This window comes from Rhinolophus sinicus, linkage group LG02, assembly GCF_036562045.2.
Source record: "Rhinolophus sinicus isolate RSC01 linkage group LG02, ASM3656204v1, whole genome shotgun sequence".
Taxonomy (NCBI): Eukaryota; Metazoa; Chordata; class Mammalia; order Chiroptera; family Rhinolophidae; genus Rhinolophus; species Rhinolophus sinicus.
In genome coordinates, this window is record NC_133752.1 from 93,395,561 (window position 1) to 93,972,276 (window position 576,716).

The window sequence follows — 576,716 nt, forward strand, 5'->3', positions numbered from 1 at the left end:
CAACAATGATGGTTTAATGTTGCCATTGGCCCTGAGAGGCTCTGCCAGGAGATGTGGTCATTAGCCTTTAAGCACAAAGCACAGTAACATCGCAGGCCTCTGATATAAGAAGCGCCAGACCTATGTGATGTTTTTGAAGTAATTCTGAAGCATGTGGGTAGGAGGTACAATACCGAGTGCCTCAGGTCTGGACACTTAACAGTGAAAACTTCAAAGTAATGGCTGTGTTGTTGTGGGAATCACAGGAGGATAATTTAGTAAGTTGACCATTTTGATGGACAAATTTCTACCCCTGAGTGGCCCTCATGGCCCATTTACGAAGACTGCTGTGAGGTAATATAAACCTCACACATCTGCACACTAAAGATATAAAATACCCCACCAGGGGAAATGCAAATGTCAGGCACTACATTCTAGAACTTTACAGCACAGACTAGATTTTGTATTTCATGTTTGCCTAAATGATGAGCTTCTCTCTGTTTTCAACTCTTTTCCTTTGTTCTTTGCATCACCTGCTGCTACGTATTTATTTATCTGGGCTTGCTAAAGCACTCTGAAATAAAAATTGTAAATATCCTTCTAGCCCCACCTGAGTCCCTTTAACAACAGCTGGCCAACCAGCTGCAAAATACCATGAGCTAATGACTTGAGTCAGGGTGAGCTGGGAGAGGATTATTGATGTGAAGTACTGTAGTTAAGTAGTCAGATTTCCTTTTTTATGCCCTTTTTTTAAAAGGCCTCTATTACCAGATGCTAATAATACTGAATTTGTGGGATTTTTCAGCAGGATGTTCTGAGGAATCCTTTCTTCATTCAGAAGTCTAGGATCAGAGACTGGCAAGAAGGGGAACGGAGAATGGTTTAATTGGATTACTTCATTACATTAAGATTAATGTTGCCAGAAAATACATTTATATTTGAATTTCAGACCTAGAAGGAATCCTGTTTTAGTTTATAGTGTGTCTCATGCAATATTTGTTCAAGTATTGCATGGGACACACTTATACAGTAGTTCCCCCTTATCTGTGGTTTCACTTTCCACTGTCAACTGTGGTCCAAAAATATTAAATGGACAATTCCAAAGTAAACAATTCATAAGTTTTAAATGGCATGCTGTTCTGAGTAATGTGATAAAATCTTGAAACATCCTGCTCCAGCCCACTTGGCAAAATCATCCCTTTGTCCAGCATCTCCATCCTGTCAAGACTCCCCACAAGTTAGTCACTTAGTAGCTGTCTTGGTTATCAGACCAGTTGAAAGAGAGAGAGAGAGAGAGAGAGAGAGAGAGAGAGAGAGAGACCACATTCACATAACTTTTATTACAGTATACTAATATAATTGTTCTATTTTAATACTGGTTATTGGTGTTCATCTCTTCCTGCGCCTAATTTATAAGTTAAACTTTATCATAGGTATGTACGTGTAGGAAAAAATATAGTATAGATAGGGATTGGTACTACCTGAGGTTTTGAGCATCTACTCATAGCCCCTGAAGATAAAGGGGGACTACTGTACTCAAAAACTATTTGTTGTATATCTGAAACTCAAATTTAACTGGGTGCCCTTTATCTTTGTTTGCTAAACCTGACTACCCTAATTAAGACCCAAAAAAAATTGATGAGCAGAAACGTCCATTCAATTCCTAAATTTCCATGTGCTGAATGGGAGCAGTAATGCCATTATTAATGACAACAAAGGCATAACATTTAGCTTTGAGGTCATATTTGGGTATTTATATTTGAACATGGCCATGTTATGATGTTCTTTGAATTCACATCACTAGAAACTGTTGTGAGGCCACTGAAGAAACTGAAATGTATCAATGTTTCCTCTAGCCTCGACTCTCTCCCCAGCTCAATTATCCTTGCAACAAGCACAGGCTCCTTTTCAAATTGATGGAAAGCAGAAACTGGAGCAGGAAAGTTCATGCTCCCCAGCCTTTCCAGAATTTACAACTGAATTAAGTTTTCACGTTTCATATAGGACGTTTTCCTTCTTATAGTCTCCAAAGTCATTTAAAAGTAAATAAGTAGACAGTGTATAGTTTGCCTTCAACCAGGACACAATGCAACAATTGCAGTATGAATCTGGAAGAAAAAAGTAAGAAATGATATGCTATGGGTACACTGAAATGTCAATATCTTGTGAAAATGAAGGGCTGGCTTGGTTCTCCAATGATATACAAGTAGCTGTGTGCTACTAAAAAGAGCCTACATAAAAATTCCATCACCTACCAAAAACCCAGTATGTCTCCTATCTTGTTATATGCTACTTGGGCAACAAAGAGAAGCACTAAGACAGCATGAGTGAAAATCAGCAAGCATTGTTTTTAAACCTCCCCTAAAACTCCTGAATATGGCCACAAATATTGAGACAACACTCTCTTCATGAAACAAAGGTCAGTGGCACCAAGGAAAACCCTACTGCAACAAATCCTGCCTCTTGAGGTTGGGAAACCATAGGCATGTGAAATGCAAAATGACATAAATTATTTAGATTTCTATGTTGCTGCCTGACTTACACCTCAGACAAACACAATGAGATAGAGTAGATGATGTAAACAGTGTTTACCAACCATGTCTGCACAAGATGTGGAAACAAGCAACAGCTGTGGCTTTTGAGGGACCCATAGTGCAGCCTGGAGATTTCAAAGCAAAGTTATTTGATGTACAGATCTTGAATCAAAGAGCTTTTGCGCAGTGGGAGGAGGTGCTAAAGAAGCCACACTTCTGGAAACAATTGGAAACCGGAACTGAGCCTGTAGAGTAAGTGATATTACTTGTTGAGACTAATAAACTAGAAAGATTTAGGGACAAGAACATGACCCCAAAAACCTTGATTGTCATATTATTTGGCAGAGATGTGGCTAGGAAAACACTGTGATTTCAAAAATCACAAAAACAGGCTAGGCGTGAAAGTGAAATTCTAATCGCTTAACTATAAACCTTAGTTCAATTCAATCCAACAAGCACTTAGTAGGGCCTAGATGAGTTAGTATAGCAATTACCACAGATTCTGAATTAGCTGTTGTACAAAATGTAAGGTATTACTCCCTTTCTTTTTACCTTTCCTTTTGCAAAACAAAAATATTGCCATCTTTGGGCTTTACACATAAATTTGAAATGGATTGAAAAAGAATTCAGTCAGAAAGAGTCAACCTATGAATTAGATTTAGAAGAGTTTATCTTTGATCTGGAAAAGTAAGAATAAATCAGTCCTCTAGATTAAACCTCAGCGTTTATCAGCAGGATAATTTTGCTGATTTTCAAAGTCCTGGCAAATAGAGTAAAATGGGAAGTCTAAGACAAAGAGATTTAAAACTGTGACTCTCTCATGATTAAGAAAAAAATTAGTAGATTCCACAAATATATAAAAAATTATTGCAACTTACAAATGTTGCTATAAGGGGACTGTGATAAAGCTCCTACTACCAAGAACTGCTCCCAAGTGGCCTGACATAGTATATGAAATATATATAGACTCCTTTGTACCAAAACAATGAGTTCTTGGTTAAAGGTAAGAATTTATCTAGGACTTTACTATTAGTTGATTATATTTTACTATTATAGATTTTATAAAACATACTATAAAAATTATGATACATATTATAAAATTTTACTGTTTTACCATTAATTGATTATACCCACTAATGCCTCAGTGACGAAATAAGGTTTTCAAAGGAAACCATAAAACAAGTAGGGTGTGTGGACCAAATGAGGCATTGAGGGTGAGGGGGAAGCAAGAGGAGAGAACTTAGAAGTGCTGGGGGGAGACAAGAGGTAAGAGGAAAAACATTCAATTGCAGATGGAAAGGCCTCAAATAACTAACTTTCTGCCGAATGGATCCTAGACACATTGGAGACCTGAGGGAGGCTTTCCAAAGCTCAGCTTGTCTATGATAATGTGCTCCCACCTGTGAAATTTAGGAAACTAGGGGACTCCATACACCATGAAAATAAGTGGCAGCAACCCAATGAGAATGGAGTGAGGTAGTAAAATATAATTGTGATCTGGGGTAGAATAGCTACAATTCAGTATGGCTATGCCATTTGTGAGTAATATGATTCTCTGACTCATGGTACAATAAGAACTTTATAGTTTCCAACATTATTTTCCTTCTCCCAGTCTATTGCTGCATTGAGGTATAGAGACCCATCTAGCCATCCTTATTTACCACCTTCATAAATATTCACAAAGCACTATACTGTAATCCTTTCAAGCTCCCACACTGTGGAGGTGGTATAATTAAACAACCTTGCCAGTCCCCTTCCATAGAAAATGCTGTTGTGTACATCTGTTTATATCCTGTATGTTTTGTAGTTGAATTTTCCTACCTGGAATGTTTATACCTTGGCTCTAAAAAGAAATGCCACTGTCCCCTTGAGATCAGGATTCAGTATGGAGATAAAAGAAACTTCACTTCATGCAGAAAGCTTATCAATAAGCCACTGCCTCAGAGAATCAACTCCGGTTCATTTCTCGCTTTCTCTCCTATTGTCTATAATGGAGAACTGCCTAATTGATTTTCCTCCTGGTAGCTACAAAAATGAACTTTCACTCAAAAACAAGTCTATGTAGTCATTTAACTTAAATTTACCAAGCCATGGAATGATATTAGATTTGCACCTATAAGGGGTAATATATTTGCAAGAACTTGATATTGTAAGGAATTTTGTTTCCATCAAGATTTTCATCAGCAAGGACTGTGCAACTGCCAAGTGTTCTAAATCTACAATACAGCTGCTTCCTTATCTGTTTTTTTCTGCTGTTTGAATCATTCTTCCCAGCACTCAGTACTTTTTCTGACATCTAGTTTTTCATTCACGTGAGAATGGTTTTGTTTAGTTGATTTATTTGGGGGTGAGGAGTCTCTTTCTCTCCCCTTCCCCTCTCTATCTCCCAGTCGCTCCCTCTCTTTCTTTTTAGAATTATTCTCAGGTACTACATTGACTCTGAGTTTATTGATTTTGCGGTGTGTATTCACGATTGCTCATTGTATCCTGCACCTATTTTTCTTAGTACATAAATAGGATTTTCTCTCCATTGCAGTCTATATTTCGCTTGTCCTTGCTTCAGCTGACAGCATGTCAGCCTTGGTACTGCAGACAATGAAATACAAGTAAATGACGTCCACTCTGAACTGGGTGACTTGAAATTGGGACCTTGTACATTCCTCTTTATTCCATTTCTATGCTTCAGTAATCAAAGCTTTATAGGCAGTTCAGCAAAGAAATATCAGTTGTCACTATTATTTAACTTAGTTCTCACCTTGTGAAGAGATCCCCCTTACATCCAAAAATGTAAATATAACTAAAATTCTTCTCGGCAAGGAGATGAGCGGAGTTGAAACATAGTGGCTTTCTTTCCTGTGCCTTCCTTTCAAGACGCTTCCTTTCTAGCACCTTTCCACTTTTCATCATGATGTAGCTTCTTGTTCTCCCTGTGCTACCTCCACTTCCATCCACCCCTATCCCCAGCTGTCCACTTGGAAAAGTCCAGATAAATAAATGCATACTTCTGTGACCTGAGATTAAGGTGTCTTCTTTCTCTCTCTCTGAGAATTTCATCTTAATAGGAACTACTTCTTAATCCAAAGGAATGACTTTCTAATGGAAGAATTTCAAGTATTCCTGATAAGCAGAAAGGAAAGATAATTGATGGCAGAGGGAAGTTTTCTGGTGACTTTCAAATTATGCCAGATTTAATACTTCTTTGATTGATACTCTACCTCTTTTGAAAAATACATTTGAGGTCCCTTACAAAAAGAGACAAAAATTAATAGATGATAAAATTAGGAGGTGAGGATACAAATAATAATTGAGGGTAAGATAGTCAGGGACAATATTAGCACAAAAAAATATACATACAATAACAACTTGAAGCATTGCTACAACCAGCCTTTAAATTTACCTGAGTATCCTAGAGATAAAAGCAAAAGGAAAAATATACCCAGTCACAAAGTCACAGCATTCGTGAGACTGAAAACATTGTTCTGGAGATACTACACTCAGTAGCACCCAACTAGCTTCTCTGTAGGGTTAGTCTTATACATAACTTGTAAAATGAAATTCATAAGTCCTCACAAAGAGTTGCAGGAGACTATTATGAGCAGCTATTCACGATAGCCCCAAACTGGAAACAACCCAAATCTCCATTAAATGAGTAAATAATTTTGGTATTCTAGCCAATGAACACTACTCCACAATAAAATGAAATGAAATACTGATAAACATACCAGCATGGGTGAATTTTAAAATCATTACACTGAGTGAAAGAAGATAAGCACAAAAGCGTACATACTGCATGATTCCATTTATATGAAATTCTCGAAAATGCAAACTAATCTAGAGTGACAAGAAACAGATTAGTGGTTGCCTGGGACGGGGAGTAAAGGAGGGGTGGACAGCAGGGTCATGAGGAACCTTTTGAGGGTGATAGAAATATTCTGTATCTTGATTATGGCAGTGGTTCATTGACTGTATACATCTGTCAAATCTCATTACATTTAAATGTTGTGTATTAAAAGAATACTTTTAGGAACTTTATTTATAACAGCCCCAAACTGGAAACAACTCAAATTCCATCAGCAGGCGACTAAATAAATAAGTTGTGACATATGCGTGTGTGGAATACTACTGCGCAGTAAAAAGGGATGACCTAGTGATACACACAACAACATGGATGGATCTCAAACTAATTGTGCTGAGCAAAATCCTGAAAAATGAAAACTAATCTATAGTCACAGAAAGCATATCAATGGTTACCTGAGGGTAGGAGTAGGAGTGGAGAAAGAGAGAGACTATGAAGGGGCCTGAGAGAATTTGGGGGGCTTTTGGGTATGATCATTATCTTGATTGTGATGATGGTTTCATGGTTATAGACATAACCCAAAATGCACCAAATCATGCACTTTAAGTATATGTAGTTTACTGTATGTTGACTATACTTTAATAGAGCTATTTAAAAACAAAGATAGAAGAAACCTCTCAAGGGCCTCTGTTCTGTGCATAATTCTATCTCTGCTCATACCTCGTCACATGACAGTTATCTTTTCTGTGTCTGTGTCCGCCATTGGCCATGAGCGTGCTCCTCTCAGGGCATGGCCTGGCTCGGGAATGGTGCTCAGTGTCTGAAGAATTGTATTTTGATTTCTGAGAGTAATGGCTACCATTTCTGGTGTCTACCATCTGCCCAACACTATCGTAAGCACTTTTTATTGATTGGCCCTTTAATCCTCCCAATAGTTCTGTAAAAATTAAGTCCTGGTAGGACTCTGCTTTGCACTTGAAGAAACTCAGGCAGCAGGCTGCAGAGCCCTAGCTCTCTTTAGTACGAACCCAATATTACCTTTACATAGTACACTCAAAATAAATGAGACTCTTCAAAGATCTAGAGCCAATAGCTTAGAGTCTGTGCTGTCAAGGTGCCAGAGAGTTTAAGAACTAAGACAATGAGCCCAAAAGACCAAATGAACAGGATTGAACTTGGAGTTAGACAATTTACTGTCAAGTCCTGACTACTTACTGCAAGGATCAAAAGAGAAAATGACTAGTATCTCAAAGTTCACCAAATGGCATCATGATCATACTCTGGGATAAATCCATTTGGATTATAGGAATTTAATTAGATGTTTTATTGGATACCTAGTTCTCACTGCAGCACATTTCCTCTCAATTACGAGGACAAACTTAGATTTCACACCCTAAGCAGCTGGCACAGTAAACCAAGAGCCACCTCTTGCCACAGCTGTATTGTTGCCATGTGTGGCATATGGTGCTTCTTTCAGGATATTTGTGGTTTGCTCATTTTAAAGTCATGAGAATCTCATGGAGTGAGTGCCTTGCTTTCATTGATTTCTTTGACCTTTACTGTTCTACTTGGTTCTTTTAAAATCAGACATTTAATTGTAAATGTGTATCGTATTTTCACTTTTTATGAGTTTCACCCTAAGCATCATGCATGCTACATACCTTTTATTACATAAGTCACCTACATAACAGCTGGATGAGCAAGTCTGGAAGACGCCATATCACAGAATCATCAGAGAATGCACTGCCTGCTAATACCACAATTGCTAACCCTAACTGTTCCTCTTATCAGGTCTATTTAATAGAATTTGGTGTTGTGTTAGTATAAATCGGTATAATTTGGGAGGCCCAAAAATGCTTTATATGTTTTTTTAATTGAAATTAATAATAACTATATATTTGACTTTGAGAATTTACTTCTAGAGATTTTTTTCAGGAATAAATTAACCCTTGAAAAGTGAGGGAAAGACTATAAACAATATAAGGAATATATATTAAGGCCTTTATTGTTTAAGCCCACCACATTCCGTTCACTGGGTACTGTTTCCCAAATTGAATTCAAAGAAACAATCCTGGGTCATTGTCTGGATGGAAAACACTGGTTGAAACTAAATTAAGTAAATCAAGTAAATTTGTATTGTAGGATTTCTCATAAGATATAATACCGAAGAAAAGGACATAGTATAGAGCATTTTCCAAAAATATTTATCTTATATTAATGTTTCCTGGTTAGAAATGTTCAAGTACTTTTAAATTTAGTTGGTTACCATTGGAAGACATTTATAAGTAAGAATACATTCAGTATGCAGTACTGAAAAAAATACAGGCTTTCGAGTCTGAAGACCTGAGTTCAGATATTGACTCAAAAGTTTATTAGGCAAGTGATTTAACATCTCTAATCCTTCGTATCTTCATCTGTAGACCGAAACAACAAAAACAAGCATATCTATTCCACTTGTGCGTGTATGTGAACACAGAGGCTTTGGAAATCAGAGTTAGTTAGTTTTAGTGTAGCATTCAGATTTTTCTAGTTCTCCTCGTCATTTACCTTCAACAACTCGATTCAGGGTCAGTAAACACTTTCCTAAAATGTGCCGTCTATTTTTGATTTCTAAATCCTTGGACTAAATTAGAAGGTATTTATCATAGCTAAAGTAAATAGCAAGAGAGAAAATGTCCTCACCTTGTGAAGTTTCTGCTCAAAGAGTTAGCTTAGGTGAAAGCCCCAAGAATCTAAAGCAGATTTGGCCATGGGGAAAGTTACGAATCAGATAAAGTTATTTCCTACTTCTTGTCTCTACATAAATCGCTCCTCTCTTTAACTTCCATTCTCTCAGAAATCTTATTTGAGGAGTTTCATACGCTCTTTTAATTCATGCTAAAGTGCTAGTGACAAATACAGGCATATTTTGATTTTTAAATTATTTAAGGAAAGATATATGTGAAAAGCTGAGACCATAGCGGAAGATGGAAGGAAAGAATGAAGGTCTATCAACCTCCAGGCTTATTTTAAATGCAACTATTAATAGTAACATTAATAATAACAATTAAAAACCATATCAGTACAACTATTAATAGCGATTTTAAAAAAAACTATGTTTAAAAGAATTTGGACAAAACCTGGATCTACCTCAGGTCAACTTGAATGATCCAGGACTGATTGTGCCAGGCAAACTGGGCTATCTGTTCATCCTGCAACATAAGCTATTTAAAGAACAGTGAAATTGATTGAAAAAAAACAGAAGGAGGAGGAATTGGAGGAAGAGGAGGAGTTGATGACTACATGAGGAAGCAATGATACATCCAAGGCAACTTGGAAAAGTGAGATTGCTGTTGAAACTAAAAGATACTGTTTCTGTTCTTATGTGGCCCATAGCATTGTGCCTGGGTCTCTTCCTACCTCTTTCCAAAAATGATCTGTGCTTACTCATCTGTCAAAAGGCATGAACTAAATATATAAAATCCCTCTACTCTCACATATTATGGTTTCTTTCCAGCCTTTTTTTAGCCAAACATTAAAAAATCAGAACTGTCTCTATGCTTTACAATAGGTTCAAAGCTAATTTAACGTTCTTCATCATTATTCTATTATTATGTTAATAGTTCTGCACATACATTATACTGAAACATTGTATAATTCAAGTGCCCTGTAAGAATCTTCATAAGTGACTTGGGTTTTATTTTCAGCTGTGATTTTTAAACATAAGTACTCTATGTGTGAAAAGAAGTCACATTCATTTCTTTCTTTGCATAATACTTGTCATTCCCAAAGCTATTCTAATGAAAGCATCTTTCCTGTTTCTGAAAAACCACAGTAATCACCTTCTTTACCCCTTTCACTCACTTTTAGCTTACTCAGCATGTACAGCTTACACTAATTAATGTGTGTGTCCCTCATTAAACATGCACCGATTGGAGGAAGAATTTAAGTGCTGAGAAGCTCATCAAGCAATTCCATCTACTTTTAATATAATGACTCCACCAGGTATATCAGCCATTTCCTGATCTGTGGACTTACTTTGACAACAACCCTTGGCTCCATACAGAGGACTGGTTGCTGAAATTGACCTTCTAATAGCTCTGACCCCCGACCTGGCTTCTAACCCAAGGGTAGTGCTTACACCCTTGGAACTAGAAATGCGAGAATAATGCTCGTGGGAAGAAAGGATATATCAGTTCTTAAACTGTGGGTTTCCAGGACTATAACGAACACCCCAGAGCACAAGTTCAAAAATGTGAGCTGGTACTTTGAACTCTCATTCTCTTTCTGGGCTGCATCTGCTTGGCCCAACCCCTCCCTAAGTAGTCATAAGCTTTCTTATGGACCTATCCTTACCAAGGCCTCTAAGATATCGCGAAAATATAAGTCAATTGATCTCCCTTCTGCAAGGTCAAATGCACCCTGAAAATGGGTTCCAGATTTCACCTTTAAGGTCAGAATGTCTTAAGCTGCATTTCCAGATTCTGGTTGCAGTCGTGTCCCAGCAGTGGAAATAAAATCAGAATGATGAGTGCAGTGTCTCCCTAACTGAGGACCGTGAGTCAGTGGGTCTTGAGAAATCCAATAGGTCTTGATCAGCAAATTTTCTAGTGAAACAAAAAATAATGGACAATATCAAAAGACTATGCCTGTATTAAGGATGAGTGTTGTTTCCTGAAACATTTATTTAGGCTGTGTATGCATGTGTGCATGTGTGTGCGTAGTGAGTTATGATACAAAATATTTCTTTTTACTCTGAGTCTAAATCAAAACAGATTGGAAAGCCACTGCCTTGAGTAACTCAGGCTATTTACTGAGGAGAAAGTATATGTATTTGAAGGCCTGGGTAGGAAAAAGAAAGAAGACTTATGTCATAGGGAATAACAGAACTAAGGGCAGAAAATGTAAATTGTAAAGGACAAATTCTGGTTTAGCCAATAAAAAGAACAATTCATTTTCAGTAATGAAACATCCATCCTCTTGAGGAAATTGATTTCTATTTAAGAAGTTGCTAGAAGGTCACCTGCGCGAGCTGTGGAAGCAGTGACTTCTGCACTTAGGGACTATGACCTCTGGATAATTTTCATCCACTTCACTGGATGTCGGTTTTTCTACAGTGATCACAAACCCCCAAGTTGCTAGTTTCTGCTGTTGAACTCTAAGCTTTTAAGCTATTATTCATGCTTGTTTGTTTGTTTGTTTTTAATTTTATAACTTGACCTCTTTTCTGCACATTCATATAATGCCCTTACTTTAAAGTAGCACATTTAGGGTTTGGGGATGAGAAATTTCAAAATAGTAAAATGCAACTGCTTTAGTTGAAAAGTAGTCCAGGTTATGTTCCATTTTATTTTCCTTCACTTTTGCTCAAAAAAAAGAAGAATCATTGGTTACAAAATAAGCAAGAACAAATAAAATAATACCAGTTGCAGTGGGAACACTTTGAAATCAGTTATAAAAACAGCCTTATTTTCCACTGAAGTTTACAGTGTATTTTAAAATGAGAAACTCTATAAAAGTGGTTAGGATTCGCATACTTGTGTTTCTCAATCAGGAAGACATGAATTCAGGATGTTATATTGCACAAAGATGTCATTAAATGAATTATGATAGTTGCGTGGGATTGGATTTCTAATCTCAAAATTCAACATGCTCAATTTATAGCTTCTCAGATATAGGCCTGGACCCTGTTATCTGGTTATAAAGCTGTAAGCATTTCAGATAGAGGAAACCTCCAATAAATGAGATGAAATGCCACCTGAGATTTTACAGAGATATTTTGAGTTCACTTGAACTTCACCACGTGGTTCCATAGTTGAGGAGGGTTACAGGAGGTTTCTTAGCTTGCCAGAGAGAGCACAGACTTTGGACACCAACCTTCTGTTCTATCCTCTATTCTATATTGTCTCTCTTCCATTCTATTGTATTTAAGCTAATGATCCCTAATTGCCAAGAAAAATCAAACACTTTATGATCCACAGAGAACCATATGGTACGTTGGCCTTCAGTGTCCCCCACAGGTAAATGTGCAAAACGGATGGAAACTAGAAATTAGTTAATGAGATAAGCTGGCCATTCACCCCCATGTGACAAGCCACGGAAGACATTTGTAGGATCAGAAGCTTTAACAGGTCAAAACTCATTTTACATTTAAATCAATTCAAAAATTCAAGTGCAGTAAGAAAGCAGTGCTGATTAATTCAATCTCATTAAGCAAGCAAAACACACATTCTTCTATGTGCTTAATCACTGGGGTTGGAGTACCCACTAAATTACTTCACAAACGTAGATAACCATACATATTTCCGGTATGGAAGCCCAATTGCTCACCCAGTCCAGTTTTTCCATCAGCAATAAAATTTCCATTATAGCTTAAAAGAAATTAGGTGGCATAGTGAGTAATATCCATGAGACCTAGATCGTTCTCAATTCCTTTTTATTTTTTCAGTAATGTAGATGCCCACGCTCCTTTTACCCTGAAGAAAGGGACAGCGTTGGTATAGGGGCTAAGTGTTCCAGGTTGACTCAATTTTAAAAGTTCTAGTAAGTAATTTAGACTATTTATACCCCGGGAACAAGGTGTCAACTACTTGTTGCTGGCAAACAGTTTCAAGAGCTTCCACAGCCTCTCAGACAACTGCTGGGTCCTGTCACAGCACCTCACTATAGCAATGATTTTATAAAACATATTCCCATCTATGACCTTGGCCTTAGGATGCCCTTGTGTTAGTGTAGCAGGATTTTCTTTCCATAGGTTTCTCATTGTTCCGTTAATATCTCTGCTAGTATACAAACAGCTTATTTTTCTCTGATGTCTGTCTCTCTGGGGTCATCATTCCTTTTATAATACTTCTCATTTGCAGTTTCTTTTTCCTATCCCCTACACTTTCCAGTATCTTTCCATAAGGAGCCCTTTTTATTTCCTTTAAATCCCACAGCCTGCTTTTCAGCTCACGGGTACGTTTTACTCCAGTTGCTCCCTCACGCGTGAATCTTTTTCAGTCTGATCAACCCCTCCCTAATCTGAGGCCTCGACAGTATTTTCACAAGGACAGACTGAGGCACGGCAGGCCATTCCACTTCTCAGTTTAGAGGAAGTCTGCTGTGCTTAATTAAGCTGTTTCTGAGGACGCTCCCAAGTTTCCATTGCACTCATGAATTGTAACTCTTCTTTCTAGTGCACCAAGCTGACTCAGTTTCTAAATTCACTTCCAAAAGAACTTCTATTAAGTATAAAACCTTATTCTGCTGCCATCTATAGAAACGTGTATGAGCAGCTTAAGGGCGAGATACACACACACACAAATACACACACATATACAGAGGGTGCCAAAAAAATGTATACACATTTTAAGAAAGGGAAAAAAATTATTAAAATTACACTGATCGTAACCACTTTGAGCACCTCTTGTAATTGCAGAAGTCAAACGTGACTTGCATTCATCTTTTGTTAGCAGTATATATTGAGTATTATAATTTTAATACAGTCTTTTCCTTTCTTAAAATGTTGTACACTTTTTTGTTGTTGTGCGTTGCGCATGTCTCTCTCTCTCTCTCTCTCAGTCTTGATTAGTCTTCTCTGATTTCATATTTCAAATCTACTATTCTTGACTGAGAGGAGCAGTTGCCGTTCTATAACTGATCTAATTGATCCTAGCACTTCCTTTCCACTCCAGAACAGGATGTGTTCCATGCCAACAGAAGGGGAACAGAGTGAAGGCCAAATCTCATTTCAGCTGGGCCTCTGACCTGCTGCTAGGAAGAACAAGCCACACCCAGCGACGCTCCGCCTGGTGAGATTGCTGAGGACTGACTCTGATTCCAGGGTTTTCCAGGCAGTACATGTGGTAGGTGGAGTGCTGGTTCTGCAGTTGGGTGCTATCCTTGTTTCCCAGAAAATAATACCTAGCCAGACCATCAGCTCTAATACATCTTTTGGAGCAAAAATTAATATAAGACCCAGTATTTTATATTATATTATATTATATTATATTATATTATATTATATTGTATTGTATTGTATTGTATTCTATTCTATTCTATTCTATTCTATTCTATTCTATTCTATTCTATTCTATTCTATTCTATTCTATTCTATTCTATTCTATTCTATTCTATTCTGACCCGGTCTTATATTACAGTAAAATAAAACCGGGTCTTATATTAATTTTTGCTTCAAAGGCACATTAGAGCAGATTGTCCAGCTTAGTCTTATTTTCTGGGAAACACAGTAGTAGATTTACATCTCAGCTCCACCTCTTACTGTGAGAATTTAGGCAAATTATTTAAACTTTCAGATTCTCAACTACCTCCTAGGGCTTCAGTGAGAAATAAAAGACATTGTGTTGTGTATACAACACAGTGTTAGCTATTATCTTTATCAATAGGACTTCAAAGTGTTAATTGCTTCTCATTCATTATTTAAAGATCTTGGTGTTTTACAGCATGTTGGGATTAGAATTACTTCCTTAGAGTTTTCCTACAGGTCAGTCTCTATAGCACCTTTATATTTCAGATACTTACAGTGAAATGGACCACAGGGAAAACAATTCAAGACTAGTAGGTAAAAAATAATCCTTGTTACCCAGACAGTATGTTTCTCCAGAATGGAAATTTTCTTTTGTGTTCCTTTTCTATCAGTTCAATCAATAGTTATTGTGGTCAGTGCCGTGCTACGCTCAGGAAAATCAAGAGAAGAGATAACCTGGTCTCTGACTCACAGAAGTTACAGGTGTCAGTAAAGGATGGAATATAATTTGGTGCCAACAGATGTGATCTGGAAATTAGCAGGGCCTACTTTGGTGGTTTGAGCACAGCTGATACTCAGCTCATAACTAATACAATAATTTATAACCAGTAACATCAGAGAATGTATTTCTGGGCATCCCAAGATAATAATTTTCTGAGTATGAAAACTGATTGTACTTGCCACCAATACCAATAGGGTCTTATGAAAGTTGGGTTTTTGTCTGTATTTTAATTAACAAACAAAACAAAGTAAAGGAAACAAAAATTTGAAAAACACTCTGAATCATAGGAGAGTTAGAGCTGGAGCAAAACAAATGGAGTGAGGTCATTTCCCCTCCTGGGCCCTAGCAATTGTGGTAACTCATACGTATTTGAGATCCTCTGATACCCTGACTTCATGTCCCTATGAAACAATCTTATCAACAAATTTCCCTCTGAGCCTCTCAGAGGGAAGAGATCCAGTTATTTACCTCTACAAAGGCACATTCCTTCCCTAGATTCTTGTCATTGTTCCTGTCAACTGCTGATGAGAGACTGAAAGCCCAGACAAAACCTGCAAGCCTATCTACCTGGAACACAGGACCAGCTGGGAGGCCAAGAGAACACATTTCTTTCTTCTCAATTAAGTACCTCTCCTTTGTTACTTTATCCTCATGTCAATGAACTCCAATGGCTTGAAAAAGAAACCCTCTTAAGAATCTTTATGTGAAAAAAGGCCAATAAAATATGACCATTTACCAACCTGAAGCAATATCCAGTTATTATACCACAAAGACAGAAAAAAAATCTGTGTTGGGTAGAAATTGCATTATCCTACCGGATATTAAAATCCTGATGTCAAGGTTGTCAACATTGTGATAACAAATACAGCCCTAAAAGTGATTGCTTCTTGGAATGTATCTTTAAAGATCATTTATAATTCAGTAATGTCTTTACCACTCTGACTGCTAACATTGATTAGCAGTCAACTACATTAATCAACTCCATACAATGAAAACCTCAGGGAGAGAGAAACACAAAAATGAAGAGAAGCCAGAAAGAACTTCTTTCTGCAGGACAGTTTCCACCTAGGGAAAAAGCACTTTGCTTTTCTTCAACTTCTGATTTCTGTGTAATGATAATAACCAAAAGGAAAGGACCATGTCAATAGAGAAGTAGAGAAGAAATGGAAAATACACTAGAACCATACTGTAATATGGAACTTGACTTATACATTCTAAGCTTAAAGATGAAATAAAATCAAAGTTTATAAAGAGATCTTCTGGCACCTTTAGTAAGAAGCCCCTTATGATAAGATGAGAAGCTGGCAGGCAGAACTTCTTTAGAAGATTCCTGGATGTATGCCCCATGGTATAAGAGGTGAAAGCCAGTATTACTGAAATCTGCAGGCCAAGAATCACAATATATATTGTGTTCCCCAGGTTTGGGAGCTAGATCTGTGTATGCAACACTCAAGCAAATAATTGAAGAGAAAGACCTAAAAACACTCTGTTCTATTTATTAAGAAGGGCTGGGTATGCCTCTTGGAATATTGTTTTCTAGAATGTCTTCTACCCTGCCTTGCTTAGGAGACCCTGGCTGTCAGATAGGACTTGAGCAAACCCTAGGATATGGATGTGTGGGAAATTGGGAGATTCTAATGGCTGGGTCACCCAATGAGCGATAACCCCCACCCCCACACTCTGATCACACATTAAAACCTCATCAAAAATGAACCCTTTGAAGTCACCAAGTCAATGACAATTGATTCACTTGAACTCAAGGATGGTTAGTGTTTGAGTATTACTTGTATAAGTATTCCTATCACCAGGCCTCTTTTTATGTTCCTGGCTAGAAACAATTCTTGCGATTTCCAGATGAACATTTGTGTCCACCTGGGTCATGGGAAAATCTACTTTTAAAAAGCAACTATAGGACATTTTTCACTCAAAATAATTAACAATAGAATAAAAGGGCCTAGTTGAGAAGAACTGACACAACACTCCAAGAAAGCATATAATTAACCTTCGTTTAAGGATATATATATAAAATCAATCCAACCTGCCATGGGTGTGGGAATAAGAATATTTGTCATTTCTCCTCTTCCTTGTTCTTAATATTAACTCTCAGGGATTCCTCTGATCTCTGCTGGCCTCCAAATTCTACCGTGTTTCCCCGAAAATAAGACCTAGCTGGACAATCAGGTCTAATGCATTTTTTGGAGCAAAAAATAATATAAGACCCTGTCTTATATATGTATGTGTGTGGGGTACAGAAGTGTTATTTAAAAAAAGGAAAATATACATATATATAACTAAACTGTTGTTTCTAAGGGGAGAGTCTTTCCTTTTAACCTTGTTTTTCACAGAAACTATTCATAGAAACTATCTGTACTTCTGTATTTCACAGAAACTATCAGGTCTAATGCGTCTTTTGGAGCAAAAATTAATATGAGACCGGGTCTCATATTATTTTTTGCTCCAAAAGATGCATTAGAGCTGATTGTCCAGCTAGGTCTTCTTTTCAGGGAAACACAGTAGAGACTATTTTAGAATTTTCTAATCCTTCAGTCCAATTATCTCTCAAGACTCTATGCTCAGCACTTTGGACAGGCTCTTTCTCTTTTCTCTGTGTTTTGAAAGTGAAATTAATAGTTTCTGTGAAAAACAAGGTTAAAAGGAAAGACTCTCCCCTTAGAAACAACAGTTTAGTTATATATATATGTATATTTTCCTTTTTTTAAATAACACTTCTGTACCCTACACACATACATACAACTATGATGTAAGGAAAAGATGAACATTCATAAAATAAAAAATGGAGATCCTGACAAAGTATTAAGTGAGAAGACTTCATCTTGTCATCACAGAATTTTGGCTGAAGCCTCAGAGGTGAGAATACAAAGAGCTAGGTGTTCACATATTTTTTTTTAAAAGAGGATGACCAATACAGAACATGCTACGAGGTTATAAAACAAACCAAAAAACAAAACAGACAGGTGACCATAACTCCCCTACCTTCACCTCAAGCCAAGTAAGAAAGGCTTGCAGAGAACCACTCATAGATTGTGGGGATGCTTTCTAGGACAGACACATCTTCTGGCTGGATGCTTGTCAAGTTGCACATATACATGGATCCCTGTCCATTAAGGGGCCCAGAAGAATATGGAGACAGATTTCTTGGAGGAATCTGATATGTGTCCCCTTGGGTTTATGCAACATGGAGACTGGTGCCTGACATTTGGAGAAAATCTAAGATAAGAAGATCTTGATAAGAAATTTGCTAGAGTTGTCCTGCTAACACAGTAATTCAAGAAGCTCCTGTGAATGCAAAATGACTTTCCAGTAATGAATTTACCTGTGAAAAATACTAGACCCCACAGTGTTTAGTTGGCCTTGATTCGTCTTGAAAGACACACTGTTCAAGAGATCTGGCAACAAGTTAGTTGATGCCAACAGAATGAGACTATGAGGGGTACCTCACAAAAGAGTAAGTAATAAAACAGTCAGTATGACAGGAAATTTCAGGTCAGAAGTCCCCAGTGGAAGGATTTCTGAAGAAACCTGTATTAGTTATTAGTCATCTATTGCTGTGCAAGAATAGAACTACAAACATATATAAAACAACACACTGTTATCTCCCAGTTTCTGTGGGTTGGAGTCCAGGCATAGCATAGCTTAGCTGAGACCTCTGCAAGGCTGCAGCTGAGGTGTTGGTGGGGACGGTGGTCTCTTCTGGGGTTCGGCTGGAGAAGGATCGTCTTCCAATTTCACATGGTCACCGGCAGCAACTTTGTGGGTGTCATACTGAGGGCCTTAGTGTCTTGCTGTGTGTTAGCTGGGGGCTGCACGCAGCTCTCTGTCACGTGGTGGCCCTCTCCATAGGCAGCATACAGTATAACTAGCTTTGAAGCCAGTAGGGGAGATCTAGTCTTCTCACAAGAAAACGAAAAGCTTGCCATAAAAGGAAGAGCCTGCCCTGGGATATTTACCATGACCAAGGGCATTTGAGAGCCAAGGGAGAGCTGCAGACAACACCGGGCATCTTTGATTCGGGCACTCTTTATCTCTCCATTCTGTCTTCCCTTTCACCCAACCCTGGAGGAGCCAGGGCCAGTAGAGGGAAGGACGGGAGATGAAAGACCCAGGAGTCGTAGCTGCAATGTCTAACCACAGTCTCTTCCCCAGTACAAGCCTCTAATCTTATATCAGACTGGGAGCTGAAAGGCAGGGGAAACACACTGAGATAAATGAAAGATTACATATTTTTCTTTTACGGCTGACCAAATTTTTTTTAATCTAGATGTAAGAACTGTGTACCTGAACACCTCAAAGTGACTGAAAAAAGCTATGAGATCATCAAAGATATCATTCTGGGAATATCATTAAGAAAAACAATTAATTTATTCTAGAGCTTTACTTCTATTAAATCCAGTTTGTTAATTAAACTATTTTTCAAGAGTCAATGAGAGCCTTCAAGAGTGAATGAGAAATACAGATGTGCATAGTCCTCATTTAACAAAGAAAAAGGGAAAAAGAGGAGATGAGGTAGAAGAATGAGGATGAAGAATAGAAACAGAAAGAGACTGAGGAGAAGAGAAGAAAGGAAAGAAGGGAGGAAGGAGAGAGAAAAAGAGGGAGGAAGGATGGGAAAGAAAAGAAATGGAAGAGACTTACTCTGAGGAGACTGGTTTTTATGTGATATCTACCTCAGACATCATAGGGGCAGTTGAAAGACCAGGGAAACATAGGTTGTTTCCTAATTTGTACCCAAACAGGTCTAGTTTGTTCATAAAACAGATTACACTGCCTTCAAAGAGTTGACATTTTAGTAGAAAGTGAAATTAATTGCTATTAAATCATTGGATTATTCCCTGCTCTTTCTTTTGGATTACATTAGTTCCTAATTTAAAATGCCGTTCAAAATCCACTCAGGTAATATCTCTTTGTAGCACAGTATGTCTGAAAGATACACCATCACTCTTTTTCAATTTACATAAACAAATGTATTATAAACTTTATTTACATAATTTAGTCTTATTAATGAAAGGGGGAAATAATCAAAGAGTACCAGAAGTCTTAAAATGACATCTGTCCATCCCTAGTCACTCTTAGGCCTCGTTCTCAGTTATGATGTTTTTTCTGTTTTTTTGTTTTGTTTTGTTTATTTATCCCCTAAATTATTTTTGTTAGTAATTTCTATTTTTCTAAATATCATGTTTTGTTTTTGCATCTTAATTTTTTAAATGTTAGACATCATTACTCTGCCATTGTGATAAAGATTTCTCTTTTTTAACACTATTGACACACTATCCCTGACCCATCTTTCTAGTCTAATTATATAATTATATCATTATTTTCAGTTAAGTTATTCATTACGTGTTATTGATTTATGTAAATATATATGTAATATTTTTTCCTGCAACACTAAGTATAAATCCATAATTACATTTTCTTTTTTTTCCCCCCAGAGTTTATAGTTACCTTTCTTTAAAAAAACTCAGCCTAATTGGTCTTCATATTTTTTCTCAAATACTCTGTTAGGTACTCTCATAAACAACACACCCCTTCCCCAACATCTGCCTTCTTTCTGGACAGCCTCTCTGGAGTTGTCCATCTGAAGTTGTCCTGTTCCAAACTGGACTGTTTCTTTCCTAGGCTTTCTGCAGCCTGTCATTTTGGGACTTCTCCTTGCCGATCTGCTGTTTCCATAGCTCATGTCTTCCAAGAAAGTTTTCATTTACTTTCTTGTTTTCCTGAAACACATCTTTAGCTTTCTTTAAAAAGGTGCATGGCAGGAAGAAATTTCTAAGTTTCTGCTCCATCATTTGCTGATGGAAATTAATTTTATGGAACAGGGTGACAAAGTCTTTTAGGTATGTTTAAAATCTTCAAATAGATACATAAAGCTTCTTGATGATGACTGATCTATTTTAACAGAACTTGCGAACACCTACCTTATGGATTTTTTTGTATGTGTGACTATAAATGTCCTTACTCATTGAACTAGGTTTTTGTTACTTATAACCAAAAAAACTTCCTAACTTCTATATAATATCTTAGGAAGTGTCAAGGTGATCCAGGTAAACAAGGATAGAGAGGAAGCAATCTGCAGCCCAGTTTTGCCCTAAGTAATAAAACAAGATGCAAAATTGTTCAATGTGTACTTAAATCACGGTAAGTTTTCTGCCATTTACAGAAGGAGAAAAAATAAATTTAGACTTTGACAGGAAAATTTATAGTTAAATATGTATGTTAAAATTATTATAATATTGAATGTCAACTATAAGTGAAAAATAAAACAATAAATAAAAATTTTAAAGCTGGTGAATTGGAAAAAAAATAAGGATAAGCACTAAAATAACAGAAATATCCCGGGTTCTAAATCAGTCAAGGGGGAAAAAAAAGAAAGAAAAGAAAAATGTAGGAAAAAAATTGAAATCCAACACAATCAGAAAGGGACAGAAAAAGCAAATAGGGATGTTAAACACAAACACACACACACACAATAAGGTAACATTAAAAAGTCCAAGTATTTCAGACTAAAACTATTAAAAGGAAAAAGTATCCAATTGGATGAGGGGGAGGGGAAAGCTATATGTTAGTTATAAAGAAATACACCTAAAACAAAATTCAGAGAATGGTTGAAAATAAATGGATATAAAATGCCACACAAATACTTACAAAAAAAGAAAGCTATTGTAGTCATAGTAATATTTGACAAATTAGAATTTAAGGCAAAAAAATTAGGAATAAAAAGATACCACATAATAATAAAAGAAAAAAAAATTCACCAAAAAGATACCTAAATCATGTTAACAGCAAAAACTAACAAAGTTACAATGGGAAAGTAACAATTCATAATCACAACAGGTTTTAACATTACATTTCTGAAAGTGATAAATCAAGAACACAGAGAGTATAAAAGATTTCAATGACACACGTAAAAGCTTGATCTAATATATGTAAAAACTTGCACCATCCAAATACCAAATATATACTCTTTTCATGAATATGTGAAATATTTACCAAATTTTCATGTACCAATTCATAAATGAAGTCTCAATTTCAAATAATTTATACCATACAGACTAAACTGTCGTAAAATAAAATTGATGTAGAAATAAAAGTAAAAATATATATACATATATCTAGCAAAGCCAAAAGTAGGCATTTAACAGTGCATTAGTAAAGGAGTCATTTTTAAAGAAGAATTCATGGAATTCATGGAAATTGCCAAATATTTAGGAGTGAATGACAATTAACTACTACATAGCAAAACAGGTGGGATTCAGCTAAAATGGTACATATTATTAAGTGTATAGTACTCAATATAGCTATTAAAACATAAGAGACCCTTGATTTCAAGCTAAAAAAAATAACAAAAGATTATAACTAAAGAAAGTAGAAGAAAATAAATATTAAAGAAAATAACAGACTTTAATAAAATGAAAAATAAAGATAAAGCACAAATATAATTAAAAACTAATTCTTAAAAAATAGTAATTAGAAAGTGTCTCCTCCAAGACTGACAGAGAAAAAAGGAGAAAGGACAGAAATAAACATTATTAGCAACAAAAATAGGCATCAACACAGATAAAGATTTAAAAATCAAAAGATAAGATACTTTGAAAAACTTTATGCAAATTAAAACTAAAACTTTAATGAGAATAATAACTTTTTAGAATTCTATATATCTTCCAATTCTCCAGAAGAAATTAAAAATCACCTCAATAATCCAACAATAACCATTAAAGAAATTTAATGGTAAAAACCACAACTAAAAAAAAAAGAATCTTAAACCAGTTTTACAGTTGAACTCCGCTGTATGTCTAAGAAACAGATAGACAATTCTTACCTTATACAACTATGTCAGAAAATAGATAAAACTTTTCCCTGGCATCACTCTTTATTAATAATTTCAAAAATATAAGCCATTAAGAGGCACAGGGGAAGCAGAGAGAGGTCTTGGACCCCTTGTGTCACACCCCAGACCCTTCTTCCCCAAACCCACTTCCCTGGCCCAGAGTAATAATGAGATTTGTCTGTGGTACACACATTATTACCACACACAGTACGGAGCATTTGGGTCATGAAACATCTCCATTTACATCCCAGATAATTCGATAGTTTATGTATGTAAACTATACGTCACAATCCCTATAGCTCACAAATCCATAGATGCTAGGTTTACCGTAAGTGACCTCAAAGCAGTGACATCTTGCTAAGAGCATTATGAAAATAAGGACTCTCTTCCTGGCAAATATCATTAGTCTACTCACCAGGACATATAGTAGAATTGAAGGTGTGTATACCTTTGAACCAAAAAATTTCCTTTTTAGATGCTACTCTAAACAAATGTTTTTCTATCTGCACAAAGACCCATACAAGAATATTCACTGTGGTATTGATGGCAATATTTAAAAATTGAGAAAAGTAGGAGAAAATAAATAATTTATGGCATATCCAAAATGAACCAATTACATCTACTTGGTCTAAATGGATAGGGGAAAAAATATGCTGAGTGAAAAACTTAATTAGCAGAAGAATAGTGGCAGTATAATGCCATTTATATAAAATGTGAAAACATGCAAAACAGTATCTTCATGGTTTGTCGATAGATGCACACTTATTAATGGTATAAAAAGAGGCATGGTCATGATCAACACAAAATTCAGGACAGTAGTTACTTCTGGGAGGGAGAAAGGAAGAAAAATGAGATCAGAAGGGCTTCCATTGTATTCCTACAGTGTTTCCTAAAAATATCTTAAACACATATGACAAAAGGTTTATATTTGATAAAGCTGGTTTGTAGTTATGCCAGTGGTCATTTTATTATTTGTTATTCTTTCTGTCAGATTTAAATCATTAAAGACTGGTAGGCAACTCTGTATCTGAACACAGGGTTGGCTGAGGTAGGATTCATTGATGGGCAACTGGACCAGGAGTTCCCAGTTCTCCAGGACTTCTGATGCCAAAATGTGCAGGGCTTCTCACTGGCAATGTCCAGGCTCTTGTCCAGCCTAGGATAGATGCCTGGTTGCTGAGAAGTGGTAGGTGAATGGGGACAGAGTTGAGGACCTACAGTTCCCAGCATTGCATCTGGTCTCTCTGAACATGCTGAAACTAGGGTGCTGTGAGACAAAGTGGATCTTCGAGTCTGTCTCCTCACCGCACCCATTCCCTGCTACAGTGAGTTTGACTTTGCTCTACCAGTTACCCTCCCACCCTCTGCTTTCCATCTTATCGCTCATCCTCAGACTCTCCTGTTGACTTTGTCCCTATGGATTTATCCCCCTTTTGTATCTTTACTGTCATTTGAATGGGGTCTTTGGAGAGAGAAAAGAGAATGTGTGTGATTAATCTGACACCCTTAACCTGAATGGATAATGAATCTGTATGAAGAGAAAAGCTAAAAAGAGAGGGGGGTGAAATGGACTGAAGGTTGAGTCCCAAAGTTATATGTGGAAACCCTAATCCCAAATGTGGATGGTATGTGGAGACGAAGGCTTTGGGAGGTACCTACATCATTAGGGTGCCCTTATTAGAAGAGACACTAAAGACCTTGCTTCCTGTCTCTGCTTTCTGCCATGTAAGGACACGAGGAGAAGTTGGCCATCTGCAAACCATGAAACTCCCTCACCAGACACCAGCTTTGTCAGCACCTTGATCTTGAACTTCTCAGCCTCCAGAACTGTAAGAAGTCAATATTTGTTGTTTACGTCACCCAGGCTATGCTATTTGGTTATAACAGCCCGAGCAGACTAAGACAGAGGTAGTGGATGTACTGTTTATTATATCATCTCCTGGATGACTTGGACATATTTTTTATATTTTAATACACAAAAACTAGCAAGTATGATCCAGTAACACAAAATCAACGTGCAAAAAAGGAACGTAAAACTTCCTTTGGAGATGTGTACAAGTTCCCGGACACTTCCTGCCTTTAGTCTACTAAGCAGCAGTGTTTTTTATCTTGTTCCATACACAAATATTCTGCTTAGGAGCAAGGTGGCCCGTGTCACAACTGCCCATTAGTTAAATTCCCAGTCAACAGAGGGACTCTTTGTGAACCACCATATACCAGAGATGGTGATAATGATTGGTGTATATTTTATGCCTAAATTTTTTAAATGCCAAAGGGATGTTTTAGCAGCAAAAATCATACCAAATTGAGTTTCTAATTATAAATATCACTATAGAAATTACTCAAATAAATTCGAAAATAATCCAATAGGACTTTCAAAACTAAACTCACTGACTTTTGCATTTCTAATCTAACATATAAATGTATGCTAGAAGAGAAACACATAAGAATAAAAACATAAAAGGATAAAGAGATCATAGATAGTAAATTGACCATGGATACTAGCTTGGGCATGATAAATAACCTAAGAATATTTTTTGAATTTTGAGAAATACTGGTATCTGGGGAAAGAATTTTCCATGGACTGCTCTAAGTGTAGAAAGTCAAATTCCCTCAGCTGTATGTGAATTTCAGAGAGCTTTTCACACTACTGTGGATGGCTGACCACTGGACTGGAAAACTGAGTTAATCTAGTATCAGCTGTCACATTGCTAAATGAGAAAATCTTTTGGTTTTTAGCAGGCTTGGCATTCAAAATATGAAATAATTGGTTTTCAATGACATCCTTCTCTCCATCTTCCTCCTCACACACACAAAGAGTTAATCATCATAGAAAGACAGAGCAAGAGAAAGAGAGAGAGTTTTCAGGGCAGGAGGCAGAGTGAGCCAAACCTTTCAAATAGTGTAATTGTTCAATCATCCGGGAAAAGCAAATGCAGTAATTTACATTTTCCGTTTTAAAAACGCAAACCCTCTCATCAGAAGATGACAAATGGTTTGTGAACATTGTCTCTGACAAACACTACAAAATCACTCCCAGTTTGAGAATAAAAATATATGCTACACACAGGTCAATAGCCTTTCCAGAATTAGCAAAGAGTGAATGGATCTAATTTTCAACCATAGTTTATTTCTCTCCCAGTAGTAACTGGGTAACAGCCGTGTGCTGATTATGTGAATTTTGCTTCGAGTTCTCCCCCACAAATTGCAAAGCATCACACTGCCAGAGACCAATCTGAGTTCACATTATTTATGCTCAGCCTGATTTCCCCTTCATTCTTTGTTTAGATACCTTCGTTTTAATCTTGAGGATTTGTTATGATCTTTCAGCATATGTTTCTCTATCATTACAGCCTCACAAATATCCCAGGACCTCTGCTGAAGACCATGCCTTTGAAGAATGAACTTGCTCAATCTTTGAACATTTTCCAAGCCAGTTATCTTGCATCTTAATGCCAGTGAGCATATGCCACATCCAGACTGATGTGAGGTACGCTTTCATTATCAGGTATATTCATGTCCCCCAATAGGTCCTACACCAGGACTTCTCCTGTCATTTATCATAATAGCAATGAAGGTTGAGCTGACACTCTCTTGTCTGTTTATCCCCACCCTTAGCATCTCACATTCTTGCATACTCTTCTCCACATTAAGGATCAAGGCAGAAAACTGAGACGGCTAGGGGAATAACTCACTATTTTGGAGGGCCTGAAATCTCTCCTCAGTGGGTACTTCGGTGTTGGGGCTGGCAAGAAGCTAGACCCTAATTCCTTGTGGATTAGTCAGGATTCTCCATGGAAACCAGACCAACAGGATGTGTGTGTGTGTGTGTGTGTGTGTGTGTGTGTGTGTGTGTGTGTGTAGAGACAGAGACAGAGACAGGTACAGGGACAGAGAGAGACAGATTGATTGATTATAAAAAATTGCCTCGCACAACTACAGAGGCTGAGAAGTCTCAAGACTCACAGTTAGCAATCTGAAGACCCAGGAGAGCCTATAAATTCCAGTCCAAAAGCCAGCAGGCTCAAGACCCAAGAGACTATGTTTTGATCTAAGTCTACAGACAGGAAAAATAGTGATGTCCCAGCTAAAGCACGCAAACAGGAGGAATTCCCTCCTGCTAAAGGGAGGGGCAGGCTTCTTGTTCTATGGTTATATGCCGTGTAACCACATTTGGGTCAAGGATGAACTGCAAATATGACAGTGGCCTCAGAAGATTATAACGGAGCTAAATAATTCCTATGCCAAGTGACGTCTTAGCCATCGTGAAGTCCTTGGTAGCCATCCTGCATGTCGCAGGGTAAGGCGTTACTGTTTTGTGCTGGTTTCAGTCTAGCTTATCTGCTGAAAGAAAGAAAATGCCTGGGGGTGCTCTCATGGGCCCTGGGAGCTTCCCACAGACATCTCCCCTTTCCAAACCAGCGATTCAGCTGGACCGAACTTTGTAGTGCTTATTGTGATTTGAGACGCCCTTCAAAAATATATACTAGGAAACTTCAAAGGAAAAAGTTTATTAGTTGCAGGCCCTGAAGCTACAAGATACACCTGGGGGCACACAGTGAAGTAGGGGGGTTGGGGGAGAAAAAGAGAGCACACAGGCCTGGGCCTGGGGTTCAGCTTTTTTGGGGGCCAAGTGTGTTGTCCTATGTTTTCCTGGGCTCACTCTTTATTGGTGAATTTAAAACATAAGAGTGAGGATTTAAAGCAGGGAAAGAGGAATAGTCTAAATGGTTAGTTATCAAAATCAAGATCTCCAAAACAAAGTAAGTAGCCTCAGTGTGGGGAGGCGGCCTGGCTCCACCTAGTCCTGTGGCTGGTGGTGTGTTTATCCTAGAGAGCCTTCCTTGAAGTGGATGCCTGGGCAATCAAAGCTTAAGTCAGGCACTTGCATTACAGAGCTTACACTATGATTACTCCCATGTTTGTGGCGATGCTGTGTAAACAAACCTACTGTGCTGCCAGTCATAGAAAAGTACAGCACATACGATTACAGTAGTAGGCTGTACCATCTAGGTTTGGATAAATGCACTCTAGGATGTTTGCACATCTACGAGAAATTACCTAAGGACGCATTTCTCAGAACAAAACCCAGTTCAGTCGTCCCTGACTGTATTCAACAGAATGGATGAGGCCCACCCCCATTAAGGAGGGCCATCTGTTTTAATTAGTCTACTGATTCAAATGTTAATGTCATCTAAAAGCCACTCACAGACACAGCCACAATATGTGACTAAATATCTAGGCACCCAACGGTCCGATCAAGTGGACACATAAAATTAACCATTAGACCTTTGTCTATAATCTCAGCTGTGAACCAGAATCAATTAAGAACTTTCAAAAATTTTGGTGTGGAATCTGAACCCCAGACCAATTAAATCAGAATCTCTGGAATGTAAATCAGACAAAAGTATTTTTAATGACTATCCAGACAATTGAAATGGAAGCCCAAGGTTGACAACGATTGCCCAAGAGATCGCCCTACGTGGAATTATTCTTTCCTCTATGTAATATATTATTGATATATATATTATTGATTGGGTACAAGTGTGTACCCAAGCAGGAATGCAGTTGAGACATCAGCCACGTAATGACACAGGCTCTGTATGGCACTTCTGTTTTTGTTATAAATTGCAGATGGCAGCAGAAACGTCCAGCTTACAGAGGTGGGTTGAAAGGTAGTTTTCAAAGAGAAGTGTATGTTCCTGGCAATTGTGATGGTGGCAGTAGATTTGGGCTAATGTCATTTATGTCTTGGTGGTGACACTGCTGTAAGGGTGAAATTTGGTAAATCAATAATGCAATTAAACTTAGCTAGTTTGCAGTTTGAGCCACTCTGATATTTAGCCATTTCCTCTTTGTTTCTCCCCTCACTGATTAACTTAAGAACTCTGTTTTGTTCCCTGTTTCATGGCTACCCATACCTCATGAGTCCATTTAATTAACAGAATCCTAACCTGAAAGGAGCAATTTCTTAATCCTCAGGCACCCCGACACTGGAATGAATCCTTTTTGCAACTTCCTTGCAGTTTTTACTGGTGACGCATAAAGTCCCAGGCCACCATGGCTGAGTCCAAGTCTGGAGTCGGAGATAAAATTATCTTCAAACAGACCAGACCCCAGGAAGGATGTCAGCCCTCAGACCTGCCTGACCGACTCCCCGTTTCCTATACAGGAAAAAGCTAACCTAATATTGGGTGCAGCTGTCCCTATCAGACTCTGCCCTGGCAAACTCCTTTTTGACAGCATTTCTATTCCAAACACAACCTGTGGCAGCCATCATCTTTAGACACTGCCATGAGCATTCTCTCTGTCCTAACTTCAATAAAACTTTCTTTGCTCTTCTACTTTTCTGAGTCCATGAATTCTATCACCTTTTGCAAATGACCAGGGGTTAATTCTATGCCAGGACAACTACATTATTAATGGTTACCTCAACAGGCTAAAATTCTGGAGTATTGTTGGCAAGTCTAGCCTTAATCTGCTTCTCTAGCGCTCCTGATGATTAGGGGAGCTAATTTATATCCTTAAACAAAGCTCCTTCCTGATAGCAGCCCAGAGCCCTCACCAATCCATCTCTATGAATCCCAAGCTGGGATAAATGTCCCTCCTCAATATCCCTAATGTAGCTTTTTTTCCATGTCCCTAACATAGCAATCAGCAAATGCAATACGTTCACAGTCTGTATGTGAAACTCTGTTTCTCCTACTAAACTGTAAGCTGATCCCAACGCAGCACTGACCATGTCATATTCATTTTGGAGCCCCCACTGGAGCCCCTGGTGCCTGGTTTACGTCATGACCACTCATCGAGTGTGTTTTTTTTGTGTGTTTTTTTGTTTTCTGAATAGAACTGAGTATTCCTCTCTTACAGCTCTTATCACAGTCATCTCACACATAAGTCTCTACTAGCATGCTGTAAATTCCTTGAGGATTAAGACAACTCATCGTTTTATCCCCACCACATTCCTACAGTTGTGTAGAATTAAAGACAATCATTGTTCAAGTGATAACCAGACTAAGGCACAATTTTAAAGGACCGTCACAGAGAAGGCAATAATACATTAAGAAGGTGAAATTCTCTTATGGTGAAGTTTTCCAGAACAGATAACTACAGTTTCAGTTTTGCACAAAATGTTTAACTTTTTTTTTTTCTGAATAACCAGATAGAGCAACACATCAATGAGTAGCTCTGAGTGTAAAGCTCACTAACTTGGAGAGGAACTGAGTTTGAATCCTGCTTATGGACACAAGTCAGCCCATAGCACATGCTCATGGATTGTTAAAATTAACACTTCTTTTTTGGGGGGCAGAAATCAAACTGATCCTAAAATTCATATGTAAATTCAATAAAACCAGAATAGCCCAAACAATCTTATAAAAGAAGAACAAAGTTGAAGGACTCACACTTCCTTACTTCAAAACTACAAAATCTCCAATAATCAAGATTGTGTGGACTGACATAGGGATATGCATGTAGACCAAAGAAATAGAACCAAGAATCCAAAATAAACCCTCACATTTATTATCAACTTATTTTTGACAAGGGTACCAAGATAATGGGAGAAAAAAAATAGTATTTTCAACAAATGGCTGAGACAATGGAATATCCATATACAAATGAATGACCATTGAACCTTTCCATTGCACCATATATATGGATCAAACATCTAAATGTTAAAGCTAAAACTATAAAACCATTAGAAGAAAACACTTGCAAATCTTTGTGACTTACACTATCTTTGGATGTGTAAGGCTATGACCTCTTAGATATAACACCAAAAGCAAAAATGACAAAAGAAAAATATAGATGAAAAATATAGATGAATTGGATGTCATCAAAATTAAAACATTTTGTGCTTAAAGCACACAATCAAAAAAGTGAAAAGACAGTGCACTGTATGGTAGAAAATATTTTTAAATTATATATCTGATAAGGCTCTTGTATCCAGAATATATAAAAAATTTTACAATTAAAAAATAAAAAAGAAAATGTATTTGGCAATAGATTTGAATAGATCTTTGTCCGAAGAAGATATACAAAATGACGAGTAAACACATAATCCCTTCAATGTATTATATAATTCAGCCATAAAAGGGAATGAAGTATTGATGCGTGTTACATCATGAATGAAACTTAAACACATTATGCAAAATTAAAGAAGCCAGACAAAAAAGGCCACATTTATATGGCTCTACTTACACGAAATGTTCATAACAGGTAAATCCACACAAACAAAAAATAGGCTGATGTTTGCCAAGGGCTGGGTAGAGGGAGGTGGGCAGAGAAGAATGGAGAATGGTTACTAATAGGCAAAATTTTCTTTTTGGAATGGCGAAAACCTTATAGAAATATATAGTGGTAATGGAGGCACAACTTTGTGAATACGCTAATCACTGAATTGTATACTTTAAGTGGCTGGTTTTCATGGTATGCTAATTATTTCAAATTTTAAAAACTTTAAAAAATGTAAAAGATGGAAAAGGTAACAAACATTTATTTAAAAAAAAAGCTGGTGTGGCTATGTTACTATCAAGCAAACTAGATTTTATAGCAAAGAATGACAAATTCTCAAAACTCACTCAAAAGAATAAAAACTGGCAAAAAAAATTTGAACTGACACTTCACCAAAGGAAATATACAAATGACAAATAAGCACATGAAAAGATACTCAATAACCTTAGTCATTACAGAAATGAATATTGAAACCACAGTGAAGTAGTACAAGTACTATTAGAATGGCTTAAATACAGAAGACTGTGCATACCTGGTAAGGTGCTGGGCAGGACAGGGAAAATGGAGCTTTGATACAGTGCTGGTGGAAATGTAATATCGTGCAACCACTTAGGAAAACAATTTGTCAGTTTCTTAAAAATTAAACATACACCTACCATAGGATGCAGCCTCCTTCTACCAGTATTTATTTATTCAAGAGTAATGAAAAGCTATGTCCATACAAAGATGTACATATACATGAATGTCACAGCAGCTGTTTTTCATAGCCAAAACCTGAAAAACACTCCAATGTCCACAACAAGTGACTGGACAAACCACATTCTGCATGATTCCATTTTTAGAAATTTCCAGAAAATGCAAACTAATCAATAGAGACAGTTTGCCTGGGAATTGCTGGGCCAGAGGTCAGGGAGTAGAGGAAGAGAGGATATGTGGAAATTTGGGGGATGACGGCTTGAGATGATGGTTTCATGCTGTACATATTTTTTAAAATAGAACAAACTGTATATTTTAAATACATGCAGTTTATGGTATTTCATTTATAAAACTGCAAAAATATTTAGCCACTGACCTGTTTTTGTTTATTAATCTTGGATCTGTTATATCTGCATGTTTCCTGTGGAGTGATTCTTAGAACCCACCTGCCCCTGTTGTCCTTCCTTCTAAAATATTTTCTTCCTATTTTCTGTTGTCCCAGAAATGCATCTCTAATAGCTTCCTTAACTTTCTTTTCAAGGCAAAGTAGATAGCCACAAAGCACATAAAAATTATCATGCTATTCTCAGGAAAAAAGATTCAGGAAAAGGAAAATTAGGGTCTCCTTTCAATAAGGGAGGCATGAGGTACATAGCTAATCACATACTCTGCAAAACATGGAGAAGCAGCCAGACAGGGGCACAGGCCATGGGAAAAGCACGGAGCACAGAGACATGGCATATCTCTATTCCTCAGAGAATAGAGATGTGCTTTCCAAAGATTCCCACAATATCTCCTACACACATGGCCTGATTTCAATGGAATTTGGACACTCTTCCCACTGAGAGGTGGGGTCTATGTTGTCTGTCCTTGATTTGTGGCAGGTCCCTTGACAAGGGCTGAAGTGATACAATGTGACCTCTGAGGGCAGATCATAAAAGATGATACAGTTTCTGCCTGGTTGGTTCTCTTGGGGCACTTGCTGTTGGAAACCAGACACCATGCTGTGAGGAAGCTCAAAGAGCACAGGGAGAACAAATATCTAGGTGGTCAGGCCAACAACCCCAATCAACAGTAATGTCAACTGTCTGTCATGTGAGTAAATGAGCCTTCAGATAATTCCAGTTCTCCAGCCACCAAATCTTTGCAACTGAAGTCCCAATATTGTGAAACAGAGACAAGTTGTTTCCATAGGCCTTTTACAAATACCAAACCAAGAGGATATATTTGCATAATAAAAATTGTTGCTGTACATCTCTAAGTTTTCAGGTAATTTCCTACACAACAATAGTAACTGGAACAGGAGGCCAGGCTATCACGCTCTTTCTTCATTAATGTCCATCCATAGGAGTCTAGCATTATTGCCAATATTTCAAAATTACTGTTAAGATCTTTTTCCTTGAGAGGAAAACTCAAAACATGCTCTATAGCAGGTTTCTAAAAAGCCTGTGACCATGTAATCCATCGACATCACTGACTTCAGTATATGGATGCTACAACAATGAATCAACGTAGAAACCAAACAGGATGCTTTCAATTAAAAATTTGAAACCACACACCCTTTTAGTAAGGAATCTCTCAAATGAATTAATTAGTAAAGCTGTTTGTTGACCCATAAGAATTTTTTTATCAGTACCTTTATTAATTACCATAGAATCAGAAATGAAGAAAGCAGGCAAAAACAAAAAACAAACAAAAAAGAAACAACCCAGCATTCTTAGTTTTAGTGAAGTATAACGTTTTATAATAAATATAACTATATTTGCTCTAAAATGTTCACCAGCCCAGGCACAGTTTGGTTGAACGTTCAAAGATGTCACTTTGATTTTTCCAGTTCAGTACAAAACCACACAGTATTCAAAAAAGGACGCCATGATTTTCCAACTTAGCTCAATATAAATTTATTGAGCACATACAACGTGGCTCCACGTCCTCCTGCTATGTTCCCTTCTCCACAGATACCTTAACACAGTCCATTTTTATGGGGATGGGAGGTGAAAGGGAAGTCCACTGAAATGAATGGAACGATAAGTCACTGGCTGGTCCTAAGGCACAGTCTCCTAGGTGGATGCAATCCACCCAGGACAAATGACGCAGCCTTTTAGCATCAACTGCTTCACTCAGTTAAGTAGACCTCTGGGCTAATGGCTTCTCTAAGACTCTTAATTGTTTCCCTGAACTGATGGAACTGACTGGCTCTTTTGGTATTGCACAAGTCCATTACTCTCCATGCCTAGATGGTTTCATTTTAATTTATGCAGCCTTCCCAAGCTAACAGAAAGAAGGGTACCATAGTTTTTAAAACTGTCTATGCCTAGAATCCTACACAAATTTTTCAATATCATTTTTTCCTGGAAAAAAAAATAACAATGTGCTAGAAAGAGCACTAGATGAGCAACTTGAGATACAGTTTCAGTCACACCATTGTCACCAACTAGCTCTGTGACCTAAAAGGAGGCCTCATTTTTGCTGTGAATCTGTGATTCTAAGATACCAAACTGTGCCACTCTGGCCAAATGAATGTGCTACCGCCTAAGCTTTAACATATATTAGAAATATCAAGTTACATTTGAGAATTTTGGTTGTGAGAATCTGAGTCACAGGAGTTTAGTTTTTGGCACGAGTAATAGAATGTCTGGGCTAAACTAATGTGTTTTTAGACTTTTCACCTCCCAGAGAAGTTGATGATATTTGATAAATCACTGGAGAACTAAAAGCCCAGAATAAGTATTATCTTTACTGTTATCACTACTGAGCCCCATGGCTTTTTAGCTGCAGTGGTTCTTCGTTGCTTTGGGTTACATTTCTTGACCTTTATGATTTGGTTTGAAAGAAGAGAACACAAACTAATATTTACCATATGGATAACATTTATTAGCATCTAATTTGTTTCTGGAGAGAAAGAAAAAGAGTTATTGCAAGTTTCCAAAAGAAATCGGTGGGATGGAGATCATTTTCCCAAGATCATCCAAGTCCTAAGTCATAGAAGCATGAGCAGAACTCGAGTCTTACTGGCCACGTGGTTCCTGCTGTCCTCTGCGATGCAAAATGACACTGACAAGATACTGGAACAAATGTTGACCTCAATGCGTTTTCTTCTTCACAATATCTCACCAACAGGCTTCTCTTTGGAGCCCTAAATTCTATATTACTGACATGATTGATATATTAACTCATTGATATGATATACTGATCTCCATTAATATAATAATTGCTATAGGAGAACATAGTAAGCAGCTGATTATGCCCATTTTGCTTTCATCTTTGTGGGCATTTTATCAAGCCTTTTCCAATGTACATTTCAATAAATGTACACTGGAAAATAAATGTATGTAGGAAAAGCTCTGATAAAGACTCTTTACCAAGTAATGTGGGAATCTACGGATGTTCCTGGACTGCAAGAACTCGCGGTCTAGGAGGTATGAATAAAAATATAAACCATTGCTCTGCAACTACTCACAATCAAAGGTATGCAATGGAAGAATATAGAAAGTGATGTAGGAATACAGCAAAAAGGCAAAGACGGTATCAAGTAAATGGTGACAGGGGTCACTGAAGGATTGGAATGGATATTGTCAGTTTCCTCCTGAAGAGAAGAAATGTTAAAAAGAGAATGGATTAGTCATGGTCCAAGTAGGTAAAGAAATGGCCCACTCAAATTGGGTATTTCGAGGAGAATATAACTAAGAAATGACAAAATATGGACAGGTGTAGGGACTCACAAGGGGCAATGCACTGCCCCAGGACTAGTTACCACCCCTAAGACATGAAGGAAAGAGGGGTATTGAACACGCAGACAGAGAGGTCCACCTGATTGGAGCTGTGCCCTCAGTTAGGGACCATAGCCCACTATTGGTGACAGCACTTGGAGTGGGGTATGGGAATAAACACTTAGTCTCACTCTTCTCCCTCCTTCCAATCTCCTCTGGTGCTCTCCATTGGCCAAAAAACCCAATGAGAAGCCAGAGGTCAAAGCAACCAGTTGATGCAGGTTGAACAATCCAGCCTCGTAGTACAGAAAAAAAGTAGAAAATGAATCTGAATGGGCACATAGAAAGTATTCAGACAGGGAAATAGGAATGTAATCCGTAAACATTCTGCATGTGAGGAAGTAGGACAGAGCCTTAAGTAGCAAAGCTTGGCCCCGAACTGTTGAGAGCCATGTGTTGGTTTAAAACACAATGAACACGTATATGGTACGTCTGATTATATGCTTGAGCTGATAGTCTTATCTGCAAACCTCATGGAAAAGACTTCCTCTTTCTGAGGAAATAATATAGAGGAAATAATGACCCACTTCCATTTGGAGACAGAACAGTAATATATTTTACAGTCCTTTATCAAATGAAAAAGAGAATAATTCATCAGAACGCCATGTTCCCACCATCTACATACACATAGATAGAAAGGCTGCTAACCAAATTACCAGGGCTGAAAAGAAGTTGTGCAATTATTGCATATTTCAAAAGCTAAAACTGCACTTCCCCCAGAAACAAAAAATAATACTTGAGCGAAAATTTAGGGCAGAGCCATCAGATTTTAGAGACTGTACCAGTTTCAGATAATGTCAGATTTAAAGGTTTATTGTTTCATGGAATTAATGAGAACAAAACCAGTCTTATGCAATCTGAAGCTCTAACATAATATTTCCCTTCTTGAAGGGTCTTCTTGTTTATTGGGGTTTTTTTCTTTTCCATATTAGTGTATTTATAGAAATTTTGACAATTTAAGAAACTCCTGGAATTTTAGGTTTACAAAATTTGAGAAGTGTAATTCCAAGGTGACAGAGAGGCAGGGCTCCTCCCATTTAGGACCACCTATGCTGAAAAACACGCTTCTTAATCAATGACCAATACTATTCTGGGAGCTTAATTGCCTAATAAACTGGACTCAATATATTTCAGAAGGTAGAGTCATAGATAAATTCATCTTCTTTCATAGTGGCCTGACCACACTGCAACAAATTTGGCCCCCTAAGGAGATCACCCCCCTACCCCCAAACTAACCTGAACGAGGACCCCACCCCTCTGCCATCACGTGTGAGTCAGATGAGCACTAGAAATGCTTCCAGAGTGTGCCAACACCCAGAAGAGTTCAACCAATGCCTTCAACTACTTGGGTTCTGTTATGCCCAAGCGGGAAGCAACTTCTTCTCTCCTTCACTCCCTTTAAGCTGCCCTAGGGGATCTTCCTTCCCTATTCTGATAACGGAAGAACCCTTCATTTTTTTTCTAGGCACTCTGGGTACCAATAAATAAATAAATATGAATAAATAACTCAGAATCAGGTATTAAAATGTCTGCTTGTCATCTCATTTCTAGCCCCGCCCCTTCCTCTCGGCTCAGAGCTCATCCATATTCAAATACCTGGAGTAGGATTTTTTTCTCCTCCCTCCCTCCATGTCCTCCCCTGCTCAGGAGCTGCTCGTGGTTCCTCTTGGGAGGGGGCCACAGAAGTCACAATAGGTAAGGGGACAAAAGATATGGAGTGGCACTGCGGTGGCCAGGCGTTGGTGGCCTCTGTGTGGCAGATGCTTGACTGGCAGCTCTTCTCTCCCATAACTAGAGGTAGCTCTGGGGCTGTGACTACCTTTCGTCCACCTATTAGCAAGTCCTGCCAATGGAGGTGCCAACACTAGTCTTTAGTATTTGTTATTCTCAGCTAAAAATCCAAGCCCAGAAAAGTCCCATTTAACATTCTTTTATATCATGAATACTATTTGCGTGCTGGCAGAGGGTGGGTGGGGGGGTGAGGATTGAAGTGGTAAGGTGACAGGATATAATGACAACAGCCTCGCCTTTGGCAGCAGAACACCTGGACACCTTCCCTGGAATAGTTAGTTCCTGGCTGCATTCATCTGACCAAGTCAATTAACATATAGGGCTTAGCTGAGTCATCTATATTCAGTACCTGGTTGGATAGCGAGATCTCAGAGTTCATTCCCCCATCTAATATACGATCCTCCTAAGAAATTGTTACTGCAATTATTGTATAGTCCAAAGTGTTAGAAATGTTCCAACCTACACAATAGGAGAGTTTCACAAAGTATGTCACTGCTAAGTCCAGGTGGATGTAAGACACGAACCCACCAAGCCCAGAAATTTGGAATTCTTACTGTTTTCTGAAACTTACCTGCCTACACCATTCTGCCCTGCCTTCACAAACATCTTTTAGTGTTAGTATTTTCTTTCCATGCTCTGCTATATTTATGTGTGTTTTTACCTGATACTTTAAAAAGGTATTTGCAAAATGTCTCTAACCCAGATTCAGAAAATAAAAATCTCCCATGGACTCAGGTTGTCAGAAAATAAAAAACTTTCCATGCTCAGACACAAGGGTTTTCTGACCTGAAACTGTCAAAATTTTTCCATCTACCTCAATACCCAATTCAACCTTCATCCAGTTGTAATTTATTAATTATCAAAATAGAAGAAACTGACAGTTTGTTGAAGGATATCCTTTTAATTGCTAATTTAAGAAGCTTCATGATTGAGGCAAAGAACTCAAAAAAGAAAATGTAAAAAGGATGCTTACTGATGGCATTTAGATAATGCTAGTTAAAGATAATGTTTGAGAGACAAAATTCCCACTGTGAAGGCTTTTGATTAAATCTGACGATAGCACAGGCAGCCATATAGGTGTGTACCATTCTGGGAGAATACCTGTTGTTAAATCTCAATACTCCTTTGTAATGAAACAGATACCAGAAACATAGTGGGGACATTTCCTAGCCACATAACTTCAGGCTACATTATAAAACAAACCAAAGATAAATGTACCTAACTTGTGTCAAAGTAAGCATTGCAGGTTGCAAAACCACTCCAAACCACCCAATTAGGAGTCATGGTTCATCTGTGTGACTTTTGGGTAACTTATTTGACTTCTCTGGGCCATGATTGCCACCTTCTTCAATTTTCTTATCAATTTATCCAGTGGTTCCAGCACATTTCCCCCATTGAAATGTAATGGCATCTTTGTCAAAATCAATTGGCCATAACATCATCAAAACAACAAGAGATAACAGATGCTGGCAAGGATGTTGAGAAAAGCAAACCTTTGTACACTGTTGGGAGGATTGTAAATTGCGGCAGCCACTATGGAAAAGTGTGGAGAATCCTCAAAATTAAAAATAGAACTACCATACAACCTAGCAATTCCATTTCTGGGAATATATTCAAAGGAAACAAACACTAACTCAAGAGGATATCTGCACCTGCACTGTTCATAGCAGCATTATTTATAATAGTCAAGATACAGAAACAACCTACTCATAAGTGTCCATTGATAGATGAATGGATAAAGAAGCTATGAGATTACACACACACACACACACACACACAAATGGAATATTATTCAGCCATGAACAATGAGGAAATCCTACCATTTGCAACATGGGTGGCCCTTGAAGGCATTATGCTAAGTGAAATAAATCAGAGAGAAAGACAAATACTATAGCATTTTACTTATATATGGAATCTACAAAGAAAAATCAAATTCATAAAAAAAGAGATCAGATATGGTTACCAGAGGTGGCGAGTAGGGGGAAATTGAAGGAAGGTAATCACAAGGCACAAATTCTCAGTTAAAAGAAAAAAAAGTACTAGAGATATAATGCAAGATGTGGTGACTATAGTTAACACTGCTCTATAATATATACATAGGAAAGTTGTTAAGAGAATAAATTCTAGGAGTTCTCAACACAAAGAGAAATTTTTTTTCTTTTTTCTTTCTTTCTTTACTTTATATTGTATTTACATGAGATGATGGGTGTTAGCTGAACCTATTGCGATAGTCATTTCATAATATATGTAAATCAAACCAAATACCTTAAACTTAAACTAGTGATGTATATCAATTATTCCTCAATAAAACTGGAGGGGAAAATCAATTGGCTGTATAAGTGTAGGACTATTTTTAGACTCTATTCTATTCCATTGTCTATATGATACTATTATAATGTCCTTGCTATCGTAATTTTAAAGTTTTGAGATCAAGAAGCGTAAGTCCTCCAATTTTATTGTTTTGCAAGATTGTTTTGATTATTCTAGGTCCTTTGCATTCCCATATATATTTTAGAATCACCTTGTCAATTTTGGTCCTAAAATGCTGTATTTTGATTCTGTTGTGTCTATAGATGAAAGCAGGAAGAACCGATACCTTAACAATATTGAGTTTCCCAGTTCATAAACAAGAATATTTCATAGTTTTCAGTAAAACAATCTTTCACATCTTTTGTTAAAATTTTCCCTAAGACTTTTAAAATTTATGCCATTGCAAATATTTAAATTTTTTTCAATTATTTGTTACTATTTATAGTAATATACTTGATTTCGGTATATTGATCTTGTATCCTGAGAATTTGTTAATTCTAGTTGTTGTTTTGCATTTTCCTGAGGGTTTTTGACATACATAAACATGTCAACTGCAAATAAAGGCAGTTTCATTACTTCCTTTCTACTATATATGCCTTTTATTTCTTTTTGTTGCTTTATTGCACTATGACCTTCAATATAACGTAGAATAGAAGTGGCAAGAGCAGGCATCCTTGTCCTGTTCCAGATCTTAGGAGAAAGAATTCAAGTTTCCCTTTTAAATTCTTTGTAGGTGGCCATTTCCAGATTGAGGACATTTCCTATTTCTGGTTTGCTGAACGTTTTAAATTATAAATAGGTTTTGAATTTCTCAAATACTCTTTCTAAATCTATTTCAAATAATCATACTTTTTTTTCCTTATTTTCTTAATTCTTGATTGTGATGGCTATTGATGATCTAGGGCTGCCATAACAAAGTACCACACACTGGACAGATAAAGCAATAGGAATTTATTTCCTCATAGTTCTGGACACAAAAGGGCCAAGATCAAAGTGTTGACAGGTGTGATTTCCTCTGAGGGTCATGAGAAAAAGATGTGTTGCAGTTCTCTCCTTGGTCTATAGATGGCCATCTTCTCCTGGTGTCATCACATCATCTTTCCTCTGTGTCTGTCTCCGTCCAAATCTCACCTTCTTGTCAGGGAACCCGTCATACTGAATTTGGGCCCACCATAATAACCTTATTATAACTTAACTACCTCTTTAAAGACCCTATCTCCAAATACAGTCACATACTGAAGTACTGGGGGTTAGGACTCCAACATATGAATTTGGTGGGAAGACAGGGGTGGGGGTGGGAGACACACAATTTAGTCCATCAACATGATGCATTATCCTTTTATATGTTATTGCATTCTATTTGCTAACATTTTGTTAGGATTTTTGCATTTTTATTCATGAAGAGTATTGGTCTATAATTTTAATATCTTGATCTCCTCATTAGGTGACCAGGCCCCTATGCAATGATAATACAATGCTGAGAAGAACAGCTCTGTGAAATGTTCACCTTGCCTAAGCTAACAACTAGGAGAGAAATTTAATATGCAAAATGGGATGACCAGGTCAGCTGCATTATTGCTTATGGAACTATCATGTTGTGCTCAACAGTCATTAATAACCACTGCGCGCCAGGATCTGAGACTCAAAAGCAAATAAGACAGTGTTCACAACCTAACATAGAGAGCTACAGACTCAAAATGTCACCTGATCTAAATAGCAAAGTCGAAAATTGAGAACCAATTCAGACTCCAGAGAGATGAAGAAAAAGACACTGAAATTATTATAAATAAGAAAATAGAAATGGAGGAGAAATCCTGAAGCTCCAAAGGTGAGACCCAAAGGAGCAGAGCAGATCCTTGATGAAACAAATGTAGGAATTTCGTAGCCTTGCCCCCTTGATGGCACATCTCCATGTCCGTGCATTTCCCCCATCTCTCCACACCTCCACATATCCAAATTCATCCATTCTCCAGACCACGCTGCCTTCCTTAATAGACATAAACTTCTATGAGGGAAAAATCTCTGTCCGATATGTCTGCATGTGTCTCTCAGAATCTAGGACATAGTGGAAGCATCATCAATGTTTAATGAAAGCAAATTTTTCACTTCCATGCCCACAGTGCATATACATATCTGTTCTACATTTGGACATGATTCACTCACTGCTGCATTCTGTAAAGTCAGCAGTTCTCATTTCACTAAAAGCCCCAGAGTCTCAGTATGAGACAATGTATCCTTGACAGCAAAAATATAACTAGTCTTCCTAGACCATATGAAATTCTTCAAATTTCTAAATCTCCTTTTGATTAGAGTATAGAGCCTACATCAAAGACATTTAACTAAATTGCTGGTTGTAGCAACAACACATTTGTAAAGCTGTATTTTTCACATTTTTTATATATCCCAGTATTTCTTGTGATATCTATATATAGGTAAGTCCACATTTTATTATGGTTGGAATCACCTACCCTTTGATTTATCACCCTAACGTACTAGATAATCAAACTGGCTGGAGTTAACAGGGTTTCAAAGTACTGTACAGCCCTGAACCTCAGTAAGGGAGCAAGATGCCTGATAATGCAAACCATGTTTCAGGAAATAGCTGTTTCATGCATGGCATCTGTCTGCCAGGTGTGAAATGGCAGTAATGGGCTACTCGGGATGGATATAAATTTCCAAATGGAAATAGATTTCCAAATGGAAATAGATTTTCAAATCTCAATGTACCGTCCTATGAGATGGGTGTCAGGCTTATTATGTCCTATTGTAAATGTGATTACTTTTGAGGACACAGCTGAAGAAAACTCAAAGTAATTCTATTTTGAAATGGATCTTAGCCAGGGAACTTGATTTGGTATCAAGAGCCATTATCCAGACACTGCCCTCAGGTGATCTTTCTCTGTTCTCTAGACGTTTATGTTTTAAGTGACTGGCTCAGTATGCCACAGTGTCTGTCTTGCCTGCCCTTAAACCCTGGGATCTGAAAGGATGAGTGCATCTTCTAGATGTCTGTAATCTATAGCCAGGAAGATTCAGGGCTGTGGCGGCCTCATCTGTGTAAATAGCTACAGTGGTGGTCACGGAACATCGTTTCTGTTATCGGTTTTATCATTAACCAGTTGTCTCATCTTGAGATAAACACTTAATATCTCTCTTAAACCTATTTCCATTCTAGAAGAGTCCCCATACTATGAACCCCTCCAGGACATGCAGAGGTGTTTATAGTAAACCATTCGAGCCAGATACATTTGACCAGAGGTGTTTTTCATGAAATATTGGTTGAGATGATAATTCCTTGGAATACCGGTTTGGAAAACACTAACCTATCCAAATGCTACAAACAATGGGCCTGACTCATCAGTTGCATATGTAAGTCATGCTATTAATATTCATAAAGCAAGGCTGGATCATGAAAGGCTCAGGTGTCACAAGTTCAAGGGCTTGGCTGCTGAGTTTTTGGTTTGTAGAGCAAACAGGGAATTCTGTAAATGCCAGCCTTTCCAGATATGTTAGAAACTGGTGCCGGCATGAGTAGGAACATGCAGAAGAAAGCATGGAAGGATTTTGCTAAATCTTATTTGAATGGACGATAGCCTGGCCACTGATGTAGAAGAGGAAGAAAAGAGCACAAAGGCCCTGCCAGGACTGAGACAGGCACATTTTCTCTGCCCTCCTTGGGCAGTCTCCATAGAGGACAAAGCCCAAGGTGGTACAGCTTTGGAAAGGCAAGATGGATGAAACACGGACTGGAGTTTCAGACAGACTGGGGTGAAGGCTAAGCTCTGTCACTTGGGCTAGTGGTGTGACAGAGGTATATTTGTGTGCAAGCGCAGGACTCAAGGAGAAAATGTCACCTAGGACAAGGTAGGATTTGCACAAGTTAGCCAAGAGAAGAAAGAGGAGGATTTCTAAGCAAAAGGGATGATCCCATTAAAGATCTGAAAGCAAGAGACGGAATGGCATGTTTGAAACACAGAGAGTAGCCTAGTAGGGCAGGAGGACAGAACTGAGGGAGGAGAGTGAGAACAATGAGGCTGGAGAGGTAAGTGAATCATGATGGGCCCTAAGAACAGTGGGCTTCATCGGAAGGTCAACAGGTTCCAGCAGAGGGAAATGACATAACTAACACATGGCAAGTGACAGAAATGACCACATTCTCTATGTGGATCGTTACATGCAAGGAAAAGGAGAGAGACGAGTCAAGAATAGTGTCCAGTTTTCTAGATGAGGCAACAGAGTAAACGGAAGCAAAAGCTGGGACATAGCCAATGAGTCCAAGCAGCAAAGTTATAATCAAAGTCCAACGTCAGATTCCAAAGCGACAGCAGTTCATGAGCATGGCAACATAAAAAATTACATATAAACAAAACAGTCTTTTTCAGCGACATGGAAACATCAACTGCTCGTTGATAAATCTAAATAAGCAGAAAAATGCTCTCGCCACAGGGCTGTATTGAGTGTTGTTCAAATGAAATAATTTAGATAATGGGGTCAGGTTGGAACCCTTGTAAAAGACTCCAGGCCAGGCATCTAGAAAATATTGGCGGCATTATGGAATATTTTAGAAGTCAAATGTCTGCTTTGCCTTCTCAGCACAAGAAATTCAATGAGCCTGGAAAAGTGCAGCTTCCCCAGCAAGAGTTTTGCAATACCCACAGGGTGGAAGTCACTGAAGGTAAAAAGCAGCATTTCAGTCACAGATTGTCAGGCTTAGAGATAAATAGTACAGTGAAGGGCGCTGAGACCTTCACAATGGAACAATGAAGTGGGACTGGTGGTGACTACAGTTTCTACAGGGTGTTGGATTTAATGAGAAACAAGGTGTCTTAAAACCTTTGTTTATATTTTTAAGTGGCTATTTAAACAATTGTGAGGTTAAGAGCGTAGAAAGGGGCCTCCTTCTCGTGCAGAATTCCTGGCTTGTGTGTCACAGGGAGGGAGTACTACAGAAAAGTTAGGAAGAACATAAAGCTGGCTCACTTCCCACCACTTTACGTGACTGTTTTGTCACGAGACCGAATCGGGCTGGATATACATGCTGCAGCCTTATTCAGAGTCCCTAAACCATTTCCAGAATGTATGGTTTCTCTCTTTTGCTTTGCCCATAATTCCACTGTATATTTTGGCTTTTGTTGCCCTTAAGGTTCAGTTACATTTCTTATTTCTCTCAGGGGGCTAAGAGGCCACCAGGATTTTTTAAATATGGGCTGCATCACCCCTTATCATCAAGCCTCGTTCAGCCATCGGTTGTATGCTGGTTCCTCCTCTCCCTAGCTGCCAACAGAATTGCATCCAGCTACAGTCATATCATGTTGCACAAGGTAAATACAGAGGGTGCCAAAAAATGCATACACATTTAAGGAAAGGAAAAAAATTGTATTAAAATTGTAATAGTCAATATATACTAATAACAAAAGATGAATACAGGTCACGTTTGACTTCTGCAATTATAAGAGGTGCTCAAAGTGGTTACCATTGGCATACTTTTTATTATTTTTTTATTTTTATTTTTTTAAGGAGGGCACAGCTCACACTGGCCCATGTGGGAATCGAACCGGCAACCTTGGTGCTATCAGCACCATGCTCTAACCAACTTAGCTAACCGGTCACAACCCCCCCCATCAGCCTAATTTTAAAACAGTTTTTTTCCTTTCTTAAAATGTGTATACATTTTTTTTGTCACCCTCTGTAGAATGAAGGGGACTCAGCCCCCAGTGAGAATATCTTCAGTGAAGATGTGAGACTGTATTTAGCGGGCATTTATCAGGCATCAATTCGCATAAAGGAAACATTCCTTCAGTATCATGTCTAGTAAGTTATTGGAAAACATACTTATATGTTACACTGCTCTTTGGAAAAATTAAATGTGGCAGCCTAACTGAAATGCACTAACAATAATATTTGGAGCTCCACACAGTAACTTTTATCAGTGATACTAGAGATTCCTCTCCCTGCCCACCCACTCCCATATGAGAGCTGTCTTTATAACAGCTAATAACCAGACTCACAAAAAAAAGAATCTAATTGTAGATATGAGGAAGTGTAGTTATTTCTAATGCCTCAGCAGTAAACTTCAATGAAACAATCAACCCTTCAGTAATTCTTATTCCCTGAAAAACATGAAGCTGGCAATAAATCTATACACAAAGGCCAGCTCTGCATTAGCAAAATGAAGCAGAGAATTAAAGCAATTATCTAAATAATTTATCATGAGCCTGGGGTAGGTGGCTGAATTACTTAAATGAATATTTCAGGGGGGAAAATGTATTTTTGGTAAAAGGCCTTTGAAGACTCTCTTGGCTCGTTGCACATAGAACAGGAAAATTGTTATAATGATGAAGTCTATATGTATACGAAGGGTACCCCGCTGCTGAAGCTTTGCTTTGAAAACACAGAACTGTTCAAAAACATTACCATAGCTTAGAATTTTGGGTGTTTGACTCAAAAACCAGAACAAAACAAAACAAAAAACACCTAAACTGAACCAAAACAACAAAAACTGAGGAGAACCAAACAATAATTCCGTCACTTGCGGTTCAGTCCTACCCAGTCTTCTTTCCTGGGGTCCACACTGTACAAGCTCAAAGAGCCTCTAGTTGTCATTTCCTTCCTGCATTCATCTGTAGGTGAGCCCAAGGTTAACACTTACCCAACTGCAGGACACACAGGGAATTTTGAAAGTTTCTCAAGACGAGATGTTCCTCCACTTTCTTCAGTGCTCAGCAAATCTCAGAAGGAAGGTTTTCATTGCTCTAATTTCGTCTAACTGTTCCTATATTCCTGTCACACAGCGCCTAGGTGTCATGCCCTGGGACTGACCAGGAGGATGCAGAGCACAGACATAGACTCTCCCTCCAAGCAGATGGACTTCATATCCTTGCAACTAAAACTGTGACTCATAGCACAACAAGACCAGTATCACCTGGAAGCTTGTTGGAAACACTGCATCTCGGGCCCCCTTCCATCCCCTCCCCCAACCAGCTCCCAGGAGATTCAAGTCTGTGAAGCACTCATCTTTTTTTGTTTGTTTAAAGTTTATTGGGGTGACAATGGTTAGTAAAATTACATCGGTTTCAAGTGTACAATTGTGTAATACATCATCTATAGATCACATTGAGTGCTCGCCACCCAGAGTCAGTTCTCCTTCCACCACCATATATTTGACCCCCTTTTTACCCTCATCTACCACCCCTCTCTTCCCCTTACACTCTGATATCCACTAAATTATCGTCTGTGTCTATGAGTTTTTATTTCTTCATTTGTTTGTCTTGTTCCTTTGTTGTTTTCAGTTTTACATCCCACATATCAGTGAAATCATACGGTTCTCGACTTCTTCTGACTTATTTCGCTCAGCATAATAATCTGAAGCTCTCATCTTGATGCCTCCATGGCACAAGAAGAGCAAGGGGGAAATGTTGAGCAAACTGGCAAATGAAAGAAGAAAAAAAGAGGGGGGCGGATCACAGAGGGCTGCACAGTCCAGAGCTTAGGGGTCTGAGAAAAAAACAAAAGTAATGCAAACAAACCAGGTTATTGAATTATGATCCCAGCGCCTCGGGCTGGTTGTCTGATGCTTCCAGCTGAGTGTCAGCACCTGGGGATCACAGGTGTTAATTATGGCCACAAAGTGCTCTGAGGCCTGGCTGCAAATTATCACCTTCCTAGAAATACCTGCAGCCCTGCTGATGGCTTCCTTCCCCAAAGGCAGGCAATGTACTGGCGAGAATGGCCTTTGCCTTGATATTCTTTAGGAGCTGGGGAGGTGGGAGGGGAGCCAGCTGAGGATAGATGTGAGTGCTCTGCTTTTAAAAATTTCCTCACCTGAGTTGAGTATGATGAAAACATGCTGTTTCCACAGTACATATTGTTAGTTTTTATTTGAATGTGTTATCGCTGCCATTCATTTAATTATTTTATTGACGGATGTCACAGAGCTTGCAGCCTGAGGCTTTTTTATTTTATTTTATTTTTTTTAAGGAGAAAACTCACTTCAGAATGAATGATAGAGTCCACATGTGGCTGAAACCCATTTCCTCTTGTTTTGTCCTCAGAAAACATGGTGAGCAGCTGGCCAGCTTCTTCCACGTGTTCTTAAAGGGGATGACTGAGTCACAGGGATACCCTCCGGCCAGCTGTGTGTGAAGAGTGAAGCAACTAGGCTATTGTCCCTTAATGCTGTAAAAGGTCCAAGTTCCCACTGGGTCCTCAGCTCCAAATAGTACGCTATTCAAATTCCCTTTTCCTCGGTTTACCCACCCTTTAAAAGGTGACAAGACTGGCTGCGCACAAGTGTTAGTTTAAGGCTCAGATGACATCAAGCGCATGGGGGCAGCAGACTGAGGTAAGGGCTTATGACTCCTATAGAGCTTTTGGTTTCATCTAGAATTTCTGCATGCCCTCTGCAGAAATTGGCACGCAGGAGCCAGAAGCAGGGCTGTCACTGTGCTGGAAAGCAGGCAGTGTGATGGAGGAGCCCTTCCTGCCATGGCATGTGGCCCCACTGAGCCATTTCTATCAAATGCCTTCTCCTCCGCTTGTTTACCCTGAGGCAGTCCTCCTCCATGGGTGGGCGTTGGTGGCTCTGGCTTTCCCTCCCTAAATAAATCACACTCTCTTGCTCATTACTAAACTTGTCACGACTTCTATGTAATTGCGATCCTGTCCTTTACACTATTAGCCGCACACACCCATTGGAGCCGTTCGCGAGTTATCCCCAGAGCCCACTGAGTCATACCACCAAACTCCATCCGTCAGTGCTGCATGTGTTTTGCACCCTTATGAAGTAAGTAGTGACAGGAAAATAGATATTCAGCTAAATCAAGAAAGTGACATTCCTCTTTAAGCATCTCTGGAGGCTTTTGCCCACCAGTTTATTTTATTTGAACATCAAATATCTTGGTAAAGTTTGACTTCCTTTAACATACCTATTCCATACTTCAAATGCTTGAGGATGGAATTCCAGATTCCAGATAACCCAGCTGATGACATAAGACTCAGATTCAATAGATGTTTATTACATGCACCTCCCTCTCTATTGGGCTCTCATGCCAGATATGTCACCTCTATTATATTATTTAGTCCTTACAGTAACCTTGTGAGATAAATATTAATATCCCAATTCTCCATTTAAGGAAACAGAGGCTTGGAAGCTAAATAACTCGTCCAGTCATGTTGCTACTTGGAAAACCTGAAGTTCAAATCCAGGACTCCCAATTCCAAGTCTAGACACCCACCCGCAATACCACGGTCGCCATCAAGAGCAACATGGAAGAAACATTTGCAGCACTCTTCACAGAAGGCCTTGTCTTTATTATATCCAGGAGCTTTGTAAAAACCTCCAGAGATGCTTAAAGAGGAATGTCACTTGCTTGATTTAGTCGAATATCTATTTTCCTGTCACTACTTACTTCATAAGAGTGAAAAACACATGACTGCAATGCTTTATAGTGCTCATTTAAAATGACTAAGTGTTATTTCATGTTTGGCAGGGACTGGTACATTTTGTCAGCCTCAAAGAATTTTTGGCCACCAGGTTTTGTTCGGATCCACAGTTGTTAACTATTAGAGATGTCTGAAAAAACATTCAGGTTGGGCTGGTTGAAATATTTAACTGACGGCTGGATCAACTGAAACGGAGACTCCCCAGCTCTACAATGCCACTAGTGACCTGAAGTGAAGAAGAATTTAATTTTTCCTCCTTTCAGAACAGATTTCTGGATAGGAGTTAAACCTTTCTGTTCTAAAGATGAGCTATGTGGACTATACTATTCTGCAGGTTTAGACCCTCCCTCCTGTTGAAGAAATTGTCTTTTACAAGAGAAAGAAGAGTGAGCTGTATTAGAAATTTCATTCAACTACTGGCAACAAAGACCAGAAATAACACTGACTTCCCTTATTATTTCTTTTACATTAAAAAAAAATCTGAAAGCAGGCAGTTTAGTGTTTGTGGAGCAGCTCTACCCATGCCATCAACAGCCCAGAGTCCATCCAACTTTCTACCAACCTTTTTCTAGTAGAATAAGATTGGTAGAATATAGCTTCCGTTGTTAATATAGTTTCTTGGTTCCTGCTGGCTGCTGGGGCTCCAGCCAGTATTTCCACATTCCAAAGAAGCAGGAGGAAGGAAGAAGGGCAAAAGAAGATCTAGCAGCTGTCTATTGCCTCCTTAATAAGCCTTCCCAGTTGTTCTATACAAAGCTTCCTAGCATCAAGAGAAGCCAAGATTATATCTTTTAGTTTCCAGCCAATAAAACTAGGGTTTCTTACTAAGGAAAAAAAAGTGAATGGACACTAGGTAGTTGACTAAGAGTCTCTGCCAGTTGCCGAGAGATAAAAGACTCCCTGTCCACTTGGAACCTTCTTAGGGTGGATTACAGTCATGGATTCATAAGCTTTTAGAAAGATCAGCTAGGCCAAGACTTGCGTTTTAAAATTGATAAATTGAAGGCCAGAAAAGCCACTGGAGTCGGCCAAGACAGTAAAAGCAGTGAGCATTAGAGCTTGGACTAAAAGTGGGGCTCGGCCATGCCAACCTAATGTCGTTTGGACCACACCACACTTCTTACAAAGCTGGGCCTTACACATCCTTTTGTTGTTTAGGGTATCTATCCATAATATTCTTTCTTTCCTTCTTATTGAGAAATAAAGCAGAGAAGCCAAGCAGATTGAGATGGAATACCAGCTTTATTACAAGTAAAGGTGATTGGGCAGTGTGGTCACAGAGCAGTAACTAAAAAGGCTTCCCCTTGTCCTTCCATCAGGCACACTTTCCCACTGTCTTCGTCAGCTCTGCCGCTGTAACAGTACACTACGCGCTGCGGGCCTAAACAACAAACATGTTTCCCACAATTCTGGAGGCTGGAAGTCCGAGGTCAGGGGGCCAGCATGGTGAGGTTCTGGTGAGAGCCCCCTTCCTGGTTATGCCCTTTGTGGCCTTCACCTTGGTGCAAGCACACAGAGAAAAATCTCTTCCTCTTTTATAAAGGCATCAATCCCATCAGGGGGACGCTACCCTCACGACTTAATTAATCCTAATGAATCCTAATTAAACCTCACAAAGTCCCCACCTCCAAATTCTACCACATTGGGGATGAGGCCTCCAACATATAAATTTGGGGGTGGAGGGGGTTGTGTACAAACCTTTGGTCCAGAGGACCCTCCCAGTCCCAGGAAGCAGTAAGTGCCCTGGGCCTCTACCATAAGGCAGCCTCTTGGGGTTGGGACAGGGAGAGAGTACAGATGGGCACACACATCAGAATTCATGCCCCCTGCAGGAAGATGGACTCAGAAAAAAAGGGGCTGTCTCTTCTCCCAGGAAGAGAAATCTCTCCTCCACCCTTGCAGGATACAGAGGAGGCAAGGAAGGACCAGAGGGGTCCTCTAATGGGTCCTCCAAATCGCACTTCCTCCAATTGAGGCCGGGAAAAAAGGGCTTCCCTCTCAACACCAACAAATGTTTATTTTTATCCGTCATGCTTCCTCCCACAACATTGCGCACAGCTACCCGAGTGTTCTCGCTAACTTACTCTGAGACTTCCCGTGACGTTGGATACAAAGGAGCCTGGAAAGTAAGGCACAAAAAGGTCAGGGGGCTTACTCAAAGTTGCACAACAAGTTGGTGGCACAGCTGGAACCAGGGCCCAAGAATCCTGTCCCACTTTCTGGAAACTTTCTCTGCACTTGGATCCCTGTCTGTAGACGTTCCTGGTCTGACCAAGCAATTGTGCACTAACTAGCGCCCGCCTGGAGGACTTCGGGGCAGCTCCTGAGACTTTTGCTGTATTTAGATCAGCGTCCCAGCAGTGAGCAACGTCTCAGAGGGTAAGAACACTCAAGCTTATGAAACTGGCTGGTAACCGGGAGAGTTAACTCAATAGGTTGAGAAAATGTTTTAACCATTTTCTGGGTGCCAGGCTAATACTGGAATAAAGTGGTAAGAAAACATACTAGCTGAAAGCTGTCATAGCCTAGTCGGGAAGACAGACAAGAAGAGAGACAAAAGGCTCTAGTGTGACAAGTGCAATGATAGCCACTTGCAAGCCTGCCTAATAGGGGAGGGGACAGGCTTTTGGAGCAGAAAGCACACAGGGGTGGAAGATCATGCTGCCTTCTGATAATTGCAAGTCCCTCGGAATGGCTGGATCACCAAATATAAGTAAGTGTGGTGGGACAGATGGAAAGAAAAGACTTTTCCTAGGTTACAGGGCAAGTTGCTGTTGCACCTATTTAGGCAAATCATCAGAGACCCCTCAAGGTGATGAGGTCATCACAAGTGTTCCCAGGGGCACCTGTCACTTGAACAAAAAAAAAATCTAGAAACCATCCATTTGGGAATTCTTCCTTCAAATTTCGTTTCCACTGTTCCAATCCCTGTGGTGAAGTACAAGTGCCAAAATCAACACAGACTCTTGGATGTGATGGATTCCCTACCAAATACTTTCCTTTCACGTGAACATGGATATGCACTCAGGAATGAACTTGCACTTCCTTCAGAGGGACTCTTCTATTTGCACTTTCAACATCTGCAGTCAGGCCTGGTTTGTAGCTCTATCCTTTCTGAAATACGTGGGTGGAAGTTGGAAGTAAACTCAAATAGACTTGGCACATGTCAGTGTGGGCAACTGAGCGGGTTGAACTAGAATCTGTGTTCCTCATTCTTGGTCTCCACGTCAGGTTTAAACTCTTAAAAAGGACTTTCTACAGTTCAAAAATTTGAAGCCACTAGTCCTTTACTTCCAAAGTTGTATCTCCCAGAACCTCACAGAAGCAGCAGACACCTGTCCTGCAGCATCTACCCCTCCATCTCCCCCGACCCTCCTCGGCAGCTAGGAGATACCTTCTCGGACTCCCCCCACTCCAGACTTCCTGGAAGACACAGTGCAAACCACTGATCTCTGAGCTGGTTTGAGAGCCCCTGCGGTTCCAACAGGAGGGCAGGGCCTCTATGTAGTGGCCCTCTTGGTGCTCAGTTCTTTGCCCCATCTGCGGATGTGCGGATGAGCGCCCAGCCACTACAACTCCCTCCCACACTCTTTCAGCTCCTCTAGTAAAAGCACCAGCTCTGGCCCCCAGCAGTTCTGTGGACAACCCAGTTCCAACCCCATCAGAATAGATGCAACTACAGGATCCTCCTTGCCTGAGATTCCCAAGCCCTAGTCAAGGGCACATTTATTGTAAAAATAGCAAATGCCGCACAACTCCTGGAACTAACTGTTCCCCATAGAATGTGGTTTCCAGTCCAGCTAACTGCCTTGAGCATTTTATCCTGGGTATATTCTAGTTTGCCAGAGTCTAAGAAAAAGAAAAATTTAAGGATGCATTTTACTGGAGGGCAGAATTATAAGGTCTCTTATTGATTGATTGATTGATTGATGATTGATTGATTGGACAGGCATAAAAGATAAAATATTTAATGATGGCTTACAATGTATTTTATGTATATTACATCTTCTAATCTTTATGTAACTGGTAGGACAAGGCTAGACCACCGGTAAGAAAAAACGTCTTTCTCTGTTGATTTCTCTCTCTTGTAGAAAAACAAACAACAAAACAGAAAAACAATATTCAAACCTGGGTGTCTTCTTGGATTCTTTAAGTATCGAGAACCTTCCAGCTTAGGATTTTGTCTTCCCCAGGGTGTCGTCTTCATGCTTGAGGTCTGAGGAAGCATTTCTTTTCAGGTGTCAATGTGAAGAAGAGAAGGCAAAAGAGAAGGAAGGAAGGTTCTTAGACACACAACTCGTCTCTAATATCCCATTGGTCAGAACTTTGTCACATGACCATACCTAACTTCAAAGAGCCTGGGAAATGTATTCTTCGTTTGATGGCCATTGGCTCAGCAGAAATTTATTTTACTCTGGCAAAAAGGGAACAATAGATATTTACAGACAATCGGCAGTGTCTACCATACCTTACAACAAATGCCAGGAAGCACATATTATTAAATTCATCAAACAAATGGGGAAACTGAAGCTTAAGAAACTTGCCTGAGGTCACACATCTAGAATGTACTATAGCCGCTACCTAAATTTGAAACTGTTATACCAAAGTCTTTTATTTCCTCAATATGTCCCAAAATATGAGTAAAATGACATTTATGTAAAAAGTTGTCAGATCTTCCAATAGTTGTATCATTTCCCTGGTTTCCAGCATGTTTATAGTGAGCTAAAGTATGTCCCTTTCTCTCATATTTCTCTTGCCGCTGCCAGCAGCCTAGTACGATCACATCACCTAATTATTGCCATTGCACACTAATTAGATTCTCTACTCTTCTCTTGTGCCCCTCCAATTTACTCCCCAAACAACAGGAAAAGTGGGCTTTTAAAAATTCAAGTCTAATAATTTTATTTCATTGCCTAAAAACCTTAAAAAATTCTCATTGCTCTTTGGATAAAGACCAACACCATTAATGAGGTCCCAGGCCTCACACGGTCTGGCCCCACTTACCCCCAGCTTCCTCTCTCACGAGTCTCCTCCCGTATTACTCTGCACCTCTGGGGGTGCCATGCTCCTCCTGCCTCCAGACCTTCACCATGCTGTTCCCTCTGTCCTGAGTCTCTTCCCCTATATCCTTGTCACCTTAACATTTTAGATCTCAACTCAGGAAAGCCCTACTTGACACCACATGCTTGATGAAGTCTTTCTAGTGTATGCTCTCAAAGCACCCCCATGTTTCTGGACTCTGAGTACAGTTTGTAACTACATATGTTTTCATAAAATTAATCCTACTTCTTCTGCTAGTCTGTAAGGTCTCTGCAGAAAGGACTGTTTTCCTCACCATGCCATCTCCAACATCTAGCAAATAAATGTTTGTTAAAGGTGAATTTGTAACTTCCAATTTTTAATTAATTTTAACTGAAATGCAAGCATTACATTTCCCCATTTGTTCACTCAACTTTTTACTGAAGATCTACTATGCTTTCGACATTGTTCTAAGCTTTATAAGTAATGCAGTGAACAAGACAAACTATGTTCCTGCCTTCACGGAGATTACATGCTTATGGGAAGACAAAGAAGGATACATGGACAGACGGACAGATGAACAGATGGATAGATGGGAGGCAGGGATAAAAGGAAGCAAAAGAAGGAGAAAGGGGGAGAGAAAAAAGAAAAATGTGAGACTTTGTTAAGTCCTACAAAGAAAAGTAAAGCAGGAGAAAGTGGTGGTGTGAGGGTAGGATATATGTAGCCAGGCAGGCTTCCCTAAGGAGGTGGTATTTGAACAAAACTTACTGATGTTAAAGAGAAATTATGTAAAGATCTGGAAAAAAGCATTCTAGTGACACAGCAGGGCATGGACAAAGGTCCTGAGGTGAGAACAGAGAATTTAATACTGAAGTGGAGCATTTCAATCCACTAAGATAAATGTAAAGTCTTCATTCGCCCAACAATAGAACAACTTTCAGCTTTATGTCCTCTATAAATTTGGTAAATATGACAGGTACAATGATAGAGCAGGGTGACCCATCATTTTAATCTACCTCCAAGTTCACTCTTGATTAAAACAATAGTTTGTGTTCAAATCAACAGCTTCTCCTACAAAATATTTAGCAAAGAACAACCAATTCAGTACTCTTTTTACCAGAAAAAAAGGATGGGATACTTCCCAATGCATTTTATGAAGCTGTCATTACGCTGATACCAAGACCAGAAAAAGACAGCACAATAAAGGAAAACTATAGACAACTCATGAATGTGCATGCAAAAATCTTTTTAAAATATTAGCAAATAGAATTCAGCAATATATAACAAGATTTATGTTACGATTAAATGGGATTCATGCCAGTCTGGCTCAATATGCAAGAATCAATGTAATCCATGATACCAGCAGACTAAAAAAAGAAAAATGGTATAATCATATCAATAGGTGCAGAAAAAGCATTTGACAAACCTCAGCACGCATTCATAATTAAAAATACTCAGAAAAAAATAGGAATAAAAGGGAATATACTCAACTTGAGAATCTACAAAAAACCTAAAGCTAACATTATACCTACCGTGTTTCCCCGAAAATGAGACCTAACCGGAAAATAAGCCCTAGCATGATTTTTCAGGACGACATCCCCTGAACATAAGCCCTAATGCGTCTCTTGGAGCAAAAATTAATGTAAGACCCGGTCTTATTTTTGGGGAAACACGGTAATGGGGACTAACCACATGCTTTCCCTGTAAGATCACGAAACAAAGGTAAGTGTGTTCATTCTTATCAACTATATTTCTGTAGACTGGCAATGAACATGTGTATGCCATGATTAAAAATAAAACAGTATTTCGAATTGCTAAAAACACTGAAATACTTAGGTGTAAATCTAAGAAAACCAGTACAGCATTTATATAGTAAGAACTGCAAAATGCTGATTACAGAAATAAAAAACTAATATCTAAAGAAATGGAGAGATGTGCCATGTTCATGAATTGGACTATTCAATATAGTAAAGATGTTAATTCTCCCCAAAGCCCATATATAGGTTTACACAATTCCTATTAAGATTCCAGCAAGATTATTTTGTATGTATAGATAAGGTTTTTCTAAAATGTACGAGTATATGGAAAGGCAGGAGAACTAGATTAGCTGAAACAATTTTGAAAAACAAGACTAAAGTGGGAGGAATCAGTCCATCCGATTTCAAGATTTATGTAGCTACAGTAATCGAGACTGTGTGGTATTAATGGAAGAAAGACACATAGATAAATGGAGCAAAATAAAGAACCCAGAAATAGACCCACAAATATCCCCAACCAATTTTTGACAAAGGCACAAAAGCAGTGTAATAGAGGAAAGATAGCATTTTCAAAAAATGGAGCCAATAAAATAAAAATAAAAACTCAAGCTAAACCTCACACCTTATATAAAACTCAAATCAAAATGGATCACAGACTCAAATGTAAAACATAAAATATAAAACTTAAAAAACATTTAGAAAAAACATAGGAGAAAAATCTTCCAGCTGGGTTGAAACCAAAGCAGAATTCAAGAATCCATAAAATAAAATATTGATAAATTGGACTTCATCAAAATTAAACATTTTTTGTTCTATGAAACACCTTTTAAGCGGATGAAAATACAAGCTGCCAACTTGAAGAAAATATTTGCAATCACATATCTGACGAAAGATTAGTATTTAAAATACATATATATTTTTTTTAAAAACTCTCAAAACACAACAGTAAAAAACAATCTAATTAGAAAATGAGCAAACACATAAACAGACATTTCACAAAAGAAAATAATGGCAAATAAGCACACAAGGTTTTATGTTCAACATCATTAGTCCTTAGGAAAGTGCAGATTTAAACTGTAATGTGATACAACTATGTACTTAGCAGAATGTCTGAAATAAAAGAAAGAAGAAAACAGTAACAACACCAAATGCTGATGAGTATGCAAAGAAAGTAGATCATTCATACATTGTTGGTGAGAATGTAAAATGGGACAGCCATTCTGGAAAATAGTTGGCAGTGTCTTAAATACTAACCCTGCATCTATCATATCATTCAGCAGTTGCATGCCTGTATCCCAGAGAAATGAAAACTTAGGTTTGCACAAAAACCTATACACACATTTTGATAATAGCTTTACTTATAACAGCCGAAACCTGGAAACAACCCAGATGTCCTTAATGGGTGACTGGTTAAACAAACGGTGGTACGTCTATACTATAGGATACTATTTAGCCACAAAAAGGAGTGGAGTAATGATACATGCAACAAGTTGGACAAATCTCTAGAGAATGATGCTGAGTGGGTGGGGGGGAGCCAATCCTAAAGGGTTACATACTGCATGGTTTCATTTATATCTCATCTTGAAATTATAAAATGATAGAAATAAAGAACAGATGAGGGGTTGTCAGGGGTTAAGGATGGAGAACAAAGAGCAGGAAAGAAGTAGGTGTGGCTATGAAAAAGCAACAGGAGGAAACTTGTGAGGATGGAAATATGCTGTAATCTTGACTTTATCAACATCAACACCCTTGCTATATATATATATATATATATATATTTTTTTTTTTTAATTTTTACTATAGTTTTGGAAGATGTTCTAATGGGGAAAAACTGAATAATTATACATAGAAATCCCCTGTATAATGTCTTACAAATGAATGTGAATCTCTAATTATCTCAAAATTAAATGCTTAATAACAAACAATTTAAAAATAAAGTTTATGTTCAAAGCAACAGTTCTTTTTCTGTGTAGGTTTGTCCATTGTAAGATGCTTAGCCCCCTTATTCCAACATCTTCCAATATTCATCTATATTTTCTTCCTTTTAATAGGTTAAATTTTAATTTTAATTTTGACACTTATTTTGGTATATGGTACAAAAAACAGCTCTAACTTGATTTTTTTCAAAACGAACTTTTCATTAATCCATCCATTCTTCACTGGTTTCTGATGTTTCCTTTATCATACACTAACTTCCAAAATACAACAGGGACAGTTTTCTTAGCCATTCTTACTTTTTTTTAGATGCACACAGATTCTTCTTGCGAAGGCCAATAAGGAAATTCTTCAAGATTTTGTTAGGAACCATTAAACATATAATTATTATGAAAGAATTAACATATCTACAATGTTTAAACTTCCCGTGCAGAAACGCAGTTCCCCATTTAGTCTACCACTCAGCAGAGTTCTACCGTGTTTCCCTGAAAATAAGATCTAGCCAGACCATCAGCTCTAATGCGTCTTTTGGAGCAAAAATTAATATAAGACCCAGTCTTATTTTAACATAAGACCGGGTCTTATATAATATAATATAACAATATAATATAATATAATATATATTTGGTCTTATATAATATAAGACTGAGCATAATAATAACACCAGGTCTTATATTAATTTTTGCTCCAAAAGACGCATTAGAGCTGAAGGTCCGGCTAGGTCTTATTTTCGGGGAAACACGGTATAATTTCTTCTTCTAGGTCCATTTACTTCTTCCTAGAATTATTCCTAGGTTTTGTTGCTTCTGTGACTGCTGTCTTTGTTCCCAGACAGAGGGGGTTGATGTCGTTTTTTTCAGTTTTATAGAATCCACGTTTCTAAAGCAGAGACTAAACAGGGTACGGGTGGGTGGAAGAACAGGTCTTTCTACCTAAATTCAGGCAATCATTTATAGATTATTGATTATCAATTTCATCGGCCTTAAATTTAGTAAAAACTGCACTAACATGGTAGGCAGCCCTAATTTCAGTTTTCTTCTTTCCTGTGTCTTCATAGGTGCTCAACTAAGAATTTGCAAGAGGCACCATGAATGCTTACCAAAGGTCATTATGCACTGAATTTTCTGTTCTTCCATTCTGAGTACAGTTTTCAAACAGGTCCCAGACATCTAAGAGTACTTTCATACTATGTGCATTTTACCATATTACCCATTGTGATATCTTGACAGAATTGGCTGTTTTCCTAAAACCAAGAAATACTAGGTCTGTGTTACTCCCCCAATCCCACAGCTCAGTAAAATGTTTTCACAAAAGACGATGAGGTTGGTTTGGCATGATTTACCCCTGGTGACTCCATGTCTTCTAGCAGTCAACACATTCCTTTCAAAGTGCTCATAAGACATCTGCTGAAAATTCATTCTATAATTTGACCAAACGTTGACCAAAGTTATTAGTCTGTCGTTTCTGGAGTCCACCCCTTTTTAAAACTGTGACATTTACTTATCATCAGTTTTCTGGCTCCTGTTTTTTGTACGTGATTTTTAAAAAATTTACCAGTAGTGAGTTCCTGATTACACACTTCAATTGCCCCCGTGCCCCGGGAGTAATCTTGGCTACACCTGAAGACATGAACTCCTGACATGAATTAAGGCTTGTTCTCCATTTCCAGTCCTTTTAGGTTGCAATTGTTTTATTACATAGATTGTGCTACTCTGCTACTGTGTTTCCCCGGAAGTAAGACCTAACTGGAAAATAAGCCCTACGTGACTTTTCAGGATGACATCCCCTGACCATAATCCCTAATGCGTCTTTTGGAGCAAAACTTAATATAAGACCTGGTCTTATTTTCAGGGAAACACTGTAGAATCTGGAGACTCGAGAGAGAACCAGCAGCTGTGGGAATGTTCTTGTCCTTACCAGGAAAATTGTTTTAAACCAGCACAGAAAGCAAAATGCGGCCATTATAATAACTATTTTTGGTGTCAGATGGGTACTAGACTTACCCGGGTGATCATTTCATAAGGTGTATAAATGTCTAGTCACTATCTTGTACCACTGAAACTAACATAATATTATATATAAACTGTAATTGAAAAAAAATTTAATTTAAAAATAAAAGCAAAGGGCGTCCTGACTTGTGATTACAACACCCAGATTTGTGGCGACAAGGTTTACCCTCTGATCTGGATGCTTTTCCGGGTTTCTCAGTTTCAGAGTTTCGTCACACACCCGTTTCCTCTCATTGAAAACCCCACGCACCATGCCTGTTTTGAATAGCATACCCATTTTGAATATGCAGCTCAAACTTCTGGACTTATCTGTCATCCCTAATGCTTGAATTGGAACTGGCATTAAGACCTTAGGACTCACACCCCTGTCCTGTTGTTTCTGGATGAACATTACACAGTCAGTTCTTGAGTCTCTATGTCACTCCACCTTCCAGCCTGCCCTGCCCTTGCTGCCAAGACTGCTTCCACTGGGCTTTCTCACCGCGAAATCACACATGCTGTGTGCCAGTGTCTCAGGCGTCTTCTCCCAGGAACCACTGGTATCATCATGAATTTGTCAAACAAACATGCACTGCAGCACCAACTACTGACCTCATGGCCTAAGTACCTGCTCTCTGGGGACATACCACATCTCATGAGCGAGGCATGGAAAGCGTACCACACCCCACCCCACCTCCTCCCTGATCAATTCCGCTCTTGTCAGAAGACCCTGCCTGGTTTCTTTGTACCTACCATGTACTGGACCTTGCGACATGTAGATAATTAATAGACGTTTATTGAAATGATTTAAGTAACAGTGATTTGTCTGCATTCACTTTGGGGTAGGCGCTGTATGTTTTGTAGCTGCCTATTTTCACAAAGCAGAGGTGTCTTTCCAAAACTAAGTCATCTTTGCTGAATCACAGGGGGTCCCATTACAGTCCCATTCATGACCTGTGCTGAGACTCAGCCCTCTCTCCCGCTGTCCCCATGCAACTGCACAAGCCCCTTAACCTGGATGTAATTCAGACCTGGAACATTCTAGGCATCGTCAGGATCCCTTGGCTCAAGGTACATTATCCTAGTGCCAGGATCTGTGTGGACCCCCCGACGGGACCTATGCAGAGATCACACCACTGCTCTGGCAGGAAACTCCAGATGTCATGCAGGATATTGACCTGCTGTGGGTTCAAATATGACACCCAGAAGTAAGCCATCTTCCAGATTCCATGTGAAAGAAAACACAGGAGCTGAATTTTCCAACCCCAAAGGATTGCTAAGCTCTGATGTGCAGGACATACATTTCATTCCAATAAATTACGCTTCCTGTGGGGACCATAATATCCCTTGATTTATGAGCATCTCCACCCATTCTCCCACCTCACCCACAGCTCAGTCAAATGTTCTGTGTAAATGTAGGAAATATGGAGAATCAGTAGGATGTTATTGTCATTATTTGTCAACCTTTGTGGTATAAAGAATTAACTTGTTTCTAACTAAAACAATTTTATTACATCTGTATCAGAAGTTTATGAAAGACAATTTCCTATCATACTGATTATTCACATATTGAATTTTAACCTAATATATGGTAGCAAAAGATAGTCAGAAACAGTACACAGCTGCCCTCTTGTGTCACTTTCATATAATTAAATCTATTAGTGTTTAACTACCAGTGATTCAATTAGCTATGCATTTTTAAAGGTCACTATGTATCATTACTCTTCTGCTTCTGAAACTAATATCCTAAATGGTAATTTACACAGCGCAATATGTAAAAATAACACCAGCTCTCTCTATCAATTTAATCATAACTTATTGGCATTGGCATACACATCTAAATATTCAAAAGGTAACATTATATACTCTGTTCGGGTCCTCTCCTTACCCAAATACCAAAAAGTTTTAACAGGCTTTTGTATTATCTCATTCTACTCAATTAGTGCTAATTAATATTTAATCTGTTCTTACTGAGTGCATGGGTTTGCATGAATCCTTTGAGTGGTCCCATAGAAGATGAAATGGAAGCAAGTTCTCTTTTATAACAATTGACAAGGGCATCCCCCAGAGAGGGCCACTGTGGTATCTGTTCCCATTTATTAAGCACCTACTATGAGCAAAGTCCTGTGCTAAGGTCATTACAAATGGAATATAGAGAACATGTGTAAAAGGGAAACCTTATGTTCACTGAACAAATAAAGAAACCCAAGCATAGGTGTTAGGTAGCACCTTCCCAGAATTTGGTAAAAATTCTTGGGTAATGATGGCTCCATTCTTTCAATCGTAACTCTGCCAACCAAGATGATAGTTTTTTTCTTCAGCACCCTCCACCATACGTGATCTCTATGAGTTCAGGGTCAGCCAACCATTCAGCGTTCTGGAAACAACCTGATTAAAGTAAGAGTCTGCTTAGGCAATGAACATGAGTTTATCATCAGTGTTGACATAAATGGATGTTCTGTTTCTTTATTAAGTTGTTGTATTTCCTTATTAAGTACTACGTGGTCCTAGGTGTGTATAGTACTTCTCTGTATTAGGGAAGGGCGGATGTAAAAAGTTGAAAACAAATCATATGGTTTTGGGGAAATTAGAAAGTGCAATTTTGCACTGGTCAACACTGGCTGGCAGTTACACACAGTAACCAGGTAGAGACAGATATGGTAGTGATGCAAGAGGACCAACCAGTTGTTCAGTCTCAATCCCTCACCTTCTGGGAGGTGGAGCTTCCAGAAGAACTTAGGACAAAGAGATAGAAACAAAATGTAATGAAGAAAATATAAGCTGAGGTGCAACATCCTGTGACCATAAACAAGTATGCACAGAGATGGAAATTAATATATAAACCCAACTCTGGAGAGGCCTTGGAGGTGGAGAAAGGGTGAGGAATGTAGGGAAAGGAGGAGATTGCACCTCTATGTTGTACGAATCTATAAACACAACTCTTCCAGTTCAGCAGGTGGTGGGCTCCATGGTGAGCATAAAATGAAATTGATCCTGATATATGAGCTCCAACCTGATAGCATAGGAGAGTTGTCTGCAGCTGGGAGATGCCTGGGAAACTATCCTTCTCTAGAGTGTAATTTAGCAATAGTGATTTGGGGCATGTAGCAGTGAATTGTGCGGTTTCAGATCACTGCCACGGGTTGGGGTCGGAGAAGGAGAGACCCAGGGACACAGCCTAGCTGCAGTGCTAAGCTCCCTGAGGCAATGAGGTACAACAGGAAAACCAGGAGAGTTGAAATCCTAAGTCCTGAGCTCCTGTCCTAGCTCTGTAACTAACTTACTGCGTGACTTCAGGCCGGTCACCTTGCCTTTATGGTTTCTAGTTTCATCTTTCAAATGTTTTCCTTGTGCATTCAGACAGTCCCTTCATTCTTAAAGCTCTCGAAACTCAATCCCTCCCATGCCATATACCTCATGGTGTCTGTCTGCCCACAAATACTGACTTTGTGGGCTGAACTGTGCTGACCACCCCTCCCCCAAATTTATATGGTAAAGTCCTAACCCCCAGTTCCTCAGAATGTGATCTTATTTGGAGATGGTGTCTTGAAAGAGGTAATTAAGTTAAAATGAGGTCATGAGGATTAAGTTAAAATGAGGTCACTACTACTGGTGTCATTGTAAGAAGAGGAAATTGTACACAGATGGGTACAGAGAGAAGATAATATGAAGACACAGTAGGAAAACGGTTACCTACAAGCCAGGATAAGAAGCCTCAGAAGAAACCAATCCTGCTCACACCTGGATGTCAGATTTCCAGCCTCCGGAACTGTAAAAATATTTTCTATTGTTTAAGCCACCCAGTCTGTGGTACTTTGTTATGGCGGCCTGAGCAAACTCATACAATTTCGAACTCTTTTCCTACTCATCCATCCTCTTTTACACTCAGTTCCCTCTCTGCATTTTTCTTTCTATTTATACTTCCTCTCACTCAACAATCTTCAACATTTATGGGCACAATCTCCACTACACCCTCCCTCTTCTCTCCTGCAAAACTCTCTCTCTCTCTCTCTCTCTCTCTCTCCTTTCTCTCATCTGTTAGGTTCTAACACACAGCAATTGTATATAAAAAAAAAATGATGGCATTAACATGTACCAGACATAAAGCAGTTTCTGTAATTAAAAGGGGTACTTAACGAAAATTAAAACAAACAATGGCATTCAATGTCAGAAGGGGCTTGATAAAACAGACAAATAAACTGTTGCTGGGAATATAAATTAGTAGAAACTTTCTGGAGGGTAATTTGGCTATATACATGAAAAGATTCTTTTTTTTTTTAAATTCATATCCAAATGCTGAGTATCCCAGGGAACAATATGGAAAACAGGAAGTTGCGGGGAGGGGGAGAATGAACTGCAAATGGCCAATAAGCATGTGAAGAAAATGTCAAACCTCATTAGCAATCACAGAAATGAAAAGCTATAAAAAGAGAACAACCTACTAAGGGTAGGTATCTAAACTGGTAAATTCTGCTGAGTGACAAATTAACAATATTTATTAAAAGGCTTAAAACTAAATCTTCTTTTTTGTCCTAGCAATTTCATTTTAAAGAATTTAACAAGGAAATAATAATGGAAATAACAATATAAAAATATTCATTACATCATTTTAAAAGGGAAGCAATCTAAATGTCCAGTAAGAGGGTTAAATAAATAGTATATTGATGTGATGGAATGTTTTCAAAAAATTATTTAATAATAAAAGAAATTTTCATTACATAATATTAAATGGAGAGAAGTACATAAAATTTTCTATAAGACAATTATTGTTAAAAATATATGCATATGTATAAATACCCTGCACAGATACGCATCAACACCAATAATTTCTGAAAGTGAATTTGTATATTTTCTTCTCTGTGCTCTTCTGAATGTTTCATACTTACAATGGATTATTTTTTGAAGTACAAAACCAATATGGTCTTTAAAAAGCAGGTAACAGAAGGGATGGAATAGAAAGGAAAGGAAGGAGAAAACAGACCCGCACACGTTGGGGAGGGGTGACATCGTAACGTGCCACAGATTGACCTTACAGTCCAAGTCTGAATCCTGCTGGCATCACAAATGGGGCATATGTGAGGTGTTTTAAAAATGCTTGTTGAAAAATGACATTTAGAAACGAACTGGGTAGAAGTTTACCTACCCAAGTGACAAGAGGTTTGAATTTGGAGCAGACGGCAGCTTAACTCTCCCTACTAAATCTTCTCAGGAGAAGAAAGCGCTGAACATGGAACAGGAGAACATATTCTGAGTTGGTGTCTGTACTCAGAAGACCCTGTTCTCCTTTTATCTTAACTTGCAGTTGCAGCATCTTAAAGGAAAGAGATACTGACTTCCTGACCCGTGATCTGAAAGTCTGGACACCATCAACGCTTCTGCGACTCCTGTGTCCTTGCTATGGCGTGGGTGAGAAAAGTTGGGCCACCGCCTGGGATCACTTTCCTCACTCGGTGCTCACGCCATTACTGGGACATGAAAGGGACCAGCAGGGCAACTAGATATGTGTTCATTGTCTTCCTCCCCATTTTACATACACTGAGTGTCCATCAAGAATACGAGTGTGTGATGGGAGAGGCACAGTGACAGAAGACAGAGGAGCTGGTCACCCTTCAAATTGACCACCATTTGATTATAACCAAGTCACCAATTCTCTTAGGCCCTGGTCTTCTAATCTGTAAAATGAGACAATTATGCCATGTCTTCCTGAAGGTGGGGTTGGACTAAAGGTCTCTGCTCCTTGGAAATGTGTGAGTCTAAGGGGAATGTGCACGGAAGGTCAGACAGGTTGCTGGTTGAAACTTGTCCACCTCAGAAAAGTGAGATTAGCCCAATTCAACAGCACACAAACTCTCTACTCAGCCCCCCTCAGATTAACATAAATTTCTCAGATTTTAAAAAAAAATCCACAGAAAGGCTGGGCATCACACAATCTAAATTCAAAGAATGTATCCCAACTTGCACTCACATGAAGTCAATTTTCAGCATTTTCCAGATGCATTCTGAATCTAGCTTTCCAATAATGGGGCTAAATGACACAATTTCCTGAAGCATTGTTCTGTGGACATCATTATACTGTTAACAACATGAAAAGATAAATAAGGCCAACACAGATTCTGCTTCTTGATGCTGAAATAATTTTGAATGATCCAATTCCACTTGAAGCTAAAACTTTTGAGTTTTTCATCCAAGTTACACATTGAAAGCTTCGTGTCTGCCCTGGACTCAGCTGCTGCTGCCTTCCCGTTCCTGCCAGCAATGCCACTGCTCCCCAGGTATGCACTCACCTGACACAGTCATCTTTGGGACGAGGACTTTTTTCTGCTGAGAACTCTCATCCACCCCAACCAATCATAATCTAAATCTTTGACCGGTGCATAAATATAATTAAGTCTGTCAAATTCTTAAGGGTTAAAAATTACGAAACTACCATTTTAGGGTCGCAGTCATGATCAAGTAACTTATATCAAGACCAGAAGCCCCATTCGAAGTTCAGAAAATGTTTCCGTCTCCTTCAAACCCCAGACTTTTTAATGATACCAAGAGGCTGTCACAATATAATTATTATTCTCAACCCATAAACATCTTTGATTTGCCTGCTTGGAAAATAAGTCACCCTAAGACTATCCTCTCCCCCCACTCCCATGCCTTTCTACAACATCAAAGATAGAAAATGGAAAAAACAAAAATCTCCGTGCCCGTCCCCTGTTTTTCAAGCAGGAGGATGACTGTAGGCAAAGAAAAGCCACGTCACCTGGACCACTGGGGCTGGTGCTCAGACACACCTAGAGGGAGCCTGCACAGGTGAGTCACACAAAACACATTTGTCCCCCGGTCTTTTCAGGCACCTCTTCTCCCAACCCCACTAAAATTAATGTAAACCAGTGGGAATATGGCTTGTAAACAAAAGATACTATGTGTTGTTACAATACAGTAACCCTTGAACAACACGGGTTTTAACTGTATGGGTCCTCTTATACGTGGATTTTTTTCAATAAACATATTGGAAAAAACTTTGGGACAATTGAAAAAAACTCACAGAAGAAAAATTGGAGGACAATTAAAAAAAACTCACAGAGCCTGGAAATAGTATTTCAAAAATAAGAAAAAGTTAGGTATTTATCCACGAATACATAAAATATAAGTACATATTTTCTCTTCCATAAGATTTCCTTAATGACATTTTTTCTCTAGCTTACTTAATTGTAAGAATATGGTATCTAATGCATATAACATAAAATACGCATTAATTGACTATGTTATCAGAAAGGCGTCTGGTTAATAGTACACTATTAGTAGCTAAGTTGGTGGGGAGTCAAAAGTTATACGTGGATTTTCAACTGGGTGGGGGAGTCAGTGTCCCAACCCCTGTGTTGTCCAAGGCTCAGCTGTAAAAATATGACATTACAGTTGGATCATCAATGCTACCCTTTTCCTAAAAAAAGCAACATAAGAAAAAGTTGTAGAGATTCAGAAATCACTTTTTGTGGCACCATCTTGAAAGTCAAAACATTTCTAACAGACTGATGTACATGAAGCCAGGAAACACTTGCAAATATCAATGTGTGTTCCCACAACAAGCATTTTATTAGGCATCAATTAGGGGAACCAAATACATCCAAAATATTATCAATGATTAATTCAAACGAGGCAAGGATACCCAAGATAAAGTGTGCAAACACAGTCAGACTTTTAAAGGAGGCAGATGTCTAAATTTCTTGCTAGAATTCTATAAGCAAAGCTATGATTTACCTCTGAGCAAGGACTTATATACAATTACCAACAACTTTTTTTGCATTGTGAGTAATTTTTCCCTTCGCTGTCTAGTTAAGTAGCAAGTTTAATTCATATCATATAGTAGATGGGAATGATAATCCCCAAATCTGTGAAATATAAAATAAGAGAGAACAGCATTTTAATCAATGGTTCTGCTGCCAAAGGTACAACTCCAATAAGCACACACTTTCCAGAAATATTCAGGGAGGAGGTAAGGATACAGGAAAGCCTACGTAATAACCAATTATCCAAAAAAGGAAATGACACATTCATCTGTAAAACTTTGTTTATACAACTAACTCTTTGCAACCTGCTGAATTTTATTCAAAATGGAGTAAGCTATAATTAGAATAAAACGGTAGTACATACACATAAATTTGTGTGTGTGTATAAATTTTGTCCACAAAGACTGTATTAAAAATATGAAAACCTGCCACTGCTACTTAAATTAAAACTGGGAGTGGCCTAGAGTCCTTCTGTTACTAGCTGCCATTGACTCAATTTTCCCATGTGTCTAATGCGTAGATGGACAGGAAACGCTCTCAGTGCAGATTTCAGAACTCAGTTCTCACAGTAGCTCCTCAAAGAGGTCTTCCACACCCTCCCCCAAGTCCACAGATCACCCCTTCTCAGCTGCAAGAACTCCGGGCACACCAGGCTTCCCTTTCATAACATCTCTTAAACTGCAATTAAGCAATTAATTACGTAAGTATACATGAATAGATACAAGTGTATAGATACAAATTCTCAGTTGTTTCATATCAGTCTCCCCCTACCAATATATAAAAGCTTTAGGAGGAAAGGTCCTCTGTTCTATTCCTTGCATCACATAAACATTGAGTAAATACTATGTATTGAATGAATAAATTACAGTTACTGCTTCATTCACCTCACTCAAGAGCTATCACTGAGTATGCCTGGAAAAATGAGGTATTTCTGAAAGCGTGGCAAAAACAATTCAACTTTTATCCTAGAACACCAGTGCCCACGCCACTCTGTAAGGCAGCCCCAGTTATTCCCTTTTTCCTTGCTAAACATTTAGAAATCATGAGCACTTTCTTCTCAACCTAATCCTTTCTCTGTAGGCTACATACCCACCAGTTGAAGTTAAATTCATTTGATATTAATTATGGATACCCTTCATAGGACCCAGGGACACAATGTCTAACTAAAGTGATTTTCAGTGGGATATATGAAGTGTAATAATAACATACTATGAAAGAATACAAAGAAAAATTTAGGACAACTTTGAAACATTTGAACTGCAATAATGTAACTGACATTTTCAATCACATTTGGCACTTAGTGTTTTAATGCAAATCTTTCCATCATTCTTGAAATGTGTTCCTTGTCAAGATAAGACGAGATGGCTTCCCAGGGGCAGCAGGACAGAACCTCGTGTACCTGGATGGAGTGTGGGTACACTCTTGGCAGCAGAGGTTGGGGCTCCCTAATCACAGGGGCCACCACTAACAAGAATGCATTTCTTCCTATCTCTTGGTGGCCCTGGCCACTTCCAACCATCTACTTTACTTTTTGCTCAGTCTACTCTAAATATCTTTTCCCCATCTCATGACTTTCTGCTTTCTGCTTACTCACAGTTTACACTTCCTTCTGACTTCCATCTTTCTCTTTGAGCTTTCAGTAATACAACCAGTTAGCCAACTTGCTCTATATTGTGAACACAGGCTCTTCAGGGAGATTTGGATGGTCAGTTCCCAACATCCATTGGGCAAAGTTCTTGAGCAGCCCCCCGTCAAGGGCAGCAGGGCAGCCTATATATAGCTCAGTAACCACAATCCAGTCAGCTGTGACCAAAGTGGTCACAGAAGATAAAGTTAATTTGGGTCATGGCTTTGGATAGCAACCATCTGGAAAAAGACAGTAAGTATGGCTGTCCTGGGTCAAACAACAGAAACTAATTCATTTAAAGTGCAATCTAACAACTAAATTTAGGAAGCAGAAAAGTGTGTATGATGATTACTATCATACGCATTTTTTCAAGTCGAATAACCAGACTTCAGATTTACCTCTTTCTCTGTATATTTCAATCTATTATCCTCTTTCATGTTTGCTACTTAAAAAAAAAAAAAAAAAAAAAAAAGTGAAAGGTGGCAAAGATCAAATGTCGTGGTCTAAATACAAAATCACTAACTGGGTGCTCTGTTCTAATATTGACTTTTCACCCTTCGAACCTATTTTGTCATCAGAACTCTGCTGCTCCCACATACAAGTATAATAGACAAAGGCCTGAAATGTTTGCTTCAAACCACAGAAATTAGCTGAAGTTCCCATTTGGACCACATCCAGTTTTCTGCCATCACAAAACTCTTATTCAATCCTGTTTAGGAGAAGCAGATTACATAGAGAAAGGAATAAAACTTTCCTTTTATCTACTTTTTAATTTACTGTGTCTGTGTATTTTTGTGAAACGTTATTTTGGTTGACTTCTGGTGGTCATGTATGTCTCAATTACCTATAAAAGTAACTTCACAAATTTTTAAGTTAATAAAATGATAAGCATAGTATATTCAAAACCTGAATTATTTCAGTTTGGGGGGAAAAAAAAACACCTTGCTAAGTTATTTATTTCTGTGTGGCATGGGTTCCAAGGAGTAGACTTAGTATTACGGCGGGAAAAAAAGTCTTGGAGGGAGAAAAAGATAGTAAATTCTGCAAACAAACAAACAAACAAATAAATAAGCTGTTTTGTAATTTGAAATACCATCACTATGTTTGATGATTACTATTATACACGCATTCATTTCATACTTTTGGAATTTAAAAAAAAAAACACGAAAAACAGAAAAGTCAAGATTAGAAAGAAGTGTTTATTCTATGAGCAAGTGTCCTAAATGTGTCATCTGCAAAGTTTATCAGTTTATAATTAGGAGAGCTTATAGGCCATCAAAAGGTGCTTCTACAAAATAATACAACAGGGCAAAGGTTCTGGTCTCGATAGATTTATATGGGGGTAAAAATAGGGACTAACTCACTTTTTCCAACTATGGGAAAATTAGAAAGAAAAGCAATTATGTTCTATGATAAATAAGCCATTCTTAGCTGAGAAATCACAGCGTCTTCCTATGTCATGTACTTAATTTGCGCACTTTCTATTCTTTGCTCCAAGCTGTTTCTTTCATCCTACAAGTTCAAGAAAATTAAAATTGTGCTATTGAGGACACATAAGGGATTTAATCTTGAAAGAAGTAAACTACAAAGATGGATTATTGTAGTACTTTGATATAAAATCAGAAAGTTACTGAGCTTTAAAATGCATAGTCTTGTTATCATTTAAAACCAAGTCTATTTGGGGGAGGAAGACACATTGAAGGAAGCAGCAATGCAAATCACTGAAGCCAACATACAAGTATATATACCTTTGATGGGACTTGATGTGAGTTGTCACAATAAACCTAACACCCAGAATATTATCAATAACCCATGCTCCAAGAAACCGAGGTGAGAACCAAGAAGTGGAACCATTTTGTTATATCCTGCATTTATTTAAGCAAACCGAACGTGTAGAGATAGGAAATTAAAGCGTTATAATGTCTTACAAATACAGAAAGAAGACACAGAATAATAATACCCTGGAGAGAGTGCATCTGAAAACGCAGTTCTGTCATAGGAGAACATCTGCAGTGACCACACTGACGCCATGGCCAACACATCCATCCATCATTCTTGTTACAACATCGTTCAAGTAGTTTTAATAGCTAAATCAGCGATTTGCTTTTAAACGAATAATAATACCCATGATTATGGTAGCCTTGAAGGTTTTGTGAGTGACTATACTATACATATGAGATGCTAAGCTTCATTTGTTATTTCAGGGCCACTGTACATTATGCAGAGGGAAATGATGTCTGATTACACAATTACTGTGACATCCACTGAAATGTGAACTAGTTTGCATAGGTTAGTCCTTTGGGCAGCACGATGTTGCTCTAGTCCACCAAGGCTTAAAGATTCACAGTGTAGAGGAAAAAAACATGAATTAAAGCATTTCTACTAAAATATATTTTAATAGCTGGTGTTAACAATTTGCGTAACAAAAGCCAAATTATATGAATAACATTGTGTTGTTTTGTTAAGTCCCTTCATTTAAAAAACATTGTTTCCTCCAAAACCGTAAGCTCGCAAAGCTAGTAAAATCTTGCAAATTCATTATCAACCACAATTCTACATATTTTGAAGCAAACAGACACCATACAGCACAATGACTCAATTTTGCATTTTTATCCCAGGTGAAAGGCCAATAACAGTTCCACACCATGCCTGTAACACACTTGTTGCTGTTTCTAAATGCTCAGCCATTCATTGTGTGGACACTGAAGAATGACCCAGATTTCTCTTTTCCTTTAAGTAAATCACTTGTAATAGCAACTGGATTACAAAGAAGTATGTACTATGCAAACTGGATACCATACATCAAACACAAAAAGCATATGGAACTCCCATGAATACACTAAAGTAGTATGGACAATTGGGGAGGAAATTTGCCCTGGGCATCCCCCCAGGATTGTGGGTTCCAGCAGTCTAAACATCATGGAATGATGGCCACAGAAGCATCATACAACGTCTTGATTTTTTTGATTATCAATCGTTGACACCTGCTTGGAAAGGACCTTAATGGGCATGGAATACTTCAAAAGAAGACTTTCACTTTAGCGTTCACTTGCATAACTTCTTACTTAACGAAAGCTTTCTCATCTCCGTGTCACATTACCCAAAACAAGCACATTCTAGCCACTTTTGGATTATCAGAAGCAAATAGCTAAACTATAATGAATTTATGAAATGAATTTCATCTTGTGTAACGAATTCAGACTCATAGCATAATTCTTCTATCTTACAATAGGTGTTTTCAATCTCAAACCTAAAGTTAATGTTTATGCATCTTAACTATATATAAATCCACAAAGAACCTTTCAGAAATAGATGGAAGAAGTCAGCATTTCCTAAAGTTCTAAACCTTTAGAGATAAAAGACAAGCAGCTATCACCTTTCACATCTGTCAGGAGCATCTCGTTTCCCCACCATAAAAATACCAATCGTGTATAATAAAATATTACTATAGAATAAGCAGAAACTTGCTTGCTTGGTTTTCATTCCAAGACCATAGTGGATAAATCAGGGTAATCAAAAAGGCACCTATTCTTTTTTATACATCTATATTATAATTTTGGTATAAACTATATCCACTTCCTATAGGGATGTGTTATTAAAGGATTACACACATTCTCTTTATCTTCTCATTAAAAACATTCCACTGGAGATGGATAAACCTGAAAAAGATGCATCTCCTGAACTTTCACGGTTTTAGAAAAGTCGACTTTCCGACCCCTAGAGTGTTGTCAAGCTCAACATGGAGAGGATAAGGAAAGAAAGACTGTGGCAAAACTGTGAAAGCTGCATCTTCATCTTCGAGCAATGAACCCAGTGGCAAGAGAGGAGCTGGTCTAGTTTCATCCATCTTCACACAAGGTGTTCTTGGGAATTGTGCTTGCAAATTCCTGTGTGGTGTGTGTAGGTGGGGGGAGGCCTGAGAAGATATAGGGACATCTGACAACCAGATAAGTATTTCAAACTGGGCTACACTGCGCATGTGTAAACAATAACAACAAGACACAAAGAAGTCTTTTGCTACAGGTTAGAGATACGGTAGAAAGCTTTCCTAGAGACCAACAATTAGTAAAAACGTCTACCACAAAAACTTACAACAAAAGCACTATATTCTGTTGCTATGCTTTTCTCCAGGGAGATACGATCCACACACAATTTTGTTTTGGGGACCCTGAAAACCGTATCAAACTGCTCCTTGTGCTTTTATCAGGCTGGAGAACACATCAAATTTAGAAAATCTGGTGCATGCTCTCTGTAAAGTCTACTTGAACTTGATTTTTAAAACACTCGTGTTTTAAATCCTTCGTTAGCTGTCAGTGTTGTGTATGAGATATCTGTTGTGAAATTGAAGGTGGGGGGAGGTTGTGGAAAGGGGAGATGTTGTTCAAGAATGTAGTTTTGAAAATGATGCTCTGAAAGTAGCACTTTGGTATTCTACATATATGTTTCCTATATTTCTGCTGAGATGTTTTAATATCCTGATGAGCTTTGGTAACAATGACAACACTATTAAATTAGAGTGTTAGGAGCATGTGACACCTTGTTCTCCCTCCGTCTTTACTGTAAAATAACTGCCCTCTAGTTAAATTCTGATCAGATCTTAATTCCTGACATCTGGAAGCAGAAACATCTTGCTATGCAAAGCTTAAACTTTTAGGAGAATTATTCCCCAAATAAGTATGACTTTTACATTCAATGAATCTGATTTTGAAATCAGTGGATGAGAGAAAACAATGAAACATCAAACTGCTACTTTATGGTAACTTTCCCCATTATAATCATTTTAAGTTTGTTTCCTTTAAGCTTCCTATAAATGTGCTATTTATCAAAAATTGTACCTGTTGTACATTTAGTCTGCAAATTTAATCAACTACTCCCTTTTATAATCACAAAAAGAGGTCTCTCTGGATAAAATGTAAATATTTACTTAACAATATAATAAAATTGAGCAAGCTTATTTCCCTTATTTTAATGCACAGGAACTTTTGTAAGAATATTGCAAGTTTGGCTTGTGTCTGTAGGTTTGTGTATAAGACATCAAAACTGATATGGGGTTTAATCAATTTAAACATGACTGGTCATTTCAATGATAGAAAATTAGTCAAGCTCATTATTTGGAAATCTGTATACCCCCTCAAAAAAAGCTCTAGTAATTTGCCTGAATTTTTCTTTAAAATTTTTTTTTTTATTTTCAATTACAGTTGACATAGTGAATTTTTCTCCTTTCAATTTTGTCAGTGTCATGTAAATGCAGCTTGCGTGTCATATTATTGTATTTACTCTTTTAGCTGGATAAAATGAAACTACGGATTTCCAAAAGTATTTGCTAGCCTTTCAATGGTGTAAATGAATTAACATTTGCTTTTGGACCAATAAAGATTTCAATAAAAAATATTTTACAGGATATTTTGTTAATTTCTTTGACTATATCATATAAGGTAGATAATTCCCAAGACATATACATTTTATTACACTTTTGTAACTTTGCTTTTTCAGTTTCTTCCCAATTATGAGTCAGATTCTACATAAATGCTACCCTGTTGCAGGCCCCAATAAATGACACAATCAGAAAAACAAAGTTGCTAATGGATGTTAATCTCTCAGGTGATCTTGACTGTGGACTCCAGGTGAAATTCCACGACACATCAGCAATGGCTGCAGTCATGGCTATGAATCCAGCAAGAAACTGCAAGGTCACTCATCTGAAAATCAAAATCTGACCCTTTCGTTTTTAGTGAACAACCTGTTGGGCCTGTACCTAAAATCCTGATGACATTCCTATCTCACCCCTTGAATGTGATTTAGAAAATAAAAAGCAGAAAGTGGAAAGGAAGTCTTTTCATTAACTGATCTTGGTGGCGAGGTTTCCATTCCAGACCATTTCCCAAAATAAGAAACCAGATCACTCTCTCTGTGGAGCTGGTAACTTTTTGTTCACTGGTTTTCTACAGCACGTTCCTTGTCCCACTGTGTCACTGGCTCATGTTAAGTTTTCTTAACTTTTAAATCAGCAGAGGCATTAAGTTAATGAAAGCTGTTCAATGAACATCTAAATCACTTATTTACTAGAGTATACATCTATTTCCTAAGGTGTAAATCCTTCAAAACTAGAGTGCAATGCAGCAGGAGAATCTTAATAAGCAACTTTTCAAAATATGTTTTCCTGATGAGCTGGCAACTAGAGGAAAGGCTTTTTAGATTATCAGCCACACTTTTTGCTTTAGTAACAGGAATGGGCGGTGCAGCTGCCTATGTTACAGAAGCTTGAACCTACATGGCATGCAACAGGGTAAAGGTTATTAGGGAAATAATAGAGATGACCTTAAATTTGCCCTTTGCAGAGTAGCTGTGAAGTTATTTGGTCCCGTCATTCTGTGGAGCCAAGCATACACTTGGTTCCATAGAATGTAAACGGGGATTGGTACAAATGAGAAATAAGTAGAACCAAGTCAGCCAAGGAAACAACAACAAAAATTTCTTTGTTCAGTAGAAATTTCTAAGTCCCTAAGGCCACCAGTCAATATAATCTTAACCAAACTGTCATTCTGCCACTGCTTACATTTATTATAATAGGTATTTTTCACTGGAATTGGAAATTGCCTCATGACTCCAAAGCTAAATGGTTTTTAAATTATTGGCTGTGTTACTGAATTGAGAGAATTGGCTTCTGGTGATTCCAAAGTTACAGCTAAGAAGTTTCAGATACTTGTTACATTTATGGGACAATCAACATTTCTATTAAAGGCTACAAAAATACATTTCCGAGAAGGGTTCAATAGCCAATCAAAAGAAACAAATTACACAATTAGCAGCACCAGGTCTCCAGACCTAATTATTTTGCTAATAGGAATTACTGAAAGTGCTGCTGTTTTCAGCCCAGAAGTCATTCCTTCTTCCTGGTACCTGTGTGTCTAATTGTCAAAGTAAGGATAGATTATTGTAAAACAACTGCCAAGTTGTCTTAAAAGTATCTTCTATCTTTTAAAAAGATTAGGTTTAGTATACATTAGAATAAAGCGGAAAGGGCAAGGAGAAACAATTAATTAACAAACTCAATGTAATTTGCTGGGAGCATCCCCGTTTTCCCTGTTCTCTGCACTGTGCCGTACATCCAGCCATCATCGATGGGTTGCACGTTGACAATGTAGTCGCCATCCCTGAAGGAGACCTCATCTTCATCCTGGGCACTGTAATCGTACATGGCTCGGTAGGTCCTCTGGGCAAGGAAAGATGGGGTCACACGATGAATACCCAAATAGTCACAGCCACAAATGCCCATTACACCAAACCCGCCCACACATAAAGTACCTGTTAGGAATGCTTCCAAGTACATTTTGTTCTGGAGATCTGTCACCCGGGGCCTGGTGTCCTACCTATGCTCATCTCAAGTTTACCGGGCTAGCAAAAAGTGTAATACTGGGGGCCCAGAACAGGGATAGTGCAGGCCACTAAAGACAATAGCTGGCCCATCAAATAGTCAGCTTTGAAACAGCAAGGCCCAGCTCCCCCAGCGTCAGTTAACCCCAGAGATCTCAGATGACACAGATTGTCCCCTAGCCCACAGTCTTCAGAGAATAAAACCTGCCACAGTGGCAGACAGATCCAAGTCATTGCCAAGTCACTGCAACTGGTACCCAAGCAGAGACAATGAACTTTTCTTAAACAGGTACTAAAAATTTTTGTTTCCTTTTAAATATATATAGAACAAATAAAAGGGGAAAAAATAAAAAATATACTCATTTTATTGGTTTTTGTCTCACAGTGGTAGAAATTTAGCATATAAATGTTCTAAATATTAAGGCACATATGACTAAATCTTTGTTATAATGAGGAAAATGTTTGCTTCCTGGCTCTAAACTACATTACAAAGCTGTAAGTCATCAAAACAGTATGGTATGGGCATAAAAACAGACACATAAATCAATGAAACAAAATAGAGAGCTCAGAAATAAACCTATGCACATATGGTCAATTAATTTATGACAAAGGAGCTAAGAATATACAATGGGGAGAGGACAATCTCTTCAATAAATGATGTTGGGAACACAGGACAGCCACGTGCAAAAGAATGAAACTGGACCACTATTTTACGCCATACATAAAAATTAACTCAAAATGGATAAACACTTGAATGTAAGACCTGAAACCATAAAACTCCTAGACAAAAACATAGGTAGTAAGTTCCTCGACATCCGTTGTGGTCATGATTTTTTAATCTGACACCAAAAGCAAAAATAAACAAGTGGGACTATATCAAACTAAAAAGCTTCCACACACCAAAGGAAACCATCGACAAAATGAAAAGGCAACCTATCTAACGGGAGAAAATATTTGCAAATCATGTGTCTGACAAGGAGTTAACATCCAAACTATAAATTGAGTTTTACTATACTTGTTTTCATGTAAGGCCAAAAGTTTGGCTAATATGTAACATCAGACAATCTCAAAATCAAGTGAATTCATAAACTGAGGAAACTGGCTGAAACACAAGAATTGGAGAACGAGTAAAGATAACTTTCAAACGGTGGGGGTAGGGGTCAGGGAGGACTCCTGTTCCCAAGTTCTCCAGCAAAGGCCAGGGACTGAGTCAGGAGCTTGATGAAGGATGAGACGTCACATTTGACTAAATTACCTCAAACATTACTTCCAAACTTTATATCTAATGAATGAATCAACACTTCAAGATTTGCAGTAAGAGGATTCAAAGACACATTGGCTGTGTTGTTTAGGTTTCAGTGGTCATTTTGATCAATGTCAAGGTTAACTAGTTAATATGACCAAATATTTGTGCTTTCCAGACTGAATGGAAATAATTGGCTAAACCAATCATGAAGTAACGATTAGGATATTGTACTGGTAGGTTCTTTGTGTTCTATTGTTTACATCTTTTCACATCATACCTCCCCTTCTCAATGGTTTATAAGACTTTTGCCTCCTTCAAAAGGGTTAAACAAATAGCAGCATATCCTTTATCCTTTATATGAAAATGTACATGTCCATTGACAGATGAATGGATAAAGAAGATGTACATATGTATATATACAATGGACTATTACTCAGTCATAAAAAAGAATGAAATTGTGCCATTTGCAACAACACAAATGGGCCTAGAAGGTATGCTATGTGAAATAAGTCAGACAGAGAAAGATACAGATGGTATGATTTTTCTTATGTATGGAATCTAAAAAAACAAAATAAATGAACAAACAAAACAGAAGCAAACTCACAGATACAAAGGACAAACGGATGGTTGCCAGGGGGTGGAGGGAAAATGGCTAAAAATGATAAAGGGCAATAAAAGGCACACCTTTCCAGTTACAAAATAAATAAGTCAAAGGGATGTAATGGAAAGCACAGGGAATACAGTCAACAATACTGTAATAACTTTGTACGGTGACAGATGGTTACTAGACTTACTATGGTGATCACAACGTAAGGTATGAAACATGTTAAATCACTTTGTTGTACCTGAAGCTAATATAATATTATATATCAACTATACATTAATAAATAGTAAATTTTAAAATATAAATAAAAATCATTTTAGCATTGAGAAAAAGAAAATGTACAATATTCAGTTCAACTCTATTCCATCTGTATTTATAGCATTTCAGAGATGAAATGGGAAGACCATGGAAGAAGGGACACTTCACATCGACACTTACTAGATTTGGTGAATGCTGCATTGACCTCATGGATGACAGGCTGGTCTGGTGCATGTACCCATAGCCTTGGGAATGGCTTTGCTGGTAGGCTCCAGGAAGTACAGGTGCTGCACATTAAACACATGCATCGATTCCTTAAAGCAAGTCTCAAAACACCCCTCCCAACCACTCAAGTGACGTCGTGCTCTGCTAGAAACTTTTGAAACAAAAATGCCATTTTCCGTGTCATGTGAAATTCAGGTAGTGATGTTATAAGCAAGCTCTAGATTAGTATAAATTTCAGTAATTAAGGACATATATCGGGAACTAGTTTAATGTGCAGTTAAAAATGTTAGAAATATATTTTATTTCTCTATTGCAGATGCTATGGCAAAAGAACACAAATACAAAAAATAAATTTCCCATAACTCTTAACAAAATAATGTTTCCATTTAGCCATGTGATCCTCCTAGGCATTAAAAAAAAAGTATTTAAAGAAATTTAATTGGATTGTCAAACCAATGGCAAAGGGTACGTGTTTTCACTGGATACTTACTTCTCATATAACGGGATGCTCTGAATATTTCAAGACATACACCTGAATGTTACCTTTACAAAGATGGTCAACATGGGCTATATTTTAACAACATGTATTTGTTTGGCAGTTAATAATAAGTCTACACCCTTAAAATAAACTTTCACTTAGAATATATGAATTTTCCATTTAATTTTGGCTGTAAGTCAAGACTAAATCAGTTAGTCGCGTATGTTATAAAAGCCTGAGAAACCAAACCACTTCAAGAATTTCATAAACATTGTCCTTCTACATCAAAAAAATGTAGTATCAAAATAGTATTCACTTAGTTTGTGCTGTTCTCACCATTGATTTTCACATTCAAAGGACATTGTTCCAGTTTTGAAGAATACTGAAGTCTAGAGAAACCAACACAGAAGCTAGATAAAAACCCCACAAAATCAGTAGATATATACTTGTGTGTTTCTCTGTAAGTATGTTCCAGTATTGGTAAGCAGAAGCATGGGCTTTAAATGAAGATATTTTAGTGCCATATCCTTCATTGTGTTTTGAATTAATTATATGATACATTAGTAAAGCTTGCATAATACATGTGCTATAAAAATCCATAACAGGTTGTCATTTTTGTTCAGTTAGGTTGAGTATATAAAGTAATTGTCATGGGTTGATTTATTCAGGACAGTTCTTATAATAAAAGAATAAAGCAGATGTAATTCTTGGATATTACGAACAATTAATGTTTTCTAAGTGGCACATTCATTCTAATGATATATGAGAACATCAAACTTTTAAAGATTAATCATCAGAAAATTACAAATCATTAACGTGTTCTCTAGATAATAATGATACTACGTTAAAAGGGGATTTTTTTTTTACTAGTTCTTGAATTAATATTGCAGTGTTGTTACAAATTGTGTAATTTAATGTCTAGATGTGGCATCAAAGAGAAATCGCCAAGATCTTTACTTGGATTTGCAGTACATTATAAAGTTATTAAAACAGTAAACACCAAATACTTCAGAAAAATAGGACTTTTTAACATTATTAAATCAATTTAAGTATTTAATGTCAAGATATCAAGGATATTGTCAAATTTCACTCATGAAGAAAAAATACTGAAATCCCTATAGCTATCTAGGCCCACTTACTTAGCTGAGTAAAAGAGCCTTGTCTATGTATTGGAAGCTGGAAGCACTGATCATTTATTCACTCCCCGGACTCGCAAATGTTTATTGAGTTCATGTATGCATGGGGCTTCCTACAATACCTATCATTTAGTAAACCTGCATAAATGTTGACAACTATCATTTTCTACTATGTTCAAAGCATGCCAGGCATAAGACGAGTGACAAGAACAATTGCCCTCCTACGGCAGTGATGGCCCTAGACATCTGCCCTTTGCCCAATTAAAGAAATGGCTCTGGATACTTAGAGCATTTCCAGTTAAATACATTAGTCAATGATTCCAACTGCATATTCCACATTGGCACTCCTGAATTGGTTTGTATCCATGAAACATGTCATTTCATTAATTATTATTTTAATCTATTTGTAAATATTAAGTAAGATAAATAAATAACCCTGCACACTTATTGAAAATAAAAAGTAAACTTTTAATCCTTTGCTACAGTATTTAATTATGACCTTTAAATTTTGGTGTGCAGAGTTAAAATATTTGGGGGAGAAAAACTAAAAGGAAAAGACAACAATGAAAAAAATTTTAAATATGCTCTCATATGCGGTAATATGTTTATGTTTACACAATTTGTACATCATAATCACAACAAGCATTTATTTCTCACCGTTCTGGAGACAGAAGTCCAAGATTACGGTGTCAGGGGGTTTGGTGTCTGGTGAGATCCCACTTCCTGGTTCAAATTGCTGTGTCTTTAGATGGCAGAAGGGGATAAGGGAGTTCTCTGGGGTTTCTTTTATAAGACACTAAATCTCATTTAAGGGGGTTCCATCCTCATGACCTTATCACCACCCAAAGACCCCGCCTCCTAATGCCATCACTTTGGGGGTTAAGATTTCAACATTGAGGTTTGGGAGGGGACACAAGCATTCAGTCTATAGCAATTGGATAACTATAGACATAATACAAACAGAGAAAATAATTTTGGGTTTTTCCTCATAGGCTTACTTGTTTAAAGATCCCAAAAAAGGAGAAAAATCATCAGAAGTTTTCCAATAAAGAATATAAGACACAATAAAATTACTGTCATATTTTCTAATGCTTGACTATGGTTTTATCATTTAATGCATGTCAAAGAACTTAATGAGGTTTTTCTTATGGGGAAGGGTAGGACACAGAATCTCTATTTAGTAGACAATCACAGGGGAATTGCTTAACTGAATGAAGATATACATATAAAAGAGAAAGTATGAAGATGCTGGTTTTGAACAAAATAGTAAATAGTGCGTTATGGCCTAACTAGATCTCATCTAGACCATAAGCAAGGTGTCTGAGTGGTAATAAAACAGGCCCACGATGTGGACCTTTTTGCTTAAACAGCTTTTGTGCGTGCCATCAAGGATTCCATGTCAGAACTCCAAGTCCCCACAGCATCTGATTCTCTCCAGAAACTACAGGTGGGTACTAAATCCACAACATTTATGCCTAATGCAGCAGCAAGATGCTATTTTTCAATCAGAGAGAATTCCTGGCACTATAGAAAATTATGTTCCTTTCCTGCAGAAAACAGAAACAAGTGAGACTGCCTCCAGGTTTTAGTTTGTTTGTTTTAATGATAAGCTGTGACTAGACAGCTGCCTAAAAAACAGGCTTGCTATATAATAAACCACAAATAAACAGACGTTAACATAAAAATGCAGTGATCTACAACTAAGCTAAAACTAACAAGTTTTAAAAACATGCATAATCTTCATTGTGATACAAAATAAGTGCTTAAATGTTGGAAATCATATATAAAAATAAAAGCAGTCATATGTTAAATTTTGAGCTCAGGTAGGGGCCATGAACTGTGGAAAGGAAAGAGACAGAGGAAGAACCAATTACTTGCAGTGGTTTCCACCCTGGCTGCCAATGAAATTCACGTGGGATCTTCTAAAATCACGTTCTGTCCAGGTCCCAGACCAATTAAATCAGAATCTCAGGGGTGGGGATGGGAAGGACTGGACGTTTTATTTTTCATATATTCCAAGTCATTCAAATGGTTAGCCATGGTGATGAACCACTGAGCTACTGTCAGTTTCCTTCTCCCCCACCTGACAAATTTAGGGGTACCTGGGTCCCTATTTATGCTATTCCCAAATTTCCTCTCCCTCCCTGAAATGGTGTTTCTGTGGACACCCGGCTTTCATATGTTGAAACCTACCCCCCAATGTGATGGCATTTGGAGGTGGGGCCTGTGGGAGGTGACGCGTCATTAGCGTGGCGCCCTCATGAATCTGATGAGTGGCCGTATGAGAAGAGGTCAGAGAGCTACCTAGCTCTCTGTGGGGCGTGCGAGGAGGACACACGGAGAAGACAGTGGTCAGCAACGGGAAGAGGGGTTCACCAGACCCGACCACACGGGCACCTCGTCTTTGACTTCCAGCCTCCAGAACTGCGAGGAATATATTTTCGCTGTTTATACGTAATGCAGTCGATGGTACCAGTATTCTGTTACAGCAGCTGGAACAGGCTAATACAGAATCCCAGCCCAGTATTTGTGGAGGAAATGTTTAAACCTGGGATTCAAGAAGCCACTGGGGATTACAGATGCGAAGAAATGTGAGTCCAGAGGAAACTCACTGGAGAGGAATTCTGAGGCTGGCATGCAGCTCTCCTGGTAAGACAATCATTGCGAGGCCCCACCAAGCGGGGCTGACTTATGGCCACTGATCCTCCTTCTTGGGGACAGGCCAGAGCAAAACCTCGTCACACGTCACCATCTGAGAGGAAAGAGGGACTGTGTGGCCAAAAAATGCCCTTGAAAATTCAAAACTTATCTCTCAAGCCAATGCTAAGTTCCTCACAATTCCCTCCTCCTAGACTCCCATATCATCTTTGTTTTAATTTTCTAAGTCTTAGATAAATTTTATTACTATAAGGCACTGCAAACCTCTTTTAAGAAAATGCAATACACATGCAAATATTTAAGCACCTAGGTACATGTGCCCTTGTGAAACTTGATGGGAGAAAGACTTCACATAGAATTTTGCTTCCCCAGGAATACAAAACATGAAGATAATAAAATTTAAATAATGTAAATGAAATGCTTACAAAGAGGGGAATCAATTCAGTTTGCTCAGGACTTTCCCCGTTTTAGCAGTGAAAGTTCGGCCTCCGAGGGCATGTGGAGATGGTTGGTCTCCCTGCTTACAACGCGCTAGGCCTTTTGCTTAGCATGTCACATGCATTAGTTGGTGTGTAACTGTTACCATTTTATAGACGGTAAATCCCCAGTTTTTACAGATGGAGACTAAAGGTTAGCAAGATTCAGTAACTTGGTCTAAAACACCAGAGCTAGAGAGGAGCCAGGATTTAAAAGCCAAAAATCTGACTCTAGAGCCCAAACTCTTGACTATACCACATCAAAATGATCGTGGAAATAAGAACAAGATAGTTTAAGATTAATCTCCAAATCACCATTGTGGATTCAGAAACGTGAAATAGCGCTATGGAAGGCAGAGAAGCTGCTAGGAGTAATGAGAACTTGATCTGAAGCTGAAGAGTCAGCAGTCAGCCATTCATTCCTGCTGGGGCGGGGAAGGGGGCAGGAGGCAGGAGTGAGAGGGAAGGAAATGCAAACAAAGGGAGTGTAAATGCGCAGGGAAATGTGCAAGTCAGGCTGGTTATGCTCACAGAGGTTACTCTATTTGTCATTGGCTTTTTTTGTGGTAAACATGGGAGTGTAAACCCCACAAGACGTTTATGTGTGTGTGGTTGATGACATGTGCCAGACCATCTCTGGAAGAAATTATAGTGAGAATAATTCATTCACTTTTGGAAAAGCAAGCTCGAATCACGGAAAGTAGCATCAGTTCTGAAGCAATGGCTTTTAGATTTCTTTTAAGTGTCATTTTAGTATTTGATAAGTAGTGTGTGTGTGTGTGTGTGTGTGTGTGTGTGTGTGTGTGTGTTTAATCTTTGTTTCTTCTTCTCACTGCCAATGGTATCCTATTTTCCCCAGAGCAATTGTCTTTCAGTCACTTTATCCTGTATGAGTAATATCAAGTGTGTTCAAATCACATCTCCTAATATGACTTCAACCACTTTCCTACTGAGCAACAAAGACCCCCATGATGATGGCTCCTAACAATTTTCAAAAATCATTCTGTAGAACAGTCTGAAAATGGTACTCCCCTGAGTCATCATCAGAATAGTGACAATCTCTTCTCCCATAGTCATGCTAAGAATTTATTTGAAAATGCAATTAAATCCAAGAGATTATCTAACCATTTTCTTCCCTAAACTTAAACAGTTCTGTTTATAATGTTGCTTTAATCAAATATAGATTGACTGTTGAAAGATTTCCAATTACCTGTTAACTGTGAAAAGAAGTATATACAGATTATGTACTTTTTAGAACTACCCATACACATATATTAATTTTGACCATTTCATTCATATATTTGGCTTAGTTGTCTCAAGTAAGAACTTCTAAAATACTGTTTTGAGATTCTGCAGTTCCTAAATATTGAAGGAAAAAAACAAAACACATAATTAGTAACATTGTAAATTATTGCCCAGAAAAGCAGTATGTTCTGATTTCAAAGCTAACTTGTTTTCTCTAGAAAAATAAGTCAGTGAATGTTCTCTGACAGAACTGAGCTAAGACATAATACGATTTGAATAGAACTCAAGATTTAAGAATACCTGCTATTTTGCTTCAGAATAATCTAGACAATTTAGTCCTACATTTGGATTGGAATTTCAACTTGTGTATTTTTTTCCTCAAATTTGTTTCTAATTTTTAGCTGCCTAAGCCAGGGTAAACTCCCCAATCCATAAGTATTAATATAACCAAAACCACAAATAAAAACAGGATTGTCACTGAGGGAAAAAGAAATAATTTCTGCCCCAAATTGCAGGGTCTCGAATAATATTCTCTTGGCACATAATCCATAGGGTATGTATACCTGTACCTACACACACACACACACACACACACACGCTATCCCCCAAAACAGAACAAAAAAGGAAATAAAAAAACATACAGTATGGATATACATGTAGTTTCCTGACAAGAACTATATAATTTGGGGCAATTCTTTTAGAAAATGAAAGCAATAAAGAACATAAGAATAGCAGGTAGACAGGGATGCTATTTCCACTTAGGTAAACCATATCACCAAGACTAGGTTTTGGCTGAAAAATTATACCATGACTGAAAAATCAACTTATAGCAAACCTCAATTTTCCTCAGTGAATACAACTGCCAATCAATCAATCAATGTAAATCAATCTTGCATAGGAAGATTCTTCATTCAAATACAATGAAAGAAATTCTCATAATGCCATTGCAGGGGATATTCTGTAAATACTAATTGAATAAATATATATTTTTTAAAGATTTAAAACTGGACTATGCATTTGGTGTTTTCTGTGTTAAATCAATTCAGCTCACAGGGAATATCATCGATCCACAGGAAGTTCCCAAATACAGTTTTACATTAGACACCCTCAGGAACAAGCTACAGTAAATATCACATATAGACACAGCTCAGTATTGATTACATTTCTAAATAATAAGGTATATATTTTTTTCAACCAATAGAAATACATGAAACTGACTCAAACGTGATTTGAAGACAGGAAAATGTGGATAAATGTATGTAAAGGACTATTTGGGTCTCTCAGAGCCCAAGCTCCAAGTTCAAGGTGAGTGGCTGGAGCTGGAGAGCTGGAGAAATAGAAAGGTATGAAGAGTCAGTCATGTAGAGAGATGAGCAACTGGTCATTGCAATCAAGGGCACACATTTATAAGGACAATCAGATAGGATCTAGGTAAGACCCTAGATTTTGAGAGACAGACTAGTAAACAACAAGTTCAGTACACATGGGTCAGGAATATGGTGAAAGATAAAGATGACTAACCAGAATGTCTGAAACATGTGCCATGGGCAGATCAGAAATATTAAGGGGGAAGATTAGGCAAGAAGAAGGAAATCTCGCCACGTGAGAAGCAGCATGACAACAAATCTGGGCAACAGGAGATAATGATCAAACTGCAGAAACTCAATCCATCGTCCAGTTGCATCAGCACATGGAAATTTTAAGTAGTTCCTATAAAGTCAGGATCAAATCCCTAATCCCCATAGCCTGGTGCTTGGGGCAGAAGGATGTGGGACCCCTGGAAGTTGGGAGAGAGCAGGGAAACTCATGACCACAAAAGTAAAATTATGACTTTACTGTTTTATATGTAAGACAGATATGCAAATGCAAATATGGAGGTATACTTGGTCTATTATCCGACTTGGACATTAATTTGATCCATAAAAAACAAACACTCCTCTTCCCATTTTCACTGCGATTGTTTAATAATATAAAAAAAGAATATGTATTCTCTCCTTTACACATATACCATTTTGCAATTTATAAAGCTTCAAAGTTTTCTCACTGGATGCATATGCTATAGCCACATTTATATCTTTCCTGATAATCAAACCTCTTTTTCCCAATCAACTCAACTTCACAGGAAATATACTTTTATTGTTTTATTGTCTGCCACTTTAAGTGTCAGATGTTTCTCCTTCATACACAGATGGAACGCTTTGATTTAATTTCTGGCAAATCCATGAAAGACACATGTGCATCTTGGAACAGGTGCTATTCATTAGTATTTAATCCTTTCCCCTATTTCACACTCAGAAAAGGAAACATGATGTTTCTTTCATTCCAAGTCTATGGATACTACGTAGACATGTGAGTTTCTCTAAGTACTTTAAATTCAATCAGAATCCTGAACCTTTTTTGGGGGGGAACACAAGAACTAACTAAAAGTTTTCAAAATTTGTTTTGAAACTTTTTGAAATTTGAAAAATATTCTAAAAATTGTAGAATGTGTGCCTTCTTATAATCATGTGATATCCTAGTAATTTAATTTTATATTATAAAGGAATCTTTCATGTTCCTCTAGATTAGTTTCATCACAGAGATTTAGTATTTCAATCATCAATTCTTTAAATCTTCCCAAAGTTGAATGAAGATACAAAAACATCACTTTTTTGACATACACTAGCAAACTTCTCAAAGTCAGATCGGAAATAACATTCAAATACAGAGGGGAAATAACACAGCTGAGATGCTCTTGTTAAATGTATTTTCTATAGAGAAATCAGGCTAAGAAGTTGGATTTTTTTCAGAGGGCTAGAGATTGCCAATCGGTAATTGGAAAACTGAAGTAGTAGCTTCAACAGGAATACTGGCAAGCTTGTTTTAAATGAAAACCAAGAGTTCAAAATTATGAGCATATTGTCTAGTAGGTTGTTTCAGTTATCTAATTTTAAAACTATGCTCATGATTAAAAAACCAATAACAATGAACTTGGAGCAGAATGCCACCTATAAATCATAAAACATTCATCCTCAGCATTAATCTGAAATGAGAATCAACAGAAAAGTTAATGAGAATGCTGGGCAAAACACTGCCACTTTCTAGATTTTATTCATATTAAAAGAGACTTTGAAACACATTGCTGGTTGGATACACATCACTTTCAACATATATTAACAGTTTATTATTGTGCCTGAGTTTAATATTTCTGTTCTCAATTTAACTTTTAATGACGGCTACCATCCTTAGGAACTCAAGGCACATCCTAGTGGTCTTTGCTGAGTCTAGGAAAGTGACGATTTCTTCTTGCATTTTGTCTCCTTTCATTTACCATTTATTGATTGCACCCTTCCCGTCCTGTGCTAGGTACTGGAAGGAAAGCTGTCACATTCATTCTGTCTCCACAGAGTTCATGACCTAACAGTAAACTAGAATACACTGAGATAGACACCATAAAAGATATGAATTTCAGAATTCTGATGGGCACCTCTACTTTATTGAGTCCCTACTGACAGCAGATGTCATAAGGAAAATACACAAAATACTAAGATGAGAAGTATTTATATGAGAACAGAAGTGTTAATGTAAGGATGATTTACTGATTTCTTGGCCATGAAAGGTCACTAGCTGACTCAGGTTTTGTAATAAACACAGGTAACAACGTTACAGTCCAGTGCTACATCTTACATTACTGCTTTTAAAAGGAATTACAATAAGAATTATTATTGCACTGCTACTCTCAAGTCAAATTAGCTTTAAGTAGACATTAATAAAGATTAATGCCAAGTTTTAGTGATTTCAAACATGTAGCAAACCTGTTTCCTTATACTTCAGATAAAATTTAATTTAAATATATTATATATTCAACAATGTTCATTGACTGCATACTGTAATACAGGCAGTGTTCTAGGTGGGAGTTATAGAACAGAGAATAAAAAACGGCAGAAAGATTCTGTTCTAATAGAGTTTATATTTTGGGGTAGACATATGAGGTGTAATCAAACAATACAGTGAATGTTTAAATTAAAAAAAATTATTGCAGTAAAAGACACACTGCCATTAACCCCCCTAAAAATACTTCCCCTCGCTTTGAACACACTTATCCCATCGTTCTTGCCACTTTCTGAAGCAGTTCTGGAAGTCCTCTTTCCTGAGTGTCTTTAGTTGTACTGTCTTGGCTGCCTCGATGTCCTGAATCATTTTGACTTTGGGGAAGAGCCAGAAGTCACACAGTGCCAGATCCAGTGAATAAGGTGGATTAGGACACACTATAATGTTTTTATTTGACAGAAATTGCCATATACCAGAAGCGATGTGTGACACGGGGTGTTATCATGATAGAGGATGATTTACAGCACACTTTAAAACACACTTTCTCTCAACCATAGCTCACACCCGACTGACTGCACTGAACAAGTTGAAACTTGTCACATACAGTGTCACTGAGGTTTGATGCATCGCATCCCATATTGAAGATCCCTGCCTTTCCGTTGGATGGCACCTGGCTGCAGCATTCACATGTTTTAATCACAACAGAAAGGCTCTGTGTCACACATCGCTTCTGGTACAACAATTTATGCCAAATAAAAACATTATGGTGTGTTCTCATCCATCTTATTCACTGGATCTGGCACCATGTGACTTCTGGCTCTTCCCCAAAGTCAAAGTGATTCAGGACATGGAGGCAGCCACAACAGCGCAACTGAAGACACTCACAAAAGAGGACTTCCAGAACTGCTTCAGAAAGTGGCAAGAATGATGGGATAAGTGTGGTTGAAGTGAGGGGGAGTATTTTGAGGGGGTTAATGGTAACGTGTCTTTTACTGTAATAAATTTTTATTTAAAGTCACTGTATTGTTTGATCACACCTCATAGGTACTATACAAATAAACGAATTAAAACATAATAAAATATCAGGTAGTAAAAACAGTTATGAATATATACCCAAAAGTAGAAGTGCTGGATCATATTGCAATTGTATTTTTAATTTTTTGAGGCACCACCATAGTGTTTCACATAGTTACTGTGCAATTCTACATCCCCACCAATAGTGCATCACAGTTCAAATTTCTCTACATCCTCACCAACACGTACCTTTTTTTTTTTTAATAATAGCCATCATAACAGGTACGAGATAACATCTCATCATGGTTCTGATCTGCATTTCCCGGATATCAAGGAAATATCTGTGGCCCCTTGTTCATTGAAGGCTGTACACAATAGCCTAGATATGAATAGAACCCAAATGACCATCGACTGATGAATGGGTAAAGAAAATGTGGTGCTTACATACTGTGGGAAATTATTCAGCCTTAAAAAGGAAGGAAATCTTATCATTTGCAACAACATGGGTGAACCTAGAGGACATGATGCTAAGTGAAATAAGCCAGTCATAACAGCACAAATACTGCATGATTCCATATTTACAGTAGTCAAACTCGTAGAGCAGGTAATAGAATGACGGTTGCCAGGGGTGGGGAGGGAAATGGGGAATTGTTGTTCAAAGGGTATAAAGTTTCAGTTATACAAGATGAACAAGTTCTAGAGCTCTGCTGTAAGACACAGTACTGATAGATAACAACACACTGTATTGTGCACTTTAAAATACGTTGAGGATAGTTCTCATGTTACACGTTTTTACTACACACACAAGAACACATGGAAATTTAGAGGTGGAGGATATGTGTAGTACCTTAATTGTGGTGATAGTATCACAATATATGCATATGTTCAAACTCATCAAAACATATACATTAAATATGTGTGATTTTTGTATATCAATTATGTCTCAATGAAGCTTTAAAAATAATTATAAAGAAAAATATAGCAGGATAAGGGGATAGAGACTTATGGGTGTAGGTGGGTGTATTTCTATGTAAAGTGACCAAGGACACCCTTTCTGATTAGTTGACATTTAATGAGAGACCTGATGGAAGTGAACAAACCACAAAAACACCTGGGAGAGTGTTCCAGGTAAAGGGACAAGTGGTTACAAGGGTTCAAGGTGGAAGAATGGCTGGCATGCTAAAACAGCCAGGTGACCTGTGTGGCTGGAGCAAGGAGGCTGGTGGAAGATGAAATCAGAGACATGACTGAGGATTGGACTCTGCAACACCTTACAGACTGTAGACCATGGTTTTCAGTCCCCGTGTGATTGGAAGCCATTAGAGTATTTTCAGCAAAAATGTAATGCGATCAGGTGCAGATTCTTACAGGATCAATAGCAGCTGGGGAGAGGCCAGACTGAAGGGGGCAAGAATAGAATTACAAAGACCAGGAGCCTATTTCTGGAATCCAGCCCATTCTCAAGCAGACAGGATGGTGATTCGCTTAGGGTGCATTGGAAGTGGTGAGAAGGGGCGGGATTCAGGACAGATACATTTTGAAGATAGAGCCAACAGGCTTACGGATGGATTCGATGTGAAGGAAGGTGAGAGGAAGGAAGGTGATAAGAATGACGCCACGGTTTTTGCCTGAGTACTACGGTGAATGAGTGTATCATCAGCTGGAACGGTGAACAAAAAAAAAAGAACAGATATAGGTTTGTTTGTTAAGATAGAAAATAAGATTCTGTTACCAGACATAAGACTTGAGATATCTATTAAACATCTAGCATTTGGCTATTTTGTCTGGAGTCCAGGAGTCAACAGAGAAGGAAGGTGCCTTGGTTTTAGTGTTTCTGCTCTTCTAAGTAAATGACAAATGTCAACAATAAAACAGGTTGTGAAGCTTGAAATAAAGGTCCACAGTGGTGTCTCCACACCATTAACCCCGTCAGAGGACTCCTAAGAAGGTCTCTGGTCACTTAATGCCCTAGGAGTTGATGCTGTTGGTAGAATTTAAGTCATCCGGTGCAGACTGGATGCTAAGACAAGATCCCAAGGCAGAGAGACTCAACCACCTACCCGTCCGGGTAACTGGTCCTCTAAGTAGCCTATACATCTCCTACAGGCTAGAGCCCAAGGAAAGTGCCCTGAAACTATGTTCAATTGGACCCTACCTCTGAAAACACCTGGCTCAGCACTGCCACACACTGATCTGGTCTTCTTCAGCCCATCTCCTAGACACACGCAGTCCCCGGGCTCCAGATGTGCCAAAAGGCACCAAGCTTCCAATGTTCTGTGTTCTCTCACATGCTACTTTTCCACCTAAAACTTTTTTTCCTATTTCCTGGCTAATTCTAAGCCTAGGCATTACTCCATCATAATACCTTCCTGAGCAAAACGGGTTTATGCATCTGGTTTGCCCACCAGAATGTGAGTTCTTTGATGACAATAACTGTATCTTTTGTTTTTGTGGTCCCAGCATCTCACACATACAGGAGATACGAGGTAAATGTTTGGTGAATGAACAGATGCAGTTATGGGAGCCTATAAAACACCAGGACAATTGGCTACTTACTTGGTATACCGCCCTCTTGTATGCTTGTGGACAATATACTGACAGTTCCAGAATGTACTGAAGCATCTCTTCCAATCTAACCTCTTTTGAGAGTGTATTACATGGGATGGAGTGCTATAAGCACAGCCCAGCTAGGGCTGTCACAGGACTCAGAAAGGTGTTTTCCATCAGTGAAGGCCGGTCATCCCAATAAGATTCTTTCACTGCACAATGAAAATGTTCACAAGGTTGAAACACTTGTGAAATGTCTGTTTGAAAAGTATATCTGCTTTTCCCTTGCTATCATACTTGTATGCTCCGGAGGAAGACAGAAACATATACCCGAAGCGAAACTGAACACAAGTTCAAAGTGAGAAGGGTAAACGAGGGACGAGAGATTGCAACATAAAAATGTTAGCAGTACAGAGCACTAGAACTTAAGGAAAACCAAAGAAATAAAAAGTGGTACCCGAAGGCAAATACATGTTGCAGGCAAGTGAACTAAAGACAAACATGGAGATCAAAGGAAACCTCGAAGGGAAATAAGCAGAAACCATCAGGATTATTTCCACTCAAGAAACTGTGCCTAACGAAAATAAGTTAACCTAATCCAATACCAAAAGGCAATAAAGATAATTTCAAATATTATTTAAGAATCAACCCAAAATTCGATGGAGTTTAAATAAAACCTTCCTTTTTTTATTGCATCAAAGTAACAAAGTAGAGATGTAAAATGAAAACCCTTTGGTAACTTAATACTTTGGAAAGTAGACTGAAATGTCAAGAAAGCCCAAAATAATCACATAAGAAAATGAAAATATTTAGCAATCAAAGCAAGATGGGAAAATACCATGAGAAACACATAACTAAAACAATGATAAAAACTTCAAGGACAAGGCTTCTATGTTAATGCTCATGAAAACCAAACGGGAATGATGAAAACACTGTACTTTTGCCTCAAGGAAATGAGCTGATTGCTTCACCCTTTGTGCTAACAATCAGAATTTTTTCTAGCCCATAAGAAGGACCCTAAAACGAGGACTCTCATAACTGCCCAGCCACTTAATCCACAAAGTAAGACAGATCACTCTCAGGACATGAACACATTCTCACACATAGAAGGTACAGACAGAAAATTAACGTTCATTTAAGTTTATGGCACTTAGCTTGGGAAACGTAAAATATCTTACAAAGCTTCTTCTTCTATATCCTTCTAGTTACAGATGTGGAATCGGAGCCTAATAACCTTATGCAAACCAAATGAGAGTGAGGGGGAAGTTTCACGTCTTGCTCTCTGCACGGCGTGGTGTCCACTGCAGCACAGCACTGCCACACACACACCCACATTACAGGACAGCTCTCTGGGACATAACAAACTTTATCATAAAAAAAAAATCCTAATCTAAATTTAAAGAAACCAACAAAATCTGGATGAAAAAGAAGTGGCATTTCTAAATACTGTGATCATTTTCTTTTGCTTCCTCTTACCACTAACATGTCTTTTTCTAAAATCCTTTTCAATTTCTAGAATAGTATTTAAACAAATGCAGATGATTGACTGTTACCATTATAGACACTAAAGGTTTTCATCAAACAGCTGTCATCATCACAAAAGTTTCATCCCTCCACAGAGACAATCAGTACCTCCTTTCCAAGGCCCAGCATAGAACACATTTCAAAGGGGACCCTAAATTTCAAAGCAACCAAAAAGTCATGGATACTACTCTTTTCCTGCCCCACTAGAAAAAAAAAATACACTGGGAATGTTTCCACTTTACGGTTTTTTCAGCTGTGCTTTAATGTTATTGAAATATATCAAAACATCATCATAATAAAAAATGCAAGAATTTTCTGAAAGCCTTAACAACAGAATAGTATTTTAAAAAAATACTTAGATTTATATTTCAGTTCTAGTATTTAAAAGATTAATTTATTGTACACCTAAAATTAATACAATGTCAATTATATCTCAATAAAAAAATGAGCAGAAAAAAAATTTAATTTGGCCATTTTATTCATTCACTGAATATTTGCTGAGTGCTTATTCTAAGAGGTGAAAATATATTAGTAAACAAACCAGCCAAAATCCCTGCTCTTGTGGGGCTTCTATTCTAGTAAGGCAGAGATAGACAAATAAACAAATACTAGGGGTGCCAAAAAAATGTATACAAGTGGACACTTTGGTCATCGTTGCTCAAACAGTAGTTTGCTGTAATCAGAAGTGTCTGGACAACCACTTTGAGCACCTCTTGTAATTGCAGAAGTCAAACGTGACTTGTATTCATCTTTTGTTATCGGTATATATTGAGTATTACAATTTTAATACAGTTTTCCTTTCTTAAAATGTGTATACATTTTTTGGTACCCTCTGGATATAATATCTCAGGTGGAGTCAAATGCTGTGAAGAAAACGAAAGCAAGGTAAAGTGACAGACAGCACAGGAGTAGCTATTTTATCTCTGGTAGTTAGAGGGAGTCACTCTGATAAACTGACATCTGAACAGAAACATGAAAAATGGGGTGAGGCTAGAAAATATGGGGTGGTAGGAGTGTTCCAGGCAGAGGGAACAGTAAGTGCAGAGCCCCAGGTAGGAGCTTTCTTGGAAGGTTCGAGTGAAGTAGGAAGACCAGGATGGCAGTGTGGGCAAGTGTCCTGAGAATGGCAGGGATGATTTCAGGGCAGCAGCCAGGGCCCAGATGGGGCGAGGGCCTTGTCAGCCAATGATGGTGAGGATTGGGGTAATAGTCACAATTGAAATGGTAGCGTGAGTGACATGATCCGACTTAACGCTTCAAAAAATTTTTTCCGCTTTTAATTTTTTGAGGAATCTCCATACTGTTTTCCGTAGAGGCTGTCCCTATCTGCAATTCCACCAACAAACAGTCCATGAGGGTTCCCTTTTCTCCACATCCTCGCCTACACTTGTTTGTTGATTTATTGACGATAGCCATTCTGACAGTATTTGTTGCCTTTTCATTCTTTTCAGAAAAATTAAATGACAATTTGGCTGATTATATGGATCAAATTGACTATAAAAGTATTAGAATCCCTACTTTGCCTTGGGCTTTCAATTTTATTAATGTCAGTAATTAAATCCAGAGTAGAAATCAGGGGCCGGGCAAGACCTAAATGATCTATGTCTGTTTTTAATTGTTTACAATAATTGCATAACTGTCAAAGCTTCAGTTTGCTAAACACAGTCTGAAAGTCTACTGGATCAGAGGGAGCTGAGACATCCGCAGCGGCAGTCTCTGAATTCTTCTCTGAATTCATCCAAGACCTTATCATTGACACGGACAATGCCACGGTTATCTCCAGTGCAGGCTTCTCCTCTGAACTCTGCCTATTCGATGCCTCCATTTGAATGTCCCATTGACACACCATTGCAGTGCTCTGTTCTCTTTCCAGGAACACTTCTCTCCCAAAGTCCCCTTGGTTTATTTAACTTCCATTCAACATTCATATCTCAGCTGAAATCTTCTCCCTGGTGAAGGCTTCCCTGATATCAAGGCAGATGGAATTCCCCTGGAATACGTCCCCTAGCCCCCGCCCTCCTCTCCTAGTGCTTTCTCTTCTCATCATTATCGAGTACTTGGGTAAGTATATGCTTCATGTCAGGGTTCCCCACCACACTCTAAGCCCTCAGAGCAAACGCATGTGTCTTTCACTCACTGCTGTATGCCTTGCCAGACCCAAGCTCTGGGCTGGTGTACAAAGAGCACTGGACAAACATGTGGTGAATAAAAGAGTGGACATTGCACTGGTGTGGATAGCTATGAAGTGAAAGGGACGCTGCAGAAGAAAAGACTCCATGGTGCATTGCACTCAGGAGACACATCAACTCCAGCACGCTGACCTGAGGTGAAGTTAAAAAAGGTTGATAGAAATGTGTTCTCTTTGCTTTGGCTTTTATTTATCTCATCAAGCATCAACATTTTTCTCCAACTCCAGAACCACAGAGACTGAAGGAAAAAAATCAATAACCCCAAGTTATTTAAAAACAAAACAAAACAAAAACAAACAAACAAAAAGACCCTCAAGAAGTTACTAAACCCTTTGTTAGAGAACCAGACACAGAAAGGGGACACCCTTGACGTCTATCTTATACAGCAGAGCAAAACTAATTTATAAACATTTCATATAATCAGAGAGAAAAAGAGATCTTAAAAATTTTCTACCAATGGGGAATCAAAAAGAAAGAAAAAAGGTCAAAAATCATGAAAGAGAGAGTAGAAAAGTGGTTGCCAGGGGCTGGGGAGGTGTGGGACATAGGGAGAGGGTCGGTAAAAGGATATAAACTTTCAGCTATATGATGAATAAGGTCTGAGGATCTAATGTACAACATGGTCGCTATAGTTGATAAAATTGTATTGTATAATTGAAATTAGATGAGAGTAGAACATAAATGTTGTCACCAAAAAATAAAATAAAAATAAAAAATAAACAAGCCTTTAATAACAGCTTTATCAGTAGAATTAGTTTAACATCCAAAACAATTTCAACTAAAAGTTCTAGACCTAATCCACCAACTTGGACGCAGAAAACAGAAGGAAAGGATGGGTATATAAAATACAGAGATTATTAACAATCAATAGTATCTCCCATTAAAAAAATGAATCTCCCAAGCATCATAATCAATTACTTTTTCACAAGATCTAACTCTAACTGTAAATGTATATAAATATTTAAACACACATATTTCATAGCAACCTCTCAGCCACTAAAACGTAACTATAAGAATGATTTTCCTTAATGGAAATCAGATACAAACTCTGCAGAACTCGTTTCCACTCTGGCTTGTATATCCATCACATACGTACAACTCCCGTGAAACAGACTCAAGCAGCAAATCCCAAGACCCTTTTGTCACTAAAGATCCATTTGCAGTGAAAATAGTGAAGTAAGACAGGAAAACTGAACATGCAAAAAAGCAAATTAGTAGTTTAACAAAAACTACTAACTTAACTTTGTAAACATGATTTAAAATTTTCAAAGACACCCAGGCTAAATGTGTCTGCAAAAGGTGTAAAAAAAAAAAAAAAAAATGTGTTAGGAACACACGTGTGAAACAGTTTAAAAAATGAATTAATTTTCTTTGAGAGTGGTTAATGCTCGATACCTCCTTCATCAGACGGTCTTGTTAACTCACTGCAACACGAAAAGCTAGGGTAAACCTCTGATAGTTCTGACTTGTCATCTCCCAGACCTGTCCCAAAGGTACTGCTCGAATGAGATCGAGACCGCTGTCTCCTGTAGTGACTCGCCTTTTCTATATTGGAGGGAAAACATTCATACTTGCATTAAGTGAATTGAAGAACAAAGGAAACAAACACACACTTAAAAGTTTAACGAGACAGAAAAACAACCTTTCATTAAATAACAATCCAAAAGCTCAGCTATTATAAGCTCTAATCACCTATTCCCAAACTTCAGCAGACATTGCATCAACTTTATCATTGACTTACTGATCATTTATACTCATTTTTTAAATCTAGATCTTAAAGGAGAGATGGAAGGATGGGAAATTGACAAGAACTAAGAACACATTGACAAACTAATAAATTTCTCTCAAACTTAACATCTGGTTATAAATAATTGTTTTCAAGTATCACCAAGCATACAGTATTTGTTCCCTTTATTTTTAGAAAAGTTACATGACAGTTTGGCTGATTATATGGATCCAATTGACTATAAAAGTATTAGAATCCCTACTTTGCCTTGGGCTTTCAATTTTATTAATGTCAGCAATTAAATCCAGAGTAGAAATCAGGGGGGAGGGTAAGACCTAAATGATCTATGTCTATTTTTAATTGTTTAAAATAATTGTATAACTGTCAAAGCTTCAGTTTGCTAAACATGGTCTGAAAGTCTGAAATGTCAAACCATTCTATTACTATACACAGATATACGAACCATCCGGTTTTTGCTTTTAATTTTAATCACACAGTCTAAATTAAAAGTCAAACTTCTTACATAAACTATAAATTTTGGATTATACAAAATTATATAAATTTTAAGGATACTTGAAAGTCTATTTTAAGACATTTATGATGCTATATAGAAAACTTCCCCACAGTTTTATGTATAATTCTCTAAATCTACATTTAAAATGTTGTAACATCATTTTTCATGAAACAAATCTCCTTTATGTCTTTGGCAGTTTAGTGCAATCCAAATTAACTGCATTTGAAAGCACAGAAAACCTATAAAATCATATTCACTAATAAAAAAGCAGATGTAAGGAAGCTCTAGATGCCTTTCTAAATGAATCTAGAACAAACTAATTTGGATATATTAAAGAGCCCTCTTGCAAGTTTTATTTTCATAAATGCTTAATGGTATTTTAAAGCAGCCTAGCCACTTCTTTGGTTTTTTGAATTCTCAACTTTAAAATTGATATTATACTGTTGGCATAGAGAACCTCTACAGCTCAGAGTAGCTTCACTGTCAGGAGAAAATTACATAAATGGACAGGAGCTCGAAACATAAGCAGTACCAGAGAGCATATGTAGACTTCTAGACTGAATATTGTCTTCCAGGGGATCAATGTCGAAGATGGAGCCGGGATCGGTGCGCCAAACCTTGAGGTCTTTTACCAAAAGGAAGAAACGAACAAATCAAGAATGAATTTAAAAAGAAAGTCAGCACCAGAGTCAAGCGAACATCTGTAAGGAGCGAATGGAATAAGCGAACCCTCTTGGCTGCAGACATCAGAGGAGAGCAAAGGGAATTCGTATTCACCAGGATTTCAGGAAGCTTTATGGTCAAATTTAAGTTGCCCTGTTTATTCTTCATTGACCCTCCCTGGGGAGCCTGTGACGCATCACTCAGCACACGTGCACACCAGACAGCTCCGTGCAGCCTCCCCACATCCCTGAACGCCATCACGCATGCTCCCACACACTGAAACCGGTGAAATGCTTGAAGAAAACCCTGAATAAGGACATGTAATTCATGGGAAGTGACTGAGAGTTTTTTTGTCTGAGAAAACAAAACAAAAATTTCTCTCCCTATAACAGAAACAAGCGTTTAAAATATGGGCAAGTGGCAGCCCAGTTTTCATTCTGAGACAGTCAGTACAAGCTAACGCACAACATTTATTAGGAAAGTGCAATTAAAGCAAGGCATGGAGCGAGGACCGACAGGGGATACACAGATGATCAAGGAGCAGCTTCCTGCTCTCAGTGGGACAAAGATGAGGTCACTGCCGTGGTTAGGAATCAGACTGTGCAAGACAATTTAGTCTCCTATTTTAGCTGGAAGCAAAATCCAAATCTACTAACTTCTGAGTTTATCAGTCACGCCATCTAATGGTTATCAGGTCCTAAAATGATCTGTGTAGTGCTATACCAACAACAGGGAAATAAAAACCTAATTATGGACATGTGGCAGAAATGGAGCTTGAGTAAAATCAATTAATTAGTAACCTGGAACTGGAGATCTACTTGTCTGTCTTTAACTAATATTATATAGGGCTTAACATACGCCAGGCACTATGCTCAGTTATAACACAAATCATTTAAGCTTTATAGCAAATGAAAGTAGGTACTATTACTATCTCCATTTTATAGATGAGGAAACTGAGGCAGAGCGAGATTGAGTTAGCTTGGCCAAGGTTACAACCAGTAAGTAGCAGAGCCTCCGACAAAAACAGAAGACAAACAAACTGACTTAAGTCTGAATTACTCAGAAAATCTCTAAACCCGTATTCCATGCCTGGCTCAGAAGTTTAATGTTTGTTCAATGTAGTCCATTTTGTGGTTTCACCGGCAAGTCCTGAATAGAAAACAGTTCCCCTAATTAGACAAAATAAACTAACTTCTGGATGGCCCAAGAAGTGAATAATTTAGAGTTATATAGCCATTTTAAAAAAAATAATAATAATCTCTATGTCAAAGGTCATGAGCACTGAATGCTGAAAGTTCAAAGTCTAGACAATCTCACAGCTTCTAGCAAGATCTCACATCCACTCTTGGCTCCTGATCTAGGGTGGGACCCTGGTGTAAGCTGTGCAGACTTCAGCATTTTCACCTTTGTGGGGTGAGTCAGACCCTCTGCACCATCCCCTATGAGATGTTAACACAAAGCAATGAAACTCTAAGTCTGTAATTCTTTTGATGAAAACATCATAACTCATCTAACTTAATGTGATCCTTTTAAGCAATCAACTTGGAAAGATCAGCAAAGCTATCAACTGCCTACAAATATGTTCAGAATCCCTCTTTGGAAAATACTTTCAGAGCTGCCTAATAACCATCCAAATCACTCAGTGCCCTGACTTCAGCACCTTGTTTTATACGAAGACACGAGCCCATCCAATACACACTTTCCTCACCCACGCACCTCGAAATGGCTTTTCACTAAGTGCCCAAAACAAGCTTTTTACCTTTAAAGTTAACCTAACATGTGGACTATTGAGAGGCACTGTTGTATGATTACCAAAAATATTACTTGAGCAATATAATTGGACCAGCTACAAAAATTCAGAGGCCAAATGCTCTGAAGAAGACAACTGTCATTTAGCAGTACGAGTTATCGACATATGTGGAAAAATCAATAACTTTCCTGTCTAGCCCTGTCTTACACTTTGGTTTGTTCCTTGCTGTCTCAGCCTCCATTCAACAGTAGTATGTTCCTAAGATTTCCCCTGAGTAGAAGGAACAGCAGGAAGAGACGGTTCCTTCCTCTCTAGTTTATGGGACTTTTAGAAAGCTCTTGATTATCCGAGTTCAGAGATAATGTTCAAAAAAATATACGCTATTTGTATTATGGAATACAATCAGAATCTCTCTGGGACATCTGCTCGTGGTCAAGTGACCTAACTGGGATTATTTCTGTCACCCATGCAGATGATGTCTGTAGTACGATGTATTGATCAAGTACATTAGCCAAAGGAAAAACAAAATAATCATCCAACCTTTGTTAATCACTTATGTCTAATATTTGGGCTGCTTCTTTGCCTAACAAGCAGGAAAATTCTTAAGACCAGAAAGTTAGTAAAGACAGAGAATGTCCAATCACAGAAAGGATTTGCAACGATATCTGGTGACTGCCATGAATCCCATTAAACATGGTATAAACAATAACACTTTGCCTGTGGTCCATTTTTAGCTGGGCACCCCATCAAACACTGGAGGAGGAGGCCAATGAACAAGGAGGCTAATTCTAAAGCTAGGGCAAGCGTGATCTTTGCCCCTGCAGACCTGCCGAGAAGGACCATTGGCTTACCAACAATGATTCCAGGTCTTCTGTCCATCTCCACCAGATGAGGATGGACACCTTTGTAAGCGGCATCGCTGACCACCTGGGTGTTCTTCCTCACTCGCTCTGTCACAGGGTCATCCACGACAGGAGTGAAGCCCCTCCCCTTGGTCTTTTCAAAATCTTCATGATATTTTACCTGAAAAAAAGGGAAAAACACTATTAACTCAAACTGAAATTTCCTGATTGTTACATAACTCACAAAATTTTAATATGACAGCTGTCGCGGCACCAGCTATTATACATCTCGATTATTTTCTACTTTTCCAAATACTCCAAAAATAACGTCTGAAACTTCAACTTCCTAGTATTAGGAATCAAGTGCGGTTTTTCATCATTATGGTTAGCAGCTCTTTCAAATTATATATAAACCAGCATGTCAGTAAAAATTTAAATGTATGTATATATGTGTGTGTGTGTGTGTGTGTGTGTGTGTGTATATATATATATATATATATATCCTGGTTACTCTCTAAAATGTACTAACTTAGGTACAAATTAATTTCCTATTTCTTAATCTTTAACATGCAATAAAATGATAAGCTATTTCCACACAATTATTCAAGAAAAGAGTATTATTTAAAATTAAGAGTTACAAATAATTATATATATACAATTTTTGTGTGTAATTACAAAAACTTACATATACTTCAAAATATACATTTTCATACTCTGAAATTGGAATAGGGTTATTCAACTCTGTAAATTATCATAGAAAGTACTGAATTGTACACTTTCAACGGGTAAACTTCATGGTATATAAATTATATCTCGTTAAGCTGTTTTTAAAAACATACATTTTTTTAAATATTCTTTGCAACATGCAAACACACCAAACCCTGTCTTAAAATTAATTGGAAATAAGTCCAGGCAAATAAATGTGTTTCATAAAATGCATTTATAGTAGTCATGTTAGAAATAAAAACACACCCAAAAATCTCTGAGAAAAATTATTTTATTAGACCGAATATCTCCATTACATTTCAGTGTAATTAAAGTCTCCCCAAAAAGACAGGCCCATCTGCACTTCCATGCTTTGTTAGTTATCCAGATTAATGGTGAACTAATGCCGTCAGTACACTGGGTGGTGTCGTTCCTTAGTACATTTTAGTTGTGAGCAGAAGGATCTGGTTGGTTGTACCCTACCATTGAAATATGATTTTGTGCTTCTTTGACATGTCTCAGACCAGGTGTATCTAAAATCAGACTTGGTCTACCTTTCATCTGTTTTTGGTCCTGAGTATATTTTACCTGCAAAGTAAATAGTAGAACATACTTAACAATAAGACAATTATAGTAAAAAAAAAAAAAGCATTACATAACTTTTCCAAGCTTTTCAAATGAGTGAAACATATACAACATATTATAAATTATTTCCCAGGTAATCTGTTCAGTGAATTAACATTTTGTTTTAGAAGAGCAATCCAAAATTTTACTCTCAAAGGTCTCCTTTAAAGACTACAGTAAAAATGACCTAAATCTCTCTATCGACTGAAAACAAATACATAAATAAGCAATATCCACTAACAATGCAGTCTGTAAAAGTGGTTACCATACTTAAACTAAATAGGGAAAATCCAAAACTGAACAGAACCTGAATTTATTTTTCTTTTTCTGTATTTCCCCATTTCCCACCATAACACTATTAAAGAATACAAACCAAGCTTCCCTCTGTTTCCTTTTATTTTTCCCTTCCGTAGAGGACAAGAAACAATGAGGAACAAATCTAGTTTCCTTCTAAGCAGCTACAACTTAAAGGTAATTTAGGTAGAATTCAGTCAGCATCCCTGGACAGAAATGCCACTATAGAGCTATAAATTGTAAAATCTAAATGCTGATCCCCAGGCTCAGAACTCTTCTTGACAGACCAGGTATATCTGAACACTGCTATTTGTGAAGCTGATTATGTACGAGATAAGGCTACCAATCATTGCAGACCTGAGTGCACGTGTGCACTTTGGAACTGAAGCCCTGACATTCACTAAGAGAAAGCATACAATCCACATAAGACACTGACATGCACCATGGGACCTTAATGAATAACTGATTTCTATAATAAATGTACATAAAAATTTTTTCCTAGAAGTCCTTACTTTGGAGTAATGACTCAGTTCTTATTTTCCTTTGCGGAGAACATTTAACAAACCACATTCAAGAGACTACATCTGAAAAACGATAATTACTTAACGCATCAAAGACTTTATCACTTTCAAAGACACTGGCTAAAATAACATGAATCATTGTTTAAATGAACATAACATAGTTTAAAATTAAACTTTAAGTGTAACTGTTGGTCACATCAGGAAATATCAATGAAGGGCTGCAAGAAAACATAAATGTGTACAGTGGCAGCTTTTGGAAGTCATCTGAAATAACACATGTACTTATTGCATATACCCCAAATGTTTCTTGAAAATAGGTTTTGTTTTCACAAGCAAAAAATAGGATTGCAAGTAGTAAATGATTAATGAAACATCCTTTGTGATAGTCCAAAACGAATAGAACCAACTTGCCGAACTAATGTTTTCTTGATTCTTCTTTACTCTTTCCATTTCCGGAGTTACACTTAAAGCAGTAGCTCTTCCCAGCTGACCTTTATAATAAACCTATCATTTCAGGGAACAAAAAATAGAGTATTGTGAATCATTTCAACTAAATAAGAGACTCACAGTATTTATTTTAAAGAGCTAGCCAAGGAGAAGAAATTATGAAAAAAGAGGGTGCTATCAGAGGTCTAGTCATACTTAAAATGCTTGCATCTTAAATCAATCTATTTTAATTCATCCCACAGCAGTGAGTCACTGCTAATGAAATAACTGTGAATGTACTCAAATATATGGGCATACCATCAGTAAAGCTATAATAAGCATTTTATCACAAAGGAATATGATAAAAACTGTCTTCGTGGATATTACTTAAAGGCACTCCTATCCATAGAGATTGGTATTAGACTATCATGGTTTCTCAGTGATTAACTGCGGCAGAATTTTTTAAAGGATGCCCTCAAATAGGTGATCATGGTCATGCATAAAAAGGCCGGCGTGCCTCCCACTCCTCCATTCCTCCTTCCCTTCTCAACAACCATGCCCCTTTGTGAGAGTAATGGAGTCACATCAAGTGTGACTCTAAATACATCAGGAAAAGATGAGCATCTACTTGTCCAAAATATAGTTGTTAGGAAAAGTGCTCAACAATAACCTGCCTCCACTTTACAATCTGGTCAAATGACTTGAAAGGTTTGAGGGATATAAAATTTCTTTGGACCTAACAGATTTCCAAATTTCCTCTTCCAAAGAACCCCATCTATATGTTAATGACTTTCAAACAGGATTCTCTCCGTGAACTATGTCCATGGATTACATAAACAGAGAGGAGTTAGAGCAGGCCAGGGGTTAGTGTCTAAGTGAAAACTGACAGCCCTAATCAAGTGCCCCTAAAACGGGCCTGTCCCGTGTGACCTATTTAGCCATGCACGCTTTGTAATGTCTCCCCAGACACCATCCAATAATAATGGAATAACAGCTGGGAGTGGGCTGGACAGGCTAGAGAGTAAGAACGTACACAGGTAAGGCCACAATGCCAGGAGCTCCCACTGTGTCCCTTTGAGGAACCACAGCAACCATAAACATGAAGAAGAGATAACAGAGATAACACAAAAACCTGCAGACAAAAATCAAATGAGGAAAAAAAAATCAAATGGGCATGTCCTTGGAAACTCTGGTGCAGGAATGCCTGGCTGGACCCACAATACCTAATACCCTGAAACCTCTCAAATAAACGTGTAGTCAGTTGAGAGCAGAATTCAATATCAACTCAAGGTCATGGACAGTTTGTAAACATAATCCTTTCATTGACAAGTTGACAATACATTTGATATCATAAGAAAGAAGTTGCTAAGATCACACATTGCTGATGTTCCTCTGGTTTTCCTTAACTCTCTTCAGCTCTGGTAAGTCAGAAATGGTGGTGGCCTGTCTGATCTCTCCTTTGTATTTTACCTGTGGAAGATAAATAAGAATTTTGATAGACAGCAGACCCAAATACCACAGAGGATGAACCTCAAAATTAACTCTATCGTTTTATACATTTTTTCCACAATTGATATGTATCAACCTTCCTGTTCACATCTACCCCGGATTCTGATTCATCTGACTTAGCAGGCTCAAGTGTTGGTTGTGCTTCTTAAAAATGAATTTTTAATAAACAATTTGCTGTTAAATATCAAAACTAACTGCAAAATGTCCAGGATGAAAAGTAATGGAAATATAAGGGGTAAACATCCAAATGAAGTCATTACAAGAGAACAACAGAGAGGCCGCCATGGCAGCCTGGGAAGGCCAGTGCCTTTCTTGCTGACCCTAGGGCTTCAATTTTCAAAGAAAGCTAAAGGGGTTGGTGGGGGAGCAAAAAAGATGAAGGGATTAAAAAGTACAAACTGCCAGTTATAAAAATAGTCATGGGGATGTAAAATACAGTATAGGGAACTAAATCAATAATATCGTAGTAACCAGGTATGGTGACAGATGGGTACTCTATTTATCATGGTGATCACTTTGTAAGGTATATAAATGTCACATCACTATGTTGTACACCTGAAACTAATATTTTATGTCAACTATAATTTTAAAATTAATTAACTTTTTTTTTTTTTTTAATTCTCAGGAACTGGGAAATCTATCTTATTCTCCATGACTCAGTCAAATTCCACTCTTATAGGTACAGGATAGGTGATAGAAATCCTAGGTGAAAATTCACATACAATGTTTCCTTATTTGATATTCTATGTCCTCATTATTTTTACTTTTATTATTCTGGAATCTCTGTGAGTTTGAGGCCAAGATGGTTTTGTTTTCCTACGGTTGGTGGCTAGAAGAATACTTAGCGTGTATCAGGGGCTTAATAAATGTCTGCTGAATAAATGAATAAATTCAGACAAAGAAAATGAAAGAAAAAAAAAAAGCTAAAGATCCCTCACTTTAGAAGAAGGAGGTTATTGTTTAACTTGGTAAAAGTTCCATTAGAGGGTCAAAAACCTGGGAAAAATAACTATGGGGGGCATTTTTAAAAGGATTTTTGAATTCCAGGAAGCTTGGGTTCAAATTCCAGCTCTGCTCTTATAAAATGTGGGTCCCTGGCATGTCCTCTGACCTCCCCAAGACTCAGTTTCCCACACCTACAAACCAGGGAAATTTTGCCAACCTCATGGGTTCACACAAGACATTTTGTACAGGGTGTACATTAGTGGTACCTCATGACCGTGAATTATCTTTGCTTTATTAGCAATAGATTACTGAATGATCGAATAATGTTTTCTGTTTTATTTATAAGGCCCCCTGCCCTGACATTATGTCTTAGAACCCCAATCAAGCCAGCTCTTCTTTTCCCCTAATCCAGTAGATAATTTTTTTCTTAGAGTCACAACAGACCCACTGCTCTCCAGGTCCTTACCTGGATATAGTCTTAGAGATTTACCAACTAAACTATGAGGTCCATGAGGATAGGAGCTGGGTCGTATCCACCTTTGTGTACCAGGATAACGCCTGGCGCATTGGGGTGTTTAATGAAGATTTCCCGAATAAATAAACATGGCTAAATTACGAAAAGACATCCCAACTTTCCTGGACTCACATGGCAGGGCCACAGTTCATGACTTTCCATATATGACTGTGAAAAGGACCATCTACTACGTAGAGGGTTCAGGGCTTTCAAAGAGCGTTATGGAGAATAAAAATATGTAATGTTTGATACAATATGAGAAAACAGACACAACTTGCCGTGCTCAGCTGCTCCTGGTTCCTCCTCACTCTCTCTATCTCTGGTGTCATGCTTACTGGAGTTGCCTTGCAACATGGTTCTTTGTACTGCAGCTGGGAGACAAGGTGCAGGATATTGTGAGGTTACGGGAAGGAAACATGCACCCACATACTGGATCAGATTAGAAGAAACGTACAGAGCCACAGAGCATTCATTAAACTCTTCATTGGGGCTGCTAAGGGACATCATATGGATCCCAGACTAAGCTTTTTCTTGTCCAAATGTTTTGAATTCCACCTTTGAATGTTATTCTTCCAATTGTATCATGTATTCAATCCTATCAGTAATAATAAACAATCCTTTCTGCGAATTCATTTCTTCATAGCACTAAAGCAACATTTATCAAATTACCATTTTATACTTAAAAAGAATCATTCTGCACTCTTTTCATTAGAAAGGAGGCTCACACCATTCCTATGCTTGCAACTTAGTGACAAATGGTCACCATATAAAGAAACCCTGAACCTCAAAGTTTCCTTCTCTGCAAACTTCCAATACGGGAAGGCCAGCCCTCTGACCTAGCAGTATGGACGTCTTCCTGACCTACTGCATAGAGGTAGCCTTTCCTAGTCAGGGGATCAGACCCATCACTTGTGGTCAGCTCTCATAGCAATTCCATAACATCCTAGGAAATCAATGAGCATCCAACACAGAGAAAAAGAATGGTATGTCCATCAAATACATTTTTGACAGGCAAATGTAAAATTCAAGGTTAAAATCCCATTATAAGGAACACCAGAGGAACAGTCTCAGTGATTGTTTAGAGTTAAATTTAGTGTCAGGGAATATTTTTTTCCCTCAAGAAATCACCAGGCCTATGGGGCCTGCGGATACAATGGACTTCAGACTCCCACTCTCAGCAATGAATGTGCAAGTGAAGAGACATCTGGTAAGCTTGGAAAATAACTGACAAAGGGACAGGCCCCTGCCACAATGTGCAACTTTCTTTGTGCTATGGATGTAGTTTGAGAGTTTAGGCAGATTCTGCGTCTAGAATAACTGTCTCAGTTAAAGTGAGGAAAGGTCCAGTGTAATCTCTATTGATGGCAAGACACAAGGAGATCACTCTGGGTAGAGCCCAGAGAATAGCATTGTTGATGTAGACACTGTTATAGCCAATTTCTAGTGGATGTAAGTTTGGAGACATAAATCTGATACGGAGACTGTTCATACCTTGCATTCATCCATTTAAGAACATGCTAAGGGCTTTACAGATGAGATCGTATTTAATACTCTAGTCCCTGTGCTATAAATAACGAAACTGAGGCATGGAGAGGTTGGTGACTTAGAAAGGTTATACAACACATAAGGTCTGGAGCTGGGATGGAAACAACAATCCAGGGTCCATGCTCTTTATCCACTAGTCCATTGTTACTCAAATTTCCACCATTTGCACGTCACTTACCAAATGCCATTTCAGAGCACAACTGTACTGTCATTTATAGTATTATTTTTTCATTTAACTATTATTTTCAAATAAAGTTGTTTTTAAGAGAGTATTATGTTTCTATGATAAATTGAAAACTACCATGTTTCCCCAAAAATAAGACCTAGCCAGACAATCAGCTCTAATGTGTCTTTTGGAGCAAAAATTAATATGAGACCCGGTCTTATTTTGCTATAATATAAGAACCAGTATAATATAATATAATATAATATAATATAATATAATATAATATAATATAATACAATACAATACAATACAATATAATGTAATATAATACCAGGTCTTATATTAAAGTTTGCTCCAAAAGACGCATTAGAGCTGACTGTCCGGCTAGGTCTTATTTTCAGGGAAACATGGTAGTAACCTTTCTTTTTGAAAAAGGGACACATTAAGACAATTTAATCACTGAGTCAAGACCTGATCATTGGCAGGCCACTTAACAACACAGGGACACTCTGGGACTCCCACATGTCTCCTTATGACCTGGATCACTTCTTTCTCCACCACCATCTCGTGCCACCCTTCACCCCACGTACCCATCACACTAAGCCTTCTCCTCCTTGAACAAGCCTTTCATTCATATTCAATTTGCTCTGCCAGGAAGGCCCTTCCTTACGAAATCCACCATAAACCTTTATTAATTCTTTAACATCTCAATCAAATGTTACTCTTCCTCCAAGGGTTTTCCTCTCTCACTGGACACAGCTTTCCTTCTCTGCATTTCCACAAGACTTTGCAAGAGGAATTATTACTTATTATTAAATAAGATATTGCATGTAAAGTACTCAAAAAGCACAGCAAACTCCCAATAAATATTACTTATTGTTATAACACATAAACAATGCATAATTGTTATTTATTCCCAAGTCTGTTTCTCCTAGAGACTTTGAGAATATTCACAGCCCTTAACCTTAGAGTGTACCTCACTCATTTTTGAATTCTTCCAAAAGAAGAGCATTATAGGAATTTAATAACATGTTTTTGTTTTTTATTTTAAATAAACAAATGCATGTGAAGCACTGAGCTAGGTATAATACAGAACAAGGTTGTGTGAAATCTTATCTCCACCTTTCAAGAACTGGCCCTCCTGCAGTGGTATCATTGTCATGACACTTCCCCTGTATCAGTGTCACGCCCTCACTATATGATGCCAGGCAATAAAAGAGAAAACAATACTTAGAGAAATATGATCACACATTGCTGATGTTCTTCTGGTTTTCTTTAACTCTCTTTAGCTCTGGAGGATCAGAAATGGCTGTTGCCTGTTTTATCTCTTCTTTGTATTTCACCTGCATAATTTATTTTTAAAAATAATGTAAGTTTTATTCAACACAAGATTTAAGAAAACAGTTAAGAATTCTTCATTTGTAACTATCGCATACTTGAATTTTTATAATTCCAACATTAATTTTCCTTCAATGAGAACACAAATTTTTATTTTATCTGATACTTTCAGGATTCCTTTTATACACAGCACGACTAAGTCCATTTCTATTCACCTATCCATCACTGTAGGAGTTTTTTAATTAAAGTAAGCAAACATTGCTTATGGAAATTATTTTTATCATTAGGTAGATGCACCAAAAAACCTTGGAGATGATCTTAAGTAATATAATAATTTGTTATTTTCTATCCAAAATGAAGTTTTTATTTATTAATGTTAATTAAATTTTACCATGTATTTAAAGGCAAAAGTCAACCTGCATTACCTACAGAGTCTTGCGAACACTGCTTACCTGACTGAGAGCACTCAAATTATCCAGAATAAGGAAAAAAATAAAAGAAGAGAAGGGAGAGGTGGAGGGACATACTAAAAGCAAAGGCCTCTGTGTCCTGATCTCCATGGAAAAGCCCGAGGCAGAAAGCCAGCAAGTGTCTTCTACATACACACCATGTTATGTAAAGCCAACCTATACATCCTGTTATCCACTTCATTCAAAAGCTCCTCCTTTAAATTTATTTAGAGGAACATCTACTCAACAGATGGTAGTGCCAGTGTACAGTCATGCATGGGACAAGAAACAGCTCTTTAACTTATGAAATGTTTAGTGATGCCATCACATCAGGTGGTAATTTTAATGTCTAAAATTGAAGGGACGATTGGAGGATTGGATCCAAGAAAAAAGACACACATATGTATTTATATGTATGAAAATATAGGCTAGACTTAAGAGGCACACATTGAAATTTAACACAGGTCTACACAAAACCTATTTTAGGAATTACTTGGTAATGTTTAAAATGATTGAGGCCAAAATCTACGTGGACAGTCAAAAAAAAAAATGGTTCCTAAATATCTCAGGTATCATCTATGTCTTAGTATCTGTGAATTTAATATGAGTAATAATGCTAATATGAGTCCAGATCCAGAAGAGTTAAATTGAGAGTGCAATGAAACAGGCTACCCCTAAGTAAGATTCAAAAATAGTTCTTAGAGAAAGCTAATAGCTAAAAGGCTTGTACTTTGGAGGTGGAAAATGTCGAGATCTTTAAATGTTAGAGAATCGTATCTTGGTTTGACAGATCTAGCTAATCTTGAAAGGGCAACTTTCCATTTGAATACTAAGCAGGAGTTTATGGCCCAACCTCATAGAGATACAGAACTATGCATTTATTGTTTGCTAGAAGAGGCAGTGGGAAGCTGGGAGAAGAAATGATATACTGTACCACTCTGAGTGATTTTCCTCGGGTGAGAAGTTAAACATGATTAAAGATGAACATTTTTTTTCCCATACGACTCTAAACTAATCAAAATGGCACAGTCATTTCACTGTAGGCAATAGAACTGCATGCTACAGAACATTTATAACATTATATTCCAGTACATTGATGGGTACATTTCAAATATTATCATTTGAAAGTGAAGGAAACAAACATTTTACACTTCTCTGCCAAACTAATTTCTCTCCCAGACCTGAGTGCTGCCTGCGACAGGCTCCATCCATGGTGGATCAGAACACATTTATAAACCTCATCATTAGACCCTTCTCCGTCTGCTTTCTGCAGGAGATGGCTTCATTCATGCTACAGAGATTTCATTGCACTAGTATTCCGTAGATTTTTTTAATCAATTCATTTTGAAGCATGTTTTACTACAGCATTACTTTGCCTTCCCTACTCTTTATCCACAAATGGCAGGGCACACTAATATTCTAGGATGCCATGTAACTTCTAGACTTCCTGACAGATGAGTTGAATTGGGCAGTTCTACTTGGATTAGTTAAAGAAAGGCTCTGCCTCCAAGGATGAAGGTGAAGAGAAAGGTTAAGAAAATGACTTAAAGAAAGAACCCTTTGACTTCCTCAAGAAGAAACTGAATATACTAAATATACATGGAAGAATGCCTACTGGGTAAGGATAGCAATTACCCATTATGAATGTCAGGCACTGAATGGAGAAGTTTGTACTTATAACATTAAGCACCTCCTCTACCGTTCCCCCTAGCTCAAAGGGAATTGGAGGGTAAGTTACTTTATAAATTATAGTGAGGGTGTATGTTTTTTGGGTTTTTTTTCCGCTGGAAGCTGGAAGAAGTAGAAGGCAAATGGGGCCTTTGAAACCTCCTCTTAAGCAGTAAATAAACGTTCTAGGGCCTTTAATTATTTTCCAGGGTAAAATTCCTTTCTTTCAAGTTGTGAAGAGATACTGAAATTACCCTTTCTCTAAAAATTTAACACAGTTAAAATTCTGTTAAAAAAGATGAAATCTAATCCTAGATTTCATGAGTGTACTATTAAAGTGATCTATCTCTTAGGTAGTATGATATATCAAGATGAAAGGTTCAAGGGGAACCAGGCTACAGTTTTCCTTGTGAAAGTAAGAACTTTGATAGCTGGTGAAATAGCATGTCAACAAAGTGAAGAATAAAAGAAAAAGGCAGCCAGTTTGGTAAAGAACAAAAAACATTTATCGAACTTATGTTTGCTTTTGGAAGGAAAATTGATGCCATAGAGAACTTAATTCAACATAATTCAGTCTAATTTCCTCATCTTCCACTTATTCATTAACCTCCCCACATCTCTCCGCCTCTAACAACATCCACCCCTCTCAAACACAAAGCAAAACAGAAAATAAAGTGCTCCACAGAAAAATAGAATAATTATAAGACAGTCATGAGAACAGAACTACTCCTTCTCTTGACACACAGTAATCCAGCAGGCCCTCATTGGGGTTGGGAGAGTACGATATAAGAGAGGTCTTCTTACAAAAGGTAGAAATCTGGAATGCCATGCAATCACAGGAGAAAAGGGCCAGAAGAGCCTGTTTCTCTGACCCTGTCTTCCCCAAGACTCCATTTCTTAACACAGCCTGACTATGTAGACCTAGAGGCACTGGCCCAACGTACCAGAGGGTTAGCATTTGCCAATTTATTAGAAAGTAGAAAACATCCCAGAACTCCTCAGACTTAATAGAATCTATATTTTAATAAGACATTTGCTTACCTACTAAATGAGCTAACGCTACATTAAAATACTGACTGTGTGGTCAATTATTATAAATCTAGAATTCAAGTTAATACACCCATTAAACATAGACCCAATCTCTTAATTAACAGTACTAATTCCTATTCCTCAAAATCAAAATGTGCAAGTTTAGAAAGTAGTTACAAACTAGTAAATTCCTAGATTATATTATCAGTGCAAATAATCAATGACTAGGAAAGAAATCACTTCATATGACTATTTGCATCCTCAAGGTAAAATCTATGTGGAAGATTGTGACCTCTTTTCTGAGTGAAATTTTAAAATTCAGTTAAAAATAACTGTAGCCTGTACCAAAGAAGAAAATGAGAATTTGTAATTCTAAAATAATCACAATAAATTATAACTTGTAAGAACATTTGATATTCTTATTAAAGAAATAAAGATAATACATGAGATAGGAAATTCAAGTAATGCAACAAAAAGATGACGAGGGGAAAAGGCCCTCCTTACAAAATAATTTCAAGGAGGCAACTGAAAAGAAATAATGGCTACTCACCGCACTGATGTTTTGTTGAGTTGCTTTAATTCTCTGAATTTCGGGAGTATCTGCCACAGTAGAATAGTTAGAAAGCATCTTCTCTGCTTCATCTTTATACTTTTTCTAGAAACAGAAACAGTTAACATGAATCTGAAACTCTGTGTGTGTGCATATGTGCACATGTGAGAGACAGAGAGAAAATGGTAATGATACAACCTCCAATTCTACTACATCACATGGCTGCTGTCAGTTATATCTTATGATTCAAAGCAGTTGTTGATGCAATAGCAAATATAAAAGGAATACGCAAACAGAGTAAGCCAACAGTCTAGGGAGCAGCCTCATCTTTGCTGAGGCAATGGTTCCCACCTCAGTCCATCCACGGCCTCAGGAGGGCTTGACCTCTATGCCACCCACTCCTGTGTATAGAACCTACTCTTCCATGCGCAGTCTCATCCCTGTTCAAAGTTGCCTCATAGCTCCCACAAGTAACCTGGCTCTCTATACCTACTTGCTTTCATGCTTCTGGATCTATGTTCTGCTTCCTACTTCAGATAAAGATACATTTGATTAAGGGAAAGGTACTAGTATTTTTGCAGTTGAGATAAAAATCACAATATTCTGTCTACTGAATTACTACTATGAGCTCTGATACAACTTGGGCAATACCTTCTACTACTACCAGCATTTACATAATACTTACTATGTAATGGGTATTATTCTAAATATTGAACACACATTAGCTCATTCAATTAACTGTGCAAGCAGATACTGTCATTATTCCTTCTTACAGATGGGGAAGCTGAGTCATTAACTAAGAAGTGTCAGAACTAGGATTTAAAATCAGGCACTCTGATTCCAAAATCAGTAACTTTAACCATCATGGCATACTGTTGCTTGTTAGGAAAGGTTTATTCACGTTGAAATGCACCACAGCATCATTATGTCTTCTTAAGAATTCCATTGAATCCAAAATAATTCAAATTCCTTAAAATAAGATGTATCTTTGTGTGATACTCAAAAAATCAACACTGTTAAGTCAAAGAAGCAGGAATTCTGACAGCTCAGGCATCACTTCCTCCGGGAAGCCTTAACTCTTGAATCCTTTACTTTCTGGTAGTGAATATCATGGTTTGTAATACTCTATTTGTATGGATATTAGATTATTAGATTAGCCTGGAGTTCTCCAAGAGCAAAACCATATCTAAGTTTGCATGTAAACAGGTGCTCAGGAAGTATTTGCTGAATGAATGAATGAATGAGCTTGGTATTCTTGAGACAGCAACTTCTCTCCAGTGACTCAAATCACCATTTGTCTGTCTCAGATATTTACCTAGGATATGAGTTCAGCTGATGGAGTTAGCGCCAACTTCAAGTTCACGTGCCACCATGACACACTGAGGACAGATGAATATGAACTTCAGGACAATGCCAACTGCTGTGTCATTAAAGGAGGGTGAGAAGCACACAACTCTTTTGATATTCGACTCTCCTACCATGATACTCATTTTGAACCAGCATTTGTTTAGACTCTTCGTTTATGGTTTAGCCAGAATTTTAACAAAGTTGGTAAAATTTTGTTAGAAGCTATTTTCAGCATAAATCCCATTAATCTAATTTAATTCCTTGGTCAGTATTCCATAACCATTTTATTTTTCATTCTCCTTTATTATTTTTGCCCAAATCAGATTTTAATTATTTTTCTATTGAACGTTTTCTTTTGTGGTCATTATTTCTCCCATATCCAGTTTTTCTAGAGGATGTGACAGGTGTTTGGCAGTCTAAAGTTTACCACGAAAACTTAATTCTTAATTTTTTGTTAATATTCACTTTCACCTTACACCTTGTGCAGTTTTATTCACTCTTAGTTTTAGTTGGAACTGATTATTTTAATGATAATATTCATTATAAAATGGGTAAAATACAACTCATTTGTCATCTTGTTTTTGTAGCGTGAACATTAAAGTCAAGTGTCCAATAGCATTAAAAAAAAAGGTCAAAATGTCCTTGGACTCCAAACAGGGGGCCCCCCTAGCAGAGGAGCTCTGACATTGAATGTCTGTTGAATTGAATCTGCAGCAGTTGTCCCTTTTACTAACGAGGCTAATTATCTTTGGCCAGTGGTTCTTTTACAATAGAGCACACTGACTTTGAATACAGTGTGCTCAAAAAGGTATCAATCATAGAACTGCACAAAACACATGGTGACTGGGTCTCAGAATACATCCTTCTGAGCATCTTCATTTTCTACCAACCTGGCTATATATTTCAGATGCCCTCTTGGCTCGAAGCATATCGGGAATGTCCATGCTCACTTGCATTCCTTTCCCTTTGATTTCAGTTTCTAAGTCTTTCTTATATTCTTTCTAAAAGAACAGAAAATGATCTTCAGAACTTTGCATAACTTCCCATAGCAATGTAGATATTCATGTGTTTGAATCTCAAAGCTACACATGTGGCAATACCATTTATATGCTTTCTATATATAATTCAATGTGTTTATTTTAAATTTTGTACGTCATTCATTTCTTACCTGGCTGGCCATTTCCGATGCTTTCCTAGCTCTCTGGATATCAAGAGTGTCTGTGCTCACCTGCATACCCTTCCCTTTAATTTCAGTCTCCAGATCTCTTTTATAGTCTTTCTGTAGAAAATAAAACATGGAATTAGGGCTCTACAATAATTTGAAAAACTTGAGGTCATTTCAAAGTCAAGATCATGACTTTTGGAGATAAGTTGGACTTTCCTTTTATTCATTTGTTCTTTTGTTTCCATAGAACTATAAAGTTTTAACTTGTGGTAGAAACATGACTTGGAATGACTTACAAGTAATCAGAGACTTTTTTCCCTACTAATTTGAATGAAGAAAGAGAACAGAGGAGTGATGTCATAAAAATGGCAGTGTGAGGTGAGCCTCTTGAAATCTCCCCTAGAATTTACAACAAATTACACAACTATAACTCCACAAAGGATTCCCTGTACAGCAGACAGGCAAGACGAAGAAGCTCACTACTGAAATCACCTAAAGGTGTGCAAATTGCGTGAGCGGGGGAGGAAGGAAGGGAGAAGTGCAAAGACGGAGATGGGGCCACGTGGGCACAGGACGCAGACCTAGCTCAGTGCTCCCAGCTCCCTGCATTCTGGAACAACCACAGCTGTGAGAGAGGAAAGAATTCAGACTGCTAGGAATCCACTTATGGCCCACAGGGCTGAGGGGACAGCATATAACATGGCTGAACCCAACGCTCACAGCAGAGACCTAGGAGCAAAGAAAATGGTGGTTTAAGCCCTCACTGCCGAGCAGAGGATGGAAGCCATAGGCACTGAGACTAGTCGCCCGTCACTAGCCACCCAGAGCACACCCCGCCCCCACCTGCCCAGTGCTAGAAGCGGAACAGTAGCAGTGTCAGATCAAAAGAATAGGATATTTGCAGTTCTGAGCACTGTGGTCCTGAGACACAAACTCGCAGCCCAACTAATTCTGGCAAAGGGGTGGGAGCTGTGGAAGCAGGACTGGCTGTGGTGGTGGTCGCTGCCATTGCTCTGGGCCACCTCTCACAACCTACCCCGTCCCTGCCCCCACATCTGGACGGATCCCTGCAGGAGTAAACGGAGCTGCTGAAACACATGAGCTCTGAATCTTGTGAAGGAAGAGTTTTTGAACTTCAGAAGCTCTCCATATACCCCATGGAGGGAGTGCCCTATGACCCAGATGAACTGTTCACAGAGTTCTGAGAAGCCCGCCTTCCAGGGAATCCCACCATGGTGTAAGAAGCCAGAATAGTGCAGAGAAAACATAACACTACAGTGTGAGAGAGAATAAAAGGCTGCAGTCAGAGAGAAAATAAAACATGCTACCAATACCTGCTGAAAAACAAAAGAAAGACCTCTTTCTATCAACCTGTTGCAGAACCAACTCCTGCAGATGTCTAGGAAGAGAAGTAATAAATCATTAATTGCCATGAATAACCAAGGCAACAAGACAGCTCAGAAAGAAAATGAAAAGTCTCCAAAAAATGAACTTAAAGATATGGAAATACGTGACTTAAATAACAGAGAATTCAAGATTGCAGTTCTGAAAAAACTCAACGAGATGCAAGAAAACATAGACAGGCAGTTTAATGAACTCAGAAACACAATCAAAGAACAAAATGAACATTTTACCAAAGAGATTGAAATTTTAAAAAAGAACCAAACAGAATTTCTGGAGATTAAGAACTCAATAAAAGAAATGAAGAATGAAATAGCCAGTTTACGTAGTAGAGTTGACCAGATGGAGGAAAGAATCAGTGACATCGAAGACAGAAACCTACAAATGATATAGATGGAAGAAGAAAGAGACTGAGACTTGAGACCTAAAATGAATGAAAGAACTCTGCACGAACTTTCTGACTCCATCAAAAAAGGCAATCTAAGAATAATAGGCATACCAGAAGGAGAAGAAAGAGAGAAGAAAACAGAGAGTATATTCAAACAAATAGTCAACGAAAACTTCCCAAACTTGTGGGAAAACTGGATCCTCAAATCCAAGAAGCAAATAGAACACCTAATTACCTCAACCCCAACAGGCCTTCTCCAAGGCACATTGTAGTGAAGCTGTCAAAAATCAACGACAAAGAAAGAATCCTCAAGGCAGCCAGGGAAAAGAAGACGGTAACCTACAATGGAAAGCCCATTAGGATATCATCAGATTTTTCAGCAGAAAATCTACAAGCCAGGAGGGAGTGGAACCAAATATTCAAACTATTGGAAGAGAGAAATTATGAGCCAAGAATAATATATCCAGCAAAGGTATCCTTTAGATATGAAGGAGGAATAAAGACCTTTCCAGACATACAGACGATGAGAAAATTTTCTAACACACGACCTGCACGACAAGAAAACTGAAGAAGGCTATTCAACCAGCATCAATAGGGATAATTTGTGGCAACCAAAACATAAAAGGGGGTAAAGGACTGAACCAGAATATGGGAATGGAGAAAGTAAGCATGCTGAAGAAAATGGAATACTCTAAATATCAAACTTTCTTTTACATAAACTTAATGGTAACCACTCAAAAAAAAAAAATCCAGAACTGAAATATATAATGTAATAAAAGAAGAAACAGAGGGAAAAATCATAGAATACCACCACACTGAAATAATAGACAACAACAAAAAGGCAAAAAAACAATGGAGACACAGTCTTACCAGAAAACTAAAGATAGAATGATAGGAAATCCTCACATATCAATAATCACCCTAAATGTAAATGGACTGAACTCACCAATAAAAAGGCACAGAGTAGCAGATTGGATACAAAAAACTAAGCCAACCATATGCTGCCTCCAAGAGATACATCTCAGCTACAAGGACAAACATAGACTCAAAGTGAAAGGTGGAAATTGACACTCCAAGCAAATGGTATCCAGAGAAAATCAGGTGTAGCCATACTGATATCAGCTAAAACAGACTTCAGGATAAAAAAGGTAACAAGAGACAAAGATGGACATTTCATAATGATAAAAGGGGACTATACAACAAGAAGACATAACAGTCATCAATATTTATGCCCCCAATCAGGGAGCACCGAAATATACCAATCAACTACTAACAGAACTAAAGAGAGAAATTGACCAAAACACAATTATAGTAGGGGACCTAAATACATCATTGAAGCCATGGATAGATCATCCAAACAGAAAATAAATAAATAAAATAGCAGCCCTAAATGACACATTAGATGAAGTGGACATAATTGACATTTATAGAGCACTTCATCCTAAAACATCAGTTTTAGGTGTACATGGAACATTTTCAAGTATAGACCATATATTGGGATATAAAACTAGCCTCAGCAAATTTAAGAAGATTAAAACCATACCAAGCATATTCTATGATCACAAGACTTTGAAATTGGATATCAATTGCAAAAAGAAAGCAGGAAAAATCACAACTACATGGAGATTAAACAACATACTTTTAAAGAACAACTGGGTCAAAGAAGAAATAAGAGGAGAGATCAAAAGATACATAGAAACAAATGAGAATGAAAATACATCCTACCAAAATTTGGGGGATGCAGCGAAAGCAGTTTTAAGAGGGAAATTTATATTACGGACCTATCTCAAGAAACAAGAAAAAATCCAAATAAATAACCTGAAGTTACACCTTAAAGAACTAGAAAAAGAACAAATGAAACCCAAGGTCATCAGAAGAAAGGAAATAATAAAAATCAGAGCAGAACTAAATGAAATAGAGAACAAAAAGACAATAGAAAAAATTAATGTGACAAAGAGCTGGGTCTTTGAAAAGATTAATAAAATTGACAAACCCTTGGCTAGACTCACTAAGATGAAAAGAAAAAAGACACTAATAAACAAAATCAGAAATGAAAGAGGGAAAGTTACCACGGATGCCACAGAAATACAAAGGATCATCCAAGAATACTATGAAAGAGTATATGCAACCAAATTCAATATCCTAGAAGAAATGGACAAGTTCTTAGAAACATATAGCCTTCCTAGGCTGAATCAGGAAGAATTGGAAAATCTAACTAGACTGATTACCAGTAAGGAAATTGAATCAATCATACGAAACCTTCCCAAAAACAAAAGTCCGGAACCAGATGGCTTCTCTAGTGAATTCTACCAAACCTTCAAAGAGAATTTAATACCTGTCCTACTGAAACTCTTCCAAAAAATTGAAGAAGAGACAATACTCCCTAACTCATTTTATGAGGCCAGCATTACCCTAATACCAAAACCTGGTAAGGATAACACAAAAAAAGAAAACTACACCAATATCTCTGATGAATACAGATGCAAAAATCCTAAACAAAATTGTAGCAAATTGAATGCAACAATGCATTAAAAAGATTATTCATCACGACCAAGTGGGATTCATCCCAGGGGCACAAGGATGGTTTAACATATGCAAATCCATCAATGTGATACATCACATAAACAAACAAAATAAAGAACAAAAATCATACGATTATATCAATTGCTGCAGAAAAAAACATTTGACAAGATACAACATCAATTTATGATTAAAACACTTGATAAAATATAAGGTATAGAAGGAAAATAGGTATAGAAGGAAATGTTAAGGTATAGAAGGAATATACCTTAACATAATAAAAGCCATATATGACAAACTCTCAGCTAATCTCATAATTAAGGGTGAAAAACTGAAGCCCTTTGTTCTACGTTCAGGAACACGACAGGGCTGCCCCCATCACCTCTGCTTTTCAACATACTGTTGGAAGTGCTCGCCAGAGCAATCAGGCAAGACAAAGAAATAAAAGGCATTCAAACTGGGAATGAAGAAGTTAAATTGTCACTCTTTGCAGATGACATGATGCTATATATAGAAAACCCTAAAGACTCTACCAAAAAGCTATTAGAAACAATAAATGAATACAGTCAAGTTGCCAGCTACAAAATCAATGTACAAAAGTCCATTGCATTCCTATATACTAACAATGAAATCTCAGAAAAAGAAATAAAAAAACAATTCCTTTTGCAATTGCAACAAAAAGAATAAAATACCTAGGAATAAACTTAACCAAGGATGTGAAGGACCTTGATGCTGGCAGAATTGGAAAGCCACGTGCAAAAAAATGAAACTGGACTGCTATCTGTCACCATGTACCAAAATTAATTCAAAATGGATCAAAGACTTAAGCATAAGACCTGACACAATAAACTGCATAGAAGAAAACATAGGTACTAAACTTATGGACCTTGGGTTCAAAGAGCATTTTATGAATTTGACTCCAAAGGCAATGGAAGTAAAATCTAAAACAAATGAATGGGACTATATCAAACTTAAAAGCTTCTGCACAGCAAAAGAAACCATCGACAAAATAAAGAGGCAACCAACCGAATGGGAGATTTTTGCAAACAGCGCCTCCAATAAAGGGCTAATATCCAAAATATGCAAGGAACTCATACAACTCAACAACAAAAAAACAAACAACCCAATTGAAAAATGGGCAGAGGACCTGATGAGACATTTCTCCAAAGAGGACATACAAATGGCAAATAGACATGAAAAAGTGCTCAACATCACTAATCATCAGAGAAATGCAAATAAAAACCACAATGAGATATCACCTCACCCCAGTCAGAATGGCTATCATCAACAAGACAAATAGTAACAAGTGTTGGAGAGGCTGTGGAGAAAAAGGAACCCTCATACACTGTTGGTGGGAATGCAGACTGGTGCAGCTGCTATGGAAGGCAGTGTGGAGGTTCCTCAAAAAATTACGAATAGAATTACCGTATGACCCAGCAATCCCTCTCCTGGGTATCTACCAAAAAAATCTGAAAACATTTCTCCATAAAGACACATGTGCTCCAATGTTCACTGCAGCTTTGCTTACGGTGGCCAAGACATGGAAACAACCAAAATGTCCTTCGATAGATGAATGGATAAAGAAGTTGTGGTATATATACACAATGGAATACTATTCGGCAGTAAGAAAAGATGAAATAGGACCATTTGTGACCATATGGATGGATCTTGAGATTATAAAGCTAAGCGAAATAAGTCAGACAGAAAAAGTAGAGAACCATATGATTTCACTGATATGTGGTTATAAACCAGAAACAACAAAAGAACAAGACAAACAACTGAAAGAACAAAAACTCAAAGACATAGACAATAGTTTAGGGGTTACCAGAGGGTAAGGTGGGTAGAGCGGGGCTCTAGAAGAGGGTAAACGGGGTCTAATATATGGTGATGGAAAGAGAACTGATTCTGGGTGGTGAACACACAATGGGATTTATAGATGATATATTACAGAGTTGTATTTTTGAAACCTATGTAACTTTACTAACAATTGTCGTTTCAATAAACTTTAAAGAAAAAAAAAAGAAAGAGAACAGATAGGTGCTTTTATTACACAAGACAGCAAGAGATTTTCATTTCCTCCTGGACGTGGATGGAGAAAGAAGCAGCCCCAGGAGCTGCTAGATGCCCCTTTGCAAACAGGAGAAGGAAGCCTGCTAAGAACTGAAAGATCAAAACTGAAAGTGAATTACACTGAGTCTTAGATCAAGCCACGTGGAAGAATTCCTCTACTGTTTAGTAGAACAATAAATCATCTGCTTTTGTGAGCCAGCTTGAGTTGGATTATCTGTTCCTTACAAAATGTCAAAATGACACAGACGCAAACGTCCTAATGAAAAAGACCCTTGTCTCATTTTAAAACTATTAATTATAAAATTCAGCAAGCTGTACACTTATAAATTGTACACTTTTCTGGATCCATGTTATTCTTCAATGGAAAGTATTATTAAAAGAAAAAAACTATAGATAATATCTAATTGCATTTCTTCCAAAACAGTTATTTCCCATTGTGCTGACATACTCTAGATTTGTAGATTACCTCTTTTAAAGTAAATGTGTCTTGCTTATTTGTGATGTTCTAAATTTAGAGAACAGTCATAAGCAAAAATCTCAATTTCAGAGAAATATTATATTTTTCGCTATTTACTGCGCATAAATCTGCCCATTTTCACTGACTTAGATGCTCAGTTTCATTTTTTTAATAAAAGTTCTAGTAATAATATTTAACTTTCTAAACAATAACACTTAATTATTACTCTGCCTGTAAAACGCTCCAAGATTTTAGTAAGCCTCTTAAGGCCCCCAAACAAAACACTTCATTTGAAGGACAATATATGTAAGCAGCGAGGCACTAATCATAAACGGCCACCAAAGTCCCACAGTAGCAAGGATGTCATTTAATTCTCCAATAGAACTATCAAATCTAAAAGCGTTCTAAAGCCCATAAATAGACTACGTAGGGAACCAGTTGTATCAGTTATTTTTGACGCATACTGAAACATCCGGAAACTTAGAAGGCTTAAAACAACATGATGGCATCTATGTTTCTGGACTGCAAGCCCCAATGCACACTTCCTTTTACAGCCTCTGCCTGAATCATGTTTGCTAATGTCTCATTGGCTAAAGAAAATCACATGGCCCAAGCCCATAGGTATTGGAAAGTTTGACTATTGGGGATCATTCATGTAACAATATACCACATTGACTTTACTTATAAAAATAAACTTTGTACTATGGCACAATCCCAAACTCTTGTTGAAAAGGATTTGAGAGCCTGTCTTTTGGGCAAAATGGGACATGGTTATGATTATATGATTACAAAGATAATAGTATCACAAAATTGGTTTGGGTTGCACGTGACCATAGTACAGCTGACTCCTCTAGGCCTGTTTTTCCCTAGGTTCTCAGTAACTAAGTTTGCACCATTTTCCTAGTACACAGTCCCAAGGTACATACAGACACCTAAATCAGCATATCACTGAATAAACTAATGTATTACCATAGTAAAGAAAGAATGACATTCCAACTTTTCATAAAAGTAGTATGTCGTAGAAGCCTGCCCTTAGGTAAAAAGTGTGAAATACAAAATAATATTTCTGTTCTTTCCACATTCTGTTCTCCAGCAAAAAGATGCTTTCTTTTGGCTTCAACTCTCAGTCCCATGAGGATGATTTTGAAAACTCTTCTCCTCCCTCAAATTCCCCACTCCCACCCCCATACGCCAATTCAGTACCTTGAACTAACCCTGGATGTCACTCCTCCTCATAATAACAAAAATTTCAGAGAATTGTGAGTAGTGGTTTGATAGTTACTGAGTAGATAGTTACTCGGAAGCCCCAGGAGACCACCTTAAAAAAAGAACTATGAAACCTACAACATGAATGACAAGAAATAGTGCAAGAAAGAACCAACCATCCAAAGATTAAGTGAAGGGCTTTCAGGAAGAGAACAGAGCTGTACAGAGACCCTAAAACCTGTGGGGGTGCAGACTGGAAGCCTGTGAGGCCACAGCACAATGAACAAGGGAAGAGGAAGAGCAGGAGGGGGGGCTTTGAGCACCAGAGCAAGGAGTATGGCGTCTGCACTGGACATAACTGGAAACCACTCAATAGTTTTCAGTCAGAGGAGTAACACAGTTTTATTCTTCAAGGGTTGTTCTGGCTGCTGGGCAGAGAATGGATACTAAGAGGACAACAACGAAAGCAGAATTCTGGTTAGGGAGCGACTGTAATGATCCAGGTAATAAATAGAGATGGTAGCTTGCACTAGGGTAGGGAGAAGGAGATGGATTTAGGAAACCATTATGGAAGTGGAGTCAATAAAACTTTTTGACAAGAGGAATCAAAGTGATATCTGGGATTTCATTGATGACATTTGCTAAGAAGGGGGTAGAAGAGGGAAGCAAATCCGAGGAATAATTAAGGGTTCTGGTTTCAGCATGTATTGCTAAATCCCTGTTATACTGTATATGTCATTTACACGGGATAAAGCCTACGAGACATCAAAAGGTAAATGGTTGAATATTCACATCCAAATTAAGAACACTTAATTTTTCTGTAAGAATGAGATAGAACTATACGAAGTGGCATGGAAAAAAGGTCTGCAATATGTAGTGAGGAAAGCAAGCGCAGAACAAAGTTCATGGTATTTAAGTTCTTTAAGTCTGTGTGTGCACAAATGTATGTTCACCTATATATACATAAATATAGATCTGGAAGGCTCTAGAACAAATTTATAACAATGACTATCTCTCAGGAGGAGAATCAAATTAGGGGCAGGGTGAAAGTAGGTTTTTAAACACTTGTTCAGCATGTACCACTCCCCTCCCCCGCCATTTCTAAATGGAACTGCTGTTCGTCAAGAATTCTATGTCATCCCCAGTTTCTTTATCTAAACTATTTAAGGCCATCCCATCCCCCTGGCCAGTACCTAACCCTGGGGATGTAGGCAGATCCCAACACAGCAGTAACTCCCCTGGCAGTTAGTCAGCTACCTCCACCCTACAGATAGCCAGGGTGGGAGTTAATCCTGAGACAGCTCGTCCTAACTGCAAGTGTCCCTTAACGTTATAGCTCTCAGCATAGTCCCAGTGAAGCCTCCCCCCAATCAGCCTTGAGATAAATAAGTGGTACCCCTTCACCTACACCCCTAAACTTCTCCTTACATGTGTTCTTACAAAGTCATCTCTCCCCAAATACTCTCCGCTCCACTCACCCCTTTATAGTCTTAAAATTACAGGGGGAGTTCAAGAGGTATGGAACTGATTCTGGGGTATTTCCTTTGAAAAATACACACATGGTCTGACTCCAACAACTTTGTTTTCTGATAGCTAGCATATCATAGCATCGAAGCCAAAATTTCTAAATTAGCATGCTGTCACTGCATGTATGGTATAAAGAGGAAATTATATTGGATGAATGAACATGGTTATAATACCTCAACCCCAAATGCTGACTCTAGAAATTTCAGGCATGGTGATGAGTCAGCAGAGGATATTTTGAGAACATGCAATCAGATCACACAGAAGTGGCTATCAATGTCATGTTCGAGTCTCAATACATGATTTTCAAGTTCTGTTCAGAAAGTTGGAAACACGGATATATCAAATACATCAAATAACACATGATCGATTTTTCTTAAAGAAAAATAGTATGAAAACATTTATCATAACCTAGATTAACGTGAAATTTGTTGTATTATGGGTGTTTGTGTTCTATTAAAATGCCTTTCCCCAAGTTTTCTTTGACATATTTAAAGGAAATGAACAAAGCAGAAACTGTAAATTTTCAAATAAGCATGATGATTTGGAAGAATTTCCATTCCAAACTGTTAAACTACCTAGGAAGTTAAGTAAACAGATGGGTGACCCTGAGAACCATCCTAGGTCATCAGCATATTACACTCCCCCGAGCTTAGGCACAGTGATTGGGTTGGGTGTGGGCACAGAATAGAAGATGATCCACAATGACATTCCATCTCTGGGCATGAATTGTAACTATAAGAAAACAGATGCTCAGTTCCCACTGGGATTACTAGCCACAGATAGGAGTTATCTTGATGGTAGGAGGTGCCATCACATAAAGACAGCCTCCCAAGACTGAAGCAACAGAGAAGATAACAGAATGGAGAGATGAAGGAAGAGAGACATCATTTGAATTGCAACCGGAAGGAAACCTGGTCTTTGTACTTCTCTAGTCATAAGCCAAAACACTTCCTTTGTTGCTTACCCCAGTTTGAGTTGGGTTTCTATCAGTTGCAATATGACTAATAGGGACATCACCATCATCATGATCACCATAGTTTACTAACATATTGGTATAAAGCACTGAATTTTTTCACTGCTTAAATTCAGCGAGATTCTCCTCCAAGCACAGTGCCATTAGTTGATACCAAAATGACGTAACATAATAATGTGACATGATGACATAAAGGACTGAAAGCACTTCAGAGGTACTTCATTCCTTCTTATAAATTTTACGTAAAGTAAGCAATGGCCACTTTCATGTTATAAAGAGGTTTAACTAGACTCATTCAGCAATCTAGGCAAGGGCTGGGAGAGGCGGTTGGGTTGTGAGCGTGTGAACTTTTAAACTGCTGTTAGCAACAGACAGAACAACCTTCCTATTCTGCCTCTTCCTGGCTGAAAAGATCAAGTTAAACTGCATAAACCTATTTTGGTTCATAGTATAGATTTTTCCCAAATGTGGGGAAAGAGTCATTTTTCTCATACCACATAGAAAGGAGATGGTGAGCATCTTTTTTTTAATTCATTGATTGGGGAAAGACAACCAGGACATAGCTGCTTATAATCATCTGACACATAAAGTTGTGGAATGTATACGTAATCTTTGAGAAAGATTTTTAGACAAGGACATCAGCTGAAAATTCGTACATTCTCAGTTGTCAAATAAATGCACTCACCTCACTAGCCATTTCAGATGCTCGTTTTGCTCTTTGAATATCAAGAACTTCAGGATTCACGTCCATTCCTCTCCCTTTGATTTCATTTTCCAAATCTTTTTTATATTCCTTCTATGAGACAAGAATATTACAGTTTGAAATTTACTGGGAAGCTCTGTATCTTATATACTGTTTCAGTAGATACTTCCCAGAGACCACAGAAAGGAGAAACTATTTCTAGAAAAGAATAAACCAGACTCCTGAGCATTCGTGCTCTTTATTTCCTACAGAAAATTTTCCCTTTTAATCATGTTTACAGTGGCTTCCAATATTATCAGTCTTTTTTCCCTTTCATCCTTTCTTCCTACATAGGTTGGTATCATATCAGTGCCATACTTTTAAAAAGATGTCTTCCCTTTAAATGGTAAGGAAGATCTTAGGAATACATGCTTCTTATTAATTATTTGAAGTATTTCTTTGAAAACTGTCTATAAAATATGAATCACCAAAAGAACATAGTTGAAAAAGAATGAAAAACTACAAAATCAAAAGGATTGATGTAGCCAGTATTTTTAAAAAGTTACCATTTTATTCAAAGATTCATAGAACCAAATAATTTCCTACAGATTGATAATATGTAGCTTGAATTTCATCTATTTTAATGTTATACTTTCAGTAGATCCAAATGACTTTAATGCATATATAACTTGGGTTGTTTTTTGTGTGTGTTAATGAATTTCTTGTTTTCTTTCTAATTGTATTCTGAAAACAATAAATATCTCTTAATCCAATTCAACTAAGTTGCATTTATGACTAACTTGCCAGATGAAACATGAGACTTCCTTTAATGATAAGAAATCATGTTCCAGTTAATTCTAGGGTTCATTTCATGTTATTTTCTCTTTGGCCAGTATAATTAAATTAGCCGGTCCTCTGCTTAACTAATCCCCTATAAGACATTGCAATGACCTACATGTAATTTTGGAAAGAGCTCTGGTGTCAAATGACCTGGAGGAAAGTCAGAGTTCTTCCAATTATATGGTCATGTGACCTTCAAGAGCAGCTGAAGTAACTGAGCATTGATTTCCACAAAGGCAAAATGAAAATAAAAATACTAGTTCTACCAATGATAAAGAGAAATTGGGGGAATCAAGTGAAATGAAGTATAAAATGATACTTTGAACACTCTAATGACAACATAAATATAAAAACCATAATAAAGTAAAAAAATGCAAAGACAGTTTAAAGCTAAATACTTAGAAAGAGAAGTTCCATTTCATTAAGTCACTAAGAATCCCTTTTTAAAGTTAGACATCTCTATAACTTAATTAAAAAAATTTTAATCACACTCTTCTGGGCCTTTTTTTCTATCTTGAGGTCTACATGCTAAATCAATAAATCTAAAAAAAGATTCTCTCAAAAAGAAAGAGTAAAATAAAAAGGCAATGGTATTGTATTAAAATCATTTATGGATCTCAAAATAGAGCTCACATTGTCACTAGTATGTACATGATGAAAAGATTCCCCCTTTAAAAACTCACATAAATGCTACGTATTTTTTAAATGGAACACAATTAATACCAGGAAGTTGCCAAGTGACTCGCCTTCAACTTCAAAGTATTTTATAAGAATGAAAAGTGAGAAAAGGTAAGGCAGCAAGAGAACTCTTCCATAAATTATGTGCCTATTTCAGCCCAACATATATTATAACAGTGAGTCACGTTAAATGTATAAAAGAAGTTAACGGTAAAAACCAGTTGGCACTTGGTTTTTAAGAAGTTCATAGTGATGTGCGTCTATGTAGGTAATGATATGCATTCATTTCACTGGTTTAAGATATGTCTTTCAGGAATAATTTCTTCAGTTCAAAATTCAGGCTGAAATGGAGTTCTCAAACACTTTTCCTTCATGTAAAAGAATCTATTTAAATAGAGAGTTGGAAAAGCTCCTAATTACTTTGCAGTCATTTAAAAGAAAAAAAAAAAAGACAAAAATTTTAAAGGGATGGACTATGAACATGGTATTGTCAATTGTTAGATTTGAGGACCTTAATGTCCATTTAATTTTTTTTTAACTTTTTTGTATTTTAAGTGTATTTTTCCAGGACCCATCAGTTCCAAGTCGAGTAGTTGTTTCAATCTAGCTGTGGAGGGTGCAGCTCACACCGGCCCATGCGGGGATCGAACCAGCAACCCTGGTGTTACGAGCATCATGCTCTAACCAACTGAACTAACTGGCCAACCCCATGTTCAATAAATTTAATACACTAATTGTGAGCCAAATGCACCACTAAGTTTGTGGGAAAAATCCTGCTGAGATAAAATTAAAAAATGGACATGAGCTCCTGTGTTCTATATACTAAATATACCATTTTTTCCTTACTTAGAACACAAACTACCTATAAATAGTGTACCGTTTATCCAGACCTTCACACATGAGTACCTCATTTCTGGTGTCAAATGTCATGAGAATGCTACAGGTAAGTTACAGAAAAAGCTGGTTCTAATATGAAAATTAAAAACTCTATTACTAAAGGTCAGAGTGAGGGAAAGAGTAATGGATTTATATCTAAAACTCACTGAGTTAGTAGAGAATTGTTAAGTAAATATTTCCAAGGTTATTTCTGTAGTTTTCAGTTTTCTTTTGCAGTATTTAATGGTAAACAGCAGAATCATACCTCCTTCAGAAGGTTGGTGATGTACTTTACATGTAAAAATTCTGGAGTTTTGTCTAAATCCAGTGATGACCTTCCTTTAATCTCCTTCTCAAAATCTTCTCTGTACACTTTCTGTTAAATAAGACCAGAGCATTTTAAATTTAGAAAATATTAATGACTGTTAAAAAGATTATAGAACAAGAGTCTCCTGAAACAAAATTGATGTTTTTTTTATATAATTCTACCACTTCAGTCTTCTTATCAACAGGAAAATAACTCCAATTTTGCCATAAATTTTAGAATTCTACCAACCAAAAGCAGAATCATCAAGAACCACACCCTCTGGGAAAGCATTGTGGGTGAGGCTGTTTAACATCTTATAGACTGTTACTGTTCGACATCAGCCAATCTGAGGAGGAGAACCAATAAGGTTGGCTATTTGATTGGATCACCTGACTGATTCACTCAAAAGGGAGTGGATCCATCCACTGGAAGAAAATCTGACAGCATGGAAGCCCACTTAAACCAAAATAACATTAGTGTTCATTTCCTCACCATCCCTCTCACTGGCAGTGTTTTGTGAATTCAGGAAAGACCATTGCTAAAATGTTACGGAAGCTGAAGGGGAAGATTATCCTTGAAGGATTTGGCATTCAGAATATTTCTCTACCATCTTTGGAGTTTGATATGAATCCAGTCACATTGTGAGGAGACTCTTATCTTGAATCTCACAAATTGTTCTAAATTCTACCATTTAAGCTATGCATTTGAAAATCAGTGGAAACCCATGCTTTATGACTACAAAGACAGTCTCTCTAAATAACAAGAATGTCCATCCATGTGAAATTTTTGCCAAACAAGAGCCCAGATTTTGCCAACTAAATATTTTATTCAAAGTGCATCACAAAGATGATAAAAACAAATTTTACATGGGATTATTATTAATGCAAAATGAAAAGCTATTGCCAGGTTCATTATACACTTATTACAGAGATAAGTGATTGTATAAAGAAATTCTACAAACCATGTGGGAGGATAAGAGAACAGACTGCCTCCCCACCTACATTTGTGTTACATATGGCTATTTAACAAATAGTCTGGGTATAGCCAGAGGAAAGGCCACAATGGATGGTCTGTAAATACTAAAGCTAACAAAGCTAATTAAAAGGTTGCATTGAAAACATTCTGAATTAAAGGAACTGCAGACACACCAAAGAACAATATTGAGAGGTTATCCTCTTAGGTAAAACTAACTGAGATAATACAGTTATAGGGCTGAATCTAAGGCATTTCCAGGCCAAATATGACTCTTTAAAAAAGTAAAATATAACTATATATGTGTTTACTTATTTCAGATATTTCACTTCAAAAAGCCCTTCTCCTCTGAAAAAAAATATTTTACTGAAGTAAGTCATTAAGAAAGGTTGATTATGACTAAAACTGGCTAGTATATAACTTAGAAAAAAAACTTTGAGTCTGTTTTTTGTTAGGAGAGCTCTATTTGTGAAACAGAAGACAAAGAACTATTCAAAGCCATATTTAGAGATTTCTAGAAAACACTGATTAAATGTACATCTGGCATTAGAAGAAAGTGAAGAAGCAGAATTGCATATAACAAAATAAGAGTGGCCTTTCATGAGATCATCAGTACTTACCTTTACCTTGCTGAGAAGCTCATGGTCAAGTTTACCAAGGAGTAAACACCATCTCTAAGCCAGATGGTTTGCTTTGTATCTACTTCATTGGTCCCGTATTTAAAGACATTTTTCACACCACCAAAATTTGTCAAACTAAGATGTTTAGATATTTTATTTTTCTAGCATATATGTGTATGCTAAATTATACAGAATAAATTACATAGCATAAATCTTTATAGTGTACATTTGGTCCAAAGATATTTTCTATTAAAAGATTTCTTCTTCCTCAAGCCCTGCTGAGCAGAAACATAACTGCTAAGCCTAAAAATCGAACAGCCAATGGCTGCAAATGAAGGGAAAAACGTCTCAGCCTCTGCAAAGGACAATTTCCCGCTAGTGACAATACAAGAAATCAGAATAGCAAAAATTGAAAGCCAATATTAACAAAAGGTGCACACATGCCACACTGTAAGTGAATTCCACAGCATATACTAAATGCATACCTACAGTTTAAAGTTGACTTACACCTGTTGTCGAAACAGCCAACCGAAAGCAGTTAATTAGTTCATCTGAATGATTTTTTTTTTCAGTTGTCAACATTGAATTTTCCTCTTGTTCTCTGGAGCCATAACAATGGTAAAAGTCAAGTGCTAGCTATCAGACTGCAAAATCTGCACAAGGAAACTAGCTACGTAGAATGTGTAGCATTTTTTCAGTGCTGAGGGCACCTTTAAAGTCCCTGTCATCTGTACAGTGGAATTTGTACTTGGGAAACCTTTTCTCATTTGAGGGTCCATCCCCAGTGGAAAGTAAACTGAGCATTTCATGTAAATGAAGACAATTTAGTCTACTCTGCCAATTCTTTGAAAAGCAAATATATATGCATATATATATACACACACACACGCATATATATGTATTTATATATACATATATATTTATATATAGTTATACACACACACACACAGGGCACCAAAAAATGTATACACATTTTAAGAAAGGAAAACAACTGCATTAAAATTGTAATATTCAATATATACCAATAACAAAGATGAATACAAGTCACGTTTGACTTCTGCAATTACCAGAGGTGCTCAAAGTGGTTACCATCAGTGCCCAGACACTTCTGGATATGGCAAACTACTGCTTGAGCAATAACGACCAAAGTGCCCACTTGTATACATTTATTTGGCGTGTGTGTGTGTGTGTGTGTGTGTGTGTGTTTGGGGGTGTTTAATTGGCTTAAGAAGATATAAGACATAAAAATATAAGTATTTTCTCCTCTCTTTCTTGAAGAAGAAATTAACTGAGACAATCCAACAAGACACAGAAATATCTAAGTGCCGTTTCCTTGAGAAGATAAATTACAGCATCTCAACAAACAGCACATATAATGTTTACAAAATTCCTATGAGAGTTTTACTGTCCAGAAGTTATCATTCCTCTTGTTTTGCTGTTGTTACTGGAGAATAGAAAAGGTCTTGCCCACTGAGTATGCCTGGAGTGAAGCACTAAAACTGTAATCGGCTGACATTACCGCCGCTATTTCTGTCCCTTTGAAGTGATAACTTCGTTGTACCCAAAGAATTGGGATGTTGGCTGCAGACAAACCTTATGTGTCTGGTATCTGCCCCCAAAAATGTAGGAAAAAAAAAAAACTTCAGAAGAGATCTTACTGGGACAGAGTGAAACCAGTGTGGGCAATATTTGTGACTTAGCATTATCTTACATAGAGAATAAAGTGGGTAAGTAGAAAAAAATTCTTAACTGATCTCATCTCTTGATATTTTGAAACTTTCACGTCACTGTTTACCGTGGGGGGTGGGGGTGGTAGAGGATCAATTAAATAAGCTAACAGAGAAAAGAAAAGCATTCATGATTTTGACCAGGTCCTAAAACCTTGGCAGTTACTAGATACCTAATTTTAGGTAAGACAATTCATTTCAATGGATGCATTATTAATCTAGGAATAATGCCTACCGACCATCATTCCCTTAAGAGGATTAAATGAGCTGACAAACATAAAGCACTTAGTATATTACTTAGCACAGAGTATTTAATAAACGTCAGTTCTATTGTCATTGAAAGAAAGGTAAATAAAACAACCAGTTCTTCATTTTCTATTCATTTTTTTTCTACTCATCACAGTTTTTACATGGACACAACCTGAAAATGTCAATTTTAAAATCACAGAATATGAGAGCTGAGAGGGATATTAGAGCTCACCTGGCCTGATATATCCATATTTGCCAAATGAGGAAAACTAAGGGCCAGAGGATCCCAGTGACCCAGACAAGGCGGCTGGGTTGAGAATGCAGATTCCCTGGGTCTTCCCAGGCAGGGTCCTCTAAACCCACTAAACATTCTGAACCACTTTCTGGTTCCTTGAAATGACAAAACATCAAATACGTGTTAAACAGCTAATAACAAACCAGAGGGACTCACCTCACTCTGCATCTTCTGAGCCTCCTTTGAAGCTTGATACGATGGTGTCTCAACAAATTCAAGCATCAATTTCCCCTTATTTTTCTCATATTCTTCTTTGTACTTAACCTTTATTGAAAACAGTATAAAAAGCATATGACGCTCACAAGCCCTTATGTAAATAAAGTAACATAAAGGAAATATGTCCAAAATTAATCATCCTACTGTCTTTCCCCGAAAATAAGACCTAGCCGGACCATCAGCTCTAATGCATCTTTTGGAGCAAAAATTAATATAAGACCCGGTCTTATTTTTATATAATATAAGATCGGGTCTTATATAATATAAGACAGGATATAATATAATATAATATAATATAATATAATATAATATAATATAATATAATATAATACCGGGTCTTACATTAATTTTTGCTCCAAAAGACGCCTTAGAGCTGATGGTCCAATTAGGTCTTATTTTTGGGGAAACACAGTATCTTCTAAAATCACATTTAGGTTGATCACTTGGTTCCCAGTGGTTAATGACATGGAACTAAAGTAAACAGGTTATAGAATATATATACAATTTTTAAGAAATAAAAATAACTTAGAACTACTAAATGATGCAGTTCTAGAACTTGTATCAAGTATTTAAATAGCTGAGATATATAGATATACATCATATATATGGGTTTATATCTGCATACATACATAGTATACACACACACCCATACATTTATACATAAAATACATACCCACATATATCCACACACATATATATACATATATGTATATATATATAGAGAGAGAGAGAAAGAGCGAGAGAGAGAGAGAGAGCGCGCGCAGAGCGCCCTGTGATAGCTTGGACTGTCTATCAGTAAATCATGAATGACAGGGAAAACACAGCTGTGATTCTCTATCTTTCTGTCAAAGAGAGGACAATGTTCTCTACGAATGCTGAATTTTTTCATCAACTTTGAGTAGAATACACACAGAACTTTTATGTAATTTCTTTCAGTTTCACTTGCATTATTTAATATCACACCATGAATTATTTATTCCAATTACAACCAATCCTTACCTTATTTCAGTTCATAAAATGATCGATATTTTTCATACACTAATAACAAAAACTAAACTTATATGGAAGCTATCAGAGTGATTGTCTTTTTTAGCACTATACCTTTTCAAATTAAATTCATAGAAAAGTTTTGATCATGATTCATTTCATTCAGAAATGTATTTTTATTAAAGTTTTTATGTTTAATAATTATGAAATTGTTTCTTAAGTTATATACAATAATGATAATTAAATCCAAAAGGAAATTTTCAATACTTAGAATTTTATGGTGGCAGAAAATATATCAAATTTTTAAATTCCTATTTATAGGCATATTTTTGTTTCAGAGAAGTATGATAGAATGACCAATGAAAATGTGTGAAGTATTAAAAACATAATGTATTAGAATAAAATTTTGTGGGAAAAATGAAATGAAAGAAAGAATGCAAAAAGAAAAAACTGTACATTTCCAAACCTCAAAGAAAAGCTGGTTCGTGTATTTTTTTAAATAAATGAGGATGGGTATTAAATCATTATGGAAATTATGTTCCACAGGATACATTTAAAAGAATGATATCGGGGCAGCCGGATGGCTCAGTTGGTTGGAGGGCAAGCTCTGAACAAAAGGGTTGCCAGTTCGATTCCCACATGGGCCAGTGAGCTGCGCCCTCCCCAACTAGATTGAAGGGCAATGACTTGGAGCTGATGGGCCCTTGAGAAACACACTGTTCTCCAACATTCCCCAATATAAATAAATACATACATACATACATACATACATACATACATAAAAGAATGATATAAAATTTAACTTAATAGATGCTGGAATGACATCTTTTGCAACTACTGAAACTCAGAATAAAAAATATATAGATATCAACTTTAAAATGTGCAAGGAAGAAGTTTTTTTTTTAATTTCTTTCAGGGAGTAAATAGAAGTTCACAGAAACATTAATGTAGCATACACTGGTAAGACAGTTTTCCTGTTTTAATATCACTTATAATTGAACTGAGAATTTGATCAACTTTCAGCCTGGAAAATCAGTTCGGCAGCTCAAAATGTACACTATAAAAGTACACAAATCAGTACATTATAAAAATTGAAATCACCATGAGATTTGATCATCTGATTCATGCATAAGTTTTAAATTGTGTGAAGTTCTTTATGTTATAAAACGTCTTTACATTGAAACATGGTTCAAACTTCCCCACATCAATAAACACGGAGAGGGTACAGTTTGAGATTTGGCGGAGCAATGGTCCCTTTCTCAGGTGCAGATGAGTCCCTTTTAGCAGCTACACATCCTCAGTCAAGGTGCACGGCAGGGAGAGCGCCTACCTGACTCTGGAGCATGGACGTGTCTTTGTGATGCTGGTGTTCCACAGAGTCCGCATCAAAATGATACAGTCCTTTGTTTTCCTCAAAAAGCTTTCTATACTCTCGCTAAAACAGAGAACATGAAAATCAATTCAGAATAAAAGAGGCTGATTAGAGTACGAAGGACTTAGGTACGCAAACCGAAAAACCACAAGCCAACAGAGCTGCAAAGCGGCTATCCAGTCCCCATCCGCAGTCAGCTGATTGTGTGGGCTTCTGACACTGAGATAAAGTGACAGCGTAAGAGGGACCGGTTCTAGGTAGTCATTGTGAATAGCATATGAAACAGTCAAGAGAAGCAGACGACAATTAGCTGTAAAGACAAGGTGAAAGACAGTCACAGCACTGGGGAGTGGCAATGGAAAAGCCAGTGACAGGACTAGAGTGAGCCGGCAAGGTGGGCAAGATAGAGGCAATCTGTCCTGCCCTTATCCTGGAACAGGAATGTGTGTAATAGTGTCTACAAGAGAGGAAAGAACAGAGGAAAGGAAAGCTAGAGGCAGAGAGAAAGAAAGTTGTATACAAGGGCTCAGCCATGAGGAAGATTGGTGGTCATAAGGAAAATGAGAGAGTGAGGAATAATTCAACTGATTTTCCTAAAAGGAGAAGGTAGGAGATGCCTGCCTATAAGAGGAATCTGGGTACAGATGGTTGAATTTTTAAGGTAAAGAAATTATTAAATTAAGACTACTATGTAAACATACAGACAGAAAGGTAAATTTGGAAGAGACCAGAATAGACAAGGACGCCAAATTTGGCAACTGTACCACTCTAAGTACAACAGGCAGCAGTAAGATGAAAATTACTTCATAATTCCTATCATTGGAGTTTGGACACTTACTTACTTTGCCCTATTTGGGAAAGATTTTTAGAGGTAAGTGGTAATTCTCAACGACTCAAGCCTGCAGAGGCTTAAACTAAAGTTGGTTGCTCGTTAGGCAAGGAGGATTTCAGTGAAAATGGCAATTTTGTGTAAAGTAGAAGCAGAGGTAAGCGGCATTTGAAAGAGAGCGGAAAAGTCCTGCCATAACAAAATTTGACATTGGGTGTTAGCAGGTGATCCAGCTATCTGGGAGTGAAACAGGAAGGCCCAGTGCCAGGGTAGGAGAGATGGAAGGATGCACATGACAACTGCTGTTCCAGAGGGACACACCTCTGGTTGCAGAGGCGCTTTCAGGCGACGAGGGCACCAAGATGTGTCCTCCAAAACTCTAACGAGAATAAAGTGAGGGACAAAAAGCCCCAGGATGCTCTTGAAAATTTCACATAGCACAGCTTGACTGAAGAGAACAAGTTCTCAATCTTGACTCCTCTGCTAATTAAAATAAAGTGAAATAAAAAATAATCTCAATATGCTTAGCGACTTTGTAATTTGATGAGAAGTTATTTTATAACATATGTTCATAAAATAATCATAAATTGAATGTTACAAGCTCAAACTTATTCCGGAATGAGTTAAAATCTATAACTAATAAAGCCTAGGATATTATGTCTGGAATAATGGATATGTACTGAGGAAAAGTCAGTTAGTACTGTCCCCAAGGCAATGATCTATTTTAGTTACAGAGAATAGCAGAAACTCCTATTTAAAAAAAAAAAATAATAATAAAGAAAACCTACTTGAAGAACTGCAAAAGAATTTTTAATACTTGCTGTTCCTTGTATAAGTCTCTGTTGCCTCCTAGTGGGAGTTTCTGACAGTAACACAATCCATATATTTTTAATTTATGCAAAGTTATAAAAGAAACTGAAAGCTACTAGAGCTCTGTTTTCCAGGAGAAAATGTTCCCTCAAAAATGTAATTAGTATGGCTGCACGAACTCATATGCACTAATTTCATTAGTGTTAAAATTAAAAAATTATGATTTATACCAAAGATATTTAGAGGTTTTTAAAAACAGCCATTTATAACAAATGGGCAAGTAATTTGGGCAGAATGTCTTTTTACTAAGCATTCTCTTAGTCAACTTTTAATAAAATTAAGTTGCCTTCATAAATCAACAAAATTCCAATTCTCTTTACATTAAAAATTAAAAGAATGCAATTCTAATGTACAATCAATTTGAACCAATGTGTTATCATACAACTTCAATAAATAGGTACTTCAGAGTAACACATTCATAGAGTCTTAAACTTTCTCTCCCATGAAGGAATCATTAAATCACAATTTTTCAACGGTGCAAAAAAGTCTAATCTAGGCAAAAGCACCATCTAAACAAAGTTTTAAACTTTATAAATGGTACATGAAATAAACGTAATATATGAGATTTTGCTGGGTTTTCTCTGTTGAAGACATGCTAGAAACAATTTATATTAAACTATGATTCTTTTTGCCACCATTATAAACCAAAGGTCAATATTGTTGAAAAGAAATATTGCCTATGAGTGTCATGCATTCTTCCAGCTACCAAATTTTAAACTACCCCCATGATATTTTTACTGGCTTATTTACATATGAATCCTTGTGTCCTAAGGAAATTTAAACCAAGTGTGGATGAGGAATAATCAAGGGCAAGATGCCAGCACAAAGATCAGAATAGATGCCAAAGACTGAACTTGAAGAAAGCAGCTCAAAGAATGGACACACACTGATTTTAGAAGCATACCTACGAGTCATGGAGGAAAACGTGAAACTGAAACATGAGCGCTGGAACAGGGGGACAGCATGACTTAAGTGTCCTGGGACTGAGTCTAATTCTAGGCCTGACAGTTCTCTAACTTTCATTCTCTGCTGAACAGACTGGACAGTATGACGGGCTGCTTTTCCTCCAAGGACCAGTGATAAAAAGAGATAAATAATTTAATTAATTAATTTAAAAATATCTGCGAGTATGAATTATTTACATGCACAATGCATGCCTGAAGGATGACAGCAGTGGTGGTGGTGGAGAAAGGAAGATTATAGCATAATGAACAGAAGTTTCAATACCTCAAAGCCAAGCATAGACATTTTTAAAGCTGAACTGAAGCTGCATCTCATTATTTCATTGGGAACCAGGTTTTGACTACAGGTTTTTAAATCCATGACTGTAGGCACATCTCCTGAAGACAACTCTTTTCACTTTTCCACATTCCTTGCCCAGCACAATTTTCCATCTGATCTGTACCTGGCCCAAAGCAGATAGTCAATAAATTTGGATAGTTTTGAGTGAGTGAGTGAGTGAGTGAGTGAGTAATTAAAATAGTCATAGAAATAACTTAAGGTCAAATTAAGAGTTCGTCATCACCATGGAACATTCTGAGATGTAAGAAATGGAGGCACAGGTGAGCCAGGTGAGAGTCAGTGACATCACTAAGTGTTTGAAACAGGTTTCAGGAGGTGAGTTCTGACGAAATGACCTCTTGGCAAGCATACCCAAGTATTTTCATCAGGACATGAAGAAATCAACCTCCTCTCCTGGTTGCATCAAAGAAAACATGGGAAACTTCACAAGACTAAATGTACTGTGTCAACATAAAAACCTTTAGGATTTATTTTCAGAGAAAATACAATTTTTTACGTTACTGAAACCTATTAAGACCCACACACTCTTCTCTGGCCTGCAGAAAATAAAATATGTCTGACTTAAGAGCCTGACCTTCAAGGGGCTTCAGTCGAATACAGATGAAGAAATGGGAAGAAGGCAGAAAGAATACTCGCCCAAACACTTTGAAGCGTAGGTGTTCAACAGGAAAGTTTGCGTTCAAGAGATACTAAAGAACTAGCAAAAAACAAACATACAAACAAAACCCAACCCTTTGCAAAGCAACAGCTTTGGTGGGATGGAAGCCAGCCGACCACTACTTTTCAGTGAGGTAGTTATTCCAGGAGCAGCGACGCCCAGGCACGCCTAAGGAAGCAGGTGCGCTCAGCTCGCTCGTGAGCGCTACAGGCATACTGGCTCCAGGGAGCCCAGGGACATCTACAGCTGCCATCAAACAACCTACTTACTCCACTGAGCATTTTGCTGACTTTCAAAGCATGGTCAAAAAACAAGGTCGGGAGATCTGAAACTGGATCATGCATATTTTCAATGTCTTTCTTGTACTTCACCTATGAAAATAACATGGGACAAAATACCATCTAGAAGAAAATATTATGCTCCTGCATTATTGCCATTACCATGTTTAACACATCCTCAAGAACTAGCTAGTGGAAAATTGACAGATGAATTTGCAAGTAGCCACTAGATGGTGCTCATTTACTACTAAATGAGTAAAAAAAAAAGTTATTTCTGGAGACCTGAAAATATTTTAATTAATTACTTTTATTGTTTATATATTCAAAAAGGGTGATGTTAACAGAATCAAGTAATTTTAACAGAAATTCTGCTTTCAAAACTTAAAGGGAATAGTAACTTTATTCTTTAGAAATTACTACCGTATTTCAATTATGCCTTGGGGCAATTGTAGGGCTTTTAAGTATTTTCCATGTTATTGCCATATACACCCTTTTTTTTTTACTAACTGCTTTGAAACTACAATAATGTTAGTAATCATAATAAAATATTAATAATACAAAATATATTGAGCACTTACTGTATGCCACTTTTCTAAACATGTTATATGCAGCGTATTTAATCTCCACAACCCCAGTAGGTAATTATTTTAAGAATCTCCATTTTACAGATGAGGAAATTGAGACACAGAAAGATGAAGGTATAATATTAAGAAAGGGAGCAGGCATTATGCTCGTTTCCTTTAAATATTAGGTTGGTGCAAAAGTAATTGCAGTTTTTGCAATTATTTTTAACCTTTTAAACAGCAATTACTTTTACACCAATCTAATATATTCTAACTCTATATGCTTTACATTTTTACCCACACAGAAAGAGAGAAAGAAAGAAAGAAAAAAAGAAAGAGAGAAAGGAAGAAAAAAAAAAAAGGAGGGAGGAAGGGAGGGAAGAAATCAGTTTGATATTCCAGTGGTCCTAAAAGACAGAAACACCCATTTCAGTTGCTGGTAACAAACAAAAGTTGGTTAACGAACACAAATAAAACAATACTTTCCATAAACACTAGTGAAAGTGAGATATACTACATCTGAGGGATATGACAGAAGTTGAAAGGTTTAAATGATCTAACAAAGCAACAATTCAACAATAATTAATACTTGAAAAGGTGGTATATACATCCTGTAACTATAGCAGAGTGATTAGTTTTTCTCCATGTTTCTGTTTTTCACTCTGACTAATTTTAATAAAAATTTGGCAAGTTTTCCTGTAAATTAAAACTTGATTATTTTTAAAAATACGAAATGAAAACAAATCTTGTGAAGGAGTTCACAGTATTTACACAATGGATAAAAAAGAAATTATAAGCCATTACAGATACAATTTCTGAAAATTTCTTTATGATAAACTACAATATACCAGGCAGCACTTTACAATAAGCCCCATTTTGTGGGCATAATTACATGACCACTAATTATGATAACTACACACTATTTTCTATACAACTGTAATATATTTCTACTCTTGATCAGATATAATAATTGTATTAGCAATACTATTCCTACTTATCAACTAATTAGTAATCAGTAACCATTAATAGTAAATTACAATAATACATTTTTCTCAAAAAAGTTTCAGGAAAATATGCTTTAATGTTTTCAAGTAAAATTGCTCCGTAATTATGTGATTTTGTTTAAGTATCAATAATTACAACACAGCCAATTCTGAGTAAACAAGAATCAAAAGATAGTGAAAATAATTTTCTATGAATTACCAGTCATGAGACACAAAGTAACTTACATTACTCGCCAGCTCTGTGGCAAGCTGATTTTGCTTAAAAGACACACTTTCAAGGGGATTGTAATGATGTTTCTTATCCTTCATTTCATTGTCAAATTTTTCTTTGTATTTAATCTGCCATGAAAGAAAAAACAGGATAAATTAAATAGCACATCTTTAAATTAAATAGCTTATCTTCAAGCTTTCAAAATAACATTTGATTTTTAATTAGATCAGATAAAAGCTACCTTAAAAACAAAAATGATAGCAAAGTTTAAATTCCGGGTATTTGCCCCTGTATAAAGCTTAATTAGGCATAAATTTTTTTACTAAAAAAACAACCTCTACTTGAGCATTGATCATAAATGCAATTAGGCATGAACTCAAGTCCTATTAACAAGAATTATGCAGTAAAATCTCAGGACTTTTAAAAGATTTCTATTTAATTTAAATATATCTAACATACAAGATTACATTAGTTTCAGGTGTACATCATAATTGTTCAACTTTTATATACCTAAAGAAATAATCACCATGACAAGTCCAGCAACCATCTGACGCTGTCCCACGCTATCACAGTATTATTGACTATTCCCCCATGCTGTACATGACATCCCCATGACTTATTTGTTTTACACCTGGAAATTTGAACCTCTTAATTCCCCTTTAGCTTTTTACCCCTTTTTAAATTTTTCAATTACAGTTGACATTCAATATTATTTTATATTAATTTCAGATATACAGCATTGTGGTTAGACATTTAAATAATTTAAAAAGTGACCCCCTAACTAGTCTAGTACCCACCTGGCACTACACATAGTTATTTCCATTTTATTGACTATATTTTCTATGCTGTACTTTACATCCCCAAACTTATTTTGTAACTACCAATTTGTATTTCTTAATCCCTTCACCTAAAATCTCAGGATTTTTAAATGTCACTTTCCATTTCTGCATTACTATAATCTATGGTCAATTAGAAATTTAGACCAAAAATGAATTAAAGTTGCCACATTTAAAAAAGGGATCTTAAACACCAGAATTTGAATATGAATTTTCCTGAGGTAATTATTCCAAATACAGGACATGGTTTGTACCACAGTTTTTCTCATCATTTCCCATTTATTCAAAAATTCATTTTTAGGGACTACATTTTCTGAAATGTCCTGAGTCTAATCAATGTCATTTTTTCATTTCTCTGTTTTTACTCCCTATTTGTATTCAGCACCAAAACTCTCTAATATTCACTCTATATTATTTTTCTCTTGTCTTAAGTAGTCTTAGGGCAACGAAAGAAAAGATTATCAAGCTATTCTGGAAAACTGTATTTTTCTCCATGGATAAATATGTGAATATATGTTGTGATAATTAATAGAATATAAATACAAGTTCTTTACCAAAAACAAACAGAAAAAACTACCTACTCAAATCTCAGACCCTCTTTGATTCTGGTAGCCGGGAAAGGATGCACAGACTTCAAAAGCAAAAGTAAGCTGTTGTGTTCTCTTATAATATTTTTACAATATTATAATTCTTACAATATTTTGTTTTCTTACAATATTCTCTTACTGCACCACTAGCCATACATCTTAAGGTTGTGCCTTAAAGTTTTTATTAAGAAGCAATTTATGGATGGCTATTTTAATTGAGTGTGTATTGGGTGACGGTCTCTCTCAGGGACACACGTCTGGAACCTATGGGAGAGAGCTAGTGAAAATCTTGGTGGGAATACAGTTGGAAAATATTTCAAGATGGTTTATAGGAAACAGTTTTTGTTGTGGTTCCATCTGCTAATAATAATTTACTGATGTTCATATTGCCTTGTAAATTCAAGCAAAACCTCAATTATGCTAATTAATTGGTAAGACCACTCTAAAACAAGAAAAACTCTTTAAAAAAAATATTATTTTATGTCTTGAAATCAGGGACAATATCACCAATGGAGTAAATTGAGATCTCATTCACTATTTTCCACAGTAGCTGGCACAAAGCAAAGGTTTCCCCCACTTGATCCTTCCTAAACACACAGTTCTATTGCTTACTTACTGTTTCTGCATCTTCTACACCTCTCTGCTATGGCACTTTTCACAGTATTTTAATCAGTGCTTTTGTCTCTAGGTTTTTAGTGCTTAAGGGGTATCGCTCAACAATGATGATGTACGCTCTTAACTGACTTCCTTCCACTTGAATGGCAGTGCTGACTGGGCCAGCCACCAGCACTCTCGACTTACTGAGTAAAGCATTCTGACTGACAGCCACGGTACCCTGAACACTCTCAGCTGGTAGCTATTTAACTAATTGATCCTGCTATGGAATGTGGCCTCGCATCAGGCTTTGCCTCAGTGATTCACAGTCTCCAACCCCAGGCACCATGAGTGTCTCCGTTATGTAGGTTATTAGCGTGGCAAATACAGGTTGCACGATCCTTGCGCACAGAAAGCCCAGCGTACTGTCTCTTGGCGCACCCAGTAGGTAGTCCCAAAGCAACGATGTATTGGTAAGACCAAGACGTAGGCCACACGGAGCAGGTGTTACTTGGAAATTCACCTGACAAATACTCATCTGTCATTAAACCCGGCACTTGCTCTTCCTGAGTAAAGGTGTATTTCTGAAAGGCAATAACCAATCCACGTTGAAATGATTCCTTCCTTCCTCTGTCCATTAAACATTGAGCCTGTGTTGAGTTCCTACCTGAGGCTGGGAATATGACCCAGCTGCACTCCGTCAAGACTGAAGTCAGTCATCTCTTGTAAAAGCAAATCTGATTGAATCACCCTCACACTTAAAAATGGTTTAAAAGTAAGCTCCAGCACTTCTGCTGCCATTAGGTATGTTGTTGTAGCTTGCTAAGAGTCAGAGTTTGTCCCTAATCCTATTTATGCTAGTTGTACTTATTATAGTTACATTTATTTTAATATTTCAAACACTGGTAAATTTACTGGTAAGAGAATTATTATTTCCATGAAAATGATGTTATTTCTATGAGAGACTTAATGACGGCAATTCCCTAGAAAGAAATTGTTGTCAAATTAGGGGTAGTCAAGACAACCAGAAAAGTCAGGGGCACAGGGTATAAATAATCTAGAAGGTTCTAGAACTCAGAGCAACACTATATCTTCAACAAAATGTCTTTCAAAATGCAAATCACAGACAATTCAGTGTGAGTATGGTTTGCAAGAAAAACAACACAAAACGCCAAACCAAAGATTTGATTTAGTAAAGAAAAGACTTGTCACTACATCAAAAAGTTGGTGAATAAATGAACACAGATGTGTTTTGTGTTAAAATAGCTTTGTAATAGATTTTGATAAGAACTTTATCTTTGAAGATTTCTACCATTGTTATGCATTAGGCTATACACCTTAAAATTTGAATTTTAAAAAGCTGTCTAACTTTTCCAGGTTATTTCTGTAGCATGAGATTAATTATTTAAAGTACACCTGTCATTCATATCCTTCTAATGAATATAATAATAGGCAAAGTGTTGTGAATTTTTTCTTATTCTAACCTGCAGTAAGTAACTGTATGATTTGATATAAAAGTGCTAAGGCAAAAAAAAATGCAAGAATTTCCCTCATTAGTTAAACACAAAGTAAAATAACAACATTATATTTAAAAAAATACATTTACCAGACACTGACACCCACCTGTTTGTTACCTATTTCTGTAAGATTTGCACATAAGTGAACTAAGAAAATAGCCGAATGGTTTAAACGGCTCCCATCACTCACCTTCTGACTGGTTCACTCATGAACCACACATGAGCACACCCACCATTCTATCTTATCTTCAACCCACAGTTCACACATCTGAGTGTGTACCTCTTTCATGCACACTCTCATCTCCTAAGGGATCAAGGCAATACTTTCCTCTGATTATAACTGGTGACTCAACCATGGCACAAAGGATCTCCCTTCCAGTTTTAAGACCATTTGAGACAGAAAGGGGTGCTGGGTAACTCTGCCATGATTTTAAGACACTGTTATTTCTCATACCTAAATCAATGATTTTGGAAACAAATGAAAAGCACTTACACCTATTTGTTTACATTATGAATATCATACTAACTGTCCTGATTATCTACCAATTTTTTAAAAATATAGGATAGGTATATAGGATCAAATCATAAACATTTTATAAAGAATTTAACAGGTTTAGCAGGGCTTCTAGAGGCCCGTACCTGGAGAAAATACTGGCGCTGCTAACTACAATGGTATAACTTACACCAGTTCCTCGGAACTGCATCTGGACAAAGCAGTGTCAGCAGTCCGAAGCTGGACTTTTAAACCCAGGAGTTCAAAGCTTTCCCCACGAGGGGTGTCGGGCTTCATGACATCATCTATGGCTCAGGTTCACAAAGAGCCAAAAAAGGCAGGAATAAAGCAGACCCTGAATGAAAGCTTTTCATCATAGCCATAGAAACAAATGTTAGGAAAGAAATGGAAAATTTGAGTATATTTTCCAAAAATAAGTATACTTTAATTATCAGTGAAAAGGAAAAGTAAACAACACAATGCCACATATCTGTAGGCATCAATTCCTTCCAGTTTGGGATAAACCGGTGCTAAACACTGTCAATTCAGAAAGTGTAAACAGATTTTTATGTAGAACTTGCCATAAAATTAGTACTACTTTTGCATCTGAATGTTAGACAAAATATCCCTGCCCTCATTTTCATAACAAAATAATATGTGTCTGACTTTGCACCAAATCTGGATGATCTAGAGAAATTTAATTGGTCTACATATATTTATTGAAGCCAAATACATGCCATCCATTCTACAATGGCGGGTTATATGCATATAAATCCCATCCCCATGGAGCCTGCTATGTGGTGAGTGAAGTAGATATTTAAAACACACATATATATGTATGATGATTAAAAATTATGTTAAGAACTATAAAGAAAAAGAACAGAGACAGTCATACAATTTAAATTGGCAAGTCAAGGACATTTAAGCCAATACTTGGATGTAAGAAGGTTGGTGGAGAGAGTACTTGCCAGGAAGTACTCCAAACAGACATTCTCCAAACCAATGACTATCCCTTACAATTTAAAAACAATACTTATTACTAAATTTTAGCAGCAATCTAAAATATAATTTTCTTATCAATATAGCAAATGTAATTTCTAGAGCAAATACTAATTATAAATATGAAAATCTTCCTTGATATTACAAAACTAAAGAATTCTATTCATCACATAGACAAATTCCAATACATTAAGATGATACATGAATATATTAACAAATGAACTGCTCTTCGAAGAAGTTTTTGAAGTGATGACTTTGTTATTGCACTTACATTTGAGATACTTGTAAATACCCAATCTTTTTATGTTGGCACATGAGATTTACTTTTATTTCTTTTTACTGATTTTCTTTTACTAATTATTTGACCATAATTTTCTGTCCTTCCGTAAGTTTTTAAAAAGGCAACTTTACCACTATGGGAGCAAAGCTACTGTACATAGGAAGGGTTTGGTATGTGTCTCCTTTACCTTTTCTGGGTTCAATCCCACAGAGCTCAATTTACAGGTCAAATGGGAGAATTCTGCTCACTCACTTTCTCATTCTCATCTTTTCATCGGGCAGGTCTTATCAGTCCGTGCAGTGAGCACGGCCTTGTCACCACCTTCTCTCTCGCAATCCCCTCGGGCGCTATCTTGCTTTTTCCTTCCTGTATCCTGCCTCTGTTCCCCTGCTTATTGCATTGCTAAATCACTTCCCCTTTCTGTATTTATTTGTGGGCCTTGAGGGCTCTTGTATTCACAGTCTGCCATTAGTATAAAGCAAGAGAATATGTGATCTTCAACGTTGTCAATGAAAATAAGAAACTATCCATTCTGCCCGTTTCACCTGAAAAGACAAATGAACATCCTGAGTTCATTCCAGAAGTCCTATATATTCATCTCCCCAGTGTTCCCCTTTTCTGATGAGTTGATACACCAGGAAATGAGTAAGAATGTCATGAAAAAGTAAAGATGATAGTTATAACTTGAAAATTACCATCTACTTAAGTATCTGATCATACAGTTGCTAATGATTTGAGATTTATTTTTTTTTAATCTGCCTAAAAACCCACGTGGGAGACTAACGGTACGATTTTTGGTGACTGAATTTGAAATGTGAAAATGAAAGCTCAAATACCAAAACTTTTTCTAAGGACTCTCAAATAAGATTTGTAAAGGAGGGAGCTAAGACCGGCATCTAAGAGCCAGTGTTACTATTCCTGCTTCATTCTGTATGTGAATTCATGTCAAAAGGTAAAGTGGAACACTATTCTGCATAGCTACTATAAAATTATTCCTATGAAATTATGCAGTGTTTCTATGGCCCAGGCAGCATTTTCAGGGCTTTACTCCCAGTAATTCATTTAACCCTCACAAGAACCAAACCAAAAGTAGGTACTGTCGTCATCCCCATTTTATCAATGGGGAAAGTGCAGGTGGAGAAATTACACGATTTGTCACAGGGCACTCAGCTAGCAAGCAGCTGAGCACCAGGAGTTTAATTCAAGCAGTCTGGCTCCCAAGCCCATTTTCTTTTTTTTTTTTTTCTTTTTTTTTTTTTTTTTATTAAATTTATTGGGGTGACAATTGTTAGTAAAATTACATAGATTTCAGGTGTACAATTCTGTATTACATCATCTATAAATCCCATTGTGTGTTCATCACCCAGAGTCAGTTCTCCTTCCATCACCATATATGCGATCCCCTTACCCTCATCTCCCACCCCCACCCCCGGGCCCCCTTACGCTCTGGCAACCACTAAACTATTGTCTGTGTCTATGAGTTTCTGTTTCTCATTTGTTTGTCTTGTTCTTTTGTTGTTTTGGTTTATATACCACATATCAGTGAAATCACATGGTTCTCTGCTTTTTCTGTCTGACTTGTTTTGCTCAGCATTACTCTCTCAAGATCCATCCATGTTGTCACAAATGTTCCTATATCATCTTTTCTTACAGCCGAATAGTATTCCATTGTGTATATATACCACAACTTCTTTATCCATTCATCTATCGAAGGACATTTTGGTTGTTTCCATGTCTTGGCCACCGTAAACAAAGCTGCAATGAACATTGGAGCACACGTGTCTTTATCTCTAAATGTTTTCAGATTTTTTGCCAAGCCCATTTTCTTATCTACTCAACCAAACCGTACTACTTTTCTAGAATCTGCTGCTTCTCCTATACAATTGAGGGGGAAAGTCTTTGCCCCCAGAGAAGGCTGAAATTGTAAGAAGTCCGGTAGCTATGCTGGAAATCTAAAGCAATACCAGCAGGGCTCCCAAGTATGTGCCAATACACCCCGCCTCTTCGACAGGCACTGCGTGGATTGAGAAGAGATTGGAGTCTCAGCCCTTCTTGGCCCTTGAGAATGTCACCCAGATGGGCCCCTAATTTCTTAGCGCATTAGGAGCCTCCTGAGTTACAAAATTGTTTTGTTAGTGAAAGTGACTTATAAACTGTGAAACCATTAATAAGAGGCAAAACAATTCATGTAAAACAATTAGATTTAGGCGTCTCTCATTCACCCTTTCTCTCTGCCTCATTTTCACCCCCACAACCAGCAAGTCTCTTCAGGTTCTGGTCACTTTATGAGTGGATTATCACAGTAACATTACCAGCTGGCCTCTGGGATTTTTGCCTCTTGTGAGTGAGCCTTTCCTGCACAGTGTTGCCACATGAACCTTCCTTAAAAAGTATTTTCTTCATAGTGCTTGTAAAATTTTCTTACCTTCAAGTAGAGGCTACTTGAGAGACAACAGTGGTGAGAAGTAGTACTGATGATTCCTTTCCTAAACTCAACTCTAAAAGGCTCCCGGTTATTACGTTCCAAAATCACTTTCCTTTTTACTTTTTCTTTTATAGAACACACTATTCCTACGAGGCTCTGTAAGTATGGCCTATCCTCCAAATGAATTCAACATGGACCCATTAACTATCACACAGCTTCTCAACTCCTCCCAAATGCATGTTTATGACCCTCATCTCCTTGCCAGGTCATCTGCATCTGTCAGAACTATCTCCTCTGTCATGCATGATCCCAACCTCTATTTGGGGGTCTTCCCCCAAGCAGACTTTTCTCTCCCTTTAAATCCGACTTAGCGCAAATCTACCTCCTACATGCACCTTCCTAATTACACCACCCCTGCTGATGTGTCCTCCACACTCACAAGATGAGATGGGTGTAAGTAACATTTTGTTTTTACTTTTTTTGGGCATTTCCCTTTCTACAAACAAACTTGAGCATCTTTTTCAACGTCTATCAGCTATTTATATTTGCTCTTCTGTGAACTGTCGCCTCTTTTGCTCATTTTTCTATGGGGCAGTTACTCTTTTTCTTTTCAATATGAAAGAAGTTTTGTATATTCTAGATATTAAAATGTTCTCATCATATGCATTACAAATACTTTTCCAAATATTTTAAGACCACTGATCTTTTTATATTTTAAAAAACTATCCTTAGACACTTCCTTCTCCATATAAACTCTAACTTATTTAATTTAATTCAAATATTTAATATTATTCAACATTTTTAAAAGCCTGTTTGGAATCTAATAGGAATTGCATGAAATTTTGAAAAGTAATTTGGGAAGAATTAACATGTTTATGATATTGAGGATTGAGACTCCTGAGATCATAGTAGGTCTTTTTATTTGTTCAGATATTATTTTATGTTCTTCAGTGAGATTTTATAGCTTTCTTCAGTTACAGCTCTCCGTTCTGAAATGTAATTAAGACTTTTGCAACTTGAAGAGTGGATATTTTCAAAGTTGACAACACTACAAATCTATGAAACTTACTGTTTTATATCATTATGTTAACTTTGCAAATGATGTATTTCTCCATTGAAATAATTTTAAATTTTTACACAGTAAAGCACACCTAACTATTCTTTTATAGCTTCTACGTCTCTGGTCTTATTTAAAAACAACTCTGTTAACCCTGTTTGGTATATATAGTCTCATGGATTTTCTTTTTATGATTTTAAAATTATCTTATTGTTTACATTCACATATTTAATCCATCTGGAATTCATTTTTTATATGGTTTAAGATTCAGGTCCAATTTTATTTTTATCCTGATGGATGGCCAGTTATGTCAGCACCATTTATTAGCTAATCCAACTTTTTCCCACTGACTTGAACCAACACTTTTATCATATATTAAATTCTTATACATAATGGAATCTATTTCAGGATTCCCTATTCCATCCTACTGATTATTTTATCTCTTACTACACCAATTCCATATTGATTTAATTCCAGTGGTTTTATATTATGTTATGGTAACTCATAACCTAAGTTTTCCTTCACTGGTCTTCATTTTTGTACTTTTAAAGGCTATTCTCAGGCATTTCCTTTCCATTCAAACTCTAAGATCATTTTATCCATATTTTTTTTAAAAGCCCTATTGGAGTCTAATTGAAATTGCATGACATTTATATATTAATTTAGGGAGAACCAAAATTTTTATCTATTGAGACTTTCAACCAAAAACATGGTATGTCTTGGTACTTTTTCAGATCTTTTTTGAGGTTCTTCAATAACATGTCAAAGTTTTTTCATTTTCATCACTCTTTTTTAGTTCACGATTAAACTTAAGCATTTATAAATGAAGAAATTAATATTTTATTACTAAGCTAAAATTGTGTTTTGTGTGTGTGTGTGTGTGTGTGTGTAGACAGATACATAGAAATCTAATTATCTGGTATTTCCACTGCTAAATTCTAGAAATCCTGGGAAATGTGATAATATAGCTAAACTCATCAGAATAAGTTAGATTGGAGTCAAGAGAAAAGAAAACTTTGTTTTATGCTTAAATTGGACTTATTATTTTCCCTTACTGGAATTTATAATTGCAATCCTATCTAAAATGGTTTCAGAAACATTATCTTTGCATGTTGTTGCAATTAAAGATACTATCTAAAATGAAATATTTTCCTGTGCTACTAGAAACAAAATCTCTGAATAAAATAATTGTGAAATCATCACTGGAGTCTTACTTGACTGGAAAGTTTAGAAGCTTCCACAGCATGTTCAAAATCTGGTCTTCCAATTACAGCGGGCTCTTTATTCGTTAGTCCTTGCCCTTTCTTGTACTCTGCCTAAAATGAATAAATAAGAGAATGTTGAATATTTCTCTTCCCAAGGAAGAATTTAGCTAAAATAAAACATAAAAGACCCTCAGTCCATAAAAAATACTCCTTACAACTCACCAAATCCTGAAATGCTGACAGCTACAGAATTGATTTTATAGTATGGTTATTTAAATAAATTGAACTTTTCTGTAGTAAAATAACTACTAATTTTGAGTCATGTATCCAGTCATCATCTTCATTGTGTTTATATATAAACACTGAAAAAAATTAGAGGAAATTTCTGGATAATTGAGATCCCGCATTCTGCATACAGATAGCTCTTACGGCTTTGTTTAGTCTCAGGAACTGATCTAACCCTGTTAGATTAACACACCGTTGAATTCAGGAAATAATTATTGATTTTTAAGGTGATGACAACTTATGTTATTCAAATATCTGGTTCGAGTTAAGTCATCATTTTAAACTAGGGTTTTAGGTATGGTCCCGTAAAATGGTATTAGCCAGGGAGGATATCTTAGAGAAAGTAAGACACAGCCATGATGAGCGAGAAATACACAAGAGTCAATGTGGGCAGAAGAGAGTCTGCGCAATTTATAGCAATACGATAAGAGCAAGATCCAGTGAAGTTATATGGGACAGGGTGAGGTAAGAAATACTATGGGACCAGATGACTGACAATCTTGCTATCAAGCTGAGGCATTTAACTGCTATCTTATATCAAACAGTACTTACTGCTCTAAGCTATGATAATACTTGCCGTAAGTCAAGTCAAGTTTGGGCAGCTTCCACATAAACCCGAACAATTTACATAGTCAAATAACTTACATAGTTAAAAAATTGAGATATCATTCATTCAAATTGATAAATTTCACTCATTAAATTAACCATTAAACCACCAAAGCCATGCCTCATCTCCTGCAAAGATAAGAAATCATTTCTGCAGATAAGAAAGAGAGATTACGTTGCTTATGATCTTGGAGATCTGAGTTGCCATCTTGATGTCTGGTCTGTCGAGCTTCGCACTATACACGTGGGTGTCCTGCACATCTTTTCTGTAAGAAATCTGAACAAAGAGACAGTTTTGATTAAAAAAAAATAAGTTAGTAATTCCATATAGCTACTAGCCTTAATGTCCATAACATTATTTATCCTTATCATAATCACCTTAAAAAGACTACTCACCATAAGCTGGGTTTTTTCATTTTTTATACCCAACAGTTTATTTGGATAGAAATATTCTCTTTTTACTATACCTATGCTTTACTAACATTATTACATGTGAAATGAATTTATACAACATAAGAAATATGAGCCCAAAACCTGGGCACAAAACCAATCTTAGAGGATTTTACATATACCACCCTCCTAGGCATGTCACTGTAAGTAGGTATGTGCATATTCACATACAGAATATCCTCATCAAGGGCTGTAATTGGCCCATCCCACAGACGCTACCCGCAGTGGATGCAGGATAAGCCCCAGCACATGAATACAGGAAATCACTTCTGGGGCTGAGGGTGTGTGCGGTTCTAGAACTCTCCAGCTTTCACTTGCCCCATCACGCCCTTCTCTCTCTTTTCTGACTGGACTCTTCTCTGAAGAGTCCATGCCCATCTCTGCGGGTCCTAGTCATGGGTACTGATAGTTTTATTAGCTGGTATATGTATTGCAATGACTTGATCTTCCCAAAATAAAAGCAATGACGTTAAGGAATATTCATCCTCCCAAGGTGGAGAATGACACAATCAAACCAAAGTGTGGAAAATAAAGATTTAAAAAGAAAACTACATAGAAATGTTGCCACATGTACTTCAGATGACAGTGGTCATTGATATTAACTTGATTGACAAATGGGGGGAGAGACCAGATGATCAACATCTCACCAGTCTGCCCACTTCTCTATTTCTTGAGATCACTCATGAGCTGACATAATATTTAGCTATTTTCCAGATGCAGTTCTATTTGGTAATATCACCAAGAGCTGGTCAACTTGTCCATTATATTCTATTCTATCAGAGATATAATGCAAAGGGTACGGTAACTGTCTCAAAAATGAAACCCATCTTCATTTTTTCAAGGCACAGAAAAATGGAACACAGAAATGCACAACTGAACATCTATACAAAAGGCACAATTAACTAGATTTTGTATGAAGCAAACATTTCTAATATTGCCTGCAAACTTCCTGCAATAGCACCATCTGGGTTACTTATTTAAAATTTAGATTTCTGAGGTCTACCCCCAACCCTCTGGAACAGAATTTCAGTAACTAGGGCCCAAGATCTACATTTTAATGAACTCCCTAGTTGACCACTATGAACCAGTATTCTAGATAATTCAATGTATCTTGTTATTTTCCTTTCAACCTTGCAGAGTTATAAAATATTGGTATTTCTTACTTCTTTCAAAAATAATATAAGGTGTAAGAAATGATAATGCATTAAGACTTCAATAGGCTCTGTATGCAGTTATTTTATTTCAATGAAACATTTATATACATGTCTATTTTTTAAAAGCTTACAAATGCCCACCACCAACACTATTTTTTCAACTTGTTTAGAATCATGAACCTCTCTGACAAGTGAATGCAGCTTAACTACAATCAGCATAATTTGAGCAAGAACATCTGTTTTCTTCAGTATTTTTATTTTCATAGGCTTTACCTTAACAAGTAATGTCAGTAGTTTTGTGCAAACAGGTAACAAAAGAACATAAAAAAAAGCTGAAAACTGAGTTATTTTCTTGGGTGGATTTTAAATCTTTATGGGTTTAAAACAAGCCAATTTCATTGGTTTCAAAAGCAACACGCTCACCCACAATGATGGCCAATCAACCGTACCTCGCGCTGAGTTAAGCACAAGCTTTGTACACAAAAACCAACTCTCAGGTGAAAACAAACCAAAATTATCACCCACCTACAAGACTAGCTGTTTCTAAGTTACTACAGTCAAATGAAAACCATAGGGAAGGGATTTTTTGTTGTTGAGAAGAGAATGAGAGTAAAATGGAAAGCCTTACTTTTTGAAAAGAGCTGCAACCTTTCAGAAATCGAGGCTTTACACGGGTTACCTAATTATATGCTGTTCAGCCTAATGACGGCCCTGAAGAGAGGTGAACAGCACAAAGGCGGCAGGAGCAGGACTCTGAATAGGGCCCCCTCATCCATGTAAATTGCAAATTAGAGGCCGGCATATGTGACTCAAAACAAATATTAAGATTGACATGAGCTGCGAATTCAAACAAGAGGACACCGCAGAGCCACATAGGAGAGAAGCACAGGAGCCTGGTCACTCGGCAGATCTTCGGGAATCTCACTGCTTGGGGACAGCCCACAGGAATGGTGGGCTTACATTAAGGGTCGCAGAGCAGAAAGAGCCTGATTTTCACTCTCTGCAAGGATGTCTGAATATGGGTGGTATGACATGGGTCATTTTCCTAAGTTATTCTTTTGTAGTAGACATGTGTTCACTTTTTTTTTTTTTAATCTGACTAGCAATTTTTATTTGGAAACTGACCCTCCCTTCCTCCATGTGGTTTGGTGGGGCTATCAAATGCAGCCTACCTTCCTGGTGACAGGAGTGGCCATGTGACAAGCTGTCCAATAAGACACCCCATCCCTTTGGAAGCCATGATTAATCAAAAGGAAGACACATGACCCAAACAAGGCCAGAGTCATTTGAAGGATCTGAGTCTGGGCTGCTGTCTTTTCTTCCGGCATCAGCTGCTGAAAGGATGATTGAATTTTGGAAACACCAGCTGTTCTCTTGAGACCACCTAGACAGACTCTGTCTTCAACTGAAGTCACAGCAGCCAGCAGAGCCAAGAGATGGGGGGAGAGGAAGAGTCCTGGTGATTACGTGGAACCTCTGGATCCAGCTATGCCTGAAGGTAGCTGAATTTTCCAATTATGCAAACCAATAAATTCTCATTTATTACTTGAGCTAACTTGAGATGGACTTATCTCATTAAATATAGGAACTTCTGACTAACCTAGCCTCCATTTCATCTGTTTTTCTGCATTGTCAAATCTGCTCTTTATAGCTTCCAATAAAGATTTTAGTTCTATTAAAATCTACTGTTACATTTCTTCCTTATCTCATCATGTTCACTTTCCTCCTCAGCTTCTTTTTTCATTTCATTTTGTCATCCAGTCTCAGTTTGTTCTCTCCTTATAAGCTTTCTACCTCTGTGTCATAAGGCCATAGCTTTTGCATGCCTCCTACATTCGTGCAGAGTGTCCAGTGTACGAGGCACTGTTCTAAACCCTTTATTTCATTAAATCCTCACCCCATCTGTTGTACTGGATTGTCTATACTCAGATGGGCTCCAACAATACACCATACCAATGGAACTAGTTATCCAGAATCTTCTTCCTTGTATCGTTCTGGGTTAGACTTAGCCAATAAGAGACTCATTAGATTTTGAAAACAGAAGTGAAATGGATGCCATTATTCTTCATGTACAGCCAGACGCATGGGCAGACAAAGGATTCCCAGTGATTCTTCAGCAAGCTTTTCATATTTAGACAACAGTGATTTGAGATTCCTCAGTAAGTGAATCACTAAACTAGAGAAAAGCAACACCTCCTCCAAGACTGTCCTGGCAGTTCAAGCACTTGGAGATGAGAAGAGTGAGAACTGAGGGATGGCAGCAAGGAATAGACCACAGACAGACAGACCCCTGCAGGAGCTAAGGGTAGTGTGAGCAAACAGACATACAGGAATCAAAGCCAACTGGGCCTTTGTTACCCCGGCGGAGGTTAACATGGTTCTCGGGGAGAAGACACTAGAGAGGATATACTATATCTTTTAGGTTTGTGGGAAAGAAGTGAGTAATGTAACCTGTATTTAGTTCCATTCTTGAAACACGAGTTCATTCATTATCAAGAAATACTTTTATCATCAGCATACACTCTCACATGAGGAAGTTCTCCAGGTATCATCAAAGAGGCACGTGGACTGAAAATTCTCTTAGGTTTATTTCTGTCTGGGCATACTGTATGTAAAAAACTACTAAAGTATTAAATTGTAAATATTATTTTTATCGGAGAATGTAAACCTTTTAAGTAGTATAAGTAAATGGAGGATCTGATATGCATCAGAACACAGAAAAGTTTTCAATCTTCTAAAAGACAGAGTAAAATACAGAGCTGTATCTAGAACAGTTTATCCTTCTCATTATTGTCATTGTTTATAACAGCATTTTAGAGTGATAAAAGTTTTCTTATTCATGATTTAATTTTACCATCACAATCTTGTGAAGAAGGTGGGATTGATGTTGCTAACCATTCTGTTTTAGAGATGAACAAAATACTAATGTATCTATTTTAATACTAAATCCTAAAGCATTATTATCGTAAGTCACATCAAGGAACCACACAGAGTCATAAATGTTTTCCTAGTATCATTTTACTGATTTATCTCTGAGCTTTTTCACTTTCTGATGGAATAGAAATTTTGTCTACTGATAAGATTTTATTAACATTAAGAAAGTACATATATCATTTTTGAAAAGAACATTGAGTCTCTTGTTTCCCCTGCTGAATACTTCTTTCTAATGCACATTGAATTGATTACTGATATGGTGTTTTGGAAAAGTTTACCACTTCAATTTCATGACAAGTCTATACAGACCACATTACTTATAAAACTTAAAATGGCAGTTTAAAATTTGTTTGACTTACTTCAGAACTATTGGACTTCATGTCTCTGGTAAGATTGATGAGAACTAATAATATTACTGGGGTTTTCATTACAATCCCATCTTTAGGGAAAAGCAACAGGATAGAATACGTCCAGTTTCTCTAATTACATTAGAGAAATTTGGCAGGGGTGCATCCCTTAGGATGCAAAAGGATTTAGATTGGTTCTTTTTAATCATTTTTTGATTATAGTATCAAAAGATAGGTAGTTATATGGGTTCAGGAACCTTTTGGATCTGCCCTTCTGACCTAAATGCTTCTTAATATAAATTCCATATTGGTTTGGCCTTTTTACGAAATCTCACCTCTTTTATTTGCTTCGAATTAACTATGATATCACCATAAACTCTTAACTCACCCTTTAAAACTGGAGGGGGACCAAATAGGACTACTATTTTATGGAGTGGCTCTCCTGCAGAACCCTTTATACACACACACACACACACACACACACACACACACACATAATCTCATTTAACACTTGCTAGGGCCCAAATGAGACAAAGATCATTTCCCTGATTTTACACGAGAAAACGGAGATTTGGAGATATTCGTAACTTGTCCAAAGTCATGCAAGCAACATGTGTAAAAGCAAGCATTTAAACCCTGGTCTGACTCCAAATTCCTTTTCTATTTTTGCTACAGTGAAGGATATTCTGAGAAATATTTTTCCCCTGTTTCATGATCATTGAATTTTGGGGTGATAAGGAAGACAACTACCCCTGAGGCCTTTTACCCTTGGACCTCTCAGTTAGTCAGAGACCAGTCACCAGGAATCCTCTATCCGCCCCCACCTGCTTATTCACATCTCTAAAGGCCTAAAGGAGAGAAAGGTTCTGAAAGGGAAAGCAGTCCCTTTGGCCCATTGATGAATGTTCTAATAAAAGGTTTGGAATGGAAAGAGGGCAGAAATTAAAGGCTTTGAACCATAATTGTCCCAGTTTCTTAGGTCTCTAAGCGATATTAGAAAGCTGAGTTGGTTTGGGTAGAAGCATTAAAAAGTTAAGCAAAGATCCCGACTAGCATTGTTTCTAGGTAAATCAGATGCACATGTGACAACACATTTGATTTTACATTAAATAAGTCATTTATAGGCTTAGTGTATAGTGACATTCCACGTTATGAAAGGGTAATTCTATTAGTAAATTCTCTGCCAATGTGTTTCATTGGACTGAAGTTTTATGGGAGGCAGGGTTTGGTCTCTCATGGGGAAGATGTTGCCTCACCAACTAAACCACAAGGTACGCACTTGTTTTCCTTTGGCTTTCAAGACCTACGTTACATTTCATATTGCAGGGACAACAAATGTATTATTCTAAGTGCCTTGACTCTAGAGGAATATCAACTGCTTCACAGGTAGAATACAAATATCCTTCTCACTTTAAATCTGAGTAAACAGTCTTAAACACTTTCTAAATCCTATTATATGTACAAACTTTGCATGTAAAGGTTGAGCTGGGTAGGCAGAGGAGTGTAAGTAAATACATCCTTTTCCCATAAGTACACAGTATTGAATGTAGGAGAAAAGGGCTTTATACTCTATTCCCTCAATCCCTCAATCAAAGACCTTTTAAAAGAAAAGGCGGACTTACAATAATAACCCCCGTTCTATGATAAGGAACCTCCGTATTTGAATTTCATTGAATTATAGAGTTAGAAAGGGCCTCCCGAGGGTCCGTGTAATGCCAGCCCCCTCCCCTGCCCACCACCACCCCCTCCTTTCCTGCAGTGCGCTGGAGCCGTTGATCTGAATTCTGATGATAACCTATCTTGAGCGCATATAAAAATTTTATTTAACATCTTGACCAATAACCAGGGACCTTTAAAAGGGAGGCAGCAGGGCCTAACAGAGCAAACCGGGGATGTTGATTCTTTAGTCTCATTTTCTTCATCTACAAAATGGGAATCGGTACAGGGATTTTGTGAGAATTGGAAATGATCAAAGTCTTGGCACAGTTCTGGTACACAGCAGTGCTCGCTAAGTGGTAGTTATTATGATTATTATAGTCATTCTGTAAGCAAACTGTTCTTATAAAGCATCCCCTTAAAATGACCTTGCTGGTAATGACAGATGTAGTTTCTTCATCTCATCAATCTCAAACCATCTTAGAAAAGTGCTTTGGTATCGGCATATGTTTATACATTTGGATTAAAATGTAAAACCTCACTCAGTTTTTACTTAAGCATTGACCTATTACAATTTAATATCAGATAACTGTTGCCATACTGCAAAGGACACTCTGCACAGCTGGGACTCTGGGGGCACAGTCTCAGTAAGAGAACAAACTGGTGGGACAGACCCTGTGTGAAATGAATGACCAAGATGCTTTGAGTCCTTTTCAAAGAAAGCGAGTTTCTTGACCCAATTAGGATACTTTATCTGAGCTGATTCTAACCCATAAAGAACCTGACAAACAGTTCCTATAGTCCTTCTAGAGAGCAGAGAATTCATAACGGGGAGATTAAGCTCCCCTGAGATTTCAGGAAGAAAGTTTCCTTCTAGACCACCAGGAGAGTGGCGGTAATCAAGCAAGCCCATGAAAGCTTTGATGTTCCTGTAACTTATGACCAAAGAAGAAACTCGTTTTCCACAGGCTCACTTCCTCCCTCTTGGCTCTGCTTCTAAGCCAGCCATTAGACATCTATTACTTTCTTATTTGCCATGGGTCTTAATTTGACACTTTGTTCCCACAAGAATTCTAAAAGAACAGTAGTGGGGTACAATCTCACTAGCGTCTGTGAATGATTCTTCCCTGGGCCACTGATTTCTAATGCACTTTCTCCCCGTTCTTCTGCAATCCTAACCTGGAAACCATGGATGCCTCACCATTAAGCCAAGGAATTTCTAAGAAATGCTAATAACCCAATAGGTCCAAAGGATCCATATGTGTCTTGTTCAAAGCAGAATTTCCAATGCCTACAAGTGCCTGACATTTTAAAGGCACCAGGTTTTCATGACTGTTGACAGAATATTTCAGATGTACTTCTGACTGAACACAGAGAGATAAAAATAAAATAAATTTGAAAGTCCTTTTTGCATAGGCGTATCATAATATTTAAATTTCAACAAAATCTCCATTAGCCTTGATGTGGGTTAACCACAATTTTCCAGAAAATCATGAGAAATGGCTTCCTTACATTGCTCTGGTGTTTATTGACCTCCATGGCATGTTTGATCTCAGGTGGCTCCTTCATATGGGCGTAATCTGAGACTCCTTTGGCAGCATCATGTTTCTGTTTGTAGGCAATCTTGAAAAACACACACAGTAAACTGTTACTCTCATTTAGAGGTGTATTAAATTCTTACCTGTTAAATGTCCGTGTTCTGCTAGGATTTTATGTAGTATTTGAATACCACCACTGAAGGTCAAAGTTGCCTAAGCCTCCAAAACAAGATAATATACATAACACTTTCATTTTAGTGCTTCAGTTTAGACTCCTAATTCTAACTTTTTATTTATTTCAAAAGTCCTTAATCATATACTCGAATCCCCACGGGTACTCATTCATCTATTTTAAATCTTAGTTACCGTTTGGGGAAGTCCTCCACACCCAAGAGCTTTCAGGGTTAGAAATATTCAAGGTTTAAATCTCGGGAAAGCAACTGACAGTGCGGGGAAGGTGATCGGATGTTTAAAAGTGAATTGGTCATTTTAAAACTAATTGTTATGATTCTGTGTAGGCACAACTATGAATGTAATATTTAAATGCCCTAACCTTTGGGAGAAACTGTAACAAATTCACAGCTACGTGAAGCTCTGTCCTCTGTTAGAGAAATAAGGACCACACCGATGCCATCCATCACCACCAAGTTAAATGTGTTCCATACTTGGACGGAGAGAAGGCATGAAAATGATTCCTGCAGAAGCAGAAGCAACCGAACTCGACAAGAGAATGAGAAATTAAAGGCAATCTATAGACAGTTAACAAATTATCACCTTATTCTCAGCCTATGTCACTATCCTATTTATTTCCACAGTTTTTAATGATTTTGCTTAATTTCTGTCAAACTACTTTCTGTCTGCCCTTACTAGGACATAACTGTCTAGTTCACTGACTGCTCAAAACCTTAATAGTGCCTGGCACACAGTAACCAGTAATAAATATCTATCTGCCCGACCAGTGAATAAATGAGTGAATGAATAACTGAATGAATGAGAATAAAACAGGACTAAATGAACATATTATTTCAAAATCAATTTTAAATATATATCAAAAGTTTAATAATAAAAAGATATTAGATGGAGTTAGAATTACTTGGCCCAAGAGACTAAAGGCAATTTGAAAAGAAAAATTAGATCAGTTTTTACCAAGAACAAGGTTTAATTTTCAGTTAAAAAGAGTACAGTTAATGGTTGGACCTAGAGGGTATTATGCTAAGTGAAATAAGTCAGACTGAGAAAGACAAATACCATATAATTTCACTTACATGTGGAATCAAAAGAACAAAATAAACAAAACAAATTTTAAAAAAAGAATACAGTTAAATTTAAGGAAAAACTTTCGACCACTGTGAGCTCCTTGAGAGCTATTCCTGTATCTTACACATCTTTTAATATCCAATGCCTATCATCGTGAATGACAAAGACAAGAATTGTAATAAATGTTTAGTGGATGAATAAATAATGAGTTTGTTAAACATGCTCATGAATTTAAACTCCACATAGGCTTTAATAAACAGAGTTTACCACCCGTTTAACTCTGAGTCTAAAGAACTAAAGTGATAATGACAAAAGTAATTTTTTAAAATAAAATCATCAAATATTACCACAAAAAAGAAAGCCATCTAGGACAACTATCAATGTTTATATCCCTTCTCTGGCTCCTCCACCAAGTTTCAGTCGCCAAATTTTGAAAGCTCTGATACAAAGTTCCTCCTTTAACGAAACACAAATCTATCTCCCCATAGCTGCCTCTATTTATGCAAACAGGAAGAGTCTAGTTCACAGGACAGAACTTCAAACGTGGGAACACAGCTGTCTGCGACGTTCATGCTCACGGACTCTCTGTGTGGACTGAGGCTCCGAACACCTATAGCCCTAAATGCTCTGCTCAGCACAAATTCCAATTTATCCGTCTCTTTTTTAAGGTGCCTAGAATGTTCCAGATAGAGTCTGACTTGTCCTAATTAGAATTATTCAATTTAATCCAGACTATCATCTCTCCTGTGCTATAGGGGATTAGCACATCAATAGATCACAACGTTTCCCTTCTGATGGCTATGCTGAGATTTCTGTCAACTAATGCCCTTAAATCTTGTTCAGTCCCGCCCAGCCCTGTTCCCACATCCAATCCTGCATATTTGCTGCATTCTCAGGGCTCACACGCGGCACCTCACGTTAGCCCAGGCATAATTCATCTTATTAGAGTCTGCCTAGCGATTTAATCCATCAGGATATCTAATTCTGATGAACATATCTTTACATTTTCACCAATTAATTATGTTAAACAGGAAACCCATTAAGAACCTCCATTTGGGCTGAGAAAGTCCATTATCTCAATTCCATTACAGTCTATATTATAACTTTGGGGGGAGGGAAGAGGAGTTTAATGGGTGGTCAAGTCTATTAAGCCAAGAAAAAACTTCCATGAGATCTGTTCCTTCCACTTAAATGAAGAGCTAGCTTATGCCTGTCTCCTTTCTGCTGGATGCCTGGTTTATTTTGTATCTTAGACAGACTATCATACTTGTGATTTTTTAAGCGTAACCAAAGCAGCTGATCATTTTGTGGGTTATCACAGAAACGGTGAGTCATCAAACACGATTTTAAAACAGCACTCTTTCTTAAAAGGGCTGTGTAATTTTTACTTGCCGCATTAAAATAGTCATTTCATTTATGGCTGCTACTAAGCACCCCTTTAGAATTAAGATTACATCAAATTGGAGGCAGCTGAACTTTAATTTATCATATTAACTTTCGTCCTTAAAATAGCTAATGGAAAATTATGTCAAGCTAATAAATTTCCTGATAAATTTGATTTCTTAGAATTTATCATTATTGTGTGGCATTTCCCTAGATTGATGCTGTTTTCTTTATAACTTGGGAATTAAGGTTTCTGTGGTACGGGACTCCTAACAGCTGCAGAACACTTGGCAATAGTCTTACATACTTTGTATATAAATATGTTTATATAAGTAACACACACATTTATCTTATATGTTTGATCACATACTATGTCTTTATATTTCATATGTACATATATAAGATTACATACATTTCTAACTTACAATCTATTTTAAAACTATTATATAGGTAAATGTACTTCTGATCAATAGCACAGATGCTTCTGACACTCCTGAAACAGGACCATTGCGGCCACTATAAATAAAAACATAAGTTCTCATAAACCTCCTCAGTCCAGATGCCCGCGTAGCCCGTAATACTCTGTAATAAGGGATTATTTAGCCTTTGATTGAAATAGCCCTGGTGAGAAAGATTTCACTACTTCATGGCACAATGCATCCATTTCCAGAAGCTTTCTTTGTGATCTGTGTTTATAAAAATTTTAATGGGGAATATCTAATAAAATAGCTTCCTAAAATTTCCACATCTCCCTCTCTTTTTAAAAAGGCATTTCTTCTTATCAGTCACCTTCTATAAAGAGTATTAATCTAGCTAACTTCACCTTATTACTCCAATTTGAATGTAAGCATCCGAGAATGTTTGCAAATTGGTTTCAAGATAACATTGTGTTCCACTGTCACAAATTTAGGAGACTTTTCATTACAACCCAGAATGTCATTCAATTTCCGATTTGGCCTAGTCCTCTAATTTAGGTTAGCACAAATCTGATACTATCTGGACACAGTAAAAGGTTAGTTTAATAATCACAGACACTGTCAAATAGCTCTATGTTCTTGACTTTCTTTTTACCAGGTAAACTCTGAGAATTTCACTTTTAACAGTAATTAACTTGATGTACACAAATTTAAAGAAATGATATTACAATTACATACCATGTTTCCCTGAAAATAAGACCTAGATAGACCATCAGCTCTAATGCATCTTTTGGAGCAAAAATTAATATAAGACCCGGTCTTATATTATATAAGAAACGGTATTATATTATATTATATTATATTATATTATATTATATTATATCATATTATATTATACCCAGTCTTATATTATATTAAAATAAGATCGGGTCTTATATTAATTTTTGCTCCAAAAGACGCATTAGAGCTGATGGTCCGGCTAGGTCTTATTTTTGGGGAAACACTGTAAGTCTTAGAAATAGATATGTTATTCAAGGTCCAGGTTTTTCTTTAGCAACAAGTTCAGTGACTAATAACAACACTGCACAGCACCGCTCTTTAGGAGCACAAACATTTCATTTCCAGGGTGCATATTCTACTAAGGACAACACATGCTAACAAATGTAAGGGATAACCTACTCTGGCAAAAACAAAACAGATTTCAAAATATACAAAATGGATTATTTTTCATGTTAAGTTCTGTGTCGCACATATTTGTGTACTATAGACCTTTTCATGTGATAAAAGGCAAGAAAAATTGTGTGCTTCCAAAGCAATGAAGTATGTAAACACCTGAAAATGTGACCTTCCCAAGTTAAGTATAACAAGAACAGATCTTTTTCGTTTTCTTCTTTATTGCATAAGAGTTGCTTGTCACAAAGCAAGTGCTGTGTTATAATTATTTGCTTTATAAAGTAGTCCATCTTATCAGCAAGTGGCTAGGTGACTAGATGTGGGCAGCAAAGGGCGGGGAGGGGGTGGTGCGCATATCGGTCATGGTCAGCCAGGCACATCTTTGACACCATGTATTTTTAGCCACATGTTGCACGGCTGAGATTAGCTTACTGCCAAGTTAGGTACACAGTGGACTTTCAAATTTGTAATAGTGTAGTTAAAGATGTTCTGCAATGGATAACCATGCTCATTATTTTTCAAGAGTAATCTATTTTCAGACTATTTTACAAATATCTAGGTATCCTCTACTTAAAAGCAAAAAGATTCTGGAGAAAGAAGTAAACTTGTTTAATAAGAAAAACAGGGGAAGAAACGGTAAGAAAGAGTTGGTATAGTGTGTGTCCAAAACCAGATTCTGGAGCCAAATGCTCATGTGCTGGCTAGGCCATTTATTGGCTGTGTGACTTAGGGCAAGTTACTTAACCTCTCTGTGCTTCAGTTTTCACACCTCCAAAATGAGGAAATCTTATGGAGACGTTGTGAAGATTAAATTATATATATATATACGTATATATATACGTATATACACACATATGTGTATATATATACACGTATATATATATATGTGTGTATGTGTGTGTATATATACGTATATATATATATATGTACATATATATACATATATATATACACACACATATATATGTGTGTGTATAAAATATACTGGGGGTGCTGAAAAAATGTATATACACGACTTGTATATACACGACTTTTGTTTTTGGTATATATTGAGTATTACAATTTAATACAGCTTTTTCCTTTCTTAAAATACGTATACATATTTTTGGCACTCTCTGTATATAAAATGATATAAATATATATAAAAGCACCTGACACATAGTAAGCATTTCTATGTGTTTACTATTTATTATTTTTAACCTAAAATGTAGCATGAAGAATATAAACTATGTAAAAGGAAATATTTCCTTAGAAAGGAAATCAACAAATTGAATAAAAAATCCATTTTATAAATATTTATTAAGTACTTCTTATGCGCTAGGGACTGTTCTAAGCACAGCAGGGAAGCAGGGAATGAGACAGATGAGGTCCCTACTCTCGTGTCACTTAGGGAGCCACGTAACAGATTAATGAAGTTTAAAAAAAATCTAATTGTGCTATGAAGAAAACAAGATAATAGGATGAGTCAGAAAGGGGTGAAATATTCTAGTTTGAAATTCTGTTTTAAGAAATAGAACAAATTAAAAGCATTAAGTATTCCTTACTTGTTGATATACTATAAAGGGAAAATTACTCCTAAACTCTTGTGGATTCAAAATAAATTTGCATGATGACAGTTCTTAGGTTTGTCTGCAACTTACAATGACTGAAATAGCCACTTCTACCTGATGGAGGCTCTTTTTGGTAGCCTGAGGTATTCTTAAATGAAAAACACAATTCACAGAAAAGGAAATTCAGGAACCACTTTATCTAATGGATGGACCACAGTCCTTCGCATCCTGAATTTAACCAGTAACTTTTTATGTGACTTTTAATAAGCTACTGGAATGTTTCCCACTTAGAGATCACACCAAAATCAGAGACTAGTTTAATATTTACTGTAAGGTTGCAATCTAAGTGACCTGTCTAAGCAAAATTCAATTTTGTTCTATTAATAGCTGTGAATGTGATTAGGGAAAACAGCATCATGTGACTAACAGAAATTTGCTTATCCTTTTCATTTGCTACAATTCCACCAGCAGCAACTGACAGGCCATGAATCAGTTGCTTCCAGTTTTCATTCAGTATGTATTCCTGAAGATAGACAACTGTTTTAAATGCTAAATAATTTATATTAGGTTATAAGTTTATATCCACACAATCATATAACAATATAGGAAAACCGCACCTCACTCTGAAGCTGGGTAACTTCTCTTGCAAAGACGCTGTCAATTGTGGCTGGCATCTGCTTATAAAGAGAATTGGAAAGGTCCGCCTTAATGGTGCCTTTGTATTTTGTCTGGAGGAGAGGGAAAGGAAAAAATAAATATTCATTTCTCTTACTTGAATATGGAAAGAAAATAAAAAGCAACTTTCTTCAGAGACAGAATTAATTTAAAAATCTGAAGACCATTTGAAACTTAGATACTGGACCTGACAAATATATTTTGAAGAAATGTAAATCCAATTTATCATGGAGAAAGCTTTAAACAAAACAAGCAAGAAAAAAAAAAAAGATCGTTTTTCTATTTAAACCCATGCACATTTCTAAAAGTAAATCTATTTGTGTATATTGACAGTTTCATATGGTTGGATCAGTGAAGAAAAATCTGAGAGCGATGAGACATTTGAGTTGCTCCAGGAAATATTATACAAGTTGTCAGAAAAGACTACCTAGAACCTGAATGCAAAGCACAGAATTCCGTGTTTCAAACCTCCTTAACCTCTTTCTACCACGATGGGCAGTGGGGTGCTTTTTGGCTTTTCCTGTGCCTTCCTACCGCCAATCTACACTGCCCCTAGGTGATCTCAGTCACCATTTCCTCTTGGGAAGATTAAGTTCAAAGTAACACAACAGATTACCCACTTCCATTTTTTTTTCTTTTTTTGCTCTGCAGTTAACTCCTTCAGGAAAACGAATCAATTAATAACTAAGAACATCAAGAATTTCTCTACAAGGCAAAGTAACAGCTAACACAAATAAACAAAACCGTGTTTTTCCACACTCTGTCGACAAGTCCCTGATATGACTCCCGCTCAGAGCCAGATTTGAGCGTTGATTTATTGAGCATGTAGCCTGTGTAAACCTTGTGTTCCCACAACTCTTTGGATTTGAGTACTTAATAAAAGAAAATTTACCAATTTTCCTCACAATGTTTTCTTGTTAGTAGAAATAATCCTGAGAATATCATGTTGATCTTTTTCCAACATATGAAACACTAGAGGTCAGCCATTTATAATACTATTTTATTCATTCTCTTGTCAAGTTTATCTCCTCTAAGTGATCTATTCACAGACTACAGAAATGCCTCATCACCGAAATCACTGTCAACACTGTGCTTTTCAATGCCACACATACTGGGGTCCTAAATGCTCTCAGAAAGAGACTATATGATTTTTCAGCTGGAAAATGAATGTAGTGCATTTCTCACTCTGTGGTTTCATAATAGCTATCTCCATTGAACTGATCCTAGTCAAAAATAGTTTAAATTGATTTAGAATTACTTACGAAAAATACCACATTTTATGGTAGCAGCTGGTAAATTTTACTTATTTTCAAAATGATAATTTAGAACTAATAAGTCTGTTAGGAGAACAATAATAGAACTGCTAAGACTATTTTGCCAGTACTTCCTACTTATTGAATAAAAATATATTTTTTTTCAAGAGTATTTCTATGTAAATAAGGCTCAGAGGCAAAATACAGACATATGTCATAAAATATATCAAACATCCGAGTAGACAGTAACATATGTCAATGTACACGAGTTAATTGGTAGTACACAGAATTACATAATTATATAGATATTACCAACATTCAGTGGTGTTTTTTAAAATAGCATTCTCCAACTTTAATAGAAAAAGAAACTGCAAGCCATTTTGCAAGTGTTTGATACCTTACCTCAGAAATAAAAGCACCAATATGTTTTACATGGTTTAGCATAGGAGTGTCCGTCACAAATGTACACTTGTCCTTAGACTTTTTATATTCTTCTTTATAATGGATCTAAAAAAGACAATAATTCACACGAGAGAGAAAGAAGAAAAATAATTGAATGCTCCATTTTTTAACAGAAGAATTACCTTGAGAAAGTTCATTTTCTGAAGTAAATACTATCCAATGTGGAATGACATTCAAAAGAAGCCAAATCACATAAACTGATATCTAGCACAAAATTGCAAAAATGGTAAGGCATAATCAAGAAACCCTCTTCTTTAGATAAACAAGGGTCCAGTTATCATCAAGGATCACGTGTGTTGGGCCCACAATGATTTATGGGTCCTGTTGCCCGGTGTGCTCAGTGTAATTATTAAATATTCTACATTTAACTTGCACAAGTGTACCAGTTTATTGTTACTTCTAAGCCATGGTCAAACAGAAACATAGCTGCCCACCTCTAGGTTTTAAACAAGTACTTATCAGGATAGATGTAACCATTTAAGAAGTAGAAGCAGAAATTAAACAAATGGAGATAACTATTAGCATCATTACCTAGACACACTGGATTAGAGGAAGGGGCTTAAATTGTGGCCACAATGGGCTTCCTGTTACTAATTAATTCCACTCAAATCAAACTGACCCAATTTATGAGCACCCATAGGCCACCCATCCTCCTTCCCTCCCCCAACAAGAGCAGAACCTGCCCAGAAAGCTTGCCACATGGTGGAGATCATTCCACCAGGTCCCCTTGCTGTGAGTAAGCAGATGAACAAGGAAAAGACCAGAGAGGCTTTGCTGAGAATGCTCATTTCTCCCTCTTGAACTCACTAGGAAAACGAGCTACTCCTTTCTCCTTGGAGAGAGGCCAGAATTGTTACTCTGGGGAAAGACCCCGCCTGGACACATAAGCCAAAAAGAAGTCAAGAACTCTGGAGAATGACCTAAAACGTCATCCCACTGTCATGCTACTTGCAGCCCAATCTTAAAACTGGGAAGGCAACATTTATGACTAGTTGAGAGGATGAAGGCAATTTGCTAAAAGTTATATCACCCTGTAATAGAGCCATGTTTATCTGTCCAAGACTCTAAATACTTAGGCTGGAAAAAAAAAGTCCCAGTTCAGATGATAAATTACATGGTCTCCTTAATTATAACCTATAAATGAAGTTTAATTCTAAATACTATCCAGTTCTTAAAGGACATGGCTCATATTGATGTTACACAAATATTACACAGGGATTTTATGCAAACCTGATCTGAAGGGCATTATTTGACCATAACCAGATATGAACATGTTAAGAAACGTTATTTCAAAATACCGTATTTCACTGCTGTGGCTCTCAGATATTACATGCCTACCACATTAAACATTTGTTTTATTCATGAAATCAACATTAGAACATATTTATCTGAACACTAAATTACTTTTTTTTTTCTTCTAGAGATTGGCCATAATTTTAGGTCTCTGCAAATCACCCTCCTCAGTCACTAGTAATTAAGCCGTTAATGGCAGTATGATAAATAGTAGGCTATTTTGATCATAAGGAGGAAAAGAGAAGTATCTCCGTTATGTAATTAAGTGTGAGAGAAAATAACCTATCATTAGGCTTAAGTCTGCCTCATTATTTTTATCTTTTGCCACCATCTTTTCCCTCTCACATTCACATTCTTCACTGCAGTGGTATGTGCTACAGCTACAGACCTCATGATAAGCTCTGACCTGAGCAGAATGTTCAGGACAGGATAAGGGTGAAGTTGTTACTTCCTTTGCTATGCAGAGACAAATAGTTCAGTCTTAAGTGTGGTCTCCATTCCTTTGGTCATTATTTAAAAGATACATACACACACACGTACATTTCCAATTTCTAATGAATTGTACTATATGAATGACGATAAGCAAATGATACTAAATTTTTATATAAAGATGTCACATATTAGTAGCCTTCCTATACTAATAAAAGAGATGAAACTTCACCAATGACTGGCACAAAGTCTTACCTAAAATAAAAATCACTGAGTAGACAGCCACTTCCTAATACAACCATCACCCTATCTATTGGATAGATTGCCTGTCCAACACCCATCTTTCCTAATAATAGAACCCAAATGTACTTATGAGAGTAGCCAGGCCCCTACCCCAGCCCCAGGGGACAAACTGCTCTAAACCAGGCATGGTTTTATCATTCCCCTTGGCCAGTCATTAGCCTGGGGAGGCCAGACACCCAGCTCTGGCCACGAGACATTAATGGAGTCTCCCAGCAGTGGTCTGGTGTTTCTGGCATAGCCTTTGGACACTTTGCCCCTCTACCTGATTTGATGCCCCAAAATCACAGGGATGCAGCAGCAATAAGCCACCATACTAATAATGACAGAGCAGAAGGAAAAGAACCTGAGAATCTGATAGCATCCACTATGCCAAGATTGGACCCCCTACATCCAGGCTTCATGTGTGAAAAAAATAAACATATACCGGGAGTGCCAAAAAAAAATGTATACAAGTGGATGCTTTGGTCAATGTTGCTCAAGCAGTGGTTCGCCATAATCAGAAGTGTCTGGATGCTGATGGTAACCACTTTGAGCACCTCTTGTAATTGCAGAAGTCAACCATGACTTATATTCTTCTTTTGTTATTAGTATATATTAAATATTATAATTTTAATACAGTTTTCCTTTCTTAAAATTGTTGTGTGTGTGTGTGTGTGTGTGTGTGTGTGGTGTTTTTTTTTTGGGCACTCTGTATTTGTTAAACTTCTGTGCCAAGGTTTCCTATTACCTGCAGCCATTTGTACTCATAATCAATACACCATCCAAGATACTTTCTGATTGAGAAAGAAGGAGCAAAGTTGATGACTTAATGAACATTAAGATGTCCTCCCAATATTTATTTTATTCTTTGATCTTACTATTAATCCCACCATGTCTCAACTACAATGAGAGTTAAATTACTTCAGTGGTGCTTCCTCCTTCTTGCCTAGTTTCTTTCACTTAGTAGGAGATTAGCTAATGGCTGAAATTGGATGGCAGATGTAAAAATGTTTGAAGATATTTCTTTTTACAAGCATTCTTAACCAAAAGTACCCAGGAAGTCTTTTCACAAATGGAGCCACATTGGCTAAATGCAGTAAACCCCGGAAGAAAGAACCATGCTCTTAACTGGATGCTCACAGCCAAGGCTGCTCTCCCAAGTGCTCCAGCAGTTGGACCTTTCTCTGGAGGGGTAACCACTAATCTAATATCTTCAGCTTTGGAAGGATTTACACACAACAAACAATGCTCATTTGACTGGAAAAATGTTCTTTCTGCTGCCATGCACGTGAACACCCTAAGTCAGAGGCTTCATGCAGATGTGGCCAAATCTGCTCTGCAGAGACTTTACACTGAATTTACAAGAAACATACAAAAGATCCCCTTTCACCTAATATTTTTATGATACCTGACAAAAGGCTCCTCGATCCATGATGCCAACTGCTCAAAATAGTCAATAGGTTTGATTTATTCAAGAGATTGATTCGATAGTTGACTAACAGGACAAAATAACACAGAAAAGATATCTGGAGAAATAAAAAGCATGTGGTTAACAGAAAAACAAAAGAGGCTGTCTCAGAGGACCACCTGTCTTCTAGACTGGGAAGTGAGTTACACAGAGGGAAACCCCACGATACAGGCCAGGCAAGTGCAAACCAGAAACAAGGTGGAGCAAAGAAAAATTGAAAAATGCCTTGTATTGATCCCCAAAGTGAAGCCACCTGACCTGGAAAATGGAGAATTCTAAGCAGTACAGGCCTCCAAGGACTTCCCTCTAGACCAAACTCATTTAACATTTTAATCAATTATCTGGCAAGGGCATGATACAGCAAAGTCTACAGGTCTGCTGATGACCCCGAGCTCTCAGGGAGAGTGAAACGGCAAAATGAAAGCCATGAACTGGGGAGGCTTTCAAAGGGCCGTGCCTCAGGGCAGACAACTACAGATGACATTCATCCCTAGCAAGGTGAAAATCATTCAAGCTACTATTTAAAGATGATAGGCCCTAAGCAATCAGCTACAAGTCAAAATGTAGGCCTGAAAATGGCTGAGAATGATGTCCAACAGCTCTCTGCAGCCTCCAAGTCCAGGAAACTCTAAATATTATCACAAAGCATTGAGGGAGCAAAAGGGAACATCGTCCCACCCTATACACAATCACAGACCACACACACCTGGACTGCTGGGCACAGATCTGGTCATCACACCCCAATAAAGACCTATGCAAGCTAGAAGAGGTACAAAGAAAGACAGAATGAAAGGCTGCTCCATGAAAAGAAACCCACAAAACTTCCCTTTTTATCTAACAAAATGGAGCAGAGTAATGAGTGGCTACCAGCCATGCTCTGGACTTAGCTGGACCTAAGCCTGAATCTTGTCCCTACCCCTGACTAGCCAGGTGGCCGTGGGCAAGCTACTGGGCCTTAGGTTGTACCACCTCTGAACTGAGGCTCATAGAACCTATGCCAGTGGTTCATTGTGGCACAGAACACAACGTCTGCCACACGGCAGGAAAGAAAGGACGTCATGGTGGCCAAGGCTTAGGAGTCAGACAGCCCTTGCTTCAAATCCCATGTCTGTGGTTCACTAGCTGTGTGATTTGATCAACAATGGGAGACTGCTTCTTAAAGCTTCAGGATGTGGGACTGTACGAGCAGGCAAAAATATACCAAGTTCTCTTGGTGACATAGGCTGTAGACAGATTGCCTTCAAACAAACAAAAAGGCTCGGGTAAGCACATGGAAGCCCCTTCAGAATATAATGAATTAGAAAACAAAACTAAGGGACTTGAAGGTTTGTCTTTAAATTGAAGTTTGGGACCAGGAAAAAGACCAGTGTACGGCTAAGAGAGAGGGTTTTGTGTTCAAGTCCTACTGCCCACTGCTTAACTGTGTGACCCAGGCAAGTTACTGAGTGTCTCTGAGCCTTTACTTCCTTACCTCTAAAATGGGAAAAATAATAGAACCTACCTCACAAGCTGCAATGCCTGGCAGGGGTATGATTCCCACCATCCTTTGGTTCTTTCTGACAAATTACAAGGCAGCACAGAGTTATACATAAACCGAGGTTGCATGGATACAAGTCATTTACACAGGTAGTAGTTAGTAACAGCTAGCATTTCTTGAGTACCCACAATGTTCCAGTTTACTAAACATTTCAGATGTGTCACTATTACTCAGTCTTATTATTACACATGTCCCGCTTAAGGGACTGAGCTCAGCCAGCCTGCCCAAGGTTACTGTTGATTCAAACAGGTTGACTTCAGAGAACTTGCCAGAACACTACCCCACTGCCCAGGATTGAATTCCTTTAACTGCCCAGGATTGAAAATAAACATTTGTAAAATATTCTGATCACTCTGTTCATTCACAACAGAACAACCATTATTGTTCTCACCTCTCTAAATACGGATGCAGGCATCTATTCACTTTCCATGCTCCATCTTTCTTCTGTCCCAGCAATTCCCTTACAAAGGTTTTAATGATAGTCTAAACTCTCATCCCTAGTGAGCAATACTTTTCCTTGTGCTTCCAGAATTCTAATTTACTGTAAAAATATGTGACTTAACTCTATAATTCTAGGATTCCCTTGAAATATAAACCAATCCCAGTTAATGAAAAAAGTCACAACAAAAACGTTCCTTTTCACTGATATCATCATCATCATCATCATTTAGTTCAGGGTTCTTAGCACGTCATTCAGTTATCCATGTATCCTATATTGGATATCAACATTATATGCACATAGGTGCTATACGTACTTTTCTGGTTTGGAAAACTATTGCGTTCATCAGATGCCTCAAAAAGTCCCCAAAATGGTTTTTTTTAAATCATTCATTTAGGCAGACATCCTCTCAAAACAAATTACATCATTATACAAATTGTAAAAGGCTTTGTGTTCTCGAAAGGAATATTCTCTCAATTCAATGCTTTATGAATGCTGTGCGAAAACCCTAAAGCACAGCATTCTGCTTCTGCAGACATTCTCTTTATGGGTGACCTTGGGGAAACCACCTAAAATTTCTGGACTCAATTCCATGATCTGGAAAATAATTGTGTCTTAATAGACGATTTCAAGGTTTTTCTCTCCGGCTCTATGATTCCATGACGTAATAGTGCCACCCATGCAATGCAAAATAAGACAGAAATTGCATAAGCCACTTACATCACTAATGAGTTCAGTGCATTTTCTGGCCAATTCCATGCTCAGGTCTTCAATAACAGGCTTAAAGAATACCTATCCGGAAAAAAGGGAAAGGAAACATATTTCTAATCATCAACTGAGAGGAACAAATACCCTTCTTCAGTAGGTGCTTGCCCACTCACCTTGTCGTCTTCATTTTCGTCTTCCTCTGTATTTTCCTCTTCAGTTTCATCTTTTACATCCTCAGATACAGGGACCCTCATTTTTACCCTCTCTGTCTATGCATGTAGTTTGTAATTCACTAATGTAGCACTTTTTATGTACTGCAGCACTCTTGAGTCTGGTGTTTGGCAGAAATGAGCTTACCCAGGCCTCCTCCCTATTTAGCTCACACTTCACTCTCCTTATCACAACTCTGTGTGAGTGGATGGAACAGATGCCGGAGGTCGGCTAGGACTCGCCTCCCAAGTGGAAGTAACATTTTAACAGGCAAAATTCCATTTTATGAAAATGTAAAGTCAACCTTCTTTGAACGGGTTAAGAAATCCAGAAAAGACAATTTATTTACATTTTACTTATTCAATTCACAAAAGAGCTTGAAAAAGACTTCACGGTTCTGGGAAAAACTACTTAGCTATCACATTCAAGATAGCACAGTCCAAAGCCTGTTATCGCAAAGATTCCTCAATTCCTTCTAAATAAAGCTCTCACTGGAATATCAGACATAGCTCTGATCTGCTATCGTGAATCTGGATCATTCAAACTCATTTCACTAATCTAAATTAAATATTTTAAGAGACATATATGTACTTCTCACATTCTAAAAAATACTTTATATTTGCTGATTAAAGGCTAGTAATTTATTATGAAAAGACCTTTGAGCCCTTCAACGAATCTATTCTGACTTAATTATGACTTTTAATCTTATACTGCTATATTATTTTAATTATAATCATCATTAAACATGAGAAGTTGCAGTGAACATAGGTTGGTATATCATTTAAGAATTCTACAAATATCATTGGTTCAAAAAATAACAGTCATACTCTTTGAATTCTGCCCATTGTGTCAAATTTACAAATTCATTAGTTACTTGTATATTCCTGAGTATGCAATACATTTGGAAAACTTGGGAAAAATGAACTATTACAGTGATGACATGTACCACAATACAATAATGTGGCACATGTCATCAGTTATATAATTTAAAATACATGGTATTTCTCAAAACAAGTCCTTTAATGTCAATTTAGGCAATTCTAAGACTCTGTCCAGCTTATAATTTATCAATGAAATCCTAGGATTTAAATCCTAGGTTTTTAAGTCTTAGACTAAATTAATACAGCCACAGCATATCATGTGTTGCACATAAAAAATACCCTATTGTGAATAATGAAAGTAATTACATAAAATACAATTTTATTCGAAATAATACATCATCCTAAGTAACCAAATATAATGCTGCTTTCTCTTGATAGCATATCCAGTTTGACATTTATTTTTTTAATTGCTTTGGCCTTGCCTAAACTAAAATTCTGACAAGGAAATTTGTACAGTCATCATATATAGATTATTTCTCAAATTGTGTTCCATGAGGCTAAAGTTTATGAATACTCTGGAGGGGAAAATGGGATTCTTAAATAAACATGTTTCGGGAAACCTGTGTACCAGTATCTGCCTCAGCCACTTAGAGATCCACATGGCATAATCACACATTAGAAGCTCTGAGAAGACCTTCGACCAAGAAAAATATTTAAATTTGCTTAATCCAGCATTCCCCAAACATGAAATCCTACCCATCTAATCTAATCTAACCTATCTATCTACTTAGCTGCCTACCTACCTATTTTTTAATGATACCCAATACTCCAGAAAACTACCATTCTTTTGTGAAGTATTACTTAGGGAAACACTGTTCTATTCTGGAAAAAAAAAAAAAATATATATATATATATATATATATATGGTGTTCTAGAAGAGTCATTGGTCTTTTCATGAAACAGTTTTTGATACAATCTAACTTATAGTATCATATATCCTGCTTACCAAAAAATGCCAGAAACAAATGTCCCACAGGTGCTGAATTTGGAAAACAACATAAAAATAATAGCCATGTCATGCTAGTGTAGAGAATTCTACACAAATTCTCCTTATTTTGTGGTTCTTCCATAAAGGAGCAAAAGGTGTGGACTCTGACTGATTCCATCAAGTACTCTGCCAGGATAATCTAATATTCTATAGATCTGTTACATTATCTTTATTTGGAAACAAGGAAGAACTTTTTCTATAAGCTTTTCTTGCAAATTTCTAGAAGTATAGGGAGAAAAATCTTGCCATAGCTGCCTAAGATGCACCTCTTAGCTAGTGTTTGAGGTGACAATTCTTGTGTTCGAGGTCACAATACTAGTGTTCGAGGTCACAATACTAGTGTTTGAAGTATCAATACTAGTGTTTGAGGTATCAATACTAGTGTTTGAGGTAACAATACTAGTGTTTGAGGTATCAATACTTGTGTTCAAGGTGACAATATTAGTGTTCAAGTTGACAATACTTGTGTTTGAGGTGACCATACTAGTGTTCGAGGTGATAATACTTGTGTTTGAGGTGACAATACTAGTGTTTGAGGTAACAATACTAGTGTTTGAGGTATCAATACTAGTGTTTGAGGTATCAATACGAGTGTTTGAGGTGACAATACTTGTGTTTGAGGTATCAATACTTGTGTTCAAGGTGACAATACTAGTGTTCGAGTTGACAATACTTGTGTTTGAGGTGACAATACTAGTGTTTGAGGTATCAATCCTAGTGTTTGAGGTGACAATACAAGTGTTTGAGGTGACAATACTTGTGTTTGAGGTGACAAGACTTGTGTTTGAGGTCACAATACTAGTGTTTGAGGTAATAATACTTGTGTATGAGGTAACAATACTTGTGTTGCTCATGGTGATATCTCTTCCCCATGGTGAATTACCTTCATCAGACTGCAACGGCTGCTTTTTCTCATTTTCCATCATGTAATAAGTTCTTACTGGCTCTCCACTGTGCTGGAAGAAAATAATCTGTTGAGATTATGCACGAAAGTTTTAAAAGCAAAACCCAATACCATATGCAGTGTGAACACAAATTTTGCATTTGAGATTTTAGAATCAGAATTTTAAAGCCACAGGGATCCTTAAGAAATCAAGCCTGCTGAAGCCCTCTCTTTTACAGAGGACAAAAGTAAGGGCAAGAGAAATTAATTATTTGTCTTATTTACAAAGTTATTCAATGGAGCACTAGGACCAGAATTTAAGTAAAGTCCAACATTCATATATTCATGTAAGTGTTGTTATGCCAGGGACTGTGCTTGGTGTTAGAGATGCAATGGTGAGTAAAACATACTTAGTGCTAAGATAAGGTAGAAAATAACAAACCCATCATTCAAGACTTGATGGAAGAACTCTTTAATGGATTGTTTGGCAAGCTAGATACATTATTACTTTTGATTGAATACATTTTTCCTTTCACCTATAGGTATAATACAAAATTCATGTCAAGTTTTAAGTCCTGCATTTTATCACAGCAAAGCACTCTTGTCAATAGCTCCAAAATGTGACTCAGGAATAAAAATAAATTGTTCTTCATGGATAGCTATCATGTTTCAAAATTCCCTATCATCCTTTTTTTTTTAAAAAAAAAAAAAAAGTTAAATGTTATATTTTAATGCATGTTTTCACTTTGGGGCACCTCAAAAAGGGAGTATCTGTATAGTTGCTAATCCCTTTTACTTACTGAGCATTTCATTTTATGTTGTCTACTTTTTGTTTAGTACTAGATCCATGCGCTGACCAGAATGAGACCAACATGAGGATCACATTACTTACAGCTAGACCCCCTACTTCCAGGTCTGGCTCTTCCACATCCTCTAGGACAAATTACTTAATCCTTCTCTAACTCTCCATAGTTAAAAACAGAAAAACTGAATTATCAGAAGTTAATAAAAGAAAAGCAACTTACAAATAGCAAAGGCCCTTACAAACACAAGAGTTTTTAACTATCAAATAAAGGTACACCGTTCCAGGAAAAGCACCTGATATGAAAGAATCTTCTCATTTGAAAGGTAAAACTCTATACCACCAATATGTTTTTTAAGGCCAGAAGGACCTACTAGAGCATAGCAGCCAAAAGATAAGAGCTAATTTGTGTGTTATAATACAGAAGGTTTTGATCTTTTTAGAGTTTGATGTTTATGTGTATTTCCATAGAAAATGCAGTCCCTAGGATAATTCAGGTCTCAGGGACACAGCCCCTGGCCAAGGAAACCGGCTATACTGCTATCGTGAGTCATATAGTACTTTGTCTTCAGTGCTCTGAAGGTCACATGAGACAAGAATCTCTTCAGTTCTGACAAATATGTCATACTTATTTCACTTTTTTCTCCTTTTTGTTTCTTTACAGTGATAGAAAATGTGTTTTTCCACAACATGATGACTGACTTGCAAATAAAAATCCGTATGAACAACTGAAATAGTAGACTGAGATTCAGTTCCGGGTTGAGAAAACTTACAGACATAAACTGAATTTTTCCATTTTAAAACGTAATTCAAGATTTCTTATTATAAAACATTCACCCTAAATGGTTAGGTGAGAGGGGGATTAGTCCATCTGACTTGTTTCTCTGCCTTGGCAATCTTTCACCTACTCATTTTCAGTTGCCTGGTTTTGTGTTGGTGGGTTGGTTGGTATTTGTTTGTTTTTTAATGACTATCCCCCAGAACGTTCTCAGTTGAATTCTTGGTTATTTTCCTTTTGCTTCATATAGTTCCTCATCCTTAGGCATCTGTCCAAAAGAGAACTTTACTAATAGATGAGGGGGAGGAATCATTTCTTAAAACAAGAAATGTAAGCTCTCTGGGGCAATTTGTCTTCTTTACAAAAGAGAAGAGTTCTGCTTAATATTAGCCCAATCTATTTTTACAATTTACAGCCATCACACCTATCTTCTTCTTTTCAATGGCTATTTCATTACTGTTTGTTAGTTAGAAATCAAAAGAATACAAAGCAACTTGAATAATTGTCAACCTTACCAATTGTGCCATTAAAATAAGATTTAATGGGGTGTTTTTCTGTATTTTTATTCCCGCTTTCACAGATATAGCTCTTACTCACAAATGAGAGCCACATTCCTAGAGTGATATTAGAGGAGGAGGAGAACAATAAACTGCAAATAACTTTCAACACAACAAATTCCATGTTGGGTGTGGTTGCGATGGCAAGATTAAAAATATGTACTCTTCTAAATATATTGGCAGGGGGCGGGGGAAAGTATTCTTACAGAATCTACATTAACAAAAGCACCCAGTAAACTGAAAGACTTTGGTTTAATTTGCTACTTACTTGAGGTTATTAGTTCAGTTTCAATAATAACGAAGCTAATACCATAATCACTTCCACCAGAAAGAAGCTCAAGATTTGAGTGGCCTCTAGGTGACTTGTAACCAGAATCAAAGGGTCAGGCACTATCAGACAGCTTGGCTGTCTCAAATAGTATCTCTTTTCTAGAGTTTTGTGTGAGATGTCAGGAAAAATTGTGAAAGATTGAAACTGGAGGAAAAAAATTACACACATATATATATATATATATATAAGTAATTGATGTCTTATCTGGTGTTACCTTCTGGCCAATTTGGCCTTTCACTGTCTTTGAACTATTTTACAACTCCATAAATTGTTGAAAACTGATAACAATGCTAATGACACCTTATCTACATAAATGCAAATAAGTAGTATCCTGGGGGAAAGCAGTGACTGTTGCCCTGTTGATAGACCCTTTCTGTGTCTATTTGTAAATGTATTTCAGCGCTCCTTATCACTCATTTATGTGTAGTTCTTCAAATTCACCTTTGAACCAATTGTAACATCTTATTGGTGCCCTCATTAATTAATGAGTTAAAATCTTTGAAATGTGTTCATTTTGTTTTATGAAAATCATGAATTTATCATTTTTTTAAAAATCCTTTAACAGATGCAAATAATTTAATCACCCTCATTTCTTTCCTTTAACATTCAACAAAAATAGAAAAGAAGAACGCATTATTAATTAAATAAAGCCCAATTTTCTCAATTGTGAAATATAGCTATAACAATTCTTGGTGTTTATTGAAATTAGGTTTCTGTTTTGTTTTGTTTTCAGGTCTGATCTCATTGGACTATTGGCAAATGCCCACATGTGCTTGTGCATATGTGCATTCACACAACACACACACGTACACACAACACACACACACTCAAGCAGAGTTAATTCACCACAGATGCCAGCGCCCTCTTGAAAAGCATACAAGGAAGGCTTCAGTAAATGCAAAGATTTAATTACTTCTCACATCTGGAAAAACTTGAATATGCGAGTGGATTTATTGAAGAAGCTCTTTGCTTGGCTGTCAACACCATATCAAGAGCCAGAGAGAGAGCGGGCTTGATCAGGACTGGCAATCCTTTAACCCTTCAGAGAGGGATATTCCACTAATTAATTTATAACATGTCCTGCTTACATGACTTAGGAATTTTATGAAAACACAGAAAAGTAAATAATTCCCTAGCAATTGATAAAGAAAAGCTGTTTTTATCATGTTCCCAGTGGATAAAATCATACATTATTTAGAAATAATGAGTCCCTATACTCAAGTTAAAAAGGAAAGGCTTTGGGGGTTGTAGAGCTTATTGAAAACAGCCATTAGAACAATAACTTATGTAAATACATGCAAAACTAAATAACTCAGCTCTTTATGGAGAAAGTCTAATAATGTTTCTGAAGGGGAAGTAAGGGAGTTATATGAGCTCATAGCAAAATTTAGCAAAAACTAAGGAATGAGCAGATCTCCCCCTAGAGAGGATATTAAAGCTGGAATTAGGTAAGGTGATGGGGTATAGGGAAGGCATCCAAAGAGCATTTGTAAGAAACCAGAGACAAGAGTTGAAAGAGCCCAAAGTTCAATGTCACCAGTGCATACAATGGAGAGAGATGAGGACAGCAGAGCATCTAACAAATGATGACCTCAGGGAGACCCTGATGAAGTGGATTTGAACCATGGACCCTTTACAAATAACACAGTTCCTGTCAATTAAATATGGAAACAACAACTTTAGACCTACTCTATTCTCTTCATATGCCCTGAATTTAATTTTTACCCCTTCATTTTATTATTAGCCAATTGAAATACCCCTCATGTATCTGGACTTTATGAAAACTCATAGTGAAGAAATTATTCCCGGGTGTATGAGTCTAATGAAGAAAAATATTCAAAGGAAATTCATTTGTTTTATGCACATCCAGAAATAAATGGAATTTGCGATAAACTTATAATACAAATTTCACATTTGTATCTTTCTACAATTACAATCTTATTGAAATGCACTTATTTTTTCTGCTTTTTATGAAATAAGTGATTCTAATATTTCTACTTGAATCTTAAGTATCCAATTACTATACCTATGTGGGTTTTTTTGTTTGTTTTGTTTTGTTTTTTAAACAGGACTTTATTGGAGAACAGTGTGTACTTCCAGGCCTTTTTTCCAAGTCAAGTTGTTGTCCTTTCAATCTTAGTTGTGGAGGGTGCCGTTCAGCTTCAAGTTGTTGTCCTTTCAGTCTTAGTTGTGGAGGGCGCAGCTCAGCTCCAGGTCCAGTTGCCGTTGCTAGTTGCAGGGGGCACAGCCCACCATCCCTTGGGGAAGTCGAACCAGCAACCTTGGGGTTGAGAGCCCACTGGTCCATGTGGGAATCGAACCGGCAGCCTTCGGAGTTAGGAGCACGGAGGTCCAACCGCCTGAGCCACCGGGCCAGCCCTATACCTATGTTTACTAAGGATTTCTTTTACCCTGAAATCATGATTTCATCCTAGTTTAAGCCAAAGGAAGCAACACAACTGATGCTCACAAGTTCACAACTTTTGAAGCACTAATTCCTGAGTCTTATTCCAGTTGTCTCCGTATTTTTTATGTGTAACTTAAAATATAAGATAATATCAAAATAAGATCATAATTAAAGTAAATGTTATTAAAACAGCTATAAAGTTAGTAATGTTTTAAAATAATTGGTACCCTTTGAATAATGAGAACTAGTTTAACATATTGGTAGTAATTGCTCTCTGAGGACTCTATTTTCTTTATTATTTAATTTGTGTGTGTGTCTATCTTCATTCATTTCACAACTATTTCTTGCGAGCACTTCATGGGTCAGGAGCTATTTTAATATCTTCAGATAAGCCATGAACAAAACCAACAAAGATCCCTACCCATCTCTCCTATTCAATCATATATTTATTCATCACATATTTATTGGGCATCTACTTTATGCCATGCACTGTAATATGCTTTTGTCATATATTTCCAATACCAAATATGAGGTCTGACAATTAAGATCGCAAACTTGTTGCAACAATGTTGCTAACCTTTTTTGATATCAGAGGGATTATTCATTATAAATTGTTACCAAATGGACAGTTAACCAAGTTTACCATTTGGAAGTGCTGAAAAAGCTGGATGAAGAAGTTAGATGACCTGAACTTTTCGCCAACAATTCATGGCTCTTGCATCACGACAATGTACCAACTCACACGGCACTGTCTGTGAGGGAGTTGTTAGCCAGTAAACAAATAACAGTATTGGAACACCCTCCCTACTCACCTGATCTGGCCCCCAATGACTTCTTTCTTTACCAGAAGATAAAGGAAATATTGAAAGGAGACATTTTTTTGATGACATTCAGTACATCAAGGGTAATATGAGGACAGCTCTGATGGTCATTCCAGAAAAAGAGTTCCAAAACTGCTTTGAAGGGCGGGCTAGGCACTGGTGTCAGTGCATAGCTTCCCAAGGGGAGCACTTAGAAAGTGTCCGTAGTGATATTCAGCATGAGGTATGTAGCACTTTTTCTAGGATGAGTTCGCGAACTTAATTGTCAGACCTTGTATACATGTGATAGTCGATATTCACTATTATATTAAGTTAAAAACATGTATCTTCTTAGACTATGATAAAATCTGCTGGACTTACAAAAGCTACATTTTCAAGAAAGTAATAGCGTGTTTTAAAGAATTTTTATCAATGCTCAAATAATTTTGTAGATATCAATTTTCTATCCTATTTTATACAGTAGCTGTAGCTATACATGGTTGTTTCCTCCATCCATCTTTTCTTTTCTCAAATTGCATATGTAAAATTTTCCTTCATAACCCCAGTATGTTTGGCATATTTTTAATTTGTTCATAAAGTGACATCCCTTGGGCAATGCCCTTCTATGATGTTTTAACTATTTCAGAAATCATTCTCTGGAACAGTTCTGTCCAGGAGAAATATGATGTAAACTACGTATGTAATTTTAAACATTTGTTTGCTACATTCTAAAAAGAAACAAATTAAATAATTTTAATGATATTTATTTTTAGCTCAATATGGTATACAGAATATTACCCTTTTACATGTGAGCAATATAAAAAGTACTGAGGTTTTACATTTTTTCATACTAAGTCTTTGAAATCCAGTGTGTTTGAATTCTACACTCAGAGCACATCTCAATTCAGAGGAGCCATATTGGATAGGGGCTGCCATAGTGGACAGTGCAGCTGTACAGTAATGCTATGAGACTGGAAATTCATTAGCTAGTTTTCATTTTGATCATATATACCTTAAGTGTGAGAAAATGCATTTAAAATTAAACTTTTTAAGAAGAGTATTTCAGAATCCTAATAAGCAAGTAATAAAAACTACAATCTATTTTAGTTTCCAGACCTATTTAAATCAGAGTCTTCTGTATAGGAATGTACATTATTAGAGGTTTATTGTTATATGTAATGAATTAACTCGTTAAATTATGTTTTAATTAATTTTACCTAAGGTGTATTCAAAATGCCATCTTGTTTCATGAATGAGAATGACATATTTAAAGTCCCAGCAGTTTTCAGGATAAACATTCACTCTTTAATTATCTATCTAATAAATAGATAACTATATGAGTAATAGGCATTCACTCTTAATTTCTCTATCTAAATAGCAAAAAGTCCAAATAGTGAAATATCCTCCACTGACACTCCCATTTCTAACTCATATAACCCAATTTAAAACACGCCAGCAATTTGCTCATCAATTTGGCTAGGGTAAATTCTTTTGAAATCATGCTGCAAAGCAATGTCACAGTGAGTTATGAGATTTTAATAAGGAGGCTGATGGATCATTGGAAGAACCTAAGCGTTTTACGGAAATGAGATTTTTCTATGAAAAACTTTAAATTTTCAAGTACTAAACAGAAAATATCTTCAGCAACAAGGGAAAACACAGTATCTTATATTTCTGTTCCACAGACGACTTCGCTTGTTTCTTTGTTGGAGCCAATAAAATGGATACACGCACGTGTATTTTTTTAACTGCTAGGATTTTTAATAATATCCAAATGCAATGAAGTGCTTTGAATCTAAAAATACTGTTACATAAAATGATAGCCAAGATCTTAAATTTTATTTGTGTTATCCCTTATCCAAACTCTGCTGAAATTTTTGGAGAAAGATGAAACTACATAAAAATGGAGACATTCAAAAATGCTTAGAAGCCCCCTCTACTGGTCCATATCAGGTTCTGCATGAGGGCACGAAAGGGTGATCACTGCATGCCAAGCACTGTGCCATGGGCTTCACATACAAAATTCCATTTAATCCTCACAAAATCCATTTCACAGAGACATGGATTTGGAGTGATCACTCGCCCAAGTTCTCACAGTAAGAGATTCAAACCCAGGTCTGTGCTGCTTCAATTTGTGTAGAATCTCCTGAAGCATGGAGCAGCAAAACCCTGACTAACTTATTTCTTTCTGGTAGTGATATTATTATTTTCTATCTTTTTCTATTTCAACTTCAAAAGAATTGTCATTACAGATAGTTATCGAAAGAAATGGTACACCTGATGGTATGGGGACAATTTGGTTCCTATGACCGGCAAAAACAAGACTCCCCAGGAGGTAGGAGCAAGGGTAAAGGCAGATAATAATGAAAGTATTATGAGCATTCTTGACCTGGCAGGCACCTAATTTGAGAAATCTTCCAGTTTTTTATTTAAGCAGTACTTTTTTCTACTGATCACCAAATATCGAGATCATAAAGTTTACATCTGTGGCATCTTAAAAACAATTAAGATTCATATAAGATACCTTACACATAAACGAAGTGAAATGGAAAATAATTTAAGAGGCAGATTTTATTGTATCCAAATACAGCCCACCCTTTCTACATAGCTGCCTTAACACGTTGCGTACGGATCACGAGAATCTTCACGAGGGATTTAAACCCCGCCGTACGCAACGTGTTAACAGAAAAAGAAAAAAAATCTGGAAAGTTTTCTTTTAATTACGTTCAATACATAAATACTTATAATGAGTATTTGTTGAAAATAGTGTTGTAGTAGTGGCTTTTATACTATGCATTCTCTGACTTACATATAAGTAATGAAGATAATTTACAAAAAAAACTGAAGAATGCTATAATTTAGTCTAGAATATTAGGAAAAATTTCATCCCAAAATATAATAGCAATAATAACTGTGTCTTATATACACTTTGAGCTGAAAATAAGAATTTCATTTTAAAAAATAGATAATTTTTCAATGTATGTACTCTAGCCATTTCTTGGATTCTAACCATTTTTAAACCCCAGAGTAGCTAGGACTTCTAAGGTTTTCTATGACTACTGTCCCAAACTTTTTAAAGAGCAATCATACTCTGAGGGTCTTTTTTATGTCAATTTTTTTTCTTAAAAGCAATTTCACTGACAGATGTTAATGAAGTAGCCAGGACAACTTTTTTCAAGATTTTAATTAAGCGTTGATATTAGATTATTATACTATCATAATCCTATGAAATACTTTTTCCTACAGAAATATCACTGCATGTGCATTTGATCAAGGCTATACTTGGTTCTTTAAGATTTAAAATCATTATACATGTTATTTCCTGTGGCACTTTGTTAGGTATTTATGTTACTCTCTCGTACAAACAGTCATGAGTTAGAGAAACCTCAGATTTTAATTTGATCAGGTTAAATAGCTAAATTGTATAATCCTTTCTTAAATAAAGTATTCATATGTGTGGGTTTTTAAAAACGTATTATGATAGCTTTAGATTTGCTAAACAAACTTTATAAGATCTTTTTTAGAGAGTACCTGATTGCCAATTAAGTGTGACCACCTAAAATACAAAAATTCCTGTAAAGGGGTAAATTATCTGTATTATAAAATCTAATCTTCTGAGAGAGAGTTTCAGAAAACTTTATTATAAAGAAAATTACACACAGTTTTATGCTTTAACCAGTTCCTTAATTCATCTTTTTATTATACTTTAAGTTCAGTATTTTGTTAACTTTTTTTCTCCTTTTCCAAAACACAGCAATGGTGAACATCCTGTTTAAACAAACTACCTTTGTTTAAACATTCAAAGGTTTAAATGTTTATGATCTAAGGACTAAATATTTCTCAAACATCATCAAAAATACATCTTTTAAAATATATTGCAGGCTTCCATAATGTTTGTATTTCAGAGACAGGACCAGTGATGTATTTGGGGGTCATGATTTGACAAAAATTATAACTGACTCATGAACTACTACGTTATAATGGGGTTTCTGCTCAAGTTCTCTACGTTATACTCAAAAACAAGAACATGTGCATGAGATTATATTCCACAATTAATTGACAGCAGAACTTTATTCTATTTTCCGGTCTGGCAAAAACTCTACAACTGACCAAACAAGAATGACCAAGGACAGAAGAGACTTGAAGCCTGTTAGGTCCTCTGAATAAACCATAGTCACAGAACTGTCATTTGGAAAAGGGCAACCCTGGAAGAGCCACATCTGACATGCAGAGTGGAAAGAGCACCACACAATGAAGAGTCCTAAGATCTGGGTTCGAAACTTCACTCTGTCACTGACCCACTACGTGGTAGCAGGTGGGTCATTTGAAGTTGTTGGTCCTTTATTTTCTCATCTGTAAAACACAGGCCAGCCTTTCTGGTTCTAAAATTATATGATTACCTGATTACCAAATGTATCTGCTTATCTACTAATCACCGTGGTACAAAGAGTTCAAAAATGAAAACATTATTGACAAAGTCTTTCATCAAATCACTTTTTTTGTTAGTCAGAGATGAATAGAATTAACGTATTTTGAATAGTGGATAGTGGAGTATGTCCTTTCCGTAACCTATCTCATGGTGTACTCAGAATTCTCTGAACAGTAATTATTATCAGGATCCCCACACTGAAGCTCAAAAAGGTACAGTAATTTGCTTAAAAGTGACATCAACAGGACTGGAATCAGTATCTTCTATATGTTCATGTAGCACCTCACCATATATATCCACTGTGTGCACTCAACACTTACAGTTGGATTCTACTTTTAAAAACTCCCTTTGTATTTTGACTACAGGTAAGAACCTAACCAGGTATGACTGAATGGCTAATAAAGTATAGAATACTTATAAAGCCCATTCCTATATACATCAAATGTTTTTAACTATTATAAAGACACAGTCTTTAAACAATTATAAGGATATTTTCATAGTCTAATCTAAAGACTATTTAACTCCAGGTACATATATCTAAGAAAGTATAAGTGGATTCCCTATGCACATAAAACAGGAATGTATTCCCAAGGCATGGGAAATTGTCAGTGATGTAACTATGCTGAGTATATTCATGGCTATGTGTTCCAAAATCGATATAAACATAATCAGTGGGAAATTAAATTTTGATAGAGCCAAGATACGGCTTTGAAAAGCTTTTAAGCATTTATCTCTACAGTGATCTCATGGGAAGTTCAAGCTTGCTTTCAAGCAACGACACTGTCCAAAGCTCTAAAAAGCAAATATTTATCATAACATTCAATCTGTTGCAAGAATGTCTTGGCAATTCAATATAAGAAAGTATATAAGAATATAAGAATTTCAATATAAGAAAATAAAGTTTTCATGTCATCACAAATGAAGAAAGAAATTGTTATCTTAAGCAGTACCTTTCCTTATCCCTCAATTTAATTAATATCCTCTCTCAAGGTCAAAATAATAACTTTTATTATTCTTTATACTAATAATATTTTAGTTGTTCTGCAAATATGAATATAACTGTGCAAAAAAATTAAAATCACTTTAAAAACAAACTAGATGACCAACACAACCTTATTTTATATTAGTTCTGTTTTATATTTTCAGTTGAATTATCATCTCCCAAAGGAATGCTTGGAGACTATGGTTTACAAGAAGAGCAAATCAATGGTATTGATATGTTTGAAATACAAATGTATATTGCTCATGCATATATTATTTTCATATAATTCAATATTTGATTCAAAATTCAATATTTGAACTACTGTGAATAAATGACCATTTTAGGCATTGCAATAAATACAAAATAATAAAAACTAGCCTTTCATATTCAAGGAGCTTATAATCTATAAGTACAGATGAAACAAACAGAAAACATACTAAAGTCATCAGAGAATTACAGAGTCAGAAGATGAATAAAATCACAAATATCAAGGAGATTCTAACATCTCATGAATGGCCTTTGAGCTACAAATTATGAAGATTAGTCAGTTTTTTATAAGTGAGAAAAAGAGGTTAGAAGACACAGCACAAGCAAAGACAGGAGGCTGTACGCTGGCGGCCATGAGAAATAAGTCCAGATTGCAAGGGGAAGGTGAGGAGTACGAATACATAAAAGGCACAATAGAGACAAGCTTTAAATGTCAAGCCAACAATTTTAGCAATAATCCAATCAGAGATGTTGTGTCACAAAGTTTTACGCTGGGGAGTCACTTATAAATACAACATGCAAAGATTACTCTAGCTGCAATGTGGATAGGATATGCTGAAATGGAAGGAAAAAGAATACCAGAAGACTGCAAAATAGTCCAGGCAAGAAATAAAGACCAAGGTCGTGAGAGATGTTAAAGGTAAAGATTGGAGACACACTAAAGATGTAGCTTGAACAACAGACGAGATGTGAAGAATGAGAGGAGAAAGGCCATTTTAAGGTATTTTGAGTTGCTTGGATAGAGAGGGAAATGGGTGCAGGCATGAGTGTGTTGAGTCTAAAATGGAGTTGTTCAGGTGGGATACCAGCTGTCAGATACGCACAGTGGTCAGGTTAGGGCACTGACTCAGCTCAGGGAAAGGGGTCAGAGTTCAGAGAGCCACAGACGAATGGGGAGAAAGTAAACAGAGAACAATTTTCACAGGCATCTCCCAAAGAAAAGCAATTCATCCCCAGAAGACTGCCGATCATTCATGCTGTACACAGAAAAAGGTACTCCTAAAATAAGGTTTTCTGTGAGACAAAAAAAAATTCTCTCTGTTCTGTTTTCTTAACAATTCTCAAAACCTATTTTAATGGAATGCTTCATTAAAAATATTTATGGAGACATCATTATAAAAATTAGGAACTTGAAATACAAAAAATTATTATCTGCCCCAAGGAGCTTTTAAAACTAGATGCTTGTCTGGTTACACAAATGATAAATGTTCATAGTTTACTGGTAATAGCAAAAAGCACAGAAACCAAGTGTTTGATATACTGTATCAGGAATTGTTGAATTTTATCAAATGCTTTTTCAGCATGAGATACCTTTTCTTTATTATTATTTTTTTTTATTATATTAGCTTCAGGTGTACAAAAACAACATAATGATTAAACATTTACACCCCTCACAAAGTGATAACCCCCCCAAGTCTACTACCCCTCTGACGTCGTATATATCTGTTATAAGACCATTGACTATATTCCCTATTCCCTATACTGTACTTTACATCCCGTGACTATGTGTGTGTGTGTGTGTGTGTGTGTGTGTGTGTATATAATTATAGTTGATTTAATTATAGTTGACATTCAATATTATTCTACTTGAGCTTCAGGTGTAAAGCACAGTGGTCAGGCATCTGATATAAATGGTGCTGGGAAAACTGGACAGATACATGCAAAAAAATGAAGCTAGACCACCTTCTTATGACACATATAGGAATAAACTCAAAATGGATTGAAGACTTAAATGTAAGACCCGAAACCATAAAACTCTTAGAAGAAAATATAGGAAGCAAACTTGCAGACATTAACCTTAGTAATAGTTTTACTGACATATCCCCTCGGGCAAAGAAAAGATAAACATATGAGACTACATCAAATTAAAAAGTTTTTCACAGCAAAGGAAACTATCAACAAAACAAAAAGACATCCTACTGAATGGGTGAAGATATTTGCCAATGATACATGTGGTAAGGGGTTAATACCAAAAATCAAAAAACAAACAAACAAACAAAAAAACTCAACACCAAAAAAACAAACAACCCAATTAAAAAATGGGCAGAGTACATGAAGAGATACTTCTCGGAAGAGGACATACAGATGGCCAACAGACATATGTAAAGATGCTCAGCTTCACTAGCTATAAGGGAAATGAAAATAAAAACTATAATGAGATACCATCTCACTCTGATCAGAACGGCTATCATTAATAAATCAACAACCAACAATCATTCTCTAGGATGTAGAGAAAAGGGAACCCTCCTGCACTTTTTGTGGGATTGCAAATTGGTGCAGCCACTACAGAAAACAGCATGGAAGTTCCTCAAAAAGTTAAAAATAGAACTACCTTATGACCCAGAAATTTCACTCCTGAGTATCTGTCCAAAGAAATCCAAAACCCTAATTCAAAAAAACATTCGCACCCCTATGTTTATTGCAGTGCTATTCACAATAGCTAAGATGGAAACAACCGAAATGCCTATCAATAGACGACTGGGTAAAGAAATTGTGGTACATTTATACAATGGAGTATCGCTCTGCTATTAAGAAAAAATGAAATCTTGCCATTTACAACAACATGGTTGGACCTAGAGAATGTTATGCTCAGTGAAATAAGTCAGATGACTTTTCTTATTTGACTTTCTGATCACTATCAACAGCATATTAGTTTTATTATATTAATAGGTTTTGTAATATTGAATCATTCTCCAGTCAAATACTCGTACTACTTGTTTTTGATAGATTATCTTTTGAATGAATATGATTTTATAGTGTTTGTTTATATAATAACATATAGGTGACAATGCACAAATATGTTCATAACTATAGGCATTTATTTTCATGAACTAGAGTTTTCTTTCAAAGTTTACTTTTCAAAGCTGTTACCTTTTCTGTTCTCTATGCCAATTATGTACCTGTGAAATTATTGTTCACTGAAAATAGGATAGACTCATCAACAGAGCTGTGTATAGCAGACATGTCAATAAACTACCCTGCGTGGATCACACTCAGATCCCAGGCACTTATGACTGGACTAGGAATCACATGAGCTGACTGACTAGCCAGCAACAGCTTGTTAGGCCCAGAGCAGACACTGCACTTGGGGAGAGGAAGTGCATTGGCTGTTGAGTGACCAATCAGAATGTTTTTTATGAATTTGAACCAAGAGACTTTTAACTGTAGATAATCAGATGGTCGTTGAGTGTTGGAACATAAGGCCACATAAACTCCGGGGGGGTGGCTATTTTTCAACCATATGCTGATAAGCAGGCTAAGAAATCCTATATTCAGAGAAAAGTAGAGAAAAGAACCACACAAACCCTAAAACACACAATGAAAGAGATTAGCTTTCTAATGACTTCACAGTTCCCACAAAGTCCAGCCTTACTTGCTGGAACTGTTTTCTATTATATGAGGTTATCCTACATCCTTCCTATAAATCTCCTTTTACTTTAGCCATTCCTTGGAATCAAAATCCCTAAGACAATACAGGGACAGGAGCCTTTTACAAAACCAATTATTTCATAGAATTTTTCAACATTTTCCTTAGTTATTGCATAACTCAGCTTTTTTAATTCCTCTCATGTCAATTTTGGTAGTCTATATATTCCTTTAATATATGCTGACAATACTTGCTCTCAAGATTTATTTTTTATGTATTTTCTCATTAAAAGTTCTTTATAGATCAGGGGTCTAATGAATGGAAATAAATGAATCTATCATCAAAATAATATTTCACCAGCAAAACTTTTTAGACATTTAGATACACAAGGCACCAGGCTTTGAAATTTTTAAGGCTGATATTTTAAACCAGATCTGCAAGCTAACAGAATATCCTTATATCCAGACAGTAAATGAATATTCTATTAAAAACATAAATATTGAAACTCATTTCCAAATGTTATCATAACCTTACCATTTAGTTATAGAGCACAGTAAGACATAAAAGATTGACTTTCTATGACAATTCCTTATTAAGTCATCCCCTATTTCAGAAATAACTAGACTTTTATTTCCTAGGTGAGGATCATAATGAATCTTAATGAATCATCAGGTGATTAACCAACCAGTCATCTAGTTTGACTAGATGTCTTTTCACTAAGTGTCAGAATTCTAGAACTATAGGCCAGAACTGTTGCTTATGGAGTTTCACACTGAAATGTAACTATATGGAAACAACTACAATGGGGAAAGAGGGTGGAAATAGAAATAAACTATCGATTTAAAATATAAAACATTTGAATTTGTCAATTTAAAATACAAAATATTTTTTAAATATAGGACTATCTAGAGTCCAATTATGAAATCTGTCTTAGGCAGTTCTGAAGAAAACAATTTAACTTTCAAATAATCCCTTGATTAAAAGCATCTAACCTTATTTAGGGATAAAATGTGTCCGGACAGAAGCTCCTCAAGGCACTAGGCTGCTTTATACTCCACCACTAGAGTGACAGACCAGTGATGTTTCAAAGAGGATATACAGAGGGTGCCAAAAAAATGTATACACATTTTAAGAAAAGAAAAAACTGTATTAAAATTGTAACACTCAATACTACTGGAAACAAAAGCAAAGATCGGACAATTAAGTTCATGAACTTTCCACCATGCGCTTACATGGTGGAAAGTTTGTGAACTTAACTGTCCAACCTTCGTACAAGTCATGTGTATACGATTTTTGGCACCCTAGTATGTATGCATTTGACACTGCACTGACATGCAGGAAAAATCATTAACATGTCTATCAATATTTTGTTTACTCTTAAAATTTAAGAAAAAAACTTATTAATTTATGGATCTACAGTAGCCCATGTATATAATTTATAATATAAATATACTGGGGAATGAGCTCTGACTTTTATTTACTGACAGGGACTACATGGTGAAAAAATGAGTTCAGTGCACTAAATTATAAACCTCTAATGACAGAAACAATCCTGGTTTAGCCTAATAATCCATGTGTACCTAGAACAGAGCTAAAAAGAGTATAAACTTTTTACAAAGTTAAAAGTCAGCTTATGAATCCAAAGTCTACCATTTGTTCTCTCCCAGCACACAGACACACACAAAATTGCACTTTAAATGCTGCCAGCGAAACACTACCCTCAATAATAGTCACTAATATTGTAATTTCACACTGGCCTGATCATTTCATTCATCTCTCTCTTCACAACATCCTCACCACCATTTCTCCAAGGGAACAAATCCATAATGGCAATAATGTTTTCATCTTTCTTACTGATATGTCTATTGATGTCAGTGGCGGACTGTGCATTGCTGAGCTAGGGTGCAATTGGAAGCAGTTGAGGAAACGTCTATATTATTTTATTTACTTCTATTTGCACATAAAGCTCCAAAGTGTCCACCCTTCAGCCACATTATCACCATATATCTCATCGCTAACTTGGAATCTGGAACAATTTAGATCTGGGAAGAGCCAGAAAAAAATGAAGGTACTCATGCAAATTTTGATATAAACAAACCATGTCTATAAATTGTGTTTTTCTGTCTCACACTGGCCTTCTCCATAATTATTCCATTTTATTTCTAGATACTTTAGAAGCCAAGATCTTAATAATAATATCTAAAGAAAAAATGTTTTTAATTCCCTCTTCTTACAATCCGGTGTAAGTAATTTAATTGTGATCAAAGCAAGGTGTTATTATAAATGAAATTTAATGTGATCACTGAGAAAAGAACAAGCATTTTTGTTAAAATATTAATAAATAACAGAATCCAAAATGATATATATAGAATACATTCAGCATAGTGGTTAAAAGATAGGCAGTAGTATAAACACAAGTTAGAATCCAAACTCCATCATTTACCAGCTCTATGAGGTTGGGCAAGTTATTTAACCTGTCAGAGCCAAGCATTCCTCATTAGTAATATTTAAATAATAAAGACTATGTCCTAGGTGAGTTTTGTGATCATTAAATAAGATAATGTACTTAAGGTACTCGGATCAGTGTAGTTGAATACTTAATAAATGCTTAATATAATTGCCATCCTCTCAAAATTGTTTCCACTTAACAAGATCCTTAAAAAAAAAAATTATGCATTAAAAAATTCTGAAAAGAATTGATATTTCTGGGGTCTGTAGTAAGGTTTTTTCCAAATATCCTAAAATGCATATATTATAATTAAAATAACTAAAATCATTAATTATTTTAAATATTCAAAACTAAGAAAATATTTTGTGGCAAGAGAAGGCATCCAACCTGGGTCTAGATCCTTGCTCGGAGACTAGTCACCTATATTTTCTGAGGAAATCATATCTTTATGAGAAAATCAGGCAATGTATTGGTTGAGCACGTAGGTTCCAGTTCCACTGCTGACTATCTGGGTGATAACTATTTTTGATGAGTCTACAACCTCTGTACAGCCTACTTCCCTGCTTTGCAAAATGAAATAATAAAAGTAACTTATTCATGAGCTATCTCTAAAAATGCTTCCATTTCAAATTTTGTTTTTCATAAACACAGGAATCACGTCACCATGACTTTTGTTTAAAAAAAGATTTTTTTAAACACATATCATAAAGCGTCTATTATTAAAACCATGAGCTACTCAAGCATTAGAACATAGAATGGGATAAACAGTCCAGAGGTAGACCCAAGCGCCTACCTAAGGTGATTCCAGTGAATGAAGTAAAGGAAGACACGCTAATATATAATATTAGAACAACATGGAAACAAATCTAATTAAATTCACTCTTCATACCTCATACCACGATCAATTCCAAATGAGATCTAAATATAAAATATGAAACCACAGAAAGAAACATGGCGGAATTACTTCATAACCTTGGAGTGGGAAACCATTCCTAACGTAAAGTCTGGCATCAATCGGAAAAAGAATGACTACATAAAAATAAATTTGACTGCGTAAAAGTGAATAATAACTTACAATTTAAACATAAAAAGAAAACACTGTAAGCAAAATAAAGATAATAGAGGGGAAACTGCAACAGATCTTGAAGGAATAATAGCTCCAGTATATTAGAAACTTCTTAAAACTCAGAAGCAAAGATCAACAAACGAATGTGGACAAAAGATGAACCTATAGTTCAAGAAAAAGAAATTCAAATGGTCCTCAGCATAAGAAAAGATGCTCAACTTCACTAATAATGAGAAACACAAATTAAAACAACATGAGATTCCATTTTCTGATCTTCTGAATTAGCAAAAACTCCAGAAGCTTACAACATGCTCTGTTGGTAAGACCATGTAAAAATTGGCCCTCTTGTATATTACAGTTGGGAACACAAAATTGTTCAGCCCAATGGAGGTGAATTAGCAAAATTGCATATACATTTACTCTTTGACCCGTCGGTTCCTCTTATCAAAATCAACCCCCAAAAGTACTGGTAAAAAAAATATGAGATGATATATGTAAAAGACTATTCATTTACAAGACTAATAATTGCAAAGGACTGGAAATAACCCAAATGTCCATCAACAGAGACTGTTTAAATAAACTATATAGTACACAGGGAACTATCAGATCTGTAACACTGCTATGGAGTGTTCTTCAAGAGATAACGGAAAAAAGCAAAGTACAGAAGAGTGCATACTGAAAGTTACAGTTTTGGCGAGAAAGGGAAGAGTACATGCTATATAGATAGCTATGTGTGTATTCAAAAAGAAATAAAGAAAGGATAAACCAAAACTAATAAGAAGGAAAAAAAATTTTATCAAGAAAGGGACAAAAGAAGAAAGAAATGGAGATAAAGTGAGATCATACACACACTCCCAACATACTTCATTTCATTGTTTTGATTTTGAAAAATCGTGTAAATACTTCATATAATTAAAAGTTATAAATAACTGAAAAAGACAAAAATAAAGCCACCTCTACAATTCAAAATCAAACTGAAATAAATGGACTTAACTGTATCTCAAATTGAGTAGCATAACCACATAGAAAATCATTTTTTCTGGTATTTTGACATGCTGCATTAGTATATTTGGTACTAATAAGGTGGTTATTTTGTAAATACTATATTTTTTCTCTTTCTAAAACAATGTGTGTTGACTAGCTCTGTCCACTGAAAATGTCTAGAAGTAATGACAACCCAGTAAAAATGGATAATTCAAATAGTAAAGAGTATTTCAATCTATTTTCAGGAATGGTCTGAAATAGATAATGACTGAGAAAGTGAATGTATGCCTTTTTCTAATTCAGGAAACAAATGTGGAGATTTCCTCTAAACTGTTAAGGGAATACAAATTAGTCCTGATCTGTGGCAAATTTTTCAGGTCTAAGGTGAAGTTAGAAGAATAAGAAATTCACACGCGCGCACACACACGCACACGCGCGCACACACACGCACACACGCGTGCCTGCCTGGTTATTCTCCATCTGCCTCCAACTCAGCTCCTGTCTCCCTCTTCTGCCCTGCTCTGCCCCAGGGTAGAGCCCTGAGCACTGCATCTCCAGGGCTTCCTTGCAGGCTTTCTTCTAATGGAATCTGGCCAATGGAAGGCAGGGACAGGAGAACGGAAGGCAGGAGAGGGGAGAGGCAGAGGCATTTCTCCCCGGCACCCTCCCTCCTGGGGTGCCCTGTTTCTGGTAGGAGCTTTGTCTTCACAACCGCAGCACCCAATTCCAGTCCCCATGGACTTAAGCCCAAAGCATGGGGTGGTCCTGACTCCCTGAATCTCTGGGCGCCTCACTCTCTCTAGCCTGTTCTCTTAATCACCCTTACACCTTGGTATACAGTCTCTTTATTTGCTAGCAAGTGGCTTTACTCTGTTTCCTGCTGCACCCTGACCGTACAGAAAAACTCTCTCTCTCTCACACACACACACACACACACACACACACACACACACACGACCCTATATCTATATATCCATATACATACATACACACACTCTCCTATATTCGTATATATACACACACGTATAGAGGATGCCAAAAAAATGTATACACATTTTAAGAAAGGAAAAACTGTATTAAAATTGTACTCAATATATACCAATAACAAAGGATGAATACAAGTCATGTGTATACATTTCTTTGGCACCCCCGGTATACAAACACACACACATAAATACGTGTGTGTCTGTGTGTGTGTATGTGTGTGTCTGTGTGTGGCTGGCAGTAACCCTTATTATAATTTTATGTGAAAATGCACTTTTTTGGAAGGGAAAATAGAGTAGGTAATGGTCCTAATTAGGTTCCCAAAATTGATTTTTTACAATTTTTTGGCTCCAAATCAAATGTCTGGATACCGTATGACAGAGCAAAACCCACAAACACAACAAAGCATGAGGGTCAAGAAGAAAAAGAGCGTGAACCTGGAGAGCCGACAGCCAGGAATGGCATCTCCGCTGGGCACCAGCCAGGCTGTGACTTGGGGCCAAACCTGAACATCTGCAGGCCGTGGGGTCCCAAAGAAGGGCCCCGTCTACCACACAGGGCTGTTGCGAAGCTCCAAACATTAAAAACATTAAAAGCTTCGGAAACATTAAAAGCATGAGAAAGATATAATTTACTCTGTTTATCCAGGATGCGTACAGTGATACATCAATAAATCCATGGAGTGTCACTTTACATCCCTCCCTCTCCCCGCCAAAAAGCAAACTCATCCATTTAAGAGCACTCAAGACTGAAACAAACCTTGACAGAAAAATCGAGCCTATTCCCTCTAATCAGCAGGATTTCATCAAAACCATTCTGGACAGATGGGTATTTAGTTCTATTTTTAAAGACCTCCAGGGAAGAAGATTCTACAAACTGCCTTGGCAGCTGATGTGTCAGTGCACTGTAGGGTAACTTATAAATATAAGAACAGTTGAGGAGGGTCTCCAGAATGCAGCCCAGCGTGTGTGTACACTTACGGAGCACTGACAGACAGCGAAGGATTATTCTGAAAATGCTAGCCATCTCTGATTGTTCCTCTTCTTTTTAGTTATAATCGGTCCTTCAGAAAGCAAGTAAATTAAGTGGGCAGGGTGAAGAGAAGACTTTGTGTTAATAAGAAAGATTCTGAATAACATAAAATAAAATGATCATACCAAACACACAGAAATAGAACACTTCATACAGAATAAGGCTGGGGTGGAGGAGAGCCTTTTTCCTCCTGGCACATGGTAGGTGCTCAGCAAACACTTGTGAGGTGAAATGCAGCTGAGTAGTAGAATCTGTCTCTTATCCATATTAATGAGGAATTATTTTCTTGATATACTATTTGAAAGTGACCACAGCACCGCTGATATAATGTCAGTCAAGTACTGGCTCCAAGAACCTCTTATTTAGCAACTCAAGTAGACTTCCGAACTTGGTTCTGGGTGGTGGGAACTCCTCACATCCAGCAGGAATGACAGGAGGGGATAAACTGAAGACAAAAATCCAGCCTGCACTTCCTTCCCTGGCTCTTTGCTAATTCATCTGGCCAGAGGGGCATCTTTTCTAATTCTGCACAAAAGCACGATGTAAGTTTTCCGAACGCCTTGCTTTGCCCCCACCTCTAAGTCTCCAAGATTTGAAGACTTCACTCTCAACATAGGACAATTCTTAGAGACTGAACAGTAAATCCAAAATCACTCCAAATCAATGACTGTCAGCTAGGACACTTTTGCCACCAGGGCATATTTGGCAATGTCTACAGACATTTTTTTATTATTCTGGCTGGGGGTTCATATTGGGTAGGGGGCACAGATGCTGCTAACCTCCTATAATGCACGGGCCAGTGGCCCACAACTAAGAATTATTTGGCCCAAGATGTCAACAGCATCAATATGGAGAAGCCATGTACTGAAGTCCTTTCCGCAATGTCTCTGAGGCCAGGCAAGTTTTATCTGACAGTTTACAGTGACCAAATGGCTCAGGCACCTACACCTTAACTTACTGATCTAACAAATATTTATTAAATGCCGATAGCTCTCTATTAGGCATGCAAACAAAAGGAAAACTCAGAAAATTCAGAAAACCTTATAAGCTAGTGGGAAAAGAAAGTACAAAACAGATGGTACCTTGCTGGGGGAAAAAAAAAGAAAGTATTCAAGCACATAACTGAATACAGTGTTTTGTCATTTCTGATGAGATGGGTGAGAATACGGGCAGATAGCGTCTCCTAGGCTAAGTCTAAAGTCCTTTTCTTTATTTTATTATATATATATATATATTATATATATTATAATATATATAATATATATAATATAATATATATATTATATATTTTATTATATATATATATTATATATATATATATATATAATTTTTTAAATTTTTTTTTAAGGAAGTAATGGACATAAAATGGAGAGCAAAGGAGTGGAGACAATTTAGTTTAGCTCTCTGGAACACTGTAGAACTTTTCCCATAGAAAAAAATTATAAATAGTAGTTCAGTTCCAGGTCATCCCAGAAAAGCTTATATAACCATAATCCAGCTGATGAAATAAAACTAAAGGAGTCCTGAGTACAACAGCCCTGAGCTTTGTGACTCAGAAGAAAGAAGGACAAAGAGATTATCTGCCCCCTCCCCACTTCCACCCTTCTCCTTCCTCCATCCTCCCACTCGACACCAACTCTCCCAAGGGGAAGAGTAATCCTAGAAAATGCTTAACTAGTTCTTTTTTAATTTAAAAGTCATGTACATAAAAACTTAAACTGTACCCCAAAAATTGCAAAAACAAAATCCTACCTCAGACCCAGGCCTCCAGGCTCCTTTCCCAGAGGCAGCCAAAGTTACTGTTTATTACAATTCCTTCAGAAATACTCTCTGCATATACTTATACACACAACTATATGCATATGTCCATGTATAAGTTTTCAAATTTATATACAGAAATGGGAATAGACTACACGGTCTGTTCTGTATGGTTTTTTTTTAACCATATATCTACCTTGTTTCTTTAATGGCTGTAGAATATTCCACCATATGGATATACCATTAGTATTGACATTAGGATGGATCCTAGGAATATCTTGAAAAAGTAGAAGTTTATCTTTCCCCTCTTACAACCCAGCACCCCAAACCCCAAGGTTTCCATGTCCTTAATGAAGAGCTGTCCCAACCCTTCACTTTCTCTCCATCAACTGGTTCTGCTCGATCTGCTTTTCCAAAGTGTCCACCCTCCAAAAGCATGAGTTTGACTCCACCCGACACACTTACCTTCTTTCAGACTGACCGGCCTCACTGACCTTATTTTGAAGAAAGCAATCTGATTCACACTAATTATTATACAAATTACTGACAAGTTCTCAACCTTCATGTTTAGAAAATGAGATGGTTGTTAACTAAGTTGAACCCAATTATTGGAATTCCAGGGAGAACAACAACATTTAAAAAAAAAACGAAATCAGGCAAAAGAGAAGCTGTCAAGAGCACACAATTTTGAGGGGTTACCATACTGACCACTGACTCACATGAGAGAATCTAGGCAGAGAATGCTTCCTCTAACTGATGAAGCTTTTGACAATTTCTTCTTTTCCTCTAGCTAAAGGTCCACTTGTTCTTCCAAAGTTCTGAGATTTTTCACAATAGTCTTATTCAGTAGGGGAACTCGGAGGGGGTGGGGCAGCTGTCTGTAGGTACGGGTCATTCGTAAACGGGTATTTGTAACATAGAGACCACCATTCTGAGACTTGCCACCAGTAAATTGAGAAAGAGCAGAAAAGAACATTTTGTTTAACTAAACTCTCCATTATACTTCTTATGAAATCCTATATGCCATATAAAAATACCAATATCTCTTCATCAGATGCACAAAAAATTGCCTGAGCAGCTACTGGCATCTTGTTGCCACATTACAGACAGAAATAACTGTTCCCCTTTCACCAGGGGCAGGATGCATGCAGACTCATTTCTGAAATTATATCCTGTTGGGACAGAGATCCAAGGTAAATGCTGAGGGAACACAGTAACATGGAGCTCTAGGCATGATTTATATTAATGGGACTCTTTTGCTATCCTTATGAAACTTGACTAATTTTTCAAAGAGGTCTTAAAACAAACTTGTGATTTGATTATATGAAATTCTGCTTCTTTTACAGTCCCTTTTCAATTTTTTTTTTTAGTTTTCTATTGCAAACCTTGGCTCATAAATAATGAGCCAACACTCTGTCTATATATCTATATAGAAATTATCCACAGCTTGTCTCAAGGTTACTGAGTATCAGATATCGTATTCTAGGGATTTCTATCCAATTCTGTCCCCCAGGGACATATTACTACAGGACTTAGACTCCTAGTAGAAATCTGTCCCTCCTTAGCTGGAGTGGCCAGGGAGGGATTTGCACTGGATCCCTCTGAGCTGACCGGGCACAGTCTTGCATCCAGAAAGGGCCTGCAGCATGGCTGCCAGCAGTGCACCAGCAGAAAACGTATGCTGAGTAAGCATTGATAACAGGATTCAGGAGTGAGGGAGAAAAGAATGCACGTGAGGAGAGAAACACAGTATTATTCCTGAACATTGTGTTTATTCCTGCCAACAGCACAAGCTCTCAGCTAAGACCTAAAACTCAAAGATAGAACAGACAAAGGTCCCTCACCAGAGCGAGATAACAGGTGAGTGGGGAATATGAATGTGTAAACAATCACAAATGAAATGGGAGTGAGAAGAAAAGTTTGAGACATTGAAGGTCTGGACTAGGCAGTGGCAGTGGGTAGAAAGAAGAGAAGAGAGAGCCTGAAAGGACTTGGAGACTCACGTCAACACAACTGATGACTGCATGCGGCGGGTGCTGGCAGAGCAGGACTTACGTGTGGTGACGACACTTATAAATAACATAGGGAATGAAGAAGAGGAATGGATAATGAGTTCAGTTTGGGAGGTACTGACCTTCAGATACCCATGGAACATTCGTGGTTGATCATAAACGCCAGCTTAATCCTTTCAAATTTATATTAACTTGAAGTTATTCCCATAAAAAATAACTTAATCTTTTCTTCACAAGGATTCTTAATGAAAGCTTAACAATCTCTAGACAAAAGGAGAACTTCACCAAACATGGAGTGACGGACTAAGCGCATGCCAGCACTTGGTGATAGTCGATTCAGCAAACGGTGCTCATCATTAGTAGCAAATAAGAAACATGAAAGAGTTGACCGTGAGTCCTTGAGTTCAAGGACCGGGATAGGCCTAACTGTAAACTGTCCTCCGTTAATTCAAAGCAAAGTCAGCAACAGAACATTAAAACCATACCCCAAGAGTCATAATTTCAATTGCTTGAGTTAAAAACCAAATACTGTCCTTTAAGGGGCCATGTAAATATCCTTTGCTAGTGTAAACACAGAATAACTGGAGAGAAAGAATGCACAAAATGACTTCCATGTGGCGTACGGTCCAGGGCGCAGCCTGCAGGCAGCCAGAGGGCCAGGGTTCAAATCCCAGTTTTGCAGCCCTGAGGCCTTCCAGTAGCATTGACCCTGTGAGGTCCCATTTTCTCAACTTTCACCAGTCCTTGTGGTGAGATATGGATTACTGCCGGGTAGGCATGACCAAGTATATGCCTCAAACAGGAACCTTTCTTACAGGCACAGCCCCTAAGATGGTGCCACCCAATAAAAATACGACGTGAGTAATATACTAATTTTAACTTTTCTAGTAGCTATTTTTAAAAGAAAAATGTTACAAATCAAGTGAAAGGAATTTAACAGTACAGTCGAACTTAACATACCCAAATATTGTATTTCAATATGTAATCGATACAAAATTATCAACAAGGTACTTTATATATTGGGGGGGGGGCACTATTTACACTCCCAGCACATCTCAATGCAAACACTAAATTTTATCAGAGACAACTTGATGTGGTTGAAAAGTAGATTCACCTATCTATATGGTTCCAAACATAGTAAAAGTTTTTCAATAACTAAATCAAGTATCGATTTTTAAGTCAATTAGAGACAATAAAATGTTGGATTCTTCCGTGGCATAGTGACATTTCAAGTCCTCAACAGCCCCCGTGGCCAGGGGCTACCCTACCGGACAGCTCAGAGCTGAGGTAAAATGAAAACTCTGAGACTCACTGGGAGTCTGGCTGCGCCCTTGCTTGCCGACACCCACCAGGAGGAATAGGACACACACAGGGTGTGTGACTGAGCTGAGACCAGAGTTGCACAGAACCAGTTCTTAAGTACTTAGAAAAAGGAGATTAGAGAAAGGCGGCAGCAGGCTGAGCCCACTAATGCAGATCCACAGAGAGTAGAAGCAACCCATCGTTACTCCCTCGCCTTCCCGCCACCAACCATCAACCCACCTGTACTTCTGCTTTCCCTCCTGGCACAAGGGAAGAAATATTCCTGGATCCTCTCAAAGCCAAGCCCTCCGCTTGTGCTTTGAATTCCATCGCCACCATCCTCCTCCTGCTGTGAGCCCTCTCTCTCCTGCATCACCAGTTTCTCCTACTCCCTTGGATCCATTCCACCGATGTTACTTCAAATATGCTTTAGGAGCTCCCGTTTGAAAAAACCACCAACAAAAAAATGATAAATATAACAGAAATCTTTTGACCTTAATTTTACCTCCACCTTCAGTCCCTTCTGTGCTGCCCTTCAAAGAAAAACTTCTTGAACAAGTTACCTCTCTTCACTATTTCCGGTTCATCCCACCCACGGCAGCCTGACCTGCCTCCTCACCTCTCCACTGGAACTACTCCAGCCAGTGTCAGCAACTCTCTGGATGGTGCCAGATTTAATGTGCATTTCAATGTCCTCCCTTTATTTGACCCCTCAGCAGCATTTGCCAGTTGACCACTGTCCTTTTCAAAAATACTTTCCTCCCTTGGTTTCTGTTTCCTAATTTACCTTCATTCTCTGTCATCTCACTAAACCCGTCTTCTCCCATTCCTCCTTTCCTCCAGACCTCTAAAGGCTGGAGAGCTTATGGCGTGGTCCTGGTCCCTCTTCTCGTCTCTACCATCTCCCCCTAGGTGGCCTCAGCTGATGCCAGGTCTGTCAACACCACCTAGGTGCTGATGGCTCTCTCCAATTTCTTTCCCTGCTCTCTCCTGAGTTTCATGCTGTAGAGAGAACAGCTTAATAGTGGCCTCCGCTTGGACGTCTATAGGTAACCAGAGTTTTACCTCCCTCTTGTTCCTTCCCTCGTCTCTCCTCACCTAAGTTAAATGGCCACACCATTCACCCATTTCTAGAACCAAAATTCTAGGGGACATCTTTGTTTTGTCTTTTCTCTCATTCTCAGTATTTCATTCTTCAGCACGAAGAGAATGACCTCCTAAGTAAAATTTGAAACTGTCCTCTTTTCTCCATTTCTATTACCACCAGCTCAGTCCAAACCACGATATCTTACATGGCCCCCATATTTAGGCCCTGTGTTCATTCTTGGCCCCATGCAATTCATTATTTCCACCCATCAGCCAAGGTCATCTTTTGGAAAATGTAAACTAAATTGTGTCACACCGCTACTTTAAAACTTTCAATAGCTTCCATTATAGTTATAGTAGAATCCCTTTATCACGCCCCTGCCTGCTTTCTCCTCCTACATCCTATACCACTTTCCCCTCTGCTCACCCTAGCCCTTCTCCATGCCTGCAACATACCAAGCTCCTTCCTACTGCAAAATGTCTGCACTGGCTACCCTTCCTGCCTTGCACCTAAACAGATGGCCTCCGCTTAGAAGTGGACCAAGTAAATATCAACAAGACAAAACCTTCCTTGCAAATGATTCTGAGCTTCCTCCAACACACAGAAGCATATGTAATCCAGGCCCCAAATTCTATACCATAGGGCTTGATTAGAATAATGTAACTGGAAAACGTTCAAAGCGGGGAATACAATATGCCCATTAAAGATCTGGAATATTTTAACCAGTCATCTCTGTTACGTGAGGAGTGATAGCCTTGCCTTCCACATACAAAACACAGAAACAAAAACCTGAGCCATCGCCCCAGTTAGTCATGGAAAAGAAGTATTATTTGGGCTTTGAGAAAAGACAATATAACTCTAAGCAAGCAATTCTTTTCAGATTCACACCTAAGTCATTCATAATTTGCTCAACCCTTTCTTCCCCATAAGAAAACGGATAATTCCCTGGTATTTCAGTTTAAAATAAACTAAACGAAATATCACCGGGAAGACATCGCTGACGCATAACAAAGACATCATCCTTCTCAATCCCTCCAAGCAGCTGGGAGATTTTAAATTCCTCACCAACGGGATACAAAAACAGAAATCTTTCTCACATCTTTAAACTGCAGAATATTTCAGAATCAACTCTGTTTACTTTCGTCCTGCCATGAACCGTTAAATGGGGGACTGAAAATTTACCAACAAATAAGTTTATAGATAAAGAGAAACACTTGGCTAGTTGATCCTAATAAACAGGCAAAGCAGAATCAGAAGTAAAAAGAGATGAAAGACGCATTTCCCTCTAGTCTAACAAAGATAGAGTGGGAGTCAGCAAATCCCCACCAAGCAGTGGGGATTGTCAACCCTGTGCTTTGTGACAGTGCCCAGGAAATGTTCCCCCCTCCTAAGGTAGGCTCCTTAGCTTGTCTAGGGGGGCTGGACCCCAGACACTAGGCTTTGCAGCCTGGGAAAGATTTCAGAAGCCAGTCACCTGAGATGATACGGACATACACGTAACAGTGACCAAGAAGGACGTCCTTCTTGGTCGTCCTTCTCTCTACCCAACCCTCCCCAAAGTGTCATCCTTTATATTCCTATATGCACCCTTTAAAAAGGCAAAGGAAGCCTTATGCTAACTGAGCCAAATATAAGCTAAAATAAAGAAAATATTTCTTACAAAAATTATTCATTACTACCTGCATGCCCTCTGTGAAAGCTACATATTTTAAACACTCTTGTTTCCAAAAATTGCATTTCTGATAAAAGACTTGTCATTCACATCTATTACATGGAGTTTAATAAAACCATTTTATTTGTCAATATTAATGTTTGTGCTGTTTCTCTGCATGCCTTCTCTAGTCAAGGAAATTTTGTCAAAAGGACAGAAGTTGAAAACTGTGACCTCAACAATCACTAACTTTGGGGACTTATCCCCTGGTACAAATGTTCATGCATATGCATATTTTTATCACATACTCAGACAGATGCCTTTGCATTGATTTGAATACTTATATAAATATTAATGTGTACAAATGCTTGCATGCAGAAAATCCATTTATGAAATATCCAATTGCATAAATTAGGAACATTAGTTACTAACTGTATTAACACTTCCTAAAATACATACACAAGTTTGCGTGACAAAAAAAAAAGCCACAATCCACTGGGAGGAGCCAACTTCTCTCAATGTGTTTGCCATTCTGTAGTTGTGAACTGGGAATCTCCACAAACTTGAGCAGCCTTAGATTACTCATAACTCACCACTTACATGCATCTCTCCTGGCCTGAAAATGAATTAAGTCCTTGTCTTTGAGTAAATTTATAAATTGTTACCTATGGCCACAAAAGGAAGTGTCAATATTTTTGTCACAAAATGGCCTCAGAAACTAGCTTTTTCACAAAGAATATGATGCAAAAGTAATTTTCACAAACATCACCCTCGAAATGTACCTGTATACCATTACATTATTATGTCTGATTCATTCTCAGGAGTGGTAGGAAAATATAAATTTTTAAAAACTACAAAAGATAATACAGTAAAGCCCCACAGTTTACTAAACATGGACACAACACAACTGGCAGTTGGCAGTTCACTCCCATTCTCCACCCAGCTCTAGTTTTCAAATGGGGACCGTCTAAAGATTTTATCTTGGGGAGACGGTGTTTAGGATGTAATTTCCTTGTGACCATCTGGGCTTCTCAGTTGAGTATATAGCTAGCTGGGTACATCATAAGTTTCACTTTCTTTACTTTTATACTTTTTGTGACAGTACAGATAGACTGAAAAATATTTTTTCACTAACTTTGAAATAAAAATCAAGTCTGCATTTTACACTTGAACTTTTTGTACTGCATTTACCAAGCTATTGCAGGGTCTCACTGTCCACTTCAGTTTTCACATTAGTCTCATGAGTGACTGGTCCAGAGTCAAAACAAAGGAGAGAGAAAGAGTTCTCAACCCAAAGTGTGATTTCTACTATAGAGAGTGCCTACTTCTCCCTGAAACTTAAATAATTCAGCTCATATGAGAACATGGCAAGCATCTTAGAGGCTGAAAGGACACACACAGCATTTGGCACTGTTTTGCCTGGCCTAGAAGGACAGATTTTTCATAAGAGTGCATGACAGGGACTGACCATGGCCACCAATACCCACTTTTGTCTTCCTCCGTGGCACACCACACCTCCTTGGCACACCCTGGCCTATGGAATACAACTGGACGTAACGTACAATTTCCAGACCTAGCCCCTAAACCCTCTCATGAGAGGAACCCACTGTGGTTTCTCTCTCTGCTTCACTGCATGCCAGATGTAGCTCATCCAGTGGAGAATTCCAATGCCCTGGGGAATAGCAGAGACACTAGATAGGCTTGGATCGCTGAATGACTGCATGGAGCAGAGCCCCTAAAACCCTGTCTCTGCTACGAGCCTGCATTGGCCTGTGATGTGAGGAAAAAAATAAACCTGTATCATGCTCAGATCTGAGGATGGTTTCTTTCATAAATTAATCTATTCTGACTCATTGAAGGAGCAACCATAGTGCATACAACATACTTAATCTTTCCTCAACAGGGACATCTTTAAGACATTGCAACATACTATACTAGGAGCCAAACAAGAAGAGAAGAGATCTAGGAGTGTGGCAAGATAAGTCACGGCCTCATAAAAATTTGGGGTGGAAATGAATCTGGAAATAAATTTACACGCTGTGCAACAGTGAAGCAAAGTGCCATACCATTTTATTTATTCATTAAAACACTTATTGGATGCTAATTCATGCCAGGCACTATGTCTGGTGCTGGGGTTAAAAATATGGCTGGCCACGTTCCCTGAGCTCAAGGAACCACTGTCTAGCTGGCTGGGGAGAAAAGAAAATTAAATCGGTCCTTCAACCCCGTGTGGTAAGCGCTATAAAAGTCACCCTGAGGAAGCATCTACAATCCCTCCTCAGATGTGGATTTTGTATAATACACACATGGGTATCTATAACAAAGATCACAAAATAAATTCATTTCTGGATGAAAAATAGCATAAATTTTAACCTGCCAAGACTGTGCTAAATATGACAAATGGCTATTACGAGCCTACACATCATACTAATATCAACGGACACTGTAGATGATTATCAGCATCTCTTTATTGAAGTCTCTGAGCACTGCATGGAAGAGTGCAGATAACAGAACTGGGGACACCCCAGGTGAGCCAGCACCCCCCCGCCCCCCCGTGATGTGCCTAAAAATATCTGTATCATCTGGAAATCGCCATGGACATTGACAGATTTCCTCCTTCAGATCAAAGACTGAATCTGGAATCTGTGCCTTTGAATGAAGCAGAAGCAGAATTTAAATGTTAGTTTCTACCCTTTTAAGTTAAAATACAGAATTCCAGCAGAAATACAGGTTCTCCTCTACCCTCCATTCATCTCCTCCATCCTATTTACAAGCTGGCATTTAAAAGATGCTGGTGTTTATCACAATGCTTGTGAGGAAGCAAAACATCATTAGGGATTTTTCCACAACTCTTAAGGTCCTGAGCCTAAATTGGGAAATAGTTCATCGGTGAAGTTACAATAATATATGTTGTGCCAAGCCGTATTAATGAGAAGAATTTTTTTCACCTTGAATATGTAAGAATCATTAAGTCAGTATGCTTCTTCTCGTTAAAAGGATTGACCTCTACTCTCATCAGTGGAAATTCTATAACAGACATAAGCTCCCAGGAAAATGTTGCAACCTTGTTTAACGAAGATGTTTTATACAAAACTATGAGGGATGGTAGTCAAAAAAAAAAAAAAGTTACTTTGTGGAATTCCAAATAAATTAATTAAACTGTTATAAATGGTAATAGAACTGAAGATTAGAAATGCTGCTATTTCTACAAATACAAAATGAAATGACTATTTAAAACATTTTCACGCCAAGATCTTGCCTCAATTTCCAGCTTATTCCATAATAAGAAAACTATCAGTTGTTGAGCACCATGCCAAGTGTTTTAGTTACATTATAAGAGCTAATTTTTAATTCTCATAATAATCCTGCAAGTATTTTTTTATTTCATTTTACAAATGTGGAAACTTAGATACAATGAAGTGAATAAAGCTGAAACCCTTTATTACTCTATTTCCTAGAGTAACAGAGGTACTCAAAGGAGATGCTGGCATTTGAACCCAGGCCTTGTCTGCCTCTAAAATCAGCTCTTCAATCCCGAAAGTCTGCTGAGAAAAGAACCTAGGAAATGGGTAGTGATGATGAATTTCATATAGGCAGAATCCAAGTTCAGGTCTACTTGTTACTATGGCCCATGTCTTTTCTGTCCTGATTCACATAATTATGTATGTTTCTCACTTCACTTTACAGTTAGAGCTGGCCTAAGAGCAAGGATTAAGTAAGAGCTTAAATGTGATTGACAGCTCCTTCTCTAGTGTACAAACATTCCAAAAAGCAGGAAGCCAGCTGCCTCTCCCTTGGCACATTCCCAGTAAATCCAAATAAATAATGCAGTGTTTTCTGTGTTTTAATTTTCTTTAGGATTACTGTTCATTATAGTTTCATTTCTGCCTGTTCTACTTATTGCCTAGTCTGTCCTTTAAAACAACTTTGTAATCAACATTGTTCAATCAACATGAACATTCTCCCGGTTTATGAATAAGGTTAGGTAGACTCTTCCAGGGCCATGCGCATCAGATCATCTCAAATAATCTTTAAAAGAACAAAACCATCAGGAGGAAGAAAACTAGACCTTTCAAAAAAACATGCCACTTTTTGCCTGCTATTAATCCCCATTTCAAAACACAACACTCGGGAATCCTCTGGAAGAACTACCATCACTCGGCTTTTGATGTGTGATCTGGAGGGATTTAAGAGAGCATCTGCCAAGTGCACAAAAGCCCAATGATGTACATCCAGCTCCCCCATCCTCTACATCAGGGCACATGCATTTTCCCGACTCTCCCCTGCCTGACTGCACTGCTTTCCTCGCGTTTCTCAATTACATTTTAATAAAATTGCACAAGGCCAAAAAGGAAAGCCAATCACCTCCTGTACGTAGCTCCACAGAGAGAGCTCAATTTCATACTTTTATTTAATGGAGCCTTTCTTCTGCATCACGCAAAGGGCTTTTCCATCATGCTTCCATTGATCCTCTCAACTTAAAATAAGCATCAGATATTTTCATTCCTATCTGAGATGTAGAGGAAAAGAAGCATAATGATTGCGACATAATGCTCTGCTGAAATAGGTCATTTTAAGAGTTGAAAGAGCCTTAAGACTTTATCGTATAATCCACATATGGTAGGAAGTTATTTCTTGTTTTTTACCCACGTATCTTGCTACAATTCAAAACTAACTTCCTTTGCTTTTAACTAGGATCAAGTCCTCAATTCCTCACACATACAAAACTAAGTCATTCAAAACTATCCGACTGCTAGGATTTTGTTCCTTTGCATTTTGACTTCAGAAGTCAAAGGTAAATAATCTCCAACAAGCATCCTCACAAGTTGCCCAAAACAGTTGTTTCCAGACATTGATCTAAGGACCCTGGGTCCCCTCTTGGACCATCACTGATCATCACGTACTATGTGGGGAATCTGTGCTGATCGACGGCCTATTCAATAAACAAGAGACAGTTAAGTTTTTAAGACAAGGCTAACTGCATCCTGGTTAGGCACCTAGCTTTTGGAAACATTGTCGATAAGATCAACAAGGTTTAAGCTTAATCTTTATTATAACATAATAATAAGTTTACCAGAACACCCTCTATTACAATTTAGTTATTTTAGGATGTTTCTCTCCATATTTGCATGGAACTAATGTAGGATTTGCACGCAATGCTGAAGGCATACATATTTATGCAGGCTTACACTCTCAGATCTGCCAACCTGATATTGTGTCTGAGACTAGCCATCCCAGGCTTATAACCCAGTTAAGGCATGAACACACCACTGCCCTAGTTACATACTGTACAGACACCTGTGCCCAATGTTTGTCATCCAATTCTAAACCCATGCAATAAAACTGCTTAAGTTCTTCTTTTTTAAAATTGACATAGCTTAAAAATAGATACAAGAATCATCATTTTTCCTTTTGTTCTCCAAAAGCAGACCCCTCTAAATACTAGTGATTTAATCATCCCAGGCCCAACAGCCAGAAACAAGGGGCCTCAAGAGCCCATGGTGACAATTACAGTGAAATCCAACCCATAGAAAGGCCAAGTTGACAATGAATGAGACAAACCACTCCCAACAGTTAGACAAATAATGCCCCTAAAATCTAGTGTCATTCTCTTACTAAAAAAGCTTTCAGTTACTCCCCAAAATCTTCAGGGTAAAATTAGTATTTGAAGTTCCTCAAGCACACCATACAATTTCATCCTTGACTCCTTATATATATATATTTCCCCAACGTGGGAAGTTTTTTGACATCCACCAGTCACCATCACCTCCTTATTCTTCACTTGCCTCGATCCTGATCCATTCTTAGAAACTCATTCTTCTGTAAGGCCTCTGTGAGCATCACCAAACCCCAGCTAGGGCGAGGCCCCTGACTCTGCACTATCCAAAACCTCATCTCTCCCCTAACACTCTTACCAGGTTGGGCTGTGTGTTCTGGGCTGAGAGAGCTGTGCTTAGATTTTGCATCCTCAGCTCCTAACACAGTGCCAAGCACAGCGCAGGCTCCTTCAGAGGTAGGTAGAACAAGAAAGATAAGTATAACCTGAGATTATGCTTCAGGAGATTATGCTTCAAGGAGATTATGCATCAAACCTTAACATCAGGTATCACATGACTAAATCGCAGGCTCACACTATCTGAGGCAATGCAAAGCCTTCCCTTATTCCAGCACATAAAGGAACACTTGAATGGGGCGCTCTGCTCCTGGCTGATGAAGCTCTGTTCCTGGTGTTAAGAAATTTGAAACTTCTGTATAAATGTACCACAGTGTCTTAATCCAGTCATCTAAAGATGGGCATTTTGGTTGTTTCTATGTCGAACCTTCTAAATTTGGTCATAATATCACTATGTGACCTCCAAAATGCCACTTAAGGATAAATTAACTTCTGCACCAACAAAAAGCTCGTATCTGTAACATTTGCTCTATGGCACAAGGGCTCTAAAGAAACGAACCCAAAATTCTAGTGAAGAGGGAAAATCCGGCATTTTGAAGTCATAAAAAACAAAAAACAAAACAAACAAAACCTGGACTCAAATTCCATCTCTGTTCTTCACTGGCGTGTGCATTTAGGCAATGTCTTTATCCACTCTGAGCTTGTTTCATCTGTGACATGAGGCTAATGACAACTATTTCTAGGAACTGTTGAGAAAAAAAAATGAATAGCAAACGTGCAAGACTGTGCCAGCCCTGAGTGAGCCCTCCATGAATGTTTGTCCCCAACCCCATCCTCTATTCAGAGGGCAGGTGTCACCTAAGTACAGACAGGGCTGCACAGGGCCAGTGACTGACATGCTAATGCTTGAGTCCTGACAGCAAAATGAGGACAAACCCCACAGACGTGTGCGCTTTAACAGTGCAAGAAGCCAATGAAGTTTTCTCTGAAATCCATATACTGTTTCCATATATGACACTGGATTTTCATACTACCTTTTTATTTTACTGTGAAAATCTGTGTTTTCAAGATGCTGTGGCCCTTTTGTTGCCAGTAGCTAGTCAGGGGGATGAACAGAGGGGCCTACAAAGGTTTCCAAAATGTTCCATTTCTCAAGCGGGGTGGTGATAGGTACCCAGGAGCACATCTTGTTACTCTTCTTTAAGCTGCACATAAGTTCCTATAGACTGTTTATATACGTGATATATTTCATAATTTAAAAGAGTATAGTCAACATTGGAAGACTGAAATTAGAGGTCCTAGGCAAGGAAATCCCATGGCATTTACTAAGAATAACACATTCATATTTTGTCTACTTGAACTGATGCATGTTTTTTTGAGCCATTGGTGATGTTTTAGAGAACTTACAGGTTAATACTTAGGAGGTCTTTTTGGATGCATCTTGAAAGTCTGTTTCTGAATGATTGCAAATTTCAACAATGCCCACCAATATGACTCAAAGAGCCCTATGTCCAAAAAGAAAGGCAAACCAGATTAGAGGACAGAAGACTTTAGTTCTAGCCCAATTCTTTTACTGACAGCATAGCAGAGTTGCAAGCTAACTTCCACAGGATTCAGAAAATAGACTTAAGATCAGGTGGTACATTGTCTAACACCCTCACGTAGGATGACTGCAAAATATTTTATGAAGATAGGCTAAAAGCTGCCAAACTGATACTGCTCCCCTCTTCTCAGGCTTTCTCTCAGGACTTTTTTTTGCTCCCACTTTTTGGTGCACTTATGGCAACAAGTTAAAAAAAATAACATTATTTATCTTTTAATGATATGATTGTAATAATCGCGGTAATAACCGAAGGAGTCATCTGCAAAAGGAAATGCAGCACCGATCAGTTCAACAGTGTTACAGTTGTGTTGTGCTTTGCATTTACAAATCACAGTCACAGACATTTGTACTGAGAAATCACACACACACACACACACACACACACACACACACACGTGGTGTCAGGAGACAAGTATGAACTAACATAGGAAGCACTGGGGAGAACTATCTATTCAGTAGACTGAGCGCGTGCTTCGGGCATAAGCGAGGCAAGGGGCACCCAAAATAGAAAAGAGTCCAATAAACTAACACAGAGGACAGCAACCAGAAAATCTAACACACTACAAATTATCTTCAGGTTATTTGTGTGTTGTATGCTTTAGAATTTAGCATCATTGTTGTTGATTTTTTAATTTATTTCATTTAAGGGGAAGACCATAATCTTTGTGGAATTTAGAAACTTCAAAGGTTATAATCTAACCCTAAAAGCAGAAATAGTAATAGAATAGAAGCTGGAAATAATATGAATAATTTTAGCCATTTGTTCTGCCTCAGCTACATATTTCACAATTTTTCAACCAATAATGTAAAGCCTGTGATCAGAATGCACTATGCTAACAAGTTGACACTAAATAACCCAGTGGTGTGGTTTATTTCATTGTATAAGAGACATTAAATAAATTTTATTAGTAGTACAAAAAATAGTTTTCCTCCTTAAGTAAATAAATAATGACTTAACCTTCACAGTACTTATGCCAAATGCCTTATCTGGCAAAACATAAATGTGAAATAAAGTTATGAAAATGTTTATTATAAATGCCCAGGGGTGGACCGAAACAAGTTTTGGAGGAAATGAGGGAAATAAATGGTTAACTGCCAGCACACTCACTCATGCTGGAGGACACAAAAAGGTTCACAGCAGTTGTTAAATTCATTTAGAGAAACTCACTTTATTTTTCCAACAGAGCTCTCACCAGTTAATCTGTATTACAACCTGCAGGAGTCTTAATATTCTCAGCAGGATCAAGATTCAGGCCACACTGACTCAGCTATTTAATCTTGCAAGAGAACAATATTTGGCAGGAAAAGACCCCACAGCACGGAGGGGGCGTCCCAGAGGTTCTCTGTCAGCAAAGACTGCGCCAAGGACGCCCAAGGTAGAAACCAAACAGCACTAAACAATGTTTATCATTTCCTTTCAGTAGCTCTCCACTCAAACACATCTGTACACTCTCCGTGTTTATGCAAAATATACAGCTCACATGTTCTTTTGTGGCTCTTGCAGATACATGTATGGTTTTAAAAAGCAAAATGTTTTCTCAATAGTTTGGACTGTGTTACAAAAACTTTTTAATTCAAAAGTATCACTACAGAGGTTGGGGAAAGAGATGAAGAGAAATGGCCACAGTTTTATTTTCAAAACCTTTCAAGTTCTTAAGCACTGAAAATCAAAATAGAGAGAACATATGTATGAATTATTAAATGTATGCAGATATTTATATTGCTTTTTAACCATCCTGAAATGAATAAGTTCAATGATTGATACTCTTCTATAAATGAACAGGTTTTTACATTTTATACATAATACTGTGGTGAGATTAATTTGAATGATATATTGTGGAAACCCATACTGACAGGCAGAGACTGCATAAGGAGACAGGCAAACTTAAAAACAAAATTGATAGCACCAATTATACAAATGAACAGTATGAATCCCTACTCAAGAACATGATTCAGCAAAATTCTTCAAAAACTATTTTAAAATAGGCAAGAGTTCGATTCCTTTCCCTCCCAAACCTGGTTATTTATCTCTCTGATATTAACAGAGAGTTTCTCTCTATCAAGCATTTATCACTCTGTGCAGCAATGATCTGCTCTCCTGTTAGAAGGTGTAAACTACAAGCTCCGTGAGGTCAGAGGTCATATCTATTTTATTCCTCATTATACCCACCCCACTTCCCAAGCAAATTGCCTGGCACATAATAAGTACTCAAAAATGTTTGTTAAGTCCTTAGTTGTTTTCAAAAGTGGTTTCTTTTAAAGAATTTTTTGGGGGATGTATAGATACCAAAAACATGCACATTTGAAAATATGATACTACTCTTTCAACAATCTTGCCTCCATCAACATTGCAACATCTCTCTGCACTCTCCCAAGTAGCTGTTGGGTGTTGCAAACCTTATCACATTCCTTCCTCCCTTCCTTGGAGCATTCCAATGCCAACTTCTCCCCCACAGATGCCTCTACATTGCGCTGAGGCTCTCCTTCTCCATGAAAGCCTTTCCCAGCCACTTCATGGTCCTAGCAGGAGTGTAAACATGTGCAAAACATGGTTCCTCATTTTTCCTGCCATCCACAGGGCCTGGTGCAGTGTGATGTCCGCTGTAAATGTTTAATGAACAAACACACATGCACATGTAAGGTAATTGTGAAGGCCACTTCTACTTCTATCTTACTGTTTATAATCAAAGCACCATGTTTTGGAGGATTCAAACATGAACAAGAAATATCACTTGCCCTCAAAGTCCTCCTAATAATTACGCAACAAAAGTAAATATGTAAATCACTTTGCTCTGGGGTAATCAGTTCTTACTATCAAAAGAAATAAGTGTTAAGAAGAACAGAATGACACTTTAAGCTTTTCTTTTATTCTGTTTATGAATCTATACTCTTTTCTCTAGTTTGCTAAACACAGGCTGATTCTGACACTTGTGTAACTTTAAGAATGCAATGACTCAAAAGCTTAATTCAAACAAATTAAAGGCTGACTTTGTTACAGTTAATATCATAAGAGGAAAACTTAATCAGATATATGAGCAAACAAAAAAATAATAATAATCGTAACTTCTTGTTTCATGTCCTTGGAACCAAGTCTACAGGTACTTAACAAAAGCAATAGGTCCTTCCAACAGAAATTAGGAGTTATGCTTTTACAAGCAGCATTGCATATAATTCTGTGCAGAGGAAGAAAAGGCTACAAAGCAGCCCTGCCAACAATGAAAGAAAAGAAAGCTATAGTAGAAAGTAAAGCAAAAACTAAAGAAAAGTCATATTCATGACATTATTCTGCTAGGAAAATGAAATACAAATTAGAGAACACATCTGCATACACTTTTAAAACAATTATTGCTTCCAATTTTAAATCATGCAGTTTTCTTTAATTGTATAACCGTGGCTTGGGTAACCAATGTGTCTTAATTAAATCTCTGTGTGTCTCCTGTGATTCATGACCTCCTAATAAGTTAAAGTGACATTTGACTATTATTCTTACTAATTAAAAAAAAAACAACAGGTTTTAAACCTACCTCCCAAAATCCACCGAAATTATAATGATGTGGCATAATTATTAAAGCTAGTCACTTCTGGGGAGTCCACAAATATATATATATATATATACATGATTTCTGGATTTTCTTTAATATTCAGTATGTGCTCACTGCAGGTATATCCCAAAAGGTGTAATAAAATCTGGAAGAAAATTCAGATACTTTTTAAGTTTTAAATCTATGTAATGCACTGAAAATTGAGACATTTTTTAAAAACCCAGTCTTTATTAGATTTGCCCTATGGCATACTTCTTTTTTATTGTCACACCTCTTCCCTCCTTTTTCTTCACATTTGTCTAGACCAAACTGCTAGCACAAGATGTATGAGTGATCTACATAAGTCAACTGAGACCTGAAAAATTTAAAAACACAATTACTACTACTGTAAGTTATCTTTGTTTCTATAAATGATTACAGCTCAAAACCACAAATAAAACAAGGCTTGAAAGGGCCAACTTAGGATTGCCAATAGAATCAAGAAGGAATTGTTTTTTAGTTAAGATGGTTCAGTTTGAAAAAAGGAAAAAATAGAAAACTGAATGTGTAAGTTTTCCTGAAATGGCACCAGATAGTATAATCTACTTCTACTAGAGAAACTGGCTGGTAATAGTAGCTTACAGTTATAAAATGTATGTTACTTAATTTTATCTCCAAATTACCATGTGACATATGTAGATCATTTCTCATTTAGCCCTGTTATTGACTGAATTGTATCTTTCCAAAATTCATATTTTGAAGCCCTAACCCCCATGTGACTGTATTTTGAGATGGAACCTTTAAGAAAGTAATTAAGGTTGGCGTTCTGGTCAAGATGGTGGATTAGGTAAACACTGTACTCGCCTCCTCCCATGAAAACCTCAAAATTACAACTAAACTACAGAACAACCATCACAGAGAATCATCTGAAGACTAGCTGAACAGCAGTCCTATAACTAAGGACATACAGAAGACGTCATGTTGGAACTGGTAGCAGGGACAGAGATGCAGAACGAGCAGGCCCCACATTACATGTGGTGATTAAAAATCAGGAGGGATATCTTGACTGCAGAGGTTCCCTCCTGAAGAGCAAGAGGTACCAGCCCTACATCAGGCTCCCCAGACCAGGGTTCCAACGCTGGAAAGAAAAGTCCTCACAACTTCTGGCTGTGAGAAACAGCAGAGATTGTGGCTGAGTGAGATGAACAGCAACTGTAGTCCCAGGCATTCCTCTTAAAGGGACCACGCACAGATATTTGGCTGATGGGCTCACTTGTGCTGAGTTCCAGTGCTGGGGCAGCAGCTCAAAAGGGGCAGGAACATATGAGGAGAAACTGAATTGTCTGGCTCCAGAGCAAGGGCTGGAGTAGCAGCTTTCTCCCAGACAGAAGTGCTGGCAGAAGCTATTGCTCCTTTGTTGAGCACACCCCCTCCCAGCGTGCAGACTTAGGCAGCTGCCATATCTGAGTCTCCATCAACCTGGCTAACACTGTTCATCCACCCCACCCTGGTGATTCCCTGAGATACTGCCCCACCCAACTTGTTGACCCACCCAAGTCACTTCCAGTGGCTTTTCCACACAAATAGCCTGTCTTGGCTCACACAGTGAATTCTCCTAAAATCTCTCAAAGGCTCACAAACTCCAAACAAGCAGCACCTGTTCTTGGTACGACCCATACCCTTTGCTAAGCAGCCCCAAGGCCAGCACTAGCAGTAATCAGCCTCAGTTTGCAGCTTAAGCTCTTCTAGGCACTGCCAAGCCCAGCACAAGTGGCATCTATCTGCAGGTCACTTTGTAGCTCATACCAATTGGCCTCAGGCAAGGAACCAGCAGCAGTTGATGTTGGCCTGCACCAGAGTCCCTTCCAAGAGGCCCCAGAACCAACGTACCCAGTGGCCAGCTTCGTACCACACCAGAGCACCACTAAACCACCTCCATAAAGGACAGAATCGGCAGGTACCAAACCCATGCCAAAGTGAATCCTGCTCCTAAGATCAGCCCCCTGCACAATAGCTCCTCCACTGTAGTCACAGCCAGTCCTCACAACCAATCAGCCTATGGGTTAATCACTCTCACTGACATGGCAACAGCAACCAAAGCTCAACTACCACAGAAGCGTGCACACAAAGCACACAAGGGACACACCTAGAGTACCCAGCTCAGGTGACCAGGGATACCACACCACTGGGCCCCACAGGACACCTACTACATGAGGCCACTCTTCCAAGCCTAGTAGACATAGCAGCTCTACCTATACATAGAAACAAACCCAAAGAGGCAGCCAAAATGAGACAAAGTAACATGCCTCAAATGAAAAAACAAAACACCAGAAAAAGAAGTAAACAAAAAAGACAAGCAATCTACCAGATGCAGAGTTCAAAACACTGATTATAAAGATGCTCAATGATCTCAGTGAGAACTTCAACAAAGAGGTAGGAAACATAAAATTGAAAATAGAAAACATAAACAAGAACCAGTCAGAAATAAAAAATGCATCAGACAGAATCAAAAGTAGATTAGATGACGCAAAGGGTCAAATCAGTGATTTAGAAGATAAGGTAGCAGAAAACACCCAAACAGAACAGCAAAAAGAAAAAAGAATCCAAAAAAAAATGATGATAGGGGCCTCTGGGACATTATCAAGAGTGCCAACATTCTCATCATAGGAGTACCAGAAGGAATAGAAAGAGAACACGGAATTGAAAACCTATTTGGAGAAATAATGACAAAAAACTTCCCTAAGCTGGCAAAGGAAATAGGCATGCAAGCCCAGGGAGCACAGAGTCCAAACAAGATGAACCCAAACAGTCCCACACCAAGACACATCATAATTAAAATACCAAAGGTTAAAAAGACAGAGAGAGAATCTTAACAGCAGTAAGAGAAAAGCTGCTAGTTACTTACAAGGGAGACCCCATAAGACTGTCAGCTGATTTCTCAACAGAAACTTTGCAGGCCAGATGGGATTGGTACAAAATAGTCAAAGTGATGAAAAGCACAGACCTACAACCAAAATTACTCTACTCACCAAAGCTATCATTGAAAATCAGAAATAGATACTTTCCCAGCCATGAAAAAGTGAAAGGAGTTGACCAACACCAAGCCAGTATTATAAGAAATGTTAAAGAGACATTTTTAAGAAGAAGAGGAAAAAAAAAAACCATAACTATGAATAGTAAAACGGCAATAAATACATATCTATCAATTACTTTCAATGTAAATGGATTAAATGCTCCAATCAAAAGACATAGGGTGGCTGAATGGATAAGAAAACAAGACCCTTACGTACAAGTATGCTGCCTACAAGAGACTCACTTCAGGTAAAAAGACACACAGACTGAAAGTAAAAGAATGAATAAAGATACTTCATGAAAATGGAAACAAACAAGCTGAGGTAGTAATACTTATGCCAGACAACATATGAGTAGACTTTAAAACAAAGACTATAACAAGAGACAAAGAACAATCCAGTAATCCCACTTCTGCGTATTTATCCAAAGAAACTCAAAACATTACTGCAAAGGGATGTGTGCATCCATATGTTCATTGCAACATTATTTACAGTAGCCAAGATATGAAGGCAACCTAGGTGTCCATCAATGGATGAATGGATAAAGGAGGTGGCACATTATACAATGGAATATTACTTGGCCATAAAAAGAATGAAATCTTGCCCTCTGCAAGTACATGGATGGGCCTAGAGGGTATTATACTAAGTGAAATAAGTCAGACAGAGAAAGAAAATACCATATGATTTTGCTTATATGTGGAATCTGAAAAACAAAATAAACAAACAAACAAAATAGAAATAAAGTCATAGACACAGAGAACATTTTAATGGTTTCCAGATAGAAGGGTGGGTGGGGGCTAGGTGAAAAGGCAGAAGGGATTAAGAAGTACATATTGGAAGATACAAAATAATCATGGGAATACAAAGTACAGCATAGGGAATACAGTCAATAATATTGTAATAACTATAAACGGTGCCAGGTAGATACTAAATTTATCCGGGTGATCACTTTGAAAGTTATATAAATGTCTAATCACTATGTTGTACACTTGAAACTAATATAATACTGTATATCAACTGCAATTAAAAAATTATTTAAAAAAATAACATTAAATGAGGTCATCAGGGAATCAGGGCCCATGGGGCCCTGATCCTATTCAACTGGTGTCCTTACAAGAAGAGGAAGACACCACACGGATCTATCTCTCATGTACACGCTTCAAGGAAAGGCCACCTGAGGACACAGTGAGAAAGTGGCCACCTGCAAGCCAGAAAGAGAGATCTCACTCTCACCAGAAACCAACTCTCTTGAGTTGATCTGGGACTTCTAGCCCCTAGAACTATGAGGAAATAAATGTCTGTTGTTTAAGTCACACAGCCTGTGGTATTTTGTTACGGTAGCGCAAGCAGACTAATGCAAGCCCTATTTTTCTCAGGTACTCAGACATCAAAAAGAATTCTTTGACTACGACATTTTCAAACGGGGCAGTCCTTGCATTTCTAATATAATGAAATTCTTAGATGTCACATTAGAAAGCAAATGGTCACGCTTTGCTGAGAGAATGCTGCTACAATCTTTTGCTGAAACTAGAAATCACTGAATATTTAAGTAAAAACAGGAGAAAGTGAAAAATGGGTGTTTTTCAAGCAGCATAAAACAAATGACAAATCCAAAGCAATTTTAAAAGCTAACCCCCTTGCAAAAAGAGGTTTCAAGAAAAAGAATGTGCAAAATGAGTCAATATTTTAAATATTATTGCCTTATTCATTTACTGAGTACCTGCAATGTGTCAAGCGGAATTCTAGGCATTAGCAATTCTGTGTTGAAAGGATAGATTAGTTCCCTACCCTAGTGTGGCTCTTATCCTAGGAAAAATTTTATTTGCCTTGACTGAGAAGTGGATGGAAAGGCAGACTCTTCTGAAAAAGAAAGAAGAAAAAAGAAAAAAAAACCTGGAGGAAATGGAAAAAAATAACACCTTTAAAAGAATTCAGTCATTTACTGAACAGATATTTATTAAGCAACTACTTCACGCTAGAGAATGATGAAATGGAGGAAGAAAGATCTGAGAGTTTTAAGAAAAAAAAAATTGATATGATATCTACATAGATCTTAAAAGAGACACTTGATTAAAATAAATCTAGAAAGATGAAAACTCCTTGTAATCTCCATTATAAGATGAAATTCACACTGTTCTAGGGAGATTCACCCTCAAAGTATCAAAATGGGTGTGTCTGTCGGGCAGTCCTGGGTAAGCCATTCCAGAGCCAGCCGGCAGCCTTGGGCAGAGTGGGAAGCCATGAGAAAATGTGTTGGCACAAGAAGCCAATTCGTTTATCAATTTTAGCTCTGTGCTAGGCCCTGGGACTACAGAGAAAAAGTGACAGCCCGAATCTTCATAGAGTTCAGTCTAGGAGGAAAACTTATAATGCAGTTATAGAAGCAGACTGTCAGGTTGGGGAGAGGAAGAGCAAGGGCAGGGAAGAAGAGGCAGCCTCTGGGCTGAGTGTGGGTGCGGAGAGGGTGTGGATGGCATTCCAGGCGGAAGTTTGAAGTGGACCAGGCTCAGGCCCGAGAGACACCCAGGCTGGAGATCTCAGCACCAAACCAAGGATAGCCTCACGCTCCATGCTAAAGGTTTTGCATTTTATCCCAAAGGCCATTGAGAGCCATTGGCAGATTTTAAGGAAGAGGGTGACATGAGTAGATGTGTGGTTTAGGGACCTTGCAAGAAACTACGAAGAGAACAGCTTGGGAGGGAGAAGAGGCAGTACTGTGGCAGGTGAGAACAGTCAGAAGACTTACTCCCACAAGTTAAGCAAGGGATGAGGAGGGTTTAAATTAAGGACGTGACAAGAAAGGTAAGGTACAAAGCATCATGATAGAAATTCTTGGAGATACAAAAAATAAATTGAAAAAGACATGGCTAATCTTCATCCTCATGAAATTAGAGAGGTAAGACACATACCACGTGAAGAGCTAATTACAACCCAAATGTGGAATGTGATGCGTGAAATGAGTGGTACAGACTGTGCTAGTGTACAAAGCATTATTGACTCAGAGGCAAGAGAGAGAGCACTGTGGCTGGGGTCTGAGTGTCTCTAGGATCGGGGGTGAGGATGTCATTTTCAGATAGTGTGAAATTGTTCCGCACAAGAAGAATGACTCCTGCAAATCCCAGAACAGAGTAAGTTAGCCAGGACTAAAAGAAATGGAAGAACAGTGTTGAAGGGCAATGAAAGATAAGGTGAAAAATAATTTAGGAACAGATTGTGGCGGGCCCTTAGGGTCAGAATTAAGGGGTTTAGGAGATTAGATTTTTGTCCTCCTCAAAGCAGAGGTCCAAGGAAAGGTGTTTAGTGGGTCATAATTAGGGTCTTGATGAAAGACCCTATTGTGGAAAGAGTTATCTGGTGGCAGTGTTTAAGATACAATGGAAGGGGCAGAAATTGCTAGGAGATAAAGCCAATTAGGAGGCTCCCATAGTAACTCAGGCAGGATAAGATCCTGAAAACTGTGGGATGGAAAAGAAAGGAATGGGAAAGAGGCATTTCACAAAAGACAGATCTTCAGAAATTGTTGGCTGGATCCTTAATCTCTGTTTCCAAAAAGAAGTCATATGTGTTAATTCTTTTATTATGGGGACCCTTCCCAAACCTCCCCTTTAGACAATGCCATTTTATAACCACAACTCTTGTACTTGCCATGAACAAGTAATTACTGGTCTGGGATGTATTTGTTTTTTTAAGTGACTGTGGCTAAAAAATTGAGGATAAAAAGAAGAGATCAATCTTTGAAGTTCTGCCGTAGGTGGAAAAATAAAGCAAAACCAGGTGTAAGGGAAACCACGGATTTGGAAATGAGAAAGGACCACAAGGTAATTTTCCATACATTTTTCTCATGAAAGAATAAGTATTCCTTATAGAAATACTTTCCCTAAGGAGAGGTCGTTCAGAGGCTCTAATTAGACCGGGTATGTCAAAGTGTTTTGAAACGAATAAAGCATTCTTACATGTGTTAGGTATTATACGGAAAATACATGCTATTGCCCTACCACTTTCTCTGACATATTTGATCTTTGCTTTAAAGATAATGCTGCTGACCCACTATTACTCGAGAATGCATCAGAGTCACTGGTTGAGATAAGCTGGAGATAAAGCATGCTCTATTACAGTCACATATAAATTCATCCTATGAAAACGCTAGACTTCAAGGGCTTAAATCTAAACCATTGACCTCATGACCAAACATCTATGTTAATAAGCTCAGTTATGAGTAATAGCAAAAATACTACACCCCATTCTCCTTTCAAACTACCTTACGCACTAGGCTTTACTACTCAAAGTTAGATTTCATATAGATTTTTCATTAGTTATAAAGCTGTTATGCTTCTTGTACAAGGAACAAAATTAACAAATGATTTTGTTTTTTACTTTCAACATTGAATGACTTTCTAACGTTTACCTTTCTTGCTTTCTAAAAAACAAAACAAAACAAAACAAAACACCTTTTTGTATGTCTGCTGAATATGAAAAGAAAGAAAAACCCTACGTCAGTTGTTCGGGTTCATATAAGACCTAATTGCTTCATACACTCTAATTTTGCCACCAGTTTACAATTAGCATGCATTTCTCATGCATGAATTGACCCAATTACATAACAAATTTTGCCTTTGGGGATTTCTCTTGACTGCTTGTCTTCTGTCCACCATACAACTCAATTTCCCACCGTCAGCAGGCTGAACGTGGCTGCAGTCAGTCTCTGTCAAAATGATTTATTTAAATTACAAACAGAGACCAGATCCCTAGATAGTCATCCCTCCCCTCATGCTCACCCTTACACTCAACCTAACTTTGAATCAAATCTTTTAACAGTCCATAGACACTACTATTCAATTATTAGGCCATGTTTACCTTCAATAATTTAATATTTTTGAAGCTAACTTACAGAATCTCAGGAAACTAAATCAGCAGTATCTATGTGAGATTATTAGTGGGCATGTAATTTACTTTGCATTGTAAGAAGTCAATGAAAAATTATGTAGCCGCATCAAAAATACTAAAAATAATTGCATTTCAATAACAGATTACAGAGAGGTTCCTTTTTGCATAATGTTAAAAAAAAGGCTTCAATCTTAGCTTTTCTTGTAAAGCAAGTAAGCGTTTCTTATGAATGGGTATGCTAAATTGAAAATGGTAGTAAAAAGGGCATTTGGGAAACAGGATAGATAACCAAAAGTGTTGATCCTGACTGGGTAAGGGAAAGAATATAGAACAGGAAAATACTATTATCTGGTTTCCAGTGATCTAAGGAAAGGGGGGTTCTAAAGATTCCCACTGAAGCCAACACACATAGGCACAGGCGCGCGCCACACACACACACACACACACACACACACACACACACAAAAGAACAAACAATCATTTCTTCTGCGAGTCAAAGACAGAAACAAATCTTGACAAATCACATAATGGTACACTTACTATTTCAGTCAGTATGGAAAATACAAGATTTGTCATCTGGGTTTTTTCCTTTTTTTTCTTTCCCTTCACGTAATATTTCTCCGCCACCTGAAATAAATCCAAAAATAAGCATCTAGATTTTATCTACAGCACAAAGATTGTAAAAGTCTCTCACAAACAGACTTTACCATTTTATCTCACAATTTATCCACAGACTGTCTCAGCTAATTGCAAGTGTAGTTTATATTAGTGTGTAAGCAGGCAGAATGAAACACATCAATAATCTCGAGGCTGGATGAGTCCCTCAGATGTCTGGGGTGATTCTGCTGCCAGTTCTCTGAATGCACTGTTTATAAACTTGAAGGTGGCAACCACCTGAATTAGAAAAAGCCTTTACAAGTACTCACACAAGTTAGAGCTCTGAGGACAGCAGAAAGAAAAACAAAAAGGTTTTTTGTAAATGTCCAAAGGCACAGGAATTCCTCAATTCACGTGTATACATTGCCCTTTAAGAACCTTTTCCTAAAATATCACTAAGTGAAGAAAACCTGGAGATGTACTAGGACATTGCTGCCATATCTGAATTTGTGCCCTAAAATTGCGGGGCAGAGAAAGCAATTAGACATCTCCTAGAATTTCGTGGAAAAAAATTTTCATTTGGAAATCAATTCTATTTATTTCCAACCATTCAGTAAATTCTGAAATCCTGCCTCATTTTTTTATTCTTTCTGCAGTTCTACTAAGTGAGTCATATAGCAGAAGAAGTTTAAATTGCAGCATTTAATAAATCTCCCAGGTTCAGTATGTTGTCATTATAGACCCCAAAAGAAGGAAGTCAAGGCTAAAGTCACTCTCACCCTTTCATTACACACAATTTCAAATTTACAACTGTATTTTACCCCACAGCTCAGTAACATATGCAGACTGAGCAGGAATTTCCAAATGATTTCAAATTCTGCGCAAATGAATATGAGAGTGTCTAAAAAAAATTCATAGAACTGACACAGACACAAGCAATCAAAAATGCCCATTCATCCATAACATATTACCCAAAACACCTAGGAGCTGTCATTAAATCCACTGTTTTATATCTATACTTCCTTGAGTCCAAAAGGGATTAAAGGCAGCTTAGAAACATCAAGACGACTTTCAAAGATAAAATTAAGTAAAAGCAAATAAGGAAATGAAACAAATGAAAATATAAAGTATGTGAAGACCCTGACTTAGTTAAGCCACCTACATCAACCTGTATTAAACTTGGAGCTCAGGTCTCATATCCCCTATAATTTTCGGGATGAGTCCTCTGCATCCTGGCATCTCCAGCAGGAAGATTCTGGTACCTGGCCAGTCTGGACATTTTCTCACCTTCTTCCTCTCAAAACAGACACAATCCAGGCCACTGCCAAAAATATCTGTCTGGATTTGACCAATATATTTCAGTGTTTGGGTTTATCTGAAAGTAATGTGGAAAACTGAACTAGCCAAAGTACCACCTTTCAGATTAAACCAAATTTCTTATAGAGAAAAAGAGCGTTGAGTAATATGGAAAACCCTGTGAGGTCACGGAAAAAGTTCATAAAGTTGCAGCCTTATAAATGAATAATAAATTCACTAGGCCTTAGAATATTTTACAGCTTCCTTTCTTCAAGACTAAATCCCTAATAGTAATATTATAAAATCTGTATTTGTTACTGCTACCCAAACATAAATATGCCTCATCATGGCTAAAAGAACTACTTGCAAGACTGCTATGGTTGCTAACATAAAGACAATTGCAAAAAATAAAAAGTTTAGGATATTATCTCAATTATATGCTTTTAAAACTCAGCATTGTATAAATTATGGGCTTAATCTAAATGGTATTTTTATATACTGCTAGGAATATGATAAATACAGATTTATACGTACCTGTGTTACAAGGGATTTTTGCATAATTAAGAATGGATCTGCAAACAGCCTCTGGTATTGAATAAAATGTATACTCCTGCTAATGATAAAGGTTGGTGAAATGATCAGTTCTTTTCTTATTAAATATGAATAGTGATTTAATTTGAATATAAATTAAAAGGCTTACCTTTGAATCCCCTGCAATCCTTATGTTAGCTGTCACGTGGACATCTTAAGTAGAAATGTTTAGTTCTTTTCGAAATAAATTTCTGTGATAGTTGAAGATTGATAATGTAACTTTGTTTTGTGTAGCATTATTTTTATTTTTTTTAAAAAGTTTCTCCAAAAAAACTGAATGTAACTGCCAGTAGAATATATCTGTAATTTGCATTTTTAAAAGCAAAAATGGATACTTGATTTCAGGAAAGAGCAGAGAGGAAGACAGACAGAGGCGTAATCTCCAGTATTCATGACTGGGGGATTGTTGAGATGGGACAGAAAAACTAAGGGACAAAAGCCATGAATCCTTAAAATTCAACCCTTTCTCTTCAAAGGAAAAAATGTCGTTACTTAAACAAAATGTCCATTTAGAGAGCAAAAAATGGATAAACCTTAGAGAATATGGGAAAATGAAGTGTTTATTCTGTCTCCTCTCACTCCCTAAATGTCTTTTAAACATCATTCTGTTTTTGAACTTTTGACAAATAGAATTTTCTCAAATTATGTGTTACGATTCTATCTGCAAGTAGTCACTCTATATATAATGATGACAGCCAAATATCAGTGAGTTAAAAACCATCTGCTAATTAAACATTTCCTGGAAATTAAGGCTACATCACTTATAACATCTAAATATACAAAGTTTAGCGATAGTACAGTGACATACAAGATAAACTTCTCATGAAAAATGGTATGAATCTTGCATATTTGCACATGTTTTAAATCACATACACAGTAGTTGATTTTCATTCATATTTCCTTTGGATACCTAACATTGAACTAATTTTTTTCTGAAAAAAAAATACATTTTGACAAACTTCATGTACTACTTTGGAAGAAACATAATCACAGGCATGAATTACAAAAATTAAGAATAGCTGTTTATCCACTTTTAATTAGCAGTGAATTAATACTTTTTGGCACCTAATATGCTTTGAAGTTCTGCTAGTCTCAGCTTTCTTTTGCAAAAAAAAATATATTACTGAACAAAATGCAGCTTTCAAATCCAAAGTGACTTCATATGTAAATGTTTATTTTAAAACTCAGATGTAATATATCATTTCAACAATATCTAATTTAAAGTATGAAATCTTATATATGCATAATTAGCAAATATGAGCTTCCTCAAGATACTTTATATGTATATTTTTATATGCTTATCCACAGCAAAAAGAAAAAACAAAAAAAACTGTCAAGTTTTTAAATTTAACTACAAAAGTCCTATTTTGGAAAAATTCAAAAGCTGAGAATCATTCAAAATGGGATAAGATGCTACATTACAATAACTTCTTTTAATAGCAATGAATACACCTTTAAGTTATTTAATTGATATATTTTGTAAATGTGTTTAGTAAATCAATTTATTTATATAAATTAAAGGTGTATTCAGAAATACAGTCATTGCTATTAAAGTGTTAGGCTCCAGATAACTGTGATAAAATCAGAGAGAAGGAATTTCACAAATAAACGTGGCATATGTTATGAGTACATCGAGTACTGCTTGCATACCATAGCAATAAGAACACTTTCAAGGCGCCTAATCTCACTCTCTCATCCAGACACACAAGTTAGGGCTATTACATCACTGAACCAATGGTCACCTACGTTACTGATTTGTTCCTGAGTCCTCTTCAGCCTCTGTAGTTCAGGAGTGTCTGTAACGATGCTGAAGCCCCTCCCTTTGCTTTCTTCAAAATCTCTTTTGTACTTGACCTGACAGAGCGGGGGTGGGGGTGGAGAAAGAAAAAGAAAAGTAATATGAATCACAAATTCCACTCAGGATAGGTCAGCACTGAAGAAGCTGCTAAAATTGGAAGCAGTGCTTCCAGACGCAACTCTACCAGTGAGAGGTAGTGAGGCATACACAGCCAGACTGCCTGGTTTGGATCCCAGAAACTGCACTTACTGTGTGACCTCAGGCAAGTTACTTAACCACTCTGTGCCTGGGGGGGTTCTCATCCCTAAAATGGCAACAACAACAATATTTAAATAATATTATTTAATAGATGGTAAGGATAGGATCAAATCTCCCAATATTTATACCTGACCAACAGCAAGCAAGTAAGTGCTCTATAATACTTATTATAGTATTATCATCACTAATAGTTGTACTTCTGCTAGAGAAAATAAAATGTGGGACAGGAAAGCTTAATCTTCTGCTCCTGTGCTCATGGTGTCGGTGAGAAAGCATCATTTTGAGCTTGGACCGCACCATGGAGGAGAAAGACATACAAAATCACTAACAGCTAGCCCTGTCCTTACAAGGTTTTCGTTCTATTTCTTCAGGCAAAGCATATAGACATGATTATACAATGCTGTAATTGTTAAATATCAAGTATGTAAATGCTTATGGAAATATTTATAAAGTAGGCCACACCTAGAGATTAAAAGGCTTCAAGCACATGTCCTTGGCATATTGTGGGCTGAGCTACCTAAGATTTTTTTCGGTATTTAAATATACTTCTTTTCTAATTACAACCCAGTGAAGCTGAATTTTACAGTTTCCTCGAGGGACTGGAATAGCTAATGCTTAATCTTACTAGAGCCCCATCTCCTATTATTAGCATAATGATAATAACTGTCATGCCAGTTAAATATTCTGCTTGTTAATGACTGAGATGGGCACACCACTTTGACTCTTCTTATTTCTTTAAAGGTCTAAAGATCAAAAAAATATGGAAACAGTTTTGATAACTCATTTTACATTCATAATTATCAGCCGCAAATTGAAACTTAAATTAGTAATTAACATTTAGGGTAGCTAATAAAAACATGATTCTGTAAGTGTAACTTTCAGTATAAATTTAGAAAGTTTCCTTAGTTAAGCATGGAATGACTATTTTTATTGAGTCACAGCTGTATTTAATACTCAAGTCTCTCAGGTATTATTGTCCTTGAGGCTACTGGAAGGTTTCCTGTTACCAGAAAAGCTTGAAAGAAAAAAAAAAAAAATTCTAGATGACAATAAATAGAAAGATCTAGATACTCTCATCACTTTTAGCTTAAGAATACCTAATTTTCTCTCCACATTTTCATTTAAATTTATAAAAGTGCTAAAACCCTTACTTGAACTATTTCCATAAATTAAAGGGCAAATAACTGCATTATTTTTCTTCCACAGGAAATGCTGAATGAGATTAACCTTCTAACCCTCAATCTCCCAGCATGTGTGAAGATACATACACTGGTACATTCTCGGGGTGTTTTATGCCTAACTAAGCAGGGAAGCCATTTAGCTTTGCTTGAAGTAAGCAGTAGGGTGCAGAACAGTAAAATAATAAAAGTAAGAAAGTTGACAAGATTATAATGCCAACAGGCATGAAGAAGAAAAATCTATAAACCAAGTTTCAACATGATTTACACTGGTTTCAGAGAAGGCACAATCACATATTCTTTCTGTGATTAGTTTGAGTTTTGGTTTGTTTTTTTGTTTGTTTGTTTGTCTTAATAGCAATTTCCAAAGAAAGAACTGAAAAAACAAAAAACCATTAAACCCCAGAATCATAGATTTTAAGTTGAATACCATTTAACACTCCTTGCCACATTCACAAGACGCTGCAGAATCATGATTTGGGCTTGCCTCATCAAATGAGTAGTTTTGAAGACTATGCAATCATCTCCATAAATGGTTTGCAGAGTTTTAGAAGATGTTTAATCCTTTTTAATGATGTGATCCACAACCAAGCCTCATATAGTCTCCGCACCAACTCAAGTGCCAACCCACCCAGTCTATCTTTACTGGAGACAGGGAGCCTTCAAGCCATCAGTCAGCGCCTCTTTTCCATATTCCCACCCACTTATATTCTACCATGTTCCCCCGAAAATAAGACCTAGCCAGACAATCAGCTCTAATGCATCTTTTGGAGCAAAAATTAATATAAGACCCGGTCTTATTTTACTATAAGACCAGGTATAATATAATATAATACCAGGTCTTATATTAATTTTGCTCCAAAAGATGCATTAGAGCTCATTGTCCGGCTAGGTCTTATTTTCAGGGAAACACAGAAGCGCTTACTTAGGTCTAGAATGCATGAATCTTGAGGACAAGGACAAAACTGTATTCCTCTTTGTAATCCCAGAACCTAGCATAGCACCTGGCCCAGAGGAGTTGATCAATAAATGATTAAGAAAGGGCAGAAGGAATAGGACCATTTGTGACCACATGGATGGATCTTGAGATTATAATGCAGAGTGAAATAAGTCAGACAGAAGAAGTCGAGAACCAGATGATTTCACTGATATGTGGGATATAAAACTGAAAGCAACAGAAGAACAAGACAAACAAATGAAGGAACAAAAACTCATAGACACAGACAATAGTTTAGGGGTCACCAGAGAGTAAGGGGAAAGGGGGGCTCTAGAAGAGGGTAAACGGGGTCTAATATATAGTGATGGAAAGAGAACTGACTCTGGGTGGTGAACACACAATGTGAGATATAGATAATGTATTACAGAATTGTGTACCTGAAATCTATGTAACTTTACTAACAATTGTCACCCCAATAAACTTTAATTTAAAAAAAAAAAAAGAAAGGGCAGAAGGGAGAGAGAAGGGAAGAGAGAAAAATGAGGGGGTGGGAGCAGAAAGTTGGGGAGTGCGGCCCAGTTTCAGAGGTAAGAGAGGAACCTCATATTCAGGGACTGGAAAATGGATCCATTTGACTGCAGCATCTGGTGGAGGGGAAAGAGCCAAGAATTTAAGCTAAGAAACACAGATTTAGACCAGATTTGGAAAGAAATTGCTGGCCATAGTTCCTGTCTGAGTCCATTTGGTCTGTTATGATAAAAATACCATAGACTGGGCGGCTTATAAATAACAGAAATTTATCTCTCATAGTTCTGGAGGCTGGGAAGTCCAAGATCAAGGCACGGGAAGTGTCAGAGGTGAAAGCTCACTTCCTGGTTCATAAATGGCCATCTTCTCTCTGTGCCCTCACATGGCAGAAGGGGTAAGGGCACTAATCTCGTTCATGAGGGCTCCAGCCTCATGACCTAATCACCTCCCAAAGGCCCCACCTCCAGTACCATCACACTGGAGATTAGGTCCCAACATGTGAATTTTGTGGGGGATACAAGTGCTCTTATATATTAATTTATTCAACATTAACTCAACAAGTATTCACTGAACCTCATAAAAGCTTCTTTTAGAAACTCCTGCTCTTTTCCCAGTAAAAATGCCTTTTCTTCCCTTATGCTTCAGCATCGGATAAGAAATTATCGTCATCTCTGGTCTCGTTTCCTCTCCTGTTAACAACTATTTCGTGATGATGCCACGATAACAATGGCAGTATTCTCAGAATGCCATTCTCTGGAAACTCCTCCTCAAATTTTTACTTATTTAGTCCTTTGTTCATTCAACAAATATTTATTGAACACCTACTATGTGCCAAGTACTATTCCAGGTGTGGGAACAGTGCAGCAAAGGAGAGTCAATGATCCTATACCTCATGGAGCTTACATGACAGTGGGAGAGACAGAAAAGATACAAGACGTATGAAAATTGAATAAATGGTATGTTAGTGGTAAGTGCTACAGAAAAATAAAGCTAGAAAGGAGATAAGTGTCAGGAATGCTGCCCTTTTAGATAGGGTGGTCAGGGAAGGTCTCAATGAGAAGGTGACGTTTCAGTAAGACCTAAAGGAGGTGAGGAGCATGCAGAGAAGCAGCATGCCAGACTTCTGGTCTAACAGGCTCTTTCTGACCACTGTATTAACCCACTGGAGTGAGTGAGACAGAAGCAGGAAACCAGTTATGGGCAGGCCATCTCAGTCCTCCTTTCCCATCGTCCACTATTAAAGAGCCGTCTGAGGATGACAAAAGGCAGAGAGTCCTGAGCCCAGCCTCAGACCGCAGCCTCCCCGGCCAGGTGAGCTGCATACTGTTGTCAGAACAGGGCAGGAGGAGGAAGTACAGCATCAAGGCGTCACTGTGAGTTCAGGAAGAAATGTGCTCTAAGAGTAATGCATTCTTAGTTTCTTATAGGCTTATTCCTTCAAATCTGAATAAAGGCACTTTGAAAATGCATTCTTAAAGTCAAATGTAAGAAGTATACACAATAGACAATTTCATTTGCCATATTCTCCAGAAGTAACTTAAAAATGTATTTCAAATACTGAATGCTATCAATTATTGACATGCTACATATGTATGTATATGCATGTGTGCACACGCACACACAAATATTACGTTGGTGCAAAAGTAATTGCGGTTTTTCGATTATTTTTAATCTTTTAAACTACAATTACTTTTGCACCAACCTAATATTTATCTTCCTGTACTATAGATTAGAACCCTAAAAAAAGAATCAAAAGACCAAGGGGTGGCCGGTTGGCTCAGTTGGTTAGAGCACAGTGCTCATAACACCAAGGTCGCTGGTTCAATTCTCACATGAGCCAGTGAGCTGCGCCCTCCACAGGTGGATTGAAAGCAGTGACTTGGCTTGGAGTTGATGGGTCCTGGAAGAACACACTGTTCCCCAATATTCCCCAATTTAAAAAAAATAGAATCAAAAGATCGCATTTAAAACCTAATTCTGTTCTGTGACCTTAATCTGTTCGATTTCTCTAGCACTCCTGATCTTTAGCTATAAAATGGAAAACGAGAAAAGAAAGCCATACGCTGCACAATGTTTGGAGGGTTACCATAAATGACATGTGAAAATGTCAAACAAGGACATGTCCTTATTAGGTCATTAGCAAATATTAGTTTCTTCCTTCTTACTACATGTCAAAAATGATCTTTGTTGCTTAAGTATAATCATTTCGGCCAAAGTGTGAGTGTTCGGTGATACTTTGTGTTTGGAGTCATCAGCAAGTGACACTCAGAAGTTCATACAGAGGGAGAGGCTAGAAACCAAGGCGGTTCTGACCCCACATAAGAAAAAGGTTCACAGTGATGGAAAAGGAAGACTTTTAAAAAGCAAAACGGTGAGCAGGGCGGCAAACTGAATTATTTGCTAATTCTAAGATATAAGTTCTCTCCACCAAATACTGCAAGTACCATCATTATCTCTATTATAGCAATATAAATAAATGTAGAAAATGAAGGAGATGACCATTCTTAGGCAGAAAGCCATTTCTTATGAAAGAAGCCAAGTGGAACCAGAGACTACTACACTGTCGAACGATCAACTACTAATAAACGGAGATTAAATAAGATTTGGCAGTGAGGTCAAAGTTGGAAACATCCTACAGCTCAGCAGCTTCAACCCCAAGTGTGCTCCTCTCCAAAGAAATCCCTGATCATGAGCATATTGAGACATAGACCAACATACTCATAATAACATTGTTTGTATTATCAAAAAAATTGGAAACCTAGACATCTATCCAGAAATTATTATATCTTCATACAATGGGATATTATGAACAAATTATTGTATTATCATCCAATGAGATACTATCCAAGAGTGAAAATAAATGAACTATTTGGATTTATATGGATGAATCTCAGAAATATTTTGTTGAAGGGGAATAAAATAAGGAATATGTGCACACGTGGTAAATAAATGGGGGGAAATGGACTTGATAGGCATGACAGCCAGGGGAGTTATGAGACCTGCCCGTGGAACAGGAGCTTCATAGTTCCTGGTGATGTTCAAGTTCTTACTTTGGAAGGTCAATTCACACGTGACCTTTTTATTACTACACTATAAAGCGTTCGTGGACACCCCATATATTATTTTGCCTTGATCACATGTTTTACAGTCATTTTCAAAGAAAGCAGGGACATAGTGTTAAAACCCCAGGTGGGGACGCGGAAGTACCCAGAGGTTAAACCAAAGTCATGAGCAAGAGAATAGAAAAAGAAGGTGAGAACCGAGAATTCAGTTGGTATTTTCAGTCAGCTAAAGACAAGACTTGGGTTTTCCTTAAAAAGCAAGTGAGAGAGCCAGTGGACATCCTTATGCAGAAAGTTAAATAGTCACTCTAAGTGTCTTCATTTTAATGAAGCTGTTTGACTATATTGGCAAACACTGAAGCAAAAAGGCAGGAAAAATAGAAATTGAGCAAGGGTGAAAGGTTGTTACAAAAGCGATTCCAAAAATGGAATAACAATAGTAGCAGTGTGAGGGGACGCTGAGCCAATCTAGACAGAGCAGATGACCGAGAAGATTGCAGGGCCAGAAAGATCAACAAAAGGAGAACATGAGTTACCCATAAAGCAGCTTACCTTGTCAGAATATGTTCAATGGAAGTCTAAAATCTACAGACATATTTCTTACTATTCATGTTATTCTCCTCTTTTTTTCACATATTTAAAAGTCTCCACCTGATACAATGAAATCAATGACCAATTTTTTTATCTTTCATGACATGATGCATACTTTATATTTCTTCCAGGGGAGGCGTGAAGGTTGCATCATTTTTAAACTACATGCAAAATTCTTAGTTTGATCTGCAAAATTTAGTGCTCAATTATGAACTGTCTTGTATAGTTCAGTAGATTTTAAAGTACTGGAGAATGTGAACCATATGCTTCTTTCTATCTCATCATGTTTTGGTTGGTGGTAAGCAAATATTCAAAGCTTCATAACTATTTCATGATTGATTACTATCTCATTTTGTATTTTTAATGTCTAAAATTCAGAAAATTGGCAAATCTCACAATACTAGATGGGAATTAAACAATTACAAAGGAAAATCTGATTAAGTGCTTTATTTTAAAGGTAAAGTTAATTTTAACAAATGCTAAGTCAAATGAGCTCAAAAAGCAAATTTGCTTTTTTATAAAGTACCATCATAATTTGTAAATTTATGGTTAATTAAATAAAATTAAATTCTTAATTACCTATTTAAACATAATTTAAAAGCATTAAAAATAATTTTCATAGATTTCTAAGCCTTAAATTAGCTTTTCACTGTATTCACAGAGGTACTAATATTTATAGATTGGTTAGTTTTCTATGCATATTCACAATCCAATTTTAATAGATTTTAACTTTCAACTGAATTGTGTTCAGTTAAAAAACAACAACACTGGAATCTCAATTTTGTTTGAAACAAGTACCATGTTACCCCAAAAATAAGACCTAACTGGAAAATAAGCCCTAGCATGATTTTTCAGGATGACATCCTCTGAACATAAGCCCTACTGCGTCTTTTGGAGCAAAAATTAATACAAGATCTGATGTTATTTTCGGGTAAACACAGTATTCTGAATGCATAGTAAAGCGTATCTTAATATAAATAAAGCTAACATAATTAAAAATCACCCCTAAGACATAAGCATAGCTTACAGGTTAGCAATGCAGGCTCAGAATTTGACAAACATGTCTTGGGTTCCATCTCTTGTTAGCTGTGTGGCCTTTGGCAAGTTACTTAATCTCTCTGAGCTTCAGTTTTCTTATGTACAAGATAAGGATAACTAGTACCACATTGATAGCACTTTTGTGAGAATTAAATGAGATGATAATAACGCCTGACATCTGTTAACTGTCTACTATGCCCCAGGCACTGCATTAAATATCTAAAAAACTGTGCCTCCTGTATTTGGGAGCTCCTTCAGTCTTTTGGGGATCAAAATAGAATATAAATAAATAAGTGAAATAAAAATATTTTACCTACATCATCTTTACATAAATCCTAGCAGCTATGCATTTTAATGCCCATTTTATCGACAGAATTTGAGGAGGTGACAGTGCTAATGGGACAGGGTGGGGCGCAGAAGTCTCTCTCCAGCATCTCCCCAGACTTTATGTTTTAATTCATTTGACAGTGAAAAAAAATGTTTTATAAACAGAGGAACGTGGAACCAACTGAATACTTCTAAATAGAGAATTCCAGAATATCTGCATAACTTAAACTTGTAACTAATTCATTTTCTGTAACGGAAACTGTGATGTCACAAAAAGGACAGATAGTATTACCCGAAGAAAAGTTGAACACAGCCCACACTTTTCATTCAAAATGTGTTCTCTAGTTTTTGTTTTAACAAAACGATTATTTAAACATTCGATTAGTAAGGAGCAGACCAGAGGGGAGAATGCCATTGCCAAATTGTAGTACTGTTGAAATATTGATTCAAAGCAATTCTTCATTGTTGATAAAGAAAATTGGGGCCTAAAACATATATGCATGTTGTGTATTTTCACTAAGAATTTCACAATAGAAAAATGTAACTAATCCACCAAATTCTGCCTATGAGTTATAAACTACTCTGGGAAGTCAATTAAATATTTGGTGATGATGATTTACTTTTTCAGGGAACTAAAGTATCATACAGTTAACTATTCAGGTACTACAAAGGCAAAACCCAATATTGTAACCCGTGATGTAGTCCTGAAGAGTAATTGACTCATGGAGCCTGACTATTGCTGATTTATGTTGCCATGTTACTTTTTAAATAGCATGTAATAATTCAGACGATTTATGAATTTTGATTTCTGGACACGTTCTCTCAACTATTAATCTTTTTTTTTCTCCCCTTCGTCCACCTCCCCCCAACACACTCTGGTTCAAGCCTTCCCCCAACAGACTCCAGTTCAAGCCGTTGTTTCTCAGTCTAGTTGTGTAGGACACAGCTCCCTGGCCCATGCTGGTATTATGAGCCTTGCACTGCCCCTGGATGAGGCAGTCAAGCCCACGGCAGCTATCGCCAATGGCTGCTCATGGCCCAGCTCCAGGGAGAGCTGTTGTTCACAATCTTAGGGATAGAGGGCACAGCTCACTGGCCCACGTGGGAATCGAACCGGCGACCTCGATGTTAGGAGCACGGCACTCCAACCACCTGAGCCACGAGGCCGTCCCCTATTAATCTTTTAGAGAAAGCCATCCTTATCCCATTACATAGTTATGATTTTTAAATATAAATAGCCTAATTCTCACACAGAGTGGAATATATTTAAATTATTTTGAACCAGAAGGTATCATGCAAGGTTAAATTAAGAAGATAAATTACAACACGGAACATTCCTGTGTTCATAGTCTGAATTATAAAGTATTAAGAAACGGGTAATTTCCAGTTAGGAAGTAAAAATAATTAGGGAATTAGTAATTCAGAAAACAAAGCTACATCCCAATTTCGGTGAAGAAAAGAAAGAAGGATAAAATCAAGAATGAAGCAAATGTAAACATAGCTGAACTAACACAAAACAGTCATGAAAGTGAAAATAACCTGTCCTTCATCTCAAAGAGTCACAGCTGATGGAGACAGATGATTCCTCCCTTTTCTTACACATGCCTGCTCCCTAACAGATTGATAATGTCATTAAAATTGGTCCTAACAACCCTCCTACCACCTGCAATGGCATTATCCATCAGGCAACACCTACTGTTTTTCTATAAGAAAACATGCTTCTTCCACTCTACAAAACTGAAAATCGGAAAATAAAAGCTGTAAAACAGAAAACAATGCAAAAGAAGAATACATCTAAATGTATTATACTTAATGTACGTAAAAATGACACCAAAATTAGTGTCTATGGTTGATGGCTTTCACCACACAGAAAAGACCATGGATTTCAGCAAGGCATTTTAATTAAAAAAAAAAACACAAAGTTAAAGATTGTATCCTTAATACAAAATTTTATTTAAAACATAAATCTCCTAAAAATTTCTACAGGTTATTAACATTTCTATGTTACAATTAGAAACTTGCATTACTTCAGGTCTTCCACAGGGAAGAAATTATTAAGAAATAAATATATTGGAAGAGTTGAAGAATGAAGTGAAGAATTATGGCTTCTCAGGCTTCTTAGTTAACTAGTTAACAGGTAGAGCTTCACATTGATTACAGGTGTCAGTTTTGAGAAATACTGGTTTGTTGACTCCCTGCTATGCAATAGCAGCTATGATTTATTAAAGAGCTACAAGGTATCAGACATTACAGTAGGCATTTGACAGACTAACTTGCTTAATCTCCAAAACCACTCTGTAAAAGAGATACCCGTTTTACCATTTTTTAATATCTGAGAAATGTAGTGGAAACCTATTGTTTGGCCCACCCAAAACCTCCTCCCTTCTATTAAGAGTCCCATGCCTAATTTCCTTTATTTAGGTTTTCTCAAGAGGAGCCATTTTCCTACATGACCCACTTCCTTAACCACCACTGATTGGCCCAAAGGTAGTCAGGCATCTGACCTCAGCTAGTCCAAGTCACAATGTTTGGGGGATTTGGGAATTAGGGCCCAAAGTGTAGAGTGAGTCTCTCCTTCTGGTAATTAAACTCTGAGATGTAACACTTGGGAACCATTGACAGTCAGGTTTGCCGCCACCAGAATACAGAAAGGCAGATGCAGCTCATCTCAAGACCCAAAAAGAGTCCTAGCCTAGTAGCATTTAAGCATTGACTCCCTGTTCCTGAAGCTCAATCAGGTACGTTCCTGCCCTGAGATTTTTGTATCCTAGTAGCCTCAAAAAATGATCATTTTGTTCAAGTTAATGAGGGTTGGGTTTTCTATCCCTCGCAGCCAAGAATTCTTAATTAATATAAGAAACTTCAGCTTTGTGGTTAAGACACAAGCCTAGCGTGACCATCTGGTAAACAGCAGAGTCGGGATTCAAACCCAGGTCTGTCCTGAAAGCCTTTGCTCTTTCTATCATGCTTCAAAGACTTTCACTTAGATTGAAATGTAGTTTTAATAAAAATATACCATTACTTCTTTTAAAAGACTAGATTTTAAACAATAGTGCAAACAAGATCTTAAATAATTTTTAAATCGCCTTACATGTTACATACATTAGGCAGTATTGGATCTTTGGTGGTTAGGCACACTACCAATTAGATGCTTGGTAGGCAGTCATCAAATGAGTGAAAAACTAAAGTAACTGCTTTCAAATGAAACTTTAAAATGATTGCCATCCTCAAGCACCAACTTAAAAAAGTCTGTAGATTATGCAGTATATGGGGGGCAGAGCCCCAGAAAGTAGTTTCCAGGCTCTCGGCCTCACATAGACAGGTGCTGGCTCAGGTAGTAAATGGCCATCAACTGTGATGGGATGGCCATCAGCTGTGGCTAGTTGGCCGTCAGCTGTAACCAGTGAGCCATTGGCCACTAATATAACTGCTGTGGCTGTGCTAGCAAAGAGAGGAAGAATGGGGGCTAGCAAGAAGATGGCAGCTGGGCTGGCAAGTGTGGATGGCGGTTTGCGGACAGTGTGGATCCAGCCTCCAGTGAGAGTATAGTGCCGCCAGCGAGAGTATAGTGGTATGACTCCCCTACCTATGGCTCCGTGGGTGTTCCTTTTTGGCCTCACCATATCCTGCGTTCTCTTGTGGGGAGTGGGAGCAGAGACCCCGCAGGACGCCCTGCATCACAAATGGCACAGCGAGCAGGGTCTCCCGCAGGACACAGTATTTTCACTTTTAAATTAATTTTTATTTCCAACATGAAAAATTAGATATTAAACAATTTAAGAAAATCCCCAAGTTTAACCTAATACTATAATTAGAAAAACTAGGGCATAAGTCTGCACATCAATTAATATATTAACTTGGTTGTATTTTTGTGAAATTTCATGAGTCAGTGTAATCTCATGCTCTTACAGGTACAATTACTATATTCTTCCCTTGCTGACCTAAAAGTCTCCTCTTTGGTCTGAAGACACTAACAGAGTCTGGGTAAATTCGTTTCCCAAAAGAACAAAGGGTCTTTCTTTTCCATCCAGAATAAACATCTCAAGAAGCAATAGTATTTCATCTTTGCAATATGGAAATAAAGGACTGGATTTTATAGTTACAAAGAGAAAGAAGAAAAAGATGAAATTCTAAAAGCAATGGAAGTGGAAGAGAGGGGTCAGTTTGAGTTGACATGGTAAAGTGTTTTAATGTCTCCTAATAATCCTAATTTTGGAATGCTGTTCTGCCCAAGCCCATGAACGTCTCACTTATACATTTCACAGTCTGTGAGAGTACAGCTATTTGAGAAACAGGAATAAATTGGCATTGCCAAAGAGCCAGGTGGTTCCACTGTTTGGAAACCATCTGGTCTGAGTTTTCTCTTTGTCAGCAGCATCAATACTTCAGTAGCAAGAGCTTTTACAGAGATTGTGTGTGTTTCATTGCTTTAAATAAACTCAAACAAAACTACCCTGAATATAAATTCATTATTTCTTTGAATTATGTTTACAGAGTGTAATGAAATCCCTGTCAAGATAAGTTACACTTGAATACCTACATTAATTCCGTAACTTCATAAAACTAAGTGGGAAAATACCAGCAGTTTGTCTACAGCTCCAGTAGCATCTCTTACTCATGTTAATTTTTAATGGGGTGACTACTGTCCAACCTATAGCACCGGCAAAATGAGGAATTTTCTACTGAGGTAGATGTTAAAGAAAAGCTATATATTCAATGTGAGCTGTAAAGAGCTTTAGATATTGGGAATGCTCAGAGGTACCGTTATTTAATCAATCAAGAAACAAACAGAAGGGCTCTAAGAAACTTAATCCTCAGCTCAACCAACTCCTCATCCAACAGACAATATGACAAACCAATGAGCAATATTCATGAACTCATTATCTGGATTGTAAAATACAGGTGACAAAACGTATGCAAAGCAGTGCATCCTTACCTCCACCTAAAGGAAGGAGCAGAGCTTACTAAAAGTATTAGGCTTTCTATAATACACATGCTATGTGTGATCAAACAAAATGATGAATATTTAAATTTAAAAAAAATTATTACAGTAAAAGACACATTGCCATTAATCCCCCTAAAATACTCCCCCTCACTTTGAACACATTCATCCCATCATCCTTGCCACTTTCTGAAGCAGTTCTGGAAGTCCTCTTTAATAAGTGTCTTTAGTTGCACTGTTGTGGCTGCCTCAATGTCCTGAATCATTTTGACTGTAGGGAAGAGCCAGAAGTCTCACAGTGCCAGATCCAGTGAATAAGATAGATAAGGACACACCGAAATATTTTTATTTGACAGAAATTTCCATACCAGAAGCGATGTGTGACACGGAGCATTGTCATGATGGAGGATGAAGTAAAGACACGAAAGAAGGCTTCCAGAACTGCTTAAGAAAGTGGCAACAACAACGGGATACGTGTGTTCAAAGCTAGGGGGAGTTGGGCCGGCCTGGTGGCTCAGGCGGTTAGAGCTCCAAGCTCCTAACTCCGAAGGCTGCCAGTTCGATTCCCACATGGGCCAGTGGGCTCTCAACCACAAGGTTGCTGGTTCAACTCTTCGAGTCCCGCAAGGGATGGTGGGCTCTGCCCCCTGCAACTAAGATTGAACACAGCACCTTGAGCTGAGCTGCCTCCCAGATGGCTCAGTTGGTTGGAGAACGGGCTCTCAACCACAAGGTTGCCAGTTCGGTTCGATTCCTTGAGTCCCTTGATGGTGGACAGTGCCCCTGCAACTAAGATTGAATACGGCACCTTGAGCTGAGCTGCCTCCCAGATGGCTCAGTTGGTTGGAGAACGGGCTCTCAACCACAAGGTTGCCAGTTCGGTTCGATTCCTTGAGTCCCTTGATGGTGGACAGTGCCCCTGCAACTAAGATTGAATACGGCACCTTGAGCTGAGCTGCCACTGAACTCACGAATGGCTCAGTTGGTTGGAGCGCGGGCTCTCAACCACAAGGTTGCCGGTTCGACTCCCGCAAGGGATGGTGGGCTGCACCGCCTGCAACTAGCAACGGCAGCTGGATCTGGAGCTGAGCTGTGCCCGCCACAACTAAGACTGAAAGGACAACAACTTGAAGCTGAACAGTACCCTCCACGGCTAAGATTGAAAGGATAACAACTTGACTTGGAAAAAAGTCCTGGAAGTACACACTGTTCCCCTATAAAGTCCTGTTCCCCTTCCCCAACAAAATAAAAAAATAAAAAAATCTGTCTTAAAAAAAAAAGTTTCTCACCATCTTTAAAAAAAAAAAAAAAGCTAGGGGGAGTATTTTGAAGGGGATTAATGGCAATGTGTTTTTTCCTGTAATAAATATTTTTATTTAAATATTCACCATATCTTTTGATCACAACTCGTATGTGAACTGACACTGGCATTAATAAATCTTGTTTTCTCAGACTTTAATCTCAGCTTCAGTCAAAGATAAAGTTGCCAGACCGAGATGTTTTTACCAAAACACCCAAAGTCATATCTCCATGAATGCCGGCATCTACACTCCCAAGGCAGGCCTCCACATCATTGCCCTGTAGATAGAAGCCGGAAGTCACCAAGTCACATTCACTTAAGGAGAGACAAATTAAAGAGGTTAAGGTACTGACCCACAGTTGAAAGAGAAAGTGAGGCTGTAAGAGATTTTACTCTCTTCTATCGGCAGGCCATCCCTGTACCCCTCTTTGCACCAATGTCTGACTTTTCAAAATTGCTTTGCTACATCTACATTTGACATCTCAATCATTTGACAGGCACATAACCTTATCAAATTTCTAGTTATAGTACAAATAGAGGTAACAAACCATAGCCACTGAAATTGATAACAGCTCACAGAGCCTCAAGGCTGTGATTGCAGAAGAGGAGAGCCAAGACAGGCACCCCGGCCCAGAAGCCCAGAGGAGGAGTCCGAGCCACTTAAAGGCTAATTCCACCCAATCCAATCACTGCTCTAATTCTGCCTGAGACTGAAGCCATGAAAAGGCCCATTACTGGAAGTGAAAGACAGTGTGCAATCAGAGGTGTTTGTCCGCTCCAACTAGCATTTAAACTTAAAAGGCAAATGGAACAAAAGCATCAGAATGCTACCTTTGAAAGTTTTCTGCCAACCACCGTTTGTCCTGATACATTAAGTCAGTTTATGAGGCACCATTTCTTAACTCAGCAGGGCAATGCAAGGAATAATAATTACACCCATGGTTTTACCTGGAACTCAAGTCAAACCTCCCTGCTCATCTCTAGTATTTGCTCAAGAACAAATAGGGAAAACAGTATTTGCACAAAAAGAATCAAATAATATATCACATAAAAAGTAATTAAATCACTGTATGAAATATAAATCCTTTAAAAATGTTTGTTTGTTTGTTTTTGTTTTTAATTTAAACGATCCGGGCTCCCAATACTTCTGGGAACACTGCAAGAGAAATCAAGGAACTAAATATGAAAAATATATATAATCAATTAGGCAATCCCCCAGTTAAAGGACAGACCCAAAATTAGATTTAAATTCACCCAACTATAAATTTCCCAGTTTCAAAAACACTACCCTGGTTTGAGACCTTTTAATCCCAGTCTCAGGAAAGGCTCATCCAGGATTAAATACTCTCATCAGAGCACCAAATCAGTCTATTTTTCTATATGAAGAATATAGAGGTTATTAGTATAAGATGACGACCTGTGAGTCTGCCATGCTGACATTGCTACATAAAATTAACAAGTTCATTTCCAGGTTTCCAGTTTCCTCTCACTCCTTTTCCTCCATTTTATCCCACCCAACTCCCAGCCACAAATGGAAACGATTATCTTTCCTCAGTATCTCAAATCCAATCCACTTTTTTCCATCCACTTCGCCACAACCATATTCCAGCCACCACCATCACCACTCAGATCACTGTAGTGCCTTCGTACTCCTCCCTCTGCCTGTTGTCTAGCCTCTGTAATCTGCATCCAAAGCGAGCTTTCAAACTACACACCTGGGAACTTCATTCCTCAGTTGAAAACTCATGAGTTCATCCACACAGTCCTTGGGTGAAGTCTGGACACCAAGGCTTTGTGACCGGACCCTTGCATGTCTCTCTGATCACATACCTCCCCAGTCTCCATCCTGTACTCATGCTCCCCAAAGCTTCTGCAAACGGTCACCAGGAGCCACTAAAGCAGAGTAAGCCTCTCAGACCTCAAAGCTAGTGTGATGGCACAGTCAACACGACTCTGGATTCTAGAAAAGGCATCGGTAGAGGTTTAGCAAGGTGATCACAGCCCTAGCACCCGGCTCTTCATGCTGCTTTTGTTAGCAATAGAGTCATTTTCAATATAATTATCAATACTTTTTGAATCACCTTATACACTGAGCATATTATAAATTTATTATGCCTCTGTTTTAACAGGCAATAATTTAATTATTTTCCCAAGTGTGATCAGAATTATGCTCAAAATATTCCATTAAAGCTTCAGAGTCATCATATATTTAGTCATAGCTCCCTCATTAAAATCCAGTGAATACCCCACACTTGAACACACAGGTGATTAATTTCATTCACTGTCTTGCTATGTGGGTACAAGCTCAAAGCTCATGAGGTGGAGGAGCACAGGCTAAGTAGAGAACACATAAAGTTCAAAACTAGACATACTGTGGGGGGGAGCTGGGGTAATAAAACTTATATCACAAAAAATCGACTTTAAAATAAAGGCTATAACAAGTGACAAAGAAGGACCCAGCAATTCTACTTCTGAGTATTTATCCAAAGAAACCCCAAACACTAATTTGTAAAGACATATGCACCCCTATGCTCATTGCAGCATTATTTACAGTAGCCAAGATATGGAAGCAACCTAAGTATCCATCAATAGATGATCAGATAAAGAAGATGTGATACATATATACAACATAATGTTACTTGGACATAAAAAAGAATGAAATTTTGCCATTCGCGACAACATGGATGGACTTAGAGGATATTATGCTAAGTGAAATAAGTCAGACAAAGAGACAAATACCCTATGATCTCACCTTTATGTGGAATCTGAAAAACAAAATAAACTAACAGACAAAACAGAAACAAACTCATAGATACAGAGAACATTTTGATGATGGTTGGGGCTTTAGGTGAAAAAGAGGAAGGGATTAAGATGTGCAAATTGCCAGTTATAAAAACAGTCACTGCAATGTAAAGTACAGCATAGGGAATATAGTCAATAATATTTTAATAACTGTATGTGGTGCCAGGCGGGTACTAGACATATCATAATCACTTTATAAGGTATATAAATGTCTAATCACTATGTTGTACACCTGAAACCAATATAATATTGTATGTCAACTACAATTAAAAAGTTAAAGATGATTTCTAATAAATAAATAAATAACAAAAAATTTTTAAATAGACAAATTGGTTCAAGGATAAGTCCTGTTGGAGGGGACAGTTGGCCGAAAGCAGCTTCAAACACTAATATAGGCCCCCCAGAGAAGGCATTTTAATGTTTGTTCCACAAACACAGGAAAATCGTTTGTCTAACTCTCTTCCTAGTATTACGAAATAAAGGATTCTATTGCATTTCACAATGATTGCAAAATTACAAATGGATTACTTTATAAGACGGGAAACACAAAATATCACCTATACTGCAATTAGCATTTGTTAACTCTTTGACTACCCAGCATCCATCACCCCTTCTATTGGTACAACACCCTTACTTTCCTTTGAATACTCAAGTCTCCCCAACTCTTTCCCAAGGTAGATAATGTGACATGGAACTAGTCAGACAGAGTACTGCATTCTCCTATCTCAGTGATTTGTTCAGCCATGGATACAATGTCCAATCAAACCAAAAAGAAAGAGTGCCATCACTGGTGGGAGGGAGCCTCTTTTTCACTGGACTGGCACCTTCAAGGATGCAGGCTGAAGGCGTGGCAGCCATCTTGTAGCCTCATGAGGTAAACCAGCCTGAAAATGGAGTTCTCACAGAAGACACAGAATTGAGAGATGGAGAGAAACTGGTCCCTGATGACAACCTCTGGGTGTCTATAGGAAACCCTGTCCTAAAGCCAGTTCCACTCCTGGGCTCTTCAGGCACGTGAGCCAACAATCCTAACACCAGATAGGGCTGAGTTTTCTGGCACTTGCAACAAAAGGCATCCTAATTGATACGCTCATATACATTTTGTTAGCGTATAAAATATCTAAATGGGTTTTAGAGCCTCCCAGATGACTTTCCTCTCAGTAACATACCTTTCATCTGTGGGCTAAGACTTAACACAGCTGTTTGTGATCAAAGCTCAATTACGCATATTAACAGAAAAGTGGTTCAGATAATCCTGAACAGTGGATACTTGAAAATCATTTGCATATTGTTTGGGAATCTTGTCATGTAGTTAAAGGAAAAGAAATTATAAAAAGTTGTTTAAACATTTTTAACAAGTCCTCAGATGGGAGTCCCCTTCCCAAATGACTACAGGTAAGTATAGAACAGTTAAACTGGAGCAAGAATTCTGTTTTCCAGCATTTTCTAGGATGTCACTATTTAAGCTGCTGGTGATAACCACACTTAATTAAGCAACCTTAATATACAGTATACTTAATATACAGTAATAAAAGCAGAGTAAACAGTAATGTAACTAAAATGTTAAAACAATTTTCAGAAGGGATAATTCCACAAAATGATTGAAAACAAGAGAACTGGGACTGAGCTGTGTCTTCCCACTGTTTCTGTTGAAAGGTGTTTTCTCCATTATGCAAAATTCCTAAAAAAAAGTCAGAACAGGAACTGGCAAGCATCCCCTTTATGCCCTTTGTGAATACCTTTTAACACTTAGCACACAATGAAGCATTCAAAAGTTCTTAACTAGCCCCTCCCCCAAAAGTCTTCCTCATTACCTTTTGTTTTTTCTAGCCATGTTGATATTTTTCAATCATAGTTTAGAAAGGCCCATATAAAGACACAATAAATACTCATGTCAGGACAATCATGTTTTAAGTAAGAATGCCAAGTTTTACATGGATTTGGGCAGATATTGGGATCACAATAATACCTCAGAACATTCACTAGAATGTTTTATCTATAATCTAATTTTAATAAAGGGTGAAGAAAATGCTGAGGCTGGAAGCTGAACTTGGAGCTGAGCCTAAGATGTTGTGTGACCTTAGCAGTTTCCCTGAGAATTATGTTTCTTCACTCGTAAGGTGAGAAAATTAAACTAGATGATCTCTGTAGATCTCACAGATGCTAAACATTTATGATGAGTTCTAAAAATTATCTAGAGAATTAACCATTAAAGATGGTGAAAATAATTACCCTGAGACAGCTTGTAATAATCACCAAATAAAAATGAGTATGCTTCTATTCTAATGCAAAAGTGTGTGCTAAACTTTTCCTGCGGCTTAATTTCGATATATTTTAGAACTATTTTCAAAAATTATTAATGGAGTAAAGGGAGTTTTCTGATTAACCTTTGACTAACCATAACACTAAACTTTGGGAAAAAAAACCTTTCTTTCCTTAATCATTCCAGTTCTCTATAGCAATAAACATACCTGTTGTTCTCTAATTGCCAAAGATTGGGCTCAAAGTATCTGTTCCTAAGTATTCACAGGCGCCCAGTGATAACTGGTACAGTCTAACACATACGAGGCAGAGAGAAATTACAGTAATTGGGCTCATCCAGGATTAGAACCCAAACCTTGACCTCACTAATACATTGGCTAGTCCAACTGGGCAGCCCAGCCACAAACTAATGACACATAGGCACTCACCCTCTGCTATGAAAGGCTCCAGAAAAATGCTACATTTGATATGCACAGCAAGGAAAAAATGCAGAGGCTAAGAAATACTGGTTTCTTATGGTTGACTGTAAGTTATACTTTAGTTAATCAAGTCCCATTTTCAATGCCTCAGTGAGCTGGTATTTAAAATTCTTTTACAGTAATTACTTTCCTAAACAGAAAGTAAATTACCCTAATTTATCTATCTTGTAAATCCATGTCCTTTATCAAAAGGTAAAAATATTAAACAGTTCACCCAATAATTAATTTTTAATCGAAACCTATAAAGAAGGAAAAAAAGCATTTTTTTATTTTAAAAACTGTGTTTACTGGGGTATAGTTTACATACAGTAAAAAAAAAAGAAATCACCCTTGAAGCATATATTTCTCTGAGTTTTAACGAATGTTTACAGTTGTACTCTTACCATCACAACCCAGACGTAGAACAATTCCATCAAGACAAAAAAGTTCTCTTCTGGCCCTTTGTGCCATCCCTTCCCCTCCCCTACTCCTAACTCTTGGCAACCACTGATCAGATTTCTGTCTGTACAGTTTTGGCTTTTTCAGAGACCATATCAATGGAATGATGCACTAAGCATCTTTTTATGTCTGGGTTCTTTCACGTGGCATAATGCTTTTGAGAACGACCCATATTGTATGTGTTCATGGACATTAATGTAGCATAACTGTTCCTTTTTATTGATGAGTAGTACTCTTAATATGAATATACCAAGATTCATTTATCCATTTACCAGTTAATGGACATGTGGATGGTTTCCACTTTTTGACTATTATGCATAATGTTGCTATGAACATTTGTGGACAGGTTTTTGTGTGAACACATATGTTCATTTCTCCTGGATAAATACCAAGGAGTAGAATAGTTGGGTCATGTAGTAACTGTATAAGCTTTTTAAAAAATTGCCAAACTGATGTTGCAAAGTGATTATACCATAGCACATTGCCACCAGCGGTGAATGACAGTTCCAGCAGCTCCACATATTCCTAGCACTTATGTCAGTTTTCCCCCTGCAATTTTGGGCATTCTACTAGGTGTGTAGTGGTCACTCACTGTAGTCTAATTTTTGTTCTCCTCATGACTAATGGTGGTGTTGAGCATCTTTTCATGTGCTCATCGGCCTTTCTTCTGTCTTTTTTGGTAAAGTGTTCACATCTTCTATGATTTTGGAAAAAAGCACTATTTAATATTGAAGCTTTCCAGGCAAACATTCAAAACTCCAACAAAAATATTAATTAAAAAAAAAAACACCTCTACAAACTTCCACAAAAATAAAGATTATATTAAAAATAGGTACACAAAAAATGCATGGCAAAAATCTAGTATCAAACTTGTTTAAGCTACACTGATTTTCACCATGATTTTAAATCAAACTATCATGATGTTATTTCAACTTAATAACAAAATGATTTGTTTCCAAGCTATCTGAACAACGTAGTTGTCAGTTTATTTGACAGCGTCCAAGGGACAAAATTAAATAATCTAGTAGAATGGAATGTTACTTATGTTTTTCATATAGAACAACATATTAAACTAAAACTATTACTTCTAAAAAGAAGGCAAACTGCTAAAAATTTTCAACCTGACACATGAAGAACATCTTTGTTTGATGAGGTTTGGACAATGAGACGTTTCTACCCTACAAAACTGTGAATGCCACTTTTTTTAAGCCAGAAAAGAGAAGAATTGGGGACATTCTACAAGCCAGGGTCCATTGCAGCCCTTCCTTCTTGGTGTTATGCTCTAAAGAAAATATCCCACATTTCTATAAAGCCCACAATCTCCCCTGGATCCTGCCAAATCCATCCCCATGGGTAAGGTGATCAAGGAAGGAAGGCGCCTTCACCCATAAAAAATTGTGTTCAGAAAATAATTTTTTTAAACCAGGCTCTGTGACATTCTAATAAGATTATCCACACATAAAATACCAGAACATGGATCAACTTTATTACCATGAAATCTCAATCTAAACTGCTAATTAAATATCAGACAAACTTCAGCCAAATTTCTCCCTGAATCTTGCTTACTCACTTCAGAACCGCCCATAGCATTAAAAAAAAAAAAAAAAAAAAAAAAATGCTTCTGTTCTATTCGAAAAAAAACAAAACAAAAACAAAAAACACCTCCCAAACACATTCCACAACTACAAATACTCATTTATGCTAAAAGTAGCAATATTCAGGGTGGAAAGCAGTGCTAAATAAAAAGATATATGTGAGCTATGATTAAAATTATGTTTTCCAAAAGCATGCAGCCATATGTAAAAGGCGTGGAGGAAAATTAAAATATTAGTGCATTAGATTCTTGGAAAATGGGCCTCTGGGTGATTTCAGACTTTTATTTCCACTCTTGCTATTATGAAATAATTTGTGTAATAAATTAAAAGTGTAAATATACATCTCTTCAGGTGAAGGGTTTTGATTTATTCTGGACTCTGTGACATTACAAGCATGGAGAATGGACACTGCTCTACAGGGGAAAATGGACAACAAAACAGCAAAATGCTAAATGAGGAATACTCATTATAAGCAATCATATATCGTAATTCACTGACCTTCTGCAAAGTTCTAATATGTATGTTATTGTGTATATGTGCTTTTTTCCAAATGAGTAAATTATAACCATCTAATCTATACCATTCATAATTCATGCAAAACAATCCATATGTGTATAATCCATATAATGATAATATATATAACCCACACATAATATATGGAATTAATGCAATCCTTTAGTTCTAAAGTCGATTCAGCTGCTGTAATAAAAAACAAATCCAAATTTTAAAATAGGGCCAACAGTAATGGAAATGTCACATATTTCCATGATTTAAGCAAAATAATTAAGCTGAATGCAATTCAACAACTATCCTTTTTCTTTCAAAATTTCTGAAGTATATTTGGGTTAGATCCTAACAGAGGCAACTCTGTGTTACGATTAGCCCAGCCAGTCACCTTCCCGTGTATGCTGGCACTGAAGTGGTTTTCACTCGCCTAAATGACAGCTTACAGAAGATTAAACCAAATGATATCTAAAATCTCTTTCAAAATAAAATCTGCCATTCAGTAGTTATCTTAATATATCAAAATACAAATACACCCACATACACAATTTACACGTTCTTGAAATAAACTAGCATCAAAATATAATGAATAAGTCAAAGTTTCATAATTTTATTTCACATTTTGGATAAATGACCTAGAACCCTGTTTGCTCTTCATTATTAATTTCTATGCTATATCTCAGCCAAAACTTACTTAAAAATTTAAAATGAATCAAAAGAGAATGAAAAAGTAAAACTATACCTTTTCCAAACACTAAAAGGAAGAAGCAGGAGAATAAATCCAAGCACCCTCTTTACATTTACAAAATTTCTTTTTATCTCATTCAACTATGGGGAATTGTTAACCCCCAACCCTAAAAAAAATAAAAAAATAAAAGGATACTATTGACTATACTATCTTGGAGTCCTATTTTATCCAGCCCAAAGTATCATTAGTTATTTTGAATTTAAAAATTCATTCCTGATACTACATTTTTAAAGTACTGGTTGGCCTAAACGCTGATTAAACAGATCAAAATCAACCTGCATTTTCTATGGTACTGAACCATGCTGCTGTGATTGTGTACACATTATGTACAGGACGGCTACTGGTGAGAAAACCTGGTGCTTCCTCATGCTAGCATCCACGTTTTGACTAAAACAGTCATACACAGGACTCATTTTAACCACACCCTGCAGTTTTCACACCAGTCACATTACCTCGCTACTTCTACTCTGTCGACTTTAGTTCCAGTCGTGGTGACCTGAACGTCACCCATGCAAAGCGTTCAATATCCGAGCTCCTCAGTGCCTGATCAGCTCTCCTCTGTGCTCCCCTCATCTTAGCCTCCCACCACCAAAGCCAGAGCCTAGAGCATGCTGCCAACTGCTGTGCTACCTCCTAAGTCTGTCTCAAGTCTCCCCATCAATGCCCACCACTCATTTTTCAACTCACTCCTTTTAATACTTAACTGCAACAATTTTCTGACGTCACCAGGACTTTGCAATCCATTGACCCGACCTATGGCTTATTGTCCATCACACTCCATGCCTTCATTTCCTCCACATAAAATTTAGATTCTCCACTCCATCACTATGATCACTTCCTAGCAATTACCCTCAAACACTTTTCCTCTCTCTCTTTCTCTCTCTGTGGTACTCTCCTAGCAAAACCCAGCCCTGGTAAAACCCACTTTCTTCCTCCTCTGCACTGCATCCAAAGGGCCCAGTGTTATAGAAAAGAACACAACCATGCTATCTGACCTCAGTTTAATTTTTGTTCATTTCAACTGGGCCCTCAGCCCTGTGTGGCAACCCCACCATTTGTCCCAAGTCCATCACTTTCGCACTGGTCAGAAAAACTATTTCCACTCTCTTCTGTCTGAACATTCTATACTCACTCTTTCAGTCATTTTCAGTTAACAACGTTAATTTTTATTTCACTGTGAAAATGGAACTACTCAGGAGAAAGTTTCACCATTTTCCCAAGAAAAAACTTACCATCCTTTCTGTATCTGTGCCCATGTGAGTCTGCTTTTTCTCTACTACAGCAGGACCAACTGCCCTGGCTCCTAACTAAGGCCAACCCCTCTACTTACACACTGAGTCCTATCCCGTCTGGCCCAGACAAGGACATGACTCCAAAAATTAGTCCCTCTCCTCTCCATCATCAAATTTTCCCTGTCTACTGGACCATTGCCATTAGCATGCAAACATACTATATCGCGTAGAACTCTATTTTTCTGCTCCTTTTCATTGCAGCAACTCCTCAGATAGTTGTATAAACTTACAGCTCTTATTTCTCTCCGTGTACTCAGTTATGATCACATTCCAAGCAGACTTTTGTCCCACCACACCATGGAAATTATTTTGGCAAATCCACCAGTAAATTCCATGTTGCTAAATCCAGTGGGCAATTCTCAGTCATCAACCACTCAGAAGCATTGTGACAGAGATGACTTCAACCTCACTGAATCACTTCCTTCACTTGGCTATGTCCCCAACACCTAGAGAAATGCCTGGCACATAGTAGGTACTCAATAAACCATTGCTGAATGAATAAATTAACTAGTCCATTTAAATTTAGACTGCTCAGCTGTTTCATATTAAATATTCTCAATGTGAGGTTACAATAAATGTCAAGGACATGGTTACTTTAAGAATTTTAGCGGCCAGAATGTAGTGTATCACTTATTTAAATAAATTGTCTATTTTCTAAAGTGGCACCTTTAATGCAAATAAACATTAGATTGTGATTGTGAGAGAGATGCACATGATAAGGACTTGTCTCCTGAGACAGCCAAAATCTTCTCAGAACAACTATTATTCCCAAATTGCCTATTTTAAAAACGTGGACTTAATCAGCTCTACTTCTTTTTGTAGGAAAGGATTTCCAAAGATAATTAATTATTCACAACATGTTTTATTGTTATTTAGCAGTATGTGAAAACCCAAATAAATGAGATGATGTACCATTTTTATGGATTGGAAAACTCAATAAATATGTCAATTCTTCAAATTGATACATCGATTCAATGTAACTCTAATCAAAATCTCAATGGATTATTTGTCAGAATTTAACCATTTATATGGCAGAACCAAGAGAAGCCATACACTCCTGAAGTATGAGAAGGTGAGGAGACAGGAATATTTGCCTTTCTAGAGAGCAAGAATATTATAAAGCCATAGTGCACACTGGCATAGGGACAAATAAACTCATCAGTGGAACAAAACAGAAGGCCCAGCAATAACCACACTTCTACAGACACTTGTTTTATAACCATTATATCTGAAGCATTCCTCTTCCATGGAGGGTCACCTGACCAATGTACATTCATTGCTTTGGAGCAAGGAGTCCTTACTCTGGGGTCTTCATGGAGTGGGGAACAGGCTGTGGATGGAATTCAGGGAGTCAGTGAACTTAGATGAAGGCAAAAGGCATCTTCATTTTCCCTCACTTTTAACTGAAATTTAGCACTTACACCAATTATTATTGCAGTATTAGCAGAACCTGTGACTTTAATATTGATAAAAATCAGAGATATTTTCATATCACATTAGAATTATCACAGATATCCTAAAGTATCATACTCATCATTACTTTGAAATTATGCTACTTTAGCACCTTAATAAAAGCTCTATATTATTCTATTACTTAGTCATCTTTCAATATTTTGATAACTCTATCTTAATATAATTCATTTACTTGTGATCCATCGTATTTTACTTTAAAAGCATTTTATTTTAAACAAAGAAACCAATAAGCCTCATCAAACTGCCAAAGAAGTCCAAGGCACATAAAAAAGTTTAAAAACAAAACAAGAAACCTGCTTTGGGATGCAACAGTACATACCGCTATGAACTGAATGTTTCTGTCCCCCTCAAAATTCATATGTTAAAGCCTAAGGCCCATTGTGATGGTCTTTGGAGTTGGGGCCTTTTGGGAGGTCATGAGGGTGAAGCCCTCATGAATAGGATTAGTGACCTTATCAGAAGAGATGAGAGAGCAAGCCTTTTCTCTCTACCAAGTGGAAGACACATCAAAGATGGCCATCTATGAACCAGGAAGCAGGCCCTCCCCAGATATGGGATGTGCCAGTGCCTTGATCTGGAACTTCTCAGCCTCTAGGACTGTGAGAAAGAAACGTTTGTTGTTTAAGCCTCCCAGTCTACGATATCATTATAGCGCCCAGACTGACTACTGTGTTTCCCCGAAAATAAGACCTACCCCCAAAATAAGCCCCAGTTAAGATCGCTAGCCAGACGGATGCATTTAGTATGTTATTACGATGTTCCAGAAGAAGATGACATGACTGTATTTGAATAAATGTAGATTTCTGTACATAAAAAAATAAGACATGCCCTGAAAATATATCCTAATGCATCTTTTGGAGCAAAAATTAATATAAGACCCGGTCTTATTTTCGGGGAAATACAGTAAGACATGTCAGAGCACTGACACTACATAGATAGATAATTTATGCACATTAAAATTCCTTACCAAATCAGGTTTAGCCAGCCTAACAAAATGACAGTCTTCTTCCTTTCTCACCTGTGGTATGACTTGCTCACTAATCTCTGGTCAGAGAGATACCTGCCACTTTTTACTACATCAGTATATCATCCCTCTGATTCAGGTTACTCATCTCCTGTCTCGTTTTCTGAATAACAATGCAGATTCTGCCGGGATCCTTCAAACAGCCCCCTCTTTTCCTTCCCCCACCTGGCTCCTGCCACACATCTCGGTGCTCCAAGCACGGGGTCCATCAATTACACCCCCCTCCACACAACAAATTAGCATCCCTCACACAAACTCGTACATTTGACAGCTTTGCTCTACAGGGACACAGGGTCTATAATTTAACATTCAAGATGTAGTGAGGGATATTTCCTCACAGGTTCATTTAACAGTGTTCTCTGCAGCAAATGAAATGTTCTCAACTTCATTCCTATTACTAAATGGGGAAATGAGTCTCTGACTTAATGAAGAGTTTATATAGTAGATTTTAAAGGTAGATTTATGACTTGCAAGCCCTAAAGGAAATCAAACAATCCTGTCAATGTGAAGAAAAAGAAAAGTGTTGAATTAAGTAGAATTGTATATATAAATAGATGGCTCTAAAGTTTGAAAACTTTTTAACTTAGTGTTATAAACATGGCTATATTATGAAACTGATAAGCCAATTTAGTCATGTTGATTATCACAAATTATGATGTGTCTTGGTGTGGGCCTCTTTGGGTTCATCTTGTTTGAAACTCTATTTCCTGGACTTGTGTGTTTATTTCCTTCACCAGGTTAGGAAAGTTTTCTGTCATTATTTCTTCAAATAAGTTTTCAATTCCTTGCTCTCGCTCTCTCTCTTTTCCTTCTGGTACCCCTATAATGCAAATGTTGATATGCTTGATGTTGTACCAGAGGCCCCTTAAACTCTCATTTTATTGGATTCTTGTTTCTTTTTGCTGTTATGATTAGGTGTTTTCTGCTACCTTATCTTCTAACTTGCTGATTCAATCCTCTGCTTCATCTAATCTACTGTTGATTCCCTGTAATGTAGTCTTCATTTCCATTATTGTATCCTTTATTTGACTGGTTCTTGTTTATGTTTTCTATCTCCATTTTTATGTTTCCTATTTCTTCATTAAAATTCTCTCTGAGATCATTGAGCATCCTTATAACCAGTGTTTGGAATTCTGTATCTGGTAGATTGCTTGTCTCCATTTTGTTTACTTATTTTTCTGGAGCTTTGTTCTATTCTTTTATGTGGGACATGCCGTGTTTCCCTGAAAATAAGACTTAGCCAGACAATAAGCTCTCATGCGTCTTCTGGAGCAAAAATTAATATAAGACCCAGTCATATTTTACTATAATATAAAACCGGGTCTATATAATATAATATAATACCCAGTCTTATATTAATTTTTGCTCTAAAAGATGCATTAGAGCTGACTGTCCGGCTAGGTCTTATTTTCGGGGAAACACAGTGTTTCTTTGTCTCCCCATTTTGGCTATCTCCTTATGTTTGTGTCTATGTATTAGGTAGGGCTACTATGTCTCCTGTCTTAGTAGAGTGGTCTTATGTATTAGGTGTGCTGTGGGGCTCAGTGGTACAGACTTCCTGGTCACCTGAGCTGCACACTCCAGATGTGCCCCTTGTGTGGGTTGTGTATGCCCTCCTCTTATAGTTGAGACTTGGTTGCTGTTTGCATGTCAGTAGGAGGGATTGACCTTCAGGCATTGGTTGTGAGGACTGGCTGGGAATACAGTGGAGAAGTGTGGTACAGGGGCTGACCCTGCAGAGCAGGATCTGCTTAAGCAGGGCTCTGGTGCCTGCCCAATCTGCCCTTGGAGGTGGCTGGGTGATGCTCCACCTCGTTTTGAAGCTGGCCACTGGGTGCATCAGTCCCAGGGCCACCTGGGCGGGGACATGGTGCAGGTCAAGTTCAGCTGCAGCCTGTGCCCCACGTGGGGCAACCCTGCAGGAGCCACAAAGCAATCCAAAGATGGCTACTGCACATGCTGTGACTAGCATCTTTTTTGATACTTATATTTTTAAGTATACAATATTATATTAGTTATATTAGTTTCAGGTGTACAATACAGTGATTCAACATTTTTATACCTTACAATGTGATCAACACCCCCTAATTCTAGTAATCATCTGTCACCACACAAACTTATCACAATATTATTGACCATATTCCCCTTCACTTTTTAACCCATCCCCCCGTCTTTTGAACAATCTTCCTAAATTTAAGCAATTTTCCACATTTTCAGTCTTGCCTCTCCAAGGTCAAAGTTATAAACTCACTTTTTCAGCTACCCTAGCAGCTAGGATACAGGCATATGACCTAGCACCAACAATTAGATGCACCCATAAGAGCCGTTAATGCAGAAGACAACACGACAAAGCAGAATAATCTTTCTGATAAGTGTGATGACAAAGGTTCCTGGGCTTAGAGAAGCAGGAGCATTAGTGACAGAGGTTCTAGGGTCCAGTAGCCCATTAGAACGCCCATCAGCAGGTTTAAGAGGGGCCTTGCTGACAAATTTATGGTGCAATCTGGGAGCACTGTTCCTGGCAGCTTAGCCTCCAGACCTATCTCTCTTGCCCTCACCTTGAACTACCTTCCATACCCTCTACGAAACTTTTCTCCCTAAACTACAGTGAAGTTGATTATATGCACTAAAAACGTGTACAGGGTTTTTAAAAAGTCATTTAAATTTTCTTTTTAAAACAATCAAAAACCCTACATTAAGTTTAGAAATATGTAAAATCCCCCCAGAACATGATTAAGTAGAAGTGTCTAATTAAATTAATATTCAAGAGGATATATTCATGCAACCTTTGGTTATAAAATTTCACCAGCAAAGGACATGACTGCACTGTAGCCAATGGATACCACTCAGTTATGAATGGCATTGATTTCTTGATAGGGTGGGAACAAAGATCTAAATGTAAAAGAAGCCTCTAAACCCAAATGAAACTCTTACAAGGGCAGGGCTTTTGCTTTCAGTATGCACGTGCATTAGCTATTTCCATAATTATGCATCATAACCTGCCCCCAAAGTCAGTGGCTTACAATCATAAGTATTTATTTTCTTGCTCACAGATCTGCAAGTCAGTTGTCACAGCCCACTTGGCTCTGGGTTTCAGGCTGGGTTCACTTGTGCTCCACGTGTCTCCACATTCTCCTGGGCCAGTAGCTACTCAGAATATGTTCTTCCCATAGTGAATGGCAGGAGCATCAGAGACCAAGCTAAACCACGAAAGCACATGTGAGAGCTCTGCTGACTCTCATCATGTCTTCTAAAAGTTCACTGTCTGGCATAAGTCACTTAGACTTAGCCACACCCAATATCAGTGGGACAGTAGTACCTCCCCTAATGGAAGGTCCTACAAAGTCATAGGGCAAAGGTGTGGGCATAGAATTCTAAAAGGGGAAGGTAAAGAATAAGGAAAAACACTGCAACTAACCCCAGAAGGCGGCCCCTCCCTATGCTAGGGCACTGCCACCCTAATTAACTCTAAAGAGGAAAACACATTGACTTATCATGGTTTAACAGGCTTCAGCCATATATCACCCACCTTCAGCTTAGCCAATGGCATCGCATATTATGCATAAAAATTGGACCAGCATATTGTCATACTAAACAACACCCACATAAACAACTGAAACCATCTCACAGCAAACACAATAAATATTACATATCGCCAATTACCAATGCTCAGAATGAAAAGTGATTCTTCCCGTCCAGTAATTTAAACTGTCTTTCAGTCCCGCCAGCTAAATCATGTTTTCTCACACTTTGAACTGTGCTGACCTAAATGAAATATACCTTGTCACTGAGTCATTCATTTGATGTCATACATAATTGCTCTCTTTACTCCTTCCTTGTATAGTCAATTTATCAGACCAAATGTATTTGAACTTGAAACTGACTCTGTATAAGAGAAGCTAAAGGCAAAGTAGCTAACCCATCTCCTGAGGGATTTTTCACTAAATTTAACCTAAGGGATCCAAGAAGAGTAATTGTACCTACAACCTACATTAATCCAAGCCCCGAAAATCACTGCAGCAATTGATAGATATGATGATTATTCAAATGTAACTAATTGAATGTCTTTTTGCCTATAAAGTTCAGACTGAAAGATAATTTGTGCCACTGGCCATAATCTAAGAAGACAACAGTTACACCGTTATACCAAGTGAACTCGTAAAAGTAGTGGTTAAGTGACAATGCTCTTACAAACTCCACTCCTGGTAGCCAACCACAGATACCCACCTGGGGTTAGAGAAACTTGAGGGCACTAGGCACCCCTTGCCTTTGAAGCAAAGGCTAAAAGTCGGGCCAAAAAACGCAAAAGGAAAATGTTTCTGAAAAACAATGGTATTCCGCTCTGGGAAATGCACGGGACCTCCCAGTCACTGAGAGCAGGAGCGCAGGGTGAGCAGTGCACACATCAGAAAAAAGGATGTTTACAGTCTGTGGGGGAGGGGACAGCAAGCGCTGCTTTCCTGGGCAGGAAACATATCAGTAATTGCATCAGATGTGAAGGCAGCGACTTGACCACCATCCTGCCAGTGAGACAAAAGGAACAGGCCGGTAGCTGTCACTTTTGAGCAAAATTAAAGCTGCCACACAAAAGAAAAAGGGGCCCTGAGCTGGAGAAAGGCCTAAAAAGTAAAGATTCTTGAGTTCAGAGCAATTATGAAGGGATTCGCAGCCACACTGCACGCCGAGGAATACCAATGAGCAGCACTATGGTAACCGAGGAGACAAATATATCAGGAAGATAAATAGGAAGATGCTGCAGAAACGAAATGAACTCCCAACTTGACTGTTCTGTATTTTTGTAAACTGTTGCTAATAACCTCTACACATCAAAACATCCTTGATTTTTTTTTAATTTCCCAAACCTACTTTTATGGTTTATTCTTGAGCAATTTTCACACATTCTATAGCTGACACAGCTGTTTGGGAGCTATCTCTGCAAATACTGCTCAGTTTGAAAATAATTATTTCTGAGTGGATAAGGCGAGCTATGAGCTGGATGCTGTGAGCAGCAGTTCTTACTGCTGTTTCAACCCACTTACTCTTTGTGGTACTAATTCTTTTTCCTTTACAGGGTATTAAAAAAAAATCTGCACTTCCAATTTTAATCTTTAAAAGGGAGTACCCCTCCTTCCATGATCAGCTTCCTTGACACAACTAATCTCTGTCGGCGGGTGCAAGAACAGCTCACTCTGGCTTGTAACTCGGTCAATACTAACAACGTTTGGGGGCCACGCACACGCACAACCCTTGGGAGGGTGAGACTTCTAGACGTCTCTTTCACGGAGCAATACAAGTCAGCTCTTGTACCACAGTGCACCAGCGTGGCCCAGAGCTATAGGATTATTAGAAAACACCCAGCCTACTACAGGTATTCTCTTCCCAATGTAGTCTGTTTTACGTAAAATATACCAAAAATGCTAAATCTCACAAAACTGAGTCTCTGTTCAGAATGTTTTTTTAGCATGACTACACTTTTGCTTGATTTGTTCATCAAAACAGTGTGATTTTCAACCTTGTTCTTAGGTTAAGCCCCTGAAGATACAAGGAGAAATTAATGTGTCTTAACAATCATATTTGTAACATCTTATGATTTATCGAAGGTTTCTGTGAATTTAAAAAATAATTTTACTTGCAGGGAATATAGTCAATAATATTGTAATAACTATGTATGGTGTCAGGTGGGTACTAGACTTATGGGGTTATCACTTCATAAGGTATATAAATGTCTAATCACTATGTTGTACACCTGAAACTAATATAATATTGTATGCCAACTGTAGATGAAAATTTTTTTTAGTTTTAATAACTTTACTTGGTGTTTTTTTTTATTATGATTATTTCTTTTACCACCTCCTTAAAATTCTACTAATTCAACAACTCACCAAAAAGTAGGTAGATGCTCCTTTATTGAAAGGGACGATCCAGGTCATGAGAAGTGACTGACTGATTCACCTTTAAGCTAATAATCTCTCCTGAAACTCCATTATCATTCTCTAAACTCTCAAATCATCACTGTTTCTTGGGAATTTTCTATCACAAGTTAATAGATTAAGCACACATGGTAAGTTATTTAATAAGTAATGTCACTGTTTTAATACATCAGGATTTCAGTAAGCTTTAAAAATATCAAGCAATATCTCTTTCCCCCGTTTTTAATTTTGGAAGTAATAGCACCAGGAACACCTCAATATGCCCTCTAATGTCCCCTATCAGCTGGTCCTGGCCTGGCTCTCCCGCTCCATTTTAAACTGCTTTGCCCTCAAGCCTATTCCATGACTCTATCAGATTTCTTCTAGTTCTTCAGACGCGTGTCATCCCGTGTGCTGCTCACAACATCCGTGTGTGGTTATTATAATGACATTTTGCAGAAATGGACTCAAAAATTAAAATACTCCCGAAACCTACATAACTAGTAGGGACAGCCAGTATCTTCACCGATTTGAATCCGTGCTCTTTTCCTCTACCTCATCAAGTCTAGGATGCGAGGTCAACTAACAAGGGTTGTGGATGTGATTTCCAGAAGGCTTTCTTACAATCCCCATCTCACTTCCAAAAATAAAGGTAACAGCTGCCATTTTCAAAAGCGATCAGTATCGTTCTATGGAGAGTGAAGTGAAAATATACAGAACACTGAAAAAGTGAACACAGTTAACATTTGCAAGGTGCTTGCTCTGTGCCAAGACCTGTACTAGGCCTGCTGGCTCGATACACTGTCATCAACCTCACAATAACCTTTTAAGTGAGAGAGAAAATCACCCTTTTAAAATGAAAAAAAAAAAATGACTGTTTTAAGAAACTTGGCCAAGACCACATAGTATGAAGTGGTGGAGACAAATTGAAACCCAACTATAACTCACTCCAAAACCCTCACTCTTTCCTTCACATTCCCCTTGCTCCCAGGGGTGTTAGACTGTATAATGGCCAGCTTTACTAGCAAAGCTATTAAACCACATAAGCTACCTTCTTAAAAGTGTCGTACTGATCTCCTAAAAAACAGTCAGAAAGTTTTACAGGGGTATTTTTTAAATCTCTCAATATCAAGACTAATGGCAAAGCGCAACCAATCTAAAGAGCAGCCCAAGCCCCGATACCAACTATTTTTGTCTTAAGATTCTTCTCTGCTCTCTTTCTTACTCTATAAACCTCAAAACAAATTTTGAAATGTGTGTGTAATCAATCATCACCTTGGTCATTTTGAAAAACAAATGTTCAAATGGGATAACAATTCATTAAGTATAATCTATAACACTTGTGTAACTTATCCATGCGTCATAAATCTTTTATTTTCAAACTCGGTCTTTCTATATTGCAATTGAACTTGGTTTCAGAAAGCTATAGTCAATAATAATTGGTTTTCTCCTGAGTGTCACTATTTGTCCATTTATATGGAAGTCAGTTCCCCTTAAGTAATTGCCAAACTCTTCAAATTAATGTTAATCCTGAACCGCTCACTCACTCAATCCTTTTCATTCAACCATTTATAGTTGTGGGAACAGACAATGGCCCCTTGACCAATCCGTCTCTGACCTCAGGCATGACAATTGTCCCAGCTGTTCAGACCTAGAGTCTCAAAGGCATCAGTGACATTGGACTCAATCTTGCCCAGTGGCACTGCCAAGGGGGTCTGGAGTGGGGAAGGAAGTGGCCAAAATCTCCATTAGACAACCCCCAACCACCACAAACCACACCAAATCAACACACAATCTCAGTAAAAACAGCCAGCTTGCTACGGGAACACAGCATCCGGCCACATGGCCTAAGTGCTCCTCCCCACTTCCATCTCGTTTTTCAGTCTTAAGCTCCTCTGACAGAAATTCTAGAGCCCTCACCCCCACCTTTTCCCTCACATACAATCACTCTTCTGTAACTCACCCCCTCATAGCTCTCTCCTCCTTCCTTTCCGTGCCCTTGATTAGCTGCTTATCATGCACTTTCATTCCTGTCTTGGCTTCCAACTTTGAATCTCTCCCCAGCCATTTTGCTGCCTGATTAATCCTTCTGTAACATCATTTTCAACCAATCACTCCTCTGCCCCCAAACTTAAGAGATCCCCACACCTAAAGATAAAGCCTCCTTAGCATCCCATTTAGGTCCTCTACAACCGACCTGACGTCTTCTGGATTTTTCTGTCTGGTCACAGGTCCACTGATGGTCAATCAACACATCTATGACATCCCAGCTCCATCCACAATATCCTGGGCACTGCCTCTTCTCCTGCCACCTGTCAAAGCCCTGCTCCTCCATTAAGGCAATTTCTCCTCTAAAAGACCTGGCTTTCTTTCTCATTATACCCATAAATATGCCCTGAGTGTTTTCCATTGAGAAAACACTTAAATCCTCTGGCACCAGCAGCACACAGGATGTACATCACGTATGTGTGCAGGCATGCACAGACATGGAAACCCCCCCGTGAACCCTCCCTGCCCAACCCACGGCAGTGAAATCACCCTGTAGCATTCATTCAGCAGGTGCTAGCAAGGTTAGCTTCTCTCCTACGAAACTTTCCGTAAAGTTTGAAACCACAATTCCCACAGCTTTGAAGCACCCAGCAGAAGTGCTAAACAGTCATGGAGTAAATGACTGTCTGGTTGCTGAGTTGCCTCAGAAGAGCAGGAAAAGGATGTGATGAGATGGAGAACATCTTTGGCAATAAAAATCAGCTTTGGAAGAATTTATGAGCAGCAACCAATTCTCCAACACACTATGTATTGAGTATTTAACCAGTTTCTCACCAAATAAAATATAGTACACGAAAATTCAAATTTCTGACAGATCTGGGAATTTTCTATGATCAGACCTGCTTTAAAAATGTTTTTGAAATGTGAATAATTTACCCTTCTTTCACTGGTTTTATAATAAGCTAGGTGGAAATACTCTAATCAGTAGTAGTAAATATAGAAATAAAAAGTTTAAAAATTAGATGCATGAGATATGAGCCTATAGGGAATTAGAACAATCAGTGAAAATATGGGGCATTTATTCAATACAAATCTAAATAAATAAAGCAAACAAAACAGCAGAGTTGTTAAAATAATAGCTAAACTGGCTAAAATCATTGAAATGCAAACAAAGTTATTACATAACTTAAACAATTAAAAGTATTAAAAACCTCCAGGAATGATAAAAATCAAACTAAGGGCCAAAATAACCCAAGAAATAAAATAAAATAAAAAAATAAAATAAAGTAAAGTAAAGTAAGAGTGAGAATGAGAGTGAGAGTGAGAGTGAGAGTGAGAGTGAGAGTGAGAGTGAGAGTGAGAGTAAAAGTAAAGTAAAGTAAAGTAAAATAAAATAAAATAAAATAAAATAAAATAAAATAAAATAAAATAAAATAAAATAAAATAAAATAAAATAAAATAAAAAGACATTTACCAGAAATTACAATTTGGAAAAAAACTGAACGCAAAAATTTTACCTCATGAGGAGAACTTGGAGAATTTTAAACTGAAATGTCATAGCAGTGCTACGATACGGTATCAAAATCACAAAAATGTCATTTATAATAAGGGCTACACTGAGATAGCCTAGCCTAATAAGGAACATCTCAGACTTTATATTCAGAAAGACCTAAGACCAAATGCCGTCGAGGGCCCTGGCTAGGTCATTTACGCAACCTTTCTGCGCTTCAGCGTCTTCACTTACAGAATGAGAATAACCATGCTTACCTAAGGAAATTATTGTGAAGATTTACCAAGATACTGCACAAAAAGCCCTTAGCAAAATGGCTGGCTCATCAAAACCCCCCACTAAAGTCATATCTGGTTTTTTTCCAATCCTCGCTCATTCATTCATCTGAAATCTATGGAGAAAACAAAGACGAGGTCTCCATCTTTGCAGAAGCTCTCACAACACAGGCATTTGGAAACCACAGGCCCTGACTGTTACAAGAATTGTGCAGATAAAAGAGGGCGTGAAAAATGATGGAACAACAAAAATGCTATATCTAAGTCTCATGTTCGACATCAGGAAAAAACAAATACATAACCTAGCAATGGCTGTGAGGAAAAACAGAACTTACAAAGCACACGGCATTAATACCATCTACCTTCAAAATCCAATTGGCTTTGATTTTAGAACTCTGCAACATGTCTATAAAAGACACCATCTGAATTCACAACTAGCCCCAATTAAGTCATTTAATTCAATCACTTCATTTTTCATTGAGCGACTCCTCTCTGTCCAGTATACAGATCAGGAGGACGGGACAAAGGTGAGCCTGCAGGATTACAAGGATGGGACCAGGATCGGTCACAGTCGCGACAGGGTCTGGAATCTGACACCAAGGCAAGGTGAGCTGTCAGGAACCAGTGTTTTAACTGCTTATTCCCATCTGCAGCACCAAAATGTTCCCAATCCTGGGACTGACTATAATGATATAAAAACAATGGCGTAGCCCAGGTGCGGGGGAGACGGAGAAATGTCTCTGAGTAAACATTTTTCCAATTTATTTCCATTATTACTTATGGATTGCCTAATGTATATTAGAGCCTTGAGATAAAAATAAGAACTATCAGTGATGCCGTATCCTCCTACTCCCACAAGATGCATACACCAAAAGGCCTGTCTGTCCAGGATTTATACACCCAGGATCTGAAAAGTCCAAGTGTCTTGCCTGCCATTTTTCAGAGCCACGTCTAAAGCAATGAGGTACCGCGGTTCCATGTTCTCTCACAACCTCTCCTTTAACTGCCTCTGAGGCCATTAAGCTTTTTACATTTATTCAAACATAAACATGAACATTCCCCCTTTAATGTCTTTTTTCTCCCATAATAATCTGTACTCTAATTCAAAGAAATGCAATTTCATTGTTATTGGTTCACCAGGCTGAGGTTTGAGAAAAGACCATGTGAGGCAAACCATAATGACTAAGGAATATAATGAGGACGACACGGGCAGATGATTTCAAGCAATACAGTCATTTACTAGAAAGTACTTCCTTCCCTGATGAAAGGTTTACAAAAATTAAGCTCTAACTGCAGCTATGAATTGTTATATTTTGGATGTCAGCCTGTGGCACTGTCACTCACCATCCTTGGCACCGGTCAATCTCTGACTCAGAAAGGACTTCAGCCAGTAGGCAGAGGGAGCCGAAAGGGACTGTGGTCATCATGACAGTTATGATCCTTCTGCTGCGAAGTGTTGGTTTAGCCCTAGGGTGGCCTATGTGAACAGCCACACAGGGGGCCTAAGCTACAGCTGGAGGCGGGTGGTTGAACTTAGTACCCAGATGCTGCAGGGGGTTGTGGGGGGAGCTAGGTTGACTTATGTCCCCAGTCTAAAGTGACTTTTCCTGGTCAAACAAAGCCCATCTATCACTCTCTCCTTCTACATAGGGTTGCAGAATGCTGACCTTCCACAAACAACAGAGGTCTCTGAAGAGAGAGAAGCCTTTCCTAGGTAAACGAACAAAGCAGGACACCAGCATTTGCAAAGGAAGAAGTGAAATATCTGCAGCAACAGATCAAGTGGGTAAGATCTGTTTAGATCTAAACTCTGGACACTTGGAGATGGAAGGGTTAGATACTTTTGTAAACAGAAATGAGGGCCCTGAAATGGGAAAATTGTATCTGCAAATGGATCTCAGTGACCAAAGGCCCCTGGAGTAGAGGACACCAGATAGTGTACCCCTAATCTTTCTGGGTGCCCTGACATTTGGGAGACTGATGAGGATCTGGAAGAAAGCTGATGCCCTGAAAAAATCATGTGCAATGAAGGAAGAAAAGGTAGGCAGTGGTCAGACAGTCATGAACAGCCATGATGAGAGGAAGGGCAGAGGACAGGATGAGAAGCACAAGGGAGAGCCAGCAAAAGATCCCCTTACCACCCTCTGTAGATCCTACCTGCTCTCCAGGAAGTAGCAGGTAAGGTGTCAGAGAGATGAAGGTGTCAGGGAAAAGCTCCACCAAAGTCACAGTGGGACACCAAGTCCTACCCCACCGGGGCTAGCCAGCTGACAAAAAGCTGACAAGGCCTGGCCACCACATTCCATGGGGAGAAGGGGGACTTGGTACAAGAGGAAGATTGGCGCATATGAAGTGGAGTGGGCACTTCTGTCACTCCACTTCATGTAGCAGCCGGGAGCCTGAGAAGCCACCAAGTAAAATAGTCAAGAGTCTGCCTACCCAAAGGTTTTTCCAAGTGGTAAGGTGGACATAATTTCACAGTCTACCAAAATAAATGATTTGCAGGATAATGTATAGAACTATCAAAGATATTCCAGGGAAATAAAAACCCAGGAAAATAATATCATTACTGGTAAAGGCTCAATTTCAGCAACTGGAAGATGACTAACTTAGCACTCCACATTGGAGCAGACTGCAGAAGCTTCATGTTCCTTTGCAAGCCAACACACTCTTCAAAACTAAGTCTTTTTTTTTTCTTTTTAATAGTTCTATGCTTAGTTTTCCAATGGAAAATAAAAAGTGGTTTTCTTGCTGTTAGGTAGCAATTTGATGTACCCATTCTCTACACCCACTACCCCAAATAAGCCAAACAGGTTCTTTATTTTCCTAATATCACTATTTGTCATATATGAATTGATCTCAAAACAATGCACAAGAAAAAAATAATAAAGCCCGTTCTTTTTCTCCATAGGTAGTAATCAAGGTTGTTTGGTAGGTTGGGTTTTTCTAACTGTATTTCTTTTTCTCTTTTCTAGAGAAAAAAAGTACTAGCTCATGGTAAATGCCAACTTCTAAAAAGAAGTAGGTACTTTTTAGACAAGAAGAAAACGTTCCTTCTGTGGGAAGGTAGGAGGTTCTTTTATGTTGATCAAACATTGTTCTTTTAAATGTTCATTTATAATAGTTTTACTACCATGAGTCATAAAGTTATTCACAAATAATTGTAGCAGAGCTTTGTAAACTATGCAGGGAAAAAATATCTTATACAATTGCAGATGACTTTGCAAGATGAAAACCAAAATTCAGTCATCTAGTACTTATCGACTACCTACAAAGTTATCCTAAACTGTAGACTATTTACCATGGCAAAGATCAGTTAGATGATATTTGTGTTTATTATACAAATGAATTTCTAAAATCATAAATCCACAGAAAATTAAAGATTTAAAAAACAATCCATCAGGTTTGCTTCCCACCGCTAGCCAGTGTTTCCCCTCTAATTTAAAATGTCTCAGTTTGAAGACACCAGGATAAGTTTAATAGCCTCACAAATATGTTCACTCCATATCTTAATTTTTTTCCAACTTGCCTAGTATCCAGTTTTCTCCAAAAGTAACTGTTTTGCGTCTCGATTTTCATAGCCACCACCCTGATCCAGCCTCCTAACTTCCTCACACTGGACTTCTTTAATTGCTCCAAGCTTTGCATTTCATAAGGTCCCTATGATTCTTCAAAAGCTTTTTCAGTACCCTGCTTGAGGACCCCATCATGTGTTTCTAGAGCTTGTCCCACCCTCCAGAGTACAGATTTGACTGACTGACTGCCCACGCCATCCAGCTAACATCTTCTGGATGGAAACAGCTTTATGGATTATATTCATACCTCCCTTGTGTCTTTTTCCTGTTCAACTGCTTCTCTGCCAACTCATGTCCCTGTTCTCTGTAACACCTGCCCTGTCCCAAAGTCATGCCTTTCATGCTGGTTTCCTGGTATTCATTGAAAGGGCCTTTTGTTATGGATCCATGTCACACATATGGACCCTTTGGTTATATACCCAAGCCACACGAACATTTGAACTACGTTTTGAACTAGATTAGTCTTTAAAGACAGAAACCAGGACTTTTCCTTCCGTATCTTTCATTAAACCTAATATTAATATATAGCTCTGAAACCAACTCTCCTCAATCAGTGGTTATTGACTGATGGATGATGCCATAGGTTACTTGCATCGACTTGGGTTGTATGTATCCCGCTGTGGAGATAAAAGGTTTCTCAGGCAGAGCCTTTCTAATCAGAATCGTATCAAGGTTGTTGTCTACACAGGTACAGTCACATGAGGGATGCAGAAAAATAGTCACATAGTTCTGCTTTTCACATGAACTAGCCTTTGCGTCAGTTATTTTGACTTTTTAAATAAAAGAAATGTGTGAAGAAATGTGTGAAGGGGGATAAATCTTAGGTATCCGGAAAACACTTTTAGTTCTTGTCTCTGTTATGAGTATTTACAAATAAACCAAAAGTAATCCAAAGAACCAAGAATTCCCAAAACCATGCAACATGTGTGCCAATTCCAGTTTAATTTCTGAAGTGAGAAACAACAAAATGCACTATAACCTGAAATATTCTTTTATAGGTATGTATACAAGTATAAACACATGTATACACTGACTCTTATGTTAAAGAGGTTTGAATCTGACCATCAGATTATTGATTTTTTTAAACCATTCTACTCTTTTTCTGACCTACAATGATTTATTTCCTTTCAGAATGAAATTGTGCATGTTTGGCAGTAATGATTTTGTCTAAAAAAAGTTTTCTATTCATAAAATTTCCTCTAAAATATAGGTATCATTAATGAACAAGAAGATGGCAATAAAAAGCCATTTCAATATTCAAAAACCTTTTATAAGAGCATCTGCTGAGTCAAATACCTAAATGTCTTAAAATCAAATGAAAGCATCCCTTCTCTTACCTATATTCCCTTGACATGGAACCTGAGCAGGCATAAATTCAGGCATAAATTTTCAGTAGCCCATCACAGCAGCCCGGGGCTGCAAGTGTTCTGCCTCACAGACATAGGGCAATCCTACAAAGCAGCAGTAAGAAAAACCAGTGAACAGGGACCCATTTCCACATGGAAAAGTACCTAAGCTTTCCACAACCTTAAAGTTCAATGAGATGAAAACATCTTGGTAAAATTCTACGGGGAAAAAATACCAAAGGGTTCATTATCTGAAATAAAATTTGGTGGAACTGGCTCTCAAAAATTAATGTGCCTAAGAATTACTTGGGGCACTTAATAATACAGATTCCTGGACCTCCCTCTTAGTGGGTCTGAGGCCAGGCCCAGAGATGAGCATTTTCAACATGTTCACCAGATAAGTGTCATACAGGAAACCACAATTTTGAGAAACACTCTACAGGAAGCACCTCACACTTCTTTTTGCTCTAAAATCCTTTCAGTACTATCCTCTCTATGGCTCTTTGGGAATTTCTGAGGAAAAGTTGAAAAAGCTGGAGAATTAAGCTTGATTAGGTCATTTAATCAAGGAAAAGAAATAATCTAGACCTCACTCCAAACAAATTCTTAGGTTACTGCCAACATGAGAGCAATATCTATACTCTCCATTTTATACACCCACAGTTAATGAGTAGATAATTAACAGATTGAGGGGAAGAAGCTCAAATGCAGCTGCAAACAGTTCCTGACTTACACAAACACACACACACACACACAAATACACATGCATACACATATGCATAAACACACACATACACACACACCCATACACACAAATGCCTTCATTCTATGAGTATTCTCCAACACAAAGCCTAGTACATGACATAGATATCCAATAAACATTTCTTATAAGACCATATAACTTCAGAGCAAAAAGTCACTGAAAATCCATCCAATAAATCAACAAGGAGATCCCAGGCTGGGCAAATTGGCCAAGTAAACCCCACCAAACTGAACTGAAAAGCTCCAGTGTTGCTGACTGTACAAGATTTAAAACAATGAAACATATATGAGCAAATATGTTTCTAAATCATCATTTTATTTTTTATAACCCAGATATATAATTGTGTATAAATGCATTAACGCCATCATATACATGGTTTTACTTAAATTATTGTAATCTTTTTCCCCCTCTATTTTTTCAACTCGTGGATAAGCTCCCAGAACCAATGTTAACAGCCTAGTATATTTTAGTCCATATTTTTCTCCTATATGAGTATATAATCCTAGTCAGACATATGCACATATGCACATATAGGCATAGATATGTACATGCATGCACGCAGAGAGAGTTTTATAATTTATACACTTTTCTGTATCTGTGTTTCTCACTAAACAATATGTCATGGACGGCGGGATGCCAATGCATCTGGTATACCTCAATTCATTCTTTTTAATGGCTGCATAATATTCTATGCCCTGGATTATTGTAATTTATTCTACTATTAATTGGTTGATGAGCTTTCCCTCTGTTCCGTTTTGGGCTACTATAAACAGTGCTGTCTAGAGATCTTTGTACGAGGTGTGATCAAAAAATACGATGAACGTTTAAATTTTAAAAATTATTACAGTAAAAGAAATGTTGCCATTAATCCCCCTCAAAATACTTCCCCTCACTTCGAACACACTTATCCCATCATTCTTGTCACTTTCTGAAGCAGTTCTACAAGTCCTCTTTTATGAGTGTCTTTAGTTGCGCTGTCGTGGCTGCTCAATGTTCTGAATCAATTCAGAGTGTTTACCCTTCATGATCATTTTGACTTTGGGGAAGAACCAGAAGTCACATGGTGCCAGATTCAGTGAATAAGGTGGATGAGGACACACCGTAATCTTTTTATTTGACAAAAATTGCTGTACCAGAGTGACGTGTGACAAAATAAGGTGAATGCTGCTGCCAAGTGCCATCCAACGGAAAGGCAGGGATCTTCAATAAAGGAAGCAGCACATCGAATCTTAGCAACAGTGTGTGACAACTTTCAACTTGTTCGGTGCAGTCAGTAGGGTGTGAGCTACAGTAGAGAGAAGGTATGTCTTCAAGTGTGCTGTAAATCATCCTCCATCATGACAATGCTCCCTGTCACACATCACTTCTGGTACGTCAATTTCTGTCAAAAACTTTACAGTGTGTCCTCATCCACCTTATTCACTAGATCTGGCATTGTGTGACTTCTGGCTCTTCCCCAAAGTCAAAATGACCATGAAAGATAAATGTTTTGAATCAGTTCAGGACATTGAGGCAGCCATGACAGTGCAACTAAAGACACTCATGAAAGAGGACTTCCAGAACTGCTTCAGAAAGGGACAGGAATGATGGGATAAATGTGAAGCAAGGGGGGAGTATTTTGAGGAGGATTAATGGCAACATGTCTTTTACTGTAATGGATTTTTTTATTTAAACTTTCACCATATTGTTTGATCATGCCTCATACATATGCCTTATATGCTGATGATTTTGTTTCTATGGAAGAGATTCCTGGGAGTGGAACTGTGGGATCAAAGAGTATATGTATTTTTAACAGTTGTTGCTTGATTGATTTTTTTTTAAGGCAGTAGTATTTCACATTTCCCACACAGTTAGTATTTTAAATGAGATAGAGTGAAATTGTGCTTAGCAAGCAGGGAATCCATAATCTTTCTGTGACCGTCTTCTGGTCTCTGCTAGACCTCTCAGCCCAGCCAGGCTTCTTCCCTAGTCCTTTCATGGGCCAGCCTGGCCACTTTCCCTAAAGCTTGGGACTCTCAAGCATTCCACTGATGGCCTTTGCTCTCCCATGAACTCCCTGCAATTATATTCTAACATTGGCATATTTTGGCTTTTGTACCTTTTTCAAAGAAGTTCAATAGCTTTCATCAAATTTCCAAAGGAGTCCATGACCCAAACAAAGGTTAAGAGTCACTTCTCTAGAGTCTGGAGGATAACAAAGAGGATTGGGATATTGCTGATGACATGATTTGATGCTGCTGATAACCCCCCAAAAACCTGAATTTTATTGGAGAAGCTTTCCTGTGTCCATGAAGCAATCAAAAACATTTTGGATCCACATTATTTTAAGAGGGAACATGCTTTACAAATAGTTTATAAAAAGGCACAGGTGCTGGGGGGAAAAAACAAAGACCTATTTCCAAAATAAGCTAACAGATCATTTCTTCTCCAATATAAAGTTTCTCAGAGCAGTTGGTATTTGATCTATGTAAAAAGAAAGAGAATCATTCTGGGCTTCCATTTCAGTGGAGAATGAGAGGGGAAAGTTAAATGAGGTACAGAAAATAATAACTGTTTACCGAATTTGGAGCACATCTTTTGAGGAGGCCCAATAAACACCTCTAAGCCAGGGGTCGTGTCTCCTGCAGTCACTCCTATTCCCCCAACTGCTGCTGGCTTCTCTCCACACACATCCTCCGCCTTGGAGCAGGCAGGGCCGAACCAAAGCAGTGATTCAGTAAATGGAGATTAGACCAATAAATAACCAAAGCAGCTTTATACAGAATAAATTGCAGGAAATGTGGGTGGGTATTTAAATGATATTTCTTTGTTAGTAAATGTTTGAAATCAAGAATGCCATGATTTTTCTTGACTTGTAATTAATGCCAAGAAAGAATTAGAAAGACATCTGTCCAACTCTCACGAAAGTGTTTAATTCTTCATTCTAATAAGACTCCTGTTTTTCATGAAATTACCTTCTATTGTTCCTACTTCACTTCATACATTATCACATTATCATCAAAAGGTATAATGTACTCCTGACAATTGCTTAGCATGGTTAAGGAATAACCATTAAATTAATAAGATCTCTAGCCTCTAGTTTAAAACCTAAAACAGAGGACAAAGGTGAAAACAGATATTTAAATAAAACATTAAGTTAATATACAAACTACACATTGAGTAAGGCCCATCAAAACAGGTAACGCTTTAATTGTATCTCTGCTCATTATGTTGTGGGATGAGTGTCCTCTGGAAGCGGTGATATTTTGAAAAAGATTCACTACCGCACTTCCAGAAATACTATCTCTGTTATACTTTTCCACTTTAGCTATTTCTTAAAACATATAGAATGACTGAAAGACACAAGAACTGCAAAGCTAATTTACATAGTGGGAACCTAGATTGCAATGGTGCAGGTGTTTTGGTATCCAGCAGTGAATCAAATCACACTTAACCATTAATAACAAAAAAGAAAAGGCACTTCATTTTTTTCTGTCTTTCAGGTTTTCAAGGAGACTGTTTTCTGAATAGTGTTTTTCCAAGTTAGTGTTATTACATTATTATATATATATGTATACGCATAGGTATATGTATGTGTGTATATGCATATATATGCATATACACACATACATATACCTATGCGTATACATATATATGCATATGCATATTGAATATATGCATATACACACATATATATACCTATGCATATACATATATATGCATATGCATATTGAATATATGCATATACACACATATACCTATGCATATACATATATATGCATATGCATATTGAATATATGCATATACACACATACATATACCTATGCATATACATATATATGCATATGCATATTGAATATATGTACATTATATGCATATATACATATAAGCATTTTATATATATTATATATACATTATATGTAGTATATATACATACTTAAGACTTTAAGTTGTATTCTTGTAGAGAATAAAATAGTCTAGCATGAAAAGTGTCAGAGCCTTGGACATTACCCAGTTCTAAGGAACACTTGTAAAGAATATGTTATCTGTCTAATAGCAGGAACATAGTTAAGATTTAGATAGTTAAGCTTTAATTTTAATGGTTTATAAGCATTACAGCCATTCAAGAGATAAAGGGGGGAAAATCCGTATAAGGGTGCTAAGGTTGTTTGTTTAATTAAAAACAGGATAGGATTCTTGGGTTCACTAGTCTTTACTTCTTTAGTTTAAGTAAGAATTTTAAATATGGTATATTTAGTTATTTGGTGTCTAAAAGCACTGTGCGCTTAGGAAACCAAATCTGTAGCTGAAGATGCTTGTGAGATTTCCCTTGAAGATATTTAGAGATCACAGATTCCCTTAAAATAAAAACAATTCCACACACATAGGAACTCAAGAGTGTCAGTCAAAAGGGACCCAGAATTTCCCTACCAGTTAGGGTCAAATTTGTGCGACCTTAATTTCCGATTGACCACCATCCTGATCCTGGACTTCACCAAAAATCAAGAGAGAAGCAGAGTGGGATGAAGGAAGGGAGGGGAATTCTAATTGTTCTCTTTAAATGTTTTGCAATGAGAAAGAGTCCATTAAAAAAGTACTACCAATATTTTCGGAAGTCCAAGTAGAGATCTCATTTCACAATACAATACAATGATTGTTCCAATGGAAGCTTTTTAAAAGAATGAAGCCAACTAGTCATCTTTCTGCACAGAATTTCTTGAACCAGTTTCCATCTTTACAAGGCCCCTATACAATTCCAGTGGGCGCTCCTTCTGAAGTCAGTGGAAGCTTTAAGGCAAAGTTCAGAGATAACGTGAAATAATAATTAGGCCAGGTCCTATCTGGTAAAAGAAAATATAGGTACTTTAGGAGAATTGAAACATTCAGTATACTAGTAAGGCCTACTGTGTGCTGTTGGCTACCCTTGGAGTTATTCCCAAGAGGCCTTTCCTGAGTCCAATATTACACTGCAAATTTGGTTTGGTTGCCTGATGCCCTCGTGAGGCAATGGTTTCAGAGCAATATCCTCCATTCAAAAAATACATTATTAGGAAATCAAGAGTATTAATTAATTAAGAGAATTAAATACTTAGTCCCCTCCTGCACCTACTAACTTAATGAAATGGGATTGCTTTGGGTGAGTGTCTTTGTATGAGGAAGCGTGGAGAAGTACTGAACTGAGTATGTATTTTGCCATGTATAACGCACACCCACATTTTTCGTTCAAACTTTCAGGGGAAAAAATCTTTCATTTTAACTTTTTAATTCAAATTTTTATTTGTTTATATCTTGGTACTTGTTTTTGTGTTATAAAGGAATTTTAGCACTGACTTTTTAACATATTACTGGTACAAGAAATTTTATGTAACAAATAATTACAAAATACAAGAACAGATACAAGGTGCAAGAAATTGTACGTACCAGTAACAAATTTATGATATTTACACATTAGAAAGCCAAGAACTCTTCATCACTGTCAATATCAGAAGTATCGTCTTCTTCAATTTTTACATTACCAGTGTCTTCTGAAGAGTCATTTTCCTCACCCCTATAAATTTCATCGTCCTCAGTTCCATCCAATGCATCGCTGATGCCGCATTTTTTAAAGGATTTCACAACCACTTCCTTCTTGACACCATTCCAAGGTCTTAGGATCCAATCACAAACCTGGGCAATAGATGATTTCTTAATTCTGCCTGTAGGTGTTAAATCATTACCAGCTGACTGCATCCACGACATCCACTCTTTCTTCATTCGAGCCTTAAAGGGCTTGTTTACTGACACATCAAAAGGTTGCAGCTGGCTGTTTAGCCCACCAGGTATCACAGCAAGTTGGGTTTTCAAGTCCGTTGTGATTGTTTTTGCACTTTGTGTAACATGGGCTTTGAATTGATCAAAAACAAGCAAAGCTGGTTTTTTAAGTAATCCTCCAGGCCTTCGTGACCAGACTTTGTTAAAACAGATTTTCATGCCTTCTTCATTCATCCATCCTTTTTCATGCACGTGGACAATAACTCCACTTGGAATCTTTTCTTTCAGAAAATGTTTTTCTTTTAAAGATGATCATAGGTGGTAACTTTGTCGCATCTGCACAACAGGCTAGAACAACAGTGAAATGTGTTTTCTCATGTCCACTAGTTTTAACAGCCATGGTATTTACTCCTTTGACGCTCACAGTTCTACTGGAGGGCACATCAAATGTGAGTGGGACCTCATCCATACTGGCGATTTGGGACAGCTCAAAGTTGTCTTTCGAAGATTGATAACATAAGAATGAAATTCCAAAACTTGCTTCTCATAGGCCGCTGGAAGTTTTGGGGCAAGTTTCGTTCGTGTCCTCATACTCAAACCTTCTCTCTTCATAAAATTAAAGCACTATTTAGGTGTCCCTGAGAAATCATCAATGTTTTTTTCTCGTGCAATCCTCTTACCCTTTTCTTGTATCATCCTGGTCGACACAGAGATCCCAGTTCGACACTGCTCCAGAATCCAGGCCTTCACCTCCTGCTCCACTTCTGGCCACTTTCCCTCTTCTGTCTTGGCATCTAAAGAAGCATTTCTTCCTGTTGCTCCACCATCTGATGACACTCTCTGTGGGAGGAGGTCCCAAGTGTCTCTCAGCAGCTCTGTCACCATGCTCTTTAGCATACTTAATAATTGTTAGCTTAAAGCTTGCAGTGTACGAAAGCCGTTTCAAAATTTTCCAAGGGATTTTCCAATAACTTTTATAAAAATATCAGCTAGGTTGCTAACTCCCGCCTAAAGTGTACAAAGAGCAATGTCGCCCTGCTCACCCTGTGGTGATCGAGTCGGCATCACCTGTCTTATCAAGTCAGAGTCACTCACTCTGTGGACAACAATACGTCGCTCTTCATTTCATTCCATTCAATAGTTGGCCGAAATTGCCTTTGTTGCAAGTAAGTTTGTCGTAAGTTCAACAAAACCGAGTATTGTATTCCAGGGTATTATTTTGCATGTGGATATCATTATTGATTTCTAGAGTTACACTTTTAACTCATAAGCATAAATAAAAGAATTAAAAACATTTATATGTAGATACGGAATTAGTACTACCCATGGATAATGCACATCCTTATTTTTCCCTCACAAATCTGGGTAAAAAAGTGTGCATATACATGGCAAAACACGGTAATATCATGTTTTATCCTGAGCGACTTCTTGGGTCCATTGAACCAACTCAAGGTATGGGCCTCAGCAAAACAAATTGTTTCTAGAAAGGGAAACAGGTGGTAAAGAACAAACAGTACTACTGCACAGAGAAGAGACCAACTTTTAAAGTCCAGAAGCTACCACATAATCAAAGACATTCAAGAAGAAGTTTTTAAATAAAAAAACATAATGGAAGTGAATGAAAATAACTAAGACATTCTCTAAAAGTATACTAATGTATAGTTATTCTACACAGGAAATTTGAAAAATAGATAGCACTAAAGACAAAACTAGTTGCTGTCAGTGAAAGTATATTACAACTGTAGCTATTTTTGTCTTCTTTTGTCCTCTGTTATTTTTAAACAAGTGTAGTGCAAAACTAGACATAGCTCTGAATGTAAAACTGATTTGCCCATCAACTTCCTCAGACCTATGTGATCTCCTAATTTTGAACTTCAGCCAAAAGCTGAGACTAATCTAGAGAATACTCAAATGAAATGGCATGTCTGATTATTATTTTGGTTCCTTTTCTTCAAATTCTTTCATTGCGAGCTTGAGATGTGATTGCAGAACGTTTCTGTGCTACAATCAAGATCATTACAACCAGAAGGAATTTTAGGGATCACTTAGTACAACCCATGATCTTATGCCCTGGAAATGCCAGTGCTGCCCAAAGTCACACTTAGTGGCAGAGGCAGGACTAGAACCCAGAGCTTCTGATGGCTGGTCTGGTGCTGTATTTTACCAAATAAAATAAAAGGTTAGCAATTTACTTACAATGCATTGAAATACAAAAATAAATGAACAAGCATATCTTCTTCATTTCCTGTAGCTGCTCTGTGATACCTTACTAGTCTCTATCACACTGAAGTGAGAGAAACTAAACTTAGTCCCATCCACTAACCTGACCCTATTCAATGACTTAAACAATCAACTTGGGTAAATTCAGATTTCCTCCTGCTTCCTGGCTCTTCTCCAAGGTGATATCTAAGCGCCTGTGAGCAGGGAGGACTTTGGTGACCTCAGAGTGAACGAAGAGGAAAGTCTCAGACTCACACCCACCTGCCCTCATTCTCTCCTCTAACTCCTTTGGCCTCAGTGGCACCTCCTTGTCTTCTTGGTCACTGGGTGCCCTGCTGGGGTCTGATGCTGAAGGTGGTAGCTGGTGACCTCAAGGTATAGTCTCCCTCGGCTCAGAAAGAGCCTGGTGGTCTCAACTGCCCCTCCTGCTTCTCCTGAGGTCCTAGCACTACTCACTTCCTGTGCAATCCCCACCCCCACCCTGGCTACAGAGACTCTGCTCCTACAGTGGGCCTGCCCCATGCTAACTCTCCAGAAAGCACCACTGGAACTTCCGTCACTTTCCATGCCACATGACAGACTAAGATACTCGGAAATGGAACTCAGGTTCTCGCCTGCCTGCCATGCTGTAGAGGCCGCTGGCTCACGGTTGAGGTGGGAGGGAGTTCAGAGTATATCTTGCAGGTGGTCTTTTCTGCTTCTCTCTCCACCTATCTAAAGCTCCCCATCTTCCCTCTTGGAGACTTCCACCAGAAGAGAGAGGAGAAATCACACTTCAGTCTCAGAGTGTTCAGCCTTCTTCTGCAAACTACCATGGCCAGACTGGGGGATAGGCATCCCCGCCACATAGGACCATATTCCTTCCCTCCCAAAGTGGGGTTCACTCTTCTTCCTCTGGACGCATGGTGTGAGATGGTATGGTAGAACATGATTTACAACAGAGAACAATGAAAAACATTGATTTAATATTTTAAAAATATTCTCCTCATCGCAGCTCTTATATTCATGACCCCAGAGCCACAAAATTGATAGGCTGGATATTCAAATTAACATCAAAGGTTAGCAATTTACTTACAATGGATTGAGATACAAAAATAAATGAACAAGCAAATCTTCTTTATTTCCTATAGCTGCTCTGCTATACCTTACTAGTCCCTAACACACGGAAGTGAGAGAAACTAAATTTAGTGCCTAATTCAAGGACCAGTAATAGGATTCTGGCCCACAGAGTAAGAACAGATAGTCTGCAGCCTGCCTGCCAAGGACAGCATGTACACTCTCCTCCATGAGCTGTGGGAATGATGGAGAGGGACGCAGGGTGCGCCAGGAGGGCACCAAAGGACCACGATGCTAGAACTCTGAGAACAGATGGAAAGAATATGGGTCATTTCAGGAGGGTGAGGAGAAGACCAGGGCCCTGTGATGAAAGGCTCTAAAACCCCGTCATGACACAGCAAATCAAAACATCTTGGTTATTTTCCTATCTGTCACTACCGGCATTTTTGTCTCTTGCATCATTTTATCCAGAAGTAAAATAGAAAAACAATCTGACTTATGGGAAATTGTGAGGGTTAGAGTTAACATCTGCACAGCATGTTATGTTCCCTGAAAGAAACGTGCCACATCAAGTGAATTAATATTTCTCCTTTGAAGTTCTTATTCACATTCAGCCCTTCCGATATGTGAAACATAATCTCTCATCATTTTCACTGCCTCACAACCTTGAAAAGAAACATGCTGAAGCTTCTCCCTGTGAACTTTTACCTTTAAATGCATGAGAAAGCGCTTATTGTGGGAAGTAAGAAGCGTCACCATAGGATCAGAATACAGCATCAAATGGTGAAAAATCAAAAGATGGGAACTATAAAGCTGCCAAAATGAGGTTCAAAGAAAATGGAAAATTAAAAGGCAAGTATGAAAGGCTTCTTGTCCAAGATCAGCGGAATACAAGAATTACCAACAAAAACTATCTGGAGAGACAGTCTTCCTGTTTGGAAGTCTGAGGTTGTCAGATGAGATAAGGGATGGGAAGAAGAACCAGCGAAGAGCAAAGAGTCAGCTAAGACCAGGAAATGGAAAATATATATATATGCATTTAGAAATGGGATTCACAGCTGGGCAGGATGCAGTCGACCACTCTGAGATCCCATATGTATCTGTCTACAGGAAAGTACTCAGGCCTCCAACTCCCTGAAAATGTTTTGAAACATAATTAAAACACACACAGCTCTCTCTGCAGCTCTTGTCACAGCTGCAATTTTACCTCCTTTTGTTAATGTGTTATTATCATCCTCTCTCCACTAGGCCATAAATCCCCCGAGAGTGAGGGCTTTATCTGGGTTTGCTAACTACAGCATCTCCAACATCTAGCACAGAATTTGGCATGTGATTGGTGCCCGGTGGCAAATGAAATTTAGGTCAAATTCATAATAGTGTGCAGGCCTTTGGAATGGGATTTGAATCAGACAGAGGCTGCTATCCAAAGTAGCTCTCCAATCATCGTGGGACAGTAACTGAAGTTCCACAGTCAGGGATTCGCTGCTTTGAAGGAAGTCAGTCTTCGATGACACTCAATTAAAAAGCAACTGCCACCTGAGAAGGGTGTTGCTCTAGGTAATTATTTAACACCTTACTAGATGGTTAGGTGACAGGTACTGGAGAGAAAAACCCTCCTGAAATGGAACACAGAATAAGGTGGTACAGAAAGGTGCCAAAGGTGAGCCAGAGAAAGAGACTGTACCACTTCACTGCCTCCTTGAACTTCCAGACGTTTACTACTTAATGTGTGTCTTCATCTCTCCCACAAAAATGTTTAACTATGTTCTCCATTAAAAAAAACAAGAACAGTTTCCTTCTCACCCTTCCTACTATCCTGTATTATATTCCCTATGAGACATGTCTTTTATGCTCCACGGAAATGTGGGAGATTAAAAAAGAATCAACATGGATTATAAAATGAAGACTCAAAGGTTCCAGAATGATTTGTATTCTATCCATAATCATTTTCCATCTTTCATCTTATCGGCACTCATAAAGTACACACACTCCACTCAGGAACACAGTGAGGCCAAAATCTCTATTATTTTCAGCATGACTGCAAGCAGCTCAGCCAATCCCATAAACAACAAAGTAGTAAGTGGCTAACACTTGGTCTTCCTTTGGAGCAGTAGTTTCCAGAACTCTGCCCTGTAGAGGCCCAGGGTTTCCTAACGTAGTCACCCAAGGCACTGGGGATGGGGGCATGCGGAGAAGCCAGGCAAACACAGACAGGGCAGGGGTTTGACCCCTGTGAAGCCACCACAGCCCCACTTTGCTCTCTTTTCTAGGGGGGCTTCCACTCCAAACTCCATTTGAAGAACCATTTCCACAGCTTTAAGAAGTCTGCAGACCGCGATCCTAAGTATTCAAAGCATCTGTGCCTTTTCTTCCAATAAAAGTAGGCTACACAGTGTGGAAAAAAAAAAAATCTTGCTACAACATAATATTAAAATAAGTTAAGAAAATTTCTCTCCTAAGGGGCTTTTCATCTTGCTAAGTTTTTGAAGTTTAGGGATTCTCCAATTTACAAAGCGTTCGTGTTCTAGAAGTTTAGTTAGTAAGGCAGAGCTTTGGAACTCAGGGCTCGCTCTCCTAGATAAAAATGGTATTATGTCTGTCCGAAGGTAAGCAATAAAAGCTTGATGCCCTCCAGGTGAAGTATAATGATATTAATACCACTAGAAGTGAAGTTTTCCTTTTGCTCCCTTGTTGAATGGGCTACTGCGGGCCAGTGGGGGCGCCTAACCACCATTTATGTTATTTCTTTGAAGCAGTTCATCCTGGGATGTGTGATGAAATGGAGCTAGCTAGTGACTATGGAAGTGCTTCCTCTCTCTCTCTCTCTCTCTCTCTCTCTCTAACCCCCCCTCCCTCTTTCCCTCCCTCCCTCCCTCCCTCCCTCCCTCCCTCCGACCCTCCCTCTCTCTTTTTCTCTCAACCACCAAGTTCCAGGGCAGTCAGTGGCTGGCCAAATCCATACCCACCAGTTGTTTGCAAGCTGAATAATGCCTATAAGCCACTGCCTATCTCCAGTTCTGAAAAGCTAACTCGTGGTTTGCTTGCTTATTCTCCAATATTTCGTATCATTTTATTATGACAATCTGGCACCTAATATAGATCCAAAAAAAGCTTGAGAGGATCTAACGCTTAGGCAAAAATATGCTGGCAGTGTTTATAATGCTCTCAAAAAGAAAGAGAGAGAGAAGAAAAGATAACATGTAACTATAAATAACTTTCTGGGTTGGACTAAAAATTAATTTTGGTTTTTTCTTCATTTTGGCTCATTTGGGAAGCTAATGAACTGAAAGAAAAGAATTAGCTTTGACCAAACAATTCTAAAGGATTTCAGAATGTCAAAACTTGGAGTTAGGAACAGATTTGACTCATTTAGCACCACAAATTATCAAAACAAGTAAATAAAATATTAATAGTAAATTTCCCACCAAAACCGTTGAGCTATTCAGAATCTTGATATCAAAACTCTAAGAAAATGCTCTGCCACAGAAACAAATCATTTAATATGTTAAAATTAAATCGGTTGCCATTAATGAATATTACCATTAGGATAGATATCTTTCCATGCCTTTGCAAAAAAACAGAAATGCTCTTATAAAAGCATTTCCATCTCTCACCCAGAAAAGGTAAATTAATAATAAAAATAATAATAATGATGATAATAACAACGGAGAGGAGAAGAGGACTTCTTTCTGTGTGTGACTTTTGCACTTTTTGCAAACTTCTACCATCACGTTGTACTGCAATTTTTTGCTTACAGATCTCCTTTTCTAGGTGTTCTCTAAGCAAAGAAACCAGAATACTGCTTCAGAGTACGGACACTGGGGGCTCACAGACCTAGGTTCTATTCCAGGTTCAACTCCTTACTAAGCTTGTAAGGGCAAGTAATCGATACTCCCTAAAGGCTTCATCTAAATAGGGATAATAATAAATACCTGTGTAGGGCTGTTTGAGATTAAATGAAATAATACACTTAAAGTTATGTGCCCTGAATACAGCAAGATTGATGGTGACAATGATGCCTTTACATGACCCCACCTATTGCCCCACACAAGTCAGTGCATGTTTCTTGAATTGAATTTCCCCACACTGCCCTCCTGATAAAGTCCTACATTTCCTATGTAGAGGAGATGACATTTGAGCAAAATCTTGAAGATAATCTGATGTCTTAACCTGACCGCTGCTTGGAGACCCCACAGCGCTTTGTGCATACCGCTATTCATTCTTGTTCCACCAGCCTGTCACTATTTGTGTGTGCTGCCTCTGAAACTTGCAGCTTGCTGTATGAGGGGAGAATAAAATCAGTCTTTCGTAAAACAGTCAGCTCCATTTTTCTTTGCATTCTAGAATCAGGCACGTGGTAAGAAAACAATAAATGCTTATATTCCTGGGCCAAGCTGATGGCACCTATAACCATTAACTGAACCCCAAGGGAGAGGTGTGCCTTCCCAAGAAAGGAGACGAGGGTTTACATCAGATCCTTTCTCAACTTTCCAGGCTCCATTCAAACCCTCCCTCCATCCAGCACAAGGCACGAACCAGTCCAGCCCACACCCATCCCTCCCTTTCTGACTCTTTACTATCAATTAAACACAGTCGCTCTGAGGGTGTGTATTAGTCTTCTTTCCTCAGACACCCTGCGAGCTCTTTGAAGGGAGGATTAACTAATTATAAATTCTTTTGCACAGAACAAGGACATGGAATAGGCAGGAAACAAATATTCGGTGGCTTGATTTAGTTCTGTTTTCCAGTGCACTCGAAGTACTTCTGCAGAATTATCTAATTAATCCTAACTTGATGAGAAGAAAGGCATATTGGATCTGCACAGACTGGAGCCAAGGCCTGGCACCCTCCACGGTGTGAATGAGCAAAGGGTGTTCGTGCTGGCTCCGCAACAGTGCGTCTCTTTGGCCAGCACTCAATTTTTTGAACTAATGGCTTAGCGCACAAAAATTAGCATTTTTCACACACCAAAAACTAACTGCCAACCAAGTCTTCACTGCACCGTTAACCAACAGTCACCTCTACTTTGAGTTATATTTCCTCTAATTAAATGGACTGAGAAGTACTCCAAAGTCCCCCCCAGAAAGAGGGGGGCGGGAACTACCATCTCCCCTGTAATCAGATAAACCTGCAAGGAAATAATTATTAGGTCTGGTGCAACTGAGACCTAACTACTCTCATTAAGAATCGCTACAGCCTGATGTTCTCAAAGAGTATTAGCTAGACATCTCGTTCCTTCACACATTCTGCTGTTCTCCCCTTTGTATAGGAAGGACTTGCAGGGGGAAGAGGAAAAGGGGGAGGCGGGAGGGGAGGGGAGGGAAGGGAGCTGCAGAGGGGAAGGGAGGGGTGGGGGGAGGGAGAGGAGGTAGAGGGGGAGGAGAAGTCTCTACAGTCATATCTTTTTCTAACTTTTCAAACCGCTTTCACACCTACGTAACTATTTGACACTTGCACTCACCCTCAAGACAAGTAGACAAGATAAGATAGACTGTCTCACTTTACAGGAGCACAATCAGAGTGGCTGGCCCAAGGTCCCCAGCAATGACAGCAGCAGGAGGACCAGGACCCAACCTTCCCTCCCCCTCCTCAGTGTCTTTCTACACTGGAACACACTGTAGTGTCGTTTCTACACTACAGACCTACCTACCTCGGAGATATCTCGGGTTCGGTTCCAGACCACAGCACTAAAGCAAATAAAGCAATAAAGCAAGTCGCACACAATTTTTTCTTTCCCAGTGCATACAAAAGTTATGTTTACACTATACTGTAATCTATTAAGTGTGCAACAGCATTATGTCTAAAAAAAATGTACACACCTTAATTAAAAAATACTTTATTGCTAAAAAATGTTAACCATCACCTGAGCCTTTAGTGAATCATAATCTTTTTGCGGTGGAGGGTTGTATCTTCAATTAATTTTAAAAAAACCACAGTATCTGAGAAAGCAATAAAGCAAAGTGCAATAAAATGAGGTATGCACTGACCAATGTAGTTACTCAGCATCCTTTTACCCCATGGCTGGCAAGACCTGAGGCAAGATAACGTCTCTAAAAGGGAGCACCCTAGGTTTCTTAGGAAGAAGTTGGGTGTCCCTGGGGGGGAAAAAAACTGCCATTCAAATCCCTGGTCTTAACCAATGTGTTTCACCATATTGAAGGCAGGTTCCTATCCAAAATGGTTGACTGGGAGCCAAATGTGGTGTTCTAATCTTTGTTCATGCTGTCAGTCTGACATATGAAAGAAATATGAATAAAGTGACAGGATGAAAACAAAGCTAGTGGCTGGTGTGAGATACACAGACAGGGTGTTAGCCCCACATTCACTGCAACTGGGTCAAGTTAACACCTCTTTTTTCCCCTACATATGCGGTGTGGGAAAGCTATTTATAAAATGTTTCTAAACATTTAGGACCAAATAAATCAATATTGTTGGGAAACACTTACTCTGACCAGAACTCGTTTTCTTGCCCTAGTCCCATGTGAATAACAGAACCAAGAACACTGGGATGCTCTGAGACGAGGAATACAGCAGATGTTGGGCAGTTTCACCCGGAATGCCCACCCAGGCCTGCTTTCAGTCTCCGCACTGGCTGGTGACCCAGCATGAACAGTATGATCACAGAAGCTCAGAAGAGCAGCCTTGTGAATAACATTCAGTACCAATGTAACAAAAATAGGCCTTCTAGAAATTACCTGACTCTGCAATTCACTTTGCTGCTTCAGGCGAAGATTTTCAGGTGTATCTGCCACGGTAGTGAAGGACTGCTTTGGGTAGTGTCTGTGGAGAAATTTTTTTAAAGAACAAAATTAAAAAACTGTAATACAAAACAATGCTTTCACACCAAGTATCTTATCATTCTCTTCTGTCACAATGGAAAGAGGTGTCTCTCCTTAGCTAAGGTCATCTCTCCATCATTATTCTGGATCCCACCCCCCTCCATTCTTATGACCCTCTATCACCCAAGTATTCCCCCTATCTCCCCAAATTTCAACCTCAGCTTCTCTAGTCTCTTAGGTACTTCCCATCAGCACCCAAGCATACTCAGGGCTCTCCTATCGTTTTCTGTCCCTCCCTTTTTCCCACACTCCAGTCCAGCATGTGGTGGCTAGAATCTATTCTCTCCTTCTGCAAAACTTCCTTAAAAAGAGGCCTAAACTCACTGTCCCTGATCATCTCCTCCCCAACTTCTCAACTCTATGCATTTTGGCCTCTAGCTTCTGTTTCCAGAAGTTTCCCAGGTCAAAGTTATAATGAATTCTTGCGGACACATCCAACAGACATCTTTTGGTCTTCTTGTATGGCTTCCCCTCCATCGTGAAATGTCCTTTCTTGATTTCTGTGTCACCACACACTCCTGACCTGGCTTCTCCCCATCTAGCTGTCCCTTCTCTGTCTCCTATGGGCTCTTCCCAGTTGATCTCATTCATTCACACAGCTTTGGGCAACCACTCTATAAATGCTAATAAATCCCAAGTCTGTACCTCTAGCCCAGTGTTCTCTCCTGAACTTCAGATCCGTTGGCATTTCCACTTGTGTGTATCCCATACCCACCACAAAATCAACCTGTCTGAAACTCAACTGTCCAGCATGCCACCCCACCCCTAAGATAAGTCTCTTCCCCCGTATTCTCTCTTTCATTTATTAGTGCCCAATTGTCCAAGCCAGAAATCTGGGAGTAATCTTGACACCTCACAGATCCAACCAATCAGTCACCAAATCTATCAATTCTGTCTCCTAAATATGGGTCAATTACATTTACTTCTCTCCACTGCATTTTTTTTTCATTAGAGACCACATTTACCCTCTCAGGTAACTACCACACTTGCCAGTCTTGCCCTTTCAATCTGAATTGCCAAAACAAACATCCTAAAATGTCAATCTGACCACCATATTCCTCTGAGTAAAACCCTTCATCTCAGTAAAATCCCATTGATCTAAGAACGAAGTCCAGCGTCCTATCTTTCCCCAGGATCAGCCCTCTGCAGACTTCTCACTCACACTCCATGCTCTGGCCATGGAGTTCACCCTTCTCTTTCCCACCCCTTCCCTCACATGCTGTTCTCCTGGCCTGAAACACTCATCCTTCTTCTCACCCCACTTCTCTGACTTACCCTCTTTATCTCTTAGGTCTTGCCTTAGATGTCACTTTCTTCAGGAAGCCTTCCTGGTCTCTCAAATGTACCCTGGAATGTACTTCCCTTCCCATTATAATCCTTATCACATCCATCTGTATGTTCCTGTTGACATGTCTCTGTCTCACAACACGAGGAAAGTTCTGTGGCAGCAAGAACATGCTGTGCTGTCCTTTGTCAGAGCACACTCAGCACCTATCAGTGTCTGGCCCGTAGTATGACTTCAATAAATATTTGTGAAAAGAAAAGAGGGAAGGAGGGAGGGAAGGAAGATAAGAGAGGGAGGGGGAGATAGCAATCAGCCAAAGCCTAAGAGCACAGGTCAGGCTATAGTAAAGCTTCACTGTGTTCTATCTTATATGGGCGCACACATGCAAACACACAGGCCCGCCTGGTGGTGAAGGGAGGGCTTTTACTGCCATGTGTGGGTGAGGTCACAAACACTGACTCACGGCTGCCTCCTCCCCACCACCAGCTGGCAGTGAGGGGATAGCTCTAGCTGCTGTGACTCTATCACCACAAAAGCTGTGGAACTCAGCCCTCCCTGTCCCCTTTCCTTAGTGACGTCTACCCTGTGTGTCTTCCTGTGCTTTCCCAGAAGTCCTCTATGCCTCACTGTTCCAAACTTTACTGTCCCTGTAGAAGGTTCTTCTCAGCAGCTTCCTATGAGAAGGCTGATGGAATAATCATTTGTCAATGCAAATAAACTCTGAACAACCTACCAAAAGTGCACTAGCATTCTGAAGTAAGGATTACACATATTTTGTAGCCCTGCCTGTGGAGTCAAATTCGTGGTAGAAAAACATGTATGAATGCCTCATTTTTCCAGCATTCTTCAGGAATTAAATGTCCCACATAAGTAACGTTTCCCGATAACTGAAGTTAAAACCTTAGATGCATTTTAATTAACATCCTTGAAAAACCTTTACATAATTTTCCTGCCTTCTCAGAGTGTATACAAATCTAATTTAAATTTTATCATGATTCCTTTGGGTCATCTTAATAGATATTATCAGATCATGATATAAAGCAGTAGAGCTTTCAAAGTTTACAAGGGCTCAGATGGCCTACCGACCCCGCAAATGTGTGATCATTACACTTTTATAGCCGTGGCTGGCAAGAGATCATTTCTCGCACACAGCCCTCTGGCTTTCAGTCTTCCTCTGGCTTCCCCCTTCTAACCCAGACTGGGAAACGAGATAGCCACGTTTGCTTCAAGTGTTGGGAACAACTATTGTTCCTGATTCAAGTGAGGAAACTGCAGGTGCCCAGGTCTGTCCCTCTCCTTATCCTCAAGTCACAACTTTGTGTCAGCCAAACCTTGGCTACTTCCAAACTGCACTCCCGACACATGAAGCTGGACAGACAACTTCAGTGTTTTACAACTTGTAATATTTACAAGTCAGTCTTGGCAAGTTGAACGTTACTGGACTTTAAAATGCAGCAACTACATACGGCTCTACTTTCAAGCTGAAATAATAGCAGCACTTGTGTTTTCGAAATACATTCTGTAAAATAAAGTTTCCCAGAGATTTTCAGGGGGTCCATGATGTTTAATTTAAAATTTTTACTTATGCTTTTAACTGCTTTAAACACTGCCATAAAAATCTACTCTCAAATGTGTTACAGAAAGTTGAGCCCATTGAAACCCTAGTGTACTAAATTGCAGGTTAACTCAGTCTAGGGGGGCAGGCTTCGGGGGGACAACCTTTTCCTGCCGTTTATGTTTAATTAAAAACTCTGTTTAATCTTTAAACAGAGATGGAAAAGTGAACTGGGGGGAGGTATAATTTGTAACCGCTTCTCGATGAGTGCATGAATTTACTCCCTATCAGGCAAAAATAACTCTATTTTTCTAAGGAAACTTCACTTGCCACTGTACCTATCATTTTGAAGTATCATTTCATGAAAAATAATCTAATTGTTCTCACCGTTTAACTTTACAATGAGAAAAGGTGATGGATTTGAACTTATAAAATGCATGCATATAAACAATACACCACTTTTATGTTTAATATTGTCATCTCATACTAAGTTCTAGTTAGGAACAAGGGTTATGCTGGAAAAAAAATTAAAAATCTTCTGCTGTGTTTTAAAAGACATACTCTGCTGTCCTGCTGGCCAAAGCAGAAACTGATTAACATGCTATGCAATTTTATTGAGCACGATAAACAGATGACAATGCTTTGCACTTTTTCCAATATCCTTTTTAATTCTAAAATTTAATGATTTTGTAATAGTGGGTTCATCTATGTATAACATAACTTCTCTAGAGGCATAACAGGAAGAAATTATTCAAAATTTTTATCTAGATCAAGATCAATTTAGTATCAATAACCAAAATAGTAAATGCTGAGGGAATGAAGGAATTCATATCTGAATCTACTAGGGATCATAAGTACAATAATAGATGAAAACCTTTGGAGGTTTTGGAGGAAAGGCTTTGGAGATCCAAATTACTTTCAGAGCTAGCAAAATTCAAGAGAATAAGGTTTTGGGGAAAAAATGCCTAACAGCCAACAGAGAGTGGAACAGTCTCATGAATCAGAAATATAAGACTCAGAAGTAAGTGTAATTACAAAAATGGCAGCACACACTGCATTAGCTGAAATAATTACAATATCTGGCGAAACCTAATTTTGCCAAACATGATATCTGAAAATCTCGGATTTTTCACTATCATGTCCATGTAGTAATTTCTGTCTAACTAATCCAACAATACTCTGCTCTAAAGTCACGGTCTCAACTCCCACTCACCCACCACCCCACCCGCAAAAGAAAGTGAGAGGCAGAAATAAACTGAGGGGCCAGTAGCCCCTCTGGGATCATCGAAACAGAGAAGCAAATCCTTTTAAAATTAACTGATGGTACTATATAGTTCATTCTAGCTCTTTCCAAGTATTGTATTTAAATGGTTGTTGAGGTCTTCCTAAAATAAATATCTTGAATAGAAATCTTAAGGAGATAAGATTTCTTCCCCATGCAGGGCTGCGGACATTTCTCATTCTTTAAAGAACATCGGCCAGAAGGCACAGGGGCAAGAGAAATGGATGTTCAAAGAGAACCAGGGAAAATATTTTTAAAACATACAAAAGAAGGGGTGAATGAATTGGACCACAAACAAATTTCCTGGAAAATATAATTGTAATTGTGGGAATATGACATATACCACATTGGGAACTGGTGGACAGATCTGAAGAATGCCGCGAAATGTTTAAGCATCACAAATAGAACTCTCTCCGCTGAAGTATGCAGAAACTGGATGAAATATACGTATCGAGACTAGGCTGACAGCTGCGACCAATCCAGATTGCCACGAAATGCTATATTCAAAATAAACTGAGGAAGAATCAAGATAATAACAGAAGACGACATCTGAAACAGCTTAAGTCCTAGAAAGAAAACTTCCAATTTTTTTTTAACTCTGTGAGATTCAGTTAATAAGAATATAGAAGTTATATGCAAATCAGTAGTCCACAGCTGGTTAGAGTGAAGACATCAGTATAAGCAAGTGGCAACCTCCACAGAGACAGTAATGAGAAAGAACACTGCTGGACAAGAGTGAGAATCCAAGACCTCTTTCTTTTTATCCAGAGCCCAGTGGTCATGACAGCACTGGGGCCAGATCAGCTGGGTTCAGCCTGGCTCTTACACCTATTAGCTGGTTTCTTAACCTCTCTGGCCTCAATTTCCTCATCTGTAATATCAACATAATGACAGCACTTCTTAGGCTTGTTCTAAAATTAACACTTGTAAAGCATTTCAAACAATGTCGGGCTCATAGTCGGCACTCAATAAAAAATCTATTATTAATAACAATATTATTATTACTATTACTACTACAACTTTCTCATTGCTCTATTGCAAAGTGAGTTAATCTTAGTGTCTCACTGCCTTCCTCTTTATAACGAGGATAAAATACTCCTGGCTCTCTCATGAGGTTGTTGCTAGAAGCACACTAAAGAGCTTTATAAATGGAAACTACTGTAAATGTGAGATTTTAGTAAACCACTTAAACATATAAAACTAAGATCTTTATGAATTTATTTATTATAAATCCTGTGTTAATAGTGTGGTTCTCAACCACCTTTCCTGGAGGACATTTGGCAATAGGCAACGTCTGGAGCCATTTTTGGTTGCCACAACTGGGGGAGGTGGTGGGGAGGCAGGTGCTATGCACATCTACTGGTGAGAGGCCAGGGGTGCTGCTCAACATCCCAAAATACATAGGACAGCCCCCAGAAAGACATCAACAGTGCTGAGGTTGAGTGAGCCTAAATAATAGATGTGAATCTCTAACATTAGAGGAGGCTGCTAATTTTAAGACTGCTAGTTCCTTCTAGCCAATCTCTAATCTTGGTCTTCATTCTCATCTCCTGACAAAGTAAAACAGCCCACCATCTCCCCCGATCCTTTTCCACACTGTGGGTCAATGACTCCTGTCTGAGTCTTCACTCTCAAGAGCACTTCCTCTCAAGTTTTTGTTTACCTTGACTACTGTGATAATTCCACTCAAACTAGAAAATTTGAGAGAATTTAGGAATCAAAAGGATGTGTTATTATATTTCCTGTCCAGAAAAGGGTTCATGCAGCAGACCTGAATGCTATATTTAAAGGGCTAGTTTATAAGGTTGGCCCTTGGCTGATATCCAAGAACCTGGATTTGGGGAGGGTTCCCACCACCATTAACTGGTAAGAGTGGCTCACTGTGCCAAAGCTGTTTGTATGAACAATATGGTTTATGCTGAATACGTGCTTTCCTTCTGGGAGTTTGGAATTTGGGTACCTGCCAGGCAGAAGGTGCCTCTCTGTACAGCCCCTAATAAAAACCCTGGGAACTGAGTTTCTAACAAGCTTTGTTGGTTGGCAACATTTGACGCATGTTGTCATAGCTCAATGCTGGGGGACTCAAGTGCATTCTGTGTGACTCTTCTGGGACAGGACTCTGGAAGCTTGCTCCTGAAGTCCTCTAGACTTCGCACCATGCATCTTTTCCCTTTGACAATTTGGCTCTGTATCTTTTTGATGTAACAGATCACAGGCCATGAGTATGACTGACTTCATGCTGAGTCCTGTGAGACCTCCTAGAGAATCATCCAAACTGGGGATGGTGCTGGGGACCCCAACATAGGCCCCTTTGTGCCTAAAAGCATATCATTCATTAAAGAAGCATATTAACATTTTTAATAAGTGTTTCCATGAAAATAAGACCGGGTCTTATATTAATTTTTGCTCCAAGAGACCCATTAGGGCTTATGTTCAGGGGATGTCATCCTGAAAAACCATGCTAGGGCTTATTTTCCGGTCAGGTCTTATTTGGGGGGAAACACGGTATATTATCTACTTTTTAGGAAAATGCAAATTGATCTCTTACGAGCATTTAGAAGGCAGAAGTTCTGACCTCACATTATTAAACTGGCTTTTCAGCTGTGCCTTTCTGTAACTGAGAGCCCGATAACTGTGCCCTCGACCACTACTTTCTTGCTCTGATTTAACCAAGAAAGTAATTTTATCCAAGGGCCAAGATCATAACTGCATTAGATGGTGAGAAGTTGACAGGTTTAAATACAATTTTAAGTATTTCTCCCAAATCTGAACAACTGCATTTTGTAGCAACGATGATTGTTTCATACTATTCAAAATTATCTTAAAGAATGAAAAACAAAACATTTTTAAATACAGACCCTGAGAGAAATTACCACCTCCGGATCCTCTATAAAGCCACTTATAAAGAATGCACTTCAGCAAAAAGGAAAATAATTCCAAAAGTACACACTAAAATACAAAATGGAATTAATGGTAAACAAATAAAATGTTAAGTGACCCAGACTGGGATCGACTATCACATGCTAAATATGAGAAACAACCAGTAACACTACAAATGATCTTCAGTAAGAAAAAGTGTTGAGATGAAGGGGCCCAGGGAACCCAGTGTTCTGCACAGAAGGGTTTCTAATGGCAAGAGTACAACAGGAACAAGCACAGCTTGAGGACACATAATCCAGGCCTGGCTATGAAGACTGGACTAAACCGTATCTACCCGTGAAAGGATAGGGGACTCAGGGGAAGGGGAGATGGAGCAGCTTCAGACAGAAATATGAACAGGTACATTTACATCTATGAGGTGTGATCAAAACATACGGTGAATGTTTAAATTTAAAAAAATTATTACAGTAAAAGACACATTGCCATTAACCCCCCTTTCACTTTGAACACACTTATCCCATCATTCTTGCCACTTTCTGAAGCAGTTCTGGAAGTCCTCTTTCGTGAGTGTCTTTAATTGTGCTGTCATGGCTGCCTCAATGTCTTGAATCATTTTGACTTTGGGGAAGAGCCAAAAGTCGCACGGTGCCAGGCCCAGTGAATAAGGTGGATGAGGACACAACGTAATGTTTTTGTTTGACAGAAATTGCCGTACCAGAAGTGATGTGTGACACGGAGCACTCTCATGCTGGAGGATGAAACAATTTGCCCATTTCATGTTAATGTATTGTTTGTGATCCATGATTTATGGCACACTTTAAAACACACCTTCTCTCAACCGTAGCTCACACCCAACTGATTGCACCAAACAAGTTGAAACTTGTCACAAACGGTCACTAATGTTTGATGCACTACTTCCTGTATTGAAGGTCCCTGCCTTTCTGTTGGATGGCACTCGGCATCAGCATTCACTGTAGTTTTTATCACAGCGGAAAGGCTCTGTGTCACACATCGCTTTGAGTACTGCAATTTCTGTCAAATGGAAACATTATGGTGTGTCCTCATCCACCTTATTCACCAGATCTGGCACTGTGAGACTTCTGGCTCTTCCTCAAACTAAAAATGACCACGAAAGGTAATGTTTTGAATTGATTCAGAACATCGAAGCAGCCACGACAGTGCAACTAAAGACACTCATGAAGGAGGACTTCCAGAACTGCTTCAGAAAGTGGCAAGAACAATGGGATAAGTGTGTTTGAAGCGAGGGAGAGTATTTTGAGGGGGATTAATGACAATGTGTCTTTTACTGTAATAATTTTTTTTAATTTAAACATTCACCGTATCTTTTGATCACACCTTGTATACTGCGCTGTGTTCCCCCCAAAACTCAAATGTTAACAGATTTGTTTAAGACCTTATCCAATGCCTAGAAAAATCTGAACTAAAGCCAGCTCCAAGCTGCCACAGCAAAAATAAAAACACACTTTCCTTTGTAAATGCTTTTGCTGCCTGAGCACACTTTGCCACACACCAGAGAGGTTCTCCTACCATTTTCTGTCCCACCTGGAACCCACATCTCAGAGGGCTGAACACCCAAAAGCCAACCACTGGGATTTCTTCACTTGGTTCTCCAAGAGCCAAGCATGTGTGCACTCACGTTCCTAGTTTTCCTTTCTATTTCATTCCCCAAAAGTATATTAAAACTCACATTCATTTTATTGGGAAGACCTTTTTGTTAGTTTAAGAGCTATAAAGGAAAATTGCATGTTATATGAGAGAAGGAGAAAACATGGAAGGTTTTTTCCCCTGAATAAAATTTCATAATTATTAATTAATAGGAAATGTCATAATTATTAATAATTTGCAAAAATAAACCTACTTTGGTTACCTTTACAGGTGTGTAAAATTGTACAAATTAAGAAATGTTCATATAAGATGTTTTAAGATTCAGATGATAACATGAGTAAATGAACAATTCTACATTATTTCTACTGATATTCCAGTTGCAGTGCTGCCAGGGGAATCACCATTTAATAGGTAGAGGAATTTTAAGGTAGTATCTTTTTTACATGTTGGGGTCAATCTGGGCATTTTCTTCTACCTAATAGAACCCCTCAAGTAAAAGTTTGTTAGTGGACCACTAACAAATACACTATTCAGCATCTGCCAAAGACATATTATAATTCTCCTCATGATACTCTTCGGGTTTCACACGCTTCTTTCGCTATCTGACTACGTCATTGACGTGCTGTTTTTCACGAACTTCCTTCCACAGCCATCATCTCCTGCTTAGTTCTACCACCAATCTTCTTCCAGTAGCACCTCCATAAACAGCTTACATACAATGCTGCTGGTTGCAAAACATCAGTTTCGATGATTAAAGAAAAAAAAGACAGCGAATGAGAGAAAGTAAATGGGGAACACTCTTCAGAAAGGAGGCTTATGAGAGCTGCTGGTAGATGACACAAAAGCGAAAAATGGATTATGATAATGTAGGCCTCCCGTACATGAAATACAAGCCCCGGCTGAAAGGAAACAGCGACACAAATGCTCGCTCTCTGAAGGGCAGTCAATAACTTGTCTAACGATTTACCAAATTCTCTTTCTGGCTAGAAGGGTCAAGCGACTTGGCACCTTTTGATTTACTTCCTCGGCAGGACTCCATTGTAACTTCTATAGTGATATACAAAAGAGGGCATTATCAAAGGGATTACATGGTAAACCTGACCCACCACACTCTGAAATGCTTATCGGCTGCTGGAACATGTCACCTAGATTTTGAAGTACAGTGTCAAAGGTGAGAAATTAATACACACACACACACACACACACACACACACACACACCCCCTAAATGTTGTTTAAGAAAACTATAAGCTGGTGGATACTATTCCCTACGCTGTTGCCGATATTGACCATGGGAATATACAAACAGGGAAGTACGCATGGCTGAGCAGCTCTGTGATTTGTGCCCAGGAACACCAAATGTCACTGGCGATGCCAGTCAAGAGGAACACATGCAGGGACTCAAGTAGCTAAAGCATCACTATAGTCTGAAAAATATTAAACACAAAGTCTGTAAGAAAACAGAAGATTAGAAACACACGGAAGATCACATCATATTTCTTTGTTAAAAAAATAATAACTATAGTACCTATAGTAAATGCTCAGTATCAATAAAAAATAATTATTTTAAAGCCTAAAGAAGGCGGGGAAGCATAAAATTATCCTATTTTTAAGAAAAGGCCTATGCCAAAACTAAAAATGTAACATGACACTAGGCCGCATATTTTCCATAAAAATGTTATTTTACAGATGAATTTATGACTGACTGACAAGTCAAATAAATTGTGGGAAACTAATACTGAATACTAATAATAATAATGGGAATAACCATTACTGGCATCTATTCTTTCTTAATGGTCCAAGAAAGACCCAACATTCTTCTCAACACAGCACCCTGGGAAACCACCAACAAACATCCTGGACCACAGGCTAAATCTCTCTGCCATCTATAGATTCTACTTATGTGATTATTTGACGTATTTGACAATTTGCACATCAGTTGTTTCTTAATGTTTCAGGCTATTTCAAGAAACTAAATGCTAACTAACCACGGGCCTGCACTGCGCAACCAGGGAAATATTCTTACGGAGAGGGGGAACTTCTTCAACATACTTCAATTTGTGTTCCAAATTGTGTCCATTCCATTCATTTAATGTGTTTTTGCAGAATAGGCAGACTGAGGGAAAACAGAGGAAATTATACCACAATTGGTACCTTTCACATCGGTACGTGAAAGAAAATGAACTAACTGCTGTATGCAGCTTCCCTGCCAGGCCCGCTTGCCTCGTCGAAGAAACTCCCTAAGCAAAGTCCCAGTCCTTTCCTGGAGACTGCAAAGTAGCACCTGACCACAAAATAGATCAACTCTACTTTAAATGTACTTTTTTTTCCTGACTATTGATTATATAATTAAACTAAAACCCAACAGGTCATTCGACTTCTGCTATGTTCAGTGACTTGGATCAGGAGAAAGATGTGAAGCTTTAAACCTTTTCCATCACAGGTTAACGGCGCAGGAAGAAAGGAAGCACTTTGTGGAAGGTCGGAACTAAGGCCATATTGGAAAAGGAACACAGTGACTAACCTTCAAAATTATAGCTGTAATATGCTTGACTCACATAGCTTCAATACAGTTGACTCAAATGGCAAACCAAGCACCTCCTACAGTGTTTCCTCGAAAATAAGACCTAACCGGACAATCAGCTTTAATGCATCCTTTGGAGCAAAAATTAATTTAAGACCTGGTATAATATTATATTATATTAATTATATTATATTACATTATGTTATATTATATTACATTATATTATATTATTATATCATATTAAAGGCCCAGTCTTATATTATAGTAAAATAAGACTGGGTCTTATATTAATTTTTGCTCCAAAAGACGCATTAGAGCTGATCGTCCAGCTAAGTTATTTTCGGGGAAACGTGGTACCTACTTAGACTAGTCAGCTTCCTCTTCATCCACAAAAAATGGAGAGACAGCCAATGAACCCCTACCGCTTAAGAAAATCCAATAGCAAGAAAGAAAATGGCAAAGGTGGAAATCAGGGAGAGAGTGTGTGTGTGCACAAGAGAACACAGCAAACTCTGGAGAAAACAGATAATTCATGCATGAGCACTCTGAAAAACAGTCAAGAGGACATTACATCATACTATACTGAGTATTACAACATAATCAAGCTACATCAAGTTACGTAAGAACAAACTGTTGGGGGGGGGGGGAATCAAAAACACCAAAGAGCTACTAGAAAATTAAAGAATAAAAAATACATTTATTGAATTTAGTGGCTCATGTGGGCTGGGGTGGAAGAGAAAGCTGACTACAAAGGGGCAGCAGGAGAGAACTTTCTGGAGCAATGCAAGTGTTCTGTATTTTGATCTTGGTGGTGGTCATTTGACTATACTCATGGATCTGTAGAAACTCATAGACCCACACTCCAAAAAGAATGAATTTTACTCTATGTAAAATTTAAAAAGTGAATTTAAAAATATGTGGTTGTTGAAATAAAATAGCCAATGGGGCGACAGCATAATGGGATTAAGAGGCAAACTAGTTTTCTTCAAAATAAACTAGAGAGAAAAAGAAAAAATACCTCCCATATGGAGAGCAAAAAGATAAAGAGATAGACAATAAGAGAGAAAAGTTAAGAAATCTGTAAGCAAGTGCATTTAATAGGAGGTTCGAAAACAAGGAAGGGAATAAAGAACCACTTACATCTTCAGCTCTAAAGGGCAAACTAAGTGCCCAGCAGAATAAGCAAAAAGAAATCTCTCTCAAGCATATTCTAATGAGACTTCAGAATCCTAAAACTAAAGAAAATCTGCAGAAAGCATTCAGAGAGAGAGAGAGAGAGACAGAGAGAAAAAGTTTGTCCACGGTGTTATGACAGCATCCATCTTTTCATCAGCTAAATTATGCCTTTGAAATTTTGAGGGAAACTAGTTTTGTAACCTTTCAAACTCTGAGGACAAAAAATGACATTCAGTCAAGCGGACTCAAGTTTGCAACCTATGCACCCTATTTTTAAAAACATTAATATAGATTTTCCATGATAACGAAACTTAAAATATACCAAATTCAGTGGCAGCTGAGAATGACCTAAAATGGTGTTTTTAAAACTCTGACTAGAGCCACATCTTATCCCACAGCCCGGGACACACACACACGTATATAAAACAGAAATTTCAAAATGATACCTACACCTATTTTATGTGATGTCCTCTCATGTTTTCTACTTTGTTCTAGTGCATTACTTTTTTTATTTTTATTTATTTATTTATTTATTTATTTATTTATTTATTTATTTATTAATGCTAGTCTTGACCCACAAAATCAATGTCCTGACCCAGGATGGGTCTAATCCAGAGTTTACAAAACACAGAACTAACAGAAGCAAAGCCAGCAAAAACTGAATAAATGAGGCTATAAAAAAAATCTGAGGACCCACTGAACCTCAACAAGTGGGATACTCCCTGTTAACCGGCAGAGGTGAAATGGCATAGGATTACGTGGCCGGAGAATATTCCCCTCCCATCTCCCCAACCTCTCACTCACTCTCCTTTCAAAGTTCACAGAGTCAGTGGGGGATGACAGGGAAGAAAGAGGAAAGTGAGTCCCTGTTTTTGTATTTCCTGATGCCTGAAACTATTAAGGAGATTGCACTGGGTGGCCCTTGAAAGAAAAACAACACAAAGAAAGTGCCCTTAAGAGAATATCACTCAGATGAAGAGGGGAGGGAAATAAAGAGAACAGAAGGGCGTGTGCACCCCTAGGCCAGGCTCAGAGCCTCAAGTCCAGACAGAAAGAGCCATGCGCAGCCCGTCAGGGGACAGGACTAGCCCATTCTGTGCCCTACTGTGCGCTCTGAGACAGGACACAGAACCACTAGAACCAAAAAGGCCATGGACACAAAAACAAGAGACATCTCAGCAGTGACCTGTGTGGGCCTGGGATTGACAGTTGACAGCCTCCTCCAAGGTCCTGGCAGTAGACATCCCCCAATAATTTAGCCACAATCCCAGTGAAGATGAGATGGAACCCCTCATTCACTTATATTAAGTTTTCATCACCCCACCAGAAGGTGGGCTTTAATAGAAATTAAATAGTTATAGGAAAATAAAGTTCCATTTCCAGTGCACTTCAGGACTAAGATAACAATTACACTTCCTTCTTAGTGGACCAAATCACAGATACAATTCTCCTATGAAGATTGATTACATAATCTATACTTTCAATGCCGTTTTTATAAGATTTAATCAAGTAAAGCACAGAAAACTTAACTATAACTACTGCATAGATGTAAATATTATAAATATAGAGTTTTAATTGCTAAAATGGTGAATACCAACAGATAAAGCAAAAGTTTTTTCTCAGTAATTTTTAAGAGTTTATAGGAATCTTGAGACGGAAAATACTGGGAACCACTGATTTAAACCATTGTTGGTGAAATTTTCTGTGACTTTAAATCATAAACATTCCTAATCAACAAAACTATTTACTGGGCTAAAGTAAAAGTTACACATTAAAGAATTCTAGTTTTAGACTAGATTTTCCTTACTTATGAAATTCAGAAAGTTCAGATAAGGAATTTGAATGTTTTGCTTTTAAAAAAAAATCTTTAATGATTTTTTTTGTCTGAATTTTCAGATTCTAAATCAGTGAAGTTCAATTTAAGGAGGTGGTACTTATTAAATATCTGAAAAGATTTTAGTGGTTAACATTAAGTAATTTAGATTTTAATTACCTTACTTATTATAATTCAATTTTCAAATAACTGATTTTTCCTCTTACCCAAACCCCAAGACCCCTACTGCAGCCTTTGTATTCAGTTTATATTGTTTCTTTTTTGGACTCTGAATAACCTGCCAGCTTCATTTTAGAGCTACAGACGCTTCTTGTATCAAAAGCTTATTTACAAAGATACTCTGGCATCAATACTGCAATAGCTCTGTGAAGACAGAATAAAGACGAAGCCAACCTGCCAATAAAACTGAGGGAAGACTCAGGCGACACAGGAAAAGCCACGGAGAAAAAGGGGAATTTTTATTTCAAAGAGATATTGCTTTTACTAAAAACAAAAAATAAAAATTGTTATGCTAATTTAGTTTATGGCCCCTTATTACCAACCTTCAGCTCATTCTTAAATTAATTTCACTTAAAATAACTAGCATAGTTGCACATAGAACCTTACTGCAGTCCCTTTACTATGAAAGACCTACCACTAACAACAACCTACATTTATTGAGCATTTACTGTGGTGCCAGGGACTTGTATTCAGTACCACATTTAATCCTCCCAACAACCTGTAAGGTAGGCACTCTTATCACCCAGCTAGTAAGTATAGGACACAGAAATCTAACACAGTTCTGTCCCATCAGTGGTGTGCTGGAGCTAGCTCATGCTGGCTCATGAGTCTCATTTTTAAATCTGGGGGAATTTTGTGAGCAAGCTGTTAAATACGGTCACTTTTAAAAATTTAATTACATAAACTTACTTATAATTAAATCAAAGTAAAGGTGATAAATACTCAAATCTCATCATTTCCTAGTTCTTTTACTATATTGTATTATACGAGGTCTGACAATTAAGTTCACAAACTCATCCTAGAAAAAGTGCTACATACCTCATTGCTGAATATCACTCCAGTCACCTTTGAAGTGCTCCCCCTGGGAAGCTATGCACTGATGCCAGTGCCTAGTCCACCCTTCAAAGCAATTTTGGAACTCTTTTTCTGGAATGGCCATCAGAGCTATCTGCATATTACCCTTGATGTCCTGAATGTCATCAAAATGTCTTCCTTTCAATATTTCCTTTATCTTCAGGTAAAGAAAGAAGTCATTGGGGGCCAGATCAGGTGAGTAGGGAGGGTGTTCCAATACCATTATTTGTTTACTGGCTAAAAACTCCCTCACAGACAGTTCCATATGAGATGGTACATTGTCGTGATGCAAGAGCCATGAACCGCTGGCGAAAAGTTCAGGTCATTTTCATCTAACTTTTTTATGCAGCCTTTTCAGCATTTCCAAATAGTAAATGTGGTCAACTGTTTGTCCAGTTGGTACAAATTCATAGTGAATAATCCGTCTGATATCAAAAAAGGTTAGCAACATCGTTTTTGACTCTTGATTTGCACTGATGGAACATTTTCGGTCATGGAGAATTGGCTGACTTCCATTGTGCACTTTGACGCTTTGTTTCAGGGTCGTATTGGTACACCCATGTTTCATCATTAGTGATAACACAGCCCAAAACATCGTCTTGCCTCTCCAAAAGGTCTTAGCAGGCTTTGACTCTCCTTTGCTTTTTTGTTCATTAGTGAGCTCCTTCAGGACCATTTTTGCACCCACCTTTCTCATACCAAGATTTTCAGTTAAGATTTTCCTAACTGTTTTTCTATCGATGTTTACTTGGTCTGCTATGCTTCTCACAGTCAGCCAACCATTCTGACGCTCAATTCAACAAATTTTTGCAATGTTTTCATCAATTCTGCTTGTTACCAGCTGCCCTGACCTGTCTTCATCAGTGATGCGTTCTGTCCCCTCAGAAAAATGTTTAATCCACTTGTATACTGCCATTTTCTTCATGGCTTTATCCCCATAAACTTGGACTAACATGTCCCTGATTTCACTTTCACTCTTGCCAAGTTTAACAAGAAATTAAATGTTTGTTCGTTGCTCTAATTCAAGCTCAGACATTCTCACGACAGCACATAAAAACATGCAACAACAATAATGAACGCCACTCAGCAAGACACCGCCACACGTCGACACGAACACAGCTGTGAGACACGGATATACCAAGGTTATGAAACCTTACCGAGCTGTTTGTACAGGGCTGCCAATGGAAGCGCATGGTGGCAAGTTCGTGAACTTAACTGTAATCTATGCTCTTGACATTACTTACATCTGCTGTATCGTGAAGGAAAACACTATATAATGTATGCTATTGTGTACCTCTTCCTGACTCCATGTTCTGTGATGTCAGGTTGGTGGCTTGAAATTAACCATGGTGGGAGTATTTTCACCACAGAAAATGGCAAACACTGCAAATCAAGCCTTTTGTTCCCCCAGAGAGCCAGTTGTTAAACATTTACCAGGACACCCCTGGCATCCTCATGCAGACCACAGGCTCTTACCTCTACAATTTTCTCTTTCACCTGCCAAGTATTATTCATCAATTACCTTTTAATTATTATTCATTAATTTTTATTAACAGAAACAAATAGTTTCCACAGAGAGGCTTTGCTTTTACTTAGACAATTAAACCACATGAAAAATAAAAGTAGTTCACACCATTGAACCATTTAATTACGTTCTCAGAGGAAAATCTTGCCTTTCTGGGTCGAAAATAACATCCCAAGAAATAAAGGAGAGGGAAAAAAAGATTGCTCTGTAAACAAACAATAAAGGAATAGATTTCCACCAATATTTTCCTATATCCTACTTATATAACTTCTAGTAACAATTTAAATCTGGCAGAGTGGTCAATTTACCCAAATATAGTAATTTTGTATCTTAAAAAGGGTCTTTTTAAGAGCTCAGTAACACCCTTTCCTCACTACGTACTATCACCCTTCCGTCTGATGCTTCACATCCAACAGACGGAGCCATTTTTGATGCCTTCCTTGTTTCAATAAAATGGAGCAACACCAACCAGTTGTCAACTGGGAAAAAACAGCACTTGACATTGACTAATTTAGAAGCAGGCTTGTCAGAAGTTTGAAAGCCTACAATCATAAAAACCCAAATCTTCAAGTGTTCTTTCTATGCACGATGAGCCAGACAATTAGCTCCTTTTCTTAATACTTAACTTTCCCAATTGCTAGATATCATTCTCTAAAATTTAGTTTTCTCTGTAACAAAATAACATGATGTGACTCACCTGTGCATACAGACACACATGCATGATTAAAGGAATTATCTTATCAATTTATTTATAAGCTAGATATTCTTTTTACTCAAAAAGAATCATAACGGATAAAAAGGAATCATAATGGGAATACTACAGATGGAAATATTTTAATACCATCATCTTTCCTACCGAGGGGCTGCATGTATTGTAACTATCACTCCTCAGTAAAACATCTGTGAAGTCAGAACACTGGAGTCTCACAAACCTTCATTCTTTCAACAATTAATTATTAGATATCTAATAACAACATTCTTATATTTATTTAACATGGAAGCAGAGACCTACACAATCATATATATGATTATGTATTTGTTTTCTATTATCAGAAATTAAATATAAAATAAAATTACTTGCCCAAGTTCAGGGTGTGAGGAGAGAATTACAGTAGTAGCCCCTAATCTGCAGGGGATATATTTCAAGACCGCCAGTGGATGCCTGAAAGCACAGATGATACTGAACCCTACGTATACTATGTTTTGCCTATACATTCATACCTATGATAAAGTTTAATTTATGAATTAGGCAATTTCACGGATAGAAGATACACTTGTACCATAGATCTTAGCAACCTCATCATACAATTTTTTAATTTCCATATTAAACCGAGAACTTTCACCTTTTCACTTAAAAAAAAAAAAAGCACTTTACAGTTTCAATTTGGCATATTGGAACTGCCAGCATCATTACTCTTGCACTTTGGAACCATTATTAAATACCTAGAAAAAAAGGTGACTTGAACACAAGCACTGTGAAACCTCGACAGTTGATCTGATAACCAAGACAGCACCTAAGTGACTAAGAGGTGGGGAGCATATACAGTGTGGAGATGCTGGACAAAGGGATGGTCATGTCCTCGGCCAGACACAGCAGGATGAAGCGAGATTTCATCACACTACTCAGAAAGGTGCGCGATTTAAAACTTATGAATTGTTTATTTCTGGATTTTCCATTTAATATTTTCAGGCCGAGGGTAACAGCAGGTAGCTAAAACCTCAGAAAGAGAAACCATGGATAAGGGGGCACTACCGTATAAAGTGAGTTATACACACCCTCACCCAGTAATCTGTATCACAACGTACATACCACTACCTGAAGCTGCTTTCTACAGAACTGCGTTGAAACAAGGGTAAGATAGTTCTTTAAAAAGAAAGCTGAGGTTGGGTAATATGATCACAGACCAATGCTCCATGGAACACAAATTCCATGGGATGTTAAAAAAAAAACAAAAAAAAAACTGTTGTTCAAAAAAGGGGGGTGGAGGGGAGGTGGTCTGTCATCAAGTATATTTGGGTAATGATGCCTCAACAAATTTAAGCAGGATTTTTACTGGAACATCTTACACAAACAGTGCTCCTCAGGACATATCCTAAGAAATGCTCATTGATCAGCACTTGAGCCTAAGTATGTACCTTGGGAGGGAAAGTTTAAAAGAATGGAAAATAAATTCAGATGGCTGTCGAAAGATTCTTTCCTCAGCACTGGGATTTCCAGCCTGATGCATTTGCTTTTGCTTTTCCTTCAATGTGCTTTGCCTGATGGCTGAATAATCAACATCTGTAAATCCTTTCAGCTTCTGTTCAAATGTCCCTGTTCCCTAAACCCTTCTCTGATGGCCAGGCCACATACTCAAAGCAGCACTTGTGCAACTCTCTCGTGACAACACCTTGTATTGGCACTTGTGTATATGCCCGTTGTCCCTAATTGCCTGTACGCTTCCTGTGGAGAGAAGGGGAACTTGCAAAAAATATGGAATGAATAAATGAGTGACTGAAAGACTGATTCACTGAATGAATGATGCAGTGGAAACTGGTGAAAACAAAAGGGTGGAACTGGCTTGAAATATAGACATTCTCAAAACAGTGTTAATTATAGACAATTTTGCTAAAATGGAAATTAATCTTTTCCAATATATCTGAATTATCATAGGCTTCCGTAAATTGTTAAAATTAAAACTGTATCTTTAAAATTCCTTAAAATTATTACTCTGACTCCGTACCATTCAGTAACCTTTTAAATTGTGGGAAATAATACAATATATTAATAGAATCCAAAAATTTACGCTCAGAGATTAAATCTGACCACTCGAGTATTGAACAAATCATTTGTTGGAAAAATTCAATTTATATATTTAAGAAAACATAATCCCTTTCTTGTAGGTGTCACAATCCCAGTTTTGCAGCTAACTGCTGAAAACTAAAAGCCCATGCAAAAATACTATCAACTCACACTCAGAAGACACCAAAAGACACTATGAATGCCCAACTTCTTACAAAAATAAATCTTCTTTGGCCAAGAAATAAAAGCAGACGTGTGACTTTTCATTTGCTTTCTGCTTTTAAAAAATTTGCATTCTTTAGTGCCAGCTTGTAAATATAATTTAAATATTTTTATCATTTGCTACTTTCTTTTAATAAAGGGGAAAATGTCCATTTTAGATGGTCAATAAGAGAAGTACACATACATTTTTAGTCCATGTCATGTGGTTTTGCATCTTCAAAGAAGCGTGATTTATAGAATAAAAATGTTATGAATGTGTCTGCCTTTTCAGATACACTAGAAGGTGATCACTAATGACATCCTGATAAGGAAAAAGCCACAAATTTTAACTACGGAAAAAGCAGAGCATATATTTAGTCACTTTTACTTAATACTTTTTTTAAATGTCTTGCTGATTTACCCAGGAACAGAAATAAAAGAGTGCTGCAAGTTATACACATTGATAATGGTTATCAGCAAAGTGATGATTGGAACATCCCCTGTCAAAATGTCTGCTAATACTTGAACAAATCACATCCTCTCTGGGAGCTCTACTCCTAAGGACAGAAAGGTCCTTGATAAGGGACAGAAGGCAATAAAAATATCTAAAGGGCTCTGCAATATTTTATCTATTTCAGAAGAATGATCTATCAATAATGCAGCCACATTTCTCCTAAGCTCTTTCAATAACAGATCACTTTGTATTTAATAACTTCCCAAAAAAAGCTATTAAAACAACTCTTTTTTTAAACATACTCTACTTTGTCCCACCAATAAATTAAGGTAGAGATGATGTAAATATTGGCTATGTACATAGTAGGAACCAAACAAAGTGCTGGAGTTTTATGGAAATCTGGTACCTAAAATAGCCTAAGCAATTACTGTGTGAATCAGAAGAGGTGAGTCTTAATTCTCTGTGACCTTGACCAAGTCACTTCATCTCCAGAGGCTCCCTTTCCTCAGATTGTAAAGAGGGATTGTAACACCTTTCCTGCATGCCTGCATGATATTGTCAAAGGCCATCCATTGAAATAAATCATTAAAGGATATCTAAATTTCAAGTATTATTTACTTTACGAAGAGAGCCACTTTCATCCCACAATGACACTGCCATATAGCTCATAAGCTTCTCTTCTTTGTGGGGCACACAAGCACCATAGAATATTTGCATAAATGAAAAATCCAGAATCTACTCAACAAAAGACTTCTGTATGTCACAATATCAACACACTTCAATGCAAAGTGAGCAGCTTTCCAAGACAAAAATTTCCGCTGTGGCAGCCTCACCAAGAGGCACATCCGGCACTGAATTCTTACAGCATCCCTTGTCATTTGCATGAGCACTTGTTTTCCCCTCACATACTGTCCTGAAAGAGTTGGTATCCCATCCGTCACAGTGACAGCCCCACATTGCAGATCAATGTAATCTGTTTATTGACTTCTGAATACCAAATTCCTCCACGGAGAGTCACAGATCCACAACACGCTGGCGCAACATGGCAGGAAAACATGTAAATACGGATGTACCCTGACAGCTCTTGATGGCTGCCACTCAGAAAATCTCCCAAAGTGTACTTCTTCCTTCAGGGCCATTCTTCTCTTAACCACGGAATTTCTCAACCCAACCCCCTTCCGCCCCAAAATAAATAAATAAAGAAACTAGGTAACAGGCAGCAAACAATAAATTTAGTGCCACTTGAGTTTTTAAAATACAAATATGGTAAAGATGTAAACAGTTATTGTATTAGGCTTACCCAGAGAAACAAGATAGATCGATAGATAGATCGATAGATAGATTGATCGATCGATCGATAGACAGACAGACAGATAGATAGACAGACAATGATTTTAAGGAAGTGGCTAACACAACAGTGGGGATTGGCAAGTCTGAAGTCTGCAGACAAGTGCAGCAGGCTGGAGACCCAGGGAAGAGCTGAATAGTGCATCTGGAGTCTGAAGGCAGTCTGGAGGCAGAATTCCTCCTTCTTTGGGAGATCTCAATCTTTTCTCTGTAAGGCCTTCAATTGATTGCATGAGGCCCACCTACATTATGGAAGGTAACCCACTTTACTCAAAGTCCACTGATTTAAATGTTAATCTCATCTAAAAAATACCTCATAGAAATATCTAGACTGGTCTTTGACCAAAAACTGGGTATCGTGGCCTAGCCAAGTTGACACATAAAATTAAACATCACAGTTGCTTTTCATACTGGGGTATGTTTTTCACCATGGGGGTTGCTACAGTCTGGCAGGCTCATCCCACTCAGGATCCACATTTTCAGAGAAGAGATTTTACCAGTTCACTGGGGATTTAAGTGAGAACCTAGTAAATGTATTTATTCTAACCAAGCTCCTAAGACTGATCACAAATCAGAAACAAATCCAACAACATCGTGTGAGACACCACACCACTCCAGAACCTAGAATGTCATCCATGCAATTTTCATAGCTTTGCTCCTACTATCCCTCTCCCTTCCATCTAGCTACTGAAATTTTTTTATTCCTTTAAGACTCTGGTCAAATGCCATAATCTCCAATACCCTTCCCAGTCCACTCATCCAACTGAAGCCACTCACCCACACTGCCCTGTTACTCCCTCACTTCATCCTGCTCTCCGCTTGGTGGCTGTTCCCATGTACCACCCCCACCCCCGCAACCCCCCAGCACCCCATCCCCTACTGCAGTGACACCATCTGGTTCTCTGGAGGTCGGGGCTGTGTTCCACATCTCTATTCTCTAAAGTGGGGAGGAGGAGGCCACATAGAGGCAAAGTGAATTGTGTATTGCAGAACTACTCCCCTCCTTATATTTCTTATAAGTTTAAGCATTAATTCTTATTGGTATAAAACCTCAATTGGCTACAAAAACTGCCTCCCCAAAATGCCTCCTCCCTGGAGAGTGAGGGCATCAGAATCCTCAAGAAACCAAAGTGAAATGAACTATCAGAAAGAGAATTAAGAAAACAATCCCATTTACAATTGCATCAAAAAAATAATAAAATACTTAGGAATAAATTTAACCCAGGAAGTAAAGGTCTATACTCAGAAAATTATAAGATATTGAAGACAGAAATTAAAGAAGATACAAATAAATGGAAACATATACCATGCTCACGGACAGAAATAATTAATATAGTTAAAATGTCCACACTATTCAAAGCAATATATAGATTCAACACAATCCCTATCAAAATACCAATGGCATTTTTCACAGAACTAGAACAAATAATCCTAAAATTTACATGGAACCATCAAAGATACCGAAGAACCAAAGCTGGAGGTTGCACGCTACCTGATATCAAATTACCCTACAAGGCCACAGTAATCAAAACAGCAAGGTATTGGCATAAAAAACAGACACATAGATCAATGGAACAAAATAGAGAGCTCAGAAATAAATCGATGCTTACATGGTCATTTGATCTACGACAAAGGAAGCAAGAATTGACATTGGGGTAAAGACAGTCTATTTAATCAAATGGTGCTAGGAAAACTGGACATAGACACGCAAAAAAAAAAGAAACTAGACCACCTTCTCTCTCCATATACAAGAATAAACTCAAAATGGATTAAGGACTTAAATGTAAGACCCCAAACCATAAAACTCCTAGCACAAAATATAGGCATTACCCTTAGTAATATTTTTACTGATGTATCTTCTCAGGTGAGGGAAACAAAAGAAAAAATAAACAAATGGGACTACATCAAACTAAAAAGTTTTCCACAGCAGAGGAAACCATCAACAAAACAAAAACACATCCTACTAAATGGGAGAAGATATTTGTCAATGATATATCTGATAAGGGGTTAACATCTAAAATTTATTTTTTTAAAAACATACAACTCCACACCAAAAAAAAAAAAAAAAAAAATCCAATTAAAAAATGGGCAGAGGACCTGAATGAAATCTCTCCAAAGAGGACATAGAGATGGCCACTAGACATATGAAAAGATACTCAATGTCACTAATCATCAGAGAAATGCAAATAAAAACCACCACCGTGACACACCACATCACTACTGTCAGAATGGCTATCGTCAATAAATCAACAAATAACAAGTGTTGGTGAGGATGTGGAGAAAAGGGATCCCTCGTGCACTGTTGGTGGGATTGCAAATTGGTGTAGCCACTATGAAAAACAGTACAGAGGTTCCTCAAAAAATTAAAAATAGACCTACCTAATGACCCAGTAATTCCACTCCTGAGTATTTATCCAAAGAAATGCAAAACACTAATTTGAAAAAACATAAGCATCTCTATGTTTATCGGAGCGCTATTCACAATAGCCAAGATATGGAAACAACCAAAATGCCCATCAATAGACGATTGGATACAGAAATTGTGGTACATTTATACAATGGATTATTCTGCCATAAAAAAAGAATGAAATCTTACCATTTGCAACAACATGGATGGACGTAGAGGATATTATGCTGAGTGAAATAAGTCAGACTGAGAAAGACAAATACCATACGGTCTCACTTATATGTGGAATCTAAAGATCAGACTAAACAAGCAAACAAAACAGAAATAGACTCATAGGTACAAAGAACAAACTGATGGTTGCTACATGGGAGGGGGCTTGTGGAAGCCTGTGGGTGAGAAAGGTGAAGGGATCAGAATGTATAAATTGGTAGTCACAAAATAGTCACAGGGATGTGAAATACAGTATGGGGAATATAATCAATAATGTTGTAAAGACTATGTAGGGTGTCAGATGGGTACTGGACTTATCAGGGGATCGCTTCATAGATTATATAAATGCCTAACCACTGCGTTGTACACCTGAAACTAATATAAAATAATATTGGGTGTCAACTATAATTCAATATATATATTTAACTATATACATATGTATATATAGTCAATGGCATTACAATAGCTATGTACGATACGATGTCAGATGGGTAGTAGCCTTGTTGGGGCATCACTCTGTGAGGGGTGTAAATGTCTAATCATTATTGTTTTTGTACACCTGAAACTAATAAAAGAAGAAGAAGGAGGAGGAGGAGGAGAAGGAGAATCCCAATTTGAGAGAGAGACAGAGAGAGAGAACCAAAGAGAAAAGCAAAGGTTACTGATGAGCACAGCAATTAGTGACCCTGAGAGATCAAATGAAGGGAGGAGAGATAATTAATAACTAGGGTCTCTTCCAACTCTAAGTTCCAGATCATTCAACCTGATAAACAGCTCCTATCTTACAACAGAGCATACTGTCCTTCTTTATCAATATTTGGGTTCACCAGATAGTGTCTCTTTTGCGTGGACACTACTAGATAAACACTGATAAATTCTTACTTTCCAATTTGACTTTTTCTACCTTCCCACTGGGACTACCTGACTTCTTCACTTGTAATCATTTTTTCACTTTTTCTGAATTCAGTAATCTTTCATAACATGATCATAACAACTGTACTTTAAATATGTTAACATCTGTCTTCACTACCAATATGCAAGAGGATGTATCATTTCCCCCTCTCTTCACAGATGAAAAAACTGAAAGCCATGAAATATTCCGTCCAAAGTCAAAAAGCCATCTGGCTGCAGGGCCTGTGTTCTCTCCAGGACACAACACTGCTTCTCACGTTAAGGTTAAGGCTGGAGAATTCCTCAGAGCTCCCAAGTCTACACACCAGTTTTCCCTGACTTTATTTGAAATTGGCTGCTTCCTGATAACATGAGAAAAGCATTTTAAATATCTCTCCTTTTTCTTACCTCTAATCACATGTGGAAACTGCTGACTTAGGCAGGCTTTCCTACTGGTGTGGCCAACCACCTACTCCACCAGGGATGGAAGGGGGTCTCCTAAAAAGGGGACTTTCAATTTTAAAGCGAACAAGCAAACTGGGGTGGTTGGCCGCCCTATTTCCTGCAGACCTCCAATCTTAGTCACTGCATGGGTTCCTGTCAGCTTTGGCCACATGCATTTCAGGTCCCTAACTCTGATGACTTGTGCCTTTGCCTACCGACTTTGCTCCTGGATTTAGCCTCCATCTACTGTGGAGACTCCAGCCAACCATGTATGGCATATCATCAGCATCCTTCTTCTTTAGAAGAAATTATATTCCCCTATAACCAAGCTAACATTTAGACAATAGATAGATGGATGGACGGACGGATGGATGGATGGACGGACGGACAGATAGATATATGATAAAGCAGCAATCCTGGTGTCTGGAGATAAGAATGGACCACATGAAGCTCAACCTCAACCTGACTGCAATCCCATCATTTCTCATTATACAAGAAAGCCCTTTCGCGCAAGGCATGTGCTGGATTTTTTAAAATAGCAAGACAGGGGTAAATGAAGGGCCTAGAAGTTAAAAATTCAACTGACCACCAGTGTGCAAAACTCACACCCATATGACCTACGCTTGAACAAATGTAAATAAATAAGATAGGAAACCCTAAAGTTCTAGAACCCTATATGATGACTAAAGCCAGAAATATTCAGTTATAGCAATGATGTATTTTTTTTAAGTTTAGAAGACACTATAGAAACAGTCTCATTTACTGAAAAATAATTTTTAAAGAAGACTCATTTAAAGGTTGATTTAAAGAATGACTCTATAACCTTTAGGGATTTGCATTCAGAGATCACAATTGTTTTTAAATATTTAATTTAACTGAAAACTTCACACATCGGGTGAAGGCAAAATGGCACCCACGGTGCAAGCAGAAAGTGGTTTTGTTTTGTTTTCCTGACAAGGCAATATCAAGTTGCAATGAGTGGTTCTGAAGTTGTGTGACTAAGTACCGCTGTTACTCAGTCACTCCATGTCACTCCATGAGCCTACACTGAAAAAAATGAGCAAACGAATGTAAAAGACTCACAGAAAACAATGAGACAGGTCAAGTCTACATTTCACTAAGAGAAACCTTAAGCTTCCCACCTCCAACTACTTCCCCTTTCTGAGGTGAGACTAGCAGCAGCTAAAAGTAAAGTATGACCCAAGAGAATCTAGCAGCAAAGAAACACCCAGAGGCCAATCCAGTCTTGCTCAAGACCCACAAAGTAAGTAGAGAAATGAACTTATCCCTTTCCTTTCTGGGGAAATTCAGTCACCAACTGACTGTCACCAATTGGTCATCTACATATAGAAACTTTTTGTACACTGGGCAAAGTCTGTAAGATTCTAGAACCAAGATTAAATGGCATTATCTTGAAAGAGGATGAAAAATCCAGTGAAATAACCAGGAATAGCAGTTTATTCCAGGGCTCAGATTGGGATTTTACAGAATGGGTCCTCTCCAGCCCACTGTTGTAGAAATGCCACCTCCTCGAGTTCTGTGAGAGCTGGAACCACAGCAAATAGGGCAGCACCAGCATTAAATGCAGAGAGAAAATGCTCGGGGACCCATGTGTTCTGGCTTCACCCTCCTGATCACCCCACTAAAGGACGTGGGGTCAACGTAAAGAATTCAGTGACACTTCATCCCCAACCATGGCTCTCCATCCCCAGCCATCTTGACTCTATACAAGATTTGCAGGTTGGAGATTTCTGAGGCAAAAAGAAGAGGATGGGTGTGAACCTGACTTCCTGATTATAACCTCATATCACACTAGTTTTAAATCACAGCTAATCTTCTAGGAGTTTCCTGCGTGTCCACGAGCACTCATACAAACTCCCAAAAATCTGAAAAGGAAACAATGCAAAATTAATGCCTTGGATGTTTTATAAACCTCACCCCAAGTTCCCTCATTATAATAATTCTCAAGGAGGTAGCAAATTCAACATTTAGCATTTCATTTTTAAGGGTGTCCCTGAGACTTGAGCTAAACCAGTCTGAAGAGCTGCGTGACTTCACCAATGTGCCTAAACACTCAGGATATCAGGGCAAAACAGGAAAAAGAAAAAAAAAAAGGAAACTTTTGCTAAAATACTTTTTTCAAACAAGCTTCTAACTTACTTGTGATAACACCGTGCTGTGACTAAGGAACTCGAAACAGTGCAAAGGTGGTTTGGGATCCACTGATATTTTCTTTTTCATGCTGTTTTTTGTTTTCCGTTTGTTTTTAGTGTTATTACCATTAACAAGAAAAACCAAAGGTGCCAGTTAAGGCAGAGGCAGGTCGGAAATGTTTAATGACTTGTTTGCCTAATTGGTTTATGGCATGTAGGTGACTTGCTGACATTGTCCAGCATATTCCGTCAACCTTTTGCCTCAAGCATTGGCTGGTCACATCCGTCAGCTGGCTCTGCGGTGCACCCAGGAGCTGCACTCCTCTGACAATGGGCAGTGGTCAGGAGACTGTTTTTCCCCTGGTTCTAGAATAGATATCTATTTTCTAGAATAGGTATCTGTTTTCTTTGAAACGTGAGAGATTCCAAGTTTCAAGTCCTTTTCAATTCACATTTGACATTTAAATTCTCTTGGATATAGATGAAGGGAAGGACCACAGCACAAGTGTATTTTTCCAAAACGGTCTAAGAATTTTGAAAAATTATGAAAATGCCAGGTTCCATCTGAGATCCTTATTAATGCCTTTCAAATTAATTGTACTTTATTGAAACTCGGAATTAAAAGAAATGTATGACTTGGCACTTCCTCCAAGTCACACAGTACAATTACGGTATCCAAAATGCCCAAATATTTCAATGTCATGAAATTTGAGAGTTAACTACCCAGGCACTGCAAGTTAAGTGCTATATAAACACAAAGATGGATTTAGATGTCTCAGTATTAACCTTATAAAACAAAGTTGTTTTAAAGAGGTATTACTTCTGGACTGAAAAATAAATTAATGAAGTTTCATTTCTTATCAGGAGATGAACTTCTACACTAAAGCAGAAGATGTATCCAGTTAATTTCAAAATCAACACAGTTCATTCTGCCATTGGTACTGAATTTTTTTAAGCTGCTGCTATTAAAAAATTTTACCACCACATGCTTTCTTAGTTTTATCAGAAGCATTGTAACAACTAACAATCTTGAGCTAAGACTAAGAAATTGGAAAAGGTCCCAAGTAAATATTTTAAAATCGTAATTTCAGAAAAAAATATTTCTAATTCTGAGCACTGGTAAGACCTCTCTGAGACCTCACGAGACATTAAGGCGCAAGGTTCAACTGGCAATAATTTTTCAATTTGTTAACTCATGCACCACAAAGAAGCAGGGCTGGGGTGGTAGGATTCTAGGATGAAAGATACAGCTTTTTGAACTTTGCTATCAATGCTGAATTGACACACAAAGGTTAGGGCATAATGATCATGTGACATGAATGAAAACCCACTCACCTGCTTCTCTAGCTCAGGTAACCATTGTACATCTAACAGCATCCTGGCTCTACCACCCCCCAGTTCTGTCACTTGGGCATGTTATTTAACGTCTCTGGGTCTCAGTCTTCTCATCTCCAAAATGGCAATTACAACAGTATGAACCTCACAGAGTTGTTATGAGGATGACACGAATTCGCATTTGCGAAGTGCTTTGAACAAATCGGGCACACAGTAAGTGGTTTGTGTTCAATGAACTGCAATTTACACAACCGTTTCTGCCCCCAAACCTATGACCAGCCTGTAGTCCCAAAGATTCGACCAAATGATCATCAAAAGTAGCCACAGTTCCTATGAGAGAGTTCAGGGGGCTCCCATGTGAGAAAGGAAAAAAAACCACCCAAAATGACTCGAAGTTGACATACCACGGAAAATCAGCCAGAGGAATTGGCTATGAGCTGCCCTGCGGCTACACAGACACACGCTTTGTTTGCCCTGAGGCTAAATTGTTGTCTCTGAGTGAGTCATCACAACACAGACCAATGAACCACGTTCAAACGTCTTGCATTAACACTGGAGCTCAGTTAGACGAGAAGCATAGAACAACCAGTATTACCTGAGCTCCGACATGGGCTGGACACTACGTTAGCCATCTCTGCATCATGACGTACAGACGTTTTTCACAATAGACAATATTTTGCCATCATGAATCTATTAAATGGTGGGATCAGAGTTCACACCCAAGTCCCTGATTCCAGTGTGTGGACATTATACTACACAGTGTCCCCTTTTGTTCATAAAAACTAACACAGAATACTTCAGAGAGGAAGGGAAAATTTACTCAACTTTTGAACCCAATACTTCCCAAATTTGTGAAAGATTCAATGTGAAAAACTAGAAATGCAAAGAGAGCTATGGTGACTGTCCTCCAGGCATTTTAAAAGCAGTAGGGAAAGGTTTGGGAGCAGGAGCAGCAAGGACATGCTGATGGTGGGAGAAAAAGTTAGCACAACCACTTCGGAAAACAAAATGGCATCATACCTGGAACACTGAAAATGCCCACAGACCCAGCCATTCCACTCCTACGTATATCCTCTAGACTCACTCTTGCATATTTCCACCCACATCATCATATCAAAAAACTGGATATCTTCTATCCTGGAATACTACACCCCAGGGAAAATCACAGCGGTCATGTCTAGCAACCTACAACAGGCGGATGCATCCCAGAAGCAGAATGCTGAGTGAAATAAAGCAAGTCAGGAAGATGCACAGTTTTATTCCACTCATACAAAGATCAAGAAACTATAAAACCAAGAAATATATTGTTTATGGAATCATACACGTGAGGATTAACTATAAAAGAAAGCACGGAAAGTGTAAACACAAAATTCAGGGTGGCAGTTATTCCAGGAGGGAGATGAATGTGATCAGGGAAGCTGTTATGGTCTGAATGTTTGTGTCCCCCCAAAATTCACATATTGAGATCCTAATCCCCAGGTGATAGCATGAGCAGGTGGGGTCTGTGGGAGGTGATCAGATCATAAGGGTGGAGCCCTCATGAGTGGGATTAGGGACCTTATAAAAGAGACTTCAGAGAGCTCCTTCACCCCTTCTGCCATGTGAGGACTCAGTCAGATGACAGCCATTTATGAACCTGGATACAGCCCTCACCAGACACCGAATCTGCCAATGCCTTGATCTTGAACTTCCCACTCTCCAAACTGTGAGAAGTAAATGTCTGTTGTTCAAGTCCCCTAGGCTGTGGTATTTTTGTGACAGCAGCCTGCATGGACTGAGACAGAGGGCTCATGCAATACTGGCAGTCTTTCTTTAACTAAATCCACAGATGATAATTTTATGATTTTTTAAACTGTGCATTTAATTTATAATCTTTTGCATGTACATTCTATAAAATAATGTATTTTAAAACACATAGAAAAGATCAAATTTACTCTATTAATTGCTGAAAGCAATTTCGTCATATATACCGGGAGTGCCAAAAAAATGTACACATTTTAAGAGGTATTATCTATGTATTACTTTTCAAAGTTGAATTGAATTATGGTAGTAATGTGTAGTATGACATTCACTAAAAAGATGGTGTTAATCAAATGAATGTTAGTGTCATTCATTGTATTACAATTTTAATACAGTTTTTCCCATTCTTAAAATATGTATATATTTTTTTGGTACCCTCTGTACAAATAGCCCCAAAATAAGGCAAAATATAATGATAGATGGAAAGCTGACATTCCCTGAGTGTTTATGTGCCATGTCTATGCTGCGGACGTTCATATAAGTAATTTCATAAAAAGAAGTACAAAGATTATACAGGGTTTCAGAGGAAAGAGAGATGACACCTGATTGGCGGTAGGATTTCCTGAAGAGGGTTGCTATTTGACTCCTGCCATAGAAGTGGGTAATGCATTTGAGTAGGTAGTAATGGGGAGACTGGGTGTCTCAGTGAGAGAAAGCAACACTTCAAAAGAGGGACACTGGGCATGTCCAAGAAACGTCAAATTTCTAGTTTGGATCCTGACTTAACTCTACGTAGCCAGAGATAACTGGCCATTAGGAACCGGTGCCCACATCTGAGATCTGTTAAGAGTCTGGATGACCCCCAATAGCCTATGAAATCCCCAAGACTGTAATGTTAATTTATTCATAACCAATTATGACAGGAAAATATTATTTGAAAATAGACTTATTTTGCTTCTCCAAATTTCTTCATTAAATCAATCTTGAACGTCAGCTTCTGCCACCTCCAAATGAGAGAAGTTCTAACTTTAAATCTATTTTTACTGGAAGACACATCAATTAACCGAAGCAGGGCAAACTCCAAGTTATTTTTATAGTCAACTGCAATCAGTTTTGTGTGTTTTCTGAAAAATATTACTAAGAACAGCTACTATCAAAAAGAATAACATTCATTCTGGAGTTACAGGACCTAGCTTCCAGTGAGTGCTACAGTCCATTAGCTCTTTCCATCTGGTCAAGAGCCAGAGCTCATTCAACTGTTAGACCTGTCTCCTTTCATTCTGCCTGTGATCCTGACACAGCAGCACATTCTCTCTGTCCCAACAGAACCCACATATGATCCATGCTTACTCTTTTAGACTTTTGGAAGGTGCTTTAAGCTAAACTTAGCATTAAACTTCTATTACATAAAGTTTCCCAGCAAGTTTTAAAGTAATCAAACAAAAAATTGTTTCAAACATACATAAAACAATGTCAATCACTTATAAAGGCTTAAAAATATGGGGAAAGAGAGGAGGGAAAAAGAAGGGGGGGAAGCTATCTGTCATAAAAGTTCATGTTTGGAAAAACTACAAACCAAAAACTCCTTCGGAAACAATGACAGCATACATAAAGTTTTATTAGGCATTTTAAAAATAACTTCTTGTAAAAGAACCAACATTATTTTATGGCATGCTTGTCAAATGTAACATTAAACGCAAAATTATCTCAGTCATCAACCTCAAGCTAAACTTTCTTAAAACTCCACAAAGATATTATATCAGAGTTGCATCTAAAGCTTTACAATTTCAAGGAAACTTAAAGACAGTCCAAACATCCTTTAAATGTTTCCTGAACTGTCAGTTGTTCTAGAATATGATTTGGCTCATTTCCGAACCAAGGATTTCCTTAACTAGGGGTGTACACCATTTGGCCCAGGACTCAGGTGTCCTGAGTTTTAGGTTTGGCTCCTACATTTACCAATTGCATGAACTTGGGCAGGTCAAAGGTTTAAACCTTGATTTTCTCTCTTGGTCTGCCTATGTACAGGGTGTTCTGGAGGATAAAATAGATGGATGTAAAAGTAACTAAATATAAAAATGTGAAATATTGTACTGTTATTATAAAGTATTGAAAAGATCATATATCGGAAAACTTCCCCTGTCACTTCCAGTCAACCATGCCAACCACTGACCACGATGGCTGACAGTCCAGGTTAAGCGCCCCCTATCTGGGCAGCCTGAGCACCTGTGCCTGCATCAACCGTCACTCTCATCACACGTGGATGTATTACAAAAGCTGTGTGCCGGACTGTCAGCCCCACAAGACTCTGCGCCCCTCCCACTCCACATCACGTGTGCTAGACAGACACTTGTGTGTGGGATATTGAGTGGATGCTCCAGGGTGAACAAGTTAACACTAGCACAGGCAGAATTAACAAAATGCCAGAGTACTAAAAGGCAAGTCTCATTCCATCTTTCCATAGACACATTCAGAGAAACTAGGAAAATAACTTCCTAGGACCAAAAGGCAATTCAAATTCTTTCTGACTACTTCAAAGGGGGAGGCGGAAATGTCCTCTTGGTACGTGTAAACCTAAGAGTGTGTGGGATACATAGCCTCGATAACCTATTTTCTATCAAATGATGTGTAGCCAATACTCTCAAATTAATTTAAATTATGCTTTACTAAGCATAATTCTCTGTGCTAAGAGTAAACACCTATTCACACCAAGTTATTTTACTGAATCTGAAGTTAGTTGCTGCTTTGATGAAAACTCCATTGTCTTTACTATTTTTGGTCTTCTAACATTAAGAAAATTAAAGAAAACTTAAGTTGAATTGAGAAAGAAAGTATGACTATCTTATTGGAAATTGTATATTTTAGAATAAAAATGAGTCAAAAGAGCCATCACACTAAGGTGATAACACCAACCTACAGCTACAATTTATAATCAACAAAATAAAATCATACAATGGTCAGACAATCCAAAATGGGAATTGTACTTTGGAAGGATTTTGATGGAAATACTAGGTCATATTTTATGCAAACTCAATATACAAAAATTTGATATAATAGAATTTGGGGATTAGGACATTAATTTGTTATACAGTGTTTGAGTCCCATCAAATGCAAATATGTCAAGTCCCCATGACACGCTCTTCACTCTGCTGGGGTCTGATGCAGGGTCATCTAAAAATAGCAGCTGGAGATACAGCCAGATCTCCCAGGCAATGCTGAAGAGGTGCCCCTAAATGGCAGCAATTGTAGTTTAAAGAGACAGTACAGCTTATTAAGCCCCTCAGAGTAAAGCACAGATGGAGAGCTGTCATTCCCCAGAGCAAACCGCCTGTGTGCGAACGCTGTGGTCATATTCCATCTGAACACATTCCTCGTGCACATTAGGCAATAATCATCATTCTAAACAAGAGAGGGATTTCATATTCAGCTATTGGGATAAAATGCATCCCAAGATTCAGAATTTTAGAGGGTCCTGGAGATCACCTGGAACAGTGGCTCTCAAACTTGGGTGTGCGTCAGAACCGCCTGAGGGCTTGCGGAGAGTTTCAACATGGCTACTATATTCCATAACTTCTTGCTTACCCAAAGAAGTCACTCTGAAGTTGTCCCCTTTTTCCTAAAATATTACAAAACATATTATCTCCCCTTTACTGGTTCATTCGCATTGGTATATAAACATACTTCTATTTTTCCCATTGTTTAAAAAGTAAAACACTCCTTGAATGCTGGTGTCTCCACTGCCATCAACCCATTCTTCTCTTGCCCAAATACAGAATTCCTCAAAAATACTGACTACACTTGCTCTCTCTAACTCCGGTTTCCAATCTCTCTTGAACTTCCATCCAATTTACATCGTCACCATTAAACTGGAACCACTCATTACAAGGACACCAGTACACTCCACGCTGCTCAATCCAATGGACAGTCCTCCACCCTCATGATGTGTGCTCTGTCAGCAGCATCTGACTCAGTCTATCTGTCCTTCCTGCTGGAAGCATATTCTTCACTTGGCTTCCAGAACACCATGCTCTCAGCTCTCTTCCTACCTCACTGGCTGTGTGAGTTGGTATCATTCAAAAAAAATATCCTGAAGTCTCCAGTACCTGAGAATGTGACCTTATTTGGAAATAGGGTCTTTTCAGATTTAACCTGGCTAAGATGAGGTCAATAGAGTGGGCCTTAATCCAATATGACTGGTATCCCTATGAAAGGGGAAATTTGGACACAGACAGGCATGGAGGGAAGACAATATAAAAATATACAGGGAAAAGACAGCCAACGTGATGAGAAACATCTACAAGTCAATGAATGCCATGGATTGCCAGCAAATGCCAGAAACTGGAAGAGACCTAGAACCATCAGCAGGAGCATGGCCCTGCTGACATTTTGATTTTAGACCTCTAACCTCCAGAGCAGTGAGACAATAAATGTATGTTGTTTTAAGTCACCCAGGTTTTGGTACCTCATTACAGCAGCTGAAGGAAGAATACAGTGACTAATCCTCTTTAGCATCTATAGGTGGTTTCCAGTCTTGCTGACCTTGGCATGACTCAGGGCTCAATCAGTGTCCCTCTTTGCTTGTCTATATATGCCCGCACTTGTTGATCTCAACTGGTTACAAGGCATTAAATATCCACACTATGTTCATGACTCCAGCCCATACTTGTCCCCTGATCTCCAGACTCGTGTACCCACCTGACTTCTTGACATATCTTCTTCAATGTCTAACAGACTTCTCAAACCTAACAAGTTCCACTCCAAACTTCTCATTCTACCCAGAAAACCCATGCCTCCTTCAGTCTCTCCCATTAGTAAAATACTATTTACTGACCAATTGTTCAGGGGGGGAAAAAAGTGATACTTCACTCCTTGCTTTCTCTATATCCCACATCCTAAAGGTTAATCCTGGTGACCACCTCCAAAAATGTATTCAGACATGGCCTCTGCCATTCCCTTACACTATTACTACCATGATGCATACCCCATCATTTCTCACCTGGATTACTGGAATAGACTCCTGATGGGTCTTCCTGTATCCACCCCTGCTTCCTACATCCTGTTCTCAACATAGCAACCAGACAGAACTTTCAAAACATAAATCAGGTTCTGGTCAAGATGGCAAAGTAGGTAAACTCTGTGCTCACTCCTCCTCCAACCACATCAAAATTACAACTAAACTGTAGAACAACCCTCATTCAGAATCACCTGAAGTCTAGCTGAACAGAAGTCCTATAACTAAGGACATGCAGAAGAAGCCACGTCAAGACTGGTAGGAGGGATGGAGACGCTGAACATGCTAGTCCCACACCAACATGTGGCAGTTAAAAATCAGAAGGAATAGCCTGGTTATGGAAGACTCTACAGAGGGGCAAGAGGTCCCAGCCCCACACCAGGCTCCCCAGCCCAGGGTTCCAGGTCAAGAAGAGAAGTCCCCACAACTTCTGGCTGTGAAAACCAACGGAGATTGTATCTGAGTGAAACGGAGGGCTGCTAGAGTCCCAGGCATTGTTCTTAAAGGACCTGCGCATGGACTTACTCACTGACAGACTCACTCGCTCTGAGCTCCAACACTGGGGCAGCAGCTCAAAAGGGGTCAAGGACATACTGGGAGGAACTGAACTGTCTAGCTTCACAGCAAGGGCGGGAGAAGCAGCTTTCTCCCAGAAAGAAGTGCTGGCAGAAGTCATAGTTCCTATATTGAACCCTCCCCACTCCCAGCATGCAGACGCAGGTGAGCACCATATCTGAGTCTCCATCAACCTGACTAGCACCGTTTGTCCATCCTGACCTGGTGATTCTCTGAGACCCTGCCCCACCCAACTTGTAGACCCACCCAAACCACTTCCAGTGGTTTTTTTCCATGCAACCTGTCTTAGCTCATGCTGCAGAGTTCCCTAAACTCTCTCAAAGGTTCACAAACCCCAAACAACAGTATCTGGCCTCAGTGTGCCCTATACCTCTGGCAAAGCAGCCCCAGGCCTGATACTAGCAGTAGCTGGCATCAGTTTGCAACTTAGCCTCTCCCAGGCACCTCCAAGCCCAGCATAAGAGGCATCCATCTGTAAATCACTTTGTAGCTCATACCAAGTAAACTTGGGCAGGGCACAGGCAACAACTGAACTTGCCCTGCACCAGAGCCCCTCCCAAGAGGCCCCAGAAACAACACACCCAGTAGCCAACATCAGACCACACCAGAAAACTGCCCAACCACCTCCACAAATGACACACCCAAAGGGCAGACTGGGCAGACACCAGAGCCCCAGTAAAGCAAATGCTGCTCTGTAGGGTCAGTCCCTGCACAACAGCTCCTCCACTGTAGTCACAGACTACAATCAGCCTGAGGATCAATCCCTCCCTCTCACTGATGTGCCAACAGTAATCAAGGCTCAACTATAACAGGAGGGCACACACAAACCAAACAAGGGACACACCTGGAGCACCCATGTCAGGTAACCAGAGAGACTGCACCACGGGGCCCCACAGCATAAGGCCACTCTACCAAGACCAGGAGACACAGCAGCTCTACATAGCACATAGAAACAAACACAGGGAGGCAGCCAAAATAGGGAGACAAGAAACATGTCCCAAATAAAAGATGAGAACAAAGCTCCAGAAAAAGAACAAAATGGTAGAAAAGCAATCTATCAGATGCAGATTTCAAAACACTGCTTATAAAAATGCTTAGTGAGCTTAGTGAGAACTTGAACAGAAAGATAGGTAACATAAAAATAGGGATGGAAAACATAAAAAAGAACCAATCAGAAATGAAGAATTCATTAGAGGGAATCAACAGTAGATTAAATGAAGCAGAGGATCAAATCAGTGACTTGGAATGTAAGGTAGCAAAAAACATCCAATCAGAACAGCAAAAAGAAAAAAGAATCAAAAAAAATGAGGACAGTTTAAGGGACCTGTGGGGCAACATGAAGTACACCACACCAACATTTGCATCACACAGGTACCAGAAGGAGAAGAGACAGAACAAGGAATAGAAAACCTATTTGAAGAAATAATGGCAGATAACTTCTCTAAGCCGGCAAAGAGAATAGACAAGGAAGCACAGAGAGTTCCAAAGAAGAACCCAAAGAAGCCAACACCAAGACCCATCATAATTAAGTGTTAAAGACCAAGAGAGAATCTTAAAAGCATCAACAGAAAAGCAGTCAGTGACCTACGAGGGAGCTCCCATAAGACTGTCAGCTGGTTTCTCAACAGAAATATTGCAGGCAAGAAGGGATTGAAAGTGATGAAAAGTGAGGATCTATAACCAAGATTACCCTACCCACCAAAGCTATCATTGAGAATCGAAGGACATTCCCAGACAAGAAAAAGCTAAAGGAGTTTATCACCACCAAACTAGTATTACAAGAAATGTTAAAGGGAGTTCTTTAAGAAGAAGAAAAGAGAGATCAAAAATATAAATAATAAAATGGCAACAACTACATGTCTACCAACAATTACTTTAAGTATTATAATATAAATGGATTAAATGCTCCAATCAAAAGATAGAGTGGATGAACAGATCAGAAAACAAGACCCTTACATATACTGCCTATAAGAGACTCACTTCAGATCAAAAGACCCACAGACTGAAAGTAAACGACTGGAAAAAGATATTTCACAAAAATGGAAACAAACAAAAAAAGCTGCGATGGCAATACTTACACCAGACAAAATAGACTTTATAACAAAGGCATAACAAGAGACAAAGAAGGACCCAGTAACTCCATTTCTGGGTATCTATCCAAAGAAACCCAAAACACTAATTCAAAGTGACATGTGCATCCATATGTTCATTGCAACATTATTTACAATAATCAAGATATGGAAGCAACCTAAGTATCCAACAATAGATGAATGGATTAAGAAATGGAACATATATACAATGGAATATTACTCAGCCATAAGAAAGAATGATATCTTGCCATCTGCAACAACATGGATGAACCTAGAGGGTATTACGCTAAGTGAAATAAGTCAGACAGAGAAAGACAAATACCATGTGATTTCACTTATATGTGGAATCTAAAAAACCAAGTAAATGAACAAACAAGACAGAAACAAACTCATAGATACAGAGAACATTTTGACGGTTGCCAGATGGGAGGGGGAGTTGGGGGACAGGGTGAAAAAAGGGAAGGGATTAAGAAGTACACATTGGTAGTTACAAAATAGTCATGGGGATGTAAAGTACATCACAGGGAATGTCTAGGTATGGTGTCAGGTGGGTACTAGACTTATGGGGTGATCACTTCTTAAGTTATATAAATGTCTAATCAAGGTGTTGTATACCTGAAACTAATATAACAGTGTATGATAACTCTAATGGAAAAATTATTAAATGCATAAAAACACGTAAATCAGAAACCATCACTCAGTAAAAACAAAAAAATCTTTAAATCACCTAAAAGACCCTATGAGATTCCTGCTTCCCCCAGCCCCAGCTCTCTGAATTCATCTCCTCCTCCCTTGCCCTGTACTCCCCACTGTTCTTTTTTTTCCATCAGACCAAGGTGCTTTACCTCCTACTCCTACACTCGCTCTTCCCCCAAACATCTGCACAGTTCACTCCCTCACTTCCATCAGGTCTCTGCTCAAACATCATCTCATTAAGGATCATCCCTGACATCCTGTACAAAATAGTAACTCACCTCTCAACCCAGTGTTCTCATCCCTGCCTTACTGTTTCCATAGCACCCATCATCACGTGACAGATGAGCTGTTTACCTTTTATTTAAAATCTCTCTCTTCACTAGAATGAAGTTCCATGAGAGCAAGGAAACTGCTCTATCCCCAGCTCCTCAACTGGGCCCCACCCATTGTAGGCACAGCATACACAAGTTATGAGTGAATAAATAAACTAACAAACAGGTAGAAATTCCCACCCTTTAAGTGAAATTTGTGTTTTCATAGAAACAGCATTTTCACAAGTTCATCTACCTAAACTTCTCCAAAGTTGGGACAAGCACAGCTTCCTCTGAGCCTTGAATACTTTGTGGACATTTGAAAAAAAAAAAAATTCAGAAATTCTGTGAAGAAGTAAAACTCCTCAGATTAAAAAAAAAAAAAATGCTAATATCATACTTCCTTTTAATAATGTTATTGCCTCAAAAGATGGGGGTACTCCTCAGCTGGCAATCACCAGAGATGGAGCCACCTAAATAAAGTGACTTTTTGACATCAGTTTCACCCCTGCAAGGGTTGTACCTAGGTCAGCTCTGTTCCTACAGCAGCAACTGCTCTAGAGACAATAAGCAGTAATTGTCACGTAACACAACATGATGTTAACATAAGCCATAGATGCAATCACATGGCCACAGAAACCAGGTGTCTGCTTCTGTAGGAGGAAATGACCATCCCAAAATTTATTTTCCTACTTCCCACCACCCAAAATGAAAGCCTGATGAAAAGATGTAAGACGTTAAGACGAGAATATCGAAGCAGTCAGGGGTGGAGAGTCTGGTGGCATTCTGTATGGACACAGCAGTCGCATAGTTTGTGAGGTTTAATTTTACCAGACTGACTTCAATTTGATGTACCAAGTTTTATCTGTTAGGATTTCAGCAGATCGATAGAGCTAAATTCTTAGCCAGAGTTAAGAACACTTCCTAACACCATGTGTCAGGGTAAGAGACAGCAGAAGTTGGGGGGAGGGGGAGAGGAAGAGGCATGAAGGAGGAAGAGAAGAGATTACTAAAAGGAATCTGTTAAAAATAAATTAATTAATATTTAAATAAATAAAAGGAATCTATTATATATGCCCAGGAGTGGTTACAATTTTTGTTCCTTTGTTTCCGTATCTGAAGGATTGAGATATGCACCTCATATGGCCAACCCCTAAGTACCCCATCAGTCTATTATTACCACAACACATTAGGACTCGAAGTGGAGTCTCTCAAGGTAACAGTGCTGTGACATCAATGTTTTAAAATGTTTTGAGCATTTCAGAAAAGTGTGCACATAACAGGAACAGAGAAGGAGAAGGAAAGCCAAGTTGTGGTCAAGGAGATGAATCTAGAAGAGTGATTTTTCCTAAAAGGGAGACCAGAAGGTGGCAGTTAAATATGCAAAAGATAAAAGCCAAAGGAAAAAATGTTGCACTCTTAAGAAGCCACAGCTATACTAGGGCCAGAGTGACATCAGCTTGGGGACACCTGAGACATTACTATAGTGTCCAACTGGTCCAAGGAGTGAAAAACACAGCAAAACCTCTGGCTTTTAATGGGACTCTCAACCACAAACACAGTTATGGTCTTGCTCCCTCGTGTCCTTCAGCCTTATTTCTGACCTTCTCAGATCCCGACCCACGCACATTCACAGCAGTGCTCACAGATTATTCCACACACACCACTGAGGACATGGGCTGTGTCTTCTGTTCTATGGTATTTAAGTGCTCTGAATTTGCAATTAATATTAAATCAGTAATAGTCATTAGATACTAATATTTTAAAAGAACATTAGAAGAACATGTTTAATTACATTTAACAATAAGGGGTAACATGGAGCTGAAATGCCTCTTTAGTGAAATCCACGGAAATATGACTGATACCATCAAAGTCTTCTATTCAAAACTAGAAAATCAGAGGTGGTTATATTTTCCTTCTGATTCTCACTGCCAAGCAGAAATTCTTTTACATATCTCTAAAGTTAGAGTTTGATTTTTTTTTTCCACTTGGGGTTTTTGTTTTCTTTTGTTTTGCTTTGTTTGTTGTTTAAAAGTCACATCAATGATGGAGGCTTAAAAAAGAAAAGCACTACATAATTAAATATATAGCAAAGGTCAAAAAACAATCTGAATTCAAATGAATTTTGTAAAAATATATATACTTCCTTTCTGATTTCTACAGATTTGTTCACTCCTTTAAAACATTTATGCTATTTTGGGGATTTTACTGCAAAGCCAAGATAAGCACTGATTTTAATCTGGTAAAGGGTGTTTCCTTCTCAGAAAAACAATCCAGGTCAACTGCCACAACAACTGTAAACACAATGGCCAAGGATGTAGAAAGGGAAAATTCATGATTTCACATTCAGTATATAGAGCTCTAACTCAACCTTAAGAAAATATTAACAATACACACAATTCCCTTTAAAAGTGTGGTTTTACTAACCGTTTAAGGCAACTGAAAGTTTTTATTAACCCTAATTAAATGCATTCTGCTTCTTTATTAAGTGTTATTGATGTTTTAAAAGTAATGGTTTTAAGAGCTGTATTTCTAATTACTATTTCTAAAAATGTTGCAAACCATGTTTTTACCATATCAGAATTAACCAATTACCTGTAAATGCCCATAATTGGAAATGCAATATAAATTCTGTTCTAACAAAACAACCCATTCTGTTGTAAAGATAGGATAATTAGCAGAGATACTATTAAACTGGGTGCTATGGTGATAGGTGCCATAGAGATGTAAAGACAGATTTAAAAAAAAAAGCAGACTGAAAAAAGAAATTAAGTGCTTTGTGCAAGCAGGAAAAAAAATATCTAAGAATGAGATAGGACAAAAAAGGGAAGAACGATGGGACTGGTGGGGGTTGGGAGGTGGAACTTTTTAACTGGTATTAGGAACATGTGTTGAAATAAATATTTAGTACAGGTAGTATTCCCTATATAGCTGAGTCTGCCCAGTAATGAGTCACTTTCACTTTTTACTGAATTGAAAGGTTTTTTTCTCTTGATGGCACTGGATAAAGATCCTTCATAAACATGAAAATAGATTTAAGGAACAGGGAGAAATACCCTTTAAGAAAAGAGAAAAACCTGACCCATAGGATAAGCTTCAGTTAAGAGGAATAAGAACTCTTACAGGTTTGTTTAATATTTAAATCATGAAATTGACCACAATTTTCTCTTTAACACACTCTGTTTAACACATAAATAAATAAAAGTTGGTTTTGTTTTCTTCAAATTTGACAATAATTTGGGAGGATTTGAGATGCTCTTTTTTAATGTTGGGGGGGCAAAAAATTAGGCACACAGCCTCAACTTCATAAAAAAAAAAAAAAAAGAAAAGAAAAACAGGGATTATGATTGTTTTTCCACACACAGTGCCTAAAATGAATTAAGTACTTAGCAGATTCTCAGAAAATACTTGTTTAAGAAGAAAGAAAGATGGGAAGGAAGGAAGGAAGTTGTCTACTTCTGAATCATAAGTAGAACAGTTCTAAAATATGTTAATGTCTTAACTCATATTTCTTATTACAAAAGCTGCCCCATCCACAACTAGTGTCTTCACTCAAATCAATGGCATTTATTGAGCACCTACTATGTATGAGGATTGCCCCTTTTGTGTCTGTCAGTCACTATTAATCTTTAAGCTGCAACTGAAAAAGCCCAGGGGCAGTAAGCAGATGGGACTAGTAATAGTGTATCACTGGACCCAGCAACACTTTCACTCCATCTGGCACATTATTCCTGGAATAGTCACTGGAAAAGAAATTGTGCTAGGTAAGAACATGGAGCTGCACACCTTTCTTCTAGCCAGTTATATGTTAGGTCTCCATCTATCCTTCCGCACCTTCACCCTCAATTCCTCCTCCTCTTAGACTAATAGTTCTACCAACTCAGGATCCATCAATCTTTCTACATCAGCATTAAGCTGTACGGAAAATGGAAGAGAGAGTGAAGTCAATCTTCCTAGGACTTGATTCACATCCCTTCATTCTCATAGGCGTGGATACCTCATTTGCAGTCCCCTCAGTTTCTCCATCATATCTCGTAAGAAGTATACGCTTCTTAAAGATGCCACATTTCCTTTTCCACATACTTTTAGAGACCAGACATATTATACAAGGTTGGACAATTAAGTTCACGAACTCATCCTAGAAAAAGTGCTACAACCTCATTGCTGAATATCACTATGGTCACCTTCAAAGTACTCCCCTTGGGAAGCTATGCACCGATGCCAGTGCCTAGTCCACCCTCCAAAGCAATTCTGGAACTCTTTTCCTGGAATGGCCAGCCGAGTTGTCAGCGTATTACCCTTGAAGTCCTGAATGTCATCAAAGTGTCTTCCTTTCAATATTTACTTTATCTTTAGATAAAGAAAGAAGTCATTGGGGGCCAGATCAGGTATGTAGGGAGGGTGTTCCAATGCAGTTCCTTGTTTACTGGCTAAAAACTCCCTCACAGACAGTGCTGTGTGAGCTGGTGCATTGCCAGGATGCAGGAGCAATTGTTGGCGAAAAGTTCAGGTTGTCTAACTTTTTCACACAGCCTTTTCAGCACTTCCAAATAGTAAACTTGGTTAGCTGTCTGTCCAGTTGGTACAAATTCATAATGAATAATCTCTCTGATATCAAAAAAGGTCAGCAACATCGTTGCAACAAGTTCACGAACTTAATTGTCAGACTGTGTATGCTGAAGTCGCTGAAAAAAATGCTAATGTTAGTGAACTTTTCGTGAAAACAGTAATTATCATCTACATAGATTAATAAATTTGCTATTATTTTTCATAAAGATAATAACAATTCATTGTAGATAAGTTTTGTTCATGCTGATTTTTACAAACTAAAAGTTAAAAATCACAACAAAATTTAGTGATTGAAAGAGATCCAATTTAAAATAGAAAAACCAGGAAATGGTTTACCTTCTCTAAGACAAATAATACCTAAGGTATTTAGCTGAAGGAAAATGACACTGATGCAGCAATGTAAGCGGTAATGCCAGCAGAGAATTATTAATAAAGGAATTTTATTTTAAGCCTCTGAATTTTGTTTTAAAAGCCAAGATTTTAATATTCTTTGCTTGGACTTACCATGCTAAAAACACAGGGGCACAAGAAAGAAAAAAGAGATGTCCTTTCTTAAGAGTTCATTTACTAGGTCAAGTGTGCATTAGAATCTTAATTCTGATCTACAGAATCATTGTTCTCTTACAATTTAACTGAATAGTTATATTCATGGATTATTTAAGGACACTTCAGAATTATTTTCATCACGCCCCATTTGCTCCACCTTACAGAATACTTGGCACACACACATACAAAAGTTTAAAAGCCTATGTTTTCTGAAATAATTTAATTTTACTTGTAAAATTAAATACATAAATGTTTGAGAGTGCTATTTTAAAAGTTCACATTCACAATAAACTCTTTATATTGAGCCCAAAACTGTAATTCATAAAGAAACATGATAAACTTCTAAAAATGAAGTACATGTCCAACAACTGTCATGAAATTGGAGAGACAGAGCTCTGCCTGATGATAAGCACCCATAAACTTTATTTATATTATTAAAAGGTGCAGGAGGAGGAAGGGGGGGAAAGAACACAGAGAGAAATAGGTGCATGTAGCTAAGACACAAAATGGAATTGAGAAGAGCTGAGAGACTGTTGCTTGAAAGATTACATTTGCTCCCTCCCTATAACTCCCAAGGGCAGAAAAGGGACCATTAGCACAGTCAAGGGAGGAGGAATTCAAGTAGAGGCTGAAAGACTACCTAGCAGGGACACCAAGTTGTGAATATCTCCACTAGGCAGGAAACCGGACTAGGAGGCGAGCTCCGGGAGTCTCCATTTGCATGGGTATAGTCAAATGTGTTGAACCCTTTTAAAAAGTAAAAAATGTGTAGGTCAACACCTTCAAATAAATGCACTGTAATCTACATGTCAGGGATACCTGTGTTTGGGTTGCTCAGTATCCATAGTCCTCCTCTTGGTAGCATCCCTTTGGAATGTACCCAGTCCCTTTGGTCTGAGTGGGGCTGGTCTAACACCTACCCCCTCAGTTTCTATCATCTTCCTGGTCGCAGAGGTGAGCACGTGACTACAATCAGCTGCAGTCAGATAATTTGGGAGCTTTCATTCAAACTATCGGGGAAGAAAAATTGTTTCTCTTGAGCTGGCTAGGGTGTAAGCCTGAAGCTGCTAAAAAGCCATCTTGCCACCACAAGGAAAGAGGCCACCCAGGAAAGAGTTGAGAGAGGGAGAAGAGCTGATGACAATCCCTGGGCCCGTGAACACCTGGGCTTTTCATCCATCAGCTATGCAAACAGGACACCCTCTCTTCTGCTTTAGGCTGGTTTGCATTGAGTTTCTGTCACTTGTAACCAAAAAGTCCTGACTAATGTCAAAGAAGGAAATAATGAGAAAGGGAGTTTGAATGTCTAAATACTGGCTGGTGAGCTAATTCACTGGAATTTTCAAACTTTAAGACATGAAATATTTAGGGTATCAGAAGCTACATAATCAGAAGCCCCTCGGCATCCTTGGAACTTTCTCATCTGCTTCATCATGACAATTTTTTAATTTGCCCTGAACCCACTGTCCTCCCAACTTTCTGCCTTGGTTTCCCTTAATCCCTCAAGAGGTTACCCTCTTGGTTTCTCTTAATCCACCAAGAACGAAATGACATGGGCCACTGCCCAGAGTCATAAGCAGTTCTGTTCATGCAAAGCAGCACTCTTCCTGGTGACATGGCACTCACATGCATCAGGAAATCCTTCCTCTTTAAGTGGACAGACTGTTTCAAGAAAGAGGATTCCAGAAATGGCTTGCCGAGAAGTCCAGATTTGCTGTTATGAGACCAGACCACTTCCGAGGCCAAAAGAACCAAGCTTTTTGCTCCCTAAATCAGGGTTTTCTCAATGAGCCTTTGGCCCATTAACCAGGGCAGCCTGAATCTCGTCACCCCACACTTAAGTCTTCTGCATATTTGAGCATTTTTTTTAATCTTTATTTACATTTTCTTAACAAACTAAGAAGTGGTTCATTTTACAAATTTTAATATAACCTGGCATGGGGCCACTGTGAGGATAGAACTCTCACTGGTAATTGTTTCCAAGCTTCTACAGAACAAAAAAGGTAAAAGACATAGAAATGTACATACTTGTATTCCTATCTGGTCATTACCTAACTGTATTTAATAATATTACTCATAACATCATTTATTACAAAAGATGAAAACAACTTTTCCAAGAGAATAAATCTTCTGCAGTTTTCCCCTGACATAGCGCAAGTCATGTAAATATCCCCTACCATGTACTTATAAGCAGCTTAGCCCAAATGCAGACACTCATAATAGAAATGAAGCAGCGGATTTGTGTGCACAGTGCCACCTCCACACAAAGCCTCACGCTTTGGGACAGGAAGGGAAGAATAATACTGTATCCACTGGTAGCTGCAGGGGGACTTTTCGGGAGGCCAAACGGCATTACTGCAGTTGGAATTTGGCCAGGACACTGGGGCTAAATACCCAGACTCTTATGAAAAGTGCCCTGGGATTGTTAATACCCTCGAGTCGTCAGGACCTCAGTTTTGTATCTTCTATGAAAAGGAAAGCTGATTAGATCATTTAAGTAAATCTCTCGGTGGGCTTCTCTAGCTTCTGATTATCTAGATATGCTTTAATCACCATCAGATTGCCCTGGTTAAAATTAATGACAGATTAATGTGAGACACTCCAAGGTATCAAAGCACCAAAATATATACCTCGATAATATATCACATATATATTTTTCCATTCGTTCCCCAGGGGATTAATTTAGAGCCCCAGCAATTCCTACTTGGACTAAATCATGCTGTTTTAAAGAGTACATAATATCCCAATTATCCTGTTGCCCTTATCTTTATGAGTCTCCAAAGGAGGGATAACCTAAGTAGGGTGATTAGGTTTAATGCCACATCCCTGGAACCAAGGTCCCTTTTCAACAGCCACTCTTTTTTTTTTAAACAATTACTCTGAACATTAAATCGCTTACATTATTTACTGAAACACCCATAACAAGACTTCAAACAAAATTATTCGTCTCCTTTGCCACACAGAAATCTACACTCTATTCAGATTTCTTCAGGGAATAAAGAAATGGAGAATCTTCACTTTAGGTGGTCATAAAATTCATAAATATTTTACACTGACATACATGTCTAAGAAAGGAGACATTCCTTGTATTACGTGAACAAACGCTCTTTAATAAACAGGGTTGGGGAAGGTCACGGGAAAATATTCACAGGTGAGTTCTTCCTCCCCCATTTCATCTCTAGCACCTAAAACCCCAAAAATGAAATGAATTCATTCATTTATTCCCTAAATTTTTATTTTACAAACTCAGTCCTTTGTCCTCCTTCAGTAAGCTCTTTTTCTCCTTCCCATGCCACACACAGGATTTTTTTAAATTTTTTCTTTGGACCACAAGGTAGCTCTGCTGCCTCTTGATTTCCTCGTCTGTGAAATGGGACAGCTGGAAGAGATCAGTGGTTCTGAACCCAGACTGCACATTAAAATCACCTAGGATACTTTTAAAAATATTAATCCCTTACCCCAGGCCCCAGAAATTCTGCCTCAGTTGCTTTGGGAAAGGACTCTGGCAGCTAGCCCTTTTCAATGTTCTCCGGGTGACTCTAATGTGCGACCAGGGCTCAGAATGACAGCACTGGGTGTAGCCAGGATTCTCCCAGTCCCAAAGCTCTGTGTCCATCTTTCACTTAACAACCATTTAGTTAACACGCTCAGCATTCCGGATGTATTGCTTTCTAGGGCTGCCATAACCAATTACCACAAACTCGGTGGCTTAAAACAGACAGAAATTTGTTATCCCACAGTTCTACAGGCCAGAAATCTGAAATCAAGATTTTGTCCGGGTTGGTTCTTTCAGGAGGTTCTGAGGAAGAATCAGGTTCGTGCCTCTCTCTCTTGGCTCCTGGTGGCTGCGGGCAATCCCCAGGGCTCCCTGCTGTGGCTGCATCACTCCAGCCTGGCCTCCGTCCTCACAGGGCCTGCCCGTCTGTGTCTCTGTGCATCTCTTCTTTTTCTGTCTCTTGTAAGGACACTTATCATTGGATTTAGGGCCACCCTAATCCAGGTACTTAATTACCTCTGAAAAGACCATTATTCCAAAGAGAGTCACATTCTGGGGGCCACTATCCAATCTAATACACTGGAGGGGCCAGTTTTATCAGAAGCCAAAAACAAAACCCTCTAGAACAGGTGCGAGGACAACTGAGAGACACACTGCACAGAGGCAACACAAGCCACAGGGCTTTTGGCTGCCAGAGAAGGGAGGACAAGGGACGGAAAGGGGGAGCACACAACGGCCACGCCAAGGTGGCTCCAGGCCAGCTCCGACAGGCAGCTCAGGACTCGGCTGTCAGGTCAGCTCTACTCTAGTTACAGACGAAACCGGTCAGGAGAGAAGCAAGGCTGCACCAGTGCCCCTCTCTGCTGGGACAGAGGCTGGGACAGAGAGGAGCATGATGTGTGACCTCCAGAAAGAGGGACCAGAGTTTGGAAAGGCCTCCTGTGACCTCTCAAGAAATTACGCGTTCCCCAACCCTAGAAAAAGGCATAAGATTATTATTCAATAATCTGACTGTCTTCCTTCCCCTATGACCCCACCCCTGACCCCCACAAAGAAAAACAAATCCTCATACCTAATGGAGTTCTATGAATTCTGGGATATGTAGCAAGGCAGAAAAGATATGATACTACTGAAAATATCTACTACAACTATAATTTTGTTTTTATGCCAACCCAGCTATTCCCTTCTTTCAAAACTATGCTCAAAATCCCCACCCTTTCACATTTCTCCCCAGCCCCAGGCCTAAGGGCCAACCCAGCCCCCATCCTTTATCATAAGCATTTATAATTTTAACTGTGTCTGCTTGTACTTATCAATATGTTTACTCCACACATCCCTAGCGCCAGTGACGGGGACAGCCGGAAATCGGCTTCTGTGGGCTTCCTCCTAGGAACTGGTATCGTCCCGTCACAGAGATGTTGTTAACTGCGAGATGATTGTGTTAGTACATCTCTAGTGAAATGTCACTTCTCTTTTACTCATTTACTTTCTTGTAGGAGTTTAACCCCAAAAAAGAAGAAAATAGGATGAAAGAAATGTTTCCCTATTCTGAAATAAGAGGGGCATACCCACTGTCGAAATATAACAATAACATTTTGTATAACAAATCCACGAAGGACCTAGCAAAGAAAACTTACTTACATGCTAAGGGGAAAAGCACCTCTCAAACACCCCCGGTTTCCTCATTTCTTTAAAATGGTTGGAGCCTGACTGGGTTGTGTCACTTGGCTGATAACAGCAGAGCTGTAAGTGGAGAGCTTGTTGTTCTGCGTTAGCACCTGAAGTAACAAGACCTAAGAACCACTCCACCATTACTTGATTACCTGCGTCTCACGAGCTTACACCTGTGATCCCTAATGTTACATCTGATGGCAATGATTTCACACAACCATTACATTGAGAGGAAGAGTTGTTTTACCCTTGTGACCCAGTCCTTCCAGAAGCACAAGGTAGTTGCCCAAGAGTGAAAGATTCTGGCCCTGCTCTGCAGCATGGACCACCTGTCCAGAGGGTACCCTTCATTTCCTTCAAACCTTAACTTCAGTAGCTGTTTAGAAAGTCACATCGTTGCAGGATGCTAGATTTTCTCCGCCTAGGGCATCACCCACTTAAACCATCAATCCACTTAAATATAGCTCCCTTATAGAAAACAAATGTTTCCCTTATAGAAAACATTTGCAAATCATTAATCTGATAAGGGACTGATATCCAGAATACACAAAGAACCCCTACAATTCAACAATAACATAACAAACAACCCAATTTTAAAATCAGCAAAGGACTTCAATGGACATGTCTCCAAAGAAAATCTACGAATGGCCAATAAGCACATGAAAAGATGTTCAATATCATTCGTCATTAGGGAAATGAAAACCAAAAGGACAATGAGATATTACTTCACACCCTTTGGGATGCCAATTATTTAAAAATAATAAAAATGTGTTGACCAGGATGTGGAAAAATTGGAATCCTTGTACACTCTTGGTGGGAATGTAAAATAGCGCAGCCACTGTGGAAAACAGTATGGCAGTGTCTCAAAAAATTAAACATAGAATTACCATATAACCTGGCAATTCCATTTCTGGGTATTTACCCAAAAGCAGAAACTCCAACAGATTTTTGTATACCCACGTTCATAGCAGCATTATTCACAACAGCCAAAAGGTGGAAGCAGCTCAAATGACCATTGATGGATGAACAGATAAACAAAATGTGATCTGTACATACAATGGAATATTACTGGTTCTTAAAAAGAAATAAAATTCTGAAACATGACAAAAATGGATGAATCTTGAAGACATCCTGCTAAGTGAATGAAGACAGTCACAAAAGGAAAATTGTTAAATGATTCCATTTATAGGAGGTACCTAGAGTCGTCAAAGTCATAGAAACAGGAAGTGGAATGATGGTTGCCAGGGGAAGGGGGAGGGAGAATGGGGAGTTATTGTCCACTGGGTACAGAGTTTCAGTTTGGGAAAGTGAAAAAGTTCTAGAGATGGATCGTGGGGATGGTTGTACAACATCTGAATGTACTTAATGCCTCAGAACTGTACTTTTTAAAGTGGTAACTTTTAGGTTATATGTATTTTACCACAATAAAAAAATGATATATTAAATAATACCCACCCAAGTCCAAAAATGATCTATATTATAATCCTAATTTTAACATGAATGTAAGTTATTAGAGTCTATCTTACTTCTTGTTCTGAACAGTACTGAAAAACCATGCTTCAGATACCTTTCTTTCAAAAACATAAGGAAAAAAGAAATGAAAACTTTTTCCCCCTCACTCACCCCCCTCATATTCGCTGTTATCACAAGGTAGGTTTTAAATTGTTTTTGATAAAAGCGAGTGTGAAAATCAAACCACAGTCCTTTTCATAGTTAGAATTCAGCTGATGCTCTGTTGGTCCCAGCCCCTATTTTTACCCCTTCCTCATTTTCTGTGCCTCCCTTCTGTCATCCACAAATCCCCTAGCACTGGTCCCTCTCGCCCACACACCCGGAAAGCAGGAGGAAATCTCTCCTCTCAGGTTAACGCCTCAGACACAATAGAATCAACAGACCTTTTGGAGCCCAAGCTACGGCTCCCCAGCACCATGCCGGACCCCAAGAAAGTACTTTGGCTCTTAGAAAAGCAACACTACAAACAGCCAAAATGTCAAGTACAATAGATAGTGCAGAGTCAAGACCATACTAGGGACGAGGAGGCTCTAGACCACTGCTTCTCAGCACTGGTCCTATTCTGACAGCCAGGTGTTGTAAGGAGTGGAGGAGAGGGTGGACATAGGAAGAAAGGAATGCCTTTTCTGGGAGAGAAAACTGGGGTAAGCAACAATCAAAGCGGGATGCTTACCTCACAGTTTGCATCCAAAATTAGCCCTAAAAATGAACCCAGCAGCCTAAGTACAAAATGTACTCTTTTCTTTATGATAGAAGAACGGCCAAGGATGAGGCTTCTGTGTATCGTAAAATCTTAACATTTCGTGTTACTTACAAAGTGTTTAATAGCAAATAAAATGTATTGTTTTTGAAATCTTCCAAAGTATTACAATGAACACTTTAATGATCAGAAAAACAATACTCTAAATAGAAAATGAAAAGATCATAGACTGCAATAATATAAATGTTATCTTTTCCTAAAAATAGTCGTTTGTGTTGCCCTTATTATTTACCATTGTCCATAGTATTTATCATCTAGGCCTTCAACCCCTGGTCAATGCACCTTGAAATACTTCTCGAATCTCAACACACACAGGCCCCACACTTCTGTTTCTGTGGGTGACCTGTATACACATGTGCGGGGGTATCTATTTCCATGACATGGTCAGTTGGGCAGGTCTTCAATAAAGAACAATCACCTATCCAAACTTTGCAACATGCCAGAGCATTCTCTCTATAGCCATCTAAGGAAAATACAGTTGAGTTTACTTTTAAAGAGAGGGAAAGAGACAGAGGCAGACAACTTGGGCAAAGCATTTCAAGAAGTTGCCGGCTTAGTGTTTCCACTTGCTGATTAGCCTGGTGCCACTTGGTGGCACTGTTGATTCCAGTTTGCTCCCTGAATCAAGGGATGGGTACGTCAATTGATCCAACCATAATGAGCTTGTGTCTCCCGCTCCATGAGGAACTTCATTAAGCCCTGACAGCCTTTATAGAAACATCAGCATGTCTATATTCCTATCACCTCCAGCTCTAAGGGTAAACTCTATAGTCAATGCCCTTCTTTTAGAACCTCCTCTTGCTCTTTCTCCAAATACAGAAATCCAACGTTTCCTTCAAGTGCCTGCCTTCCCTATTAACTCTAGCCAGAGGCTCTGGTGGGATATGGCAATCTGGGAAAAATACACCGGGTGCCATCCTGGTAGAGAGACAACTGGGCAGAGACTGGGAAAGAAAATGAGTTGCTGAAGAAAAAAATCGTACCACCATCTTGCGATGAGTTGTGTTTTTTTTAATACAATATAAAACAAAGGGAAAACAATACTTGGATAGACTTCCATTGGTGTGATTTAACTGGTAGGTGCTTTCTTTTAAACCTCCCAACACCCCTGCATGAGCATCCTATTTGAAACCAGGAAAGTAAGGTTCATAGGGGTAAAGTAACTTGCTCAGAGGCAGACAAACAGAATCTGTGGTGCAAGACGAGAACCTCACCTTTTTCTCCAAGTCCCAATACCACACTGCCTTGACATAACAGGGGCTACAAAGAGGCTCCCGATGTCCATCCATACAGAGACCCAACAACCTCTAACCCAAATGTGAGGACTGAAGGGAGACAGCCTACCTCTCCGTAAGGTCTATGGCTCTTGTCTTCACTTACCCAGTCTCCATCTGCCCCACAAGCACATACACTCACTTATTAGGCTGTCTATTCCCTCATTTGTTCACTGATTCTTTCTTCCTTTCAGATTGCCAAAGCTGTTAATTTTTAAAGATTTCAGTTATACAAACTTTTAAAAGAAACAACAGACACCGACACGTGTGCTCATCATTTTGTTCTCTGCGTCCCTCAGGGTACCTCTGCCTCTGTTTCACGTTCTTGTTTTTACCTTTTTTTGTATAATAAGGAGATGTGACAGAAGCCTTGAGCATTGAGAATATAGAGTCCTTAGGGAAAGAGCAGAATATGGATATTTTACCTCAATAATTATTATGTTATTGCTTTGAACAACATGTATTATATTCTTGAGTGGTGAGAATAGCATTGCATAATGTTTCAGCTAGCTCAGATCATAAATCATTATCAGTGAAATATAAAACATAAGAAGATATTTCTGGTGGCTGTGATCTTATCAGCATTTAGTTTACGATGCATATAAAAAATATCTGAAAGTAAAGTAATGATACTGATCTTTTAACAAACACCACAATTCATATACACAATAAAAGAATTCCATCGCCTTCTATGATTTGGAATATTATATACGTATTCTTGAGACTGCTCAAAACTGTGAAAATTCCTCTTCTGATAGTTGCATCCAGTGTCTGAGACATATATATTTGATTCTTCTCAGTTGTGGTAGATATTCATACTTTGAGGGTGGATTTCATTTTCGGAAACAGCTGAATCATTTGGAACTAAATCTAGCATATAAGCTGAAGAAAACTCTTTGAATCAAAAACAAGATTCATTCATTGAATTATTCAACAAATACCATGTTGGATGCTACACAACATGAAGTTAGCCTCAGCTCAGAAGGGGCTCACAGTCTAGAAGGGAAGATGGGCATGTAAATAAATAACTTTAATAAAAATAACACAATTTTCCCAAAGATATATAAGCAGCTCTGGTTGCTTTGAAGTAGGACTCTGACTAGAGAGTAACAAGGCTGGGTTTCTGGATTGGCTCGGAAAGCAGTTACAAAAGCAGTTCCAGAAAGTATTCCAAACCATTACAGCAACAGCAACTGCAGGGTATGAGTATACAACCTCCTAACAGGGCTATTCCAACAAAGGATGCTCGTCCAGATAGTACTTACATTGTGGTATAGATTACCTTCACTTTGATCCAGTGTTCCTTTATAGTTGTATCTACTGACCCCAACAAAACTGCAGTGGTGGGTTATGATATCAAACGATAAGAAATCTTTCCACTTTGTTTCCCAAGCTGGCCCAGAATCAACATGGCCATTAAAGGTGAGGAGAGCAACAGTGGCCCAGCACAGAATGGCAGAGCCTCCCACGGGAGGAGGGACGGCAGCCAACAGCAGTAGCATCAGACTTATTACATACTGGGGGGGCGGGGGGATTTCTCACTGTCAGAGAAGGGAGGAACAAACGTGGAAAAAGAGAAAACTGGAACTGGAGACACTGGTATGAGCTCATAGGTATAGAAATTAATGATACTATTTTCTAATAATCCAAAGCAATCTACAAATTCAGTATAATCCCTATCAAAAATTCCAATGGCATTTTTCACAGAAATAGAACAAATAATCCTAAAGTTTGTGTGGAATCACAAAAGTCCCCAAAGAGCCAAAGCATTGAGAAAAAAGGAACAAAGCTGGAGGCATCATGCTCCCTGATTTCAAACAATATTACAAAGCTATGGTATTTAAAACAGTATGGTTTTGGCAGAAAAACAGACACATAGATCAATGGGACAGAACAGAGAGCCCAGAAACAAACCCACACATATATGGCCAATTAATTACAACAAAGGAGGCAAGAATATACAATGGGGAAAGGACAGTCTCTTCAATAAATGGTGCTAGGAAAACTGGACAGCCACATACAGAAGAAAGAAACTGGACCACTATCTTACACCATACATGAATATTAACTCAAAATAGATTAAAGACTTGCATGTAAGACCTGAAACCATAAAACTCCTAGAAGAAAACATAGGCAGTAAGTTCTTTGACATCTCTCACGGTCATGATTTTTTTAATCTGACACCAAAAGCAAAAATAAACAAGTGGGACTACATCAAACTAAAAAGCAAAGAAAACCTTCAACAAACTGAAAAGGCAACCTACTAAATGGGAGAAAATATTTGCAAAAAAATGTGTACCTGATTAGAAGCTAATATTCAAAATATACAAAGAATTCATACAACTTAACAAGGAAAAGAAAAACAATCCAATTAAAAATTGGGCAGAAAATCTGAATAGACATTTTCCAAAGAAGAAATACAGATGGGCAACAGGTAGATAAAAAGATGCTCAACGTCACTAATCATCAGAGAAATGCAAATCAAAACTTCACACCTGTTAGCTATTATCAAAAAGACAAGAAATGAGTGTTGGCAAGGCTGTGGAGAAAAGAGAACCTTTGTACACGGTTGGTGGGAATGTAAATTGGTACAGCCACTATGGAAAACAATACGGAGGTTCCTCAAAAAATTGAAAATAGAACTACTATAGGATCCAGCAATTCCATTTCTGGGTATTTATCCAAAAAAAAAAAAAAGAAAAGAAAAGAAACTCAAAAACAAACAAACAAAAAAGCTCATGGATACAGAACAGACTGGTGGTTGCCAGAGGCAGGGGCTAGTGGACAGGGATTGAAATGGGTAAAGGGGGTCAAAAGGGAAAAGGAAAAAATAATAGTAATCTGGGGAGGTAAGAGGTGGTAATACATGAAATAAGACTAGCCATGAGTTAACTACTGAAGCTGAGTGATACTGGGTTCATTATACAATTCTTTTTTAAAAATAATAATATTTAACACACACTTAAGCATATATATTTCCTACCTTCGCCTTCTGAGAGGGCCTGGAAGAGGCAACACCCCAATAGCAATTAGCGTATCTAATGCCCTAATGCTTGGTTTCTAAGTACCATTCTTCACTAAAAGGAACCAGGGATCCTTGGAGAAACAGTTGATTCCAGAGATAGGCAGGGAAAATACCAGATGAGCCTGGGACATCTTAATGTATAAGAAAGCAAAGGGGTGCCCGAAGAATGATAGAATTGTGTCAAAAGGATCCAGAAACTTGCATATAAGGGTTCACACTAGCCAGGTGAGGGATAATTGAAGGGTCACAATAAATAAAGATAGTGATGGGTTATAACCGCTGACTGGATAGAACATCTTAAGTCCATACTGATAAAAATAAATAAGTGAACAAATTAAAAGTTTGATGAGCGCTAGGATATATACCTAGTCTCAAAAGACTCACCAAAATTTGTATAAATTACAAACGGAAAAAAGTAATTTTACAGTGGAGAAGCCTGGCAGACATGACCTTAATCAAGCGATCAAGGTGAGCATCATCATTAATGGGACAAATCAAAATGTGTGTCACCTGGTAGGATGCACTGAAAAGAACACAGCACCTTGTCCATGAAATTCCTGCCGATGACACCTAACCTGAATATAACCATGAAGAAACATCAGCCAAACTTAAACTGAGGAGCATTAACTAGCCTTCAAAAGTATCATGAGAGTCACTGAACGACTAACGAATTGTTCCAGGTTGAAGGAAGCTAAAGAAACATGACAAGTAAATAAAGTATGTGATTCTAGACCACAAGATTCTGCTCTAAAGGTTATTATTGGGACAAAGAGCGAAACTTGAACGGGGTCTGGGGGTTAGATGACAGTGATAATTCAATATCAGCTTCCTGATTTTGATGGTTGTACTGTGATTATGTAGCAGAATGGCCTTGTTTGTAAGAAATCCACATGAAAATGTTTGGTGGTGATGAGGTATCTTGCTGGCTACTTATTCTCAAATGGTTCAGTGGGGGGAGAAATGTTCTTTGTACTATACTTTCAAATTTTTTGTAAGTTTGAAATTTTTCCCAAGAAAAAGTTAAAAGAGGAATGTGTAAAAAGAGTAAAATAAACGGTTTAACTCTGCAACAAAATCATTTCATCACCCCACTTGATCCTCTATCAGTGAACTAGCAAAATGAGGAAAAAAATATTACACCTGTCACAAAATACATTTTATTTACAAAGGAAAAATGATGGGAAACGCAGAAGGGATGTGCCCTTTTCTTGCTGACTGCTGCAAGTACCGAGGACCACCAGGAGGGGAAGAAACATTAACTCTTATCAGAGGCCATCAGAGCCCCTTTGGATATGAGGGCTTTAAAGATTCTTTATGGGCCGGCCCGGTGGCTCAGGCAGTTAGAGCTCCATGCTCCTAACTCCGAAGGCTGCCGGTTCGATTCCCACATGGGCCAGTGGGCTCTCAACCACAAGGTTGCCGGTTCAATTCCTCGAGTCCCGCAAGGGATGGTGGGCTCCACTCCCTGCAACTAAGATTGAACACGGCACCTTGAGCTGAGCTGCCTCCCGGATGGCTCAGTTGGTTGGAGTGCGGGCTCTCAACCACAAGGTTGCCGGTTCGACTCCTGCCAGGAATGGTGGGCTGTGCCCCCTGCAACCAGCAACGGCAACTGGACCTGGAGCTGAGCTGCGCCCTCCACAACTAAGACTGAAAGGACAACAACTTGACTTGGAAAAAAGACCTGGAAGTGCACACTGTTCCCCAATAAAGTCCCGTTCCCCTTCCCCAATAAAATGTTTAAAAAAAAAAAAAAAAAAAGATTCTTTATGGCATAAGAATATAAAGTAAGTGAGGGGGGCCTACCAGGGCAGAGCCAGGACAACACAGCTTGACCCCAGGACAAGCAATAGTCTGTTTGAATGGGTTTCACTAATGGGCCAAAAGGAACTGTGTAGCTATTGTATGTGACTGTCCAGGAAGTTTCCAAACACCTTCTTCTGGACATAGACCCTGCCTCTGCCCCGCAGTTGCAGCACCCCACCCCCCTCACAGTAGTGATCTGTGTAAGCAATACTCTGTGACCCAAAAGAGCTAACCTGAGTTCTTCCTGAAACGTTTTATTCAATCCTAGAAGAAAGTTCTCTCCTGGCACTGCGGCTTCCTATGATTTCAGTGGATACTCTGGTACCCCTCCAGAGCAAGCAGTCCCCTTCTTACTGAAGCCACTATGGACTGTTTTCTCTCACTTGTCCCCAATGAGTCATGACTAATACAGCTGTCCTCTTGGAAAAAGAGAGTCCCTAGTGTCCACTAGTAACCTGAATTTCCAGCAGTAGGTCCCACGTGTTTGTGTTTCTGGTCCCAGATTAGTGAAGCTAAAAGATTAAATCCTGGAGTCCAAAAAAATGGGAGTGGCCTTGACATGTCCCCAAATTTCTCTGCCCCCTTAATTTAACTACAAATGGCCAGTTCTGCGTGTGTCCGTTGAGGGTCTGACTATTGAATGCAGCTGAATGCACTGTCCTCTGTCCCCTCAATTGCCTTGTTTGTACTGCTCCTCTCCAAAGTGACCCTTTAACTGCTTTGTGGCCAAGAACCTAAATTCTCTCTCTCTCTCTCTCTCTCTCTCTCTCTCTCTCTCTCTCTCGCTGCAAATTGCTGAGTAGACACTCAATAAACCCGATGGAATGGTTATCGCAAGTATAAAAAGATCACATTAAAGCTCAAGGCTCTGAGTGAAAAATGAGACTAAAGAGACTAAAGATAGCTGCAGAGTTTCACTCTAAGTTCACGGAGCCTTATTCGGGAGAGACAGCCAGGAAATACTGAATGAATGAAGTAACCTCACCTTCCCCCTCCTGTTAAATCACCAGCAACACTGGAGCCAAAGCACAGAGGCCATGCCCCCCAGCACAGAGCGAGCCTGCTTGCTGCCAAGCCGTGACGTGACTTTGCCACCTGGTCTGGTCATGGTTCTTGGGCAACTCATTAGGAAGCCTGGTGGGGAGTTTACGCACGGCTAGCCCCGTCGCACATGAATGCTTTTCAGAAAAGAGACCAGTGGGTTAGTGCAAAAAAATGGGAGAGGGTTATGCCAATCTGATCTCCTCTATCCACGGGAGTGTCACTGTGCTTGTCACACTCACTGTGCCTAAACGGCCTCCTCCCAGCCACGGACTCTGGGAAGACAAATGACCACAGACCTGGGAAGAAGCGCCTTCTAAACTTGCTTGACTTTCATGTGGGGACCCGTTTTATTTTGTATGCTACATCACGTGCTATCCTTGAAATCTTTATATTCCTTCCAAAAAGCATAATGCACTTCAGAGACGGTAAGTTACATCAGGTTTCTTCTCACTGTTTTAGGAAGGCTGCATTTTCACAATAGTGTATTTTCAGTTAATACATCTTAAAACAACAAACATGAAAAAACCATTTTTCTCCCTAAACAAAAAAGTTTACATCTGTTAAAGTCACATTGCATTCTAACATGAATACATAACTATGAATATGTATATAATAAACCTCATGGCAACTAGGCAACAGCATTAAAAGAGGCAAAAATATTCCTTCCTCATTGGCATCTTACTCTGCAAGGTAGACAAGTCAGGGAGACATCACGGATAGACATAAAATAGTTCAGATATATCGGGGGAGATGTGGAATCTCTCCTTTTTCATTTAGGATTTTCTTAAAATAGGCTACATCTGTACTTTGTCTTATCTTCACAATATTTCTTTGATAAGATGTGTTTTATAAAACTCCATAAACTTGTTTCCACCTGGCACTACTGGTGCACTGACAGAGAAAACAAACAAAAGAAACGGAGCGCGGTACTGTTGCTTGTGCTTCATCATAATTTTCCCAGGAATTTAAAGCTTCAGTTCTATGCTATTTATCATTAGGGTCAATATAAAATGGAGCTCTTTGTACTAAGGTTTAGAAATATCCCACAGTAAATATCACCTTATGCAAAACTGCACGATCTGTGAAAGGAGAAATCAATGACATAATAGATTTCTAATTTTTTTACCAACTGCACTAAGACCCCTCAACTCAAACAGGATGATGCGATTTCCATAGGTTATCAATGTTCCTTATCTGTTTTCTTTCTCAAACATGAAAGCATTATTTTTAGAACACTAAAGCCAAAGAATAGCCTAGAGAATTTTGTTTCTGGGGGTACAAATTAGACATCAGACTTATGGTGAAACTGAAAACCAAGAATAGACACCAGCTTGCTAAAGAGTCTAGTCACACCTTGTATACCTGCCACCATTAGTGTAAACGACAAGCCAGCCTCATCATGTTCTGGAACCCACATGCCCACCCCTGATCACAAACACACCACATACTTTCATACCTTGGCATGTTGGCACTCGCTCTCTGTTCTCTGCTGGGAATGCCTGCCCTCGCCCCCAGCGTCAATCCCAACCAGCTTGTTTATCTGCTAAACTATCCATCTAGACTTAGCAGTGCTATTACTTTTGCAAGGGATCTTTTTTAATCCACCATCCACCCTCCCTCACCAAGAAATGGACCTGCCTCTCTCTTCTGAGCTTCCAGCTCACCTTGTACACAACCCTCCAGGAACACACATAACAGCACAGTGTTTATTTTTCTATCTCTGCGAACGCCTGGAGGACAGAGACAGTGAACATCTCTTTGCCTCCCCAATGAGCGGCAATGTCTATTGTCATCAACCTTTGTTGACTGAATAAATGAGTTTTCTGAAAACTAAAGCTTATCATAATTTTTATCTCATTTTTACTTTTTATGGTTAATCTTTGAAAGATGACCCTGCCTTGTTCAGGGACAATACATAGTTAAATTTTTTTTATTGATGACTCGAGTTCTTCCCCATTTTATAAAATATCACTGCAGCCCTCTGGCTACTGCTGTGTACTGACTGACTGCTGCCATCCCAAAGCCTCCCCATGGCAGGGACTTAGGAATGCTTAAATCACTCCTTAAGTTTCTCTGTCCTTCCTCTTATTTTCAGACTTTCTGTTACCCTGTTTTTTAGTAAAAATGCCTCTAACAGTACTTAAAATCCACCTTTCTTAATTGGTAGCTTTAATCTGTTAAGAGCAGAGGAATTTGATAACTAAGCTTGTTAAACCTGTGCAACTAAAACTAAATAGTCTTTGAATTGATGCCTATAAAGTAATAATGTCTTGGGGCTCTGGTATTTGGAATGTGTGACAACTACTTTGGCTGTTTTGAGTCTTGGAAATTACCTGACTGGTTCTCCGCCCTAGTCCTGACCTCCACATAATTGAGATTTTATAATAATTAAGTACCCTAGCTATGACTTGCCATAATCCATCCTTAGAAGAAAAAGACACACATGGAAATTACTCAGAAGCTGGAAGTTTAAAAATAAATTAAGTGGCTCTTGGTACACTCTGAAATAGGCTAGTCAATTTCTGTACTGAATCTGATCTGACCATTTGCAAAACAGAAAAACCACTAAACTACTGTATGTAGATTCTGTATCACAGGCACAATAGGTTCATTATGTTGTGGGAACAAACAACCCATAACCATCAGTGTCTCCCACTGACAGCAGTTTTTTTCCCTCACTCATGTTACATGCCCATCATGCATCACCTAAGGGTCTATATTGTCACCCTGGGACCCAACTATCTATCTCAATGCTGTCAGCCTCCTGGCAGAGGGGAAGAGATGCAGAGCACCACATACTGGCTCATCAAACTTGTCCCCAGAAGTCACACACATCACCTCTGCCCTCATTTCACTGGCCAAGGGAAGTCCTGAGTTCAGCCAGGCAGGAAGGTACAATCCCCCTGAAGGGATGGGAACTATGGGAAGGAAACCAGACTATTTGGTAAACAGAAATACAGTCGACTACAGTTACTATGAAAGAAGGGGTGCAGATATCAGGTGTGGGTGTCATCAACAAAGAACAATGGCAGCACCCCTTCCCACAGAAGACAGACTTTACCTCAGAATCTCTCTCTGCCCAACATTCCAGACAGCCACTACCTGTCTGGTTGGCAAGTGAGATAAAAAATATTTGCCAATGTTTCTATAAAGAGTCAAATAATCCAATGTTCAGGGTTCAGAGAAGGCTTCCTCAAAGTAATATCTGAGGTCAGGATGAATGACATCCTAATCAGGTGACAAAGAGGGAAAGACTGAAGCAGCAGCAAGTGCAGTTCTGGAGGAGAGATGGTGAGGCACAACATAAGGTCACCCAGCACTCCCGTGCCTGAACTCACGTGGTGACAGAGAGGAGTGCAAAGCTGAGGCACAACAGGTGCTAAGCAGGTCCAATTGATTTGACTGGATCACGTGGGAGCTAAGGGAAAACAAATCGAAGCTGACATTTGGGTTTTTGTCTTGGAATTTCTGGGTGATGCTGACATTCAGGAACGAGACACGAGGAAGGGGGAAGAGGTCTGTGTGTGTGTGGGGGGGGATATGAGGCCAATCCCAGGCACGTGAAATTCAGGTTGCTTGTGGGACATGCATTTAGACATACACGTGGGGCTTGTCTAGGGCACAGCTGGAGAACTCAAGGTAGAGATTCCCAACTCCAAAAACAGATATGAGCCTAGTCAGCTTAGAGAGTAAAGTGCTGCATCTAACGAGACTGCTCAGGGAGCGATGAGAGTGAGAAGCACAGAGGACAGGTCAGAGCTCAGAGCAGCACCATCAAAGAAAGGAAAGTGACGTGTGTGGGGAGAGGAAGCCTGGGCAGAGAGATCAAGAAAGATGGGAATGAAGACGAGTGTGGGGACAGAGCCCCAGAGAGTAGTTTACAGGCTCTCAGCCTCACATGGAGGGGTGCTGGCTCCGGTGGTGGATGGCCATCGGCTGTGGCTGATTGGCCGTCGGCTGTGGCCGGTTAGCCGATTGGCCGCTGGTATAACTGCTGTGGCTACGAAGGATTGCCGAGGAGCCGAGCAGAGCCGAAGAGAGCGGAAGAGGAGAGCCGAGGAGAGCGGAAGAGGAGAGCCGAGAGAGGAACAGAGTCGAGAAGAGTGGAGGAGAGTCGTCGGTCGGTCGGTTGGCGGAAAGGCAGACGGCAGGTCACGTGTCCGGTGGGCCCAGCCTCCAGTGAGACCATAGTGGTATGACTCCCCTACCTATGGCTCCGTCGGTGTTCCTTTTCGGCCTCACCATATCCTGCGTTCTTATGTGGGGACCGGGACCAGAGACCCCGCAGGCCGCCCCGCACGACAAATGGCGCAGCGAGCAGGGTCTCCCGCACGACAACGAGGCAGTAAATTTACCCAAAAGGTGGGGTGCTGGTGACCTGTGAAGGACAGGTAAGCGTCCAGAGGAGTGGGGTGGAGTGGAGCAGCTTGTAGTGACTAGAAGTGAGAATGGGAGGTGAGAAGGCAGAGACTGTCTGAACTCACCACTATGCTCCAACGACAGCAATGCCTTCCTTTGACACCCTGCCCCCTGCTTAGATATAATCAAATACTCCTCAGAATAGAAGTCCCCATTCGAGATAAAATAAGAAAATAAAAGCAGATGTGTTTTTCTAACAACTATTTGTATGGTTCTAATATCCAAAATAATCTTTTGCAGTTGTGTCTTCTTTTAAACTTAAAAATGATTACATATCTTTCACAGTGTGGCAAAGATACAAAGTGAACACACTGCCCCTATGTTGACAATTCCCAAAATCGTGTTTCCAGCCCAGGTCTCTAGCCTGAGTTCCAGCTGTCCCACTGAACGTCCCGCTCGCCTAACCCAGCCACGGCTGACCTCTGCATCTTTCTCTGAGTGTGCTGTGAGCCCCACAAAAATGGAATTTCTGTCCAGTCAGACAAATATAGTACTTAAGTTATTCAAGAGCCACGGTCTCCACAGTGAATTACTTACAAAACAGTATTTATCACCCCAAGGATCTCTGCCTATTAAAACTGCAAGCATAGATTCTTGCTATAAATAAAGACAATGTCTATTTTCTAAGTCACAAATACATGTACATTTCCTCCTTTGCTTTTTCTCCTTAAATACAGGAATGTATTTTTTTGTTTGATGAACAAATTGGTCACACAGTCTTTTGTTTTAGTCCTTATCTATCTCACTGATCTGTATTACACCAAGTCGCCTGGAGCCAAATGCCAGCTTTTGGGACTCAGAAAGTTGAGCAGCCTCCCTGTTCGCATCCAGATTTGTCATTAGCCATTTCACTCACAGCTCATGGTTGCTGGTCCTTGCTGTTCAGTCCTGCTGTTCAGAAATATATTTCTCTACTGAACTTTAGATATACACATTCAACTGGCTAACGCATAGCTCCACTTAGATATCGTAGAGACTGCAGATTCAATGTGACCAAAACCAGGTTCACCACCCATCCGCACAAAAAAAGAATTCCATTTCTTCAACCGGTGTCCCGCCACCATCCAACCAGTCATCCCAATTAGAACCTTGGCACGACTTTGACTCTTCCCGCTCCTCCACAACCCAAGGTCAACTCCAGTTCCTGACTCTCTCTTAGATTTGTCCACATATTTCCGGTCCTACTATGACTGCCTGGGTCCCAGCCGCCATCCTCTCTTTCTAGGCTCACTAAAATAGTCCCTGACTGGAAGCAAGGAAACAAGGTCATGGTTCACAATTAGTGAAGAAGACTTTCACTGTCTACAAGTAAAATTCTATGGGTATGGGGGCAGGAGCCTTAGAATATCTTCTTCTAACATTTTCCTGCTTGAACATTTGAACTTAGAGCCTTATTTTCCTCAAAAAATCTTAAGCGTGTTTAATGTGGCTGTGATGTTTCAACAAATGGAAGAAAGAATAAAGGATCAAGGATCCAAGCGAGATGTTATGCTTTTCTATTGCAAAGAGACAGTGTGAGACTAATAGGCAGCGTACAAAACACTGAGTGTCAATACAAAACACAAACACATTTCAACTTTTTATCCAGTTAGCTATCAGGTGCCTTCAAGTTTTCCCCTAAAATTTTTCCCAAGTTCAATCATGTTCTCCATCTCTCGGACTGAGATTCTTAGTATGTCATACTTAGATTGCTACCCTAGGATAGTTTTTCCTTACCTCATATTTGCTAGTGGTATTTTATCCATTATCATTTAATCCTATAGCACATCATTTTTCCAATTTGTTAAGGTCAATTGGAATTCTTCCATACTTTACAGATTACCCGCAACTCCCTAAAATCTGCAAAGAAGATTATCATGTTCCCCAATTCTTAATCAAGATACCTATAGATATATAAAGCAGAACTAAGTCCCTTAGTGCTGTCAATCCTCATATTACTTCATTGACTATGTGAACAATGATAAGTGTTCTATGGATGTGACATTCATTCATTCACATACCATTACTATAGTTAAAAGGAAGTACCAGCTTACTGAAGTTAAGATGAACACAGCTATTATCGTTCCATTATTTATCTGTCCTTTCCTTCCTGTATAGAAGGCAGTTAAATTAGTCAAACGCCATCTAGTTTATGCAAAACTCAGTTGCTAACTAGAAATGATAGTAAATTATTTGGTGACTTATTGTACTATCTCTTCATATTACACATTTGATGTTAGTCTGACTTGTCTAAATTTCCATGGCCAATCTATTTGGCTGTGTATTTTTTAAGCTAGTCACAATACTTAACATATTTTAATTCTCAGGGACTTCTCTTTATCCCCATAATTCAACAATAATAATAATCATGACTCACTACCACAGTGGCACCTGCCAGTTTCTTCAGTACCCAGCGTGCCTGACTAACACAAATAGTTCCAGTTCTTCAAAGCACTTTTTAACTCTTTTTTCCATTTTGACTCTCTTTACTTTCATCAAAACTGGGAACTGTTCCAGCCCCTTCACATCTGATATCTCTCATGAAGAGTGAATTGAATAAGACATTAAAAGCCTCTGCCTTTTCACCAGCTTCTGTTATCGGTTTTCCAGGCCTGTCCATCAGGGACCCATGCCAAGCAACTGGTGAAATTATATTACAACAAAGTCTTTCTGAAACTTGCAGTAACTAGCCCAGATGGACAGGGTCCAAAGTGGACTCGCTGTATATTCTCTCTGATGTCGGAAACGTTTCTGACAAGAGAATAAAAGAGAATATAGATTGCCTTTTCCAATTTATTACATTTTATTTTTTTCTCTCGGCTTCATGTTCACCTTGCAAGAGCAAGGAAGAAGAGGGAAGAATTTTTTAAAAGCATTTCTATTTATTTAAAATCAAGTCAGTCCATTTTTCATTTTACACAGGCAAACGAAGATTCTTCCAGAGTCTGTCTCTTTTCACCTGGCTGTTGTCTACCTTGGTGACTCAGAAGGGAGGTATTTGGCAAAGACACGCATAGTGGTGCCAGGGTTCCACTGGCCCCGCATGTTCAAGGCATTTTATTAGAGGACCCTCAGCTGGACAAAATTTTGTAAGAGGAAAGGAAAGAAATCGGTAGGAAACGGTTGATTCCAGTCTCTCTTGGTTTGCTTCTGTCTCCTCCTCCCATCACCCAGATCTTAGAAAGAACCGAGTACCCAGCGCCAAGTTCATCAGCCCCTCCACCAGCAGTGAAAAACTCCATCGCTGTTTATCCAGCCTGCTAAGCCTGTGAAAACTGAATAACATTTTCAAATTGGCACTCTTGCCAGCATGCTGAAACAGGAGGAAGAATGTGCAACTGTATATGGTCAAAATGTTTGAAGCACTTTCTTCAAGATTAAAGAGTGCTGGTAGAAGCTATGTAGGGCCTCTTTGGCTCCTGTATCCATGAATCTCTATCTTGATCAAATATATCTCAGTTCACTCACTAGAAGAAGAGAAAAATATGTTTTCCTAAAAAATCTACTGCTTCATACACAAATCACTACACTTCTTACGAAAATCTTTTTTTTTGTTTTTAATGTCCTAGACTGGTCTCCTAAGCCTCCACTACAAAGGTTATTCATACTCCATGAATCACACCAAAGTTCTCACTTACCTTCTTTTGTATAGAGGTATTTTTTATTTTCTTAGAACCAGGAAACATTTTGTCATTTTTGTGAAAGCCTATTTTCCATTCCAAGCTTTCCTTTGAAAATTCTGTTTATCTATGGTTTGACACTTTAAGTATCATTACTCGACTTAATTTGTTCTTATAATTTCTTAAGTCTAAAGAAGGCCTACAGTCAGCTACTGTTTAAAACATGTTCCTTCTCAAATGTCACCCTTTGGTGGTAGCGTGTGTTTTACAAGTCCCTGTTAACATCAGACGACAAAGTAAGGTCACCTCTTGCCTTCTGAGACTCACATCGGTGAAAGTGGATTTCACTGAACCAGATTCATCAACTGGAAGATGATATTGTAGAAGAGACTAGAATTCTTCCCCATCAACCATTCTTAACTGGCAATGAAGAAAAAACGAGGGCCCACAGACAGCAGCGGCTGCAAGAGCACAGAAAAGGCTCCCTCTAATTAGGTAAAGGGATCCAAAGTGTCCCTGTAATTTCTATTAGTGTATCCAAAATCTGACACCACTAAGCACTGTAGTTCATGGACCGACCACTTGCATCAAAGTTAATGGGAGCGTTTGTTAAAAATACAGGTTCCAAGGCCTTGTCTCAGACCAGTTGTATCAGAATCTAAGAGGTGAGGTCCAAAAATCAGCTCCCTAGACTATTCTTAGGTCCACTAAAGTTTCAGAAACCCAGTCCTGAAAAATAAGTCTCACAAATGTTCTACCCAGCAGCGTTATCCCGTGGGTGATAAAATGTGGAGACATTTGGCCAAGGTATGGATTGAGTTGGGGAAAATCTAGCCTAAGCAAAGCAGGTGAAAGGAGCAGTGAGGGAATCACGTCGGAGTAGGGAAAATTGATAAGGAGAGATGGCCAAAAGCAACCACAAGTTCCCCTCGATGTAGAAAGTGTTTTTAATTCTACATTGATAAACTTTTGGGAAAACACCAAGTGAAGGATGTTAAACTATGATAGTAGCATAATTCTCCCTTTAAAATCAAACCACTAAATTGCTATTTAAAGTTAGGATTTTGAAGCAAATCAGATTATTTAGAGCATAACATAAATATGTAACGTATGTATGATAAAGTATGGGATGTATGACTCGAATCAGAATGGCAATTTTCTCTTAAATCTTGAACATTTTCTATATTAATTCACCTGAAATTGAATTTAGAACACGGTGCTCAAAGACAGAAGGATCCCCGAAAGGTGTCCGTCTCCTGGCCACTGGTTAGCTTCATTTTGTCTCAGTTGGAAGGAATCGATTGGTGTCAGCCTTTTGAGAACGTGATAGGGAAGACTTGGGGTTAGCTTTCTCCTGCCTCCTTTCCCAACCAGTCATCACAGTACTGGAAAAATGAGGCCAGAACTGGAATGAAAGAAACCCTGAGTTCTCGTCTCCACTAACCCACCAACTAGATCAGATAAATCATTTCACCTCGTAGGTTACAGTTTTCTCATCAGTACAATGAAGAAGTTAGACCAGACTAATCGGGCTCCAACATTCTAAATGTAACCCTCAACACAACAGCTTTTTGCTTTAAATAGAATAGAACCCATAGGCATCTCAATTTATTTTCCTCCAAAGAGAAATGTATATGTCAAAATGACCCTGTTGCTAATATGGTGACTTTGGTTAGGAAAACAAAAACCATTCTGTCTGAAAGAAAGAAAGAAAATCTACTTTGGCTTCAGATACCAGTGAAATTCTAAGACCCTCTTTCTTACCTTCCCTCCTCCCTCCACAGCTGGCTCATCCCTGCTGTGACCTCAATCAGCTAATTCCTTTTACTCTGGGCATATAAAACTTACTCCTAAAAATAAAAAAAAAAATCTAAAAGAAAACATTAAAAAACCCACACTTTGTTGAGGTTCTTGAGGGCAGTATCTTCAATTAGCCTGAAGAACTTGTTTAAATGATCTTAAAGGATCTGTAAAGAACAAAATGTTTATGCAAGTTTTTAGAGCTACTTGGTTTTCAATGGATATTTTTAACAGAGATTTAGATTGGTTTCATCACATCAGTCTAACTTTCCTTAACTTGTCTTACTTTTCACCTCACTCTGGGCCCATCTATTTCATCCTGGCTCCCCCACTGGTTCTTCTATGCTTCTTAAACACAGCACCAATAACCTGCAAGCTGTCCTTAAAAAACAAAAAAGCAGTACCTCTCAGCTTATATTTCATTTAAATATACTTGCAGGAGTTTTAACTTCTCAGATACCACTACTTCGGAAATGTGCCCACAGACTGCCAATTCTTTGCTGTTTACAAATACAATTTACAATATCTCTTTGTTGCCTCTTAGCAAACAAAATGAACTCAATCATACACTATGCTCCTTCTGTTCCCTATAGCAATAGGCTTGCCTCCATTTCAGGATTGCTTAAACTGGTCATTTTATGTACTGTCAGGCTTTGGGCTCTGCCTGTACTATTCTGGTTACATCATTACCAACAAAAGATTTACAAACAGGTTTCCATGGCAAGCAACAAGAACAAATGAAAAAGTCCAGGAGAAATGTAAACAGGAAAGATGAGGCTGAGTCAATCTCTGATGAAACTGGAATGCAAAGCACCCAAAAGCAACTACTTTAAACGCAACTGAAATTATTGGCATTTCCCTGAAACATGACAGGAACCACACAATAAATGAAGACATTGGACTTTTTTTTTTATTAATGTAACAGTCACAGCGCCATTCAAAAGACTCTAAGGATGATACAAGGGCAGTCACCTTCTGCAGACAATTTCTTTTCCTTGTTTAATGGACTAGACAAATGTTGCCATTTTAATTCACGGCCCTACATGAAATGAACACTTATAAAAAATGTCCTTTTGCATTTTGATGTTTTCTGAAACCCTGGTAGCTAAGTGCTGATACCAACAATTATCTAAGCATCAACAGTTGTTGAAAGAGGCAGAAATGAGTAATGATTGGTCAGCTGAGGCAAAAACATGGGCTGGGTGTGGATTTATGACAGTGATAGAACTCAAGTGGTAGGACCTCTCAGGCTGCAGCACACACACAGAGTACAGATATGAAAGGAGTCATTTCCATTTGTTCACATAAAAGAGAAAGGCAGAACTAGGAGTTTTGCCTCTTTGTAGCCCAAGAACTTTTCCTGGCACACAGTAAGCAGTCAATAAATGCTCACTGAATGAAAATATAGTGCCAAATGCAGAATCAGGAAAGCCACTGATGTTTAATTATTATGCAAATAAGACAGCAACATTTCACACAAAGAAAATATGGATGGGTTTTCCTATCCTTCTTAGTAAAGAGAAGCCACTCTGCCCAGCTAGAACTGGAATAATTTCTTGGTTCTCAATTTCCTCTCTCTCAATCATTCCTACTCTCCAATCATTCCATGAAAATGAACTCAGGTCATTTAGGGTTCCATAAGACTGTTACAGGAAAGCATAAATATTCTTCAATATGTATCATAATAATTGGAATGTATATAGAAAAACACAAAATTTGATAATAAGAGTCTTCCCCTGGCCCACTTCTTCCACAGCCTTGCATCTGAGATGATTTGAATAGTCATTTTGCCTAGAGCCATAACCTTATCGAAGAAGGCAAAGCCTTTCTCATAAACATATCATAAAAAGGCCTATTACAAGATAGGAACCTACTGAGTAAATTATTTAAACTAAAAGGGAAGGGTATGAATTCGATAATCCTATTTCTTTCTGTGTAGCCCCAAACACTCTCAGTACCCTGCCCACCTACACGGCGGCCTCCTTCTCCCATCTCCCCTGGCTTCCTCTCCTGTCTGGTGCCAGCCTGTGCTCTGTCCCTTCACACCAGCTTGCCATTGCTGTTCCCACCATCTGGAGTCAGTTTGCGTATCTCTGTCTCATCAACTCTCCATCTATTTTAAAATATCATCTGAAAACATATGTTTCCCCCACACACACCCCTTTCAATTTCCTCTCGGCTTTTATTTATTTCATCCTCTGACTTCCTTCAGCTCCAAAAAAAAAAAAAAAAAACTCATCTGATTCACTTCAGAAAACTCCTCTACAAAGGGCTGTAACTGCATTTGATATGAAAGCTTGTAATCTCTCAGGTTTGAAATATCTCATATGAGTGGTCAGCACATGCTCCTCCATTTTATCTCCATGAAATGATGGAAAGCACAAGAAAGAATATAAACCAGGAAATGAGGGCATCTCTAACATTAAAATTACCTCCAATGCTACAGATCCTTTCCAAGTGGCCAGTGCTGTGCTGCTCTATTGCACAAGAAGCCAATCCGAGATCCTCACGGAAAGCCACTGTCCCAAACATCATTTTAAACACTTAGAGTTCAGTAAGAAGCTGCTTAATCCATTAGGGTTGCCAATAAGAGAGTTGGAAGGGGGGTGTCAAGCCTCCCTTAATCCTTTCTATTTCCTTTCAAAAAACTTTTCCCAATAACTTGGAACAAAAGAAGAAAGAAAAAGAAAAAGGCAAAGGAAAAAAACAAGAAACAAAACCCCAAAACAGAGAGAGGATGAACATGCACCAGACACCCAATTGGTCAGAAGCTTCCATTTCCAGACTTCCAGGCCTCTCATTCTATTGCCTCTTCACTTTCTCTAATTAACCTCTGCCGCGGTGATTACCCCTTTCCATTGTCTCAGACAGCATTTATTAATCATGTGCAGGACGTGTGGTCCCTGACCATTCTCCAGCATCAGCAATGCTTTACTGAACCGGGCTGTTGACTGTGATTCTTTCATCCTATTTGCCTTTTCTTTCTTTATTCCCCCTCCCCATGGTGAAGAAGCTGAAAAATGAGGATCTCACTCTCAAACTCTGCTCTATTGTCAGTTCCACGGCTGCAGCAGTCATGAGAGCTGGAAGAATCACTGTTGCTAAGCAACCCTTTAGCACCCTGTGTAAAAGATAAAGAGCACCATGCGTGGCGCTGAGGGTGAGGCTGTCCAGCTCCCCGTGAACTCAGGGGGGCCGCCCTCGGGTCAATCCACAGAGAAGTGTCGAGTCTATGAACACAGGGCTTGGGGAGGAAAGTTCTTACATTTTCTTCCTTTTCCTTTAGATCATTTCTCATTTTCTCCAAAAAAATATGACTTAATCAGCAAAGACATGGATGGCAAACCCATAATTTGGGTTTCCAGGATTGATTTGTGCCACAAATTTACTTGTTGAACAGAGCTACACATTACACACTCTCCCATGACTCAGTCTCTTGCCCTTGAAAAAGTGAAAATTAAAATCAGTTGCTTGACAAAACTGTAAGAAACTGATTTTTTTAATAGCATTATAAAGTCCTCAGCAATGACTAAACTACTAGGTTATTAAATGATAATAACACAGTTCCTGCCAATCTTCCTCAGATGTTGCTTGTAGCAGTTTTTCTTATCAGAGATTCCATTCTGCATATTGACCTTCCATGGGAATATTTTGTGGGGTTTCTGGAGGAAGTATTAACCATGAGAATGCAACTTTAGAGAAGGGGGTTCATCTCCTTCATTCACAGCCTGAAAGAGAAGTGGGTGGGCCAGCAATGGGGTGGAAGCCTGAGCCTGCCCTTCAACCCCATCCCTCAGGCTCTCCCCTCTGTGTCACTTCCTGAATTGAGGTGAGAAGTAAAGGATTGGATGAGATTCCAGTATCATGAACTTCTTGAACTCTAGTCCTCTGTAAGGCTAAACTCCTATGATACTCAGATCCTTCCCTGTGACTACGAGTGCTAGTCACCCCCCACAAGTCTCTTCTCTGTTCTTCCAAGATAAGACTTCATGCCCAGCTCACTTGCAGCTACGTGTGGCCAAGTAACAGCTCTGGCCAAAACAATCTGAACAGAGTGATGAGTGAAATGTTCTGGTCATAGCTTCCATTTCTCTTCCCCCAACTTTCTTATTGAAGGGAAAGTGGAGATGGTGGGAACCAGTATGAAACATCTGGACAAGGTCAAGACCTAGGGCTGGTGGAAAAACAAGAATGAGGCTGGGTCTCTGATGGCTTCACAGAGCAGAGCCACTGTACCAGTTCAGACTAGGTGACAAGGAAATACACTTCCGTCGTGTTTAAGTCACTGTTATTTGGCTTCTCTGTCACTTAGAAACCCTAAATAATATTTACCCCAATAATTTATGTTCTGCCTCAAAGACTTTCCCAGAGCAAATAAGTGTCAAGCAGGTCAGTAAAACAACTCTGTGCCCCAAGTAAACTCCAAAAAGTTTAATGAGTGGAAATTGTAATAAGATCTGCCACTTATTGAGCACATCTTTCCACTATACCAAGTAAAGCAGTACTCATCTATAATTCAGCTTAGGAAACCTCATGCTTTCAACTAACCAGCATATATTTACTGAGCACCACTGTAAAAAAAAAAAAAAAAAAAAAAAAAACACTAACTAAAGCAGAGTGGAAGCCACAAAGATGAACAGGACATGCCAGTTTTCTGGGAGCTAAGATTCTCAGGGGGTTGTCATGAGATGTGGCATTCTGATAAGGCTTAACTGAATGATGCATGAGTACCCTGGACAAACCATACCAGCTTTCTTTTGATTAGTGTTTGCATGCAATACCTTTTTCCATCATTTTACTTTTAATCTATCTGTCTTTATATTTAAAGGGGGTTTCTTATAAACAGCACAAAGGTGTGTCTTGCTTTCTTATCCAATCTGACAGAATCTGCCTTTTAATTGGTAGAGTGTAGACCATTTACATTTAATGTGATTATTAACATGGTTGTTTAAATATACCATCATGCTATTTTCTATTTTTCCAATCTATTCTTTATTCCGCTTTTCTCCTCTTTTTTACTTACTTTTGGATTAAATTTTGTTTTTATGATTCCATTTTATCCGCTTTATTGGCCTATAAGCTATACCTCACTGTTTTGTTTCTTTAGTTTCATGAGAGTCTATAACATACATCTTACCTTATCACAGTCTACTTTCAAGTTTTTATACCACTTCATATATAGTACAATAACCTTATGTTAGTATCCTTTCCTTTACCCCCTCCTGATCTTTGTGCTATTGTCACATATTTTATTTCTACAATACCCCACAATACATTGCTATCATATTTGCTTTAAACAGTTCATTTAAAGACATTTTTAAAAACAAGAAGCCTTTTGTGTTTACAATCATATTTGCCTTTTCTAATGATCTTCATTCCTTTGTGTCAATCCAGGTTTCCATCTGATATCACTTTCCTTCTGCCTGAAGGACTTCATTTAACATTTGCTGTAATGGTGGTCAGCTGGTGATAAATTCTCTTGGCTTTTGTATGTCTGAAAAAGTCTTTATTTCATCTCTTTTTTTTTTTTAAGGTATTTTCGCTTGGTATAGAACTCTAGGTTGAGAGTGTTTTCCTTTCTGTGATTTAAAGATGCTGCTCCATTGTGTTCTGACTTACATTGTTTCCCTCAAGTGGTCTGCTCTTCTTACTTCTCACCTCTGTTCTTCTGTAGATAATGGGTCTTTCATTCCTGGCTGCTTTTAGGATCTTTTTCTATAACACTGATGTTAAGCAATTAATTATGATGTACGTTGGTGTAATTTTCTTCACTTTTCTTCCACTTGGGGCTTATTGAGCCTTCGGATCACTAAGATTACAGTTTTCACCAAATTTGGATATTTGCCTATTTTTTTTTCTGTATCCCCTTCTCACCGTTCTATGACTAAAACCTACAACTACAAATATGACAAGCTACTTGCTATTGTCCCACAACTCACTGATGCTCTTTTGATTTTTTTATCTTTTTGTTTACTTGTTTCATTTTAGATAATAGTTACTGTATTTTGCCATGTATAACATGCATTATTTTGCCCAAATTTGTGAGGGGAAAATAAGGATGTGCATTATCCATGGGTAGTACTAATTCTGTATCTACATATAAATGTCTTTAATTCTTATATTTATGCTTATGAGTTAAAAGTGTAACTCTTGAAATCAATAACGATATCCGTATGCAAAATAATACCCTGGAATACGATAATCGGTTTTGTTGAACTTACAATGAACTTGCAACAATGAAGAGTTCTTGGCCTTCTATGATGTGAAAATATCGTAAATTTGTTACTAGTACCTAAAATTTCTTGTACCTTGTATCTGTTCTTGTGTTTTGTAATTATTTGTTACATAGACTTTCTTGTACCATATATTTTTTAAAAAATAAATGCTAAAATTCCTTTATAATACAAAAAAGTACCTAAATGTAAACAAATAAAAATTTGAATTAAGAAATTAAAATGAAAGATTTTTTTCCCTGAATGTTTGGGCCAAAAACGTGGGTGTGCATTATACATGGTAAAATAGGTTATGTTTTCAAGTTTACTAATTGTTTTATCCACAGTGTCTAATCTGCTATTAATCATCCCAGTGTACTTTTTTTGTCTGATTGTATTGTTCAACTCCAGAAATTTGATTTGAATCTATTTTATATTTTCCATGTCTCTCTTTATCACACCCGTGTTTTATCTACCTACTTGAACACATGGTATAGATTAATGATAGCTATTTTAATGTCTTTGTATTAGTCAGCTCAGGCTGCTGTAACAAAATGCCATAGACTGGGTAGCTTAAATAATACACTTATTTCTCTAAGTTCTGGACACTGAACATCCAAGTTCAAAGTACCAGCCAATTTGGTTCCTGGTAAGGATCCTCTTCCTGGCTTGCAGACAGCCATCTTCTCACTGTGTCCTCACATAGCAAAGAGCAATTTCTCGCTCTTCCTCTCCTTATAAAAGCCATTAATCCCATCATGAGGGTCCCACCCTCATAATCCCATCTAACCCTTAATGTCAAATTACCAAAGGCCCCAGTGTTGTGGCTGGGCCTTTTTCTATGGATTGTTTTCCTCCTCATTATGGGTCATGATTTCCTACATCTTTGAATGCCTGGTAATTTCTGATTGGATGCCAGACAATGTAAATTTAATTTTGCTGGGGCTGGAGTTTTTTTAAGTATTTTTGGGCTTTTTATTGGATGTAACAAAGTTACCTGGAAACAACTTAATCCTTCCATGGCTTGCTTATAAGCTTTGTTAAACAAGACCAGAAGAATCTTTTGTTGAAGGCTAATTTCCCTGCACAACTGAGGTATTGTCTACTGAGAACTCCAACTGATACCCTGTATGTTAGGAAGTCTTTTCACTCTGGGTGGTGGTGGAAAAAAATAAACTATTGAGCTCCAGGAATGATTCCATCTGATTCTTTGCCATGTCTTTTCCTGGCCTCAGGCAGTTTTCTCACATGCATTCACTGAAAACTGCAGATCTCTGGAGCTGTCTCTCTGTGTAGTTCTCTCCTATCCAGGACCTTACTCTGTGAATTCTAGTGGCCGTAACCTCTTCAAGAACTCTGAACTCTGTGTCCTCCACTAAGGGTGATAACTAGGCTCTGTTATATATCTGAAAATATAATATATACTCCAGGAAGTACGTTGGAGTAATCTCATTTGCTTCCCTAGTCTGAAAAATTACTGTTGTGTGCTACTTGTCTAAAATCTGAAAACTATTGTTTCAAGTATTTTCCCTACTTATATTTATTTGTTCCCTAATTCCTTCCTTGTCATCCTTCTTTCTACACAGTTTTCTTTCAGTCAGGGTAAAAAATAACCATTTTATAAGTATTCTGGCCTACCTCCCTCTGAAGGGGCAAAATATTCATTTTCCACATTCACTCTAATACCCCATATATATTGACTCAATTTTATATTTAGTCTAACAATAAAATTCTGAAAGCATACTTAAAAACCTAAACTGAAATTATCAGAAGACAATAGCACAGCAAGCAACTCTGACTTTCTCACTACTTAATGTTCTATTGATTTATATTAAATCTCTTGTTGGTTCTTTATCCAACCTCTAGGGAAAGATTTTTCCATAAGTGCAACTGGTTAAATGAGCTTAAAAAGTGAAGTTTTGTTTCATTACTAAAAAAGCTAATACTTATTATATGTATTTAGACTCTGCTCTACGTATGCCATAAGGCAGAACTGTGTTAATCTCATCTAAATAGAGGCAGCTTTCTTTTTCTAAATTACTTATGTTATGAAATGAATCTTAATAAAGCCACTGACCCAGTTTGTCTTCCTATGAATGCATTCACTGTATACTGCTAAAATACAACACTGGGTGTTATAATTCCTCACAAGTTGCGCCCTAAACACAAAGAAACTTAGAGACATTAGTTTCACAACTTACAAAGCTCTTTCACGTACATTATCTCATTAATTCTTACAATAATCCTGTGAGCTAAGGACTTACAACAGGAGAAAGTCAATATTGGAAACAAGCGAAAGACTAAGGTGTCCAATAGCAATCCTACTCCTAAAACAGTTAAGTGCAGACTATCTGAATCAAGCTCACTTAGTTTATGTTTCTGAATACTTATTTTCAATGGGCTGTATCATCTAACTTTGCTTTGTTCAACACTAATAAAGCGCCATATTCTCATGAACATGAGTTTAACAGCTCAACACTTGTCTCCATCACCTCATCCCTAAAACAAAAGTTCTTTTGTCCCCAATTTTTTACTTTGAAAATTTTAAAACCTCAGAAAGTTTTCATAAATAATACAATGAATATGCCCTCTATCTAGAGTCACCAATTGTCAACATTTTTCCATATTTGCTTTCTACATGCATACAAATGCAGGTGTGTATAAAATAAATATGTACAATATATTTCACATGATGTATATTTGAATAATTGTATATATTTATACTTATTATTACATATATGTGATAAATAGTATCATATTTTGTATATATTCATATTTAAAGTTAGTAGCAAGCATCACGACAATTAGGTCATAAATACTTCAATATGCATCTGTTAAGAACAAAGATTTTCTCTTACATATGTAAAATTATTGCATTCAGGAAATTTAACATGCAATGCTATTATCTAATATATAGTCCTTTTTCAAATTTCCCCAATGACCTGATAAATGTCCTTTATAGATATCTCCCTGATCTAGAATACAATCTAAGATCACACGCACTGCATTTAGATATTGTCTCTCTTTCGTCTCCTTTCATCAAAAAACAGTTCCCCCAGTTTTTTTGGTCTAGAATGACCATTTCTTAAGAAAACAAGCCTTCATTTTTGGATTTGTCTGATTGTTTCCTCATGATTAGATTCAGGTTAAACATTTGGAGCAGGAATGCTGCCTAAGTGACAGGTAGGTATCAAATCAGTAGGTACATGATGTCCATTTGTTTCTCTTTTGGTGATGTTAAGTTGCTTAAATTTGATCACGTGTTTAAAGTATTCTCCATTATAAAGGTACCTTTCTTCCCTTTGTAATTAAGTAGTCCAAAGGACTACACTTTGAGAATATTCTGTTCCCCAACAATCTTTCACTCACTGATTTTAGCATCCACTGATCATTCCTGCCTGAATCTTTTATTAATTACTATGGTGGTTATAAAATAGGGATTTTTCTCTTCCATCATTCCTTCTACATGTATTAACTGGTATTTTCAAAAGTACTTCAGGATAGCAAAAAACACCCAGGACCACCTGTGTTAGAGTGTCAAAACAAGAATGAAGATGCTCATTGGAGGAACTGCACTCTCCAGAGGAAGACACACCCGTGTGAAGTCAGGAGCTCATGCTAGATACATACAGCTCTGCGTTTGCTGCTATGAAGATATTTTCTCTACAGCCGATCAGGTTCAAAGGAATTCTTTCATTGTGTAAGCTGTGGATGTTTACCATGTTCTTTGTTTCAAGATGGTGATGGAATATTGGCAAAGGATCTAAAGGAACTACATTTTTCAGGCTTCATACAATAACCTCTGGCTTCCTCCCTGAAGCAGAAGGTGAACCTCTGAAAGCATCAGACTGAGAAAACTGGACACGGAAAAGTTTAGCAGATCATTTCTAAAGTATGCTTGGCTCTGGAACTTTTTTGTACAGTATAGATCAAGCACCCCAAAATTACACCCTTTCATCCCTTGTCTTGCATGGCTTCAGTTCAAAGAAGGAAACGATATTTTTTTCTATCCCTTTCTGCTTCTCTTCCAGAGATGCCCTGAGCCTTTGTAACTATATAACATCGTGAACTTGATCAGGCTATGTGGCTGCCCATCACCTTGATGCCATGATAATGGTAACCAATTACTTCCAGTTCATCCCCTACCAATGAGTTCAATGTAGACAAACTCAAAAGAATATATTAGTTTAATTCAACCATAATGGTGTAATCCACAAACACTCTGCCAATGGTGCCACCCTTGGAAGTCATTTTTAAGTGTTTAAACTCATGCCTTCCAAGGTGCCATATAGAAAGCCAAAATCAATGTAAGCCTATTTGCCAGTATATTACATTGTAGTAAAAATAAATTACTAAATAATCCTCTTATGAATCAGTATAAAATGATAAAATCTTAATCTTTAAAGGGATCACAGAGAGCTAATCCAATCTCCTACCCCATGTCTTCAGTATCTGAAATAGTCATGCCATGTCTGTCTAAATACAACCAGTGAGAGAGAGCTCACCACACATGACCGTTCATTCCCCTAATCCACAGCTACACATACAGCAGCCTGGAGATCATGGAGCTAAGAATCAATGTGTTTGCATGTAAACCTCCCAATATACCAGAAAAACACAATGGAAAAATGTGAGTTTAATGATAGGCATCATTTCAATACAAAGCTTTTCTAAAACATTTAAAGCAAAATTCTATTTATCAAAAGTTGATACATCTATACGAAGCAAGTTAACAGGTAAGGTTTGTTTCAGGCCAAGGAATGTGAAGATGTCCTCCCCCCCAACCCCCCCATATCACTTGCCCTGAAACAGTCTTGCTCAGTACCCTTAAGTTAAAACTACCATCTGTGTCTTCCATCAGAGTCCCAAGAGTATGACTTTATTTCCTTCTCCCACCACACTTGCACTGAATATTTGGGCTCATGTGATTTAAAATCCCTTTCATTCTCTTGATCTACTCACAGTCGGGAAGAGAGTAGCCATGGCAACTGATATAAACATAAGGAAATATGGATATACAAAAACAGTGATTAGAACAACAGTACTGTAATAGACCAAAAAGGGGGGGGACTTAATCTGGTTTGGTTTAGAGATCTGAAGATTCAGATGATGGGAAAATGCTCAGTGTCCAGGTATGAAATCTAGATATCAATTTGAGTTATCAGCAGAGATAACAGTGGAAAATTTGACACAGATCACTTTCCTAAGGAAAAGAGAAATGGAGAGCAGCAGTGAAGATACCCACTTATACTCCCCTCTAGTATTTCTACCTTGTATGTTGTCTTTTGATTTTCTAACTTTTTCCCAATTCATACTCTCATCTTCCCAATATAACATAATTTCCAAAATGCCAAGAATCAAGTCTCACATATCTTGTATGTTACTGGAGTCATAGAAGATACTCAATAAAATCATTTTGATTGGTTCTAATAATCGCTTAAAAATACTTATGAAAAACCTAGTAGCAGTGGACTTTACTGATGCATAACACGTTCCCTGGACAATAGAGCCCACCTTCTAAGTGACTGTCATTTACAAACACCTCTTTTGAGGCCAACACCACAGGATGTCATTATATTAAATTAATTAATTCATTCAATGAACACTGTTAAAAATCAACCATGTACAAGGTACTATGCTAAGATGCCCCCTCTTGGGAAACACAAAGCCAAAGAAGACAAGGTCCTCACTCTTGTAGATCTTACTGTAGTATAATCATCTTGTGCAAGCTCAAAGATAAATTTGTGCCTTGAATCATTTTAGGGTACTCCACTGTGTTTGCTAATACAAATGTTTGTGATTTTATAGTTTTCTTTCAACTTTGGCAAAAAGTCTAAACTTCTTAAACTAGCAATATGATTTGAGCCTACCTGCTACTTACTTCACATCTGTAGATAGAACTTTATTTTCGTAAAGTTCTCTATCTCTATTCATACACTGAGAATGTTAGTAATATGCTCACTAAATCTTTTATGCACATAAGCCCTCCGTTCAAGTCATCCTGGCCTTCCCAGTGGTCCATAAATGCTCACCACTTGGTCCTTTTTTCTGGACTTACCCATGCCATTTCCCACGCCTAAAGTTCTCCTTTGCACCGCTTCACTCCCCAACCCAAACTATCCAGTCTTCTTCTTTTTCATGTGGCATTTCCAGAATATACTAGTAAATTCTTTGAGGGAAATCCTCATGGCGGGGAGGGTGTTTCACTAGCACCATTTTATGCAATTTTGTACATACAGAAGGTAGACAATTTATGCAAATAACTGACCTACTTCTTGGTATTTATAGAATTCCATAGAATACCTTATGTACTTGGCCCTTTGACAAATGCTTTTAGGTCATAATATTGCTTACTAGGCCAACATGAATTTATCCTACTCATAACCCACCTCTTCAGGGAAGATTATTTTGATGCGGGATGAAGGGGTATTGGGGAAAACCTTTTAGCATTTTGGTAGAACTATTATCATTACTGTATTACTGTCCTTTATAATTTAAAACAACATCACTAACAAAGAGAAAAGACCAATGAGTTATGAGTTAGTAATACAGGCATAAAAAGAAAGAAGCCTAATACCAAAGCTATCAAAGCTCGTAATATCTTGCCCTTCACCTACTGATGTGTAATCATCAAACTAGACCTTTTCCCCTAGTCGGGTGATGAGCTCACACAGAGAGGGAAAGTTTCTTCCTAAGAAGTCACGAGACCCTCATGGCAATAAAACAACCACTTCAGGCTCATTAGGATCCCTCCTTCAGTTAAGTAGAACCACCACCTAACTGTATCGGGATTCAAAGTTTCAAACAGGATAGGGAATACAGAATTATAAAAATGATCACAAATAAATGGGACAAAAGAAATAAAAACAGCATAGCCTAAATCAGTCTGCACTGAAGTCCGGGTGTGGAAGAGTAGCTGGGGGAAAGCAAGGCAAAGAAGTCACAAAGGAAACTCACCCCCAAAACAAGCCAGTGGTTACCTGAGGGTAAGAGGGGAGGAGGGTGGTAGAAGAGGGTAAAAGGGATCAAATATATGGTGATGGAAGGAGAACTGACTCTGGGTCGTGAACACACAATGCAATATATAGATGATGTATTACAGAATTGTACACTTGAAACCTACGTAATTTTACTAACCAATGTCACCCCAATAAAATTAATTTTTTTTAAAAAGTTTCTTAAAAAGCCAGAAGGAAATGTCCTGTGCTGGTAATGGAGAGACACAGTCATTGAAAACAACCTTGCCATCTAATTTCTATGATTAATGGAATCTCAGTGTCTCTAGAAGCTTACACACACGCACACACAAACACACACACACACACACACACACACACACACAGCCACTGTGTTAGGCTGAAGCTATATTCGCTCATCACTGAGGGGTCCCATCATATGGAAGTGAAACCAGGAGCTCCTTTTTATAACATAAGACTCCCATCAAAAGGGTGTTTTATGGTTTTAAACCGACTTATGAACAACTGTTTTGAATTCTGAAGACACTTAATGAAGTGGGCTGTTTGAGGCTGTTTGAGAATCATCTAGCATCACCCTTGCCTTTTTCCTGCAAAATAAAGCCTCAAAGTAGGAAGCACACACTGTGGAAGAAGTGGAAACTATCATCCTAGGAAAACAAAGGTGGATCCACTAAATGCAAATGTATTTAGAGGGAATGTGAGTTTTGCTTCCTGGCCATTAAAAATAGTTTGGAGGATTTGTGCCAAAATTTGAAATAAAAGCATGCTCTTTCCTCCCTGCACCCTACAGAATTGCCTTTGAAGTCACATGTGCTCCACAGGGCACAGACAAAAACAAAATCAGGCCCCTCTTAAATGTTATTATATATGGTTCAGTATGAGACAGTGTCCTTCAAGCGTTTATAAAAAGTCATTTTCAGCTCCTTCTTCTCAGATATGATGAGCTTTTGTCTTATGCCCTGGAATTTAAATCCATGCTTCCCTCTGGTTATACCTTCTGGTCCCAGGGACAGCCTCGGGGACTTGGCCCACTTGCCTGGATCTGGTTCAGGCGCTGCCTGAATGGATGGGCTCCAGCACCCGGCTTGTAGGGACTGAGGCTGACTCTGCAGCCACCTGGCAAGCCTTGGCCCGCTTTGCAGCCTTCTGCACTTCCCTGAACAGCTCCGTGGGGGGCCTCAGGCCCTCCTTAGCTCCCGTTCTGCCTTACCAGAACTGCAGGATGATATGGGCTATCCGTTCTTCCAGCCCGGTGCCCCACATAGTAGGTGAGAAAAATATCACATTTGCAATAATAACAACCACATTGCTGGTACATTTCAAAACCAATCCATCTTTAAAATCAGGGACTTCCTTGGTAAGCCTCATTACAGACTTAAGCATACAAATGTTTGTATCATGTGTTTTCTATCTAGATACTTTGCGTAGAGTGTGGAAGTATCCTAAGCCAGTGTCACATAGTGACACTAATCAGAGGGAATGAAACAAAAACATTTCATATTTTCCAATGCATTAATTCACCCACTGTGTAAACTCTAAAGGAAAAAAAATCAAAATAGTATATTTTTAGCATAAGAGATTTTATTGTGGAATATTAGAATACAGCCTCTTTTCTCTAGAAGGGAAGCTAGAACTAAAAGGCATCTTAAAGACTAAGCCAAAGAGGTGGAAACTGTGTCCAGAAGTTAGTGGCTCAGACTAACAGGGTAGTGCCACCAAGACATACAAGCCTCCAAGGACCAGAGATGGGACAATTTGGATATCAAAAAGAATGACTGCCACTGATTCAAACACATCAAATCTATAAAAATCCATGGGTTTATAATGAGTTGACAAGATGTCCTTCCACCTGCACCCCCAAAACAGGATCGAACAGCTCACTGGTGACCACCAGCAGAAGTTGCTAGAGCCCCAATTCATTATTCTGACAATTGATAAATAAAGGCAAGTATGAAGAACATATCCTGATTTTCCTTTTTGAACTGTATTGCAGGATAACTGAATAACTGATGATGGAAAAGTCATCCATATAATAGAATCCCAACTCATAAATGCAGAAATAATGACGGGGTTAGAAAATGTCCATTTTACTACTCCTAGGTAAGATCATCAGTAGTTGAACAAGACATTAAGTGAAAGGTGGATGGGGAACTTCATAAAGGATGGATCAGGCATACAGCTAAACGTTCTGATCAATCGTAACATCACCAAAATTGGGTCAATCAGACATTATGTCCCCCAAAATGTGATGCGATAGGAAGTACACGGCACCACCTATATAATATGTGTTCCTGCCAGAAGAAAAATAAATAAAAATTGAACCAGAAAATAATCAGGCATTTCTACCTAGCTCTGAGTTTACCTGAAATATGGGGATAGAGGCACAAGTTAAATGACACTACAAGGAAGCAATCAGCCAAACTCAAAAGATGGGATGCTTTACAGGGTAAATGGCCTGGTTTCTCCAACAAAAAAGGAAATAAAAACGGGGGAGGGGGATACAAGGAGACAATTATAGATGTCAAAACAAACAAGTCAATGAATGTACCTTGTTTGGCTCCTAATTTGACCACAATTAAAAGAACAGCCTTGTTAGAGATAAGCCATGAAATGTGACTACAGACTGTGTATTAGAGAAAAAAGTCATCATCACAAGGAAAAAACGTGTAACTATGTGCAGCGATGGGTGCTAACTGGACTTACTGTCGTGATCATTTTGCAATAAATACATATATCAAATCATTATGTTGTACACCTGAAACTAATACAATGTTATAGTCAGTTACCTCTCATTTTTTACAAAAATGAGAATCTGGTCCTCAAAGCCCCACTTGATACCCCGCCCCATCTTTAATGAACAGCATGAAAGGAGGACATGCTGGGATGAAGGCTGATGTTGGGCTGAGCCCAGTACCAGATGAGCCCCCTGCATATTAACTAGAAACAGTGAAGTTTCCAAAACAATGACAGTGTGTATCCTCCACAGTTAGGTCTCAGTGGGCTGGACTTTGCTCACTATGAGGATTCTCTCTGTCAAAATAAATAAATAAGCAGAAGTAACAAAAAAAAAAAAAGAAAAGAAAAGAAAAAAATACCAACCCAGCCAGAGAAAAACACAGCAGAGCACAAAACTAATAAAGGCGGTGTGGAGAGGGTCAACATGGCAAAATGCTGTTGCTTTATAATGCATTTGGAACCTCTAGTGTTTGACAGGTCATGACATGGAATGCTGACCTTGAGATTGAAACAGAAGTGCCACCTTTTTTTCTCCCCACTGAACCAGTCATTTCTTCCAACTGCTAAATTTAAGAGAGGGAGTGAGAAGAAGACAAGGAAGCTCATTTGGGAGGAGCTGGATCCCAGTTTCCCTTGGTTCTTAAAATGAAGTTGGTAAAAATTTCCTGCTGTTCTACTTTTTGAATGGTCAATAATAACTTTGTTTCCTGCTTTCCCCAGAAGGGCCGATATCGTTTTCTTTTTTGTTGGGTTTTTTTTTTTCAGTAGGTAGATATGTTTATAAATTGAGATATAATTCTAATACCATAAAATTGACCTTTTTAAAGTGTACAGTTCAGTGGTTTTCAGTATATTCTCATAGTTGTACAACCATCACCAGTATACCATTCCAAAACATTTTCATCACCCTGAAAAGCAACACTGCACCCATTAGCAGTCACTCTCCATTCTCCCCTTCTCCCGAGAACTGTGGCAAGTACCCATCGATGTGTATGAATTTGCCTTGTCCTGGACATTTCATATAAATAGAATCATACCATATGTGCTCTTTGGTGTCTGGTTGTTTCCTGTAGTTTAATGTTGTCAAGGTTCACCATGTTACATCATGTATCAGTACTTCATTTCTTTTTAGGGCTGAATAATGTTCCATTGTATAGAACTACCGTATTTTGTTATCCATTCATCAGTTGATGGACATTTCCACTTTTTGATGGATTCACTTTTTTTATTATAGATTTCCACATTTGGCTATATGAATAATGCTGCTATGAACACTGAGGTACAAGATTTTGTGTAGATGTATGTTTTCAGTTCTCTTGGGTATATACCAGGGAGTAGAATTGTTGGATCATGTGGTAACTCTATGTTTAAATTTTTGAGGAACTGCCAGACTTTTTCCAAAGTAGCTGCACCATTTTACATTCCCACCAGCAATGTATGAGGGTTCTGATTTCTGTGCAGCCTCACCACCACTTGTCATTGTCTATCTTTTTGACTATGTATATTTCAGTGGGTGTGAAGTGATATCTCATTGTGGTCTTGATTTGCATTTCGCTAAAGACTAAGACTCTTCATATGCTTATTGAACCTTTGTATATCTTCTTTGGAGAAATGTCTATTCAAATCTTTCGTCCATTTCTAATTGGGTTACTTGTCTTTTAACTGTTGAGTTGTAACAGCTCTTTATATATTCTGGATACAAGTCCTTTATCAGATACATGATTTGCAAATAATTTCTCACATTTTATGAGTTGTATTTTTACTTTCTTGAGAATGTCCCTTGAAGCACAAGAGTTTTTAAGTTTTGATGAAGTCCATTTTTTTTTCTTTTGTTCTTTGTGCTTTTGGTGTCATACACTATAAAGCCACTGCCTAACCCAAGGTCACAAAGATTTATGCCAGCTTTCTTCTAAGACTTTTATAACTTTTAGCTCTTACATTTGAGTCTTTGATCCATTTTGAGTTAATATTTTATATGATATGAATCCTACTTCATTCTTTTGCCAACTTTCTTTTTGTGACACTTTCAACCTGTTTACAAGACTGCAGCCCTAACATCATTTACCTCAGTAGAAGTCAGACCTTCAAAGTAAGAGAAACAGGTACTACTTTTTTTTTCCAGGTACTATTTCTAACAAAATGAAATTACTTGGGAGGCAGTAACAGGGCAGTGGTGACGAGCACAATTTCTGAAGCCAAACTCCATCTCAATTCTACTAACAGCGGTGTGACTTTGAATCAAGTTATTCTCTGGTCTATACTCAGATCCTCCTTATCTTAAAATGAGGAGAGAAAAAACAGTGTCTTCGGAGAGTTGTAAGGATTGTATGAGTTATATAGCAAAGCCCTCGAACAGAGCATGACCCACTGTAAACACCCAGTACATGTTAGCTATTGTTATCAGTAAAGATCTGATTATATTAAGCCTAGGGCTATGGTTTCCAAAGACATATAGGTCTCAGAGTAAGAGTGAATAGAGCCTGAATGGATGGTGTGGCTTCCATGACAACATCTCTGGTTTTCCCAGTGGTGTCCTCGCATCCCAGAGCCCCCAGCTGGGGACCACTTGATGTTCATGGTCATCTTTGTCAGGGTACAAGTCACTCTCTGTTTAGTGTTCCACAGACTTGCAAGTTTACTGAAAACTAATTCTAAACAAGTGCCAAATTTCCATCACACACACACACACACACACACACACACACACACACACCCAATTTGGCTTGAATTTATTCAAGTAATGCTCTACTCTCTTAGACTCAAAGCAGCTTTATAAAAGCAAAGTACTCTTTCTCTATAGGGCTTTTGTTTCCAGGTCATTTTAGCAACAGTATTAGAAATACTTTATAAACTTTGTCAGACGGCAGGATTAATTCCCTCAGTTTCAATTTTTTTCAGGAATTTCCTACACATTTCATAAATTTCCAAAGACACCATTCAATCCATGTAAACTGACATCATAAACAACTGTAAGTCTCTCTTCAAGGCGTTTCATTTTTACTGTCAATCCCTAATTATCCAGGTTTGGAGACGTCTCCATTCTAAGGTGATTTCCCATCTGTTAGAAAGCTTCTGGAACATTTTCCTCCCTACACTCACAACTATCCCATCAATTAGTGTGTGCTTAGCAACTGCAAATTACTTTTAATATTAGCATATGCAAAATATAATTAGATGAGAAACCTTCTGGGATCGAATCATAAACTGGGTGATTACTGAATTCTGACCCTGTTTTAACAAACATCGGGATCTGGTCATCCAGAAGAACGCTGTTGTTACCCTTTCACCTGGAAGGTGAGCTACTCTCATTCTACGAGGGTGCTTTGGTTTAAAGCAGGTTTCAGAATTCCTCTTAAGAATTCCTTTCAGACTCTGTTGGTTAGCTATAGACACACACTTCAATATTGGATACCTTTTTTGAAAAAACCAAAAATGGGTTTATTCAGCTTGCTCATTTGCCCAGTCTGCCCTCAACTGAGCACAACACTTGTCCAGTTTCCAGTGTGCTCATTCATTTTTCCCTGGACACCTCTTGTGAGTCATTTTAGTTCAAACAGAGCTGTGTCTGCAGGTCCTGTTTCATCCCAGAGCCCAAGCTGAGAGCAAAGCAGCCTGAACTCCACCCTCGGGACATTCCTCACTCAAGAAAACACATTTTCCTCTTCCAAACGGAATTCAGGAAGAATAGACTAGGGTCTCTCTGAGCTAATAAAAGAGTAGAACCGCTGGGTAAGGTGAGACCACAGGACTCTGCCAACGGGACAGCCCATCCTCCCTGAACCTCTTCCTCTGGTGTTTCCCCGTCCTTATCCTCCCAAGGGGCTGTTTTAAGATCTAATTTCTCCAGTCTCAGTAAAGCCGCATCCCAGTGATAGCCTCAGCGGAGATGGGGGTGGGGGAGAGCAGGCAATGACTCTTGGCATAATAATATCTGACAAAAGTGAGTCATTGAGAAGTGACTTCAAAGGCCAGGTGAGGCTATCTGCATTCAGCCTCCTGCAGCTGCAGGAAATGAGCCCGGGCTGCCAAAAACACTGAGCCACAAAGGGCTCTCCGTTAAAAAATGGAACAGCTCCAACTGACATATGGGATATACCTGTTGAGCTACTCACCTGGCCTGCGACACCACGGTGGCACAAGACTTCTGCACAAGACTTCTGCGTGCTGAGCAGTTATCAGTGGGGCTACTCAATGAGGGCTTCTGTGCAAGCAGGGCAGCCACCATCCCCGTTCGCCTGGGGTTGTCTCAGCGTCAGCCCTGAGGTCCTGTGTCTTCAGAGGCCACCCTGTCACCACCAGCTCTCTGCAACTGGCCTGCTCTTCCTCCTTCGCTTTATCCCAAATGGGCCAGGACAAGCGAGGAGGCCAAAAACTAGCGAAGAGATAAGGAAGAACAGCGTGGCCATTCCCTAAAGCAGAGCTTTCTAGATCTTCAAGAGCTTGGGACTAGTTAGATCTAGTGTAGTCCTCAGGGAGAGAAAGCCCCTTCTTTTATTGTTGTTCAGCCAGGGAGTCCACAGCCTCATTGAAGCCACCAGACCATATTCTGGGTTGATTCGTAGGCCTTCTATCAGCTTAATGGAAGAGACTCCAACCCAAAGTTTCCGGAAGTTTGGTCTTCAGACCATCTGCATTAGAATCATCTAGCAAGGCTGATAAAATCTAGGTCTCTGGGCCCATCCCATGCCTGCTGGATCGATTCACTAACAGTAGAGTTCAGAAATCTCCTTTTCTTAAGAAAATTTTACATGTGTCTGGTGAATATTAACGTCAGAGAACTATTATCCAGACTGCTTCTTCTTCCCATGCCCTCGCTCGCACCCTCACTCTGTTGCACACAGGGCTCAACAAGCATTCAGTTTCAGGAATCCTCAAGTTAAGCAAAATTAGAAGAGAATGAACTCGATTTGGGGCCACCCTGCCTTTTTCCAGCCTCCTAAATCCCTTCTCTCCTCTCTCAGCAGCCCATTATGTTTGGCTGCCCTATGGCTAGAAAAACCTCACCAAGGCGTGCCCTATTCTGAAGGGTTGCTGTATTCCAAAATTACTCCAATTTCTCCTCCCTTAACCATCGAATCTTTTATTCAGTAGTACATTGCAGTTTGCTGTTAGGAAAGCAATCTGGATGAATCAATTCATACTTAAGACACAATGACTGATACAACATCTTACTCTTATTGAGGAGGAGGAGTTACTTACTAATAATGGCAATCCGGGGAAAATATTTTTGGAGTTTATAGGGTTCTTCCTTAAATCAGTGCTTTCTGCTGACATCCCTGACTGGCACAAAATCTTCCTGATTTGGCAAAGAAAACTCCTAAGATAGCTATTACATCACTCCTTATATCATACGTGTACGCCTACAGGGAAGTGATTAAAGCATGGTCTTCACATGGAGGCAGACATGGGCCTAAGTCCTGGCTCTACCACCACTTATTGGTCATGTCACACTGGGCAACACACTTAACCTTTTGCTCATAAAACTGGAGATATCTGTAACATTTATTTCAGAAGGTTGTTAGACGTCAGTGAAATAATTGTTTCAAAGTACCTGGCATCTGGTAGTTAACAAATAATTATTAGCATTATAGAAGTATGTATATAGAAAGTATTCATCCAAATCACTTTGCTGTATTCAACTACACAAAACTATTCTTGTGTGATTAGTCTCCATGCTTAATTCAGACAGCCTTGGCATTCATTTACAACTCTAAGAAACACGGGAAAGCACTGGTCATCATCAACCCGATTTTGCATTAGACAAGTAGAGATTTGTAGAATTAGTCCAGTTTACCAAATGATCCTGTTCAATGTCTAAGAGCATCATGGTTACTGCTGCTAATTTCCTCCTGGTCTTTCAGCCTTTAAAATACACTCAAGGTCATGGTCACTGAGCCTACTGCCTCATTGGCCACTGCCAGTAGGTAGCACCGCCTTAGCAAAAGCATAACTGAGCATTTGGAAAGGAGCTGAGCATGGTGTGGATGCGGAGTATTGGGATGTCTGATGGTCCAGGGTCAGCTCCTTTGCCAGCCCCCCACCCAGGGTCATGGTGACTCTCACCATAAAGGACCGAGTTGGAAGGAGCATCAGACTGGCTTCTTCACATAGGAGAAACTGAGACAGTTTCACATTGCTGGGGTAACTAATGCTACTCTCCCAACTCACACTAAACACCTAGAAAATGTGCCCATTTTCTGCTGGGAATTTCTAAGACCAAGAAGAGATGGACACATACAAGAAATGGCCTTCTCAGTGTGGAGGTTCCTCAAAAAATTACGAATAGAATTGCCATATGACCCAGCAATCCCTCTCCTGGGTATCTACCAAAAAAATCTGAAAACATTCAGAGATAAAGACACGTGTGTTCCAATGTTCATTGCAGCTTTGTTTACGGTGGCCAAGACATGGAAACAACCAAAATGTCCTTCGATAGATGAATGGATAAAGAAGTTGTAGTATATATACACAATGGAATACTATTCGGCGGTAAGAAAAGATGATATAGGAACATTTGTGACAACATGGATGGATCTTGAGAGAGTAATGCTGAGCGAAATAAGTCAGACAGAAAAAGCAGAGAACCATGTGATTTCACTAATATGTGGTATATAAACCAAAAACAACAAAAGAACAAGACAAACAAATGAGAAACAGAAACTCATAGACACAGACAATAGTTTAGTGGTTGCCAGAGGGTAAGGGGGTGGGGGGGGGGGTGGGAGATGAGGGTAAGGGGGATCAAATATATGGTGATGGAAGGAGAACTGACTCTGGGTGATGAACACACAATGGGATTTATAGATGATGTAATACAGAATTGTACACCTGAAATCTATGTAATTTTACTAACAATTGTCACCCCAATAAATTTAATAAAATAAAATTTTAAAAAAATAAATAAATAAAAGAAATGTCCTTCTAAGATAGAGTTGATGGCCTTTGGTTTCCTACCAAGCTCAACCTGAGGTGGCCCAGAAGGTAAACCTGAGGGGCTCCTCCAGGAGACAAAGAGAAGTAATTTTTAAAACAAATGGGCCATCAACCATGATTACAAGGTAAAGAAATTCATAGTAAATATTCAATGCACAGCTAACAGGAAAACCAAAAGAGGGGTCAGAGTTCAACAAAATGACAGCACAGGAGGTAAGCCAGACCAGAGGCAATGGATGACGACAAAAACACCAGGATGACAAGTTAAGAGAATTAGAAAAAATAATAATGGGACAGAATGTCTGCCAGGAAAACAGACAGTGACTACTATTATTCCAGACACTATAAGTAAATAAAATGAAATGAAATTACCAAAAGTAAATAACACACCACTATCCATGACTTCATGACATTCTTATAGAAGATCTATGCCGACTTGATTCTATGTATTCAATTGTGATTAAGCCTTCAAATCTGTTCAAAAGCAATTCAATAACAAAATTCAAAGGAGAACACACTTTGTCATCTCTAGTTACAATATATACACAGAGCTCGCAGATGTTAAGAACAGTGGCTGGCCTAGGAATTTTCATAATCAGGTTACACAGCACTAGTGGAACTATTTCTAGGAATCCAAGCCAAGCTCTAAAGGCTATAATTCAAGGTAATATGGAATAATTAGAGAAAGACATTTTCATTAGCATGAAGCTTTAGACTTGTGGCCAAAGATTTGAAAGAAAATGCAAAATCCAATCAGATAGAATAAAATGACTATATAATGCTGCCAAGAGTTAAAGAAATGCAGAACGCAATCAAGCGCAGAGGAAATTAGTTGCAAGCCGGATGAGGATGCAGATGTACGTATGTCTATCCAATTCAGATGAAAGAAGGGCAGAAGGATATCAACCCAGCAGACCAAGGTTGAAAATCCCTCACATCTAAAGGGTGTGGACTGCTACTGTTGTCATAGCAACTATATAGGGCGCAGCCTCCTGTTGTCAAAGTGATTATAAAATGGACTTATTGACAATTCAAAAAGACCCTGGACATATATGCCTCCTCAAACCCAAATCTCTGCCAGATAAACAACTATATGGTAGCCCAGTCACCTCAACAATTAGCATGGCAACCTCAGACTACCTCACATAATAGATCTTTTTCTGGTAGTGAATGTGTGTGTCTGACAATCCTGGGAAGATTTGGAATGCAATATAGAGATACTGAAGTAAATACAACCAACAGTATTAGTATTTTGGGGTTAAATCCAGAATAATCTCGGTATATCAGGTATTAAACTGTATGGATTTCTTGAGAATCTGACATCTTTGAGAATGTGCTAGATTGTAACTGATTTTAGACTTGTGATTGAGCAGAAGGTAAAAATATGAGTATTTTCAAACGGTATTAGAGTGTGTAGAAGAATGAGAAACCCACTGTATTTATAAATTTAATTTTTATCTTTACAAGGATTATTTAACTACTTAAAGTGTTGTTTGCTAAGGTCTTTAGGTTTACTTCGCTAGGCATTTGAAGTGATTAAAAAGACTGGATCTATTAACTTACAAAAGCAACCTTAAAAAACGTGAATAAGTTATAAACTAAATCAATTAATGGGAATTCAGTCTGTTCATCTTAAATTTATTGACCATTATTAAAGTAAACACCCAAAATTTATTTGTTTATATTTTTTACATTACTTGCTAGATTGATATGTAAAATAACAAGATATTTTAGGTACAATAAAGGCATAACATAAAAATAAACGTAGTTTTCAACCTTAATAAATCAATAGTAATTAAATAATAATATTTATTTAAAACTAATATTAATTTTAGTCCTGCCAAAATGCATAACCAGAATCTAATCATGAGGCATCAACAAACAAATGAAAAATAAGGAGCATTCTACAAAAATAAAAATAAAAAAAACTGATCTATACTCCTCAAAAATGTCACTGTCACAAAAGAAAAGAAAGAACTGTTCCAAATTAAAGGAGACTAAAGGGATATAATTCAATAAAATGCAGGATTGGAGATTTCCTTTCACAAAAATTACATTAATGTTTCAATTAGTAAAATCGGAATGAGGTCTGTAGATTAGATAGTACTACAGTATCAATATTAATTTCCCAATTTTGAAAAGTGGATGGTATTTGTATGTAAGGGAATGCCTTTGTTTTTAGGAAATACATGGTTAAGTATTCAGGGACAAAGAGACATTATGTCTACACTTATCTCAAAGGTTCAGAAAATAAAAATAGAAAGGTAAAAGGATAAAACAAATGTACTAAAATGTCATTTGGAGAATGTGGGTGGAAGGTATACAAAGAAAGGATTAAAGTATGTTAAGCTTTCCTCTACTCCGAACTCAAAGTCAATTACATCCCTTTGAATGAGGGCTCTGACACCAAGAATGTGGGCAGCCCACAGCAAATGCCTGCCCCAAGTTTTGACCCAAAGTTGGGGTTCAGGATTATTACCCGCTTCAGCAGAACTCCTCTTCTTGAAAATCTCTCTCTCGACCTAACAGCAAAGTGTCTAGGTAGAAGGCAGGTCCCACCCCTGTTATCCACATTGCAATGCCAGCCAGGCCAGGACTAAAGAGTTGTGAATCACTCTTTGTAACAGCACAAAAGACCTTATTCAGTGAGGAAACTTGGAGGAACAGCAATTCTCTTAGCATTCTCCTTGGTAATATAACCCATCATTCCTAAGCATTCCCTATTGGTGGTGCTCCCAATATACACTTATCTGACTTCAGATGTGCCTGGCCCTTCTCTGAGCCCGTGACCAGACAGACCAACCCAATACAGCTTCACCCTGAGTCATATCAGCCCCATCTGTTAGCACGACCTGAACCACCCTGTGTTCTGTAACCTCGCTGGCCCTACTCTGAGGACATTCCGGATGACACCACCACAGTGGTTGTGATTGCCTTCCCTCTCACCCCAGGGCACAACTAACTACCCAGGGGCATAACCGAGGGCTTAGGACAGAAGAACAGAAAACCGGAGTCAACCGCTGGCTGTGAAACAGAGACTAAGGCAGTCAAAGAAATTTTCGAACAGAGTCAATTACTAAAAATCAAAATGAACACCTAAGGGAATTTGCAGTACCCCTTTCTCTAAATTGTTTAAAATCATGGGAGAATATTTTTACTCTGAATATTTCAAACGTTCCCATGTCTGAAACCACATACATAACCTTGAAGTGCTTATACATTTGTGAATTTGAGACTAAGGATGTGTGTGTGTGTGTGTGTGTGTGTGTGTGTGTGTTTGTGTGTGTGTGTGACTGAAGCATAAAAATACACAATTAGGGCCCGCCCGGTGGCTCAGGCAGTTAGAGCTCCATGCTCCTAACTCCGAAGGCTGCTGGTTCGATTCCCACATGGGCCAGTGGGCTCTCAACCACAAGGTTGCCAGTTCGACTCCTCGAGTCGCGCAAGGGATGGTGGGCAGTGCCCCTTGCAACTAAAATTGAACACAGCACCTTAAGCTGAGCTGCTGCTGAGCTCCCGGATACCTCAGTTGGTTGGAGTGCGTCCTCTCAACCACAAGGTTGCCGGTTTCAACTCCCGCAAGGGATGGTGAGCTGTGCCCCCTGCAACTAGCAACGGAAACTGGACCTGGAGCTGAGCTGCGCCCTCCACAACTAAGACTGAAAGGACAACAACTTGAAGCTGAATGGCACCCTCCACAACTAAGATTGAAAGGACAACAACTTGACTTGGAAAAAAGTCCTGGAAGTACACACTGTTCCCCAATAAAAGTCCTGTTCCCCTTCCCCAATAAAATCTTTTTTAAAAAAAATACACAATTAGCTTCACATTTTATTAATTCAACAAGTATTGACTAAGTACTTATATGCATAATGGAAGCTGGGAAAGGAGGGGCTTCCAAAAATATGCAGACAGGGAGATGAAAATTCTAACATGAAAAGTGCTTTATTAATGACAGTTGACCCTTGAACAGCACAGTTCAAACTCTGTGGGTCCACTCACACATAATTATTTTTCAATAAATACTGTAAATACATTTTCTCTTATGAATTTCTTAATAACATTTTGTTTTCTCTAGCTTATTTTATTGTAAGAATATAGTATATAATACACGTAACATAAAATACGTGTTAATCAACTGATTATGTTATCGGTAAGGCGTCCCGGTCAACAACCGGCTACTAGTAGTTAAGTTTTGGGGGAGGTCAAAATTTATACAAGGATTTTCAACTGCACGGGCTTGGCACCCCTAACCCCCAAGTTGTTCAAGGGTCAACTGTACTTAGCACAACAGTTCAATGAAATAAGCACAACCAGCCTCATTTTCCAGGTAAGAAGTGTAAAGGAAAAGGAAGAAAAACTGGACAAATGTCAAAAAGAGGTTAAATGGCACAGCCTGAAGGCCTAATAAGTTGAAGAGGCCCCAGTTAATCTGTAATAATTGGGTAATCTTTTAAGCCAACCACCCCAGCTCCTATGTTATATTCCCTATCTGTTCAATAAGTGAATTGAACAAGATGGCCCCTAAGGTTGCTTAAAAAAAAAAGCCTTAAAAAAAAAAAAAAAAAAAAAGTCTAGAATTTCCATCCTAGGACTTAGCCCCATTATATATACATCACAAGCCAGATCAGGATAAGAAGAGAAAGAGCCTAAAATGAGGCCTTTCCGGAAAACTTTACATCTCTGTTTACTCTCTTAACACAGAAAAGGAAATGGTAACTATTCAATCAGAAAAAAGAAAAGGTTATGGTTATTCAAATGAGGTGCTGCAGAAAACTCAAGTAAGGAGAGGATCTTTGTTCTGTCTCTCTTGTGATTATTAAGAATAGTAACATTCTCTAGTGTCTGCAATGCAGAGGCAGCTGAAGCAGCACTTGTGCCCTTGGAGGGGGAAAAGGCGGCACCTACAGGGGCTGTCACTCTCGCTTTTGTATCCGTCCCCTAAGGAACAAAGACACAGTCACCAGCCCTCAATTCCCCAGTCACCTTCACTTTTTCCCAGGATTAGGTAACTCTTGCAGGCCGGGCTGAAAGGGCCACTGGCACCTGGAGCAGCCTGTTCTCAGCGCCTTTCCCTTCTGTGACCCAGGAGCTTCCCTCATGCTGCCCTGCTGAAGTGACCCACACCCCTGGCCTGCTAAGCTTCCCAAAGACCCTCTCTGTTCAAATAAAAGCAGACTGGACTAGGAGGAGCCTGGCTCTAACCCCAGTGCCATCATTAACTGGCTGTGTGCCCTGCAGCGAACTATTTACCTTCATTTGCCTCTTACCTCCCCTGTAAAATAAAGAGGTTAACATTGGATCTATTGTCTAGATGGAAAAGTATATGAAATCAATTATGTCTTAAATGTATAAAATGCCCTTCAAATTAATAAGAAAAGATATAACTCCCAGTAGATAAAGAAGTAGCTAAAAAGGCCAATCACAAAGGAAGTAATAATGGCCAACAAACATTAAAAGATGATCATTAATTTGTAAATTGGTGCATCCACTATGGAAAACAGTACAGAAGTTCCTCAAAAAATTAAAAATAGAACTCCCATGTGACCCAGCAATTCTACTTCTGGGTATTTATCCGGAGAAATCTAAAACACTAATTCAAAAAGACAAATGTACCCTTATGTTCATTGCAGCATAGTTTACAATAGCCAAGATATGGAAGCAACCTAAGTATCCATCAGTAGACGAATGGATAAAAAAAATTTGGTACATATTTGCAAGGGACTATTACTTAGCCATAAAAAAGAATGAAATCTTGCCATTTCCAACAACATAGATGGACAGAGAGGGTACTATGCTAAGTGACATAAGTCAGACAAAGACAAATATTATATGATCCCACTTACATGTGGAATCTAAAGAACAAAACAAAAAAACAAGCAAACAAAATAGAAACAGACTCATATTCACAGGGAACAAACTGATGGTTGCCAGATGGGAGGGTGGTTGGCGGGTTGGGTAAAAAGGGGGAAGGGATTATGACAGACAAATTGGCAGTTATAAAAACAGTCATGGGGATGTAAAGTACAGTTTAAGAAATATAGTCAATAATATTGTAATAACTGAATGGTGTCAGATGGGTACTAGATTTATCGTGGGGATCACTTCAAAAGTTATATAAATGTCTAATCACTGTGTTGTACACCAACTAATATTGTATATCAATTGTAATTGAAAATTTTTTTTTAAATTTTTTAAGATGATCATTAATAAATTATGGAGTGGAAAAATACCACAATAATGAGATACCATTCTTCATCCAACACATTGGTAAAATTCAAAAGATTGTATTAGCAAGAGTGTGGGAGATGGGTATTCTCATACATGCCAGGCAGAAAGGTAGATTGTTAACGCCTTTTACGGGGGAATTTGGTAATATTTAACAAAATACTAAATATGCAAAATCTCCCAAACAAATATTCTCACATATGCCGAAAATATATATATAAAGATGTCCAGTGCAGCACTGTTTACTTAAATGTCCATTAATTGGGAGATGGTTAAATAACTTATGAACACCTATTTTAAGCTACCATTAAAAAGAACTAATTAGTCTTTTTATTTGTTCTGACAAAGAATATATTATGAAACTAGAACAGTGCCACAGGAGCCACTCACTAAATATTTGCTGAATAAATAAATACATCTATCCTTTCACAGCACTTTTACATATTTTATCTCATCTACTTCTTATGACAACCCTACTATATGAGCCAAGGAGATATCATGGTCCCCCGTGTAAGGACGAGGAAATTAAAGTTCCAGGTGGTTATGACTTGCCCAAGATCATAAACCTAAGGTTTTATGGATCCAAAAACACAACCAGACCCATCAGTCAGCACTCTTTGGTGACTGATACCTACTCTGCCTACAAGGAGGCCAACCTATGAGCCAATCAGGAGTGCCAAGTTTGTAGGCAGCTGGAGTGGGTCACTCAGTTACTGTTTGTTGACCAGGACACAGTGATTCCTCTTTTACCAGCAAAGCTTCCATGAGGTGAGGCTTGGCGCTCTAGACCTCTCTTCGGGCCCACTGGGCATCTAACAGGTCTGAAAGGAGCTCATTCAACAACAGGTCGTTATGGAAACCCTACCCCGCCCCTTGCCTCTGGAAAGAAAGAAGAGGGAAGGGAAAGAGGAGCATTTGTGAAGTGCCTGCTATTAGCCAGGCACGATGAACAGGAAAAAACTCATCTGAGCCTTCCTTTACAAATCACCCAAAGAAAAAGACACTGTGCATTGTTGTAGCCCAGGACATGCCTGCATCGCTGCTTAATCTAGGTCAGCCATAGCTGCAAAGACAGTCAAGTTCACGTGGAGCTCACCCTGGTCATCCCTCTCATGAGTGCACGTGTCAGAGAGCACAAGTCTGGTGACCATGTGGCCATCGAGCCCCAGTCGTGCAGTGTCCCCGCCAGCACAGGTACTCACCTGATCATGTCAGGAATATGCATGTCAGACACCCGAGAAAAAAACTGAACTGGCCAATTTGTGAAACACAAACATTTGCCCCGCATAAGCTCAAGAACAGCCAACGTATTCAGAAATTTCAGGCGCTGTGCTCTCACTAAAACAGAGTCTTTCACTTTTATTCATCCTACTCTTGCATTATCAGAAAATGGTGCTGAGTTTGGGAATTGTTACCTTGGAACTTTCATCTTAATTACAGTTGCTCTTAGTTACTGTTGCTTAGTAACAAACACATTTGAAATAGATTTGTTGACTTATTATGAGATACTCTGAAAAGACCTTAGAGTGAATTCACTGATGGAAAAATAGCAATGGGCTGGTAAAGTAGAAATATCTTAACTGACAAACTACTCACAAAATTAAGGTTTTACCAGATTCCAAAGATATTACTGAATGTCTACAGTACATCCATATATTTTATTACTGATCTATTATTTTTGAACCACTTCAGATGCAATTATCTGATTGAAAGACTACGAAAGCTCTGTGAGACAGGCCTTAGACTTTGGTCAAAGTAGCACTGGACACAGAAAAGCAATGGCCTCTGGATTTCTACAGGCCCAAAATATCCTCCACGGCACAGTTTTGAACACTGCTTCTCTTCAAGATTTCGGGAAGTAGCTGAGGCTTCTGGTGCATTTTCAAGTCAGAAGAAAAAAGGAAGGGATGCTTTCCCTTGATCTTTCCAAGAATATTTCTTTAGCACCTATTAATAAAATCTGTGATAAACGTAGAAATGGAAATTCATTTTAGGACTACACGCTACACTCATCTTCCCCGAAGCAAAACCCCAACTCCACATACCATCCTTACTGAGCGCATGCCGGTCTCCTGCCTCCTGACAAGACCTTGCGGTCCACCTCAGAAGCTTCTTCACCGGCTCTGCTCTGCTCTTACCATCTCAAAAGAGATCTTTATTAGCTAATGTACCTCCTATTCCTTGGATCTTTCTGGTATTTTCCTGTGACCGTTCAGTCTCCTTTCTTCCTTTTTTGAAAAAAAAAATCTCAAAAGAGGAGTCTCCACTCACTGGCTTTTCTTTCTCACATCCCACTCAATCCTCAAACCACAACCATCCGACTTTACCTCATGATTTCCTTTTCTAGTCACCATTTCTGTTGATTCTAGAAGGACTTCAGAGAAGAGTAGTTTAATTTTCAGAAATGTATTTTTCTGATGTTTGTCTTTGTATTTGCTAAAATACTGCTAGATATTAAACCCTGCTTCCCCCAGTGTCCTGCTTCATGTAGCTCTGGTGTCGACTATTATTTTAACTTCATAAACTACCAATCTGCTAGTCTGCTGGAAGACATCCCATGCTGCCAAACTTTTTTTCGTAATCGGACGATCTCCCACCTCTGCTTGGCACTCCATGGCCTCCAGCAGTTTTCCTTCTCAGTTTTCTCTACCACTTAAGTCCACCCCACACTAACCCATCAGCCCAGGGACTGCTTCAGATTTACCACATTCCAAGCTCACACTCCTATGATGAGGAGGATTAGCTTCCACTAAAAGAAGGAAGAACATCCACTAGGTGGGCACCTGCCCAGGACGTTCTATCTGGTTTCCCAGCACATGTCAGGTTTCCTCACCAGTTTACCTCACTCATTCACTTTGGCTGCCTGGGAGCATAGGCATTTGAACTTGAGGCCTTGGGTCTAAATTTTGTATTGGTCTTCTTGTAGCCACCCAAACTCAATTCATTCATGGATTTCTTCTTGGAACAAAAATTTATCCAGCGCAAAAATTAATCCATGTGCCAGGCATTGTTTGTAGGCAGTGATGACATAATAACAACAACAACAAAAATGAAATTCTCTCCAATCTCATGAAATTCGTAGAATAAAGAATTATTCAAATACAGTAAATATAAAATAAGTGCTATGAGGTGAAAGAGCTATATACGGCTATGACTTGACAGTAGAGAGAACCAGCCACGTCAGGGAAGGGATCCTGTTGAGAGCTGAGAGCTGAGGAGGAAAAGGCATCAGCTAGGCTAAGTTAGGGGGTAGAGGGGTCGGCGTGAGGAAAGTGGTACTCCAGAAAGAGGAACACGTGCAAAGGTCCTGTTCCTTCTCAAATTCGTTACCCAGGATACTCACTGTTAGGGAGCCTCCCTTCTAAGTTATGTTTCTTTTCTAACATGTCATATTTGACTTCCAAACTAAACAAAGACTCCCATTGCAAAATCAGAGCAATCATTGTTTTTGAAAGACAGGCTGCAACAACAGGGCCTAGGTTTTAATACATATACTTACAAAAATATTTTTCTATATTTCAATAGCCTAGTTTATTCGCAGCTTGCATCTTTTTTAAACTAAGGATTTATAGCTGAGCACTGTAAGCATTCACTTCCCAGCAACTTTCTGACAAATTCCACTCAGAACAGCTGCTACCATAAAATTTAATTTGCCACTTCCCAAAAAAGTCACTTCGATGTAAAATAACTTTGCCTTCCTGCTTATATTTTACTACTAATTAAAACTGAAATGATGGACTAAAAGTCCCCCCATTTGGCTCCGTGCACAGATCTGCACACTACAGGATGTGGGGAAAAGCACGAAATCATGAGAGCTGGGGAGCATACAACGTGTCTCCAAACATTTGCACTGCCAAGAATCGAAACTGGTGGGGATGTTTGGCAAATATAAAAATGAGATGTGAAAACTTCAGAACAATTATCTGTGTAAATCCATTTCCATGTTTCAAAAGTTCAAAAGACAGAGTCATTATGTGCTCCTAATTAAGCCTTTGAGTAACCATTGTTTGTACACCTTTTGTATAAAAATCACAACCGAAGCCAACAGACTGGCAAATCACCTTATGGCATTTATTATTAGCCCGCAAAATGAAAACTTTCTTCAGATGTTTTCCTAGGTGCCTTAATTGTACAAGAGAATTAATAGGCAATGGAACCACGCCAACCTCTGGCTGCAGAACAAGGTTCCGTTGTCAAAACTCATTCACGCCAAGGTGGTACTCTACGTTCAAGAGAGGTGACGGGAACGTTTCTTCAGCCAAGCCAACGAAAATTAATGACCACCAGTCAGAAATATACGGGCTGTTAGGGCAATGCCCTCGGCCCTGATCATTACGGAAGGGCAGGACAGGGAAGATGGAATAAGGGAGGGCAAGGAAAGGAATGAGGTCGTGTATCGGGAAATCCACAGGGGTCAATCATTCTACAGGATTGTTCCAACACACTCAGGAAATAAAAGTTCTCTTTTTGTACATAAAACAACTTGTGCAATGTACCCACCCTTTTTAAGTCAAAAGTAGTACTTAGTCACTGATGACAGGACCCCCTATGCCCTCCTTTCCCTCAGACCCTTATGTCCTAGCAACTTCCGGGGGGTAAAATTTACTCAAGGACTGGGCCACATGAGAATGCTGCTTCAGTTTTATGATAAAATACACTCTTACTTATAGTAAAGATGATATCAACACACCCAAGATGTTGACTGCCCCTTTGGCATACACACACACACACACACACACACACACACTTTTTTTTTGGGGGGGGGGCTATTAGTACATTATTTTAACATCTAGAGAGAGCCTGTTAAAAACCTATGACACTTTTCTGCTCAACATCCCCCAGCAGCCCCCACACACACACTGAGAGTCACTCCCACTCCATAGCCCCTATTAGGGTCTATAGGCCCGTCAGGACCTCCCAGCCCCACCACTCCCACCCTCCTTACCCAACCAACGCCCCTCCCTCCATTCGCTGGCTGCCACTCTCCTCTCCCTGTACTCCCTGCAGGCTCCCTGACGGGCTTGCCTCTCCTACAAGCTCCAAGTTCCCTACATGCCCTTTCTACTCCATGGGGCTCAGTCTCCACACGGCTCCCTCCCTCATCTGCCCCAAGTTTTACTCAAATATAAAGACTAGATTTCTCTGACCAACTTATTCTAAATTGCAAGCCACGCTCCAACCCCGCCCTCCTCACCCAACCCGCTGAAACTCCATCTCCCTTCCCTGCTTGATTTTTCTCTATAGTACTTATCACTTTCTAATACATTAATTATCGTTTGGTTTTATATGTTGTCTGTTTCTTCCCTAAAAAACTTCCCTAAAATGGAAATTCCATGAGGGCGGGGGTTTTCCTCTGCTTTGTTTACTGCTGTATTCCCAAGTACTTAGGACAGAGCCTGGTTCATAGATGTTCAATCAATGTTGATTAAATGAATGAAATCCACTACTGAATGAATAAATGAAGAAGTAACTGAATTCCCACCATCAAGAAATGGGACAGAGGGCCTGCCCAGTGGCTCAGATGGTTGGAGCTCCATGCTCCTAACTCCAGAGGCTGCTGGTTCGATTCCCACATGGGCCAGTGGGCTCTCAACCACAAGGTTGCCAGTTCAATTCCTCGAGTCCCACAAGGGATGGTGGGCAGCGCCCCCTGCAACTAAGATTGAACATGATACCTTGCGCTGAGCTGCCGCTGAGCTACCAGATGGCTCAGTTGGTTGGAGCACGTCCTCTCTACCTCAAGGTTGCCAGTTCGACTCCCGCAAGGGATGGTGCCCTGCAACTAGCAATGGCAACTGGACCTGGAGCTGAGCCCTCACAACTAAGACTGAAAGGACAACTTGAAGCTGAACGGCACCCTCCACAACTAAGATTGAAAGGACAACAACTTGACTTGGAAAAAAGGCCTGGAAGTACACATTGTTCCTCAATAAAGTCCTGTTCCCCTTCCCCCAATAATAAAAAACAAAAAAAATAAAACAGAAATGGGACAGAGGAGGTGAGCCCTACTGGGCTGGATAGGAGTTCAGGCAGAGTCAAGCCCAATTTTCCTTCCACCCCAAGTCAGTTTCCAAGGAGCCTGGGATTGAAAGACAGAACAAGCAAGGGGGGATTTTCACTTGTGATCATGTTCTCTGTCTGGCCATCCCTCTATCCCCAATGCCAAGCTTCTGGTTATGAACTAAGCTTCTGGTTCTGACTCCAGTGTAATATTTAAATCTATTAGTCTCAAGAATGCCTTTGGCACCCAATAAGCATCTACCCAATGCCATTTCCCACTGTCACACAATGTCCCTGGGCCACTCCTCATGTCACAGGCCACAAGGACAGAGGTATCTACTGTTGACAAATATCCAACATTAATCCAGAACAGAAAAAGGCAAACAAGAAAAAGAAAAGCATATCATTTCATCCAAACATTTAACTAGTCTTGCCAAGCATAGATTAGGTACTATAATTGGTTCCAGGCACAAACGCCACTTTGAATTCAGGACCCTCAAGACAGTAACTTAACTTCACATTTCAGTGAGAATACAGAGAGAGAGAGACACATCAAATTCTAGTCCAGGAATCCAATGACCACAAATCTTTTCCTATATATTCTGCTAAAGTGAAAAGTGACTTTGAAAAAAAAATGCTGTACTCATTTCCTTGTAGCAATCTGAATAATAGAATAACCCAACAGAAAAGCAACACCGCCTTATATACTTAGAACTGAGGTTTTCTTCTCCTTAGTCTGAACCTCTCTTATCAGTCTTTGTGGATTTTCTCTGGCCTAGAATCTCAGATCTGCAGTCTTCTAGTCCCAAATCAGTTACCCCGCACCATGCACCTTCTAGCTCATAAATATGCAATAATAACGGGTCAGACACTTTACACACATTATCTCATGTAAACCTCTCAGGGGTAAATGCCGTTCTTACCCTTATTTTACAGATAAGGAAACTGAGGTTAGACAGATGAAGTGCCTTTCCAATTGAATCCAGAGCTCAAGTTGAAAGGTCTGACTTCAAAGCTTGGGCTCTTAAAGACCAAACTATACACTAAGGTTTCAATGGCTGATGTACTTACCCATGAACTTCTTGAAATAAAAGTATATACAGAAATAAAATGTAAGTCTTTACAGCATAAAAGTAAGATGCAGGACTGTGTTTATATTTGTTAGACGACGCATAATGTAATGAGGTCACATAAAATAAAATGAGCAAAATAGGGAAATCATAGTGAGCATAGACATGATATGCTTGTCAGAAATGTTTCACCTTCTTCAGTGTTTTTGAGAAATGTTTACTAAAAATTGACTTAATGATGAAGAGAACAATTTCCCAGTTCAGAAGAGAACAATTTACATTATTAATACTATACAGAAAATAAATAATCTTTAAAGCAAACACTAACGTCAAATTTAGAACGTAAATGTGCTATAACATGAAATTTTCCTCTGTCTGTTGCACTCATGGGCCTCCACGGCCTACATGTTCAGAAACTCACAATACGAAAACAGTATGAAAAGAAAGCTGCACAATTCTCAACATTTTTCAAAATGCTAAGGAGACAATGGATGAGCATTTTCAACAACATCATAAAATAAATTTTCACAGCTAAGGGTCTCTTTATACGTTCACCACGAGGAATTTTTTTATATTAAAATTTAAAGCTAGCAGAATAAAAAGACTTTCCCTCTCACACTCTCCTTCAAAACCTAAATCTTACAGAAAATCTAAAATAATTTCAAAACGCTTTCCAATTTGAAAAATATACATGAGTACTTTTGAAATCTTGAGTACCATGCCTATAAAGTTTAACACATCAGCTTTAAAATTCACACTCAAAGCCCACTGCACTGCTAAGGCTCAAAGAATGGCTACATGTGAAAAGGAAACCAGGACGGGGGATGGATAGATCATTGCCCAGTTCTAGAAAGAAGGAAACAGACTGGGCAAGGGACACCTTGGAAAGCAGTGTCAGGTGGTCATTAATGCTCCCATTTTTAGGGAGCTGTGCCCTGTTCTTTATAACTACTCATTTTCTACTTTTTTCTCACAATCAGTCCCTCCGCAGAGACTAAGCCCCGCTGCATGAGGACAGAGATACAGTGGGTCCCCGGCCACCCGCCTTTGTTGTCTCTCAAAAGCCAGATGGGTAACTGCACAACAGTCTCAGGTGGGGCCCAGAAATCCTATTTGGGAACAAACGTTTTTAGAAAAGTTAAAAATGTCCATCATACCACAAGGCAGAAGTTCTCAAGTCATAAAAACAGAAAGGACCGGTAGAAACTATAAGGAAAACAAACTCTGGAGGCATTGATTGATTTGGGAGCAGAGGAATTATAGTCATATAATTGGGGAGAAGTAGTTTTGCCCTTTTGTTAAAAGCCCAAAGAGCTTTCCATTTGGCATCTTGTCAGTGGGGTTGTAAGCGCCATGCAAAACGCAGCCATGTATAAATCTACAAAGAGTGATGAAAAATTAATTCAAAATAGAAGCATTCACGGGGTTGGGGAGGCACTGAATGTTAAGATCTGATTATGAGAAGGTAGAAGGAGAAGCATGTTTGGAATTTGTTTCCAAAGTCAGGGATTGAGATTGGAGGTGGAATGCTGTTTTTTCAAAATACACATGAACTCAATGGGTGGATAAGATTTCTATCTGATAATAAAGTTCACCTGGGAGACTAGGCTAACCAGGGAGCATGTCTACTGAAAACAAACCAGTACCAACACAAGCCTTGTCACAGTAGCTCCCTGGGCTGTCTGTACGCATTCCTTTTAGGAGCCCGATACTTATACATAAATACCAAGGTGACAAAAGTTAGTCTACTCAACTACCTCTTAAAACACAGTTAAAATTCTTCAGTGCTTAATAAAGTAATAAAAGAAGTTTTAAGAACGTGAAGCCATCTGAGAAAGTTTCATGATAAAATTAATAATTAAATTCTGAAATTGAAATGTAGATCCTAAGTTGTGGAAATATTATAAATCGCCACACCGAGTCTTGCAGTTGAACTAGAAACTAGGATACAGTCATGAGATTCCCCCCACCCCCTTCAAAATAAAGTGATAAGAACTGCATCGTTTTCTATAAAATTTTAAACCATGTTTCTTCTGGCCTTTTCCATTTGAAAGTAAAATTCATTTCCCTATAAATATTTTAATACCATTCTCCTGTGAACAGGAACAATCCATCAGAGAACAATTTCATAATTGTTTCACAAGCTTACAGCGCATATAATGTCACAAAGTAGAGGTCATAGGTGGAAGAGAAGACGGTTATTACATTTTGAAAATAACAGTGAGGTCTTGAGAATATACTTGTCAAATGAAGAAGCAGATACTGTGGCCACCGTGTAATTCAAACACAGATTAAACTAACCGCCTGTGGGGGAGGGGAAGGGAGAATAGACGCACCATAAATTTCATTTATGAAAATTAACAGCATTAAATACCTCTCATAAAAAATTCGAAGTTCACTGTGTATATTTCCCTTCTCTATACCATCAAAAAATAAGGTCAATTTTGCTATGCTTGACTTTTATTAGTGAACCTGTAATAGGCTGAATCCTGTCCCCCTAAAAAAAGTATGTGAATTCCTAGCCTGTAGTACCTGAGAATGTAACCGTATGTGGAGACAGGGTCTTTACAGAGGGAATCAAGTTAAAGTGAGGTCATTAGGGTGGGCCCTAATCCAATGTGACTGCTGTCCTTATAAAAAGGGAAAGTTGGTCAGAGAGAGACACACAGAGGGAAGATGATGTGAAGATATAGAGAGAAGGTGGCCATCTACAAGCCAAGGAGAGAGGCCTGGAACAGATCCCTCCCTCACAGCCCCCAGAAAAAACCAAACCTGTGGACCCCTTGATTTCCAACCTCCAGCCTCCAGTACTGTGAGATAATACCTTTCTGTTGTTTAACCCACCCAGTTCATGGTACTTTGTACAGCAGGCCGAGCAAACTAGTACGGAAGCTATGAGGACTTTTTATTTTAAAAACCATCTCTGTACTTATCCACAGGAGAATTACACCAGGAATTAATGTCAAATTTATTAGGCTGTAATTTCTACAATCTGTCTCTCTTTCCCTTTCTAAAATTTGGAATATTTTCCCATCTACAAAATTCTCAAAGCTCTCTTTTGCAGATAATTTTTCAAAGACAACAGGCAATAGTGAGTGTAACTAATACTTAACACGGTGTGAACTCTGTGTCGACTACTTAAAGTATCTGATTTATTCCTTACAGTAATCAGAAGAGGCAGTGAGTGCTGTTATTGCCATCACTGAGACACAGCCTCCTCATTTTGCAGATGGCATTACATCACCATTTTACAGATGAGGGAACTGAGGCACAGCGAGATGAAGCAACTAACACAGCTGAGCACCTGAGTTCATTCTCTTAACTCTCCCACCACATCTCCTCCCACGGCTCCATGGTTTCTGTTCCAGGATCACACAGATGGGGTGTTCTCAGGTCCCTAAGATGTCATTCATCTGGACCTAGAGATCGAACTTCTTTTATTTCCATGAAGAATGGCTTGATGTCTTCTTACTATTGGCTCTCCAGACCTTTTAATTGCTTAATAATGCTCATGGATCTTTTCTAGTTTTAAATATCTTCCTTTTGGTGGAAAGAATTAAAGCTAAATAGAAATTTAATAACTCTACTTTTTATCTTTGTCATCTTTTATTATCATAGCATCTCCCCCAAGCCATGGTTTATCTTTTTTCTGGTTTCTTTGTCTTTAGAATTTTTCACAAGCTGTGGCTCACATTGGCCGTTAGCTTTCCTGACCCTATTCTTACTGTTTGTGCATTTTTGAATTCTCAGTTGGCCATAGGTTAAACTTTGAGTTGTACCAATCAGAGCTTGGAAAGCTCCAGGGGATACCCCATGTTGCTTTGGGAATTGGCTTTTTTTTTTGGTTTTAAGAAGTATTCCCCCTTTTCTCTCACACTGAAATAATTAACACATTTTCAGTCAGAAGTTTATCAAAGTCTTCTATCTCACTGAGACACCTTTATTTTTATTCCTTCTCTAATTTATTCACTAAATCTTTACTAATGGCCAACTGTGAGCCAAGGACTATACCAGTCACCAGGTATACAGGAGGAATCAAAGTCTACATGGCTCCTGCCTCGTGACCTAGGGCTCCCTAAACATATACAACCCTTCTTGCTTCTCACCCACTCTTTTTTTATTATTTATTGGGTGACATTGGTTAATAACATTATATAAGTTTCAAGTGTAGAATTCTATAGCACATCATCTGTATATTACATTGTGTGCTCACCACCCAAAGTCTAGTCTCCTTCCATCACCATGTATTTGACCCCCTTTACCCTCTTCAACCTCCCCCCACATTCCCTTATCCTCTGGTAACAACCATTCTAATGTCTGTGTCTAAGAGTTTGCTTGTTTGTTTCATTTGTTTGTTGCTCTCTGCTTTGTATTCCACATCCCTCTTCTGGGTATCTACCTGCAAATTTTGAAAACATTTATTCGTGAAGATGTATGTACCCCTATGTTCACTGCAGCATCATTCACTATAGCTAAGACATGGCAACAACCTGAGTTCTCCTAATGGATGACTTGATAAACATGTTGTACATATAAACAATGGAATATTACTCAGCCATAAGAAAAGATGAAATACTGCCATCTGTGAAACATAAATAAATCTTGAGAGTAACATGCTAAGCAAAATAAGTTTCATACACTTTTCCAAAAGTCTGGGGTTTATTCCTCCTTTCACTCTGATGAACTTCATAGTAAGAGACCGCTTCTTCCGAAGTCCTCACAACTAATCAACAACCAACTCTTCCTTATTTTCCACATTAAGTCTGAAGCAGCTTGAAAACAGTGAAACCATAAACAAAAGCAAAGCAAAAAAACCAACTGACGCCTTCTTTTAAACTTTCAGCAACTGTCTCGTCAAAGCCTCCCTTTACCACTGCATCCTGCCTCTGTACCAAAGTGTAAACACGCTCAGATTCTTCTGTTATGTTCCCATCTGGATAAGCCACCACTGCGGTGGTGCCGCTTCTGTTTCTCCTTCCTTTGATTTGCATCCAAATGTTCTCCATCATTTTTTTACCTTCACGTTTCCTTCTTTCTCTACATGGATCCACCTATTAGACATGTTATTTTTTTTCAGCATAGCAAGTCCCTCCACTGCCAGAATTCAGTTAGCAGCCTGGCCCCACCACACACTGGCAATATTTCTAGGTCTTATGAACCTTCTTTAGTGTCTGGGCATTGGTATAGACGGGTGAGATCATAAACAATCCTGTTGGTCTCATCTGAGGATTACTTGATCTGCCCTCCATTCAGGTACTTCTTTTATGTTACCACCTGTTTTCTCCTGCTAGGAAATTAATTTTTAAATCCTGAGAAGCAATCTCTCCTGACCCACCAGTATACACCAGAGCAAGAGACCACAGTTAGGAGGCTTGCTATCAAAAAAAAGAACTGCTATATCCCATTCTGAATAAATGTTCTTTTAAAATCAATCCACATGGGTTTATGCAATGGCTGTTATATACCCAACACTGCATACAGAAAAAACAATATGTTTTTCCCACAACATCTGTCAAACTGCCACTATACAGGACACTTCCTGGGCAGCTGCTCCCATGTACAAATTATAGGTGCTTTCCTCACCATACAGCCCCTCAGGTACACATGACACAAGACACACACTAATAAACCAGCTTCCTGACTCCCGACCAATTAAACTTGATGTTATATAACAACCATTAAAAAAAAAACAACAGAGACAAACCCTCTAAACAGGATTTTCCTTCTTCAGCAGTCTCTAAGAAAAAACTGTTCTAATATGGTGTTTCTATTCCTGACAGGAATAATCCTTAATTATTATGTGCCTTAAGCATCTAGAGATTTTTAAACAGAATTCCACTCAGTGTTAAGAAAATCAGAGACTACATCAATGGCCACAGAAAAAAAGACGGGGGGCTGGAGACAGGAATGGGGCAGGAGAGAAGCACAGGCTCTGCTGAGTTGTTTCTGAAGTTCTGGAAATCTGGGGGGAAAGACAAGAACATTGAGTCACCCAAGAAAATTAAGTTCTTCCATGAGAAAATGTGAAGACTTTTCATTAATGTATTTTGTTTCAGGAAATAAATGAATCACACTTATATCCAGGAAAAAAAAAAATACATGGCGATGCAAGTGAACGTGCAAATGGCCTGATGTCTTAAACACAGGATTCACTGTGAGAAACATTATGGGAACAAATTGATTTTTTACAAAATCTCTTTGTAGACCACACTATTTTTGTCATCCTTTGTTCAGTGGCATGTCAGGGGCCAATAATCAATATTTCACCTAGACAGATAAAACGTTCATGTGTGTCATCAGTCCAAGCATGGCCGGCTCCAGCTGGGATTCCACATAGGTCCTCATGGAAAGAGAAGTTGCTCCTTCTTGCTGAGTCAGCTCTCAGTTAGGGATACCTGAGGTGGAACTATATTGCTCAAACAGCCCAAGGAGCTCGCTGTGCCCCCAGCAAAGCTCGTTGGGACATGTGCTCTAACGAGGGGACATTTACCGAGCACACAGAAGATGCTAGAGTACGCATGGGCAATTGGGACCATTCCTGCCCTCAAGAATATAATTTGCTAATAGGAAGGACTTGCTTCTTTATAAAAACCAAATCTAGAGAGTTATATCCACGGTCCTTCCACAGCACGTCCTCCCACCCACCCACCTCCTGTGAGTAGGCAGCGAACTGTTGCTACATCTTAGCCAACTTCTATTGATTGACCAAATAGATATGGTGGGTTTTAGGTCATCAGTTTTGTCATAATGGGATGTGAAGGATCCAATGTCAATAGTTCAAATAGTACATCTGATGAAGAGAGCAAGCAGCACACTTGCTGTATAATAATGAATTTAATTAGCATTTTGTCCCTGGTTCTTAAGACATACTCTAAATAATTGGAATTTCCCAAGTAATTGGAAATATCATTGCCATTCATGAGCCCTTTGGTCCATACTTGAGTTATGCTAACAAGATGGCTCAGGATGGGGCTGGCTACTCGGGAGATCATGGGAGTAGAGGGTTGGGGATTTGGGTTGGGTGATATCCACGGATTTCATCCAGGGAGGGAACACTGGGAGATGGGTAGAGCTTGAACAATCACATGGCCAATGAGTCATCACGCCTGGGTATTGAAATCCCAACAAAAACTCTGGATGCCAAAGCTCGGTAGAGATTCCTGGTTGGGTAACACATGGATGTGTTGAGAGAGACACATCCTGATTCCAAGGAGCCAGGGCAGGGAAACTCCATGTCCATGACCTTCCCATACCTCACTCTATGTGTCTTCTCACTTGGCTGGTCCTGATTTGTATCCTTTATGATAAAACAATAATCTGAAGTACAGCACTTTCCTGAGATCAGTGAGTTATTCTAGCTAATTATCAAATCTGAGAGGGTGGTGGGAACCCCAAAATTTGTAGCCAGTTGGTCAGAAGTGTGGTTTGGCCTAGGAACTAGCATCTGAAGTGAGGGCTGTCTTGTTGGAGAAAACACCTTAACTCGTAGAGTTGACTCTAATTCTGAGTGGTTACCACTAGAATTCCGTTGCAGCTTGGCAACCCCCATTCTCAATTCCTTAAACATATGCCAGAAATAATCCCTTTAAGAAGCAAATCTCTTGCAGCTAACTGGACCTCCCTGCCCCCAACCCACCTCCAATCCCAGTCTGAGAACTTCCATGGTCCAATCTCAGCAAGAAACTGCCCCAAAGGGGTAGAGAAACACAACCATAGCACGAGGCAGGCTTTCTGATAAGTGATATAAAAGGTATAAAAAGCACAATGAGCACACAAAGAGAAAGTTCAGTAATTGAGAGATTCAAAATGGCTTCACAAAGGCTGTCACAGCTGTGTGCCTTAAAAATGAAAGTAATTTTAAAAGAGGGGAGGGCAGGAAGGCATATAAATAGCACAAGTAAAGGGTCAAATAACTGTCAAATTTAAGAAAAACAAGACTCATATCTAATTTTGATTAACTCCTTACTATGTGCCTGTACTCAACTTATTTGGATATTCCAATGAATCCTTAATCCTATGAAGCAGAATCGATTATTACGCCTATTTGGTAGGTGAGGATACAGAGACTTAGATTAAGAAACTTGAAGGCAGCAGGGGGTAGCAGAACCTGCGGCTGAAGAGGAGAAGCGTAAATGGAAGTGGGTAGAGAAAGGTATATTGTGAATGGCCCCAGGTGTCTGTCAGAAACGTTTTTTATTTTTTCTGTAGGCACCGGGAAACCATCAGAGGTGTCTGTACAGGGGAGTAATATGACCAGAACTGTGGTTTCAAAAGATACCTGGTGGCAGAAAAAGCATTCAAAAAGAGAAAGGCCAGAACAGAGAGACCAGTTTGGGGACAGTGGTCAGATCACGGGCCAGATGTAAGAGAGCCTGAACAAGGGCACAGCCAGAAGGAAGGAATACGTGGGAATGGGGATGCAGTGGAGAGGGCGCGGAAGATGACAGAGATGCATGAGCGCTAGAGCCTGGGTGGATGGTGGGAAGAGAAGCCAGGAGAGGACGGCACAGACATCCAAACACCATCAATAGACGTCTGGGTGTCGCTATGCCTTTCTGTACTGATATGTGTGTTTACTGTGCTGAGTTTTTTTTTGGTGGTGGTGGTGTTTTGTTTTGGTTTTGTTTTTACTGTGCTGTTCTTGATGCCTCTGCCTGAATTTGGTGAAGTTCCCACTCTTGATCAATTAACAGATAATGAAGTCACATTTAAAGACCAAATTTAACACAAGCAGGCGACTGTCGAATTCCACACCCCGGATCTCTGGCCACCCCATTTCTCCACACTCTCGGTGGCTGACTTGCACTTGCCTTTGACGGATAATGAGCATTGGGGGAGCTAATCAAGGATTGTTGTCTAAATGTTTTTATAGACTGCTGAGCTGACCACCCGTCTACTTATTGATTTAATGCTATTCCAAAGCACACATATCACACTAGTTTTCTTCTAGCTCCTCCTAGGATTCAGTGGGAAACGGTCAACCGAGAGTGTGGAAGAGTAAATCAGAGTTGGACACACAGCAACTCCCTCAAGAACTCCACTAAAATGCACAGATGACTGGAGATAAAGTTAATACTGGGTCTCCAGTGCTGGATTTCACAGTCCTTGCTGTTCAAACCTAGTCCTCCTCACAATTTCCTGTGTGCTCCATACCTAGATTTGCCAGCAGAGGCTGCAGAACTGTTTTAGCCAGAAGCAGACCTTTGAATCAATTGATAATCCTTTTCCTAAGTCCTTGAAATGTTCTGGCTACTCAGCTCACAAATATTATTCTGTATCGCACTTCTCACACTGCTGAAAGCTTAGGTCTTGCTAATAAACCTAACTATAAGAGAACAGGGAAAAGAAATTTGACTTCCTGTTCCTCTAGAGACAGAGCTTTGAGGGGGTGTCATGCTTTGGAGGACGAGGGTGTCAGGTATGGGTATGTCTGCTTCTCTCTCATGCCTGACATTCCCAGGAACCACCAACCTTTGTAAAGCACTCATCTGAAAACGTTTAAAGAAGACATACCGAAATGCACTCTTACACAAGCCCCTGACACATAATCAATACCATTTAAGTGCACACATCTATATCTCGTATTAGCCTTGCATTTCACCGTGATGTAGGAGCTATTTGCTGAGCTTCACCTCCAAATCTTTTCTAATCTGACATCACTCCATAATAAAAACGTCATCATAAAGCGAGGGAAACTACACACTGAAAGCACCTTTTGTGAACATTTTCCAATGTGACAGAACTCAGTCCATGATTAGTAAACACGGTCTTCTACGATGATTTCAGAAGATAGTGAAATTCATTAGTTATCATGAAGGGTTCAGTAAGGTAGCTGAGAATCAGATCATTGTGAATATACACTAGAACCTTTCCATTTTGTTCAAATTAAGTATGTTCTCTCACTTTCAAGCATCCAATTCTAACCTTAAAAAAAAAAAAATTTAAAAAAAAAACCTGTCATCATCCTCCCATACCAGGTCTATGTCAAGGAACAAAAGATCTAATTTTTTCTGTGCGGTATGTAACTAAAAAGTCAAGCCAGGCATATTATAATTGATGCTAATTAGAACTCCCACACATCACAATATCCTTCCATAGAAATTAAGCATTACTTTTAACAATGTGACATGTTCTCCTCTCTTTAAAGGGGAAAAATGAGGCAACAACTTTCAACTTATAAATAAGGGAGGGGACTAACATTTGGGTACCTAGGAAGGTGTCATTCGATGTGCTAAATAAGGCTTACAAATATTTCCCCCATTTAATTTCTATAAAGTTTCTGTTAGGTAGAAATTATTATCTCATGTTACAGATTATAATTAATCAGAAAAAACAACATGAGTATCAATAAGGAATCTTTTAGAAAGATGTCATATTTTAAAACGGATCCTGAACGCAGAGAGGAAATTCTACCAGGTTCATTATGGATTGGCAAAGGTGAGCCTCTCCCATCAGTGGGAAGACTTTACCCAGGGTATTCAGACATTCTGGCTCCTCAAAGCCTACTCTCACGCCGGCTCCTCTGTACCACCCAGCTCTGCCTGCCTCCCCAGAAGACACTAGGATGGGCCGCATCCTGAACCACAGGATAAGGCAGGAACTACTCTCTGAGATGTAGCATAACCTTCACGCTCACCGATGCAGCTCAGCTCTCCTGAGCACTAAGTGCCAGGCTCTGGGGACACCAGGGCGAGCCAGACATGTCCCTCAGAGCTACCCCAAGTGAGAAGGGGGTACAGACAGATAAGCACATGGTTCCCAGTTAGGCCTGTGACCCATATCTAGGTTTGCCAGGAGAAGCTACGAACTGTTTTAGTCAAATGCAAACCTTTGGAATCAATAATAATCCTTTCCCTAAGTCCTTGAAATGTTCTGGGTACTCAGCTCATAAATATACTTCTCACACTGCTAAAAGCTTACATGTTGCTAATAACTCTAACCCATCTTACAGATGAAAAAACTGAGGGCTCTGATGGCTGAGCTGAGTCCTGAATGATGACTGAGTGTGGGATAGGGTGTGGGTGGCACAGACAGAGTGTGGAAGCAGTGGCTGTCTGTGTTCACGAACTGACCGCACACAGCACTGCATGTACCGCAACTTGCAATGCTCTCTGATATGTAGGGCATTAAGAAGATGGAACCTAACAAGTGTTTCAAGTTTTTTTTACCACCACCTCCAGTAAAAATGTTCTTTACATCATGATCCAGAACATACTTTATACATATGACTGGAGGGGAAAAAAAAGTTTTTCAATACTCTTTTCACTACTCAAATGCACTGTTATTTCTTCTCTCTCTCTTTCTCTCTTATGTTCTGATACAACCCTCTAATGGGTGGCAACCTACAGTATGAAAAACATTTGTATAAACCTTTTAATAGGTGTGACGATCATTTCTTTGATATACTTCCTCTTCTTGCTTCTACACTCGTTTTCCTCCTTCACCCTTCAAAAAAATACCACTGCAAAGAAAGATGCTGATCAAGGAGCCTGAAGAACAACTCCAGTTGTAGTTTCTGCCACATAACCATGAGCAAGTTACTTAACACCTCTGTGTCTCAGTTTACCCATCTGTAAAATGGAGAGACTTATAATAGTGCCTCACTCATAGGATTAAGGATCAAAATAAATGAAAACATTTAAAGCACTAAGACGAGTGTCACACGCAATAAGTGCTCAAGTAATATTGGCTCTTATTATCATAGTTTTCAAGTCCCTTTAAACAGCATAAAATTTCATATGATTTCTTTTTTAGTATATAAAATTCTACACTTAAATACTTCCTTCAACAACAGGGTTTTGTCTTTGGTAATTATCTTTGGTAATTATTTTTGCAACCTAATAACTTTTCCTTTTCTTTCTCTTTCTTTCCTTTTAAAATAAATTATTAGAAAACACCAACAATTGGAGGGGAAATACCACTGAAGACACAAAAGTATTACTGTTTACTAAAGGTCCGGTAAGTCCAGAAATGGGCTGAACCCTTGACATGCACTGTCCTATTAACCCTCACACAGCACGCCCTGTGAGTTAGGCAGTGCAATTCCCATTTTACAGATGAAGAAAGTGAAGCTTAGTGATCAAGAGACTCCCTCCGTAGGGCACAGAGGAGCCAGGATTCAAATCCGGTTCTGTGTTGCTTCAAAACTCCTATTACACCATAGGGCCTTTAGTGATAAGTTCTTAGGTAATCAAAGCTGGCACCAAAGCAAGAATGTCATCTTTCCCCTGGAGATAACTCGAGTCCTTGGAGTGGTACAGAATCAGGTTTGGGAGGCCTAAACAGAGCTAAAGAAAAAAACTCTCAGGTTTAAATTTAATGTCCTTCCATGTCCTCTGAGTACCCCTTAGTAAAGGCACTACCAGGGAGTGACCAACGGAGAAATGGTAAATGAGAGTTAGTAGAGTGTTGGCCTAGATAATCACCCTCAAGACAGGCTGGCTGAATAGCACTGACCGTTCTGGGTGGCTCATAATGAAAGCACCCAGCTCAGCATCTTCCGGGCTGCCCATACTCAATAAATATTCACAAGACAGAATGCTAACACAGGAGGAGCAGAAGTAAACACGATGCACAGCTCCCACTGTTTCATTTTTCAAGTCTTTCAAAATTATGTTCAGTCAAACTACTTGGTGAGAGGGAGTCTTATTTGGAAGGATGACTAAACATATTTAGCACAGATATTTGTGTTCCTTCAGCCCCATAAGTAAAGATACATTTGACACAGATACAAGGTATATTAAATGTGGGCAGGTCAGGACAAATTTTCAGCCCCCCAAAAGTTTCCACAAAAATGATGCTTTGAGGAAATCACTAACAAGGTCCTGCTAATCAACTGCGTCATTAACTGGTCCCTCTCCTGACCTAAAATAACTTGACCTTTGGTGATAGTACATTAACTGGCCAGTCTTTAACATTGCTATTTCTAACTGGTAATATTTCTCAGAAAATTTTAAGAACTGATGTATTTTTTACAAACACACAATAAATGCAACCTTGACTTTTACACATGATAAATTAAATAATGTATTTGACAAATGGCCTTGGGGTTTATATTCATTATGTGGCTCACTGGGTAGCAAAGCGTTTATAGTTGAACTTGGCATATAAATTCACATACAAATGTGAGCTATGCTTTTTTTGTCTAATCATCTAATGTTATTTTCTCAGCACCTCTTGGAAATACAAATATTGCAGTCCTCTTTTCTTTGCAAGTTCCATGATGAAAAAAAAATCCTGAATATGTTAAAGAATCCATTGCCTGCTTATGAAACATAAAGGCTTATGAAAACATGGCACATACTCAAGTAGACCAGTTTGTTTTTAAATATTTCAATAGTGTGCACTGCTGCAGTGGGAACTAAATGTGTATTATGCCCAGTGTGTACTATACTTTGATCATTCTATCAAAAGATCAAAATTTAAATATTATGTAAATTATATTTTATACATGTTCTCCTTTGCACCAAATCAAACGGCAAACTTGTTTCTTCTCTAAACACATGAGACTATAAACAAGCAACAAATTTAAACTGAAGAAAATACTAGTTCATTCCATTTTTAAAAATGCCCTCAGGTACCAATTAAAATAAAAAGCCTTTATGTCTTCTTTACATAATCCTAAATGTCTATGTTTATGCTTTCCAATTTTTAAGCATATTCTTAATATTTATTTTAAAGGATCTTAAGTTAATTATGTATGTTATTTTCACAAGGAATGCTATGTAAGTCCTCTTCCTGAAAACTTTGAGAGGCTTTATAAATCACTAGAAATGACATCAGAAATTAAAGAACCAATATTCAATATCCAATAATCAAGAAAAGTTGTCATTTCCATAACACCTAAATTTAAAGTATCAACTTTGATTGGATCCTGGTTTTAAGAAGAAAAACAGCTATAAAAAAACATTCTTAGTGATGGGAGAAATGTGACATAAACAGGATATTAGATGTTATAAAATTTGTGTTAATTTTCTCAGGTATGATAATAGCTCTGTGGTTCTTTAAGAAATTATCCTTATTCTTAGTGCATACATGATATAATTTTTAGGGATGAAATATCTTGATGTATGAAACTAACGTGATGCATAAAACTGACAAATGTTCCAATAACAATAAGAGTACTTGTACATATACATAGACAAAAATATGAAGCAAATATGGCAACATGTTCATAATAGTTGAATCTCAGTGGAGGGTATACATATATTCGTTGTATTATTCTTTCAACCATTTTGTGTATATCAAAATTTTCACAATAAAAATTATAGGGAGAAGGAATAGTCATTTTCACTTAAATGTATATGTATATTGATGCCTGGACCAAACTATGTACAGAAAAAATATTGCTTTACATGGACATAGAATGTTTCATTTTCCAATAGCAATATGCTTCAGAGAATCAATTTTTCACCACTGACCCAGAGAAATTATGGGAATCCTTTTGGCCAAGACCACAGGGAACAGCCGATTGACACACACACACCCTGAATTAGGGCAGGGGAATCAGCATTCCTAGAGGGTAATCCACTCTGACCAGCGAGTTTGCATGGCAACCTGTGCCCTTGGAAGAATAAAGGTTGAGGACAGGGGCCTTGTAGACAAGAACCTTCACAGCAGACAGAACCTGCAACTTTGCCAGGTTCTGTTTTCTAGAGATAGTATATGAGATGAAGTTAAAGCTACATTAAACAAATTTAAACTATCAACTCTACTCATTCAGTCCCTAACGATGGAGTCTTCTCCTGGTGGATTACCAGGTTCAATATTAACCAAAAAATCTGAGAAGCTACCCCAAAATTCAAATTAAACCAAACAACAAACTTCTGGGATGATATGAGAAAATTTAGAGAGACTCTCTGTAAGCATTCGATTTACAGATAACTGAAGTACTGAAAATAAGACTCAGACTTTTGAAACAATACAGCAGGATGTTTCCTATCTACAAAAAGAGGCTTTTTGTTTTGAGGTTCAAATCTCAAAGGTTCTGGACACCAGTTCACTATTAAGTCAGTGCAAATCAACCATCCATGACTTGTTGCAGAATCTGTTCTTCTTTTTAATTGGACCGAACTGAAACTAAGCAGTAAGCACTGAATTTTCAAGAGGCCCAATGCAAAGATTTAGCTTCAGTTGTACCTCTTTTTTCTGTCCTTTGATTTTTATCTTTTCATTATATTAATTATATTATATTATATCATATCATATCATATTTATAATTGTACTCTCCACTTTTCTTTCTTTCCTGTCTTTCCCCTTTCCCTCCCATCCCTCAAGGTCTACTAGGGCCACTCAAAGGCATTGTTATCACCAGATTAAACTCTAGGCTGAGGAGCTATAAAGAATCCTGGTGTGGCCCATAAAGGCTGATCAAATCCAGCCAAGACTGGAATACTTATAAGAAGAATGGTTCACTTTCCTTTAACCAAAGAACCATTATCCTGTTTATGGGTTGTCGGAGGCCCTTTCCCTTCTAGTTTCTGATGCCTGCCTTTGATCTTTAACCAATCATTTATACCTCTCTTTAAGAGAAGCAGGACAGCATGACACTGAAATCTCATTTGTTTCATGTTATCCCAGTAAAAGGCATGGTATAGGATGGTGGAAAACATCAATAAGTTTGGGGGCTATCTGTGGACTTCACTTATCCAAGAAAAGTCCTGAATTCTGTTCAATGTCCTCATTTTCTGATTTTTCTTAAGTTTCTGGTCTATCTGTAAAGCACTAAGCTAAGACCAGAAGGCAACACAAAAAGATTTTTTTTTCAGTTCTTCACCAGAGAGATAGGAGCATTTACTGTCTATGAAAACACTCCCATGAGCAAAGAATGAATTAACCACGGGCACTCCACCTCCAGGAGACCTGAATGAACCTGCTTCAAAAACTCTTAGGGAGAATGTATCTCATCAATATTCCAGCCAAAAGGCTAGGCAGTGCCTCTGCCTCCTTCAGGCCCATAGGCCCCACAGAGAACTGGAAAGAAGGTTCAACATTCAGGGCCAAGGGCCAACAGTGGAAAACAGTCTGGGAGGATGCTCACAGGAGTAAAGAAACACTTGCTCCCGGGCAGCAAGGTAGCCATTTGGAAGCACCGGCCAATGTTTCACCATTTGCAGCCTCTAAGAGTGAGCTGAGCTTATCCTCTCCATGCCTCAATTTCTTTATCTGTTAAATGGGGATAATAATAGCCCTCCCCCCTAAGTTGTGGGTCTGTAAAGGTTAAATGAGTCAGTATGCACAAAGAGCTTAGAACAGGACGGAGCACATGGTTAGCACTGTATAAATGCTACTAATTGCTATTATTTTACGCTAAAAGATACCTACAGAAAAATACCCAAGAAAGCTTACCTTCCTTAATCCCCACCAACAGACCAGCCAGAAATACCTATGTCTCAATTTTTTGGTTACCTATTTAAGTGGTAGGATCTCTGGAGCAGTCTCAGCTAAGAACAAGTGAGTGAGACTCCTTTCCAGAACAGCTAGGTTCAGATACACAATTGCAGTATCATATGATTAAAAATGGAAATTGACATGTGATTAAAATGGAAATCTACCTGACATGCACTTCAGAGCCCACACATTAACAGCATACAAGTTCTGATGCTTCTAAAAGAAGTCTCCAACTCTGCCAACAGTGAACTTCAAAAACTAACGTTCTGGTTAAAGACACACACAAATTACCCTCCATATTAGAAAGACATGAGTGCAATGAACTTCAACCAAGTATATGGCCCCAGAGTAAGTGGCATAAGCAGGTAATTGGCCCCTGCCACACGTGAGAGACAAAGTGAGCTCAGAACAGGTAGATCCGCTCACTTTTATGCACTGATGCTGGGCCACACCTGGCATAGCATGTTGATAATACTTACGCATTACAATAGGGCTTCTTTTCATAGCCTTTGTAGTTGTTCATATTGAGAGCCATCTTGCAGACTTCACAATGGAAACATCCTTTATGCCAATACTGAAAAAAAATAAATATTTAAAATTTTAGTCCCATGCCAGTTTTTTCAAGGATGGGTACAAAAAGGAGATATTTTTAGTGCGTCATATTCCCACCCTGTGTTTGAAAATACTACAACAAAATGACTGAAGGTAACAGGGGATGGGTTTGCCTTCTTTTAGTTAAGTAAATAAAGCAGGCAGCTATTAAAATTGACTTTCAGATGAATTCCCCACCACAACGTACAGACTCAGACGGAAGATCTGCCAAGGCTCTGTCCATATTGCACTTGTCTGAGCAGCTCAGCATGGAATTCTGAGCTTGGTTAATGGGGAAATGGAACCTGTGAAGTGGCTTCAAAATGAAAACGACTGTAGTTCAAAGTGCCTAAACACCGTGTTTGTTGGATCTGGATAAATAAGTGTCCACTGGAAGTCAGGCAACCCGCGGTGGCAGGCGGAGTACTATGTAAGTACCCTTTCCGACCCCCACTCCCGCCCCCTCCCAGTCCAGCTTCCACTACATGGCGGGGAAGGTGGAACCTGTCCGGGATGACTACTGGGATGACGGCGTGCTGTTATAAGGCATTTGTGTCACCACAAGCAGATTTCACGGGGACCGCCTCCGGCTGATTTCAATTGTCAGGCACTCGGGGTAGCGCCGGGGTCTGTCTCCCAGGCTGTTCAATTCCATCCACGCCTGGGAAGAGCCGGGAGCAGGGCTGCCGGGGCCGGGCTAAAGCCACTTCCTCTGGAATTCCCCAACCGAGTGGATCAGCCCCCGTGGGTCCTGCCCGGGCTCTCGGGGGAGATTATCCTTAGCACTGCGGCAGCGGCCGCCCCTGACATGTTAATTACTATTTGCTTCTCCACCTCGCCGCCGGCCCGGGAGGTGCTGGGGCGGGAGAGAAGTGAGGATACAGGCGGATCCTCGGGGTGACGGGTGAGGGGTGCGGGGTGGTGAGCGGCAGGAGTGGAGGTGGGAGGGGGCGCGGCTCGCGGATCCGTCCCTTGGTGCCGGCCTGGGCTCCCGGGCCCCGGGCCGCGCTCCACCGTGCACGCTCCGCAGCCCCGCACCCCCGCCGTCCGCACCCCGTCTAAAGCCTCTGGTGGTTCCAACAGCACCAGCCCAAGCGTGCTCTCCGACACTCCGCGGGCGTTTCCCATCGCGTGCCCTCACCCGGGGCCAAGACCACGCAAACACCCAGACCCACTCGTCTCTTTCTGTCCCAGATGCCAAAACTTCTCCAAGCAGGTGCAGCCCGGCCCCCGTAGATCCGGGCGCCCCTCGCTCACCTTATCCAGGCAGTTGACTTTCTCCGTGGGATACACGACTTTTCCGCAGCGGGCGCACTGGGGGTTCATTGTCGCGGTTCCCAGGGGCGGCGGCGGCGGCGGCTGGGGGCTCCGAGGAGCCGCTGTGACATCCCCCGGCGAGCCCCGCACCAGCGGGAGGGAGGCGGGCGGCCGGGAGCCGAGGTCACGAGTCGGCGCGGGGCCGGAGGCGAGCCGCCGCGCGGCGCGCGGGGAGGGCGGCGGGGGCGCGGCGGAGCCTGGCGCCTGGGGGCGGCCGCGCTCTCCGGCTCGGGCTCGGCTCCGGCTCGGGCTGCGCGCCGCTCGCTCTGCGTCGCTCGCACTCCAGGTACCGGTGACTCACACAGACACTCGCTCCCGCCCCTCGCGCTCACTCGCTCCCCCGCCTCGCAGCCGCCGCGCAGGCCAAACCCACCGGCGCGCCCCGACCGAAGTGGCAGGGAACGAGCACGTCGGGCACCGAGGAGGGAGGGCTAGGCGGGGGAGGGGTGGCAGAACCCGAGAGAGCTCCGCAGACACCGCGCGGGCTGCGACTGCGAGGCCTGAGAGCGCGCCTGGTGCCGCAGCCGCCGCCGGGGCGGCCAGGTGGGAGGCAGAGGGGAGAGAAGCGGTGTGGGGCCCAGGGACCTCAAACCTGCGTGCCCTCTGCGTTTTCTCCTCTCTTCTGCCCCAGCCGAGTCACCCTCACTCCCAAGTTGATGTTGCCGGTACCCAAAGGGCGCGGGGGTGCGCCCGCCCTCCTCCTCTAGCTCCGGGACCGCGGGCAGCGGTGCACCAACGCCCCACGCAGCGCCCAGTCCCGGGTGGAGGCTGTCCCCGCGGCGCGCACAGAGCGCTCGGGCGTGGGAGCCGGAAGACTCGCGGGGAACCCGATTCAAGTCCCCGCGGCACCGCGGGTGGCGCAGCGCCGGCTCCCACGGCCTCTGCGGAGAGGAAGCGTCCCCCGAGTGCCAGCGTGAAGTTCTCGGGCGCTGGATGGGGAATAAATAGACCTCCCCCTGGCTCCCAACCCCTGCACTTTATATCTGTTCTTGGGGAACGACTGGTCATTTTAGGCCCGAATCAAGCCTTTCTTGATTAATAAACAGTCATCCTTCATTTTGCTGTGTGCGTGTGTGTGTACACTGTATATTTTTGAAATTAAACACCACAGGATCTATGAAAAGTTCTTCGCTTGCATTAAGGGAAGCAATTACAAACTCATGGTCCTAACCAGAAGGGCCAGAAAATCTAGCTGAAGGTTGAGGGTAGGATGCAACCAAATGGAATAGGAATTGGTTTTTAGTTTTAATATGATACCGGGTTATTGGACTTGTTTTATAAAAAGTCGCAAAATGAAGCTATATTACGAGAGTTCAAAGCCCAACCTGCCCTTTATTACTCATATACAAATACTTAGCCTCTCTCTGCCTCAATTTTCTAATCTACAAAAGGGGGTTAACATAGGGCTACAAAACAGCTCCTACCCTCCAGTGAAGATTAAATGAGTCAGCAGTTCTGAAGTGCTTGGCTCATGGTAAACACTACATCAAGGATCCTAGGATTATCCTAGGCTATAACAAGTAAACAAACACATTCCATTGCTAGCACACAGATTAAGATTCAGTAATACCACATAGTCACTTCTGTGACAAATATTTCTGTCTTTTTTTTTTTTAATCATAGCTGCAGCCTTTCATGAAAAGAGAAAACTGTTGGTTTCTGGGCCTCTTAGGCAGGCTGCACTGATGAACTATCATTCATAATGATGCTGTGATGTCTGCCTTTCAAAAGAGATAATTTCTTAAAAGGAATTCACCAATGCAACAGCCTTTGAACCATTCACTGCTCTGCTCACAAGATCACCTCAAAAGCAAATCAAATAATTTGTTGTCAGAGAGGATTGTCATTTAAAAACACCTCAGCTATTTAGAAATGCCTCAGACCATGGATGAACCTGAAGGATTTTATGCGAAGTGAAATAAGCCATACAGAGAAAGACAAATACTACATGGTACCACTTACTTGTGGAATCTTAAAAAAAAAACAAAAAAAAAAAACAACTTCGAACTCACAGAAACAGTGGAATGGTGGTTGCCAGGGACTGGTGATGGGGAAATGGGGAGAGGTTGGTAAAAGGGTATAAACTTTCAGTTACAAAATGAATAAGGTTTGAGCTCTAATGTATAACACGGTGACTATAGTTGTTAACACTGTATTGTACAATTGAGATTTGCTAAGAGAGTAGGACTACCCGTTCTCAACACCAACAAAAAAGGGTAAATATGTGAGATGACAGATGTATTAACTCGATGGGGGGAATCATTTTCACAGTATATGGATATCAAATCATCACATTGTACACTTTAAATATCTTACAATTTTACTTGTCAATTAAACCTCCATAAAGCTGATAGGGACTGAGCTCCCGGATGGTTCAGTTGGTTGGAGCGCATCCTCTCAACCACAAGGTTGCCAGTTCGATTCCTCGACTCCTGCAATGGATGGTGGGCTGTGCCCCCTGCAACTAGAAAACGGCAACTGTACCTGGAGCTGAGCTGCGCCCTCCACAACTAAGATTGAAAGGACAACAACTTGAAGCTGAACGGCACCCTCCACAACTAAGATTGAAAGGACAACAACTTGACTTGGAAAAAAAGGCCTGGAAGTACACACTGTTCCCCAATAAAGTCCTGTTCCCCTTCCCCAATAAAATCTTAAAAAAAAAAAAAAAAAAAAAAAAAGCTGATAGGGTGAGGACCTACACCGGATATTTTATTTATTTATTTGTTTGTTTATTTATTTATTTATTTATAAAGGAAGAAAGAAAATGCCTGGGAAAAATGGTATTTTTATGATTATCTTAAAGGTGGTAAGCTTTTTAGCATTTAGACTTTCCTAACTGTAGATCATAAAATGTAGTTTAAAAATCTTATTCTCTTTTTTAAGTGATAAGCAAAAAATTCTAAGGAAGAGTGATGGTGATATGTGACATTTATAGCTGATTTATCAGATCTTTTAACTGTGAATTGTATAATTTTTTTAGCTAACTAGCATCTATCAAAATGCATGATAGTAGGTACTAATTAAATGTTTGTTGAAAGAAAGTATGAATAAAACAAATGACTATATTAAAATTTGAATTAACTATGATATTTTATTCTCTCAAAAATAAACAATGAATGCTCAGAGTTATATTTTCCTCTCATATCTGTTTCTCTTACTATTTTCATCTTCTGCATTAAGCCAGCTTCTAAGTTTCTTAGTGACATTTCACTGATGTAAGAAGAATTTTAATGCCATCTGTCTTAAAAGGACTTCTTTATTTCAAAATTCAAAGTACTATAAACAGAGAATTGGCAGAAACCTGTCATCTGGTCCAGCCTTCCTCCTTCAAGCAGATGAATGATTTAATTATCCACTAGGGAAAACTTTTGCCTCTTTCATGTCTTTTTGACTTGACTAGTCAAGAAATTATTCCTTATAGAAATTATACCTCAATATCTCTTTAATTACATACGCTACTGCTGGTTTGGACATCCATAGGTATAAAGAATAACTTACCTTCATGACACTTGTGAAAACATTTATATACTTAAAAATTTTAATTTTTTTCTTTAGCTAAAATTCCCAAATCTGTTTACTTTTACCTCTGGAGCCTATTTACATAGAACCTGTTACAATCACTTTATTATTTAAGCTATATAAATTGAACTCCAAATTAAAAGTGTAAAGAATAATTAATATTACAAAAGGCCAAATAGTGGCTTTGACAAACATTAGACTCAGATTATGGTGGATTGTGTTATTGGTTCACAATTTTTTGTTCCCCTCCACCCTGGCAAGACTTCCTATAGGCAGATTGTATTTTCCCACTGTAGTGACTCTGAGCTTGATTGTGTAACTTCCTTTGGCCAATGGAATTCAAGTGGATGTGACAGATGTCATATCGGAGCAGAAGCTTTAAAGGACTTGCATAGTTAGCCTTTGTTCTCTTACCCCCTTGAGTTCTGGTGCCCAGCCATGAGAAGAGCATGTCCCAGGGAGTGGCTGCTTCATTGACTTTTGTCCAAGAATTTGAAGGCCGGTCTAGCCAGTAGAACCTAAATGAGTTCAATAAGCCCAGCCATGCCCAGCAAAGCCACAGCAAACCCACAACCCTCACATCATGAGAGTAACATGTCACTGTTTCTGTAGGCCACTGAAATTTGGGAGGTTATTTATTACTGCAGCAAAAGCTGACGAGTACACCAATGATGATAATTGAAGAGAAATGCTTTCTACTTCATCGACAACAAAAAATCTAATGGATTTATACACAAGGTTGAGTACAGGTGGGGGTTTGTTTGTCTGTTTGCTTTTCTAAATGGCATATTGTTAGAAGTGTAATGGCCAATAAAACATAGCTCTTATTATTAACTAATGAACTACTCATTCTCTCATTACACAAAGCTTTATTATGTGCCTTCTATTTGTCAGACACTGTAAAAATGTGTACATTTTTGCCAATTGGCTCAAATTCCCCATGGGGGAAAGTTTTCCCAGCCAACAACTTTGACAGGTGAAACTAAAGGAAAGTGGTAAATTTTAGCTCACAGTTTCATTTGATAGCTGCTTATGAGCCTTAGTCTAGTGAAGCATTTCTCCAAAGATCTTACACGCTTTAGAGAAATGATCTTATTTACCATTATAGTACCACTACAAGTCAATAAGAAATGCAAAATTAAAACATTAAGGGACATTCAAGATCCAGAAGGTCTTCTAGAAACAATTCCTTTCATTCACCCATTCAATATACAATTATTGGTGGTCTGAATGGCAGGCGCAAGGGGATGCAATGAGGATTAAGGCATGATCTCTGCTTACAATAAATTCTAGTGGGACAGATAAGTAAGCAAAGAATTATACTACAATGTGATAAATGCTCTAAAATAAAGCTGTGGCCCTGACACTGTGGGAAAACAGAGGAGGAATTTCTAATTGAGCTGGAAAGACTACTCTAAAAATCAACCCAAACTCCTCCCTCTTTCCCTAACAAATCCTATCCAGTTACCCAATCCTGTCAATTTTATCTCCAAAAGAGCTCATGAATCTGTCTCCGTACACAATGCACTGCCTCAGCTTAGCAACTTATCATGTCTCCCTTAGAATGTTCTGCAACAACTCACTAAGAAGTCTTACCATCATACAAGACGTGGAAGGAGGCAGGACTTCACTCTCCCAGAGAAAGCTTGGATATGTGACAGTTAGGAAATCCCGATAAATCCCGATCTCTGGGCCTGGGAACCAACCCCTGCCCCGTGATATTATTTTTTTAAATAAAACTTAATTCATATAAAGCGCTTAGCATCCAGTAAAAAAATTAGTAAATGTTTGTATAAAATTGGACTCCTTGATATTTTTTAATACAAATCAGATGGGTGGTGACAAGTATGAATATAATTATTATTACTCATTTCATGTATTTCTAGACTGATTTCTGAATCATCTGCCTAACTTGATGATTATCCTGCTATAAAAATAAAAGTTGAATTAAAAAATACTTTGCTTAACATACTAAAATGAGAAAAAAAGGTATATGTTATCAAGATTATAATTTGCCTTTAATGTGCCATGAACTGGATTATGTAACCGAAAAATTCATATGTTGAAGCCCTAATCTTTAATGTGATGGTATTTGGAGATGAGGTCTTTGGGAGATAATTAGGTTTAGATAAGGTCATGAGGGTGGAGCCCTTGTGATGGAATTAGTGCCCTTTTAAAAAAGAGACACCAGAGAGATTTTGTTCTCTCTCTCTCCCTCCCTCTCTCTCTCCCCTGCCATGTGAGGACACAGTAAGAAGGCAAATGAGGAAGACAGTACTCATCAGAGCTGAACTCACCATGCTGAATCCTGATTTCAGACTTCCAGCCTCCAAAACTGTGAAAAAATTAGTTTGTATTGTTTAAGCCACTCAGTCTATGGCATTTTGTTATGACAGCCCAAGTAAACAAATACACACCTCAGCATGGCTTATGGTTGGTTGAGAACATGTTTTCAAGGGCACTGGCAAAATGGATGAAGGTGGTCAAAATGGTACAAACTTCCATGAAGAGGTAATATACTGCATGGTAACTATAGTTAGAAATAATGTACTGCATATTTGAAAGTTGCTAAGAGAGTAAAAATTTAAAAAGGTTTTCTGTCACTGAAATAATTAATTAATTAATTAATTAAGAACTAGATCAAGAAAAATGTTCTTCTTGACTAATAAAAGTAGTGACAAAAAGATGGTTTTTTTTAATTCCTTGTAGTAAGTTCTTACACTTTTTACACCAAAACTGACTCATTAATTAATATCAATTTTGAACTTCAAAGGAAAGTAGATTTCTAACTTGCTTGGCAAGAATTGCAATTATGTTCAGTAACAAATTAAGGGATCATCTTCCTCTTAATATACACAACAGCAAATAAAATTTTAATCATTCTAAAAAGTAATATCAGATTATGTGATTTAGGAGCAGCTGATCAAGTGTTGTTTTAGGTATTTTTAAAAACTAGGGTTAGAGTGGGTTGATTAAAATTCTGTGTGGAACTAAAGAAACAGTGGGAGAAGGAAGGGGCTGCAATATACCTAAAGCTGAAAGCTATTTTAGGGGAGAAAAAGGTATTAACTCTAAAAATGATGCAAAATGAAGGTAGTATTTCTTTTAACTCTGGTTATAGGAAACAGAATCACTCAAGTACTTTCAAGGAAAGGAGACTCATAATGATGTTTGCCGTATGCAGGAACCCAAGAAGAGTTGAACAACCCAGCTTCAAAACAGAAGGCATCTGTAAAGCCACAAGAAAAAAAATCAGATCTATAATAGAATCAATTCAAGGATCTTTGCTTTAGTAACCTGTGGCTGTAGTCTGAAAGTTTGTGTCCCACAAAAATCCCTATGCTGAAATCATAACCCTCAATGTGATGGAGGAGGTGGGGCCTTAGGGAGGTGATTACGTCACAAGGGTGGAACCCTAATGAATGGGATGAGCGCCCTTATATAACAGACTCCAGAGAGCTCCCTCATTCCTTAACCACCATGTGAGGACACAGCAAGAAGGTGCCATCTATTAAACAGAAGGAGGGCTTTCACCAGACACCAAATCTGCCTACACCTTCATCTTGGTTCTTCCCAGCCTCCAGAACTATGAGAAACACATTTCTGTTATTATATGCTACCCATTCTGTGGTATTTCAGTTATAGCAGCCTGATTGGACAAAGACATTTGTCATTAGAATAATTCAGCTGATCTCCACATGTCTGCTTTTCTTTCTCACTACCAACTTGCTTATTGTCACCCTCATCTGTTTATCTTAAGTGCTTTCCACAGATAGGTTCCGCTTACTCATAACGTCTTCCTTATAAATTTGGCTGGCCATGGCCACATATGGTCCCTACTGCTTCTCTGAGCATATTTTCATCTTCACCTCCCACAGATAGCAGCCTTATTCTTTCCCTATTTCCAGTTCAGAAAAACATGCTGATCAGCTTAGCTCACTTTTTCACATCTGGGTCACTGGTCCACCTCTTGGTTGTCCGAAAGGCAGGTCTAAGTACCTCTGGAGGAAACGAGGAAAGGGCCCAGACAAGATTGCGGACACAGGGACCTGCTCTTCATCACAGGCTGTGTTCGTGGTAGGCATTTGATGGCCTGACCCATCGAGAGCACTAAGGGAATCTCAAGAACAAAAACTAGGGAAGGGCTAGGCTAATTTTTTTCAAATCTGGATAGCATTGTAGACCAAACTCTAACCACAAATAAGATGTGGCTGCAAAGTTTCTGTGTTTTTATTTTTTTCCTTTGAAATTAAATTTAAAATGAATTAGCAGAAATGTATATATTCTTGTCTTTTCCCATTTCTAAGAAGCAAAAGTAAATAAGAACAAAGAAGTCATAATGGCCTCCAAAGAAAGCTCTGAGCCCTTAGCAATTGGAAAATGGCAGGTTCTGAGGTGCCATTTGAAGATCTATACAGGTGCCGTCCAACAGAAATATAGTGCAAGCTGCAAATGTGTGCCACACCTGCCATGTCAAATTTTCTAGTAGCTACATTTTAAAAAGTAATAAGAGACAAGTGAGAGATATTTTAGTTGTGTATTTTATTTAAGCTAATTTACCCAAAATATTATTTCAATGTGATTGGTATTTTTTTAAATTAATGAAATAGTTTACATTTCTTTCTTTTTTTTTTTTTTCATATTAAGACCTCAAAATCCAGCCTGTGCTTTTGCTTACTGCATCTCTCAATGTGGACTAGCCATATCGCACATGTTTCATAGTCCCTGGTGGTCAGTGGACAGCATAATGCTTGTTCAGCCTAAATCAGAAAAGAAGGTACCACGATCAGGGTCAGGGTCAATGAACTGGGCAGTTGTGAGGTTTGCTGGGCAGGGGCGAGGCAGGGCTCCAGGCAGGAGTGATTACACTTGGGCCATTCACCAGGGACAGCACCTCCTGCTGACGCCAAAACTGCTGGTATCTATGAGTTGGGTGTTGCCTCTTTTACATGCCACATATGAGTGAAATCATACGGTTTTTGTCCTTTTCCATCTGACTTACTTCACTTAGCATAACACTCTCAAGATCCATCTAGTATGTTGTGGCAAATGGATACAGACAACAGAATAGTGGTTACCAGAGGGGAAAGGGGATGAGGGGGAGGGTAAAGTGGGTAAAGGGAGCCAAACATATGGTGATGAATGGAAACCAGACTTTGGGTGGTGAGCACGCAACAGAGTCCACAGGTGTTGCATTATAATGCTGTAGACCTGAAAATTACATAAGGTTATTAATCAATGTTACCCCCATAATACATTTAATTCAAAAAATAATAACTGCTGATACACTCACCTCCAGCACGGCCATCAGAACCTGGGGCCAAGAAGCCTGGAGAAGGAAGTGATGGCCGGTGCAGATGAATGAGTCACAATGAGAGAAAGGGAAGAAGGTAGAAGATGGAGAAAAAAGAAAGAGAAGAAGGGAGGAAAGGTAGGGATAAAGAGAGGGATAGGGAGGCAAGTACAGAAACCACAGTGCAAGAGGGAGTTTGAATGGCATCTGAAGCGACACCGTGATGTGTGGAAGGGAGTTGGTGAGCAGGAACCTCGGAGCCTGCCCAACAGGGACTAGAGAGGACAAGAAAGGGCAAAGCCACCAAGCACAGGGAGGCTCCATGGGTGCTGAGCCACTGCAGCTGAAGTCAGCCAGGCCCAGAAATTCAGTTCATAAAAATCATGTGCCTGGAAAAATCAGCAGAGCAACATCAAGGACAAATGTCATTCCCGTAGTTGACAAAAGGAGAATATGTTTTGTTCCATGCCAACAAACTAACTCAGTAGATTAATCTACTTGTGCTCCTGATAATGAGCTTCCTGTGAAGGCCTCACAGAAGGAGAAAATCTTTGCTGGGCAGGTTTTCTTCATGAGTGTAGAAGAGAAGATCTGCCCCCAATGAAAACTGAGCTAGTAGTGCAACTGACCAACATTCTTTTCATTTTTCTTTGGCCATAATTATCATTTTTCAGTGGTTTATGGGTTCAAGCTCCACAGAAGATGTTTTCCTGTTTCGAATACTGCAGCAAGAAATGTCTTGTGGCAAAACTGTATCAGAAGCAGCCCATACTAATGCACTGAATTGTTGCTCAGCAAAGGGGTCTGAGATCTCACTGAAAGGTCTGGAAGCTGATTTTCCCTTCATTTACAATGATTCGTCCAGCAAGGCAATGTGGCATCTGCTTGTTACCATTTTACAGACGTGCACTGTACCTATTGTGCAGTAGGTTCCAGAGCAGGTAAGTTTTCTTGGGCATGAGTAACATAAATTAAATGAAGTAAATGGAACTGACTACATGGAGATGGATGGAGAAAAGAGTCTTTATTATATAAAAAAGAAATCTGAGCCCCTGCTGCTGCTGCTACAGCAGCTTCATCCAACAAAAATAGGTATTAAAGCTCAAATAAAACAAAACAGAGATGTAATGTCACGGAATACTGCTTAAAAAATTAAAGTGGGAAGGTAAAACATGTTAAAGAGCAATTTAATGACATGAAAAGATGTTTCTGATATTTTGTTACTTGAAAAAGAGCAGGTTATAAAAACATGTTCACTATTATCTCACTTTTGTTAATTTATGTAAGTAAATGTGCTCAGAAAATGTTAAACTGGTGTCCACTAAAATGTCAACAGAGGTGGGATTACACTTCGTTTGTATTTTCCTTTCTATCTGTATTTTCCAAATTTTCTACAATAAACATTATTTTAATAAGAAAGCTCTTCTATAAAGTATAAGGGTGCTTTCTTTTTGAGATTGTCACCTTCTCCGCCCCACCCAGGCTCCATCTGACTCAACAACAGCCATTAACAGTGGCAGCTCTACTTATCATTGAAATGGTCTCTCATTTGCTCTCTTAGAAAGGTGGAACCAAGAGGAAGTAATGACCAGTTTTCAGGACAGATTTTAGGGTGTGGGTTTTTCTTTTGTTTCGGTAACATTTTAAAGAATGTGCCTGGTAACACCCAAGCTTTTTACCCCACAGCCCTTGTTCCAGCTGCTAACAAGAGCCCAGGGTGTGGACAGGTCACCTTTCCCAGAGACTGCTGAGACCTGCTGAGACCTGCTGGGCAAAAACTGATGGGAGAGAAATGCAGGTCCCAGGCTCTCCTGGGACTTCTGGTGGTCAGAGAATAGAGGAGAGTGGGCGCCTCACGGCTCACCACCAAGCTAAGCACACAGAATTTCAACTTCTCTTTCTGCTTCATTTTCCTCAGACCCTACAACGCATACATGGCCTTCATAAAATTCCAGTAGTATGTGCAATACATTTTGCTATTTGGAAAATTCTCATGTCTGACCTTTGTAGACCTTCCATTTTGTCTTTCTTTTACTTTTCAACATTTCAGCTGAAAATGGAAAATTCAATTACATTCCTGCTGCTGCCTGAATTCCCAGGGAAGCTCACTAAAGGCATCAGAGATTTGGTCTACAGTGGCTTCAATTTCTGGTGAGAGGACTGTGGTTTTGTTAATTCCCATTTTCATCTATCTAAATTCCCATCAATTAATAAAACAGCAAGCCCAAAGTAACTTTTAAATTTTAAAACTTCAGATAAAATTAAAGCACACTTTTAAAACTTTTCTAAAAAGTGTATTTATGCATAGAAAGATATTAAAGATATATTGAACATAAAAATAAAAAAAGCAGATAAAAGAGAAAATGCATAATGATCCCCTTTTAAAAATTGTTACATAGATAGATAAAACAATGCTACATATATAGAGAGAGACAGAGAAAGAGAGAGAGAGAGCCAAAAAAATGTATACACATTTTAAGAAAGGAAAACTGTATTAAAATTGTAATACCTAATATATACTGATAGTAAAAGATGAATACAAGTCATGTTTGACTTCTGCAATTACAGGAGGTGCTCAAAGTGGTTACCCTCAGTGTCCAGACACTGCTGATTACAGCAAACTACTGCTTGAGCAATGTTGACCGAAGTGTCCACTTGTATACATTTTTTTGGCACCGCCGGTGTATATGGGTCTGAAAGGATCTTTATCAAAGTGTTGACAATGGTTTTGCTGAATGGTGGGAACTTTTTCATCCCTCTAGCTCTCACACACACATCCTTGATGATGTATTTTCTAATCTTTCTATATGCACATGTGTAGCATTTTTATTTAATAAACACAAGTCAAATTATATCAGCACATCACATATACTATGCCTAACACATAATAGGTACTTAATAACCTAATTTTTTTTCTAATTTTTTTCTAATTCTGTCAGAAAATAATAGTAGGTATCATTTATTGAGTGCTTAAATGTGCCAACCACTACACTAAAAGTCTTACATATATTATCTCACTTAAACCTCACAACATTATAAGGTTGGTACTTTTATTTCCCCCCTTTTAAAAAATGAGGATATTAACACATAGAGATTTTCAGAAACAGGAGAAAGTCCCAGAACACTAGGCAGTCTGAGTGTAGCCCTTGATCTTAATCACCCCAGTAGGGAGTGAATTTGATAATAAAATGAAGTTAAGACTTTTGATATGGTTGGATTAATATCTCCCATATTTGTAATTGTTTTCTATTCATTTCTTTGTTCTTAGTTCCTTTTTGTCTTCCATTCTTTTCTGCTTTCTCTTTTGAGCATTTTGTATGATTCCTTTTTTCCCTCTTCTCTTAACATACCAATTACACTTCTTTTTTAACTTTTTTTAGTGGTTACCCTTGAGTTTGCATCATACATTTACAACTAATCCAAGCCCTCTTTCAAATAACATTTTCAAAAAACATTTCATGAATAGTGTAAACACCTTAAAACAGTACCCACAATTCTTCTCTCCTGCCCCTTAAAACATTGCCATCATTCATTTTACTCACCCATGAGCTATACCCACTGAATACACTGTTGCTATTATTATTTTGAACAATAGAAAATAAGTATTTTATTTTACCTTTATTTATTCTTTCTCTAACACTCTTCCTTTTCTCTCTAAAGAACTTCTCTCTAAAGAACTTCTCTTTACATTTCTTGCAAGGCAGTCCCACTGGCAACAATTCCCTCAATCTCTCCTTATCTGTGAAGGTCTTTATTTCTCCTTCACTTTTCAAAGATAATTTCACTGGATTCAGAATGTTAGGTTGGGGTTTTTTCTTTTAGCAGTTTAAATATTTCACTCCAGTCTCTTCTTTCTTACCTAGTTTCTAAAGAGTAGGCCAATGTATTAGGAATTCTTCTCTTTCTTCCCCTATAGGTCAGGTGGGTTGTTTGTTGGTTTGTTGGTTTGTTTTCTTTTTCCCCATCTAGTTTCTTTCAAGATTTCTCTTTGTTTTTAATTTTCTGCTGTTTAAATATGATATGTCTTGGTGCAATGTTTTTGGTATTTATCCTATTTCGTATTCTATGAGCTTCCTGGATTTGAGGTTTGGTGTCTGACATTAATTTGAAGAAATGCTCAGTCATCATTGCTTCAAATATTGCTTCTGTTCCATTCTCTTTTTCTTCTCCTGCTGGTATTCCCATGACACATAGATTATACCTTTTGTAGTTATCCCAGAGTTCTTAGATGTTTTATCTTTTTCATTCTTTCTTCTCTTTATATTTTAGTTTTAGAAAATTCTATTGACATTTCTTCAAGCTCACTGATTCATTCTTCAACCATGTCCAGTCTACTGAGTTCCTGAAAGGCATCTTTCATTTCTGTTACAATGTTTTTTATTTCTAGCACTTCCTTTTGATTCAGTCTTAGTCTTCATCTTTCTGCTTACATTGCCCATTTGTTTTTGCATGTTTTCCACTTTTTCCATTAGAGACTTTAGCATATTAACCATAGTTGTTTTAAATTCCCAGTCTGATTATTCCAACATCTCTGCCATATCTGAGTCCCATTCTGAAGCTTGCTCTGTCTCTTCAAACTATGTTTTTTGTCTTTTAGTATGCCTTATAATTTTTTGTTGAAAGCGGGACGTGATGTACTAGGCAAAAGGGCTTGAGGTTAAACAGGCCTTTATTGTGAGTTTTGTTTGTTTATGCGTTTATGTAGCTAGAAATCAGGTTTTTACTCTTTGCTATAGTTGTACGTGTCAGAGGCTGAAATTTCCCCCAGTTTCCTATATTTGTCTTCCCTGTTGTCTTTGGGTTTCTCTAGAGACTTCTTAAATAAGACCTGAGAATTACAATTCTTTCAGTAGTATTTCCCTGTTATTACACAAAAGTCTTACTGATGTGTTAATAAGGTATGGGCAAGGGGAAGCATTCTATGGTTCGAAGATTAGGTCTCAGTCTTTGAGTGAGACTGTCCCCCTTAGCTGTGACCTTCACAAGTACTTCTTATATACCCCCCACCTTCCCTTAGGTGAGACTGGAAGTCTAGAGTAAGCTGGAGTTGGGTTTTCCCCTTTTCCCAAGGTAAATTAGGCTCTGGTAAAATAGTTTCTCTTGAGGTCAGGCCTTATTAAGAACAGAATGCTGTGAGCTTATATCAAAATGGCTCCTTCTCCACACCACCTACCAGAAGCATGAGGGGATTTTTCTCTGATCTTCACTGTAAGAAGCTGGTAGGGCTCCTGGAGGTAAAACTCACAAAAGTGTAGGGGGCTCCTAAGACTAGGTCCCAGCAAAGTTTCTAACTCTCAGCTTTGTCCACACTGAGCATCCAGCAATTCTTCAACTACAGCTTAGGTTTTCAAATCCCAGCACTGGTTCCCATGGAGATTTCCATCATGTGGTCTTCTGGTAAGTTGTGATTGTATCTGCCTGTCTGTCTCTGCAATTCTGGGAGCAGTGGTTTTCCCTGTGACTTCATTTCTCTAATGGATCTAAGAAGAATTGTTGAATTTAGTTTGTTCAGCTTCTTTTCCTGTTGTGTGGACAGGAATGGTGACTTTTAAGCTCCTTACATTCCCAATTGGAAAGTGGAAGTTGTTGTCTATGACTTATCTTCTCTTTCCCCATAACCGATAGCACATATGTGATCTGAAACTCTAAGGAAATTCCAGTGTCTCAGCATCGTCACAAGTGTGATACAAAAACAATTGTCATTTCTAGCTACTAAGAGTTGTCACACTTTGGGAATTTGAATTCCTTATACAATTTACAGATCTGATCTATTTCTTAAAGTTTAACCTATGTTCTAATAGCAATATGTATAAAATGTAATAATTGCAAAATCTTATGAAATTAAAACGTGATGGATGGATATATAATGATTTCTTGATTGTTTGTCTGAATGGAGAAATAACACAGAAGCTCAAAGTTACTATTTTAGGGGAGATATTTTGGCACCTATATTTTAATAGGACGTATGATTTCTCCGAAGATTTAGAACATTTCATTAAAAATTTTGAAAATATACTGTAAAGACAACTGTAATGGGTTGAATATTGGCCCAAAAAAAGATATGTACTAATTTCCAACATCTGTGAATGTTACCTTATTCAGTAAAAGGATCTTGGCAGGTGAAATTAAGGATCATGAGATGAGGAAATGATCTTGGATTATTTGGGTTGGCCCTAAATCAAATGACAAGTGTCCCAATAAAAGAAAGGCAGAGGAAGAGTTGAGCCAGGCAGAAGGGGAGAAGACACAAAGACGGGGAGGAGGAAATGTGACCAGGGAGGCAGAAAATGGAGAAATGCAGCCACAAGCCAAGAAATGCTGACAGCCACTGGAAGCTGGAAGACGCAAAAAAAGCAAATTTTCCCGTTGAGCCTCCAGGGGGAGTACACCTCTGCTGACACCTTGATTTCAGACTTCTGCACTCCAGAACTGTGAGAGAACAAATGTTTGCTATTTGCAGCCACTATGCTTGTGGTAATTTGTTAAGGCAGCCCTAGGAAACTAGTCTAACAAATTAGAAGGGTTTTCTTAATTGTCTGTTTTTCTCATTCTGCTGGCAACTCTTCCCTACATCACACCTTCTCACCTACGACCAATGCAGAATAATAACTTAAATCAAGTTATTCTTTTAAGATTTTCCAAAATTTCAGACATCATCCTAGGATTGAGGTGTTTTGGATGGGGGCAAAAAGGAAGCAATCTTCCCTACTAAATGATAAACTCTTTGAGTGATGGGATATTGTGAATAATTCCTCTTGCTGCCCCAGCCAAAAGCTTGGCCCAAACTCAATATTTGATTATTAATTGAAAAGACCACAAAACGATCCTGGATCTGGTAGTCTCTCTGATTAGATAATAAGAATTTGGAAAGCAGGATCATCCACAGCTAATTTGAAGTACAGATGATGTATTTGTTTGTTATATGAAGTGGATTATACAATGTAATTAATCTCTTAATGAAATTTGGGTGTCATAATCTGCTTATACCAAACATTTGAAGGATCATTAAGAACAATAGATCTAGGGGTCCAAACTGCCACTGATATTGAAATGCACTCATAAAACATAGAATAACTATCATGATGCTTATACAATAAAATAAAATGCTAAGTTGATTAGCAAGTAAATAAAGCTATGTAGATGTGTCCTTTCAGTTAACCAGCTACATTTTAGTGTTTGAGGAAAGTGATATCTGAATGCTTCCAAATTATTTTAGCTTCTCAGAATTCAACTGTCTCCTTTGTCTGAGGACTTGGGAATAGGCCCATTTCCAGAAAGAAACTGGGCACTACCCTCTGGTAATTTTTTTCCTTTGTACTTGTTCCATCCTTTAGAACTGATAATGTGTTTAAGTATTTTATGTGGATGGAGAAACTTAAAAGCTACTTAGAATAGAGGGGTGTAGTTTCAAGGATGTTTAGGTTTGATGCAGGCTCATCAACAGATATTCCAACACAATTGGCCATTTCCCACCTCGGGCCCCACCCCAAGAACTCCAAAATCTGGCAGAGCATTAGATAACACTTCTAGAATGCAGAGGCTGTGCCAGGTGCTAGTCTAAGCACTTCACATATGTTGGCTAATTTATTCCTCACAAGAACACTAGTATTATGATAACCCACTTTACAGAGGAGGAAAATAACGCACATGGATGGTAAATAACTTTCCCAATGCACACAACTAATAAACAAAGAACCTGGATTTAAATCCAAGCCATTTGCCTTTGGAGTTTGGATTCTTTTTTGTTTATTTTTCAATTATAGTTGACATACAACATTATATTAGTTTCAGGTGTGCAGCATAATGATTAGACATTTATATAACTTACGAAGTAATCGCCACTGGAGTTTGATTTCTTACCCACTGGTCAATGATGGAGTGAGCTGAAACTTCTTTATAGAACCTGAATACTAGGTTAGGAAATCAGAGTCAAGATTTTCCCATCAGTGAAAGCATTTATCTTTGGAAGTGATATCTTTCAGGACAATACCTGACATTACTGATGGGAACTTTTGTTATTGTTATCTTGGCATAGGTAGGAGAGGCCTGTTCAGCAACAAAAGTATGAGCTACTGGCTTCTGTAATCCCATTATGTAATTATTTGACCATATGCCCAAAGCCTTTAACAATAGGTACATTTTAAAAATACTATTGTTTTTAGCTGCAGGCAGTCTATACAGTGAGTCATTCTTATCAAAAACAAATCCCACCAACTTCATGATCATTTTCCCAGCCCCTCCCTTTGTAGGCCCCACAAGCTTTCACACAAAACATTTGATGACAGAAAACTTCCCCAACTTGTAAAACTGGAAATTGGGCAGGAGATCTGGGGGTTGTGGAAGGCACTGAATGACAGCCAAAGGTCTGTAAAGCCAAGTCTTTAGAATTGCTCTTTTGTAGGCTTAGCAGGAGTATTGTGGGGAAGAGAGTTATTGATTGCTCTTCTCAAAGGGATCCTACGGGTTTTGTCTTTTTAATGACTTATGCAGTAGAGGGTGTCTTATGGGCAACTCATCATTCCCATGAAGAAATCTACTTCTGAATAGATGGATTCTTCTAGGTAACAGTTTCTACACACTTCATGCATTCATTCCTCCAATTCAACAAAGGTGTGTTTTTTTTAATGCCAGTTGTTTTGGTAAGCACCAGGAATAAAAAATTATACAAAAAAAAATTCCTGACTTCAAGGTGCTCACAGTCTAAAAACAATGAAACATAAAATATACGAACATCCTGGGCCGGCCGGTGGCTCAGGCGGTTAGAGCTCTGTGCTCCTAACTCCGAAGGCTGCCGGTTCAATTCCCACATGGGCCAGTGGGCTCTCAACCACAAGGTTGTCAGTTCAATTCCTCGACTCCCGCAAGGGATGGTGGGCAGCGCCCCCTGCAACTAAAATTGAACACGGCACCTTGAGCTGAGCTGCCGCTGAGCTCCCAGATGGCTCAGTTGGTTGGAGCACAACCTCTCAACCATCACGTTGCCGGTTCGACTCCCGCAAGGGATGTGCCCCCTGCAACTAGCAACGGCAACTGGACCTGGAGCTGAGCTGTGCCCTCTACAACTAAGACTGAAAGAACAACAACTTGAAGCTGAACAGCACCCTCCACAACTGAGATTGACAGGACAACAACTTGACTTGGAAAAAAAGGCCTGGAAGTACACAGTGTTCCCCAATAAAGTCCTGTTCCCCTTCCCCAATAAAATCTTTTATATATATATATATATATATATATATATATATATATATATACACACACACACACACACACACACACACACACACGAACATCCTCAATACCAATGACATGCTATGCAAGCCCCCTGGAGGGCCTGCCTTTGAAGGCACACCTTGCTCCAGAGATGGAAAATCTCCCCCATTGCCTCAAAGTTGAGTTTTCAAGGACAAGAAGTTTGCTAGACAATCAAGAGGGGACAGGGCATTCTAGACAGAGGGAAGAGCATGTCCAAGTGTCCTTAGGAGGCGCCCAAGCTCTCAGGAGGCAGCAAGCCAGACACACCCCAAGAGGAGGAAAGGGTCAACTGGGAAAGAGGAGCCAGGCCAGAAATATGGGGGGATGCAGTTGGTCGGCACCTGGAGACCTGGAGGCTGCAGCAGCCTAAGGATTCAAGGAAGTCAGAGATCCAAGCAAACACAGCCAGTAGCTGGAAATGGACAGAAAGCTAATTATTGATGGCTGCAAAGAATTCAGAGCCGAAATCCTAACATGGCCTTAGGCCAGCAGTGGCATATCCAGTAATGCACTGCGAAAGCTTCTGTACCCATTTCCCCTGTAATCTCCCTTAGCCCTCCCCGGTCACCCTAATATGCAGTCCAAGTTTGTAGAAGGGATGAACTCACTCTGCAAACACTGGTTTCAGCCAAGTCTTACAGAGTTCTTTCCAACCAGATTGCTTGTCCAAAGCCCTTCTATAGAAATTCTAGAGCAGCCACTGAGAACCAGAAGGACAAAAGGAGAAAAAAAGGTGGAATCCATGACCTAAGTCTAAATAATAATTCATAATAATTATAGCCAATATTGATTGAGGGCTTATTCAAGCACCGTATCATACATTTTCCCTGCATATGTCCTTAGATCTTTACGTGATCCTATAGGTAAGTCCGCATGGGCTGTCACTTACCCTGTAGCACTATTTATTTGTTGTCACAGAGATTTCTTCAGTTTGAAAATTTAAAAATTAAGCAACTTTTTACATGCATATCACTTTTAAGTGTTCCAGATTCAAAGATAAAATGTTAAGTTATTGAATTTATCCCCATTGAAGAATGTAGCTTCTCAAAACTAAAATGTATTCTTAAATATTTAAATTCTACAGTTACAAGAAATACTGTCAAATCTAGCAATTTTTTTAATAGAAAAGTTATTGAAGCAAGTGAGCATGCATACCAAAAGCAAGACATGTTAACTATTTTACAACAAATTATCAAATCATACAGACTTCAATTTTCCCATTACGAATTTGGAGCTAATTAGTAATTTTTGTTATTTCATGTTCAATAATTTGATTTGTATGACTCCACAGAATGAGTTTGGAGTCAATGTTCTTATTAGAGAAATAAAGTATACTAACTTAAATGTTTTTTTCCTTAAGGGCAGGGCACTTTTCTAAGTCTCACAAACCACTCTACAGTGTGGCAGCAACCCAAGGAGAGGAACCAAGAATGGAGAGGGAAGCAAGGGCTGTGTCCATCCTTTGAGGCCACATCAAGCCTCTCCTGAGGTCAATCCTTGCACAATTCAGTTAGATGAGCCAATAAATCCCCTTTTTTGCATAAGCTACTTTGGAGTTTTCAATCACTGGCTACCAAAAGGATCCTAACTGTTACAGAGCAACATGGTCAGAGCTGCAAATTTCACTTTGGGGAAATTAGACAGGAAGCTAATGACATAGTCCAAGAAAAAGAATGGGGTGGGTCTCATAAGGCAGCACAATGGGGATGGACTCAACAGCTGGTCAACAGCTAGACTGGTAGATGGGACCTGGACAGACAAGTGGGACATAAGTGAAGAGGGGAAGGGAGTCATCTAAACTGACTCCCATTTCTAAGCACCTTTTAGAATTTCATAAATTAGTAACTGATAAAATTAGAAATTTCCTATGCCTGGCTCACTCTCTTTTCTCCTATTAGGATTATTGTCAAATTACTCCAGTCACTCTAGGAGTGTCAGGTAGGTACAATTATCCTTATGAAACGAAGGTCTTCCAATGTTTTTTGGAAAGACATCACTCAGCAAAATTAAACCACAAAGAAAAGCAGATGATAACAAATGAGGAAATATACCTGTCTCAACTTAAGTGACAGCCTTAACATTAATCCTATTTAGGATGTTTTATAAAAACATAAATCTCCAAGTCATCAGGGTGATGTTTGGCATGAAAATCACAACGTAGCCAAATATACAATATATTCAAGTAATTAAATGAAGTATCTATCACCAGGAAAGACCTTTATTCCCTTTGAACCTATTCCATCCATGAACCTGCCAGGCCACCTCAAACATGAGACAGGTGCTTTTAGTGACTGGCTAATTACCAAATGTCAGCCATTTCATTGCATAACTATAATTCCAAGAGTTGAAAAACAAATACATCTTCACTGTTTTTATTGCATGTAGCCACGTACAATGCTCCTACTATCACTAGAGTTTAAAATAAACATTGACTTTATTCTGACACTATTGATGCTATTGATAGCTCTTTAAGAGGTGTGATCAAACAATATGGTGAATGTTTAAATAAAAATTTTTTATTACAATAAAAGACACATTGCCATTAATCCCCCTCAAAATATTCCCCCTCACTTTAAACACACTTACCCCATCATTCTTACCACTTTCTGAATCAGTTGTGGAAGTCCTCTTTTGTGACTGTCTTTAGATGCGCTGTCATGGTTGCCTCAATGTCCTCAATTGATTCAAAACGTTTACCTTTTATGGTCATTTTGATGTTGAGGAAGAGCCAAAAGTCATACAGTGTCAGATCCGCTGAATAAGGTGGATGAGGACACACAGTAATGTTTTTGTTTGACAGAAATTGCCGTACCAGAAGCGATGTGTGACATGGTGCCTTGTCATGATAGAGTATGAAACCATATGGTCATTTCATATTAATGTGTTGTTCATGATCCATGATTTACAGCACACTTTAAAACACACCTTCTCTCAACCGTAGCTCACACCCGACTGACTGCACCCAACAAGTTGAAACTTGTCACACACTCTTACTAAGGTTCATCGTGTTGCTTCCCATATTGAATATCCCTGCCTTTCCGTTGGATGGCACGCGGCAGCAGCATTCACCGTATTTTGATATCACAATGGAAAGGCTCTGTTTCAAATATCACTTCTGGTTCGGCAATTTCTGTCAAATAAAAATATTACAGGGTGCCCTCATCTACCTTATTCACCAGATCTGGCATCATGTGACTTCTGGCTCTTCCCCAAAGTCAAAATGACCATGAAAGGTAAACATTTGAATTGGTTCAGGATATCCAGGCAGCACGACAATGCAACTAGATACTCACGAGGACTTCCAGAACTGCTTCAGAAAGTAGCAAGACGATGGGATAAGTGTGTTCGAAGTGAGGGGGAGTATTTTGTGGGGAATTAATGTCTTTTACTGTAATAATTTTTTTTATTTACACGTCTTTTACTGTAATAAATTTTTTTATTTAAACATTCACCATATTTCTTGATCATGCCTTGTATATTCGGGTCTCTGTAGTCTGTTGGCTTCAAGGACACAGTTCATTTTCTGTCCTTTACTAAGACTCTTCTTATACAAATATTTGAAAAACAAATTTTTTAAGCACTCATTGGTGTCACTTCGACCCAGTCTCATAATCGAGTGTAATTGAGCATTCCATGAATAATACAACTGAGCATTCTTTAAAAAGCTCAGGATCTTGTTTTAAATTTTTAACCTGATAATCTTACCCTTTCTTTAATACATGCCCAAGCTTTGCTGCTAAGGAAATGCACAGCAGCATTTTCCATGAAGTGCAATTTTCTAGGATGTTATTTCATTTTCTCACATTTCCAGTTAGCAGTTATGATGGATCTCAAACTTACAAACTAAAAGCATGATGAGGCTACATTGGCATAGATTCCTCTGAAAATAACGACATATTTAATTTTGATCCTCAACTTGTGAGAAATTATTTCTCTTCTGGTGAATTTTATCACATGGTTTTCCACAGCCATGGCACCCAGCCCTGGCTATGCATCAGAATCCCTGTGAGGTTGTTTAAACATACAGATGCCCAAGGTCCTGTTGCCAGAAATTCTGATTCTGTACCTAGCATTTGTGTATTTAAAATCTCCACAGGTAATTTTGATGGGCAGCCAGCACTGAGAACTGCTGTTCTACAATATGTTTAAGGGCTTTTCTTCTTAGGGAATGGAGCATAGAGATGAAGGAATTCCTAAGCTTTGGAAGCAGCAATTCAATATTGACCTGCATCATTATGGAACAACTCAAAGGGAAAAGAGGCTATATAAGATATGGAAAACAAGGAGAAGAACCTTGTTCCACTGTAGAGTCCTACACCCCAGTCGTCACACCTTTTGCCAACGCCCTCTGAACACTAATTTCTTCCCTGTAACACAGCGGTCTGCTGCCCAGATGTCCCCAAGTCCTTCAGCCCACGGTCTGTTCAGGGCCTCAGGATCTCAGCATCTGTTTCCCAGGAAACCTGATCGAACACAACTGGCTACATTTATTGACTGGATGAGCCAGACTTGATCATGTGAAGTGACAGATCCCAAGCACAATTTCACAATGGCCATGACTCCAGACATTTTTGCATGATAGGGCTCAAAATAGTGAAAATCTGGGATCCTCTTGTTTTCTGAGATCCATATAAAACTGACTTAAATCCCATTCTTTAACAAGGAAAAGTCAGAGACGTTTCCCATGTCTTTGGAATTTATTGGGATGGTAAACAGGATGGTAGAACTTTGTTCTTTGGTCTTTAAGTCCATACTGGCTGTTATATCAAAAATACCATAGACTGGGAGGTTTAAAGCATAAACATTTATTTCTCACAGTTCTAGAGGCTGAGAAGTCCAAGATCAAGGCGCTGGTAGATTCCGCAACTAGTGAGAACTCGCTTCCTGGTTCATAGACGGCCTCCACACCTCCCAAAGCCCCCACCTCCAAACACCATCACATCAGGGATTAGGCTTCAACAGATGAATTTAAGGGGACACAAATATTCAGTCCATAGCTGTCTCCAAGTCCCTGCTTCCTCTGGCTTCTATCCCCTGCTTTCCTGGTATCTCCTCTGTGCATGCTGCCCCTTTTCTGTGCCAAAGCTGGATACAGTTTTGACACCCTCTTTCCCCACAGCACCACCATCACAAAGGGGGATGGTAGCAGATGAGATATATAGGTTTAGGGCAAAAGTGGCAGGTTCCAGGAGAAGAGCAGAGCTAAAATTCTCATGTGAATACTAGGAATCTTGGTTCTAAAAGTCCCTTGGCCATTCTTCCTCCAGGATCCCCTGTCTCCATTCCTGCATGTAGAGCCCTTCCCACTGCTATGTTTCTTGCCCCCTCTCCCATCTGCTCCCCGCCAGCTGCCAGCGCCAGCCCCCAGGGCCTGCTGCTTTTCATGTGACTTTAGGTCATCCAGAGTCTGATCCATGCTGGGCCTTCCCCTATCATTCCCTAAAAAGCTATCAAGTTATTTGATAATCTAGAGTTGTTGTCACACAGCAACCTAGCAGACTGTCCCCCCATGTCTTTCCTTAAGGAAAGAAGAGTCTGTGAGACTGTGCATCTCTGGGACTGTATATTTCCCTCTATTTAGTCTCCAAAAGAGGGTTTGCGGCCAATGATGAGTAAGATTCCCCCACGGGGGGGGGGGGGGGACAACTCAAGCCAGGCGGAACCCCATGAAAACCCCCCCAATGAGCTGTCTTAGAAAAATTTGGGAAGGGGCCTTGTCTCCACTTCCCCCTGCCTGGGAAAAGCGGCTGCTGACTCTGGCTTTCCCCTCTCACTTAATTGAGAGAAAAGTCTTGAGAGTGGTAAGATTAAGCTCTCTCTGCTCAGCTCTGTGAAACAATTTCAACGTGTGATATATGTCCCTTAAAAGAGTTGCATACCTCACCTCAAGGACTTTCTGCTTCGGCTATTTGAAGATCAACATAATTGGTTTGGGTTGTTTCTATAACGTGATAAGTGAGTCTCACAGACCGTGCCAAAAACACTGCTACTCCCTTGTATACTTATCAATAAAAACCTCCAGTTGGCTTTGTTCTGGACTCCAGTGTTTCAGAACTGTGAGACCCCTGGCCTTCTGAGATTTAACTGCATTACGTCTCTGCATGTTTCTTTCTTAAAAACTTAACCCAAAGCTGCCCCTTCTCGTACCCTCACTGCCCGTGTTGCGCTGGACGTGACACAGAATGAACATCCTCTCTCTCAGGAACTTTACCACTCACTATTAAACTAATTTTTTCTGTCCATTAGGCCTGTCCCCAAACACCTAACAGAGATGGAACTGAATTAATCATTAGATTTCTAAAAACCTGCAAGCTTCTTTGAACTCTTGAAAGATTCGATTGAAAAAAGAAGAAAAAGCTCTATGAAACATCTTGAAAACTCCCCACGCCTTTGCTAATTGCATAGAATCTTTGATTCTCTTACACCACAGTGATGTGTTGGGACATTTTTGACAACTGGCTGGGAGTAAGGAAAGCCTGATTTGTAGCTTTCCAAGGTATCAAGACTCCCACCAAAGAGGATTTCAAGCTCCAATGTTGTGTTGCTGAATACCGAGGTGGGAAGAAATGGAACCAATGACTCTCAAAGGTGGGGCTCCAGCACACGCCTAGGCCAGCCCATGTCAATGACTGTTAGTGCAAGGGAAAAAAGCCAGGCCCTTTGCCTCAGTCAGAACACTCTCTGAGGGGCCCTCCTCACTCCAAAACTTTCAGTGGCACATGCAACTCCACCGCATTCCCCGTTCTGCCTCCACCCAGGCTTGTATCCCACGCTGTTGTGAGGATGCTGCCCCTAGAACTGCTTTCCAGGCAACGGTCTGCTCAGGGCCTCAGGATCTCAGCATCTGTTTCCCAGGAAACCTGATTGAATACTACTGGCTACATTTATTGACTGGATTAGCCAGACTTGATCATGTGAAGTGACAGATCCCAAGCATAGTTTCACAATGGCCTTCAGACATTTTTGCATGATACTGTTCAAAATAGTGAAAATCTGGCATGGCTTGGGCACCCACTGTAGAGTCCTACATCCCATTCATCACACTCTGCACCAACCTCCTCTGAACACTAACTTCTTCTGTGTGACAAGTTGTCTGCTGCACAGATGTCCCTAAGTCCTTCAGCCCAGAGCAGAGGCCCACTGTGGTCAGCCAGCATACCTGAACCAATGTAGGCAGGCATTCTAGATTTTTCAGCAGCTGGCCCATTCTCTCCTACTGCAGAATTTTGTTTTCCATATTAATAGGGGAAAATGCTAAGGCCAGAGTGCCAAGACACAAGTGGCTATTACTTCAACTATGCCTAATTCACAATAAAAGAATATAATTCAGATTTGTCCTCAGAAACAGGTCTAATCTCTTTGACTGTGTTGGGCTCTGTCGCATAATTAACTGTATTGTGAAAAAAAGTCATTTCTTGACATAGTGACCAGATAGAGTCTGATAGAGTACTTTTAGAGGCAGAATTCCAAAGACCTAATCTAAAAAGAATCTCTCTGGGGTGGGGTATATCAGAATTTACAGCGGGGCATAACTAGCAGATATATACTCATGGATAGGAAACAGGAGAAGATCCAAGTTTTGTGGGTCCTGAAGCTTATACAACTCTGGAGCACTTCTTTAAGGGAAAGAATACAAAACTATAACTACAAAAGCAGATGAGAGCATAAATATGTATTTTTCAACAAGAAAAAAATTACAAGTTACAAATTTCAGAAAGTGGCAATAACATCATAAAAATGGCGGCATAAGGTGAGCCTCTTGAAATCTCCCCTGCAATTTACAACAAATTGAACAACTATAACTCTGCAAAGGACTCTCTGAGCAGCAGACAGCCAAGACTAAGAGGTACACTACTGAAATCACCTAAAGGTGGGCAAATTGCGAGAGCAGAGGAAGAAGGAAGGGAGAAGTGTGGTGACTGGGATGCGCAGCCACAGGAATAGACCTAGCTCAGTGCTCCGAGCTCGCTGCATTCCAGAACTACTACAGCTGTGGGAGAGGGAAGAACTCGGACTGCTAGGGCTCCACTTATGGCCCACAGGGCTGAGGGGACAGCATATAACTCGGCTGAACCCTCATGTCAGAGACCTCAGAGCAAAGGTTGACGGAAGAAAGCTGAAAACAGTGGTTTAAGCCTTGACTGCCAAAGAGAACGGAAGCCTTAGGCACTGAGACTAGCTGCCCGCTCCCTACCCTCCCAGAGCTCGCCCCGCCCCCACCTGCCAGGTGCTAGAAGCGGAACAGTAGCAGTGTTAGATCAAAAGAACAGAATATTTGCAGTTCTGAGAACTGTGGACTGCAGACACAGATTCGCAGCACAACTAGTTCCGGCAAAGGGGAGGGAGCTGTGGAAGCAGGACCGGCTGTGGTGGTGGTCCCCGCCATTGCTCTGGGCCACCTCTCACAACTCACCCCACCCCTGGCCCCACCTATCTGGGTGGATCCCTGCAGGAGTAAACAGAGCTGCTGAAACACATGGGCTCTGAATCTGGTGCAGGAAGAGCTTTGGAACTTCAGAAGCTCTCCACATCCCCCCACAGAGACGACACCCTATGACCCAGGTGAAATGTTAACAGAGGAGAAGCGGGCCTTCCAGGGAATCCCCTCATTGTGTGAGAAGCAAGAATAGTGCAGAGAAAATATAACACTGCAGTGTAAGAGAGAATACATGGCTGTAGTCAGAGAAAAAATATAATATTCTACCAACACCTACTGGAAAACAAAAGAAAGACCTCTTTTTACCAATCTGTTGCAGAACCCACTCCTGCAGATGTCTAGGAAGAGAAATAATAAATCATTAATTGCCATGAATAACCAAGACAACAAGACAGCTCAAAAAGAAAATGAAAAGTCTCCAGAAAATTAAGTTAAGACATGGAAATATGTGAGTTAAATGACAGAGAAATCAAGATAGCAGTTCTTAAAAAACTCAATGAGATACAAGAAAACACAGACAGGCAGTTTAATGAACTCAGAAACACAATCAAAGAACAAAATGAACATTTTACCAAAGAGATTGAAATTTTAAAAAAGAACCAAGTAGAATTTCTGGAGATTAAGAACTCAATAAAAGAAATGAGTGGAATAGCCAGCTGAGGTAGTAGAGATGGAGGAAAGAATCAGTGACATTGAAGATAGAAATCTGGAAATGACACAGATGGAAGAAAGAGACTTGAGACTTAAAGAAATGAAAGAACTCTACAAGAACTTTCTGACTCCATCAGAAAGAGCAATATAAGAATAATGTGCACACCAGAAGGAGAAGAAAGAGAGAAGGGAACAGAGAATATATTCAAGCCAAGAGTAAATGAGAACTTCCCAAACGTGTGGAAAGAACTGGATCCTTGAATCCAAGAAGCAAATAGAACACCTAATTACCTCAACCCCAACAGGCCTTCTCCAAGGCACATTGTAGTGAAGCTGTCAAAAATCAACAAAGAAAAAATCCTCAAGGCAGCCAGGGAAAAGAAGACAGTAACCTCTAACGCAAAGCCCATTAGAATATCATCAGATTTCTCAGCAGAAACTCTACAAGCTAGGAGGGAGTGGAACCAAATATCCAAACTATTGAAAGAGAGAAATTATGAGCCAAGAATAAGATATCCAGCAAATAAATCCTTTATATATGAAGGACGAATAAAGACCTTTCCAGACATACAGAAGCTGAGGGAATTTTCTAATACACGACCTGCACTACAAGAAATACTGAAAGAGGCTATTAGACCAGCATCGATAGTGATAATTTGTGACAACCAAAACATAAAAGGTGGGAGAATAAAGTCCTGAACCGGAATATAGGAATGGAGAAAGTAAGCATGCTGAAGAAAATGGAATACTCTAAATATCAAACTTTCTTTTGCATAAACTTAATGGTAACCACTCAAAAAAACATCCAGAACTGAAACATATAACGTAATAAAAGAAAAAACAGAGGGAAAAATCATAGAATACCACCACATAGAAATAATAGACAACAAAAAGGCAAAGAAACAATGGAGACACAGTCTGACCAAAACACTAAAAATAGAATGATAGGAAATGCTTATATAGCAATAATCATCCTAAATGTAAATGGACTGAACTCACCAATAAAAAGGCACAGAGTAGCAGATAGGATCACAAAACTAAACCCAACCATATGCTGCTTCCAAGAGACACTTCTCAGCTACAAGGACAAACATAGACTCAAAGTGAAAGGGTGAAAATTGACACTCCAAGCAAATGGTATCCAGAGAAAAATCATGTGTAGCCATACTGATATCAGATGAAACAGACTTCAGGATAAAAAAGGTAACAAGAGACAAAGATGGACATTTCATAATGATAAAAGGGGACTATACAACAAGAAGACATAACAGTCATCGATATTTATGCCCCCAATCAGGGAGCACCGAAATATACCAAGCAACTACTAACAGAACTAAAGGGAGAAATTGACCAAAACACAATTATACTAGGGGACCCAAATCCATCATTGACAGCTATGGATAGATCATCCAAACAGAAAATAAAGAAAGAAATAGCAGCCCTAAATGACACATTACATGAAATAGACATAATTGACATTTATAGAGCACTTTATCCTAAAACATCACACTATACATTTCTTTTCTAGTGTATGGAACATTCTCAAGGATAGATCATCTATTGGGACATAAAACTAGCCTCAGCAAATTTAAGAAGATTGAAATCATACCAAACACATTCTCTGATCACAAGGCTTTGAAATTGGATATCAACTGCAAAAAGGAAGCAGGAAAAACCACAAATATGTGGAGATTAAACAACATACTTTTAAAGAATGACAGAGTCAAAGAAGAAATAAGAGGAGAGATCAAAAGACACATAGAAACAAATGAGAATGACAATACATCCTACCAAAATTTTGGGGATGCAGCGAAAGCAGTTTTAAGAGGGAAATTTATATCATTACAGGCCTATCTCAAGAAACAAGAAAAATCCCAGATAAATAACCTCACGTTACACCTTAAAGAACTAGAAAAAGAAGAACAAATGAAACCCAAGGTCAGCAGAAGAAAGGAAATAATAAAAATCAGAGCAGAACTAAATGAAATACAGAACAAAAAGACAATAGAAAAAATTAATGTGACAAAGAGCTGGTTCTTTGAAAAGATTAACAAAATTGATAAACCCTTGGCTAGACTGACTAAGGTAAAAAGAGAAAAGACACTAATAAACAAAATCAGAAATGAAAAAGGGAAAGTTATTACAGATGCCACAGAAATACAAAGGATCATCCAAGAATACCATGAAGGACTATATGCCACCAAATTCAATAACCTAGAAGAAATGGACAAGTTCTTAGAAACATATAGCCTTCCTAAGCTGAATCATGAAGAACTGGAAAATCTAAACAGACCAAAAATGAGTAACGAAATTGAATCAGTCATCCAAAACCTTCCCAAAAGCAAAAGTTCTGAACCAGATGGCTTCACTAGTGAATTCTACCAAACATTCAAAGGGGATCTAATACCAATCCTACTTAAACTCTTCCAAAAAATTGAAGAAGAGACAGTATTCCCTAACTCATTTTATGAGGCCAACATTACCCTGATACCAAAGCCTGGTAAGGACAGCACAAAAAAAGAAAACTACAGACCAATATCTCTGATGAATACAGATGCAAAAATCCTAAACAAAATTCTAGCAAATGGAATACAACAATGCATTAAAAAGATTATCCATCACAACCAAGTGGGGTTCATCCCAGGGGCACAAGGATTGTTCAACATATGCAAATCCATCAATGTGATACATCACACAAACAAAATAAAGGACAAAAATCATATGATTATATCAATTGATGCAGAAAAAGCGTTTGACAAGATACAACATCCATTTATGATTAAAATACTTAATAAAATACATATAGAAGGAAAATACCTTAACATAATGAAGGCCATATATGACAAACCCTCAGCTAATATCATAAATAAGGGTGAAAAACTAAAGCCCTTTGCTCTACATTCAGGAACATGACAGGCTGCCCCCTATCACCTCTGCTTTTCAACATAGTGTTGGAAGTCCTTGCCAGAGCAATCATGCAAGAGAAAGAAATAAAAGGTATCCAAATCGGGAATGAAGAAGTTAAATTGTCACTCTTTGCAGATGACATGATGCTATATATAGAAAACCCTAAAGACTCTACCAAAAAGCTATTAGAAACAATAAACGAATACAGTCAAGTTGCCAGCTACAAAATCAACGTACAAAAGTCCATTGCATTCCTATATACTAACAATGAAATCTCAGAAAAAGAAATAAAATTGCAATTCCTTTCCCAATTGCAGCAAAAAGAATAAAATACCTAGGAATAAATTTAACCAAGGATGTGAAAGACCTATATGCTGAAAACTATAAGACATTTTAAAAGAAATTGAAGAAGCCACAAAGAAATGGAAAGACATTCCGTGCTCATGGATTGGAAGAATCAACATAGTTAAAATGGCCATATTACCCAAAGCAATATACAGATTTAATGCAATCCCCATCAAAATCCCAATGGCATTTTTTAAAGAAATAGAACAAAAAAATCATCAGATTGGTATGGAACCACGAAAGACCCCTAAAAGCAATCCTAAGAAAAAAGAACAATGCCAGAGGTATCGCACTCCCTGACTCTAGCTTGTACTACAGGGCTACAATAATCAAAACAGCATGGTATTGGCAGAAAAACAGACACATAGACCAATGGAATAGAATTGAGAACCCAGAAATAAAACCACATAAATATGGACAGATAATTTTTAAAAAAAAATTTTTTTTAATTTATTGGGGTGACAATCATTAGTAAAATTACATAGATTTCAGGTGTACAATTCTGTATTACATCATCCATAAATCCCATTGTGTGTTCACCATCCAGAGTCAGTTCTCCTTCCATGGACAGATAATTTTTGACAAAGAAGCAAAAAACTTACAATGGAGAAAAGACAGCCTCTTCAATAAATGGTGCTGGGAGAATTGGAAAGCCACGTGCAAAAGAATGAAACTGGACTGCTATCTGTCACCATGTACCAAAATTAATTCAAAATGGATAGACCTAAGCATAAGACCTGAAACAATAAACTGCATAGAAGAAAACATAGGTACTAAACTTATGGATCGTGGGTTCAAAGAGCATTTTATGAATTTGACTCCAAAGGCAAGGGAAATAAAAGCTAAAATAAATGAATGGTACTGTATCAAATTTAAAATCTTCTGCACAGCAAAAGAAACCATCGACAAAATAAAGAGGCCACCAACTGAATGGGAGAAGATTTTTGCAAACAGCACCTCCGATAAGGGGCTAATATTCAAAATATAAAAGGAACTCAGACAACTCAACAACAAAATAACAAACAACCCAATTGAAAAATGGACAGAGGACCTGAAGAGACATTTCTCCAAAGAGGACATACAAATGGCAAATAGACATATGAAAAAAATACTCAGCATCACTAATCATCAGAGAAATGCAAATTAAAAATACAATGAGATATCACCTCACCTCAGTTAGAACGGCTATCATCAACAAGACAAATAGTAACAAGTGTTGGAGAGGCTGTGGAGAAAAAGGAACCCTCATACACTGTTGGTGGGAACACAGACTGGTGCAGCCGCTATGGAAGGCAATGTGGAGGTTCCTCAAAAAATTACGAACAGAATTACCGTATGACCCAGCAATCCCTCTCCTGGGTATCAACCCAAAAAATCTGAAAACATTTATCTATAAAGACATGTGTGTTCCAATATTCACTGCAGCTTTACTTACGGTGGCCAAGACATGGAAACAACCAAAATGTCCTTCGATAGATGAATGGATAAAGAAGTTGTGGTACATATACACAATGGTATACTATTCGGCAGTAAGAAAAGATGAAATAGTACCATTTGTGACCACATGGATGGGTCTTGAGATTATAATGCTAAGTGAAATAAGTCAGACAGAAAAAGTAGAGAACCATATGATTTCACCGATATGTGATATATAAAATTGAAAACAACAAAAGAACAAGACAGACAAATGAAGCAACAAAAACTTAGAGACATAGATAATAGATTAGGGGTTATCAGAAGGTAAATGGGGAGGGGCCTCTAGTAGAGGATAAACGGGGTCTAATATATGGTGATGGAAAGGGAACTGACTCTGGGTGGTGAACACACAATGTGAGGTATAGATAATGTATTACAGAATTGTATACATGAAATCTATGTAACTTTACTAACAATTGTCACCCTAATAAACTTTAATTTAAATAAATAAACAAACAAACAAATAAATAAATGAAATTTATATGGAAAGACACACACCAAAAAAAGAAAGTGACAAAGCACAAACACCACAAATCTACAACTTACAATAGTATTCTTCTTAATTAACTATCTGACACATCTCTCTGAGACGTTTTTCCCTACATTTTTTGGTTGCATATGCTTTAATAGCATCAATTTTTTAATATTTTCACAGAGAGAATACAACGATAATTCAGTCTTTCCTTTAGCATGGTTGATCAAAATTTGTGTTTTACTATTGACAGTTTAGAAAAGTTTCTTTCAACCTCACAAATTGTTATCAGTAATGTGATGTAAGTTTTTAGGGCTGTTGTCAAAGTTAAGAAAATAAATCCCATCAGATTTTTTTATATAGATTTGAAAGAATATTCTACAGAGGAGCTTGTGCCTCCATGCATTTCAAACTTCTCCTTCCTCTACCTAGAGCCTTCTAGAACCTTGTTCTGTACTCTAGTTTCCTCTCATGATTCAATGTCTATCCCTGCATCTTTATTTCATGACACCAAGTAAGTAACCAATAATGCTGACGAGAAAGTCTGTGAAGGTCACAAAGAGAGAAAAAGACTTGCGTACTCGTATATACCTCAAAAAGTCGTTTTAGTTGTTTTTTTAATACAGGGTTAAATGTTAATAGATATGCATAGCAGTTTATAAATGGTAGCTAATTTATTATGTTGATCAAAGTATCATATAAATGTAAGCTATTTTTACCATTGTTATTATTTTTATGAGGTAAAAAAAGCACTCTTGGAATTCTTGTTGCGTTATCTGTGATCTCTTCTCAATCCACCCACATTCTGGAAACACATATGACAAAACAATTGGCATAAATTTGTACAGGATAGAGTTGATTTATCTTTTTTTTTTTTTTTAGTTTGTAAAGTACATATTAAAATATCGAAAATGTTTTCTTTAATAGTAGTGGTATCATTAGCAAATTTATACCCAGGGCAATTTAGCTTCCTAAGCATTTTTGCTCAGTCCACAAAAAAACCCCTACAGACAAGGAATGGCATGTTAGAGTTAGTAGGTTTAGAAATGCATTTATTGGAAGCATATTTGCATATTCACTTTAAAAATTCACACTGCAAGATTGGGAGGGAACAAGGTCCTTGGGAATAAAGTTTCTATGTTCTTGGAGATTCCTGAATCAACTCATTACTGTAGGTACTTAAAAAAAAACTGCATCAATTAATATGCTTCTTATTATTTTGCAACAAGGATTCTCAATGAGAATCCACTGTAGTGTTTCCTCATTACCAACATATCTTCTCTCTCTCCCCAGTCTCAGTGCAGCCATTAGTCAGGCCCAGATGGCCAAAACTCCACATCAGAACTTCAGAAATCCTGAGCTAAGTATTTTCCCTAGAGGATCTACAATCATCTATATAAGTTAGTGTAAAAAGGACTGAGAAATTGCTTTTATAAAAAAGTTCTCCGACTTGTGGACTGAAACCCCCTGGGTGTTTACCTGGGTAGAAGAATTTCTCACTTCATTTCTCTTTTAGTCTAAGAGTGGTCAGTAGATAATTTTCTATTTTTGTGAAACTGCAGCAAATGCCTTATTACTCTCTCTGTAATTGAAACAGAAAAGTGGGGCTGAATGACAAAGAATAAAAGGAGAAAATAACATCAGTATTTTATATGCTAATGATGGCTTTCACAGCAGATCTGAATGCAATCTGTTTCCATATTGGGAAAATAGAGTAACCCAGCAAAAATACAGATGACCCCTTGTAAAGAACATTTGTTGTTCTTTTTGACTGCCCAGTGTTTGAGCCTCTTTCCTGAGTCTGACAGCCTGAAAACTCCATGACTGAGCCAGACACTTGCTTTTCCAGGCTCCCTTGCAGCCAGAGTGCTGGCAAGTAACTTTTCCCCCCATCCCAGAGGCTGAGCACAAAAAGCAGGAATAATGCAGCATGCTCTTTCTCCAATGTCAGTGACAGCTTTGTTTCAGGAATAAATCCATTGACCCAAATTATCTACCAAGTCGGATGTCCCCAGAAGGGAACCCTGAGATAAAGCTATGAAGGCAAGTAGTTTATCTGGGCTGTGATCTCAACAGACAGTGGTTGGGAAGTTGGAGAATAGAAGAAAGCTAAACAGGGTGCCTCTGTAAACCGGTGACCCTGTGACCAGTGAGGTTTGGTAGTACTGGGACCTGTGGGAGACAGTGCAGAACAAGCCTCAGAGTGAGAAATCTGGAACATTTAACCTCTCTTATGGATTGAATGTGTGTCCCTACTGCCAAAATTCATACGTTGAAGCCCTAACCCCCAGCATTTGAGGTAAGGAAGTAATTAAGGTTAAATAATGTCATGAGGGTGAGGTCCTGATCTAATAGGATTAGTGTACGTATAAGAAGAGACACCAGAGTGCGGGCTCTCTCTCTCTCTCTCTCTCTCGCTCTCGCTCTCGCTCTCGCTCTCGCTCTCGCTCTCTCTCGCTCTCTCACTCTCTCTTTTCACACACACTCAGAGAAAAGGCCCCATGAGGACACAGGAAGGAGGCAGCTATCTTCAAGTCAAGAAAAGAGCCCTCACCAGGAACGGAATCGGGTTAGACTTTGATACTGAACATCCCAGCCTCCAGAACAGAAAATTTCTGTTAAACCGTTCACTCTATGGTAATTTGTTATGGCTGCCCAAGCAGCCTCAGACCTCTTTCAATTCTCATTTGTCCTGAGTCATTAACACTCCGTGATAGCCAGCCTTCCCAAGTTGGGGTAAGTGGAGCATTTCCAGAAGCAGCCCTCACCTGGAGAATCACAGGTACTTTCAGAAACCATGATCATGGAAGGAGCTGTGGGTGTCAAGGGACTCTGATGGGGCACTGACAGAGTCTGCTGCAGTGGTGGCCATGAAACTATGACATTTAGCATTTTGTGGCAGTCGTAGAGGTTTTTTTCACCAGCCCAGCTATGCTCTATCTTTTCATCACTTTTCCTGGCTACCTGCTTTGCACCAGGGTCTACTGCTCTCCAAGGATTCAGAAAGCTACCTGTTAATAAATTACTTTTTTACTTAAACCAGTCAGTTCCATTACTCTTGCTTGCAACTAAGAATACTCACTGTACACTCCTAGTTAAATCTAGACATGAAAACAAGGATTTGTCAGCATCATCTGCCTCTTACTATCAAAACTTACAAAAGCAAAGGTAACTAATTCATGACTGAAATAAAGCAAATTAGTAGATAACCCTGAAGGGAAACTTTTTGTAAAATAAGATTATAATATCTGACCCAAATATATATCAAAAGACTTAACACTTTGTTTACCATGTGGCCCAGCAGTTCTGTTTATAACTAATTGTTTTAAAATAATTAGACAAGAGCTCAAAGATGAATACACAATTTTTTTCAAATCATTGTATATAATAGCAAAAAATTAGAAACAAATTAAAATTCAAGGAAGTATTTAAATAAATGATAAGTGGAATACATCATAGCTATTAGGAGTGAAATTGCTGAAGTACATTTTTTAATGTGAAAAAAATATTTATGATGTAAGTAGAAAAACAAGTTAGAGAACAGTATATTCGCTTTTATAAGAAGAAAAATATTCAAATCTTAGAGAATTCTGGAGGGATATTTACCAATGTGTTAATCAAAGTTACATTTGGGTTGTTAGAACAAAGACGATTTTTATTTTTCCCTCATTTTATATATATTTGTGACTGTTCCAAAAATTTTATATAATAATAATACCTGCTCTACCTAACTCACGGGGATATTATACTGTAGGAAAGCATGACTGTCACTAAAAATTTCATAACACACAGTTATGGAAAACTCCCATAGAAGATGTATGAGAATCTTCCAAACAATTTAACATGTAATTTAACAATGCATTAGTAGAGCTGCTATGATCAGAAGGCACAAAAATAATGCTAAGATTATACACAATTAGCCATCGACTGTGAATCAATATGGGAATTCACTTGGTACTAAATGTACAAATATAAGATTGTCTTCAGCATTGGTTGTAACAAGATGTCTTGGAATATAACCAATTACAAGAGATCAAAAAGTCCTGGCCAGTAAAACCGGAACTGGATAATAAAAAATATATATTAATAAAGCAGTGGATATCACTGATATCATAATTGCTCTTAGCACTTTGAAAACCCAACGAGACAGAATTAAACAAGTAGCTCTTACAGAAGAATTAAAGCAAAGGTGTAAATCAAACACTACTAAATTAAATTCTGTTGTCCTGGCAACTCGAATGCTTTCATAAATACGTTATTTGACATCCTGCAGAACTTGGAATTTATCATGCGTGAGTGAAAATTCAGAAGTTATTCCTTTTACATACTTGTCATATGGCCAAAAGATTTCTATCTGAAAAATAAATTGTAGTCGTGTAGTTAGTCCCCAGGGCCGGAAAGGGACCAGCAAGGTGACAACTACAATTACTCCTCATTCTTTCCTATTCCCTTTCACTATTCTAACAGAATCCTGCTGTGCCATCCAGATTTGGGTTGGGCACGGACTCCTTGCACACACAGTCTGCGCTGGATGCCCCCTCCAGGTCTGCTGTCCTTCCTTCTTCACTCTACTTTGTCCTGGGAACCTGACCTGCATAGACTACATCCTGGGCATGCATGACCTTAAGCTTCCAGCTGGGTTTGGCCAATGGGAAGCCCCTGAAGGAGATCAGAGGATGGGAAAGGGTAAGCCCTTGTTCTCTCTGGCTCCTTCCATGCAGGCTGGCTGCTTCCCTCAGCCTAAAGTCATGGACTAGACAAGCAATTCTGTCCCCACAGTCTTTCTGTACCCATGGTACCCTTGTGTCTAGGTTCTGGAAACCATTCTTCAACCCAACCCACCCTCCAGGTGTACAGGTGCTAAGTTCTGCTGCTACCAGCCACAGGGTATTACACTCGTTTATGGATTCCCTACATCCATCCCATCTTTGCAAATAGTCACCTTATTAAACTCTTCCTCAAATGACTCTGTTTCCGGCTAAGATCCTGACTGATCACGTGCCTCGGGGAAAGCTGAGCCCAGCTGCAGCTCTAACATGCACCATGCTCTGTTTAAGCCAATCAGCACTTGCCATTCCGTTGATTAAGGGGTGCATAGAAGACATGTGCTTCAACATGAGGGAATCTCAGCATTCTGGCTTGGAATTCTATGCCTGAAGCAGCCTATCTTACAACAGATAATGTTGACTTAGTTGACCCCAAAGAACCCAACATCATTGTGGTTTAACTCAAGAAAAGTTTAATTCCTTGTTCATGTTGCAGTGCATTGAGGGTCAACGCGAGGTGGGAGGGCTCCACTCCACAAAGTCATCACAGCCTCAGGTTGCTTTCATCTGACGTCTCCACTGTTCCCTAGGGCCCCTGGTTCTTGCTGCAGATATGGGAAGGGCAGGAGCATGGATTAGTCCTGGAATGGCATACATGACCCCCACTCACATTCCACTGGCCGGAACTCAGTCACATGATCCCAACTAACTGCAGGGGACTGGGAAGTGTAGTCTAATTGTGTGGCAAGGAAGAAAACAAAATAGTGTGGTGAACCACTAGCTGGCCTCTACTTCACCATGCCAGCAAGGGGGAGGTGTATCAGTTAGGACTGCGTTTGGCAGGATGTCACCAAAACTGAACTACAGTGACTTAACCAAATACTAAGGGCTTTTTATATAACAGGGAATTTGGGGATAGGCAAGTCAGAGCTGCTCAAAGAACCAAGCTTCTTATTTCTCTGTAATTTTTCTTTTTTAAAACATGTTTTTTTCAAACTTTTATTTACTTAAGTGTGTTTTTCCAGGACCCATCAGCTCCATCAAGTAGTTGTTTCAATCTAGTTGTGGAGGGCACAGCTCACAGTGGCCCATGTGGGGATGGAACCGGCAACCTTATCTTTAAGAACACGGTGCTCTAACCAACTGAGCTAACCGGCCGCCCCTCTTTGTAATCTTTAAATGGCTTATACTGTCCCGATTGCAAGATGGCTCTAGGGAGTCCATCCAAAGCCAAGGTAGGAGGAAGAGAGAAGGGCAAAGTGCAATAGACACAAGGAACGGGTCTAACAAGTTTGGTCCCTTTTTTAAAAAGTTTTTCTGGAAGCCACATCTAGCAGACTGGCCACACTACCTTTAAGGAAGCCTGGGGGTAGACTTGTCAGATAAAATACAGGATGTTCAGTTAAATATGAATTTCAGATAAACAAATAAATTTTCATATAAGCATGTATGTCCCATGCTGGGCATCCTGTTTTTGTTTGTTTTTGCTAAATCTGGAAAATTTAAGCCTGGGGAGATGTATATTTTTAATGGCCACCTTGTCTTTCTGAAAAGACTCAAGGTTCTGGTGATAAGGAAGAGGGGAAAATGGACAATGGGTATGACCCAATACTTTCCAGGAGCATGAAAGGGGAGGTCTGATGGGTTTGGCTTCCAGGAAAGTTTTGTCTTTCTCCTCCTGATACAAGTGGGCAGACTTGACTTTTCCTGAACTGCAAATGTTGAGTCTTGGAGGCCCAGCAACCAAGTTGAGACCATGAGGTGGCCAGCATGAGGACAGAGACCTAGAGGTCGAGGATGGGGGAGCAGAAAGATAGAAAAGCCCTGGGTCTAGAAGGGATTGTTGCACTGCTGTGCCAACCCGATGGTCTGCCCTAGCTCAAACCTCTTAAGACACACAACAAACTCCCAACTCTGTAGGCTGCTGCTATGGGACTCATTTTTCATTTCTTTCCTCGCACTCTCCCTTCTTCCCACTCTCTCTCCCGCTATTTTTTTTTTTTTTTTCAACAGAACACATTCCCAACTGGTACATCTCTTTTTCCTTGCACTCCGTGATTATGGAGCCAGGCGCTCTGCTGTGCCTCTTTGTCAGGACGAGGAAAATAGCATGAGAATTAAACCAAGACCCAAAAGAGGGTACAGCTGATAGAATTTCCCCAAACAAAGCCAGACCCACCAGGAGATGTTGACCCTGAACCCCTCCAAACCTCTAGTTACATGAGCCAACAGATCTCTTTATTGTTTAAGATCATTTGAGTTGGATTTTCTTTCCCTGGTAGGAAAAACATCCTGATAAACCAGATTCTTCAGCACAATATACATACTCCTAATGGCTTTGACAACGTCTATCTCATTATGCCAAGACACAGAAATAAAATTAACATTAGGTGATATAACATGGCAGGCACTTTGAAGTAGGAACATGTACATTTTTAAAAAAAACAAAAGCTCAAAGTAAAAATTGTACAGTTAAATGTCTTTGTCAAACATGTTTTTTTCCCTATTACTCTCTGTTTTGTGAGGCTTGTAAATAGATTAAAAATTTTATTATTAATTATTCCCACTGGTTCAATAGTCATGCACTGAAGTGCTGCATTTTTAAGTTTCAATAATTGGACTCCAGAGACTTACAGAGAGGGAGAACATACGTTAAGATGTCATATTCTATTCTCAACATGTGACTGTCATTATCTTCCGACTCAATAATGCTTATAAATGTACAAGCTATGTATGAGCAACTGTAAGTCTTTAAAATCCTGCAGCTTGACATTTATAGCTATCCTCGCCAGCAGGAGCCCATTTGAGCTGGGTTGCACTGATTGTTTCAAGCGTGCCCTCCAGGTTCTTTGAAAACACTGTAGATTATTCTGGCAAAAAAAAAACCCACAAAACCATGATCCACATCCTCAGTAAGGTTTTCTGTGACATGAGCTGTGTGTCACACACTGAGTGGGAATAAAGGCCAAAAGGGAAGTGGGTTCTAAACTAAGTCTCAAGTCTACATCTGCACGCGGTGATTTGATCATTCTCATCAATGCCTGCAGGAAGGGAAAGACTTGGAATGAAAAAACAGTCAAAATAGTTATTTTACTGAATTGACTGAGGTACAGTCAAACCCTTGATCTAGTCTAACCTGTACTGGCCCTATAAAAATCTTGCTTCCCTGATGAGAAAAGCCATGGTCACTAGCTATGGTCCCCCCTCACAGAGTGATGCCAAACCCATTTACAGCAACTTCCAAAACCTGTCAGAGTCCTTTTCTTCAGGTAAAGTTTTGTTGTGTCAAATGTTTGCTATGTTAACTAAGTAGGCCATTGCCAAGGGAGCTCTTTTTGCTAGAGAGGTTGCCTCAAAGTAAAAATTATTATGTTGACCAAAACTGACCTATGGCCATGGCTTCATTCAGTCCCCCATGGTAGCTGAGGAAACACAGAATTTCTCACTGATGCTTAGGTCAGAAACCTTTCAGAAATGACCTTCCATGTTACCATCAAGCATAGTTGCTCTTATATAAGATTATTCATGCTGGTAAATACACTTCAGGGTTAAAATTACTCAATTCTCTCCCTCTCTCCTTCCCTTCCTCCACGCCGTATCTTATGTTATGCAAGTATTATTATACATTGTACATATATTATTATACATTATACATTTTATAAATACAGTATTGTATATACAGTATTATCTCTCTATACATCTGCGAGATAATACTGTATATGTACTGTATATATAATACATATACATTATATGTATAATATATATCAAAGAGATAATACTAAATATATTATTTATTATGTTATGTACAATATGCATATGTAACAACTTGTAGATTTACATATACCTGTAAAAAATGTTTTAATCTTTAAGAAAGTGTATTGAATAAACTGAAAAACAAAAATTTCCCAATTAATACAATCCTTGCCCCGGCTCCTGCAAAGATTTCTAACACCAAGCACATTTGGGGCACCCAGCTCTGCATAGCCTTCTATGTGCATCCTCAGTCGCCAGAGGAAGGAACTAAAGATATACAATGGCTGAAAGGACAGAACCAATAAACCATCTGCCATCATTCCTCAAGAAGTTGTGAAACTTTCCAATTTCTACTTCTGTTTCTTTCACGTAAATTAAGGAAGCTTTGGTCAAGGGGGTTAAATTACATAGTCCTTCAGCTGTGCTTTGTTTGTTGGGTGACCCAGGACATCTTCAGATTTTCATTTCTATGCCTCCTAAGCCAGGTCCTTTCACAAGTGCGTTCCAATGGTCCCAGAGCTACTTAAAACTTCCACTGGCTTCTCACGCTTTTATTCTAGTTTTATTTTTGAAATAGTTGCCATTTTTCATCATACCAAATAGCTGGCTTGACTGCATTTCTCACTCCTTTAGCTGCTGTGTCAATACTTCAAAACATTCAGTCAGTTAACTCAATTCAGTCAAAAATTGTCACAATGTTTGGCATTGTGTTGACACAGCCCATGGCATTGGAGGAAATACAGCTCATTAAGTCTTAGTGAATCTTTAAGGAGCAGAGCTACGTATTGTAACCAAACTACAAATGTAACTGGACCACTATGACCAAAAGAAGGGAAGGAATTACTGCTGGAGTGCCAACTACATACCAAGCACTACGGTAGAATTTATCCACATTTTAGCCATTTAATCACACATTATTCCAAACCCTCCATGCTGACCATCACACAGAGTTGAACTGAAAATGACAGTTTATTATGGAGTTCCATTTATGTACTAACACTCAACGAACACAGAAGAAAATAGGCTTCACAGTCAACTTTTACTTGATGCATTAATTTCCTTTAACTTGTATTTGGGTTTGTTGCAAACTGATATAGCTCCTTTAAGAAATCGGGAGACAGAGTGCTCCAGCTCAATATATCACACACTCAGAGAGAAAATGGACTCCAGAAAGGATTAGACAGGATGGAGACATGCGGCTGGTTGCGTGAGGGAAGGAAGAGAGAAAAGGGGGAGGCTGGAGAAACTGAGGAGAGCCGCATGCTCCAACCTAAAAGAGGTATCTGCAAAATGAAAATTCAAAACAACACCGTCTGAATGCCTACTGTGTGCCATTACCAAGCTAACCAAGCGGGTTTAAGGAAACTGGTGGAGACACTAACGAGTAGCCAGGGAGCGCTAATGAGCCTTTTAGCCAAGACGCTAAGGACCTTGCAATGAGAATGTCCTGAGGCACAGAACCAGGGCAGAAGAAGGCCTGGGGCAGCCTGAAGAGCAGAGTAAGTAAAGAAAACCCTAGAAACAGTCTACAGCAGCTGTTAACTGAAAGATGAGTGGAGTTTATACTTTAAATGAATTATTCTATTTTTATCCTAAACATTGCTCTTTAAAAGAACTAGTGAAATATCTACACATTATATACCTGCTTGGCATAGATGGTCTAGGCCCAGAAGAAATCCCACCTGGGGATGGCACCCACCTGAGATACACTAATTGTTTGTAAAGCAAAGGAAGAGCCTGTCCTTAAAAGCAACCAAGACACCTCTCCTGGACTTTCATAAAAATAGCACCCGGTAGGGGAACTCACGCAGGCGAAAAAGCTTTTCCCCACAATTATAAACTCCAAAGTTTCATGTCTTGAATGATAATAACATAGATAATTAGATCCTAATTTCGGCTTCAGTGTTCTTTAGTTCTCAACAACTAATTGGTAACTTACTCATGAATTTTCCTTTGCATATATCCCACATTCACACACAAAAAGTCAAAGACAATTGTTTCCTCTCTTACGTTTTTTCAAATTAAAATTTTGTATCTTGCACACAGTTTTAAAAGGTATGAAATAAAGCATAAAGCATTCTTTGAAGTTCCCAAGAGTTATTAAGATGCTAGTAAGTCTTTATGCATTTATTCTAAGGACAAAAGGGAAGGAGGGAAGGAGGAAAGAAAATGATCTCAGTAAAAGCTCTCTTTCTCTGTCTCTCTCAATCTCTCTCTTAATCCCTGTCTTTCACAGGATTGTGGGTAAAGTGGGAGAAGGGGTCTTTTCATGTTTCCTTTTTTATTGCAAATACATCTGTTTATAGAAAGATCAGAAACTATACATGTAAAAAGAAAAAAATGAAAATCACTTCTAATTCAATCTCCCAGAATTAATCATTCTTAATATTTTGGGGTTGAACCTTAGCATTAGATTCTTTGAAGAGAACATGCTGTGTTCTTTAAAAGACAGAGAGAGAGAGAGAGAGATTAAAGAAGGGACCTATTCTCTGGCCCATCTTCTCAGTTGACTTACTACCATTAGTGACAATAAAGTGTGATCTCCCTACCCACCCCCCACGCTCCTGGGTCACCTCACCCCACCCTGTCCTGATACCTCCAACCCCACAAAGTCATGTCACCAGCCCTAGGTGACATTTAGGACTTGGTCAAAGTCCTAATCCCCATGACTTGAAGATCAGATCTAAATAATTAAAATGAAGTTTCAGGTTCTCTGTTCTCACCTCTCGTAAAATTTGGTTAGATCTGCACATATTAAGATGTGCATTGGCATTGAGTTATCTTAATACAGGCATTTTGTGGTGTCCACGCAATTCACTTTGAGAGATTATCTGGAGCAGCTGCCTCTGGAAAAGAATTTTCACCAAATTTAAGGGACAGAACTTAATTTTTATTCAGCCCGAAGCATATACAATTGGGGGAGGAGTACCCTTTAAGAAAAAGAATACAAAATCATGAATGCAAAATGTAACACAAAAATATTTATTCAGAGTGAGAAAAGAATTCAAAACTGATAACAAATCTTTAAAAGCTGACAAATACCACAAAATCCAGAAAAATAATATAATCTGTTTATGAACAAGCTGACCCGCCACTATAATATTTTTCCACAGCCTTGCTTCTGACTCCCTTCGTTCCTCTACTCCCCACCTCCTGGAAGTGCCAAAACCACTGGACAAGTTCTTATCACGATTCAGCCTTTGGCCCTACACCTTCATTTCACAGTAGCAGGCAGGTTGCCATAGCTGGAGGGAGAGTTTTTCCTGAAACGCATTCATACATTGGACAGCCAGCAATAGTTTACCTATAGGACTGTGAATCACATGACTACAACCCGCTAAACCCCAGCTTTTAAATGTAGCCCCAACTCCACTTCCCCTTAGCCAGATCCCAAAAATGCCTGTGGCCACTCCAGTGCCACCCAACGTGAGGGAGGTATGACATGGAGAAGTCAGAAGAGAGACACAACGGGTCCTAACCAACTGCGATTGAAATATCTTACTTTTGCTAATTTTGTTAAAACTACTACCATACAGACACAATGCCCCTGGGAAGGGGTCATGTACTGAGGGACCTGATGCCGTGGTGCTTACTAGCTTCCAGGTAAATCCACTTCCGGCTCCACGGTGGACTCAGTTATTAAATGCCTTGTGCAGCACCCTAGAGAAGCTGGTATCCCCCAGAAAAGCTGAACCCAGTCAGGGGGTGGTCACCAAATTGGGTGAAGTAAACAAGATTTCCTTGAGAGGTCCTGGGGTGGAGTTCTGGAAGCTCCTTCCCAAATTGAGAAGTGAGAGGCCAGACACAGCTAAGGATAGAGAAAACAAACCAAACAAGGGCCCCCGGTGAAAAGGGACAACCTCCAAATTACAGGCATAGATTTGCAAAGGAGCTGTTTCTCACAAGAGTAACTCTATATGGTTTGCTCTGGAGTGAGGAGCAGCAGCTGTTTATTTATTTAAGGGTGGCAAACAGCTCTCCCGGACATTGCCAGGGAGGCCAGCAAGTTCTAAATACAAACCACCTTCCAATAATCTGAAACCCTTAAGGTTGACAGTACCCTGCTCTTGGAAAAGTGCCGGTTTGGGACATCACAGAACTGGGGACTCAAAGCCCCAGACTCTGCTAGTTCCTGGCCATATGACCCAGACAAGTTACTCAGCTACCGACAATCTCAGTTTTCTCACCCTTAAAATGGGTTTACTAATACCTACTCTATAGGACTGTTGAGGATTCGATATATTTGGGGCAGTTCTACCACAAATAAAAATTTCAGCCAAAAGCAGCCATGATTATTAAGCTACCTTTCCCATTTACTTTTCCATGGCACGAAGAAGGCACCTAAATGCCGACCTTGCCTGTGACACTAGTAAATAAATGCTCACAGATTAAAACTCCAATGGAAATTGTTACAGATTATTATTTTATCTTGAAGCTTACATTTTCAAATTGTGGAAAACCCAACATTATGAGGTGCTTTTGAAAAGCTCAGTGATTTGAAATCAGGGCTTAAGTTGTCACTCCCGCTGTTTTGTGTTTTGTTTTCCTTTTTTTTTGTTTTTTGTTTGTTTGTTTCTTTTTTTTTTTTCCACTTCCACTGTTTTTAAATCCTAGAGAATAGTTCATTCCAACTACAGATTTTGCTTTGTTTTGTTTGGACTCTTCACATCTCATTTTCTCCTGTGAAATCTAGTTTATTTGCTGCTGTTTACTGGTTAATACATTAATTTTATTTTTTGCTACTAATACCTTACTGCTGCTAAACCTAAAATTTTAACCCTGCAAAATCTTACTATTTTCTTAAAATATTATATTTCCCCCTCCCCCAGGATCTTACAGATAATCTCACCTAATTTAATTCTTAGTACATTTCCCTATAAAATAGCTGAAAAGTCAAATCAGTTACAATTGTTTGCTGTTTTCTGGATAGCCAGATTTGTGAGTGTTTTTGTTTGTTTGTTGCCAATTGGAAACTTTTCAATCTGTGAACTTAAAAACTCACTTATGGGAGAGTTCCTTGATCTAATTCCATCCTCCCTGGCCCAGGGACATTTTAAAGACTTCCTCCCTACCTTCATCAAGCTAATTCCATGTTTTTAGGCTATTGTTTGTCTACAGCAAGAATGCCCAGGCTTTTAGGAGTTTTAGCATTAGACCATGACTTATTTATATATCTTCTCCTTTTAAAAATGCCATATGGCACATTTCTAACTTAAAGGAGATGAATGTTAATTTTGTGTCAAAATGTTGGTTCTCCTTGTGAACATCGGAAGTGCTTTCCAGGCCCAGGGGAACGTTTCTCTTGGAGGTGTTTGACTTTCCACCCTCTCTGCCTATGAATTATCTCTCCCAGGTCAGGAGAAAGCTTTGTACTTTTCTAAAGTGCGTTTTATTTTGCTCTGTACTCAAATATCACTAAGGGTAATCCAAAAGCACTCACTTTGTCAGGACACCTTGAGAGAGAGAGAGAGACGTGGTAAAAATGCAAATATTAAGATTCACAATCTTTGGATAAGCACTGATTGTTAAAATAGATATTTTAACATTTTAAAGGCAGTTCTGGAATGTTCAGATTTTGAGAGCCAAAATTAGAAAAGCAGAGAATGATAGTATTTTCATCTGGAGAGGGTATTTTGTTTTATCCTGCTTACTTGAAGCTGGAGATAATCATCCAAAGTTTTTCATGGATGTTTCTTTGAATTGGCTAAAGATAATCAGGCTGTCTTGCTGATTTGCAGACCTATCTTCCACACAGGTTACTCTCTATAGACAAGTATAGAGCTGGTACAATCTTTAAAATTAGAATTGAATGAAAAGCAAAGTGATTTTAAAACTCACTTTTAAATGATCCATCAAAAACGAAATAATTTTTTTAAATTAAATACAGTCACACACATTTAACCTGAATCTATTTTATTTTCATAAGTATAATGTCTAAAATATAACCAGACTAGATATTTTTATATTTAAGATATATAGCAATTTCACCTCATAAAACCTTCACTCTAACTCCAGGCCTCTGGTAGTAATTTATTTTGCTCAAGGAATATTTCTAGCTCTTTGCACTTCCCCAATCCCTTGTGTTTGGGTGGGACCCAACAGTTAGTAATGTCCCATGGAAGTGAAGTGTGAGACCCTCCAGAGTCTTCTTTCCCTCTATCACAGCCTACATCCCAGAGTAAGGACAATGACAACGTGAAGCAGAGCTCCCTACCACCCCATGGTGGACATATAGTGTGAGGAGAAAAAAAAAATCTTCTTGCTTTAGACCACTAAGATTTGGAACTATTTGCTACCATAGCATAATCTAACCTACTCTGACTGCTACAACTTCCATATAAGATAACATAATAAAATTTCACCAATTTGAAATAATGGAAAAAAGTAAATAAACCAGAATGAGTAATTCCTCTGAATTACAGAATTTTAAAGAAAAAGATGTTACTTCTGACAACTGTCTGCTATGGTATTAAGCTCACCTGATTTCACCATCTACCAGAACTCTCTTAGCTCTTGATTACTGGAGAGTAAGTGATTATTATAAATGGTTTTATTCCCAGTTGTTTCATTTCTATTTTGTATCTCTCAAGTAGGTAGGAGGTGATATATTCAAATGGATAAAGGAGTAGACAGGACCTGGCTTTCAGTCACATCTCTATAACGCACCAGCTGGTCACCTTGAAGGCTATGTACCTTCATGTATAAAATGGGGATAACCCAGACCAGCATGGAGCCCGGCGGGCAGTAAACCCGATTGGTACGTAGTAAACCTCAGATGGTGGCCTGACATTATCAAACATTGTTCAGAGCAGGAGCCTCTCCCTTTCCATCTCACCCACTTTACACAGCACAGTGTTCTGCCCGGGATGGCTACTCTGGAAACGCACTTGGCAGACGTTTTTCAAAATGAATGAATTCTTCTTCTTTCTCTAGTTCATGGTTCATCAGCTAATTCCATCTCTTGGGTTAGAGATCCCTGCTGTGGCATTGTTAAATGCAAACATTCAATCTCATTTTTAAATTGGAATTGTGATAGTCCATAAAAATAATGCAAATACACCTATGAGATTCTCACTCTAGTTTTCCCCGTGGGAAACAGTGTGAGGGAATATAAAGAACATGGGTTTAGGAGGGAGTCAGGCCAGGGGTTGAATCCCAGTTCTGCCTTTTACTATGACATATGACAAACACATAATTCTCTAATCCTCAATGTCTTTATCTGTAGAAGGGTTAATAATACCCATCCTTGAACACGGTCATAAAATGACCTGAGAATGGATGTTAAAGCACATGACCTGGGATGCAGTAACTGCTCATTTAAAAAAAAAAAGAAAGAAAAATTTCAGTTTCCTTCCCACATTGTACTTCTGAGTTTTTGACATGGTTTATTAAAATTTAAATTACTATGAAGAGAGTGATGGTTTCAAAACTGAATGTGCCAACAATCTCACTTTTGTAGAGCCCCTTTTGTGTTGAAAGAAGTCACTTCAACTCTATCTGGATATGAAGCTTATGATCATCTACAAACTGGAAACCAACAGTCAATTGTGTTAAGAAATTAAAGCATCATCTATCTATGCAGGCTGAATTTCTTCTTAATACTCAAACTGAAAACCGTTGAATTTATCTTTATTTTATGTTTTCTGTCTAAATGAAGCAGAATCCATTGAACAAAGGAAAATCAGTTGATTCACAATAATGCACTGCATAAGGACACAGGTTCACTTACTCATTCGCTTGTTTTTATTGAGAACTCACCCTGTGGCATGCACTTTTTGGTGGATACAGCGATGAGCAAGAAAGACAAAATAGCTGCCTTCACGGAACTCACATTCCAGTGGAGGAAACGAGCAAATATATAAATAATGAAACGTGGTATTTATTACACAGGTACTTGTAAAGAAAAATAAAAGAGAATATGGCGATAGAGTGATAAAGAGGAGGGAGAAACATTAGATAGAATCTGGAGAGAACATGGGAGGAGGTGCTGAGAACCCAGTGATGCAAATGAGCAAGCTGGTGACATCTGGAGAAAGAGCCTTTCTGGAAGAGGCAGAACAGAGTCTGAGGCAAAACAAATTTGCCAAGTTCAAGGAAAAGAAAGCCAACTAGTATGGCCAACAGTAGTGGGCAAGGAAGGAAATGAGGTCTGAGAGCAAAGTAGTAACCAGATCATGTAGGTTCCTCACCCAAACTACCTAACTTAGATCTCATGTTAAGTGTTCTAGGAAGCCATTAGAGGGTTTTGAGCAGGAGTGTGACTTGGTCTGACGTACAGTATTAAACAATCACTTAAGTTTCTATATGAGAATGATTTGTAAAAGGGCAGTAGTGGAAACAGGAAAGCTATTAGGAAGTTGCAGTCATTGAGGGGAAATGATTATAGCTCAGATTGGAATGGTGGTAGAGGAAGTGAAAAGTGGTCATATTTAGGGTATGTTCTGAAGATGGAGCCAACAATATTTGTTGAACAATTGAAAGCGGGATATGAAGGAAAGACAGGAATCAAGGGCAACTCCTAGATTTTGTGCCTGAGCAACTGTGTGTAATGAGGTGTCATTTGCTGAGAAAGATAAAACTGGGCAGGGGGTGGAGGGCAAGCAGATTTAGGTGAGAAAGTCAGTTATTCTATTTTAGACATATTAGGTTTGAGATGTTCTTTGGACATCCAGAAGACAGTGAGTAGGCAGTGGGATATATAAATCTAGAGTTCAAGGAAGGATTCTGGGTTGGAGAGAAATTTGAGATTCATCAGCATTTTGGGAACCACAAAAACATTGAGACTAGAAAAGACCTTCCAGAGAGAAGGTGTAGACTGAGAAGAGTCTGAAGAATGAGGACTCAACCTTAAGAGGTGAGGAAGACAAGGAAGAGCCATCTGTGACAGAGACAGCCCAACTGGTGTGGTAGGAGGAACCCAGGAGAGCACGGGATCTCTGAAGCCCCCCGCCCCCCACCAAGTGTTTGAAGAGTTTGGTCTGTCAAGGAGAGCAGAAAATTTGGTACAGAAGCTGAAAGTTGATATGGGATAAAAACAGGGTTGATGTCCTGCAGAGGAGCTAAAAGAATATGCAAGACAGTGGTTTCCCTTATGGGAAACCTACGCACGATAGACAGGAAAGCGGGGACATGGCAGGAATGGAGGAGGATGGATAATTTAAAAGTGGTGGCATTACCCACTCTTTAACTTTAGCCACATCATTTAGTTTCCCTGAGCCTTAGTTTATTTATCTATAAAGAAGGGTAATTGAACTATAACAAATTATTTTCAAATACCAGTCCTTGGAACTAGTGCCAAGCCATAGAGAAGTTTTCATCAGTTTTCTGTTAAATGAGGTAACTGTAGAAATTTTAGCAAGTTCTTCATAAAGTTAAATTTATTCAATTTTATTTTTTAAATTATTCAATTTTAAAACTCTTTAATCTGAGATTATTTCTACATTTGTGTTAAAATGTAATTTACTTAATTATATTGCAATTGTGATTATAAGATATTATACAAATATTAGTTTAGTTATACAAAATTATAGTTTTATTTTTACCCTTACTTCACAAAATTGAAAAAAAGAAAAGTGGTGGGATCAGGGAGCTGATAATGATTTGGAGCTTCCAGACAGAAAAAACAAGCAAAGCACAGACTTTAAAGTCACTTCCAGCAATTCCACTTCTGAGTATACACCCAAAAGAACTAAAGGCAAAGTCTCAAAAAGACATTTGTATACCCACATTCATATTATGAAATATTATTCATAATAATTAAAAGATAGAAGCAACCCAAGCATCCATTGATGAATAAATAGATTAAAAACAAAAAGTATGGAACGTACACACAATGGTGCATTCTTAAAAAGGAAGGAAATTCTGGCATATACTACAAACGTGGATGAACCTTAAGGATATTATGCTAAGTGCAATAAGGCAGTCACAAAAAGACAAATATTGTATGATTCCATTTATAACAGAGTAGTCAAATTCATACAGACAGAAAATGTGATGATGGTTGTCAGGAGCTAGGGGAAGGAGAAAATAGGGAGTTATTGTTTAATATGTACAGAGTTTCAGTTTTGCAAGATGAAAAGAGCTTTCGAGATGGATGGTGGTAACGGTTGCACAACAATATGAACATACTTAATGCCACTGACCTGTATACTTCAAAATGGTTAAGATAGTAAATTTCATGTGTATTTTACTACAGCAAAAAAATTGGTAGAAAAAGTATCACCTACTATATCTATTTTCTATTTTTGATATTGTACTATAAAAGATGTCACCATCAGGGTAACCCAGGTGAAGAGTACGCAAATTACTATATATGATTTTTGCAACTTCCTATGAGTTTATAATTATCTCAAAATAAAAGTTTTAAAAAATTCATCTACTCGGGGTGGCAATAAAAACTCTGCCTTCCAGATGTTTCTGTGGCCCAGCTAACAGAAACCTCCCCTCTGAGCTACTGGGCCTCAGTGCCCTTTCCAGCAATGACAACAGTCTTTCTTCCTATCTTGGGTATGACATGTCTAAACTTGCTCCAAAATCTGGACACACGGCTCAGAATTTTAAGAGTGTGTTTGGTCTTCAACCTTTACTGCTTATAGTTTAAGAAGGACTCTTTCATCCTAACCTACATCCAGCATAAATATATATTTCCAAGGAAACTAAACAATCTGGGAAAGTATTCATTTTAAGGTTGGAAATACAAGGAAAGAGCTACCTGTTAAACAGGGGTAAATGGATTTGACTTTCCAACACCATAGTGGATTTAGATTCAGAGAAATTGGACCATACTGTCTCCAAAATATGGCCCCTCGGCATGTTGAATATTTTAAAATCTGATGGAATTTGAGCAATCGCATATGCAGGAAGGACTCTCTGACCTGCCCCTGAAGTGGGTCATAAGACCCTCATGTGAGAGGTGTACTCTCCCTATACCTAAAGAAAGGAGCATTCTGACCTCCAACATGGAAGGGTGCTGAGAGGAACCAAAATCATGGTCAGTTTCCCATTTGCAACACTTAGTTCATACCCTTTGTCCTGTCGTATTTTTCCACAACTTTCCACACTTCAGCAAACCTAGTATAAAAACACAGATTTAACCATTTCTTCTGGTCTTCATTTGCTAGGAAGCCTCCTGTGTCATGTAAAACTTACATGAAATAAGTCTGTGTGCTTTTCTCTTGTTAATCTGTCTTTTGTTACAGAGACCCAGCTGAGACTCTAGAAGCATAGAAGAAAAAATATATTTCTCCTCCCCTACACGGTTAAGCATGGTCATTGTTCATAACCCCCTTCTCTCGCCTCCAGCACATCTTGTTATCCATCTCCAAGATAACCTCAGCTGACACGCAGCAGGAATCTAGCTTCCTAAACAGAGACCAAATCAGCTTTAACAGATCCAGAGAAACCAGCTGCATTCACAGGAGCCCCCCACCCATCCCAGTGACCTGTGCTCAGCAGCTGACTCCCTGAAAGTTTCAGAACACCTGAAAACTACCGATTTGTTGGAGGGAAGTGACATGGAACAGCTGGCTTTCTCCAGAACAGGCTAACACAAGGCTTGGCTATAAGATATAACCAGCACCTGAGGCCTCTTGAACAGAGAAAAAGGGGCGGACTTACAGAAATCAAAGACGAAGAGCCATGGAGAAAACACAAAAATACAGCCGGGGGACAGAAGAACCGGAAGCGTGAATGTTTTTAGAACTCAACAACTGTTCTCTGGAAAGTGAATATGAGGCAACGTACGTAATGAAGGGCAGTCAATTAACTACATCTATGAACTGAGAATGGCAAATAAAAACATTTAGAGTCAATACAATTCTTCCACATTGCTAGCTGTTAAAATAATATTTACCTGGTTCTCACCTTTAATTAGGGATCAAGGCTGTGTCAAGGCAGAAAAAGCATTTTACTACATCATGTATTGATTTATGACACACGTATCTCATCTGAGATGTGGAGATCATTCATGCTTCCTGAAATATAGGTCATCAGTCAAATTTCCCAGAACACATTACAAAGTGGAAAAGAAATGACTTTTTTTTTTAATGATATATTGCAGTCTTGTAGCCCTTTATGGTAGAGAAGGGTTCAAGGCCACCAGTTTTGACAGTCATAGCCCCTATAGTTTTTATTTATATGATAAAATAGAAGTTGTTCCTCTCGCATCAATTTCTCTTCACCTAGACAAGATTAGTATTCAGTAATTTTTTCTACAATTGTTTCATATCAAATCAATTCACAATGCCCCACAGTCTCAATCACCGAAGGTAAAAGTTAGCATGGTTAGTGGTTTGGGGCTATGGCTGGAAATACAAAAAATTGCACCAAACCTTTAACAACTGAATTTTATAGTGTTGCTGCTTCCTGATGTTTTGTTGTTCTGAGGTTGTTACTTGCCTACTTTTAAAAAAATAAATAAAATTCTAAAGATTCCCCCATTGCCTATCAAATTAAATGTAAACTTAAATCTGATATATTTTAGGCAACAAAATGAACCCAAAACTCTTCCCAGTCTTGTAAGCACTGCACTTCCTACTAAATTCCACAAATAACAATAACAGTAATAATAGCTAACACTTCTAAAGCACTTACTCTAAATCAGGAGTAGTTCCAAGAGTTTCACACATCTTCAATAATTTAATAATTTAATGAGGTACTATTATTATTCTTTCCTCCTTTATATTAATAGAGACCCGAGGCCCCAGAGAGGTTTAGTGACATGCCCAAGGTCACACAGTAGTATGCAGTAGAGCTGGGATTTAAACCCAGGCAGCTTGGCACCTGAGCCTAAGCACTTCACCATTTATATCCTTGAACTTGCCTGTTTTGTGGGTCTTTCTCTATCTTGCTTTTTGAATATCCTCCTTGAAAAAATTTCATTGCAGAAATTCTGTCAAGGCCCTTTCCAAATACATATATTTCACGACGCCTTCTTGGCTACTCCCATCGAATTCATGTCTAGTCTTCCTTGGAGATTGTGCAGCATTTCTTCATATCTTCGTATCTCCCTGATGGCCCTAATTATATTCTATCTTCATTTATTTTGTTTTGTTGTTGTTGTTGTTGTTTGTTTGGGGTTTTTTGTTTGTTTGTTTTTTGGCTGAAACCCTCTAGCACTCTGTAAACCCTGAGCACTGGGAGGAAATCTTCTTCATCCTCACATCTCAGGCAGGAGTTCGCAGAGCGTCTGGAACATCAAGGGCTCAGGATAAATGTGTTCAGTTAATGAAACTTTCTTTGTTTCTGTCTGACTTTTCCTGGGGCGCAAAACAAATATGAATCTCAACTTTCAGGTATAAGATCATGTGGCCTGGCCTTGCATTATGTCAACCTCAGCAGCAGTTGGGAGAAAGCCAAATAAGTATCCTCCTCACATTTTCTAGAAAGTCATTTCAGGGAAAAGGGTAATTGCATGACTGGGCGCTTGCCATGTAGCCGAGGCGAATGTTGAAATAGTAGTTGTACTTTTTCCTAAGAGCTTAAAGACATAATCCAGCTTTGCAAATTCATGGAAGTAAAGATGGAGTTTTTTTCTCTAAAATAAAAAAAGTTGGAGGGCAAGGAGGAAGAGGAGAAACCGGACTTTTCTTTTTTAGGTGACTCAGCTCAAGAAAAACTATATAACTCAGTGGCAGGTGGTTGACTAGCTAAAGCGTGAGGTGTCTCTGAAATTGGTTTGGCAGGTTCAAGTTACCAAGAAAACGAAGGCTCTGGTTACCTTGACAACACAGGAAACCTGGGACTACAGCATGTTTGACTCTAAATTCCCCTTTAAAGCCCTAGTAGATTCAGTGCCATTTTATCAGAACTACGTGCCTAAAACTGCTGTTTCTCTAATAGGTTAAAACCGCACCAGAAATGGTTTTTTGGGTAAATATATCTTTTGTTTCAGGATAAAGTTACAGAGCTTTAATAACTCTGATACAGCAAGTCTCCTATCTTGAGTTGCCTAGGCTGGTTATCTCTACGGCCCAAAGTCCCTGAATAATAGTCCTGATTCTGTTCCAATTTGCCCTGGCAAGATGACATAGCGCATTTTACTTTTTTTCTTCTCTCTTTTTTTTTTAGCAAGTACATTACAATTAGCCTTGGCCTAATGTTCAGATGCTGAATACTTTACTCTTCATTAAAAATAAAAATTCCCAGAAATAGCAGTTTGATGAAATCAAATGATTTCCTCAGTGATCTAGCCCGTTGCTGCTGGTACCAAGGGAAACAAATCCCTTGAACAGCTGTCCCCACCCACAGCCGCAGCCCAGCCACCCTCTCATTCCTGCCTCAGTTTTCTCTAGTTCTTTGCAGGCTCCTGGGGGGAACCTATGGGCAAGAGCCCCAAACCTCAAATCTCTGTAGTGCTACTCCCCTAAAATCTCAGAGGTTCCCCTCTTTGGGGTCCCCACACTCTACTCCCATCTGCCAGCACCCCTAGGGTCTGGATCATTCTGTCTTGAACTACTGGAGGAAGCATAAACTTGGCCACTGAGTGAAAACTCAGGACAGACTTTTCTGTTAAAAAATGCTGTAAGTGGTAGTTAATATCTGTATTCCTGTGGGTACCATAACATATGAGCTAAAAAGAATTTTATAGACTGGCCTAATCACCCATCTATGCCTGATATCCCTCTTTCTATCAGGAACATTTTCTAAGTTCAAACCAGCTAAGTTACAAACTCTCGGAGCTTAACGTTAACTTGGATTCTGCCCATATTTATAGTTTTTCAAAGTACTTTACACATTGGAAATCCCTTTATTAGTTTAGGATCATAAGGATTCATTGCATATAAATACAGCCTAAAGAAAATCAATCACTTGTTTTGGTAAAAAAAAAAAAAAAGAGTCATTATGTTTGATGTATTAAATATAAAAGTAACATTACAAGTTATTAATGGATTTATTTTTTCATGTTTTTTAAATTTATAACAATGGCATTACAAGCTCAGAATTTAGAATACCATCTTTAGTTTCAGCTAGTTTATGATAAGACAGAAAAATCTTAAGGTTAGAAGAAAACATTTATAACAAAGTTGTATTTCCTGGATTTGATGTCTTCTCTGATGCTCAGCCCCCCAAAGGGGGGGGGGGCACTTATTTTCAGAAACAGGACAGAGCAAGAAAAACAGTATCAGAACTTCTCCCAAACTGTCTACAAATTTGGCATATGGAGCATTTTCTATTGAGCCCCATTTTCTGGGTTTTCATTCTCCTATTGCCTGCTTATTTTGTTGCTTTATTTTTATCAACTTCACAGATTTGTGAATAGAGGATTTCTTCCCAGATTGAAACTTGTTTCTCTATCCCTTCACATGTTTATTCCTGGGAATACATTCAAGCTCATCAATCTCATGTCTTGATCATAAGTTAGTATCTTTCAAACATGGAACGAGCTCCATTTTCACAGAATTCAGAAGCTAGAAAACAGTGATGCCAGCAAAAAAAAAAAAAAAAAAAAAAAGCAAGAGAAGCGAAAGGCCGGGACAGCCTGAGCCAAGCCACCAAGCTGCCTGTGGGCCGAGTTTGCTCAGCTCCCTGTTGTGCTTCTGGCGACTGTTCTGCTTCCTGCAGCATTTGAAACATCTCTCCTACAGGGAGCCCCCACAAGTGATGGATATTTTTACAAAGCAGTCAACACAGCACTAACAATCATGGCTGACATTTCTACCTTCATGCTAGAAAAACGTTCTTAGTGTATATTCTTGCAAAATGTTCTATGGTTGATGCTTAATTGTACTTTTCATAAGAAATCATTTGCCAGAAGCTGGAAAAGAGAGGATGGCATGTGAGATTTTTCTCCACACCTGGAGAGCAAGATCCTAGGTGAGGAGGTTCTTATGCCTACAGGGAAACCAGGCCACAGGAGCATGTGAGTCCAGTATGGCCAGCAAGGTAGAGACAACTGGGGCTGTCTCTACAGAGACTTGTCAGAAAATAAGCCTGTGACATTGTGTAAAATCAGACTAGGACCTGGGATCGTACATCTGTCTCAGCACATCTTGCTCTTGAAGAGACCCATGTTTCATCTAAGAAATGTTCTGTCATACTGGCTGGGGGGTATACAACCTACTTGGGTGAACAGAGGGAAAAGCGTATTGTACTAATAATTTTATGGGTATTTTGTACTTACAGAGTATCTAGAGCAGTTCAATGGAGCAAATGGTTAAAAGAATTGGCTGTTGTTTTCAAGCCAGGACTGGAGAAAAAGCCAGTTTGTCTAAATAGCTCTATCTAAGGGAGTTGTAAATCAAGCCACAAGCAGAGTGACACTTGGAATGTTCGCAAGAGCTAAGGAGCAAAAGGAAAAAAGCAACAGAAAACCCTGAGCATATCGCAGCCCTGGAAAATCCAACAAACATTTTTTCATGGCAGGGTTTGAGGTATACAGCGTTACTAATCTTTCAAAGGTATCAGAATCCTTCGACTTTTTCTTTCTTTGCCATGCACACCTGAAGGAATAAATGACTCAGGAATCTAATAAGAAAGCTGATTGCCACACCCTGGGGAGTTTCCAGTTAGAATCTGTTACAGCTACCCCTGTTCCAGGAGTGGGAAGTGCCTAATGAGATTAAAATCACTGTAGACATTCATTCAAGATGTCCAGACCTCTGGTGAAAACGAAATAACCAATCTGTCAACCTGCAGGACCCAGCATAATCTAGCCTCTTTGTGGGCAGGCTCTCCTGGATGACTTTCATTATATTAACATTATATTTCATTATATTAACAAAGTGCATGGGATCTTTACAACCTACCAGGAACCATGCCAAGCACTTTACATGCATTATCTTCTTAAATACTCACAGCAACTTCATGAGGTAGGGGCTACCGTTCTATCCCCACATGGTCGAACATATGCAAATATCAACCTGTGCCCCTTTCTCCATCTCACCCCCCATTGAGCAGCACTGGGCACATTCTATACTAATACCCCTCAGTGTAAGGATGTTACCCAGAAATACAAAGAAAGGAAGTTATTCTCAGTTTCCAGATATACTTTTCAAACACAAAGAAAATAATTTAGGAAATAAAAGTGTTTTGATGAAAATGTGGTTTATTTTTAATTTTTATGTAAAAGAATTATAACAAAAATTAGCAATCTTCTATCCCACCCCTTCCCACTCTTGAGAGTCACAATTTTCAGCTCCCTAAGCTTGTTCTTATGTTTATTTTCTTATCCCAAATTACAGACTAACAATACTACATATTGATTTCTCAATATTAAATATTTCCTATTGACTTTCCATTATGGCACCTCTACTCTCCCATCCATTAACAGCCTAAATTAATTACAGCCTAAGTTTTAGTGAAACCATTCCTTATATCTACACTATTTTGATAGTGGAAATACCATTTTGCTGCATGACCAAGTAGTGTATGTACTATGATTAAGTTTCCTTTCTCGAATAATTATTAGTCTTTATTGACCAAAATTATGGGGTTTTCTTCCACCTGGAAGAATGTGGTCTTAAGGTATCAATAAAGATCAGTTATCAAAAAGAGAAAGTTATTTTTGGCACGCGTGGGTTTATGGTCTCAAATTTTATATCCACTCTACCTATTCTAGAGATTTGAAAAATTGAGACTTCAAATAAATACCTTGCCTAAATTTACATAGCTGTTAAGTAGCAAATCTAGGATTGAAACTTAAGACTGTTGCATTTAGAGGATACATTATAAAACACTGTTTTTCCCATGGAGATAATGACAATACCCAGGCTACAATTTTCCAAGAGGCCAATTTAGAATCCAGGTACCTTTCAACCAGTGGTTCTCAAATTTAGTATGCATAAATCACCTAAAACAGTTTCCTGGGCCCCACTCCCAGATATTTTGGTTCGGTAGATTTGGATGGGGCATTTCCTACCAGCTCACAGGTCAGGTGACACAGATGCTGACAGTCCAGGACTACTCTCAGAGAGCCACTGGTCTAATCGAATAGGAAGCTCTAAGGATCAGTCGCACTCTCCACTCAGGGCCATCTTATTTTGATGGGAGAAGAGGAAATGAGACCCAGCCTAGCCCCTGACCCTGTACCATTCTCCAAAGGCTCTGACTGAGCCATGCAGCCTGTCTGAAGGAGAAAAAAATAGTGATTTTTCCACACTGTTTTGAGTTTAGTTTTTAGTTAAGAAGAGGCTCAAAGGCTAAAAAAAAAAAAAAAACTTGTTTGCAATACAATACCTGAATCTGAATAGCCCCATTAATACTATAAAAAGTTATTACTATCTCAAGGAAAACTCTCAGTATGAACCTAGTGGCGAGGAATAAGCCAGAAAGGAAGACATCAAAGAAACTGGTCTCTGGCTGGTGACCATCAATATATAATCAGCCATGGATGGCCTTTGCAAAGCCATCAGTTTACAGTGAGCAAACAAGCTAAGAGAGATGACGCCTCAGCACCCCATCATGTAGGCAAGAAGTCAGTGAGTTTAACCCTAGTAAAAGGGGGCACCTTACCTGCCTCCTTCCAAGAATTCCACAACTCTATCTAGAAAAAAAATATATATATATATGGCATTTATGAAGGTCTACATCATGAAATAAAACATTGGGGAGGAAAGAGATAATACTAAACTCAATAGAGCAGAAAACTTAAACACGAGTGGAGACTGAATTGGGCCCATGCTCTGAGAAACATTAGAGAATTTACCAATTTAGACAAGGTGCGTGTTGATCTATTATAAATTTATTGTTTTTGAATAGTCTGCTGATTAGATAATGCAAGCTTAATAATATCTAGCAAATTAACTATTGACTACAAGCAGTTTGCCCTAGTAAGGAACTACCCTTTGATGCACAAAGTTTTTAAATTTTGATAAAGTCCAATTTACCTACTCTATTCTTTTGTTGCAGGTACTTTTGGCATCATATCCAAGAAATCATTGTCAAATCCAATGTCATAAAGCTTTGCCATATGTTTTCTTTTTAAGAATTTTATAGTTTTAGGTCTTATATTGAGGTCTTTAATCCATTTTAATTTAATTTTTGTATATGTTATTTGGTAAGAGGAAGATCCTCTTTTAACATTTTATTTAATTTTTACTTAGCATCATATTTAATTATTCAAATATTCAATTTATTTTTAGAAGTCCTTTAAAATATTTCCTGAGTTTATCTAAAATTTTGTATCTTAACATACTTCTCACAAATGATCTCAATACTGAATTATTTGAAAAACAATTCTTTCCGAAAGGTATATCCATATATCTGTATAAGACCTGTCCAATAGAACTTTCTGTAATGATGGAAATTTCCCTGTACAGTTCAATACAGTAGCTACTAGCCACATATGGCCATTGAGTAGTTAAAATGTGGCTAGTATAACAGAGAAATTGGATTTTAAATTTTAATTAATTCCAATTTAAATAAGCTTGTATGGCTAATGGCTAACATATTGGACAGTGCAACATATATTTGAGAACTATATTATTCTACCTTTCCACATATTGTCTTCAGAATCTCAAATTAATATTATACCTTTACTTGAAGGTTAGAGGTAAAATATGCCAGGAAAAAAAATGTCCTTGAATTTCCTGTAGCATTTCTGTTAAAGAACTCACATTTCATCATAGGCTCTGTTCCCTCTATAAATGCCATTTATGATAGAGTCCTCTCATAGCCAGTATTTTAAAAACAATTTTTTTTTTTATCTCTTGGCAATATGGTGTGCTTCCTTGAACTAAATAATAAGGTCCTTATAATCTTTCATCTTTCCGTTCTTTTCTTGGTTGCCAAGAAACTCAGAGCTAAGAAGTACTTTTTGATGAATTGTAATTGTTCCTCTTCAACTTAGTTTTTTAGTATAATCATTTTCTCCTCGTCCTTCCCCCCTTCTATGCTCCTACAAACTGCATTATTTTGCTTCTGGTTTTCTACCTTGATTGTAGTGATTTGTTAATATCTGTTTCTTTTATTTCCTTTGGAGTAGTAGCTAGCCAGATATACAGTGATGTGGCACTACTTCAACACTACTCAGATACAAATAGAAAATGTAACTTGTTCATTTTCTATAACAATTTAATTTTCCTAATGAGCTCCCATCCTTCTGGGTAGTGACCAGGGTGGGGGAGGGCTATTTAAACTTGCCAGTTCTCGGTGTCTCAGCCTCATCAGATTGAAACAATCCACTTCAGTTAGGTCAGTCTCTTTTGAGTGAATACTCAGTGTTTGATCTTTCCTCTGCCTGTGTAGTAGCTTTGAATAGTGCTGCCCCCCCCACCCCCACCACCACCACCACTTAAAGCTCATGTCTGCTTGGAATCTGTTAATATAATCTTATTTCTTTTTCTTCTCCAAGAGACTTCAAAATGGAGAACAACAGAGCATAATTAACTCTCCTCAGCTTTCAGCTTCCCTCTCTTCCCATCTAAAACCAGTCCCATATGGAGGAGACCCAAGATGGTGGAGTAAACACTGTGCCTTCTTCCTTCCATGAACACATCAAAATTACAACTAAATTATAGAACAACCAACCTGGAGAACCATCTGAAATTTGGCTGAACAAAAGTTGTATAACTACGGCTATAAAGAAGCCACAACAAGACTGGTAGGAGGGGCAGTAACACAAAACGGGCTGGTCCCAAAGCTCCATGTGGAAGATGAATATTGGAAGGGATGCCTAGGCCATGGAGGTTCCCCCTGGAGGATCAAAGGAACCCAGCCCCACTGCAGGCTCCAGGAGTACTAGTGATGGGAAGAGGAGCCCCCACAACATCTGGCTGTGAAAACTAGTGGGGATTCCAACCATGTGGGTGGCACAGAAGGCTGCGGGAAACGCAGACCTCCTCTTAAACAGCCCTTGCACAGATTCACTCGTGCACAGGCACTCACCATGGGCTCCGGCGGAGGGACTGTGACTCAGGGGGTGTCAGAGGCACACAGGGAGCAGACAAAGGTGTGTGGCTTCAAGGCCAGGGCTGGAGGACAGTCCCATTTTCCCTGTGATGAGGTCCTCCTCCCATGCAGCCAGCAGGCAGCTGCCATTTTTAATGTGTTGAGCCCTCCTGCTACGCATAGGGCCAAATCTGAATCTCATTGGTCTGGTGAGCTCTAGGGCTCTGCCCTGCTGACTCACTGGGTCTCTGCCCCACCCAACTACTGCAATGCCTGAGGGACTTTCTCTGCCAGCAGCCAGCCTTGCCCAAATTGCATTCTTTCTTGGAAAACTATCAGAGTCCATGGGCCCCAGGCAAGCAACAACTGGCCTCAGTGTGCTCTGAGACTTTTGTTGAGTAGCTCCAGTCTCAGCCTTGGCACCAAACCAGAGTCTACATTAACCTAGTGACCACAACTTTTCATACTCTAGGGACTCCCTGAGACCCTGCCTCACCCATCTTGCATACTGCAGGAGGCTTTATCAGCTGCTGAACTTTAAGGGAGCAGGCAGGTGGCAGCAGGACTTGGGGTTTTCTGGCTTTTTGCAGAGCTACCCCAGGCCTGGTACTGCTGGCAGCCATCCTCGGTTTGCAATATGTCCTCTGCCACGTGCCTCCAGGTTTAGCAAATGCAACAAAAAAACTGCAGGTCTCTTTGTAGCTCCTACCAGATAGTCCCTGGCTGATCATAGGAAGTGAGTGACCTGGGCTGCACCGGAGCCCCTCCTAAGAGGCCCCAGAACCAACATATTTGAAGGTTGGCTTCAGACCATAGCAGAGCTCCACCCAATTAGCCCCACAAGCAGCACACACAAAAAGCAGTCTCAACAGGCACCAGAGCCTGCTGGGGCAAATCCCACTCAGTGGAGTAAGTCCCCTGCACAGCAGCCCATAAACTGTGGATGTGGCTAAACCCTACAGCCTGTCAGCCTGAGGGTCAGTCCCACCCACTGATGTGCCAATAGCAATCAAGGCTCAACTATAACAGGAGGATACACAACCCACACAAGGGACACTCCTGGAGCACCCAGAGCAGGTAACCAGGGAGACTGTTCCAGGGCCCCATAGGGCACCTACTGCATAAGGCTATCCGGCCAAAACTGGGGGATGTAGCAGATCTACCTCAGACACAGAGAGGCAGCCAAAATGAGGATACAAAGAAATACATCCCCCAAAAAAAAGAACAGGAGAAAACTCCAGAAAAATAACTAAATGAAATGGAGGCAAGCAACCTACCAGAGACAAAGTTAATAACAATGGTTATAAGGATGCTCAAGGAATTTAGTGAGAACTTCAACAAAGAGATAGCAAGCATTAAAAGGACAGAGAAACCATAAAAAAGAACCAGTCAGAAGTGAAGAATATAATAACTGAAATGAAGAATGCACTAGAAGGAATCACCCAGCAGACTAGATGAAGCAGAGGACCAAATCAGTGATTTGGAAGACAAGATAGCAGAAAATAATCAGAACAATAAAAAAATATAATAATCCAAAAAATGAGGATAGTTTAAGAGACCTCTGGGACAATATGAAGTGCAACAACATTCACATCATAGGGAAACCAGAAGGAGAAGAGAGAAAACAGGGATTGAGAACATATTTGAAAAAATAATAATTGAAAACTTTCCTAACCTGGTGAAGGAAATAGACATACAAGTGCAGGAAGCACAGAGTCCCAAACAAAATGAACCCAAACAGACCCATACCAAGACACATTATAATTAAAATGGCAAAGGTTAAAAACAGAGAGAATCCCATAGCAGCAAGAGAAAGGCAACTAGTAACTTATAAGGGAGCCCTCATAAGATTGTCAGCTGGTTTCTCAACAGAAACTTTGCAGGCCAGAAGGGATTGGCATAAAATATTCAATGTGATGAAAAGCAAGGACCTAAAACCAATGGTATTCTACCCAGCAAGGCTAGCATTTAAAATCAAAGGACAGATAAAGAGCTTCCCAGACAAGAAAAAGCTAAAGGAGTTCATCATCACCAAAACAGTATCACAAGGAATGTTAGAGGGACTTCTTTAAGATGGGTGGGGTGGAAAAAAAGATCAAAATTATGAATAATAAAATGGCAATAGCTACATATGTATCAACAATTACTTTTGATGTAAATGGATTAAATGCTCCAATCAAAAGACACAGTAGGGCTGAATGGATAAGAAAACAAAATCCTTACACATGCTGCCTACAAGAGAATCACTTCACATTGAAAGATACTCACACAGACAGGAAGTAAAGAGATGGAAAAGATATTTTATGAAAATGGAAAGGAAAAAAAAGCAGAAGTAGCAATACTTATACCAGACAAAACAGACTTTAAAGCAAAGGCTATAACAAGAGAGAAAGAAGGACCCAGTAATCCCACTTCTGAAGTATTTATCTGAAGAAGCCCAAACACTACTTCAAGGGGATATGTGCATCCATATGTTCATTGCATCTTTGTTTACAATGGCCAAAATGTGGAGACAGCCTGGGTGTCCATTGATGAAAGAATGGATAAAGAGGAGGTGTACCTATATACAATGGAATATTGCCTACCCATGGAAGGAAATGGGTTCTTGCCATCTGCTGTAGTAGCATGGATGGACCTGGAGGGTATTGTGCTGAGTGGAGTATGTCAGACAGTGAAAGAGAGATGCAATGTGATTTTGTTTATAAGTGGAATATAAAGAACAAAATAAACAAACAAAACAGAAACAAACTCATAGATACAGAGAATGTATTGATAATTGCCAAGTGGGAGGGGTTGGGAGTGTGGGTGAAAAAAAGGGAAGGGATTAAGAAGTAAAAGTTGTTTGTTACAAAGTAGTCATGGGGATGTAGGATATAACATAAGGAATACAGTCAATAATATTGTAATAACTATGTATGGTGTCAGATGGGTACTAGATTTGTTTGGGTGATAGACGGGAGGGGGTTGGGGGTAGGGTGAAAATGGTGAAGGGATACAGAAGTACAAATTTGTAGTTACAAAATAGTCATGGGCATGTAAAGTAAAGCATAGGGAATATAGTCAATGATATGGTAATAACTATGCATAGGGCCAGGTGGGTACTAGACTAGTCAGGGGGATCACTTCTTAAATTATATAAATGTCTAACCACTATGCTGTACACCTGAAATTAATATAAAATAATATTGAATGTCAACTGTAATTGAAAAATTAAAAAGGGGGGGAAGGTGAAGAGCAATAAGTGGTCTAAATTTCCAGGTATAAAACAAAAAAGTCATGAAGATGTAACGTACAGCATGGGGAATCTAGTCAATAATATTGTGATAGCGTGGTAGTGTCAGAGAGTTGCTGAACTTATCACAGTGATCACTTCTTTAAGTATATAAATGTTGAACAACTATGGTGTAACCCTGAAACTCATATAGTATTGTATGTTAGCTATATTTTTTAATAAAAATCTTTAAAGAGAGAAAGAAAGAATAATAATAAATAAAATAAAACCCGTCCCATACCCAGGATGCTGATCCAAGAAGGGAAGAGAGGACGCCTGTGTCTGACATAGGCTTCCTCTACCTCTTGATTCTACATCCTAAGGATGGAAAGGCACCAGCTTTTACTTCTCACGTACATCATAGCCTTGGCTTACAGAAAAGCCTAACATTCAAGTCTCCCGGCTTTTGTGGCATTCAAGGGAGCTTAAGAAACTTAGAAAACACTTCCTCTATTTCAAAGCCTGATTTTCAAGTCTTGCTGTGGACTCAAACATCCTATTTTGGATATCAAACACTTAACATTGATTTGTTCTTTCTTTTTGCTTTTCTGCGTAACAATCCTAATCCTCCCCAAGGCAAGGAAATGCCCCTAGCAGAATAGAGAGAAATTCACACAAGCACTAAAGGCCCACAAGTAGAAATATGGTGACGATAGATAGATAGATAGATAGATAGATAGATAGATAGATAGATAGATAGATAGATAAATTTATATTGACCTCCTTACAGGAAAATAGAAAGAAAATAAATTCCACTCCTTAATTTTAAGAGAATTAGTTTTAGATCTTGTAATTCTTGTTGAGTTTTTAGGGAACTTAATTATCCAAAAGCAGCAAGGCCATAGATACTACACTTGAAGAATCTACAACCTCACTGGGAAGAAAAGATATGAAATGTACAGAACAAGAGAGCCACGCTAAGGCTGCATTGAAGCACATACAAGTTGTGAGTTATGCCTGCCAAAGCAAGGCAGAAACCAGAGGCTGCTGGCTGTGGGGGTGTCCAGAAGCAGGGAGGGCATGAGTCACAAATAGAGGCAGCTTTAGAGAGGCTGAGTGGAAGGCAGGGAGACAATCTGGGCCCAAACTTTTCAAGTCATGGCGCACAGAAAAAGGAGCATTGGCTCGGCATGCTGGGAGAAACCAGAAGAGACTGAGGGAGGGGGGCCATTTACATAGTATTTGCTGCAAAACATTATTAATTTTTAACCTTAATTATAATAAGAGAAATACCAATTATTAGGAAATATATTAACTATGAATATGCATAAGCTCCAAATAAATCTTTTTGAATTTTTTAAAATAAGAAGCATGAACTATACTTGCAAGAATGTAACTTTTTTATACCAAGTTATGCCAATGATGGAGAAAATGCCAACTTTTTAAGAATATCTTCAAATTCTTGCAAGTCATCATCAGTGACTCTATAAATAGGTGCCAAAGAACTTAAAACTATTTTTACAACTATGAAAAACGTACAACAGTCGAAATTATATTTAAAGGCTCTATATTGATAAATGCAAATATTTAAATGTCTTGTGATGATATGGACAGATTTCTAATTCAATTGGACGTTTCTGTAATTGCAAAATAATAGTGGCATTCTTAATTTGCAGAATGTGCATATGTCATTAAGGCAATTAACCAGCAGCTAGCTTGGGCACCATTACAAAGGTTTAGCAGCCACAAATGGAGAGTAATAGTCTCTGGACTGTGAGCAGGAAGATGCGGAACCACCCCTGGAGCTACACCCACTAGGAGCCCCCGGACTCCCCACGCCACACCCCTCCACTGCCCACCCCTTGGGCTTGTGCCTTACTTCCCAGGGACCTGGAGCCTGAACTGGACACACCGGGGACGTTTGTCCATACCTGGCAATGACCTGCTCTGTGACTGGCTGCTGAGGTAGGAGTCCAAGATGGGGGAGTGTCTCGTTAGCCACGGAGTACGCTGTGGTGCATCCATGGAATACTTTTGTCACTGGCACGCTCAGCTTAGGGGGCCATCGGGTGTCTGTCAAACTCTGCTCCTCCCACGGCACTCTCTGAGAGGCCCCGAACAAATCAACTTGAGTCTGAAGGTGACTCTCCCAGGAGATACAACCACATCAGGCCCTGCCAGGCTAACCTCAAAAGCTGAAGAGACAGCTCACAGGCGCACCTGTAACCCATGAGAGGCGCACAGGGGAACTAGAGCAAGAACATCACGTCCACAGGCAAGATATGAGAATTAGCTGAATACAGATGTAGGGAATGGAAAAACACCAGAGGAGCTGGGTAGAGCGACCGAGCTGACAGTAGGCGAGGGTAAAGGTGGATGGCCAAGCCAGCCAGAATCAGGCAGTACAAGCTGAGGAGCTGGCACGTGATTTCATAAAGAAAACCCACTAAAAATTATCAGCTGAATGTAGGCTGTACTGTTTGATACCATAACCACATGCAGCTATTTAAATTTAAATTTGTTAATCACATTTCAAGTGTTCAAGAGCCAACACGTGGCTAGTGGCTACTGTACTGCACAGCAACAGATTAAATAAGTACTAATAAGTAAGCTCCATTGGGTGGTGCTCCATCAAAGACGGCTCCTTCTGAATTACTGATACTCACTTTGAGTTCGTAGCATCAGGGAGTAATCTAACATCTAAGAGTGATTTACCTGCCTTCTGAGACACATTTTCTTGATAAATTCATTAGTAAAATTTCTTTTTTTTTTCCCTTCTAAGCCACAGTCCACAGGTATGCTGGACCCAGTTCTTACTGACCCACTGAGAGCTGACTGTTAGATTTTCAGGGTTTTTGCAAGACAGTTGCTAAACATAACCATTATTAAAAATTAAATTATATAAACTTACAATGAAATAAATTATATTAAAAATGAAGGTAACTAATACTCAAACTTATTACTTCCTAGTTATTTTTCTACATTTTACTATTACCTGTGCTGTTGAGGTTATTTATTTACGTCTGTTGTATCTGTAAGGGAAATAGTATACACTGGCTATGCTACAGCACAACTCTTCCCCAACTCCACATTAGTAGCTTGAAATCTGCCATGTTGGAAATGTTAACACTATGGAAACTGGCAACCACTAAAACTAGGCTTTTTTTTTCCAGAGTGCCAGTTGCTAAATAGTTACAGCATACCACAACTGCTTTCTCACAATTTATTATCTATTGAGGATTTTCTATTCAAAATATATGATTTGGTTCCTGGAATAAAACTACCAAGCAAAGGATAAAGTATCAATTTGGCTACAGAATACTATCAAGTATTGATCAAGTATTGTTTTTAAGTACCTTCTATATGCCACCAGGATTCAGACATACCTCAATCACTGTCCTCACTCTGCCTCTTACCAGCGCATGTGTCCCCAAAATGAACTCAATCACCTTCCCAGCTGTGCGTAAATCTGGTGAACTGAACCTTTCTGAGCAGAGCCAAGGCCTCTGAGCAGAATGGAAATAATGATAAGAACTTCACAGAGTTCATTTGAGGATTATATGAGAAAATGTATGTAAAGTACCTGATACATAATAGTTAGTAATCTCTCCTCCATTGCTGTAGGGTTTTCAAAATACCAAAGAAGTTTAAGTCATGGTCTGTTTCCACAAGAGGTAACAACCTAGTTGAAATAAAAATGAGAAAATATATATACATACACATACTATATATACAGAGGGTGTCCAAAATGTATACACATTGTAAGAACAGAAAATTGTGTTAAAATTGTAATACTTAATATATAACGATAACAAAATATGAATACAAGTCATGTGTAAACATTTTTTTCCCACCCCCGGTATAAAATGTGTGTATATACACTATATTAAATTATATATATATATAGTGTTTAATATCTTTAAGTCTGAATTGCATGCTGTCTTAGTATAGATTCTCCCAAAAGCAGAGCCTAAGACAAGATCTTGTGGTGCAGGTATTTTTTTTGGAAGATGGTGCCAGGAAACAGGAGTGAGAAAGCAGGTAGAGTAAGACAGTGAAGGAGGAACTGACCACAAAAGGGAACATTACCAAGGTCACTGCTATAGGCAAGAAGGTTTCTGCAGGCAGAACCTTCTAGAAACATCCAGAATGCTCCCCAGAATTGTCCATCTAAAGGATGGGAGGATGGGGCATGTATCCACCAGCCCTCAACTCTCATTGATGAAGATGGCTCCTCCAGTTGTTTGTTTTTATAACAACTTTATTGAGCTTCACTATTATAATTCACATACCATACATCAATACAGTCACAGATTTGTGCAACTATCACCTCAACCAATTTTAATGCACTTTTATCACTCCAAAAAGTAACCCTGCACTTATCAGCAATTGTGTCCCATTTTCCTCCAACTTTTCTCCTGTCCCCCAGCCTCAGGTAACCACCAATCAATGCACAATATGAATTTGCCTATTCTAGATATCCTATATAAATGGAATCATGCTACACATGGTCTTTTGCGTTTGGCTTATTTCATTTAGCATGTTTTCAAGGTCCACCTACATCGTAGCATGTATGAGTAATTCACTTCTTTTTTATTGCCAAATAATATTCCCCTGTAAGAATGGACATGTGGGTGATGTCACTTTTTGGTTATTACAAATAATGCTGCTATGAGCATTCACACACAAATTTCTATGAGGACGTAAGTTTTCATTTATCTTGGTTATATATCTAGAAGTAGAATTTCTGGGTCAAATGGTAACTCTATGTTTAACCCTTTAAGGAACTGCCAGACCATTTTCCAAAGTGGCTGCATCATTCACATTCCCACCAGCAGCGCATGAGGGTACCAGTTTCTCCACATCCTACCCAGCACTTGTTTTTATCTAACTTTTTGATGACAGCCATCCCAGTGGGTGTGAAGTGGCACCTCCTTGTGGCTTTCCTTCGACCCTGCGGGTTGTCACTCCCCGGAACCCCCAGGCTGTGCTTACTGGGACAAAAAGCCGATTGATACAGGTGTTGTTGACCTGAGTTGACACTTGGGCAGAACTTGCCTCTGGGCTAAGGCTGAAGTGAAATGAGTACAAGGGTTGTGGCACGAGGTAATACTTTTATGTACCTGAAAAGTTCAGAAAATAAAGGGCTGGGAAGGCTCCTGAGGGTAGTTTCCAAGCACACTCTGCCCGATGTTAGGGCCTCCTAAGCACTGGCTAGCTACCATTCATCCCTGGTCACACGTGCCGGACAGACACATTGAGCCTCCAGTGTGGCAGGCACTGTACTGGCAGCTGCGTGTGCAAAGATGAATGAGTGAAAGGCTGCCTTTGTGTAATGCTGGAGAGGACAAGGAACACAGGGCGTTTTAATGGAATGATAATCATAGCTAATCTTTATTGAGGACCTACTTTGGATCAGACACTGTTCTAAGTGCTTTAAGTGTTTTAACTCGTTAATCCTCCCAATAATCTGGTGAGAGAGGTTTCATTATACCCTGATGTTACAGATAAGGAAATTGAAGGCCTTAGATGTTACGTAACTTGCCCAAATAATACAGCTGATAGGAAGGTGGTAGTGCCAGGATTGGGACATGCAGTCTTAATCACCAGGCTATGCTGGTCCATTTGGGGGGACGGTAAAGAAAAAAGCCCATGGATAAAGGAAGAAGTGAGAACTCGGCTAGGAAACTGATTCCAACAGGCTCCTAGCCCATTCCCATCTTTCCTTCCTAGGATTCAAGATGTCACTCAACCCTGTGCTTGCCCACCCGCCCCTCTAGCCTTTCCCCACCCAAAACACCAGGACCTGGAAGGACACATTGCTTCGCCAGCATCCAACCTTGCTCCTACCCCCACCCTGCTTTCTTCTTGCTAAGAGGCCCCAGATTTTCCTTTGAGGGACCTCCAGTCTTCCTGGTGGCAAAGCCCTGTGTTTGGGGTGGCCCCCACCCCCAGCTCCAAGGGGGGCCCTGATAGGCTCAAAGCAATCAGCAGCATTCCACCCCCCTTGCCACAGTGATGGCTGCAGGAATGCTTGGTCATCAGGGCCTAAACTAATCAACCAGCCCAGAATTTCACTGGCCACAGTGATTGCAAGTATATACCTGGGGGCAAGGGGTGGCCAAAGGTGACTGGGGAGATGCAAGATTTTGGTTTGACATTTGAAGGAGAGATGTGCTCTCAGTCACTCTCCCTGAACTCGGGAGAGAAAGCACGTCACACTGAAGGCAGCTGGCAACCACCTTGCAACCAGGAGGGAAGCCAGCTTTGGAATAAATAAATCTAATGCCACTGGAGGCAGAGCGGAAAAAGGGAAAGAAACCTTGCCCTCGGTGATATGACTGACCTGCGGGATCCAACCAGCCCCACTCTGCCTTACGTCTGGGATTTCCCGTTAAGAAAATCAGTGTTTCCTCACTGCTTAAGCCAGTTTGAATTGGGTTATGTTGAAACAGAAGGATTCCTTCATGATCAGTTCCCCAGCCAGCCTGAGAACTCATCACCCCTCCAAGAATCCAGTTCAGACTTCTGCAGCCTCTGGCCCTGTGAGGACTACTCCAGACAGGAGTGGGTCATCCAACTCAATCTGCTGAAGAGCCACTTTCCCAAAGGCTCAGAAGGCTCTGGAGAGAGCCCAAGGCCCTAGTGTGCCAAAGCTGCTGACAGGGCCTGCTGGCTCCAGACACAGTCTGATGGGCTTCTTTATTCTATCATTACGTTTTTCCATTTTCTTGTTTGCAATTAGAAACATTTCCTTTTAATTTAGATAATTCCCCTCTTTTTATTTTGCCTGCCTTTAAAATTGATCTGCACTGTGATGCCGCTTTACAAACTGCCCTTGATTTCTGTGTTCATTTGTTCAAGTATTTGGTATGTTTGCAGCCAAGAAGCCTTAGGCTCTGGATCATTATGTTCCTCTGCTTTCCCTTTTCAAGTACTCAGTAAAACCCATGATGAAACCAGACAGGCAGGGCTTTCAGGCATTCTTCTGAAGGTTGAGCCCTTCTCTTCCACACCAATCAGCTCCTAGTTCTACCTAGTGGCTCCTAAAAGAGAAGAACGGTGCCCTCCTACCTGCCCTTACTAAAGTTCCAGACACACACAAAACAGCAAATCCATTTGGCTCAGAAAATTTTTCCTTAAAGATTCTTCCAAAAGCTCAACAGCAACAAACAATAAAAATCTTGCAGAATAACTTGCAAAACACACAGGGAGAAACAAGGTCTCCCATGCTTAAAAATCTTGTGGGGGGTGATCCCTTTGGGAGGCATATAAATGTCTAATCACTATATTGTACACCCAACACCATATAACATTGTATGTCAAATACAACAATGCATGTTATAACTTTAAAAAGTTGTAACAAAGTAAATTGCACAGAGGTGTGCAGAAGCACTACTCCGAGGCCGGGTCAGGAGGCGTTTCCACCTAAGTCACTAAGAAGGGATGGTTGGTGATGAGCCTTGCGATCTACTGATCCTCTTATCAGATTTCTTTGGTTGCTCTACTTCTGGGGGTCACCTGAATCACTAATACTTTTTCCAGGTCTTGGCTTACACCTATTAGACTAAACACACCCTGGGAAATAGTGGGTGACTCCAGTGTGGACACGTAGGGGCAGTGGGAGTTCACAAGCTTTCAGCCTTCTCTGCTGAATGTCACTGACGTAGGGCCACAGAGGAGTCTCTAAAAGCAAAAGTATTTTGATTCCAACTTTCAATAAAGGACACTGAGTCCCCTGATGGAACTGTGGCCATCTTGATCATCCTATCTTTAAAATAAAGAGGTAGAAGCATCAGTTCCAACACACACGCACATGCAAATGAAAAGCCCCCACATGGCCTGCTACTAGGCAAGTGTCCCCAGCCTGTTGCCATGGCTGGCTCACAGCCACCCGGACTGACAGACTGACGCAGCTTCAGAGACTACCGCACGCTGGCTTAACCCAAAATAGTGCCTGGATAATGAGCAAAGGCCTAAGAATTTTGAAAGCCAAAAGGCCCTCTCTTTTGTGAGGCTGCCCTCAACTGAAGGCAGACAAAAAAGGGAAGAATAAAATAAAACAGACTTTGTCTTATTAACCTGGCACACACGCCTGGTGATTGGTGGCTTTGCTGGCAAATTGCAGCAAATCCCATTTGAATCTCGATGGGAGATTCAAAACTCAACAAGTGGCTGTCACTATGGAAATGGCTTAAATGAACCCCAAGAATGAAGGACCTTGGCCTCAGGGAAAATGTCAGAGGACGTAGGACATTGCCTAGAATCTGACATCAGCTAAAGGTTGTACCTGGAAGGAAAAAACTAATTGAAGAAACGCCTTTGTGTCCTGAAGTCAATATAAGGAGCTGGCCCCCAGGTCACAGAATTTAGAAATAACAGTGCTCTGTCTCATTCCCATAGGCTAGGGGGACCCAGACCACACGACTCTCGGCTGGCTGCAGGGCACAGCTGGCTCCGGGCCTCTGAAGAGTGCTGGCCTTGCAAGGCCCATGGCGCCAGAGCTGCAACCCAAAGTGAAAGGAGGGGGAGCAAAATGCATCCAGGACAGGAAACTAAACTGGGCCTTTAACTAATTCAAAGCTGTGGGCATTTAAGTATAGGGCTGGATGTTCTCTCAGGAAGTGAACAAATTCAAGGTCATGTTTTTTTAAAGAAATTCCCCCAGAAAAGCCTCACTTGCACAATAAGGCTAGGCTTGTGTCTGAGCAGGAGGGGCAGGGCTGAGGCTGGACTTAATGACATCTGTCGTTCCTTCCAGCCTGTGATTCCGTGATAATTGCCGGCGAGTGCAGTGATTTTTCAGTACACCATGATTACAAGACGTTCTCTAAATGCGCAGTGTAGACATTCTAAATAAGACGTTCAGAGACAATTACCCAGACGGAAGATTACACAAAGGCAATAACTAACACTGAAGCAAGGTCCGCTTCCATCATGAGGGCAGAAAAGACCATCTGAAAACAGTTCCCACGGTCCCTCTGGAGGGATTTTTAAGGAGGGGCAAATGTGTTATCTCCTTTGGGTCTTCAGTGGATGCACAGATGTAGGTCTGTGTGTTGTGTGTTTGCTGCTCTCATAATAATAATAATAACAGCCACTGAACACTTACTATGTTGTAGGCATTATTCTAAATACTTTTACATGTATTAACCCCTTTACTTTGTGTCTCAGCTGAGGTGGCCCCATAGGGACACAGCCTGGGAGCAGAGGTGTGGAAGGCTGGAAAAGCACGGGTGATCCACAAAAGGCATCTCTGATCAGTGCCCAGGATGGGCTCCAGGACAGCAATAGGCCATTCTGCAGGGCCTTTCAGACAGCACGTGGTCACCATGTGTGGGCCAGGAGAAGAGGCATTGGCTAGATCTCGGTCTCAGGAATAGACTGGGCCAGTGCACCCCACAGAAGCCAAAAGCTGCAGGAAGCAAGCTGTGACCTCCCACAGTCACTCACACCATTGGCCGTGTGCATTCTTATCAAATGTGAGAGGAAATTTGATCCAAATTGTCCTCCCGGATATGACACTTTTTGGGTGCCTGTGTCTCTTCTCAAACAGTCCTGAAACTTTGGGGAGAACACGATAGTTAACATCTCTCCAACTCAACAAAGGAGAAAATCCTGGGCTTGGTTTTCAACCTTTGGAGTTTGAGGTGCCTTTAAACACCCAAGAGTGAGCATCCGGGGCCCTTAGCTGGGTGAGTTCTCTGCACACTGGGGGACACTGAAGCTCTAGGATGAATGCCATACCCTAGGGAGAGAAAAAGGTCAGAAGCAGAAGCATCAGTTGTCACCCTCTCCCATTCCACGTCCAGACAATAGACAGCACTTCTCAGGATCACTGAACCTGTCCTAAGTCCCTTACATTTGCAGCCATAGGTCCTCATTTTCTCCCTCCACAGTCACCTGAAGGAAGGGGTGTCTCTGCAGGTCTAACACTTTCTAGACTCTGGCTGAGAATTTTGAATTACAACCTTCAAATGCAAAACAGTTCTGCAGATCTTTTGTAGAGAGATAGGAACATTAGCTGGTGCAGGTGGGCACCAGCTCCCTCAGACCTGCCCTCACTGGGGCAGGAAGGAGGAATGCACCTCGCATCCTGGCCACAGAAGGCAAAACAGAACTCAGAAGACAGCAGACCCAGCATCAGCAATCCTTCAGCTGAAAGGCAACCCCCACACTGAAAGTACAGAAGCAGGAACTTGCACTCTTCACAGGAAATAGAGCAAAAGGCTATGCACTGATTTGGAAAGTGGGGGAATTTGCAATCCATTCAGAAGATAATAAGACACCGTAATTAAGACCATGGGTTTTGGAGTCAGACAGACCTGGATTTGACGCCCATTTAAATCTGCTAAGTACTGGCTTGATGACCTTGGACAAGCTGTGTAATATCTCTGAGCCTCGGTGATCTCATTTATAAGATGAGATCAATAAATAGACTCCTGTATCTATTAGGTCACTTTCAGCTGCAAATGGAGAATTCAGTGTCTTAACCAACAAGCAGATTTTTTTTTTTTTAACCTCACAACACAAGAAATCAAACATCAGGGCAGCCTCTAAGCCCACCCATCAGGGCTCCCGTTCAACTTCCCTGCATGTTAACTTCGTCTCCAGGCTGGTGGCACCATGGCTGTTGCAGCTCCAGACACTCTATCTAGATAATGGCAAAATCCAGTGGGAAAGAATGGGGGGTGGAGGGTTCTTCTGGGGTGTCCTCTTTGAATTGGAAAAGGAAAGTTTTTCCAGAAGCCTCCAGCCGTCTTCTCTCCCCATCTCACTATCCAGACATGGCTCACATGCAAGGCTGCTACGGGCCTACACCCCACCTTTATGCAAATCGGAGGAAGGCACCTCTTCCTCAAACAGGATGCCACCTGGGGGGCGCCCAGCTGCTTGCTCTTGGCAGTGACTCTATACATGCCTGCTCTCCTGAATGTGTTCTAGATGGAAGGCACTGATAGGGATTTATGCTCTACAACTGCATTGCCTGATATGGCAGCCACTAGCCACACAGGGCTATTTTAATTTTATGCTAAATTAGTTAAAATTAAATCAAATTTAAAATTCAGTCCCTTCAGTTGTACTAGCCACATCTTAAGTGCTCAATAACCACATGTGGCTAGTGGCTACTGTGCTAGAAATTGTAGAATGTGTTCATCATCTCAGAAATGTCAGAGCTGCTCTGTCACGCAGCCAGAAGATCCCGAATCTTCATGCTTGAACACTCATCACTTAATATACATCTGCGATGTGAATGGTGCCTCTTTAGATGTGGTGTCATTGGATGGTGCCAAAGCCAATGTACAGCAGCCCTAACCACATATTCATTCCTAAATCAATGGCAAGGGGGCCAAGACCCCTAGGATGGGCTTGGTCTTCAACCAACCATGACTCAACCGTGATATTTGAAATGCACCCCCTCACAGTGCCTGGCCACTCAAAATAGAGCAGAAATTATAATATCAAGACAGTGTCAACAAGGAAGTTGACATAGATACATGTAAGAATTAAATAAAATAATGCACCCTTAGCAGTTTCTGTGGTGCCTAGAACATAATTACTCAATAATGGATGTTAGCTCTCACATCATTATTGATCAATAATTATGTCTAAAGTGTGTTTTGGCCACTGCTAGAGATGAGCTTCTCACAAGAATAACAGGGTTTCCCCAGTTCCTGTTGGGAACAGCAGAGAAATAGGACACTTGTCACCTCTCCTACCCAACTGGCTTTCAATGAGGGCATTCTCAAATGTGTCTCAGCCCTCTGGTACCCAGTAGCTTTTTGAGTCCCCTGAGTGGGGCTGGCTGAATGGAACAACAGTGTGACATAAAGCCCCCAAGAGCTTACTTATGCAGGTTGGGCTCAGGCAAACGGGCCTTCCTCCAGCCAAATGAGAATGCAAATAAGCATGCTTGTCACGGCCACCCTCCAGAGAGGAGGCTGGGTTCATGGAGATGGGATGTCCCAAATAACAGCTTGCAGGAGCTTTGGGCTTCTTGGGAAACACTCTCAGTGAACACAATACATACAGTTGCTCTCATCTTCTTCTCCCCCTAAAGACTAGGTGTTTAGTATTCCAAAGCAGTCCAATTTGTCAAACAAAACAATGAATGTTCATGGTTCAATATATCCAGCCACACCAGAACATTTTGACTTCAAAGGCTCTATTCTCTTTCATTATCAAACATTACAAAGTATCAACATATTAGGATGGAGCCCACAGCTCATTAATGCTGAACATAATTGCATCAGGCTGTCCATACTGGCTTTTCCACTGGGCTGAATTTGTTGTTTATCAAGATTTGCTGTAGGGAATGTATTTGCATATGTAGTGAGAGCAAATGCCTAGTAGAGTAAAAAGTTTACTTTCAAGGTGGTGGCCCTTGCTCCCAGCCTGAGTCTCTAGGAACAGCTTTCTGCTGCTGTCATTAATCCCAAGGTCACATGATTTTCACAGAGCAAATACTAAAAGGTGGTGAGACCCAGCTAGGAAAACGAGTCGACACCAAAGAATTTACTTAAGAGAAAGTTGAATGGTTCATTGTTTGTTTTCAGATTCCCTTTTGTGAATGTGCATGGACTCCATGGAAAATTACAATAAGAAACCTATTAATGTCTGAAACAACTGAAAATATCTTCCTAGCCATTATCTCAAACTTACCACAACCTACATGTATCCCCAAAGCAACACTCTCTAGAATTGCACTGAATAGTGGCATCATCTGGTGGACATAAGCGATACTGCAACTCCCCTAACCGTGTTTGTCATCCTTCCATGAAAAATACTAATTTCTTAATTGTGCTAAATAGCTCAGGAATCATTGTTAAGTTACTGAAATTTCCTCTATGAAGCATTTTCAATTAGCTGCACGTCTCCAAAGCACTTATAGACAGTGCTACAAGCTTATACTCCAATAGTGTCAAAGTCTGTTTTCCATACTTTTCTAACAAATGGTGTATAGATCTTCTCTCATCCCAAAAGGTCATGAACTCCTTGAGGGCAAGTCTTCCACTCTTTTATATACCCTATGCTTCCTACTATCTTAATGGGTTCTCGATAAGGACTTGCGAAGGACTGAACAACTTACACAAGACATTAGAATCTACCGGGGCTGCCAAAAAAATGTACACACTTTAAGAGATGTTATCTATGTATTAATTTTCAAAGTTGAATTGCAATACAGCAGCAGTGTATAGTATGATGTTCACTCAACAGATGGCGTTAATTAAATGAATGCTAGCGTCATTCATTATATTACAATTTTAATACAATTTTTTCCTTTCTTAAAATGTATATACATTTTTTGGCACCCTCTGTGTATTAAGGAGAGCAGAAATATGCCATGGGAAGCGTACAGAATTTGGAGGCAAAATAGCAGCATTCTTGTTCCAGATGTTCCATTTGATAGCTATGTGGCATTGGGTCATCTCTCAAAGTTGGTTTCTGAATCTGTACATTGAGTATATTAATAGCTCCCTTCCAGCATTATTTTGAAGGATAAATGAAATCATCGAGTAAAAGAGCAGCGTAAACTGTTATATCATTTTAGTGTCCATCTGTATCCTCCCTGAACAATTCAGTATGCGTTTGGCTTAAGTTATTTTTATTATCTCCATTCTGGTCACCCCACCAGAAAACTGCAAAATAAATTCTCCCTTGAAGCCCAGGATGATCCTGGCCATCTTTCTCCTTAGGGATACAGAATAAACGATCTCCTTTTTACTCCCCACAACAAAAACAAACAAACAAAACATGCCCAGGTACCAGAGAGAAGAGATTCGATGCAATAGCTGCTCACTGAAAACAACTCGGGTCATTCATTGATTGGAGGTTTCAAATGGTAGAATTTGACAGCCAGCCAAAGGGCGTGGAGAACTAGTGGCCACTTGATTAATAGAAGAGTGGTTTGTGGGGAGATGGGAGTTACCCCTCATCCCTCCCACATCCACTCTGAACATATCACCTCTGGGTCATGATATGTAGCTCTGAGCACCAACTTTTAAAGCTTAACGAGGATGAAGAGCCCAGAGAAGGATTCTCCCTTTGAGGGCCGGTCTTGTGAAAGAAGGGGTTGACTCTCTCTGAAGAAGAAGAATAAAGACCACAGGGAGATTTGGGGAAATAGATTTCATTTCTGAGTAACAATGAACTTTCTTAGAGTGGGGTAGGGAGAGAATTCCCAGCCTGGGGACTCCCTCCCACTGAGCTAGGCAGAGGGGTTAGGCACCACAGGGCTGGTGAAATTTGCAAGCCTTCAGGGTTTGATCTAATTCGAGATGCTGGCTGACTTTGAGAAAGGAACATTCCCTTCCTATGCCCTACAGCCTCTATCAAGTGTTACTCTGTGGTCCAGCAGTGACAGTCCTGCAAGAAAACACAAGAAAGACCACCAGGCAGAGAGCAGAGCACCCCTCAGGATGCGAACTCTAGCCATTCCCTTAGGGGCTGAGACCCAGGAGCCAGGGTGCTGCTAAGTGTTGGTCTGCCCATTCAAGGGGTCTCCCCACTTTGAGATTGAAGGCTCCCTGGGATGCTCGGCCTATCTGTCCACACAGGTGATTTACTCCTCCTTCCTTACCAACACCCCTGCCACTTTGCCAGAATTTGCTCCCACCCCACCCCCACCCCCAGCAGATGTGGACAGTCCCTGCTCACATTCCCTCTGCCCACACTGGCTGTGAAAGGCAGGCTCCAAGATAGGGCCAATGATCCCCACCTTCACCTCCCAATATTCACAAGCTTTGTAATGCTCTCCTCTGAAGTTGCTTCTAACCAACAGAATATGGCAAAAATGAGGATATGTTACTTTTGTGACTAGGTTACAAAATATTCTATCTTCTATTTTGTTAGAAGTCTCTCTTGCTGGCTTTCCAATCAAGCTACCAGGTTAGAGAGGCCCACGTGTCAGGAAGCTGGGCAGAATCCCAGCCAGCAGCAATCAGCAAGGAGCCAAGGCTCTCAGAGCCCTGGAGGGCATGAATCCTGCCCACAACCACGTAAGTGAGTTTACAGATGGGTCCTTCCCCAGGTGAGCCTGCAGATAAGACCCCGACCTTGCTCAACACCTCTATTGTAGCTTCATGAGCGACCTTGAGGCAAAGGGTCTTCAAACTAAGCTGTGCCGAGATTCCTGGCCTACAAACACTATGAGATAATAAATGGATATTGTTTTAATCCATTTTAAACTTTTAATGAATACACTGGCTTTCTCACCTCTATCTGCCTGGGGACATTCTCTGGCTCAGCAACATGCCTGGCCAGTGGGAAACACTGCAGGAACAATCCTCAACCATTGGAACTGGCTACATTTCCTCAGATTCCTGACTTCAGTGGGATGATTCCAAATACAGTCTCAGGGTGTTCTGAGCAGATTGGGCCCAGTTGCTCAGAGAGGTAACTTCCTCATTAGCATTCCCTTTACTCGCTTTCCTCCCTTCCCTTTCTCACTTCCCCACTCCTTCATCGTGTTTCCTGAGATCTCCTCCAACAAAACGACTTGCACCCATATGCTTGTCTGCTTTGAGTTAGAACCTAAACTAACATAGACCTATTCACCTTACCTTCTTCCCTGGTTTATAAAAACCTAGAATCTTTTCTCTAAGTGCCAGAGCTCTGAGGTTATAAAGTTGATCCACATCCTCGGCAAAAAAGAAGGTTTCATCTCACCACAACCCTCCACTCCCCCTGCCCCAGAGTGGCCCTGAGCAGCTTTCCAAGTCCTCGCCACAAGATCTGCATGACTTCTGTCGATCTTCTGCCTCTTCAACAGGGAAGCCTCACCAAAAAGAGCTGCAAGGAGAGCTTGGCACGGTGTCCATCAAACCTTACTGCCCATTCCTTACAGTACATGGCCCGGGGCCAATCTGCCTAATATTTTACACAAAACTGTGTTCAAGACTGGTCTGTCTACACCAAACAGAATAAGCCCCATCCTTCATTCATTTTGCTTCTAGTTCTGTCCCTCTTTCATTCGTTTATTAATTAAATTAAGCATGTGTTCCACAGGCATCATGGCAGACCTCAACTGTGACAACCAAGCAGTATCTGGGAGGAAGTCCTTCTTTATATCTCACAAGCTGCCTACAGGCATCTCGAATACGGGGGAATGGGGGTTTGAGGGGATGGAAGTCGTGGTCATCAACTTTCATATTCTTAGAAACTATTAAAATGTCAGCTCTCCTTACTTACTTATGTCATCCTCTGCCAGCTAGCTTGTCTTCAAACTCTGAAAACCTTCTCCAGAAAACCCGCAGTGGGCCTCCCACTGCACCTTCTAAAACACAGTGCTTCGGTTTCATTCTGGAACCTTCTTTTTGGCCAAAACTCACTGTTGAGCTATTTGGTATTGGGTGGGCCAAGGTCCTTATGTAGTCTCATCAGCCCCATGTGAGGTGGCGTTGCTAGAATTCAGCAATTCAGGGCCTGTCAGTTCCATGATTCCCAGGCAGGACCAGGTATGTTCTTCCCAACGCTTAAGTTTCTTTGGCAGAAGTGTATGGTTCTCTGTGTGCTCCTGGCACAACAGGGAGGAAACTCTCTGATATCCAGAACCCTTAACCTGGCCCTGCCTGCGCACAGCTTCCTCTGGAAGGGAGAAGAGCACCATGCCTGGTCCCACTCAGCCATTTCCGTGGTTGCCGCGGGTGAAACCATGGCACATTCCTTGACCTCTCTGAGCTCCACCTTTTTCCGTGGCAAAACTGGGCTGCTTTGAGGGTTAAATTAAATCATGTAGACTATGCACAGAGTGAGCTAAGCTCACTAGAAATCTCCCCCTAACTGCTCTAGGCCTGTGCTCTCCAATACAGAAGCCGCTAGCCCCATGTGGCTATTTGACATTTAACTTTAAATGAATTAAAAGTCAGTTTCTGGGGGCTGGCCCAGTCAGTTTCTCAGGCGGTTGGAGCTCCATGCCCCTAACTCCCAAGGCTGCCGGTTCGATTCCCACATGGGCCAGTGGGCTCTCAACCACAAGGTTGCCAGTTCGACTCCCACAAGGGATGGTGGGCTGTGCTCCCTGCAACTAGCAACAGCAACTGGACCTGGAGCTGAGCTTCGCCCTCCACAACTAAGACTGAAAGGACAACAACTTGAAGCTGAATAGCACCCTCCACAACTGAGATTGAAAGGACAACAACTTGACTTGGAAAAAAGTCCTGGAAGTACACACTGTTCCCCGATAAAGTCCTATTCCCCTTCCCCAATAATCTTTTTTTTTTTTTTTTTTTTAAAGTCAGTTTCTCAGTCAAACCAGCCACATTTCAAGGATTCAATAGCTACCTGGGCTGGTGACTACAGTATTGGACATTTCCATCCCCACAGAAAGTTCTGTTGGGGAATTTTAACGATACCAATGCCCAGGTGGCACCCTAGAGCAATTAAATCTGAATTGCTCCAAGTAGGGACCCGGCCACGAGTTTTGGTTTTTGTTTTCTGGGTTTTTGGTTTTGTTTTGTTTGTTTTTCTTTGGGCTTTTTTTTTTTTTTTTTTTTTTTCATTTGGTTTTTAAGCTCTTCAGATGCCATATCAATGGGCAGCTAAGGTTGAGAACCACTGCTCTGGACAAATTCTCCACAACAAAACTCTCTATTTCGAATATTCCCCCTGCACTCCTAAACTTTGACCCCCACCTGGAGACCCCCTCAGATACATTCCCCTCTCCTAAACTTTATGGTACTTGCTTATTGTTTCTGACGCTCATTTGGCACCGAACTTCACACACACACACACACACACACACACACACACACACACACTACCGAGACAGCACTCTTTCCGGCCCATGGTTTCGTGGCCCCGTAGGGTTGTGAGCCCTTATAGGACAAGAACGAGGCAGTACCATACCTCCTCCCTCAACTTCCAGAGCACTGGCCTGAGGTCCTGAGCACATCCTACATCCTACATCCAGCTGTCTCCTGTCTTCTGTTAGATGTTCAGCCCCTCGAGGGCAGAACCTGCCTCTGTCTTTACAGACCTCACGGCACCTTACTGATGAAACCCCTCAAGAAAGTGAGCATGAGAAGATGCACCCACCCTGGGACAGACCGCACTGTTGGCTGGGAAGCTGGAGAAATATTTAAAACTGACCTTGCTTCTTATAGTCTTAGCTACCAGTTGATGCACTAGTTTTTAGAGAGCAACTACAGAATGCAAAAGCCCATCATAGGTACAAAAAAGAGGAACAAAATTTGGGTCAGTCTCAGTGCCAGTGAGTTTTCACAGTGCCACCTTGTTTAATCCTCATAGTGTCTTGTAAGGAAAGGAAGGATGACTGTTCCTTTTCACAGATGAAATAACCGAGGCCTGATAAGTTTAGATAATGTACTCAAGAACTTAGTTAGTCAAGGGTAGATTGAGAATTTAAACCCTAGGGCTGGCCCGGTGGCTCAGGCAGTTAGAACTCTATGCTCCTAACTCCGAAGGCTGCTGGTTCGATTCCCACATGGACCAGTGGGCTCTCAACCACAAGGTTGCCAGTTCAACTCCTTGAGTCCCGCAAGGGATGGTGGGCTCTGCCCCCTGCAACTAAGATTGAACATGGCACCTTGAGCTGAGCTGCCTCCCAGATGGCTCAGTTGGTTGGAGCGCATCCTCTCAACCACAAGGTTGCCAGTTACACTCCAGCAAGGGATGGTGGGCTGCGCCCCCTGCAACTAGCAACAGCAACTGGACCTGGAGCTGAGCTGCGCCCTCCACAACTAAGATTGAAGTAACAACAACTTGACTTGGAAAAAAGTCCTGGAAGTACACACTATTCCCCAATAAAGTCCTTAAAAAAAAAAAAGAATTTAAACCCTAGTCTTTCAGATTAAAAAGCCCATGCTTTTTCTACTGTCCTCTGTAGCCAATATCTGTCCCAGCATGGTGGGGTTGGTAGTATCAATGAAAAGGTAAGACACACACAGAGAACAATCAATGAACTTGAGGGTATTGTTGATAGAGGTTCAATAAAACAAGATTCTACTTTGACCATTAGGATATGTGAAAAGAGTTAGACTCCCTAAAGAAACAGGCTTTGAACTGGGTCTTAAAAAAATGGTATCCAGGATGGCCAGATGGCTCAGTTGGTTAGAGCGCGAGCTCTCAACAACAAGGTTACCAGTTCAATTCCCACATGGGATGGTGGGCTGCGCCCCTGCAACTAATACTGAAAATGTCAACTGGACTTGGAGCTGAGCTGCACCCTCCACAACTAGATTTAAGGACAATGACTTGGAGCGGATGGGCCCTGGAGAAACACACTGTTCCCCAATAAAAAAAAAAATAATAAAATGGCTTCCATAATGGTGGACAAAGCATTAGGGATGGTCCTGGCACACTATGATAATATGGAAAGGTTCAGAGCCTCACATTGAGAGGAACAGAAAAGACAGGTGGATGACGAATGATGATAATAATAGAAGGTAATGGTTATTGAATGCTCAGTAATGCCAGGTTCTAACCACATGTTTTCTCTCACTGATCCACACAACAATACCCACACAACAATATCAATATCCCAGCATTATTCCCATTTGACCTATGAGGAAACTGAAGCTCAGAAATGTTAAGTCTGTGCCCAAAGTCACACAGCAAGTGAGTTATAAACAAATCCTCATCCTGTTGATTAAAAAGTAGCCTAAGACTAATGAGGCAGCCACACTCTCTCTAAAGGGATGGGCTTTGACGTAGACTGCCTGGGTTTATACCCAGCCTCTGCACCCCTCACAGTGGCATGTTCTTGGGCGAGACATTCCCCAGGCCCGCTTTCTCATTTGTGAAATGGGAGTAATTATAGTACCTACTTCATGGGGATGTTGTCTATAAGAAATGACAAAAGGCACGTCATGAAGGGAGTAGCCCAGTGTCTGGCAAATAGTAAGTGCTCAGTAAATTTTGCCTGTTATTATTATGAAGAGCATGTGGGTTGACTGATTCCCTGAGGGGAAGAGCCAACACTGGGGGAAATTCTGGGTGACTGGCAGGAATACAGGGCCTCAGAGTCCGTGGGACTCACCAGTGGGACACAACAAACTCTCTGAAAAGAACCAGTCGGATCTAGCTATGGGTTTGGGCTGCTCTCCCTGAGGGGGACCCGGACCCAAGAACCCCTAACTGGCAGGGTTGGGAGGAGTTTGTGAATTTTGTCTGCGCAGTTCTCCGCTGAGGGACTCGAGCCAGCCAGTTCTAGCAGCGATCGTCCACTGTTAGCTGTCTAATGTGTTAGGTGTCTGTGTGAGAATTCATCTGAGTAAAGGATTCTGCTAAGAAGGAGGCAGGAAGGGAGGCAAGGAAGAAGTGAGCGAGGAAGCTTGAGAACCACTGAGAGTGCAGCCCCTAACCCCTTTACAGATTTAAGACTCTGAGGCCCAGAGCAGTTAGATGATCTGCCTGGAGTTCCACAGCCAGGGATGTTTTAGCCCCACCATGATCAGAATCAGGCAGGCCTGCTCCCTTGGTGCAGGGTCTTTCTGCCACTCAGGGTTGCTGTCAATCCCAGCCTCCTGAAGGGGGCACTATTCCCATTGTATTTTACGTGAATGGCATGTCCCTGGGGTCTGGCAAGTCAGGGGCATGGCAATTACAAAGCTCAAATCCCAAGTGCCATTCAGAAAGATCACGGCAATAATAAAAATGTCTTTTGTGTGTGCTGTGCCTAAGTGTTCATATCAGAGGTCGACAGGCTTTTGCTGTCAAGGCCGGATAGTTAATATTCCATCCTACAGGCCATTCAGGCTCTGTCACACCTTCTCAACTCTGGCTTGGTAGCACAGAGCAGCCACAGACCATCGGTAAAGGAATTAGTGTGGCTGTGTTCCAATAAAACTTTATTTATGGACACTGAAACTTGGATTTCATTAAACATCCACATAAACCATTCTTAGCTGGACGGCTATACAAAAACAGGCATCAAGCCGAATTTAGCCTGTGGATCATAATTTGCTGACCCCCAGTTCATATAATTCATTCATATTCTTGTCTCTCTTGAGCTTTGTAAGAGTTATGAAAAGTTTGGGAGGGCAAGCATAAAACCCACTTCCTACAAACATATATGGACCCAAACTCAGAGAGGTTCATTTTGTATCATATTGTCCAACCTCTAAAACACCCCTGGCATGCCCTAAACACAAAGTGCCCTAAAGATCCTAGAAGGAACCAGTTTTAAAATAACCTTCTCCTTGAGGCTGCCTAGAACCTGAGCCAATCTTGCAAGTTACCGTCACCAGGGTCCGTTCCAGGATTTTTTCCACAAGCATAAATCTCTGTAATGCACCTTCAGCAAATTGGAACCAGCCTGAGCTGCAGAACACATGGGCAGAAGTTACACGACTGTCTCTTCCAGGTGTGCAGTTCTCATTTCTATGTATAAAATTGATGACCCACACACTCCCATAAACACCAAATCAGAAAGGTCAGAGTTCAATTTTAAGTTTATAGCTCAGCCCTAGGAAATAGAAGGACAAAATAAACCTAAGTCCATCCTGGAGCTGGATTCAGGATGGAGAGCAACGAGTGGGAAGAAAAATTCTAGGATTTCCAGCCAAGAGAGATGCACAAGACAGATAGGAGTGGGGGTCGGGAGTACTGGGACAAGTGAGAAAGCCAATTAGCAAGGTGTAGATGGAGAACTGGAGCCTCCCAGAACCAAGAAAGAGCCCAGGCTTGATGTAAGAGGCATTGTGAGTTTTTTGAGGAGAGAAGTGAGATGAAGAAAACAGAGAAATGCATTTTGTCAGCCAGTATTGTATAAGATGGTAGAGAAAGAGGCAGAAATGTCATTTCAGGAGACTGTGTGAGTATTCCATGGGTGAGCTAAAGGAAGCCTGAGCCACAGAGGTGGCCAAAGTCAAGGCAGAAGGCCAAGTGCAAATGCTCTTCCAAAGGAAGGGTGGGGAGGACCAAGATTCACCAGACCTGGAGGGTGCAGCAGAGCCCACGGGGACTCAGCAGATCCGGCCTGGGTGAGTGGACTGGGACAGGATGTTGGTAAAAGCAGACTACGTCTTCCTCTTATGAATAATCAATGTGTCCACACCAACCATAATTAACATAAATGTAGCAAGCCTATATCAAAATCTCTAGCGCTCAAGCTCACGACAAGCCCTTTTCGTCTTTCTTTCTTAAATTAATAGTTTTTCCTTTATTTTTTTAGAGTCATTTTAGATTCATAGTAAAATTGAGTGTGAAGTACAGAGTTCCCACACATACCCCATCCCCACACATGTACACCTTCCTCCACTAGCAACATCCCCACCCAAGTGACACATGTTACAATCAATGAACCTGCACTGACACATCATTAGCACCCACAGTCCAGTCCATAGTTTACGATAGGGCTCACTCTTGGTGTTGTACATTTTATGGGCTTTGACAAGTGTACAATGACATGTATCCCCCATTTATAGTGTGAGACAGTATCATTTCACTGCCCTAAAGACCCTCTGTGCTCTGCCCGTTCCTCCCTCCATCCCCCCATCCCTGGTTACTACTGAGCTTGTTACTGTCTTCATAGTTTTACCTTTCCCAGGATGTCATGATGTCGTATAACCCTTCTTTTTCTGAAAAATAAATTCTTTTATTTTTAAGTAATACATGCAGAGGTGGAACAATCAAAAGATACAGTGAGAGAGAGAGAGAGACAGAGAGAGAGAGAGAGAGAGAGACAGAGAGAGAGAGAGACAGAGAGAGAGACAGAGAGAGAGAAAGGGAAGAAGGGAGGAAGGGATGGAGGGAGGGAGAGAGGGAGGGAGGAAGAAAGGAAGGAAGGAATGTCTCCCTCTCTTTCCAACAGCCACTCATTTAGTCCCTCCTAACCAGTCTTTACCAATTCACACATGCAAGTGTTCAAGCAGGGTGTGTGTGTGTGTGTGTGTGTGTGTGTGTGTGACTTTTGAGGGGAGGTGTTGAAAATGAGGTGCTAGCAAGACAATTAGGTAAAGGGAGCAAGCAGTAAACATCTGCAACAATGGAAAAGGAATTCCAGTGACAGGCCAGACCCAAATACACAGATTCAGGTTTCTCTGCCCCGGTGACAGCTGGGAATGGATGAGCCCTGGGGGAGGGCAGTGAGTGTGAAGATTGGAGATCCAGGCCTTGGGGAGTTCCTTCATTACAATTATTCCTTAGAACCTACTAGAAGTGAGGCCCTGTGGGGAGCACCGGCCTCAAGAAAGGCGCAGACAAGACCAAGATGTGGTCAGAGGCTGCAGGGAAGTGTAAATACTATAGCCTCATGGAATGAAGCCAAGGGAAGAGCCAGCACAAAAGAGGAGGTCATGCCTTTGCCACCAGATCTAAGAGAAGTAAGACAAACCAAAAACTAGGGAATCGGGCAAAAAGAAGCCTGGGTGAGAGTAATTTCTGCTGAAGCCCGGAGAACAAAGCCAGGTGTTGAATTAATAGGGAATGCATAGTGAAAAATCGGAGGCTAAGAAGGAAATATTTTTATGACAGGTCCAAAAACTCTGGAGTCTGATGCATTTCAGAACACAGACCTTTCTGGATTTTAGAAAGGTAATAGAGTGCACAAACCATATCAGACTAGATGTAACACACCCACCATCAGAGCCTAGAATAAGACCCCATAATCTAACACATTAATACTTCTGCAATGAATCAGATATTCACACCAATCAGGATAGATAAAGATCATAAAGTTTCAGCTCCAGCTTAAGGAAATCTTTTTGGTTTCCAGAGCTTTGGGGGTTTCAGAGCAGATAAAAACCAGATCAGGGACTTGAGCTGAATTTCTTTTCAGCTTTTAGGTCCAGCAGCATGGGCTTCCCTTTATACCTGGAATAAAGTCTTACATTGCAACAAATAGCGAAAGTCCTTCTAGGGGTTTCACACATACGTTCTTTTTTAAACTGGACTCTACGTGGCTTGAGGATAGATTCAAGTCTGAGTATCTTTGGGTCCTCAGCATGGGGCACAGAACCTGGCATATGGCACGTGCCCAGTTATTAAGCTGCATGAATTCCCACTACTTCTAATAATTCCTCTGCGTCGGCCTGATGACTGTCCCAACTTGGTTCTTTCTATAGCCCAACGTCCAGCCCTTGTCAGCCCAAGCTCCAGAATTGCTGTCTTCTATTGATATGCAGCTGGCACATCCTATTTCTCTTCTTAAATCCAAACTCAATAGCCATCTGTTTGTTCTGGTATTCTAGCACTAATTGCCATTCCTGATTTTGTTTGATATGTTTGACCTGGTATTTTAGAACTAACTCTTAATTGTGTTTTTAGTTAATATGGATAGCACATATAAAGCAAGAGCATAAGGAGTGCTATATAAATGCAAATTTTATTGTATTTCACTCCAGACCTCAGAGACTTGCCAAACTTGGTTCTGTTCTGAAGAAGTTTCTCCCTCAAGGGCTTAGGGAAGTTTCGTCTCTCTGCCTAACACAGCTTCCCCAAAGGTGGGCAAGTAAAGAGACAAACACCCCTCACAGACAAGCCAACATCTCACCAACTCGTCCACCAACATTACGGGCTTCTGATTCTGCTGAGATTGTAGAAGATTAACAAATCTCACACTGGGTTATGACATGTTTTTATCCTGCTTCTGTGAACTGATTGAGTGTTTTGCAATAAGAAGCACCATCCTAACTGGGTCACTATGACATTATTTCAAGTTTAAGTTTGCAGTGTGAGAAGGACTAATTTAATTTTCTGGTTTTTGAAGAATAGATTCATCATTACACAAATGTGCCATTAACCAAGTAGATAATTGGTACAACTTATAAGGCTCCACTGAAATTTTTCAAGATAAGCTATTGCACTTCCAGGAAGTGTCTAAAGTTATTATTTTAATGAGATTTCAGATCCTGTAAGAACTGAGTAAAGCATCAATTGATATAGCAAAGGCATAACTCTTGCAACTTGTGAACCATCCCATGAAGGGGTCACGAGTCACCACCCTTGGTCCCTATGCTCTAGGCAGCCAAGCTGGCCCCCATGCCACGTAAGAGTTCAGTGCTTCCACTGTCCAGGATCTGAATTTTGAACTTCTCACCCTGACCCACTCAGGCCACATTCCATGCTCTCATGATTTCTGGCTTTTTACATTATTGCTCATTTTTCCATTTCGGGTTCCTCCCTCTCTTTAGACCTGGCCCTCAGATTATCCTCTTAGCTATGACCTTGGCTCTCTCTCAGCCTACGACTGAATGAATTAATGAATGGATTTTATTTTCTATTATTTCTTAGTCACTGATTCCATCCCATTGTGTTCTTGAAACAGTCCAATAGGTTATACATGTCTGCAATGTGAACAGCATATTTGGTTTTCATCCCTGGGGACAGAAAATGCTTGCCATTTCAGTAATCTTTATATCTTTACTAGTTTGTTTAATAACATTCTTTGCAACCCAAAGCTGGTCTTGGAAAATTACTAATGTTCTCCATTTGTGGGGCACAGCCAGCCACAGAAATGCTACTAATATTATTATGAAGTCTCCATTGAGATTATGTCTGAAGAGAATTGCCGTATTCAGAATGATATTCTACTATTCCACATGTTATCTTACATGCATCACCATAAGGTTGAAATGCCTTTACTACCACTGGCCTTTAGAAAACCAGATGTAGGCCAGAGCTATAAAGATTGTAGGAACTGGGTGACTCAGTGGTTGGAGTGCAGTGCTCATAACACCAAGGTCGCCAGTTCGATTCCCACGTGGGCCAGGGAGCTGCGCCCTCCACAACTAGATTGAAAACAATGACTTGACATGGAGTTGATGAGTCCTGGAAAAACACACTGTTCCCCAACATTCCCCAATAAAAAATTTTTTTTAAAGATTGTAGGAATTACAGAGGAACAGAAATTCCATCTTTGTTCACACTGGGGTGGAGGTAGCAGTAATGTCAAGTATTGCCAAGAAAGGATGGTGGGGAGGCAAAAGGTGAGGGCCTGAGGATTACTGAAAGTACAAACCAAGTAAAGGATTCAAGTAATTAAGGTGAAAACCTGAGCCGGATTCTAGGATGAGACACCAAGGCCTGGTAAGGGTTCTAGATGCTGAAGAGCCACATCCAGAAGTAACCGGTAACAGACAAGCAAGCTCTGGCATCCAGAAAACCATGAAAATGACTGGGAAGTAAGTCAGCAGAGGCACATCAAGGTCAGGATCCCAGGAAGTCATGAGAACTCTACTGAGAGAGATGGTAGTTAAGGGACTTGGGAAAGAGGCAGCTAGAGCCTATGGTCATATTAATATACCACATCAGTGATGCTGAGCAAGCTACTAATTTCTCTGAGCCTCCATTTTCTCATCTGAAGGAAAGGAATGCTAGTAGCAGGGATAGTAGCACGTATTCCCACATGGTTGTGAGAATGAAATGAGATGAAGCATAGCTTAGGTGTTTAGCCAAGTACCTGGCACCTAGAAACCCCAAAATAAATGATCATCAATATGACACCAGTCATCGAGGGGGTGAAATAATAACAAGATATGAAAATAATTACCATCAGACTTCTTTTTATGTTTCATGATAGAGCAGCAATCGGGACCTAAGACTGATTAGTCCTGAGCCTGGAAGAACGAACAGGACCATAACTGCCCCTGGTTGAATGAGGGAGGGCCTTCTAGCTACAAGGAGGGTAACCCCAACACCTGTCTGAAGTTGGGTGTGAGAAGAACAACTCAGTATCCAAGGAAGACTGTCTGGAAGACAAGCGGGCAGGTCCTTCCTTCAACTAAATGGTCTCCATTTGACACTGACTCAAGCCCAGACCACCAGCAATCTGCGTGAAGTGCCTGGGTCCTCAGGTTCGTTTTTCTGATCTGTTGTGCTTTGGAATCATGCCCTTGGACCCTTAGTGGGATGGTAACCACAGCTCCCTGAAACTGGCTATTGAAAATGTGATGCTGCATCCCTTATACGACATAATGCCCCTGTTGCAGGACGTTTAGGCTGTTATCAAAGCCACGATGCCCACAACTTCTCCACAGCAACTGGTATGTGTTAATCTCACAGAAAGCGTGATTTCTCAATGTACACCCAGTTTTCCTCTTTCGTTTGACCTTTAGGACACTCATAAGTAAATCTGGACACCTTTGAGCAATTATACAGACCCTTCAGTTATACAGTTCACTGTAATATATTTTCATTAGCTTAATTTTAATATTTTAGGTCTACACCAAGGGTCAGAAAACTATGGTCTAGGGGCAAACCCAGCCCGCTGCCTGTTTGTTGTTCCAATGAACATAAAGGTCCATTTGACTATTGTCTGTGGCTGCTTTTGCAACACAACAGCGGAATTGATAGTTGCAGAAACTGTGTGGCCTGAAAGGCCAAAAGTCTGTACCCTCTGGTCCTTTACACAAAGACTTCGCCAATCCTTGCTCTAGACTTACTTTCTCCCAACCTTATTTTCTTGATTTTTACCCTGTTGTTTGTTTTGTGAGCTACCTCAAGTCATTTTGGAAGAAAGCAGGTTACAAATGATCTAACATGAAAGAGAGGTCACCAGGAGGGCACGGGGATAGGAGGAGGACGAAGAGAGTAAAGGGAGTCAAATACAAGGTGACCAGAGGACACTAGGCTTCAGGTAGTGAGCACACAATAGAGTATCCAGATGTCATATCATAAACTCATCCACCTGAAATTTACACAGTGTTATTAATCAATGTCACCTCAATACATTTAATAAAGATTTCAAAAGAGAGGCAAATGGGCCGTCTGATTCACTGTGGTTCACAACAACACCTAAACACACATGAGTATACACACACACACACACACACACACACACACACACGAGACACGCAGGACTCTGAAACAACCGTCCTTGCTGGTCGCGTAGATAAGCAACCCCAAAGCATGGAGTTATACTTAGAGCCAAAGGTACCATCACATTTTCCCATACTGGATTCCAGTCCTGGGTCTGGAGGATTCCTTTCTCCTCGGCCTCATGCAAGTTGTTATTCTACTTCAGAGCTTTACAGAGTTCCCCCAAATACCCAGTTTTCAGTAGATCCCACTAGAAGCTAAAAGTAGAAATATTGGACAAGGAGAAGAAAGGGGTGCCACTGAAGGCTAAGAAGCCTGGGGGAGATGGAAGCCACTTGCAATCCTTCCTGCTCAGCGCCAGGCTTGACATGGAAATTGGATCATGATGACGATAATTATGAAAAAATAAAATCCTTAACTTTTGTTCATAATTAAATCCACATGCAGATGATAATTACTGTCACAAGTTTAATGCCCAGACTTGTTTTTCGTCCAAAAAAGTGAAAAATCAGTCAGGCTATAACTTAGTAATGCTCTTAAATCTGACTTAATAAGCAGCAAAACATCTGATTTTCAAGGTATTTGGTGTGTGGTTCTCTCTAGCTGAAAGCGGTTTTATTTTTCTCTCCACACAGGATATCTCTTGGGAGACTTTCATCAAAAACAACTACTTTAAGGGCGTGTGTTTATTTTGTATAAGATTTACATGTTTTCCAAGATTAAGTTTTAATTAACAAAGCACTGTATGGTCTTATCTAGCAAAATCCTGAAAATGCAAGTTAGCCATTAAAGTAAAATGTAAACCAGCATATCATTGAAATTGCACGATCTTCTTAGTCTCTCACACTGCCTAACATCAATGCAAAAGACTGCATTTAAGAAGAAAATTTATGGCTTGAGTTAAAATAAACATTAGACCCCTGAGAAATTTACTGAAATTTACTGAGAAAGAAACTTTAGGGACTTTTTTTCGAAAATTGTTCAAGCCTTAAGCAACTGCAATTATACTTTTAATCTTACAGTAAATACTTTCTTTACAATTAAGAAAATCATCCCTTGTGCCTCTTCTGTTAAAAGGGACTTTCCCCCCCTAATTAGCTAAAGAGGAAATCAGTGTTTTACTTCTCCTAGTGACATCATAAGAAAAACGATGAAGGTATCTATCTTGTGAAAGAAAAGCACATCAGCATCAAACGTCAAATTGAATTGACAGAACCGGAAAGATGTAGTGCTTTGTTGTTTCTTTGGAACATAAGAGAATTTGAATCACTTACATTCTTGGCCGTTTTTCCACCCACACAGGGAAACCAGGAGGAATGCGGAATCAAAGAGAGCAGCATTCCCCTTTGCCACAAAGTACTCACACTTGGCAAATGGTAAAGATTTGGGTCATCATTTTTTCGATGATTGCCAAGCAGCGAGAACTCAGGCTGAGTGCAAATAACAGTCTTTGCGGTCCCTTCGCGGTCCGTTCCAATGGCTACGGCGGTGTCATGGACAACAGAGCATGCGGCAGGAAAAAAAAAAATCCAAATTTCTGTGTCCCTTGGGAATTCATTACTCAGCAGCCACCGCTTTGACATCCTAAGTAGGACAAGCGCTGTTTGCTAGGGCAGGACTTTGATGTCCCTTTAAATGGTTTCTGCATCTAGTCCAATAGAATGGGTGTGGAAGTGTATTTATTGCAACCACAAGGATGTGCGAATTTATTTATAGTATAAACGGCCCTTTCCGCAAGTCCTAGCTGTCAGCAACTCCTTATTTTCCTGCAGTGCTTAGGAGCCAAGAATGTTTTGTTTCTTAGGCTGGGTACCTGGAAAGCTAAAATAACAATCTTGTTAATGAGAAGACAATGGGGCTAACTGCTGTTTTTGCAGTGTTTCCACAGGCCATACCTTTTAATTGCCGAGTGCTGTTCATTTAACAGACGGTAATGAGTACATTGTTCTTCCTTTTTGCGCTCAGTCCCTTAAGCGAGTCAGAAACTGAGTTTGTTTTGTGTTCAGAGCAGGGAAGACTCTTAGGAAAAAGCCTTTGGAAAGAAGAGTTTATTTTGACCGGTGAGGTATGTCTTGATAGTTTATATTCAGATGCAAGAGGAAAAAGAGATCAAGTGGATTAGCCTCAATCATCTGGGAGATGACATTTCTCACCGTGTTTGAAGTATTTTATGAATTAGAGAATGGGACTGATTTGGAAGGCTAAATTAATTTAATCTGTTTGCCTTTGTTTGAAGCAGCATCTGCAGCGACACACCCTGCTTCTTTGAAAACCTTCTGCTCTGAGGGTCTAGGCTTGGAAGAGTGAGCACGGCAAAGTAGTGGTGGCTCCCTTGGGTCCAGGAGTCGGTTTTCCATCTCCCGGTGGATGGCGGGCATTCCCGGGTAGGGTTTTGTCTCAGACTTCAAGCTGGACGCTCTCACACTTGCCCACCATGCTTTTCATTAAAGGAGAACTTGCCTGACGAAGCCAACATGAGGGAAAGAAAGGAAATTATTATCCCAACCTTTCCCTCCTAGCACGTTTTCATTAAGCAAAAAAAAAAAAAAAACCCTTCAGGGTGAACATGAAAGAGGCAGAAAGGTTCCCATCGGTCATGGCCCATTAACAGTGACTGACACCCAGTTTGCCACACATTCGTCAGTTCCCTTAGTGTCTCCAGTTGTGTTTAGAATTGGGATTTCTTTGGTGTTATAAAAGGGCCAAAATGTTCAAGAACTGGACAATAACTGTGCACATCTGTCCCACAATCTTCCTACCTCCACCTCAAAAAGTAAGGACTGTCCATTTCCTAGCAGCACAGAGAAAGTATCTTTACAATAACACTGTCTGAATGTTCACAGGTCAATTTTCCAAAAACTCTCCGTTATTTAAGGGGACAGTAGGTTAATCTCAATATCAAGGGATCACCAAAATCAGGTTGGCTTTTCACAGACTGACGCAGTGATGAGCACTAGATGACTTCAAAGTTGAGGGAAACAAAAAAGTGAATTTTGCCTCTCATGGCGCTTTATCCAGGATATCGGATAACAGAATTTACCCCCTGACTGGTCTGGAAGGAAAATCGGCTGGCTGATTTTAGAAAAGGAAGTACTTGTAGAAATCTAGAAGAGGCAAGAAGTGTCAAGGACAGTCACATCAGCGTCCAAGGGCAATTGCTGAATTTTCTCACTAGTCTTATAACTCACTTATCGGGTATTTGCTTTTTCATACGAGCCAAGCTGGCCCAGTGTTCTATGATCTGTTACAGGGCTGATTGCCCGGTCGCCACTTTCCCACCAGGAACAGCTGTTACAGAGTCATAGCTCTGTCCCTTCCAACTAGTCCCACAGTAAACTCATGACTTGAAGTGAAGTTAAAGGAGAAACCTTTTCTCCAGAGCAATTCAGCTCCTCCTGAGAAGTGTTCCCTGTGAATAATAAACACACCCGTGAGCCGACTCCCTCTTAAAATTTTCTCTCTACATTATGAAATAGTTTAACATTGTCTTTTTTTTTAAGCACTGCTTACATCTTTGAAAAGAAATGATTGTTTCCTAAAATCAACACAAACGTGTTGCATTTATTTTCACAGTTCCGTCCTTTCCAAGATCTACGTTCATTCTCTGCTCAGACCAAGTGGCATAGAGCTTGGAGGCAAAAATATGTGAGTGAGCTTTTCTCAATTATACAAGTGGTTCAAAGAGATCCACTGGCACAAACGCCGCCACCGATCATGTTTTCAATGGTGAGGGGTAGCAGAATATGTCACCCTAAAATATGACTACAGGAATTCAGAACATGCTGCCCCCAAATAAGCTCCTTTGGTATATAGCTTATTTCTAGCTGTAGGAACTTGAAAAACAGCAAATACAGGGAGAGGCTTTCTCTGAACTCCCCTCAAATGCCTAAAGACAGGTCCTCGAAAGGGAACTCAGTTGTCACAGACGCCCTCCCCGGGAGTCTCATCAACGGGGAAGATGGACTCTAACCACAGGAGAAGAGACAAACTGTCACAAATTATCATACCTCCCATGTATGGCTCTAAGGACCCTCATCTTTCCTAAAAATCATTTACTCTCCTCTAAAAGGCCTATGTGTCCCCCCTTCCCCTTTCCCTGTTGGGATGGTATTTAGGCCTGAAATTAAGCCACCTCTTGGAGGTAGGTCTCTCCCATGTATATGAGGCCTGACAATTAAGTTCGCGCCAAGTCATCCTAGAGAAAGTGCTACATCCCTCACTGCTGAATAGCACTAGGGTCACCTTCGAAGTACTCCCCTTGGGAAGCTAGGCACCAACGCCAGAGCCAAGTCCACCCTTCCAAGCAATTTTGGAATTCTTTTTCTGGAATGGCCATCAGAGCTGTCATCGTATTACCCTTGATGTCCTGAATGTCATCAAAATGTCTTCCTTTCAATATTTCCTTTATCTTCTGATAAAGGAAGAAGTCATTGGGGGCCAGATCAGGTGAGTAGGGAGGGTGTTCCAATACAGTTATTTGTTTACTGGCTAAAGACTCCCTTACAGACAGTGCTGTGTGAGCTGGTGCGTTGTTGTGATGCAAGAGCCATGAATTGTTGGTGAAAAGTTCAGGTCATCTAACTTTTTCATGTACCCTTTTCAGCACTTCCAAATTGTAAATTTGGTTAAGTGTTTGTCCAGTTGGTACAAATTCTTAAGAATAATCCCTCTGATATCAAAAAAGGTTAGCAACATCGTTGCAACAAGTTCGCGAACTTAATTGTCAGACCTCCGTATAGGTCTACATGTCAATAAACTTCTGGGGTTTTTTCTCCTGTTAATCTGTCTTTTATTGGTCTCAGCCAAGAAATCAGAAAGGTAGAGGGAAAATTATTTTTCCTCCCCTACAATGGGCAGTTTTGAGAGGGAAAGAATAAACACAAGAGTGGCAGAAAGAAGGAAAGATGACCTGGTACACTCAGGGTCCACGATGCTAAAAGTAACCAGAAAGCTGGTGCAGGGAATGCTCCTGCCAGGCCCTCCCCTTCCTGCCTTCCTACCCTTGCCTGCCCTGCACCTCTTCCTTCCATCTCTCTTCTCCTCCTCTTCCATGGGACTATTAGAGCAGATTTTCAAGTCATATGGCAGCCGTGGCAAGGCACCAAACAGAGTGAATGTCCACAGTGGGCTCAATCTTAACATGTGGCAATGCCACCCGTGGGTCCTGCCCCAGTGCCTTTGCACAGCCACTGGCCTATCCGCCATAGGCTTCAGATGCAGCTCCAGTGCATTCAAAAGTAATTTGTTTTTAGAAAAAGAGATTCCCTACAGCTTGCAGACCTGTTTGCCAAGCTTTAGGTCTGGAGCTGCTTCCTCCATGAGGAACGCTTGCTCCTGGGTTCCTCCCCCTATAAGCAGAAGGACGCACAGCTTTGTTTAAATGGCTCTTTGCTGACTATCCATTCACTTCGTTGCCCAAGAGCTATTCACCATGTTTCCACAATAAGGAAATTCCTGACATGAATGTATGTAAAGTGTTTTGGATTCAGGTTTGGAAAGCTGTTCCTGCCACATGGAGCTGGAAAGAATCAAGGCCCCTGATGTTTAGCACAAGTGCCTTGAGCCTAGAAAGTTTGAAAACAATTATAAATCTCCTTCAGCCAGTTGGTCCCCTAGGAGATGGCAAAACAATCCCAAAAATCTGTGGAAAAGACCCTGAGAGGTTAACGATCTTCCCAAAGGAGCCCAGCAGGAATTCCAGACTCTTCTCTAGTTTCTTTCTCCAATTTTCATTTAAATCACAATCTCTCTAAACCTCTGTTCCCTCTTCCAGAAAATGGGAATGACAATTCCTACATGACAGTGATTGTGAAGACACAGTGAAAGGATTATATGTAAAGCATTTGAAACCAAACTTCGCATTGTCAATATTGTGCTGTAATTACTGTTACCCTTGTTATTACACCCATCAAACTTCATCGTCTCCTTCACTCTGAGAATTCATTCTTGAGGTTATATCTTCTTGTCTTTTCCGTAAGCAAGTTATTTGCAAGCAACTGAAGGATGGCCTTAGCCAATGTAAAATAAGAAGCAATTCTTTGGAAATACATATCCCGCCATCACTGGATTTAACAATACCACATTAGAAAGAGAAACAGTCCCGATTAATGCTCATCCAAGTTTGTAGCTTTTGTCAAAATATACTTTTCAGTTCTCTTTGTGTGTCTGTCTGTGTGTTAAGGATATCAAGGCATCTAATTTTTGAGCACCTACTCTGTGTAAAATGCCATACTCAATGTTGAGGAGGACATACATAAATGTTAGGAAAAGCTATCTTAACTCAATCCATTTATAAACCCATTGTCAACATAATATAGCCCCTGTACTAGTGTGTCAATCCAAATGAGAGCGGCTTAAGAATAATTTGTTACCTTGGGAACCCCATGGAGTAACAGAGGAGATTGCTGACGGAGAAAGGAGGCTCCCTTGAAAGAAGAGAGACGTCAGTGCGGGGGATTAGTGTCCGTCACATCGCCAAGTGATAACATCATCAGCATCATTCATATAAATCACACCAGGACTTCAACGAAAATAAACAAGACATTATTTTTTTAAATTGACAAAATGATGCTCCCTGAATCTTCAGGGAATTAAAGCAAAGCAGACAAAACATTCATGCCAAGTGGTCTTCCATAGGGAACAGTATTCCAAGGCTTCTACTCAGCCTAATTCTAGAAACCTAGACATTGGAACAGATGGAGAGGTGAGAAGAGCAAAGCTGTGTTCCTTCTACCTGCACCGCAATCTCGGGGAGCTGTGCACTAGGCAAGGGGCTCTTGCAGACCCAGGACAACAGCTGCCCCGCCTGCCATGAACGGGGCCATGGATTAGGTATCTTTTCCCTATCAGCATTCCCTCTAAACAGTAAACTGTGAGGGACAGCAGTTGAGTCTGCCCTGCTCACAATTTATTGACCACCTACTGTGTGCCAGTGGGGCCAGAAAAGTGAAGGAAGCCCTTTGATATAAGATTCTGGTGTGTTCCTGGGATTGTGATCTCGCAGTCGCCAAAGAATGAAAACGCGGATCAGAGAGGCAAGGTTTAAGCAGTACAGATTTATCGTAAAGCACAAGAGAAGAGCTCTCCAAAGAGAGGGGGGGTCTGAAAGTGGAATGCCCCTGAGCTGGGCTACGCTGGGGACTATCGATGTCTCTGAATCAGAGCTGATTTGCCCCCTGTACCTGGGCAGTTAATCTTGGCAGGCTCTGCAGTTTGAATTTGTTTGTTAGCTATTTTAAAGTTATTTTCTTTGGCTTTGGTTATGGTCTCAGCCTTAATCCCCTCCACCGTGGCCACGTCCCTGACTGCCTATGGTTTTTCTATCTCACTTTTTTCACAAAGCTTGCATTCCAGTGCACGTGAACCGGTAAACATACATCAGATGGGAGATGTGCTAAGAAGAAAGTGGAAAGACAGGAATGGGATCCTTAGGCAGGGCGCTGGACAAGGCCTCACCTTCCCTGGAGATCTGGGAACCTCTGGGACCAAGCAATCCCAGTGGCCGAGGACACAGCAAGCACTGATGTCTGGGACAGGAGTCCCCCTGGCCCGTTGGTGGAGCAGCACCGGGTGGGGTGAGGTTAGAGGAAAGGGGCCATGGTAAAGACTCGGGTTTCATACTAAACAAAATTAAAAGTCATTGGAGAGTTTTGAACAGAGAGTTCTGGATCTTAGGTTTCCAGATATTCATGAAATAGAATAGGATATGCCACCCCAAAATATGCCACTTTGGCATAAGAATTATTTTGAGCTGAAAACATTTGAGTTCCTGAAATCCCTTATCTTCCCAAAGGATAGCCTCCCCAAAGAATTTGATTATTATATATCCCTTTTCAGAGAGGAACTCTAATCTCTTCTAGGAGACAGAAGCGCCCACCAAAACAGGCATTTTCATAGAACTATCATATCTCCCTTCTGTTCTCCTAGGGACCCATTTATCTTTCAAAAAAGTCATGTGTTCTCCTAGAAGTGCCCCCTCCCCCCTCCCCATCCCCTGCTATGATGGTATATAAGCCCCCAAATCTAACCAACTTCTTGAGTCACATTTCTTTGTGAACTGCCATGCCTCAGAATGTAACTAAACCTGTTTTCTTTCCTTGCTAACCTGTCCTTTGTCAATTTAATTTGCAGGCCCCAAGTGAAAAAAGAAGAAAAAAAAACTACACAGAATAGAGGAAAAGTGTTTCTCTCCCTGACACTGTCTTCTTTTTAGATGCCTTCTGTTCCACCACTGGCCCATTCATATTCAGGCTGAGCATATGAAAACAGAATTTGTGAAATGATATGTTCAAGTATATAAATTCTCACTTAAAAACTACACATACATAATGATGTCTTAATTCTTCAAAAAATGTCTCACTAATAATATATATATAGTTTCCTTTTTAATTTCAAACGTTTATTAAGAAGGCTTGGTACTCACAATCTCTGTCATCTCCTTCTCAACTAATCTTATAGATGAAGCCAGTCCTTCAAGGGGCGTACCTGGGTTCTAACCTTAGAACTGTTGAATTGCACCCTCTCAGTCTGTTTTTCTTTCCTCAAAGGTAAAGGAACCAGGCCTTCACTAGTTACAGCCATGGGGGAGGGTGAAGGGAGAGCCCAGAGAAAAGTGAACCAAGGCCAATACGCCAATGGCGTGGTGTAGGATGGACTTCTTTTGTCTTCAGTCTGCGTCATCCCCACACCATCACTGTCACATGGCACACCAGGAACAATCCTTGTAAGGATGCTTACTCTTCCTTAAGACAATGCTGAACCGATTTTCCAGAGACGCACTGCATACTCTCATCTGGGAAACGAGGTGGGAGGAAACTCCAAGAAGTTATGCACTTGACTGAGACACCCAGGTCAGCTGCTGATTCCGAAGGGCATCAGGGAGCGCGATTCAGTGAGCCTGGTTCTCGTCAATCACAGACATTCCATCCTGGTCTAAGTTAGGTTCTTAATGTCTGTAACTTTGTCAAGTAAAACTGCACACTCATGTGGTCATAGCCCCTACACTATTTATCTGCTAGGCACTTTGATGTCTTAATTATGTCTGACTTGGCTAGATTTAAAGTTCAGTGCCCAGGTCTCCCTACGTCCTGAACCTGGACAGCAACACGAATACCAGGAAAGCAAAGTGTCCTGAGAACAGGGCTTCCCTGACCAACTCATGAATGGATGATTCTCCAGGGCATCGTCGGGACCAAGAAATAGGATCTTTCTGCACCCCCACCCCACTCCCACCCCTTTGCTATAAAAGCCTTATTTCTTATTACTTTAATTAAGTTTCTGACATCATCTCAGATGAAGGCTTTGTATTCATGCAGCCTTGCAGAAAATAGCCCAGAACCCCACAATGACAGCAGTCACCCATCCAAGCTCCCCCGCCCTCTCCCCTGGCATTAAGATGACAAGGTTATTAAATGCAACAATCAAAGAATCAAACCTTTCCCTGAGGTGAAGGCATCTGGTTGTGTCTGTCTGTTCTCCCTTCACTTTCCCCCTACAGTTAGCCCTCCATCACCTACATGGATTTGTCTCTAACATCTCCAAAGCTGGTGCAGCTGCTGTCCCTTTGCAGGAACAGCCTTCAGAGGTCCCTGTTGCCCTGGTGGCCTAGCCTCAGGGACCACAATCCCACATATGAGATGCTGAGCCCCATGGAATGATTGCTGGAAATGGGCCTCTCCACATTCTACCCCCAGACAGGGCAGAGACAGGGGCTGCTCCTGAGAAAACGCAGACTTGAAAGCAAACTGCATTTCAAGGCACAACAGTTAGTTATCATGGGGAAATCACGGCTTTTTGCATCTCTCTACTGTTGGTAACTTGTTCTACTTCTGGCTCTCACATAAAAAGGAGAGACATTGGACCAAAGATCTCATGATAATCTTCTACTCACTCAAGACAATATAGACTCTAATTTTCAGTATAATCCATGAGCATGTCTTCAAGTCAGCCGGAGTGATTCAGCTCGTAAATCTGACCCACAATAATATCTTGCATTTCTAAAGAACATTCTAGCTCCTGAAGCGCCTCATGTGCATTTCTTTACTGGGCCTTCTAGGCAGGTGACGGGCTGGTTTCATTTCACCAGGGCTCCTAGCAGCTGCTCAGCACCCTTCACACCACAGCTTGGGGCTGTAATGGGGTAGTGTTTCAAGAGCACTTAGAATGAGCCAGTTCCACGCTAACAAAATTGCACAAAATGCATAGTTCCTTTTAGAACATTGCACACTTTATTCAACAAATATTTATTAAGCCCCTACTGTGTGCCAGCCTCTGGCTAAGCCCTGAGGATATTATTGAGAAGAAACAAACAAACAAAAAGGCATGGTCCCCTTAAGTGCTGATGGACAAAATAAAACATTAATCTGTAATCACAAAGTAAATGGAAAGTTCCAACTTCTAAAGATGTGGGAGGCTGACTTAATCAAAGACAGCTTCCTGGAGGAGGTGACCCCTAAGCTGAGAGGTGGAAGCATCGGGAGAGAAGACAATGGAAGAGTATTACAAGGAGAGGGGCTGCTCTGTAAAGGCACTGTGATAGGCAGAATGAGGATGGTAAAGGGCACAGGAAGTCAGCATGGGGGGGCACAGGGCACAGGAAGTTTGGGGCGGAGGCAGGAGGTGGCTGAGAGGACCAGGGCTGCAACATGCAGGGATGATGAGAGGGATGGAATCAGAGTGGAGAAAGGTAAATGAGTTCAGATGCTACTGAAACAATTCAAGTGAGAGAGAATTAGAGCCAAGACTAGAGTGGTGGGATAGAGAGGGAGAGAAATGGGAAGATTCCAGAAATGGGAGGTAAAACCAGTGGGAGTTAATGATGGATTGGGTATGGGAAATGAGGAAGAGGGAGATGTCAGGGTGTCATCTTTAAAGGAATATTTTGTACTTTAATTATATTCATATATATATATATATATATATATATATATATATATGTATATGTATATATGTATATATATACAGGCGTCTGGTTTCATGACTAATGTCCCAGAAGCATGTTGCATCAGGCTCTTTCTGTGTGACACAGCGAAGTTCTCAGACTCAGAACATGTGAAGTGCTCCAACAGGTTTTGATGTTTTATGGAGTGTCCGTTACCCTCCAACATCTCGCTTTTTTTGAGGCATAATCATATCAGACTTGATGGTTCTTCAATGCTCTGTTTAAGTAACTGGCCCAAAGTGACAATAGAGCCATGACTTACTACTAAAGATAGAACTAGGTAGGAGTTGAGACATTGTGGCTTAGGAAATTAGGGCATTGCTATTTCCGGAATCTAAAGGTTAAAATCATAGTTTACAGAGGAACAGTAAAACAGCATTCAAACAAAAATTCGTCAGAGTGCCAATGAATCACTGTTGAAAGAGAAAGGTGAAGTTCATTAACCAATTCACCTGACATATTCTTATGCTTTAAGGTATTTAAAGACACTTTAAGGTATTTAAAGCCTGAATGCAGAAATCAACCCCACTGCGTGCTGAGGAATAAAAATCCCCCCAAGTTCAAACCAACACTATAAAGTTAATGCATTTTATTTCATTCAACGATTATTTAGTAAGTGAACTACCCTGGAAAAGTTACTTAACGTTTTTGGTCTCTGTTTTCACATTAGTAAAAAGGGGATAATAATAGCACCTGTTTTATGAGATTGTTGTAAGGATCAAGTGAGTTAATTCATGTAAAAGATTTAGACTAACTCTGGCATCTTGCTGCCTAGGCACTTCAATACCATCTTGGGCCACTGTCCCTCCTTAACTATAATCTCCCCACATTTAGCCTTCTTTTCCCTTCCTCAAAGCCTTCCCACATGTATTTTCCTTCACAAAAACTCTCTGCCTGTGGCTGGCTATATGTATCCTTCACAGGTTGTTAGGGCAAGAATGGCAGAAAAAGATAAAAGGGCCAAAGCTGACCACACACACACACACACACACACACACATTATATGAGTCAGCAGCACAGTGCTAGTAAGGGCAAAGGTGGTGCCTATATGAAATCAGTGTCCCAATAAAAACATCTGTATTTACCTGACACAATGGAATGTCGCATCTTACTGTGGTCCATGATGTTTGTTTTTTGGTTTTGGGGGTTTTTTAATGCGATTGTGAATGTATTAGATTCCCAAAAGTATACCCTAAATTTTTAGGAGCATGAAAAACAAGTCTTGTGAAGAAAAGTTGTAATGATTGGAAGAAATACAAGACTAACAGATGACCGAGTGCCTCCCTTTAGAATTATAAGTAGACGCCATTTTGCAGAATGCTCTCTCTGTGGAAGACAGAAGGAGACAGCTTCTTACGAGACAAACCATTTTTGTAACAATGTGGATTCTTGGTATATAAAACATCTAGATGGCTTCCCCCAGGATTTAGAGCCTGCCAGCCCTGAGCTAGAATCCTGGCCCTACCACTAACTAGCTGTGTAACTTTGGGCAAGTAATTCAACTCTCAAAGCCTTGTTCTTCTTTTCCACCAAATAGGAATAATTATATCTACTTCATAGGCTTTTGTAAATTTAAATGAGGTAATCATTTGTTCTTGGCTTTTAGTAATAATTCAATGAAAGCTAGCTCCGTTGTCCATTTCCCAACTCACTCCCCTCAAAGTTGGTCAATCTGTATTGTTAAAAACGAGACAACAGAACCAAAATTGTGTTGCTTAGACTAAGCCCCGTGTCCCCAAACCAAGACTTAATTACAGTTCAGCTCTTTCAGAAATGGAATCTTAAACCAGTCGATCAGGAATAGCCTGATTAGCACTAGTTAAGTCATCTGACTGATAGAGCCCTGTCTTCCCCTAAAGGAACATGCCATTGCAATAACCAACCCGCCTTTTTGTCTAGTATAACTCCCTTCTTCCTGCTGCCTCTGCCTATAAGAAGTCTTTCATTTTCGTAGAGCTCATCAGAGTTCCATTCTATCTGCTAAATTGGATGCTGCTCTATTCATGAATCACTAAGTCCATAAGATCTTTAAAATGTACTCAGTTGAATTTTTTAATAGTATTAAGAAGTTGCGATCAAGAAATATATCTTATTTCTGCATAAACTATATATACAAGAATCATTGAATACAAAGAATACTATATCCTATGTAAAATTAATCTGCAAATGACACATGTAAAGAAGATGGAGTTCGTTCCAGAACAATCATTTTAAACAAAAACTAAAGGCTTAAAAGTTAGGAAAGGCATTCTTGGTGAATATGCAGTGTCCATAGGATCAATAAAAATGTTTAAGCAGTCAGCAATTTGGTTAATCCACACGGGTGATTGGGAGAAAGAAGGTTAAAGAGTTCAATTCAGATAAATATACAGACGCTTTCTTAGAGAAAACTTGAACATAACGATTGCATCACACATTTTTTAGTGAAAGACAGAAATAGAAAAGATGTATGCATCCTTTGTCCTTATCTTTTAAGGAAAGCTGAACAAATGGTACATTCTTGAGGAATAGAGTAAGTGGTGTTGAACGTGTTTTCCAATGGAACCTGGAAGATAAGTGTCAATGTGTGCAGTGGGGCTCTCCAAACCCCAGAAGGACCCCTAAAGCTGATGTATCAAAGTCACAACTGAAGGCAAAGTGGACTGGTTTCTCTGACGTCAGTAGCATTGTTCATACAGAATTCATTCCTTGAGGTCAAACAGTCCATTGAACTTATATAGATCCCAAATCATTTGATAGATTCTCAGCATTGCGCAAAAAGATGAAATTCTAGCTCAGTCTCCAACTCAAACTGTGCCTCTGTAAAGTACTTTGGATTTAAAAAAAAAAAAAAAAAACTGAAAAGATGACCAAACTTTAGTTGGGCTCCTCTGAACCTTCTTCTCAGCTGAGCCTCAACCTCTGGACTTCCAAATCCTTGTCTTTGCATCACCCAATTTTAGCAAAATTCCTGCCAAGTCAGTTTAGCAAGAATCCCTACCCGCTGTATCTGATCTCCCTTGATATCTAATCAAATTCCTCATCCCCCCACCCTTGCTATCTGATCACCTGGCCTGCTATCAGCAAGAATTCTAGATCATTTTAGCCAGAATCCCTCCTGACCCCTGATGTTTCTTTCCCCTTAGTCATTTTCCAGCCCCTGACCCCCACCCAGCATCTCTGCGATAAATCCCCACTTGCCCACGCTGTATTTGGAATTGAGCCCAGTTCTACACTGAGATCTCTCTTTCTCTATTGCAATAATAGTTTCTAAGTACAATTTATTTTCAACACTGTAACTTCTGTCCAGCTCTGGGTTTTTTTAACAGTTCCCAGCCTGATCACTCCTCTATTTCCCAATCTTGGCTCCAATAACCTCTAACTGTTCTTCAAAACCAAATACACCCGCAGAAGATTCGCCACCAATAAAAATCTATGAAGGTCTATCTATTTAGTAGACCTAGAAAAGAAAACCAAAAGAGGGGTTATGGAAATCTTTGCATTTTTTAGAACAAATGACCACTTTCAAGGTGACAACTGTTACTTGACAGTTTGTGTTTACTTTTTTAAATATTATACTACTCCATAATCACAGCTCTTGTACTCATTAGGTAAGTCACAGATACATGGCATCCAGTTATTTGAATGAACTTGATTAAGGGTCTTAATCTGAGTTATCTCCTATTTGACTTCCTAGCTCACTTTTGCAGATTCCTCAGACTCTTGATAAAGTTTTGTTTTTTTGTTTTTGGGTGTGTGTTTTTTTTAACTCTTTGGTCTGTGACAAGGTGAAGCTCTTTCTGCTTGAGTTCTTCAGTCCTCCCTACCCTCCTTTTCAGACCATCCATAGCCTAAGGAGTTTACTAATATCCTTACCGGTCAAATCCTGGAATTTCAGACCTCACATTAGACTTAATCTCTCTCTTTCTCTCTCCACTTTTGAGTCCTTTGAGCTACCTACTCCCCATTTACAGACCTGCCCTTTCCCAAGCCTTTCCCTACCACCTCCATCCGCAGTTTGTCCTGAAGTCTGATGAGCAGATTCCTTAGTTTCTATTTTAACATCTGTCCCTCCAACTTCCCTACAGGCCTTTCCCCTTATCCATGCCCAGTCATCCACCTGGAACCTCAGTCACACATCCTAGGGCGTCTGAACCCTGTATCTCTACTCTCGGTCACTTCTGCCTCCACCCACACACCCACTTTAACAAGGCAACATGCCCAAGGCGTTACTGTTTTCAACAAAACCATTAGACTTTTGTGTTAATTTTTCTTTCCTTTTTTGAAAAAGAATGTCTCACCATAAGCAATCAGGGTTTAGATTGCGTATTCTCTCCAAGAGAAGTCCATAAGAGAAAACATAGGGATATGAGTTTGTTTAGTAAGTCCTTGAGAGCCTTACAAATGTCAGGCCGTGTTTTCAGTTCAGGTGAGCCCCGAGCTGAGCTGGGGCCTCATGCTCCTGGCCTGTGGTCCAGCCACGAGACTGCTGGCCCCTTGACAGTCTGCTCAGCCCTCAGGCATAGCCTGACCCCAGGACTCAAGGCCCCAGAAGCCACCCAGCCAGTGGGAGCAGCAAGGTTCATACACAGTAAGGTGAGAGGGCTGCCAGTACTGAGTACATCTAAAGACCCTTCTGTTGTTTTCCTTCAAATAACTTCCAAAGGGAAATATCTCAGAAAAATCTGAGAGCATTCAAAGAACAAAGATGTGAAAGGGGCTGGGAAATAGGACCCGGGAGGAATGGGGAAAAGAAGCCTATGATTCTTAGTCTGAGGAAGAGAAAGCCTAGAGGCCATTTAACAAGGGCCTGCAAGGTTTAAAGGAATATTCCTCAGAGGATGGAGACCAGCTGTTCACTGTCTCCAGCAAGGACAAAAAAAAAAAAAAAAAGGAAATGAACTTCAGCTTCCACATGAGTGATTTAAGCACAAAATAATCTGGGCCAATGAGGATATCGGACTTGGGGTAAGTTATCGGGAAGATCAGAGCCTCTCCTCTAGACTTCTTCAAAAAGCCAAGAAGCCCGTTTTCCTGGGCAGGGCAGGTGTGGTTCTGTCAACAGGAAGAGCGGTGGAGAGGCCCAAACAGTGTCCAGTGTCTTACCAGCCATGTGAGTCTATGATTTCGTTTTACAAATATCCAGGGCTTTTGTCCTCACTGTATGTCCCTCAGCATAATAGATTTTTTGACTCTGGCATTTGCAGAATTGAGAGGTAAAAGAGAAGACATGCAAGGAATGAGAAAAGGGAAGAGAAATTGACTCATTTTCCATGAAAGAAGGAGGGAGAAACTGCAAATAACTAAAAGTAGGCCCTTAGTAACTGTCAATTTGTAAAATAAGAATCTCTCATTTTTTCATATGAAAATTAGCTTCCATATAAATACACTAATTGGCCATTCTTTTCCTTCAGGGTTTCCTGGCATCCCTTTGTACATGTCCTTTACATATTCAATATTAGCCTGCTTCAGTTTCCTGTACAATAAAAACTAAAGATAGATTCTTACTATTGAATCCAATACTTTACAAATCCAAAGCCAAAAGCTTTGGTATAACATTACCCACCTATTAAACTCAGACCCAGCACCTAATTCCTAGATATTTTTCTTAGTTTTAATTCTTGAAGATTTTGGGGTATCTCTCCAAGCATTCAGACTTCCTCATTAAGTCCACACTGGAGGTTGACTCCTGTGTCCCCAGAACCAGTGTCTTTGAATCAGATGGTCATCCAGGGACAGCCACGCCCGCTGAGCTGAAATGCCCAGAAATACTCCCCCACCTCCCCATGGACAGCAGGGCTATTCCAGAACTGTACTTATGACGTGCAGGAATGACATCGTCTGTCTCTGGCATCTGCTCCCACTCAGAGCAGAGCCTGAGGATGACAGGAAGGAAAAAACACTTGTCTTTGAGTCTCATCCAGTGTCTGGGGATCTGCCTCAGAGGCAGCCACCCTCAGGACCTCCTTCCTCGAGCAGCTGCAATAGCAGGTGCCAAGCTATGAACCCACCAGAGCCGGGCCTCACTGTCTGGTTTACTGTGTGCATCCCTGGTACCTAAAATGGTGCCTGGCACATAGAAGAGTAATGAGTATTCACATTCACTGCCTGAGCAAACACAGGCCAGAGCAGGAATGAGCCTTGGAGACCATCCGTTCCCACCCCTCATTCCAGACAGAAAACATTCAACAGGAGCCCTTTCCCAGGCTCATCATAATCCTTGAAAACCTGTCTGCACTGTCTCATTTCCTCACCACTGGAAATAAATACCTTTTCTGACTAATTAGTCTGCGCTAAAATGTTCATGGGCACTAATGAGTTAATGTGTTTCTTTCTCTCTCTCTCACTCACTCTGACTCTAGGCCTGAGGCTGACCTGCCCCCCAGACCCACCTGCACCAGCGGCTCCCTTGCTGGGCAACGGGCATTCATCCCCAGATGCAGAGAAGAAAGGAACCTCCTCCACAGAGTGCCTGAATTCTTGAATTGATGCCAAGAAACAGCCAGCTGGAGCAGAACCGGTTGCGATTAGAGTTTCACACATCTGCCAATGACAGATTCTCCTGGCTGCCCCAGGAACTCGTGCTCACATAGGCTTGCCTAAGTAGAGTGAAGACAGAGTGAGCCTGCATGAGATAGAAGCAAGAGAGTGCCACTGCCATCACCCCAGCCTGGGACTGCCAGCAAGTCCCTGAGGAGTCAGGCTGTGCTGCCAGAGTCTTTGATGAGGTGAGAGACAGTAAAAGCAATTGACTGGAGTAGTTCCAGCTCCCAAACCTAGCTGTGTGTGCCCCAGAACCACCTGGGAGCTTTTTAAACGCAGATCCACTGTGCCCTGGCCCAGATCTACCAACTGTGTCAGAATCGCAGAGGGTAAGTCCCAGAATCTGTGTCTTTTAAAAACACTGTAAGTGATTCCGACATCCAAACCCAGTCTGGGAATAACTGCCCTACTGGCTGATTGACCTACATTCTCTCCCTACAACTCTTTTTCCCTATTGGGAGGGAATTTGGCTCATCAAGTTACACCAGCTGATTCTCAGCCTCGCTAAGTCTTTTCCGTCATTTCCAGGATGACTTTACGTCTATGTTCCTCTGGGTCATATGTGAGTGGACATCCTGAAGCCAGAATCTCCACCCAGAAACTGATGTGAGTTTGATTTTACCTCTATTATGAGTTAGAGGTAAGGCAAGTGCAAAAATGTCTTTATTCAATGAAAGAAATCCTAGCACCCTGTCTCTCTTGGAGAGGGGCAGCAAAGGAGATCAATCCCTTTATCTCAGGAGTAGGGCATCGTGGTGGGAAACTGGACACGTAAATGGCTAAGCCAGAGGAGAATGTGATGGAAGCAGCAGTTCCTGGATGGAAGCAAACTTTGTTGGAATCAGAACCTAAAAAGTCTCCTTACACTACGCCTGCAGGCTCTGCTCCAAAGCATGTTCCAGGCGAGGGCACCGTGAAGGATCTCTGGGGTTAGCTTTCTCAGTTGCGTGCATAGCTGGCTCTGGCCCTCTCCAGAGCTTAGTCACCTGGAGCTGGACTCCTGACGGATTCCATAGGAGGGAGCCCTGGTGCTTCAGCTCCAGTCTGAGGATTGGAGGCTCCATCTCTTTCTGTGGCCAAGGCATTGTTCTGACACCTGTCCCTGGCTCCAGTTCCTTCCTTAGCTTCTCTTGCCCCCTCTCCTGTCCCTGAATCCTTGCCACAAACCCCACCTGTTGCCTCTTGATGGCTCTTCATGATCCTGGTCGGCTGTCCTCAGAAATGTTAGTCTCACCTACCACCCTCATCTCCTGATACCGTACTCTGCCTACTTCATTTCCTACTGGTCCCTTCATCTGTCATTCTCCCCTCTTTCAACCCTTCCGCTTATTCTATCTTAATCGAAGCATCTGATAATATGAGTCATAGGTGGAAAGGGCCAATTTAGAGTATTTTATGTATAAATGACTCAGTGTTTTCTTTACTTACTATTACTGCCATACAATTAGTTGCCCTTTTAAACAATAATGTATCCTGAAACAATGCCCTTTTTTAAACAATGCCTTTTTTAATGTTTTTTCATCTCTATGTTCCTTGATAATAATGGCAGTTGCTGCTTCTTTTATAAACCTAAAAGGTTCATTTATAGGAATTCTCAACTTTATTATAATTGCTGGGATGCTTTTAGGAACACAATGCCTGGCCCCCACCTTCAGATATTTCAGTTCAATTGATCTACAGTTGGGCTCTGCATCAATATTTGAAACATACTTCCCAGGAGATGCTAATGTGTAGCCAGGCTTCAGATTCACTGATTTATAGGAAAATCATTCATGATAAATGTATATTCAAATAGTTAATTCCTGGAAGTCTTGATATGAAGCAGGGGCTCCTTAACCACTTTTTTTTTTTTTTGAGGCAAAGTGAAAGCTCTTAAAGCTCACCCTATTCCACCCATTCCCAATTACCAGTAGGAAAAACACTCTGTGATAAAGAATTGAAAGGCAACAAACAAGTGATTTTACATTCAAAACAATGCTATACATACTTTAAGGTAACCCAGAAATTTTATTTTGGGGTGTCTTATCAGTTAATTTGTTAGTGTTTTGTAAGTTACTTAAAGAACACAAATTCACTGGTAGCATGTCACCAGTGAGCTGTCCCTGCACAAGTAAATGTAGGGGAATTATATAATCAGTGGCTTCAGCAATGGGCATATGGATGAATAGCATTGAATCAATAGCACATCCACACGTGGAGACTAGTTACTAGAAAAATAAAAGGTCAAAAATACCCTGTATGAAAATATACATCATGAACTCTATCACCATCATCAAACATCACTCAAACTAATGGGAATTCATTATTTAAAATCAAGACGAGCAGCACATGAAACCACAACCACAGGTATACAAGTGATATAAGGTATCCTTTCCCCAGTTTGCAAGAAATCCTCAAGTGCTTACACAATACTTCTCTCATAATGTTACCAATGTCGGTAGCATGGCAGCCGGCATCTAGAATATTGATATAGTGTCATCAGTAAATGCTGGTAATGAAATAGATTGAATATCAAACATAATGACTCTTAATTACTTCAGTAGGTCAGTGATAAATAGCTTTATATATGGAACATAAAAATAAAAATGTATGAATCTTGCCTCATTTGCCCAAAAGAATACCCCCAAAGTACGTATTTTTATATCTGTATCAGCCCATAAGGAGAACACATCTGGTCAAGAATCATACTATGAGATTCCTAGCTTTTTGAGGGATGGAATTTACTACCTCTTGAGAAGGAAAAAGTGTTTTGTTTTATTTTTTAAATGCACATTCAGGTACAAATCTGACCTGCCTGGTTACAAATATCCTGAAGCAAACATTTGTTATTCTAATGAACGTATTCATTCATTCACCTGATCTTTCAGACAAAAAAAGAGAAAAAAAATGTCTTTAATAACTGAGAAGGTGTACATACCAAGTGAGAAAAAAAATCACTTTGAATTGGAAGTTTTCCAAAGGCAAATTTGGCATAGCCTGAACGATTTATCCAAGTCTTAGAAAACAATTTTTCCTCAAAATGGCAATTTCTGAAGATTGAGAAATAGAAAAAACATCAGCCTAAAAAAATAAAAGCAGTATAAACCGGTATAAACTAAAATATCCAGATCAAACAGGACCAGTAAAATCTGAGTATACTAAAACCTTAGAAAAGCTAGAATCTCGGAGCCCCTTTGCAGAGATACTAGAATTTTGAGGCTTAACTGAAATGGAAAAATTAAAGCTTAACTTTTTTCATTCCCAGTCTCTCAATTTCCAGAAACACAATAGCCACAAGTTCCTGGAAATGTAGGAGCTTGCAATTTGAGCATAATTACTTTAATAAGTGTAAAATATATCCTATAAATATAATGTAAGACATTTTAGTTCTGCAAGTTTAAAACTAAGATGAGAATTGCTATTTTTAAGTTTCTGGAGAGCAGAAGAGTTCATGTGGTTTTTATCGCAGGACCTTCCAATACCTGGCACAATACTTTTTATATTACGGGCATTATCAAAAACAGATTTCTTCAATTAACTGATGGGCCTTAGTGCTTGTGGAGCAGGGAAGATCCCAAGCATAAGCCACCCCTCCAAAGAGCCCTCTCCCAGAAGTCACCATAAGCACAATAACTTGGAAAGGAACCCGTTCCTTCTGTTAAGTAAGGGACACTTGCAGTCAATTACCAGCACCTGTGTTTAATAGAGCGTTGCCTCAAAGCTCACCAAACAAGCAGGCCCTCACATTTTGGAGGCCTCATCCCAATTACTGCTTTCCAACAGAGACTCTGTGGGGCACCAGCAGAACCCACATCTGACAAGAATAAGCCTCCAGTTTTTTAGGTTTTGGCTCCATTTATAAGGTTATCAAGCCCATACTCGCACCAGTCACTAGCATTTCCCAAATGTCTTAGCACAGGCTGTCATAACAAAATACCATAGAGTGGGTGGCTTAAACAACAGAAAGTTATTTCCTCACAGTTCTGAAGGCTGAAGTCCCAGCTTAAGGTGCCAGCCGATTCGGTTCCTGGTGAGGGCTCTCTTCCTGGCTTGCAGATGGCCGCCTTCTCACTGTGTCCTCACATGGCCTTTCGTCCATGTGTATACGGGAAGAGAGAGAAAGCAAGTGAGTTCTATGGTTTCTCTTCTTATAAAGAACTAATCCTACTGGATCAGGGCCCTTCCCTCAGGACCTAATTACTATCCCTAATTACTAACCCTAATTACTATCACCTTGGGAGTTAGGGATTCGACATATGGATTTTGCAGGGACACAAACATTCAATCCATAACATCAAAATTTCCTGATCATTAGGAATCCCTTAAAACACTTGATTAAAATAAACCCAAACAAAACCAGGTTCCTTGTATCCACCCATGGATGTTCTGATTTCAGAAGCTTGAGGTAGAGCCCAGAATCATCCAAGGGATTCTGATGACCAGGCACGTTTGGAAAACACTGACCTGCCCTAAACTGTCGAAAGGGTCAGCTGACTTTCTCTCTCCATCTGGACTCTTCCTCATCCTGATTCTGTAATCAGGTGCGCTGGACTGCTTGGACACTATCACACCTGGACTGTAACATAGTTCAGAGCCAGGCACTGAACTTACATATGAAAGACTGACCATAGCGTCCCTGTGAAGGGTCTTTGTCATCACGCAGACTTTAAGTTTTCTGGATAGCCTGCAGGAGGTGAAGGGCTAAAGTGGCGCTAAGGGAAAGGTAACGGATATGAGCTTTGTGTCACTGAGAGGCCTCAGTGATGTCTGCCGCCCACTAGTACAGGACAGTCACTGGAATGGTTGTGTTTTGTAAAATTACAGTGTAAAAGCCTTTCTTTTTCATAACATAAAATTTACCATTTTTAACCATTTTAGGCATACAGCTCTGTGGCGTTAAGTATATTACCATTGTTGTGCAACCATCACCAGCTTCCATTTCCAGCACTTTGATCTTCCTCAACTACAGCTCTGTACCCATTAAATACTAATTCCCCATTCCTCCTTCCCTGGTCCCTGGCAACCATCATTCCATATTCCACTTTCTGTCCATATGAATTTGACTAATCTAGGTACCTCATATAAACAGAATTATACAGTATTTGTCCTTTTGTGATTGGCTTATTTCATTTAGCATAATGTCCTCAAGGTTCATCCACTTTATGGCATGTGTTGGTATATCCTTCTTCTTTAAGACTGAATAATATTCCACTGTAAATATACACCAGATTTTGTTTGTCCATTCACCCATCGATGGACAGTCGGCTTGCTTCCACCTTTTGACTCTTGTGAATAATGCCGCTATGAACATGGGTGTGCAAATATCTATTTCAAGTCCCTGCTTTCAGTTCTTTGGGGTATATACCCAGAAGTGAAATTGCTGGATCATATGGTAATTCTATGCTTAATTTTTTGAGGAACTGCCTACTGTTTTCCACAGCAGCTGCACTATTTTGCATTCCCTCCAGCAATGCACAAGGGTTCCAATTTTTTCACATCCTTATGAACGTTTATTATTTCTCTCTTTTTTAATAGCCATTCTAATGTGTGTGAAGTGGTATCTCATTGTAGTTTTGCTTTGTATTTTCCTAATTATTAGTGAAGAGCTTTTCTTTTAGGGAACAACAATAAAAAAAGGTAGGTCCAAAGATTTCTCCAAGGAAATGGAAGCAATCGTGCAGAGCCGCAAGAGTGAGAATGATGTGGGGATGCAACCCTACAAATACTAATCCCTAAGACATTCTTAAAAATAAATCTATTGTTATCTCAAACAAAACAAAATCAGGAAGGTATCGCTGCCCCCAAGGTCTAGAAAGAAAATGAATTGCCATCAATACGCTTACAATGTATATAAGCTATATGCAGAAAATCAAGAAATAACAAAGGCAACATTTCTCCACTATAAAAAAAGATCAGTTTATTCACTTACCACTTAAAAATTTCAGAGGAAATTCAATCTATCATGAGCTCAGTTTCACAGTGATGAATCAAATTGTTAAAATTTTTCTTGCAGTTCTCTAGAAGACAGAAACAAAAATTCTATGTGTCACTTTAAAAATCTAAACCTCGTGTTTTGTCAGCCAACATTCTTTGCCCAGAAGATGTACAGGTTTGGGGTTAAGCAAAACTCCCTAGGAGAGGAATCAGGATAAAGGATTAGCCATGGGAAATTTGCCATCAGGCAAAAGAATGTTCCAGAAAAAATGTCAGTGTCTACCTTCCTTCCCCACATACACAGAAAGGAGTGTACATCCATAACACGATCACAGGCTTTAAAAATATGAACTAGTTTAACCTAACAGACAGGTAAACACAATTAGAATCAGCATTTGAAAGCTCGTTCTAAAGGGAATTGAGTCTGCTAACACTGTACAAAATACAATATAAACAGTACTCCATTTACTGTGATGTACACAAAATCAGCATTATTTTTTGTTGTTTCTTTTATTTCTAAGATGCTGTCAGCTTGCAATATACCACATCACTTGGCCAGAAACTTAATTCTCATGCTTCTCCCTCCCTTCTCAAATCCGTTATTGTCATAAGCACTCAAAAATAAAGCCTTACGGATGCTCTGGGGTTTGCATGTCCTTACAAAGTTCATTGGGATCATCTTCAGTGATGGGACTTGGTTTCAATCTGATGTTAATTCCAAGTTCTGTTCCAACAAGGATGTCCGCTGGGGTGTGGGGATCACACACCTGTGATTAATCTGGCTCAGTGCTGCGGCTGCAATTGTTTCCTCACTCAGCTGCAGCTGGAACAGCAGTCTCTGTGAGTAAAAGAAATGTAACCCATTGAGTGCCTGGGCCAGCAGATAATTACACGGAGAAGTGATAATGGGAGGTTAGGACCCCTCCCAGTGGTCAGTGAGATCTGGCTGAATGTGAAAAGTCAGAGAGGAGGAGAGAACCATTGTCCTGAAGGAGAGAAAAAAAGGTCTTTCCTTTCTAGGCAAGCATTAAAATTCATTTACCTTTATCAAAGCCCGCATAATATTTTCTGAGTTCAGCTCCTGTTGAACTCTTTCTACAACAAAGATATCTATTGGATAAACTTCCTATAGCCAATGATTAGTAGTTTTGTTGGAGCTCTTTGAATAGCACTTTCCTCAAGCATGCTTGTGGGGACATAGCCAGGAGAGCAGTTTCCAGGCTCTCGGCCTCACGTGGAAAAGTGCTGGCTAGGTTATTAGATGGCCATCAGCTATAACTAGTTGGCCATCAGCTCTTCCTGGTTAGCCATTAGCCACTAATATAACTGCCGTGGCTATGCTAGCAAGTGTAGATTGCAGCTAGCAAGTGGGGTTGGTTGGTTGGCAGAGAAGCAGACGGTCGGCCGATTGCGGATCGTGTGGCTCCAGTTTCCTGTATCTCCAACTCAGCAGCCAAGGAGAATATAGTGCTATGACTCCCTTATCTACGGTTCCGTGGGTGTTCCTTTTTGGCCTCACCATGTCCTGTGTTCTTGTGTGGGGAGCGGGAGTTGAGACCCTGCATGACAATGATTCATACAGTCACTGTTAAAAGATAAACTGAGACATAGTAAAAATTTTAAGAGTTTATTTGAGCATAAATCAATTGGAATCAGGCAGCACCAAATGAGAGTGGTTAGGAGTATGCCTTTGACAAGACCCCAGGGAAAGACTTTTATAGAGAAAAGGCAGAAGTAAAGCAAGGATATTATTTGATTGGCTATCGCTTAGAGCCTAGGTGGCCGTTTATGATTGGTTGTCCTTAGGTTTCAATTTCATTACCTTGAGGCATTTACAGGCTTAGATTTTGGTTTTCTTACATACGCCATCACAGCATTAGAACCACCTCAGTTTAACAGCCTCCTTGTTTAATTTAATATCACTAATATTGAGCAGTAGGCAAACAAAATAAATAATATTCTGTGTGTAGTACTATTTCAAATGCTAATGATTTGTATCAGAGCCTATACCTTTATTATAAGAATTAGTTAATAAGCAAGATTGACTGAGGGTGGGTACCAGACAAAAAGTAGCCTCCCTACAACAGAATTCAAGGGAAGACTGTACACCTGATTTTGCCTTCTCTGCATAGGAGAGTCATGACTGTATTCATTAGGTAGAATTACCCCCATTTGAGAATCTACTGTTTTAACACATGCAACAGAGTTTTTAACCTAAGACATAATGAAGATAGCAAAAGTGTCACCAGTACCAAGGACTTCCATAAACACTTGAATGTAAGATGGCTCACTGTAAAATCAACTCATAGATAAGAGATAAGCAATGTCACCCCCACAACACTAATTTACATTAGACTCAAGTGGCATGTTGGTTTAAAATTCAGATTCACAGGTCCTGTTCCCAGAGACACTCATTCAGACAATCTCTCAGAATGAGATCCAGGAATCTACATTTTAACAAGCACCCTACACACACACACACACACACACACACACACACACACACCAATTCTGATGCAAGTATTCAGAGGCTTACCTTTCGAGAAACACTGCCCTAAAATGATGGTATTCCCAGACCACAAACTTGACCTAATATGACTCATTCATAAGACTGTAGAATTTTTTTTTTTAATTTTTTAAGTAGAACATCAGAGGCAAATGTTGTCAGTGGCCCCTCAGCCTCGGGCCAAGGAAGAGAGAGCCGTGATCTAACCCAAAAACTCTCCCTGCCTGGGCAGGATGGCTGGTACTTCCCTCTGTGGAGATGGATGTACCAGATCATCATTAAACATCTGAATAATAAAACTAACTCCCCTCATTCCAATTTCTGTGGTCACTAAGCAACTCCTCTCATAGAATATTATTTCCCACATAGCCTGCCTTTGCTACTGGCCAAAGGCTGCCAGTATTTGGTCCCCTTTGGCTCTTTTAGTAATAATATAAGTTGGCAGTCCCTTTGGTTTCACCATCATTCTTTGAGTTTGGTTCATGTGACTCCACCTCTGAGAAACATTCCACTATCCACAACTCATGGGTTGACAAATTAGGTTTCTGCACTTCTGAGACATAGGAGCACAGTCTCAACTATGAAAAGCTTTCCAGTGAAATGACAAATTCGCAGACCTCCTGGGAACACGCCTGGCAACACCTGACCTCAACAATGACTGTTTCCTTCCTATAGAAACTTCCTCACCAAGAAGTTATTGAGAGTGATCAAATCTACGTTTCGTGAAGGGCCTCTGGGCCATTCACAATACACTATAATCAAGGGCCAGAGTAGTTTCTGATATTAGTCTCCCAGTGCCTCTCACTGGGACCAGATTAGGGGACAGATCAGACAGGCAGGTGAGAGCAGGACAAATGTCAAGTTCTCACATCAGCTCTGCTGCTTATTCCACATACAGTCATATTCTGAGATCGCAAGTAGACGTATCTTTCGAGGGGACAACACGCAACACAGTATACAAAGTAAAAAGCTTCCCACCCACTATCAAGTTCCATTCAGATAGACCCTTAGCTAATGCTGACTGAATAACCCTGTGTTTCTTGCTTAAATGGTGCTATGGTGACTGATGCTAGGAGGCATAGCTAAGGTTTGCAAGCAGTCCAGCCAGAACACAGAACAAATTCCAAACAAGAAGTGCTTTTCTTCATGTTCTGAATATTGAAATTATTTTTCAGTCTCGCAAACTTAAAAGGCTGCCCTGAGTTTTTACATTTGGCTATGGTGTCAAATCCCAACAGAGTTAGTTCATGGCAACCAACCTTTATGTAATCAAGAGCTTCCACATTCACCGAGGGCAGGAGATGCTGACAGTAAAGGCCTTGAGAGGGACAAGAGAGGGAACCCTGCATCAGATCATGCTAAGGGATCCTGGTTTGTAAAGAACAGGCAGGTGGCAAGGAGGACAACAGAGCAGCATCAATAGATTGAATGGAAATCCACAATTCGAGATTTCCGGGTTTGTCAATGCGAGCTGAGAGGTCGCCTGTCACCTATTCAGACATCAGATCATTGCCCTGTGGAATGCAGTCTTCCATCAGAATGTTCTTTTTATCTTATTTTGCTGTTATCATACCATCAAGAGTAAAGAAAGAGCTGGACCCCTACCTGGTGATCACAGTTACTGGAAGTAATAATGAAGAAGACAAACAGAATAAGCCTAATGTGATGTGACACTTCTAATTGAATTGTACTGCCTCCTCCTTTACCTTTTAGGTCCAGACATCTTGATATATATGCAGAGAGGAAAAGAGCAATATCGATCTCTATATCCAATGAATTCACGCCTTTTTCCATGTGTCACGAAAGCTTTTGTATTTCTAAATCACTGTATTTCCACCAGCCTAAGAAAAGTTTTTCTAACCATTCTTACATAGTGCTTTCTTCCTAAGAATCTTAATGTTTACCCCATACATGTCACTCTCATGGCATCCCAAATATAGAACAAATTATTATCATTCCTAATGTCCAAACAGAAAAATAAAAGCATTGGGTGGGGGGAAGTTGATTAACTGGTAGAGAACATACGTGACCTGTCCAAAGTAGTACAGTCAGTAGCAGAACCAGAACTCACTACTTGTTCTCTAGGCCAAAGTAAAATGCCTGCTAAAAAATCTGACACAGGAGAGTAAGTTAAATGACACCACAACAAAGAAATCTGACAGATCCAGGATGTATTTATTAGATAGGACAAATGACCTAGTTTTGTCCACAGATCAATTAATGTTAGGAAATGGGAGATGAGCACCGATATAGGGGCAAAAACACTTAAGAGATAAAAATCAAATACGATGTGGGGACTTTGGATACTAATTGGAAAAACCCAGTGTAAAAATTCATTTTAGGAATCATCAGGAAAATCTGAGTATGGACTGGCTACCCGTTAATATTAAGGAATTCTTATTAATTTTGTTAGATGTGACAATGGTATTGTAGTTCTTTAAGAAAAATGTCTTCAATTTTTCAGAACTTTTCTTTAAATTTATTCCTTAGCTAGAAAAGCTTCAAAAGGGTGAGAGTTGGCAAGGCTGGAGGGGGGAGGATACCTACAGGCTGAGTAAATGCCGTGGTGGTGCTTGGAAGTGACCACATCAGACTATCATTTTAGGGAGCTCATTTAGCTGCGAAGCAGAGCGTGTGTTTGAAGAGAAAGGTGCCAAAGAGGTGAGGGCAGATAGGACCCCTTAACAAGAGTTTAGGTGAAAAAGTGAGGAGGTGTCCACCACAGGCCGTGGTGTTAGAAGGAATTGTACAAAGAGAACAAAAGGCAACATGTTGAGAAGGGGAGGGGGGAAGACTCAGGATTAATTAAATATCTTTATGTCTTGCTCATCTAACAGTGCAGTTTGGGACTTCTGGGTAGGTGTGCTTCCATTTCAGGCTGGCTGATGGCAGTTCTTCAACACATGGCTTCCTAGGTTCCCTGAGTTGTCGCCAAGCTAGACTATGAGAAAGGGGGAAAGAACTGAGTCCAGGGCCAGAGATTCTCTCTAAAGAGAGTGAATCAGAAGTTGCTCCCAACAGTTCTGTGCATATTCCATTGGTGAAGACTGAGTCACATGGCCACACTTTGTTGCAAAGTCAGGAGGGGAGCTGGGGAATGCAGTCCCTGGAAATGCAACCAAGATCCCCATTACCATTCTCATTCTGAGCAAGAATGGGAAAACAGATTGGAGGACAGCCAGCAGTCTCCACCTTTGTTTTACCTACTAGTAGATGAGTAATGCCTAACTCCTTTTTTTGCACACACAAAAAAGTACCCAACTTATTGCTAGACCAGATTGGTATTAATTCCAAATTGTGGTTAAGATACAAGAATTGGTTAAATAGTTAGCTTATATGATAAAAATGACCATTGCTCTGTTAGTATATAATCTGTTTTCTGATTTATCGATACCATGTTAATACTTGAAATACACATTACTAGGCAGCGCACATGTTTGATATGTTTGTTTTTCTTCTGTTTTAGGATACTACTTAATTCTTTAAGGGTGTAGGTGAGTGTGGGAAGCAAAAGAGTAGTAAGCTAGTATAATGATATGCAAAAGAGAGAAACATAGAAAAGGATTATATTTCATTTATTAGATCCCTCCCAACTATTTTCAGTGGTAGTATTCATAAAACAATTTTTAAGTGATGCAAAACGCTTTGATAATGACTAATTACACTGTCACTGTTTTCTCTTAAGGAGATTATGATATTTTATGTTTTCGTATAATCATGCTATTCTTCCCTTTTCCTTATATTTTTCTTTTATGTTTTTCTAATGTATTCTAGAATTATTTTCAAGTATAAGATTGCTTTGTAAAAATACCTACACACTGTGTGAGAGAATCATTATCACTTTTCCTCCACTACCTTCTCCTTAAATAAAGAAAGCCAAGAGTGATGTAACAGTTGCCAAAAAAACAAAACACATCCTGGTTATTTCAGTGCTGGGATGGCTTGCGGCTTGCTGTTGCTAAAAGCAAATAAGAAATAGCCAAGCTATGCATTTGTTGCTTAGTTGGACGGAAATTTCAGGGCACATACAAGGTTCAGGATGACCTTCAAGGAGAGTACAATGTCAGCGACCTGCCAAGTCACACACAGGGAATAAAATGTAGTATGACAGTTAAATCTCCCTTTCCCCAGTAATTTGTGGCACCCGGTCATAAACAGAAACAATAGCACAGGAAATATCTGGTCCTTTTACCACTGGGTATTGCCAGGTTCAACTTGGCTAATTGCTTGAGTTTCTGAAAAACAAGGAATATGTCAGAAACCTCATTATGAGAAGAGATATTTGCAATTTACAGGTCAACGAAGCCAGCATCATGCATGCCCATATGTGACCAGGACTCTGTCACATGAACTCTGGCAAGTTAAACAGACTGTGTCTTACCCTTTGCAGCAGCTAAGGATGCCCCCAGCTCACCACAATGCTAGAAGGCTCCAGAGCTGACTCTTGGCAAAAGCTTTGAGAGCAGATGTGAAAGATGTTCTGTAACCTACAATGTTATCACTGCAGTTGTTAACAAGTTAAAGTAAATACACCTAAACTTTCCATGAACTTAACTTCACAGGTTATTAACACACCATGCTAGGTGCCTGGGATACAAAGCTCAACGAAGCCCAGTTCAGTGAAGGAGGTGGTTATGCAGACGGATGATGAGAGGACCTGGGGAGCAGTCTAGGCCAGATTTCAGAAGAGGGGCCAAGACATCTGCCTGAAGAGCAGGAAAGGCTTCCAGGTACGAATGCTGGAGCTGAGGCAGACAGGGAGCAAAGGAATTCTGCTAGCTTAAGTTGAACCCAGAAAACAATAATTCACATGTGACTTGTGAGATAACCTTCATTATTTTGCAGTTTCATTGGAAAAGCTAAGTAATAATTTTTTTAAAAAAGATTTTATTGGGGAAGGGGAACAGGAATTTATTGGGGAACAGTGTGCACTTCCAGGACCCTTCTCCAAGTCAAGTTGTTGTCCCTTCAATCTCAGTTGTGGAGGGTTCTGTTCAGCTTCAAGTTGTTGTTCTTGCAGTCTTAGTTGTGGAGGGCACAGCTCAGCTCCAGGTCCAGTTGCCGTTTTCTAGTTGCAGGGGGCACAGCCCACCATCCCTTGCAGGAGTCGAACCGGCAACCTTGTGGTTGAGAGGACACGCTCCAACCAACTGAGCCATCCGGGAGCTCAGCGGCAGCTCAGCTCAAGGTGCCGTGTTCAATTTTAGTTGCAGGGGGCGCTGCCCACCCTCCCTTGCGGGAGTTGAGGAATCGAACTGGCAACCTTGTGGTTGAGAGCCCGCGCTCCAACCAACAACTGAGCCATCCGGGAGGCAGCTCAGCTCAAGGTGCCGTGTTCAATCTTAGTTGCAGGGTGGCGCTGCCCACCATCCCTTGCGGGACTCAAGGAACTGAACTGGCAACCTTGTGGTTGAGAGCCCCCACTGGCCCATGTGGGAATCGAACCGGAGTTAGGAGCACGGAGCTCTAACTGCCTGAGCCACCGGGCCGGCCCCAAGTAATAATTTTAATGGCTACCATTTATTGAGCTAGGCACTGTACTAAGCAATATGCCGTGTGTGTGTGTGTGTGTGTGTGTGTGTGTGTGTGTGTGTGTGTTTGTGTGTGTATCTGTCCATCAGGGCTGTCATAACAAAATATCACAGACTGGGTAACTTAGAAACAGAAATTTATTTTCTCACAGTTTGGAAGCTGGAAGTCCAGGATCAATGGTTGGGTTCTTCTGAGAATTCTCTTCTTGGCTTGCAGATGGCTACCCTCTTGCTGCCTCTGCACCTGGTTGTTTCTCTGTGCAAGCATGCTGCTGGTGTGTCTCTGTGTGTTCTAACCTCCTCTTCCTATAAGGACACCAGTCATATTGGATTAGGGCCTACACTAAGAGCCTCATTTTGACTTAGTTACCTCTTTAAAGACCTATCTCCAAATATTGTCACATTCTGAGTTACTAAGGGTTAGGGCTTCAACATATGAATTTTAGAGGCATACAATTCAGTTTATAACACATATATGGTATGTATATATTTAAAAATATAATTTAATCTGCAACAACCTAGAACGATGCTGCTATTATTCCATTTTACAGATGAGGAACTGAAACTCAGAAAGGTTTAACAATTCGTCCATCACACAGTTGTTAAGTGTCAGGAACTGTGAACCCAGGATGGTCTTCCTGCAAAGCCCACTCCTTTAACCACTATGCAATCCTCTGAAGGAAGAGAAAATAAGTAGCAGTTATAAAAATTCTTTGTTACCCAGTATCTATTCGCACATTCAGCCGTGCCATTAATTGACCCAACATTCATTGTGCACTCACTACCTGTCCCAGGCTGGGAAGTTGTGATTCTGCCATGAAAAAGTTGCAGAATAAGTTGAAAATAATTTTAATATCTGTAATAATTGTGCACTTCTCCCAAATGGGAAATCTGTGGGAGAAAAATGCAGAATTCGGTGAAGTTCAAGAGTCTTTAGAGCTAGGAAACAGGATTAGCATGCAAAATCCAATCAAAGAATGTGGGCTTACATACACAGTAAGAAATAAAAGATTTGTTTAGTAACTTGAATCTAAAGGATATGAAATTATGTGGCCACCTTCTTTAAGTTATGGAGCCACGGACATAACAACAAGTTTAGGGTCAGGGTATTCCTACCATGTGGCAGACATGGATTCTGTTGCATCCCCCCCAAAATTATCTTGAGAAGGCAATCCCTAACTGTGATTGTCCTTTACTGGATAAGCATACTTCACCTCACGAGGATTTAGAATTAAGTATAGAAATGTTTGAGAGAATGAAACTTGCATTACTCACATCCTGATATTAAAGAATCTGTACATAATAATAATGCAGTACTCGTAATACTTAAGAGAATTTGGCCTGTCAGAGTTATTTGTCAACCTTACAATGCCCGTTTGAAGTATGTAATTGAAAAATTAATTTAGACTTACAACTTTAAATTGAAATTTTACAGTTTGTGTGTAATGTTGGCACTTAGAATTAAGGCTGGCCAAATTAATGTTTCCAATTATCAGATTTCTCGGAATTAAACATTTAGGAAGGTTTAACAGCCAGACATCTGAAATACTTTAAAAAGGAATCAACGTGTTTATTGGTCATAATTGCTGTTTCAAATATGAAAAAAGTTTTTATTTCTAAATGGGACCAAATATTATCAAAGCCCCTCCTTTAAAGTGTTGAGATTTGCTAGAGTTATAAATAGAATGATATTTCTAAATTGACCTTAAGAGAAAGAACTTGATTTTTTTCAAATGCAATCTAAATGAATGGTGGTTTTTAAAATCATAGTAAACCCCTAAATGGGCTTCTCTGTGGACAAAACTACCCTCAGAGATAGCAAAGTCTCTTATTTAACACCAAGAACATACTAGGCACAAAGGTAGAATGATGAGAAAGGAGTCCCTGCTCTTGAAATTCCCAGAGTCTGGTAGAGAAAAAGGTGCAATAGTGGCTGTGACAGAGATGGCTCAAGCGCAACTGGAACATGAGTAAAGGGGTATCTACACTGGGAAACAGAGAAAGAAGCTGCAAGGAGAACTGAAGAGAAACATGAGCTGTCCAGCAGCCTAAATGGGGAAGGGGGTACCTTTCAAGCACAGGCAAAGAAACATGACAGCAACGGCTACAGGTAATTCGGCATTCCTGACTCAAAAACTGAGTGGGAAACAAGCATAGATGAGGGCAGTAAGTGGGCAGAGGCCACATCATGAAGGGACTTATGTCCTGGGGAAAGGCATTTCTGTTTTAACCTGTAAGCAGTGGAGAGACAGGGGGGAATTTCATCAGATTTGATCTGATTTGCCTGTTACAGAGCTCACACTGGGAAAACTAAAGTGAACCAAGACAAAAGACAGGAAAACCACTGAAGTCCAGGTAAGAGATTTTGGAGCGTGAGAGGGAAAATGAGGGCAGAAAACAAGGTCGAGCTAAGGGCAAAGTTAGTACTTAAAGTACATTCTCTTGGGCCATGTACACTTTGCTACAGGTATGCTGCAAAATTTATCACATAGAAGAATGAAAGAACAGAAGGGAGGAAGAGATGGAAGGAGAGAAGTTGAGTCAAATTGAGGTAAGAGACTTAGACTAGAAGTATCTTTTAGGCAACAAGAACAAATAGATGGTAACTGAAACCATGGGTATCAGTGAGATTCTCCAAGGAGCTCATGTAGGGGACAGAACAGGACCACAGTTAAAATCAGGGGGAACATCCACACTGAAGATGCAAAGAGCAGGAAAAGAATCTGGTCAAGGTGACTGAGAAAGATCAGCCTCTTACGTAGGAGCTAATCCCAAAGCGAGGTGTCAGGTGTCAAGTGGGGAGAGACTTTAAGGCAGAAGAACGTGAGCTCAGACATCAGAGAAAAGACCCATAAGACAAAAATTAGTATTGTGAGGAGCTACCCAACCAGGTGTGTGAAGATCTTCCCACCCTCAGCTTTGTCAAGTTTCTGATAAAATACTGAAGGGGAAAGGAGTTATTTCTGCTTTCGAATTGCCCTCTCCTTATTGGCTCAAGATCCATTACGCTTCTTGACCAAACAGTCATTTGTCAATGACCCCCTTCTACAGCATTTGGCCCCCAGTGACCATCTCTGCCGTAAGAATCTCTGTCCTTCTTTGGCTTCTGTGATTTAGCCCTTTTGTGGGGTTTTTTCCTCCTCTCTTTCCCTCTCCCCTCCCCCCACTTTTCTCCTTTTCTTTCTCTCACCCACTCACTGCAGGCATTTCTCAAGATTCGGTGTTTACTCTTCTGTTGGTCTTGTTCTATACTCCTGGAATAAGTCTGTCGGACTGATTTAATTTCCTCCTTCAGTTATAATTTTTCGGCTGCTATTTCCTTGAAACCACAAAATGTTGCGATTGTAGTGGTTCAATACATCATTACAGGGAAAGGACTGTTGGATGTATATGTCCTACATTCAGAATCACAGATACAAAGTGCTGCACAGACCTCATCCATTATTCCCGTTCTCTTTTTCTATTATTATTTTCAAGTAGCTCTAGGCAGCTTGGTGCTTCCAAGCTTCTGGGACCAATGGCAGGAATAATAATGACTTATCCAACTGCAGCAACAAATCCACTATTTCTGCAAGTAGGTTGAAAATTATGTATGGTCCTGCCTGCTAGAACTCACCCCGAGAATATACCAGACCCGCCAAAAGTCACATTGTCAGCACTGCCCATGCAAGTGGGTTACACAGCGTTAGCCTCTTATTTCTATAAGAAATAGTTATACGATTTTGTCATATTTCATCGATTCTACGACTTACATACTTCTCACATTATAACTTCTCAGAAATTGAGAGGCATCTTACAATGATAGTTAGCAGCACTTTTTTTATTGGAATATGAAATAATGATGTGTCTTACAATCTACGGTATCATAGATTTGATGGAACTGGGGTATTTGAAAAATAAGATGCCAAAGTAAATTAGTTTCACTCTGGGAGACAATAAGCACAGTGATTAAAAGGTGGGCTTAGAAATCACAGACTGGGTTTAAATTTCAGCTCTGACACTGACTAGTGCTAATAATTCAGCAGTTGTTTAACAGGTCTGAGTCTCCGTTTTCTAGCATGAAAAATTAACCTAAGGGGCTAGCAATGTTTACCCCATAGGGTTTTGCGAGGTTTAAATGTTATTGTGCGATGCGCTTAAACAGTGTGTGGCTCCTGGTCATCACTCAGAACACCAGCTACATTCTGGTCCTCTAGCTTTTTCAGAAAGAAAAGTTGTAAGACCCAGAGGAACAATGTGGATTCTTATTTTGAGTGAACTAGGCACCCAATTCTTTCATCACTATAATCAAAGAGAAAGTGAAAACAAATAGTCTGTAATTCAGAGTGGAATGGAGTCCTAACACAGGCTAAGCAGATTCGCATACTTGTAAATCATGAGCAAGTTTTCCCCAGATGATAGATAGATCAGCACCGCTCCTTTCCTACCTCACACCACTAACAGACGTAAGGCATATGCTGCGTATTAAACCCAAATGCACCCAGTAGGAGACCCACCTTCCCTCTGGGAGAGCCCTGTCTGGCTTCTGCAGCTACTCAAGTAGTCACCTTAGTCAGTCGAATCGAGACACTTACCGAAATATTTGGTTTTTCTTTTAAGAAAGAAGTTCTAAAACTGTATACAATATCATCTGATTTTAGTAATTATATGTGTATTCATAGAAAAGGAATGGAAAGGATATATACCGAGTCGCTAACTGGATAGTAGAATTAGGAAACTTTCTTTGTTTTCTTTTTCTCACTCTATTTTTTAATTTCTCGATACAGCGGGTCCTCAAATAACATCATTTAGTTCAACATTGTTTTGTTATAATGTTGATGAGATGTCATAGGAACTTAAGTCTTGTTTATGTCAATTAGCTGATGGTAAAATTGGTTTTGTCATACGTCAGTTCACTTAAGGTCACACAATCTATTGATGACGTTAACGAGGATTTACATAATTGAAATGAATTGCTTTCATTAAAAAAAATTATATTTTTCTTTTAAAAAACAAAAATGTTACTTGTTTTCAACAAGATTTAGGAGGGATTCTCTTCAACTGATGTTCCAGAGGTTACTTTTATGAATTTAAACATACTTAGGAAACATTAATTTGGTATTTCTTATGAAGGCTATTAAGTAGTCCCCTACAAGGTATTTCAAGATAGACACATAGTGGTGCTACGTTCATACTAACTAATGAAAAGTTCACTCCAGCAACTCAGAGTAAAACAGAACTTTCTAAGCAAGCATAAGTGAACCCAATGTAGAAGAGATAAAAAATCAATTCACAGTAGACATAGCTTGGGATAACTATTTTCTTTTGAAGTATATAGGAGAAAAAATTGTTTTTTAAGAACTATCTAGCAAGGCAAAGAAATAATACCTGTCATCCAACATGTCTTACCAAAGAGACAAACAGCAGTAGTTGAAACCAAGAAATAAGTTTTTTCCTAACCTTGTCTGTGTATTTGATCATGTATAAGCTAAGCTGCTGTAACAAAAGGACCCAAAACGATGACTCAGACAATACCGTGTATTCCCTCTCCTGTGCTTTCCAGAGGTAAGGGGGCGGTAAGGCAGCTCTGCTCCAGGAAGCCATCTATCTCATCACCCTACCATTGGTGGTTTGCTTACCTGTGTGGCCAGAATTGCTCACCATCACATCTGCACCCTTTCCCAAGGGAAGGGACAGGAGAGGAAGTAAAGGCATGCAATTTCTCTTTAAGAAAGTGATGTGGAAGTTACCCACGTGGCTTCGACTCACACCGATAAGTAACAACTCGATCGTAAAGCCCCACCTGCTACAAAAGAGGCAGGCACTGTGGTGTCTACCTGGGCCCTATGGTCTGTAACTGCTAACGTTCAGGGAGAGAGGTGTACAAACTCAAAGAAAAGGGGACAGCTGGCTGCTAGCAAACAGTTGCAGTTTCTGCTACAAAGAGCAATTTTTAATGGCAGGTTTCTGTCTTGAAATTTTACATTATTTTCTACCCACCTACTTTCGAGATGATTGATCAACATTTCAGGTGCTGCAGCCAATCTGTGCTGGGCAGCCCCCAGAAGCCGGAGGAGACAAGGAACAGATTCTCCCCCGGAGCCTCTGCAGGCAGCATAGCACTGCCAACACCTTGGTTTCAGCCCCGTGGCACTGATTTCCGAATTCTGGCCTCCAGAAGTGTGAAAGGATAAATTTCTGTTGTTTTAAGCCACACGGTTGTGGCCATTTTTACAGCAGCCACAGAAAATAAATACAATGGCCCTTTCTTTGACTTTAGTCTTGGAAGATTTTTCATAACCATAGCCCTTGGCCAAAATGTTTTTATTCTAATATTACCTATAAACTGGAGTGAACAATTTGAATTTAACTGAGCATTTACCTAAGAAAAATAAATCTCTCTAAGCAAAAGGAGTGAGCTGTAACTGATAGTCAGAGTTTCATAAAAACGAATATTAACACGGGTGCTCTATTTGGGGAATTTGGGGTTGGGAAGAGGGAAGAAAATTCCCAAAGTTCATTTTCACTCATTAACTCATTCAGTAAATATTCATTGGACACCTGCCATGGGCCAGGCACTGTGCTCAGAATTGGGAAACAATGATGTATTAGATAAAGTTCCCCAAGGGACCTTGTTGAGTTCAGCTTTCAGTGAGAGAGAGAGAAAACGAAAGAAGACCTAAGATGGAATAAATTTGAGAAGCCCACCCTATTAAAAAAAAATGTAAAAAACGTGAATATTTCAGAACACCTCTCCAAACATTTTAATACTGCCTATGAACAAAATGTTTTCTGGGGGGGAAAAGGAAGCCTTTCTGAATGCAAAAATCAAGCCAGGAGAAGGTTGGCATATCACCTGACACAGAACGAGCCCCCAGGGCAGACACAGAAATGAAATATCCCAAAACACAAGATATTACAAGGAAAAATGAAGGCAGAGCAGATGCATTTGCTTTCTATTATCTCGTGTTTTGCAAAGGATCTCAAAATCATAAAAAAGACAAAAACATGTATAGATTTTCTTGATTTCTAAAGCAGAACTCTCTTTAGCAGCTGAGTCAAATGAGTTAAAAACTAAATTACCACATTCCTCAATCTACATAAAACAACTTTCCTACATTTAAAGCCTACCGTAATCCAAATTCTACCATAGGTTTAAAAAGTCTGAAGCTGACACAATTATCTGCATATATGTAGGGGATAAGGGAGTCATAATAACCCAGGGGACAAACCTGAATTGCTCAAGGGAGCTGACGACATAATCAAATTATCCAGTTCAAAGGGCAACTTGTGTAATTCAAGACCATAAAGGAAAAGACAAGCCCTCCTGTATTGCCCAATAAGTTTCCGTGGCTTAATATTTCCGCGTGAAATTGCCTTGAATCTTCATTTTGTTTTGCATTTTTAGACACAATCAGTGGGAATTTTTTCATTGCAAAGTGGCAAAGTGACAAGCATTCTTGCTAAAGAAATCTAATATCACACATCCTGACAAATCTCTTTGGACTTTCCTCACTTCATTGAAAGATTCAGAAGTGTCTGGCAGACTGGTGGGCAGGCCGGCAGGAACCGTATTTGCCTGAGGGTCTGAATAGCTTCCTGGGAAATTCTGCTACCCAAGGGAAGCTCTCAAAGGTCAGGCGCAAGCTTGGCCCAGTAACAATGCCGCCCTGGTCCCAGAGGAAGGGTGATTCTGAGTGCAGCCTGGTCTGTGAATTACATTTGTCCACCAGCCCAGCCCCCACAGACCCAAGTAAGAATTCTAGAAAGGGACATAAAAAAAAAAAAACCTACAACAGCCCTTTTTGACTAAAATTTGCTAATCAACTGTAACATCACTAAAAGGGGACAGCCCAACATTATCTGTCTCTTAATGAAAAGCGTTAGGAAGTTCTCTGCACTTCCTATAAAGTATTCTTGCCCCCCAAATCATAACAATAGTAACTGAAGCAGAATCGAATCAAGCCTCTAGGCCTCATTTTCACCAATTTCCAGGAAACATGGGGAATAGAGGAGCATTTTGAACTCTCCATGATGACACCATTAGCCAAATCCAGTACATGGAAAATTCCATGAAAAAAATGACCAGCTTCTTTTAACAAATGCGGGTTTTAAAAGGAGTAGTGGGAATTATTGTTAAGTAACAAGAGACTTAAAAGACACAACCAAATACATGCATGGACCTATTTTAGATCCTGACAAACCATCTGTACACAGGAAACAATGGGAGAAAATTAAACATGAGCTGAGAATTAGATAATATATTAAGAAATTGTTATTCTTTTTTTTTTTTGAAAGTATGATAATGTTACTGAGGAAAGAAGCCCTTATTTTTTAAATAATAATTAAACACTTAAAGGTGACGATGTCTGAGATATGATGTCTGGGATTTGCTTTAAAATATTCCGGATGTAGGGGAGGAAAGTGAAGAAGAATAAGGTGGGTAGATAAAACAAGAATGACAAAATATTGGTAATTGTTGTAGCTGGTTAATGTCTGCAGGTGATTCATTATACTATTCTCTCTATATTTGAAGTTTCCATAATAGAATTTTCAAAAAGTACTTAAAGCACCATTTTACCTTTCTATTCTTATTTCCCACTGCCCTGAAACAGAAACTCTCCACCCTGAGTATCCATGCCATCTCCACGACTCTACACCCACTGCAACACTCTCTCCAAAAATTCTCTCCAAAAGCACTTGTCTGAACTGTCCTTCAGTGCGCGGCTCAAATCCCTGCCTCCTCTTCAAAGGCTCCTCTGAGTGTCCCCAGATATCCTGAGCCTTCTCTCCTTTCTCTGGACTCGCATAGCACTTGAAGTCAGTTGGTATTTGTCATAGTTTGCTTTATTTTCTTGGTTAACTTTTTAGCATTTGGCATTCCCAGTGGGGTTTGAGGCACTCATAGGGCAGGGCACAACGTCACCCCAAAATCGTCCTTAAATAATCTCAACTAATTAGCAAGTCATGGGGATGCCTCTAGAAAAGCCCTGACCTAACGAATCACACATCAAGACAAGACTCTGGAAACGTGAGTTTGTCCTAACATAAATCAGGCTTGCAAGTGACAGAAAAGTGGAATGTATAGATTGAAATAACCGGAAAGTTGAGGTGTAGATTCAGATACCTACAGGTATTTTCGGTTCCCTCTCCCCCTCCCCGCTTCCCCATCTGTAAGCTTTGCTGTTTGTGACAGACCCAGTTCTTATCAGCCTAGCTTAAAAACACTGAAAGAAAGAAAAGGTCATTTTTTTCTCCCAACAGGCATATTTACAAACCTCAGTGCAAGATTCTTGTTGGTCCAGATTGCAGCTCGGTGCTCATCCTTTGGCCAATGGCTGAGGTAGGGGAATGGGGCCGATCTGGCTCACAGGTGATCTCTGTGGCCAGGGGGCAGGCATACCCAAGACAACAGCATGAAGTGGGGGAGTGACTGTTCCCCAAGGGAAGGGGAGATACAGTTACCCAAAGAGTGGGGAAGGAATGTAACTATCACACTTTGTTGCACTTTTGCTAATGTACCAGTACTTTGTAATGTAATTACAGTTACATTTATAAAGTAATATAATGTATATACATGATCTCTAGCCCTCTGAATAACCCAATAAGGTTAATGTTATTAGGCCCATTTTATAGATGAAAAAAGGAAGACAAATAGTCCAAGGGCCAGTGTCTTAGTTCGAGTGCTGTAACAAAGGACCATAGACTGGGTGGCTTATAAGGAACAAAAATGTATTTCTCACAGTTCTGTAATCTGGAAGTCCAAAATCAAGGTGGCAGCATAGTCAAGTTCTGGTGAGAGCCCTCTTCCGGGTTGCGCGCAGACTGGCAACTTCTCCTTGTATCCTCACTTGGTAGAGAGAAGAAGCAAACTCCCAAGACACATGAAGGCACCCAATACCATTCCAAGGGCTCCATGTCATGACCTCATCTATCTAATCCTAATCACCTCCCAAAGGCCCCACCTCTTAATATCATCCTCCATTGGGGGGTAGGGTTGCAACACATGAATTTTAGGGCACACATTCAGTCCCTAACAACCTGTTCTAAGGCCACCTGTGGGCTTTACCACGACTGCATCTTTGCACTTCAATTTCTCTCTAAATCGGGGCTCCTGATATCTCTCACCTTTAAGAGATGTTTTCAACACGAAGGGGCTCCTGATATCTCTCACCCTTAAGAGATGTTTTCAACAAGAAGGGAAATGTACAGTTAAACCTTGAACAACATGGGTTTGAACAAGGCAGGTCCACTTACATGAGGATTTTTTTCAAGAAATACAGTCAGCCCTTCGTATCTGTGGGTTTTGTATCTGCAGGTTTCCTATCGCAGGTTTCACAACCACAGATTCAAACAACCGCAGGTCGAAAACAGTGTTTTCCATCAGTAGTTGGGTGTCTGAGGTTGGGAATGCGAAAATACTGTTTTCCATCACTGGCAATTGAACCCCTTTGTGTGAAGGGGGCAGGCTGTGTAGTTCAGTTTTGGGAGAGCAAAAGTTATGTGTGGATTTTCGACTGGAGGGAGGCCTTGGGTAACTCCACCCTCTCCCTGTCATTATTCAAGGGTCAAGTGTATGTCAAGGTTTTTGAGACTTAATGATTTTGCTCATCCCTGTCCTACATCTTCCCAGCGTAACCTTCTGAGATTCCAAGGCCATGCCCGCCACAAGGCCCTCCTGTCTCCTCCACTGATATCAGCCATGTTCTTGCTCTGGCTTCCTTGGCACTATACCCACCGCGCTCTCCTGGTATGTGCCACCTTCTCTTCCATGTCATAGACGTGGATGTCAGCTTCCCCGCTAAACTGTACATTATTAAGACAGGGAGCGTTTTCAGTTTAATTGCATATATAGCATGTGTTTAACCCACAGGTGATAGATTTTAAATAAACGTTCTTTAAATAATTCATACTTTTTAAAAAAATTTTTGATTTATGGGTGGGGCGTTCCCCTGTAAATTCAAGGCACAACTATTTGGGCTTCAAATAAAAGCACAGGATACGAGGACTAGAAGAGGTCCCCTAAATCTAGGACCAGTCTGCAAACTCTTTGTCGCTGATGCACAACAAATAGGTGAAGAAATTAAAGAAAAAGGCTTGTATTCTGCATGTCTTTGCTTTTTAAATATATTTTTCTAACAATTTGTTTTTAGTGTATTTACAAAGTATCGCCCCAAAATGGACTGGGAAGTGAAAAACCTAAATCTTGCTGGCAATCATTTGAGCTGCCCAGTTCTTGTCTAAACTCTCACTCAAAGTTGAAGCCCTTTCTTTCTTCCTGGCCAACCAGCCTCTTTAACACTTTCCAGGGGAGCACTCGCACCATCCAATTTCCTCTTGCAGATTTTTTCATAACTTAACTATTTCTTTTCTGACCTTGGAATGTTCTCCAGGTCTGTCAGAGAAGAAAGCAGACTTGCCCAGCCCAGGGTGGACTGGGGCGTGGCAGGCTTCAGCAAGAAGTGGAAATTACACTGACCTGGATTCTCAGGCTCAGTTTTCTCATTGGCAAGATAAGCCCCTTCCACTTCTGACATTTTATGATCCTGGGATTTATTCATGAGCTTTTCTCTCCCTCTGAGGTTGAGGCAAGTTTCTGCCTCTGAATAGTAGTTCACTGCAGCCCCCTCTCTTGACAAAACTCCCTTTTTGACATTGAGTTACCTTATTATACAACTACAGTACGTCTCATGTGCCATTTACAGGAGATAATAATATTAGCTTATTCAAAATCCAAATTAAATAAAGGTTAATACTTAGAGTTGCTGTAGAAAGCAGCCCTCTGCTGTCCTATAAATTATACATTTAGTAGTACTAGTAATCATCATAATAATAGTAATAGAGCTAACAATTATTGAGCACCTATTGTATTCCAGGCATTGGGTTAAGTGTGGTATGCACATTATATCATTTAGTCATCAAAATAACACTTAGGAAGGTAATGTTATTATTCCCATTATACAGATTGAAAAAGTGAGGCATGGATAGATTAAGAAACTTGCCCAAGACACATGACTAAAGAGTGGTTGGGCCAAGATTAGAATCCTGCTGGTGTGAACCCAGAGCCTGCATTCTTAACCACTGTGATAAGAAGAGGGAAACGAAGGGCATACAAAAGCAAAAAATAGTGAAGTATGCTGATTCTTCAAATATAGGTGTTACATTTTTGCATGTCAAATTCAATTCAACTACTTATTTAAAATAATAAAGCAACATAGCATTCTTTCAGTATTTTTAAATTGAATAAAACAAAAAGCTCTCATGCTTACTATAATGAAACCAGACAATTTAGGGGGAAAAAATCAGTCTGCTGATAACTCAGTGAATTTTAAACACATATTACAAATTCATTCCAGAATAACAGTATTTTTATAACTATAAAAAATTGTAGATAAAAACACAAAGACTTAGATGAAATAGAATAGCCATATATTCAATTCAAAAACCTGAATACACAGCAAAAAAAAAAGTTATTTGTACTTCAAAAATAAGAATACTTTATTAAACCCTGTAAAGAAAAAAATATATAGTAGCAACAAATGTATTCAGATAATTTGCAAAATAGAGGGGAAATAAAAATTGGATGAAATTTGTAAATTAATCACATAAAGCATCACAAATAATAATACCAGTATTATCACACTGTGAATACATTTTAAATATGGAGATAATTGATTTTACAAGTCATCTATGAAGTCATTTTTAAATTCTGAATGAAATGGGGATTTCAATACATTTTTATAATGGCCAGGAACAAATTTGATCATGTGTTTTCGGTAATATATTACTTAAAGAGTAATTATCTCTAGACTTGTGATATAAATCGAGAACCAAAATTAAATAGGTATTGGAAGTTATCCTGCCTGATCTAAGCAGGCTGTCCCTGGTTGAATGAAGCTATCCTCAAGCATATGAATGGACCCAGGTGAGATCCATAGAGCTGCTCCAGCCACCCTCAGACACCTGGATTATAAACACATAATTTTATGATGCTGAGGTTTTATGGTTGTTTCTTGCACAGCATTTTTGGGAAAATAGTTGAAAGCTGTGGTGGTTTTAAAATATGTCCACAAGTTTCTCCTTTGAAAAGATAAAGCTTAATTTCTCTCCCCTTGAATGTGAGCTGGACTTCTAATGATTCGCTTCTAATGTGCAGAAGAAGGTGGAAGTGATGCAGTGTGACTTTGGAAGGTAAATCATAAAAGACACTGCAGTTTCTTCCCCCCACCTTTAGATTGCTCACTATGGGTGGGGGCGGGGGGTGTTAGCTGACATGCTGACTTGTTGCAAGGACTCCTGAATTGCCTAGGGAGAGGCATGCATGGAAGGAACTGAAGACCTCCCCTTCCCTCCCCCACCAGAGATGGTGTGAGGGAGCCAACTGACAGCACACCCTCCCTCCCCAGCCAAGCATTCAGGTGACTGCAGATGCTGCTGCTGCCTTCACTACAACCACAAAAGACACCCTGAGCCAGACCTGCCCAGCTCAGCCACTCCTGCATTCCTGACCCACAATTACTGTGAGATTAAAACAAAAGTTTGTGGTTTTAAACCACTGCATTGGGGGTTGTTTGTCATGTAGCAACAGATAACTAATGCACCGCTATGTCCGGAAACATTACGCAGCAAGTTGAAAAGTAAGGAACGCTAACAGATTTGGGGTGTACTACCTTCCGATTCAGTTTTGACACTATCTATGCTGAGTTAGTGTCAGAGCCCACAATTTAGGGTCTCAGTCCTACAAGACTGTCCTAACTTCAGATGCCAATAGCAAGTCTCTGGTTGTCAGTTGTACTTCTGACCAACCAGCTATAAATCAAGGTTCTCATGACCCCCTCCTCGGGTTCCATAATTACCAGATGATTCACAGAACTCAGGGAAATACTTACTTACATTTACTGGTTTGTTACATAAGAAAGGATATGATAAAGGATACAGGTGAACAGCAAGATGAAGAGGTACATAGAATGAGTCCAGAAAGGTCCCGAGCACAGGAGCTTCTGTCCCCATGGAGTTGGGGTACCTCATCCTCCCAACACATAGATGGGTTCACCAACGCAGAAGCTCTCTGAACTCAGGGATTTTTATGGAGACTTCATCATGTAGGCCTGATTGATTATTAATTCAATTTCCAGCCCTGCTCCCCTCTCCAGAGAATAGGAGGTGGGGCTGAAAGTTTCAAGCTTCTAATCATGGCTTGGTCTTTCTGGTGAGCAGCCACATCCAGAAGCAAACCGAGAGTCACCTCATTAGAGTAAAAGATGTACCTATCATCCAGGAAAATCCAAGGGATTTAGGAGTTCTGTGTCAGAAAATCCTGTCACTCGGGAAATGACAAGTGTTTTAGGAGCTCTGGGTCAGGAGCTGGGGTCAAAGACCAAATATTAGCAGGAACCAGGAGCAGAGTCCAATATATATATATTTCTCACAATTTCGTGTACCCCAGGGCATGTTTCTCACTGGCTGCCTCATTTTGTGCAACAAACACCTAGTCTTCAGCCATGGCCGGTTTCCGTGAATGTATGCCAACCACTGTGCTAATCTCTCTGCATACATTATCTCATTTTGTCCCCACAGACACCCTATGAAGAGGAAATTATTTTTACTCTAAAGAAACTAAGGCTTAGCAAAATTATATAATTTATCCAAAGTCACATAATGTATTGGTTAAGGGATTAGCTAAGCTGCTGTAATAAAAAGACCTAAATATACAGCAGTTAAAATAAAACATAAATGTAGTTCTCTCTCACCTGACAATCCAGAAGTGAGAAGTGGATCTGCTTTCCTCAACATGGAGCTTCCAAATATGTTCCAATTATTGCTGTTGCCCAGCCAGCGTCAAGGGTGAGTCAGAATCAAGTGTCATTAAGAGGACGATCCAGAAGTTACACACACATCACCTCTGCCCACCCCCCACTGATCCAAATCTAGTCACATGTCCAGAGTTAGCTGGGCAATATAGCCTGTAGCTCAGAAACCATGTGGCTAGCAAAATCTCCAGAACATGGTTTTACTGAAAGGAAGAAGGGAAAATGGAGAGTGGAGAAGGGTAACAGTCTCAGGAGACCAAATAATAAGTACAGAGCTATAATCGAAATACTGGCCTGTTTGGATCCAGAGCCCTTTTTCTTCCTCACATCAAAGCGCCTCTCTAAACACTTGAACTTTCTTTCCTTGGCGTCTGTGACTTCCCTCGGATTGTTCCTGCTGAGGCTTCAGGTTCTCTTCAGGTCTGAGGGTGGGGATCCCACTCCCTCACCCTCCACTCCATCCACCCTGTTCCCTCCGCCTATGACTATTGCTGGCTCTTCAAGTACAAAATTATCCTGTGCTTTTCCTATGCCCTGCTCATACCTTTGTAAATAGTCCCTTTAATAAACTGTCTACAAAGTCCCTACTTTGAGTGTGTCATCGGTTTCCTGCCAGGACCGGGACTGATTCTCCTCCTTTGTGGTCCACCCTGCAGGACAGTCATCAGAGTGGGCTTTCGAGTTCACAGGGTGCAATATCTACAAAACTTAGAAATATATTCTGCTAACATTGACCTTCCTTTCCCAATAGAACATATGCTCCAAGGGCACTGTGACCCTCTTTTACTATTTATTCTTAGGGCCCAGCAAACTGCCTACCACATAGTAGGCTGGATAAATATGAGGTATGAATTAACACTGAGTCCTACATATGGTAGTTTCACAACAAATGTGTGTCTGATGATTAACAAAATGACCCCTATCTTATTTATAAGGCTTTAAACAATTCCTTATGTTCCATAGAGATTTTTTTTAAAGAAAACATGGTGCAATATGTATCTTATTTAACTATGATGCTCCTATAATCTCAAATCCTCTTGCACCTTTATGAGTTTTAATGCTTCGTTTCATTGCAAATGTTCACCAGATTTTTGAGTCCCCCTTTATAGTGTTTTAAAGTGGAATCTGATTAAAAAACTGCAGTTTGAACTTGAACAAAGTTCATAGTAAACAGATTGCAGACAATTTTCTTTAAATGTGATCTTAGAAGCTGGGAATACATTAAGCACATCAGAGCAAGGAATTTACCAAGAAAAGGACATGAGATTTAAATTTTCAATCCAAAGCAAATACTACCATATTTCATTAAATCTAAGATGTCATTGATCTTTAGATATCCCATTATGTACCAATAAAAAAGAGAAAATGGTACCCATTAAATTCTGACACAATGCTTTCTTATCAGTTAGAATTATTTTTTATATGCGGAAAAAGGTTTTTTAAACTGAGTCATAGATTTTCATTATATATTGCGCTGCTCTTTTTTCATGCATTTTGACAAATACAATAACTTTTTGTTTCAAAGCCAAGTCATACTGAGATTATTTTGAAGACATAATAAATGGCAATTAAATGCATATAACTTAATTAAAGTGACAACAATATGAATAGCTATGACCAAATTCCTGCAACCACATCACAACTGCTACTTGGACGACAGTAATTGTAAGATGCCATCAATTGTAAGATGCATCTTGATTTCAGAGATGTTAAAATGGGGGATGGGAGGGAGAAGGATGTAGTAAGTGTTGAAACCAATGAAATATGAGACTTAGCCCAGAAGCAAGATTGAGGAGTGAGTCCCATATTTCATTGGTTGAATCCTTTGTAAATCTGTGTTGGGGGTGCGGGGTAAGACAAGGAGGAATGTGTCAGGGAGACAACAATTATATAGAAAATGCAAACACTCTCTAGTTTCAGATTCATCTTTAGCAAGTCAGGTTACAAATCACTTTTTTTTAAAAAAAATCTCTCACTAAATATTACACATTAAATATTTGCTGGTGAATGATTGCTTAATTTAAGGTGAGGTCAAGAACTGAAGAATGATCCAATGAATTAATCAATGAAGAGGCAAGTCTAGACCACAGAGAATGTCCCCACAGTAGGAAATGCTTCGTATGCTCAAATGCAAGACTAGGTGTTTCCAAAAATTAACCCTCAGAAAAGATGGAAAATTTTTATATTTGAGTCCTTATGAAGTCCTACATATTATAAAGTACTCTCTATTACTTTATTTTGAACTACAAAGTATTGTTTGAAGAAGACATATTAGCCTAACATTAATTAGTACTAGTTCAGATGCTTATAGGTATAACCTAATGAAATTGATTTTTTTAAGGGTATATTGTTATCCATTAATTGTGCGTGGAGATACGAAAATTGTAAGTGTTGGATGTCATTGTATTTGAGCCTTTCAAAAATTACCAAAATAATATAGGAACTAGTTAGGCTGTGGCCAGCATAGATGAATCAGAAAGTCAACAGGAGAAATAAAAAATCCATTGACTGTAACATTATATGAATGGCCACTGGTGACTTAGGGTAGAATTTCCAGTGACCCCCATCATTCGTGGATTCAAAAAGTACTATCTCGGGCCTGCCTGGTGGCTCAGGCGGTTAGAGCTCCATGCTCCTAACTCCAAAGGTTGCCGGTTCAATTCCCACATGGGCCAGTGGGCTCTCAACCACAAGGTTGCCAGTTCAACTCCTCGAGTCCCGCAAGGGATGGTGGGCTCCGCCCCCTGCAACTAAGATTGAACAAGGCACCTTGAGCTGAGCTGCCACTGAGCTCTCAGATGGCTCTGTTGGTTGGAGTGCATCCTCTCAACCACAAGGTTGCTGGTTCAACTCCCACAAGGGATGGTGGGCTGCGCCCCCTACAACTAACATTGGCAGCTGGACCTGGAGCTGAGCTGCGCCCTCCACAACTAAGTCTGAAAGGACAACAATTTGAAGCTGAATGGCACCCTCCACAACTAAGATTGAAAGGACAACTTGACTTGGAAAAAAGGCCTGGAAGTACACACTGTTCCCCAATAAAGTCCTGTTCCCCTTCCCCAATAAAATCTTTTTTTAAAAAAAAGTACTATCTCTCAAACAATTGAGACAGAAATACAAAGTGCTCTGAAAAACTGATGATGAAAGAAATAGGTGTCAAAGATGTCTGTAATAGTGTAAATTGAAATTTTTCCATCCATGTTTATAAAGTAATGTATTTTAATGACTTTAAATATTATATTGTAAATATGCAATTAAATTAATAATTAAATATTATGAGTAGACATTGGACTATTTCCTCTATATCCCTTGAAATTTATGTATTCAAGTTCACAGAAACAAAGCTTCTCATTGTAAATAATGGAAATAGCATTATATTCAATTTTGCCCTTTTTTTGACACATCCTGCCTCAGGTTTATTTGTACAGATAGCACAGGAGGACACCAGCCCCACGGAGGCAGCAGCCCAGGGGTCACACCAGTCCTTTTGTCCTCATATCGGCAGACAGAGGTCTCTATTCTGAGCGTTCCTGGGGCCTGGGCATCTTTGGGAGCCAGAGCCTGAGCTGAAGGCGAAGACGGAGCTGCAACCAGGGGTGGGGCTTTGGTTTGAGCCTTGGCTTTGGACTTTGCCCGGCAGAGCCTGAGACGCTTGGCAATGCGGGCTCGAGCACGTTTCCCAAGCTTGGAATGGCCAATGGGCGATGTAGACAAGTCTACTGAGCCAGTGTCTGCACCCTTTGGGACCTTGGGCTTGACATCCTTGGGCTTTCCGAGGGCCTTGATGGCCTCAACCAGTGCACTTGGCCTTGGCATTGTTGGCTTGCTTCTTCTTCAGGCTCTTCTTGTACTTCTTGGCAAAGAGCACGTTCCTCAGGAACTTGGGGTCCACCCCCTTAATAGTCGTATTTTTGATTGAGGGTTTCTTGATGCCGTTTCTGTGCCATTTTCGGGACTAGTTGTGCGTGGTGTGTGACTTGGCCATGTCTGCACCCAAGCCCGCAGCTCCCAAACTCCTGGGACCAATGTTGCCTTATATTTGAACACACATAATTTTTGTCCTGAATTAACTGGATAATTTCCCAAATTCCTTATTTCACTTGGTCTTGTTGAATGCCCCTTTCCCCTCAAAAATTATAACAAAGACTATAAAAATAATGAGTATGAAACAATTGAACAGGAAAATTCTTCAGTGACTGCAGTTAAAGCTGCCTCAATTTATCATAGCACAGAATCTGCCTAATGGGAAATATTTTCAAGTCCAGTTCAGCCTAGAAGTTTCTCTTTCCATCAAAATAAGCAAGAATATAGCCTTCTTCCTATGCACTAGTGTGGACGAGACATTCATTCAATAACCTCTGTGGCCAAGAAGCTGGTGTAGCTGCCGCATATACAACAGTGAACAGGAGAGGCTGGTCCCTGCCCTCCTGGCCCTTTAGCATGTTAGACAATAAGCTGTCAACTAGCCACACCATAAATTATTTAATTACAGCACAGGCTGAGCTGGCAGAGCATTTTGTAGCGTGGGTCAGAGCTCATGAGCGCGTGAACAACTAAGAAATAGTACCAGGAGGTGGGAGACTGCATCCGCCTAGAACTTAGACCTTGCATTATTTCTGAAAGTACAAAGACAGAGAAAAGCCTTTCCCGGAATAACACACATAGACAACAGACACTTAGCCACGCACATTGGAACATGCCTAAAAGCTGTAGGGGAGGAAAATTTTTCTGTCAACCCCTCTAGGTTCTTTGGCTGGGCTAATAATCAAGTTAACATAAGACCGATTAACAAGAAAAACAGATTTAATTATGTACATACAAGGGCCCCATAAGAATGTGAGACCCAAGGTCAGAGCAATTGAGGCTTAGGTGGCATCTGAGCTACAGAATGGGAAAGCGGCCTGGGACCTCAAAGGGGAGGAGGGTAATTCACAGGATGATTAGAAGAGCAAACGTTTAATAATTAGATGTTTGCCCTGCCATACAGATAAGTCATTCAGATAAAAAGTTATTGCTGGTAATAGTCTTTCTGGGTCAGACCCCCTATTTATTCTTTTAGGTAGAAAGAAACAGAAGTTTTTCTTGAGTCTGCTGGGTCTTGATTGCCTTCTGTTCAAAACAGTCCACATGCCAAAGTGGCACCCTTTGGGAAGACTCTCCCTGAAACCCTCACACCTTTACTCAGTTAACGAGGACTCTGTTATTTGAGCTCTACACTGAGCATTTTTGTAGTAGGAGAAGTTCAATTAGTCGTAGAAACAAAAAAGGCCCCTTACAGAACGAAGTCACCATTCCGGTGCAAACTGGTGCAGAATAAGAGTGGCACAGGACATTCTGAAAAGGTCAGCCTACAAAACACAGAACGTGGTTGACAAAAGAGGAGAAAAGGCACACAGCGGAGACCCTCCCCTTAGGCACACACAGCTAAAGGTTTCACCAAGTCCCCAGCAGCTAAGGATGATAAATTAATAGAACCACACTGTAGGTATTCATAGTTGTGATATATAAAATGGTGCTTACATTCAATGCAGAGTAAATTGGATCTAGGTCTCCTTCCACATGTTGGTTTTGGCATTCTTAGTTAATGCCTGTCAGCTCTGTAAAATTCAAAGCTAATGAATGCTCCAGATAACATCACAACCATATTCAGAGAAAAAACTTAACTGACAGTGATGGCCCGGATGCCCGTGCCTCAGAAGGGGTAGACCAGGTTATCAATGTCTCTGACATGCAGATTGCTCCCTTAATAAGCTACCTGAGTGGACAGCATGTTATCATTATTGAGAAATACTTTTCAACTAGTACTCTGGGAGAAAAAGAAGATAGATTAAATCACAGGTTTCCAGTACTGCCAACAGTTTAGGGGGAATCTGTCATTTTCTAGATCAGAAAAAAAAAAAGGTATTATAGACTTACAATTATGTGATCTACTCTCTGTGCTCCCTCTGTTTCTGCCTAACATAAGACTTCTCACACTCCCAGGGGCCTTTAGAGTACATACAAATTTCCCTGACATTCCTCAGCTCTCCAATCCCCTATTCTCATGTAAATTCACCCCATAAGTCCTCCTATTTCTCATTCTATCCCTATTCTGAAACATAAAGAGAACAACCCCACCACCACCTGATTGCACCAGAAGGGGTAGAGGCTAGGTGACCTTTTGTACCTTTCCATCACTAATTTCTGATCTGATCCCAACATGTTTCCCCTAACGTTGCTGCCTGAAATGGTCTGCAGTTGGAGTGTTTTCACTGTCTGATCCAATGCCCTCAGCAATTCACATTTGTAAAAAGGGAGAGTAAATGTTTATAACCATTGGCCTAGACGTTTGAATTCCGTTTTTGGCTCTGCTAATGATTTCTTTTCAAGGGCAGATTTTTACCTCACTAAAGATAGTGAAACCTCTCTGATGGTAGGAACAGTTATTAAGAAACCAGGCCAGATCTCTCCAACACAAAATAAATTATCTGGTGAGGTTAGTAAATTCAGGGAAAAATGCAGCAAGAGAATCATTCACTTATTAAGAAAATATGTATTGATTACCCACTGTATACTCTGTACAAAATACACACAGATAGATAATCCCTATGCTCAAGAAACTTGGGATCTAGTACAGGGGATAAAACAAAAACATTTTTTAAAGTATGAATGCTTAAAGGGCCGCAGGAATTCAGGGGAGGGAAAGAATTTAAAGTTTCTTGTAGTTGCTTTCTAAAATTATTTTTGACTGGCTACATAAAGGCCTGTAGCAGAATATGCCACCCCAAAATATGACTGTAGGAGTTCAGAACATGACACCCAAAATATGCCACTTTGGTATATGGATTATTTTGAGCTATAGGCACTTGAAAAACAGCAAATGCAGGAAAAGGTTTTCCCCTGAACTTCTTTTATGTGCCTAACTACAAATCCTCCAAAAGGAACTTGGTTGTCATAGATCGCCTGCCAGGCAGTTTCATCAACCGGGGAACGTGGACTCCAATCGCAGGAGAGGAGACTAGAAAAACTTTGTCACCAACTATCATACCTCCAATCTATTCTTCTAAGACCCATTCATCTTTCCTAGAAATTATTTACTCTCCCCTAAGAGACCTATGTCTCCTCATCCCTTTCCCTGTTAAGATGGTATTTAATCTGAATTCTAAGCCATCTCTAGGAGTTACCATTTTTCCCTGGGTATCTCCCATACATGAGGTATATATACATGTTAATAAATTTCTGTTTCTTTTTCCCTTGTTATTTCTGTCTTTTATTCCAGGGGTTTCTGCCAAGAACTCAGAAGGGTAGAGGGAAAATTATTTTTCCTCCCTTACAGGCTCAAACATGCCAAATTCAATCCAAACTAATTCAATAGTCATCAAAGTCATAAAATATCAAAAGTCTTCTGTGAAGGCTACAAACATGATGAATAAGAGTGGCCAAAACTAACATTTAATGAACACTTGCTATGTACCAGACACTATGCTAAGGACTTTATGTACATTTTCTGATGTAACCCTCACAGCAACCCTGAGAAGTAAGAGAAGTTACTATCCCCATTTTACAGAGGAAGTAAAAGGAGGTTCAAACAGGTTGAACAATTTACTCTAGACGGCAATGCAGAAATTTAAAAATACTCAACTCTGTCTGCTCATATTTTTATCACTATATACACTGCCTCTTCTTGTCCCAGCAAGAAAGTTATGTCAAGAAGAAAAAAACTTGATCCTCTTTATTTGTGATTGGAGGCCTGCAAATTAAACCGATAAAAGACAGGGCCAGCCCGGTGGCTCAGGCGGTTAGAGCTCCACACTCCCAACTCCGAAGGTTGCCGGTTTGATTCCCACAGGGGCCAGTGGGCTCTCAACCACAAGGTTGCTGGTTCAACTCCTTGAGTCCTGCAAGAGATGGTGGGCTCCGCCCCCTGCAACTAAGATTGAACAGGGCACCTTGAGCTGAGCTGCCTCCCAGATGGCTCAGTTGGTTGGAGCACGGGCTCTCAACCACAAGGTTGCCAGTTCGATTCCTCGAGTCCCCGAAGGCTGGTGGGCAGCGCCCCCTGCAACTAAGATTGAACAGGGCACCTTGAGCTGAGCTGCCTCCCAGATGGCTCAGTTGGTTGGAGCACAGGCTCTCAACCACAAGGTTGCCAGTTCGATTCCTCGAGTCCCCAAAGGGCTGGTGGGCAGTGCCCCCTGAAACTAGAAAACGGCAACAGGACCTGGAGCTGAGCTGCGCCCTCCACAACTAAGACTGAAAGGACAACAGCTTGAAGCTGAACAGCACTCTCCACAATTAAGGTTGAAAGGACAACAACTTGACTTGGAAAAAAGTCCTGAAAGCACACACTGTTCCCCAATAAAGTCCTGTTCCCCTTCCCCAATACAATCTAAAAAAACAAAAAACAAAAAAAAAAAACTGATAAAAGATAGATTAGCAAAAAACAAGACAGATTTTTTTTTTTTAACTGGAAATTTATTCATATCCCCAGCATGATTCCCAACATACAGTAGATACAGTAGCCAAGTGGTGAATGGATGAATGTTTACTCTTGAGGAGACAAAGTCTCTATTCAAAACATCTTTGTATCCACTGCAAGATGCTCAATGTTCATGAAAAAAGACAAATTTTTATTATTGTATGTACACAGGGGTTCACAGAAAAATGTGGCTCAAGGAGGTGGTTAGAATTGGGATGGGGAGGAGTAGAAGGACCACTTCTGGGAGAATAAATGACTTCTTAGAAAAGGAGCAGAAAAGGCATTCAAGAAAATTAAGGCTGAGAAACAAATATTATTAAATCAAGAACTAGTTTTTGCCATGACTAGAACTGTTTTGACCTTTTGAAATAAAGAACAGGTTGTCCCTTACTAGTGAATGACTCCCTGTTAAGTGGTAAAAATTCCACATCATCATAATTGATTGATCCAATTGCACTGGCCTAGTTGGAAGCAAAAGTCCTCAACTGGAAAAGTCCTAACACCCGGGATGTTGGCATTAATTGTGAGGTACATGACAAGGAGTTAGTCTCTAGCACAGTTTCCAAATATCTCTTTTAAAAAAAAATAAATGAGAGCAATATGGTGCATTAGGAAGCACCAGGACTCTATCTCTCCACCTAGGCAACAACTGCACTGCCATCCATCATCTGTCTGAAGTAACTATGTACAGGTATATGTATAAATCACACACAGTTCAAACCTGTGTTGTTCAAGGGTCAATTGTGTTTTAGAACCCTGGAGTCTATTGAAGGCTTACAATTTCCAGGGGAAGACATGATGTAAATTAAATAATTCAATTTTAAACAACCAATGGATAAAATAAGAAATCATAAAGGAAATTAGAAAATACTTAGAAATGAATGAAAATGAAAACACAACATACCGAAACTTATGAGCAAAAGCAATACTAAAGAGAAAATTTATAGCTGTAAGTGCTAACATTAAAACAAGAAAGAGGGCCGGCCAGGTGGCTCAGGCAGTTAGAGCTCCATGCTCCTAACTCCGAAGGCTGCCAGTTCGATTCCCACATGGGCCAGTGGGCTCTCAACCACAAGGTTGCCAGTTCAATTCCTTGAGTCCCGCAAGGGATGGTGGACTCCACCCCCTGCAACTAAGATTGAACACGGCACCTTGAGCTGAGCTACCACTGAGCTCCCAAATGGCTCAGTTGGTTGGAGCACGTCCTCTCAACCACCAGGTTGCCAGTTCGATTCCTCAACTTCCACAAAGGATGGTGGGCTGCGCCCCCTGCAACTAGCAACGGCAACTGGACCTGGAGCTGAGCTGCGCCCTCCACAACTAAGACTGAAAGGACAACAACTTGACTTGGAAAAAAGTCCTGGAAGTACACACTGTTCCCCAATAAAGTCCTGTTCCCCTTCCCCAATTAAAAAAAAAAAAGCAAGAAAGATTTCAAATCAACAGCTTAACTTTACAACTTAAGGAACCAGAAAAAGAAGAATAAACTAAACCAAAGGCTAGCAGAAAGAAGGAAATGATAAAGATTTAAGCAGACATAAACAAAATAGAGACTAAAAAAACAATAAAGAAAATTAATGAAACCAAAAATTGATTCTTTGAGAAGATCAACAAAATTGACAAACCTTTAACTAGAAGGACTATGAAAAAAAAGAAAGAAGACTCAAATTACTAAAATCAGAAATGAAAATGGGGACATTACTACTGATTCTAAGAACAGAAAGGATTATAATACAGTACTGTGAACAATTGTACATGAAAAAATTGAATAACCTAGATGAAATGGATAAATTCCTAGAAACACAAAACCTACCATGACTAAATCATAAAGAAATAGAAAATCTAAATACACCTATAACTAGTAATCGAAACTCTCCCCAAAAGTAAAATCCCTGGATCTGATGGCTCCACTGGTGAATTCTACCAAACATTCAAAGAACTAATACCAATCCTTCTCAAACTTTTCCAAAAAAATTGAAGAGGAGAGAACACTTCCTAACTCTTCTATGAGATCAACATTACCCCAATACCAGCCAGACAAAGACACTACAAGAAAACTACAGACGAATGTCCCTTATGAACATTGATGCAAAAATGTTCAAAAAAAAAAAAAATACTAGCATACTGAATTTGGCAGAATATTTAAAGGATCATATACAATGACCAAGTGAGATTTATTCCTGAAACATAAGAATGGTTGGACATACAATAATCAATCAATATAATACATCACATTAACTGAATGAAGGGGGAAAAAAATAATCATCTCAATTGAAGCAGAAAAAGGATTTGACAAAACTCAAAACACTTTCATGATAAAAATACTGTTTCCACGAAAATAAGACCTAGCTGGCCCATCAGCTCTAATGTGTCTTTTGGATCAAAAATTAATATAAGACCTGGTCTTATTTTAAAATAAGACCAGGTCTATAATATAATATAGTATAGTATAATATAATATAATATAATATAATATAATATAATATAATATAATAATAATATAATATAATACCGGGTCTTATATTAATTTTTGCTCCAAAAGACACATTACAGCTGATGGTCTGGCTCGGTCTTTTTTGGGGGGAACATGGTACTCAACAAACTAGAAATAGGAGGAAATTACCTCAACATAATAAAAACCATGTATGAAAAACCCACAGCAAACATAATACTAGACTGAAAACTTTTCCTCTAAGATCAGAAACAAGACAAAGATTCCTACGTTCATCACTTCTACTCTACCTAGTACTAGAAATACTCTACCTAGTACTACCTAGTACTAGCAATTAGACAAGAAAAAGAAATAAAAGACATCCAAAATGAAAAAGAAAAAGCACAATTATCTCTGTTTGCAGATGATATAAACTCATACATAGACAACTCTAAATATTCCACACAAAAAAATTGTTAGAGCTAATAAATGAATTCAGCAAAGTAGCAGGATACAAAGTCAACACACAAAAATTAATTGCATTTCTATACACTATGAACAACCTTAAAAGGAAGTTACAAAACAATTCCATTTACAATAACATCAAAAAGCGTAAAATACTTATAAATTAACTTAACCAAGAAGATGAAAGACTTGTACAATGGAAACCATAAAACATTGCTAAAAGAAATTAAAGAAGATATAAATAAATGGAAATGCATCCCATGTTCATTGATTAGAAGACTTCCTGTGTTCCCTGAATAGAAGACTTAATTTTGTTAAAATGGCAATAACACCCAAAGCAATCTACAGATTCAATGCAATCCCCATAAAAAATCCCAATGATGTTTTTTACAGAATGAGAAAAACCTGTCGTAAAATGTATATGGAATCTCAAGGGATCCCAAATAGCCAAAGTAATCTTGAAAAAGAACAATACTGGGAGACTTACACCTCCTAATTTCAAAACTTACTGTAAAACTACAAAAACAGTTTGGTGCTGGCATAAAGACAGACATATAGACCATTGGAATACAATAGCCCAGAAATAAGCCCTCATATAGCTAGTCAAGTGATTTTTGGGTGCCAAGATCATTCAATGGGCAAAGGACAGTCTTTCCAATAAATAGATATCCACATGCAAAAGAATAAAGTTGGACCCTTACCTAACACCATATACAAAAAATAACTCAAATGCATCAAAGACCTAAAACTATAAAACTCTTGGAAGAAAACATAGGGCAGAATCTTCACAATATTAGGTTTAGCAATGATTTCTTAGATGCGACACTAAAACACAGGGAACAGAAGAAAAAATGGACAAATTGAACTTCATAAAAAAATTTTTAATTTGTGCATCAAAAGGGAATATCAACAAGTAAAAAGGCAATCCACAGAATGGAAGAAAATATTTAACAATCATATATTGTTTGATAGGTATATTGTTTCCGTTTTACAAGATGAAAAGAGTTATGGAGATGGATAGTGCTGGTGGTTGCACAACACTCTGAATGTATTTAATACCATTATATACTTAAAATGGTTAAGACAATGCATTTTATATTATGTGAATTTTAACATCATAAAAATTGGGTGGAGGGAGAAACGAACTGTTTAAAAAATTGAAAAATAAAATATGGAAAAAGAGTCAACATTAGCCCAACTAATCTTACTCTCATCTAACTTATTTGCACCCCAACAAGCTGTCTTTGGTGTTTGAGAAAAGCAGGGAATTGCTACTATGCAAAGAATTCCACAGGGTAAACATCGTTCTCATATGTGTCACTGACATAAAAAGCTTGGGAACACCTGTATACATGTGGTTGTAACCTCTGTGCAAAATGGGAGTTTCTCATTCTCAAACACATAGAAGACATACAGGAAATTCTTTGAGCTACCATAAGGGAAAGGGGCAGCATCCTGATCTTTCAGGGCTTCTTTCTGAAGGAGTATAGTGTGAGTGTGGGTGTGAGTGTGAGTGTGTGTGTGTGTGTGTGTGTGTGTGTGTGTGATTTTCATTGCTAATGCATGGATTGATACCACCTAAAACATTAGCATGAAAATGAATGTTGCAGATGCCAGCACCTGCTGTGTGATCTTAGGCTTTCATTCCTGACACATGGGAATAGTTCATGAAAAACAACCAGGCCATCTCATACCATATATCTGTTCAGTAGACACTCCCTGTCTTTAAGATTATATTAGATATGGCTGGAAGAAAAAGTCATCTCTTCACCTGTTTTCACTCTCCCTCACTTATAAGGAAGGCTTAGTTGCATAAACTTAATTAGTGAATCATTCAGATGACTAGTCAAGATGTAGGAATGATAGTGGTTCCAAATGTGCCTGCTTTTGGGTTTTTGAGTTTTTTGATAGCGTGAGAATATTCCTGGCTAAGTAAAAGGGTAGCAGTAACTACTGTTATAAATCACACTGATTTTTCCCAGGTTGTTTAAGGCAGGATGGAAAGTTCAGCCAGTCAAAGCATCGGGCTGTCTCTCTGTTCCACACCTCATAAAATGAGCCCAAGGTACTTTTGCAAGAAAGCAACTTGGACCATACAATGCCAGAGTCACTGGGGAAGAGAGAAAATGTGAAAAGCAAACTATAGGCTTTTAAAAAAAAATGCAAATCCAGCTATGTTTGGATTCAACTATTTAAAATATGACCTCTCAGCCCACTAGCCACTCCACTTGGAAGGAAACTCTTAATTTATTTCTAAGGAGTGGCAGAATTCATTAGAATCACAGTCTCCTCATCCAGCCTTATGGTTTTAAAAATTGCCTCTGGGAAGTTGCCTAAAATAACTTTTTAGAATCTGCACTTCAATAAAGAGTCCTTTGCTGAAACTTGGATCAGATGTTCATTTATTACTCTCACCTCTTAATCAATTAAAAAATATATCATAAAAGCACATTCCTTATAAGAGGAAAAACATAGGAGTTATTCTCCTTGCTGTGCTCACAGCACAATTTTTCTAAAATAAGAGGCAATTACACATGTGTACTGAGTGTAGAAAATGTGCCTGCATCATGGGATACCCGATGAAATATCACATTATCAGAATTAGACAGAAACTGATGGGTAGGATATGAACTTCCCTTTACAACTGTCAGCTCCCAGCGGCGGCGGTGGGGTAGGAGTGTTTGAGAGGCTGGGAAAAGGACTAGAAAATCATATTTTTATTCAGTTTTTAAAATTGAACATTCCCTAGGTAAAAGGAATCTCACTTTATCGGTCTTAGAATTGGGATAATTATAAAAGTGCTTATGGAGATGGCTTACTCCTAAATCACCTCTTCTTGAAAAAAATATTTTTTTATTAAAGTATAATTGACAAAAAAATGTTTTAAAGCTCAAAGCTTGGGAGCCCCTCACCAACTTTCCATTCTTCTTGGCACGTGGCCATTGTGGACCCAGCTCCCAGATATGGTCATTGAGACATGTGATGTAACAGTCTGGGGTGCACATTCCTATCCCTGCTCCCCACTCCCCCACCACACACACACACACACACACACACACACATATACACTCATAAAGAATGGAAACAGCTCTTAAAATCACGTACTTAAGCATGGTTTTATAAGGTTCGGTGGCTGCATCCCCCAGAGACAGAAGAAAAGAAAAATGTAGACTTCAGGGAGAGAAGAGATGTTATCGCAGAGGGGTTTGTTCTCCCCAGTTAGAATGCCCTGCTCTCTAAAACCAATGCATTGGCCACTAAACAAATGGAAACAAACAAAAAACAACACCTCTCGACTACAACTTGAAACTCTTTTAAAAGAGGTCTTTTTGAAGTGTTGAGTCTCTGGTCCATTTTAAACTTAGCATGACTTTGTCCCTTAACTGGGGACAATCCATCAGTGAACACATAATTCTGAGTGCTACTTATGTGCCTCATGCTGCAACTGAGGTTGACTGGATATTAGAGAAGTTCAGGCTTTTACTCATGAGAAGTTTGGAATCTGGTTTGAAAGGCACAAGTGATATGTGAACAATTAAACTATGCTAGATAATATATAATAAGGTGTGGAAGTGTGTGACTGTCATAGGTGTTATGAATTCCATTGGGTTTGTGGCAGGTTGGTTTCCTTAGGAAGCAGACTCTGACATAGAGATTAGGGTACAGGAAGATCTTAGGGAGTGCTGGCGGGGTCCATCCCTGTGGGGGTAGAGAGGGACTCAGGCCTGGGCAGATAGAAAAGTTAGACTGTGGCACAGGCCCTCTGTGAGACACTCTGAAGCTGAGATGTCTTTTCAAATTGTCCACACTGGGCCTTTAGGCGGCCCCACACATTCCCACTCACCATTGGTGCCCAGATGGGGAGCCTCACCCACCGTAAGGTGGCTCCTGGAGGAGAGGCATTTCCTAGGGGGATGACAGCTGGTGGCTACCCACCCTATCTGCAGCATTCCCAGCAGTGGGGAGTACGTTCTTCAACTCTGAAGGAGGTTTCTGGATGGCACAGCATCCACAGGAGGATGGCTGCAGGTCACAACGATTTCCCCAGCTCTGGGAAATGTCCCCACTCACAAGCAAAGGCTCCCAGTGGCCCCAGCTTCCTCACCCATCTTCAACTGGGTGAGTGATCTAAATCACTGACTCAAGCGTAAACATTCCAGTTTTCTCTTCGAACTTGAAACTTGTCATAGGTGCAGGAAGGAGCAGTTGTTGAAGCTAAGGCAGTACCCTATAAAGTCTCAACATTGCTGCTGCTGAGATCCCTCGAGAGTCTCTCTTCCTGCCACCTGGAAGCCAGGATTTCAGTGCTCTCTTCAGGTCTGTGACATACCTCAGGACCTCTCCAAGAAATCCATGTTTGGGCCTGTATTCTAGAACTGGGTTTTTTTGGAATGCAAAAAAATAAATAAGTAAAATGCCCTGATTAATAAATAAGGATTAGAAGGAGGACTGAAAGAATCTATTGTATGATTTTTGCATGTATGAAACTCTCAACCCCATGAATGCAGGGAACAAGTCTGCCTTATTTACTGTGGGATTCCCACTTAAGCATTGGAATAACTTGTGCATTAACAAATATTTGTTCAGTGGATGAATGGATGGATGCATGGATGGATGGATGGATGGATGGATGGATGGATGGATGGATGGAAGGAGAACTCCAAAGTAGGCTGGGATTATCAAAGATGTCACCAAGGAGGTGGAACTTGATCTGAGCATTACATGGAAGGATTTAGCTGAAATGAGAAAGGGACCCTGCCAGGAAAAAAGGAGACATGAACACATAGGCTAAGAAGGCCAGCTCCTTGGAGCAGATGGTATGGATTACAGGATTGGACCAGATTGTGCAGACTATTGAAACCTAAGGGGAGCAGGGTAAACTTCACATGGCGGGCAATAGGAAGACATTGTTAGGTCCTGTGCAAAAGATAACTGGATTCATCATCAGTTTCCCTCCTCTCTGGTGAAAACTCACACTGAGAGACTATCTAATGCCAAAACCTGTTAAAAATTTCCACCTACTGTCATTGCCAATGGAGCTGGGTTGAGAAAAATCTAACCAGAGCCAGACTGAAAAAAGCAATAAGACATGTTATACCTCCCCCGGAGTCTACTTCCTGTCTCAGAGACTGAGGGTCTGTGGCTACCAAAAAACTGAATAATGAGCTGTGAGGCCGCCAGAGTAAAACTCCCGTATGCACCCTGTCCCTCTGCCAGAAAACTCAGGGCAAGACAGAGGAGTTGAGAGCAGTGGTGCATTGCATTCTGGGAGTCATAACCCCACAAGCAAAATTCTGTAGGTTGAGTCAGAGAAGGGAAGAATCTGGGAGGCATTCCATGCAGATTGCAATCTATCTCAGAGGGTATAATCCACCGTGAAGATAGTGGTCCACCCTGGAGACTATAGTTGTCCCCCTGTTCCAGTGGCTCAAAGAATCAAAGGACAAGTGAAGAGGGGTTAGGAAGGCTTCGTACGTGAGTACCTCAAGAGCCCCACTTGATGAATCTCTTCGGGAACATGGGTAGAGAGTTGAACGTGTCAATCTGCCCCCAGCTCTAGATTTAAAAAGGGAAAGCATTTAGTGAATATGACAATTAACAACGATTAAAGGTCTGCTGGCAATCATCAAATGTAAATAGATCTCCCTCTTGTTTGAGGTTCAGAAAAAGGAGGGGAAAGAAAACTTGAGATCTGTGAAATCACTGTAAGACAAAGGAAAAAGGAAAAATGCCCAGAAAGCTCACAGAAAAAGCCTACAACTGAAAATGATCCTACGCAAGATCCAGAAAAGAAGTTAAGAAATGGTTTGGTATCCTCAATACAGTGAAGATGAGGAGATACATGTGATCATTTGTAAAGGTAACAAATACCATCAAGAGAAAACAGGTTAAAATGAAGGCAAAAGTATTCATTATGTTAGTTAATATTTTTCACTTGCAAAAAAAAAAGTAAAAACAAGAAAAAAATAAATAAAAGAAAGAAAGAAAGAAGGGATTTATTGCAAGAATAAAGGGTGATTTACAGACCCCAGGGGCAGGAACAGAACAGGAACCTCAGAGAGGCTTGGACCTCGCACGCTGGGAAGGGAGGTAGTGTTCTGTCTGCAGTCTCTTTGTCCCGCTCCCTCACCAACAATGGATATGATTAATATCCTTTATTTCTGTCACAATGATAGAAGAAACGATACTATCTCATTTTAATATGCATTTTGTTGATTATTAGGGAAGTTGAACCTGTTCTCATGTTTATCAACATGTCCATTCAGCCTGTGAACACGGCTGCAATGAGGAATGAGAGGAGAGAATAGAAAAAAATTTTGAAAACAAATGGAGGCTGCCGTGCTACTCTACTTTTGTAAAAAATGAAGAGTGGTTTATATTGAAAACATATTTCAAATAAATTCTGAAGTTCATCAGATTTCTATTAAAGAAGAGCAATGTGTATATATACAAAGGCCATTTTAGGTGATGAAATTGCAGCCAAGAAAATAAGCACTTGATGGTTAGATATGATAAAAATCTGTCATTTAGCACTAAAACAAACCCCCGCAAAAATATATATATATATAGGAAGAAAAGAAAAGAAAAAAATGGTAAACCTAAGAGAAATTTCAAGTAATAGGTCATCTTTTTTAAACTGTCTTTGTTTGATTTTTGTGGGATTCTATTTTCTGCAGGAAAAGAATGTGTTTGTTCACTTAGCTCTAATTACAAGGTATTTTCCTCAAGTTTAAACCAACAAAATAAACATAACTAATAAGAATTACTTGAAGCTGTTGTCAGGGATAGTTTTCTCAATACAAAAAGAAAAGGACAAATAACTTTTCAAGGTTAGCCTCTCAATGGTGTGATGTAGAATAAAACTGAGCTATATTAACTGTTGTTTTTCTATAAAGATGACATGATTCCACATGCATCTTCAAAAGAGGTATTTTTCCAATTGGGCGTTGTTTTTAGAATATTCTTTTACATAGCTTTTTCCAGCTGAGACTGTCTTCATTGCAAAACAACACACTATGTGTTACTGACCCTGAATATAATAGGGGGAGAGAGAGGGAGAGAGAGAGAGAGAGAGAGAGAGAGAGAGAGAGATGCCTTCCGCTAAGAACTTCCCAGTGTACAGAGCAGTTCTGCTGGGCCCCCAGCACCTGGTAGGAAAGGGATAATTCCAACTGGACAAAAGGATTTATCTTGATGGAGTAAGTCAAAAGTCATTGGCATTTTCAAATACGCTGCCAAATTGTTCACTGTAATTAGAGAAGAAATGTTCTTTACTTCATAACAAGATTGAGCACTCTGCCTCCCACTGAGGGGTCTGTACGTCTACACCCAACCAAGCATCTATAAACCCTAAAGTCTGCTTTTATTTTTTTATCCAACTTCATTTTCTAACTCCCCACCCCAGAGGTATAACAAAGCAAATGACACAGAGACTATGTCCACTAAGTTTCTCACAGATCACTTATTTGGCCCACATAAGACACTCCAAAACATACAATGCAAATCTGATCTACATTGAGAAATTTAGATAGATAGATAGATAGATAGATAGATAGATAGATAGATAGATAATAGATAGATAATTTTTTTCAGACCAAAGATAACAAAAACAGGATACCTTATTCTAGTTCCCAGGTTTCTTTTTTATAGAAAATCTTTTCATGCCACCCATAGTACAATAAAAGAAGCCAAATGGAATTCCTACACTTCTTCCTCTCAACCTGGGGAGTTATGCCTTATCCACATTAATAATCATTTTCTGATTTAGGTGGCCCTAGATATATAAGCTCATGAGGCCAAGTACCCAAAAGCAAAAACCAACATCAAACACATCTAGAACTGCAATGTGAACTCTCTAGTTGATCTCAGAGTGGAAATACTTCAGTCATCTGTATAACATTTAAAGGAAAAATGCCCATTAAAGGGGCAGTTAAACCTGAGCATTTTTCTACTGGGTTTGATGAAGAGTGGAAAGTTGTGGAAAAAAACGTGATGGAACGAAAGGATATGAGCTAAGGGTAGTGAACTGGGGGGAACTTAGCAAGGCCTGATCATTCGTCTTCCTCTCAGCATCACTCCATCTGTGGAGGTAAGAATGTTTCTTTCCTCCAGGTATCGGGACAGCACTTCTCACATGAGGATCGTCACCTGCTTCAAGGAACAGGGGAAGTCAGAGAGCCTTTCCTGTACCTCCCATCTTCCTTCAACCCAAAATATTCAATATGTCAAGGTGCCATATTTTGGGGTAGCCTTGCCAGATCCTATGAGCCTTAGTCCTCAATAGCGGGGAGATGGGAACCACGGTATGAAGAAGTATTTGAGCTAAATGCCTTGAGTGGAGAGAAGAAAAAGAAAGGGGGACGGGAGAAAGTGCAGCAGAGATGATACCTCCTAGAGGCTAATAAAGACCACCAGAAAGTTCCAAGCCTTGTGCCTGGGGAGGGGTGAAATGAGCCACCGCACCTGTGTGGTTGTGGATGCACGCATGGCATTCGATGACACCAGGGGACGGCCAAGTGTGCAACTCAGCAAAGCAATGGCACTAAAGAGAGAGAGAGAATATCAAAACTGGGGGTTCATTGTGAAAATTAAATTATTCTTATTTTATTGCTTGTGTTCATTTTATATATGTGAGATATCATCATCTCTGCAGGGTCGAGGGTCTTAATCCACTCTATAATTACACATATTTGCAGAAACAGTTTTTGCACCTCTGGGAATGTAAATAAAACATGCAGAGGAGCACATGAGATGTCACTATGAAGTCAAGAAACGGACTGTGAGCAGTTTATGAAAGCTGTCTCGTTATTTCCCAGTGGCACTTTGGGTATTCGTGAGTACATGTGCGAATCATGGCTTGAGCTGTTTCTTTATATAATTAGCTCTGTGTGCATGTGTGTCTGCGTGGTTTGTGGAAGCATGTGTACTGTAGGGGAGGAAGAAATTTTCCTGTCTTTCTAGGTTCATCTAGCTGTTCTAAAAATTAAATTGACATGAGATAGATGAATAGGGGAATTTATCCAAATTTACTTATGTATGTATGGGGGTTCCATAAAAATATGGGGCTCACAGACAAATCGGGCAGTTGAGGCTTATATGCCATCAGGAGGTAAGGAGAAGGGGGTAGACATTTGGGACTTCAAAGAGAAGGAAGACAATTTACCTGGAGATGGAAAAGCAAATGTTTGGTAAACAAATGTTTGCTGGGCCGAGCGACCCAAAGTGAACTCTGATCTCTAGGCCCTGCTGAGACTCACTGAACACATCTCGTTCATATTATCCTGTAGTTATCTGTGGTGATAGAACTACACCTTCCTGGAACAGGCCCTCCAAATTATTTTGGACATTAAGGGGGAACTCCAAGTTTCTTCCTGAATCTTTTGTTTCTTAAAAATGAAATAATCGGGCCCGGCCCAGTGGCTCAGGTGGTTAGAGCTCCACGCTCCTAACTCCTAAGGCTGCCGGTTCGATTCCCACAGGGGCCAGTGGGCTCTCAACCACAAGGTTGCCGGTTCAACAACTTGAGTCCCGCAAGAGATGGTGGGCTCCACCCCCTGCAACTAAGATTGAACAGGACACCTTGAGCTGAGCTGCCTCCCAGATGGCTCAGTTGGTTGGAGCACGGGCTCTCAACCACAAGGTTGCCAGTTCAATTCCTCGAGTACCTAAAGGGCTGGTGGGCAGCACCCCCTGCAACTAGAAAACGGCAACTGGACCTGGAGCTGAGCTGCGCCCTCCACAACTAAGACTGAAAGGACAACAACTTGAAGCTGAACGGCACCCTCCACAACTAAGATTGAAAAGACAACAACTTGACTTGGAAAAAAAAGTCCTGGAAGTACACACTGCTCCCCAACAAAGTCCTGTTCCCCTTCCCCAATAAAATCTTTACAAAAATGAAATAATCCTCATGCCAAAGAGAAAATTTGCCACATTTTTGGGTAGCAAATTTTGTTTCCCTACAACCCACAAGCCGTGGGTAAGTAAAGCTTCCCAAGTGCTATCCTAATCTCAAAAATTTTGGCTCAGAAGTGAGACATATTGAAACAGTCTATAAAAAGAATAAGAAACAGAAAGGAAATTGAGTCAGAAGAGGAAAAAAGGCCAACATTTTATTGACGAGGCACAAATGTCATAATTTGAAAATAGATGTTTACCACCAGTGTTAACTGTTCGCTATGCTGCTGTGACATTTAAAAATTACCAACTCCAAAATATGGTTTAAAACAGTGTTTACCAACCCTGATTGGGTTTAGACATTCATCATTCACGTGTGAAAGAAGTTTAGGGCAGGCTTAAGAAAAAACTTACGAATATAAAGAGTTTCTAGTTTATAGACATAATTTGTGATGTTTTCATTAACCTAAGCTATTATAAAACAGTGTATTACATTATAGAAAGAAGCAAAATCCCTGGGAAATAATTACCAATTTATCATTTCTTGTTAATGGGAAGAAATTAATTCTACCTTCTGAAGAGGAGTACAAAAGACCTTTCATTTTGATTGACTCTGCCAATATGAAAATGAAGAAATAAAATGTGATGTTTTAAATCTCACAGACGGGTTTAGTATAAAATGTTACAGTAAACTAGAAGAGGTACGTAGCTCTTAGCTGATTTCCCCCGGGAACCGTTTTCTTGAATGTTTAGGTATTTCACAAATCTCCTGCATTTGTGTAATGCTTTACCCTTTTCCAAAGGGCTTTTACATTTCTGATCCTTGTTGATCCCCATAACAACTTTGCATGGTGAGTGAGTATTAAGTGTGGGGAAAGTGAGCTAAGAGCTACAGAAAGGTCATGTGCTTTATGCCAGGTGCCACAGTGACAACCCCACGGCAAGTGATTCCTGTTTTCCTTCCACCAGTCATTCATGCCTCCTTATCCCGCACATGGGTTCCAAAAAATGGACACATCCATTGTATTAAGTTAGAGAGATTTTATGGGGGAGCATTTCCCGATGGGATACCAATACAGCCATCCTGGTTGTGTACACTTGTTCTGACCAGTTGGTGCTTTGGTCATAATAAATATTTTAATATCATCTGTGATTACATGTGTAGAGGAAACGACCCTGGATAGGTGTCAGGAAAGTTTAGTTCTAGTCCTTGTTTTTATTATTAAGAATATTGCAGCCATTATCACCAACACTTACTGAGTGCTTACTATGAATAAGGCATCTTGCTAAGTGTGCCACGTGGAGAAACTCTTTGAATTCTTATAGCCACCCTAGGCAGTATATAGTCTTAGCTTCTATAATACTTTACTGATAAGAAAACCTAGACCTGGAGAAATGAAATAAGTTACCCAATGATATGTAGCCAATAGGGTGAGAAGCCAGGACTTGAAACCGGCAGTCAAACACCAGAACTTAAGTTTCTGATCATTGTGATAACTTGTCATTCACTGGTTGACTGATTCAGGCAATCTCTTGTTTCTCTGGGTTCAGTTTCCTTGATTTTTTTAGTAAAAAGGATTTCACTAAGCCTCTTCCAAGTTCCATGTATATATATAAAAAACATAGGAAGTGGAGAAGAAACATAGCTGAAATGCACCTTCCCCTTTGTTAACTAGTATGTAAAATGTGCTCTGAACTCAACAGATGAAATCGAGGGACTTCATAATCTCACCTGTTTCCTCCATCTTAAGCTTTGTGTATCATATTAGTTTATTTTACTTTACACTTTAGCTATGTTCCCAGTATGTTACAGACAGAATTTTTAAATCTAAGTGCTATATTAAATTTACTGGATCATTAATTCTTTAAAAGATTCTATGCTGAATCTTTTCTGTGTTCTTAAAGTTTATTATTTTTAAATCATTTTATTGAGGTGTGATTGACATACAAAAAGATGTAGATATTTAATTTACGTAACTTGATGAGTTTGGAGGTAAGTATACACCCATGAAACCATCATCACAATCTATGTGATGTCATAAACCTATCTATCACTATAAACATTTCCTCCCACCCTTTTATTAGTAGTAGTAGTATTTGTGATAAGAACACAACATAAGATCTACCCTTTTAGCAAATTTAAGTATACAATACAGCATTGATAGCTATATTGTGAATCATTTGTAAGTTGAGGAATTATCCCTTTAAAATTGCTTTCATAAAACTAGATTTTCATTATAAAGTGATTAATTTGAAGGGCTCCTATATCAAGAGCTCTTTTACACAGTTTTAAGCTTTTGTTCCATAATCCTAAAAATGGCTCCAAGGAGGTAGTTCAGTCTGATATGAAAACAACCCCTTATTTCTTCTCAAATAAAGTCTCCACTTGCCTAATTCTGTGGAGGGGAGGTTTCTGGTCTGTCTGATGGTTTTCATTAACACATCAACAATTATTTTACTTCAGTGACACTTTGTGGTGATAGTTCATCAGTAGATTAAGGAAACATTGCAATCTAACACATTCCAGTAAATAATCAGGACAAGATTAATGGTTACATTTAATGAAAGCCATCTGTTTGTTAAAGCAGCTTGCTTGCTTTCTTCATTTCATTTTGGATTCCAATAAATTGTGAATGCCTTGAAACATACATGAGCCAGGCTGAATCAATGTAATTCTTAAGAGTAATATTTACCTTTTGAGAATGCTAACCAATATCTGCATGGCCTAGATTTAGAAGAGGGAAAGTATAGTCAACTGATCACTGACAGGCTGTTTGGTTGACTTGATGGCTACCAACAGGTTTGTCACTTTATGTGTCCCCCTCACCTCACCCCTTACCTCAGCTTAAATGAATTGACAAGTGTTTTCTTGGCATGCAGGCATTATCACAGAATGATGGAGCCCAGACAGCTAAATTTGCTGGTCATACGGATCATATTTTACCCTCGTCCCCAAAGCATGACGAGTCAACCACCATAAAAATTACATAATTGTCTAAAATGAAATAGTTCCTGCCTTGGTAACCTTTTAACCTAATAATTGGAGTAAAATGCAAGTTGGAGAGGGCAAAAAAGTTTGCATTCTGTCTTTTGAGAGCACTCCTCATAAGTTGAGTGTGTTCATTCAAAAAGTCTACAAGGACATATTAAAAAATATTAACAATGGCTGTCTCTAGAAGTGAGATTAAGAGATTTTGATTTCCTTTTTTAAATTGTTTATTATTTGTAGTTTCAAAACGTTCTTAATGGATAAAGAAGTTGTGAGATATATATATATAGATATATATATATATCTATATATATACACACACACACACACACGCACAATGGAATACTATTCAGTGGTAAGAAAAGATGAAATAGGACCATTTGTGACAACATGGATGGATCTTGAGATTATAATGCTAAGCGAAATAAGTCAGACTGAAAAAGCAGAGAACCACATGATTTCACTGATATGTGGTATATAAACCAAAAACAACAAAAGAACAAGACAAACAAATGAGAAACAAAAACTCATAGACACAGATAATAGTTTAGTGGTTACGAGAGGGTAAGGGGGGAGGGGGATGGTAGATGAGGGTAAGGGGGATCAAATATATGGTGATGGAAGGAGAACTGACTCTGGGTGGTGAAAACACAATGGGATTTATAGATGATGTAATACAGAATTGTACACCTGAAATCTATGCAACTTTACTAACAATTGTCACCCCAATAAACTTTAATTAAAAAAAAAAAAAGAAAAAGAAATTTAAGAAAAAAAAATTCTTTGTAATCTTTTATTATCATCTCAATAATAAAAGAAAAAAATGTTGTTTTAGTATTAGCTGCAATGATGTCATTCCCTGACCAATATGTTGAGGCCAAATTTACAGGAACAACAGAAAATAAGATTAAAATTCATATAATTTTTACTTGAAGATTTCTACCTTTTTTCCCCACCCTGAAACAAGGGCATGCAGTTTATTTGAAGTAGCCATTTCCTATACAGCTATGCTAGTGATGAAACCTCATTCATCTAAACTCTCCATCGTGATGTGGCAAGAATACATAAAATTCTAGTTTCAAAATAGATCCTTACACAGAAAAGAATTTTTCTGGAGTTCATCACTTATCAAGCAACCTTAGCTAATTAGAATATAGCCAGGTATCCTGGCGATACAAAAAGGCCTCTGAACAGTCCAAAAAATAGAAAATAAAATATCTTGCTTAAAAAGAGAACCACTCGGGCCTTACCCTCAGTCAATTTTTTCTCACTTTAGGTAAATGGAACAGAGTCCCAGCATACAGAGGAGAGAAACTGGGTCTATTTGACTAATTTACCAGTGTC

The 576,716-nt window shown here is 39.0% G+C and overlaps 1 protein-coding gene across 10 annotated transcripts; it reads right to left on the minus strand.

The window, feature by feature from the left end:
• Window positions 1–71,081: 71,081 nt before the first annotated feature.
• Window positions 71,082–412,933, minus strand: NEBL (nebulette). 10 transcript variants are annotated; one of them, XM_074324852.1, is made up of 28 exons: window positions 229,075–229,250; window positions 227,188–227,274; window positions 178,631–178,698; window positions 175,681–175,752; window positions 169,453–169,557; window positions 167,740–167,850; window positions 161,318–161,428; window positions 153,440–153,541; window positions 152,383–152,484; window positions 142,395–142,508; window positions 140,594–140,695; window positions 136,624–136,728; window positions 134,247–134,354; window positions 130,186–130,296; window positions 127,530–127,640; window positions 116,306–116,416; window positions 116,028–116,138; window positions 113,791–113,895; window positions 110,007–110,099; window positions 107,324–107,416; window positions 105,455–105,547; window positions 104,063–104,155; window positions 102,696–102,800; window positions 101,517–101,688; window positions 98,785–98,877; window positions 97,408–97,557; window positions 78,891–78,997; window positions 71,082–76,441 (listed from the first exon to the last, which is right to left on the minus strand). In XM_074324852.1, exons 3-28 carry the CDS (start codon window positions 178,661–178,663, stop codon window positions 76,265–76,267), a joined length of 2,790 nt encoding a protein of 929 aa, XP_074180953.1. In that variant the 5' UTR covers window positions 178,664–178,698; window positions 227,188–227,274; window positions 229,075–229,250; the 3' UTR covers window positions 71,082–76,264. The 10 variants fall into 10 exon arrangements, with proteins under 10 accessions (XP_074180953.1, XP_074180952.1, XP_019611540.2 ...); XM_074324851.1 differs by having other exon boundaries at window positions 178,631–178,703; XM_019755981.2 differs by lacking the exons at window positions 178,631–178,698; window positions 227,188–227,274; window positions 229,075–229,250 and adding an exon at window positions 175,842–176,028.
• Window positions 412,934–576,716: the final 163,783 nt, after the last annotated feature.

Coding starts and splice junctions, on each gene's coding strand:
- NEBL (XM_019755981.2), bottom strand. CDS start 175,922: ATGAGGGTCCCTGTATCTGAGGATGTAAAAGATGAAACTGAAGAGGAA. Junction 175,753..175,841: donor ACGAAAATGAAGACGACAAG/GTGAGTGGGCAA, acceptor TTTTCCGGATAG/GTATTCTTTAAGCCTGTTAT. Junction 142,509..152,382: donor CTTCTAAACTTTCCAGTCAA/GTAAGACTCCAG, acceptor CTTTCATGGCAG/ATTAAATACAAAGAAAAATT.